Source organism: Drosophila elegans, unplaced genomic scaffold, assembly GCF_018152505.1.
Source record: "Drosophila elegans isolate 14027-0461.03 unplaced genomic scaffold, ASM1815250v1 contig_814, whole genome shotgun sequence".
In the NCBI taxonomy this organism is placed as follows: domain Eukaryota; kingdom Metazoa; phylum Arthropoda; class Insecta; order Diptera; family Drosophilidae; genus Drosophila; species Drosophila elegans.
The window spans coordinates 7,036,503-7,530,671 of NW_024546167.1; the positions used below are offsets into that span (position 1 = coordinate 7,036,503).

The 494,169-nt window shown below is 39.1% G+C and overlaps 54 protein-coding genes, 2 long non-coding RNA genes and 3 other non-coding genes across 100 annotated transcripts; 26 read left to right on the plus strand and 33 right to left on the minus strand.

Moving 5' to 3' along the window:
* Positions 1 to 362: 362 nt before the first annotated feature.
* On the minus strand, positions 363 to 38,904 carry LOC108138176 (slowpoke-binding protein). 15 transcript variants are annotated; one of them, XM_017260269.2, is made up of 14 exons: positions 24,505 to 24,520; positions 22,867 to 22,943; positions 16,511 to 16,962; positions 15,898 to 16,017; positions 15,380 to 15,547; positions 11,533 to 11,740; positions 11,228 to 11,464; positions 10,536 to 10,717; positions 8,689 to 8,899; positions 8,545 to 8,556; positions 8,313 to 8,438; positions 8,107 to 8,249; positions 3,922 to 5,041; positions 363 to 3,311 (listed from the first exon to the last, which is right to left on the minus strand). In XM_017260269.2, exons 2-14 carry the CDS (start codon positions 22,870 to 22,872, stop codon positions 2,031 to 2,033), a joined length of 4,266 nt encoding a protein of 1,421 aa, XP_017115758.1. In that variant the 5' UTR covers positions 22,873 to 22,943; positions 24,505 to 24,520; the 3' UTR covers positions 363 to 2,030. The 15 variants fall into 15 exon arrangements, with proteins under 15 accessions (XP_017115758.1, XP_017115760.1, XP_017115765.1 ...); XM_017260271.2 differs by having other exon boundaries at positions 363 to 3,299; positions 24,505 to 24,519; XM_017260276.2 differs by lacking the exons at positions 15,380 to 15,547; positions 15,898 to 16,017; positions 16,511 to 16,962 and adding exons at positions 38,249 to 38,628; positions 38,827 to 38,886 and having other exon boundaries at positions 24,505 to 24,590.
* Positions 38,905 to 43,025: 4,121 nt separating this feature from the next.
* On the plus strand, positions 43,026 to 54,289 carry LOC108138205 (myosin-VIIa). Its single transcript, XM_017260324.2, has 10 exons — positions 43,026 to 43,227; positions 44,951 to 45,214; positions 45,276 to 46,397; positions 46,458 to 46,973; positions 47,290 to 48,312; positions 50,642 to 50,851; positions 50,907 to 51,205; positions 51,261 to 52,796; positions 52,856 to 52,979; positions 53,039 to 54,289. The coding sequence occupies exons 1-10, from the start codon at positions 43,204 to 43,206 to the stop codon at positions 54,287 to 54,289; spliced, it is 6,369 nt and encodes a 2,122-aa protein (XP_017115813.1). The 5' UTR covers positions 43,026 to 43,203.
* Positions 54,247 to 55,886, minus strand: LOC108138206 (zinc carboxypeptidase). Its single transcript, XM_017260325.2, has 5 exons — positions 55,714 to 55,886; positions 55,517 to 55,653; positions 55,025 to 55,409; positions 54,574 to 54,961; positions 54,247 to 54,514 (listed from the first exon to the last, which is right to left on the minus strand). Exons 1-5 carry the CDS (start codon positions 55,876 to 55,878, stop codon positions 54,321 to 54,323), a joined length of 1,269 nt encoding a protein of 422 aa, XP_017115814.1. The 5' UTR covers positions 55,879 to 55,886; the 3' UTR covers positions 54,247 to 54,320.
* Positions 55,887 to 55,939: 53 nt separating this feature from the next.
* Positions 55,940 to 57,538, minus strand: LOC108138019 (zinc carboxypeptidase). Its single transcript, XM_017259989.1, has 5 exons — positions 57,331 to 57,538; positions 57,148 to 57,275; positions 56,702 to 57,092; positions 56,258 to 56,645; positions 55,940 to 56,201 (listed from the first exon to the last, which is right to left on the minus strand). The coding sequence occupies exons 1-5, from the start codon at positions 57,499 to 57,501 to the stop codon at positions 55,990 to 55,992; spliced, it is 1,290 nt and encodes a 429-aa protein (XP_017115478.1). The 5' UTR covers positions 57,502 to 57,538; the 3' UTR covers positions 55,940 to 55,989.
* Positions 57,539 to 57,612: 74 nt separating this feature from the next.
* On the minus strand, positions 57,613 to 59,540 carry LOC108138031 (zinc carboxypeptidase-like). Its single transcript, XM_017260004.2, has 5 exons — positions 59,223 to 59,540; positions 59,041 to 59,168; positions 58,591 to 58,981; positions 58,149 to 58,536; positions 57,613 to 58,092 (listed from the first exon to the last, which is right to left on the minus strand). Exons 1-5 carry the CDS (start codon positions 59,391 to 59,393, stop codon positions 57,884 to 57,886), a joined length of 1,287 nt encoding a protein of 428 aa, XP_017115493.1. The 5' UTR covers positions 59,394 to 59,540; the 3' UTR covers positions 57,613 to 57,883.
* Positions 59,541 to 60,024: 484 nt separating this feature from the next.
* On the plus strand, positions 60,025 to 60,633 carry LOC108138180. The gene is made up of 3 exons (XM_017260294.2): positions 60,025 to 60,186; positions 60,249 to 60,376; positions 60,443 to 60,633. Exons 1-3 carry the CDS (start codon positions 60,025 to 60,027, stop codon positions 60,486 to 60,488), a joined length of 336 nt encoding a protein of 111 aa, XP_017115783.1. The 3' UTR covers positions 60,489 to 60,633.
* Positions 60,634 to 60,686: 53 nt separating this feature from the next.
* Positions 60,687 to 70,643, minus strand: LOC108138178 (C3 and PZP-like alpha-2-macroglobulin domain-containing protein 8). Of its 8 annotated transcripts, none has more exons than XM_017260286.1 (9): positions 70,567 to 70,643; positions 70,375 to 70,458; positions 68,364 to 69,644; positions 68,042 to 68,303; positions 67,712 to 67,979; positions 63,196 to 63,403; positions 62,854 to 63,032; positions 61,894 to 62,792; positions 60,687 to 61,838 (listed from the first exon to the last, which is right to left on the minus strand). In XM_017260286.1, exons 2-9 carry the CDS (start codon positions 70,434 to 70,436, stop codon positions 60,750 to 60,752), a joined length of 4,248 nt encoding a protein of 1,415 aa, XP_017115775.1. In that variant the 5' UTR covers positions 70,437 to 70,458; positions 70,567 to 70,643; the 3' UTR covers positions 60,687 to 60,749. The 8 variants fall into 8 exon arrangements, with proteins under 8 accessions (XP_017115775.1, XP_017115774.2, XP_017115780.1 ...); XM_017260285.2 differs by lacking the exon at positions 63,196 to 63,403 and adding an exon at positions 64,307 to 64,538; XM_017260291.1 differs by lacking the exon at positions 63,196 to 63,403 and adding an exon at positions 66,032 to 66,191.
* An 858-nt stretch (positions 70,644 to 71,501) lies between these two features.
* On the plus strand, positions 71,502 to 79,443 carry LOC108138281 (CD109 antigen). Its single transcript, XM_017260436.1, has 14 exons — positions 71,502 to 71,911; positions 74,221 to 74,398; positions 74,463 to 74,941; positions 75,005 to 75,335; positions 75,388 to 75,671; positions 75,732 to 75,843; positions 75,903 to 76,725; positions 76,787 to 76,915; positions 76,974 to 77,392; positions 77,452 to 77,799; positions 77,853 to 78,030; positions 78,086 to 78,441; positions 78,504 to 78,960; positions 79,036 to 79,443. Exons 1-14 carry the CDS (start codon positions 71,826 to 71,828, stop codon positions 79,263 to 79,265), a joined length of 4,410 nt encoding a protein of 1,469 aa, XP_017115925.1. The 5' UTR covers positions 71,502 to 71,825; the 3' UTR covers positions 79,266 to 79,443.
* Positions 79,444 to 79,888: 445 nt separating this feature from the next.
* On the plus strand, positions 79,889 to 83,477 carry LOC108138322 (sodium- and chloride-dependent glycine transporter 1). The gene is made up of 9 exons (XM_017260481.2): positions 79,889 to 80,171; positions 80,969 to 81,264; positions 81,322 to 81,377; positions 81,583 to 81,706; positions 81,761 to 82,094; positions 82,153 to 82,304; positions 82,575 to 82,703; positions 82,757 to 82,957; positions 83,013 to 83,477. The coding sequence occupies exons 1-9, from the start codon at positions 79,997 to 79,999 to the stop codon at positions 83,313 to 83,315; spliced, it is 1,770 nt and encodes a 589-aa protein (XP_017115970.1). The 5' UTR covers positions 79,889 to 79,996; the 3' UTR covers positions 83,316 to 83,477.
* Positions 80,442 to 80,640, plus strand: Trnay-gua. The gene is made up of 2 exons: positions 80,442 to 80,478; positions 80,605 to 80,640. It is a non-coding gene; the product is annotated as a tRNA-Tyr (tRNA).
* A 106-nt stretch (positions 83,478 to 83,583) lies between the features above and the next one.
* Positions 83,584 to 86,566, minus strand: LOC108138321 (sodium- and chloride-dependent glycine transporter 1). The gene is made up of 9 exons (XM_017260480.2): positions 86,206 to 86,566; positions 85,805 to 85,936; positions 85,572 to 85,735; positions 85,407 to 85,507; positions 84,833 to 85,302; positions 84,562 to 84,710; positions 84,376 to 84,504; positions 84,052 to 84,258; positions 83,584 to 83,983 (listed from the first exon to the last, which is right to left on the minus strand). Exons 1-9 carry the CDS (start codon positions 86,366 to 86,368, stop codon positions 83,702 to 83,704), a joined length of 1,797 nt encoding a protein of 598 aa, XP_017115969.1. The 5' UTR covers positions 86,369 to 86,566; the 3' UTR covers positions 83,584 to 83,701.
* Positions 86,567 to 87,843: 1,277 nt separating this feature from the next.
* LOC108138329 (sodium- and chloride-dependent glycine transporter 1) lies at positions 87,844 to 93,793 on the minus strand. 4 transcript variants are annotated; one of them, XM_041710444.1, is made up of 11 exons: positions 93,617 to 93,792; positions 91,232 to 91,769; positions 90,161 to 90,292; positions 89,918 to 90,093; positions 89,814 to 89,854; positions 89,632 to 89,752; positions 89,224 to 89,563; positions 89,000 to 89,157; positions 88,812 to 88,940; positions 88,546 to 88,752; positions 87,844 to 88,452 (listed from the first exon to the last, which is right to left on the minus strand). In XM_041710444.1, the coding sequence occupies exons 2-11, from the start codon at positions 91,590 to 91,592 to the stop codon at positions 88,192 to 88,194; spliced, it is 1,926 nt and encodes a 641-aa protein (XP_041566378.1). In that variant the 5' UTR covers positions 91,593 to 91,769; positions 93,617 to 93,792; the 3' UTR covers positions 87,844 to 88,191. The 4 variants fall into 4 exon arrangements, with proteins under 4 accessions (XP_041566378.1, XP_041566377.1, XP_017115981.1 ...); XM_041710443.1 differs by having other exon boundaries at positions 91,232 to 91,862; XM_017260492.2 differs by having other exon boundaries at positions 91,232 to 92,118.
* Positions 93,794 to 96,517: 2,724 nt separating this feature from the next.
* Positions 96,518 to 97,556, minus strand: LOC108138066 (adult cuticle protein 1). Its single transcript, XM_017260042.2, has 2 exons — positions 97,511 to 97,556; positions 96,518 to 97,286 (listed from the first exon to the last, which is right to left on the minus strand). Exons 1-2 carry the CDS (start codon positions 97,514 to 97,516, stop codon positions 96,864 to 96,866), a joined length of 429 nt encoding a protein of 142 aa, XP_017115531.1. The 5' UTR covers positions 97,517 to 97,556; the 3' UTR covers positions 96,518 to 96,863.
* Positions 97,557 to 100,285: 2,729 nt separating this feature from the next.
* LOC108138043 (adult cuticle protein 1) lies at positions 100,286 to 101,485 on the minus strand. The gene is made up of 2 exons (XM_017260016.2): positions 101,407 to 101,485; positions 100,286 to 101,260 (listed from the first exon to the last, which is right to left on the minus strand). Exons 1-2 carry the CDS (start codon positions 101,410 to 101,412, stop codon positions 100,823 to 100,825), a joined length of 444 nt encoding a protein of 147 aa, XP_017115505.1. The 5' UTR covers positions 101,413 to 101,485; the 3' UTR covers positions 100,286 to 100,822.
* A 2,626-nt stretch (positions 101,486 to 104,111) lies between these two features.
* Positions 104,112 to 104,722, plus strand: LOC108138075 (ATP synthase subunit g, mitochondrial). The gene is made up of 2 exons (XM_017260051.2): positions 104,112 to 104,265; positions 104,322 to 104,722. The coding sequence occupies exons 1-2, from the start codon at positions 104,226 to 104,228 to the stop codon at positions 104,603 to 104,605; spliced, it is 324 nt and encodes a 107-aa protein (XP_017115540.1). The 5' UTR covers positions 104,112 to 104,225; the 3' UTR covers positions 104,606 to 104,722.
* A 5,067-nt stretch (positions 104,723 to 109,789) lies between these two features.
* LOC108138053 (adult cuticle protein 1) lies at positions 109,790 to 110,926 on the minus strand. Its single transcript, XM_017260029.2, has 2 exons — positions 110,865 to 110,926; positions 109,790 to 110,451 (listed from the first exon to the last, which is right to left on the minus strand). Exons 1-2 carry the CDS (start codon positions 110,916 to 110,918, stop codon positions 110,044 to 110,046), a joined length of 462 nt encoding a protein of 153 aa, XP_017115518.1. The 5' UTR covers positions 110,919 to 110,926; the 3' UTR covers positions 109,790 to 110,043.
* A 1,136-nt stretch (positions 110,927 to 112,062) lies between these two features.
* On the plus strand, positions 112,063 to 126,436 carry LOC108138337 (intersectin-2). 3 transcript variants are annotated; one of them, XM_017260502.2, is made up of 8 exons: positions 112,063 to 112,278; positions 112,343 to 112,431; positions 121,958 to 122,108; positions 123,540 to 123,674; positions 123,750 to 123,940; positions 124,912 to 125,058; positions 125,120 to 125,510; positions 125,940 to 126,436. In XM_017260502.2, the coding sequence occupies exons 1-8, from the start codon at positions 112,219 to 112,221 to the stop codon at positions 126,090 to 126,092; spliced, it is 1,317 nt and encodes a 438-aa protein (XP_017115991.1). In that variant the 5' UTR covers positions 112,063 to 112,218; the 3' UTR covers positions 126,093 to 126,436. The 3 variants fall into 3 exon arrangements, with proteins under 3 accessions (XP_017115991.1, XP_017115990.1, XP_017115993.1); XM_017260501.1 differs by lacking the exons at positions 112,063 to 112,278; positions 112,343 to 112,431 and adding an exon at positions 114,156 to 114,799; XM_017260504.2 differs by lacking the exons at positions 112,063 to 112,278; positions 112,343 to 112,431 and adding an exon at positions 121,758 to 121,773.
* On the minus strand, positions 117,308 to 117,831 carry LOC108138339. Its single transcript, XM_017260505.1, has 2 exons — positions 117,763 to 117,831; positions 117,308 to 117,705 (listed from the first exon to the last, which is right to left on the minus strand). Exons 1-2 carry the CDS (start codon positions 117,806 to 117,808, stop codon positions 117,407 to 117,409), a joined length of 345 nt encoding a protein of 114 aa, XP_017115994.1. The 5' UTR covers positions 117,809 to 117,831; the 3' UTR covers positions 117,308 to 117,406.
* A 2,089-nt stretch (positions 126,437 to 128,525) lies between the features above and the next one.
* Positions 128,526 to 136,815, plus strand: LOC108138026. 2 transcript variants are annotated; one of them, XM_017259997.2, is made up of 5 exons: positions 128,526 to 128,604; positions 132,771 to 133,105; positions 134,572 to 134,753; positions 135,264 to 135,457; positions 136,048 to 136,815. In XM_017259997.2, the coding sequence occupies exons 2-5, from the start codon at positions 132,850 to 132,852 to the stop codon at positions 136,241 to 136,243; spliced, it is 828 nt and encodes a 275-aa protein (XP_017115486.1). In that variant the 5' UTR covers positions 128,526 to 128,604; positions 132,771 to 132,849; the 3' UTR covers positions 136,244 to 136,815. The 2 variants fall into 2 exon arrangements, with proteins under 2 accessions (XP_017115486.1, XP_017115487.1); XM_017259998.2 differs by having other exon boundaries at positions 136,072 to 136,814.
* A 1,062-nt stretch (positions 136,816 to 137,877) lies between these two features.
* On the minus strand, positions 137,878 to 140,170 carry LOC108138008 (mediator of RNA polymerase II transcription subunit 15). Its single transcript, XM_041710599.1, has one exon. The coding sequence runs from the start codon at positions 140,128 to 140,130 to the stop codon at positions 137,959 to 137,961; it is 2,172 nt and encodes a 723-aa protein (XP_041566533.1). The 5' UTR covers positions 140,131 to 140,170; the 3' UTR covers positions 137,878 to 137,958.
* Positions 140,171 to 142,026: 1,856 nt separating this feature from the next.
* On the plus strand, positions 142,027 to 143,733 carry LOC108138021 (uricase). Its single transcript, XM_017259991.2, has 2 exons — positions 142,027 to 142,624; positions 142,999 to 143,733. The coding sequence occupies exons 1-2, from the start codon at positions 142,054 to 142,056 to the stop codon at positions 143,481 to 143,483; spliced, it is 1,056 nt and encodes a 351-aa protein (XP_017115480.1). The 5' UTR covers positions 142,027 to 142,053; the 3' UTR covers positions 143,484 to 143,733.
* Positions 143,734 to 143,919: 186 nt separating this feature from the next.
* LOC108138251 lies at positions 143,920 to 145,379 on the plus strand. Its single transcript, XM_017260392.2, has 2 exons — positions 143,920 to 144,297; positions 144,656 to 145,379. Exons 1-2 carry the CDS (start codon positions 144,081 to 144,083, stop codon positions 145,294 to 145,296), a joined length of 858 nt encoding a protein of 285 aa, XP_017115881.1. The 5' UTR covers positions 143,920 to 144,080; the 3' UTR covers positions 145,297 to 145,379.
* Positions 145,380 to 145,746: 367 nt separating this feature from the next.
* Positions 145,747 to 149,123, plus strand: LOC108138249 (bromodomain-containing protein 7). Its single transcript, XM_017260389.2, has 4 exons — positions 145,747 to 145,907; positions 146,259 to 146,884; positions 146,946 to 148,611; positions 148,675 to 149,123. The coding sequence occupies exons 1-4, from the start codon at positions 145,850 to 145,852 to the stop codon at positions 148,911 to 148,913; spliced, it is 2,589 nt and encodes an 862-aa protein (XP_017115878.1). The 5' UTR covers positions 145,747 to 145,849; the 3' UTR covers positions 148,914 to 149,123.
* A 76-nt stretch (positions 149,124 to 149,199) lies between these two features.
* Positions 149,200 to 153,773, minus strand: LOC108138250 (ethanolaminephosphotransferase 1). Of its 2 annotated transcripts, XM_017260391.2 has the most exons (9): positions 153,224 to 153,773; positions 151,582 to 151,650; positions 151,338 to 151,524; positions 151,019 to 151,275; positions 150,793 to 150,947; positions 150,540 to 150,720; positions 150,260 to 150,469; positions 150,003 to 150,044; positions 149,200 to 149,431 (listed from the first exon to the last, which is right to left on the minus strand). In XM_017260391.2, the coding sequence occupies exons 1-9, from the start codon at positions 153,278 to 153,280 to the stop codon at positions 149,345 to 149,347; spliced, it is 1,245 nt and encodes a 414-aa protein (XP_017115880.1). In that variant the 5' UTR covers positions 153,281 to 153,773; the 3' UTR covers positions 149,200 to 149,344. The 2 variants fall into 2 exon arrangements, with proteins under 2 accessions (XP_017115880.1, XP_017115879.1); XM_017260390.2 differs by having other exon boundaries at positions 149,342 to 150,044.
* A 1,127-nt stretch (positions 153,774 to 154,900) lies between these two features.
* On the minus strand, positions 154,901 to 160,051 carry LOC108138136 (alpha-aminoadipic semialdehyde synthase, mitochondrial). The gene is made up of 8 exons (XM_017260181.2): positions 159,855 to 160,051; positions 159,364 to 159,507; positions 158,496 to 158,672; positions 158,054 to 158,432; positions 157,412 to 157,986; positions 155,635 to 156,790; positions 155,398 to 155,574; positions 154,901 to 155,334 (listed from the first exon to the last, which is right to left on the minus strand). The coding sequence occupies exons 1-8, from the start codon at positions 160,047 to 160,049 to the stop codon at positions 155,216 to 155,218; spliced, it is 2,922 nt and encodes a 973-aa protein (XP_017115670.1). The 5' UTR covers positions 160,050 to 160,051; the 3' UTR covers positions 154,901 to 155,215.
* Positions 160,052 to 160,772: 721 nt separating this feature from the next.
* LOC108138137 (homocysteine-responsive endoplasmic reticulum-resident ubiquitin-like domain member 2 protein) lies at positions 160,773 to 164,077 on the minus strand. The gene is made up of 4 exons (XM_017260182.2): positions 163,528 to 164,077; positions 162,514 to 162,974; positions 161,800 to 162,123; positions 160,773 to 161,582 (listed from the first exon to the last, which is right to left on the minus strand). The coding sequence occupies exons 1-4, from the start codon at positions 163,759 to 163,761 to the stop codon at positions 161,153 to 161,155; spliced, it is 1,449 nt and encodes a 482-aa protein (XP_017115671.2). The 5' UTR covers positions 163,762 to 164,077; the 3' UTR covers positions 160,773 to 161,152.
* Positions 164,078 to 164,423: 346 nt separating this feature from the next.
* LOC108138138 (double-stranded RNA-binding protein Staufen homolog 1) lies at positions 164,424 to 166,187 on the plus strand. The gene is made up of 3 exons (XM_017260184.2): positions 164,424 to 164,608; positions 164,714 to 165,138; positions 165,216 to 166,187. The coding sequence occupies exons 2-3, from the start codon at positions 164,994 to 164,996 to the stop codon at positions 166,016 to 166,018; spliced, it is 948 nt and encodes a 315-aa protein (XP_017115673.1). The 5' UTR covers positions 164,424 to 164,608; positions 164,714 to 164,993; the 3' UTR covers positions 166,019 to 166,187.
* A 490-nt stretch (positions 166,188 to 166,677) lies between these two features.
* On the minus strand, positions 166,678 to 176,081 carry LOC108138134 (dual specificity protein phosphatase CDC14A). Of its 3 annotated transcripts, XM_017260179.2 has the most exons (8): positions 175,755 to 176,081; positions 175,591 to 175,695; positions 172,256 to 172,378; positions 171,923 to 172,188; positions 171,059 to 171,729; positions 170,263 to 170,991; positions 169,497 to 169,835; positions 166,678 to 168,461 (listed from the first exon to the last, which is right to left on the minus strand). In XM_017260179.2, exons 3-8 carry the CDS (start codon positions 172,311 to 172,313, stop codon positions 167,312 to 167,314), a joined length of 3,213 nt encoding a protein of 1,070 aa, XP_017115668.1. In that variant the 5' UTR covers positions 172,314 to 172,378; positions 175,591 to 175,695; positions 175,755 to 176,081; the 3' UTR covers positions 166,678 to 167,311. The 3 variants fall into 3 exon arrangements, with proteins under 3 accessions (XP_017115668.1, XP_017115667.1, XP_017115669.1); XM_017260178.2 differs by having other exon boundaries at positions 175,591 to 176,081; XM_017260180.2 differs by having other exon boundaries at positions 167,773 to 167,895; positions 175,591 to 176,077.
* Positions 176,082 to 177,272: 1,191 nt separating this feature from the next.
* On the plus strand, positions 177,273 to 187,108 carry LOC108138196 (laminin subunit beta-1). Of its 2 annotated transcripts, none has more exons than XM_017260314.2 (5): positions 177,273 to 177,601; positions 180,313 to 180,393; positions 180,645 to 183,492; positions 183,876 to 186,543; positions 186,836 to 187,108. In XM_017260314.2, the coding sequence occupies exons 3-4, from the start codon at positions 180,781 to 180,783 to the stop codon at positions 186,531 to 186,533; spliced, it is 5,370 nt and encodes a 1,789-aa protein (XP_017115803.1). In that variant the 5' UTR covers positions 177,273 to 177,601; positions 180,313 to 180,393; positions 180,645 to 180,780; the 3' UTR covers positions 186,534 to 186,543; positions 186,836 to 187,108. The 2 variants fall into 2 exon arrangements, with proteins under 2 accessions (XP_017115803.1, XP_017115802.1); XM_017260313.2 differs by lacking the exon at positions 177,273 to 177,601 and adding an exon at positions 180,052 to 180,141.
* On the minus strand, positions 187,087 to 187,878 carry LOC121467847. The gene is made up of 2 exons (XR_005977876.1): positions 187,407 to 187,878; positions 187,087 to 187,253 (listed from the first exon to the last, which is right to left on the minus strand). It is a non-coding gene; the product is annotated as an uncharacterized LOC121467847 (long non-coding RNA).
* Positions 187,879 to 187,986: 108 nt separating this feature from the next.
* Positions 187,987 to 191,931, plus strand: LOC108138154 (protein phosphatase 1L). Its single transcript, XM_017260241.2, has 6 exons — positions 187,987 to 188,474; positions 188,956 to 189,450; positions 190,013 to 190,592; positions 190,649 to 190,912; positions 190,987 to 191,039; positions 191,126 to 191,931. Exons 2-6 carry the CDS (start codon positions 189,074 to 189,076, stop codon positions 191,430 to 191,432), a joined length of 1,581 nt encoding a protein of 526 aa, XP_017115730.1. The 5' UTR covers positions 187,987 to 188,474; positions 188,956 to 189,073; the 3' UTR covers positions 191,433 to 191,931.
* A 459-nt stretch (positions 191,932 to 192,390) lies between these two features.
* Positions 192,391 to 194,310, minus strand: LOC108138155 (guanine nucleotide-binding protein subunit beta-like protein). Its single transcript, XM_017260243.2, has 3 exons — positions 194,117 to 194,310; positions 193,797 to 194,008; positions 192,391 to 193,099 (listed from the first exon to the last, which is right to left on the minus strand). The coding sequence occupies exons 1-3, from the start codon at positions 194,223 to 194,225 to the stop codon at positions 192,464 to 192,466; spliced, it is 957 nt and encodes a 318-aa protein (XP_017115732.1). The 5' UTR covers positions 194,226 to 194,310; the 3' UTR covers positions 192,391 to 192,463.
* A 1,046-nt stretch (positions 194,311 to 195,356) lies between these two features.
* LOC108138156 (serine/threonine-protein phosphatase PP2A) lies at positions 195,357 to 200,375 on the plus strand. The gene is made up of 4 exons (XM_017260244.2): positions 195,357 to 195,723; positions 198,260 to 198,823; positions 199,834 to 200,024; positions 200,095 to 200,375. The coding sequence occupies exons 1-4, from the start codon at positions 195,622 to 195,624 to the stop codon at positions 200,165 to 200,167; spliced, it is 930 nt and encodes a 309-aa protein (XP_017115733.1). The 5' UTR covers positions 195,357 to 195,621; the 3' UTR covers positions 200,168 to 200,375.
* An 8,866-nt stretch (positions 200,376 to 209,241) lies between these two features.
* Positions 209,242 to 210,049, plus strand: LOC108138067. The gene has a single exon (XM_017260043.2). The coding sequence runs from the start codon at positions 209,327 to 209,329 to the stop codon at positions 209,936 to 209,938; it is 612 nt and encodes a 203-aa protein (XP_017115532.1). The 5' UTR covers positions 209,242 to 209,326; the 3' UTR covers positions 209,939 to 210,049.
* Positions 210,050 to 214,145: 4,096 nt separating this feature from the next.
* Positions 214,146 to 226,012, minus strand: LOC108138293 (kinesin-like protein CG14535). The gene is made up of 7 exons (XM_017260449.2): positions 225,774 to 226,012; positions 223,680 to 224,096; positions 221,695 to 222,031; positions 220,380 to 220,628; positions 218,870 to 219,460; positions 217,497 to 218,535; positions 214,146 to 216,931 (listed from the first exon to the last, which is right to left on the minus strand). The coding sequence occupies exons 2-7, from the start codon at positions 224,028 to 224,030 to the stop codon at positions 216,076 to 216,078; spliced, it is 3,423 nt and encodes a 1,140-aa protein (XP_017115938.1). The 5' UTR covers positions 224,031 to 224,096; positions 225,774 to 226,012; the 3' UTR covers positions 214,146 to 216,075.
* A 1,805-nt stretch (positions 226,013 to 227,817) lies between these two features.
* Positions 227,818 to 230,889, minus strand: LOC108138240 (extensin). The gene is made up of 3 exons (XM_017260371.2): positions 230,731 to 230,889; positions 230,431 to 230,651; positions 227,818 to 228,802 (listed from the first exon to the last, which is right to left on the minus strand). The coding sequence occupies exons 1-3, from the start codon at positions 230,746 to 230,748 to the stop codon at positions 228,448 to 228,450; spliced, it is 594 nt and encodes a 197-aa protein (XP_017115860.1). The 5' UTR covers positions 230,749 to 230,889; the 3' UTR covers positions 227,818 to 228,447.
* A 3,649-nt stretch (positions 230,890 to 234,538) lies between these two features.
* On the minus strand, positions 234,539 to 242,289 carry LOC108138242 (topoisomerase I damage affected protein 11). The gene is made up of 3 exons (XM_017260372.2): positions 242,132 to 242,289; positions 241,075 to 241,302; positions 234,539 to 236,129 (listed from the first exon to the last, which is right to left on the minus strand). The coding sequence occupies exons 2-3, from the start codon at positions 241,243 to 241,245 to the stop codon at positions 235,884 to 235,886; spliced, it is 417 nt and encodes a 138-aa protein (XP_017115861.1). The 5' UTR covers positions 241,246 to 241,302; positions 242,132 to 242,289; the 3' UTR covers positions 234,539 to 235,883.
* Positions 242,290 to 244,178: 1,889 nt separating this feature from the next.
* Positions 244,179 to 244,249, plus strand: Trnag-gcc. Its single transcript has one exon. It is a non-coding gene; the product is annotated as a tRNA-Gly (tRNA).
* Positions 244,250 to 244,756: 507 nt separating this feature from the next.
* LOC108138301 (protein spaetzle 3) lies at positions 244,757 to 251,765 on the minus strand. Its single transcript, XM_017260456.2, has 5 exons — positions 250,401 to 251,765; positions 247,706 to 247,839; positions 246,620 to 246,744; positions 245,375 to 245,851; positions 244,757 to 245,223 (listed from the first exon to the last, which is right to left on the minus strand). The coding sequence occupies exons 1-5, from the start codon at positions 251,338 to 251,340 to the stop codon at positions 245,067 to 245,069; spliced, it is 1,833 nt and encodes a 610-aa protein (XP_017115945.1). The 5' UTR covers positions 251,341 to 251,765; the 3' UTR covers positions 244,757 to 245,066.
* Positions 251,766 to 256,239: 4,474 nt separating this feature from the next.
* LOC108138274 (BTB/POZ domain-containing protein 9) lies at positions 256,240 to 264,356 on the minus strand. Of its 3 annotated transcripts, none has more exons than XM_041710260.1 (7): positions 264,268 to 264,356; positions 263,778 to 264,176; positions 260,399 to 260,561; positions 260,173 to 260,335; positions 258,295 to 258,428; positions 257,093 to 257,763; positions 256,240 to 256,602 (listed from the first exon to the last, which is right to left on the minus strand). In XM_041710260.1, exons 2-7 carry the CDS (start codon positions 263,900 to 263,902, stop codon positions 256,311 to 256,313), a joined length of 1,548 nt encoding a protein of 515 aa, XP_041566194.1. In that variant the 5' UTR covers positions 263,903 to 264,176; positions 264,268 to 264,356; the 3' UTR covers positions 256,240 to 256,310. The 3 variants fall into 3 exon arrangements, with proteins under 3 accessions (XP_041566194.1, XP_041566195.1, XP_041566196.1); XM_041710261.1 differs by lacking the exons at positions 263,778 to 264,176; positions 264,268 to 264,356 and adding exons at positions 260,857 to 261,255; positions 261,347 to 261,435; XM_041710262.1 differs by lacking the exons at positions 263,778 to 264,176; positions 264,268 to 264,356 and adding an exon at positions 261,347 to 261,416.
* Positions 258,587 to 259,104, minus strand: LOC108138276 (probable small nuclear ribonucleoprotein E). The gene has a single exon (XM_017260428.2). The coding sequence runs from the start codon at positions 258,991 to 258,993 to the stop codon at positions 258,709 to 258,711; it is 285 nt and encodes a 94-aa protein (XP_017115917.1). The 5' UTR covers positions 258,994 to 259,104; the 3' UTR covers positions 258,587 to 258,708.
* On the plus strand, positions 259,458 to 259,997 carry LOC108138277 (mitochondrial import inner membrane translocase subunit Tim13). Its single transcript, XM_017260429.2, has 2 exons — positions 259,458 to 259,706; positions 259,766 to 259,997. The coding sequence occupies exons 1-2, from the start codon at positions 259,551 to 259,553 to the stop codon at positions 259,862 to 259,864; spliced, it is 255 nt and encodes an 84-aa protein (XP_017115918.1). The 5' UTR covers positions 259,458 to 259,550; the 3' UTR covers positions 259,865 to 259,997.
* LOC121467842 (serine protease inhibitor 42Dd-like) lies at positions 261,268 to 263,104 on the minus strand. The gene is made up of 4 exons (XM_041710263.1): positions 262,990 to 263,104; positions 262,097 to 262,938; positions 261,886 to 262,033; positions 261,268 to 261,828 (listed from the first exon to the last, which is right to left on the minus strand). The coding sequence occupies exons 1-4, from the start codon at positions 263,000 to 263,002 to the stop codon at positions 261,704 to 261,706; spliced, it is 1,128 nt and encodes a 375-aa protein (XP_041566197.1). The 5' UTR covers positions 263,003 to 263,104; the 3' UTR covers positions 261,268 to 261,703.
* LOC121467843 (serine protease inhibitor 42Dd-like) lies at positions 264,189 to 266,015 on the minus strand. Its single transcript, XM_041710264.1, has 4 exons — positions 265,911 to 266,015; positions 265,018 to 265,859; positions 264,807 to 264,954; positions 264,189 to 264,749 (listed from the first exon to the last, which is right to left on the minus strand). The coding sequence occupies exons 1-4, from the start codon at positions 265,921 to 265,923 to the stop codon at positions 264,625 to 264,627; spliced, it is 1,128 nt and encodes a 375-aa protein (XP_041566198.1). The 5' UTR covers positions 265,924 to 266,015; the 3' UTR covers positions 264,189 to 264,624.
* A 1,082-nt stretch (positions 266,016 to 267,097) lies between these two features.
* On the minus strand, positions 267,098 to 268,572 carry LOC108138275 (serine protease inhibitor 42Dd-like). Its single transcript, XM_017260427.2, has 4 exons — positions 268,406 to 268,572; positions 267,513 to 268,354; positions 267,313 to 267,451; positions 267,098 to 267,255 (listed from the first exon to the last, which is right to left on the minus strand). Exons 1-4 carry the CDS (start codon positions 268,416 to 268,418, stop codon positions 267,125 to 267,127), a joined length of 1,125 nt encoding a protein of 374 aa, XP_017115916.2. The 5' UTR covers positions 268,419 to 268,572; the 3' UTR covers positions 267,098 to 267,124.
* A 699-nt stretch (positions 268,573 to 269,271) lies between these two features.
* LOC108138106 (accessory gland protein Acp29AB) lies at positions 269,272 to 270,311 on the plus strand. The gene has a single exon (XM_017260103.2). The coding sequence runs from the start codon at positions 269,324 to 269,326 to the stop codon at positions 270,170 to 270,172; it is 849 nt and encodes a 282-aa protein (XP_017115592.1). The 5' UTR covers positions 269,272 to 269,323; the 3' UTR covers positions 270,173 to 270,311.
* A 726-nt stretch (positions 270,312 to 271,037) lies between these two features.
* LOC108138105 lies at positions 271,038 to 365,305 on the minus strand. The gene is made up of 2 exons (XM_017260102.2): positions 363,450 to 365,305; positions 271,038 to 276,615 (listed from the first exon to the last, which is right to left on the minus strand). Exons 1-2 carry the CDS (start codon positions 364,455 to 364,457, stop codon positions 273,814 to 273,816), a joined length of 3,810 nt encoding a protein of 1,269 aa, XP_017115591.1. The 5' UTR covers positions 364,458 to 365,305; the 3' UTR covers positions 271,038 to 273,813.
* A 1,371-nt stretch (positions 365,306 to 366,676) lies between these two features.
* LOC108138172 (protein FAM151B) lies at positions 366,677 to 369,337 on the plus strand. Of its 3 annotated transcripts, none has more exons than XM_017260264.2 (4): positions 366,677 to 366,768; positions 367,562 to 367,777; positions 367,838 to 368,079; positions 368,694 to 369,337. In XM_017260264.2, exons 1-4 carry the CDS (start codon positions 366,705 to 366,707, stop codon positions 369,258 to 369,260), a joined length of 1,089 nt encoding a protein of 362 aa, XP_017115753.1. In that variant the 5' UTR covers positions 366,677 to 366,704; the 3' UTR covers positions 369,261 to 369,337. The 3 variants fall into 3 exon arrangements, with proteins under 3 accessions (XP_017115753.1, XP_041566116.1, XP_017115754.1); XM_041710182.1 differs by lacking the exon at positions 366,677 to 366,768 and adding an exon at positions 367,180 to 367,457 and having other exon boundaries at positions 367,827 to 368,079; XM_017260265.2 differs by lacking the exon at positions 366,677 to 366,768 and adding an exon at positions 367,200 to 367,457.
* A 336-nt stretch (positions 369,338 to 369,673) lies between these two features.
* Positions 369,674 to 377,830, minus strand: LOC108138170 (protein peste). The gene is made up of 5 exons (XM_017260261.2): positions 377,512 to 377,830; positions 374,912 to 375,154; positions 372,509 to 372,817; positions 371,286 to 372,070; positions 369,674 to 370,917 (listed from the first exon to the last, which is right to left on the minus strand). Exons 2-5 carry the CDS (start codon positions 375,032 to 375,034, stop codon positions 370,467 to 370,469), a joined length of 1,668 nt encoding a protein of 555 aa, XP_017115750.1. The 5' UTR covers positions 375,035 to 375,154; positions 377,512 to 377,830; the 3' UTR covers positions 369,674 to 370,466.
* A 735-nt stretch (positions 377,831 to 378,565) lies between these two features.
* On the minus strand, positions 378,566 to 381,914 carry LOC108138171 (protein peste). Its single transcript, XM_017260263.1, has 5 exons — positions 381,590 to 381,914; positions 380,440 to 381,090; positions 379,999 to 380,296; positions 379,635 to 379,914; positions 378,566 to 379,049 (listed from the first exon to the last, which is right to left on the minus strand). The coding sequence occupies exons 2-5, from the start codon at positions 381,076 to 381,078 to the stop codon at positions 378,710 to 378,712; spliced, it is 1,557 nt and encodes a 518-aa protein (XP_017115752.1). The 5' UTR covers positions 381,079 to 381,090; positions 381,590 to 381,914; the 3' UTR covers positions 378,566 to 378,709.
* A 1,906-nt stretch (positions 381,915 to 383,820) lies between these two features.
* LOC108138173 (ATP-dependent RNA helicase vasa) lies at positions 383,821 to 397,560 on the plus strand. The gene is made up of 10 exons (XM_017260266.2): positions 383,821 to 383,949; positions 387,910 to 387,949; positions 388,013 to 388,046; positions 391,283 to 391,322; positions 391,388 to 391,652; positions 395,440 to 395,678; positions 395,740 to 396,483; positions 396,646 to 396,859; positions 396,929 to 397,197; positions 397,261 to 397,560. Exons 4-10 carry the CDS (start codon positions 391,302 to 391,304, stop codon positions 397,312 to 397,314), a joined length of 1,806 nt encoding a protein of 601 aa, XP_017115755.1. The 5' UTR covers positions 383,821 to 383,949; positions 387,910 to 387,949; positions 388,013 to 388,046; positions 391,283 to 391,301; the 3' UTR covers positions 397,315 to 397,560.
* LOC108138175 (plasminogen activator inhibitor 1 RNA-binding protein) lies at positions 385,218 to 390,915 on the minus strand. 2 transcript variants are annotated; one of them, XM_041710245.1, is made up of 4 exons: positions 390,806 to 390,915; positions 389,642 to 390,394; positions 387,579 to 387,848; positions 385,218 to 387,322 (listed from the first exon to the last, which is right to left on the minus strand). In XM_041710245.1, the coding sequence occupies exons 2-4, from the start codon at positions 390,333 to 390,335 to the stop codon at positions 386,769 to 386,771; spliced, it is 1,518 nt and encodes a 505-aa protein (XP_041566179.1). In that variant the 5' UTR covers positions 390,336 to 390,394; positions 390,806 to 390,915; the 3' UTR covers positions 385,218 to 386,768. The 2 variants fall into 2 exon arrangements, with proteins under 2 accessions (XP_041566179.1, XP_017115757.1); XM_017260268.2 differs by lacking the exon at positions 390,806 to 390,915 and adding an exon at positions 390,611 to 390,741.
* Positions 391,776 to 395,187, plus strand: LOC108138174 (sister chromatid cohesion protein solo). Its single transcript, XM_017260267.2, has 2 exons — positions 391,776 to 392,820; positions 393,150 to 395,187. Exons 1-2 carry the CDS (start codon positions 391,814 to 391,816, stop codon positions 394,786 to 394,788), a joined length of 2,646 nt encoding a protein of 881 aa, XP_017115756.2. The 5' UTR covers positions 391,776 to 391,813; the 3' UTR covers positions 394,789 to 395,187.
* A 531-nt stretch (positions 397,561 to 398,091) lies between the features above and the next one.
* Positions 398,092 to 424,542, plus strand: LOC108138243 (anoctamin-8). Of its 6 annotated transcripts, none has more exons than XM_017260373.2 (18): positions 398,092 to 398,219; positions 398,800 to 399,192; positions 412,303 to 412,555; positions 413,045 to 413,415; positions 413,695 to 413,987; positions 414,053 to 414,208; positions 415,227 to 415,292; positions 417,320 to 417,455; positions 417,515 to 417,645; positions 417,707 to 417,988; positions 418,053 to 418,382; positions 418,907 to 419,251; positions 419,318 to 419,409; positions 420,342 to 420,582; positions 421,235 to 421,333; positions 421,792 to 422,305; positions 422,903 to 423,048; positions 423,111 to 424,542. In XM_017260373.2, exons 2-18 carry the CDS (start codon positions 398,934 to 398,936, stop codon positions 423,333 to 423,335), a joined length of 3,939 nt encoding a protein of 1,312 aa, XP_017115862.1. In that variant the 5' UTR covers positions 398,092 to 398,219; positions 398,800 to 398,933; the 3' UTR covers positions 423,336 to 424,542. The 6 variants fall into 6 exon arrangements, with proteins under 6 accessions (XP_017115862.1, XP_041566369.1, XP_017115866.1 ...); XM_041710435.1 differs by lacking the exon at positions 415,227 to 415,292 and adding an exon at positions 419,802 to 419,939; XM_017260377.2 differs by lacking the exon at positions 421,235 to 421,333 and having other exon boundaries at positions 423,111 to 424,541.
* LOC108138244 lies at positions 418,285 to 418,704 on the minus strand. Its single transcript, XR_001774099.1, has 3 exons — positions 418,653 to 418,704; positions 418,434 to 418,518; positions 418,285 to 418,376 (listed from the first exon to the last, which is right to left on the minus strand). It is a non-coding gene; the product is annotated as an uncharacterized LOC108138244 (long non-coding RNA).
* Positions 424,543 to 440,397: 15,855 nt separating the features above from the next.
* On the plus strand, positions 440,398 to 444,325 carry LOC108138347 (zinc finger protein 362). Its single transcript, XM_017260516.2, has 2 exons — positions 440,398 to 441,630; positions 443,424 to 444,325. The coding sequence occupies exons 1-2, from the start codon at positions 440,608 to 440,610 to the stop codon at positions 444,216 to 444,218; spliced, it is 1,818 nt and encodes a 605-aa protein (XP_017116005.1). The 5' UTR covers positions 440,398 to 440,607; the 3' UTR covers positions 444,219 to 444,325.
* A 565-nt stretch (positions 444,326 to 444,890) lies between these two features.
* Positions 444,891 to 445,673, plus strand: LOC108138348 (V-type proton ATPase 16 kDa proteolipid subunit). Its single transcript, XM_017260517.2, has 2 exons — positions 444,891 to 444,945; positions 445,001 to 445,673. Exon 2 carries the CDS (start codon positions 445,033 to 445,035, stop codon positions 445,606 to 445,608), a length of 576 nt encoding a protein of 191 aa, XP_017116006.1. The 5' UTR covers positions 444,891 to 444,945; positions 445,001 to 445,032; the 3' UTR covers positions 445,609 to 445,673.
* Positions 445,674 to 445,979: 306 nt separating this feature from the next.
* On the plus strand, positions 445,980 to 451,576 carry LOC108138236 (protein shuttle craft). The gene is made up of 5 exons (XM_017260360.2): positions 445,980 to 446,783; positions 447,090 to 448,507; positions 449,076 to 450,149; positions 450,663 to 451,014; positions 451,081 to 451,576. The coding sequence occupies exons 1-5, from the start codon at positions 446,406 to 446,408 to the stop codon at positions 451,180 to 451,182; spliced, it is 3,324 nt and encodes a 1,107-aa protein (XP_017115849.1). The 5' UTR covers positions 445,980 to 446,405; the 3' UTR covers positions 451,183 to 451,576.
* Positions 451,577 to 467,472: 15,896 nt separating this feature from the next.
* Positions 467,473 to 467,556, minus strand: Trnal-uaa. The gene has a single exon. It is a non-coding gene; the product is annotated as a tRNA-Leu (tRNA).
* Positions 467,557 to 494,169: the final 26,613 nt, after the last annotated feature.

Below are 494,169 nucleotides of genomic sequence, written 5' to 3' on the forward strand. Positions count from 1 at the left end.
CATTTTATGAATTTGCAGTTCCTTTTCTATAAACACTGACGTGTTGAAACATTTGCGCTGATTAGAAGTATGTTCAGTGATAAGCATGGGTGTTTCCAAAATATTAGTCATGTTTTAAAAAAAATTCTTATACACTTAATTTGTTATTCAAAGTTCTTTTTATCTTTTATGTAGAAATGTAGCTCGTCAGCATTAAACTAAAAACATGCCATACAGTCATTTCCACTTATGTTAAAAAATTAATAAAATCAAGCATACCATTATATTAATGGTATCTCCTAAAACTATAAGTGCCACAGTTTCCGAAATTATTTTCGATTTTTCTAAAAAGACAACTTTTTAAATAAAACTCTTTAAAAATGTACATTGTTTTCTCGTTTATTTGTTAGTTCTCAAGGGCTTCTCCATTTCTGGGGATACTTGGGGAGTACATACGTGTATACACAAACAATTCCAAGCAAAACGAACTTACACAATATACATTCTAGAGGGTCCCGTAAACAATGTTCTACGTGTTCATCAACTACGAATAATGAAACTAAGGTCGAATCTGTGGCAGATCATCTGAGTTGTTCGAATAGATTGGGTGGGGTTGGGTTCTGGATCGGGATTCGAATATGGATCGTCTTAGTTAAGTGCGTGCGTCTAATATTACCTTCTATATATATGATCTTTAGTGAGTATATTTATTTCGTGTTCGATTGTGTGTGGCTTTTGTGATATTTTCGTTTGCGATATCTTAGTTAATTTGATTGCATTTCTGTATTGTTTTATCGTTTACGGTTTCATACGACAATGTTTAACTCTTATGGGGTAAAATTTATGTTTCCGTTGCGATATTGAAGTGCTGGCTAATGTGGTATTTCTGAACAAAGGAAACAGAATAAACAATTCGTAACTCGTTCGTTATATCTTGTATACTTCCAACTATGCCTTGGATTCTCCATTAAATTTCATTCAATGGGTAAACTGTCTTTGGCTTTGTTTGCTCCTTTATTATATTTGTTGGTTTTGTTTCCCTAAAATATATTTTTTATAATTCATATTTAAAACACGCCCCACATTGGGAGCTTAAAACGATTTTAGGCTACAGTAAAACATTTTCAATGCGCCAAGCTGCGAAGCTTTTAAGTCTTAACTATTCAGTAAACTACCAGTAAAGTGTATATTTCCGTATAATTTGAAAACGGTTTCCCTTTTATTTTGTTAAAAAAAAACCAACTAATCAGCAGGATGGTTTTTTTTTTTGTGTTGTTTTGTGGCTTAGTAGTCTAGAGATTAGCTTCAGTGAAGAATATTCTAGTTAATTTCGAATTGCTGTAAAAGCAACCGGCTAAAGTTCAATATAAAGAGAAAAATATTATTGTTACCAGAAGAAAGCTTTGAGTGTGGATTTAGCAAAGGCGGGAGCAGCCCAATTAAATGTTTCTCAGTGAGTGGGTGTATGTGTTTGTGTCGAACCAAGGTTATAATTGCCTTACCTTAACCAACACTTGCAGTGGGGAAAGGGTCCAAAAGAGTATTTTAGTGAGATTCTGTTGTTTAACTTAGAAAGCATAAATTGAGAAGTCCAAAACGGAATCCAGAATTTTATACGTTTAATTTGATTGTATGTGTTGTAGCACTTATTGATTTGTATCTATTGAAAAACTGAAACTACTTTTATTTTGAATAGTTAAAAGTTACCTATCCTTAAAAAGCATAATTCGGTAAGTCATTACGAAAACTTTAGAATCAATTCGTTTATTTTGTTGTTGTTATTTTTAACAAACATTAATGACTACAGGCATTTCCCTAATTTTGGGCATTAAGCATTTGAATCACTTCCCTTGAAAAAAACTCTTTTGTTACACCTTCCCCACTTAACCATCTCATACCTAGCCTAGTAGTTCTATAACTCTATGGTTCCCCGTTCGATTTCTGTTCTATTTGGTTTCTTTATCACATGCTTTGCATTTCGGCTGCTCAAAACGTGTCTGTGCGTGTATATAGTATATTTAGTGTGATCAGGATCAGGATCAGAGTCCGCCTTAGAGCTTGCCGAGGTCGGGTTGCTCCGGATCGGTTGGACTGATCGGGGACATTTCCACACTGTCCAACAGTGGTGTCTTCTCCTCGCTGCAAGTGCTGCCCGGGGCATCGTCCATGTCCATGACGAAAATCCTCGAGAGATCGGCCCCACTTAGGGTCAATCTCGAGGGGGACTCGTCCATTGAACTGGTGGCACTGCTGCTGTTGCTGTTGCTTCCACTGCTGGTGGTGCTCTTTTGGGTGACTATTGGGCTACTGCCAATAGTGGTGCTCGGGATGGCGATGCTCTGGTCGAGGGACTTGGAGGGCGTGCGATAGCTGGCAGTTGCTGAGTTGGTGGTGGCCACTAAATTCGATTGGCTGGACTGAGCGGACAGCGAGGTGGTCTTAATATTGGTCGTCTTCAGGTGGCCGCCAATGGAGCAGCTGCTGCTCCACCTGCCACCGGCCTGATAGTGCTTCTGGTGGTGCTGGTGCTGGTGCTGTTGCTGTTGCTGAAGCTGGTGCTCCTTCTGATTGTAATGCCGTAACCCTGCGTTACCCTGCGATGATACCGTTGGATTATTGTCATCGTTGAAGCTCATCTCGTCCTCGCTGTGCGTGTTATTAATGGCCGTCTGCTTGAGTCGCACCAAATGTCGCTCCGAGTACGATTTCCGAGCGTCCATAACTCTCAGATAATCGGAGGACTCGCCCAAGTCCTCGCTCTTCGAGCTGCAGTATCTGGCTGAGTTTCGCGAGCCACTGCCATTGCCGCAGAAACTGGTGGTGACACTCAGCATTTGCTGGCTTCCGCTGAGCGATCTCCGGCTGGCCTGGGAACTGCTCCTGCTCTCGTACTGATGGTCCCTTAAAGAGCATGGCGAAATCCTGGGCGAAGGATTATTCTCCATCAGGGAGTCGTTGCTCTTGGCGATTCTGTTCTTGCGATAGAACTTGCTGTCCCGCCAGAGGGTCTGCCTTCCGGTTCGCTGCATCTCAATGCAATTACCCCCCGGCTGACTGGGGGGCGTTTGGCTGGTGGGCGTGGCCGTGGGCGAGTCCTGACCTTGGCCTTTGCTAATGCGAAAGGAGGCGTGCGTAAGCTTCTTGTACTTCTCGCTCTGCATATTGACGCGATTGTCCGAGTGGGTGCGATCTGCCATCGGCAGAAAGGCATTATCGATCCGACGCTCCTCCTCCAAGGAGCGAAAGGCCAGCCGATTCACGTGCTTCAGGTGCTGCTTATCGGAGGTCCTCTTTGGGGACATGTCCTCGAAGGAGCTCACCTGGAAGGGAAACTAATTAAGCTTTCATTCACATCGCAAGAAAAATTGTAAGGATTGTAAATGTTAATGCTTAGAAGAAAATTTAAATGGTGAAATTTAAAAGACAATGTGACATTTCAAATGTGTTACCTCTTAAATTTTCTTTAAGCAATAAAATAAACTATTAAATTAGGTAACAAAATAATATAGGTTTAATAAAATCGAATATGCAAAACAGTGGAAATTGGGTCATCTGGGTAATTTTAACTATTTGGTTGAAGTCAATGTTACTACAATAATTTGATTATTTACAATGAATCTAAAGAGACGAATTTTGTTGTTTGAAATGTATTTTTAAGTACTCACTAATTCGATAATTAAAATGGTCATCTGGCGTTACCTTTTTTTGTTTTTAATTTAGTTAATATTTATTTAATTAGACATGTTTTTGTTCTTCCGTCCGCAGTAAGTCCACAGAAGTCAGTGCTTTAAATTTCGTTGGATATGACCTTTTTAGTTCCCAAGATGAAGATTTGTAAAAGTCTTCCACTTCCACCCCTTACCCCTATTATTAATTCTTAGGATTGTCAGAGTAGATATCTCGAAAACGGCCTATTTGCAAACGATATTAAAATATACTCACCCTGTACTTTTGTGAGAACACCTCTATCATCCCCGACCGCTTGGAGGGCGATGTGGTGTAGATGGAGTTCTGATCGTTGACCAGGATCTTGGGCGGATCGAACTGTTGCTGCTGGGGATGTCCCTGACCCTGTCCCTGCCCGTGACCCTGCGCCTGACCTTGACCCGTATTGCTGGTGGAGGCCAGCGAAGAACTGCTCGAACTACTGGTGGCTGTGACCAAAATCTTCGGTGAGAGCGAAACGGGAAACTGCTGGGGACGTATGTTTCCGAAGGATCCGCAATTCGAGCCAGAGGAAGTGGAACCCGTTCCCGACATGGCATCATCGATGTGCAGGAAATTATTGGGCGAGCTCTCGCGACAGGGCGAGGATATAGCTGAGTCCTGGGAGACCATGCTCCTGGGGATGGTGGCCAGTTCCAGGCAGGTTTCATTGCCGCCCGTGGTGGTGGCTATAATGACGTCCTCCACGCCCTCGTCGATGGGCGACGAAATGGACTGGAAGCTGCTCAAGCGAATGCTGGACGAACCGATGGAAAGGTCGTTGTCGGTCAGAGATCCAAAGGCCGAGTCCTGGGAGGGATTGCTGCGGCCGTACTTGAGGCACTTGAGGGAGTACTCCAGACGCCTGCTCTTCGAGTTCTTGTAGTTGCACATATCGGCAGTGAGTTGATGGTTGAAGGACGCCCCAGCAGCCGATGAGTTGCAGCCTGGAGCATACAGCCTTTGAGCCGCTCCCGACGAGCCGCTGGCCTCCTCTTCGGGCTCGAATTCCTGCTCCTCATCCGCCTCCTGCCCCTCATAGACATCGGCACCGGCTCCCTCGGCCAGCAGGACATCCAGGTTGCTCTGGCTACTGGTACTACACCGAATTGTCGGCGGCTGGGGATCCTGACCCCCCGACGACTCCTGGCCATTATCGTCGGAGTAGAGGGCCGCAGGGTCACAGTAGTGGATGGGCGACTCCGAGGCATACGAGTGGACATACGAGTGGGCGGAGTGCCATTGCTGCAGGCGGAGCAAGTGCTGACGATGGCAGCTCCCACCGACGACAATCTCCTCGAGGAGACCCTCCTCCGAATCGCTTGATATGTCAAATGAGTCCATTGTTCGGCTGATACTGTGTGGGTCGGTAGGTAGGTGGTTAAGGGGTCAAAGGGGAAAAAGGGGAAAAAGATGAAAGAGGTGAAAAAAGGGCAGAGAATAACAATCAGAGTTTTCAGAATTTTCGATTCCGATCCGGCAGAGCTACCGGCGGCACCTGATTCGATTTTCTTTTGTGTTCGGATATGCAGAAAAGCCATGGCATGTCATTGTATGCGATGAATGCACTGATGGGTCTTTGTGAGTATGTCTATGAAAGTGGGCTGCACTAGAAGCGTCGATACGTGCGTATTTTCAATCAAGCTTAAGTCGGCAGCTTTGCTTTCAAGCTCCTCCACAAACTCAATTAGTGACCCCAAAAATGATTGGTATGCTGATATATAACAAAGTTTCTAGGATATGACATGGATATCTCAAAGTGTGGTCAATTCAATTAGAAAGCAAATATATTGTATACAAGTTTGTCTTTAACTAGCTTGCTAAACTAAAGTATTTTCTTACTATGCTAGATTTACAAAGTTATATTTGGCACTAAGAATTTATTGCATTTAAAATATTAGTCCTAGCTTAAATGGCCTTGTAAGGAGGCGAGACGACTTTTGGACTACATAAAACAAAGAGGTTTTATCAATGCCCAGAAAATACATCGAATTATAGAACTAATAACTAATGTCTTGGAAAATAAGATAGAATTGCACATTTTAATCTTAATCTGCGTACTGAGATTATTTTGTTCTCGAAGCGAACCAAATATCTTCCCTTTACTAAAAATACTACAGCATGCAATCAACAGAACAAAAACAGGAAACTTTTTAATTACAAGCTCAATAAATGGGATTTATTGAAAATGGTTAGGCAAATAGCTTACAGCAAGGAAAACATTCAAAATGAATTATGCAAACCGGCAAATATAAAAACAATAGTAAACAGAAAGACATTGGATAATGTGGTTTGCACTTGTTAAATAAATAAATACATGTTCTATGTACTCTGTCGACCCTCCTCCGATGCAGGTTACAATTTGTGGTGCGGAGTGGATTGCTTGCTGGGTGGTGCAACATGGGCTGCGTGGCTTCTCGTGGTGGTTGGAGCATACAAAAATTTTGCCACTTACCACTTTTAGCTACAACAAACATAGTTACATTTTTTTGCAGCACTTAGTTTCATTTTCCGTCTGGTATAAAAATTGTAATTTTCGTACAAAAAAATGATGTTGCTTGCTTTCTCGGTTTATTTATATTGGTTTTATTTAATTTTATTCAGGTATTCTTTTGGGATTTATTTCACACGATATTCGTTTTGTAAAATTTAATTGTGAGATATTTCTTTTGTGAGTTGTTCATTGTTGGTTTTTGGGGTTCGGGTTCAGGTTCGGATTTCTTTGGTTTGGTTTAGTTTGGTTTGGTTCGGTTCGGTTTGGTTTGGTTTTGGATTCGGTTTAGTACATACGAAAGACTTCATAGGGCGCAGGCAGAACACTGATGTTGTTGTAGTTGTTGTTGTTGGTATTTGTTAGTCGAACGGGTTATGTAAATAAACAAATGCAGAAATGCAAGAGTTTGTAAATCAAAAACAAAACACACACATAGGTAATGTAAACAAAAATGAACGTTGATAGACATTCAAGAGCGGATCGGTATGTGTGTAGTAGATGATGGGTTTGGTGTAGCGGCAACTGTAACGGGAACTGCAACGGTAACGGTTTTCTGGGCGCTTTCGCAACACTAAGATAGATAGACACACACACACACAACAAAGTTGAGTAGTAGTAGAGTAGTAGTAGGCGGTAGGAGAGAAAGAGAGAGTAAAACATTGCATACGGAAAAAATACTTTAGTTGAAAAAATCCTCCACTACATATATTGTTAATTGTTATGAAAGTAAAACATGCGTTTGATTATTTAATTATATAATTTTTTTTATTAAAGGCAGCAGAGTAAATTTACACGGGGTCAGAGATGCTTAAATATACATGAGGCAACAAATGAGCACTTTTTTCCTGTATTTATTGTTTTGGGACTTTTTCTCTTGCTAGTTCGCTGGTTGCCCTCGTTTTTACCACTCAATTATACTCCTGTCTTGTATGCATAATTTAAAATTCTGCCTACGGTTTTTTGTTGGTAGATGGGTCAGGCGGCGTCAGTCCAGGACATTATCATAATTACCTTTAGGCACGCACTGGCACACGCACATCGTCAAGCCTATGGCAACATGTTCACAGTGTTAGTTTTTCTCGCCTTTTCTCGTTTCTTTTTGCCTAACATCTCCGCCGATGTGTGTGTGCTTTTCTCTTTATTAGCCCGAAATGCGAGTGCACACCACCTGGATTAGCAGGTTCGTGCGAAGATTTATTTGGCGCCCAGCACGGGCCCTTCCATTTAGTCTACGAGATTTCCACTTCCTTATGTATGTTTTGGTTTAAAAGGTTTCCTCTAAGTATGCACAGGTGGGTTTAACTCTAAGCAATTTTAGTTAATAAAACGAAATTAAAAAATTGATTTAAGGTTCTCCTGTTTGTTATTCGTCAAATAGCCAACTTAAAGTCCGTGTATTTTACGATACTAGTTTTAAGTTAAGTTTTAAGTCTATGAAAATCAAATGAAAAATAATAAACGGTCAAATTTGCTGTTCTATTAATATTATTAAGTTTGTAAGGACGTAGGACTCTAAAAGTCCCTCAAAATATTAATTTAAATTACTTAACAAAAAACTAAGGGCGCTAAATGATTAACATTTTAAAGCATTAGTAATTTGTAGAATTACTAAGCAAAATAAGTAGATTTTTTGTTTAACAAACTAAGATAAACTATATTTTGCCTACAAAATCATCACTAGTTAAAACGCACTGTTTTCTTTTTTAAACCTAGAAAAACATAATCCTACACTGAGTTGTTAAATTTTTGATGAGCATACAAGACTTGTTTTTCCTCTCACACCGAAAAACATGACGATGAGCAGTGTATGAGTCAGTGTGTGTGGTGAGGGATATATGTGAGATATGCCAGTGACTGACAAGGTAAAAATTTGCACAATTTGCATCTAGGTGGAAACAAAAGCAACCTCTGTTGGAGCAAACACTCACCCAGTGCGTCGATCGTGCGGCGTCGAAGGGGGCGTGCAGGGCGAGTTGGCCTCACTCAGGGAATGACCCAGGGAGGCGCATTGGCGCTTCTTCACCGCTTGCAGTAGGTTCAGGGTGGACCTGCTGAGGCTCGGCTTAATTGTCTGCAAATAAACAGTGCTATAGTTGGGAAATACATAATAAAGGCTATTTCTCAATGTACTTACACTGAAACAGGGACCGCGCAGCTCGCGCAAATCGATGCTGCGAAATAGATCGCAAAGGACTAGGTCCTCAACGGAGGGGCAGACACCGCTAGGCGGCTCAAAGATTAGACCCAATATTTCCAGAATCTGTAAAGAAGATGAAACAATCTAAGTAAAATCATTCGTGGCTTCTTATCCGAAGTTTTCTGTCAATTTGTAACACTAGGATGTTAGCAAATAAACTATACATTACTTTTTTTCTTGTCTGAAAAAAATAAAAACAAAATAATAAAGTAAAAATGATAATACCAGATAAAGATAAATAGAATAATATAATTTTGTAGTACTTGCGAGGCTCACTCTGTTCTGGTGCTAAGCCATTTTCTTATTTACTAACCTGGCCAATTTGTGGGTAGTGCTGCAGCTCCATCTCGAGCACCCGAATGGACGGCTTGGGGGTGGTCAGCTCCTGACCCGTGCACATCTCGTACAGCAGGTGACCGAAGCAGACGATGTCCACGTTCTCGATCTCGGTGACCGAGCGGGACCACATGACGGCATTAATGCGCGAACTGAGGCCCAAAAGGCCGTTCTCCAGGCCCGATAACCTGATGTGGACGGAAAAACAAAAAAAAAATAGGAATAAATCTCACAGAAAATGCATAATTAAATGGCGGATCCTTTCTCCACTCCATCCTTTTGCTTTTCGGTCTTAATTATGCAACACATTCGATGGCGGCTCTGCCATATATATTGATGGCCAACACGTGGCTATGGCGGCCACAAAGTGTCTACTTTTATGGATTTATGTGCGAGCGAGAGGGGCTTGGTATCATCTGCCATCTCTGTCGCCACTTGCGATGTGCCTTTATGACAAAGAGCGTATGTCAGACCTGATATGACAATATTATGGTACTACACGGTGTTGTATATTGCGGATTGGCTGGGGCTTTCGGTTCGAGGGTCCTGCCAAGGATTCTCAGTGTTCATTAGAGCGGAATATTGCTGACTAGTTGATAAAGGTATCCCAAATTGGCTGACAATAGCCGTTCTGAACATGCTAGTTGCCGTCACAGTTTACTTTTACTGGTTTTGTCTGTCATATAGCTATCTTTATTGTTTTATGCATGTTGTTATAAGTTCTCAGAATCAGAAAATGATCAAAATCAGGTCAGACTAATATGACGGTTCTAGGAAACGAATTTATAGTGGTATAAATTTCTTACGAAGAGTATTTACCTAATCAAAGGTGTAGTTATGACAGTAACGTTTGTGAAATTAAAGTCCTTCGCATTAAAATAATTAACCACACAGTTATGGGTAACTAAATCGTGAGAATTTTATATACTATTTAAGCTTGCTGATTTGTATTAGTAGATTTAGTTCCTATTTAACTTTAATTAAGGAATTGATTGTTGAATAAATCCTGTCTAATTGCATCATGTTTTTATAGCTGTGACTAAACTTTGGTAGCCGTCTGCATTTTCTACATCTTGCCTTGATAACTATTGCAAGCAGTTTGAGATTCTTGTCTTAATTCTGTTTGAGCAAGTATTTTCCTTTCCCCTCTGTCAATCAGCTTAACAGCTTACTAATTTCTATTTTCCCCTTGTCCTGCTCACTGGTCTATTGCAATCCTGCGATCGATGACTGTACATATATATATATACATATAAGCAATTTATATGAAAATCAGCTTTTTCAATGCCCTCCTGTGCACAGCGATGCCCTGGCGACGATGGCAACTAAATTGGGTCATGCACTTGGCGGAAACTTGAACAGGAAAAAATTCGCACCTTAATCGACTTTCACCTATGGGAACTTCTCGTATGCACACGCCACGCCCCCTTTTGCCCTTTTTCCCGAGTTGAGTTTTTGTGCCGACCATTTATTTTTAAAATGGCAAAAAGCTAAAGCTTTATTTTTGTTACACCTATTCGATGTTTGCCAGTGGGTGGGTGGCGAAGGGAGGTGTTTTACGCGTTGTCGCACAGCAGTTACATGGATCACAGAGAGGGGTGCCGAGGGAGGGGGGGTTTCGAAACAGGGACATGCATTTAAAGTGCCCTGAAATGGCCAACGGTTCTGTGGAATTGCTTTTAATTTGCCATTTAGGCTTCTATTTCGGTGAATTTTGCATGACTGGACCTTCCGGCGGGACAGTTCGATATCAAATGTTTCGGCCATTATTAAATTAGTTCACAGTTGAGTGGATCCCAATGGACGACGGCACGATAAACTCACCTGGCGGCTCCATTCTGCAGGATGACATTGCCGCTGTGCAGGTGACCGTGAAGCGGAAAGCCGCGCTCCTTCAGGAAGAGCAGTGCCTCCAGGATCTGTCGCCCCAGGCGCTGCACCTGGCTGACCGGCAATCCATTTGGCTTACGCGTGTACTTCCTGGCCCACGGCTCGTTCCACTGTGCCTGAAGGGGGAAATAGATTTCAATTACTTTTAGACGACTTAAAAACACTCCGAATTATAAGGCTCGCAGGGCCAATTGTTTGTTTAAATAACGGATATTTTAGTAAACAAATCCTATCTTATTCTAAGTAAATATTTTATATATAACAAATTAAAAGAAGCCTTTTAATAATAAATTTTCGATATAGCAATTGACTGTTCTTCTCAGTAAAATGTTATTTAATTTAAACTTAAACATTTTTTGTTAAGAAGCCAACAATTGCCCCTAAATAATGATTGTAAATAATATTGAAATTACTAATTAAATTAAATATGTTAGTTCACAAATCAATTAACATAACTCTTCATTAAAAATATTTCTTGGTATAGACATTGCTTTTCCTCCTAAATTAAAAAATTCCCATTTTGTAACTATGTGTAAATTGTAAATAAAAATTAAATGAACAATAAATATGAAACAATAAAATCAATTGGAAAGTGTTTAGACTTCTGAATCATTCGTGTTACTCACCTTATATATGAGATCTTTGAGACTGCCCCGCGAGTTAAAGGGCGTCACCAGACAGGCGTAGTTATACGAACTGCTTTGCAAGAATCCCAGATCCAGAACGGGATATATGTACGGATGATGCAGCGAGCCCAGGAGCTCCATGAGTATTTCCCTGGCACTTTCGTTGGGCGGGAGATCCTCGAAGGCCACGCAATCGGGAGGCAGAGGTAGCAAAGTCATCAGACGATCGGTGCGGACCTTAAGTGGAGTAAGGAAAAATACTCTTCGCTGGGAAATACAAATTTATTTAGTGGCATCGCACTTACCGAAGCATCTGTGACCAGAAACCAGTTCTTGCCATGCCTCGAACCGATCTCATCCAGGTGGGCGATTACTTCGTAGCGCCCATTGGCACTCTGAATCCATTCCTGAGTGGCATTCAGGGCCTTTTCCCTCTGGGCCCGCTCCCTGGGACTTCGCTCAACGATCCCATTGCCACTGTCCAAGGCGGAGTACTGATACTTGATATTGGGCCTGAAAAATGTCAAACCCATTTAAGATCTCAAGCTCTACGATTTCCACAGATAAAACATTATTAGAGAGCATACGTTGTTGAAGGTTTGCTAACTAAGGAAACTTGTTTGTATAGTACAACTAAAACTATAACTATTAATGCTATGACTATCTAGAAAATGTCTTGACATTCATCACACCACATTCATTTTGGGCAGGTTTTATTTACAACGTCCAGCAGGATTGTGCATTTAGCATAAATTTCCCACAATTTGCTTAAGCGACTGCACGTGGACAACAGCAAACATATTTATTGTTGGTTCTGCCTTGTTGAATAATTTATTTACAGAGATTTATTTGCTTATTCACCTGACGGTATGCGGGTAGGAATCTAAGGACAATCTGAACTTTACATTCCAGTGGCTTATGACTGATGAGATATTTTAGTGAATTTCAAATGACTTATGAATGGTTATATAAGTATTACATTCACATTAATACACTGAAAAGAATAGCATTACAAATACAATTTCTTGCTAGAACAGCTGTAAAATCCTTGGATCGAATGCATTCTATAGTCAATTCTAAGCAATATTGGCAAAGGAATTAGTAGTCAAAAGTTACGCTTTGACCCCTAATCAAATATAAATTCTGAACTCCTTTTTTTTGCTGGCATAAGTGTTTCTTTGTTTCATTGCTATTTGGATCGCAGTCAAGTTTTTACATGGACTAGGTGTTACAAATAAATTAAGGTTTGGCGGTTTCTATGATATTTTTCTTTATAACCGTTTATTAATGTTTTATATCTCTTTCTACACGGTTTTATATTTTCACAGAATGAAGTATGAACTAACTTTTCAAACTAAATACTGTTCATCCTCATCTCTTCACAAGCAAAGCTCTTATTTAACTGACCAAAAATCAGAACCATAGAGACCCTCAAAAAACCATCGACATCCACAGGTCACACGACAATTGCTGTTGAAATTTTAGCCGAAAAAAAAGGTTGGCACAAAATAATTTGCACAGCACAAAATTTTTTTGTTGACAAGGTCCGAAAGGTGCCGCAGGACGAAGGATTTGCAACTCAATGAGGACGGAAAACAAAAGAATGGGCCAGAGGAAGAGGAAGTAACTGCCTGCACAATGGCGCAGCGGAAACGGAAGCAAGAGTTTATCATTTCGTTTCTTTTCGTTCCGTACGTTTTTTTTTTGAGAAACATTTTATTATTTTGTTTATTTGTTGCAAGTGAAGAGTTGTACAAAGAGAAGAGTGCAGAAAATCAACTGAAAATGGAAACGGTGTCAAACGAAATGAAAGAACGAAGAAAAGCTAAATAAACTGCACTCACTTGGAGGCTTAAACGAGAAAGACATGGTAAGAAGAGACAAAATAACAAAGGCAGAAACAGTAACAAAAAGTTGGCAAAAGAGGGAGAGGACTGGGCTCATAAACAAACACTTACGGGCCACTCAATCAAAACAGAGCGAAGGTTAAGCACATCCTCGGGTTAAGTTTAGCATGTGTTTGAAAATTTAATAAGGCACAAAACGAAAAAGAAGAGAAAGTGGAGAGTAAAGGAGAGCAGAGGGACATAGAAAGAGAGTGAAAGTGTGTTCGTGTGTGGCATAAAATGTTGGCCAAGAGGCTCCTTCCTTCCCTCCCCTTCCCATTCCCTTTCCCTTCCTCTCACCCCATTTAACTTTTATTGCGTCACAAGAACTTACAGAAACGGAATGAAAACACAGCCACACAGAAAGAAACGTACAAAAGTAATTTAAGTTTGGTTTAATGATTTATGGCAAATATTTTTAAGATTTATAATATGTAAAATCTATAACTCTTCAAGGAAATAAGCCTGAACCTAATTATCTTGACTTTACTATAAAGCAATACTTTTATTTTTGTAGTGTACTCTTGTGTGTGTTAGCTAGACCAGAACAACCAAAAGCTAGGAAAACTCTTTGCCCATTGCCTGTCTCTTTAGGCGCATGGCTTGCGCTTTTGGCCAACGGTGCGTATGAGAAATATTTTTCATTTCCCTGCTGTTCAAGACCTTGACTCCGATTGTAGCTGTATTGGGTTTTTGCAACCTACTAACTGTGTTTGCCGGCGTGTGTTTCCCTGTTTGTTTGTTGACTTAAGCACATTTTTGTTGCAAAGCGAAGAGGTGACTTTCCTATGTTTATCCTATTGGTGATATTGCAGCTTAAATATTTGTTAAAGACTCGACGCACTTGTTGTTTGTCAACTCTGGAAAGTGAGCGGAAACGGAAGGAAAATTGGTAAGAAATATCGAGGAGAAGAAGATAGTAGAATTGAACTCTCGAAAAAAAATTTGGTTTTTCGGGACGACCAATTTATTTTCTCATAATATAGACCTTGAATAAAATTCAATCATCTTTTTATTTACGGGTACGTAACCAGTAAATAATTTGCTAATACGACCACAAAAAGAGCAAAGCCAATAACAGTAAATAAGAAACGTTAATTAAAATAAGCACCCTTTTATGCACCAGGTGAATGGCGTTTCCATCCCCTGCTGAAAATAAATAATAACATTGGCGACTGGTGAAAAGAAGCGAACCGAAGAGTTCAAGGGCCAAAGCTATCTGTCAGATGTATAGATATATACGTAGAGTCGAAAGATAGCAAAGCTGTTCAAAAATGTTCGGATACTGCGTGTAATTAACGTGTTCGTGTGTGAAATTTGTATTGCATACTTTGCGGCACTCACACATGCATATTCACCTGCTTCGTTAGGGGCACACACAGATACACACAGATACACACCCACTTTTCATTGACGTACACTTACACACACGAACAGCTGCTCACGCTCGCTTGCACATTCATCACACGGCTCAGCACGTAGACACACACACACACAATACATAGACGAATCAATTTTTCGCCCTTTTCGAGCAAACTTTTTCCGAGTTGATAATTTAATTTGCAATTTTTGTATGTGTGTGTGTGTGCGCCTGGGCATCTAATTTGAGGAATTTTCACCTCGCAAACTTTCACCTGCTATTGGAACAAAAGAAAAACCGGAGGGAGTAAAAGAAAATGCATTCTATCATCGCGTTTAATACTTTGACTTTGGCTCTGCCTTTGGCTTTTCATTTGAAATGAGAAAACTTTTCAAATAAAGTTGGGCGAAATATTTGGCAAGCGGGAAAAGAGTCTGTCTAATGTTAAGGGCAATATATATTTTTTTTAGATTTACAAAAATCATTGCCCACAAAGCTTTCAAGTTAATTATTTTTGTGGCCGCCGCTCTAGCCCTCTTGAAAACATTAGACTCTTCAGATGGTTTTTCTTTGGTATTACTTGTGTTATCTCTATGTATATACTTGTGCATGTGTGGTACATCAAAATAAACTTGAATAAAAAGAATTGCTCGGTGATTTTTTTCTACGTGTGGCAAACATTAAAAGCATTTCAGGTTTTATTTCTAGTCATTTTTGGCATGCAAAGTGCTGTAGAGCTGGAATAAAAGAAATCAAGTAAAATGTAAAAATAAACCGGCAAGCAAAAGAAAAAACTTGGCATTGAAATCTGTACACTAGTGTGAGGCTGATGCTGAATTTCAAGTATAAGTACAAGCGAAATACAAAATAGATTAGTTTAGTATAGAGTAGAGTAGTAAATGCAACCTTGTTGTCAGTACTGAATCTATGGTATCTCTACTTCCGGTTTCCGCTGGCATCGACTTGCTAAAGAAGAGCCTAGCTAGATTGTCTAACCTCGCGCTAACCAGCGGCGATTTCTCCGAGTGCTCGGATAGATCTGAGTTATCTTGCTCCGAGCTCGCCGACCGATTGCTGCAAATAGAAGGGTACACAATGGTGGTTGCGGTGGGAGTTTTTTGGTTCGTGGGTTTTTAGGCAAAAAGAAAGAATAATTAAAAAAAAACAAACAGCGATATGTGTGTGTGTTTTCTTCTCTTCTTGGACTGTCAAAGAAGCTTTACAGAATTGAAGTAAAATAAAAATGTAACGAACTAAATCATAACTCGAGGAACCTGTGCACTGTGCTAGATCTTGCTTAAGTGTGTGAGTGTCCTGTGCTCACACACCCGCACACACATTGCAAAAGTTCTATATACACACACATACGGGCGTATATATATATATATATTTAGATATATATATATATCCGATGGGGTACTCACCTACTATAGATCTGGCGGCGATTGGCAGCTGTCAGGGCCGAGACATCGAACTCGATCGCCGAGTTAGAGCGTTTCAGGCCGTTCGCCTTGTGCAGCTTCTTCATAATGTTCCTCACTTTCCTATCGCATTGGATATCCGTTTTTGGTTATCGGTTGAATTGACAAATTGAGACAAACATTGACAGTCATTGGCAGTTTGCAGTTAAAAGTATAGTCCGCTAAAGAACTCGATAAGCATTTGCTTTGCTTTGCATTATCCAATATATATAGGTTATTTAATGTAATCTTAAGACTAAGTAAAAACGATTTAATCAAGAGATAACAATACTATTATTTAAGAAATTTTAAAAATTTGGAACAAATAATTTAAAAATTATACATTTTCATTCGTTTTAAAAAAAGTGCCTAAATGCAATAATAATATGTCCCTTAAATTATTATTTTCAAATTCAAAACCAAAAGGGTAAGATGTGTTCGGTTCTTAGTAATTTTGTTTGACCATTTAATGAACTATTTTACCACTTTGTTGTATTCCTTGTACAAAGCTTTACAAGTACTTATCGCAACTCCCTAGTTTTGAGTTCCTCAACTTTCGGCACCACGGATAACTCACTTTTCGGGCACTGGTGGTCGGACGAAGGGATCGTGACCTGTGACGGCACTGTTCCGGCTATCGATCCGCTGCTGCTGGGCAGCCTTGTTGAACTTGAACATGGTGAAGGACTTTTTGGCACTGGCCACCTCACACACGCGAACGATGATCTTGCGGCTGCTCTTGAAGACCGTGTTCAGGGTCTTGTAGACCAGGATCGAGACGGATTTGGGGGCGTGGGGATTGTGGCCGGGTTGCTGCGTTAGGGGCGTGGGCAGAGATTGCTGAGGCTTCAGTTGATGCACTGGAGCATGCGGCGCGGTCGACGCCTGTGATTGTGATCGGGTGATGACTTTGCTTTCCCTCGCGAGATTATTCCGATCGCGCTGATCCCGCTGATTCCGGTGGCAGCTGATGATGAGCTCCGGCTCCGGATGCGGCGATGCCGGCTCGTTGACCTCGCTGCAAGTGTCCTGTGGTGTTTTCAAGTGTTTTTGTGGGGGAGTTTCGAACAAAAGTTGAGTGGCCACAGAGAAATGGAAAAAATATGCGGTAGAACGAATTAAAAATTGATTAATCCCAAAACGCGGACTGAGCACAGCAACGCAATGAAAAACGAGAACGGACAGAAGCGCTTCGTGAAAAGTAAAATGGGTAAATCATAAGATATTTAAGTTATTTCTATCACCCCGGCGGTTGCACTTGCTCAACAATCGTTCAAAGAGTGTAAAATAACTTGGGTATAATTATTGCTGTAAAAGACAATCACAAAAGCATTTTGATAACGAACTTTGCCAAGTCCTTTGTTTCTATTTTTTATGTGTTTCTGTGAAACGGAAGGAAAAGAATAACCAAATTAAGGATAAAACATGCTTTAGGGCATAGGCCAATTTATCAATTCAACTAAACTAATTTACAGCCAATTTGTATAAAAGCGTATTCTAATTTAAGGAAATTTGCATAAAAGAATTGCGTGTAACAAAGAAATAATTTAACAAAATTCAGCGTGTCTTGTTCATATTTAAGCAGCCAATTGATGTTTGGAAAATCATAGTTCGTTTGCTTGTGTAAAAGTTGTGGTTTGATTTTTAGCTTTGCTCTGGTGATTTGATTTGCTCTCAATTTGCTGGCTAATTTGCTTCGCTCGATAACTTGACTTGTTGAAAGCAATGAAAGCAAATTTACCTACCGACAGCGATCTCTTAGGCAAACTTCGCTACAGTCCAAAATTGCAAGACACCTAAATCCGGGGTTCGATGATTTCAGAAATTTAGTTTTCAATTCAATTCTTCAGTTTTGCAAGGGTAAATGGTGGAAAAACAATGGGGAAACCATTTGATGAAATGCGATGAGAACGAAATCAACTTGACCGCATTTAATTTCAATTTGCTGGCTTATATCCACATAATTTTATTGATATACCCTGCGTCAATTGGATAATAATTTAATTTTTCGGTTGCGTTTGGTGGTGCTTATTCGAGGTTTTATTGGATTTTACCGGTTTCTGTCGGTCGCAATCGGAAATTACTTAAATGGTTTTAGATTCAATAAATATTAATAATCACCTCAAAATGCGCATTAGAAATTAATTATTAATAAATATTACTCATATATAAAAGTATTATTCTCTCTTCGCCCTAAACTACCACAAATTTCTTGACATTTGTCCCAACGAAGTGGGTAAAATGCTCATTTTCTCAATTATAGCCTCACTGCTTTTTAAATTTCTGCGTTATTTTTGGTCACAGCAGCAATTAAATATTTGCCGTAGACACTATGAATTCGATTTTAATTTCAGATACCACAACCCTTCACTTAGTATTGTTGATGCAGTTGTTTTGTTAATTAAAAAGTACACGCCCCTTCAGCATGCAAAACTTTTGAAGTTATTTTACCGAAAGCAAATGCGTTGCAGTTCAACGAATGTCCTTCACACGCTGAAAAGAAAACCACAGCGGCCATAAAAGCGAGCTCTACTATGCCGGCAAAAGCGGCTGAACAATGGGAAGGACTTTAATAGACGCTTAAATAAATCATACGCCCCGTGTGTCGCGCTTTTTTTACCCTCAAGTGCTGCTTTCATGTGTGTGCGCTGCGTGACATTGAGCTCTGTATGGAACGTTTGAAGCAGCCTTATTTTTTGCACGTGTTTGCCGCACTTTACCGCCGCCCGAGGCCTATTTGTCTAATTGTCTAATTCTAATTTTAAAGTGTGTTTTTCACTCGCTGTTGTTGCATGCATTGTGGGCCGATTTAATCGTATTTGTTTTTGCTTTTTTGCGGGCAACCCCTCCTCGGGCCATTTATCTAATCAGGGACAGCACACAAATGCTCAAAGTTCGTTTCTGCCTTTTACTTTCAAGACACTTTATTGATTTTCCTTTTGGGAGCGGTGTAAGTGGTTCGTTTTATTTTCTTTTGGCTTTCAGGTGTGCACTAGAGAAACCCCACACTTTCGCCCCTTTCCACCTGTCTGGGTGTCAAATTCGTATTCATATTCACAATCACGATGTGTGAGTTGAGTTCTGGATTATCCTTCACTTTGATTATTGCATTATCCTGTCTGTCACTGGCTTGTTCAGGGCAAATTAAATTGTCAATTTCGGTAAATGGCGAAAGGAAACGCGATGGGGGAAATAGAGAGCTCTAATGGAAACAGATATCATTAATCAATATGGGGCTTACTTCAATGTTTTAGACATTGATTCTCAGCACTTTAATTGGAACGCCTTTGGAAATGGCTATGTCGCAAGATATTACTCACGCTAGGAGTTAAAAATAGCAGACAAATGTTTCCATGCCCTTAGGCAATTACTAATTATTTTTTTGGGCATTATGTGGGCTTCAAAACAAAATGATTAAGACGTTAGGGTGAAACTTTGTTGATGCGCAATTTTACGGGTTTCTTTTTTCAGTTGTTGTCCATTTAATATTTAATTTAAGCAATACATTCAAGAATAATTTGGTTGGGACTAGAAAAGTTATTTAAAATTTTTTTATTCTTGTGAATATCTGTATTTTAAAATCCAGTTTTAAGTGTTTTCTTTTTTTTAATTTTAATTGCCATTGTTTGTAGGTTACAACAAATTTTTAACGTAATTACTTATGGGTAGATCTGCCGCGCTTAACTAAAAGTCTTCTTTGAAATCGACAGAAAAATAAGACAAGTGGTAAACTTAATAAGAAGTGTTCGCAATGACATAAGTTTTCTTTTGTACGCGAAAAAGCTTTTATAAATGTCTTGCAATTTTTTCTTTTACTGTTCCATTTCATTTTTTATTCCAAGCTTGATTAATATTTCTTGAAGTCTCCTATCTTTCTGCACAGAACAACGCCATAATTTCGTCATTACATGCCACCCAACCATGTTTAATCTACCACCGCAAATTACTGAGACCGAAATAGAATTGCACATTAAAAATGATGATGATGGAGATGATGAGCGGAGTGGGAGTGGCACCTGCTTTCGACGATTCGAGGGTCACTTTTCCGCCCTAGACCAGCACTTTCCACGACCACTTCGGCTTCATTATGGTTGCACTCATTGTTGATTGGGTCAGACAAATTTAAATAAATTTTTAAATAGTTTCGGGGACGTCACAAAGTTCGCAAAGAGTTGACTGCCGCGTGCCATGTAATGGATTAAAATATTTGGGGGAGCACCAAAATTAACGTTGCAAAGTTCCAACAAGTTTTCAAAGTTTTTCACTCTCTGACGCGCCGAAATATGGGACAACTTGGTTGAATATTTAAGCCATGAAAACGCGGCCAACACGGTGCTCGGGTCGTCCGTTAATGAAGGTGCGATTCAAATATCGTTTCGTTTGGGGCTAAAACTATGAAATTCTTCATTCCAGTCGGACTGAGGTGTGTTTTTTGTATATACCCGAACACATTGGTGTATGTTAGTACTACCACCGATTGTGGGTGAGTGGCTTAGAGTGTTTGCGTGTCCATATCGCTTCATGTTTGTGGTCGTATTTGCGGCAGACTCGGTCGGTCGGTCTAGCATGCCCTCTCACTCGCTCCCCTGCCGACTGACTGTCTGTCTGTCCCGCTTGCGACTGTGCGTTTTCCCCTTCTAACTGGATTATAAAAATTGATTTTTAATTTTTATGACAATTTCCAACTGACTCATGGCGAGCGTCGTCGCTCGTTCGCCTGGCATTCGCAAAGAATGTTCCTCGTCAATTCATTCCATTCCTATTTTCTCTTCCTTGGGCAGCCGAACCACCACCATCGGGTCCGATTTGAACTGGCATGGCAGTTTGTTTTTCTTGACAATGGGCTAACAATGTATGGATAATTTACCGTGGGGCCAGCGATAAGGTTGGAATTACTAGCCCAAGAAGGCCAAGGTCATGCCTAGTAGGGTTTGGGTAGGGAGTATTTTCTGAGTAATTGATATTGTAATGCAATTATAATTTACTTTAGTTAAGAGCTAGGGTAATTTTGGTTAATCTTAGATTTAGCAGTATTACTAATTAAATATGTTTAAGTTACTATGTTTGACCTGAAAGACATTGTTTTTATTTTTGTACTATTGGAAAACTACATATTTAGAGGCAAACAAATACGATTAACCAATTTTTATAATTTATATCTTTTTTGCCTTAGCTTAAATAGCCTTTAGGCACCATTACTTATTAGCTGCGCTTAAATTCACATAGCAAGTTAGTTTAAAAAAAAAATGTAAAAGTCTTTTTGGAATTTTTGTTTATTAATAGTACATAAATTTTTATTCAAAAATTATATTTAAAGTCTAGCTTTTGACTGAGTAAATCTAAACTTGAAAATGTCGTAAAAAAATTAGTTTCAAAAAATAATTCCAATTTTTTATTTAACATATATAATGATCTACAATTACTTCCGAAAACGGTTTATTATCGTTGTTGTAGAGCACATTCTCCACCGTGCCATGTCTGCCATTAAAGTTGTGTGTGGTGTGTGCTTGCGGCAAATAGTCGTGATGTTGCCCACTTCGTGACACATTAATCATGACCCGCTCAACGGCTGTTTACCTTAGCTCTGACCAGCACCATCACCCACACCATCCACACCACCCGCACCACAATTTTACCCACTTCCACTCCATTTTCCATTACTCCCAGGACATTCGGTTGTAGGCAAATACTACAGTTTGTTTGTTTGCGGGTTTGCCTTTGATCGCTCCATATGGAAATTGGAAAACTTTTTACGCGCCGGCCTCGCGCGAAGCCAACATGAAATAGAGGAAAAGCGAAATGAAAATGCCAGCGGTTCGGCGCGGTCAGTAGTCCCCATAGTGCGTTGTTGCTGCGTGTCCTTTGATATAAATTTATACCTTACAGTAGAAAGCTTTTAGGTCAAGAATCGTTATGTATATAAGAGCTAATAAACAATTCTTGCTTGGCTATCAAAATTCAGACATTATACGTTAGTCCTCAAGTAATATTTTATTAGTTGTACGTTAATTCTTTATTTTTTTAATGTTTTTGAACATTAGGTAATTCTGAAACTCTTATATCTGAAATCGATTAAAGCAAGGCCAAAAAAAGTTTATTTACGAGCCCATAAAAATACTTTTCCTAGACAGAAAGTAAAAAACTTGAAACTTTATTGTGTTATATTGAAGATTTAATTTATGGAAGTTATACTGTATGCCAATGGAATATATTTTTTGCTGTCTGTTCGGACGGAGTGGCGCCAACAATCGTAATGGATCCCTGGAAAGGCAGTGGGTCGAGTAGGACTGCTGGTCAGCGCCCTCTAAAAGGCAGAAAGTCAACTGCGTCATTGTTGGGGGGAAAAAGCATGCCCCAGCCCAAATTCACCCATTTTCCGAGGGGCGTGAGATAAAGGGCCCCAGGCTTGGCCAGGCCCATTTCCAGTGACCTTGCATCATTAACTTAATTGCTCAAACAGTCGACGGTCCGTCCAATTGCCGGGCTGAATTATTCAGTTGTTCTGCTCGGCCAACTGGCAATTTTGCGTCTTTTCTAATGTCACCACAAGCTCATAGAGGACGGGCTGTCTCTCTCTATTCGCTGCTGCATTGGAAAAGCCACCCGACAGCCCAGTTTTTCCACAGGGGATGGTGAAAATCCCCACGTGCATTCGTTGTGGTCGTTGGCCCGTTCACGTTGTCTCCGCTTTTTCGAGGGGCGTCACGTGTAGAGGGGCTTAGTCCCCTTCCCAATTTAACATTTTTTTAACGAAAACAAAATGCAGAGATACAGAGAGAAAACCAGGCCTAAAACCCTTTTCAGCCGGACTAATTGGATTGAAGAGTTTTCCAGCTGCGCTTTGCTACTGCAGCAGACATTTTCATATTCATATTTTTAAGAATTCGCATAGGGGTTTTTCGGTACAGCTTAAGGTTGAATATAAATACATACCTGCATCGTCTTATCCAATATGAAATGACAACAATTCCACCCAAAATCAAACCACCTAAGGCACACCAAAAAAGGGTCTGAAAAAAAGAAGTTAAATGGATTAATAAATGTACTTTATAATAATGTCCGAAAAAAGGTTAAGAAATTTCAAACTTAAGTTCTATTTATTTTATTGTGGCGTATTTTCAACTGTACTTTTTATCAATGTACAAAAGACCATATTTAATTTATTGTTATATTATAACTTAAGTCCTAAACAAAACTTTGTTTTATCATAAATCAGTGAACTTGGCGACGCACAACTTTTTTTCTGCCCATTTGCATTACTTCCTTATCAATATTTATTTAATTATGACACATGCATAATTAAAAAGACTTAAAAATTCAATGAAAATCTTTATTTTCACCTTTTGAACCCGAAATTAATAAATTATTTTTTATCAGCTGACCTTTTAATAATCGTTACTCATCGTTGGCAAAAAGGTCTTTTCCTACCCCAAAAAATTCTCAACTTGGCTTTTTCTTAAGTAAAGTTCAGTGAACAACTTGACATCTTTGTAAAAGGTTCATAAGATTTTTCCGCCCACGTTTCAATCCTTTCCAGTCGGACAAGGCCACGCCCGCTTGAACTTTGTAATCAAATTGTATATTTCTGCTTTCACGCTTTATAGAAGCAGCATGAGGAGGTTACAAATCATTGGCGAGGATAATTATTTCAATTTTATGGACAGACGGACAAGTCAGAACCATATTCGATGGCGGATCATCAATTTTGCAGCCAGAAATGTCAATTGCAGTTGGCATTTGGGGTCAGAGACGAGGCCAAAGAATGTCAATCCAGACACGAGTCGATAGATATCAGATTGTGTGTGCAGGAATCTGTCGATTCATTGGGGCATGGGGTCACGAATGATTTATTGACCAAGTGTCTGGATAGATCATGAAAGATGCATCACCAGAAGTCGGGGAAATAAGTGAAAAGGATGCTGTGACGAAGGTTTCCTCTTTCTTATTTGGTCAATTAAGAGTTAAACTTTGCCGCTTTTTATGTAGTCAATGGCAAATATTAGGTAAGGAATTCCAATTGAATGATTTAAGATGGATTAAAATTACATCTTTAGCTTTTTCAATTTAACGATTAAGTGTTTTAATTCAGTGACTGCACATATTAATTCATCAATGCCACAAATAATTTGCTCAATTAAATCAATTTCTCTCGATTTCGTCTTTAACCCTTTCAATCGAGTTTGTGTTAGAGTGAAAATTGAAATGAAAGGCGCCTATTCGCCGACAATTTGCCATCTTCCAAACAATTTTCAAGCAATAAAATTCTATTGCCAGGACACACACTTGAAGGCGGCCTTTGTCTCCGGCTTTTTGGGTTCATCCTGCCACCGATGGAACTTCCTGCCAGGCTGGCATCCTGCCAATTCAAAGACAATGCCACATCAGCCTTTCCTCGCTTTCATTCAGCATTTGTGGCCACTTTGCTCTGCCTAACTATTTTTTGGCAACCACTTTGAATTTTTGGCCTGCCATTTTTATGGCTCTATAATTGCAACCGCAAGGAGTTGGCAAGTTATGAAAATTATAATAAAATACTCGAAAGTTCAAGGTCCACTCCAAACTAATACTTACAATCCAGTAGTGCGTTTCAGTTTGTCTGCTTGTATTCAATAGCATCGCACGTTCCTTTCATCTAAGAGCACGTCACAGTTGGTTTGCTGTAATGGAAAACGAAAGATTTGGTTAGTCCAGGACTCGGGAAAACAAAGTATCAACATTGTAAGTTGAGCTGCAGAGCGGAAATATTGTTTGCATACTCGTATCTGAAAGTTTTCTTTCTTGGAGTTTGTTTCAAAAGCACATTTGGTTAGGCAAACTACCAGTATAAGGTATACTGCCATAGAAAATAAGTTAAACTTGTTTAAAAAATTTGGGTAAAACAGTATTCACCTGTTTATTTTTCAGTAACTTAAGCTATTTAGGGTCTTTATTCTTTAAAAAGTAAGTAGAATCTTAATAATCTTAATTCAATGGCTATCAAGATAAAAACAGAGACAAGCTAAAGTCTTTATATGTACTCTTGTATTCACCTCCTTATTGGCAAGCTATCGACCATTTTCCCGAATTCCTACTACTGTAATTACGCATTTATTGATTTGTTTTTGGCCCGAGTATAATTGCCCAAATAGCAAACACTGCCGCCCATTGAGTAAGCTCAGCTGAGTCAACAGCGATGGCGATTAGCCCTGCTCATCGAATTTTAAGAGCACTCTGTCCAGGCTGGAGTGCAGGGGGGAGGGACAATGGGGGGGCGGATGTCCTGGAAAAGTTTCGCCTTGAGATTCGACCGGCGAAGCTCATTGCGTTTGATTTACGAGGACTTGTTCATTGGAGCGCTCTCAATATTTTAGTGGCTGCCGCCTTCGCAATTATCATCATCAACAGTGCCAATATTGGTAGGCAGGAAAAATATCTTCGGATTAAATGCTTTTGCTTACTTCTGGAATTTCCGCAGGACGAGCTGGAGGTGGGAAATGAGAAACTGACGATTTTTCTGCTTTTCTCTCTGAAATTGTCTGCCATGTTCCGCGTCTCAACTTTGAACTTTTCTGGCTAAACAAATGTTAGCCAAAAGTACACTTTTATATTCACATGGCTATTGTTTGACGTTCATTTATGTAGGAAAAATTAAGGCAAACGAAACTTTTATTATAATTTAGTAGATAAACTTTAAATAGAAATATTTATGCCAATGGAAAATGTTTTCGTTCATTATATATTCATTATATACACCGTATGAGTTTAATTTATGCAGAACATAAATTATACCATAAAAGGAACAATCTTTATTTTAGTGACTAATTTATCCCAAATATATATTAGCATATTATAAGAACTAAATAAAAGTAATTCAGTTGATTTGCCAATCAATTCAGTATAAAATATATTCGTAGATAAACAGCTATTTTAATGTTATTCCGTTTGAATTTAATGGATGAAAGAAAAGCAATCAAAATTTTTGCGAAAAACTTTTTAAGTTATCCTGCGCAAAACTAAAAATTATGCAGAAGAAAAAAATTGTACTTTAATAGTATTAATTTAAACATTTAATGGTTAATAAGAAATATATATTGTATTATTACAATATCCAAGAATTTTTTTCCATGTTTTAAGTTTTCCTAATGTATTGGAATGGTTCATATAAAATAAATAAACCCTTTTCCAAACATCTACACATTTATTTAGAAGACTTCTAAGACAAACGAAATGCAAGCTTACGATTCAATATTGAACGAAGACATAGATCCCAACCTCAGGAACACCCCTTCACTCAATATCTGCAACTCCCCTTTTCCATTTGACCTGATTTACCAATTCTCAATATTTCCTGTACAAAAAAATATGCAAATTTTCCCAACTGACTCTTGAAGTGTAATCAATGCTTTTTTTGCCCTTGCAAGGCTCTGGTGGCCAGGAATTTGCAAAGTGGCACTTGCGTGCATTGCATAAATAGATTTTTCACTCTCCAAAAACCGAAAACGGCAAAATTATGCAGAAATAGAAAAAGAAATGTAGTGTAGATGGGGGAAAGTAAAGGGAAGCATTGATTTTGAGTGTAATGCGTACAAATGTTCGGCTGTTGAAATGGCAATTTATGTTCAGAATTGATAAAAGGAAAAACCTTCAGAACTTGAATTGATGTAGGCTTCTGGGTGATAACACTATTTCAGTGAGTGTTATTTATATCTAGACATTTACAAATGTTAACTAATTCAACGAGGATAACAATGTATAATAAAATTATTCGTGTTGCAGTCAATAATTATTTAAGGTTTCAACATAATTTTTTTAATTATTTCAGAATTATACAAAAATGTATTATGTTTGTTTAGTTTTTGTTATAACGACATTTGTGTGTAAACGACACAAATTAGGCTATTAAAATTCCATTTTGAAACATTTTTTTTAAATTTAAGTGTTCAATAAAATCAAATAAGCAATTACATATTCAACAGCTCCAAATCAGATAATCAGAGTTGATGACAAACGATCAAGGACTGCAGGCCAACACTCCCTCTTTATTCCCCAGACTCTGATGTCGTTTTTATGCCACACATGAATGCCGTCAACGTCCCATCAACAAACACATCGTCAAAGACAGTTACGTTCCTCCCACTGAAATTCAAATGTGTTGGCATATGTTATGAAATTAACGAGTTTACTTTGTGCGGGCGGCATTATAAACAGGCAAACAAAAATGGCCTAATAAAATTGTCAATAATGCGACAGCCACACGCGGTGCGGAAATCAAATGAGGGTTAGAAAAGCGGAGACTGCCGAGATAACTGCTGACATCAAGGACATTACTCATACGCAACGTGTGCAAGCTTCGACTGGAAATCAACTGCAGCTGACCAAAAATCAGTGTCACTTTCAGCGGGTTCATTTATCATCGCTTTGCCCTCGCAGCAGACAAGGATTAAGGACCAGAGGATGAGGTCCAAGGTCTTGGGCCAGCTGTCATGTTGAGCCAGTCAACGTGATTTGTCTCGACGTCAGTCAAATCAAGTTTTTCCTAGGAGTCGTGTCTTTTCGGTGGATACATACTCTGGAAAAAACATATTTTTTGCTTACAACTGCTTATTTGCGTAGTTTTCTCCAACAATTTAAATTTTTTAACAAATTAATATTTCTATCTTATTGATCTTCAAAGCAAACTTTATAAAACTTTTGAAAAAATAATTAAACTATTATTAATCAATTGCTTAATTGATAAAGATGTAACATGTTAGTATGTTATTATTTTTAATTGTAAAATTAAACTCTGTAAAAAAGCTTTAATGACATAATTGTTTTTTCGGAACTTAAACATATTTACTTTTCATTTTCTTTAATTCAAAACTTTGCACATGAACATTTTTGTGAAGAAACTTTAGTGTTGTAGGCTGTTTAATTATGAAGACAACAGACTCTTATAATTTTAAACTTTTCATTAACGTTTCATAAACTTTTTGTACAAACTTGCGGTTTTAATTTGTTCTTCATTCATATAACATATATTGTCTTTGCATAACAGCATTTTTTCTCTGTGCATTAAAAACCGCACCCATTTCTCGAAGGGTGGTGTATGCGAAGTGAAAATATGGTGCCAAGTGAAAACTTTCAAGGCCCCACACGCACACAGATTTTTTGTTGTTGCGTGTAAACTCATAATTTGGCGTCGCGGTAAAAGTTTTGCCTAGAATTTCTTGTCGCTCAATTTGATGCGTGCAAATGGGCGGTAAGCGTGGGGCGTGGCACTCCAGGCTATTATGATTATCGCTTGCGAAAACATTAATTAGAAGGTCATTGGCGAACAGTGAGAGCTGTTCGTAAATAATATTAATTAAGCCATTACGTGCTACTTCCTTTTTGTTTGGCTGAGTGTCAATGGAATGGCTTTAGTTAACTTAATTGGAACAAAATTTAGTACGACGCTGGAGATGGGAATATCAGAAGGGGTAATTAAAGTCACTTATTCTAAAAGGTATACATTAGAAAACATGTTTCCGAGTTTAGGAGGCTAATTGCTTTCTTAGCCATTTGTTTTATTTATGTAATTTGCATTCATGACTGTCTCTTTCATTTTTAATTTTTAAATTACACTGCAAAACTCACAAGTCTTATTATCAATGTAGGATCAGTATTTCCTTATTTTTAGTATTTATAACAAAAATATTAATTTAAAATGTAAACTATAATTGAATGTTTTAGTTTTACAATTTTATTTTGATATATAAAGAATTTTATGAGTTTTCAACAAAAAAAAATATTCTGCCAACTAGACAAAAACTATAAAATAAAACAATTTGATAAGTAAAGAGAACTTTTTGTGGCATTTTATTGAACGTTTAAATGCAGTTCAAATGTGGTGCGAACTATTTCCCTTACATTTAGTTCTCTCGCATTAGCCATTTCTTTCGGCTCATCTCTCCATTTTCCCATTTCCGCAGATCAACCAAACGGCAATGGCAATGGTAATGGCCAAGAAAAGCAACCAAATGGCAGAAAGGAAAAACTAGATAATGTGGCAAGCGAATAAACAAATCTGGCTATGGGCCTCTATATTGTTGGTCAGTTCCGCAGAAATCGGCGTAGAAAATGGACGCCGGCTATTCGCCCCGTAAAGTACGTGCAAAATTATCTATACTTCTATTTGTTTATGGGTGTGCGAGTGTATCTGTGTGAGCGGGAGTGTACGTTGGTAAATTAAATTGGGTAAAAATGCAATTAAAGAAAGTGAAATTCGAGCGAATTGCAATGCAATCAAATGCGAATTCAAATCAATAAAATTGATTGCAGGCCAAAGAGCGACAAAAAAAGAGGGTGGAAAATAAATGAAAAAGGAAGGAAAGAGCGGGCGAGAAAAGCTTTTCCCATCGCGCTACGACTTTGACTTGTGTTTGGGCAGATCGACATGACCACCCTCTATAAATGCGTTTTTAATGTTCCAGCGATAATGACAAAGAATCACCATCTGTGAATGCGGGTTCGCCGGACGACATGGCCATGTTCGACCTTTTCCTTTTTCACCTCTCACTCTGCCAAACCGGATGTAATAAAAGCGAACGAAGACGGACTTGCAACGGAAGTGCAGAAAAACCCAACCCAGACTGTCTGCCTCGTAAATTCGGATGGCTACTGTTATTTACGGTCTGTTTGATTGCACAACAATGTGTTTATGTGGAAGGTGACATTTGTAATTGCCAAGGAAGCAAGGAAGTCGACCCCGATGACAGTCCCGCAAAGCCATAATAGTTACTGTGTAGTTGGACTTTGCAGGTGAAGGGACTCAACATAAATCGCGATTGCAATCGAAAGAAGTGTTTCTGGGGACCTGTGAGTGCTAAAGGTCGCCTTGGTTGGTAATGAAAATAAAATTAAAAAATTTAAACAAAACAATTGATTTTCTAATTTTACCCGGTTTATTTGCGTATCCTCAATTTAAATTTTCGGACCAAAGACTAACTATACTTTTAAATTGGTTTTCTATATCGGTTAACCAGACAAAAGATTTTAAACATATAAATTAAATTTTATAAATCGTATGCTGATTTAATACTTTAAAATGCATCAGCTTAAAATGACCGTCGGAGTCAGTAAAGCTTTATTTTTATTGAACTTTACATAATTTAAATCATTTTTTTTTTTTTGTATATATTTTTCCAAATCAAAAAAATGCCAAATGCCACTTAATTGGCACAATCTCTCAAATTTGATAAGAATAATTTACTTCCATTTTTGATTTTATCCCAGTGCAGCTTTAAATAAATATTATTCATATGCGAAAATCGGAAGCCGCAGGCAATGCTCATGGAATCGAGACTGAACAAACAAAAGTGTTGATCGAATTTATTTTTATGAAAACGTTATCCCTGCAGACGCCCTCTCACAATCCCTCCAACCCAAAAAAAAAGGTGGCACTGAATCCTGGCAGTTGCCTGTTGGCTGCCACGTTCTTGTTGACGTTCTGTTTGTTTTTTTCGCCATCTTATTTTTTTGTGCGCCGAGTAAAATTGAATTCAGCAGAAATCTCTTTGAGTCGCTCACACGTTTTTATTATTTTACGGAACCAACAAAAGTCCCTACATACCACCCTTGAAACTTTTTTCTTCCGCCTTCTGTTATTTTCTGTCAAAATTGAAATGTTCCTTGCGGGAGCGCCGCCATAAAAAGCTAGAAATAAGTTCATAGTGCCAAGAAGGATATCAGCGGTGTTGTGGTTCTGTTTGCTTTGCTGTCGCCTCGCATTTGGGAAAATGTTTTTGCATACGAATGTTGTCCAAGGACATCTTTTGCTGCCCTCAAACCCCAAAACTTTTCAGCCCTGACACACATATTCTCGCAAGAAAAACGGATGTGCCACCAAAACGCTGAAACGGTCTCGGTTTCACTGCCTACCGGTAAAGAGATTAATTAACCGATTCCGGCTGCCAGTTGGCACATTTCCTTCTTCTCTCGCAGTTAATTAACGCATAGTGGGCGCACTTTCCTCGGAAAATCATGGCATAAATTGCTGACGTCATTGACATATGCCCTTAGTTCCAGATGGCGAAGGATTCCAACCAACCCACAGACAATGCCTCAATTAATCCCCATAATGGTCGAAAACCGCAGCGACATTCGTCCAACAATGTCAGTGAGAAGATGTTGGCACTTGTCAGTTGTCTTTTGTTTCCGCGGCAATCAGCCGAACAAATTGCTCTGGAAGCCAGCGAAGAATTATAACTGGCTATGAGATAATTGTTAGCTGGCTGCTGACGGATGACTGATGAGATGGGAATGGGCTCAAATCAACGTTACAGCTGACTAACGAAAACAGATTTAATGACTGAGAAAGAATGTCAAGGCTGCATAAATTTAAGAAATAAAAAATATATTTTTATACTATTTAAACCACCAGAGTTTTATTGCCTAATGACTAAAGACATAAAATATGCAAGTGAAACGTTATATTTTCTAATATAAAAGGCTTACGTACTTATATTATACATTTTATTAACCTTAAAATAGCATAGAAAACTATTCAGATGGTCCTACAGTCATAAGACAATTATACAGCGTATGAGACGTAAAGAGTTAAATGTCAGCAGTTAATTACTACTGGCTACAAATGACATGTGATTAAAATCTATTTGTGTATGTATTATGCATTAATTTGTTGGTGGGTTAAGAGCTCAAAGCTCTGTGTGTGTATCACTTCATAATGACAGCACAAGCACTATATCGTCCTGTTTCGCTTTTTATGGTATTTGTCTCTTATTATATTTATCTGTTGGATATATAGAATTCTCTTTTCAATGAAGAGAATATTTTTACTGCATCGTGATTTTAACATTTGCCTGATTAATTGATTTTTCCTTGTTCAAACTACTTAATTTTTTATCCGGGATGGATTTTATTGATTAAATAGTTTATATTTGATTTAAGGAACATCAATGACAAATTATTGTTAAGAAATCTTTTAGTTATTTGTAACACAAAAATTTTAACTAGCATGTGTATCCACCAAATTGATTACCAAATTTGATTTGTTTTTGACTGTGAAAGTGATTTGCGTGTCTAAAACGGTTCCGATTAATAAGGAGTCAAAGTGGACACACATGCACGCAAAATACACGTCTGTGCATAAATGATTGATGATTCGTCCTGGCTGCGTCCTTTCTATTGGCAAACGATGCGCAAAGGACCGTTTACGTTGGACTCACGCAGCGTTTGCATAATTAAATTACCCTCAATTGCCCCACATTTCTCTTACATTTCCCCCATTACTCTTTGTCTAGCTCGATAGCTGTCACTCATTTTGGCCGCTTTGCTTGTCCGCAGGTAATATCCGGTCCTCTGAATTTTTTTTTTTTTGAAAACCACAGCCATTTTCTGTTTTTTAGTCCTTTTTGGCTATCACTTTTGAATAACAGCAACCGAGTGAGTTTTGAGATTTCGCAATGAGTCGATGAAGACAAGTTGATTATTATCAAGGTGAGTCTGAGAAGTTTAGTCAACTGTGAGAAGTCCTTTGGGAGTGAAGCATTGGCTTTCGATATACTTTCTATTTATCAACTATATAAACTTCTCATTCACAATCGATTAAACAGTTGAGTTGATGCATACAAAATGTATCGTAAATGTCAAGTGGGGATCATCTTGAAGGCTCAATTAAGGCATAGAAGGTACTGGCTCTGAGAAAATATACTAGAAAATATTTTAATCGTTTAGGCGAACTAGGACCACCTGCTAATCCAGTGCAGTTCATGGCTAATTCCGGTCCTCTCTTACTCGGCTAACTTGAGGATTATGCAAATGGGTATCCTTCCTCGTTGACTTGAGTTCTCCCCAAGCTGTGTCCCAGTTTCCATTATCTCTGTTGGATAAGTAATTATGCTAGAAATTACAATAAACTTGCATTCGCACACAAAATCATTTGCATATCCCCACTGGGCGGGTCTTTTGGTCATAACATGCGACCACAATTTGACATTTTCTTATTGAGACAGCTACCCCATAACACTGAGATAAAGTGCGAATTTAATGTTTTCAAATGTTAACATAACAATATGGACCTTAAATATAAAGTTGTGATTAACTATAATTGTTCTACTTTAAACAGAACGGAAATGTAAACACAATTAAACTTCTATAACTCGATTTTCTGGCTTTTATTTAGCATTATTTTTCCCTGTGTACTTGGGTGTGACCTGAATGGGAAGAACTAGTACATGTGCATGCTAAACTGCGGTTTTTGGTCCATATGCTATCGTACCTGAGGATACGGAACACATGTGGAATGCCTCTTAGGCATTCACTTTGTGTGAGTTCTTCTGTCTTCTTTGTCTAACTCTTTCCCCGTTTCTTTATGATCCCATTGAGGAGTGGATTGAATCCCTTCCGAAAGAATGATACATCCTTTGAGAACTGGCCTCGAACTGTTGACCGATTTAATTATGATTGCCGGCCTGCGAATCCCAGTTAAGCCGAAAACAAATGACAAACGTTGGTTGACCGAAGGAGGCCAAGAAAACGGGGCAAGCAGTGGACGCAACGAAAAGAATAGCCAAAAAAGGAAACCGCAACAGCCATTTGAGTCCATTAGCTGTTAAGCCAATGACAGGACAACATGGCCAGGAACAACAAAAGCAGCAATAACTGCGACAGGAACAGCAACCGCACATCGTAATAATGTCGTCAAAGTGCGGCGCACCTGCTAAACTCAGCCATTCCCACAACCGCTACACTAAGGGATAAAATTGGTCTTGAAAATAAGAAATTTTTATGCAGATACTGATTAACTGTTTAAATTTCAAGAAGCGTACATATTAAGTGCTCTTTCGTGAAATATTAAAATATCAAGCTTTACGAAAGGTTGTTGCTTTACAAGTATCCAATTAAAAACCTGCATTTTTTTAAAGATTTTTCTATGAATAAAAAAATGGTTAAACTCATTATATGTAGAGGAACAGCATAATATTATTTCTTGTACACATAAGTTAAGGTCACTAAATAAATATATATCTCCTCCTAATTTTATTAATGGTTTTTCGGTATGGCTTTTTAAATTTTTTGCTGTGCACTGCCCCCTACAGTACGCGGCCTGAAAAGTTGCCACCATGCTGAGGTTTCTTTTTGCCTCTTGCCACACCTCGCCCCTCTGTATTTTTTGCTGCATGGGGTAAAGTGGGACAATGAGGACTCTCACCCCGTGGAAAGCTGGCCTGGTCAGCGGCCCGATGGGGCTAATGAATAAATGAAATTGTCCCCGAGCAAAAGCGAAACGAGCGAACCGGAAATGCGCATTTGGAAATGCGAGCGCCAGGTTTTATTTTCAAATTACAACATACATCACATGTGTGTTCTTGTATTTATGTTCTGCTGGCAATTAGTCGCAATTGGCAGCAAATTTGTGCCATTTACCTGCTACTCGCCTTTTTCTATTTGGGACCTGCCAATGCAAAGCGGAAATATGATTTGTGTTTCAGTTTGGAGCAGCGGAAGCGGAAGTTGTTCGCATGCCGAGACCATCAACACCCACCGCCCCCAGCAAAAAGATTACTCTGCTTGAGTGTGTTTGTAAATGATTGTACGTGGTCAAGGCATACAATTAAATAAATAAACATATTTGTACACACAAATATGTATACATTTAATTGTTTACTTCGCTGTGTGGGTCAACTCGTTTGCTATGCAAATTGATTGTTAATTGAATTCGTAATTGTGCATTTGGTGAAGCATATTTAGTTCACGCTTGAAGTCTCTGCGTTGTACTTATGGACTTTAATTATTTGGATCGTTTAATAAAGTTGACTACTTATCAGAGCTCAACAGCAAGGGAGTAGGATAAAAGTGTTGCCTACTTAAAAGCTTAATTACAAGTTAAACTTTGTAGTTATATTAAACTTCCTTAACTTAAACAAAACTCATTGGAAAACTTTATAATTAGTTGCCGCAATAGGGGGATGCAAATGAGTTACTACCTCCACTTTTTTCCATTCTGCTGACGTTGCATATTGGAATTGATTTCAGGATCACATAAATTAGAATTATATTACCGTGTGCTGTCAATATGTTGACACAAGAGAAATTTGCATTTTGCACGATTTATGACGAACTGGGGTGAAAAAAGGGGGGTGGGGCAACGCCTTGAGGTCATAATAACTCACACGGAGGGTGTGCACAGGGAAAGCTGTCATATCGATAAGAGCCCACATGATGGGTTCCTTTCCCCAATGATGCATTTGATAGAACACCCTTGAGAGTGGATATAAAAATAACCCCATAAAATATATAGCTGCATATTGATAAACATTGAGGATAACAGTTGATACAGCGAACTGTATTTAACCAATTTTCGCTTAGAAGAACAATAGATCTTGAGATCTTATATATACTTAAGAGTATAAGATGTAAGAAGTATTTTTATTTATAATTATATTTTCGAGCTGAATAAAGTGCCTTGCCAAATTTTTCTACACAGTATTTACCGTATGGACTCCCCACCCAAAATTTTCCTTTGCTCCCCCGGCTTTTCCGCTGCTTGTCAAAATCATTTACCATCACAAGGCTGCCTCGACTTTCTGCCCCAAACCCAATTTGGATTTAACCACCCCCGCTTTAGTGAAATTCGATGCGCAGAATAAACGTTATTTAAGTTAATTTTATTGCTGGCATTTGTAAAATGTCAAACCCGCCCTGGAAAATACTTCCCCACTGTTTTTCTTTGTGGGGCTGTCTTTGATTTCAATTTTCTTATCACAGATCATGTGTTATTGTCATTTGTTAAATTGGAACAACAATGGGGCCACTGTCTTTGGGGTAGGCAAAGGTCAAACCCTGACCTTTTCAGCGGACCCATAAATATTATGACTGCCCCAGTCGATAATCTCTTCAAAGTTTCTGGCGCTGGCTGGACTTTTAATGAATGTCAGAAAAGCACATAAACCAAATTTCGAGAGCCACGCCCACCGCCAACGCCCCCTCATCCACACAAACACACATGGGCGAAAGCCCAAAAGCGAATGCGAAGCAAAATGTTGCCAACTTTGACCTTTTTCGAAAAGTGAAATAAACAAACAAATTGAAAGCAACACACAAAACAATCCCTGTCCAGAGGGGCGGGGTGAGTGATGGGGCGTGGCGAACATGGCAGGATGAACTAATTCTCTGGCCCTCCAAAAAAGGGCTCAAAATAAACACTCTGTGTACAATACAGCGCATAAATCAGCGAAGATATATAAGATCTTGTCGATACGCAAACGTTAAAGGAAAATTCAGAGGGGTTAGGTTTGGTTAAGATGGTTTATTGTCTGACTTGAGTAAATCAAGCTCCTGGGAAACAAGATTTCCCCAAAAGAACTGCTCAGATTCCTTACCGAATCGTTGCCTTTTTCCATCAACTGAATCCATGTGCTCAATTTTCTATTTTTGGAACCGCTGCCAAGGAAATCTTTATGCCCATTATTCCCACACTCCACGACCTTTGTTGTCTTTGTCAAACAAAGCCAAATGTGGCCAAAAATATTACGCATACGCAGCCTTTGCTGTTTGAGTAGAGGCGTTTGCATAATTAGCATAAATTTCGGAAATATTGTAGGCGACACTTGGGCGCACTTAAATGTTATCTTTGCCCGCAAAATATCGATCCAGTGCAGCAATCAAAATTAACATGAAAATCAAATCAGCAATTGGGAGAAAGGAGACGATGAAAGCAAAGGTCGGAATCAAATAAAAATGTTTGCACAAACACAATAAATTGGGGGAAACGTTAAGCGATAAATACTCACAAAACAACCGTTTTTTCTTAGGTTCATAAAGGACATCGACATGCAGTGGGAAAAAATATTGTTGTGTTATGTGAAACTTTATAGTGTCAACAATATCGCAATGACTTTCTGACGGACATCGACACGCAAAGGGGAAATCAAAAATATAGTAGAGAAATTGGTTTATAAAAATCGTATTATTTGATAAGCTTTATTTTCTCATTTAATGGCACACTTTGTGTATGGAAAATTTAAGAAAATTTGGTATTTCGTGACCCTCAATAAAACTGTTACTTAAAGGCTCGAGTAAATTCAAGGCGGTTACCGAATTAAATTTCCTGTCAGTGTCACTTTTACTGCTTCTATTTTTGGTTTTCCTACTCTCAAGTGGGAGAAAGTTAAAAAAATAAGGAAAGTGTCTATTTTGGGAAATCCTTCTGCCTTTTCTCTGGTTTTCTCTCGTAAACTGTGGAGGGACGGACATTAGCTGTCTGCTCGCTCAGTATTTCCCAGCCCCTCGTAAACTTCCGAATGGTTTACGGCTATAATCCGGCCGTAAGCTGAGTAATGTACCGCTAAGGCAAAAGGCCTGCTTTTCAACTACCCAGAAAGCCCATTTTCCTCCACTTCTGCTGCTGCAGATGTCCTTGGGCGCAATGCATTCCAATTGAGATGGAGAAAGAATCGCAGCGACATTCAAAGCAACCCGAGCGCGTTCCTCAAGAGTTCTCTTTACCAAAAAATAAGCAGGGGTAGATGGGTAAATGGGTACAGGACTCCAGCATCAGGATTGCGTTTTAACTGTCTCATTAGGAATAATTCGTGCAGTTGGCGCTGCAATTACCGAGTGGGGAAATGGGAAACGGAATTACAATGGATGCTCCATTGAACGTAAGCAATAATCATCTCCTAATGCACTTGCCTTTGGCAGATGGGGCGTATGCGTAATATGCATTCATAATCCCGCATGCAGTTAGATGGTGAACAAAAGGAAAATCTCACTGAATCGCTGGCAAATTGCAATCGCAATTGAAACAAAGTTGAGAAAAGTTTTAAGAGAAAGTTGTTGAACTCCCAGATGGTTAAGACTTCATGCTTTCATCTGAAATTGAACAAGAGAACTAATGGAAACTCTTGGAATAGGTCTCGACAGATGTTCATTACAATTTCTGCGAAGTAGAGGAAACTTTGTGCGCAGAAAATTAATAATTTAGTTGCAATACAGTATAAATTCGAATATTTTTGAATAAACTAAAATACATATCAGTTAATGGTAGAAATACTTCAAATAAAATTTTCAATAAAATACATGTAGTTGATAAGAAGAAAAATAATTTTAAATAACCAGATGCTCCATTTTTTAACAACATTTTCTGACCATCATTCTCCATGTCATCACAGCTTCAACCAAAGCTTGTAAAACAAAAATCAGAGTCAATTTATTTCAGAAAAATTCCCAATTACATTTTGTACACATACAAAATCCATTGTGGTTGCCGAATAATTGCATTTAAAGCCCTTCACTTTCCAAATAGGTCATAAAGGGCCAGCACCATCCCCCACTTTAAGTTCACAGAACTCACCTGTAACCAGGAAAAGGTGAGAAGAGCTTTCAGCTTGACTATTTTATTTCAATGCCCTGCGTGGCTATTCACCGGTAGACAAATATCTGATTTATTGATGGTCTTAGATAGGGATTTCGTTAATTGACATATTGCCGCTGAAACTTGCACTCGCGAATGTATTTCAAAGATGCGGATGTATCTTACAGATGCGGATGAATCTGAAAGATGCGATGCGTTGCGGTCAGATGCGATGCTCTCACGCGACTGATTTTCGGTGTTTTTGGTGCTCGGTGTCTTGTGTCTTCGGTATGTTTGCTATTCGGTTTTTTCGGTGTCCATCGGGTCTCTCTGTTCTCCGCTCGTAGTTGTTTTTGTTCCTCCTGGAGGGCAAACAATTTCTGTTTTTGTGGGACAACCAACCGACAAACAAAAGCACAAGCAAACTGAATCAAAATAAATGCCTTAAATAATTTATGTCATTTCTTATGGCAGCCGAATGCGAACAGAAAATGTAATCAAATTTTGCTTAATTGAACCTCTGAACTATTTTTCCGAATTAGATATTATATTTTGTAAATTTAAAAACTGAGGATTACCGTTCAATACTCCACGCGCGAGAGAATTTCGAGAAAAACACACTGAAAACTGGAGACGTCCACTCCGCTGGCTGACTCGAACTGGATTAAAAAGCTGCCAGCCGCTTGCCGCCTTCATTTCCTCCTCGAAGAGAGTGGAAAATCCAGAGAGGGAGAGTGTATCTATTAAGTTCCATTTGTGGACTTCCATTGACACCCTTTTTCCCCATTTCGGTGGCATCGCCTGTTCCACTGTCACTTGTTCCGCACCAGCTCTGGACAAGTACAGCTGATTACCCCCTTCCAGGTTTCTACTTTCACCAGTAACTTCTAGATAGCCTTTGCACTCCAATCAGCTGTTTCTTAAACACATCACAATTGTCACATTTTTATTTTTTCATTTGCAAGTACTTTAGTTATAAAATATTTATCAAGGAATTCAAAACTTTTCAATTGATTGAAAGATTGTTTTTAGATAATTGTTCTCAGGGAAGTGTGTACGAACATCATTTGTTAAAATTAAATAAATTAAACGCAACAGGGCAGTTAGTACATAGTTCCATATTACTTTAAATAATTTATTACTATATATTATTATTAATATGTCCAACAACTTAAGTTAAGATTAAAAATAGTTTATAAAGAGAATGACATAAGGAGTAGATTTTGCATAATATAATATAAAACTATAAATAATTTGAGGACAAAAGTATTTTATTTAGCTAATTCCAAATTTTAATAACAAAGTAGCAAGCAAAATATTTTTTATAGTTTGTTTTGCTTCCACGAATTTTAAGTTTCCCGCATCACGGTATAACGTTATCTATTCGAATAAATTGTTTAAGATTGAGAGAGGATAGCAGCTTTCTCTTCCAGTCCCAAAGCTTCGGCTGAGCACCGAGGGAAAAGAGTGATGGCAATAGCTTTTCTCCAGCTAAGCGGCTACTGGGAGCTTTTACTCAACTTACTCAATAGCATTGAAAATGCGCTGCCTTTGTTGTTTCCCCCGTTCGCTTCGTTCGCGTTTCATTGATGCCCAAATATAGGTCAACAATGTCTTCGAGAGTGGGTGGTTGTTGGGTGGAAGGGGTTGGCCAAAGGCTGGTGGGTGGTACAACGCCATCACTGAATTATCAGTGGCAGCAAGCGAGGGCAGCGGTGGATGCGATGATGCTATCTGAGAGACACGGCAAACATTGTAAATACTCGCCTGACGATGATTGCTAGCGCTCACCTCGCAACTAGTAACTCAAAACAAATTGCATGACATTGCGCATACGCCGCGTTATCGGCGTGGAATTTATGACGGCACACTCGCCTTCTGTTTATGTCCTTTGGCCAGCCGCCGCCGACTTTAATTGAATTTTTATGTGCCGCCAGCAGTCGGCGAGCGTCAGAGAAAAGTGAAAAGTCTTTGCTGTCATCTTCGGCCTCTTTATTCTATACAGAGAAAAAAGCACAACAACTGAGAAAAAAACGAACTTACATAGTTTAATAGAAATTAGGGCTATCAAAATAAATTCAGGCCTTGTTTTAAAAATTAAACTTATGTCTTCAGCGTATCAGAACATGGACTTGTAAATATTCATGAATAAATATGTCATCAACTGGATTTTTTTCCGTATATCAGTTTGTTTTTTTTTTGGTATACCAAAGCAATAAAAAACAGTTCTACAAGGAAGTCTACATAAAGTCGCAATTACGTAATTGTTCTTAACTTTTCTGTTAATTAACTTCAATTTTTTTTGTTTATATGTTTGTGAGCAAATAATTACTTAATAATTCTTAATTACTTTAAGTTGATTACATTTCTCAGTGTAAAGCCTCCTTAGGCTCTTCTTTGTAGTGTCCGTCGCTAGACTTATGACGTCCGAAATTGGGTCAAAAGCTGAGCCCGCTCAGCTGACTTAGCTGTCCCAGTTCGTCCGCGTGTTGCTCCTGCTAAGCACACTCACAGGATAATCCTAATTGCGCTTTTAACGCGCGACTTTGGCCCATCGCGAGAGCTTTTCATGAGGGTTCGTTGCATTCCGCCAAGGACTCGCTGCGATAAAGAAAAAAAAGCCGAGGGGGATTAATGCTTGCAGCTGGCTGAATTGGCAGCCACATCCTTCTCCGCTCGGGAAAGTCACACCCCAGATGCCACAGAAGAGCCCGCGTCTTCCGATGTGTTTCATTCGGCACGTGCCATTCGACGTCCCCCTGGGCACCTGAAATTTATTACAGCCACTTGGAGCTGCTCCCTCGCTTATCGCCGTACAATTTGCTAAGGCCAAAATAATCTACTGGCAGCGATGACGTTGTGGCCAACAGCAAAATAAAGGTGGCCCTCCCCCAAATCCAATTCAGTATAAACGAGCTGAAGGTGAACTGCAGTCGCTCCGCGGTAATCTGGTAGTAGTACTTTAAGATACATTTATAAGTATTACACGATGTGTTCTTTGTTAAATTTTTATTCTATTTTACACTTCTGCGTACCTTATCTATATTCCTTCAAATCATAATATCATTTAAAGTGCAAATAGAATTGGATTATATTGGATTCATGTTTACCTATTCCACCGTGCATTTGAAAGTTTATTATCATCTGCAAGAAAATAAATATTTAGGTAAACAAATGAATGGTTTTACGAACCTATTGTTTTATTATGCTATTCAATAGAATTTTCTTTCAGTACTTAATGCACACAGGCCACATGTCATATGAGTACCTCTTTTCGAAGTAACAGCCTAGTTAATTCCTTCAAAAATATTCTTAAGTCAATTGATTAAATAAAAAGTTTACTTTTTTTTGCTAGGAACAAGTCGGCAGTTGCACTCAAAATGGATTTGAATTTGTTTACCTGTTACTAATGTTATCTCTGCCACTGGTCGCTAAATAAACAAACCCATTCAATTATGATTATAATTCTTAACAAATTACCGAAGCTGATGACAAGCGCTGTCGTATTGAGCGATATCCAAACGCTGCTGTGAATGACGAATAGTCAACAAATGTTTAATTGTTGAACTTTGTTATCTTTATTGAAATGGAAGTTTATGGAATCGAAAGCAATACGTGGGGTAATTGGGGTAGAAATATAATTTCAAATAATTTTTTTTTGATTTTTTTTTAAACCATTTCATGCGAAATGACACCTGATTGTGATATTTATAACATTTACTTGAACTGCGTAGTAAAGTGTTATATTTATGTCATTGAGCAAATAATCAATTCTTATTGTTAAAAAAATAGATAAAGAACCAGCCTTTCAAGAAAATTAAATAAATATATTTTAAGCATTTTGTTTTCCTTAAAAATATTATAAAGCCAAAAACTGAATAAAATTAAAAATTTAAAACGTTCTACACATTATTTTGAGGTATGCATTTCGTGATTGAAATTTTAGGTATAAAGCAGTTTAAAAAATTAAATAAGGAGAGGGATAAAGGAATAAATGGAAAAAATTGTTAAATCGTGCTAAAGAATATATTGAACGTTTATATGCCCAATATTTATGAGTCATGTACTTTAAATATCTCAGTCAAAGCAATATATTCATCATTTAAATTATACATTAGCTTAAAAACTTTATGCATAAATTCGTCGAAATAAACATTAATTTTATATATTTTTACTGATTTCTATCAAATATGTTCTTTAAATATGCATCAATATATTTTAAACTTACATTTAAAATCACAAGGAATTCAATGAATGAAGTCAAATGAAGCAAATAAGGATTATTAATGAAATAGATCTAGTGGGTAAGGGTTAGTATCACAGAAAGGTACTTCCCCCAAATCTTAATCAATTGTATTCAGCCTTCGACCGTAGTCACAACCCCTCAGAGTCAGGTACTTAAGATTGCATTATATTGGCGTTAGCTTGCGTTATCCAAACCCATACCTCATCCACATGACCAATCACATGACTCATGGGCAGGTCAGTAACGGTTGTACTCCGATGTGCAGCTCATCGCCAGATAAGCAACTTAAATGAGATAGCCATCGATACATTATACGGCTAATCATGACGTATGCAAAATGCCAGGGGTACGCAGTTCTAGATTTATTTTTTTTTTTTTTTTTTTTTTTTTTTTTTGCTGAGAGCACCACCATATGGAGATTGGGGCGATAAGGGCTGCCAAAAAGCATTCAATATTCATTATCAGCCGAGATAACAGTTGGCAATACTCACTTCGCCAGCCAAAACGTTCGAGGGCCCCATTGAGCAGAGCTCAGACGTTTGCGAGACTCCGAACCGAACAGAACTACAGAGAACTTCGATTAAAAACGGCTGTGGCAACAGAACCGAAATCTTTGGGCAAATATTTGCCAATTAAGTACCGTCGACGGCGCGTGTGTCTGTGAAGTGGGGTGAAGTGAAATAATTGGCCAAGCCGAAAAAAACCAGTCATGTCCGAATTTGTGCGGCAACATGTAAGTGGGATACGTATACTATACGTATGTATGTATATGAGGTGACTTCCTGGTTGTCGTGGCAGTTTTTCCCATCCAGTTGCTCTGGTTATCAGAAAATTGCTATGATAACCGAACCGAAACGTTTTATCACATTCCTTTCACACTTTGCTCTGCTTTATATCATGGGCGCATTTCAATTTTAAAATTTCAAACTTCCCCTCTTATCACCGACGCTTGCCTACACGTGTGTTAATTGGAATGTAGTAATACCCGTGATTATGGGCATAAAGTATTTACGAACAGGTAGCCTAACATTAGATTGTGTCCCGTCACGAGCTAAAAAATGTCTCAAGTTTGATTTGCAGGAAAAAGCCAAAAATAATCCTCCATAAATTCCGGATACTTCCTCTAAAAGCAAATGGCTTATCAAATTCTTGGCCAATAATCGATTGGCACTGGAAAAGAGATACGAAAAAGCTCAACAAATGGCTTTGGCATATTGTAAATCCAAAGCTGTCTATAATGGAATGTATTGTCCTCGTTTAAATTCGTCTTATCAGTCTGTTTTTGTTTGTATTTTCGAATTCTCCCAAGAATTAGTATTGCACAGCCATTAGCCCACTAATTGTTCAAATATTTTAGATTAGTGAATATCATGAGTCATAGTTAATGGTGGTGATCTCACAGTCTAACATTTCGATTAGTAAAAATTTCTGATTGCCGTTCAGTATTTATGGCGAAAGGAAAGTTTTAAAATATAAGTGGACAGCATTTTTAGCCAGGTGTTCATGTCATTTTTTATGAATAGATGATAGGTGACATCAGCTGCACAGACAAAAATTGGTCTTTAATCTAATCTAACAAGAGATAAGCAAGGTCGTTGTGGATAGATACCCAAAAATATCATTCTGGAGTCTATTGATTTGAATCGTCTAAAGGTTCGCACTGCATAGTGACCTTTTCCTTTTTTCGGCTATTATAACCTCTTCGGCTGCCGTGTCATGTAGTGTTACTCTGTTACCAGTGCTTCGATTTTTGAATACCGATAAGAACTTTTTTGTATATCGGCTTTCCGGCGATAAGATAACGCCTGGCAACAACTACAATTATTTGCAAAAGCGGCTACCGTTTCATTACCTATACTTAAGCCTCTTATTTCGAAAAAAAAGATATATATATATAAAGTAGACAAAGAAAACTATATGCTTACCATAAAATAATATACTTTTTACTTCGATTTTCGTTTGGGTGTGGCAAAGCTATAAAAGCTTAAAGATATCATTGGATATTTAGGGGTTCCCATAGGTAAATTATTTTACAACGATATGGACTCATTGCTGATTTCTTATCGAGTTTCTAAAATCGATTATTTTATGGGGCTGTAGATGGAGTCAAAAGAAATGGAATAAACTTTGTTTCTTTCAAATTCTCTAGCTTTAAAAATTACTTAAAAAATTAAAGTTCGTTGATCTTTACGAATATGACCAGATAAGACCTTAATATTGGTTCAGTTTATGAACTGCACTACAAAATTTATAAACTTATCGCGTAAAATATTGCCTGCACGCCTGTGATAGCAGCTGTTATCAGTTGTAAATTTTTAGATATGAGCCACTACCAGTTGCTAACGAAATAGTTTTGAAGAGAACATGTTTGGGTTGGCGTAGGTTAGATTCTAGAGATAATCCCATTGACGCCCCGATTCTAATCTCTGTTTTATTTTCGTTTCTATCAAACACAGGGCGAGTATGTGTGGGTGAAGCCGCAGAATACTACCAGTGAATTCGCCGTACCTTTTGGGGCTCGGATAGTGAGAACGGAAAAAACGCAGACCTTGGTTTGCGACGACCGGAACAAACAGTTCTGGGTGCCAGCGGGGGATGTCCTGAAGGCCATGCATATTACATCGCAGGAGGATGTGGAGGACATGATCACATTGGGGGACTTACAGGAGTATACTATTCTAAGGAATCTGCAGAATCGCTATGCCAAGCAGTTAATTTATGTGAGTTATTTCATTTGAACTTGGTTGGTGACATTTCGTAATAAAGCATTTCTAATTTTAGACCTACACCGGTTCTATGCTGGTAGCCATCAATCCCTACCAGATTCTGCCCATCTACACGAATCGCGAGATTCAGCTGTACAGGAAAAAGACCCTAGCTGAACTGCCTCCTCACATTTTTGCCATTAGTGACAATGCCTTTCAAAGACTGCAAAGACTCAAAGAGAATCAGTGTGTGGTGATCAGTGGAGAATCGGGTGCTGGGAAAACTGAGAGCACCAAGTTGATACTGCAATACCTGGCCGCAATTAGCGGCAAACACTCGTGGATCGAGCAGCAAATTATTGAGGCAAACCCCATTATGGAGGCCTTCGGCAATGCCAAAACTGTGCGCAATGACAACTCTTCGCGGTTCGGAAAGTATATCGAGATCAGATTCACACCGGAGGGTGCCATTCAGGGAGCCAGAATACAGCAGTATCTTTTGGAGAAGTCCCGCATTGTTTTCCAGAGCCGTGAGGAACGCAATTATCACATTTTCTATTGCATGCTGGCTGGACTTTCAGCACCAGAAAGAGAGCGTCTGAAGTTGCAGGAGCAATCGCCCAGTCAGTATCATTATTTGGCCCAAGGAGGATGCTTCACATTGCCCGGCAAGGGAGATGCCAAGGACTTTGCCGACATACGGGCGGCCATGAAGGTGCTTTCATTTAAGCCCGAGGAAGTGTGGAGTATACTCAGTCTACTGGCGGCTATTTTGCATCTGGGTAACCTGAGATTCACGGCCACGGAGGTGGCCAACTTGGAAGCTGCCGAGATAGACGACACACCGAATCTGCAGAGGGTTGCCCAATTACTGGGATTACCCGTGCCCCCTCTAAATGCGGCACTCACCCAAAGGACGATCTTTGTGCATGGTGAGCATGTGACCACCAGTTTGTCCAAGGAGGCGGCTCTCGAAGGGCGCGATGCCTTTGTGAAGTCGCTCTACGATGGCATATTTGTGCGCATTGTGCGGAGAATCAATGAGACCATAAACAAGCAAATAGATCAGCCCATGAATAGCATTGGGGTTCTGGATATATTCGGCTTCGAGAACTTTGACAATAACAGCTTTGAGCAACTGTGCATCAACTATGCCAATGAGAATCTACAGCAGTTTTTCGTGGGACATATCTTCAAGGTAGGCAAACAAAATAAATGATTTTTTTTTCGACAATTACTCACCATTTTTATGCCACAGATGGAGCAGGATGAGTACCAAAACGAGCACATCAACTGGCAGCACATTGAGTTCCAGGATAATCAGCAAATTCTGGATCTGATTGGCATGAAACCCATGAACTTGATGTCTCTCATTGATGAGGAGTCCAAGTTTCCCAAGGGCACTGATCAAACTCTCCTCGAAAAGCTACATGTCCAGCATGGCAATCGATCCATTTATGTGAAAGGAAAAACCACACAAACGTCTCTTTTCGGCATTCGTCATTATGCCGGCGTGGTTATGTACAATCCATTGGGCTTCCTGGAAAAGAATCGAGATTCTTTCAGCAGTGATCTGAGGACACTGGTTCAGCGATCTGCTAACAAGTATTTGGTGGATATATTTCCTCATGAGATGCCCATGGATACGGCCAAGAAACAGCCCACTTTGTGTGTGAAGTTTAGGAACTCTTTGGACATGCTGATGCGCACATTGTCGCAGGCTCATCCCTACTTTATACGATGCATTAAGCCAAATGAATTTAAGGAGCCAAAGGTGAGAACAACCAATTAATTAAGAAACAATTCTTTAAATAAGTCCAAATAGAGGAATGTTTAAGCTGAAAAACTTAAGTCGATCCAATTAAAAAAAAAACAGACTATGAGAAATAGTGCTTTGAATTTTAGGCACGTATCCAGCTCGTATTGCATCGCAGCCTAAACAAATCTTTGAATCGCTTAAAATCCAAAGTGTTATAAACATAAAATGATAATATTTAATACAATTCATACTGAAACTAAAACCCTCTTCAAGTATATATTTTTCAACTGTTATTTACATTTATTTACCCTGATTTTCTTTCAACCCTCAGAACTTTGACAAGGAGCTGTGTGTGCGACAGTTGCGCTACTCGGGAATGATGGAGACCGCTCGCATTCGAAGGGCGGGCTACCCGATTCGCCACGCCTACCGGGCCTTCGTGGAGAGATACCGCCTCCTGGTGCCACCTGTAGGCCCCCTGGAAAAATGCGACTGCCGAGCGGTGGCGCGGCAGATCTGTGAAGTTGCTCTACCCGCCGATTCCGATCGTCAGTATGGAAAAACCAAGCTTTTCCTGAGGGACGACGATGATGGCAGTCTAGAACTGCAGCGATCACAGCTGATGCTTAAGAGCATTGTGACCATACAGCGAGGTATCAGAAGGGTTCTATTCCGACGCTATCTGAAGAGGTATCGCGAGGCTGTTATCACTGTGCAGCGATATTGGCGGGGTCGCCTGCAGCGTCGTAAGTACCAGATAATGCGGCAGGGATTCCATCGCCTGGGAGCCTGTATAGCTGCTCAGCAGTTGACCACCAAGTTCACGATGGTCAGATGTCGAACCATCAAACTCCAGGCTTTGAGTCGGGGCTATCTGGTGCGCAAAGACTTCCAGGAAAAGTTAGTGGAAAAACGAAAGCAGCAGCAGATGAAGAAGGAGGAGCTCCTGAAGTTGGCCAAGCTTAAGGAAGCCGAAGAGCTGCTGAGACTACAGCAACTGAAGGAGCAAAAGCTGAAGGAGCAAAAGGATCTGGAAGACAAGCGATTGAAGGAGGAGCAGAGACTTCAGGCCGAGGCTGCTGCCCGTAATGCCTTGGCCATGGCTGCAGTTCAGCAGCCCAGGAGGGAAAAGTCCTTCAAGCAACAGGCGCCGCTGCCTCCAACCCAACAGGCCCGAATGTCCCTGCCACCACCACCCACCACGATAATCGCAGTCGCCCCAATGGCCACACGACCCGCCAGTGCCACCAGTAGGATAAATGCCGTACCCGAGAGTCCTGGTGGTGCGATCGATGTGGAGTCCTCCAAACAGATGGTAGACGATGTGTTCCGCTTCCTCAACGACGAACCCGATGTGAGTGGTCCTCTGGGGCCGAATGTCAAAGAGAAGTCTCTGATGTTCGAGCAGGCACTGCGCCTGCGCAAAGATGTACCCACCAAGCTCCTGTCCCGCCCGGTCAACTATTATGAGGCGGCGCCTCGGAAGATTGTCAACCAGACCCGCCTCTAGTAGCGGATCAGGCTGGGACTTGGGAACAGCCCCGAACAAACTAGACACATGTAGCTTTGGCTGATATTTGGGGATAGCTGGTGCTGGAGAATAAACACACTAGATAATGGTTAGTTCTGATCAGTGGGATTTGTTCCTTTAGGATTAGAAAAATAGCCGAAAAAAGTCTTTAAAAAAGTCTAAGCTGTTCTGTAGCTGAAATATGTTCTACTATACTGTAAATAAATATTTTTTTTATTTTATACTAACTTAATAACATTTTTCATATATTTTATATTTATACTGAGATTATTTATTAAGGGAAGAAGGTTAGATCAAAATTCTTTTAAGAACGTTAAAAGATTACAATAAACTATGCGGTTTTATGGAATCATAGAGAAGAAGTAATTGAAAAGTAATAGAAATTGCTGACAATAATTTTTGGACTTTAAATTCGGTTAATTTTATTTCCAAACAAATGGAACTACCCTACTGATCAGTATTACATCACGAGATTATTTTCCAGTCCAACGACTCATTTTAGCTTTGGCTCCAAATTGGAACAATCCGATTTGATTTTGGGACATCCATTTGGCTCTTTTTATTGTACAAATCTTACACATAAGTGCAGTAAATGTCAGCTTGTATAGACAAACATATTATCTTGGCTTGTGATTGCTTTTTGTTAAATATTCCTTACTTTTACTTGTATCATATTTATTAAACTCTGTAAATAAAACCCTTTAAGGCATCTATAGACATAAATGCGCAAATTGTTCGTGTGTTTAATCGTCTGCGTTGGTTGTGGTTGTATGGTTTTGGGGTCGTGTGGAATTCCCCGATCCAGCTTTTGTGCTTTGTGTCCAAGTCCAGTGAGCGTCCCACATCACATCTGCACTTTGGGATTGCATTCACCATTATACTTCAAACAGACCAAATCTGATTGAGTCATTGGCTTTGTCTTCTAAAAATTTAACCATGGACATGAGTAATCCAAGTGGCTTACAAGGGCGTTTCAGTGTTATCTTGTAGAAAATTAATTTATTTCATTCAATAGATACGGCATACATGCGATTAGTTTTTTTCACTATAACTGTCTTTCTCATTAAAGTATTTTTATTAAAAAGTCTGAATGCTTGCAAGGTTTTTAAATAATTCAAGCGGTAATTAAATTTTACAAAACCACATACTTTGAAAGCTATAAAATTTGTATGTCGAAAAAGTTTTAAAAAGTAAAACAATTTACACAATTGTATTGTTTTACTTTAGAAAATGTTTTGACTTCTGTTTTGCACTTAAATCGTTGCATTTTATTTATGATAACTTATTTATTACTTGGGAGTACAATATATATTACCATTTTTTCAAGTAGAATACTTCTCACTAGCTTTAAAGATTTTACGGTCTTCGTCCTTTCAAGAGCACCACTTGGTTTCTTTATTTTTATATTGAGCAGTTTTATAGGACCATTAAACGAGATTATCAGGAAGCTTATTTATGAGCCAATTTCCTTACCTTTCTTCGCCAAATGTTTCTAAAAATTCTTGGGTCTAAGGTCAAAACGCTAAAGATTCCTCAGAAAAATTAAATATCTATAATACTTTACCTAGTAGAATATTCATAGTCCTAAAACGAATCGTGAATAAACACTTAAATAAAACAAACCACTGCGCACCACCAAAACAATTAAATTTTATTAATCAAAATTTGAAGAATTACCCACTTTCAATGGTCAAACCATTTCCTAGAACGCAGATCCATGCCGTATCGTCTTTAGTCAGCAACTAAATTGCGGCAAAATAAATTCCGGAGGTGAGACCCCCGTTTTTTGTGTCCGAAGCGTGGGCAATACCAATCGTTATCAGGTGGCGGCAGAAGTTTAAAACAAATACCAAATGATAAATGAAATAAAACGGGATCGTAAATAATCGTCGCCGCCTTATCGCGAGGGCATATCTTCGGGTGCAGCATACCCCTACCAGTATATATTTATGAAAGCTTACGAGTAAAGCACCTCTTGATAAGTGGCACTCAGATTACAGTTGTCAAAATAATTAATGCGGCTGAATTATAAACTGAGTGTATGGGTAAACAGTATAAGAGAGTGAAACTAGAAAAGTGAAAATAATTTGTATGAGTGTTTCAACCTATGTTTACCCTGTAATTAAACCCTTGAACTTAATTATTTTTTCAGGCTGCATTGAGGAAACTCAATAATATTGCTTCTGGCGATACTATACGCCTACCGAAGCCAGTGACCAATAATATCGACACCACCGACTTTAGTTATTTGAAATATGCCTCAACCTACTTTTGTGGAGGCGCCACAGCGCAGCACGAACGAAAACCTCTTAAGCAATCTTTATTGAAACATGAGCTTGCTGTAGATGAAATGGCTTCTAAGGTGAGTTTTATATTGTATAAGTTAAATAAACACAAAAACTTGTATTAACTTCTAGGCCATTTGGTTGACCATTCTCCGATTCATGGGTGACTCGCCGGAGATTGTTCGCTCGCCTACTTTTACCCCATACGATAATGAAAACTTGATGAGTAAATTGTCCAGTTTCTTAAACACTTCTGGTTCTTATAAGCCACGTTTGTTTGTGCGTCAAGCCCAAAGGCGACCACAACAACTTGTGGGAAGAGGTCTTAAAGAAGCCGAAGAATTCTATCAACACTGGCTTAACGTTTCCAGTAGTCATTTAGATAAATTGCATTTCATCATAGGGCATGGAATACTCAAGGAGAATTTAAGGTACGTTGCTGTAAAACTTAAAACTTGAATCAAACTTATCAATATTACATTGCAGAGATGAAATCCTGGCCCAGATCTGCAAACAGCTATATCTTAACCCCAGTCGCAGCTCCTATTCCCGCGGATGGTTGCTCCTTTCGCTTTGCTTGAGCTGCTTTGCACCGAGCACCGACTTTGAGCCCCATTTGCGAAGTTTCATGAAGCAGGGAACCGCCCAATTGCAGGCTACTCCCTGCCTCCAGCGATTGGAGAGAACTCTGGTCAATGGGTCCCGCTGTCAGCCACCGTCGCTTTTCGAACTTCAGGCGATCCGGGAACGTCAGCCCCTCAAGTTGGACATTCAGCTGATGGACGGACAGCAGAGGAGGTTGCAGGTGGATGCGGCAAGTACATCCCGAGAGGCTGTACAACAACTTTGCCAGGGCTTGGGTCTAACCGATACCTTTGGCTTTGGCTTGGTAATGTCACTAAACGGCAAGTTAATGCCACTGGGAGCTGGTCAGGAGCATGTTCTGGATGCCATTTCGGAGTGTGAGCAACGTCGGCTGGATGCCCCTTGGAAACTGTACCTCCGCAAGGAGATATTTCCCACTTGGTATGATCCATCGATGGATCCTAAGGCCACTCACCTGATATACAAGCAAATCCTGAACGGATTAAAGTGTGGAGAGTATCGTTGTCGTTCCGAGAAGGACATTGCTATGGTGTGTGCCCTGGCCTGTTTTATTGAGCATGGACCGGGTGAGATCGTTCGATTGAAACCCTCTGAGATTACTGCGTTTGTGCCCAGGGATCTCCTGGCTCCAGGCGATCGAGCCATCGAAAACTGGAGTCGCCTAATAGCCGCTACATACGAAAAGAGCTCATATGTTAAGGAAGAAAGCAATGATTTACAATTAGAGGCTCAGAAGAGAGCCAAAGAGGATATATGTCTTTTTGCACATCTATCTTGGCCCATGAGACACTCCCGTCTGTTCGAAGTGGTACGCAAAGAGGGACCAAAACTCCAGAGCGATGAACTGATGCTGGGCATCAATTCCACTGGCCTTTTCCTTATCGACGAAACCGAACAGGTGCTGGCCTCCTGTAGTTTCGGCGAGCTACTGAAAGTTAATTTAGAAGCCAATGACGAATTACATATTATGACCTTCGAACATTGCAATTTTGTGCTGCAGTGCAGCACAGCTCAAGATGCCAAGGAGGTGATAAACTATATGCTGGACAATCTCCGCCAGCGTTCAAGCTATGGAGTTGCCCTTGACCAGGTCGTGGAGGGAGATCAAGATGATTTCCTAGTCCTATCCATCGGTGACCTCATCGAATTCGAGGCGGGTGTAACAGGTGCCCAACTTTTATCTGGCAATGCCCAAGACACTTACAGAGGCTGTGTTAATGGCCATTGGGGTCTCTTTGCTGCTGGGAATGTTCGCATTTTGGCCACCCTCACCAAACCCAGTGATAAGCTACTAGATATCTTTAGGGAGGGCAGATTCAAGGAACCCCCGAAACCAACTCCTCGGGCAAATCATTCTCGTCGTCGTCAACATTACATCTCTCAGCTGGCTGAGACACAATTTAGGGAGCCATTAGAGTAAGTGGATGTACTTAAGGAGGTTTAAATATTTGTATAATACTCTATTTCTATTTTAGCTCAGATAAGGCTTCCCTCTCGCAGTTTTCTCCTGAACCACTAAAAGCACCTCTGCTTAAGACTGTAGTTAAGGTGCCACCTCTTTTCCAACAAGCTCTGGTTATTCATCATCACATTCTTAAGGTAAGAAACTGCATATTATTATATTATACCATATCTTTCAATAAAATATCCCCATTTAGTACATGGGCGAAATAGCAAGGAGCAATCTGCCGGTAAACACGGACCTCATCTTCCAGCCAGCACTACAGCATCCTCTTCTGTGTGACGAACTCTATTGCCAGTTGATGAAGCAGCTGACCGACAATCCATCCAGCGAAAGCGAGAAGCGGGGCTGGGACCTGCTATACTTGGCTACGGGTTTGGTGGCTCCCAGTATCCTGATTATGAGGGAACTCATCATCCTGTTGCGCATGCGTGCCGATGCTCTAGCAGATGCCTGCCTCAAACGATTGAAGCGATCTTTGGCCCAGGGACAGCGAAAACAAGCACCACATTTGATTGAGGTTGAGGGCATTCAGCAGCGCTGCCTGCACATCTACCACAAGATATATTTCCCCGATGACACAGTTGAAGCTTTCGAGATTGAGTCACACACCCGGGGAGCCGAACTTATTGCGGATATAGTCCAGAGATTGGAACTCAAGTCGGCCGTGGGCTATAGTATTTTTTTGAAGACCGGCGATAGGGTGTATGCCATGCCGGAGGAGGACTTCGTGTTTGATTTCATAACTCAACTTATCTACTGGCTAAAACAGCAGAAGACCCTGCGCTCCATATCCGATGGCCACTACCAGCTGCACTTTATGAGGAAGTTGTGGTTGAACAACCTTCCAGGAGATGACCCAAATGGAGATTTGATCTTTAGCTATCCCCAAGAGCTGCACAAGTACTTGAAGGGCTATTATCCCATCGATTGCGAGCAGGCCTCGCATCTGGCAGGTCTTGTGTACAGTGCGGATCGTGAGGTTAGCTTGCAGCGACTACCGGAAGTGCTGCCACGTTTAATACCAGAAGATCTAATACCTCTTCAAACCGTGGCTGAATGGAGGCAACAAATCCTGCCAAAACTCCATCGCGATCACTTGGCGGAGGATCATGCCAAGTTTTTGTTCCTCCAAGAACTCTGCCATTTCTCTTGCTTCGGCTCCACTTTCTTCGTGGTGAAACAACAGAACGAGGATGCCCTCCCCGAAACACTCTTAGTGGCAATCAACAGCTCTGGATTTCATCTGTTGGATCCACAAACCAAAGAGATCCTTCGCAGCTACGAGTACTCCCAGTTGGGTATCTGGAGTTCGGGCAAGAACCACTTCCACATCCGATTCGGTAACATGATCGGTGCCTCGAAACTGCTGTGCAGCACGACCCAAGGATACAAGATGGACGATTTGCTGGCCTCTTACGTGAGGTATTTTAATGAAAACGAGTAAACGGCTGACTCGACTCAAATAAATTGTGCCCTTACAAGTAACCCAGCTCCTTGGTCTTTTCAATCAAAGCCAGCATTCCAACCATCAGCTCCTCGCAGTTGGGAATGATCTGCACGGGTGGCAGGATAAAGCCATAACGGCCCTTGTCACGGTATTCGATTGTGTAACCAATCTTCTTGTCCAGTTCGTTGAACACCCAGTCCACAGAGGTTCCAGTGGCCACATCTGCACAAAGGAATAATATTTCAGTGACCAAACTCTTTCGCTTAAGTAGCAATACTCACAAAGCACATCAGCAGTAGACCCATATTGGTAGACAGTGCCGTATGGCAGTCCTTCGATGGCATCGGCAAAGGCCTTGCCAATAGTCAGGATATGGTCATAGTTCTCTGGGAACTCCTCTTTCGTGTGTCCGTAGGGAGAGAGCAGATACTGTCCATAGGAGTGGAAGGATATGTACACACTGAACTGGTCCTTGATCTTGGTCAAATACTCGACCAAGGCCTTGGCTTCTGGCTCCGATCCAGGCGTATCTCCGGCAAAGGTCTCGCTGCAGGGATTATTCGATGCTCCATTGTTCTCCAGCCAGTGAGAGTCGAAGTTTCGATTGGCATCAGCTCCGATGCAGGCATTGGTGGCATGTGGTTGACGCGTCTTGCGCCACATACGATCCTTAAATTTAAGAAATTATATGTATTTAAACGAAATATTTACTCAGTCTTAGTTTGTACATACCTTTTTGTGTGAGTGTTCAAAACCATCTACATTGAAAACGGGCACAATGTGCCAGTCGTAGCTCTCGGCCAAGTTCCGCACATCGGCTTCCTTTGAGGTCAAAAGCTGATTGATGAACCACGTGGCACTGGCCGAGGTGATCCACTCTCGAGCATGGATGTTGGACTCGATGAAAATGCCCGGATTGCCAGTCTTGTACGAAATCTTGATGCCCCGAATAGTGCGACCCTCGTATGACTTGCCCACAATGAACTCCTCGGTCACCGTGGGATATGTAGCTAGTACTTCATCCAACCAGGCCTCAATCTCCTCCAGCTCGTAGTACTTCGTCCAGCCAAAGGTGGCACTATCTGCAGTGGCCGTGACTTGCTCCTCGTCGATACGTCTAAATGGGGATCCGATCGTTATCAATATGGCCCCAAATGAGCACGCACTAATGGTTAGCTAATCGAGCGATCTTATCGTCTCGAGTGGCTTTAACCCATTACTTACTCTTGGACATTTTCGATCATTAGCTCACTGCTAATGTTATTGAACATGAGAAGATTCTGGAAGCGGCTAAGCTCCTCCGGACTAACCATGATGTCCAACTGCTTGGTATGCTCGTCAAACTCCTTCCAGATATTGTACTAAGCACCAAAACGTAAATTTACCTTAAATTTTTTGACTTCAGATACTGGAAAACGTACCTTCTTTGTCAGCTCAGCAAGTTTTTCAATCACAGACAACTGGAACTGATTCTGGATGGTAAGCTTATACACCCTGAAATTGTCATAGCGCTCCTTGGGAGCATCCTTAAGGATCCCAGCACTCGTTAGAGCCACCAGCGTGGCAAGCAACCAAAGCAGACGCATTTTGAACAACTACTGAATTCGTGTTGCTTAGCTTAACTTTAAAGAAACTCAACCCCATTGATTATCTGCAGCTAATCTTTATTATTTTATTGCAATTGAATTTCCCAGCACTTACTGTGCGCTCTTGAGCTTAAGATAACCCAACTCTTTACACTTATCTAAAAGGGCCACAATGCCTATCAGTGCCTCCTCTGCGTTCGGAATAATGTGAACCGGGGGAAGGATAAATCCATATCGACCAGTGTCCCTAAACTCAATGGTATAGGTAATCTCCACCTCCTGTTCATTATACGCCCATTCAATGGTGGCTCCAGAAGCGGGATCTTTAAAATTATTTAATTATATATTTTTAGACTTTAGCGATAGTTGATAAACTTACATAGAATATCCGCAGATGTGCCGTATCTGTAGACCGTTCCATAAGGAAGACTCTCAACCGCAGCACTATAGGCTTTAGCAACGGCCATCAAGTCATCGTAGTTGGGTGGAAACTCTTCGTTGGTATGACCATAAGGAGAAAGCAGAAGCTGACTGTACGAGTGGAAGGCCAGCAAAACATTGATTTTGTCCCTGTTGCTGCTCACAAAATCAGCCATAGCCTGAATTTCCGGTTCAGAGAAGGGTTTTGGTCCACCGTAATCCTCAGCGCAGGGATCCGAAGAAGCTCCATCGTTCTCCATCCAATGCGAATCGTAATTGCGATTGGGATCTACGCCAATGCAACTGGAAATATTGGATGGTTGACGGGTCTTGCGCCACATACGGTCCTGCAAAATGAATTTCTTATGCAAGAAACTTAAAGGCATGGATATGAGGATTTTACCTTCTCATGAGTATAAACAAAACCATCAACATTAAGGACGGGCACAATATACCAGTCGTGACTTTCGGCGAGGTTCCTCACCAGTTCATCCGTGGAGGTGAGGAACTCATTAATTAACCAAGTGGCCGTGGCGGAAGTGATCCACTCCCTAGCATGTATATTGGACTCGATAAATACTCCAGGGTTATTCGATTTGTAGGAGATCTTGATGCCTCGAATAGTGCGTCCCTCGTACGATTGACCCAAGACAAAACTCTCTGTAACCGCAGGATAATTGGCTAGTATTTCATCTAGCCATGCATAAATTTCCGCCAGCATATTGTATTTCTTCCATCCAAAGGATCCATCTCTGCTAGCTCTAAGATTGGCATCTTCTTCCGAATCAATAAGCCTGAAGAGGATTGATTAGATTTCACATTGTAAACCAATGTTTGGACTCTACTCACTCCTGTACGTTACTTATGAACAGCTTGGCACTGACGTTGGTCATCTGGATCTCAGAGTTAAATTCGCTTAAAGCTCCTGGGCTTATCATCAAGTGCAACTCATCATTGGCTTCATGCCAAATTCGGAACTAAATGAAAAGCTTAGCACTTTTATTGTGGATGTCCCACATAAATCGAACTTACATTATCCCGATCCTCTACAAATTTTCCCAGGAGACTTCTCTGTTCCTGAGTTTCAAACTGGACCTTATACACCGAGTAGTTGTCGTAGCGCAGCCTTTCGTCCTGGCCCAAACTGGCTCCTTGAGCCAAGGCAACTACAGTCAGAGCTGCGAGAAAACTATTCAGCGCCATGCTTAGCGCTAAGAATGCGGTAAGAGACTACTTAATTTGCACAAATAAAAGCCAGACGATTGCCATATCAACCAGGTCATAATTTGGTTGTAAAGATAGTCGCACAGAAGCTTACTATGGAACGATCGATATAACCGATTGAATCGCCTTATCAATGGTAAAAACCTAAGCGGCGATCACATCGTTTTTTCGTATTTCTTGAATCTAAACACGTGCTGAGTCATTTTGGACTCTGTATAACTTATTTTGATGTGAATGCTTAATTTTGACTAGGAGTTAAAATAAGCTACCTAATACAATATCTTTTTTCATATACCTATCCGAAGAAAGTCACTTCCTTTTATATATCTTTATTGTTTTAATGCATTGAATTACTCAGCATTTACTGTGTGTTTTTGGGCTTAAGATAGCCCAACTCTTCACACTTATCTAAAAGGGCCGTAATGCCGATCAAAGCCTCTTCTGCGTTTGGGATAATTTGGACCGGGGGAAGAATAAATCCATATCGACCAGTGTCCCTAAATTCAATAGTATAAGCTATCTCCACACCTTGTTCATAGGCCCAATCGTTGGTGGCTCCAGTAGCGAAATCTTTAAAAGTATTATCCATTTAAATAATAAAATTTATAGATATTTTATCAACTTACAAAGAATTTCCGCTACTGAGCCGTATCTGTAGACAGTACCATAAGGCAGTCTTTCAACTGCATCACCATAAGCTTTAGCAACGGCCATCAAGTCATCGTAGTTGGGTGGAAACTCTTCGTTGGTATGTCCATAGGGAGAAAGCAGAAGCTGACTGTACGAGTGGAAGGCCAGCAAAACATTGATTTTGTCCTTGATGCTGCCCACAAAATCAGCCATGGCTTGAATTTCCGGCTCTGAAAAGGGATGAGGTCCTCCGTAGAATTCAGAGCAGGGATCCGAAGAAGCTCCTTCGTTTTCCATCCAACGCGAGTCGTAATTGCGATTGGGATCTACGCCAATGCAACTGGAAATATTGGATGGTTGACGGGTCTTGCGCCACATTCGGTTCTAAAATATAATTTCATAAGAACTAAGAGAAAACAGGACAGCAAGTGGCATTACCTTCTCATGAGCATAAACAAAACCGTCAACATTTAGCACAGGCACAATGTACCAGTCGTGACTTTCGGCGAGGTTCCTCACCAGTTCATCCGTGGAGGTGAGGAACTCATTAATTAACCAAGTGGCCGTGGCGGAAGTGATCCACTCGTTAGCATGTATGTTGGACTCAATAAATACGCCTGGGTTGTTGGATTTGTACGAGATCTTGATGCCTCGAATAGTGCGTCCCTCGTACGATTGACCCAAGGCAAAACTCTCTGTAACCGCGGGATAATTAGCTAGTATTTCATCTAGCCATGCATAAATTTCGTCCAGCGTATTGTATTTCTTCCATCCAAAGGATCCATCTCTGCTAGCTCTAAGATTGGCATCTTCCTCGGAATCAATAAGCCTGAAAAAGATGGGTAATATTTTACTTACTTTGTATACCTATATTTTGACTCTTCTCACTCCTGCACGTTGCTTATAAACATCTTGGCACTGATGTTGGTCCTGTGAATCTCAGAGTTGAAGTCGCTTAGAGCACCTGGAGTTATCATCAAATGCAACTCATCATTGGCTTCATACCATATTCTGAACTAAACGAAAACCTTAACACCTTTATATTTAGAAGTTACATAAAATTATCTTACGTTTTCCCGGCCTTCCGCCAGTTTTCTCAGGAGATTTCTTTGTTCTTGAGTTTCAAACCTGACCTTATACACAGAGTAGTTGTCATATCGCACCCTTTCGTCCTGACCCAAACTCGCTCCTTGGGCCAAGGCAACTATTGTCAGAGCAACAAGAAAACTATTTAGTGACATGCTTAGTGCTAAGAATGCGGTATGCAACTACTTAATTTGCAGAACTAAAAGTCTGAAGAGAGCTATATCGATCAGGTCATAATTAGATTGTAAAGATAGTCGAACACATAGTAGCCTTATCTATGAGAAAACTGACCGACGATCACATCGTTCACATATCTGACACGTGTTTAAAATTTCGGAAAGTCTATTTAGACTTTCAATAACTATTGTGCGAAGTTTTTTTGGCGACATGCTTATGTACTACAATTTAATTTTATATATTAATGCAATAATCCATTCAGTGCCTAGTTAGAAATAATTTTACAAGATTAACTTGACCTACTAATTAACATAATTTAAGAATATGAATGGTATAGGCATGCTAATCTGATAATCCTAAATTCCGAATAAGCGTGATTCTACTTCTGCTTAATGAGGTCATATTCCGGGAATAAAAAAATTTCCAATGAATATAAACTATGAATGCTACAGTTAATTCAGTTTAATTGTTTGTTTAATATTTCAATTTCCAGGTATTCTGTTGTCTCATTCTTATTTTAATATTTTCAATTATAAAAGCCCAGATGGCTCAGTCTACTCAAAACTGGGGTATACAATTCCTTTTTATAGTTCATTTAGTTCAGTCGAAATGCGTCCATTGATTGCATTGTTGCTGTTGATAGCAGCTCGGGGTTACACCTTATCAGTTCCAACACCTCGTTCCTATGAAAACTATTCCGTGTATAGGGTTAGTGTTAAAACTAGTTCGCAACAACATATTATCGATCAACTCCTGGAGCAATACGACAATGTAAGTTGTACTATTTTTAAATATTTTTAGGCAGTAGCCAAACAGTAATTTAATTGTTCTAGTATAACTTATGGCACCGATCGGTAAACGAAGTCGATATTATGGTGAGTCCTAGTGCTCGGGACCCATTTCTAGCCATAATGCGAAAGGAAAATATTGATGTCAAATTAATGATTAAAAATGTTCAAACGTAAGTAATTATGATTAAATTTTGCATGCAAAACAAAAAGTCGTAAACGTCATACTATCTTTTTAGACTTATAGACGAGGAGAGAAAAGGGATGACCACATTCAGTGGATGAAAACCTATGTTGATATGGACGAACTTAGGGAAAAGTTTCTCTCTGGTGATGCTGATCAAGATATAAAAATCACTTTAAAAATACTATCAATTAATATAAGAATACAATAATTTATGTAACTTAATAATATTACTTGGAAATTGTTCTTACGGATTGTTTTCAATTCTATATTCAGTTTGAGGCAAAAAACAATCTAACTATTGGTTCAATAAAATTTATTAGTTTTATATTCTGTCATCTGGACATTGTAGAATTTGAGACTTAGGCCTTCTTGCACCCCTCCCCGCAATCGGTGCCCTCGCAAATGTCGCAGAGGGAGGACTGCACCTGGTAGTACTCGGTGGCCTTGCGATCCGTGTCGTAGTAGTCGTAGAGGGACACGGAGGCGGGCTTCTGCTTGGCCACCGCATGAGCCTTGGAGGCCTCCACCGGAAGGCAGCGTACATCGCCGGGGGTCAAGCTGTCGAAGTAGACGATGACCGTGGAGTCCGAGTTCTTGGTCTCCACGCGCTTCACCCGATCCACGGCCTCGATTTTGGCCAAGCTATCGGAGTCTCCCACGAACCCGGAGGGCAGGGCGATCTCCATCACAGCCATGTTGGAGTCCTTGTCCTTGTCGGCGTCTTCCAGGGGCACGTACTCAGCGCAGATGTCCACCACCAGCAGCTGGTTGGGCGAGTCCTTGACCGTGGGAGTGACCTTGAAGCTGGGCTTCTTCTCCTTCTCAGCCAGGTTGTAGCGGTAGGAGAGCTGGACCATTGCGGATCCAGTGCCCTTGGCTGTGAAGTCCACCTTGCGAGTGTCCTTGGGCAGGACGTGGGTCTGTAGAACCAGCGAATTCAGGGGGTTCAACTTGATCGTGTCCTTGGCTCCTCCCGCAGGAGCAAACTCAATGTCCATGGTGCCTGAGCCGGAGCCCGTCTTGTAGGCGAATTTCGTGAGGGCCTGCAGACCAACAACCGTGTCCTGGGTGGAGGAGAATCCGCCGTTGCTGTTGCGCTGCGAGATCAGCCACTTAATGATGGGCAGGGCCTTCTCGGCCGGATCCTTTTCGAGGAGCGCGAGCAGCAAATATGATGTGATCTCCACGTCGTTGCTGCGGGGCTTCCAGTGGAAGATTCGACCCTCGTCACCAGTGGAATCCGAAGCCTTGGACCACCACTTGCGATCGTTTTCATAACGGGCCATGCCCTCCATCTTGACGAGGACCTTCTCCGCCTGCGGATGTTTGGCCAGTTGTAGGGCCACGGCGGCAATGGCCAGTGAGTACTGGTCGTCCGTCTTGTCCACCTCCTCGGCCACATAGCGAACAGCCTTCTCAATCGCACTCTGGTACTTGGGGATGAGTTCCTAAGGGAAAGCAAAAAGTTATCTCGGGACTATTAGAATAGGTCATCTGACTTACATGATTCTCGAAGAAGGCCAGTAGGACAAACGAAGTCAGCCCCAGGGCATTATGGTTGGCATTGTCGAAGAGTTTTCCGACCTCGGGGAACTCACCATTCTCCTTCTGCTTCGATACCAGGAAGTCAAGACCAGCGTTCATAACCTTGGGATCAACATCCGTATATGTTGCAGCCTGATGGAAGGAGCGCATCACGTAGGCTGTCAGCCAGGTGCTGCCCGCAGGATCAGACTTTCCAAAGGCACTGTAGGAACCATCGTCGTGTTTGTAGGTCAGTTCCCTCTGATAGCCGATCTCCAAGAACTTCTTGGCCTTGGACTCGACGGCCGGCAGTTTTCGACCAGTGACCTGGAGGTACTTAAGCACCAGGATGTTGGGCACAAAGTTGACCATGTTTTGCTCTCCGCAACCGTAGGGCATGCGTACAAGATTGTCGAGATTCTGGAGCGTGGGTCCGAGGAGATCGCCCACGACGGAGAACTCAATGAACTCGGACTGGGGCACGACTTCGCTTGGGATCTCGGCCTCCAGCGACTGCGACATCTCCGGCTGATCCTTTAGGTTGATGAAGACAGCCCGGTTTTCAAACTGGGTTACTCCCTCCGGCTCCACCTTCAGTTTCTGGTGAATGGTGTCTCCGGCTAAAGGTGAGTTTGCCGTGATTTTCAAGGTAGTGGATCCTACGTTCTTCGGACGGATCATGAATGAAACACTCTTGCCACTGTTGGCCGGAATCGTGACTCTTTTGACACGACGCACTTCATCGATAGCCTTGTCCACCACCTCATTGGTGGCCTCGGTAAACTCGTACTCCTGGTCAGTGTTGTCCATCACTACGTCTGCATCAAGAGTCTTATCCAGGTAGTTAAAGATCACCACAGGGATAGCAATTACTTCGCCTGAAGTGATTAGAGTGGCGTTAGAGAATATATTTTGCAGTACACATACAAAATCACTCACCTCTCTTCACGGAGTATGGCAGATTGGTGGACACAAAGAATGGCTTGAACACTCGAATCTTGCTGGGGTTTTTGGTCAAAGCAATTCCGGAGGTGGGGTTCAGGGAAAAGCCCGTGACGACCCACGAGGTAATGGTGTCCGGAATTTTCTTGGTCAGGGTAAAACCCTCTTCATCAACACTGCATAAGGACATAAAGTTATTTAACTGCTTGATCGCTACCATTTAGAATACACATAAACACATTCGACGAACATAAGCAACCAGTTAGGTAAGTGTGAGTGGGTTAGTTAACAATCAAACATGCATGGGAAAAGTTAAAAAGCATTAGGGAAACTAGTTACTCTGTTGGGAAATCTTTTAGCTCGTATATCCAAGTCTCTAAAAAAGTTGAGCGCACGCCAATTTTGTTTTCAATTTCTTCCGCATCTGAAGCTGGTTGGGTCGTTAGGTCAATAGGTTGCTCTGTAGTTTTGCGAAGTTTGGTAAAACCCCGCCTTTCCGCACTGACCTTCATGATGGGCACAGTACCCAAGCCTTTTCTTCCCACGCCTTAAATTATTCGGAGTAGCACATGGTTGTAGTGAATTATGAATTTATGTTTTTGACAATTATAACATCTTATAGTTAAACAGAAGGGCACGTAAACGAATTAAAAAATGATATAATCTTTTATAAGATCTGAGTTCATGGAAACATGCAGTTTTAGCCCAAAAATGACGCTATATCATTGCATTCAGTGTTAAAATTTACTCGGGGCTATTCGCGAACATCCAAGATTCGGGAAACTCTTTTACGTATTGGCACATTCACGTGGTAATGGTTGTTCGCTTTGGGAACTAAATTTGTAGGCAACGGATTGTTGATTAGAAGACATTGAACTGTAAGCTACATTGTCGCCTCGTAAATGCGAAAGGATAACCAGACAATAGTCGGTAACTCAACGTAGCGCCTGAGAATTCTAAAATAATAATGTAAATTAACCTCTTCAGTTCAATTTAATTAAAGTAAATTTATCTATCCAAATTTCAAGAAAAAGCTAAACTTCAAAAAACATGTTTTTAAAAACCCATCTTGAAATGTAAGCCTTATAGTGGGGGCGTGCATTGCATACCCCGTGCAACAGGCATTACAGGGCATTACAAATTAAGATTTACTCGGCTATAATTGAGAATATCCAAGACTCAGAAAACTCCTTGCGTATCAAGACTTTTTGAGGTCTAGATTTGGTTTTAGCCACACCCCTTAATCGTCCTCGCCTGCCTGTGGTTGGTGCAAACTCTTGATAAACGTTGCGGGGGAAAACACAAATTGTGTTATATTTCAGCAAAATATTTTATAATACTATTAGAATTAATAAAAGTTTGTAAGCTGCTTTAAACTCAGATTCATGGGTCATGATGGCATGCACAGTGACGTCACAGAACACGGATTAACATTAAAACCAGCGTTTACTTTTCAAAAATCCACGTTTCTGGAAACTCTTTACGTATCGCTGGTGGTGGATCTGGATTTGAAGAAATTCTTCTTGAATACATGATCTCTGAGCTTGGAAAACTAATTCCGCTCCTATATCTAAAATCAGCAACACCTGGCTGGCCCGCACCAACGCGCATGTTCATTACTGGAGAGCCCATACGATATGTCCATGATTCTGGTAAATAATATGTCCATGATCGCTGAAAAGCTTTATATAAAGTGGGCTTGTTAAGTACTATTAAAATCTGATTAAGCGTTTTACCTAAAAATTCATACTATTAAAAACAAGAAAGAAAGCAAACTTCGGCAAGCCGAAGTTCATATACCCTTGCAGCTATTGCAAGAATTAAACATTTTTGAGAACATTAAAATTATGATTTACTTTCGTATATGTTTAAAAATATTGAAGTTATGATGATTTGCAGCTCAATTATTTGATAGTTATTTTATATATTTTTATTATTTCTATGGGAGCTATATGATATAGATGTCCGATTTCGATAAAGTTTAAACCATAATTCTGAAATATTTAACCATTGCTATATGTCGAAGAACTAAACAAAAAATTAAAAAACAGAAAAGTTATAATTTCTTTTTTAATTATTTTTCCGATTGTTCCTATGGGAGTTATATGATATAGTCGTCCGACTTTGATGAAATTTAAACCGTAAATCGGAAATATTTAACCATTACTAAATGTCGAAGAACTAAAAAAAAAAAAATAAAATATCAGAAAAGTTATAAATTTTTTTCATTTAAATTTCCGATTGTTCCTATGGGAGGTATATGCTATAGTCGTCCGATCCGGCTCGTTCCGACTTATATACTACCTGCAATAGAAAGACAACGTTTGGGAAAGTTTCATGCAGATAGCTTTAAAACTGAGAGACTAGTTTGCATATAAACGGACGGACAGACGGACAGACAGACGGACATGGCTAGATCGACTCGCCTAGTGATGCTGATCAAGAATATATATACTTTATAGGGTCGAAGATGTCTCCTTCACTGCGTTGCAAACTTCTGACTGAAATTATAATACCCCCTGCAAGGGTATAAAAATCTTTTAGTTATCTTTTAAAAAAAATTCTGAATGTTGCGGGGGAAAACACAAATTTTATTATATTTCAGCAAAATATTTTATAATACTATTAGAATTAATAAAAGTTTGTAAGCTGCTTTAAACTCTGATTCATGGGTCATGATGGCATGCACAGTGACGTCACAGAACACGGATTAACATTAAAACCAGCGTTTACTTTTCAAAAATCCACGTTTCTGGGAACTCTTTACGTATCGCTGGTGGTGGATTTGGATTTGAAGAAATTCTTCTTGAATACATGATCTCTGAGCTTGGAAAACTAATTCCGCTCCTATATCTAAAAGCAGCAACCCTTGGCTGGCCCCCACCAATGTGCCACATGGGTATTTCCGGAGGGCCCAAACTATATGTCCATGAAATCTTAATATTAACTAGTTTAGCTAAGTACCATTAAAATCTTATAAAGCATTTTACCTAAAATGCTTCTTTCGACTATTAATCAAAAAGTCTTTTCGTTATATATTACCAAAAATCTTTGATTATTGAAATCATACATTTTACAACTGGAGAAATCTTTAAGTAGAAAATAATATGAAGCAAAGTTGTGTTAGTCAAAAACATAAACTGAACTTGATGTATATACTTTTTAATTTTCATACTTTTCAACGTTGTAAAATATCCAGTTTTCCGGAAACTCTTTTCGAATCTGAGGTTGAGAAATGGAAGTGGTTGTTAAGGTTTCACTTGCCGGTACGCGGTTAAATAGTAGAGGACGTGGACCTGGGAAGCCAAGTGGGGGTCTAAAGAATATGCGTCTATCTATTAGGGACACAACATAAGGCTTTAATCTGGGAACGGGTTTTAGTAGATAGATAAAGATGTATATGTTACAGCGTTAATATTTAGGCGACAAAATACCACAGCACATAAGACACATTGGAAAAGCCTAGGAAAAATTGTGCGAATTTTCATACTTTTCAGCATTGTAAAAGATCCAGTTCTCCGGAAATTCTTTTCGAATCTGTGGAGCTTGAGTCGGAGATGAAGCTAATGACGGAGGTCCACCTATTCCTCCGAAAGCTGCTGCTGGCGCCGCAAGCGAAAATGCGATCGGCATCGGGAAAGCTCCATTTAGTACAAATGGATGGAATGAAAATGAATCTGATTGGGGATATACATGAAAATTATTAAGCGGTTAGGTGGGCCAAAAACTTTAGTGGTTCCCTTAACTCAATTAATGACAAAAGTAGTACACTCATGATGTAATACTGGAGCAAAATCTGATCCCTTATTGTGTTTAAATAGGACGAATTTGTGTAATTTTGGTGAAAGACAAAAAACTTTTCCACTTTTACCCTCAGCCAGAGTACTGTTCTATGGATTTAGTCTGGTTAGGTTGTAGGAAACATTAATTAAAAGCCATCATGTTCCAGAAACTCTAAAACCCACCTCCCGTTGCCAGATGTTTGCCATATCCAGACTTCTGCAAAGTTTGTTCGAACTACTTCGATTTTCATAGGTGAACTTGTAGAAATTGCGTCCACTTCGTCGTAGGCAACTTCAGCTCTGATATCAACAATATCATCGTATTCGCTTTCATACATTCTACCTAAAATTCACATTATAATTTTCTAGTTTGTTATAATGAGATGAGTGTTAAAAGTGATATTATCAGCAAAAAATGTATACATAGACACAGTTGAGACCCATAAAGCTTTTCAAAATGTTCGTACTTTTCCTTATTATAATAAATCCAGTTCTCTGGGAACTCTTTTCGAATCGCCTTCACTATATTTAGACTTTGAAAGTACGGGACATCAAAACTACGAAGTTCTAGGTAATCGAAGTCAATATGTTCTGCAGTGAAAAAAAAACCCGCGTATTAGTAGAGTGGTTGCATTGACAGCCTCAGCCATAGATTATATTTGCTTTTTGGCTCAAGAATTTACGATTAAAAAGCAGAGATAGAAGTGCGTTAGGGTGCAGAGAAGGTGGCGTCATTTTCTAGGCACCAACCTCCGGCCAAACGATTGCCATATCCAGACTTCGGCAAAGTTTTTACGTAACTTTACCGGTTCAACGGGGATCCCGGTATCAGGGGGAAAGTTAGCAATAACAGGCATTGGAGGCAAGCCACCAAACGAATCGAACTCAACATTTGCAGGGAAAACATAGCTTTCCGGGTCATCTTCGACATAGTCAGGAAAATCTGATGAAAGTTCATATTTTCTTATTCTTATGTATCTAAAATAACTTTTTCTAAAATCAAAGTTTAGCAGAGTGAATAAAAACCCTGAAAAAAATATACAAAAAGCCTAAAAATTAAACCTAAGTCTTACCAGTGGTGTAGGGATAGTTGGCATTGGTTAGAGTTACCAAGCCGGAGGTTTCTCCAGGATAACGTCCATAGCCACGTTGATAGGGTGTTGTTGTCTGGTACTTGTTGAGGCTATTGAAGATCTCATCCCGGCTCAAATCATTTCCAGACTTGAGCAGCAGCACACTCTGGTCCACACCCAGAAGACCCACAAAGGAGTCGGCATCGGTTTTCACCCGTAACTTAACCTCTTCACTGGGTTCCGCATCCACTGGAGCCGAGATATCAATCTGTTGTGGAAGAGAGATGGAAATTTAATTTCAGTTCAAGGGATTATTAGAGCTGTACATACCGAATTACTAAACTCTTTCTCAAAGTCGATAGTTTTCTCTTCGAAATGCAAGTCATTGTTCAGGACAAAATGAATATAGATAGTTGCCTTGGGCACCATGCTAAACGTGGGTGTAAACTTAACGGTGTAAGTGTTAAGACCCTTTGGCACGTCCACGTATTCACTCAGCAGAATATTACCTCTGGCCACAATCGTGTACACAAAATATGGAATATCATCAATCGATTTTACATCGAAAGAAACTCGCTCTCCCAATTTTGGCCTAAAGGAACAAAAAATCAGCTAAACGTTTCCACTTTTCGTGGTACTGTTTACTACTTACTTTTTTGTGTTCACCTCAATCTTAAGGGGCTCCCTATTGTCAATGGATGGCTCGAACCTGGAAATGGTTCCAAGTGTGCTCTCTGACCCGTCAAAGGTGGCAACAATTCGATAGAATCTGGATTCCACTTCGGGAAGCGTAACATTAAAGTTTGCAATGCCATTCGTGTTCACAGGTGCTTCAAACTCAATTCGTGGTGCAGAAGAACGCTCTGCAAAATAGCGATGAGCATTTTCAAACGATAGCTTGACCTTCTTCGCGGAACTCGTTACTGGAGACCCGTCAACGTTCTTCACAACAACCTGATAGGCGAACGACTTCATGCTATGGAAATGGTCTGGCTTTTCCAAATTTTCTATCACATAGCGCTGCTGATGAACGCGAACTGTAGCGGAGGCATTCTGTTTGTTGCCAGTCAGTTCCTCGGTGACTATTGCGAACAGTTTCATGGGTGGTGCGTAGGAGCCGTGTCGGAATTCTAGTAGATCAAACTCCACATGACCCTTACCATCGACATCGACCGTCTTCTCCTGTTTTCTTGCCTCGGAGTCACCAAAGTAGCTATAATTGGGTTCCATTGACACGGTGGCCTTGCCTTTGACTGGTTTGCCGTACGTGTACTTGGCGCGAATCGTGGCCTTGATCACATTATCTGCTAGGACCACATCCTTGGCTGTGTCCACGATGACCTCAAACTTGGGAAGCACATATTTGTCCACCTCAAAGGTCTTGGTCTCCCTGTTATCACCATCCACGCTGACTGAGATCTTCCAGGTGCCCAGGACAGGTTGCTCGGACAACTGAAGTTCCCCAGTGTAAACGCCTTTGGTCAACTTGACATCTGTAAACTGCTTGATCCGATTCTGGGCTCCGTCGGTAATAACGACAGATATGGGCTTGTCGATCTTGGCGGGTCGAGTGTTCTCATCCAGGAAGATAATACGGAACTGAACGAGATCGGCGGGCTTGTAGGTGGCCTTATCAGTTTGAACAAAGGTCGAGGCCTTCTTATCGGCGTAGTTCAGTTTGGTAGAATTCCGGAAAACCACACCGAAAATTCCCTCAGCAGTGAGATTATAGTCCCCGGTGGCCAATTTTGGCACCTCGAACTCCACACTCTCGGTGGACATGGGCGGCAGTCCGATTTGCTTTGTCTCATTGTAGGAGGGTCCATTCAGACTGACTTTTATCTGACTCGGACCATCTGCCTTGTGGACCGAAACGACGACATTGTACTTGGAGTTGGATCGAATGGTGCCAGGCCCAACCACCGTATACAGGCTGCAATATAAGTATATTTTTTAATCGAGTAATGGTGATTGTGCGACTAGGAATTACCGGATTTTAAATACCTAATTGCAATTTCATGTTTATTTGGATAATTAATTATCTTCTGCTGTTTGATTGATTCTCTTTAATGTTCGGATAATGAAAATAAACCTTTATTGTTCAGTAAGCCGACTGGTAAATACCTTTTAAAAGCACCCCAATAAAAAATGTATTTTTTTTTAATTTTGTTTTCAGGGGAACTTATAGTAAAAATGTATGTTAATACGTAATATGATAATAAGCACTTAAATGGTTGTGTTTTTCACTGTTTATTCCTACAACAAAAAGTTCCCCTTTTATGGCAGACAGTAAACATTAATTTATTAATGGTAGCTCGCCGATTAAATAAATGTGCCTTGCGTGTTAAATATTTTATTTAACTTCCGAAGTGCATTCCCTAACTTTTTTCAGAATTATGCAAAAGAAAACTAAGTAAAGTTATTTGATTTGTAAGCCAACAAGGTTTTCCAACCGGTTTTAAGGGAATCAGCAGCCAAATCAGACGTAGTCTTCAATATTTTCATACGTGGCTACACTCCCATAGCTATTTTTATTCGATGCTATATATGCATACGTTTATTTCGTTTTAATACCTTTCCGATGACCTCGCTTCCTTTGCAAAACTGATAAGTGATCAATTGTTTCTACATACACATACACAAACACTTATTGCACAACTTACCCAGTGGCATTGATTAGCAGGGCGAATTGTAAAAGAAATCCACACAAAAATATCCTCAACATTGTAAAACAGATGATCGGTAAACTGAAAAGCAATGTTTTTGTTATAGATTTCCGCACAAACGTTTACTGTTATTTCACACAATTGTTTTTATCACTCTGGCTGCCAGCAGGCACTCAGTAAAAAACTAACCTCGGGAACGACCGATCGCCAGCTAGTGGCGATTCACAATGAGCTTGTCTTGATTCGAGACCGGCTTTAAGTAGAATCGATGAGAGAGATGTCTCATTGATGTCTCTCTCGCACTCTCTTTATTATTTCGGGGAATTTGCACAACGTAAAACAAAATACAATTAGTAAACGTCACAGATGGTAAATCTGTTTACGAATTCTGTCTCTCTTTGTTGAAAAGCGTAGAATAAAATGCCGGTTTCAGAGAAGATGACATGTTTTGAATTGGAGAAATCAGAGCTTATTCTCTCCGCTCTGCCTAGAACATGAATCAGTTTCATTTTTCAACGATTCGTACTGATAACAGAGGCCACTAGGAAAACCCCGTGCTTACGACTTGTTTGTATGTTAAAATAAAATTTTCTCAGAACTCGACTTGTCGGAACATCTTATCTGTGAATAGACTTGAATTTCTTTTGTAAGTGATTTTATTCAAGCGGAACATCTGTCCCAACCGAGTTCGTTAACCAGTTAATTCATAATAAACAATATAGTTGTGAGCTAATTAAAACGTAAGCTGGAATGTATGTACATATGTACATTATTCATATACATTTTATAGGGAAGGTTGTTTTTGCTCAAATAGTGTTACATACCGTTAAAAAGATTGTTATTTAGATGCATGATTATTTTATAATTACACATTTATACTATCGGTTACATTATGAGCATTACACTTAAATTTCTTCATATCAAAGGCACTTGTATTAGAACTTCAATACCAGTATTTTCTGTTGGTGCGGGTCACAGCTAAAACGCTTTCAGGAAAAGCTTTTAAGCTCCCCTAACTTGAATTTGCTTACATATTTTTTTGGATAGCTTGTTGCGCCAACCTCTTGGGGAATTCAATCATAGCAAGAGCATTTGGCGACTTGAGAAATCAGTTGGCAGCGAGCTTTCAAGCGGACAACAGGTGATCGCGAGCGTTCCGCAGCAGAGGTGAAAATCGCGAAAAACCAAAAGCGAGTAAAGTCGCTCCAAAAACGCGCACTTCGTCTTGGGCAATCTGCGGTGCTTTTTGGTGCTGCTGCAATCGCGAGTGAGACAGAGTGATATATAAACAACGGGAGTGCGAGGGAGAAGGAGCAAAGCGGCTGCCCACGGCAATAAAGTTCGACTTGATTTTTGTTTTAATATGTGATGCCAATACACAATTCCACAATCAAGAAAACGTGTTTACACTTAATTTGCTAACGCGATTCAAAAAGAAAAGTAACAAAATGCGCCTCCAGGGAATGGATATGGGAGCTATTCCAGTGCTGATCTTAGTCACCGTGTGTTTATTCTACCAAATATCGGCCCAGGGGTTAGTATATCGCACACACACCTCATCCACACAGGTGACACATTGAACAAGCTAACGAAAAATGGAAAAATATTAAAATGCTGCGAAATGACATCACTCCCATACACTCCAGATGAAGCCAGGAAAACAAATGACTTAGACGGGGAACTCAAAAGATGAGTGCGAACTTCGGGATAATACGATATGCCGCCACGCAGATCTGTAATTAACAACATGTAATCAGGAAATTAGCCCTGGGTTTTATTACTGTCATAATAAGCTGACAAGACCGAAACAAGTCGGGAGATGAAATAACCCGAAGCCAACGCGATTTTTGGAGGCGAATTTGAAACTACCTACGCGTATTTAACTCGTTAGGGTGATGCAAGGTGGGAAGATGCTAAAAAGGAAATGCATTCCGATGAAAAATAAGCTAAAAATAAAACTTGCATAATTTTTTTAATGTAATTGATGAAGGCATCCTAAATTGGAAGGCTTTATTGTGTTATCAGGACTATTATTTATTTTAATGCTAAAAGCATTGACACAGAAACGCATAATTTTCGTTACTTTCCAATCGGTAACTTTGGTTATATTCTATACTTTTTATTTTAATGCAAGGAAGGGTTAAGAACAACCTTTTTCCTATATATCATGATAGCTAGGTATCTGAGAGAAGTATTAATATTATCTGAAACAGAATCATGGTCTTGCCCGCTCGATTTACCCCGATGTTTGAGGTGACACATAAACATGGATTGCTACTTGTGTACTCATTTCCGATGGTTCACCTTGAAAGCTGACCAGTCGAGGCGATCTTATAATCACTTTGCCAATTTATTCTGCTATACTATGGCTTACCAAGAACTGTGATTGATCGAGTACTGGCAATACCAGTGGAGGCGTCTACTTCTGCTGCTTTCCTCCTCTTTCTTCGTAAATTCATGATCTGTCATTGAGTTGGCTCGAGTTCAATCTGCTTCCATATATGGGGCACTCATTCAAGGCTTGATTTCGCCAGCTCATATGGGTGAATTTCAATCAATTGATTCTGGTTCGGATAGGAGCAGATCAGCTATGAAATTCGCCTGGTTACATTCGTTTAACACCCCATGGCAGAATCAATCAGGTGGAACATCGCAACTGCAACTGGAAACTTGAAGCTTGCATTTTGTGGGCAATTTGAGCAAAAGCGAAATTGTTTTTGCCATTTACCTGCTGGCTGAAAACCGTTTTGCGAGACCGACCACCACCGGGGGAACCTGTTTTTTTAGGCTAACAAACGTGACATAAACACAAAAGAAAACTTTTGGTGGGAACAGGTTAGGACCGCCACACCAATTGAAATTAGAACGGGCGGCAAACTGTGAATTACACCAAAAGCTGGCACAGTTAGGAGTCAGTTCATAAATTTAGCAATTTGGCTACCAGTTAAATGAATAGCCCGAAACTTACTACCAAAAAACAAGTGCTAAATGGAAAAGCTAAATTAAAAAGCGTTGCATAGTTTGAGCAACGTGGTTTTTGAATGCTCTTTTTGCAGAAATATTCAAGTGTTTTAAATATTCTCGAAAACTCCAAGCTCAAACATTTGGGTCTCCTTATCACTATTGTTTCTGTTTTTATACAAACCATGTCACTGTCAATTATATTATAACCCCTTAATTATGAAATAACTTAACATAAACATAATACAAAAAAAACGTATTGAAATGAGACTCGAAGTCTTTGATTTCTTCGGTTAAAAAGCTACCAAATTCTGCACTTCCAGGAAGAGACAAAAGAAAACCACACAAAAATAGTTATAGCTCGAGCCACTCTGCCGCACTTCCCACAACGCCGACCCCGACTCCGAACCTTCAACCACTTTTAACCACCTCAAACCATTTCCGACAAATGCCACACCGCAGCGATTGATGCTGACCCGACCGAAGAGAGTTAAAGTACAATACCCCTTTCGGTTTGGGGTATTGTCTTCCGTTAGACGCGTGAATGAATAGCGAAGAAAAGATTCAGATAGCATAACAGCATAGGTGTAATCCACTTATCTACGAACATTAAATCTGAAGCACTTTTTGTATGCTTTTTGGACGGCAGTCGGCAGTTGTTTTGGAGTAAATGAAAAGTAGCAGTTATCAAAACAAGGGGAAATTTATAAAGCTAGATAAATAAGAATAATAATAACAAAAAACATTATCTGCTCATTTCGTGTGCAGTTGATTTAAAGTAAAAAAAACAACGGTATTATTATTTTTAAAACCAAACAAGCTTAACAACATTTCACAATAAATTTAATTATTTATTTGCTGTCATTCTCATAAATGTTACAGTCTGTACTCCATTATTGCACCGAATACAGTGCGTCCGAATTCACAATTCCACGTGGCCGTAAGCTTGCATAATGCACCGGAATCTGCCACATTCAAAGTGGGAATCCTTGGAAGCTCTTACACGGATTTTAAGACAGTGGAGTTGCGGCCATTTTCCACACAACTTCTGCACTTTGAGGTGGGTATCTATCTTCTGACTACGCTTTAGCAAAGGAGCTCATCTAAATCTTAAAAATTTCTAGATTCCTGCCCTAAAAACCGACAGATATCGTCTCACAGCTGAAGGTTTTGGTGGAGTTCAGTTCACCAACGAGACTCAGCTACATTTCGAACGCAAACAACATACTGTTTTGGTTCAGACAGACAAGAGCATCTATAAGCCAGGCGATCTGGTTCATTATCGTGTGCTTGTTCTTGATGCCAATCTAAAACCTGCTCGAGGTTATGGACGTGTGCATTTGGATATCAAGGATTCGGGTGATAATATTATTCGGAGCTACAAGGACATTCGCCTGACCAACTCCATTTACTCGAACGAAATTCGATTGTCGGATTATCCACGCTTTGGAACCTGGTCCATTGTCGTCGAAGTATCGGAACAAACCTATACACAGACTTTTGAGATCCTTGATCATATTCTGCCCAAATTTGTGGTAGACATTGATACACCCAAGCATTCCATCTATAAGGATGGAAAAATAGCAGCCACTGTTAAGGCGCAGTAAGTACTTTATATCTTCAGTGCAAAATTAAAATTTCAAATTTATAAATATTTTTCAAATAGCTATGCCTTTGGCCAGCCAATTGTGGGCGAGGCCACCCTATCCATTTATCCCACTTTCTTTGGCTCGCTTCAACCTTTTGTGAACGATTTAATCACCCGAAAAGTTGTGCCCATTGATGGCAATGCGTACTTTGAGTTCGACATAGAGAATGAGCTACATCTTAAGCAGGACTACGAAAGGCAGTATCTCTTGGATGCTCTGGTTGAGGAGAAATCCACGGGATCGGTGCAGAACTATTCAACAGTCCTGACGCTCCACTTGAATCACTATCGCGTGGAGACTGTCAAGGTGCCCAGTTACTATATTCCTGGAGTGCCCTTCGAAGCTACAGTAGGTAGTAATGTAAAATGTATTTTATAACAATAACAATCTTATTTTCCAGGCTCGAATTATCCGTAATGATGGCGGCCTACTGAGGGATTTCAATCCTCAAATCACCGCCTATTTGACAAATGTTTATGGCAGCAGTGAAATGTATAATCGCACTTCCTATAATTTGGACGCCAGTGGCGAGATCAAGATGAAGTTCACTGTTCCAATCGGAGATCGGGATGAATTTCATTCCATTATTGTCGATTACCAGGGTGTGATTAGTGAGGTGGGAAAGATCCCGAGAAAACATTTGCACAGCAAGAACTACATTACAGCAAAGGTGTTGAATGACAGGTGGGTACGGATAATAAGGTTACTCATATAAATGCATTTCTAATTTTTGTTAATTTTTAGACCCACTGTAAATCAGGAAATTTCTGTGGTAGTGCGCTCTTTTCAGCCCATCAAATATTTTATGTATCAAGTTGTCGGACGTGGCGATATTATTCTTTCTCGCAATGTTGATGTAAGTATTTATTTTCAATATGAATTTATTTTGATTTGAATATTTTATATCTTTTTAAGGTGACCGAAGGTACTTTCCACACCATCAAATTCCTGGCTCCATTTGCAATGATGCCTCGTGCCAAGCTGCTCGTGTACACCGTAGTAAATGGAGAGTTTGTATATGATGAGCAGGTCATACAGTTTGAGGAAAATCTGCTGAATGCGGTACAAATTGAGGCTCCAATTAGAGCACCTCCAGGTCAGGATATTGATATAGGTATCAGCACAAAGCCCTACTCGTATGTGGGTCTCATGTTAGTGGATCAAAATGCCAATGCCCTAAGGAGTGGTCACGACATAACCCACCGACGGCTCATGGATGCCCTGCGCTCATACGAATTGAGCGATGTCAATACCCCAACGGGGTCACCTGGCAAGGAATCTGGCGTAATAACCATGTCCAATACAGATTACTTTGTTGAGAAAGAAGCTGAGAGCAGTCCGGCATTAGGGCGAGATATTTCCACCGGTCCTGAAGAAGATAAACTGACCACTGTGCGAAAAACAGACATTGGACCTGCCCATAAGATCGAGGTTAATACCTTACCTCCTGGCAAGGGGCGATATGCCTTCTCCTATACACCAAAGCCCTTCTGGCACAATCCAAGGGTTCATGTGATGAGAGATCCGGCGGATACGTGGCTCTTCTTAAACATCTCGGCTGGCAGCGATGGAAGGAACTCGATCCACCGAAGGATTCCCAGTGAGATGACTTCCTGGGTTGTTTCCGCCTTTGCCCTGGATCCGGTTAACGGCTTGGGACTGTCGGCGCCAAATGGCAAAATGGAGACCTACAAGGAGTTCTACATAACCACAGAGCTACCTTATTCTATTAAAAGGGGTAGGGCAATTGTAGTTTGTAATTGAATGTATGGATAATAATTATTATTTTACTTTTACAGATGAACTCATTGCCATTCCATTTGTGGTGCACAACAACAGGGAGAGCGATCTAAATGTGGAGGTCACCTTTTACAACTCAGCTCTGGACTTTGACTTTCCCCAGTTGGATCCCAAGGCCAATCAACCAAGTAAGTCCATGTTCAGGTGACTTTATTTAAATTGACTTAAATCCATTTCTTTTTACAGAGGTGGAACTCTACAAGCGTAGATCCCTGAAGGTCCCTGGAAAATCGGCCCGGTCTATCTCTTTCATCGTAACACCCAAGCGAGTGGGTTCGCTTTTGGTCAAAGCAATGGCTGCCTCTTCTCAAGCCGGTGATACTGTGGAGCAAAATCTACTTGTGGAGCATCCTGGAGCCACGGAACGGATTAACAGAGGTTTCCTATTTGAACTGAACTCAAATGCTCAGAACAGAAGGAATGTCACCATTGCCGTTCCACGAAATGCTATTCCCGAATCCACTCGAATCGAAGTTTCAGCCGTTGGAGATCTGGTTGGCAGCTTAGTGGGTAATCTAGAGAACCTTATACTCCTGCCCACGGGCTGTGGTGAACAGACCATGGTAAACTTTGTGCCAAATCTGATGGTCCTTCGCTATTTGGGGGTAAGTGAGTGTCAATGAGTTTTAGATCATTACTAAATGTTTTGAAACTATTTTTTCAGCGCCTTCGCCAACTCACTCCGGAAGTGGAGTTGCGTGCCACGAACAACCTGGCAGTGGGCTATCAAAGAATTCTGTACTATCGTCATGAGAATGGTGCTTTCAGTGCTTTTGGCTTAGATGCTAAGCGGAGCTCAACCTGGCTAACGGCCTACGTGGCCCGATCTCTACGTCAAGCGGCACCCTTCACCCAAGTGGATAGCAATGTCCTCCAGAGTGCTCTGACTTATCTGGCAAGTGTTCAGTCCGCAAATGGTGGCTTTGAGGAGCGTGGCGATGTCTTCGAGAGATTTGGCGACGATGGCATTAGTTTGACTGCCTTTGTTACGCTGGCTCTAATGGAAAATGTGGTAAGTGAAAGTGCATGCTTAGAACGAAGCGATATTTAGTCCATGTTGTCCAGGATCTCTATCCGGAATATCGGAATAACATCAACAAAGCCCTGGACTTCATCACTAGAGGCTTGGATGGATCTGATAATCTGCATGCTATGGCTTTGGGTACTTATGTGCTTTCTCGAGCTAATCATAACGCCAAGGCCGCTTTTCTTCAGCGCTTGGATTCGATGGCTACCAATAGGGGTGAGTTTAGGCTTTAAAGTTCTATGAAAGTAATAAAAAAATAATCCTCTTCCAGATGGTCGCAAGTGGTGGAACAAGACGGCACCAGCTGGTGAACAGCAATCACCATGGTATAATGCCACCCGAAGTGTCAACATCGAGATCTCCGCTTATGCGGCCTTGGCTCTGTTGGAAAACAACTTGGTGGGCGATGCCCTGCCCGTTTTGAATTGGCTAATGGATCAACGGAACTCCAAAGGTGGCTTCGTGGCATCACAGGATACGGTGGTGGGCCTCCAGGCACTCCTCATGTTTGCCGAACGCTTTTCCAGTCAGGGAAATAACCTCCAAATTGGCTTCCATTATGGAGAAGGAGCCGAAACGATTATTAATGTGAATGCTGAAAATTCGTTGGCTTTGCAAACGGTTGAGGTAAGCTCAGAAATATTATGAACTTAACTAGTAATGAAATATTATATTGATATACTTTTTAGCTACCCAACAACCTTAAAAACCTAAGTGTTTCGGCAACTGGTCGGGGAATGGCCCTGGCCCAAGTTAGCTACCAATATAACACGAATGTGACCAGTGCCTGGCCGCGATTTGTGCTCGATCCCACTGTGAATCGGAACTCGCATGCGGATTACCTCCATCTCTCGGCCTGTGCCAGTTTTGTTTCCGTGGTGGGCGAAACAGAGCAGCGATCCAATATGGCCGTGATGGAGGTTCAGCTGCCCAGTGGTTTTGTTGTGGACATGGACACACTGCCCACCCTCGAGTCGAGTGAGCGCATCAAGAAGGTCGAAACCCAGAACAGGAACACCAAGGTTGTGATCTACTTTGATTACTTGGACAGGAGGGAGGTCTGTCCCACGCTGCATGCCTACAAGACGGTCAAGGTCACCAAACATCGACCTGTGGCGGTGGTCATGTATGATTACTACGATAGTGGTAAGTCGGTCAAATCGTAGTTTAATACTAATCGTTTACTTATGTTTCAATCATCACTCTGCTTCGCATTTAAAGCTCGTCGTGCCAGACAGTTTTATAGGGCGCCCAAGTCCAACATCTGCGACATTTGCGAACACGCCAACTGCGGTGACCTCTGCGAAAAGGCCGAGAAGCGCGAGTCCAAGCGACCTGATGATTACACGGCGATTGCGGGTCATAATTCAAGTCCGGAGGTCAAAGCAATGCCACTTGTATCGATGGTGGTGACGGCTCTGATGATTCTCTTGAAGACCCTTAGCTGTTAGACGATAATGTTATTGCCACAAAACGTGGATCCAACAAGGAAATCGAAGCTTTAACAAAACCCACTCACATAGTCCCTAAGCTAGCCTAATGTATGCCGTGAACAAAACCTGATACAAGTACATCTAACGATGCTAAAGTGTTGCCAATAAACTGTTATAACGTTTACTAAAACCTCAACGAAATTTTTAAAAATCATTTTTTGATTGACAATAATGGTGAGCAAATCTTAAAAGCTCAGTAATTTAGTTTTGTTTGGTAAATAAGCGAACAAATTTTGCAAGCTATTTTTATTTGTATTATTTTGTAAGCTTATTTATTCAGCTGGCGTATCACCCATACGTATTATTGTCTTCAAACAATATGATGAACCCTACTGCTACTGGCTTATTTACTTCAATTAGAGCGCTAGTCACAACACATTGGTATTTGTTAAACAATTTTAAGATGACAGTATTACTTTAACAGATACATTGTTTTTAATATAATACTTTGTTCTTTACAAAAGTGAATTTTAATATAATTTGTATAATGCTATTGTTATAGTATTGTATTTAATTTTTAATTTCGCTGTAAAGTTTTTTCCAAGGTTTTTGGTTTTGCTTTTTGTTTTTTTTGCTTGACAGAAACCATTTTTGGTTGACAGCTTTAAATAAATAGTGTACAAATATAGCTCCACCCACAATTGCTTCTGGTCCAGCATGGTAAATTCGTTGTGCAGACTTAAGTGACAATGGCCAATCAACCGACCCCGACGCAACCACCGCGCAAGGAGAGGCGCATCGAGCGGGACGAGAACCGTGGCCAGTGGACGTCGAAGTGGGAGTTTGTCCTCTCGCTCATGGGCTATGCCATCGGTATTGGCAATGTGTGGCGCTTTCCCTATCTGTGCTACCGCAGTGGCGGCGGTAAGTCTTCACCAACCATCCAACAGCTAAACATATACAGACACAGACACAGCCAGCAACCAACCACCCAACCACCCTCAATCACCCACCGTCGTCCATCAAATCGTTGGGTTAGCTCAAGCTCTTAAAATAGCGCAGCCAAAATGACGTCAGCAAACGAGAGTGCAGCACTGAGTGGTGGCGGTGGTTATTTTTATTTTATAGCTTTCGAGTGAAAGCTGGCAAAGCTCCAGCACTCATGATGGCCATCTGGCCAACCGAACGGCGACGCCTTCGATAGCTCAGTTGGTAGAGCGGTGGACTGTAGAGTTTCCGATGCTTGATGATTCGAGTCAGGCAGGGCTCTGGGCCAAACAATACCAATTCGCCCAGATACCGCCTGCTCCTGTATCATCAGTTACTTGATGCGCAATATGTATTGTAATATGTTGAAATCCATAGGTCGCTGGTTCAAATCCGGCTCGAAGGATGCTACTTTTTGGGTCCTTTATTCTTTTTTTTCCTTTTGTCTTTTGCAAGAAATGTTGTCACGGTGTTTTTACTTATTTGTATTACAGTTTTATTTTACCGTATTATATATTTTTTTCCAAATTTACCGAAAACAATGAATTAGTTTGCTGATGTTTCGGAAAAGAAATCCAATATTATTTAAATACACAACCATTATTAAAAGTACAAAAATCGAACATCAACTTTTTTTGTATTTTGTATTTTTTGTTTATCTTGTACAATTAACTTGTAATTAAATGTTATGTATTATGTATTGTAAACATTTACATTTCCATCATCTTTTTCAGCCGCCTTTCTCATCCCCTACATGCTGATGGTAATTCTAGTCGGTATTCCCCTATTTTATATGGAGATTTTAATCGGACAATTTTCGAGCACTGGATGCACGGGCATGTTCCGCCTGGTACCCCTATTTAAGGGAACTGGAATCGCTCAGGTTGTAGTGAACGCATTCTGCGTCTGCTACTACTCGGTGATTATATCGTACCCCATTCGCATGATCTCCTACTGCTTTTTCAAGAAGGTGCCTTGGGAGGACTGCCATAATCCATGGAACACCGACGATTGTGTAGCCGGAACTAACGTGAGCTATAAAACTAAGAATATTATCCACGTAATACTGTCAATTTCGATTCTTTAGTTGGGAAAGCAAAATAGTACTGAGGGATTTAACACTGCCTCCGACGAGTTCTTTCAGTGAGTGCCAAAAATTAAACATATTGATAAACATACTTTATAAAGAGATTTTTAAAAAATTTTTTCATCCTCTTTTTGACAGTATTTTATTTGAAAATTTTTCAACTCTATCCATTTTCTTTGAATATGAATATAAAAATCCTTGCAAAGATTATTAATTATAACACTATTTCCATGTTTAAAGATCCATATTTATTTCTTTTAGCTTAGAAGTCCTTAGAATCTCATCAAACATCTCCGAGTTGGGCGGCATGGTGTGGCAACAATTACTGAGCCTGCTGGTCACCTGGATTGTTGTCTACCTGTGCTTAATACGTGGAATCAAATCAGTGAGTATTGCAGTCCGGGTTATGCTAGATCGAACTTCAGCCCGTTAAATACAGGTGGGCAAAGTCGTGTACTTTACGGTCCCCTTTCCCTACATCCTGCTCTTCATCCTGCTCGTCAGAGGTGTCACATTACCAGGGGCCTGGTCGGGCATCAAGTTCTACCTGTATCCCGAGTGGCATCGACTGCTGGACCTCAAAGTCTGGGCCGATGCCGCCGTTCAGATGTTCTTCGGCATCGGACCCGGCTGGGGTGGTCTCGTCAATATGGCCAGTTTTAGCAACTTTCGGAACAACGCCAAAAACCAATCGATTCTCATAGTTTCAGTCAACGTGTTCACCAGCATCTTTGCCGGCTTTGTCGTCTTCTCCGTGCTGGGTTTCCTTTCGGGTAAGCCCTTTTGCGATAAATACATAGTGATACGTCATCAGTGGTCGTCAATCCAAAGAAAAGACAAGCATACCCGTGGAAGACGTGGCCACCGGTGGAGCGGGACTGGCATTTGTCACCTATCCGGAGGCCATTGCCATGCTGCCAGTTCCACAGCTCTGGGCGCTAATGTTTTTCGCTATGCTCTTTCTGCTAGGCATCGACAGTGTGGTAAGTTTGGCATTTATTTAATTATTTTTTTGCTTTATTGTTTCCTAGCATGACAAGTTTTGTAATTTAAAAATTACTATAGTTACTACGATTATAAAATGAAATCTTACTGATAGACAAAGTGTAGAGCGTTAACAAAATACAGTAATTATAAGATAGATTTAAGTTATAAGTTTAATATTAAATTTGATCACTGAATATTCTTTTTTTTTTTTTTTTTTTTTGTTTTAAGATCACCAAATATCTATCTAACTCTGTTCCAATCCACAGTTTGTACAACTGGAGTCCATCATGTCGTCTATTCAGGATGAGTGGGCGTGGGTAAGGAAGCACAAATGGAAATTGACCCTTACTTCTTGCTTCGTTTTTTTCGCCCTCTCCTCGATAATGTGCACAAATGTGAGTACCGCATGGACTTTACTTTGTCATACATTTTCTAACTCATATTACAGGGTGGAATGTACATCCTACAATTGTTTGATTGGTACTCTTCGGCTATAGCAGTAATTGTTATCTGTCTGGTGGAGATTATTATGGTAGCTTGGATTTATGGCATTAAAAACTTCATGCTGGATACAGAGTTTATGCTTGGTAAAAGGCCAAGTCTATATTGGAGGATCTCGTGGCAGATTATCACTCCCCTAGTCTTAATCGTAAGTAGTTTCGATTGCTTCGGCATTAACAACTAAATGGTTTTTATGCCCACAGTTTATTCTCATTACAAGCATCGTGTTCATTAGAACAATCACCTACAACGGCGTTTCGTATCCGGATTGGGCCGTTTATATCGGCTGGGCTAGTTTTGCAGCATCAGTAATGTGGATACCGCTGTACATATTCTATATCATGATCCGCAAGCGTGCCACATTGTGCGAAAGTCTGAAGAAGCGTCTCAAGCCCTTGGATTGGACTCCGGCGGATCCGCAAGATCGGGCAGACTACGAAGCCTTCCGGAGGCAGCGACAAATGCCGGCATTTATGTCTGACACAGACATGGAGGGCACCAAATAGATTTCTTTATTTATTAATTATTAACACTTAATTATTAACACAAAAAAACAAAAGGAAAACCTAAACCTAAACCTAAAACAAGAACGGAACCTTACTTCGACAAGCCTATGTTGTTAAGCCCTTTTAAATTTTTTTATATTTAAATAAAAAAGATCAAGGATATATTGCTCACTATGATATCCGCCAGACAAAGTATGCAGCCGTAAAGTATGCCTTGCTTATATGGAGCACATGATTGAATACGTTTCCCAAATAAAATCCAGTACTCTTTTCAATCTAATTACGAGTATGACACTTTTTTTTAAACAAAACGTGGAATACTCATAAAATGTTTTATATAGATATTTTAATTTCGATGTCAAGTAGATTTGTTATTATATCGCTACTTAATTCACCTCCTCCGTAACTTCGAAGAGCTGGTGGGTCATTTCGGTGTTCCCGACAGCTTCCTCGTACTGCTGGCGATGCTCCATCTCAACCGGGTACCAATCGGTGGGTCGACAGGTGCGCTTAAACCGTTCGCAAAAGGTGCCCGTGCTCTGGTAAAGGTAGTAAAATCCGTAGCCAGGTATTGCCAGAATGGGTAGCGCCACCAATAGAATGGACATTACGAGGACAATCACTGAAGAGTAGGAGTGTTCCATTAAGGACAAACCTATTCCCGACAGCTAGTAGAAAGAAAATTAAATTTAAGCTTATACAAATATATAGACAATGTTGTTCATCCAATACTAACCAGACAAATCACTAATATAAATGGAGCTATGAAGCGAAGTATAAAAATCTTCCATGATGCAAAGGGCTGACCCAACATAAACTCAATATCGCGCTGGAATCGTTCTCGGCCGTAAATCCACAAAACCACCAAAAGGAGCAGCAAATGAAGGAGACTGTGTGAGAATATAGCATCAAGTCCCAAGGCAGAAAAGAAAGTAATTCCATGCTAAAGAATTAAGGAGATATAAAACTTTTAAATACCAACTGAGGAATTAAGAATTTTTTAGATATGCCAGAGAAGTATTTTTAATTTTAGAAGATTTTTCCAAGCGGTTATACTTACATTTGTACAAAAGAAGAAGGAACAGACCGCAAGGCCACCAATAAGGCCGAAGGTAACCTCCTGTTTTTTGGCTCTAAGTTGCTCAAATTCATCAAACAAACTTTGCAGGAGAGTAAAGATTTGCGTAGCCTGCAATGGAAAACATGTGTTTAAAAATATAATTGTTTCTAGCAAAATTTCACCCACCATTACGATAAGAGCAGCCATCAATAGCATAAAATAGTAAATAAAAGTCCACAGATTCGGCCAATCCATTGAGGCCAAGGCAGAAGCACTGGACAAAAACAACAGCCAATGGGCCATTACATGAGAGTTAAATGAACCTTCATTGAGTTCTGTAATTAAAAATAATTTAAAACTAAAGAGGGTTTTTGGGTAAGTTTAAAGCCTACTTTTAGCGTACCTTAAGGACGAAAAAACAGTCTTCAAAAAATATTAAAAAATAAAATGTAATTACCATTATAGTATCGATCCAGCATAAAGGAAACCATTCCAAACATGATGTAAATAAAGATCTGTCCGAAGGAAATAATCCAACTATATGACATGATGTTGGTCTTGAACCCATTAAAACTGGACAGGGCAATCACACTGCCCCAGCCAGCTCCAAACGCATGTAGCACCATGACAAACGTTGCGGGAATTCCCATTGCAATATCCTCTGCCCTTGGAGTCATAAATTTCTTTAGCCCCAGAATAGCTCCTGGAAGAAACAGAAAGCGCACAAAGCACACCAAAAGCAGGGCCAGGGTCCCAATAACCATGTAACGTATGAGCTTTCCAAACTTGGCAGTTTCCGAAAATTTATAAAAAATAATGGCAATCAGCGCCCAAACCACAACAAAGAGACCCACAAAATGCCAGGATAGCTCATAGTCCTCAGTCAAATCCGGAAAACTTTCTTCTCGAATACTGTCAAAGTGATTTCTGTAAAAAAATTAATTGTGTAGAAGGTTTAATAAACGAAAGCAAAGCAAACTATAAATTGGATGTATACATTTTTGTAGCGAGTGTGTGCAATTAAAACTTACTGAAAGTAGAGAACCGAAGGCACATGAAGAATTTTTCCGAAATAGTACGTGTCGTTTTCCATGCTAGCTAAATCTTCCGCAGTCGTTGTGATATTGCACACCTTGAAGCAACATAAAAATATTAATATCATTTTTAAATTTAATGTTTTTACACAAAATTCCTACAGTCGATTGCCCAGAGGAATCATTATACCAAGACTTTAGTCCTTCGCAGCTCCAAGGTAGAGTGGGTCGAAAAGAGTTAACCATGAAAAGGAGCGGAACAGCAGCAAAAATACTATAGTAAATGAGCATGGCGATGGTCAGAAAGAAGCTCACATATCCCATGCCTAAAATTCATATTTATATATAATATTAATATATTAATATTCTATCTCTTTAACAACATCGTTTCTTACCTTTGAAAAAGGGAGAGAGGCGAAAGGCTGAGATAAAGCCACTGCTAGAGAACTGGCCCATGAAGGAGTGAATGACCATGATTGGAACCAAATATATCACCATATATACATAGTAGGGCATCATTCCAAAAACTAAAAAAAGAAAATAAAATATTTCAAATTATTTGTATTTTTGCGCTAAGCAAAATTCATCATAGCATATTCAAAATTACTTGTCCAAGAAATCAATAAATGTTATATATATAATCCTATATATTCCGTTATGAGCCAATGTGTTATATGTCAGATCTGTAGGTAAGAAATAGAATAAGCAGTGCAACGCCCCTAAATAGATTAGACTAACCCTGAACTTATCTGCTATACAATATACGTACGTACTGCGTATGAAAACCATTACTTACGGCCCATATCGAAGAAGAACCAATACGAGGCCACAAAAACATCCAATTTCAAAGCTAATCCAAAACAGGCAAACATATAATCCGTGGGTTTTTCCCATTTCCCTCGATTCAGATCGGGAGTAAAGGGCTTGAGGCCACTGCCATATGATGTTTCATATACCATGTTGTGATGCCAATATTTGGCCCCGAAACTGAAGCGAATACAAAATGTAAGAAGGTTTTTTAAATGCGAACAAGATCCGATTTTATACGCGGATAAAGATATTATTATTATATGTTTTTTGTGAACGGCAAACGATCCGCGAGCGCTTTGCTTTAAATTGACGGACTAATTAGTAGAACCGATGCCGGCGAACTGAACCCGATTGCGACAGCAAGCTGCTGTTCAGCTCATTTCACTGGATGAAGATGCACATGCTCTTTCGCTCACGATTCATACCATTCAGATTCATTCTGAAATACATAAACGTGCTATATTGCATCGGCTTACTTAAAAATACATACTTTCCTTTTCAAATCTTTTACGAAAGAATTATAGAATTATGTGTACATCATACGTACTTTCCAACCGAATTGGAGAAAAGGAAAATTTTAAGGCATAAAATAAAAAGAAATTCGAAGGGTATAAAATAATTACCTGAGACCAACAGCTCTCATTTCACTTTTAGGCCAAGCCATAAGCCAAAATTATAAAAATATGTAAAATGACATCATGAATTTCGTTAGGGTATTTCCATCCCCGATCATGACGAGTCTTCTCTGTTATTTTATTTTAAATTTACATTATCAGAGCTCTTATAATTGTGTCTGTCTCACTTGCGTTCGCATATCGTCGTGCATTGCCAAGTTCGTTTCGAAGCGGGAACTGGAAACTGATATTTTTGTGCTCGGAAAATGGGCAGACAAACAGCCGCAATGTCATCAAAGCTGGGGAAAAACTCAATGAGCAATGCAAAAACAAGTAAAAACATTGCTCTTGCTTTTGAATTAAATTATACGCTGATTAAGTGTTACGCATTGAATCACTTATATTCGTTTCGCTTGGACTCAACGAGGCGTTCTTATTGATTTAGCTATAAATTGATAATTGAAAGATGGTCTTACCTAGTGCTATCAGTGTTCAAATGACCAAAAATTTAAATCGGAGGCATAATAAAAACTATTAAACATGTTTAAATTATATAAAGCTAATTTATATGTGCAACATTTGCTCTATGAGATAACCTTGGTGAACCTTTCCACTTTTTTAAAATGGTTTTTTGTTTATAAATAACTAAAAGGAAGCTTCAGAAGCTTTAATAGCTATTTCTATCAAATCAATCATTTATTTCAGTAGAAAATGTATTTTTTTCTTGTTGATCAAGTCCAAAAGTTTACAATTCCATCCCATTATTTTCCGTTTTCTTGCATAGGAACAATCGGATAAATAATTATTATTATAATTTGTAGTTTATCTGGATATGTAGCCGCCTTCTAAAATTTTTAAGAAATACCTTGAGCGGAATGGTATGTAAACATGGAACTGTCAAATTGTATCACTTTTAAAATTCAAGTGATGGTCAAAAATATGAGTTCTTCAAAGCCATTAAATTATTTTACTTGCACCTAAAAAGATTCCCAATTGTCAATCACATTACATAGCTAAAAGGTAAAACTTTATTAATTCGTAACAATATTTTTTGGCCGAAGCTTGTTGAACTTTTTAGTGGGCAACTACTAAATATCACCAGTTTATAGTTCACTATAGCTAGCATTTGGAAAATATCAGTACAATTCCATTTAAAAATCAACCATCACCGTTTGCACTTGATCTGCATATATGTATGTACAATCGTGCGCGAGTGTGTAGTTTTTTTTTCTGGTGTAAGTGTGTAGGTGTGACCGCTTATGGGTGTATAATAAAAGTGAGTTCAGTTCAGTTCATTTGTCATGTGGCGACGATTAAAGTGTTGAGTTTTGATCTAAAGAGTATTTGTTAATTAGGCACTATGTGGTATTGGCATTAGCATCGATCACCAGCATCTCGGAGATGCCCATGATTTCCTCGTAGAATCGCCGGTTATCCGCATCCACCGGATGCCAGTCGTGTGGTGCGAGGCACTGTTGCAATCGCTGGCGCCAATCGCCGTTCGTCCGCGACACCTTAAAGACCATATACGATATGGCCGTCAAGAGAATCAAGCCCTGACTCACATAAATCAGGACATCGTCGACTTTGTCACGCAGAAGTAAAAAGCTGATTTGAAACTGCCAAAACGAAAAACATTAGTCTTATTATTTTAAATATATATATTTTTTTATATAAAATGATAATATGTGTGATCTCAGCCGACTACTTACCAAACACAGACCCAGAAAAATGGGCGTGGCAAAGCGGATAAAGAAAATTTTGAAACTTGAGATCGTTTTGCCCAGCATAAACTGCAAGTCGCACTGAAAACGCACTCGACCATAAACCCAAGTGGTCATCAGAAGAAGCACTCCTGAAATAAAAACGTGGCTGAAAACGGCCAAATTGGGCAGCTGAGTCAGCTGACTAAAGCCCAACTGAAATGGAGAATTCAAAATTAAATAAATATTCCATAAAATGGCAATCTCATACCGACCTGGGTACAAAAATACACAGAGGAGGCTGTAAGGCAGAGGACTAGAGAGCAAATTACTGTTGTTCTTCTTGATCGCAACGTCTCGAACTCATCGAACAAAGCAGTAAGAACGTTCATCATTTGGATGATCTACAGAAATATACAAACAATATAGAACTTTGTTCATATGAACAAGAAACAAAACCCACCAGGGCACATATTTCCGATAAGAAAATCATGCCAAAGAAGAGAAAAGCCCAGAGATTTGGTGTGGTGGTAAACCGTCCAAACAAATAGGAGAAACAAAGGTAAAGGAACTGCATATGATGCTTCTCATCCACATGTAATGGCATCATGCCCACATGATCTATAGAAACAATTAATTAAATAGTTGTATTTAAGGATAAATAACTTAAATCATGTATATACCAACCTTCGAAGTGATCGTGGGCTACATTGCAGCAGAGAAGACCCATCAATCCGATCGTGATATGAGTTAGACACACCCAGGTGCTTAATCTCTCGGCATCGCTGCGGAAGCTGTTGTAACTAGACAGGGTTATAATACTGCCCCATCCGGGTCCCAAGGCCACTCCGGCCATCAGAAGGGCGGTGCGCGATGTGGCCATTACGCTCGTGAAGCTGTCCAACTGGGGCATCCAATAATATTCCAGGGTGTCAAAACTAACTCGTTCGTGAATAACAGAGTACAAAAACACAGCAACAAAAGAGCCGAACATCAGCACACAACAACATCGCAGGGTTTTACCAATCTAAAAAACAAACAAAACGCACTTTTAATAAATTACAAAGACATTGAATTTAATAATGTTCTACTGACAAAAGCGACTGGCTTGAGCAGCATGGCCAGAACCAGCAGCCAAATGGCCAACACGCCTATTAGCATGGACCATGATATGCTCAGTGAACCGGAACCTTCTTCAGTAGAGGCAATCGCCGATCTATAGAATTAAATTAAATAAATTTTAGATCAGTCTAAACGAAATTTGATCAATCACTCACCTAAAGAACTCAACAGTGGAATGTGGATCGACCGTGTAGTCCTATAAATCCAATATATTAATAACTAACCACATAAGTAACCCTAACAAATCCTTAATACTCACATCGACATCGTAGTTATCGTGTAAGGAGCATTCCTTGGTATTCCAAGTGTTGTTGCAACTCATCCAGGGTATAACCTTATGTAGGGCATTCACGGTATAAATAAGTGGCACAACAGATCCAATGCTGTAGTAGGTTAAAGTCCCTAGATTGAGCATCAGAATAGCATAGCCGATGCCTAAAAGTATGCCATGAAGGTTGATTTAATAACAGATTCGCTTGTGAAAATGCTGCAGTTACCTCACCTTTAAATATGGGCGCCGCCCGAAAAGCTGATATATTTCCAGATGATGAAAATTGTCCCAAAAATGCTTGGATCAAAAATATTGGCAGCGAGTAAAAAAACATTCCCATGAGGTAGGCGATTATGAATAAAACTGCGGGTAAATAAAAATATATAATTATATTTAATATTTTAAAAAGTTTCTATAAGCATAATATTAAAAACAAAAATAATATTTCTCCATAGAAATATCCTACATTACTAAGAAAATTATATAATTATTCACAAAGGGATTTTTCTTATTTGTGGAGAGTGATTTAAAGCTCTATTGAACCCTGACTACTCTTAATTATTATAAATCCACTGTATATAGCTACAATGTATATTCTATGGTGATTTATCGTGACGATGTGTCATTATTTAGTTTATCTTAAATATGGTGAGCAATGCAATTATGTAATTGGCTAATAATCGCCAATCACCATCGAATAAATCGATAAAAAAAAACCAGTTTTGGAGATAATTGAGCTCGGCTAATGACCGGTCTACTTACTAAGCTAGGATTCTGGATTAGTTGTTTTGTTTTTTGCGGTGATCCCAACCCCTGCTGTTCACCTTATCGCTTGCGAAATATAAATATTGTTCAAAGTAAACGCAAAATGCCGTCATTAACGCAGCTAAGATAACCTTTGCTTTAGTTAATTGAATTTTATTGATAACTAATGGCAATGGGATCAAAAGTGGGAAAAAAAACCTTAGCCAACTACACAGAAAAAAATATAACAATTATAAAAAAGTCCTACTTTACAAAGGTATATTCTTGAACCATAATTTAAGTTTGTTTATTAGTAAAATAGTTGTTATTTAAATTTTAAAACAATAATATGCCTAAAACCACTTTAAATTGTTCTGTGTTTTTGCACATGAATATTTTAAAGTTGATATTTTGGACATCCCCAGATATTTTAAAATATAGAAGTGTTATTTTTCATAATTTTCTTTCAGTGCGTACTTACTTACGAGTGCACTTATTAAAGACTACAAATCAAAAGTACTTCTACGCAAGTGTTATACAATGTTAAATGGTACTTACACCAACCGCCGTGCAATACACCAAAGGTGGAGAGTTCGGAGAAGATCAGCGAACTGAAGGCATGGGTGCAGCTGGCGAAGTAGAAATCCGCCGATTTGGCCCAACGACCCCGTGATTTGTCGTGCCGATAGGGTCGCTCCAAGGTATCATAGGCACTGCCTGATCTCACCGCCATGCTGTTTACCTGTCGATTCCGGATTCGACGTGCGGCTGACGCCAAACTGCCACCCATTCCACCTCCGGATTCCATTTCCGCACCCTCTCCCGTAAAGTCTCCGGATAAACCTGCACCATGTTCGCTGTTTTCACAGTCGCCCAGGAGCATGCAGTTGTTGAGCTGCTCGCCGCAGATGCCCTTCATGGTGGCTCATCCAGTGGCCACCAGGTGGGAAAGCCCAAACACTTAAAACTCTCAAGTCTCAATTAAAATGGACCAGATGCTTTTTGTTCCAAGTTCATGCCGTTTTGTTCCGCTGTTGTTTTGCTTCGTCTTTTTTGGCACTCTGACCTAGTTTTTGAGCAGTACTTTTCTGGGTCACTTCACGAAGAACAAGTAGTAGAAATCAGAGCTTTAGATTATCTTCTAATAGGCTGTTATTGCCACCGGTGACTTCACCCCGCAATTGTAGACCTTATTCGAAATTAAACCCGATTTTGATTACTCCGGGCGCCAAGCAATCAGCTCCGATGTTCAGCGGCAAATGATGCTAGTCGATGGGGATTGCCGTTCTCAAGCGACGCCAAATCAAGCAGAATTATAGGCAACACCAACAACTCACAAATTTAATTAAATATATAAGTCTTTGTACGTAGTTTTTTTCGTGCAATGCGTATGTGAGTGCCAGTGAGTGTGCAGCGATTATACGCGGCGTACAGTGGGACAGATGCTTACAGTATAACAAAATAAAAATAAAATTACATTTGACTATGGTGCGTAAAAAATCAAAAATGTATATTCTTAAACTCTACAATTTTTATAAAACTTTATATAACACGTAACAACACTTCAAGCAATGGGAATTTTATCATTATAATTAAATTTTAAGTGAAAATGTTTTGATATTGTTATTTTTTTAAAAACAAAACTTATCAAATAAAATAAATAAGTTATAAACATTTTTCTAATGAATAAGAATGAAAGCTTCAAAAAAAAAAAAAAAACAATTCCATTTCTTAGTGAAAATGTTTAAAGTTTAATACTAGATTGCAGTAAATTGGCCAATCAGCCGATGGTTCCGACAATTCTTTAAATCTGCCGTACCTATGCTATTATCAGTATCGCGAAACAAAGAAAAATTCCAACAGAAGGGGAATCAAAACAAATGGAAATTTATTTTTAAAAACAAAGCCATCGAACAGAATTTAATCGAATCGCATCGCATCGCATCGCATCGAAACAAAACAATGTGGATGAAAATAAATCAAAAAGAAAAGAAACAAAACGAATGGCAAAGTGAACGGGGGCAATGGACAGCTGATGGTGCTCTTTCCCACCCCCACTTCCAATCTCTTTGCAAACAATGCCGGTGGCCTACGGAGCGTATACTTGACATTGCTCATTCGTACGAGCAACTGAGCTCCGGAGGCAGCTCTTTCGTTCTCTCTTGCCCAAAAACGTTTCAACAAGTAAAACGATAAAAAGCGGAGGGACTGTGTAATTGGGTGTGCGAAAATCAGCTGTTTTTTGTTTTGCACTGTGTGAATTGTGTAATTCATGCGAAAATCTCTGTTTCTTTTACATTTCCCCGTTTTTCTTGTGCTTTCGCACTTCGGACAGCGATGACGCTGTTGATTTGGTTTGGCTCCATTTATGAGTAAATTAGTGAGTGCACCGAATGGGGCGAACGTGTCCAATTAGTCGAATCGAAATGTTTACAAACAAACACTTCGGTGTTCGCGATAAATTTGCGAAAAAAATGTATATGGCCAAGAAGAAAGCACACACAAATTATGCACAGTGAAAAAAGCATGGCTAAATATTCTTTAACAAAAAATTTCTATATAAATTATCATTGATCTAACAAAAAAAAAGTTTAATGTTAAATTAAATAGGTAAAAACATGAATATTGCTTAGAGACATTTATATTAGCTCGGTCAAAACGACTGATTACAAACTTTGAAAAAAAATGTCTAACAAAAAATTTCCGCTAAGTGTGCATAAATATTTTGTTTGCTTGTGAGCAAAAGACGCAAAAACTTGGCGTCTCAAGTGTTGGCCAAGTCTGTGGGCAGTACCTAGCCCTCCCGTCGTCATTCCTCCCCTTTCTCCACTACTTTTCTTCTTTTCACGAAGACTATGCACATATAGATAATAAGATTGGCGCCATGTAAACTCAATGTGTAATGTTATCATCCGCTGGTAATCTCAACCATCTGCAACTCACATTTGCATGCACCTGCAAACACTGCACTTTTCTATTTTGTTCAGGCGTCAACTAATTTGCAATCACGCACGAAACTCCTGCAAACTTGCACTGCGCGAATGTTAATCCCAAATCGAAATCTCGATCTAAACCCGAATCGGAATCTGCTGCGACTGCGACGCACGTTGTCGGCGCGTCTGCCAGCGAACGACTGAAAACTGAAGAGTAAAAACTCAGCCAGATAGTCGCCGAATGTCAGACGAATGCGAATGTTGTTCCTGTTTTTGCTGGTGCTGCTGCTGCGACTGCTGTTGTTGTTGTGTTACTGCAGATGTTACTGCTGTCTCTTATCGCCTTTGCTGCTTTGTGCATTTTTTACTCTTAGGGAGAAATGCAAAAGAGTCACAAAAAAGAGAGCGATTTAGGCATTAGTTCCATTTCAAATGCTCTACAGGTAAAGTGAGTCGGAAATAACAGTGAAAAAAGCTAAGAGCTTTCAAATTGATTATTTTTATACCCTTGCAGAGGGTATTATAATTTCAGTCAGAAGTTTGCAACGCAGTGAAGGAGACGTTTCCGACCCTATAAAGTATATATATTCTTGATCAGCATCACTAGTAGAGTCGATCTAGCCATGTCCGTCTGTCCGTCCGTCTGTCCGTCTGTCCGTCTGTCCGTCCGTCTGTCCGTCTGTCCGTCTGTCCGTCCGTTTATATGCAAACTAGTCTCTCAGTTTTAAAGCTATCTGCATGAAACTTTTCCAAAAGTTGTCTTTCTATTGCAGGTAGTATATAAGTCGGAACGAGCCGGATCGGACGACTATAGCATATAGCTCCCATAGGAACAATCGGAAAAATAATTGAAAAAAAATTATAACTTTGCTGCTTTTTAATTTTTTGTTTAGTTCTTCGACATATAGCAATGGTTAAATATTTCAGAATTATGATTAAAATTTCATCAAAATCGGACGACTATAGCATATAGCTCCCATAGGAACAATCGGAAAAATAATTGAAAAAAATTATAACTTTGCTGTTTTTTAATTTGTTTTTTAGTTCTTCGACATATAGCAATGGTTAAATATTTCAGAATTATGGTTTAAATTTCATCAAAATCGGACGACTATATCATATAGCTCCTATACAAATAATGAAAATATATAAAAGAACAATCAAATAATTAAGCTGCAAATCTTCATAGCTTCAATGTTTTTAAACATATACGCAAGTAAATCATAATTTTAATGTTTTCAAAAATATTTAATTCTTGCGATAGCTGCAAGGGTATATGAACTTCGGCTTGCCGAAGTTTGCTTTCTTTCTTGTTAACATTAAGTCCATTGAACTATTTTAAAGACCTAAAACGGCATAAACTTGCCTAATTGGAAATAAATAAATAAATTTAAAAAAAATCTACGGATTGTTTTGCTAAAATATAAATATAAATCTTTTAATAATGTAATAATGTAACTTAATTAAAATAAATACGATAATTTTACCAAACAAAATTCTCCGTTAACATTCAATAAAATATTTTTTTTATATTTATATATTGAGACATAAAAAAAACACTAAGACCAAAGAGTTGTATTATTTAGTTTTCTATTATCTATTTTGTATAAAACATAACGTTTTACTTACGTAGCTAAGTTTTAAAAATTAAGGTAATACTTTTCATGAGAAATCGATTAATGAAATTTCAATTATTCCATTAAACTACAAATAAAGTAGTGGTTTTTACTCCTAACTCATTTCATTTTTATAAATTAAATATATGTACGAACATAAAAGCACGCCAAATTGGAATTGACCCCGCGACTTCTGTGTGATTTTCTCTTTGCCGGTCAATTACCGGCTATTGCCAAAACGAAGCCCAGTAGGAAATTTCTTGCCATTTTCGAGTCGGACTCCAAGTAAGGGGAGACTGTCGACACGATTGACGCTTGACTCTTGGCCGCCGGCGTACAATAAATCATTGCACACAGTTCAATACTGCCGAGATTCAATCGCAATCGACACTGCAGAGAAGAAAATTTTCTTTACTAAATATGTTTTGCATCAAACAAATTTTTTACTCAAGTCTACCTTCTGCTAACCAATTTATAAGGTGGGTTTTTTTAAAATTACAAATATTTCGCACAGTGTGTTTTAGAAAAGGTGTGGTGCGAAAAAGTTGAAGGAAGTTCGAGGCGGACTGTTATTGATACACTGACGCATTTTATTCAACGGCCAAATGCGGCAAACCAAATCGAAACAAGAAACATGAAAAACAAGCGCGAGACTGTGTAAACAGAGATGTGGGAAAACTAGAAAGGGGGGTGGTGAAGAGGAAGGAAAATCACGCAACTGTTTGATTCTGCTAAAAGAAATCGAATGATATAGGGGGGAAAAACAAGTGTGAGAGGCAGCGGCTGATTTCATTTGATTTGTGGCTGTATTTTGCGCTGAACGCAGTTGGAGACTTTGCGCATGCGCATGAACTTGACATTTCAGCTTTCGATTCAATTGCGTCGCTCCAATCACACCTTATAATGTCTGGATGAGGGGGAAATCTATGCAAATAGCATGTGACAATTTGTGGCAATGAATCAATCAAATGTATTAAGAGACGTAACAAAGCTGCGATAATAGTTTTAGGAGCCAACGGACTGTGTATACTAATTGACTGTGGTTGCCGGGAATATATTACTCACGGGTTATTTTGAAGCCATCAAGCTGTATAATTTGAACTGGTTTTAGTGGTGCACAATTATGTTGTCAAATGATCTATTACTAGCATAAACAAGTTCAGCTTGATAGATATTAATACATTATTTTTTATAGTTGGTTATGAAATTTCATTTCATTTCCCCCCAAAAGAATCCTTTTATGATTTAGTTACATTTTCTTTATTGGCAACATATTCAAACATTTCCTAACAGAATGCACTTGGCTTCCGTTTTGAAGGAAAGCTTAAAGCGTTTTTTCACAGGAATGCTTGGAAAATGTATGCTAGATAAATAGGTAAGCGTGAGAAAGAGGCAACCACAAAAGTGGCCGTGTGCTTAGGTCGAAAGGGAATTTTGATGGCTCAGTTTTTGGGACAGGTGTGGAAAGTTCCTGTTCAGGTGCTAAGTGCGAGTACCCTGTCTATATATGTCTATATATATATATACAATGTATTTACAAATCAGTGGTGAAGGGGGTTTCCCATCGATGGCAGTTTCCATGGTAGTGGCGGGGGGTCAGATCGGCGAGAGGTTATAGCTATAGTTCCTATAGCTTCCTCCTTACAGAGTTCCGGGTGCGGGAGCGGCGTTAATGGAGGCCACCGACTGGACGTGTCCGGCCAGAGGAGCGGTGTGGATGGCTCCACGGGTCTGGGCAGTGTAGACACCCTCATGGGCCACTGGGGCCACGACGACGGCCGGAGCATGGCCGGCCACCACGGCGGGAGCGGCGGCATGGACGGCCACGGCAGCCGGGGCATGGACCGCTGCCGGAGGCCAGGAAGCCACGTTCACGGCGGCGGGCCAGTGGGCGGCGGGAACGGCCCAGTGGGCGGCGGGAGCGGCCCAGGGAGAGGCCACCACAGCGGGTCCAGAGACGGCGGTGTAGGAGAGTCCATGGCCAGCCACCTGGGACAGCAGGGGGATCACAGACGACTGCACGCCCATGGCGAGGGCCAAGGTGAAGACAACGGCGACGGCGAACTGGGATGAGAATAAAATTTTAAAATTTATTTAATTAGTTAGACTTACTTTAACTTAAAATCCTATTTTATTTAAAATTTTCCTGCAATGGATAATTGTACAACAGTTGGCAAGCTTGAAGATTTACAAAAGCCCGAACACTTTATTTTTTAAGAATTCTAAACTTTAACGTTATTGTTTAAGCTTAGCTTTAAGAATCAGGATAAATCCCTTTGATAACTCACTTTCATGGTGCTGATTGTGGGTTTTGGGTTGCGCTCTGATTGAACTCTTGTTCTGAACTGATCTGTCAACGGTGCTGCTGGCCAGTTTTATACCCCACAGCTGACCACATCAGCTTTGGAAAACCGCTACGTCCGAGGGTTCATGAAAGTGAGAGTTCACACACCATGACACGGTGGACATTGCTGACACTGCTCCGCATGCATATGATCAGAGTTAATGACATGCCTCGGATCTGAACGAATCGGATCGGTAGTGATCGATCTTTCTATCGGCTGTGAGACCAAACGGCTACGTTGTACGACTTCAAAGCAGTCGATGTTGAAGAACTAGTTCTACAGCTACTTACTATTATTGTTATTATTATTTTAATTGTTATTAACTTTTTACAGTTATTAATCACTAATTTAAAATATACTTTTTGTATTAAAATCCCTTAAATTTAAGGCAATAATCGGAAATAATATTATCTAGCAAAAAACTTAAAATAAAAATCATGTTTTAAAAAGTTTAATCAATATTGAAATTTACTTTCCTTTTTAAAATAAAAACTATTAGGGGTAATTTATCTGCAAAACAATTCAGATCAGCAAGCGCAAGTATTAGCATATTTGAGTGCTACCTTTTGTAATAATTTATTTTAAGCTAAGTTCAAATTGCCAAAGACAAATAAATTAAAAATATTAATGGCACATTCGTTACCATATGACATCGATTATTATTAAATCATAATATAGAACAAAGCCCAACAAACCACCCACAATGAACTAAATCATTGGCGAACCACCATATCCACACCACTCACAACCTGCACCGCCCCAGAAATGCATTCTCGGTGAGTGTATTTTCCATCTCCGTGGCCAAGTGGGTCTGGGTCCAACTGTCTGAGTGAGTGGCCCAACCCACTTTTAAGCTGCAGTTCCGGTAAGTTGATTTTCACTCCATCACACCGCCACTTTAATTACTTAATTGTTGTTTGTGCGCGATTAGCATTTCAGTATGATTTATAACACGATTCCAATTATGGAGCGATTGGTATCCTGTATAAGGCCGGCTGATAACTGATTTATGTGTCTTAAGGGTTAATAATATGCCAGGAAACTCCCACTTAAACGATTTATATTTAAATATATTTATATGATGAATTAAAAAGCTTGTAGTTCCATGGTCAGAACAATTCACCAATTATTTATACGATTTTATGCAATAAAAATTTGTATTTAGGCTTTCAAGATTACAGTATGCAATAAACTATTTATATGAAGGCATTTATGATAACAATTACAACTAAAAGTATATAGAACTAAATTTTATTTACATAATATAATATTTTTGTATTCTGTTTTTGGCCATATTTTTTCTTACACTTTTCAACACAGGATAAATTATATCGTTATGAATTTATTAATACACTAAAAGAGTTTAAATTTACAGAATTGGAAATTAAACATAGCAAAAAGCCTTTTTCCTTATATTTCCACCTCCGATTACCTAATGGATTCGACATTGCGCAACATTTACCTGGCTGAAATTGATCGGCAATGTGGGTGTCAATCGCCTGGAACAGCCTACATAAATTTATTGCAAACCCATTAGGTGCAGCAATTAAATCCGAATTTAGTGCAAATGTAGCCCAGCAAAGACAATTCAATTATGCCGAAAAAGCCTTACAAAGGGGGAAAAACTGGTTTCGGTGCCAGTGTGGGTGAGATCGATTGAGTCTAGGCAAAAACTCTTGGCAGACACCAAAAAAAGTTCAAGTTGAATTCTTGCGATGCGATGATAGTCTGTAATTAGCGGCTGCTATAATTTACTTTGTGAGGCAATTATATACAATAGGTGTACCAGAAGCCCAGGTGCTGACTAAATACGAAACTTGGTCTTTGTGCGATCTGTAATTAGCGCTAAGCGTTTGCATAATTAAGCATACGCCCTGTGCGCCCAATACGTGCATATGAGCTGGGTATGTTCCAATTAACTCGATCTAATGACCAATGGCCCCTAACTTGACTACCGTTCAGCAGTGGTTGATATTATTGCCAAGCAAATTAGGACTGCCACTATAATAATATACACTTAAAGACAAAGACACATTTGATCTAGACATTCTTGGTAGATATGGAATCAATTGAACAATTTGTCGGCTTCTCAAGGTCGAGCAGGTGCAACAAAAGACTCAAGGTTATAATTAACTATTATGATTTAGTTGAATTTAATTTGAGTTTAAACGTGATTCAATGCTTTGTCTTAAAAATTTTAAGGGTCTCTGTAATTCTTTTATAGAAAACTAACTGAATTTCATATTGCAAATGCATAATCCCTTTCAAGCTATGTGTGAAAAGAATATTCTCTAAAGCCTATCTGAATTTTGGATTAAAAGAATCTTAAAGTATAGTTTTGAATGCTTTTAATTCGATTAATGTCAATTTACATTGAAAAATTAAAGTTTTCTCAAGTATTAATAAAAAATAAATAAAAAAATAGTTAAAACAATATGAAGCGATAAAAAAAGGTTTAAAAGTGTTTTTAACTTAACAGCATATTAAGATCAATTTTAAATTCGAAAGCAGACTTTATAAGTTAAATAAAATTTAAATAAGGTAGGTAAAATGAATAAAAATTGCAAATCTAAATATTAAGTAATATTCTAAAATATTTATATAATTTATGCTGAGTCTATATTAAATTTAAAATCTCATAAATAATTACTCTTACAAAAGTTTCTAGAGAATTTCCCTCAAAGTTCATCCCCATATTTGAAAAAACACCATAGGTAATTCGTATAAAAAACGCTGATTGAGTTTATTTATAACGCTTTCGTCAATCTTTACATTGTTGCAGATTACTAGAGTAAAATGGGATATTTACAGGTTGACAAGGCATATCTAAGGATGATATGCCAGACAGTAAAAGATATAGAAAGATATAGTGGCAGGGGAAGAGTAGAGGAAGATAGTAGACGGGATAGCAGATGGGAAGCATTTGAAGAGTTCTCAAATAATAAAAATTACATGCTGTCATTTGTTGGTTTGTTGTAGTTGTTGTAATTGCTGTTGGACTTATATATTTGCTGAGTGCGTTGGGAAATGTCCAGAGGATATGGACATGGACCCAAGATCAGGATCGTGTTCGTATCGGGGGGGACTAAGAGCGGTGTGCTTAACAATAAGTGTACAGAGAGTGAGAGATGGGTGTTTATCCGGCTGGAGTCATGGGGGAGTCGCTGAAGCAGTTGGAGATCAGTGATACTGCCATCCATCCGCTCCGTTTGGCATCGGTTGGGTATAGTTTTTTTGTCAGGAGGCACTCGCGACTTACAGAGTTCCCGGGGCGGGGGCCACGTTCACGGAGGTGGCGGAGTTGATGTGTCCGGCCAAAGGAGCGGTGTGGATGGCACCACGGGTCTTGGCCACATAGACGCCCTCATGGCCATGGCCGGCGGCCAGACCAGGTCCCTGGGCCAGGTTGATTCCGGGAACGGCAGCACCATGCCATCCGGCACCGGTCAGACCCCAAGGAGCGGCTCCGGCATGGACGGCAACGGCGGCAGGACCTCCCCAGTGGGCGCCGTTCCAGCCGTTGTTCCAGGCACCGTTCCAGGCACCGTTCCAGGCACCATTCCAGGCACCGTTCCACAGACCAGGTCCGCCATGGGCCACGGGGCTCACATAGGACACACCAGGAGCGATCTGGGCCCACGAGGCATGAGCTCCAGCGAGGGCGCACACAAACATGACTACGGCAACGGCGAACTGGAAAACGTTAGAAGAATTTCGATTACTCACAGGATTCTATGGGTAAGTCCTGTAGAACATTTTGAAAAAATGTTGCAAATATTCAAAAATATATTTTGAAAATTCGAAAACTTTTTCAAAACACTCCCGCTCGATATCCTCACCTTCATGTTGGTTTTTTTGGGGTGGGTTTTGAAGTTGGGTTGTTGAAGGAGAAGTACTAGTGTTGAATACTCAGCGAACGAGTTGATTCTGATTTCGACTACCAAATTGTGGCAACTTTTATACGAAAAGCGCGGTGCGGACTTTGCTTGCTTTTCCAATTCCGAAACCGAAACCTGCCCCCCAAGTCAAGAAAATATATATCAAAATGCACCAGAGAGGCGAATGGCGTGAGAGACTCTGCTCTAGAGACGCCGACGCCCAAGTCTCGGGCAGAATTGGAGTACCCAGTTCGGTAGATGTAGATCCGCTCCGGGTTTTGGCCTTTCACTGCCCAGCTGCTCGAAGATCTCTGCCTTGGGTGTCGCTTCCCGGTCCCGCTCCTGCTCCCCCTCCCCCTCCCCCTTCTCACCCCCACTCACATGACCAGCAACCCCCCAGCCACGAAAAGGGGGCGGCGGGCGTCAATGATTGCGCAAATTACCACAGTCTAACTTCTATAGCTCAATACCGATAAGCACACACCAATTACCAATGGGCATCATAAAATATTAAATTAAAAAAAAAAATGTTAACAAATAATAACCATAATTGAGAACTTGAATAGGCTCATAAAAATTAAAAAAACTGAATGTAATAATATATGGAATGGTTGGCTCATAAATAAGCTTATAAGCTTAATTTCATATATTTGTATCATGCGTTTTGTCAAATTTTTTGAAACATATAAAAATTATTTTTGTGTCATCGCCATAAATACTATAAATACTAGAAAGTTTTATAAAAAAAATTCTTTTTCGGTAATACGGATTTTGTAACTTTCAAACCAACAAACAAAGTTGTAGTAAAAGTTAGTAAAATTTCGTGTTTAAGGAGCTCGACTGTATAAACAAGAATTTACAGCCGAGGGTGAAACACAAACACACATAAGCATAGATATTGAACCGACACAATCGGTTGGTCCAATCAGTGGCTTGAAAATTGCCACAAACACCAAATTATATTGATAAAGCACAAACACATTTAAAAAGTCATAAGCATTGCGGCCCATAGCATTCAATTTGCAATGGCACAGACCAAAGTTTTTGCTGCATTAGCTTTTAGAATTCTTGGTTGCAATTATATTTTTCATTGGTATTAGTGTTTCGTTTGCGGCTTTGGGGCATGGAATTTCTGTAAAGTAAAGTAATGTAAAGTCGCGTGCCTACACTGAAATAACAATTACTTTGCCCCAAGGCGGACTTAGAACTTAGCCTCTGCAATGACTTAATCAATGCAATAAAATTATTGAGGCTTAAAATGCCAAACGGCTAGCCAACCGTTAAAACCCTTTGGTAATCGACTGTGCTTTGATCTCTTCACATTTTTAAGTGCTATTTAAAAAGTGAATTTCCTTAAAAATGGGATTAAAAAAATAACAACATAAATAGTTTGAAAACTTTTCAAAAAATTTATAAAACTTTATTTCGCAGCGAATAAATATGTTATTTATTTCAAAATCTTTCAAAATACGCCATTCTACATTTTATTTATATTTACGTCAGCAAGTTCGTGATTTCCAGTCGCGAATTCCAGAATTCTTGAATTTTTCGCAGTGTTTTAAAATAAACAATTAGCCTCTACAGTTTTGCCTCGTTTTCGCTGCCCGCTGCGCCGCCAAAAATAGGAAGGCAATTCTCGTATTGTGGCGGGGCAACGCCCAAGAATAAATATAATCAAAGGCTGTCAGCATTGGCAAACAATAAAAATGCAAAATAGCAAAACGAATTTTTTTGTTGGACTACATTTCCATGTTTGGGGCACTCAACTTAAAACCCTCAGCCAATTGCAGCAGGCTCAACTTGAAATTGTCATGGGCATGCAGATCAAAAAAAGAACTGGCCACGTTTTTCAAGACGAGGGTCAGAGTGTCAAATGTGGCCAAATGTGAGACTGAAACCATTTAGTGGACAGCTGCAGTGAAAAATATATGCGATCCATTAATCACACCCAATATGATTATGCATAGGGCACCGTAACGGGTCTTAGTGGAATGTCATACTCGTCTAACTGGCGCAATTAGATCGACTGTGCGAAAAAAAACCAGAGCAATTTTCATTTGAAGAACGAGCCCTTCACCTCGGTTCCATTAGAGCTTCATTAACAAACCAGCTTGCCTAAAATATGCATTATGCCAGCCAATTGAACCACCCAATAACTTATGACGAAACACTCGGCGTTTTATTTCAGCTTTGAGATTTTTATTACGATGACCACCAGACAATGCAGGCCAATTTTTTAGGGCGTGTTGCCTTCTTTCCAATTCTATTTTATACCATTGTTTCGCTCTGGCCAGTGGGCGGGGCGCTCTAGTAATAACCATCTTGTCGGTTCGGTAATGATCGGTCAGTTTATCGCCAGCAAATCGCATAATTGGCGCAGGTTTTTTCTTCAACCAGCCCGCAATTATGCAAATTTTCTAAACACATTTGCATGGCACTACATCAAGCATTTATTATTATTTTTTTAAGCCTTCTCTAGTGCAATCATATAGTTTTTTTATTTTTTTATTTTTATTGTGTTTTCAGATATGACTTTCAATTAGTAAAAGTTTAGTTAGTTTTTGTTTTAGCTTAATATGTTATTTATATTTAGACTTTAAATCGTTCAGTGTGTACCAACCTTTTAGTTAGAATATGTTTAATGGTGCAGAGCATCCTATTGCTTAAATGTCAAACAAATTCTCGACAGCTCACAGTTTGATAACTTTTTACGAGAAGGTTCAGACGAAAAATTTGTGAAATCTGAAATTTATTTCTTGTTTTATTTTTAATATTAAAAAATGAGTCAATTGGTTGTCAAGGCAAAGGCCCTTGCCAATAGTAAGTTTTGCACTCCTAGCTTGGCTTAAATAAAAGCAAACTTTTGTATTCCACAGAGGTAGTTGTGGCTGCACGTCCGCAGCTAGAGGAATTCTGGAAATATGCCAAGGTGGAGCTATCGCCCCCAATGCCCGCTGATTTCCAGAAGCTGAAGAAGACCGCGGAGACCGCCAAGAATGCCTCCAAGAAGGATGTGAAGGGGCAGCTGAAGAAGTCCGGAATTGGCCAGGTCACCGTCAGCGAGGCCTGGCTAAATTTTCTGGTCACCGTGGAGGTGATCACCTGGTTCTACATGGGCGAGGTCATCGGTCGCCGTCACTTTGTCGGCTACAAGGTCTAAAAGAAACTGATCCAATATTTTTCTTAATGGTTTTGCGTTGTATGTTAATACCTCGATGCATAAATATGTTTTCTCTGACCAGGTGCACTGAATAAAGGCGCATTATCTGCAATAAAATAATGGTTGTAGCTGGTTATATTATAATCCTATCCTATCCTATCAACCAAATGTCTTTTTTAGGAACCTTTTTTTTGGGATTCTGATTTTTAATAGTCGGCCACTTCTCATACATTTCCTAGGAAGCGAAATAAACATATATTTTTTATGTATTTCAGTTATTCGTAAATATTTGCATACATAAATTTTCTATGACCAGGTGCACAGCATGAAAACTCCCACTCCGTCGTTTACTACTGCCCCGCCCCGAATTCCGGAGAACCATTGGCCCGGCATGAGCAAAGCGCTCAATTGAGATCTGCAATCCGCTGAGCTGGCATTGATCTTGGGCATATAGCTCTGATTCTGATTCCTCCGCTGCGAGGCGAGTGCGCAGGCGTCCGAGCGGCAAAGCGTTATGTTTCTAAGGCGGTACGACAGCGGACACGGGCTGCAGTCCGGCCAAGTGGCATAAATCAGATTGACGCTGTGGCAGTTGCACAACCCAAACAAAACATTGGCAACGTACGTGTGCCCCACCAACCTGCCTGGTCGAAGGTACAGTTAAACACGTTAAATTTAACATTCGCAAGTGGAAAATATATTTAATATCTATAATATTGTTTATTTCAAAATAATTGGTATATATTTAATATAATCATTTCTTATTTATGGCAGGGATGAGTTCTCCATTTACTTTGAAATAAATATGCTCTGACTTTCATAGAACTAAAACATTTCTTGGGTTTTTTTATTTCCAAATTGTTTATTTAATTTCCGTTTCTGTCTAGTTGCAATTAAAATAAAAAATACACAAATATGAGAGCAAAATATCGAAAAAAACTTGTATTTTTTTTCGAAAATGATATCAAAACAATCTTGATTAGTAATTTTTAATGATACCTTAATATATTTCTATTTTGAGAGTTAAAAAAACCATTTACTGTACAAAATGGTAATTATTGCCTATTATAAAGCATTCAAATACTTCAGATCGAACTATGTACCCAATTTAGTAATCTAATGAATTAAAATAATTGATTTTTAATGCCAATTTTGTATGTATTTTAAACTAGCCAAACTATAAATTTTAGACTGTGATTATTTTTATAAACTAACAAACACTAATAAACACTGAAAGTGTTAAAATAATTGGTTTATTTAATGTTCACTTCCATGTTTTTTAAGTTTATTTGTTCGACTGTAAATCGAATTTACCGCTTGTCCCAATTTTAATGGCATTTTAACAACAAAGCCTGCCTGCAAGCACCGGCCTTTGTTGCAATCTCACCGCTGGATTGCATCATGCTAATACCGCTGACTAGGCTATATGGAGGGTCCTTATCACACTCCCCGACTGACAACGCCCACTTTTGACTAGACGAATGCGAAATCCGTATTAAAATCGCATAAACAGAATGAAACTAATTGTGTAGAGGTAAAGAGGAAGGCAGTCGATAGAGGGGAAATCAATGTTAGCCCCGCTTGAATTCAATTTGGCGGCTGCCGATTGTTGCAACTTGTAACTGGCAACTTGGAGTGGCAACGAGGTGGAGACCCAGTGGGGTGAGCCTATTGCCAGGCCAACGAATTTGGTTTTCAGCATTTGGTAACCAGCATTTCCACCCACACCGCCAACACCTCCTGCTTGCTGATCATTATTTAATTTGATTCTGATACTCTACGTGTGAAATAAACACCTGCAGTTCACTTGGCACACCTGTAAATTTGATTGATAATGAAAAAATAGTTGCAAAAATCAATGGTTGTTAGAACAAGAAGAATATGTATTAAATGAGGTTTTACAAAACTTATATATAATCCAGACTTTTGAAAATAATTTGTTTTAATTTAAATACTTTTAAAAATTTTTTTAGCTCCTAACCTTTAAAATCTGAATTTTTTAAATTTAAGTATGATAGTAAGATCATCAACAGGTCGACCAAGGCACATTTTATTAAGTTTTAATTGTTGGTCGAACTAAATTAATTTAACTAGCCCATGCAAGCAATCACACTTGGACTCTGGCAAGGAATTTTCGAGTGGGCGGCCTCCAAAAGGCTGTATTTTTTTTTGGATCTTGGAACTGATGATGCAATTGCAATCGTAACGTAATCGATTGGTCAAGTATTCCCCAGCAACCGTTAGTTGGCGATCAAGATCTGCGGGCAATTAATCCAATTACAATTAGTATGCTAAGCGGTCGCTTAATGGTCATTTGCTGAGGGTAATAATTAACCACTTTTGTGGCCGCGATTGTCACTACACAACTGTCACAACTAACAGAGTGCTTTGCCATACAATTGTTGCTAATTCAACGAGTTCTATATTCGGCTGGTTAGTGTGTTTATGACGTTAGCAAGTGGCTGGCGGAATGTCTGGATTGTGGGCCCCTTTTTTTTCCTTATTTTTCCATCTAGCTGCTGCCACGAAAAATCAAAACAACAAAAATCTAAACGAGTGTGTGCAACAAGTTTGTTTGCCGCTCATGCAACCCGCTAGATACTTGTCGCTCACTCGGCGGCGAATATTTGGCTACAGGTTGCCAGCCGTACTATATTTAGGCCACCAACCAGTTGTGGGTGCGGATAAGAAAGCTGTGCCGTTGGGCCATTACGAAATCCAGTCAGCTATGGAACGATTTTGTTATTTGTTGTCTAGCGCTGAAAATCGACTGGCAGTGTCCACAAGAAAACGCCTCGTTCTGATCTGTTCTGGTGAATGAATCACTCGACCGCAAAACTGACTCGATCCTTCGCTGGAACACTGACCTTATTCAATAACTCATCGCCCACACGAAAGTGGAAGGCTAAGATGATGTAATCGTTGCATGCACTTAACAAAATATATTTGTATATGAACTCAAAACATGTACAAATATATTTTCTTGAAATTTATTAATTTAAAAGTCTTTGAAATGTATGACTTTTTTTTACACATGTTAACTAAACTAAAAAAATCTATGAATACGCAATGTATGTTGTTAGAAAATTGCCTTTCAATAGAAAAATAGATTTGGATAGCATTGTTTCAACAGTAAAAATTAAACTATTTCTAAGAAAACAAAAGTTCTTTAAAAAAATAAAGCATATTTTAAGGGCCTTCGAAAGGTTTTACTATTATATGTCAGCAAAACCAATTTTCATAACAAACAAAAGAAAAAGCAAAAAAAGATAATAAATAAATAAAAACATTTATATAAACTCAACTAAAGTATAAGATTAAAGACCCCCATATTTAAAACAAAATATCTAAATGCATTGTAATTTGTATTTCAGCGATCTCGAAGCCAAAAACCAAACTGCCTTCGCCTTGCCATGAAAAGTGCGAATTGCGTAGACCAGAAATAACTGAAAATCTATTGCAGTGGGCCAAGTTGAACTCGATTCTGCGTGGAAACCAGAAACTGCAAAGTGCGTCGAGGTGCACTGAACCCGTTCGAAGCAGGAAGCCGCAAAGTGCGTAAACTTGAACTTGCTGTGTTTTCAGCTGAAAAGCGGCTGGTGGTTTGGGCCAAGTTGCATACGGTGGCTGCGTCATGCGTTTGTGGATTTGCGTGCACGCAGCCACCGATCGAGTTAAATAACACTGGTAAATAAAGAAAACAAAAAGTGAATGGCTGTGGCTAGATTTATGGCCAATTGCCATGGGGCTTGGCTGCCGACACGACACTAAACAACGCCGGCAAAATGTTTAGCTGCTGCTGCTGTTTGTTTGACTGCCACTTGTCCCCCGCCCCGCCAATTGTGCCGCCCCTCTCGCCTTTTCGCGGCCTCACGTTCCGGCGCCAATTGACACTTTTATTGAAAGCCCCGGCATTTTTACACTTATCATGTTATTCGGTCAAATCCATTTTCAGTCAAAAAAGCTGGGGCATCAAGTCTACAGATATTATCTCTTTATTAAAATTGAAATAATGGATAAATTTGCAAATACCCTTCAAATTCTTTAATCATTGAATAAACAAATATACATTTAATGATTAAAGTATTTAAAACAAATTTTTGGTGTACTAATATTTAAAAAAAGTATAACTTAAAGTTTGGTTACAACCAAATAAACTCTTTGGTTTTCCTAAAAAAAGTAAGTAATAAGACTGTTTTATAGGAATTTTTGAACTAAAACAAATCAAAGTTAAAATTTTCAGTTAAAAAATGTAAGTCTTGATACAAGCCATTAGTAAAGTACTATTATAGCCCAATGTGGCAACAGAAAATTCTACATATCCCATTGACATCGGGAACAAACGCCTAACGGCTTTCAATGGCCCGCAGTGGGCGTTAAGGCGGATCTGAACTGCATTACTTTGCATAGGCATTACTTAACTCCACCGCAGCGATATCAAGTTTTTGCACATTGCTTTGTTTTTTCTATTAATAATTGCAAGTGCGAGTGTGCGGCGATCAAGGCAAACCGCCCCTGCTCCAGATCGAGTATTACTCTCGATTTCAGTGAATAGACCAGTTCGGCGGCAATTCCAAGTTGGCAACAATGTTATCCAGCTGCCGAGCAACAGCGTCTCGTTTCTGGAACGGCTTTGTCAACGCCCCTGCTGTAGCACCGCGTTGAGGCCCCGGAATTGATTAATTACTGGCATCTATAATCGGCCATCGATCGAGATTGTTTTAAGACATTTAGCTGCCTAATATTTACTGGACTTAAAGGCGTGGGAGTTGTGCAAGGAGTGGGGCCTTTAATGACAATCAAAAGGTGAGCCGATCCCCTTGTAATTGCGTAGGAATGGCTTCAAATTGTTCAAGATCTTTTTTGGCTATAATTGCTTACAAGAAATTGCATGGTATAAACTTAATCGAGCTTCAAACGAAATTGATTCCTAGAACACTCAGATCTTTGTAAAATTCAGTTACTTTGCATTCCGTTTCTGGCAGTTGACTTCCGGAATAGATCACTTACCGATTCGTTGCAGATGTTTATACATTTGTCTGGTTTAAAAAGGTCAGATAAATAAATGTAATGTTATGGCATTTTGTTTTAGTAATTTCAGTCCATTAACTTAATACCAAAAACCCGTCGGCTTTTATTTTCGTAAATTTCATAAGTTTTCCCACTTCAAATTCAGTTCTTTGTTTTGATAACATTTTTTATTCAAAAGAAACAAATTTGACAACAGTGGGGTGGATAAATATAGACCAGAGAATAAAGCGGAAAGCGATAGACTGGATAGGATTGACTTAGATTGTTGAAGAAATAAGATCCCGAGAGGATCTCTGGAAAGGAAAAACCATGCGGGAACTTGAAAAAAAACCAAGAATGTTGTACAGATGGAAGTGGAGTAGAGGTCACGATCGAAGTGGGCGTTATCCATGGGGTATTCCAGGTTTTTACCAGGTGCCCGGTGCGGGTTCCAGGTTCACGGAGGCGGCAGACTGCGCATGTCCGGGCAGAGGAGCCACATGAACGGCTCCACGTGTCTTGGCCACATAGCTGGCCTCCGGTGCGGCGACGGCCACCACAGCAGGAGCATGAGCAGCCACCACGGCAGGAGCATGGGCAGCCACCACGGCGGGAACGGGAGCGGCAATCACCGATGGACCGGATTGGATGAGCACGGGTCCGGCCGGAGACAGGGCGACGGGAACGGCAGCGGGAACAGCCGATGCCTGAATGGCGACCGAGCCGGCCACTTGGGGAACACCGACCACCACTCCTCCGTGGACGGAGGTCAGGAGCGGCACCACCGAACTGTTGACACCATAGGCCAAAGCGAACAAGACTACGACAACGGCGAACTAGAAAAGGGAATTGGAATGTTTTACTACAAATTAAAAAGGAAATGCTACACATTTTCAAAAACTTATATTTAAACAGAATTTTACTAAAATACAATTTACAATATATATAAAGTAGTGTTTAATTTGTACTTGGTTACCGAAGAACTTAAAAAATGTTCTACAAAAAATATCAATAACAATCATTTAATGATATATGCAAAACAATATTATTTCCTATTAAATTGAAGTTTACTTTTAAAAGACTTGTGCTGAAAAATACTATTTTCCACTGATATAAAGGTATTCAATTCTTTAATATCATCTTTGTTTTCTTAAGCTATTTAGCATTCTAATTTTAATCAAGAACCGAATTAGGTTTTGCTATATCTAAGCCTTAAGCTCACGCTATCCATTATCCCTTAGATTCTCACCTTCATGTTGGCTTCTGTGATCTCAGTGACGCTTGAAACGAAACTAACTGACATCTGCCCATTGCCCCAGAGCTTTTATAGCTCCGATCCATAATTCCATTTGGCATATAAGGCCAGTTCTCTGATCGGCCGGCCATGTGTATGTTTGCTGCACAAATGCGGAAACTGGCCCAGAGAACAAACCACAAACGTAATACCCCCAGCCCCTTGACCTTCCTGAATCAATGCCGATATCTATATATCTATAGCCCATTGACAACAATTCAAGTGCGCGACAATTAGCCACGCCGGTTGACAAGACGAAAACAAGACTGGTCGCATTTGAATCGGTCAATCCATAACCATGACTTCAATCAATATAATACGAGTACACAGTAAGGTTGTTTCTCGGGTGCCCCTAACAACAATGGATAGGCAAATTACAAGACAACATGTAGAACCACCGTACCACCTTCGCCCCACACACATGCAGCACCACTGGCTGTCCATTAAAATTTCATCAGCAGAACGTAATTATATTCACTTCGGTAAGCTCGCCCTGAAATTAATGTGCCCGCCGCCAGTTCTCGGCAGACTGATCCATTTTGGTCGTCGACTCTCGATATCTCGATTGCATCATTTGCATATCACTAATGCAGCCAACGCAGTCCAGTGATGCGAAATAAAGTGGTGCAGAAAAGTTGTCCAAGAGTAGGAAATCTAAACAAACCATAAACTATTAATAGAACACTGTTGAACTATGTGACACGTTAATTATATTCTAATTCTTATTATTTTATCAAAAAAAAATTATTTCGTTAAATACCTAAATAAAATAATTAGTAATTCTGGTAAGGAAGTGAAGTTAATTAGATTTACTTGTAAGATTAAAGTAAAATTGATTTTCATAAAAACAAAATAAAAACAAGAATTGTTAGGAAATTAATTTAAATCTAAAATTGATTTTCAAAGAGATAAGAGATAAGATATAAGATAGAGTATGATTAGAGTAGCGTTTTGCAAAAACCTATTTGGTATATATATTATAATTCCATTAAGTAACAAATCGAACCACTTTCGCTTTCTAGCCTGGAGGCAAGTATTTAATTTATTACAAATTTAAAAAAGTCATTTGATTTTCAATAGCACTTATTTTAGTAAAAGCAAGCGGTAAATTTCCAAATAGTTTAAAATGGTTTCAACATGATTTCCTTTTATTTAATTGTCATAATTTGTCAAAACCAAATCTTCAGTCAGTTTACACAACAAAGAAATCCTATTTCATACAAGAACAATTTATATTTTCAAGGTCCTTACTTGAGAAGGACAAAACGATTAAAGACGCAGGACCACGTTAGATTCAAGTTGAGTTGAAATGGCACGCCTGGTGTTTACAGAAAAAGATCACAACGCATATGATCCCAAGAAATACAAGGTATGTGCCAATTACTTTTCAAAAAATAAAGAATAAAAAATTTAAATTAATAATTAATCCAAAGGTGGTGCATAAGAACCATTGGAGGCAGGTGAGCCTCTTGCTACAGCCTTCGAATAAGAAATGGTGGGAGGATCCCGATGTCATTGTTGCGTGAGTAGAGAACATTGAATGCCAAACCACCATGGGCGGTGGGTGGTGGGGAATTGGGCGTGCAAGGCTCACGTGTGTCAGAACCTATTGCCATCAAGTGATTTTCGTTATTTTATGGGCACACAGAGAGAAAACGGGAGAGAGAAGCAGGCTTAAATTTTGATCATTTTAAAGGGAACTAAAATCTAGTTCTAGATAAAATGCCTTAAAATAACAAGCATGAAGAAAGTCTTCAAACATTTAAAATATTCATTTAAATAGGATCAATAAAATTTGAAAAATTACAAATTATTCAAATATAGCTATCCATTAATGAGAAATAAGAAAACAATGAAGCTTTTGGCCATGTGTAGTTTTGTTGCCCGATTCTTGGTTCGGTGGGTCTGACACCGATTGGCGCCAATCCAGCCGCTGCCATTCAATTAAGATTCTTTGCCACAGCCACAGCCACAGCCATAATATTTTATTGCATCCATCAAATTGTCAGCCTTACACATAAAGTATTGCCCTGCCACACCCAGATATATTTCCATGGCAATTAAATCCGCGATGGGGAAACATTCGCACTCAATTGCATCACATCGTCTGATAAGATTATATATCACAAAGTCATCCTGCTGCTGCTGCCCAAACTTGTCCCAAAATCTTTATCGGGCTGAATGAGGGGTGCTAATTTCCGGGCCAAGTGCAGTCACGCGATGCTAACGAAGCCTTTGATAGATGGCTCAACTTCTCGAATGCAAATGTACACCCAAGAAAGGATGGGGAGCCAGTGCAGCCATCAGCTGTCGGCGAAACTTTGCCAAGTAATTGGGCAACAGGAGTGATAGAAACGGGAAATTGGCTTGGTAATTTCCACTGGGTCGGTGGAGCGCTCAAGTTTCGCGGGTTGTCTTTTTGGGGCGGACAAGTCAAGAATTGTATGGCCTCAAGGTTAGGATTCTTGCTTGAAATTAGGGAAATTGAAAGTAAGGTATAGGTGTTTGCAAAGCTGCTGTCATTAGATTACTTTAACCACGTATATAATAAGAATAAATAAAAATAAATATAAGAATGAATGCTATTGCTAATTTGAAGTATCTTGAAAAGCTGGTTGAAGCTAGAATTATACAGAAATTAATAATTTAAATTCTAAATAAATACCTAAAGCCTTTCGAATTTAATAACTAAGGGAAAACGAATATCCCTTAAATACCCAGAAAAGTGTGAGAGAAAATCCATTGAGCTTCCCTCCATTAGCGCTGGCATAACTCAACTTTTGTCTGAGCTGCGTATCCACAATGATGCAAGGTGCCAGGCAAGGAGTTCGAAACAAACGCGAACGGAGTAATGAAATTGGTGTTTGGGAATGGTGTATACTATATAGGGTACTATACAATACAGCGATGTGCATTGCCGACACTTTGCGTGTTCAATAAAAAGGAAAGCGGCAAGCGGCAAGCGGAAAACGGTGTCAGTGCGAGGACAACGAAGAAGGAAAGTACTTAAGCGGCGCGTCACTCAATCAGAATGATATTATTTTTAATGGCGCAAAATGGATACAATAAACAGCGAGTACGAACGCGTGGCTGCCACGCAACGGACACGCCGACGGCGCTGTGATGTGATGGTAATCCCACCCAGACACAGAATCGTGTGCCATACAACGTTCGGTCGTCGCAGGATGAGGACGAAGTTTTTTAAACGGAATCGGAAACTTAATTACATTTCAATTTGGGCCTAAGCAAACTGTTCCGCATATGTCACTCACAGCCGTGAAGTCTGATGCCGCCGCCGTGATCGGTGTGGTGGGCGGCGGCGGAACTGTTGCACTATCCGAGTCCCGGGAATGGGCACCTCCGCCGCCGGGCAAGCGATGTGCCACGGTGACTATGCTCCTGGCCCAGAGGATTGCACGCAACGCTGGCTGGTCAGTCGACGCGGAGCCTTCGTACAGTGCGAACAAGATGAACGTCTGGCAAACGTTGGAGTATCTGTCGGGGTTGAGTCTGCGTAAGAAGTACAACTACGAGGGCTTCGCGGACACCCAGAATGTGATCAGGACCCTAACGCCCTCCTGGCGGCGGGATAGCTTTGCCGAGAAGGCCAAGGCCGAGGAACTGGCCGGTGGAGCAGCCTCATCCACGGTCAAGTATCCCGAGGAACGCCCCTCGAGTGTTCCCCTGATCGCTGTCACGGAACCGGGCATAAGTACCAGTTTCCACAGCGCTGACAATCATGTCGCCCTGGGCGATCTGCGATCTGCTACGAGAAGTTCATACGGTCATGGCAGAAGGCATCGCAGCCGGAGCCGGAAACTTAATGCTCCGAACTTAGATCCCGAGTACGCCCTGTCGCCGGAGGACCTGCAGGACTTGGTCAAGTGCAAGTAAGACTAAAATAGGCCTAAAATCTGCACTATTTCATTTTAAAACTTAATTAATTTTAACAAGAGCGTTGGGATATCTAAGTTGTGGTGAATATTACAAAATATAAAAAATATTTGTGATATAAATTAGATTAGATAAGATTAAGATATTAAATTAATTGAAAAATTAAGAACTTTATCTCCGAAAATATTAGAATTATTATTAAATAATTTTTCAATACTTACTTTGCGTGTATTTATTTCAATTCATGTGAATTAATGTCCTTTTTTGTTTCAACAAATATTGGTTGAATTAGTTATATTTTTAAGAACCTAAGCACTTTAATTAATATTATGCCAGCTCTTAATGATTTACAAATAAAATTATAAGCCTATCTAAAGTTTCTTTTAAGTGTAGCTACTCATAAAAGCTTTTCAGAAAGCTTAGCAGTAACTTCAACCAAAGGCGGTGATGATGAAAATATGTATTTCCAAAGCACAAATCACTAATACGAATGCCTTTTATATCTCTCTGCGTTTATTACATTTTTATGTAAATATTTCGCTTTTTAAAAATTTAAATTTTCTCCAGACATATTTATTCACTTGTTTTGGATTTCGCACTATCCAAATTATACACCACAAATTGAGTTTGACTAGCAAAAGAAAATGGCAAGTAGTGGGAGTGGGAATAAGATTATATTGTGTTGCGTTTTCTGGATAAAAAATAGCCACCAATGAGACTTTCTAAGCTGGCAGACAAAACAAACAGCAATTGAAGGTGCATTTCCGTTATTACCAAGAAATCGGAATGGATACGGGAATATAATCTCAACTTGCATTCCAAGTTATTCGTCGGGCTTTAAAGAGCACCTTTTGCGATGCCGGAAGACGTTGCAATTAAAGTTGGCGGAGGCCGCAAAGCTTTGCTAGGAGTGGGCGAACCGGAAATAAAATGACTCGCTGACGAGTTCCGAATGCGGTTGACATCAGTGATGCTTTCAGTAGAAATGCTAAATATTTTTAAAAAATTTCTAATTTATTGAGTAGCTTTTTATTTACATTACAATTTTTCAGTTTCAAAAATTTTTATTCAAGGGTTTTAAAACAAGCAATTTTATAAAGAGCACAAATCTTGTTCTTCTTTGAAAAGAAAAATAATAAAATATTTTCTTAAAATATGTTTATATTTTATACATCATCATACATTTAATAATTAAATTGATTTAATATAAGTAATTGAATGCTCTTTTCTTAATGATCGTTATTGGCAAAACATTTTATAATTGTAATGCTCTCTAGAATACAGGCAGCACTAGCTAACATATAGTGAAAGTGACTTGGCAAGGTCGAAATTTGGAACAGCTTAGCCACCAAAGAATGGAACCACCCAACCACCGGGTGACTCCAACTCGATACAGAGTGTTTGCTCAATTTCCGCGCTCCAAGTCGATTAGAGGAAATTATTGTATGTCTCGTTGGCATGAAATGCGGCCATAAAGCGAAATTGTTATCTGGTTTCACGGTAATGTGAGACCAACTCCTACCTCCCCCAAAATCCTTTTGGAACCCTTCCGTCGAGGAATAGTTCGCCATTCCCTTGCGAAAAACATTCAGTCAACGGTTCCGTGCGACATGGAAAAACGAGATCTAACGGTGAAATAAACACCGACAGTTGTTGGCCATAAACAAGGGCCAAAGGGAAAAGCCCTAAGTGAAATGGTTTTCCAATCCCTTCACGAAACCCAAATGAAGTTGTCACCTCAGAGTGAAAGCGTTGATAACTTTTTTTGCAATTCTTTTGCTCTGAATGCCAATGCCATTATATTATTTATTTGGAACAACATTAATTTTCCGGAACTCGGAAAGTGGTAGGATCACAGCAGAAAGTCACTCCAGCTGCAGGTAGTCTATCCAAATTCAAATTAATCGGACACTGGACCTCATTACAAAATTGATGGTCTGGTGGCTCATTAAATATGTTGTTATGGGTGAGGAATACATAGCTCGTCCTGTTGGCTGTGATTATTCTTTTATACATCCATTGCGGCACTGGATTTCTCTGGTCATCCAGTAAATAGGCAGGCTTTAATCGATTGCGATCGTCTCTCAGTTGCAGCGTTCCAAAAGCCCCAGTTCGAACAATTAGCTGCGAATCCATCGGCCTAAGGCTCATCACCCAATTCTCGATGAGCCGCCAGTTGCCACTATTTATGCTTTCAAATTGTGGCACCGCATTCACATATTTGAAGGTGGACCTCGATTGTTGCTCGAAAAGAAAGTCAGACGATGCGGTCAGATGTCCTCGATTTATCACTAAAGTACGATTGGGAATGTAGGACTGTATTGCCCCATAAATATAATTAAACCTTCGGTATATTTCGCCTGTGAGGAATGATCTTGCTGATCCGGGCGACATAACCGGATATGGAGCGAATTGTATGTCTGCCGGGCGTGGTATAACTGTAAATTACAAACGATTTTATTTAGTTTTTTAATTTGCTTACATATTTGGGTACTCACAAATTGTCTTGGGATAGATAGTGGCCTGAGTGAAGTGAGCCCTTAAACTCTTCGTATCGTAACAAGCGTCGTACAACTTTACAAATTGCCTGTTGATCGTATGGCCTATAGAGTTGTGGCCGGACAATCGCTATAAAGCGACCTATCGCCCTCGTACAATCTAACCTCGCTTTCCGGAGCTTGAGCAGTGCAGCGGAAGGGCAGTGCTGGATGGAATCTGTCGTTCCTTGTGCAAAGTGTTCTATGGCTTTCTCCGCCTCCACAGTGCATGGTTAAAGCAACGCCTCTGGCCACAACAGAAGAAATTTGCGGATAAAGTGCACCGTGATCCAGATACGTAAAGACCCCATTGGAAGAGCGAACATTGTTAAAGTTAAATCGACACTGTCCTTGCACTTGACACACTATGGAAAAAATATACAACTCGTTTAAAATATATGGTTTTTCCCATTTATGCTTACCGGTTAGAGCCGCGACTGCAAATGAGAAGATCTTCTCCATCAGCATTCCGTTAAGTCACTAATCATTTAAAGTCTCTTAATCAAGTACTTAATCAACAACAGCCTTATCACTTCACCGGTGACTGTTGATGAGATGAAAAAGCTTTATTTTGCTGCAATAAAATAAGCTTTTCGACTAAAAATTTAGATTTGCATGCCGAGAACTATGCTTTCAAGCTAGTACCATACAAAAATTATAGTTACAATGTGTGGTATTTATAATTATCCTTTTAAGTCATTAATTATCATTTATTTGTTATTACTATTTAAGTCCCAAAAGACTTCTATAAGCCCCTTAAAAATCTTGTAAAACTGCGCGTTTGAAACTTGTTGACACACACTACGCCGTACACTTTGTCAAAATATTGACATTGGTGTCATGTCATTACGCCTAACATTAAAAGCTTTAACATGCGATGGGGAACTGAAACAGGAATCGGACTCGAAAACCGATTCGGATTCGCGATATCGTGAGACGTTTGGGAGCAAAAGTGAAAGTGGGTTGGTTTATTTTCTCCCACGTGCCACTCGACGCCACACACACGTGTGTGTCAACAACAAAACACGAGGAGCGGCAGCTCAAGGCATCGAGTCCTGTGAAAAGGGCGCCACATTCGCCGGTCGCCTTTGTCGAGTTCGGGTGAAAGTTTCGCAGGTTGTGTTCCCGTTCGAATCGGTGCGAAAATGAGGGATTAAAGTAAACACCTTCTGGGTCACACACCTGCCATGGCTGGAAAATCTTCAAAAGGAAGGAAAGCAAAGAAGTCAGCACCCATGATGAAGATCAGCATCGAGGAGGACTTCCTCATCGATTTTGTGCAGTGCACTCTGGAGCCTGAGGAGAGGTAACAAACGGCAAACAAAATCAAGAAAGCAAGCTTTGAATTGGGAATTTAATTATTTTTTAAAATAAATAAACTCTTCAATTTATCTCTATTAAGAAGAAATTTGTATCACTAGTAAATAAAAACAGTGAAACAGGATTAAAAAAAGCTTGTTTAATTAACTGATTTGAATTTTCTGTCTCAAAAAATTATGAAATTTAAAAACTGTTTTTTCTATGCGTTGATTTACAACAATATTTTGTACTGTTTTTTCTTATAAGAAAACTTAAGATCAAAAGATGATTTTTTTTTAATATTCAAAGCATTATATTCGGCATCGATCGTACACACTTAGTTTTTCTTATATATTAATTGATGAACTTTGAATTACATTTCAATATTCCGCTGCAGCGCTCGCACATCGGCAATATTTATTTCCCCTGCTACGTGTTTCAACTATCAATTAAAATGGCAAAGGTCATAAATGTCAACTCTTCGGCAAATTTATGCACGTCCCTGGCATTAATTAGCGTTGCATACTTGCAGGAGCATATAGTCCTGCCCCTTGCTCTGCTAGCCCCATGTCCTTCGTTCGGGCCTTATAGTTCGTCTGCAAAGGCCGATGTCAGAGAACGCCGGGGATGTAAACTAATATGGTTCCTTGTTTCCCTGCGAAATGCCGCTAATTAAGTCATAAATGTAATCAATGGGACTTTTCCTTACTGACACATTATTCGTACCATTAGCGGAAAATGGGGAAAGGAAAAATGCACGAAAAAGCCAGCTCTATGTTTCTAGGCTTATATCTTAGGCTGTTTTGAATTGTCTCAAACAATATTAAATGATTCAATGAAATTAGTTATCTTTAAATTATATATCAACAAGCATTTATTTCAATAAAAAATATTTATAATTTTTTTAAAATATAAATAAACATGCTTCTTGCTTTAATCACTTATTTGTAAGCTTAACGTTATCCACAAATATTTGTTTTTTGATTTCATTTATTATTATTTATAGGTTTTTGTAATACCCAGAAACTGCTTTCCAATACCAGCACTTACTCCCACAAAAAAATAAATAAATAACCCCTCTTTTAATGCGTTATTGAGCTGAATAGTGCCACAAATGGCTAACGGCAATCGGATATGCGTTAACCCACTCTGAGCCCACGCACTCTCCTGCAAAATGGGTTAATGCCAGCGGGATTCACCAGGTGGGTGGGGACGTAAATCATGACCCACCTGAACACCCAGTGACAGTGGCGGATACGACCGTTGCAAATGTCACCGGAGTTGCACTCGGAAAGTTACGCGGAAGTTGCAATAAAAAGATGTGAACTATCACAGGAACTATCACGAACGAAAGGGTTTGCTTGTTTATGGCGGCGAGCAGGTCATAAATCGGGACAAGCAAATGGGGGTTTTCTACGGCACAGACATGACAGATTGCTTTCTTACCACAACCCCTTGGCCACCAGAGCGTATACGTAATTTATGCATGTGGCATGTGACATGAGCCCGGGTTATTGATACGACGAAAACACCCATTCATGTCCTGAAATTTCATTATCAATGTCAATGCCAACAGGGGGGAATCATACTTTCTTCACCTTTCCTTCCGATTGGAAATTGATTGAATTGAGCTTTGACGACTTTGAACTATTGCGAGTTACGATTTTTGGTGGAGACATCAAAGACAACATTGTATTATCTGTTAAAAATGTGCTACGTGCGATGGATTGAGCGATTTTTGAATGAGTGCTTGACGAGACATAGCATTCTTGGCTCTGATCCAAAAGCCCAAGGAAAATCCACAGTCAGGCAATCCCTATAAACTAGCCCATCTAATTGTCAACTAAACGACAAGCATTAACTAGAGCTGACTAATCCCCCCCATGGCATTCCGAATACACTCGGCACGAGTACGGGTTTATGTTTGTTAGATGAGTACACAAGTCTCATGACCTGCCTGCATTAAGTTGCTTTATGGCATGTAGAAATAAAATACCTATTTACCATATAGAACCGCAAAAAAGAAGAAAGCAGAATGGCAGAAAGACCATGTGAGCCATTGCTAAAAAGCCTAGCGAAATTCTGAAAGTCTGGCGAGCCGAGACAGTCTTCCCTCGCTATCCATACCTCCGGGCAGCTCAGCTCCCCTCGCCATCAGTTCTCTTCAATACGGACCCCACTCTGCCCTGCATGTCTAAAATTACGCTACATGTTTGGGGGTGCTGGAAGGTGAGGTTTATATGGTTGTTGCTAGTCTAGTTGGCTGGTGTGCATATCACACTTTGAGGCAAAGTTGGGAGAACAGTGGATTAGTTGCCAAATTTCAAATAATCTTGCAAAAATCAATGATGGATTAGATTAAGGTAGTTTTTTTTAACAAACAAATCTTAACATAATTAATTTTTAAGCACCAAAAAAATTGTTTTTCACAACTAAGCTATTGTTACATGAATTTTAAACTTTCGGCTAGAAACAATTTTTAATTAAGATGCATTTAACATTATATTACCACGAAATTATCAAAATAAAACTTTTAAAATAAGGCTTTCGGCTACATTCTTAGATTCTTCGTCTACAGTCTTAGACTTTTCGGCATATAAATTAAACTAAAAAGTAAAGGGGTATATTATTTGTTATTGAATTATTACTTGTACTTTCTGTACTTGTACTGTCGGTAGTTTATTTTCAAGTCACACTTATTGAAACTTTACTTTTGGTTTTTTGCATTCTCTAATTTTGGAAAAGCTAAAGTTAAGAAAGGCTACTTCAATTAGTTTTGTATTATATATATTGCCTTTATTTTTGTACCGATATAAAACGTACAAGATTAGGTCTTAAACCTCTTAAATATGAAAAAATTATGAAGTGTTGTTCTGGCCCATTGTAATCGAGGTGGTGGTGTGTGGAACCTGAAGAAGTCGGAGTGCGGACTCCTTGTCCTTGTGTTGTCGGTTTCGGGTGTTTGGCAACCAAAATAAAATACTGGCGGCAGTTGGCAAACGCAGCGAGTGAAAAGCGCTATAGTAACAGGCCGAGAATGCGGCCCGACCTCATTCGTTACCAACAGTTACAAGCGCTAAAACGCCTTCAGCGGACGGGACGACCCATGTGGGATTTTCCCACCCAGGTGTGGGGTGAGTTGGTGGTGGAGGGGAAGGGGGGCGAAGGTTGAGCCCGTAATTAAGCGTACAATTTATTGACTTACATTTGGAAAGGTCATTAACATTGACTTGACTCCCATTTGTACCTTTCATTATTTAAGTACACATTTTTATTCAAAAATCTTCTTGGCATTTTCCGCTCACTTTTCATTTCCAGTTTCAATTTGCCGCGCATTAGCGCCCGCCTGGAGCGTCTGATGGGCACCAATGTGGTCAAGCTGACGGACCGCGCCTACATGAAGGAGCTGCGCGAAAGGATCGACGAGGATTACCGCAAACAGCTGCTGTCCCGCATCCGCGCCCGAGAGGTAAGTCGTCCATTTTTTTTCGGCTGTCCCAAATCCGAGCACCTCAATTAGCCCCCAAAAAACCAGACACAAATGTGACCAATTTGTTTGGCTGGCAATTCAATTTTCATAAAGTTTAGAGAGGAGAAAATATGAGACGAGAGTCCTAAACAAATTTGTCGCCAGGGAGAGTCACGTAGAACAGAGATTACTGAGGGTGAGAACGGGTTGTATTGGTTTTCTTAAGGAAACGTTTAAAATATACGAGTGCCTTTAAGCCTGAGTTAAGTCTTGAAGAAGTGTGTATCATACACTTTTATTCAAATTAAAAAGAACCAAAATATAACGTAAACTAATTTAAAACAAAAAAAAAAAACAAAATTAAATAAAACACTTTTTAAAACACGTTTTTAAAACACATACAACTATTCTTTGCTTTTTGTAAATTTTTAAATGTACATCTCCAATTATTTTCTAGTAGACGCTAAAATCATTCGTGTTTGGTATCTTTTAGTCTTAATACTGTTTCTTTTAGCCCTTCACTTGTTTATTGGCTGCGATTTTGTTTTCATGCTTACCCTTTTCAAGTTTCCCTTTTCACGGGAGCGCAGCGAAAGTGTCCCAAAGTTTTTCAATGACGCCGACACCGCCTACTTATTTTCTGTTTTCGACGGGGGCCAAGCCAAAGCACAAACAATTGAATCCAATGAGCCTCCGACATGAAAATGGCAAATCCAAGCCGTCAAAGTAATAAAAATTAGACCAGAAACAGAGGGATGTTCGGGGCGAGAGATAGCAAAAGTTGCCTTTTATGTCTGTGAGACATGCGAGGGGCCAAAACTATGAAGTACAAAGTGCTTCACTGCGGATACGGATACTTAGAGATCTGTCTGTCCGACATGTCCTTAAATGCAATTGCAGTTGACTGAAGTTTGAAATGAAACAAGGGACTAAAATATCTTGACGCTTCCGATTGCATTTCCATCAAGTGCTGCGCAATGCGGAAAAAAAACAAGCAGGTGAAAGGTGTTAAGAAGTGTTATTTGGGTTGGGAAACTGATGTAGCCATGTAGCAAAAACTTTGACTGAGCACCAAAAAATTCTATAAGCCACAAAGAGGCTTTGCGCCACCCACATTTCGCCAGATTTAACTTTTATAGTATACTATATTAACCGCAGAACGGCCGCTAATAAAGTTCAAACATTTTCTTAGGCATCGGCTATTTCTGTCATCAAACGATATTATTGAATCATAAAACTAACTAATTAATTTAATGTTCTTTAATAATGTTCTTTTAATGTTATTGGAAAAAGTATAAAACGACTAAACACTCGGAACTTGTAAAACTATTTGTATTGTCTTACAATAATTAAAATCTTTTGAAATTTATAAATTGTAGTTATTTAAAAGTTTATAATAAATTTATTTAATAAATTTACCTTTTTTTGCAGTTAAAGGAAGTGGAGCGCGAGCGAATGCTAATTATAGAAGGCAAATCGGATGTGATACCAGACGAACTGGCTGACGATCCCATATTTATGGTCAACAAAGATGCCAATATGGAGATCCAGAAAGAGCGCTCCAAAGTGAGTAAAGTTTGTAAAAACAAACACTATTAAAACTCTTACCCTTTTTCCTTTGTTTTCTTTTCCCTTCGATAGTTAAAGACAGCTCGGGAGAAGAATGCGGAGCGTTTGAAGCTGCAGGGAGTGAAATGGGAACGGGAACGACTCCAACATGCCGCCAAAGAAGCCGAACTGCTGGCCAAGAAACGCGAGCGGCACCGCCAGCAGAAGTTGTTGGTGGAACAGTACAGGACAGAGGACGCCGAAAGGGGCATGGACCTGCTGCGGTAAGTCACTTAAAGTCGGCCGCCATTTAATGTCGGCAAAATTAAAAATGAACAGAAGCAGGAACAGCAACAACAACATCGGCAACAATAACAATACATTATTCCACGTTGACGCTTGCCGCCTTCTGGGAAGCTCTTTATCCCCAACGAGTTGTGAAAAAAAGCAGGCTAAGATGCATGTATTGTAAAAAGATGAACCCACTGGCTTAAACGGCCATCGGTGGGGGTGGAAAAATGGGGGTACTGACAGAGAAATTTCAGCAAACCGTAGGCCAAGTCTGAATGCTCTTGATTTCAGACAAAAATATTAGTTTACAAAATGCAGGGAGGCCTTCAATGAAGCCAACATACGGTTCCATTCAAAATCCTACAAACAGGTTATCTTGTTTGTTAACATGGTTTTTTATTGTGTATTGTATAGTAATTCACAATTCACAGTCCGCGGATTTTTAATTGCTTAACTTAATTTTTTAATATCAGTTTCGAAAGAACTTATTAACTACAAATTTTGTATTGGTACATGGCATATAACCCATTAAGATAAACCAAATTTTTAACTAACAAAAATCATTATACATTTGCTTGATAATAATAATAAATATTGTCTGGCTTATAACTATATTATTTACCATAAAGTTTAATAAATATCGTAATGAATATTGTGGCAATCAATGTAGCTCTTATTGCAACTGATATATGACAAATAGTTAGATTTATTTTGATACCTCTATGACAAAGCAGTCTAGCAAGCAACATTTATTTTTAGTTTTACTGGTGAGATCTTTAAACTTTCTCATTACCAATCCCCTTCCAAGAAAGAGTATCGCAAAATGATGATAGAATGGTTGTGTTCCCAGGGCGTGTTATTAAACGGTGTTCCTTTTTTCCCCATTAATATGCATGAGTTGAATGTTCAGCGAGTTCGCTTCAGAACGGTGGCTAATGAAAGGAAAACTCCCCCACTTTTGCAGCATCGAAAACGAAGACTGGCGGGAGTGCGAAAAGAGCCTGAAGGAGTTCCTCGAAGAGGAGCGTGCCAAAATGAAGGAGCGTTCGCTGCGCATCTCACATCCCTACTCATCGGATCCGCAGGACATACAGAACATAGTGAGAGCCAGGTTGGGATTCTCTAGTTACTCCTTAATGCCAAAAGCTATTAAATATTCTCTGCCTAATTAGACAAAAGTTCCGCGAAACAGAGTTGCGTATTCGCAACCAACTGGAGGACAAGCTAAAGGATGTGAAATTGGCGGTCACCACTCAACAGCTGACCGAACTCATCGAGGATGCCCATCGATCTAGCGTGGAACTAGTGCCAGAGGCTTCGCTGGAGGACGACGAGCTCCAGGGCGAGGCACAGTCCAGGTATCTGGACGATGTGACCGATGTCTCAGAGGAGACGGTGATCAGCGAGGATGCCATCAGCCTGACCCTGGCCAAGCAGCAATATGCCGAGGAACTGGAGGCCGAAATGGAGGACGAGTTCAATCGGGGACTACTCATCTCCAAGCAGCAGTACGATCAGCTGCGCTTCGAGGACGAGAAGATCGTGGCGCTCAGGAATGCCAAGGTGAGCTTTAAAAATCAATTTATTATTTTTGGCAGTATTCAGTAATATAAAACTAGTCACTTTCTTAACCAAAAAGAGTTTACTACAGGCATCTAGCTAAATTGTTTATATTATAAACTTAAAATTTTGTTTTTTAAAGTACAATATTCATTAATTCTTTGCAAGAACATCTTTTAACAAAAAATGTTGGCAAAACAGCATCTGCAAGAAATAGTTTGATAAACAATTGATTAAAACGTTAAAGTTAAACAACCAACCATGTTTTTAAAACAGAGGGTCTATAAATAAAATAAAAAAATAGTAAAACAAATAATAAAAATCAACTTATTGTTCCCATTTTTTTCTGTTTAAGGACTTTAGGGAATGTAAATTTAAGTAAGTTTTTTAATAGTGCATTAATATCTGTGAATTATTTATACACTCATCTAGAACATTCGAGAGCTGTATGAGCTGGCTGAGGAGATCATCAATGGCGAGAAGTTCGAGGAGGCGCCAGAGGAGGCCGAAGAGGAAGCCTTAGCCGAAGAGCAGGAGCTCGAAGTCACCTCCATTCACGAGGACCCGGATGCAGCCAAAGCTTAAAAGTCAAAGGTTGAAGCATTTCCAATGTTCGAAGGGCAAAGGGATGCCGTTTTTCCTGCTGCTACTGCTTTTTTCGCGAGTTTTACAAAGTTTGGCCAAATATTTCGTTTCCCTGGCTGGAAATCAAAATATTTCACCAAATTGTGCAAAAATCAGTCTGGATATGGGGGACCACAGTTTATTGCCGACGCAGTTGTTAATCACCGAAAGGGAACGTCAGCGCTACTGTCACTCAATCTCAGCGCTTAGGTTGATAACTGTCAATGGGGTTTAATTAGAGCTGTAACGAGGTGATAGTGCCCGCATGGCAATAATAATAAAGCGACCGAAAAATCCAAAAACAATCGCATGAGTCAATTGCACATTTCACTGGCCAACCGACAAGTATGCTACAAATATTTGCTTACTGATACGGATGGGCATACCGGAAAGATATGCGGGTGTAATTACGTTCTGGAAATCGATTTCGGAAAGAAAAATCGGGTTTTACTTTAAATGTATTTAAAAGAAAATTCAATTTTCAGAATTTGTTGTATTTAAAAGTGCAAAAATATTAAAACTATAATACTTCTTATAGAATGTTTCATTTAATCTAATATTAGTAAAGAGAGATTTGGTTTTAGGCATAACTAAAAATAATTGATTTTCAAAGATATATGTAAGTTTGGAGAACACAAACCACAAATCTCGGTTTTGCTTTTAATCTAAAATACTTGAAAATAATGATTTTAATTTAATGTGATTATGGTTTCAGTAAGTTCTGCTTACCTGTATTTCTTAAGCAAAACCTATACAATATGTCTTTTAGCGATATATTTATCCAGAACACAACCCAAAAATCTCAACGTAATTAGCTGCGCTAATTTGTTTATCAATTTGTTTGGCACGTCGGCAGCTTCGAGGGACGAGATTGCAAATGCCAAACCAGAAGGGCGTGACGCACTTGGATAAATCAAAGTCCATTGGGTGGGTGGGTTCATGTGAGTCTGATGCAACTTAAGTCGCACAAACCGCTTACGAAGAAGGGAAAAGGAAGAAAGAAATGATCCAGAGGCAGATAAAAATAGCCGTGGCCAAAAATATGACTTTCACTGTGTATCAGTGTGGGCTTCCTGTTCCATCTGCCCCGCCTACTTTTGAGCACTTAAACTTTTCAGCAGGTTATTATTGGTTTTCTTGGGGTAAGTGTCATCCTCGGTTGCCCCAAGCGATTGGTGAGCAAAACCCTATATATGCTTATTTTCGTGGGCCGCCTTTTAGGCCAAAACAACAAACACACATTCGAAACAATAACGAAAACATTGAGGATTGGATTGTGCTCCATTACTCACAGCAATTTCACTCAAAAGTGCCATCTTTTTCAAGGCCTGGGGGCTTCGACGGTTATTGACATCTGGCTGTCTGACCTGACCCCTCGATTCTTGTTCTCCGATTGCACGACTGCGATAGATTTATGGTTGAGTGCGAAGTTAAGGAATGATGTTGCATTTCAGATTGAAGTAGGTGAAAAATGTTTGATTAAAAAATGATAGACATAAACGCCATTTGTAGAATTACTGTTTAATTAAGGAGTTGCAAGATAAGAAATGTTGTTTTATATCAAATTGAAATTAAAAAACGTTAAAATAAACTAAATTTAATTTATGACTTTGCTAATGCGTCAATTATTTATAACTAGTTAAAAAAAAATTTGAGTTTACTTGGAGCTTTTAATTTTTAATTGATTTAAATAGACATGCCTAACTGAGACTAATGATAAAGCTTAGCTTACATATCAAAACCACCATCACCAATCTATAAATAGCATTATTTCCTAATTCCGAATTCCATTGATATGACAATCCAAATTCACACGAAAGTATGACATGGCCAAAAAACAAAGCCCGCCAAACTTCATTCAAAATCCATGGAGGGATTTACACTGCAAGGATTCCCGCGGCGAGAACTTTCTGTGGCGGAAAACACCCACGGCATGACGAGATTCCAAGAATCAAATGACGCGTCCGGTTGGCATATTATTCCGTAAACTGTGCACCGTCAACAAAGACTCCCTTAGCGGATTATTTATCACCTTGCTTTGACTTTTGGTGACGCCATTTCGCGACTTGTTGCCTACTTAGCGGCGCATATCTTTCGCCAGCTAAATAATTGCCAATGACATTTTTCATTCGCCAATATCGCCGAGCGGGCAGGCGCTAAACTTTTTAAATTTGCCGAAAATATTTCATTGATAAAAACCCAGGATGTCTTCAATTTGAAAGGAGGAGTGGCCAGTGAAAGCTTGGCGCAAGCTTTTACGCAATTTTTTTGGCGCCTCGACATCGGCTCTTTGAAATCGGCGGCCTCGTCATCGGTCGACGATGACGAATCGGCATTAACTTCGGTTCCGGCCTTATAAAAGGAGGCGGCTAAGCGAGTCGACCACGCAGTGTTCAACAAGTAGCAGGAGCAACAGTTGACAGTTCCCCGATTCTGGTTCAGTAATTCGAACGGTTTCCAGACATATTTTAAAGTGAGTGTGAACGGTGTGTTTCGAAATTCAAAACCATTATAACCATTCAAAGTCCGCTGAAAAAATTTTGCGGTTTATGTTGAATTTGAGGCTTGAGTGAACTCATAAATAAGGATATAAAAACGTTGCGCGAAATCTTACAAATGCCGTCGCTTTCGTCATCAATTACAGTGTCGTCAATGGTAGAATAAAATATGTACCTAAATAATATTGAACAGTTAGTGGGTAATTTCACAGTGTTTTATTGAGTTCGCAAAGAATATGTTTTAGAAAAATATAATAGACTGAGTGATTTAAAAATATTTGTATATTATTTTGCCCTGCCCGGCATTAAAACTTTTATAAATCAGGCTAAGGTTCAGCTTTTACAACAAAGTAAAAACGGCTTAAACGTTCTCTAAACGAAGGTTGTAAATTGATACTTTTGGAAATTTTTTTTAATCTTAACACGAAGCTTGCTGCTAACCATTTTAGATTCATTCACTTCACTTTTCGAAAAAAAAAATTTATGAAAAGTCAAAACCGAAAAAAATTAATAAAACCGAATAATAAATTAATAACAACATAAAAACCAACTTTTTACAAGGATTCTTTCAGATAAGCACTACCCTGATAACTGTAAATATATTTCCATTTTCTCTAAAACCAAAATCCTATGTCATTTAACAAAAATAAACACTTTAAAAGTAACGAACGCTTTAGAAAAAAAAGTATGTATTTCACGCCGCTGCTTTGTAATTGTTGAGCTAAAAATGACATTTTTTTCTACTCATTCCATTAATAATTTATCAATGTCGATTGCTTGAAGGAATTCCCAAGGAAAACATAAATGTCAAACGTAAATAAACCATCGAAAGTCTTTGGAAAACAAACAGAAAAAATGCATCAATATTTGCGGAAAATGTTGTCAAGCAATTGTTGTTCCCTGACCCCTTTCACTGTCTCAAGCCCTTGAATTCTACGTGCTAAAATTCCTGGAAATAAATAAATCTACTGCAATGAGAATTCAATGCGTTCCAAAGCCGTTTTCGTTTTAGGACAATTCAGCATCCCACTGGATTTAATCCTGAGCAATTCCTCTTATTTACAGATGTGAATTTATGATTTTTCCTAGACCTAGCAACTAAAAAGTTTCTCGAATTTGTTGCCATAGACAAAACATGTAAAACGTACGAATTAAAGATGAAGTCGAAATCGAGTCTTTAAAATCGATGGATTAATTAGAGTTAGAGAAAGCTATTGTTAAAACTGGGTCGAACGACTTGTTGTTTGTGAAAATATTAAATAGATTTGCTCCGAAAACTAGTGAAATTAGATATTAAATTTAAATTTGAGAAATATTGAAGATTAATTTACAAAAAGACAAGACAAATAAACAAAATAAAATAAAATAGGCTTTCTATTTTAACAACTTTATTTGGCGATTAATAAAGTCCTATAATTTATTTATTTGACGTCATAAATTGCCATAAATTCTTATACATTTTTGAACACTCAATTGAAACTTCCCCTTTCCCGTTTTTTTTTTCATTTCCCCATCATTGGCGTCTGGACATCTGGTTTGTTGAAGCCTTAAAAAATAAAGTGTAGATTTTGGTTCTTTTGTGTGTAAATTTCGACAAGTGCCCCAGCTGCCCAATTTAATATGTAAGAAAGTCATGTAATGTGTTCACCAAAATTATTACACAAGTAGAGTGTGTCTAACTGGCAGGGATCCTGGGACAAATGTCGGTTGCACTTGCTTAACTCCATTTTCCCAGCTGTATATTCCTTATCTTTAGCATTAATTAAGCCGTTTTTGCACTACACCTGAAATGTGGTATGTAGGTGGATAAAGTAAGAGACAAGGCCTATATTCCATTGGGTTCGGACCTATTTCAGTTACACTTCAACTCAATTTAGCAATTAGCCGTGCGGTTATTGCGAAAACAAAACGTATACAAAAAAGAAAACAGGCGACAGGTAAAAATGGACTCACATACATAAAGAGCACTGAAACTCACCCCTTACCGCTAAGTTAATTTCATTTTACCTTGGGGACATCGCTTTCCAGGGTGAAACTTTTTTTTTTGGTTGGGTCCACTTTTTGACACAGTGTCAACAAGTTAATTAAAGCATTTTGACAACGATTCGTGTTTGCTTTGTTTACTTCTAATTCGCTCCCTCCTTAACAATTTCATATAAGTTTTGCTTCCCCAAAAAGAATGCCAAAAGTGTTGCCCACTTTTCGAGTGCCAATAAAAGCGAAGTAATTGAAAAAGTTTTCTGCAGGAAATGCCTGGAGCACATTGCAAATTATCTCGCGAATTAACCGAAAACAAAAAATCTCACTGCACTTAAAGATTTGTTATATAAAAATATCTTCAAAGTCGCCAAATTATGGAAATTATCCGCAAATATTTAGACTAAATTATATGCCTCTTTGTTGAGTTGCAAATTTTCAATCAAACTCAATCGAAACGTGCCGAAAAATTGTAAGGAAATTGTCCACGGAAAAGTTCTCTTCCTCCAATCAATTTTAATGAACTGTGTGAAACAAATGCTGAACATTTTTTTGTGTTTCGATTGGGCGTGACAGAGTTGATTTATTTTGTCAGGTTAATTAACCGCAAAAATTTGGGCAATTTAAATTTATTTACATTTTTGATAACAAACATTATGTTGAAGACGTTTTTGTTGCGAAATTCTTTTATATTTAACGAAAGAAAGCGTCAGTAAAAATGCGAAACAGTTAAACAAGTTAAAAGTTCAGGTGTGTTAATAAAAAACACGGTATTCAGCAAACCCAACCAAATTGAGAAGAGTTTTATCATAATTTACAAAAAAAGTGCATTTTTGAATTATCCTTACCTTGCTTTTTAAATACAAAACATACAAAACATAAGTTTTTTATCTGTTTTGCAAATTTCCGGAGGGCATTGCAATCTACAGCAAAGTTGTACTTGGGAAAGTTGTAGCTAAATATATGGATTTTAATGACACCATATCTTTGAGGGTACCATGAAAATTATGGTTGCTATATCCATCCAAACTTTTTTAACGTTCCTTTCACCACCTTCCCCTACCGTTTTACACAAAACAAAAGGATTTAAGGCATAGACTTAGCCTTGAATTTAGAATAATAAATTACCGATTTCTTCAAAATCTTCACACTTTTTTGTCTAAATTTTTTCAAGCAAAAATTATGGCTACTTTGGTTAACAAATGAAGCTGATCCTAGACATCTCAACCGTACAGACCGCAAGTGCCAAAAATTCCAAGCAACTCATTTATATTCCCCGTCAAGCTGATGTTTTTAATCGTAAAAAATACAATAAAGGAGGCGGGCTTTTCGCCAGGATGGGTACTTGTTCGGATATCCAGCCATAGGCTTTGGCTAATGGGCTGAAAATACGCTGTAAAAGAGTTAAATCCACTCGCCCACGTCAGCGACGTCCATACTTAATTAAATGAAACGACAAAGAGTACAAGAGCCTCCCTACAACGAAACCCCACTGCAGTACCTGATAAAAAATAATATTATGAAAACAAGAACACCTAGAAGACAGTGGTGAAATGTTGTACTAAAAATAGCAAGAGCCAATATGTATTGAGCAATATAAAAATTGGAAGTGAAGGCTTAGTGATGCTTAAATATGCAATATGCCTTGACAATGACTTAAATGCTTGCTTGCATGGATGGCAATATGATTTATTGAAAGCTTTGTTTCTTTTATTTTATTTTTACAAAGTAAATATGTGTTATATACATCACCAAATATATATTTTTAAATTTACTATACCATCTAGAATTAAAAATTAACATCTTATGACCTATAGACCCACAGTTCTGCGCGAAAAGAAAGATTAAGCAGCATCGCAAAACAAAAGCCCAAGAATCAGCCGCCAAGTTATCTAAGAGACGCCTTTTGCCGCTTAACACCCACCAACCGTTTGTCCTCGTTTCCTTTGCGGTCTTAATTTTTGTTGGGGTTCCTCGGTTGTTTGCGTGCTTATATGCGCATTGTTTGCTTAAACACAAAGGGCCGCCCACACGCAGTTGGGTTGGATGGGGTGGGTGGTGCAGGAGATAAGTGGGCTGGTGGAGGTAGGGATGCCTAGCAGGTGGTAGTGATGGTAATTACCCTCGTGTACATACGTCTTCACTTTTTTTTTTCGCCTTGCAGGGACATCTACGACATCGACAACGACCCGCGCATTAATCCCGAATACATCCGGAGAGGCTCTGTCAACAGAAACACCACCATGAAGCCCGATATTCTGGCACTCTGCATCCTGGCAACCACGATCCTGGGCAGTGGTACTCGTCACGTCGCCGGCTTCCTGACATCCCAGACCACCGCAAACGGAGGAGCAGCTAAAATGGGTGACCAGCAGGGCGTGGCATCCGGTCCACAGCGACTGCATCTGCCCATCTTCGGGGGCGGAACCGTGCGCCAAGGACCCCCTTCGTCGGATGTCCAGGAGGCACAGGAGCGAGCTGTTTACGATCCCGGCGATGGTGAGTCATAAACATTCCTATTACCGCATTTCTTGCGTGGTCTTCGCCTTGAGTAGACTTCCAAAGCATCAGCTAATCCCCGTTCGAATTAAAAAGATAACAACTGCATCTAAGACTGTTTAAATTAAATTGGTGTATGGTGTTTTATTGAGATTTAAGGAGAAATCGTGAAAAAGTATTTAATAGGCAAATTAAACATATATAGAATACATATTCATTATTTATACATTAATTTTAAATGGCTACAATGTTTTGAGTAGAAAAATTAAAGATTAAATGCACAAAAGGTAGGCATACAGCCATTCTTTGAGCAGTAGTTATCTCGTTTGCTACCAAAATTTGGCGTTGTCGGCTTTTAGGCGGCAGCCCTAAAAAAAAGGGGTGGACCAAGAGTTGGGGTGACACATGGCATGCACTTAGTCGTAACCGCCATCCACCATCCATTAGAGTTATGGTGAACGGTCGCTGAACATTTTCGGTCAGTGCACAATTTTTCAAGTGACTCAAATTGTTGTCCTTGCAAAATATAGAATATGTGTTTGTGCCGAGCACTTAACACGCCCACCGAATCGAGGGGATAGGTTTTCAAATTTGTTGACGAATTTGATTCGACGTTTGCGTTTTGCCCAACGAACCTACCTAACCTAGCCCACAATGAAATGTCATATCGGATTTTCAATAAATGAACTTGTTTTCCAAGTGATTTGATACATGAGTAAATCAACTGGAAATTTAACGAAAATCGATTTATGAGGTTTGTAAAATTTTGGCTTTCACATATTAAAAGGTACATATATTTTAGTTAAGGGAAAATGAGTTTTGAAATAAATATTAATTGAAACCTTTTATGAGACTTAATTCTTCATTTTTATATACTTTTTGGTCACAGAAAACAGGACATATTATGGAGATTAGTTTATATTTGATCGTTTTACTTAGATAAAAAATACTCGTTTAATACTGTGGCTGCTTTAGGTATTTATGTGCGTGGGTTCATAGCAGTCTGTCTGCGAATCTGTGAAAAGGCACCAAGTGGACAGTGATGGGCAGACTGGATGCCAAAAGCGACAAAAGGCAGTCAAGGAGTTGCAGTCACTGTTGATTTGACTGACGGGCATGGTCGAAAAGGCAGGAGGCTTACAAAGGGCGCAAAACGCTAAGGGGTGGGGGCTGAGGAAAATTCTGTGGCCATAAACTCATTGCCGCCAGTCAATTTCCGCCAGTTCATTGAAACGACATCAGAGCTTGGGGGAAAACATGGCATGAGGCATGTTTTCCTAACCAGCCGACAGACAAACGGAAAAACAAACTATTCAAACTTTCAAATATCAAGCACCGGAAGCTAGGGATGGGGATTTCAATGGGAATGAGAATGGGAATGGACATGGCTGTGGTCGGATTAGCGGCAGCTTGAATAAACATTCAAATCGCAAAATAAGGTCTTTGGTTTGCTCATTTCACGGCAGAATTACTACGCGGCCAGGAGCTCGGATTGGCTGTGGTTCCCCCGAATCCGGACTACGCCGATGCCGTGTACAATGAACTCGAGCTGGCCAGCAAGTTCGAGGTGCTCAAGAAAATGGAGGAGGATTTGCGGGCCGAGCAGGAACTGGTGGACAAATCCGCTTTACTCATGAAAATGCTAGAGGTAAGTCAAGAGACAATTCCAGCGGAATTTTAGGGCAAATACCGCAAGCTACACTAAAAACAATAAAGCTGCAATAAAGTAAAACTTATTTTTTTTATATTTGAAATCAAAAAAAATATACTATATAAAAGCAATGAAACTTTATGGAATTTGCAATGCATTTTACGATTGTTTATATATAATTGGCCCATTTTTAAATAATACTTAATCTTAATCTATAAGATAAACTGAAAACTAGTATAAACTGAAAAAATAGCTAAGTTATTGTTTTAGTTTATTTATTTTCCGAATGTTTCCAGGGCGCTATATGATCTTTGTATCATAATATTGACTATTGTAGACCATATTGAAAAGTATGAATATGTTAATAGGAAATTACTTACATTTCCCCAAATTGTCATAAAAAAAACTTTGTTAGTCTTGCATTATTATTCTGTGTTGAAAAGCGATGTATTAAAAGTTTTAATTTGAATCGCATGTTATTTCTCGGTGTGCATTTGTTTCATTCAGGATCCCTCGCTGGAAACATTACCACTGGTCTACGTTGAGGAGGAAGAGCCGGAGGCGGTGATTCCTTCCGCCGGAGCCGATGACTACGTCGACTTGCAGAACGCTGTTCAGGATTTGGTTTTGGGCCAGAGCAAACCGAAGCGGTCGCGCTATTATCGCAGGTATCCGTGGAAGCGCCACAACAAGAATCGCGGGTAGGTTGCTTTTTTATATCTATATACACCCACACCATCACAAGTCGCATCCAAAGCCCCAAAGCACTGTAATGATTTTCAGTGACTGCTAATTAGCCAACCGCAATTATCATTTGTAGTTAGTAAATGTTGTTAGTAGCCTTTACGCAGAATTAAGTCCCATAATCTAAGATCCTTAATCGGAAGTCCTCAAATTGCCTAAATATTTTAAACACTTAAAATTGTGTTTGGTTACTTCATTTGAATGGCCAGCCCTAAAGTGTGCATTTGAGACCCTTTTATGCAAAGAGAAAAGAGAAAAATCCATGTAAATTCCTAATTCAATTTTTTCACATTTTCTTAGATCAAAGCATGAAAAAGAAAATAATCAATAATATTCTAGGAAAATCTGGCAATTTGAGGAGCTTCTGGCCCCAAACCCTTAGTAGTCTTTAAAACTTGAACAACTTACTGTAATGCATTTATCAGAGTCTCTTTAGGCCCGAAAGACAGACACCCAGAATCCCCAACCAACCGCCCACAGAGAGATCGATTATTGATAGCCGAAACGTGAACGATTTTGCTAACTACATAACCATTACCATTATCAGTTCTTACATGAATTCTATCAACAGCAACTATGAACCGGAATTGCGATATGCCTGCACACCTAGTAAGGAGGATATATTTAAGCTGCTGGTCAATCTGCACGAGAATCGCAAGGGCAATCACAGCAAGACGGTTAATTTCTGCAATCGCAAGCGTCCGGCCAAGGCGGTCTTCACCAACATACGATTCCTGGGTTAAGGCAATGGATATATATTTAGAGTATATAGACAGACAGTGAGCACTTAACCCCCTAATCACATCGACAGGACACACACACAGGACACAGACACATATGTATACCAAAGCATCAATTGTACATTGCTGACAAAGTCGAGCGCCAAACTGGAGAACAACAAGCACTAACAATTAGCCTAACTAAACTAAACTAAACCAAACTAAAAACTAATCTAAAAATACTTTGTTATCTGGTAGGGATGTAAGGCAATTAAAACGTGTGTAAACCCGTGTGCCCCAACCCTAATTCTAATTGTAGACAATTAAAAAACTTTTATAACTCTCAATGTGTTGTATATACTAACTAAGTAAACGAAGTTCTAGTAGCTCTCACTTTGTTAATATTTTTTTGCGGTTGTTGCGTGTGCTAATCCAAACAATTGCAAAACGTTGCCATATCACTTAAAAGTCTCGTAACGTCTCTCGGTCCATGAAACTACATAGTATTATAAAATAATGAGTGGAACCACAAAACTTAATGCTATATCAATGTGTATATAAACGAGAATATTTTAATATTCTTAGAAATTCAATATTATTATAAATGTGTATGTATTATCTACTTATTAAAAACATTAATCACTAATGTAAAGTCGAGAAATATATATATTTCGAATAAACTTATAAAATACTATTATTATTGTGCAATTAAATGGATATAAAGCATTTTCAATTGATGTAAGGGGTTGGTAGACTTAATTTAACAGAAGGACTATTAAATTTGTAAAAAGTTTCTTAAAAGTTCTTAAAGTTTTTGAAATTTTTTTGGTCTTTTCTAAATAAACGAATGTGCATTTTTACTTCTTTTAGCTATCAGTTAGCCAAACATAACTTAAATTTAGTTGTTCAATTTTTAGCTAAGAATCATATTAACAATTGCAGACAAGTGGCTAAGGGAAACTTCTAGAACATTTCTTAGACAGATTCCCAATACCTAGACTTTCCATTTCCACTACAAATCCCAGTCTTTGTTAATCCCACATAAGTACTGCGATTGTAAGCGAGCCGACGAGCTAACACCTTCGGAAGTGCGAAAGCGCCACCCTGACATTGAGATTGAATGGATACGAGATTCTCGTTCAACTATTGCTCAGTGTTTGTTGAGACAACAATGTGGCGACGTGGCTATCTATTTGGAAAGCATCAGTATCTGTGGATGACAACGGTATGGGAATTGCGACTAGGAGTGGGTGAAGTTGAGTGTTAGGGAATGGGAACTCGTGCCTCATTCTGGTAATGACCAGCGAGCGTGTAAGCCTCACGCCGATGACTAAGCGGAGTAAAAAGACGCACTCTTTATTATATTTATTTCATACTTTTGCTATGACGTCAACAGAATTTTCAAAATACAGATGCCGAGGCTAAGATCGTAGATTAGAGCAGAGAAGACTTAGAAATCATAGTCATGTAACAGATAATGGTTAAAAAAAAAAAATAATAACATTTATACCTTAAATGCACAAAGTGGTTTGTACTTATGTTTTTGTTATTCGTTTTTAAGGTATTTAGTCTTTTTTTTCGCACTGCCAAATAAATAATAATCACTAGCATATTTTCAAAAATTTACTGTATGTGAAAAAAATTAAAATGCATATTAATTTGTCTAGTTTTTTTTATTGCGTATCCACTTAATAAAACAATACTTCGGCTACATTAAATAATTCGGGTTTATTTCTCTGTTAGCCAAATATGTTGGGAAACCAACTTCTTAAAGGCGAAAAGCACAGGGGCTTGGTCAACCAGAGAGTGTCCACCGAAAGTTTAAGGACCTCCATATAGTCAAAGGAGCAACTGCTCTGCTCGAAGGCTTTTGTGACCACTGGGGATTCGGTTTTGGATTGCGTTTTTGACTGAGACTGTGGCTGGGTTGTGACCCCCAAGTGTGCCTTGTCCTCGTCCTCATCCTCCAAAGCGGAACGAGCAAAGGCCTCATCGCCATCGAAGTAGTAAAATTCCTTGCGGGTCGAGTTTGTTTCCACCACTCTCGAAGGCTGCTGAGCATCGATGCCACGGGCATAGGAAATCCTTCTGGCCGATCGGTAAGGAGTGGCCGTGAAGGGTAAAGGATAACCATTGACATAGCCAGGATATCCAGTCTGCATAGGCCATATTTGAGGGGTTTGTGGGGGTAATCCCAATTGAGGCTGCAAACCCAATTGAGGCTGCAATCCCAACTGAGGTTGCAATCCCACTTGAGGCCACAAGCCCAAACCCCTTTGAGGTTGTAGTTGCTGTTGTGGCTGCTGCTGCAAGCCCAATCCAAATCCTGGGGCAGAATCCTGCCGACAACCATCGGAGTCCTGATCCTGGAACACCTCCAGCAGGAAGCCATTGGAGGTGGTACTGCTCGACTGCCCGATGCGCATGCGCAGCGCCTTGCGACCCTGATCCCAATGCGATTTGTGGACATAACCCGAACGACAGCCGCAATATCGCTGACCATCAAGCTCCAAGAAGTCTCCATTGCAGGCTTGTTGTCCCCCAAAACCGCCACTGAATCCGGCTCCCAATCCTCCCGAAACTCCTCCTCCTCCGAATCCACCGCCAAGCCCTCCTGAATTCTGTCCAAAATCAAAGAATTTGAATTGTATCCTCAAGCGGCAGACATTCGGAGAGCTTTTCTCTATGTAGAAGACACAATCTCTTTGCTGACTGGGCAGCAGATAGTTCAAAACAGTCCTTGGAAATCCCGGACTGGAGAGATAAAAGTGATTCTGATTAAAGCTGCTGGCACAGCAGAGATCCAGTTGACCTCCAAACTGCTGCAACGTCTGGGAATCGTAGTCCTTGAGGGTTACAGCATGCGGTTGAAAGGATGTGGTCTGATATTGGTCGGAAATCAGTGGCAATTCTTGCTGCTGTTGCTGCTGGGGTAGCTGAAGTTGCTGTGGCTGTTGCAATTGCTGTTGTTGCTGTGGGTGTTGCAGCTGTTGCTGCTGCTGCTGCAGGATCTGTTGTTGAAGTTGCTGTTGCTGCAGGATCTGTTGCTGAAGTTGCTGTTGCTGCTGTGGAAGTTGAAATTGCTGTTGCTGTAGTTGTTGCTGCAGATATTGCTGCTGTTGCTGTTGCAGGAAACGCTGTTGTTCCTGTTGCTGTTGCAGAAATTGTTGCTGCTGCTGGGGTGCACAAGGTGGTGATTGCTGAGGAGGCAAGCCAGCTGGCGGAGGATAAAATCCAACAGGATAACCGAGATTCGGTGGCAGACCCCAGTTGAAAGCTCCTCGATTTGGCTGCGTGTAGTTGAACAATGGCTCCTGCTGTCCATGTTGCTGTTGCTGGTGATGATGGTGCTGGGTGAGCAGCTTCTTCGGCGGTGACTTGGCGTTCACCTGCACCGTGTCCCCATCCACATCCTCCTCGTCATCGCCATCGCCATCCAGACCCCTGGCTACCAAATCCTCCCTTTCGCAGGCCAAACGTGTGATGAGCAGCCGGAAGCCACCGTTCGTTGTCCAAGGCGAATCGTCGCTGAGGAAGCGGAGACGCAGGACTCCATCGGGTGTGTGATACTTCTTGATGCCCAGCACTTGGCCGCACAAAATGTCCATATCATCGCCATCATTGTTCAGCCCAATGGCCAAATAATCGCGACTGCAATTCTCCGAGAGTTCCAGCTTAAAGTCCAGGAATTGTATGTGAAACTTTGTGGGGCAACGGTAGGGTGATCGCACCACATAATCCCAGCAGGTGTTCACCGGATAGTTGTCCGGATAATTGGGCGATTCCACGAGACTCTGTCGCTGTCTGTAGACACCATGTAGACCGCACTGCCCCAACTCATCGTGGACAGCTCCCTGCGAGCCCAATGAAAGGACACACAGTACTAAAACAAGGACTCCTATCAGCTCCATGTTTCGATGGTCGTCCGTTAACAACACGCTCAAAATCGCAACTAAATCGTTGCGGTTCACTCAACACCCGTGTTTGCCTGCCAAAAAATAACATTTTACATGGGCGCGTCGCAGGTTTCACTGGAAAACAATTTGCACTTTTGTTTGAGATGGTCGCAACAAAAGCGTTCACTTGTTCATGTCTCTCATTCATAAGCGGCATTTTAGTTCACTGAACCTCGGGCCAAACTTTCTGATGGACAACATGTCTTTGAGGTGCCAAAAGCTTCACAAAACTATCAATCCATTAGCTTGATTTCCAGGCGGAAGGTATTTGGTAATGAATCATAAGAATGGGGTTCCCAGCACATTTATGATATGCCAACATACGATCATATAGTTTATCATTACAGTAGAACATTAAAAAACTAAGCTATCGTAATAAAGTTTTTGTGAACTACTTATGTAGCAGTAAATATTATGGTTTTCTTAGTTTTAGCAATAACAACATAACCAAAGGTGTATGAATGTAAATTTTATTATCTCTTCTTAATATAACTCTCGCTTGGCAAACACTGACACCTCAATTCCTTCCTTCAGTTTAACTTAAACCAATAGCCACAAACGGAACTTACATAACTTGCCAACAAAGAAATACAAAAATGTTTGGTCGTGGGAGCGTGTTGTGCATTTAAGGCACGCCCCCATAAAACCGTGTCAAACAAACAGATCTTGAAAACATATTTAAATATCTCTTCTTCAGAGATCTGCTGCCCGTGTTTGTTTTGGCTTAAACTGTCTTATCACTAAGTCAGTTCGCTGGAGGTCCACGGCTCCCGCTTAGAATAGTTTTAAATGGCTTAAGCCAGAAAGACAGATTTTGTGGGTAATAAACAGAGTGGTCACAAGAGTCCAAAACAACTTTTGCCATATCTTCTTCTTTTGTATAATGGCTTTAACTGGCTTAACACTGAGATAACATCCGTTGATAAAACAGATATAAAGTTTAAAGCACATGCAAAGCTGACAAAAAATATTGTTCTATTGATATTAAATTCATATATAACAATAATAAAAATATAAATATTTTAATTTTATTATTAGCGAAGGAATTCGCTACTGCTTGAACAGTTTCATTTTGTATTTAAATATATTATATTTTAGCAGAATATGAAACTGATGCCTTTTACATACTTATTCAGATGAATCAATCGAAATAAATTTGTATTTATTTATTTTACAATACAATATCATTTATTTTCTTACAATACAGTATCATGTTGGTAATTTAAATACTCAATATCAGAACATCAGAATTATTTTTGTGTATATTTGTATTATTATGGTAAAACCATAATGTGTTTCCCAATATTGTGAAATAATAATTATAATAAAACCATTACCTCTGTAATAATATGACTAGTACTTATCTTGAGAAAAAGCTATCTTATTATTATCGTATTATTATTAAAAACTTATTTCTGGGGCATGCGTTTCACTCGTTTCACTCGTTTATCTTTTAATATCATTTGACAATTTCCTTGTGCAAGAGATGGCGTAATCGTTTTCGTTACTGCTATTACGCTTATATTTAAAAAAAAGAATGTAAAAAAAAAGTTGTTGATAAGAAACATGAGGAGCTGAAAAGATACAAAGTTTTGGAGATAGAAAACATGACAACAGGCGACCAGACCTTGGAACTCTTTGACGCGAAATCTCAATTATTTGCGCAAGAAGCCGCAATTCGGGTAAGATCTCAAATCCCCTAAGTGAGAGTGATGATATATGAGTTCGCGAGTAGTGCACTGGCTTTCCACGAAATCCGCCAGCGAAATCCCTTGGTACACTTGCATACGTGATACTATCATACGTGATACCACTATAAAACGAGGCAATGGAAGTGAAATGGGCATCAGTAGCAAAGTGAGAGTGACTGCAGTCAGAATGTTTGCCACGCCCCTCAGACAGCCCAGTGCCATGAGCCAGAGCCAGAAGAAGTCAGATGGCATGGATGGCCATGACAAGCCCTTTCAGTACGAGATCACTGATCATGGGTATGGCAAGGATGCGGTTAAGATTCTGCATGTCAGTCGCAATGGTCCTGTGCACAGCATTCAGGAATTCGAAGTGGGCACTCACCTGAAGCTGTACAGCAAAAAAGATTATTACCAGGGCAACAATTCGGACATTGTGGCCACGGATTCGCAAAAGAATACCGTGTATCTGTTGGCCAAAAAGCATGGCATTGAGAGTCCCGAGAAGTTTGCCCTGCTCCTGGCCAGGCACTTCATCAACAAGTACTCCCATGTGGAGGAGGCACACGTCCATGTGGAGGCTTATCCCTGGCAACGAGTCTGTCAGGATGAGACCAAAACCATTCTCAATGGCAATTGCGACAAGGGAGACAAGGGAAGCTGCGACTTCAGTTCGATCGACAACCGATCACTGCACAATCACGCTTTTATTTTCACGCCCACCGCCCAGCATTACTGTGATGTGGTCTTGAGGAGGACAGGTTAGTAAAATATCTTATCTCATTATGAAAACGAAAAATAAACTAGAAATAATACAAAGGCTTACTTAGCTAAATTCTAAACAATTTATTTAAATTTCTTTTACTATTTATACATATTACAACAAAATCTTAAAAAGTAAAAATAACCTAGTCCTTAACCCTGCAATAAAAAAATACCTTTATATTTTTGAAAATTTATAAACATTTTTGAGAACAAAAAAATATTTTAAAAACTCAAACTATAAATTTTTGGAAAGTTATTTACCTTTAATAAAACTAAAAAAATATTTAAATATGTAAAATATAAAAACATAATTTTAAGTTTTTAATTTTCTACAAAATACATTCAAATTAACTCTTTGTATTCCCCGCAGATCCCAAACAAACGGTCATCACCGGAATCAAGGGACTACGAGTACTGAAGACAACACAATCCTCATTTGTTAACTTCGTGAACGATGAGTTCAGATCTCTGCCTGATCAATATGATCGGATCTTTAGCACTGTGATCGACTGCTCCTGGGAGTATTCTGATACCGATAGTTTGGACTTCTTGAAAGCCTGGCAGACGGTGAAAAATATTATCATCCGAAACTTTGCCGGAGATCCGCAGGTGGGCGTGTCCTCGCCCTCCGTCCAGCACACCTTGTATCTAAGTGAAAGACAGGTCCTGGATGTCCTGCCGCAAGTGTCGGTCATCTCGATGACCATGCCCAATAAGCACTACTTCAACTTTGACACCAAGCCGTTCCAGCAAATTACTCCTGGCGATAATAACGAAGTTTTCATCCCAGTGGATAAGCCACACGGCACAATCTACGCCCAGTTGGCCCGGAAGAACATGAACAGTCATCTCTAGACTGATCTCTAAATTAGTTTTTCTAACTTTAAATCAATTTAGCCATCTTTCAATTGTTTTAGACAAAATAAAAAATTGTTAAATTATTCGGAACTTTTTAGATAAATATTAAAAAAATAAAACTTTTTAAAAATTGTATTTTTGACTTTACAAGCCACTTTTCCATTACGCCTCCAGATTTATTGATGTATCATAAGCTAAAGTTGTCATTTCCAAACTCTTCTTTGTTAAAAATTAAATTTTAAACTACTATAACTATTTTTTATTTAAGATTTTCAATATTCAAATATTATTTTAAAGTGAATTAAGTCCGGAATCTATTTGGACTTTAAATAATACTATTTAAATGAAAACCACAAAATTTATATTGTAAGAATAAATACGTATAGTTCCGTTTTAAAATGATATTTTTTTAAGATCATGCTTGCCTGAGCCAAAAATGTCCAGTTTATGTCAAAACTAAATTTACAATCGTAAAATGAGGAATCGTTTTTAAAAAAATTATAAGTTCCCTAATCTTTCGACCACTTTGGCCATCAAAATTTGCTAACAAAATTTCAAATCGCCAACTAACTAACTAGCCCCATTAACGTTACCATGACTAATCGGCTGGCCTTGCATCACATCCTGACCACCCAGCTGCGGAAGGGCTGGGAGCAGGAGGACACTGCCAAGTGCAGGCTGTCGCAGTTGAGCAGGAGGGACAGGATCAAGGCCTCGCTGAGATCGAGCCAATTGCCGGGTCGCTACTTGATGCCCGACACTCGCAAGACCTACGATAATATGGTGGCAAGGATTCATACGACCATGAAGTGTAAGCTTTATAAAGTATTGAAGAATTCGCAAACATTTCTGATTTTTTTTATAAAAACTCCAAAAGCAAAAAAGTTTTATTTTTATCTATATTTTTTTGTATATATTAAAGCGTATCTTAATAGTAAACTAAAATAGAATTTTAGCTATAAAAACGTAACTATAGGCAGTTTAAAACCTACTTTAAGCTTTCTATGAGAACGAAAAGATCATCTTTGTTTATAAAATGAAATTCCATTATACTGTTAAGTTCTTAAATATTTGGCAAGCAATGGCTTATATTTAAATACATTAAAAATAAATAAAGACTAGGGTGTTGCATGTTTGGAATATATTTATTTTAAATCGCTTTTCTTCAGCGGTTCGATCACCTCGGAGACCTCGTCCAACGGCGCCGGTGCCCACAGCGGGGGTTCCAGTACAAACGCCAGGAGTAGCACCACCACTGCCATCGAATTTAGTGCACAAGCATATAAAACGCAGCAAATCGGGCAGGATAAAAGGTGGCGGCAATTCCTCAAGGACGAGCTGTGTCCAAGGCGTCGCCAAGAGAACCAAAGCCAAACCATTGGCGGCGATCAAGGCCAGCTTGAACCAGAAATCGCCCAAGTTAAAGGGTTTTGATCAGCACAACCGGATCCGCGAGGTCATTCAACAAAAGTCCGTGCTGGAGACCATGCTGCAGCAGCACAAGAAATTGCAAAATGACCGACGGACCATTGTCCTGGATATCCAGCGGATGCGGGCCGATCTGGACAAGATTCGTACCAAGTTGGACACGTCCCTGCAGTGCTTGAACTCCACTCGCACCCTTTTCAGTGGTACTAACAAGGAGAGTGCCAAAAAGGCCAACGTCCAACCAAAGCCATCGCACAACATGGTGACCCCGACCCGTCGCCGTTCGGGTGGCAAGCGAAAAATCAGGATTTCTGGCATTCCGATGAGCCGACAGAGCGTCCTGGTCAACAAGACCCCCATCCTCAAGCGCCACGTCCTTTAAAAGCCATGGGAAAAAAATGCAGTGATGAATACTTGCTAAATTTGTAACATTTTTCAATTAAAATTTAACGGTGAGAACAATAATCCTTTACCGTTTTAATTATTTCTGAGTTGATAAAGAGTGAATGAACGCGAAAGAGTTCAGGGAGAATTCATGTTTTTTTGTGATATTTATATTTTTTGATTAATTGTTTAGTTTCTCACTCTTTCAAAATCGTCGATTTTGTAACGGCAACGTTAAATCGTCGTTTTCGTAACATTTTTATGTTAGATCATCTATTTCCTAACATTCCTATGTTATGAGTGGGCAGCGCTGCGGCAGAGGGAAAAGCAGAGTAGAGATGGAAAAAAATCGATGTTGCCCTGTTAAACATCGATAAGACCGATGTTTTGAAAACATCGATGACATCTATGTTGCCATCGATGTTTCTCCACCTCTAATTGATGTATTTCCACCTCTAGCGTCTGCCTTTCGTCACCGGATTTTTGTTTTTCGCTTTTTTGCGTACATTTGCCAACGACTTACTTAATTTTAGGACTTTTGTGTGCCCAAGATGGGCTCCTCAAAGAAACACAAGAAAAACAAGTCCGAGCGACGCGAGAAATATGAGGGTAAGTGCTTTTAGTGGTTCGTCGTCGTGAGCCCCGCTGGTACGTGCCTTCTCGCTCTAACGTTTTGCCGCTTGTTGTTGAGCATGTATACACAAAGAAAAATAATGGTGCACAAAAAACTAAAATAAATCAAAAGTAATTTTTGTGGCCATAATTTTTGTTTATAAATAAAGATTTTGTGAGCTATTAACTATTGTTTATAACTTAAATTTTATAAAATTAAAATTAAATGAATAATATTTATGAATATAGAGCAATGAACACCAGAGGCTTTTATTAGTTGGTTGTTTTATTGTAGCACTATCTGTACATACAACGTTTAACAACAAGAATCTTTCCCATTTTATACAGAATACAGTCAGCACCAGGATCCGGCTCAACTGCAGCGAGGACTGAAGCTTATCCTCAAGGTGGGATCGAATGCCACGCCAGAGTACAGTGCCAATTCGCCAATGGTGGACGGAGGACCGCCCACTGCCGCCGAGGCCATGATGTCGCCCGTTCCCGAGGAACTCCAGGAGAACCAGGTTCATCGTGAGCGCCACAAGAAGTCCAAGAAAAAGAAGAAGAAGAAGGATCGAGAGAAGAAGCACAAGCACCACAAGGAGAAGCGCCACAGAAGCAGGGATCGCCATCGGGATGTGGGCTCAGCTGATGAGGATATGGTCCCGAGTGCCGACGATGCCGCCTGCAGTGGTTTTGCTCCACCTTCGGTTGCTCCACCGGCCGTCGATCCGGATTCCAGTCAGGATGGCTTTAGCTTCATGGACGACGATCAGTCGCAGCCGCTGCCCGAGAATATCCTGTTCTTTGCGGGCATCACCACAGATAACTCGCCGTCCAATTGCCCAGTGACCAAGCCCATTGCTCCGCGCAAGTTGGACGATATCCTGATGGGCTCCTCGCCCAACTCCTCGTCCCTGCAATCCTCCTCACTGGGATTGGTGGGCAGCAGTCCAACCAAGCCTTTGCCCGATGTGAGTGACTCCAAAATAATAGTTTTTACCCGAATCAATTACAAGGTATTACTTTTTCCAGCTTTTGATACCTTCTCCATCAACGCCAGGCGGTGCTAGCTCCCAAAATGCTCTTACGCCCAAGACTCTGGAGGCACCAAAGACGCCCAGCAGTTCCAGTGAGTCGGGCAGAGAGCCCCGGAGCTGTGTGCTTAAGCTGAAGCAGCAGAAATCGCCATTGAACAAGCTGCTGGAGCATCTGCTGCGCTTCCTGGAGAAGCGGGATCCCCACCAGTTCTTCGCCTGGCCAGTGACTGATGACATGGCACCCGGTTACTCCTCCATAATTAGCAAGCCCATGGACTTCTCCACAATGCGACAAAAGATCGATGATCATGAGTATGCCGCTTTGACGGAGTTTAGTGATGACTTTAAGCTGATGTGCGAGAATGCCATTAAGTACAACCATGTGGATACGGTCTATAACAAGGCAGCTAAGCGACTGCTCCAGGTGGGAATGAAGCATCTACAGCCGGAGAATTTGATGAGAAGCCTTAAACCACTGTCGGGTTATATGAGGGAGCTTACTGCTAAAGAACTAGGATTCGAATTGAGTTCCAACGAAATGTCACGGGAAACGCATGATTCGGCGGACGAAGGAGCTTCAACGGGAGCAGAGGAGCCACCCACTCCTGCCCAACTGGAGGAAGAGGAGCGCAAGCGGGCTCTCCGCTTGGAGAATGCCCCAAAAACACATTTCGAGCCTTTTGTAGACGATTTAACGGGAGAGGAGATACTAGCGCAAGTGCAAAATGCCGCACAACAGGCAAAGCAGAGGGTTATTGCCAAGAAAAATGCCCACAAGATGGGTTTCCTGCGACAAAACAAGGACGGCAGCACCACCCTGAATCTTCTGACCAAAGAAGAGAACGAGGGTCCTGAAAAGGTAGTGACCATTGGCGATCTGGTGGGCAAACTGCAAACGGGAAGTACGCAGCTACAGGTGCGGCAGGTTGACAAGAGGAATGCCATGAAGCCAGTGAAACCGTTGAGCTATGGTGCCTTTGCCAGTTTTGCGCCCACTTTTGATTCCCGCTTTTCCACTTTGAGTGCCGAAGAAACTCAGTTAGTTCTGCGCACATACGGGGATGCCTCCAGTGCGGAATATGCGGAGAGCATCCTGCAGTTCACTAAGGACTCTAGCTATGGTACCACTATTGCAAATGGGCTGCTGGATATCCTCACCAACGGAGAGCACAGCAAATCCCTGGACGAGCTTTACAACATGCAATTGCATTCGTACGAGCAAAGCGAGATTCAAAAGTGCTTTGAACAGCAGGAGGAAATCGCTTGTCAGCAGGAAACCACCGAGCAAATCGAGCAAGAATACGAGAAATACAAAAACACTCCTGTGGACTTCAAACGATTGCAATCTCTCGGCGATTTGGGCATCGATATGAGCTTCTTGGACGGCATGGAGGCCGAAATGAAGAATTTTGAGCTCAACAGGCGAATGCACGAACACCTCAGTCAAAACTTGACGCTTATTGAGAAGCTGCGGGTGACCCAGCATGATCGTTTGTCACAGCCCTTGCCGAATCATCTGGGACTAGTGCAGCCAGCTGGTCAGGAGGAGGCCCAAACCGCCCATCAATTGACTCAGCAAATCAGCGATCTGGCCAAGAAACTGCCGCCTTCTGCCATTGCCGATCCCTATGCCTTGCGCAAGGCCATGGGCATGTCCTACGGTAAGTCAATATGCAAAGCTTTTGATCATATTTCAATTTAAATATATCTTTTTGTTATACCAGCTGGTCTGCCGCCACCACGACCCGTTTCTCCGCGCGTCCAGCTGCCCGAGCTGCTGCAACAGCCGGTGGCGCTGCCCCAGTTGCCACAGGTGGCCATGGAGATCGACGAGGCGGATGAGCAGCATGGCGGTGGCGATCTGGAAAACGAGCTGCGCGAGTTTCTGGAAAGCGGTTCCGGCCTGCACTCAGCCAATCCGGCGGATGACAACAGCATTGTGGCCCAACTGCTGCTGAACTAGGGGATCGAGCCATCTCCATGACGCGCGCTATGTTTATAATGTAAGATAATGAAATTTCTCTAAATTATTTTCATATATTCACTGGCAGTTGCATTCTAAATAAAATGTAAGCTAATACTAAAGAAGTTTAGATTTTTCTATTAGCGGAAGTTTGTATATTTCAAATCTATAGGAAATATTTTTTATTTTGAAATTTAATCAATTAATTTAGCTTAGGTAGCGTTGCAAAAAATACCTTTTATTTAAATATGTTACCTAAAAATTAGCAATTATTAATTGAGTGGTCTTTCTCTAACAGTAACAAATATATTATCGTTTCAATTTCGAACTTACGCTAAACACACTTCTGATTTGTCTTAACAACTGAACCTAGTTAACGATTTTATAGTTTAAACACAACACAATTACTGAAGAACTGGCCAGTTCTAGTTCTAGACTTCTTCAACGTTTTCCGCGGGCTTGGCGTCTTCAACAACTTCCTGCAGCTCCTGCTCAGCGGCGACAGTCGGTTTCGTGATCTACAGAAAATTACAATACGATGGGCGGTACAGTCAACATAGCCTTTGCATTATCATAGTTATACAACTACATTTAGTAGCTGTCTTCAGGCACATAATACTTATCGGATCATGCAGTTAGCGCTGCTATACATATATATCAACATGCTCGTTAAATTTGCTACGAAGTTCGCTCATGGCATGCACTTAACTTAGTTAAATCCTACAGTTAAGTACGATTAGGTTCTTAGCCTACGATTAGGTTTTTGATTACATAATATCTTCATATGGACTTTACCACATTAGAAACCGCGTGGGGCGAGTATCGGTTTAGTGTTTTGATTTGAGTATGGACCACTTAGAACCTAGAATTTAGGCGAGGGCTAAATGTTTTGGAACCCATTTATATATATGTATATATTAACTATATATCACAAGATGGTTGATTTTGGTTGTCCCCGTTTTTTGATTGATGTGATTTTGGTTAGTGGGCGATTTAGTTTCAATGGCTTTTCAACGTTTTGATGTTATTATCATTTTGTAGAAGTTGTTGAGTTAAATCTGAACCAGGTTGGCTGCTAGATTTTCTTACTTTGAAGCAGCGAATGTGGAAGTGGTCGCACATCTCAGAGACCTAAAAATGGATAATATTTGAAAATGTATAATATTTTTATATAATCATTTTGATAAGTTGTTATAAGTAAAGTTCAATAAGTATTTTGTAGCATCCGCAAATTTTAAAAAATAATAATAATACATTTAAAAAAAGGTAAAATAAAATCTTGGAAACGATTTTTTTTAAGATTATTTATAATTTAGATAGTTGTATTAGGCATTTAACAAACTTACCACACCGTAGCCGTAATGCCAGTGGGCTAATGTTGAGAAGATTGTGAGACCCTGGACAATCCATCGTTCAACATCTGGCGAGAGATCCGTGTCGAAAACCTGCTGGTAATAGGGAAAACAGCAGACACCCACGGTGGCGGCCAATGGCCACATGAGCACATTGAAGGCATCGCAACGCGTGTCCGACATTTGGGCCACAATCAGGCGGCACTTAAAATTACAATTTTTAGAAGAGTTATTAATTTTTTACCAATTAGGAAACAAAATATCCAAGACTTACGGCAATGTTTGAGAATATTGTGCCATAGAGTATCCATAAAATACGTGGTTCCAGATTGATAACATTATTGCGAGAAAAGAACGACCAGATTAGAGTGATCACAAAAAGCCACAAGAACGCAAAGAAGGGACGCAGCATTTCCCAAATAGGTCGCATTTTTCCCGTCTTGTTTTTATAGGAACTACAAATTATTTAAATAAAATAAATTAAGTACCAATTTTGTTTAACAATAGTTGAGTATTGAGTAACTCACAGGTAGATATTTCTAGCTATAATAGGGTGACTGCTGACCATGCCGGAACCAATAAGAACTACTTCAAACATATTGGCCACAGTAAAACCATACATGCTAAAGCGATACATCTCAGGTCCAAAGACAGTTGCCACAAACAGCATGCCACTAACACCCTGATATAGAAAATAGGGAAAAATTAATTTGAAAATTTGTTTTAAAAACAAATTGTATTCGCTTTACTTACCCACATGGTGAAGTCGTAGCCCCAGGGCAAAAACATAACTCCCGTGTTGTATTTCTCCACATGCGTCAAATAGAAATTGAGAAATACGTTCCAGATCACAAAGAACATGCGAATCGGTGGCAAATCATTTGTGCCGAAAAGGGAGAATAGGTAAATGGGTATCAGGGCAGCGGAATAGGAGTCCAATCCATGATCGAATAGCTCCCCCAGAGGTCCACTCGTTCCAGTCCTGCGAGCCTGCTTGCCATCCATGCCATCTAAGTATGATAATTGTTTACAAAACAATGTCTTTTACTTATTCTATGTGACCCAAACTTACCCAAGTTATAGTAAATAAGTATATTTATGGCCGCCACTGTCCAAACCCAGGCGGGCACTGTGTTGCCCGTCTCTGAATTGGCAGCTGTAAAGCCCCAGTCATAATGAGCTATCAATATAAAGTTGACGACAGTCATGAGAAAGCCCACGAAGGTCAGAACATTGGGCGCCAGCCATTTGGGAATAAACTGGAATATTGTGTGTGAATTAAAATGTATACATTCTATAAAGTATAAATAGCTTACCTTTACACAGTAGTTCCAGAAAGGGTGCATCACATAGACACTAAGAAAACTCGTGTCAATGCTGTTGTACTACGGAATAATTAAAAGGATATTGATTAAAACCATTTCTTTGTACCACAGTTAATTAAAATCTGTACTACTACGCGAGGGGGTTATCCACTATATGTTATTTCTTTGTGGCACATTTAATTAAAATCTACAATAGTGGCAGCATATTTTTTCTATCTAAAATGAATAATGAGTGATAGGTAACATTTATTTAGTTTAAGTACTGAAAACCATTTAAATTAGCTATGTAATATTTTTCTCAAATCATTCCAATTTGTTTAAACATTTGACTGTTGGGTTTATATATAAAAATATCCCGTCTTAATTATTAAAACCATATCCAACCGTTTTAGATAACAACCAATTAGCTTAAAGAGGTTTTACATATTAAGAATTGATAAGATATCGATTACTACCTTAGCAAGTTCTTGAAAACTACTCTTACTTTCGTTTCGTTAGATTTTATTGAACTACTTGTTTATTAATGCGATTAATCTCCGCACTTTCCCCTGTTTCTGTGGGCCTTCATTTCATTGTCTCTTCATGTTGTAATCTTTACAAGTACAAATTCCACTTTTGATAGTCAGCAACCCAACCCGCTCCACCAAATCCCCGTACTATCTTTGAAAGCTTCAGCACATGGCTTCGTGACAGTTCAATGCCTCTTTCTAACGTTTGCGAAACATTTGTTTAGTCTGATTATCACTTAATTGATGACCTACACTAGTAAAACAAAGTATTAAAATGTTGATAGTACAAATTTCGATACATAATAAATGGAATTAAACGGCGATGGTCAAATTAAAGGTTGCCCAATATGGCCAGGCAATTCAACCGGAACTAGAGTAAAACGTTGTCTGATAAGACATATAATCTACACACACAGAGAATTAAAATGTAATGCGGGTATAGTAAGCAATCAGGATCAAAATAATCTTCTTCATAATGTATTTTGTAAGGGCATATTTTTTATTATTTTAAGACTAGATTGTCTGGCATTAATTAAAAGTCAATATCTCTGATATTATTTTTTCTCTCGGTGTAATAAGACTTTTTTAGGAACTTCAGGTCAGTAACTAAATCCTAGTTCAAATAAAACGATTTTAAATTGAAATTTTTTTTTCAATTCTAAGTTAAATTTTATTTAAAATATTTTTTTTAAATGTGATTTTAAAAACCAATTTGGTTTTAAAAGTGACTCACTATGGAAAACCCAAAACTTTTTAACCAAAGTTTAACAATTTTAAATACCAAGGTGTTACCAAAATTAAAATAAAAAAAAGTTTAAAATGTAACCATTTAAAATATGTATTTTAATGAAGTTCATATTGGCAAAATAGCCATAACCGAGTGAGGATCCATTAGGAATTGAGGAAACTTGAATTATTTTGAATTCAACGAAAGGTTTCTAAGGTGCAATGAAAAATCGAGAGAAAGTGGGTTAAATCGATATTGGAGAATGTTTCATTGTTTGTGCCTTATTTATAATTTAATACCAATTTACTGAAGTAGGAGAGGGTGTTACTGAAATGGAGCATTGATTTTACCACCCACCTCAAAAGTCCGCCCACCCCCCTTTTTTGGAAGAACTCACCTTGTAACGCTCGAAGCCCCTCAAATGAGCCTCCGACAAGTAGCGCATGCAACCCATTTTGTAATTTGAATTTTGTACTTTTCTAATATGTTTTCACTGTTCCACCAGCTAGTAGTACAGCAACAAAAACAGTGATAACAGAGAGAGAGAGAGAGAGGGGGGGGACAGCAAGTAAAATGGTGAGGAGTTTGCACTTGGATCGGAAGTTAGATTAGCGCGTATCGGCTTGACCTTTGTTTTGGGTCAGATGGTTACTCCGGCATATTGTATAACATTCTGCAGATCTACACACAGACAGATATATGTATATATGATTTTCGGATTCGTTCACACGCGGCCCGCCGCTTAAAAAAAGCGGAATGCGGGTAAATTAAATAATCGTTTTGTCCGCTCTCTTGCACGCAAAGCACGCAAACAACAGTTACTCTTGCACTCGAATAACTGGCAAAGAAGAAGAACCGGACGGAGACGACGGCGCAGACGTATGAATTAGCTAAAGAAGTCGGAATATATATTCCGGACAGACCGGCGTCTGAATGGGAACTGCGGACTTATCAGGCCTGAAGACCCAGCGCTTAATTCGTGACGCCGACTGCGACTTACGTTCCACAAAAACAAATCCCAGTGCGCACAGCACTAGTGTTGACGATTTGGGACTTTTCCGGACGTATCCGGGTTTTCCGGCGAAACAACCTATCCAGTAACAACAATTCGAAAAGTTGTAGTTGTGGTTTTTGGCTCACATTCGTTCCCATTCAAATATGTTTTACCAAAATTGAAGGCCATATCTTAAAACTAATTTTTCTCATAGACTGTTCTTGTAAGCTTTTGATATTTAGTCGCGTTTAAATTTAAGTATTATTTCAAATGTTTGGTTTTGGATCTGCCTTATGGGTTTGATATGTTTTTGCATTATTAAAAACAGCTATTAACAAATGTTTATAAATTATTTTGTACATCAAATGATGGCTTTAAAACTAAACTTTTCTGATTCTTTTAAATTTTTTTTGATTTGTCAACTTTAGGCATTTATTTAGATATTTTCTTAAAACATTTTATTTAGAAAATAGTTTTATTTGTACTAAATTTAGTTGGCATCACTAGCGCACACAATCTTATCTGGCGATAGTGTCTGTGTATTTGCATTGAATGAATGTGAATTGAAATTTGTAAAACGCGAATAGATTGCTCCGACTCGATGGGCAACAAAATAACTGCCCGGCAGAGAGGTTATCAGGCTCAGGCTCCACAATTTCCACAGGCAGAGCGACAATAATTTCAGGGAGATTTGTGGCCTGTTGTTTATTACAATTATAAACGCTAATGACCCGCCGTAAACGAATCCAATCGGATCATCATGTTGTTTTATGCGCGTGTTTAAAAGAACACTAAATTTAGATCGAAGCCGTGTTTTTAATTTTAGTTCAAGTTCGGGAGATAACCCATCACAGATCGGGTTGCCAGGCGCTACGGAGGCCAATCGAACGGAAATCGAATGTTGAAGATTATACGGGCACGGAAAATTCAAACAATAAATCTAATACAGTCCGAAAAAGATTACAATGCTAATAAGTTCAAGTAATTTTTAAATATAGGTTCAACTATACATTGTAGAGCCTAAACAGAATCCACATTTACAAAAATGTATGCTATCAACTATAGTTAACAAATGATCGATTGTGTTTTTTCCATAAATATTTTATTTTTTTTTATCAAAATTTCCGCCAACACTTACAGTTATTTACAAAAAGAACACATATTTCACAATTTCGACAACACAACTTCAACTTGTTTACGCACTTCATGTCGCTCTAGTCATAAAACTTATTTCGGTATTTAGATAACGTAATGACTTTCTTATCGAACAACGAAAAAAAACCCAAGCGATAAATAAGACAAGAAATTTCACACGACGCAATGGGCTGTCAAAGAAAAAAATATATGAATGAAGACTTAGGCCTAGGATGTGTGGTCGGGATCAGTTCAGACTACTTAATTCAACCATCTGGAGGTCTCCGTGGCAGTCAGACCCTCGGAGCGCAGACGTTGCAGCATGGGGCGGTATATGTCGGGGGTGAAGGGCAGCAGGACTCCACGTTCCTGAATCTCACCTGGAAAGGCACAATTCGAAGTTATTTAAACGGTTTAAAAGAGGAAAAGTATGGGAAACCCACCATCTAGGATCATTTTGGCCGCAATGGCCGCCGGCTTGCCCACCGTCATGGCCATGGCGGAATGTCCATGGGGCTGTCCGTAAACCACAAAATTAATGCCACGCTCCTCACGACGACCATCGGGCCAACGGATGCCCACTTCATGGCGCAGCACCACCAGATCACGTTCATCTCGTTCTGCAGAAGGTAAAATAATTATAGAGTTTACCACATTATTAAATAAAATAGAATACCAACCGAAGGCTAATCTCTTGGACAGATAATGGCTGAGTGTGTCCAGCGGAGTATTCAGCTTAACCACAGGGGTGTCGTCCAGCAGACCCAAGCTCTCAATGCCATCCACATCGCCAATGCGCTCGGTTAGCTTCTGTTTGAGGTTCTCGTAAAAGATGCTCGAATCGGACATGCCCATCAGATGGATGACCAACTGGCGCCATGTTACATCCGGTCCGCTGGGATGCAGCAGGGCATGTGGCTCCGCATCGATCAAGCCCAAAAGTTGCATGGGTTTGATGGACTCGGAGAAGCCCTTATAGCGTATAGTTCCACGCAGCAGAGTGTGCACATCCCGGCCCAAACCGTAAAGTGAACCATATTTGGTGGAGTCCCTATTGGGGAAACCCTCCAGGGCGAATCCTGGCAGGAAGTCCAGACTGCGAGGACACGACATGAGCTCACCTCCACCAGAAATCTCCACTATTTGGCCTCGACTCAGATACTTGGCAGCGGACAGGGTGTTAAGAAGTACTCCTCTGGGTGACCACGAGAACTTGTATCTCAGGGAGTTATTGGAATGCTCCGGTGCTGGCAGACCGCCACAGTAGCTCACGAATGACTCAACCACGGCTCCCTTGCCTTGCACCTCGTGGATGCACTCCAGAGCCAAAAGGTGATCGATTCCCGGGTCCAAGCCCACCTCGTTCATGATGGTCACACCCTTGGCCTTGGCCTCCTCGTGCAGGCCGGAGATCTCATCGTTGACATAACTAGCGGTGACCATGTGGGTACCTTCTGACACGCAATAGCGTGCCACCATTCCATGCAGACTGTAGGGCAGCAGGGAAACCACCACATCCGCCTTGCCGCACATCTCCTGCAGATGCCCAGTGCTCTCGTTCACATCCAGATACACGCTGTCCACACCGGCATACTGTTGAGCCAGGCGATCGGCCTCCTCCTTGACCTGCGAACAAACCGTGATGCTGACATCCTTCTCGCGATGCAGCCACTCCACGAGGGGGGCGGACACCATGCCAGCTCCCAGGACCAAGACCTTCTTGTTCGACTCGGACCTGCCCTCCATCTTGTGGCGCGATCGGTGGCTCTGTGATTCTCGCAGCTCCTGAATGTACTGGAAACCCTCGGTCAGCTGACCGTTGCTGGCGATAATGGCCTGTAAATAAACGGAGGGAGTTACTCAACTGATAACAGATGCTGATAACAGGGAAATTTGCACTTGGGTTTTTAAAATTTTAACATTAAAACATTTTTAAAATAATCTAATAAAATTAAATAATTGGGTGGTATTTTAAGGAATTTGAGCTCTTTTAGGTAGAGCAGCTAATATAACTAAACTGTCAACTAATAATATATAAAATACATTTTGTATAACCTCTACATAGAAAATATAATTTCATCTTCCATAATTTAATATTCAAGCAATATCTATCGACACATCAAAAAAATGTCTTATCTAATAATTATTTTAGAAATTGTTAAGAAACTAAAGGTCAGAAAAGAATGTTTGTATTGCACAACAGATGGCGCTTTCGACTTAATGCGCTGTTGAGCGAATAGAATTGCTGGCGACATCTACCGAAAGCATATTTCATTTAAAATTTGTTAACAGAATAAAGGTTATCTATTATAGCATTTTTCCTTCTTTAAAAAAAATTGGTTAATGCGAATTAAGCCAATCCCATGGACTTCATGGTTTTCATATTATCTTTTAAATAGAGAACTAAAATAATATATTTTTAAAATAATTAAAAGAAATTTTTTTAAGATGACTTACCGATTGAATGGGGTACGAGAACTCTTCCTCCGACAGCGGCTTCTTGGCATCGCTTTTGATGATTTCATGGACATGAGGTGCCAAGAGCTCACCAAACAAATCCGTGGACTCCCTTGGCAACTGGGTAGGCATGTTATCAATCGAGCAGACCAAAACTCCTGGTCCCTTGAAGCTCTTCGTGTCCTTGTTCCGATCTGCGTCATACAAACAGAAGGGAGTGTCGATGGTGGTGCACTCGTTCATGAACTCAATGGAACCGCCGGGATCAGCGGAAATATCGCAAATGGCCAACATGCGATGCGGCAAAGCGGGACTACCCTTGCTAGTGGGTAACCAGGGAGTATTCGCCGGACGGAGCAGGTTCTTGGCATCCGGAATGCTGATCAACTTGGGACTGCCCACAGCCCAATAGATGCCGTTCAAAATAACCGATGCATATGGCGCAATCTTTGTGCTGAAGGTAGAGATATATCGTTCCGGAAACTCATCATATTCCTTGGCATCAAATCCACCGCCTTCACGACGCTCCAGATGATCCGATCGGCTTACCTCGCAGCCATAAAGCTTGTTTTGATCTAACACACAATAAAGATGAGATGATAAGACATTCTAAACCCCGTAAACCGATTAAACAATACTCACTTCCATGCTCGGCCACCTTTCGCAGCATCTCGGGAGGGACATATTCGATGGGCAGCTCCGAAAACACCTCCTGAGCTCCTTGTGAAACATTTCCAGAGCCAGTGAATACAAAAGTCAGTGGTCCAATCGACTTGGGCACCATGCCCAGGGAAATCTCGTAGCCACAATCCCGGATCGCTTGCCGTGCCATTGAAGAATTGCGATAATTGTGGGCTGGTCCAATATGCATGAAAGGGGTGTGGTGCCCCAACGCTAAAAGACGCAATCCAATGCCATGCAGTATGTTCACCATGCCAGCCACTCCGGCGTACTTGCCAAATGCCACCTGTCGTGCTCCGCGTTCGTCTATAATGCGTTCGTAGTCGATTAGCCGGATTTTCTGATGAAAATTATCAAAAAATTTAGTTCCAAACTTTATTAATGTCAAAAGAGTAGCTCAAACCTTTTCCAAAATAGCATCCAAAAGCGGCATATTCGATTCCTGCGCCTTGATGGTGTGCGAAAAGAAACAGTATGTCTTGCATGGAATCAGTGCATCAATGGGAACTTGTTTCACTCCAAATATCACAGACGCATCACTGATGTCCTCCTGAATATGCGCTCCAGCACTCATGTAAGCCTGTTTGAGAAAAACAAAACAACGCAATGTTATAAAGTCAAGACAAGTCTTATCTTATCAATTCTATACATAAAATCCGTGGTAATCACTGTTTGGATCAAAACATTTAATCTTTCCTATCTTGCTAAGCTTTTTTCAAAAAATAATTTCAAGTTCAAAGCAATTTATTTGATTATTTTAATATTTTTTACTTTGTAATTCATTAATTAAATTCATAATTACTTTGCCTCCCAACGATTCAAAATAGTTTAATGAACATTACCCATTCAACCTATTTAATCTTGTTTTCTCACGTGCCCACTTTTCAAATCATTATCATCTCTACAAATCAGGTGAATATATAGTTTATATAGATTCCTTGGAATCATTGCTCCCAAAGATAAGCTTCGGTTCCTTTTGCTTTAATCTCTCCTCCTCATTTGTTTTCTACTCGATTTCAAGGCTAATCAATTGCCAAATTTAGAGCTCCATGTAGAGGGGCTTATCATCCGAGAGTTTATATTTATGATGCAGCACTTGGGGGGCGTGTGTATCACCATATACTACATATACAACAACTTGCTGGCCTGGCTACCGATATGATTTCCAGCGGCGATTAGCCACAGACTCAATAAATCCGTTGCCAACTGGCCATGGAAAATTACGTCCTAAGGATGATGGAGGGAAGTGGAAAATTTCAAAGTATTCTCACCTGCATCGGATATGCACGCCGGTTGGAGGGCTGTACAATGACCTTGACATTCTGCTTGACCAATTTCTGGACATGGGTGGGTCCAAAAGGAGCTCGACGCTCCCACACCGACTGATCCTCTCGCCGAATTGCTATCACAGCACTCTGGCAAAGAAAAATTGTACTTATCAATTAAAGGCAGAGTTTGGCGTTATCAATTTAAGTTTAACATTTTTTAAAAAGAGAATATTATAAATATATATTTTATATATATATATTTTATATTTTATGCATGGCCAAGTACCAGAAAGCATAAAGTGCAAGCTAAAATAAATTAAATAAAAGAGATAAAAATCTTTCAAAACGTCTTTACTTATTCAAACTTTAGAATACTGTCAAAAATTATGTTGAATATTATTTGGATTATTTTGGACTTGACCATTTTATGAATGGCATTTCAATGGCTCCTATTGAATCATTGAGGATGCAGTTGGGGAGGTGAATCAACTCACATGACGTTGTCTGGTGAACGGATGCGCGATTGTTGCGCGCTGTTGAATCGCTCGCCACATGTTTCGGCAGCTCTGAGGGATCAGTGACAGCAGATCAAAAGCGAACTTAATTGGTTTCGTCGTGTTTGTTTTCTTTACTGGGATGGTTGTGATCCGATCCGTTGGCTCCGAGCTCTGGCACTCTTCTAAAGGCATCGGAGGAGACGACCCGCGAAACAGCACCTAATCAGCAGTTGGACCCCATCGTAAATCCAGTGATAAGCCGGACTCTCGCTCTCCATGCATCTCATCGCAGCTGAAAAAAGAAACCACAATTGTGCGTTAGCAGAGCAGAAAAGAGATTGTTACTTACCCGTAGAGAAGCCGGAACGCAGTTCGATTTTGGGCTGAAAATTTTCCACTCTGATAAGAGAGAGCTGTCCCGAATTAAGAGAACCACCCTGGAAAAATTCCTTCAGCGCTGTTTACACAATGCAATTCTTACACACTTTTTCGAGGTATGAAAAGATTGCCTCATTAAGGCTTTAAATCAAATACTAACTATTCAGAGCATACAATATGTCAATCAAATTTATTTAAATTAATATTTTTGCATTAAACATTGATTGATATGTTTAACTGTGTTCAAAAAGCAATCAAGATAATGTTACTATGGTTTGAATATTTTATACATTTTTATTGAAAATAAAAGTTTTAAACAATTCTATTTCAAATCATAATTCACAACTTATACATTTTAAATTAAATGTTATAAAAACGAAATCAATGATTTGAAAATCATCCAAAATAACAGTCTAGTGGTATTCTTAAACTTATTTTGTGGTGATTTATTTTCTTGACTTAAAAATAATTTATAAAACGTTTAATGTTGTTTTTCTAGCAAGAATTGCACCTTGTAAACACCACTTTACAATATGATTTTTTGGTGTTAAAGCATATGATTTATTATTAATTGCATCTTGGTTTCATAGGTTCGTCTCTGGCACTGAATTGAGTGCAGATTGTAATCATTTTACTATTCACATCAAAAACTGTTTTCTTTCTTAGTTATCTAAGATTCTACGATCTACTGGAGCAGCGGCCACGAAATCGTAGCTCGTCTCATGCACGAAAAATAAATAAACATAATTATTACAGCTAATAAAACAAAAGTGTGTTTTTGCTACATTTTCAGGTATGCAAAACCCAAAGGAAAACGGAATAACATTTTGATTAGGGGTGGTTAGAAAGAGGAAAGCCGTAAAGCTGGTTAGCGGATGACCCACCGGGCTCCACTGCAGATCCCAAGGATCAATCCTCTACAGCGCCGGCGCCTCGGGCAACAGCGATGTAAAAAAGGTGATGACAAAGGTGCGCACAACGGAAATCACAGAGTTATTGGCATTTGGTGGTTCAACGGCAACGGCTTCAGCGGAAAGATCAGCCGCGTCCGGATTAGCAGCGGATGCTGGTACGGGAGCAGCAGCCGCAGGAGGAGCAGCAGCAGCGGGTGCATCGACTGCATCCTGTCCGGCAGCAGCAGCAGCAGCATCAGCAGGACCTGCTGCTGGCACTGCACCAGGCTCGTTGGCCGCCTGGGGATCGTTATTCTCCCGCTCCACAGCGGCATCCATCATTCGCTGAATTTGCTGCACTGCAGCAAAGGCGGCCGCATCGTCAGCGTTATTATTACGGTTGATGTTGTTATTGTTACGTTCACGGCGACGACGGAGGACACCAATGTGGTACCTAGAAAATGTAAAAAGAGAAGTTAGTGTGTGTGTGGGAAGTAATTTAAAGATGAATTACAAATGATTTAAAAATATATATATATGTAACCTTATTTCAAAACATATAAAACCTTATTTAAATGCCTACAAAAAGTGCTTACAATTGAGAGCTTTGATTAAACAACAAAATCAATTAAAAATGCAATTAACTTCATAGAATAAAATCATTTACTTACAGATAAATCGCTCCTGCGATAAGCACCACCAGCAAGCAACGCATCGGCGAGGAGTTAAAGTACAGAACAGTCACGAAAATTGCCAATCGTGTAAAGCTAAAGAAACTGTCCAACCAGTCGCGCATTTCGGGTTCCTCTTGGATGTTGGGGAAATTTGGTCGGTTAAGTGGTGCCCCATTTATCTGAGGGGCAGGTGGAGCCTGTGCCGGTGGGGCTGCAACTGCTCCTGCCACTGGTTGTGCAACCGCGAAATTTCTTGCAGCAATCAGCGGAACTTGAGGCAGCGGCGGCAAAACAGATCCGTTCGAGCCAGGCAGCGTAGAACTGTAAATAAGACGAGTTTTATAAACTTTATAAACAAAATGTTTTCAAATAGTAAACACCAAATAAAGTTATATAAAGGCAAGTCTGATAAGCAAAAATATTTTGGGATGTGCTAGTACGTGATGTTTTGCACAAAATAAAAGATTACAAATAATGAGTAAATAAACAAATTTTAAAACTACATACGTTTTAATCGGAATTTGGTCTTTTAAAAGACCCTAAATGTTAAATGACTAAAATGAGTGAAGTAATTAGGTATAAAACATATGACTTTAGTTGTTCAAATTCTAAAATTTTTCGGGAAGTCCTAAAGATTAAAAATTTATAATTGTTTTAATTCTGTCGTAGAAGTATCAAATGACATGTGGCATCCTTATAATCCCAACTTACCGAAGTGCGTACTGCTGCATGTACTGAGCGTAGACCTGCTGCATCCAAGCGTTGTACATCAGCGCCTGCTGCTGGAAAATCGCTTGAGGATTGGCATTGGCACTAGCAAAAGCGGCTGCCGCCTGATTTTGTTGCCAGAAAAGCGCCCAGGGATTGGCTGAACCAATGTCACCGGCCATGGGAGATGCAGCACCGGCCTGTTGTGTCGCTTGCTGTTGTGTGGGATGACGTTGTCGCAGCTCATTGGCATTCCCGCTGGCATCCTGCGGCACCGACACTGCATCCTTTGGCGGCACAGGGATTGTTTTGGCTGGTGGCGTTATTACTTGCTTGGTGGCACACACCAAATGAAAGATGTGGTGCTGCTGGTAGACATCTTTATAGCTGCGTATCACCTCCGATATCTTTTGAGAGTCGTCCAATAGTTTTCCGGAGTAAATCAGCTTTTGATCTTGGATTTTCTGTGGGAATAGATCACAATTTAAATCGATATGTACATTAGAAATTGAACTTCATGCTTAAATACATATGTATATTTATTTATTTAAGTAAAACCACCTTTATTTAATTACTGCTTTATTAAAATGCATTTAAGAGCGACTCAAAATTCCTGTTTATTTACTTTGTATAAGGCGGGATATTAATACGTTGGACGTAAACAATAAGACAAATGACCTGAGCTTATTTTTGGTAAAGATATCTTATTGTTATGAGGTTTTGTATCCAAAAAAAAAAACCTTATCAACTCCTAACCGTAACCAATATAATCCCATTTCCAAGCCATCGATTCAGCATAGGCCAAGTGCATGACGCAAGTGCATGACGAGAGCCATTAATTTATAGAGGCAATCTACTGACGTGTACTTGCGACTAAGACGCAAATAGCCCACAGGAATACCTACGTGTGTATGCATGTACATTGTACGTACGTATGCTAAGTGAAGATGATAAACAATAACAAACTTCACGATAAGATAAGGAGCTCTTAAATGTAGATTATTATGGAGAACCCACCGGTTTGCCAGGATAGACCAGGGACAGCTGCTTCTTCAGCCGCTGGACCGTCCAGCTGAGATCGGAGTCCACATTGAGATCCTCGTACTGTTGGTTGGATGACTTAATCAACAGCCGGACACTGGAACCGCTGGCGGAGATTGGCGAGTCTGGGGTTTTTTCACGGGCGGCAGCATCACAGCCAGCGGCTGTGGCGGCGGCCGGGGAGGCGGCGGGTGAGGCGGTCTCCTCCATATCTTGTTGACCCCGGAAATCGGAGAACTTTCTATCGCTAATTAATGGCCACGGGTTTTCGCTGCTGCGCTAGCGGGCACAATTTTTCGCAGCCACTGTGTCTCACTGCCTCACTTCCTGGGATTTTCTTTTATTATTTTTATACCGAACTTGACATTTGATTTGGTTTTATTTTCTCTGTTGTTGTTTGATTTTCCCAGCTGTTTTAGTTTGGTGTTTGGCCAGCCAGCAGAGAAGTATTGATTATGAAACGCAGTAAACGTTCCGCAGTTGATCAAAAACTCGTCTCCGTTTGATTCTGACCTGTGGCCAGTGATGAGCATGGATCACGGGACGGTCGGAAGTAGCAGATATTTTAAAGTCACAGTTTACTAAGGTTACCTAAGCTCCAACTCTAAAAAGCGAGTAACATATAAAAGCTTGATATATTTTTCATATATTATGTTAAAAATATTTAAAGCGTTGCTTAGGCACTCACAGAACCCGAATATAACTATAACTTTGCTTTAATTTCTTCGAAACAACCTCCTAAATAGTGACTCGACCCAGTGACCTTTGCTCATCGCTGGCAGCAACACTTGTTAATTCCATACACTCAGCAACAGGGTTGCCTTGACTATCGGGGATGCCAACTCGTGTCAACGTGACGTGTACGAAATATGTATAACAATTCACACGGTGAAGTTTGAAAGTGATAACAAAATGAACAGTTGCACCGCAAAATCGTTTATGATCTTTTCCAGCCTGCTGGTGATGTGCAATTGTGTTTTAATATGGTTTCTATACGCAATTCAATTAAACGCCTCTCAGCTAATGACTTTTGTTTTCATGTCTAAGACTTTAACGGGTAAGTTGATTCACAATCCGAATTTGATATTTTCTATGTTTTTACAAAAATTTGTTATATTTTTAAATTAATTAACTTTTCTTATTGTTTTCTCTTTTATTTTAGTTTTCAAATTATGTAGGTGTTTTTAAAAGTAAATTTTTTTCAACGTTCTTTCGTTCGTTCTTATTGTTTATTGTCAATAATATTGATTAACTATTTTCTGTCTAAAATTATACGGTTGGCTTTCTATAAGTTTTATTTATTTTTTAAAAATATCTTTGATTTTCTCACATCTCTATTACACACAAACCGTGACTTTTATTCGTGTTATCGTGATTGGGCCGGTTCGTTTTATTTTCGATATTATCGAAATTTTGTGAAATATCTGCCGAAGAGAAAGGATATGGACAATAAGTCAGCCGTTTCCTGTCTACAGGAATTCTGTGCAAAATCCAAGAACGTTCCACCAACATACGATTTCATTGATGGCGAAGACGGAGGATATGTTTGTAAAGTAGTTCTGATGGAGATCGAAGCCTATGGAAATGGTAAAATGAAACCCAACAAGAAGATTTTGAATTTCGTAATGTATATATGTACATTTATGGATTGCTATCATTTAAAGGTCGTTCCAAGCGCGATGCCAAGCATTTGGCTGCTGCCAACATCCTGCGTAAAATCCGGAAGCTTCCCGGCGTGAGTGGCTTGCTGGAGGAGTGCGAAACCAGTGCGGTGGCCGATCTGTGCGAGGAGCTGACCAATCTGAATCGAGACATGCTGAAGGAGCTGCGCGATTACTGCGTGCGCCACGACATGCCACTGCCCACCATTGAGATTGTGCAGCAGAGTGGCACTCCGAATGCCCCGGAGTTCGTTGCCCGCTGCTCCGTGGCCTCCATAGTTCGCTATGGGAAGTCGGATAAGAAAAAGGATGCCCGTCAGCGAGCGGCCATCGAAATGCTGGCCGTGATCTCCAACGAAGCGGAGAACTTGCGTCCGGATAAAATGCAGGTGGTGAGCACTAAGCCGGCGGCAGGTGGTCCCGAAGTGGACGATACTCTCGAGGATCTGGAGGCGGAGCGCCGGAAGAAGTTCAACACGTATAGGGAGCTCACAGACGCCGGAAGCGTCGACAACACGGGTTTGCGCCTCTGCGATCGCCATAACTACTTCAAGAACTTCTATCCAGCACTCAAGCAAGCTGCCTTTGAGGTCATCGGCTCAGATGAGTACGTCAGCTCCAAGGACAAGGCGCTGAGCCTTCTCAGCTCCTTGAAGATCACACCCTCCATTAGTACCTTGGAATCGACATCAATGGAGCCCCTGCTGAGTGTCGAACTGAATTGTGATTTCGACGTCGTGTTTGTGGCTCTGGAGAGCCAGGTCTACGACCAGATAATACAATACTTCGGCACAATGCTGATCTAATCCTTATATAACTTTCAATAAACATATGTATATAACATTTATTTTTAACTAGGTCGGCTTACAAATAAGTAAACTGTCTCGTATTTACACTCTAAACAAGTTCAGATAATGCACATATTTGTTTGTAACTTACAATCTATTTGGGTAATACAATCTCCCAATCAATTTACATATGTGGGTGTAAAACATGAAAGTGATTTGTTCAAGGTCTTCTGGTAAACTTTGTACAACAACAATAAGGCAAAATAGATTAAAGCGTTGCGACTCGCTTGAAGGGGAAGGTTGAAAAAAAAATGGCACTTTAAACTTCGAGATTGGTGATTCCCCGTAATTTAAAACTGGTCAAATTCGTTTGCTTGTATTGTAATTCCATATCAATGCTAATCAAATTTGGGGAGTCTATCTTTTTTGGTGTACTATTTTTACAAATTTCAGTTATATTTAAATAATTTAAATAGTTGACTAAAAAGTATGGTTTCCAAATTGATTGTACATATTTAAAAAAGATTTTATTACAATTTCATAGTGAAATAGAGTACAACTTCAAAAGCTTCAATTCAATTGTCGTTGGTAACTCTACCCACTAAACAAAAAAATGTTTTTAATTGTTTTTTATAACCAAAGTGAAAACTTTCTTGTAAAACTACACTACAATAAGCTAGTTGGAAAATGTTTTTTTAATGTACATCAAGATATATCAAATAAATGTAAACAAAATTCACATTTTAATAGGAATAAAAGCTGTAGTATTAATGGTACTAAAAGTAACTATTTTCTTTTTGTTAAATTATTATTATGTTAAATAAATACAATGTGTGACCACTTTATAAATTCCGCAGAATCATTTTAAATGGTCAAAGAACAAATCAAATTATATGCAAATTAAAGCAAAATTTGTATCTTATAATTTAACAATTTGTTTATTATTGAAACGTAATATATTATTCCAAATTATATATATATATGTCTAGTGTATATGCCACTTTTGTAAAATAGCCTAAATCGACCTTTGAATTACATACACCCTACGTACTTGAAAAATGCCAATTTAATTCAACAATTTTGATAGTATAACAATTTCAAAAATTTTACCTACAAAAATGTAAGAATATAAAAGAGATAATGCTTAAAACTAAATTAAATTTGTTCTAATCAATCATCAAATTTGATTGCATTGAAATAGTTAACAAAAGCATTGCATTTGCCACTCCCGTAAGAAATCGTGGTTGTCTTGATGAGCAACGATCAATTTACTAGTCCAAAAAATATCTACAAAAGCAGGGCTAACTGTGCTCAGTAGCTGATCTTCTTCCGCAGTTTGAGATTGGATTGCTGGTGATCCAGAGGCTGCTGTCGCTCCCGATCCCGATCCCTTTCGCTGGACACTCGACTGACGCCGCGAGCCAGGTGCTGATGCTGATGCCATTGACTGGAGGATGGCGGTGCCGTGGGCGTGGGAATCCCCGAATTCGAGGCGGATGTCGAGGCCGAGGATCCCGATTCCCCGAAAAGGCGACGGGAGAGCTTGAAGCTGCCGCTGTTGCTGCTGCTGCAGCTGTTGTACTTGCAATTGTTGTTCATGTTGCTGCTGGCGGAGGAGTGAGAGTGCGTTGGATGGATGGAACCGCTGGTGGCTGCCGTTGCTGCACTTGCTCCCGATGAGGCCGCCGCTGTGGACGCCGCTGCTGCCGCGGCGGCCGCTGTCTTCCTCAACAGCTTCGTATTGTACTCGTCGCTCTTGTCCTTGTCCAGTCGCGTGGAGCTCAGCGATCGTTTGTTCCGCTTGGCCGATCCGGTCGCCGCTGCCGCCGCTACGAGGCCGTGCTCGATGATCGCCTGCAATTCGGCACTGCCACGCCCACTAAGACGGCTTGTGTCTGCAGGATTGGAGGAGGAAGGAGGTGTGGTAATTGTTGGATTATTGTTGAGGCTGGTTAACTTGGTTTTCGGCAACGGATTGGAGTTGAGATCGAGCGTGGCGGATGCGGAGCGTGTGGCAATGTTAAAGGAGGCAGCAGAAGAAGAGGACGACCCACCGGCAGCAGCACCACCACCACCACCCAAAACACCCATTGTGGGTATGGCCGATACGTCCCGATAGTAACGAGCCGTGGCCACCGTGCACGGTTGGGTTTGGGCCGCTGCCGGAGCCGGTTCCCCGGCATTGGGTCGCTGGTAACGGATCCGGGATCTTCCCCGGAGCGTCATGTGGTGATGGGAGGTGCGCGCGGCACTGCCCCTAGTGGGTGGAATGGTAGCCGAGCTGCCGGCACCACCACCACCACCACCATTGCCAACGGACACCACGGGTATCTTACTCTCGTTAATGGTGGCATATGGCCGAAGAAGCTGCTTTTCCACCGGCAGCATCGGTGGCTCCGGATGCACCTGCACCTGCTGCTGATGCTGCTGTTCCGCCTTTCGCAAGTGCTTCAGTTCCATTCTAAGGATGGAGCAGGGGAACCAGAAGCCCAGGGAGACAGAGAGAAAAAGGACGAGAGAAGAGAAGAAGAGAGATGGTGTACGGGTTACGTGTTCAGTGTGAGTCCCAAAACACAATCTTACTTAAAAAAGGGACTTAGGGGGGCTGGATGGCTTCGAAAACCGAAGACCTATACATCTTTGCAGAGCCAAGATACTTAAAAAATTGTTTTTGAAAATTTCAGATTTTTGAAAAATATATTTAAATAAATTTTATTATAATTTGAAATACGGACAAATATTGTATAACTACTGATCAAACAACGAACTCTGCAAGGATAGTACCAAAACATAGCAAATATACTTTAAAAAACATAAGTACAGCAAATAAAAGCTACATAAACAAGGCCAAGACAAAGACAAAACATTGCAAATAAATCTCGCAAGCTTTTGGTATAATTTTGATAGTTGTATGTTTATTATTATTGTTTTTGCGCAACAAAATGAATAATTTTTTAATTTTGGCATGCACATAAACAGAAATGCAAAACGCTAAGTACAAACAATAATTTTAATTTTTTAAACCTATATTAGCAGCTAAAGTAAAATAAATTATTATTGTTATTTGGTTAGTGGAGTGGTGTAAAATAAACTTATTGGGTTAGTTTGGTGCAAATAACATAAGTATGGGGCACTAAGACAAGTCGAACTTTTAAAATCGAAATCATATTGTTATTTGCAAAAATGGAGAATTTATTAATCTATCTTTGTCTCCAAAACGTAAAATATTTGTTTAATTAAGCTTAAAAAAGTTCGACAGTATACAAATTTACTAAAAATCTATAAATATTTACAGGGAAGTTTGTGTAAAGGAAAAAGAAAGTGTTTTGGAAAGCAACGAAAATATAAATCTAGTACAATAAATTCAAAAAAAAGCAGAGACGCACACGGAACGAAATCAAGTCCAATACAAGTTTTAACAAAACGATAATATTTTCCGAGGAGTTTTCGAGTTCAAGATTATTCTGGGATTCGAGGGGCATTATCCTGTACTTACCTTTTGCTATATATCGCCAGACTTCGGGTGCGACTGCTCCCTGAACTGGCCAAAATATTGTTAGTGGTATTGTTGTTGTTGTTAAAGTTATTCAGTGAATTGCTTAGATTATTGTTGTTGTTGTTGTTATTGCTGCCAGTCCCGATACTGCTGCCATTGTTGTTGTTGTTGAGATTATTGGCCAAAAGTGCTTCTGCCGCTGTGCTTGTTGGCAAACAGGAGGAAGTGGGCTGTCCCGCCCTCATAGTTGCCATCGCTGGATTCCCCACCACTCCGTTGTTATTATTCCGGAAGGGCTGGGATCGAGCTCTCGTATGCCTCACATTCGATTCCTGCTCGCTATAAGTATGGATAAAAAATCAAATGTAAGTAAGAAACAATAAAAACATTTGCCTCAGATGCACTCGATTTGTTTCAGCTTTAAAATATATTTTAGATTGTTTTCAATTATTTTTTCAGATAAATAACACAATATTTATTTGAAAAGTTATTTATAATCAATGGAAGAAGTATTCAATTTAATTAAGAAGGTCGCACTACGTTCAGTTTACACCGTTTGAACAATTCATTTTTATATGTATTACTATACTGTTTATTGCTATTAGACATTACTAAGTTGTCATAGTATTTATTTTAAATTTGTATAAGAAAATAATGGAAGAATTTCCCTTCTTTTGCAAGCTTTTAATTTAATTTAAAATATTTTTTATCAAAGCTGTTTCAAAACAAGTGGCATCTAAGGGTGTTTGTAAATCAGATGACCCACCTGTTGCTATTCACGTTGACTGATCGCGAGTGGTGTCTCCTCAGCGCCTTAATCTGGTTCAACTTGTCGCCTTGCGTCTGCGCCTGCTTCTTCTCGAGCGCCGTTTGCGTCATCCTGACGGTGGAGGCGATGGTGTGACGAGCTGCCTCGAAGACGTTTACACTTGGCTTGCGCAACTTCTTCTCCGTGCAGCTGGCCACCTCGGCGGCGGGATAAACTCCAGTAGCAGTACTCAATCCACTTCGATTGGCATTGGGATTAACCAGACGCCTCAGCGATGTGGCTATAACTGTGGGCTTATTTGCGCCCGATGGCGATTTCCTGCGACGTGTGGATATTGTATAGCCGGAGGACAGCGGCTGCTCCGCTGGTGCACTGATTGTGTCCGTATCGTTGTCATCGCTTCCATTGCAATTGGGATCCTCTGTGGATTGGTACAAGGCTCGCTCGTCCCGCTCCAAACGCTGCTGCTCGGAGATCTCCTCATCCGTTGGATCCACACAAGCAGCATCCAAGTTGTCCTGGTCGTGCAAGTGCATCGTATCTACGCGTTGGGAAATGCCTTTCACGCGGGTCAGTAGCAGATCCACATGCTCCGCCGAATCGGAGGCAACTGAGCCCAGTTTTGTTTTCAGCTCCAGGCTGTTGATCCCATACGTGTGCCGAAGAATAGGGAGTGTAGTGCGTCGGCGCATTCGTTCGCCCTCCGACCACAGCCAGCTTTGTTTGCTAAAAAAAAATATAGATTGGGAAATTCTTAGTTATGAAAATAACACTCTCATGAAAAAAGACTTACTCCTCCATCCACTGCTGTTGATGGCCTATAACCGATCCCGGTCGGCAGAGCCTCAACCAGGCAATCGACTCGAGGGCAGTGAACCCGTAGTGCTTCATTATGTACGCTCCTATCAGGCTGCCCGTGCGTCCCAAGCCCGCTTTGCAATGCACCGCAATTGCTCCCTTGGTCGTTTCGCAGATGGAGAGGAACTTCTTCAATATGGCATCACTTGGCGTACTGCCATCGATGAAAAACAGATCCTTGTGATCGAAGCCAGCGTTCTCAAAGGAGGAAGCATGATAGACTTTGGCATTCAACCGAATCACGGTCGTGACATTGTTTTCCCGAAAATAGCTAAAGTAGCGTTCGGGTGCATGGCACGGGTAACCATTCGGCAATGTCTTGCTCTTCTGATGAGGTCCGCAAAACGCTATAAACTTCTGCGGCACAATCCAGTTGAAATCACCATTCTCCACGCGCTCGAAATGCTCGTATTCCTCGGCATCGAAGTCGTTGAAATTGAAGAATCCCGCCTGCAAACCCTTGTGCACAGCATTCAGGCAATCCAGCAGTGAAATCTTGAAATTGCTGGGTCCGTAGCTGGCGTCACAGAATCGCGTGTATTGGGGAATCTCGCCAGCGACCAGCGGCCGATATGCCTCCTGGGGCGTTTTGTTTAGGTAGATGATCTAAATGAGTAGAAACGATTAGTTAGAGTTTACTTTCGATTAGTTAGCAAGGAGTTAAAAGAGTTAACCATTAAAGAAAAGGAAGTTTCTTTTCTAGATTTGGGCCATAGATGGCAATGATTATAAATAAATGGTTAACAATTTCGAATGCCCATTATTAATCAATGACATTGCCAAGTCGTAGAGCACTTACTGCATACGAACCAATCAGGTAGGCCGCATTTAGTCGCTTGGCCGGATTCATAGAGGTGTAGTGAACTATCTTTTTGTTGGCATGGCACTTGGCGTTCAGCTTAGTGTTCAGTTTCATGCAGTATCTGTACAGCATGCAGATGTTCAAGGGCCCAAAATCGTTGTAGAAATTCTCGTAGATAAACTCCTCATCGATGCTAAAGTAGTGCGTATTTATCGTGTTCTTTGGCTTGATGTTCTTCTTGAAGGCCACAAAATATAAACGGTCTGCAAACAGAATAGAATAATTCGCGTCACTCAATGTCGGACCGTTTAAAGTTCGTTGAGCCCTCACCTTCCTGCATCTCAGATGCACAGACCAACAGATCCGAGTTGTCATCGTCCAACATCATGGCAGACTACCAGGCAACGGAAACACGGGAGCAGGGAGCAAACGACGATGACGACTGTTTGGCGACTGCAAAAACATTAAAACAGATAGATTTATTATAGCTGTGATATTATATCTTCGGGCAGCGGTAAAACTCTCGTCAGGCGTCTTAAATCAATTCTGTCTAGCCCACACATATTGGGCTTAAAGCTTCCGCATGTTATTGCTTATTAACAAATTTAATTTGCACTGTTTGTTATTGGCATACCTATTAGTATTAAATATTTAGGGTATTACCAGATACTTAGATTAAAATGCAAAAAGTTTTAGATAATAATTTGATTTATTAAAATTTGTACTTTTTAAAATGGCAAAATATAACTAAATTTATAATATTCTTTTAATTGAATTATCCAATTATATACTATTAATAGGAATGCGTATGAACTTTATTTTGAATTTAAATTTGTAAACTAATTATGAAATATTTAAGTAATCTACATAAGTTGTGTTTTTCTGAAACTTTACGGATCATTGAGAGGTTGAAAACACAGGGCATTTCAAAGTCCAAGCCCCTATACAATATCATTTTATTTAAATGATTATTTCTCTCCGATTGTTGGCAACAAATGCGCCCACACCGACTTGCACGCAAAACCTGACTTTGCCTTAATTGGATGGCAGTAAATGATGTTTTCCGCAAAGGGTGTTCTACATAAAGCCATTCAACCATCCAACCATCCGTCCGTACCAACAAGTACATATAGCGTCTTTTATAAGTCTACGTATTTATTGAGTGGAAACATGTGTTATGTTCGTCACTGTTACCAACTTTATGAGTGTCTCCACCCTGCTCGCTTTTCCCCATTTTTCCCCCTAAGCACAATTCTCTGCCTTATTTGCTCCACTTTTCCTGCCGTAGCCAAATGTAGGTGATGGCGTTGATATCAATATGCATAAAGCCATCAGTCAGGCACTCATTCTATCAAGTCGTCAGTTGGGCTGGTATCCGCAGTCCAATAAACAATGGAAAAGGAAAAGGAAAACGCTGAGCCCAGAAGGGAACTCGAATGGACAACACTCTAACGGGGAGTTGTGGAAAATTCTAAAGTCACGTCCCTATGCAAATCTATGGATAACAAAAGGATGTACACATGACATAATCTTCATCGAGTTTAGTGCACTGAAATGTTGTATTAGAATGTCTTGTTTAAGACGCAGTATTTGAGTTTTGTAAAACAATTAATATTTAATATTTCATAAAAATTTCTTTCCCATAATTTATTTATAGGAACATATCAGATAAGCTAGCCCGCCCACAACAATTATATTCCTTATTTTATAAGCCTTATCTTAAATACCTGCTAGTCAATGTCTTAAGTAAATCCCTTAATCCCTTACCAAATTTTCCATTCTAGAGGCGTTCCCTCATTTGCCCACATAACGCAAAATGTATTTTATTGGTCTGGGACACTCGGAGGGTTTACGATGTTGACCTATCATCAAAAGTGTTACGCACACACGGTCACACACTACCACACACTATCACACCCATATATGCTTTGGAACACATGTAAATATTCGATTTTATGCAAATTCACAACCGTTTCCATTTACAACTAAGCAGCGGTTGGCGTGCTTTTGCAGAATTTCGGTCTTGAGCTGGGACTACAGTTAGTCCCTTTTATCCCCCCAAATGCCCCCCTGGCTGTGCTTTATGCATTTCCTCTTCCTGGCTTTAAAGTTGAAAAGTCAAGACGACGTCGAGCGCTTTTTATGGCACATTTGCATGTCGACTAAAGAGTTTTGCCCAGGTCAGATCCAAACTTAGATTCCTATCGGGGCGCCAAAGGTGTACGAGGTGTATGTGTAAGGTGTAAGGGTATATCGCATGACATTGGGCGGGCCTGGGCGAACGGAAACGAAAATAGCTGAAGATATCAGGATATAGGGCAAGTCGGGCCATCAAGAAAGGCAAAGGAGAACGGATTAGTATTCTTGGGGTCTCTGGGCGTAATTTCGTTCGTGTAAAATCCTTATCGAAAATGGCTATCTAACAAGGACGGTAACTAGAGTAAACAAATTTTCTTTGGGACCTCATGTCAATGCGATCTACTCATCTAATACGCCTTGTGCTTCTCCAAATTTAATTATTTCTAAACGAAAATTGTAAAGAGTAGATTTAAGTGTAAAAAAAGTAATACTTTTTTTGAAGTCAATTTTAAACAGTAGTTTTATTGGTCACCACTGATCTTGAGTGTTGTGGTGGCGCCCTCTAGTGTCGATCGCCAGGGAAATATAAAAATCTAACTGTGAACTGATTGTGATGTCTTCACCATTCCATTTCTTTCTTCGTCTTACGCTCACCACTCTCCTAATATGAATCGCAGATCATTGCTAAATATAGCGGGATTATTGCCCTTATCTCTCTCTCCCCATTCATGACATTTGGAGTTGACAGTTCCAGCCACTATAGCTCCCACGTGACGACACAAAAACATACATATCAAACACACGCGTATCTACAATCATATTTACAAACAAACAAATACATATTCGGGCTTATCTGCTTCCGAGCTGTACATATATAAAAATAAGTAAACATAAAATACGATAGAAAGCAACCTTCTCATCTTCCAGTTGGAAATAGAAACCTATAGATCTGGGCTAGGCTCTGGTTAGGCATTAAAAAAACAATGGGCAAACAAACAAGTTTTTCAAATGACGTCACCTAGAATGACAGCAAAAGGTGGTTTAAAAATAAAAAAGCAACGTCAATAGTTGTTTCTTTTTTAGCCAAGTCAGTTAGTTGGAAATTGGAAGCGCGGTGTTTAAAGATTTTGCCGCGCTCGCATACCACAACAACACAACGGCAACAGCATTCACCTGCACCCCTCCCCTTTACCGCCCCCACCCACCCACTTGTTCACGCGCATGCGCTGACTCTCTTTAAAAGCTGCTCTTTCTCTCTCTCCCACACTTGTGCTTTGACGGCTTTTGTATGGGCATCCCGCTCTGACGCTCTCTTGGTATTTTGGAGAGTGTGTTTGGGTATAAATAAAAGCATTTTGCTACTAAAAACTCATAGAATAAAAAAAATAACGATATGTACTATGTACTGCGTAATCAAGTTTTTGGGTAAAAATTTCTGGACTATTTTCGTGGCACTACGATAAAAGGCGGAAAGAGGAAAGGGGAGAGAGAGCGGGACAGTCGTTACAGTTACACAGTTTTTGTTGGTACGTGGCTGAAGAAAGTATTCAATGGGGGAACACTTGGGGGATAAAAAAAAGACTCACCTAAGTTATTATTGTTGGATGGATATTGACGAATCGGGAGAAAAGAGAAGCAAAGTAGCAACAGCAGCACCAGCTAGGAACACCCACACCACACTCTGCATAACACTATACAATTTTGATTAAATTTACACTTGTTATGGGATATTATTTGTTTTTTTTTGTACCGTTTTCGAAAATTTTGTCAAGGAATATTCCACATCGAATTTTGTGTTTGTCTGTCTCGTATTTTTAAGTTAACAACATTCTCAGCGCGAGCTTTTACACTTTTCTTTTATTTAAATATCGTAATGAGAAAGTAAAAAATAAACACATCAGCGACCGAGAATAAGCTTTTATACAAGTTAACTTCAAAACATTATAATTGCACTAGTTTTTTGAACCATTGGGTTTTATATTTTTTCCCGGCGATTTATGTATTTTTGGATACTTCGAGTGGAGCTCAGTTGGAACGACTGGAGCTGTTGGAATTTGGGAGCGTTATGAGCGCGATGCTCCCCATTTTTTGAGAGCTGGCAATTACAACTAAATATCGATAGTTGGTTCGAATATACCTTTTGGTATTTTCTGTTATATTTTGCACTTAAGGATTTTTGTCTCTGTAACAGATGGTCATATTATTGTTTGGTGTCCGTTAATTCAATTTCATATTGGTCCATATAACATTTACTCGTGAAAATCTCAAGACGACGAGTTTGACTTTCTTAAAGAGCAATCTAATACTCAAATGCTTAAGGTTTTGGCGAGCCAAAAATTAATCAGTTGGTTACGATCAACTGACCGTTCCCAAGCGCAGTTTTCTATGCGATATTTGGCCGATGATTTCTAAAATCTTGGCGGGAAACAATTTAAAATTAAAACTGAGACATTGTAGGACGGAATGTTGGGGATCAGGAGGTTATCACTCTCCCAGGAAGCAATTTGTATACAGAATTTCTGTAAGACATTCTTTAAAAGTTATGTCACTTTTTTAACGTTTAGCTCTTGACATTTATATATATATACATAGGTAAATATATGTTAAATTATAATTATAATTGTATAAGTGTAGTTCATAAGATCAATTTTAAAAGTCGATGTATGTATTTCTTGATTTATTTCAAAGACACGGTAAACTTTGCCATTATAAAGCCAGTACCATAATACATATTTAAAAGATACACTTCCAATGTTATATCTCTGTTAGTTATACCTCTGTTAAATGCATTTTTATGTTAATAACTATGTAGGTATACAACAATGCATGTTGAACAAGAAAGGAAGTAAGCCGAAGTGTATATACCCTTGCAGCTACTCCAAAAAGGAAATGTTCTGTAAAGCAACAATATATTTGTATGCCTATAGCCTAATTTTCCTCTAAATTATTCGATCGTTCCTATTGCAGCTAAGTGACATCGTTGTCCGATCTTAGTAAACTCAAAACCGTAGTTCTGAAATAATAAACCACTACCATGTATGGAAGTATAGTTCAATCAATTGAAAAACAGCGAAGTTATAATTTTTCCGATTGTTGAGCCATATGAACTAAAACTTCACTACGTTGCAAACTTCTCACTGAAATACTTGTATACCGTGTGCAAGGGTATACACACCAACGCGCTCTCGCTCTCGTCGCGATCACTTGTTGCTGGGACTGAGATTGCGGGGTATAAGGTATAAAGTTTGTTTTCATCCTCCGCTGCGATACAAAACTCATTCTCTCTTGTGGATTTCTCGCGATCGGACGTTTTTCGGAGTCGGCACCGGATCGAGAGTTGGATCCCTTTCCGCCCCAACTCTTGGAATTTTCTTTCCAATTGTCTTGGAAAATATCTTCTCCGTCGCGTGCGTGTGTGTGAGTGTACCGTGTGGAGTGGAGTTTATAAAAAGAAGTCGAAAAGTGTTTGCCGTATCAACAAAAATAAAAACACCCAAGACGTGTGTTTGTTGTTTTGTCTGTATAACAGAAAAGTCATCTTTTGAAACTTCGCCTCTTGGAATAGATGCATAGTCCGTAGCTGAAAAAAAGATTCCGGTAAGTTAAAGAATCTTTAAGAACGGTTTATCAATTATGGAGTTTTTGGATCCACGCGGAGTTTTTACGCAGTTTTCAACAGCTGCAGTCTCCCTCTCTCGCTCGCTCCTCCCTGTCTCTTTCTTGAGGTTTATCTTGTGGCCTGTTTTTGTTGCTGCTTGCGTACTTCTATTTCTCCTCCTTCGCATCCGCTGCCGATATTGTTGTTGTTGTTGTTGTTGTGGCATACTGCCGCTTTTTTTTTATCGATTCCCTGTTTATGTGTGCACAAAACTCGAAATAACTCCCGAATAGTCGAAAAGACTAAAAAAACATAATCGAAAAGACTAAAATTTAATTCAAAATCATATATTTTAAATAGTATGTTTTGAAATAAGCTAATGGTTATGTTTTAAGCCTCCCGTTTTCTAAATTTCGAAACAATTTTTTGTAACGTCCTTAAGCTTGATTTTTAAATGTAGTGTTATTTAGTTTTTTTAGTATAAATCAAAAGGCTTAAAGCTGATACTTAAAATTCTTGCCGAAATTTTTAAAATGTAGAGTATAAAATATTGGATTAACGGTTTTTTTTAACGTAAAGAGCACATCGCAAGATCTCTAATTTCTTATCTGTCTAAATATGACTTCATGTCTCATAAAGCAAAGAAAAACTATAAATGTACATTGTACAATTACATGGCTAGAGCATTTTTGTAGATTAAGCATACATACCCGAACATATAGAAACATGATGCCATAAGGCGACGACTGCATGTGGACTTAAAAAGTGCATTGCCAAGCTGATTTTCCTTACATCAGCGACAATGGGACTGGCTAATTAAAATGTGAGCCGGGCCTGTCGCCTTGAAGCAGATGTGCAGCCGACGAATTAATTTATCTAGATTGGATTGCGGTCTGTGGGTGGAAAGGATTTAGTCGGTGTGGTCTAATTATAGCCGGACTATCGCAGGCTGATCTCATATTTAAACGTTAGACTTCCACAACATGTGTGCTCCAGACTGAGAATTGAAATTCGGGGCTGGGGTTGACGGTGGAATGGTGCATATGTCTACAGTATAAGCATACAGTGGTCACTCGAAAAGTATGTTTTAATTTAAGTTATTTTAGAATTGAGACTGGGTTAGTATAAAAGAGTTTTTCATTAAAAGGTGTATTTAACCGGGTTACAGATTTATGAAAGATTGAAATTGGACCGGAGTTTGTAAAGATATGGTTACACATGACCGGGTTTTTAATTAAAAGAAACTTCCATTTCAAAATTCGTTTTTTCAGTGATCACTGTATGCAATCGTATTTGTATTTGTGTGGTCAAGTAAGAAAAAGTCAGCGCGTCTTGATAAAATTGGAAATATAAACATCATCTCCCGACGAAACTAAGAAAACATGAGCCAGGCAATTGTATAAGCAAATTTTTATGAACTGGCCATAGTCATCCAAAGATATGTACGAATACAGAAAATACATACAGACCACTACACTTAGATACACACCCAACAAAGTCGAGAATCGTGGAGCGCTCCACTGCTGCTCCATTATTTACCCACATATACAAACTTATACAGTAGATGTGCTTTGTATGCCTGGTAAATTTACGTTTTGTTCTTTGCTTATTTGTTTATTTGCCAGTTTCCTCGGCGGCAAAACGAACGAAATCGAAATTAACCAACCCACAAATAGCAAACAAAATAATTTAAACACACTCAAAGTAATTAAGTCCAGTCTGGAGTCGAGTTCCCAACGTAGAGTTCCCAAGAAAAAGTATCTGTGAACGAACTCTTATCGGGACAGTTCAAAATTATGAAATATGTATTTTTAGCCGCTCTATGTTTGGGTCTAGAAGTTGAGTTGAGTTTGGATTGGCCGGCGGCGCTTGGAGGGTTATCTCTCAGCACAGTTTTCGAATTTTGTTTCGTGTGGCCCCTCCGGGATCGTCTGATAAGAACTAAAAAAAAAAGCTTCAGTTTTGATTTTGAGAAATCCTATTAATATATGAATTTGGGGTTAGCTATTACTTAAAGTTTGGTTTAATAAGTATTGCGAATATATTGTTCTTGTTTTTCTTAAATAAAGTGAATAGTTTTTAATGCATACTGTAAAGTTAAAACTTAAAAAATATAAACAAATTTTTATTATAACCATCCAAGAGTGGGGAAAACGAATTTTCTAATTAGGTTAATTAAATTTTATTTATTTTACTTATTTTTAAATATTTTTGAAACTAAAAATATTTAAATTCAAATTTATTTATTTATTTCATTGAGTTTTATTCCATTTCTCAGCGCTCTCAAGAAAAGCAAATTACAATTCCAATTCGTGATGAGTATTTTGTACGAGACTCTCTGAAACTGTAAGTGAACACTGATAAAATAACAATTATACGCACCAGGCAACAACGGATTAAGCTTCACCATTATCGCAATATAGCTTGCGAGTAGTCGGAGTGATAATACGAATAGGATCCATTCAGTTTCAGTTCAAGATTCGGTCTGCGCCTCAGTTTGTGCGTAAGACCCGTTGGGCGCGGATGCCTTGTTTTAATGGTACGAGACGAAAATAAATCTGTTTTTTGTGTTTTTGTTGTGTAGAAAATTAGAGCATCTCGGTTGATAAGCAGTTCAGAGTGAGGGCAAAAACGAGAAGTTTATTTTGTGACTAAAAATCGGAACCGAAAGAATATAACTAATAAAGGAATTCTTTGTTTCTTCTTACAGCTACTGGTTTTGTTAAAAACTAACAGCATGAATGAATAAAAATTTTGGAGAAGGAAAAGGAAGAAGAGAAGCAGTGGAGAAGTAAGTGCGAATGTGCTGTTTTTATTTTAAATTCTAAAAAACTTGGTGAATCTCATTAAGGCTTATGTTGAAAAAAAGTAATGAAGATAATGTACATTTTTCAAAATAATATTTTATTTAAAAAAATCAATCGAATTATTATATATGTGTATGTTATTATTATATTAAAAATTCGATCGTTAATAGTTTTCACCAAATCTTTTTAGAACATTCAAGCAATGAGCTTTAACACTATAAATTAATTTTTATAGATCTTTCTACCGAGGATCACGTGGCTAGCTGTAAGAGATCCCCACAAAAACGAACGAAAAGAAAAGCAACTGATTAAAGTCCCGGCCGGAAGTGCCCCAGTGGAACGCGACCCCAACAACAGAGAGCCAGTTCGAGATGTTGGAGCTGCGGCTTATCGTGGTCATTGTGCTCGGCCTGCTCGGCAGCCAGTTGGGCTCAGTGGATTCCCAGAGACCGCCTCAGCAAGGCAGGCGGCAGGATCGTACCAAATATCCACTAAACAAATATGTCAAGACACATCCTTGCGAGAGATCCTCTTGCTACCCGGCTACGGGTAATCTCCTAATCGGAAGGGAGAACCGCCTAACGGCCAGTTCCACCTGTGGTCTGCATTCGCCGGAGAGATTCTGCATCCTGTCCCATTTGCAGGACAAGAAGTGCTTCCTTTGCGACACGCGGGAGGAGACCAAGCAGGATCCCTATAAGAACCATCGCATCGGACAGGTCATATACAAAACCAAGCCTGGAACCAATCTACCCACCTGGTGGCAGTCGGAGAATGGCAAGGAAAACGCCACCATTCAATTAGATCTGGAGGCGGAGTTCCACTTTACCCATTTGATCATCACATTTACCACTTTCCGACCCGCGGCCATGTACATCGAGAGATCCTTCGATTTCGGAAATACGTGGCATGTTTATAGATATTTCGCCTACGACTGCAAAGAATCCTTCCCGGGAGTGCCCACCGTGTTGGTGAACATCACCGACGTTATGTGCACTTCAAGATATTCCCATGTGGAGCCTTCGAGGAATGGTGAAGTGATCTTTAGGGTGCTGCCACCGAACATCAATGTGACGGATCCCTATGCGGAGCATGTGCAGAATCAACTGAAGATAACAAATCTCCGAATTCAGATGACCAAGCTGCACAAGCTGGGTGATAATCTCCTGGACAGCAGGGTGGAGAACGAGGAGAAGTACTACTATGGCATATCTAATATGGTGGTTCGAGGATCCTGTTCCTGTTACGGCCACGCCTCCCAGTGTCTACCATTGGATCCCGCCTTCTCGCAGGCGGACAATGAAGATGGCATGGTACATGGTCGATGTGAGTGTACGCACAACACGAAGGGAATGAACTGTGAAGAGTGCGAGGATTTCTACAACGATCTTCCGTGGAAACCGGCCTTTGGAAAGAAAACAAATGCCTGCAAGAAATGCGAATGTAACGGACACGCCGTAAGCTGTCACTTCGATGAGGCTGTCTTCACGGCCTCCGGATTTGTTTCCGGCGGAGTGTGCGACAATTGCTTGCACAATACCAAGGGACAACATTGCGAGGAGTGTATGCCGTTCTTCTATCGCGATCCCGAGCAGGAAATCCATTCCGAAAACGTATGCCAGCCGTGTGATTGTGATCCTCAAGGTTCGCTGGATGATGGCATCTGTGACTCTGTAAACGAGCCGGAAAGTGGAGCCGTAGCAGGCGCCTGCCATTGCAAGGCCTTCGTCAAGGGACGTCGTTGTAATGAGTGCAAAGATGGCTACTGGAATCTCCAGCCCGACAATCCCGATGGCTGCGAGCCGTGTACTTGCAATATCCTAGGCACTTTGAACAATTCCGGATGCGTTATGCGCACGGGAGAGTGCAGGTGTAAGCTGTATGTTACGGGCAAGGACTGTAATCAATGTATGCCGGAGACCTATGGACTTTCCGAATCACCAGAGGGTTGCACCTTGTGTAACTGCGATGCTGGAGGATCCTACGATAATTATTGCGATGTTTTGAGTGGTCAATGTCGGTGCAGGCCTCACATGACAGGAAGATCCTGTTCGCAGCCCAAACAGAATTACTTCATTCCCTTGCTACCGGAAGTTCATGAGGCGGAGGTGGTGGATGAATGTATTTCCTATGGTCCCAATGGAAATTGCAGTCTGGTGGCTGAAACTCCGGATGGAAGTTTCACGGGTCCTGGCTTCACCAGGGTTCCAGAGAACACGGAACTGGTCTTCACCGTCGGCGATATTCCACGCTCCATGCCCTACGATGTGGTTATACGTTATCAGAGCACTTCTCGTGGAGATTGGGAGGATGCCTATATCACTCTGGTGAGACCCGATCAAGTGGATCCCAATGGCGAGTGTGGAGAAGTTGCTGCGGCCACTTCCTCGGAGACCAGGATACCATTCTCGCTGCCCGATCGCAATCGCCAGGTGGTGGCATTGAATAATGTTTGCCTGGAGGCCGGCAAGGTTTACAAGTTCCGAATTTATTTCGAGAGGAAGCGACTCGATGCAGACAGTCCCACAGCGACGATCTTGGTGGATTCCCTAACTCTCATTCCACGCATCGATGTAACGCCCATCTTCACGGGTTCCGAACTGGCCGACATTCGCAGGAAGGACTATGAGAGATACAACTGCAATTCATCATTGTACGATATGAATCACAAGCCCGATCCGAGATGCAGGGACTTGGATAATATTGTGAGCATCTTTGTCCACGACGGAGCCAGCATGTGCAATTGCAATCCCACGGGATCGTTGAGCAAGGTGTGCGAGTCCAATGGAGGCTTCTGCCAATGTAAACCCAATGTGGTGGGCCGGCAGTGCGATCAGTGTGCCCCGGGCACCTACGGATTCGGTCCGGAGGGATGCAAAGCCTGCGATTGTGACAGCACCGGATCGAAGGACAACAACTGCGATCTGATCACCGGTCAGTGCCAGTGTGTGCCGAGCACCTATGGCAGGGAGTGTAACCAGTGCCAGCCGGGCTATTGGAACTTCCCCAATTGCCAGGCTTGCCAGTGTAATGGCCATGCGGCGCTGTGTGATCCCATCCACGGAACCTGTCTGGATTGTCAGGTGAGCCAGTCAAGGAGAAAACATTTTACATATTATTATGGTCTCTGGAAATTAGAAACCATAACTAATGTTGTTTTTGAACAGTTGTTCATAAATCTCGTTGTTTCTTTTTGTTATAATTTGGTTTTTGGTTACAATTTGGAACTCATCTGTTTTATGTTACATAGCAGCTTTAGCCCTATCACTCAAATCAATTTCGAAAATCTTTGATAACATCTATTTAAACTCACTAAATGAGTTTAGGGTTTTTAGGTACCAACTCTAAGTAGCAATTCCAAGTTACAAAAAGAATTTGAACTAAAATGGCATGCATTTTCGTGGTATTTCTTATTTTAACTTTAAATGGTTAAGCTAATTCAAACTTATTTTCCATTTACCGCCAGGACTCGACCACGGGCTTCAGCTGCGACAGCTGTCTGGACGGCTACTATGGAAATCCCCTGTTTGGCAGCGAGATTGGATGCCGACCATGCCGCTGTCCGGAGACGTTGGCCAGTGGAATGGCCCATGCGGATGGCTGCTTCTTGGACACGCGAAACAACAACATGCTGTGCCACTGCCAGGAAGGATACTCCGGCTCCCGTTGCGAGATCTGTGCGGATAACTACTTCGGAATACCGGACAACGGTGGCACTTGCTCCAAGTGCGAGTGCAGCAACAATGTCGATCTCTATGACACCGGTAACTGCGATCGCCAGACGGGCGCTTGTCTGAAGTGCCTGTATCAGACGACTGGCGATCACTGTGAACTCTGCAAGGATGGATTCTTCGGGGATGCACTGCAGCAGAACTGCCAGCAGTGTGACTGCGACTTCCTCGGAACGAATAGTACGATAGCTCACTGCGATCGCTACACGGGTCAGTGTCCTTGCTTGCCGAATGTAGAGGGTCAACGATGCGATAAGTGTGCCGAGAATCACTGGAAGATAGCCTCTGGCGAGGGATGCGAGGGCTGCAACTGCGATCCCATTGGAGCCCTGCACGAGCAGTGCAACTCGTATGACGGACAATGCCAATGCAAGCCAGGATTCGGAGGCAGGGCTTGCAATCAGTGTCAGGCTCACTACTGGGGCAATCCCAACGAGAAGTGCCAGCCCTGCGAGTGCGATCAATACGGATCCGCTGACTATCAGTGTGATCGGGAGACTGGTCATTGTGTCTGCCACGAAGGAATCGGTGGCTACAAGTGTAATGAGTGCGCCAGGGGCTATATTGGACAGTTCCCGCATTGCTCACCCTGTGGCGAATGCTTCAACAACTGGGATTTGATCTTGACCGCTTTGGAGGATTCAACGACAGCCACCATTCGACGAGCTAAGGAAATCAAGCAAGTGGGTGCCACAGGAGCCTATACGTCCGAGTTCAGTGAACTGGACAAGAAATTGCAGCACATCAGAAATCTGCTGCAGAACACCTCAGTTAGTCTGGTGGACATTGAGAAACTGGATTCGGAAACCAATGAGCTTAAGCAGCAACTACAGGCATCCCATGGTAGATTGAGCGAAACCGAAAGAAATCTCGATGACATATACAATTCGCTGAGTCTGTCGGGTGTAGAGCTCGAGGGTCTGCAAAACCACTCCAGGTTGGTGCAACAACTGTCCAAGGAACTCAAGGAAAACGGCATTCAGTTGCAGGAATCGAATATCGAAGGAGCTTTGAACCTCACACGACACGCCTACGAAAGGGTTAGCAATTTATCGACCCTCAAGGCGGAGGCCAGTGAACTGGCCTCCAATACGGATCGAAATTGCAAGAGAGTGGAAACGCTGTCCAACAAGATCCAAGCCGAGGCGGAGGGATTGGCTAAGAATGACAAATCCATTGCGGATTATCGCGCGGAGTTGACGTCTCTGACCTCTCAAGTTCCCGAACTGAACAAGCAGGTTTGCGGCAAGGAAGGCGATCCCTGCGACAGCTTGTGCGGAGGAGCTGGTTGTGGCCATTGCGGAGGTTTCCTGTCCTGCGAACATGGCGCCAAAACCCATTCGGAGGAGGCACTCAAAGTGGCCAAGGACGCTGAGGCGGCCATTACCAGCAAGAAGGATCAGGCGGATCAAACCATAAGGGCTCTAACCCAGGCCAAATTGAATGCCTCCGAGGCCTATGAGAAGGCCAAACGGGGTTTCGAACAATCCGAGCGTTATCTGAATCAAACAAACGAAAGCATCAAGTTGGCTGAAAACCTTTTCACTGCCGTCACTAATTTCCAGGAGAACAAGACAGCTTCCCCAGCAGAGAGCAAGCAGTTGGCACAGGATACTCTGGAGTTGGATCTGAAACTGGAACCCAAGGAGATTGAGTCCCTGGGAGCCCAGATCAATGAGGCCGTGTCGTCCCTGAAGAATGTCGAGTCGATTATCTACAGGACCAGACCCGATTTGGACAGGGTCAATAATCTGCAGAGCACTGCCAATGCCACCAAGGAGAAGGCCAACAAGATACTGGACTCTGCGAATTCGGTGGTGGAAAGTCTGGCTGCGGCAGATGAGTCCCAGGAAAAGGCACAGGCTGCAATTCAACAGGCCAACAGCAATATTGAGCTGGCCGGCCAGGATCTGGAGAAGATCGATGAGGAAACGGATTCCGCCGAAGCACCAGCGAATAACACAGCCCAGCAGGTTGAGGAATTGGCCAAGAAAGTGCAGCGCCTGCAGAATAATATCGTTAAGAATGATCGGGATGCCAAGGAGATTACCAAGGAGGCGGGTCGCGTCAAACTGGAGGCCATGCGTGCCCGCGGCGAGGCTAACAATTTGCAGTCGGCCACCAGTGCCACCAATCAGACCCTCACCGACCGAGCAAGTCGCTCCGAGAACGCCAGGGAACGGGCCAAGCAGCTTCTCCAGAGGGCCTCCAAACTGACCGTCGATACCAACGCCAAGCTGAAGGATCTAAACGATCTGCAGACCGTCTACAATAACAAGAACCAGCAGCTGAACGAGCTCAAGGATGCAATTGGTCCCTTGAACAAGGTGCTCAACGAGCACCTGATCCACATCAAAGAGCGGAGTTCGCACTATAGGCAGTGTTACACGTAGATCCCAGAGGGTAGGCATCCTATTTTTGTTTAACCACCTTTTTTTCATTAATAAAACATTTTAACTTAGCCCTAGAAATAAAAAAAAAACTTATCTGCCATTCAAATTTAAATCAAAAGCAAATTAAATTTAAAAAATTAAAAAAAAAAAACTTTAAAATCTATAAACATTTTTTTTGCTTCATAATTGTAACTTTTTAAGCTACGTTTAAATTATAAAAAACGTCTAACCTTTCATTCCATTAAAAAAAAAAAATTAACTTACTATATTTTACTTTTTTTTATTTTTACATTTATTTTCAGATTCCTCTGCGCGGCCATTTTAATTGCCATATTCATGAACAATAAGCAATCTGCTAATTACGAGAATCAAGTAAAATACTACAACAAGAACTAGGATGGCAACAGTTATTATGTAACCACTGTTAAGTTACCGTTACTTTTTGTACTCTAAGCGAAATCCAACACTGCAATGTTAATTTTAAAAATTGAGCGAAAAAAATCGTATCCCTATACCATTTTGTAATGAAATTAATGTAATTAAATAAAACTACTTAGATGTGGAAATGTCTTGTATTTGTTTGTGTTTTTGTTATAGAGAGGAACAAGATGGATGTTTTAATAGAGAGCGACAGGTGAGAGTATTTTGGTAGCACAGTCGAACATTCATAAGTCCAATCTACTAATTTCCAATTATTTTGATCTAAGTTACCGCCAGGAGCTGTAAAAATAAATTATAAATTATAATACAATTCATAGATCGTTTTATTGAAAAAATGATTAAACTTTTTTAATAAATATAAATGTAAGAAAAATTAAAAATAAAATTTCTACTAAAAAATGTTTGATAAAAAAAAATTATTTATGTACTCACACTTCATTTATGGCAACTCTTTTTTATAAGTGCAAAGGATTATTATTTTTGTTGTGTTTATGTTATGGACAGTTTACTGTATGTTTATTTTGATGGGTATTGGTACTTTATGCTGCCACAAACATTGCCATTTTGTTTTATTCCATTCCGTTTTGTTTTAGTTTTTCTGCGCATCGCGTGCTGCTGCTTTTTTTTGTTTTTAAATTTTGGTCAATTTATTTCTAATATTTTTCTGGTATCCAAGAGGTGTACTTATTATAAAACCGGAAGTTGGCTCGAATGGATCGACGTTACAGAAGGTCGTTGCGGAGTTCGGCAGGTATTCAATAATATTCCATATACTAATAATGCAGTCGGTGCAGTTGCAGAGAAGCCCACTTCACAATTAAAGGTCAAGGTAATGCGGAAAGTCTAGAAAATGCTTTTTAAATCATGAAGTTTTTAGTTTTACCCCATCTTTTAGCTTGACCGACAAACATTTTAAAGCTTTTCGTGAATTGAGTATCCCTACTGACTATCGATAGGAGTTATCGTCCCAGCCGCTTATCGATGTTTCGCAGCCGAAACGTATGTCATCAATTTCAGCTGAAATCTCAACAAGTGCAAGTTTCGGGTTCTATTTTAATTAAAAGCGCCCGCGTCTTTGGTTAAATCGGCATTGTTTGTATCGGTATTCAAGTTGCAGTGCGTGGGATTTATTATATTTATTTATTAATTTATTGCGACATCCGTGCAGGCACACGCACACATACGCGAATGACAGATGTGCGACGTGCATACGTATATAGAGCACAACACACACACGCACACGCAGTGCGGATGTTCTGATTTAATTTTATTTTTAACATAAGAATATCCGAATATCCGAAAATATAATGCCCACAAAGAAAGAGCGTCTGTAAAAGCGCAAAAGGGACACGGCAAAAACGAAAAGGGAACGAACTGCGGACGACAATCAAAAAACGGGAACATCGGCCGCAAACGAAAATAATAAATTAAAAACACAAAAAGGAAAAATACAAATAATACGACATCTGACGTTTCAGCGTCAAGTGTTTTTCCCCAACAGTACGTTTTCCCCCAAATGGACAGGGATTTTCATTTTGCAATCTGCAATCTGCAACCTTTCCATCGAATTTAGGCCGAATCGGAACGCACAAATGCACCGATGAACGGAAAAAAAAACCAAATTACAAAATTTATATTAAAATATTATAATAAATTGTTGATTCAAAATTGAAATATTTTGAAATAAACAAAGTTTAAATCCAATTAAAAAAAAAAACAATTTGCAAAAACACATTTGAAAACTCAATTTGTAATCATAAACTATTAATAATTTCACATGTAGTTTATATTTGTACTTATTTTAAAACTATAAATTTAATTTGAAACTATAAAACTTGAACAACGAAAAATGCGAAATTATATTACTTCCGATTCCGCCTAGTTTGATCAAATTTGAAACGGGAAAGTCTTGCATATTAAATGGCCAACCCCTTTGTTGTTTATTTTAATTTCGTTTTTTATTTCATGCATATACACGTAGACACCCACCCACATTCGCGGCTGACAGTCTCGCATGCGTTTTTTAACTTGAAAAACATTGGCAGAGCAAATCAAAAAATCAAACGGCAACAGAGAATAACGAAACGCCGGCATTTCCCATGGACGACGAACTGGAAGATAAGGTGTTCTATCAGACATACGTATCGCACATGAAAATCCTGTCCAAATTTGCGGTGGGCTTCTCGTCCATCAACTCGCCGTTGGCCTACATATGGAAGCTGTGCCGACTGTATGTTCTGCGCCCGGAAGTCATCTTCTGCGGCTTGATCCTCTTCGTCCTTTTGCTTTACTTGCAAGCGGTAGATGTTTGGAGTCGCAGCATCCTGGGACGCATCCAGGCCACCCTGGGTCGCCAGAAGGCCGTCAAGATGATGGAGATGTCGGCCAGTGCTGGCGATCACCAGAGCTGGGAGGAGATGAAGCAGCAGAGCTCCGCTTTTGCTGTCCTCGGACGCAGACCCCGGATGGAGGATAGGTCAGTATAAAACACTGGTCATCCAAAATAAACTAAAAGGAAGAAAACACTTATATCAAATCACTATAACTACTTGTTATTCATATTTATGTACAGTTCCTATAAAACGTTTAAATAGTTGAGTGTAATTAATGCAAGACACCTTTTATAAAAATACCTACTCCCAAACAAATAAATAACTTAAACGTGTATTTCCCTGACCTCAAACAATGTTTTTACCCAGAAAATACGTCAAATGTTTTGAAATTTATGGATTTTTTAAAATGAAAAACATTTCTGTTGTTTGTTTGATTTAAATAGACTACTGACAAACAAACTCTTGGCAAATAAGACAAAACTAATTATAAAATAAGACATTCTTCAAATAGCCAATGCAATACTTTATTGCCAAAATAATCTTTTCCATATGCAAATTTTTTAACGACATTTAAATTACAAATCTGCCAGTTTGTAGCTATTTTTCCTTTTTGAGAAAATCCGTTTTTCATTTCCGCAATTTCTATAGAATTATTGTATAAATTTGATTGACCATCAGACTAATTATTTTAAATAAACTTTCTAGATTCATCATCGAAGAGAACATCAACAACAACACTGGCATCTCCTTCTTTGCTGTCTTCGATGGCCATGGCGGTGAGTTTGCCGCGGATTTTGCCAAGGATGTGCTTGTGAAGAATATCTACAACAAGATCATCGAAATGTCCAAGCTGCTGAAAACAGAGGGAGTGTCCGGTGATTACGATAAGAGTCCTTATTTGGCTCGAAAGCAGAGTCGCAAGGATTCGAACAAGGAGAACACGGAACCCACAGCAGCGGTGGCACGAAAGGATAGTTTAAGAAAGGCCCACAGCACCACGGCGGACTGCAGCGCCATTAAACAAAAGACAACGGAGGCCTCAATTGCCGATATTTATACAGCGCAATTGAATTCGGCGATGAGAGCCAGTGGAAATGTGGGAGCCGCCAAGGATTCGTTTCTTAACAACAATAACAATGCTCAGAATGGTGGAGCAGGCAGTGCACCACCTCCAAATTACGAAGCCAAGTGCTATATCGAAAATGGTCGTATTAACTTTGGAAAACTGATCACGGACGAGATCATGTCGGCCGACTACAAACTTGTGGAACAGGCCAAAAGAGCGGTGGGTGCTGCTTTCTAACTACCTTATTAATTAATTTCACAAATATTAACTTTCAGACAAACATTGCGGGCACCACCGCCCTAATAGCCATTGTCCAAGGGTCCAAGCTGATTGTGGCCAATGTGGGTGATTCCCGCGGTGTCATGTATGATTCCCGTGGAATTGCCATCCCCCTTTCCTTCGATCACAAGCCGCAGCAGGTGCGGGAGCGAAAGAGGATCCACGATGCAGGCGGTTTCATAGCCTTTCGGGGCGTTTGGCGCGTGGCTGGCGTTCTGGCCACGTCACGTGCCCTGGGCGACTATCCCCTGAAAGATAAGGTGCGAAATGGGATGATCCCAATCCGTTGCCAGCCAGACTAATATTGATTTTATTTTTAACCGCACGCTTACAGAATCTGGTGATTGCTACGCCGGACATTTTGACCTTCGAACTGAATGATCACAAGTAAGTTTATTGTTTTTTTTCGATTATTTATTGTATGCTTAACTTTAGAACTTTTAAAGTATATACTATTAAACGAATCTATTTAGGCCCCACTTTCTGATACTGGCCTCCGATGGACTCTGGGACACGTTCAGCAACGAGGAGTCCTGCACATTTGTTCAGGAGCATCTAAAAGAATCGGACTTCGGAGCCAAATCGCTGGCCATGGAGTCCTATAAACGCGGCTCCGTGGACAACATCACCGTTTTGGTGATCGTCTTTAAGAACGATGTCTACAAGATTGGCAGCTCAGCAGCGGGCAAAGTGGGAGATGAGTCGCTAAAAGTGCCAGCCAAATCTCAACCAGTTGCGCCTGCAGTTGTGCAACGCTCGAATTCAATCAAAACCAAATGATATACGAAACACTAGAGTGCCTGCTAAGAAATGCTCTTTAGCTTTCCCCCAAATTTTCCTCCTCCCCAAAGAAAAAACAAACAAAAGTGCCCAGAATTTCTAGTTAGGCGTTTTGCTAAATACTTTTGTCTTTTTGTTACTTATCCCAAAGGCATCGCATTGTTCATTCATCATTTAGTAACCCCATACTTAATCTACTTGGAATTGCGATTCCCATTTTCTTGATTTTGATTAAGGTTGTTTGTTAGCTCATGTTGTTTTGTACGAAACATATTTTGCATCCGCCGCCACATTGCCGCGCCTTTTGTTTTTCCATCTCTCACACGAAAATCATCACAGTCTCATAGACAAAAAACAGCTCATCAAACGTCACTATTTATTTAATTTATTTGTTATACTTGTAAAATAAAAACATTTTCTAATTTATCGAAATGTTTTTACAAATAAAACAAGGCATTCGAAATGCGACAATTTCGTTTTGCTACTTAAATCCTTTAAATCGTTTTTTAATTCAATCAAAATGGGAAGGAAAAAATGTTTTTCAAAAATAACTGCTAAACGGACTGAGTTACAAGTGGCGGTACTATTTCAACTATTGTTTGCTAAGTTTATTATATAACTTTCTAGGTAAATATAACAAATTTAAATTTAGACTGAGGGTTTTAAATAAATAGGTTATTTACACGTTCAAATGATCCGATGCTGATATTAAAGAACTCGTAAAAGCACTCCCCCTTTGCGTAATTTTGAATGAAAATTCAATCAACTCATGGTAAATGTTCTTCTAATATTTTCTTATATTCTTTATTAAGGATTATAGATTAACTAAATTATCCCTATACTTTACAGATCGCTTTTCCAAGACAAAATAAAATCACCAAAACAAGAGATTACAACTTTTACCCCCTGCTAAATTAAAACTAATTCGGCAACTACCAAATAACAACATTGTTTTCAATTGAGGAAGCCTTAAATTTATTTTTGTTTAATGTTAAACAAATAATTTGGCGACCAATACAAAAGTCAGTAGCTTAGTGGGCCGAAACAGAGACCTGCCAGACGCGGATGGTGTTGTCGGAGTAGCCGGCGAACAGGGTCTGGCCGTCGGTGGACCATGCCAGGGACAGGCACTGGGGCTGGTCGGCCTTCGACGTGGGCGAGACGACCTCGGGGCGCAGCTCCTCCACGGTCTTCTTGCATGCCAGATCCCAGATCTTGATCGAGGGGCCGTAGGCAACGCACAGCCAGTAGCGGTTGGGCGAGAAGCACAGGGCGTTGATGATGTCGTTGTGCTCCAAGGTGTACAGGTTCTTGCCGTCATTGAGGTCCCACAGAAGGGCCTTGGAGTCCTTGCCACCGGAGGTGCACAGGGAGCCGTCGGGCGAGACGGTCACGGTGTTCAGGTAGCCGTTGTGGCCATGGTGGTTGTTCTTCAGCTTGCAGTTGGCCAAGTTCCAGACCTTCACGGTGCGATCCCAGCCGCAGGACACGATGATCGGGTTGGAGTGGTTGGGCGAGAAACGCACACAGGACACCCAGTCGGTGTGGCCATCCTCCTGGATGGTGAACTTGCACTCGGCCAGGGTGTTCCACAGCTTGATGGTCTTGTCCCGAGAACCGGACACGATCTGACGGTTATCGGCCGAGAAGGCAACCGACAAGACGTCCTAGAAAGCGAAGGAGATCACGATTAAATAAGGGCAATGGTACAGTTTTCATAATATTACATTTGTTTGGACATTCACTAGCTGACTGGATTAATTATAATTCATTTTCTACAGCTGCAGTCAAAAGAATACAAAATATGTGGAACAATTTAAGCAAAAATCATTCAAATTAGAATATGTTTTAGATATAGCAAAAAGAACATAAAAGGTTTGAACTTTCTAATATATGTCTTTGGTAAATTAATTAATTATCCTCATTTATCTTAAACTTCATATAAATAAAACTATAAAAATTAAAGTTTTCATAGAATTATGTACGTTTCGTAACTACAGCTGCATATTTCACTATAACCAATCCAACCAGTCAGTAAACCAATCGAGATTAAATGTATTACTAAAATAGGGGATCAAATCAGTATCAGTGATTGTTTGCCTACTTACGAGAGAGCTTCAAGCAATTTTAAGCCGAGACTCGAGCGAAGGGAGAAGCGTACGTAAAGATGTCAACCAGTAATTCTGCCTCGCATAGGCGCAATATATATATTCTTTTTTTTTTTTTACCGATTTGTACGCGGCGAAGGCGATGCCTAATATCACTCCTAACCTTACTTTTCCAGCCGTTCGCCGGTACATATCGGTCCATTTCGAAAATCTCAAGTCCCTAAACGAACTGTAGTCAATTGGAAACTTATCCCACCTTGGTGTGTCCCTCGAAGCGACGAGTGGTCTTTCCGGCAGCCAGATCCCACAGGCGCAGGGTCTGATCCCAGGAACCGGACAGGGCGTAGTTGCCATCGGAGGACAGCACCACGTCGCTGATGAAGTGCGAGTGTCCGTAGAGGCGCTTCTGGGGGTAACCGTAGTTGGTGTCCTCGTCGCGGGTCAGCTTCCACACGATCAGGGTCTTGTCTGCGGATCGGGATGATTTCCATTAATAAACCGCTAGTGATGGCAAAAATATCCGCATGTTTCCACGGAGCTCCTCCTCCAAATAAAAAAATAACAGAGAACACTTACCACGGGAGGCCGAAATGATGGTATCGGGGTCCTTGGGGTTGGTGGCGATCTGGGTAACCCATCCATTGTGGCCAATGAGGGTACCGCGCAATTGCAGGGTCTCGGACATCTTGGTAATATATTAATTTGCTACGGAGCGCAGATGAACACGTCCAACGGCGCTGCAAGCTGACAGAAAAAGAGGAAGTTCCGGTTCCAGTGCTCGTTAAAATGCCAACTGTCAAAACGCGACCAGTGTTGGCCAGTTTGAAACTATCGATAGCTTTATATTTTTTTAATATTTTTTTTTATTATTAAATATTAATAATTTTAGTTTTGGCTCTTCCAATACAAAATTCCAAATCGCTCAGATTATGGTTTTCAAATAGAGAATTTGAAAGGTGGGCCTTTAGGTCCACCATGTTTTTTAAAATAGATCACTACACTTTGCTCGTACAATGGGAAGACTGGAAAAGTTAAAATTCTAATTTACACTGCCACCTTCCGTCGTAAATATATTCTATTCAAAACAAATTCAACCTAACCGAAGTGAAAACTTAAAATAAAATAAATTAAATTATTATTTTTAAATTAATGTTTCATATTTTTTTTGTATATAATTTTTTATTTTAAAAATACATTTATAAATAAACATTTATTTATTTAGAAATGTAATATAGTTTAATTAAAATAATTTGCATTACCAAATAAGTATATAAACAAACAAAAGAAAGAAACTCCTGCTCCAGCGCCTTATATTATTTAAATGACACTTTTTAAGTGATGGACTTAAAATATTCTACAACTACTGGGGAAACTGCTTGAGATGGGAACAGCAGAGATTGACGGTGGAATATTTGGACGGGCAAGTTTATATGCACCGTCATTAATGATAGACGGTGGTTATAGAGAATTGGCTATTAAGTAAATAAATGTATCATAAAAGAATTTTCAAACATCTCAGTTTCAGTCTCCCCTCACAATGACATTCGTTCGTTATTACTGTCATAATTAAATCAAAACCAAACAAAAAAACACTGAACAATTTTACATTTTTCTTAATTTTCTTTTCTTGGTTGGGAGTTTATTCCACCAGGCAGGTACAAATTATAGTTTATTTGATCGACGATAAAGTTACGGTAACACAAAAAGTCGGTATTTTTTTTACACATTGCTAATCGATACACTGACGAAGTTTCGCTTTTATTGTTTCGCAGGAATCGTCAAACGATATTTTGGAAACTTCGATGACATAGATGTGGGCATCGATGTTTTCCCACCTCTAACCTCTACTTCGTATACATCGTGTCGTCGTCGCTTTTGTGAACTAAAAATTCGAGGAAAATTGCCCAAATCACTTGATTCGAGTGGGCACAAGCATTTGTGTGGATCTTAACAAGTGAATACGCGGCTGGCGTTCGAACGCAACGAGAGTTGACTATTTTCCTGCACCCCCGAGTTAAAGAAAAGCCGTCAAAATTGAATCGACAAAGATTGACGAGACTTTTTCTTCCACCACAACTGCGATGGAAGATAAAGCAACAACAAAAGATCTTGATCAATGGATTGAGCAGTTGAACGAATGCAATCAATTGACAGAGACACAAGTTCGCACCCTCTGCGACAAGGTAATTTTCCCCAATGCGAATTCTGGGAGCGTTGATGTTATAAAAATAATTTTCGTAATTTTTTGCAAATGGTGCTCCACTGCGTGAGTGCTCTGCCCCTCTCGCTCTTTCCAATGGGAGAGGAGAGGTTGGGAGCATGATTCACTTTGGGCGCTCTCGCTCGCACAGTAGCGGCGGCTTGCGTCGCCATATTGGAATATTGGTAAATTCCAACGGCCAAGCGTCGCATTGTCGAGCGTAAGTGCGAACGGGACGACCATACTGAATGTGCGTGCGTGAATGCGACGGATAGAACAGCGCTTTGGTCTAATGGGCTAAAACCTGGGCAAAAAGAGATATTTCTTTTTGTATTATTATTGTACAATATACGATAGTAAAACTACAGTGAAATGTGCGACATTGTTGTTGTCGTTGTGTCCGCTGGAAAAACACGGCTTTCCCAACCCCCGCGTCCTGTGTTCCGTTGTTTTTTGCTGAGTAAATATTACTTAATGTTTTTTGTGTGTGTCGGTGTGTGCGCGCCCCTAGAATATGTATCTATGTACCGTCATATCTAGAATTAAATGCACTTGCTTTGGTGTTTGTGCTCGTTTTTTATGCCCAGCCGTATTCAATTAAAAACTTTTGATATCAATTGTTTTAAATTTGCCGATTTTACCGTTCATCAGTGCGCGCACACAAACAAACGGAAAGCGTGCGAAAGGGCGAGAGTGAGAGAGAGGGGCAGTCAGATAACGATTCATTGATTTGGGAGTAAGTGGGGTTATGTTTGCGTCACCCAGATATTTGCCTGTGCTCCCATTAGAATCTCGAATCTCCGGTCCTGAAGAACGTTCTCCGCTCTTCGGGCGCGTCTTGTAGACTCGCTTCCTTTTGCTTTAGACAAGAAAGGGTAGAGAGAAAGAGAGAACGCAGAGAGGAGCCACTTGCATCAGTGTTTGTACTTGTTTTTGTATGGGTGTGCTGGCCTCGATATGAGTGTATATTATTTATTTTCTTTTTTTTTCCCCTGATTTCTGGCTAAGCGGAAGCAACAGCCTCCAAGGTAATGTGCATATTGCAAAAAATCTAATTGGCTCACGCATTAATCGCTCATTTGCGCCTCCGGATTCGTGGTTTTAACCCCCGGAACTTGTTGTCATGTCCCGTTTCATCAGCTGATAAATATGAGAGATGCCAAAAGAACACGACGACGGAATGGTTAAATATTTATCTTAAATTTTGTTTGTTCAACTTGACATATTTACAGCTCTGTAGGCAAACCCGTTTGTTTGCAATATTTAACACTAGGGAATATGTCTTCTTTTTATATATTTTTTTAATTACGGCTTAAGTACGTATTTTTGGAATCGCTTCTAAAATAACGATTTTCTTTCTATTGTTTGATATTAATGTTATCAGCTAATAATAATAATATGAAATCCAAGACTAGTTTATAATAGGCAGTAATAATAATATTTAAATTGGAAACTTATATGATTTATTCTATAAGAGTTAAAACTAAATTTTTCCAAATGGGTGCTTCATTTGTTTTGGTTTTCACATGCCATTCAATATCACCTAAAAATCTTTGGCGAATAATTTTAAATTTAGTAAGATAGCGACGCAAAGTTCTTCGACCTATACCGACATTTTGACAACTGACCTTGCCCTCTGACAAGGTTTTATCTTCTGAAAAGTTGCCATTTATTTTTGGAATCACTTTCGGTTTTGTCACTACTTTCTGTTTCTCAGATATTCTGTCATGTCATGCGCCATTCACTGAACTATGAGAATACAGATTTCTACAATTATTTTTTTTACTCCTTTTGACACATTTAAGCGATTAATCCATTTATTTTTTGTTTATGATGGGTCAAGAAATACGATAAGTGCGATAGCGAACTGTTTGTGTTGTTTATTAAAGATAGTTTATGTACAGAGTTTTATCGAATTTAGTGAAAAGCTATTTCGAGCGTTTGAGAAACTTTTGCTTTTGAGTTATCTTGTAATATGTTAAAAGAGAAAACGTTTTGTTCTCCGTATCTCTTTGTGAAGCATTCGCATAGACTTAGGCACTGCACTTAGCCTATATCTATGTTTTATTTCCTCTGCTAGTTACAAGCTATTTTTAGAATCCACTTTCAGTGTTGGCGTTGAGTCATTTAGTATTGTGAATAATGTACAATGTACTAATCGTTTTCTTTATCTCCTCTGACCCTGGTATAGATTTGATCTACAACACAACTGTATAGATTTACTAGATTCCTATTTTGATCAAAATGTTTTATGTCAGATAACGGTTATAGCCTTAATGGAATGTCTACACAAGCTAGTTTCGCAAGTTTTTAGTACACTCGAAAGAAATTAATATGTATAAATTGAATTCAAGATAAGACTTAAGTGACTATGATTTAAGAAAAGATTTACGAACTAAAGTTTAATAACTGTGGGGCCTAAAATATCACTTAAAAAATTTCTTTCCTGAGATATTATTTGCAATACAATATTTAATGAAAAAATAACTGATCTATTAATTGTTTTCTACCCATTTCAGGCCAAGGAGATCCTATCCAAGGAGTCCAATGTGCAGGAGGTGAAATGCCCGGTGACAGTGTGCGGAGATGTCCACGGTCAGTTCCACGACCTGATGGAGCTGTTCCGGATAGGCGGCAAGTCCCCGGACACCAACTACCTGTTCATGGGCGACTACGTGGACCGCGGATACTACTCCGTGGAGACCGTGACCCTGCTGGTGGCTCTGAAGGTCCGCTATCGGGAGCGCATCACTATTCTGCGCGGCAACCACGAGTCGCGTCAGATCACACAGGTGTACGGCTTCTACGACGAGTGCCTGCGCAAGTACGGCAATGCCAACGTTTGGAAGTACTTCACGGATCTGTTTGACTACTTGCCGCTGACGGCTCTCGTCGACGGACAGATCTTCTGTCTGCACGGCGGCCTCAGTCCCTCAATCGACAGTCTGGATCACATCCGGGCCCTGGACCGCTTGCAGGAGGTCCCGCACGAGGGTCCCATGTGCGATCTGCTCTGGTCCGATCCCGATGACAGGGGTGGCTGGGGAATCTCGCCTCGCGGCGCCGGTTACACCTTTGGCCAGGTGAGTACTGCCTTCAGTAAGGCAATTTCACAAGGATTGCTTTTGGTTGACTGAGCTTAATTTGATTTGATAAAAACTGAGTTGAGGCATTTTCAAATTTCATTTTCGAACGTTTTTCTTGAACTTGATTTGCCCAAAATACTAGTATCAATTCGCTTAAAAGCGTATTTTGTTCAAAAAAGTTATCTAATAAATTCTTTAACCGTTTATTACTAAATTCATCAAGAGTTTTCACAATGAATTAAATTTGTTAAAAACTTTAACCTAATCCGAATGAAACGATCATACAGTTTTTTAAGATACTACAAAACGAGTAGTAAATAATACAACACTTAAAGTGTTAGCAGAACGACCTTTTTAAGTACTGATAACAACCCATAAATATAATCTATTATAGCGCTACTGTCATTGATTTTCCTTTGTTTATAATCTATTGTATAATTTGCGAAGCTAGTCTATAAGGAGTTAGAAAAATTGTATAAAAATAGTATCAAAAGATTTCCGATGACTACTGATTGCATAAAAAGAATGTTTAATACAAATTTTGTGATTACAAAAAAATTGATGTGTTAATTTGAAAAACCATATAATTAAATCAATTTCAAGGTTCTAGCATATATTTAATTTGAACCCCTTTTCGTTGTTTCAATCATTATTGCCAATTTTATCAACAGCAATTAGTAATCACAATATTTTACCGATAAAATCAATAATCAAAACGCAATCAGTAAACGGAATTTTCTGCCAAAATGTGTCCACTGATAACATAATCTATACAAATTAATAGCGTCATAAATGTGGTGCATTTCAAACTGTAGGATACTCAATTTATAAAATAAAAATGCAAAATGTATATATGCTTGAACCTTGAAATAGTAGAATGTTGATAAAAAAACGTGTCTTATTTTGTATATTATTACTCATCGAACCAGTCAATGAAAAGAATTTATGGTGAAAGTGCCATTTAAATTCGTTAAGAACTTTGACTAACTTATTTCGCACTTTTTCAGGACATTTCGGAAACCTTTAACAACACAAACGGCCTGACACTCGTGTCGCGTGCCCATCAACTGGTGATGGAGGGCTACAACTGGTGTCACGATCGCAATGTGGTCACAATATTCTCAGCGCCAAACTATTGCTACCGATGTGGCAACCAAGCGGCCCTCATGGAACTGGATGATTCACTTAAATTTTCATTGTGAGTGCAGTTGCATATGACGGCCATTTTTGAGTGACTCATGACTGATTAATCTCTTGTTTCCTTTTAGCCTACAATTTGATCCAGCACCCAGGCGCGGGGAGCCTCATGTTACACGAAGAACACCCGATTATTTCCTTTAAGCTGGATTGCTAGCACCTACGCAGCTTACATTTACACATATTACATCGCATTATAACAACAAGAACCGAAACAATATATAATATAAATCCAAATCCAACCAGCAGCAACAAAATAAACAAAATGGCAAATGCTGTCGAAAAAAAAATACCATAAAAAACCCGAAACTAAAACCTCGATGCATTTGTTTTGTGGAAATCGTTTTAAACAGAAACAAGTGGAAAATATTGTATAAACAAAAAATACCATAACAGTCGAGGACACAAAAAGCATTGAACAGTTATTGTTGTTGCCCACAGTTTGAAAGAAATAAAAGAACAAACAAAAAAAACTGGAAACGTCGCCAGCGGGGGCGACGGATAGAAAAGTTATATCAAAGAGAAAGGGGAGGAGCAGGAGTAAAATACAGAAACGATGATACAATCCAATCCAATCAAACCTACCAACCAACCAACCAACCAACCAACAACCGCAAGCAACAAGAAGAACTACGACTACTTAGCTAAATTTGTTAATTTATAAAAATAACGAACTAAGCGCCGCAGCAGAAAGCCAGAGAGCAAGAATGATGGATGGATGGACACATGGATTATGACGTGATGTGTGTATGGGCGGAAGGGGCTGACAAAGGACTAAACCGGACGAAAGGACGAACGCCAGGACGAGCAGCATGATGAGCAGAAGCAGCAAGCAGCAGAAGCAGCAGCAGCAGACGACCCACGACCGACAAAAAAGCAGGAAGATTACGATGAAGCAGCAGGAGCAGCAGCAAAACAGTAGCAACAGTATGTGGCAGGAGCAGCAGAAAGAGCAGAGAAGAGCGGGGAAGCGCGGGGCGGGCCAGCGCAGCGATTCATACAAAAACAAAAAATTATAAAAAAGAAAATAAGGAAATACAAAAAGTTTAATATTACTGATTAAAATTAAATAAAAAAAGCGAATAAAATTATTAAAAAACAAACAAAAAAAGCAAAGAAAACCTATTAAAAAAAAATTCATTATCAATTAAGTTCATATGTAACTTTAATAATAATAAAAGAAAAACAAACAAACAAAGAATCACAAATGCAGACGAAGAGAAGGATCTAAGAGAGGAGGGAGCCCTTAAGAGAAATTGGATTTGTTTCAAGCAAAGGGAGAAAGTCCTTTAAGAGAGCAAGTCTAAAGCGTTCGAATGGATATTCCTAGCTGGCAATGCCGTTTCCATTTTGCCTGCGGCCCCCTTTGGTAGTATGTATGCAAGCCTGGCCAAGATAACACGAAGCCAGAACGACAAGCGGAAGTCGAGCCTCAAACGGGCCACCTAATTGAGACCACAAAGAATGGAGGCGTGATGGGGGGCGGTGATATATGAATGGTAGGGCATGAGGCAGGGGCATGGGCCAGATGGGAAGGGCCACCCAATGATGCCCAAGTCAAAATCTAAATCAGAGCCGGGCAGCTTTGATTCCCAGCGAAAGCGAAAGCAAAAGCAAAAATCTTGCCAACTTTGTATAATTTTTTGCATATTTTAGTAGCCTACATGAACTGGCTGAAGTTTGAATACAGTGGTCGCTCGAAAATACATGATTATTGACCTTTTCTGATAAGATTCGTTTTTATAGCCCACAGCTAATTGATCTTTACTTGACTTGAAAACTTTTAATTGGTTTCTCAATATATTTAAATTATTTTAAAATTCGAAATTCTTATATTTGATCTTACATAACCCATACTTAAACTTGTAGCTTACTTATTCTTTTTTAGGGGCTTTAAAAATAATAAAGAGTTCCCTCTTGTAGATTTTTTTTAGCCAGATGGATTATGATTTCATCCTGCATTTTATTTTTAAAAGTTGCGTCACAGTATTTGGGATGTTTTAGATCTTTGTTTCCAGAATCGTATTACCGAATTATTTTTAATTAATAAAGAATCCTCTCCGAAAAAACATATAAAAGGGAAAGAATAAATTAATTAAATGTTAAAAGAAAGACTAAGCTAAGACTTGTATTTAAATGTTTTGTACTTACAGCTCGTAAAATATAAAATGTGCATAATTCGCTTATCAGCAGATTGTACTGTATCCATGTGAGCTTTGGTGTGGATGCAAATTCAAATTTGAGAACATGCTGGGGACCCTCAAGTGCCCAAGAACTTGCCGAACAGCCAGCCAAACCCGTACGTACGTACACCTACCGAGACTTGTCATCTATCATGCCCCAACAAACCCGAAACCAGAACAGGAGCTCCACAGGATATGCAGGGGGGAGGTAATTGTCGCCCTGGCTGCTGTGGAGCGGTTTCGGGGGTGGGGGTGGGGCGAACTTTTCCGAAAAGGGGGGCCCTGGAGCAGATTGTATTTGTCGTGCAGGCAGCGACGTCGACTGCGACGGCGGCGTATGCGACATGGAAAATCCATTATCACGAAGTGAATTTTTACTGAAAAATTTACATACCCTCTCTCCAGTGCCTCGCCGCTCCGCACACCCCCCGCAGTCTCATATAAATGTGAAAATAAATCCTGAGTGCGTGTTCAAGGGGGCAAGGGTGGGGGGGGGGCGTGGCGGGTTGGGATGCTCGGCATGAATATAACCCACAGAAATACAACTCTATTTGATGGCCCGTTATTAAGTAAAGGAATGCCACAGAAAAGTTGCCCAGCAAGATGAATCCTAGGTAGATTTTGTATTTAATTAAAGGCATAAATTCAAAACGATGGAGAAGACCCATATTCGGGCTGCCTCCTTTACACACTCGGAAAATATTTTATATTTCAAGTCCAACATTTTAAAAAATAAGTTTTTCTTGGTTTTTTCATAGCTTTAAAGTAGGTATGCACAGTAATTTATTTCAATATTTTCTTACTTAATCTATTGAACAGAAAATGTCTTCAAAATGTTTATTTATTGGTAAGTATTACAAGCCTTATTAAAACTCAGGGAATTATAAAATATAGACAGAGGAATGTTAGGAAAAATGTAACGAGTTTCATTAATAACTATTTAGAAAGACTTTTTACTTGTTTTAGAAATACAACATATTTTTGAGTGTATTCTGACTCTTGCTTACAGATGATGGCCGAAAATGTTCGGATCATAAAACAAAAGTAAGTGAATCGGTATGATGGATACGGTTAAGGTTACGGTCGGGATGCGATAGAGAGGGGTTGGGAAGTGGGGGGATGCAGTCACTCTCGGTAGCCTAAATATTAAAAATTTAAATGAACTGCTCACTTTTTACGATTTTGTCCTTAGTTTACGACTGGTTTTGTCGACGGACAGAAAGAGAGGGCGTGCCTAAACAAACGTTTTTGTATTTTTATCGTTTGTGTGTGGGGTGGTAATTTCGGGGCTAGTGTGTGTGCGGGGGGGATGGGGGTGTATCTTTTACGATGCAAATTTGTTGCCATAAAATTGAAGAGTGTAGCCAAAAGTGAAGCGCTTTGCCTAAATAAACTTTGCAGACTACAATGATGATGATGAGTTGCCATTCCCGCTCCGGTTGATGATGATGATGCCTCTGTGAATTTTTGGGACTGGATACTCCGATTCTACGGCCACGTGCTGGCTCTGTGAAAAGGTTGAAAGGTCAGGCCTGCAACTCACACGTTTCTGGGAAAATTGGAGAGGGTGGCGGTGGGTGGCCCAGAGATCCGAAGGCAAGATTGCCTCCTTTTTCGGGGCAGGGGATGGCGAAAAATCAACGAAAATCGATTGCCGCTAAATACCCAAAAAGTTAGGGGAGCCGAGGAGTTAACGTAACGTTGTTAACTCAACTCAGCCTCAACTTGGCCATATACAAAAAGTTTTCCCAGCTTGTTCTTCTTTTTCATCGCTTTTATTGTTGTTCTTGCTGCCGTTCCCTTTGGCTGATAAATCCCCAACGATTTACGTCTCAGTCTTAGCCAGTTTTTCTGTATATATTTAAATTTGTAGACTTTTTTTGCACTCCACACTTGGAGCGTGTTGAAAGGGTATATAGCAGTTGGCAAAAAAATGTATTTAGACTGGGGTCCCTGGGGGCGAAAATATTTCAGATGCCAAGTTTAACAAGTAGTACTTACTTAATAAAGGTTATTTAGTACTTGCTTATGCCAATTATTCGGGTAATAAAACCATGAGTTGTGGAAAATAGATCTTAGATTACGTTTTATTTAAGTGTATATACTTAATCTATAGATTATGTTAAGTATTTCCATAAGGCAAATACATAAAATTGGATTTTAAAATACAAAATGTCATGTAAAAAACATTTTCATTGCTAATAGAAAATTATCTTTATAAGCCTCAAAATGATTTGGGTATTTAGATTCAATTTTGAATAATGTACGAACTCTTATTTGTATAAATATTAGATTATATAAATATAGGCTTTTTTTTAAATTTTTTTAAAGCACTTTGGTGGATTTTTTATAAGTTTTCTATGGCCTGTTGGCAAGGTATCCAACATATCTTTAATATGAAACGAGCTACTACTTAGGAACTAATCTTACTTAAACTGAAACTTATTGCACTGTCCGATTAGATAAGATAATTAATGTGAGACTTTAGACAACAAGCAGATAACCGAGCTGTTTTTGTGAGGGTCAATGGGCATGGAATATTAAATTAGTAATTAGCTCAGCAACGTCAGCAACAACAACCAGATGTTGTCACAGCCTGCCTTCCTCCCTGTCTGTTTCCCGCCCGGAAAACTTTTTCTTTCCCTCACCGAGATGAGACCTAAGTTTGCTCTTTTGCTTTTACTTTTGTTTCGTTTCCGTTTTCACCTGCAGGAATTACTCAAATTTATCTACGTGTGTTTTGTAGGTTTTGGGGCATTTCGCTAGTCACTCTATGGCATCTCCCTCCTCCTTTTTTTTCGTGGACAGTGAGGACTCTATATAAAGTCTAATACAAAGAAGAATATTTTTTAATTTATTTATTTCCTTTTTTTACAAAATAGATACGCAAAATATAATAGATTTTTACGTTCTTAAACTATGAAATGATCAACAAAAATTCGAAAACATTTATGCTAAATTAAGAAGAAAATTACAAACGCGGTGGCCCCAAAATAATGTTTTGGTTTAAAGAACGCCATTTCATTACTTTTCTGAGAAAAATTGTATTTGATTTTACCTGAATAAAACTTTTTTTATAAAGGTTTCGTTTAGTTAATTATTTTAAGGTTGCACTGTGCTTTGGTTTTTGTTTCTACTTTGTCGCTTATTGTTGATTTTTTTTATGTTTTGGCCTTTTTGCTGCGGGCATTGACTGACTTCCTTCCTGGCTGCCAGGACCGAAGGGGCGGGGGGCGGTTAGGGGGGCAGAAGAAGTCGAAGAAGAAGATGAAATCTCCTCTTTTTGGAGCCTGGTGGCTCGTCTTCTCGGTTGCGTGTTTCGCTTTTGTACGTTTTCTATTGCTGCTTCCTTCCGATATTCCTCCTACTTTTTCCAAGCCCCAAGCCCCAACCCCACCCCCAACCCAAACCCCCCTTCCGTGTTGTATTTGTATTTTTCTTTCTTCCTACATTTTTTTCCTCTGTTTTTCGGTTTCTGCTTTTCTTTTGGACATTTTTTTTCTTTATTTCCCAGTGAATTTGGTTGTCTCGCACGTGAGCCGCATAATGAAATTTGCCACTCCCTATTGTCTCCGTATGTGTGTGTGTGTGGTACGCTTTTCTTCGCTGTGTGTGTGAGTGTGTTGGCCCAGCTGCTTAGCCTAATCTGATGTCGCCTTAAAGAGATGTCATTGCTACCATCCCCAGCTCCCACTTTTCCAACCTCCCCCCAAAACGATGCTCTCGGCTTAATGCAAAGGAATCTCGGCCTGAATTGGCCTTGGTTTTCCGTCTTTGTCCTGTTTGCCGGCTTATTTGCATGTGCTTCGCCGGAAAGGTGACAACACCAAATGTTCAATGTGCCAAAAAACAAGCTACCATCATCGACATTACCCAACAAACAGACACAAAAACTACATTAACTTGTAAGGTCCTTGAGACTTTTGGATACCTGGTAGGGTCGTACTTTTATTACATAATGACAAAAAAACGTATCCAATTGTTAAATAACGAAATCAAAATATGAAAAATTACTGAAATCATTAAACAAAATATAGTATCAAAGACAAACAAAATTCTGCAATTGTTTTTAGTTCTAGAAAATCTCTATAAACAGATACCTTTTCTAAGCTTTACTTTCTTTATAGATTTATAATACAAATTTTAGATACTATGTCTGAAATTTTTAAAATAGTTTTATGGAATATACCAACGTTTTTTACCTTACAATATATCATACCCCGGGATTTTGAAACAAATGGGTACAACAGCACACACTCATAGAGCACAGACAGCTTGAGGTCTTAGCCGGACCAATGTCTGACCCCTCCCCAGTTTCCCACACTTTTTACCACCCCCGCCCAACCAATAGCTTCACACTTTTTGGCTGCGCTGTGCTTTCAAGTGGAAAATTACTTTCGCAGCTTTATGATGCGGAAATTATATGAAAATCATGGCGAATTTGCCTTACAAGGAATGCCAGCAAGTTGAGTCCACAGCTCCTGGGCTCCATGCTCCGTATTCCGTATTCCGAGTTCCGAGTTCCAACCGCCGGAATCCGCATCCCCGTACATCTGCATATGTAGCACGGCTATCTGTGAGCCCGATCAAGGCGCCAGCCACGCCCACTGGCCCAGCGCCCGTCGCATAATGAAACGAGCTTTTGCCTTTGCTTTCGACTTTGGCGACGCCGTTGACAACTTGTGCTGCTCCTCATCCGCGGCTCATCTCGCCGCATCCTCCTGGACACTGTGAAATATTATAGTTATAGTTTTATATAAGTATAAAAGTCGGTGCCATAAACAGGTTTTAAGAAACACTCAATTAACTATAGATGTGGACATTTTTAGTTCGATTTTCAAAGACAAATCTAGAAATCCTTTTAAATATATATTGAATATTAAAAAGTCTTCTGTATTTTGAGTTTTTCTGAACCTATACATTTTTTTTTAAGTTTTGAGATCCCGTGATCTATAAGATTACATAATTTTAAACCATAAGATCTATGCACCTTTTTGTTTTAATGAGAGGTGTCAAAACATATTTGTGTTGAAAATATCTTCCAGGATTTTTAGTAGGCAACATAAGTTTTTTGTTGTTTTGTTTTTTAATTCATATACAAGTTTTGAATAGTCACTTACTTACTTACATTCATAGTGGCCAAAATCCTTAGCTAGCTTGGGTTTTTCCCAGTGCACTTCTCCACAATCCACCGAGCAGCTGCTGACTGGCTCCATTTCCATTTGAATTAGCATAAAACGAGGCGGCTTACGTCTGTCTATTGGGGCAGGGGCTGTGGGCTAAGGGCTGAGGGCTGGGGGCGTGGCAAGGGGGTAAATCGGAATCAAAGCCACGATGGTATGGAGTATGGGGGGCACTGTAGCAGAGATATCATCTGTTGCTGCTGCCGTGGAGCTGTAGCTTCTGTTCTGCAGCTTCGTTATCTTTTTAACTTGCTGGCTGTCGTTTATTTAACTGATAATGATTTGATGGCAGTTGGCTAAGCTTCCAACAAAGCCCGTGCCCCAAACCCCAAAAAACTCTCTCCACTTTCATTTCCATTTCCCATTTCCATTCCCATTTCCACGCCCATTCCTCGACATTTACTGAGGTCAATTACACGCTTTCGATTAAATTTACCATGGATGCTCGATGTATTTGTATTTGTATTTGTATTTGTAGTTGCTGTTGTTGTTGTTGTTGTTGTTGAGTTTGGTGTTGACAGGGAACAGCTGGAAGATCCTGGTATTTCGCACTCTACCACAGACTCGTAGAAATATCCTTGGTATGTAAGTGAGTGTGTGTGTGTTGGTGGCACAAATAAAGTTGAATTATTATTTTTCTTTATGCTTCCAGGAGGCGGGGGCTGTGGTTGGGGGGCGTGGTGCGTGCCCGGAATGCTCAAGTGTTGCCAAGTTGCATATTCGCTTCGTTATCCCATCGGGCTAACATACACACAGCCATTCGCTTTAAAGAGGGGATTACTGAAATACCATATTGGATATTTAACACGTTAAGTTCCTCAGCACATTCTTGAATATCTTTAGCGCTTAAAAAACTCATACCTTTGTGTCCCTAAATATTCTGGATAACAATGAATAAATGGTTTTTGAAAGATTCCACAGCTTTGAAGGCTTAAATGGATATAATTGGATATTGAAAGAATTTAACTTTAGCGCTATGCAATTATTACCAAAACAACAAAGTTTTTAGTTGGATTTTTCTTTCACTTTAAAACTTTTGATGTTAAACAAAAACACCTCTTCACAAGGCAATAAAACTTTAAATAATGCCATACATTAAAATCCTTGATGTATTTTCTTTTAAACATTTATTTTTAAAGAATCGGTATTGAAGCCTAATTATTGATCCACCTGCACCTAAATAGTATTTTCGGTTGAAGTACGCGGTTTTATGCGTAAAATTCAAAAAGATTTCCCTGCTTTTCCTCATGCTTTTAAATTTGCTTAAACTTCGTTGAGCTTTATTGCTCTACCATGTGTGCTTGCCGGATAATAATCATGCGTGTGTTTAGTTAACATTAAAGTATGCGTAAAAGTTGATTACCATGAAAAGTAAGCGAATTTTGCTTAAATGTTGTACCGCCTTCCCTGGAATACATATATATTTACATATGTGAAGTTCACCTAATTGAAGGACCTTGTGTAAATAAACGCAGGTGAGTTTTTCTTGTACCCGCATTTAATCCGTTTAATTATTTCAAACATTAAATCACTCCACTTCGTTTTTTATGAGGAATTGCATTTAGTTGGTTTACTTTAATAATAGAAGCTCCCCAAAATGTATGTAATTAAATTTCTTTAAGCAATAACAAAATTCTTTGAGCCTTAACATGAGTCTAACGATTATACAGTATTTAGTTGATTGCGGTTTAAGTTTAAAATTATTCAAAATAATATTTAAATAAGTTTAGCAATTATGCAATATTTACATAAATTGCGCACCAAGTTTTGATGCGTCTTCCCAAAACACTTAAGAACTAAGCCATTCAAAGCGTTGCAACCACTAATTTTTGTTAGTTCGCAAGCCTTTCGTTAACACTCATTTCCATAGCATCAAAATCATAAATAGCCATCAAAATTCAATAGTTAACCCTTGGCCAGGAGTATCCGTTTGAGCGATGAGCGAACCGCTTTCGGGCCCCTGGCTGCGTTTTGTGTACAACGGTCTGCTGCTGACTACGGCAGTGCTTTCCGGCCGTAAAATGCAGCCGGAGGAGCACCCTTTCGCCCTGGCCGCTTGCGTGGTGGTCGGATTCACGGCAGTTTTCGGATTGCTCAGGGTGATCTTCGCCAGCGGGCAGCCAGAGGAGTGCCGAAAGCTGAGAGACATAACGCAGGGTGTCCTGGAACTTGTGCCGTTGCCCCTGGCCAACATGGATCTCTATATGCAGACCACCGGGCTGAGTCCCATTGCCTTGGGACATGCCTTCTTCGTACTTCCACTAGTTTGCGATTTGGGCTGCAGTCTGGCGAAAAATCGGAGAAATTGTGCCTTCAGCGATAGCTTGAAAAATCTTACCGTTCTGGGCAATATTGTTTCGCTCGGATTCCTGGCCTATGTTGAGCGCAACTTCCTCTATCTGCGTATGATGCTGGTCATGATTGTGGTCAAGTACGGAGTTGTTCTGGTGGACAGCATCAAGGAGGATGCCGGCGAGGATTTGCAGGTGTGCGGCACAGCCCTATTCTTACACCTGCTCGGCAAGGCCGTGGATTCCTCCACCTCCTGATCCTTGGTTTAACCCCTAACCGCTAAACGCTTCAAAGGTTTCCTTGTCCCGCTTAATTTTCCATGAATCGAGTTTTGACCCGTATTAAATTTCATTTCTGCCACTTTTCAATTGCTGTGCTCATGTTTGCTCATGTTTGCTCATGTTTTTGTAATTGCTCAAGCACCTTGAGCTTTCTACACTAAGAAATGAGAACTTTTTATAATAGTTTTACAATTGGGATAAAATTTCCATCATTTTTGGGGCACAATCGAGAAGTGTAACAGCTAAAGCTCTTGACTTTAAATGTTGTAGAAGTATTATGTTTTTTACTCTCAGAAAAGTTTTTGTAGTATTGTAGTGTTGTTCATCACACACGTCTTATGTAATAAGCTTGGTAAATCGCTCTCGTTATTATTTTTTTAAGTCATTAGACCTTTAAAAATGTATTTTAAAAAAAAAGGTTTTTCAATACTTATATTAAATACTTCGTTGTCCATTGCAAAAAAATAAACCCCAAAATGTAATAAATACAAAACAGAAACATTAGAATTGTAAGTTCTTCGAGTGCACAAGGGGAGTTGACTTCTATGGCTTCCCTGGTGTGTCACCCACACATTATAATGATATATCGGCGATTACCAATGCGAAATAAGTGCCTCCAGTCAGTCGCTCAAAGCAGTTGCTGATTCATCGCTCGAAATCGTTCAAATGCTTTTGCCATTGGTTTCTGTCTTTCAGCGGGGGGCTTATCAATTGATTTGAGTTGGATAACAAGGCAATCGTACTCTTTTGACACGGTATCTGTCGATAAGTACTTGTGGCGGGTACTTTAACTCGTACTTTTCTTGGGTTGAAAAGGTTGAGTGGAGCTGAATGGGGAGTTTTCGTGGATGAGCAAGTATCTACAATGATTGAAAGAAATGAAGGAAATTTAATAAGGATGCGTTTTATTCAATGGGTTGTTCGTTTAGCCGTCCTTCTTAAGACTTACCTTTTATATATATAATTATTTTATTTTTAAAGACACAAAAGAGTTATGTAAATTGTTTAAAAAACAAAAGTAAATTTTAATTTATATACCCTTGCAGAGGGTATAATAATTTCAGCCAGAAGTTTGCAACGAAAGTTGCTTCCTTTCTTGTTTTATATTTATTAAAACCAGCTTACAGTCTACTTTTTTTTAACATATTGAAAACCAATTTGTATCACTTAAAATCACAACGAAGCATGACCAATTTTATTGACAAATCAAAATCTATTGAAATTAAACTCAAAGCATTCTGTCGTCGACAGATTAAAACTATAAAATACATTTTTCGATTATTATAAACTAAGAGTGGGAAGCCGGTGATGACATTTATCAATAATAATCTGCGCTTGTTTCCTATTTTTTCAACAGTGCGATGGTTTCGATGTTGTCACTTTTATTATTTGTTGCTCGCTTGTCACCAATATATTTTATATATTTTCACGCTGCTGTCAAATGACAAACTCTAATTGCAAGTGGGACAGATTTTAATGAGTGTGTGCACAAACAAGTAGTACTGCACAGTGTCTGGCAAAAATATAATACAAATAATATAAAAAATTAAAATGGGAAAGGAAATTGTTAATGCTGTGTAGATGTACAAAAAAAATTGTATTTAATATTTATTTCAATTTAAAATACATGAAGCTGCAAATGATCCTAATAAAAAGTGAGCCCACATTAAATAACAACCTAAACTTATTTGTTGATAAGGTCAAACTCTAAATCAATTTAAGATAAAACTTTAATTAATAATCTGAAATTCGTTTTATATGCATACTAATCTACTAACTATGATTCCCTTCCACTTTCCTCCCACAAAAAAAAGCACCACGCGATTTCAGGGCAGCGTTTTGCTTTATTCAACTTGACAAGTGAAGTGAGTGTGAAAATTTTTTAGGTCACAACAACAGCAATAACAAAAACAGGACCAGAACTCCATCAGACAACTCCAACTACGATTCCTGGACTCTGGAAACTCTTGCTACCTGGCAAAATAAATAAACCGAGAGGTACAAAAAAAAAAACCGGAAAAAAAGAGGAAAAACACACAGGAAAAATACAAGAAATGGTTCGAATCCTTTTCCATCCTGTTCGGAATTGGGTTGAAGAAACGGAACGAAGCGGGCGGGGGCGGTGGACTGTGGGAAATTGCAGTCAACATTTATTTCCGCAGTATGATGGAAAAATTCGAAAATAATTTGCGAGCCATAATTAAAAGGCGACAGCAGAAAAACTCGGGGAAAATATGGGCAAAAGTTGGAGCAAAAAGCAGTAAAAAGGTGATGGAATAGTGAGTTAGATGGGTGGGTGGGGTAAATGATATAAGGGAGCTGCCAGAGTTGGAGCAAAATGAAAGTCAGTCCCTCAATGTGCGCAATTCGCTGGGGTCATAAACAATTCCAGCATAGACGAGTTTTCGATTTTCGCCTCAATTGGCAACATATGGTGAACAGACTCCCTGAGAGCAAGCCAAAGGATCCCGCAGCTTCCCATTCCTATGATTTCCCTAGCACATTTTTTCCGCACTCAGAGAAAAATAAACCAAAAATATATTTAAAAAAACATATAGAGTTTGAATATCAATCACATTCAGTCAAAAATGTAGAAAAAAGTAAGAATTAATTAAATGATAGTAGCTTATGCTTGGAAAATGTGGAAAAATTATATTTGTGACCGTAAATTATATATTTAAACTACTAAAAAAAACATTATTTAATTTTAATATAATTAAAAACATTGCTTGACGATCTTCTTAACTTTTGGTATCCTATTTGATTGTTAAGATTTTCATATTAATACTTTTTTATTTTTATAACGAATCCACTATTTTTTTTTCATCTTCTGTTCAATAAATCAAAAGAAGATTTGCATTGTGAAATTGCATAACTTTTTTATAGTGTGTATTGTGGGCGGGGCATCATTTGCATTTGTGACTGCGAATTGCGAATGCGAAAATTTAAAGTTTTCCCGATAAGAGGGTTGTAAAAGCACAAAAAGCAGAGAGTTGCTGCTGCAAAAAATGGCGACGTTTGCGAGGAAAGCGACATGAAAAGGGCGGCAGACAAAAGACGAAGTCGCAGGCAGCAAACAAGAAAAATCGCTGCCGGCTTCTTGGCCGGGGAAAATTCAACGGTGGGCGGGGTTGATGGGAAAAGTGAAGGATGTAAATGGGGGGAGGGGGCCGAACTTTACTTATACGAGTTTTTCGCATTGTAGAACGCGCGGCATTTGCCAGAAGGTGCCAACACATTTTATTGTTGTACCCTAAAAGATGAAGGTACTTTGAAAGTTTTGAAGCATAAATTTAAAAGATCACATTCTATTCGACCAAAGAATTTTGTATGTAATCGGAAGTAATAAACAATGATTGTAACACTTTTTAACTTTTAACGTAACAAAGGTTTAAGCAAATACCTAAAAGATTTAAACCTATAAAACCTTTTTCCTTTTAAATCCATTTATATTTCTTATTTATCCTTCAAGTATTTAATTTATTAATTTTAAATGGTTACCTAAATACAAAAATAATTAAAAATACAAAAATAGAGTAGCTTTTTAATAATTTAATACTAACAGTAACTAGATACAATACAAAAGGATATTATTTTTGTTCTTTGTTATTTTGACTTTAGAGTAGATATTTAAAAAAAAAATTGCTTTTAAAATTTCTTCCTATGCAATCGAGGGGAGGAAATTCTAGACCTCTTTAGTTAAATTTATTTGTATTTATCCCTGCCAAGGGTACTTCAATCGACTACAAAAGATTCTAGTATTTATTGAGGAGAGTGCAAACACATTTTCTTGACTTTTCCACATACTTACCCCACAGAATGTTTCGCTTATTCAACCTTTCGCCCTTTAAGCAGGGTATACAAACTTCACTTCTGCAATGTCCTGTTCTCCTTTTCGTGTTTTATTGTTCGACAATTCACCGCTCCGCACGTTTCCATCATCTGTTTTTCGGGCCAAAAACGGGGGGTGCCACGTTTAGATCTACGACACACATCAGATGGGTGTATCGCACATGTCTCTATCTATAAAACGTCAACTTTATTTGCCCAACAACTGAGGCAAATAACGTTCCAGTCACAAGCCCGAAATAGTACAGACCATATAGCATGCTCCACAGAGCATCCCTCCTTGCGCGTTCGCATGTCCCACCCAGTTAGCAATAAAACCAGCTGTCAATTTGTTTATATTATAAAAAATAATTAGTCTGTATTCAGCGCCGAAGTCGACGACTCCATCATAGATGTATGTTTGAATGTATCGTATATGTACGTAGGTTGGAATTTGCACGTTGCACATTGCAATTTGGGTTGAAAGAAGATTTGTGTATGGGGTTTGAGGGGTTTTTTGGGTTTTTTTGTGATTATGTTTAAAATTTAAAGCATACGAGAGCGGGTTTTGTGGGTGATTAACTACGCTTGATAAGTGGAATAATAATTGTACGAAATATGTATGGATAATACAATATAATTAGTGTGTTGTGTATGGCTTAGACATTTCGATTTGTTTATATGCTGATGACGCTGACTAAAAAGGCAATGAAGGAATGTCGATATTTGTAATTATAGTTTGATGATCGAATCGAAACGAACAAAAGCGGCACAAAATTTTAGCTATCCTCGGACGACACACAAATTGTTGCATACCTCCGGGCGTCTTTCATTTTGCTTGCATTCATTAAATGTTGTATAATATATTTATTATGTTATTTATATATATATATATAGAATATGCATTAGGTTTTCCTTAAAATCATCCATCGATTCGCTTTCCTTATAGTATATGTATCTCTGATAAATATATAATTTATTTATTTTTTGTTGAATTTTCTTATGCTTCCGTTTGGTTTCATTTCATTTTGTTCGTTTTTCGTTTTGTAACATAGTTTATTTAGGCAAAAATGGCAACAAAATTGTATGTTTAACATTTGTCTACTGTGCAAAAACCGTTTCGCTTTATAGTCAGTGGTTCTTGTCGCTCTTGTCCATGATTAGTAGTAGATGTATAACTTTAGCTAACTAACAATTAATTTAAACACTTGGTAACTTATAATTGGCAATAAATCGTTTGAATAAGCAAACATTCAACATTTAGCATACTTGATCTTAAATCGACTGCCCGAACAGATAACCCAAACTAAACAATAAATAGCTATATGATATATGTATATTGAGTGTGTATATATATATATGTTTGCGTGTATATATAGTGTATGTATATAGATGTATCTCTGCATTGTAAAGTCATAGTGATTGTAGCCTGATTATGTTAATAATATATTTATGTTCAATATTTATAGATACAATAGGGATTGTCGGGACCTTCATATGTTTTACAAGAATTTTGTGTATGTTGTTCTCGTAATTATTCTTCATTTTAAATGACAGTCCCGATTATCCTTCATTATTCTAGCTGGCAACTTAAGATATTTAAAGCCCCGTTTGAACTTATGCGTGTATATAGTGAGTGAGTGATTCGAGTGAGTGATTGAATTGATTGATTTATAGCGTATACAGTGGGTCAAGTAAGTGTAAGACAGTGGAAATTCTTGACATTATAAAATCTAAATAATAAATTTGAATATTTTTTGATTTTTAAAAGATATGGTATTGATTTAGCTCAGAAACTGCGTTGATGTGGGGCAGTCGAATTTTTTTAGGCAATACCGTATAAAGATGGGCCCAAAGATATGTGTTTTTATTTTTAAATTTATTTATAAGAATTTCAAACTGTCTTGAACCTGCAAAACCCACTGATTTTATAATGAGTTCTTTAGGTAATTGCGTTAATTATTATATTACTTTAAAATTGCATAATTTCTTTTCCTCTGCTTGGGTTTTCTTTCATTGGTTTGTGTTTTTAATGTTTGGTTTTTTGTTGTTGTGGCAGACGTCGCCTAGTAAAATTTAATCAGTCGCTATCAAAGATCATCTATCCTCCTACCTCATCCTAGTCGTGTTTTTCTAAAACTGTATGATATTTTTTCCTTTTTTATTTTACGTTAGCTTGTTTCTTTTTTTTTTTTTTGTTTTGGCCATTTTGAATGCTGGACTAGCTCTGCGTTTTTGGTGGGTGTTGGTGGACTTGGATGCGGTTGTCTTGTTGTTTGGCTGTTTTAAAAATCGCTGATCTCACCCTCAGTCTCTGGATAAGTGCAGGAAAAGGGAGTCAGCAGCCAGTTGCAGAGGCCCTTGTTGTTGTTGTTTCCAGCCTGATCCTGTCGGTGTCGTTTTTTGTGGCACTGCCTCTGGTAGTTACCAATGCCCGCCGAGGTGGTGACGGCTCCCGATCCCGAAACGGTGATGCGATGCCGCTGACCCTTGGACATGCCGGATGCGAAGCTACTCTCGTCGGAATCGCGAACTGTGGCCACACTGTGATAGCCACTCTCCGCCCTCCGCGATATGCCCGAATGCTTGGAGGTCCTGGGTGTGGAGTTGGAATCGTGACCACTGTCATAGGCCTCGGAACTGGTGTTCAGGGGCAGCAGTGGAAGTCGCGATTGGGCAGCCAGCGGCAGTATGTTCGTGATCTCGTTCAGCTTGTGCTGTGCATCCTCCAGAGAATTTCGCTTGCCCACCGCCGCCGCCATAGCTTTCTCGTCCAATTCGCAGATATCATCGTGCTGGGGCGTAAAGCGTTTCTCACCCTTTTGAAGATTCGGATCGGATGCTCCGTCTGGCTGGCGAAGTAGAGCATAGTCGTCCATTCCAGCTATCTGCATTATGCCATTCAAACTGGGCAGTGATCCCTGACTCGGACTGTGAGACGGTTGCTTTGGCGGACTGGGTGTCAATCTGTAGGCTGGTTCACTGCAAACGCTGCTCTGGCCCACATTAAAGTGATAGACGGGCTCACTAAAAACGCTTCCAATATCCGTTCGGAAAAGGGCGGCGGCGGGCGTGACTTCGGCCATCGCCAGTTGGGAGGTGAAAATCTCATGCAGGCGAGCCAGCTGATCAAATTGGTGTCTATTAAACAATAAATTAAAAAAAAAAAGGAAGAGAGAGGATTAGATATGAAATATAATCTGCATAATGTAAGCTCTTAGGTATAACACCATATAAGCTAAATTAAAATAGGCAGAATACTATTGTGTACTATTTATTTAGATTTTACCATGCTTAATATGTGATTTTAAAAATGAACTAAGCTTTGTCTTAAATTTGTCTTTCCCCTAAAATAGTTCTCTTAATTTTAAATGTTTTTTTCTAAAGGTCTTCTAAAACTTCATTAAAACTTAGTTTCGAAATACATGCAGTAATGGTTTACCATATTAAAAAAATACCACTATTCTACAAAATTTAATAAAATAAATGTGGTTAAACTACTAAACTAAAAAACTGAAAGTTTAGTTTTAATAACTGTGTCTTAAAATAATAAAAAATATATCACATATACCTTTTAGTTTAATTTCCAAACCAAAATGTCTAATACTGTAGTCTAAGGCTCTATTTTTAAACCGAATAAGTTTTATTGTGATACTTTCGTGGTATTAATTTAATACTTATTAATTAAATAATAGGTTCAATTCACCTTGCTCTTTCGCCGCACTCGCTGAATGATTCACAGGCCATGTTGAAGCTGGACACAAAGGATACGTTGTCGCAATGACTCAGAGCTGACAGAGGATGTGCATCGTGGTCCCGATCCCTGGCCATGGTCCTGGCAATCTCCTCCTCCGTGACCTGCAGTCCACAGTCAATACTCCGCTGCGATGGATGGTGCGAAGATGAGGCTCTACTGGCCACCAGTTCGGCCTCGTAAAGTTGTTCCCTGGACACATGTCTCGACAGCATCCTGTGCAGGTTGTCCTGCGATATATCCCTGGAGCCCAGTGGATCATCTAGTAATGGAAGAGCGGGTGGAACCTCCGAGGGGCCACTATCCTCGTCTTCATCGCCATCTGGAGGAGCAGGATCCAAGAGTGGTAAACTCTCGAAGCCTGGCTGATTGAGATCCAAAGAGGGTTCCGTATTGAATGCCGGTCTGTCTGGCAAGTCCAGGGATTTCTGCTTCAACTGCGAGAGTTTCCAATGCAAGGCAGTGGGCGAATTGTTGGCGGAGACTGTACTTTGGAAGACTTGCGTTGTCTGATTCTCCACCCACTGCCGAATCATGGTCTTTTTGTGGGCATCCATGAATCCGTAACCCTGCGTCTGACTTCCGCCGGCGGCTGGAAGATTTCCGGCTGTCAGGGATCGACACGACTGCGATTTCGGACCATCCACCCACGTTTCGCACTGTTTGACATGATTGACCTCCCTCATTAGATGACGAGCTTCTGCCACCTTGGCCCTGGAAACCCGAGGTCCATCGATCCACTGTTCCTCGGTTATTTTTCTCATTCCCGCCTCCAATTGTTCGAGCGCTGCTCCCGGGTGAGCCCTTCGCATCGGCGATCCCTTGGGTGAGGGAACCATCGAACCCTTGGACACCATGTGCCGGGGTATCGGAATTGGCGATCCCATGGCCTGCAGCGGCGGTTGTTCATGCGGAACGAGTGGCGAGGAGCAAGCTCCCGCTCCTGCCTGTCGCTTCAGACTACCCGTGTTGCTTACCGGTTGTTTTTTGGCTTTAAGTTCATTAAAAAAAACAATTTTTAATTATTAATATTATGTTATACTTTAAAAAACGACATAACAAGACATTTATAATAGCCGCAAAATCAATTAAATTGTATCATTTAATTATTGTAATGACTACAGTTCCAGTTTAAAACTATTTGTTTATCAGTTTGAGTAGTTTAAAGGCTCGTTGCTTAATATTTTAAAACCGATATCTAACAAGTTATTTTAAACAACAACAACTTGTGAAACCCTTAATAGTAACATTTTAAAAAAGGTTCCCAAAAATTTAAGGAGTGACTTGTTTAGTCTACAAATCCGAAATTCACATCTCCAACTCACCTTTTTCCGCTGCTATGGCCTTCTTCATCATCATGGGACTGTTGCAGGCGGACTTCGAGGGGGGCTTCTCCAGCCCACTCCCCTTGAGGGCTTTACTCATCACCCCGCGATTATCCCCCGCACTCAGCGATGGCAGATATACGGGCGGATGTTCCCCATCCGTGGCATCGTCGTTGGGTCCCATATAGATGACTGTGTCGGCGGAGATTTCCGAACTCGACGGATCCGCCCCCGATCCCGCTGAGGAGCCATTGCCGCCGAGTCCCTGGGCCAGGCCCACCGCCAGTGGCATGGGTACCCGATGTTTCCTGCGACGCAGGCGATGAATCCGGGATGCAATTTGAATGGTGGAGAGGGCATCCTGGTAGCTCTGCTCCGGCCGCACATGAGCCACGATGGCCACATGGCAGGTGATGGGGGCCAAACAGTCCTTGAGCAGCGGGGTCAGCGGGTGGTCCTTGTGTGGGGGATGCCTTTGGCCCGAGAGTATCGCCAGCAGTATGTTCCCGATCCCCGACAGCGGCAGTCCCCCGCTGCGATTCGCACATCCGCCCAGGTCGATGATATGTAAACGGCTCCGACCGCCAGCAACTGCAGAGAGAAAAAATATTTGTAATATCGTAAGGAATGACATCAAAATTACATTTGTGAATCTATATATACACTGATTTGTTTAAACATTAAGAGAATTTATTTTTAAATTTGAATTCTTAAAATATTGAATTCAACTTTTTTTTTTCAAAACTTTTATGTAAAGCTCTAGTTTGTTTCTTAAAAAAGGGTACAAGAAAAAACAAATTTATATTTTGTTCTATTTTCTTCTGTGTTTGAATAAAAGGAAAGTGGGTGGGAGTGGGTTCAAATGGGGGTGAGTGGCCGCCTGTTGGTGGGTGGCGATGGGTGTTGGAGTGGAGGAAATGCGACACTTTAATGGCGCTGCCGTCTAGTGGTAGTGAAGCATTTAGCGGGCCACTTGAGTGGCAGCAGCAACAAAAGTGGCAGCAACAATAGCAATAACAAGAAAACAGGATACGTTTTGAAAACCGAATATTGAAATACACTCGTTGAACAAAACAAATATCATTTTGCACTTGCAGCTTGACAAACGATTTGGAGACATGTTTTAAATATTTTTAATGTCTTATTCAGAAACCCCTCTATACAAAATTATATTCTTTTATGGTTTTATAAAAATATGCACTTAAGTAATAAATTAAAAGTACACAGTAAAGTACAAGTAACACAGATCTTGTATAGCTTTTAAAGTATTTTTTATTAACTTAACTTTGGTTAACTTATAAACCAAAAAAAGCATGTGTTATTATAAATAATGCTATAAAATGATATTCATTTTGGCAGATGACGATTTGAGTTATGAAATACTACCGAACAGTCTGAGAGTTTTTCCGCCCATATCCTTGCACGTATTAACTGATTCGGAATTTAATTCTCTGCTCATCACAACACCCGCTTGGCAGGGCATGAAAACAACAATGTGTCGGACACTTACCACCGCCCTTGCGGGACAGGCTGTACTGGTAGACGTGCAGCGTAAAGATGAGGGCGGACTCCAAGGGGGCGGCGGCACATCCAGAACTCCCAGCAGAACTGCCAGATCCCGTGGAACCGGAACTTTTTAAGCGTCCGGCGAGCGCAGAGTCGAGAAACAGGGCCGCACGCTCGGCGGTGGGTGCACGTAGTTCCGTTGGACCGCCAAGGAAGTCGTCACGCAAATAAATCCCCGGGGAGTCGTCAGATTCTGTGTAGCCGTGTAGTCGAAATGGGAGTAGTCGGAGTTCGGAGTTCCAGTGTTAAGACCGAAAAAAGAAGCGGGGAGTGAATGAAAAGGGCATTAGGTTTTATGTGGGAATAAACGCCGTATTCTATGGTGGAGGGAAGTGTGGGGTTGTTGATGATAAGAGGATGGGGTGTCGGAACTTGCCAGCTTGCCCAGGTTAAGTTTATTCAAATTGGGCCAGTTATACGACCCCGACCCGCCCCAGTCATCATCATCATTGTTTGGCCCAGGGGCAACATTATGCCACGCCCCCAGCACCCGCCCACAACGGAGCCATTTATCCTGCCGGCGATTCTAGCCGCTGGCAGCTAACAGGTGGACCAGCGTTAACTACCCAATATTAAAGATAAAAAGCTAAATTGAACCAAAAACAGAAAAGCCCACCTAAAAAGAATTAGGTTTTCTCTTATTCTCGGGCAACTCGAATTCTTCTTAGTTTTTAAGATGATTAGATAATTTTTGTTTGTTTGCTTACAGATTCTCTTCGTTTAATAAAATTAAGGCATCTCTTCCCTGGTGGAGCATTGAAATTTCTGACTGAATCAGACTGAATCATACTGAATCTCGTGTATCAAGAACGTGCTTAAAAAAACGATTTAATAATTTTAGTTCCAACAGTCTACAGAAGATTTAGTATTTTTTATCAATTTTTTATTCTATTTCAATTTGATAAATAAATTTTTGTTTAAACAAGGTGAAGTAAAAGCGTTAGTATCGCTTAAATTAATAAGTATTTCAAAGGATTAAATATCTACTCTCAATATGTAATCTCAGCATATAGCTACAAATCTGAAAGCACTTGGCGGAGCCAAGATAGCATTTAATTTAGCAGATTCCGGTGAAAACACTAGTTTATATAGAATTAAAAAGCTTAAAAAGTTAGGAAATGCTAAAAGTTTTAACTGGCAAAATGAAAATTGTTTCCAGCTTATAATAAATAGTTGCAAATTAAATAGTTGACCTGGAAAAACTATGGTTATGGCCCCGTTATCCTGGCTGAAAGCCCTTCCGTCTGCCAAATGCTTACCGGCTGCATGTGAGATGAGCAAATCCTGCGAGAGAGCATCCGGCTTGGTGGCACTGACGCCCACGGCACTGACCCGAACCGAGAATCGGGCGCCGCTCTTCTGCCGCCGCTCCTGGATGCCCTTGTACAGCCAGGAGATAGCGCAGGGGGCCGCTCCCAGGGAACACGCCCCCCCGTTGCCAGTGCCACTCCCGTTCCCGTTCCCACCTCCGCCTACATCGCCCAACACCGTTTGGGGCTGTCCGGTGGCGGGATATCCCATGGCCAGCAGGCAGCCATCGGAGCCTTCGAGCACGGCGGGTATCACTTCGCTCAGCGCCGATGCACACACATCCGACTGAAATATACGATACACAAAGAGAAATTTGCTTATTAAAATAGAACATTACGTATAAGAAACTCTTTTATCTCAGATAAGTGCTTGTATATTTTTTAAGGGTTTTATATTGTGCAAATTATTAAAATTTGTCATAGCCTTTACATTTTATAAATCTCTATCAAATTTTGGTTCAAGAGACCCTTAAGCTTATAGATTTTAAATAAAAATAGTTTCAAGCTAAATAAAATCACAGAATTAAATATTAAAATAATTATTGCATAAGTTGTACAATCAAAAATGCCTTGTAACGTCTTAAGGAAACTTAAACGAATACTCTCGATTAATATTTAATGTAACCACTGAGCTAGTTATTTATTGCAACAACATAATGTACAGATATATATGTTGTTCGACTTCTTTTACCAATGTATATTTCTCAGTGATAAAGGGGAGGAGAAGGTGTGGAGTCGAGGTCAGTGGGTGGTGGCTAACAAGGCATACTAATGGGCTCCCTTTAATGGCTGGAATTGGGTTCGATTGCGGGGTTAATTCGATTGCTGATTAGATCCGATGGGGGAGGACAATACGCGTATGTGTTAATTCTATTGGGGGTATTTCTTTTCCTCGGTCTGAGGGATTGCCTTATGAGTGATTGCACTTCAAGGGTCATAAATCTTGGAAAAGAACTTTGCTTGCTATGAATTATGAAGATTGATTGTGGTATTTTGTGGTGACTTGTTATTCTCTCGAATTACTAACACCTCTTTTGTTATCCTACAACAAGTTAAATAGCATAACTTTGGGACAAAAGTGCGACATTTGTCGTCGTCCGAAAGTAATCCATAGAACACAAATGAGTTTGCCATTGTTATTTTCTTCTTCACCACAAGATTCTCACGTTCAATTAAACTTTTAAAATTGCAACTCAATATTTGCGTTTGGGGAAATTATCCGATTGCTAGGGTAAATAGTACCGAGAGATGTCTGGGTACTTTCGCTGATTTTAAGTGGAAAGTAAACTTGAAAAGTTGTAACTTTCTGTTTGCTTGAAGTTTTGTAATTCCCTGAAAATATAAATCTGGGCAGAATACTACACTGACTTAAGTTCCTGCTGAGAGTGTAGTTCGTTAATTAGGAATTAAGAACAGTCATTCAAGTTGTTTATTTATCACTGTAATATAAGTCTAGTGTAGTAATATGATTCTTTATGTTAATAGAAACCAGTCAAACATTTGTTATACTTGGTAAAAAGTTACACACTCTAAAATAATGATTTCAGTGATGATTGGCATAATTCTCAACTACTTCTTAAGTCAGAATCTTATAGACACTCATTGTGAGTGATTTTAAATATATACATGAATAGCGCTACAAATATAAGCTTGCAGCGCTAGGATAATGATTAAAATATAATTAAATCAACAAGTTCTTTACTATTTATATCCAAACATCATTATAATGTTAAAAGGTGAAACAAATCAGAATAACCTGAGGGTATGTTTGATTTGCCTTGGAGTTTACTATTTACCAAACATCTTTATACATCTTTATACATCTTTAGTAAAATATACTCGTAAGGTTCTCGCAATACTCCTAAAGTTCTGGTTTATAAGGGCATATACAAATCAAAGGTGTTGAAAATAGAATTTAATTTTCCGGAACTCACCTGTTTATCCTCGGCGGTGAAGAGGTTATCGAATGCAAACATTTTGGGTGCGGCCACCATGGGCGCTCGTTCCTGGGCAGCCTGCGGTGGCGGACACACATTTCTCGGATCGGTGAGCGTGACCTGTCGCTTCTTCTTGTCCAGGGCCATAAAGTCCGGCTCGGCTGTTCCCGTTCCGTCGGCGTTCCTGTCCCGCTCCGCCACCCGCAGCATGACCTTCACCTTGCCCACGCCGTAGCATTCCCGGCTGCTCAATCGGCGGATGAGGGTCGGCGGCATGGGCGGCGGTGCCCGCTGCAGTGCACCACAGAAGCCACCGTTCCGGGATATATTCGACGTGCTGGTGGCCATGGTTCCTTTCGTATTGGTTGCCACACAGAGTTGATGGAAGTTTATTGCTGGAAGCACTTGCGTTTCCTTTTTGGGGAAACGAATAAAATTGGGAGTTAATAAGAGAGGGGGCCCAAATCCTGGCTTTTGTTTTATGTCAGGGATCTTAAAATGCAATCGTCACTCCCCATAAAGTTTGTTGTTTGTTTTGGGGGGTTTTATGGTTCTTTAAATAGTTGCCGGGCCTGTCATAAATTGCGATTTCGGTTCGGGCCGATGGGCATAAGTTATTTGGTGCTGCCGCCGAGAAGGGTCCTTCGGTAATGGCCATAACACTTTCGCTTTATGGTTATGGGCCATCTGTTTATTGGGCATATGCTTCACTGTACTATCATCACTATCACGCTCGCACTGTCGCACTGTCACTAAGCTCGTGTTTTATTCACTTGTAGCATCTTGTGCATAAAATCAAATTTATGTAAAACTTGCCTAGGATTTTATGGTGGGAAATTATGCGCTTCACTGTCTTTCAAGTATTCTTTTGGGACAGTCGTATTTCACAACAGTTTAGTTCTATTCGAAAAGTTTATGTACACCGTTTTAAGTTCCTTCAGGGTATTAAAAGTTTTAAGCTACAACTTTGAACCATTTTACGTTCTTTTTGGGGTTATAAAAAAGGAAATTGCAGCTTAGAGCTTTTGTATTGTTTTATCTATTAAATAAATTTATTTATGGAAATCTCAGGTGAACAATAATTATGATGACCATTTTCTTGCTAAGCTTTATAGCTTTTTATTAAAAATGTTTTATTTTCAGAACATATTTTTTTTGGGATTTGTTTGTTTAAATGTTTATTTGTTTATTTTTCCAAGTGCTACAACATAAGACCTAATAATAATTGCACTAGTCATTGTAAATGTAAATTATGCATTATTTCTTTTCTCCAAGGAATTTATTTAATATCTTCAAAGTGTTCTTTGGGGGATGGGTTTTTTCTTAGTCGTGTCACTCAAACTTTATTTAGAAAATGTTAGATGTGATTTCCCCTCCGGAGTGTCATGCCTATGGGACTTGTCTCTTATCAAGCTTGTTATGTTTTATATCACTGAAATTATCAACTTTACTTGTTATGCCCAACTTTATTCTCGAGATGTTCATGTAAATTCCGTTGGACTTTTTCATTTTACTTGTCAGTCGCGGGCCGTGACATTTCTTCAATGCCTTCATTATTATTTCAATTTGACTGGGAAAACGTGACATTTTTGCAACGTCTTTCATTAATATTGTCCCCCGGTTTGCCAGTCCTATTTCACCATCGCCATACCCATCCCCGTGTCGCTGCCCATTCCATGTTGGCCTCTTCTATATTGCCATTCCCTTTGAATGACAGGCAACAACTTCGGGTCGGTTCAACTTCATTTTTCAGACTACGCGCACCTGCCAACTAAAAGGGAACTTCTTGGTCGCTTTTCCATTTTTTTATATAGGTATTTCCTTCAGTTTTTTGCCATCCTGGGTTCGCTTTTTATTGAGGATTGCCGTCGTCCACCTTTTGAGTTTTAGCTTTGGCTTTGGCTTTTCACACAAATCGATTGGCAATGCCTTCTAATTGTACACAACGCACAATAGGGGAGTCTAGCTGAAGTCAGGGGTTAAGGGTTCTGTGGGGGGTTAAGGGATTTCCCTTTTGGCACAACACACACAAAAACTCACGCAAACACACGACAACACACACACACACACGAAACAGGAACAAACACAAACCCTTTTTTTATGACTGGCAATTTCTTGCTGTTGATTTCATCTTTGGCTCAACTCCTTCGACTTTCCGAATTGCCTTGATTTCCTCGCACATGATTTATACTTTATCCAACACACTGGGATTTTCCCCGACTTTTCCCCGATTCACTGCGATTTTTGTTGTTTCTAAGAGCTTGTCACTTCAGCGAATAATAAATAAAAAACCCGCGAGGCGAGAAAGCCAAACGCGTGCCGGCTGCGTTGGCATTACAATGGCAACTGAAGTCGGGTTTCAGTTTTCGGTTTTCGGCTTCGGTTTGGGCTTGAATTTCCCTAGAGTTTTCCTCCTCTCTTTGGCGCAGGCGTACCAGAAAAAAAGAGCACTCGACCAATGGAAATTTGACGGAAATTTCACTCTTTCACTCTCTTCCGGAAAATCTCTTCCGTTTGGCAAACGAGAGCTTTGAGGCTCAGGTAAACAAAATCAGCGAGGCTAAAACAAAAGGAACAACGCAAATGATGTTTATATTGTAGAATGATGTTTATGTTCACTGGCGTCCGAACATCAAAAACAGAATAATACCTCGTCATTACAATAAATTGTAGATAGCTTGGTGATTTCAAATATATACATAAATAAATCATACTAGCATGAAGTCGACATTTAACAATGTAATTAAAAATTTGTATTTTAAAACAAAGAAAATTATAAATATTTTTATGTGTCACTTTGTTTTGTTTGTTTAACATTTAAACACTCAATAATGAACAAAAAAGGCACCTTCATCTAAAATTATCTTAACCTGGATTAATATTTATTGTGCTGAAGTCAGACCGTAGTGTTTGATTTAATTTCTATGATATTTGGAAATCATGTAAAATGTAACATTTATTTTTAAGTAATTTATATATTGGCAGCAGATAAACATTACTAAAATTAAAATGGAAATTAATTTTGCAGCGTCATTGCAGAAGTCTCCTTATTTAAATTGATAACTTTAGCTTTGATGGTCTCTGTGATCCAAAGGCACAAATACAATATACCTTTTTTCTGCGTGAGTACCTGGAATAAAAGGAATAAGAAAGCACACACACGACACGGTGATAGTTGAGCTGCTGGAGCGTCACTTAAGTGCCGCTTGGAGTTGCTGTTGATGGGGGGGGGAATATGGGTTGGGGATGTTCGAGGGCTCTGTGAAAGGGGCGGAGAGGGGAAAGGGGAGAGGGTGGAGAGCCAAATGCAAACGATGTGTTTTTAAGTTCGCTTACATTTGGCAGGCTCGTGAAGGAGCTGTTGAGTGTGTGTTCGTATTTAAAAGCCCGTGTGCATGGGAATGGGCCGGGTTGGTCCGGATTTACCTTTACCTTTATTCTCCTTTTTTTTTGTTGTACCAAGTGGACAACGGCAACGGCTCAATTAAAGTGGCACGGACTGATTGGTATTAAGGTAGCTGCAGGAAAAACGACGGTAATCCAATCCGCTTTTAAAGTGTTTCGCTACTAATTATCATAAAACTTGAGGGAAATTCCGTGAAAAGCTGTTTTCCGCATCGGGCAAATCAAATTTTATGCAATCCCAGCGCCAAGAAATAAAACAAACAAACAAAACACAGCTAAAGTCGAGTGAAAGGAGATATACAGTTTGTGAAGCACTTCACTATAGTTTTGAATTTGCTTGGAAGCGCCATCTAGCGGGCCAGCTTCGTGTGGCAACACCAAAAGCGTTACAGTTTGAAACTGGAATCAAAATGATAATAGGAAAATACGAAGATTTATTTTATTCTCTCTTATTCGGTGGAGAGAAATTTTCTATATCATAGTTCTCAAGATTCAATGTTGTGAGTAAATAAAAGCGGTAAAAATCAAGACAGAAGAGCAACTGCAGGATTAAGAGGACAAGATTGGTAGCCAAAAAACGGCCTTGTTGAGAAACCCTTCAAAAATGAATAGGAAAAAAGTATGTACACGATTATATATTAAGTTAATATTAAAATAATATCAAAGAATAAAAGGGTCGAATTAATGTAAAAGAAGGAAATGAAAAATGTAAAATAAAAGACAATTCACATACACATAATTCGTTAAATTTTTATTTAGCCATTGATGTTTTGCTTTTTAACATACATACTTGAGTATCACTATTTATCTTCATTTTTTTTTTGTTGCCTTTTCGATTGTTTCGCACTCTCTAATTACAATTATGGAAATAGAGTGCAAAATACTGCAATATGGTAGTGTTATAAGTTGCCTAGTTGAAAATGCATTTGCGATGAAAATCATGTATCATGTATATATCGTTTATCGGTATCAGGATCGATATTGCTATCGATAACTAAGGCTAGTTCGCAGTGAGTGTATCGAGTGTGTTTTGTGTGAGTGTATAACGCATCGTTCGCTTAAAGACCTAAACTTAAGACTAAACAAACAATTTGAAACAAACAGCCTAGATGGAAAACATACTTCTCATACAATAGGTAGAAACAACTTCAGAGGTAAGAATTACTCATCGATAGGGTAGTAATTTTCATATGAGCTGTGGGGGGGAGTTTGAGGGGTATTCGTTGCTTGGTAAACTTTGTCACGCGTTAAAGTCGTTGAAACAGAACAAAAAATAATACACATAAGATATGCAGTTTGCCATGAGTAGGGTTGAGATTCGCAAATCGGAATTCGGATTGGCTTGGACACGTTGGATCGTTTAGTGGGAAGGTGCTCCATACGAGCTGCTGGGGGCAGACGGTGCCGGCGGAGCAGCTGGTGCTCCGTACTCGGGCGCTGGAGGCGACACACTGTTGGGATAGGGTCCGGTCTCCTCCTTCTGGGTCTTGTAGCGGATGAAGTACACCTCCGGCTTGCTGGGCTGAGTGGGCGCTGGTGTGGGGATAATGATCTCCGGCTGCTCCTCTGGCTTCTTGACTAGCACGTACACCAGTGTCTTCTCCTCGTTCTGCGGGAACTGCGGGATTATCGGTGCAGTTGGGGCAGGTGGAGATGGCGCCTTGATGAACACAATCTTGTAGTGCTTCTGGGGAGGCGGCACATACAGTGGTTTTCTAAAGAGATCATACAAAAATATCCGTTTAAATAAAGGCTACTAAAAATTTATAAAAATAATTTTAAATGGTTTAATAATCAAATTAATAATTCGAAAGATTTCATAATCAATTCTTAATATAAGGGGCCTAAAACAATTATATTTCATAATTTTTACCTTAAGCTAAATTAGGTCTTAAACTGAAGAAACACACTCCTTTGGTAATTTTTTGTAAATAAAAAAAACTTTTAGCTTGAACTTTAAAGTGAAAATCATGTTTTATCTCAAGTGCAAGGTGCATCTTTTGCATACGTATAAGGTCAGGCTTTAATTGTTTTCCCCACTTCCTAAAACTTGGTGTCTCTGCACGAAGCTGGAGAAAGGAGTTTCACTTGGAGGAGTATGCAAATGCCATGCCCAAAAATGGTGACCTCCCGAATATGGTGAACCAAGTGCAGCTGCTTGTCTGTTTTGCTTATCAGATGAAGATGATGACCGTGGTTATGATGACAACTACTGTCACAACAATCGCCCCGAGACGAGGGTTTACATAAGGCTCCCTATGGTAATCGCGTTCCTGTCCCTCTGTGTCTGATAATTAGCTTGGAAATGCCACTGAGATATATACAAGTACTTCGGAGAGCTTAGGTAACATTTTAGTCACGGTTTGGCGGTCTGCAAAGCCATATCATTCGCCTCTTGAGGTAATTAACATTGCTTCCAACTCCAATTGAAAACAGAAGACGACAGAAAACATTGAGCCAGAGAAAGGAGAGAAAAGTGTGATGGCTTTCGTTTTCTCTCAGGTATTAAATAAGTTTTCCTCCTTAAAAACGACCCTCCAAATACCCTGGAAATGAGGCTACAGCTGCGGAAAAGGGCCCCGAGCTGGATTATATGATGATTGGCGTCGGGTCTTGCAACATTTGTCTAGTTATTATCTTTGGGAGTTGGCGGCACTAGTTGGTTCACGACGATGAATTGTGAGAGAATCTGCATAAGTGGATTGGATTATATACTCATAACACAACAATGTGATTTCTTTCATTTTTTGCCAAACTTAAGTGGAACAAGACAAATAAAGCGAGATCATTTGTAACCGCTCACCAACACGCGAGATGAAAAAAAAAATGGGTAAGGGGTGTGAATAATTTGAATTCAGTTTGAAGAGGACTGGGCTAGGCCAAAGTTATCTAATATATTTAAAGCTTTTCGGCAAAAAAATGTTAAATTTAGCATTAAGCAATTTCATAGTATTTATAAAAAAAGAACTCTTTCCTAAAACATTTATACTCACATTTGCTGCTAAACATTTCAACAAAAAAATTATATTTTCTTACTTTTTGAAAAGGATATTAGTTTTGCAACGTATTTTTTTGTATAGTCAAATAATTTGATAATCGATACTATCAAATATCAGAAGAATCAATACTTTTGCTACACAGATATTAATGATTATTTAGAAATTTAAGAATTCATTTAAAGGATAAATACTGATGCAATGGATTAGACCTAAAATTTCCTATTATCAAAGAGATTTTAAACTTAAGAACTGTAAAGGGTTTTAACCCTATCTCAAGATATAACTTGTTTAACTCTTGATTTGTGATTGCTCCTGATGAAAAGACACCAGATCCTTGGACTCACCTGGGTGCCTGGTACTCTGGCTCTGGTGGTGGGACATGGACGTAGACGTGCTTGTGCACCACCGGCGGCTGCTGGGGGGGTCCGTACTGGGGCGCAGGGGCGCCGTAACCGCCACTCGGTCCACTCGGCTGGTAGCCGCTGGAGGGGGGAGCACTGTACGAGTCACGAGGCGGCTCGGGACGAGCGGCCACCAGGGCAGCCAAGGCTAAGACGACCACTAACTGCGGACGAGATCGGAGGAGAACACCATTTGGTTTAGACACGAAAACTTGGGAGTTCGGCCGGCCACAAGATCCATACCACACAACTGGACTGCATTTTCGGGCGGTTATTTTCGGCTATATCCGTTTCGGGTTTTGTCACTTCTCCAGGCGGTTCGGTGCTACTGGTTGCTGGTTAGTGGTGACTGGTAATGTGGTGCTGCTTCGACGCGGAACCTCTTACTGCATGCCACAACGAATGTTGCAGTTTCTTTTATAGCGGCGCAGCGCGTGAAATAAAAATTAAGTAAAATTCAACGACGACGACCAAGACCGCTGCCGCAGTCGATGGCAACGCTGGAAACGCTGGCTGAGCAGTTGGCAAAGAGCGGCGTCGGCATATAGCCATGAAGAAATTGAAATGTTTAAGCCAAGTCCACAACAAGACCACAGGCAGGCAAGTCATCTGGTGGGGAAACAGAGGCTGAACAGCTCCTAGCTGCGACTGCGAAGACGACTGCGACGCCGACTGCAACTGCAACTTCTGCTGACCATTTCTTGGCTTTTTTGGGTTTTCCTTCATCGATTAACTACTTCTTTCTCGTGTTTTTATTTTTTTTTTTTTGATGTGTGGTCGTGTATTTTTTTTGTTGGCCAACTAGGATTATTTTCAAGGGGAAATTAAGGAACTTGAAAGGTAAATTGTTTTAGTAATTAAGCTGGAGGCAGGGACATGAAATTTCAGCAAGTCCATTAATTATGTTTATATGGTAGTTATTTCTGAAAACCCCCCAAAAACTGATTGAAACAGAAGTTTTATTTTAGGGGTTTAATAATTTACTTGAAATTAAAGATTGTACTGAGTATTTAAAATAATTAACTGCTTAGTGTAAGAATTATCACATTATTACAACTACAACACGTTTCTTGATCTGCCGAGCCATAATTATAAAATTAAATAAATATAAAATTAATTTATTAAAAAGAAAAAAAATAAATTTCAATTATATAAAAGCAAAAAACAATAACAAAAAAAAATTGTTCTAAATTTACCATAACCGAAAGAATTTAATACAGCTTTTGAGGTTTTAAAAATGGGTTCCCCTAATGTTGTTAAACATTATGATAACGTATTTTATATTATGTCATTTGTAGTTTGTTAAGAATTAGAACATAGTCATTAGGAAATTACAGTACAGTACTTAATTGCATAACCCTTAGAGTATTTCTCTTTCGCAGTGGTTACCAAAAAATTCAATGCCTTTCCTGCTTATCTCGCCTTTGTTTTTCTGGTTGCATTATTATATATATGTGGTTTATGTGTATAAATTGTTATTTTGGTCATTTGGAGGATTCAATCGCGGTGGACTCGTAACCAACTCTGGACTCTGAATCGGATCGTGTGGCACGATTCACTTTCAATTTCAATGGGATGTGGATTCACTCTCATTTAGCTGGCGATTCGGGGAATGGGTTTGGATGGGGGATTTGGGGATGGGGATGGGGATAGCTTTGTGCTCTGGACTGGGACTGAATCTGGTGTTGGTTTTATTTCATTTCTTCATGCTCTTTCGGCCTTTTGTAAGCCAGCTTCTTTGGGTTTTTTCGGCTGCGTTGTCTTGTCTTGTCTTGGGCTTGTTGTTATTATTATTATTGTTGTTACTGTTATTGTTGTTACTGGGTTTGTTGCCTTTGTAATTGCTGTCCGCGTTTTGGCCACGAAGCTTCATAATGAGCTTCACGCTCTTGTTGGGTCGCCCCATCTCCATAAGCATTTTATTTAATTTTTCTCCTCGTTTTTTTTGTTGCCTGTTGTTGTTGTTTTTGCAATATTTTGAATTTCTTCAATTTGTTTTTTTTTTTGCCTCTGCAAAGTTTTACTGTTGTTTTTGGGTTGTTTTTCTTATTTAATAATTTACGCCCCGGCCATGACAATTTGCGTTAGACAAGAGTGATAGAAAAAAATATGATTGGCAAAATGTTTTGCAACTTTTCCATGGTTCATAACCCCCGAAAGCTACAGCTTGCTTTTTCCCTGATTTATGCACATAATCTATAAATGGCAATCAGCATTTTTGGATCGATTGCGACCGATCCTTGGTCGCATTTAGTGGCCACTCCTGCTCAATCGCTGCCGGAATTTGATGAAATGGCATAATCAGTGGCCACTGGCGCCAAACGGGGGACGACACCAAATAGCAACATACCCGGCGGCAGCAGCAGCAGCAACAACAAAAATATTGCAACTGCAACCTGCAACAGTTGGGAGACTCAACTGGAGAGTCAGAGACTGTCACTTTTCCACGATGGCATCATTTATAATGCCGTTAGCCAAATGGCAGCTTGTGTTGATTTTGTTGTTCATCTTCGGCGGCTGCACTTGCTCCTCTCTCCACAGATTGCATTTCCTTAATTTTCCACGCTCATCTTTCACATTCAAAACCATCGTCATCATCATCATTCGTTGGTCGCGGTAAATTATGCTGAATTCACGAAGGTGGAACAGGTGCAGGTTCATCTGTGGTTATTTCGCGTCCTAGGGCAGTTTTCCGTGATTTTCCGATGCAATTATTTACCAGATACTTTTCTCGGGCAACCCTTGACCTGTTATTTCCATTTGGAAAATAAATTTTAAATTCCAATAGAATTTGTCTGGGAATAATTAAGAAACTAAAAATTAAATTATCCACGCAACATAATTTCTTTTATGGAAAGCTTTGATACGTAAACTATTCCATTTGGTTACTATGGTTATTGCATAAAGTGGTTTGTATCATAAATAATATATTTTAATGATGAAGAAAATGTAAAAGTTGTTTTTAAAGAGGAATACATAAGCAGACAAGAATAATTGAGTTGTAAAAGTAATTGCATACAGTAGTTTAAATCATAAAAAATATATTTTCACGATCCAATATTAAGAAAACTAACTGATTTTTAAAGTAACCCATATTAAAGTGCAAATATCTAAAGATTGGATACTAAAATATAACATTAAATATGTATACATAATTTTTAAATCGTCTCATTTAGCAAATTGTTATGACTTTAACGCTCAGAGAATTTTCTACTGAAAATAATCTACCTCATAATTCAGGCAACTGAAATCTCGCAATCACATTATGCATTCTGTGAAGACCACCCGTCTGGGGTATACATTCTGCTAGACATTGTGCGAATTATGCATGGCACATTGCCAGATCTTAATGAATTCGCCATGCCACAGCGATTCTGAGCCATATAATCAGCGTCGCATTCACCCATTCATCTTTCTGCTTTCTCCGTGGCCTCAACCGAGTAACACAGTTCCCCCCAAAGTCTACCATTTAAAACCCAGCCACCATCTACACCTCGGATACACATGCACAGATACTAATTATTATATTGTATCTCTTGTGACTTTATGTAACAGGCAAAAACAAAGGCAGACGGAACCATTTAAATGATATTATATTTACATAAAAACAAAAAAAAAAAACAAAAACAAGCGAAGAAAACAATTATGATTTCGTTTACAAAACGAGAAACGCCACTTGGCGGGTAAAAAGTACTTAACGGGGTTCGAACTGACATTGGAAATGGGTTCGGAATGGCTTGGATTGGTTTGGATTGGATTGGAATGGGTTTTTGGGAAGATGTGATGTGTCTTTCTGGTGGGTGCCACTTTTCGGCGTTTAATTTGTCAAGAGTTGCACTTGAAGCACGAGAAAGTAAATTGAGATAGATGGGAATCTTTAGGCTGGCGGCGCCCTCAAGCAGATGGATGTGAAAAGTACGAGTATTTGAGCCAAAAGATGAAGATGAATCTGAGACCGTTGTAAAGTTGCGTTACACTCTGCATACGTTACATAACAGGCTTGACAGTATCGCCGTCCAGAGATCTAGTTAAAAACGTTAAGAGAGGGATATTGCATTGAAAATGATTTCTTTTATTGTTGCTTCTGCGGCGAATCATAAGTAATAACGATAACGTAAGTTAACAACAATTAAATGTACATTTATATATATATATACGAATTTAATAGTGTGTATAGGTATAAGTAAAGGTATATCTCCCTCGACATGTTGTTGGCCATAAAGTCTCAACCGAAATCGCATTAAACTTGGGCCCATCTTCCAGCGGAGGCCATCGCAGCTAGTGGAGGTTAGTTGGGAGTAGTATAATTTATAAATACACAATACATTAACTATATATCTTCATATGCCCCGGTCAGCCTTGGGGGCCCATTAAAACTCCAGTTATTATTGTTCGTGGGGCGGGAGTGGAGTGCTTTTTGGGGGTAAAATATTTACAATTTTATGGTACTTTTAATTTTTATCTCTGGTTTGGCCGCGCAAAAAAAAGTTGAAAATCCGCACTTAGTCTACACCATTAAAAGGGTATTTTTTCAGAGTTCGCTTTGTTTCAGAGGGACGGGGTTGATCTACAACACATAGGTACATACATATAGGTACATTTTTCGCTTCGGGCTTACCCAAAGGATTTTAAAAATTATTGTTCTATCATAGGAACTGCCTTTGTCCTTTCAAGTTTTCCATTTTCAGTTTGTTCTGAATTTCTTTTCAGTTTTTCTTTTCGTATTTAGAATGATTCCAGTTTGGGGTTAAGTGGAAACCATGTTGAAATTTTAAATGTGGGTATCATTTTACATTTTTTTTCCATACCGTAAGCTATGAATAATGTTCCAAATACACAATTTTGTTTATGAACACAAAAAAATTAAATATTTTAAAGTTTTAACTTCAAACTAATAGTCGTGAATAGTTGGTTCACCAAAAATACATTTAATAATTGGCCTACATAAAACTCAGAGTGAACTTCAAAAGTGAATTTAGTCAAATATATGTGAATGTAATTTAGGAATATACATATCTAATCTAGATGGCTTAACAAGATCTAAAGGTAATACAATGGCTTTAAATGGGTTTTTAACAAATTAAATAAGTTTTGAGAATGTTTAGCATTTGAAGGGAATGAAAGTGATTTTACAGAGTGTCCTTTTAAGCATTTCAAAATGGCACAAGCCAGTTCAAAGTGATTTCCACAAGAGGTCTTTGCCCCATCTATTTTCACGCACTTTGCTTTCGCTTCAATTGGATTTTAATCCTGTGAACATTTCCGACACTACTATCCCTTTTTTCGGACCCAAAAAACATTTTCAATCGCAACATGATTTCCCCCCCTGCCCCTAGTTTCCGTTTCCCTTGTCAAAGTTGCTGCTGTTGTCGTCAGGTGTTCTCGGTTCAGATGGCTTAGTATCGTCCATAGTTGGGTCCAAATCGTTGGGCTCCATCTCCGCCCAACTCATCCAGGGCACCCATGGCACTCAGCTTCTGCAGCCAGGCGGCATTTGAGTTGCCGTTGGACACGCGTGGATTGTTGCTGTTACTGTTGCTGCTGGTGGCCTCATTGTGCAGACGCAGCAGTGGGTGTTGCTGCTGTTGCTGTTGCTGCTGCTGCTGCTGCTGCTGTGGGTCCTCATTGCTCAACTCCAAAATCTGCAAACGCAAGACGGGCAGAGAAAGATTTAAACTCCGAGCTGTTGTTATGGTTGTTATAATTATCGTATAGTTGCTGTTGTTAACACGACTCGGCCCCCCGCCGACTTGTGATGATGGGTTGTGAGCTATTTCAAAAATCTGTTGAAATCTTATTTATCCAACGTGGGAAGTTCGTCACAGAGTTTTACTTATCTTCTTTTTTTCGTTAATTTTAATTTTGGCGCATCATTAAATCGAATGAACTTTATCTGTAACGACGAGGCTGCCTGCTTCTGTTGTTTGCATGGCTTAACCCATTGCGAACGAAGGGTTGAGATTTTTGTAAAATTAAAATGTCTTGGTTCATGATAAAATGTATATTTCAACGAAATTTTTAAACTTAAATTAAAGTCTAAGGCATTTATTTAAATTTAAATAACAAAGAAATTGAGGAAAAGTATTTTATGTTATGTACACACAGAGAAAAATCTTTGTAAATCCAATTTTATTCACTTTGGCTTAAATATTTTCGGTACTGATTTAGCCCCGAGGAATGTTTTGTTTTTATTTTTAAGGATGGAATAATTTAGTTTTAAATAAAACAAAAATTGAAATCTACTGTCGCCTATTGGATAAACCAACTAAATATGCTAAAAATAACATTGCCATGTTTCTATTTTTTTTAAATTCGTTTATATTTTGAATAAGAATTTTACATTCATATTTAATTTTACTATTGAGTTTTTTTAAATAATAAACTTTTACAAAACATATGGGATAATTCAAAGAATTAATGTCAAAAGAATTTGAACACTAAAATGGCTTTAAATTCTTCGTTCCCAACAAAAAAACTGATAAATCCCATTTGAGACAGCATTGGAATCTGAAAAATTTGAAAAATCCATAGAGCCGGATTATGTGCCGCCCAAAATGGGTTAACCTGTCTTGAGCCGTCTTAACTTGGCTGCCAAGTTTTGGCTCCTCATCGCTGTTGCTGTGAGCTCTGATGAGTTGAAAATGTGTTAATGGGGGGTATTGTCGTGTAATTATCAGCCGCCAACCTCTTTTCTGGCTACCATGGTAATCCGCCCCCCCCTCGGGAGCTGATCTTTTGTCTTCTGTTTTGGCGAACGGTGTTGATGATGTGTGAACAAACACAAACAACAGCAAATGAGGCGAAAAACCTAAAACAATTTCGCGCCAAGTAATTATTTTATTGCTAATTTTGAAAAAAAAAAAAAACCAAAAGCCAAAAAGTGTTTTCTATCTTCGGACAGTTTGCAATATTTCCCTCCTTTCGCTTTCCTTGACTTAAATGCCATTAATGACCGAAATGTCTTCAGGGAAGTGATGATGACTCTGGAATGGTTATCGCATTGCATCTGGTTGACTTGGGGGGATGGATTTTCCGGGGTTGAGGGGTGGTGCCAGCTGGGTTTCATCTCCCTTCGTTTCATTAAGGCCTCTTTGGACAGTTTAATTTGAGAGTTGTCGTTAAGTGAAAAGTTATGTGATTTTGTTTGGCTCCCCTCTTCCTTTCCCAGCTATCTCTGTCTATTTTCGAGTATCGATCTCTTTTCCTCTTTTGACCAGGATTTGTTTTGTTTTGGGCGATTGGGAAAGGGAGTTGGCAGATACTTTATAAATAAACAGCTGCGTTTGGGTTGAGTTTTATACGAGGAAGAATCTCTGGGTGTTGAAGATGGGTTGTTTTGGGTTCGGCAATTTCTGCTTAGTGGAATGAGCCACTTGATGAGTGGTGGGATTTGTTATCGAAGACATTTGTGGCAAGTGGATAAAGAATGTTGAAAATAATTGGCATCAATTGGACATAATGTTGTGAACGCTGAACTTCTGGCATGTTAAACATACTTTTTAAAGAATAACTTATATCCGGGCAAAATATGCGTAAAACTCAAATAATAAGTGTAAAAATGTAAAAAATAAAACAAAAAAAAATTTTACCTTCAAGTAACGTATAAACGGCAAACAATTATTTGTGTTGTTTAATTTGAAAGACAGTAATAAATTTAAACAATAAAAAACAAATCGATGGATTTGCCCGTAAGGAAATTTAGTTAAACAAAATCTTACAACTTTTTCCTGATAGCTGAAATTTAATTTAAATTCCACAAGTAGTTCAAATTCCCAATAAGTGTAAGAAGCTTAACAAATTTAATTCATTTAAGTAACTTTGTCATACCCATTTGAATTTGATTCTGACCGCATTAAATTGTCTGCCAAATGGATTACGTTTAAGGCCCTCTCATCTCTTTATTAAATTAACATTGAATCAAAAGCTCAAGTTCATCCTTAAATTAGTTTGAAACCCCTAAAACAATTATAAAGTTTGCCCACGTAGCATTTTGCAACCCCTCAGGCGACACAATTATAATCCAATATATCTCTAATAAGTCAAGAGCATTATGAAATTGTCATTTTCCACATTCTATAACACAAATTGCTTCTGGGAATTCCTTCCAACTCCATTGTCATCTCGGGCTAAAAGGAAAAGGAGGTTCGAGGGGATGTCTCGTGTCATCCTGTTGACATCCATCCTACAGAAGGCAGGCAATAAGCTAAAGGCCAAGTTATGTTGTCTCATGTCTCTAATGCTTCTGTTGCTCTCAGTTTTTCAGCTTCTCAGGTTCAATGCATTATTGTGTGTCAAGTGTTTTCATTTCGCATTTTGCTTATTTTTCCCCCGTCGCTCGCTTGTCTTCAGAGTGACGTAGTCAAGTCAACCTTCATCAGCGGCAGTGCGACCACGTCACCGTCATTATTTGCTATTTGACATTTGATTTCCCTTTTCTTTTACTCGGCTCTATCTTTTTGCTGTGCTTTATTTTTTGTGCTCGCTTTTTTGTCCAAACATGGTCTGCTCTTGGTTTTTGGTCTTTGGTCTTTGTCTGCGCCGCACGTCAGCGACTTATCGATTTCCAGGGACCATGACTCAGAAAAGAGTCTGCAAAGGGGTGAGAGCTACATTCAGGAAAAAAGTTTGACCTAGAATTCTAGACCGGAAATTTGCGATTTATATTTTCCTAATTTTATAATTTTGCCCTTAATGAGTTTGTCCTGTCTATTACGACGTGAGTGATGAATATTCGGATTGTAAATCAAAAACGTAGTATTACTAAATATCACAATATTTTTTTGTCGAAATGTTTGAAGTTTTAATATCTTTGAGAAGCTTAATTATTGCAAATTACAAAAAAAGGAATTGACTACAGATTTTTGCTATTCTTAACTAAAAAAAGTATAATAAATGTTCTTTCTTAAAATTATTATTATCTTAAATTTTGACAAAAAAAAATTATGTTTTAATCATTTGTATAAAAGATTTAAAAATTAAAGTGAATGTAAATAGTTTGTTCATCACGTTTATTCCCCTAACATTTTCTCATTTAATTTGCTTCCTTTGAGATATTCATAAAGTCTTTAACCATATTTAATATGATTTGTTCCAGTGCAGAAATTGTTTGCTACAGATACTCAATTCGATGGTAGACAAACAGTTGCAGTTGAGCATTTTGTAGGCTGAAGTTTTCGCAGACGTGCAGCTGCGGTGGATTTGTGCACATCCACAGGCAGTTAAGTGGGGCTTCCTCGCCGGATCCCCTCGTGACCCCCGATCCCCTTATTCCTACCCTCCTAGTTGAGCCGCATTTTTGTGTCTTGATTGCGAAAAAGAACAGGAAACTGTGCCGAAAAAAAAACACATTAAATAACAACAACTGCAGCGGTGGCGGCGAATCAAAAATTGTGCAAAAGATGAGGAGCTCGGCATGCAAGTGTTGGCCAAGTTGGCGATTGTAGCCGAGCAGGCTCCTCCATTAAAGGGGGAGGAGAAGGGGGTCAAAAAGAAGAAACGCTTGCGAAATATGTAAAAATATTTCTGAAATGGTTTGCAGACGCACAAGAAACCGCAGCGCCAGGAGATTGAAATAAGAAAGGGATGGGAAGAGGGGAGCTGTTGGCGGTTAGCAGGAATCTTCGGTGGAATCATTGGGGCTGAGGCCGTGGCCGAGGGACCTGTGTAACCTTATACCCGAGACGATGACATAACCTCCATGCCATTCAATTCCACTCTACTCCGCTCCATAAGTGACCAAAAACAAAACACCAAAATACAAAAACCAAAAAAACAAGAAAGCCAAAAGGTAGAAACGCACGAAAACAAAAACAAGTCGAAAATAAAACCTCAATAATTGGCGACATAATTGCAACTTAATACCACGCTTTGGCTCTCTTTTCATTTAGTTAATTATATTGACAGCGCACCAAAAATGCCAATGCACAAAACTCGACTAAAGATACTCATCGCACACTCACTCACATACACTGAAGAAATGCTCAATAATGGATCATTTTTACTTGGTGGAGATTCATTAAGGCGCTGATGATAAAATGTGAAATGATAACAGCATTATTCAACACTCCATTAATTATGGTAATAACCGTTTAAAAGTAATTATTTACACAATTCTTAATGAAGACATCTGGGCAATTAAATAGAGATAAGTTTTACAGAAAAAATATAAAACTTAAAATCTTACTGAGTAAAAAAATTCATAATAAACATTTTTAAAACACTGGGCTTGCATTTAAATTTTTATTAAAATAATAATACAAAAATATAAATGTGAAAAAAGTATTTTAAGATGGAGTAAACCAAATTTGGAAATGGTTTATCCAGTAAATGTTTAACATTCAAGCTTTTTTGTGTAAATTGCAAATGATTTAAATATAAAAATAAAGAAATTCCTAATGTTTTATTATAGATAATGCATCGAAAATGTATCTTTAATGTTAAATAACACTCTAGTAATTCCAAATGCCCCTTTTGAATTTCTTAAGTTTTGATTATGATTAAACAATTAAAATATTTTTAAATTGAATATTTAAATCAATCCTCTTTTATAGCTTAGCCCACCTTTTCGCCCAGTGTTGACTGGCTCACCTGCAACATCAGTTCACGCAACTTGTCCAAATCGTCGCCATGCGACCTTGTCGGCAGGTAACGGCCATCGACCAAATGCGGTGGGACGACCAGGAGCAGCACCGTCATCCAAACCAAGAGCCACCTGTGTCCAATTCCACTTCCTATCCCCTGACTCCCTGGCACACTCATTGTGGTCCTGGTGGGGGGCGTTCTGGGGTCTGCAGTTGAATGGGCGTGGCACCGGGACTGTAAAGAGAGAGGCAAGTGTGTGAGCCTCCCGCAAAAGACGAAGACAATTGCAGGATGTGTAATTGGCATGCCAATGGTGATGGCTTTTGAGGTGGGGTCGCACTGGGAATAAAGGCAAACCAGAAATGCATCTCACAGACTCACAGATTGCAGGGAATTGAGTAACAGATAAATTATTTCTGTGGATTGGAGGAGATTTATCCATTGGGATTTCTATAAATGTGCTCATAAATCATGAAAGGATGCTTGTGCTTATCTCTCGGGAATCTATTATTAAGTTTCATATGTCTGGTCTTGAGCATCCAGATCAATGTAACCTGTAATACCAACTCTTAATTAATATTATTTCCTAATGTTTTTTTTTTTAATAATCAACGATTTTATTTAATTTCCACCAGAACATGTTTATTTTATATCTTATCATTGCTTAAATCGTTCAATGTTTTTTACCGGAATTTATATTTAATACATTTAATCAAGATTACAAATTTGTTTTAAATAGTAAAAAGTAAAATACAAAAACGATAAAGAATCTTTTTTCCTTGAATATTATAAATCGTTATTCCCCTTCCTAAAATTTCGCTTAACAAAAAAAAATGTTCTTTCATATCTCCCCTTAAAGGGCGCTTTCGAAAAATTCAATTTATATTTAATTCGCGATTTCTTGGCTGCGCAATAATAAAACTGCAACAGAGCCACTTTGGTTTTTGTTTACCCAATCGAAAGGGGATTACACAATGCTCGAAATTTATTATTATGACACTGACACTGAAACCAGAAGCGATGGCAACTGGTACATCTGCACCTGCAGCCCGCTGTGACTCACAGTTTCTGTTCGTTGTTCGACGGAGTTTCGGAGTTGTCCTGCGTTGAGTGGGAGGATTCCGTATTAACAACGTCACGTAGCGAATGTGTTTTGTTCGGGAAAGTTGAGGAGACCTCGAGCGATGTTGTGAACTAGGATAACAATGTAAGTTTAAGCCAAGCTGCGTGCCGACATTTGTATTTATAGCCAAAATTGCGGCACTGGCCGAGATTTGGAGATGACGCCAGGACGCCGCCGTCGCTTTCCGCTCCGGCCCGGATAGGATATGCCGCCCTCTGAATGCGCTACGCCCCTATGGGGAATTCGAATTAGCCTTTGGTTTGTCCTGTCTCCGAAGCCGAGCTCTTATTTCCCATTTCACATTTAGTGCGCGCGCAGCGTCGTGAAAAGCAAACGAAAGTATCAACAACAACATCCATATCATTGTCACCACACACTCGTTTACATGTAGCTGTGGATGAGGCTGTGCCTGTGGCTGTGTGCCATAGTGTTTATGTGGCCTCGCATTTCTATTGTCCTGTTCTCGGGCGTCATCATCATAATACGTATACGCCCAGTACGCCCAGCACTCGCAGCATCCCAAATCAGCCAGCTTCATCTGGCGAAATGGTTTCGCTCGGGTAACTTTCATGGTTAACTCGCTGCGGGTTTTTAGTGGGTTGTTCTTGTCATTGCGGTAATGGGTTCTTAGGCAGCAATGGGGCATGTTGAGAGTAACAGCTGTCACAAGGAATTTTAGTATTTAACTTCTAACTTAACTTAATTAAATGAGATTTTTCTATTTAGAAATTTTAAAACATCACTATCACAGAACAATTTTTGAATAAAATTAGCTAATTCTATTAGGCATACATATATTCTTTGCATATAGGAATAATTCAATTTTAAATAACGCTTTTAGTTAATTGGTTGCTTCTTTTGGGAAATTTTAAAAAAATTCTTAAAAATAATACAATAAACTTATAAAATATTCCATTTGTAAACAAAATGTAGAATAAAAAATATAATTGTTGTCTACACCTTTTTCGAATGTTTTTAATGAATTCGCATAGATGCCTGAAAAATTATGGAACGTTTACAAAAAATTAAAAATTTAAAATAAATTGTATTGTACTTGTAGCACAAAAATCTTGCAAAAGTTATTATTGACTTGGCATCTATTGAGTTAGAGAATATTGATTTTTTGTCTTTGCTGTGCCACCTTAAATTTAAAAAAATAATATTTTTAGATTTTAAGAACAGACTTGTTAATCGTATATGAAAATACCAATTATGTTTTAAATTAATTGTTCATTGCTTAGAATGTTATAATGCTTTTGTTAGGCTAGACTGCAGACAACAGGGTATCTCCAGAACGAGAACTTGAAGTTGTTGTTAGTGCTGTTGCCGCTACGACTGCCGTCGTCATGGCTGCAATTGTTGACATTGCGGGCGTCAATAAATGCCCCAGTCACCGGGGCTACGACTTTGGTTAACGTTAACTGGAGCCCAGCACTCAATTGTTATGGTCCTCCTTTCCGCTGCTGCTGGGATATGTGGCTGGATATCTGTGGTGTCGATGAAATGGACCCATTTGTATACCACGCACGACCGATAGACCGAAATTTTTGATATAGCGCAGTTTTGTGTAGCCATTGCTGTGATTGAATACGTGACGGGCATGGGAAGTGGGCCAGTTTCGGTGGGCAAGGGTTTTTATGACCCCGACTGGACGAGGAATACTAGTAGCAATGTGCCCATTCATACACACACTCCGCACCCCTTCAGCTGCTGGTTAATTTATGACCCTTCGCATATAAACGCTTTATGAAGCAGCTCAAAAATTGTATATGCTCATTGTGTTCTGGTTATATTATAAAAACCAAACCACAAGGAAAAAAAATCAATTACTCAAAATATAAAATAAATAGGATATGAAATATCTCATTCAATTTGTTTGCAGCGTTTCTTTGCGTTACCCTAGGTTGAAAGTTTTCGAAAAGCTCTTCAATGAGCTTTTTCGAATATGAAGTTGATACTTGCGACTTTGGTGTGACTGCACAATGAGGCATCGGTGGTTCAGTGGTAGAATGCTCGCCTGCCACGCGGGCGGCCCGGGTTCGATTCCCGGCCGATGCAAATATAATTTTTTTGTTTTTTTTTTTAACTGATTTTATACAAGTTAGGCTATTTACCTTTGTTTGTTTACTGTCTCAGTTAACTATAGAATTCCAATTTTAACAACTTCATTGTTGAATTCGATCAAAAAGTCAATAATTGCTTTGGGGTTTCCCCTTAGGTCATATGGCAATCTAATAAATCATGGGATTTGACTGACTTATCAACTTGTACCTGTTTTATTATTGAGAGAATTGGTATTTTTACCTAATATAATATTTTAAATTTGGTTTTAAAGCAGAATATTCCAAAAAATTTCAAAGTCCAAGCAAAAACACTATTGTACATCGTCAAATTGGTTTACCATATAAGATAAGTAATCGCATGTTATTTGTATGATTTTCATGAGGTGCTCATGTCATATAATGTTGATATTCTAAATTAGTACCCTAATGCTAATTGAACTGCGTGTGTACAGTGTTCTGAAACATAAACATATACAGTGTTCTGAAACATAAATTTCGTAAATTATATTTGCGAAGACTTTATTCACTTGAATCGTTTTACAATTACGTTTACAATTACATTTACCGTACAACAAAAAATGGAGGTTGAGAAATATCGCATGTTGATGGAGGAAGAAAGACGGAAAAGTTGAGAGATATACATATGGCTCGTATAAAACCTTAACAATATGTAGAATCGACCTTAACTAGAGCTACCGATTAGGTACTACTTAACAACAACTAAAATACATTCAGTGGCATTCTACCTACAATTACTTGTCTCAATTACATTTATCAATTGTATATTTATTAATTGCTCAGAGTCAGGTGATCTAGGGATTACATCTACAGACACAGCACGAAGGAAACAGGAACCAATCCATAAAAATGCCCTTGCAATCGTTGTCGGGATCGTAGGCGAGCAAACGATGCCATTTGTACTTCTGCTCGCATCCACATTCACCCTCGCAACGGGGAGTTTGGGTATTGCTGGAATTAATTAAAAATTTAATTAGAAAATTTAATAATTTAATTTTTATTTTATTATTATTAAGTTTTGGGACTTCTATATAAATCATATATAAATCTATTGACTTTAAATCAGGTCCAATTTATTTTCTTATTATATCATGGTACCAACCTGCACACCTCCTGATGAATGGCCTGTTCAAAATGTTGTGTATTGACAATGGCCCTGATTTTCCCCGCCGAATTCGATGCCCAATAGGGTGTGACAATTTCAATCTTCGACTCGCAGGCATCAAGTCTTCCAGTGCCCGAATTACCATTTCCATTGCCCGGTGGTCTATTGGCATTCGAGTTACCGTTGCCACTCCCTCCGGCCGCTCCGCCTCTATTCCGATTCCCTCCAGCAGCTTGGCGTTTTTTCCGGAGTTGACCGAAATAACTATCACCAGCTTCGACGGTTTCCCCAGCATTTGCAGCAAATGCTCCGGGCGGAATAAATATATCCGGTTCGTCGATGAAGCGACGCTTGCGCACCTTGGCTTGTTGTCGTCCTCCTCCTCCGCCGGGACCCTCCATATTCATCTCAAAGTCTCCATACATCCGTCGCATCAATGCCTTGTTGTCGTCTATGAATCGTTCGATTTTATCACTAAAATGTATCAAAAAGTTGTATTAGACAAATAATTGTAAAGATTATAAAAAAAAGATATAAAAATAACGAAAGTTTAAAATATATAATATAGAATACAATAAATTAATTAAAATAAAATGCAATAACTTCGGATTTGATGGATCGATGTTAATAAATCAACGGCTCCACATGCATGCCATAAAAAGGCTTTTTACAATCATGATATAAATAAACAAATATGTAGTATATCCCAAAATGAGTTCTTCCGCCAAAATGCTTTGCCAAAGCAAGTGATTCATCAGACAGATTGATCTTGAAAATCAATAATCATTTGGAAAATTAATAAAGCAAAAATTAATTAGAGTGAGACCGTAAAGGTGAGAAGATAAGGTCAGTGATAAATATAAATATGTATGAGTTGAGTTTTCGGAAAAATGGTTTAACTAATTTAAAATATATCTATTTAGCTGAAAGTGTTAGGGCTTGATGTTAATGAACTTTAGAATAGATACAACACTAAAAGTCACACTTTTTCGACTCATGTTGAAATTCAAAGTAATTTTACGTGCCTATGCTAATGAGAACCGTTAACTATGCCACTTTAGAACGGTCAGCCGGATTAAATGTGATTCAGATCAGATTTTTGGCGAAGAAGTCAGGCAAAAGAAAACCACAGAAATGCAAACATCATTGAGTTAATCAAGGGAATGTGGTTATAATTAAAGTTTTATTGGGGCTTCAAGGGAAATGCCTTTCCTCCAAGTATGGAGAACAATAGTTACTTACATGGGATAGCTGTTGCCGGCCGTCGGACAGAACAGCTGATGGTATCGCTTGATGCATGGCACTCCCTTGATGACATCGCCCCGCACATCCAATCCCAAAGCCACCGACAAAGCCGTCCACCAGATCTAAATTGGTCAGAGATATATAGTATGTTCGAGCAATAAGTATTTAGCATTGAAGTAGGCAATTGAGTTTCGTCGGGGTACTGAGATTCAGATTGATCCGGCGACCATAACAAATTATGGCCGGGGTGTGAAAATGACTCAAGTAAGTCATAAACATAAAAGTTCGTTTTATATTCAAAAATAAGGGGACTGTTGGTTGTTGTTCGTCAGGCGGGGAGTGATGTATAGAGTTGGATTTTGGGATTAAGCTTCCTCGAGTCGACATGCGCCGATTTTCAAAATCAATCTCTCTCTTCTTTCGTCGTCATCAACATCATCACACCTCTTAATGAAACGAACTCGCACGACCTTCGTGCGCAAAAAAAAAAAAAAAAAAAAAAAAAAAAAAAGGAAAATAAAACCGAAATGAAACACAAAATCGTCAAAGTTATTTCCGCAAATGAACAAACTCGATCGATATCGAGAGTACACTGCAGGAAAACGGGAAAACTAGAACCAAGAATAAATTGAATTGAGTTCTTCAGACTTTAATGACATATTTAGATAAATCATTTACGATTTTTTTTGTTTTCGTAACACCTTGTTAAAATAAATTGAAATTAAATAAACGTTGGCCAAATATGCTGATTTATATTTTAAAAATTAGGCACACATACCACAGAATGTGTGTTATAATCGTTTTAATATAATCCTAAATAAATTCAAAATTCCTAAGTAAATTCGAATTAAGTAAGCAAAATTAGAAAATAGAATTTTCTAATCTTGTTTGAAAATAATTGTTTTAAAATATATTTAAATTTTTTGGTATTCTTTATGCTTTTCTTTTTCTTTAAATAAATTTCTAATTAATTTGGTGAGCCCTAATTTGGATGTTTTCTTCAGTGTGACAATTAAAGTGCGCGCGTGCTCAGAACCTCGTACCGCCCACATATCTCTTTTCGATCCGCCAGACCACACTTACCGGAATCTGTAGGAACGATCCGTTGTTGAGCTTCGGATAGGAGAAGAGCGGCACCACCGGCACCGTGCCGTTCTTCAAGTAGATCGGTCCCTGGATGGGCGTCACCGTGGGCATCTGATTGTTATTCGCTTTATCTGTGAACGGAATGTAAATGTAGTCGAAAATGAAGTGGAAATTGAAATTGAAATTGGAGTGCTTTTAAATGGCTGCTGTTTCTGCGGTGATTCATGGCAAGGACGGCCGAATTGTCGTATCCGATCCGTGGCCGTTGTCACTGCATTAATCAGCCCGGTTAAACCCAAAAAGAGCTGCCATTGCTACTGCAAGTGCATTCGGTGTCTGCATACAAATCACAATGCAGTTGACACTTGCATGTATAAATTTCATGTCTGCCTGGCATTTGTAATGCCCAGATCCGGATCTGGGCGCAGACAGAAACTTTCCCTTTTATAGTCATGCTGCAGGATGCAAAACGAGTTGGAGAATGCGAAAAAAAGGGAGCACACGGAGCAAAAATATATTTCCTATCAATTTTGTTTCGATTTATAGCTAAAACTATGAAAACAGGGAAAGGTATTGCTATAAATGTAACTAATTATTAGAAATATTTAAAAGTCTATGTTATCTGTAAAACTTTTCTCTTTGAAGAAACTTGAAACAGAAGTCTGAAAATATAATATTTTTTAAGCATGTTTTCGAAATAGTTCTTTAAATGAGCTAAGCTTAAATTATGATACTTATAATAATAAAAATAATCGGTATAGTTTGTTAGATGTGAAGAATAATAGTGTTTTAAGCGAGAAAGCTTATAACGTTTTTCTTAGATTTTTTCCTACTACTTCTATAAAATTTACAATATAATACAAAAATCTAATTCTGAATGGCTAGAAAGTTAAATTCTAATTTTCTTTATCCAATCGATTTAGCGGGCTAGGCTGTTCAAATAAGTATATTATGCTTCTGTATAGGAATGTATCCGTATATTTTAATATTGATCCCAATGATTGTTGCTTATCTTTTTCTCACTGTGCATCGAAATCATGTCACTTTCAGCTAATGAGAAATTCCTTGCCATGTTGTGAAATAGATTCTTTGTTTCTGTGCACTGATCTTTGGTTGAGATCTCTTCTTTTATGATGCTTTTTTTTGCCTGCACAAAGGTGAAAACCCAGTGTTGAGTACTTGAGTGCCGAGACAAAAAGCAACCCAAACTAGTATCTGAGTTTGGGTCTTGCGTGCGCACGTCTTCATATGAGAGCTGGTTCATGAGCCCGGCCCCTTGCCCCTCAATTGGGGGGAGATTGAAACGCGACTTCTTGCATAATAGCCCCGTAACCGAGTTGAGTACTTGAGGTCTGAAGTCTGAAGTCTGGCAGGTTGCTGGCTGGCTAATGCCTCGACAACTCGCAGATTGAGATGGAGTGGCAGAAACAACGAGGCGCCACAAGCTAGGCCGAAAGTGAAACATCCAAAATAAAAAAGTGAAGCGCCGCTGACAGTTTTCCATGAGGACAACAAGGGCAGCAGATACAGATACAGATACAGATACAGATACAGGTACACTTACAGATACGGCGATACTCGAGCCGTTAGATACAGATACTTAGATACAGATACAGATACACCCCGGCACAACATAAATCGTGATGCGTGCCAGCATGTTAGTTGCTATAAAAGTCAAACACTGGCCATTACTGTCTTGAAAGTGACCTTGCCAATCGGTTTGTAGACCTTTGACCTTGTCGCCGCCGCCGCTTGTTGCTTGTGCGCTTGTTTACCCCACAAGTTTGTTATTTTGTTATAGTTGCTCTGCGATCATCTTGTGCAGAAGTTGCTCTCAATTGGAAAGATACACAAAAACAAGTAGCAGGCGAAACCGCAAAAATTAACATGACTTTCAGCGCCCATCTTTCGGATCGTGTGCAGACGTGGGACTCCTCTCCGCTTATCATCTCAAAATCTACATGCTCCAAATTCACACTACACTTATTTCGGCCACAAAAGCAAACAAATTGAAACACCAACATTTGTTTTTATTTGTTAATTGTTCAGATTGCCATCGCATTGAATCAGGAAACACTCGAAATGGAATTTACTCGGAGGAGTGATACAAGCAAATCTCGGGAATATCTTTCTGGTAAATGAGGAAGTGACTCGGGCTCTTCAACTGAAGTTCTATAAAGCTCATTCTTGCTTAAATGTTTGTTGTGTAATTTATTAAGCAATTAAATACATTTAATTAGGTGTTATATTAATCACTTTTTGACGAGGGGTAGTTTAAATAAGATACACTTTAATTACAATGCCATTCCATTTAGCATTTATGCTAATTACATGATATGTTATGCAAATTTTAGTTCATTTCTAGCCTTTGTATTTGTAAAGTTACGAGGAGATTTTTAAAAATTAAATTTTGTTGGGTATTTTTATAAAAGCCATTTGAACTCTTCTCCAAATGATTTTATTCATTCATTTAATATTATATTATTATTTATATTTTTTGATATTATGTCATAAATGTTATTAGAATTAATAGTATTTAAGTCTTTTGCCATTGAATCAAATGTAACAATAGTTCTAGATCTATTGTAATATGTTAAACTTGGCCTTTGGAAAAGATTATAGATCCCCCAAGACACTTTGTTTTGCTACCATAATTAAATTCCGCATTCTGGTTTGTCATGGGAACACTCACCCTTCTCTTGTCCCTCGTAGTACTGTCCCTCATCCTCTCCGTCCTCCTCCTCGTCCTCCTCGCCCTCCTCCACGTCGTAGTCGAGGACGGCGTGCACCTGCGTCCTGGATCCCTGTCCAGCCTGAACCCTTGTAAAGCCCGGTGCTCGTTCCGGGTAGTTGTCCGGCGGAGCCACTCCGTAGGTCTGGGCAGGTTGAGCCTCCGGTTTGGCCTGCCTGGACCTTTGCGGCGGTGCTGCAGGTGGTGGTGGCTGTTGCTGCTGCGATGGCGGTGGTTGTTGCGGCTGTGGTTGCTGCTGCTGCTGCGGCGGCTGCTGCGATGGAACCTGCTGCTGTTGCCTGCTGCCAAAGCTGGTAATACTAAAGCTGCCGCTGTTCTTAGTAAAAGTGGCACTGGCACTGCCATGGGCATTGAAATATTGCTTCTGTTGCTGCTGCTGCTGCGGTTGGGCTTGCTGCCCGGGGTATCGAGTGTAAGAGCCCTCCGCCGGACCGCGCACACCACTCGCATGAGTCTGTGTCAGCTGAATGGAACTTTGGCCCGTGGTGCTGCTTGACCTCGAACTGGAGCTCTGAAAGGACACGCTGTTCTCATGATGATCCTGCTGCTGCTGCTGTTGCTGCTGCTGCTGGATGTGGTAAACCGAATTCCGTACTGCACTCGGCGCGGTTGGCGGCAAATAGGCATTACCCTGTTTGCGACGCCCAGCGGTATTTTGATATTGATAGCCTCCCGATTGCGGGGGCCCATAGGGATTGTTTTTAAAGTATTCCGGATCGGCAGCCGCCTCCGCCGGAGACTGTTGCTGATGGTCCGCCGGAGAGTAGAGGAGGTTGTTGGTGTTGCTGGCCAACTGGTGAATAGGATGCAGGGGGGCCAAGGTGACTCCCCACGGCTGGCCGAGGGCGCCGAATGGCAGCGAGAAATTCGTCAGAGCCATCAGAGCAGGTGCGAAATATGCTGGCGCTCTCAATGCACAAACGAAAGACTTAGGCCACGAACTTGATCCGGCCGCGCATGCGACATCATCTAGAACAGATCAGTGCACGGAAATTGATGGCGCGCGCTCTCGCAAATTGATTTATGCAAAAATAACAAATCAGTCAGATCAGATCAGCTCTCCCACTTCCCACCCCTGGCAACAATGGCTAGCACACACAGGCAAGCACAGAATAACAACACACACACAAACACACTTCGATTGGCGGGCTATGTCGTATGTATATATATATATATTGAGGTATGTGCAAACGATGTTGTTGTTATTAAATAACTTAAGCGCGATTTTTAGCTACGGTCCCCGGTCCGCGTGTGTGCTAAAAAACCATTCACGGCAAGCTGACAATCGAGACTGAGCCGTTCTCGCCGTGCGCGCCTTAAAAACAAAACTTAATGGGTGGAAAATGTTTCAACTCTCGAAATCTCAAAATCTTCAACTTGAAACATTGCGCTCAGCTCCCTCAATCTCTGAATCTGGCTAAGAGCGGGCGCTCAACGAACTGAGCTGCGTTTTTATTTTTCGTTTTTCGGTTTTTTTGCTGAATGGTAAATCGAAAAATAAAACAAAACCGGAAAATAATCAATACGCAGTCAATCGAACTGCGAATGCCCTTAGTAATTTGTACTTAAATAAAGTTTCCGACAGTTTTAAAAACGTTTTTTTTTAGAAGATTGCGACTAGATGGACTGAAGTTTTTATTTTATTTAATGCTTTCATAAGAAAATGGTAATGTTTTAGTCTTATATTTTAAGTTAGTTAGTTAATGCAACATTTCCGCCGATTATTTAATGCCTTTTGAGAAAAACGACTTCAGGAAAGTAAATCTAAAAGTTTAAAAAATAAACTAAGCCTGTTCTACAAGAATTACGAAATTTTTAAACAACAATCATTAGAATGTGTTCGTTTATTAGGTGATGAATAGATTAACCTCATAAAATAAACACATTTTTTTATGATACCTATTAGAGATTTTATATAGTGAACTTAAATTGTTGACAGTTGCCGCACATATTAAATTCAGGTCTTTTACTATTTTTGCATTAATGCTTTGATTAAGGACAGCGGTTTTTAATCTTATGGCATAGTTAAAAGCTGGTTTGATACATTTCAAAAACCTTTTTAACTAGTTAATATGATAAAATTCTATTAAAGTTGGTTTATTAAAATAAAAGGTTTAATAGTAAACACTTTCATGAAATTGTGAAATAAATCCAGAATGTGAAATAGTAATTTGAATATACCTCTCCTATACCTTAACCGAGGGAATCTTCTTCGGCAAGTGCCGAAGGCATCCCTCAAAGTGGGATTAGGTTAATGTTAATGAGAACCTCAGCTTGTGCTGGAATTTGTGACCTAGGTCAATGCCTGGATTGGATGCGTCGAACGGCCGTTCGACTCATCAGCGGCTGATATACATTTTTAGTGGCGTTTTGCCGAGAAACGCATATTAATCACAGTAACTAAACCGATATCGACGTCTGCGCTGTTTTATTTCACATCGAAGGCAATGAAAAGCAAAAGTATATTTAAAGTGGGCTTTCAAAACAGGTTGTGAAGAGCATCGAGCGTCGAGTCGTTACACACATGACTGCTGGCCTAAGAGAGTGGATAATGGGAGACCCTCTCTCTTAGCCAGGCTTAAACCGTGTCTAGGCCCTGTAACAGGCGGGGTCAGCGGGGCTATATGGCGGTAGTCTGAAGTATGTCGAGTGCATCGGGCGATGAGCAAATGGATGATGGCGATGATGTTATGAATGAATGACTCGGTGTTTATCAACTAATCGATGGAGGCGTAGACCTGTCTACGTCATAATTTTCTCGGTTCAATGCGTCCACTTTGCATATTAGCACCTCTCGAACTGGAGCTCCCCACCTATCGCTAGCCGGAAACGGATGCAACTAATGGGTGGAGCAGCCTCTGCGTGCTATGATCTTATCTTTGGCATGATTTTTTCTGGGAAAAACGCCCTTTAATGGTGTCTCCTGTTTGATGGATGAATCAGTTCCGAGTGGGGAATTTTTTCTGATTGGGGATATGCATTAATTGATTGGCCTGTGGGTGATTCTTTTGCCCAGATCCCCTTTTCAGGGTCACCAGCAGTGTCTTGAGCCACTTTTCCTTTTTTCGCATTCTTACATGCAAATAAGTCACTTAAAGTGTAACACTTGGGTTTGGCCAGCTGTCTGCACAAGCACCGAGAGAAAATATTGACATTAAATAGAAAAATTTAAAACCAAAATAATAAGGAAATTGTATCAGCCAACTGTAAGAGAGTGTAGCGCAAGCAAAATGGAATGGAATTCAATAATGAAAGTATCTATTTTTAAATTATATTATTTAATTATAATTTAATACCATTAGTTGATCATTAATGAATTGATATTTAAATATAATGTTCATAGTTTTAGCAAAATTTCTAGACGACAATTAGTGTAAAAATAAGGTAAGTTTTTAGTTTTATTGTAAATAGTTGTACTGAAACAATATTACAAAAGTATTATATAGTAGTTCATCAAAATGTAATCACATTTTTTTTAAATATTTATAAATATTTTTAACATTGTTTTTTTAAATACATTTAAATTCCTTTTTAAATTAAAAAAAAAAACTTTAAAATATTCAGCGAATTTGATAAAGTTAAATAAGGAAGAATTAGATTTGAGCTCAAGGAGTATTTTTATTTTTCTCATTGTAATGTTGAGTGCTGGCCAACTCATAACCATAACCATGGCCATGGCTATTAGCCTTTGTTCTGTGGGGGCTGCTGCTGACCAAGCCCAAACAAATATCGCATATTTTCATAAAACTCAGGGATGGAAATCGATCCGAAAATACTTTATTAAGTACTTTTTTCAAATGGGTAGTTTTGGACAGAAAAACCATTCATTTATTGTGATTACTTTAGATGGAACTAATTTAATTTATAAACTAAAATTGTTATTTTTTGTCTATACCTTTATCAAAATAAAATATTAAATTAATATTGCTTAGCTATTTTAATAACTGACTTTTTAAGATTACTTGCAATGAACCCCTGGATTCCTTCCGTTCCCGCAAAAGAGCGATAAAAACTGTTTATAGTTTGACCCATTTGAGGAAGCAAATGATTCATACACAGGCACTTCCTGCCCGTCCCTAGTCTCTCTGCTCACATGCTGCAAGCCCAGATGCAATTTGAACCGAACCGATTTAATAAGGCCAGAACAAGTTTGCACATAGTTCAGATTAAACGAAAAAAAAACAGCTTCAAGCGTTAGTTATAGTTTTTTGCCTTTCCCTTTTCATGCGACAGACATTGAAACTTCTTGGTCGGATTTAGCCTGCCAGCACATGGAGCATAACGAATTCATGGCTCCGAAATCCAAGCCAAAAAATCCACTCGACAATCAAATAATTTGACGCAAAATCGAACTGAAATGACATTCCTTCTAGCGCCTGGACCTGGATATTAAATCGCCCCGGGTCTTTTGTCGTCTGTCAAAGAGAAGTGAAACAGCGCCGGCAACAATTTTAAGACCTTATCGAAAGGTGGCTCTCGAGCTGTGGCCTTAAGTCGTTAACAAATTTTAACTGACAATCCGTTGTGCAGCCACAATCAAATAAAACGCCAAACGCCACAAAATCAAGTGTTTGTTGCTGGCTGCCATTGTCGAGGGTTCTCTCTAGGTATTTTTTTCGGGGTTTCGGTTTTGGATCTCCAATCCCCAGGTCGAAACGAATGACAAAAATGTGGGGGCCCAGGCCATCGATGTTGATCGATTCGATCAGCATAAAAAAGCTTTAATTAGAACCAATTTAGAGCGTGGACCAATTTATCAGAAGCATTTTTAAAAGTAGTTGAAAACCAGTCGCGAGCAACTTCAGCATTCAGCATTTCCGACGAGGGGTTGTTAGGGAGGTGTTGCCGCAGATTTCATTATAGCTCAACATTGTTATGGCTTAAGCCCGACTGTGAAGTGAATTGGAACAGCAACAGAAATTGCCATTTACGCATTTGTTTTTCTTTGTCAATTGTTCCACTATTCGAGAGGTGTGGACCAGGTTCAAGTGCACATTCATAACTATTATATAGACAGATTTATATCTGTAACAATGTGGAGCAGTCACTGCGAGAGCAAAGCCATGAGTTAATGAACGTTCTGAAGGGAAACATAGTGCTTTGACTACTTAAATAGTAAAAAAAAAATGTAAAATCACACAGTTTTCGTTAAGCAAAATTAAAAAAGTGTTTTTTTTAGGGAAAATTTGTAATAGTTATCAGAAACGAAAAATAAGATAGGGATGTATACATATTATGTCATAATAACATTTGTATTTCATGTATTACAGATATTTAGATTTACTCAATTAAAAATACTTTTATATTTTAAATATACAATTTTTTAATACTTTTTAAAAATAACCTGTTTAAAAAAAAACAGTGATCCAAAGCATTTAAATAACTCAGATCATCCATTCTTTTTTAAACTTATTTTTCGTTTAATGTCATAAAATCTAGATTTCATGAAAAATAGCTAAAGTGACCGCCAGGTACCTGGCACCATGTTCAAGTATTTATTCTGCGAAAACTATCAACTCCTCGAGCTACCCTCTAGTTTTTTTTTGTATTTTTTGGTAACACTTTAAGCTTTACATACAAGTGGGAAACCAGTTAATTAATTTGGTTCGATTCTTGGCGTCTGGATGGAAGTCAAGACAGCCGCCAAAATAGTTTTCTTTATATAACAATTCATTAATTACCTTTCGATTTCTGGTTTTTACCTTGGGCGGAGTCATGAACCCGACACCTAATGCCATTAGCCCAGCCGTTGCGGATCTGGGATTACAATATTCGAGTGTTTTGGATCGTTCGAGGAAATAGTTTTATTGCCAGCATAGCTGATGCAACTACAAGTTTTCTCTCCGGTTTCTAATACCTATCGTACTTGGCCTTTGTGGGCACTCCAGGAGCTTGTCCATTGGCCGAAAGGTTCTGGCTGTGATTGCTGCTGTTACTTGCTCCACTACCGGCACTCCCACTTGGCGAGGCTATGGTGTATACCTCGTAGTCAGTGATGGTGAAGTTGTAGTCCCCGAAGAGAGTCAGGTGTGCAGCATTGGCTCCATCGTAGGAATGCGGAAGATTTGAATAGGAATCCATGTTTGTATTGCAGTTGCTGGAGATAAGCAAATCCGCTCCAGCTCCAAAAATGGGACCACAACTATAAAATACATTTAGAGTTGTAATTTAGTCACATGTTTAAGGTTAAATACAGAACTAACTAACCCTTTATATGGCAAATGCTCGTTTGATGCAAAACATTACACATCCCTTACCCATAAGTGCAAAAAATTAAAAAAGAGAAGTACGTCACAAGTTTAGTTATTTAATTTTACGTATCTTTTCAATTCAAAATACCGCATAAAAATCTGTATTCATGTTTAAAATTTAAAAAAAAACAACATTTACATTAATGCCTAAGAAATAACTATTGAATAATATCTTGCTTAATTCAGCATCCAATTTAGAAATGTAAAATTTATTTTCATTTTAAAAAGACTAAGCTAAAAAAAACCACTAAATTTATATTTATTTTTCTTTGGTATGCTTTTAAAATGTCTTTTATAAAGAATGCTTTTATCAAAGCTTTATATAAAAAGAAAACATACATTTTATTAGACCGTTTCGTCAAGCAATAATATTTTACTTACTCAGGATGGTAGCAGATGGCATATGGTTTCTTTACTATATCGAACTTGACTGGCTGTTCCCCATTGGCAGGGTTCAGGGCAAAAAGAAAGGCCCGCTCGGATTGGACGTAACCACCCTTCCGACTCGTTTTGGTCCAGGCCACATCCGTAAAGCCACCACTGATCTCTCCATGCGATCCCAGGCCAATAACCATGCAGGGAGCCACGCCATCACAATAACGATGAAAGGACCCCGAATCGAAGCCATGTGTGGACGCTCGGAAAACCAATCTCCAGGATTGTTTGGGCATGCCAAACCAATTATTAAGTACTGTTTGTAGTGGTAGTTTGTCATTTTTCAAGATTTGGGAACCAGGAAACATATTGACCGCTACAGTTAAACGGGGCTGAATTCTTTTATCGTTATCCATCATTTTGTTAGCATGCAGAGCGGCATAACGATAGCGTTCGAGAGATAGCTCCATAGGTACAGCTCCAGTGGGCTCCACTTCCTCCGCAAAAACTTGGCTATCGATGAGGAGCAGTCGTACGTGACCCATTACACCGCTTAAATGTTGGCAGACCCGCGCTCTCTCCTCCTCAGTCCAATGGGCAGTGGGTTGAGTGACTCCTGCCTGGTATTTGGCCCACGACAAAACGCAACGCCACACTTCCTCCTCCTCCAAGCAAAACTAATGGAAAAACAGAGTGTTTTGTTACTTGAAGAATAATTTAAATCTATTAAACATAGTAATTTCTTGGAATTTCATCAAAAATGTATGGAGTGTTCGGGTTTTTTAGGACATACATTTTAAAGTAAATATTTGATTAATATCTAAATAAATCATATATATTTCTGATAAAGTTCCAGGAATCTACTATATTTGAAAACGTCATTTAAACATTCGTATGAAAAGAAATCAAATCTATCAAAAATAATAATTTTTTGGGGGTTTTAGTTAAAAAATGGATGTTGTATGATTTAACATATCTATTTTAAGGTATTCATATTACATGAATGTTATTTATGGACTGACGGAGCTTAAACTCTAGAGAGCGTTAAATTATTTAACAAGGGAACTATAGCTGTTATTCGAATATGAGAAGTATTTTAGTGAAAATGGGCACAACAAAGTGTTGTATATTAATTAATTCCAAATACTTTGAGTTTCATTTCTGACGGGAAGTTATTCTGGCTTGAATTTACGTTGTAATGCTCTTACATAGTCGGATGAAATAATCTTGATGATTGCATCCTTGGTCAGAGTAAGGAACGCATTAGTCTTGACGCACTCGTTGGCATTTTCGCCTATAAAGATGATGCAGCGTTCCATAAACGAGGCAGCGCATTTGGCACCTGTAAAAAGGGAGAGTTTAGTGTTATTAGCCAAGAATTTACTTTGTGGAAATAAAAGACCTTTACCTTTCGAAGACTTCTTATTTTAAATAAATATTCCCTGAAATCGTCCTGTATGCATTCTAATCTTTTACCTAACCCATTGAAAAGTCTTACGCTTTAAGAAAGTCTACCTTTTTATTTGAACATTCGTCTTCAAATTTCGGCTTTACATTTATTTAACTTATATTTAGGACGTGCAGCTGTCGCAGGTGGAATTGGTAGGATAGGGGCTGTGTCCCTAGTCCTTTGTGGGACTGACGTTCTGTATGAGCGTGATGTTGTCGCCCTTCAGCATGATCCTTCCCAGATTCCTGCGCTGGCGGGTCTTCACGTAGACCTCCTCTGCATCGTCTAGCACCAGATTCATGTACTCGTCGAATCCCACGATGTGCCCCTCGATGCGCAGCGATATGTTCTCGTACAGCCAGACCTGCACGCGGGAACGGTTCTGCAGGTACCGGAAGATCAGGTTGATGGGTTGCACCATCACCTTCTGCACCTTGGGATTGCCCTTGAACGACATTTTTTCTGGTTTTCGGCGGCTTTAATTCAGTTTAACAAATTTTCGTTTCTTTTTGCCGGCGTCTTCTTTTTGTTCAGGCACAGTAGCGGTGGAGAAACATCGATACAACATCGATTCAAAACATCGGTCTTATCGATGCTTGGCAGGGATTATCGATATTTACCCGTCTTCTCTGCTGGTTCAACTTTTCGAGATTATCGATGTTTATCCGACTCTCACGATATTTTCTGGCCACTTTTAACTTCTCACTCCAGTTGTTGCACACTTAGCCTGGTTTCACTCCATTTCTGCACACACTCTGCTAAAATTCTTAACATCTTCCGAAATTTAACATCCTCCATATAAAAAAAAGTTTAATCACACACAAACGGCCACACTAAAAGTAACAGAGGTAATGCAGAAGTATACCTAAATATATTAAAATATACCAGAGACGTATCGATATACGTTTATAAATAAACTATCGCCACCCCACTGTTAAGTTTTTGTGGTTGGTGGCTAAAGTATTGCCAAATTTCCTAGCTGAATTAAACTAAAGTTTGTATCAAACAAAACAAATGGCCATGGCGAATGTGGATAAGGGAGAACTTATGGACCAGGTGAAGCAACAGATTGCCGTTGCGAATGCCCAGGAATTGCTCAACCAAATGACGCAGAAGTGCTTTAAAAAGTGTGTCAATAAGCCGGGAACCTCGCTCGATTCGTCGGAACAGGTAAGATATGGCTTATCACTTGTCCTAGCATCCAGTATAATCAAAACTATTCTGTGTAGAAATGCATTTCCATGTGCATGGACCGGTTTATGGACTCGTGGAACCTCATCTCGCGGACGTACGGTCAAAGATTACAACGTGAACAATCCAATTTCTAGAGACAAACATTGGCTTCTGCATTTTGGTGCAGATCGGGACTAACTACATCTGCCAGCTATTGATTAGTTGTAATATATACAGTTTAATAATGCAATAAAAACATGCATTACGTGTGTTACGTGATTCTGATAACACAACGTGCATTTGATATTACTATCGATTGGTGAAGTGGTGTGCTTGCGCCTGTTAACTTAATATACTAAACCTGTTTTCGGATTGTTCATGTTGTTACATTTGACCTAAGAAGTTATGTCAAATGTAGAGTGCACATTGGCGCGGAATTTAAAATTTTAATTTTATTCATTACCTGCTTTTTCGTGTATATCCATAACGGCCGTTAAAAACGTGCAGGCATTATCCACCGATAAAGTGGATATAACGTGATCCTCACAGGCGGTACGTAGCTCAACCACGCCCATATCCTGGGCCATCATCATCATTTGAAATACTTGCGAGTCCTGAAGAACCAACTGAAAATGATTGTTTTTTTTTTATACAAAAAAATAAGTGAGAGCTCTAGTTATCTTTTTTACCTTTGCTGTGTAGACATACAAGATAAACTGCCTAAACAGTTCCGGATTCACGTGTGGCAATCGTATGGTAGTCGGAGTGGAAGCTCCTGGGGCCGCTGGGGAAACTGTGCATCCGGGAATTCTACACACTTCTCCTCTCTTGGCGGTCTTGAAACTCTTGCAACTGAAATCGAATTGAGTGAATGGACAGACAGCACAAATTAATTGAGTGACCAACTGGAATGCGCGAGATTCCAGCACGCAACATTGTAAGTTCCCTAAAAGGAAATCGAATGGAGCCAATCATCTCTTTCACAAAGAAATAAAAAATTAACTGGGGGACTCGAACTAAATTTCAATTGAAAGGAATACTCATTAAAAATCTTCAGTAACTAATTATGATCAAGACAAGGATTAAATACATATTTCAAAATTAGTCTTATTAAAATAAATGTAATAACATATAACTAAAAACTTGCCGGGCCATCAGCATCAATCTGTGGGCATAAATGCGTTCATCTCTGCCACAAATAAATACCACATCCGCACTATCCTGATCCTCGGAAAGGCGCTGAAGATCATCGATTAATTGTGGCAGACTCATGATTATCTTGTTATTATAGCTCAACTTATTTTTGAAAATGTATAATCAATCATTCATGCAAAAATGCACGTGTTGCCATGTTCCTCTTCAAACACTTGTTATTGTCTTTTATTTTGGTAAGGGGCTTGTTTATGTTTTCACTTCCACGTCCCGCTTAAAACTCTCTTAATTTCTCTCTTGAAGACTTTAAATTTGTTGGAAGCGAAGAAACCGGTTCTTGACTGAAAATTCTTGGCCAACACCAAGCCTCAATCGATTTGGCAAACAAAAAGATCTGGGAAAACAATTACAACCAGATTAAATGGAATTTATTTTCACAAATTGCTTAGTAGTTGTAGACTGTTCAATTTAAAAATTTTAATTACAAATTTGTATCAAAAGACGAAAGATTTTTGATGCACAGAATATGCATTTATTTCACCGCTTTTCGTTCCTCTCGCGATCGCGATTTGGTGCAGACTGAAGAGGAGACTTGAGCCAGGTCGCTCTTCTGGCTCTTGCTTCATTTTTATCCCAAACAGGTAAATGATGATGCTCTTTTATCAGAGGAGTTAGCTAGGGATGTCAAGTATGTACCTACATAAGGAATTATGAATGAATGGAATTGTATTTAGTTGTGTATGATGAAAATGGTCTCCTTTTTTGCCAGTTTTTAACTGTTATATGAAATGCTAAGCTCAAGAACTTAAAGCGGTTTAGGAATTTTATACTTTTCACATATTTCACATCCCTGGCTTTACAAAGTGTCCCTGAAAGTAAATGGTGTTTTCATCTCGAATGACGTAGGCAAACGGATGATCGGCAATAAACTCCATGTCAGGCAACGGAACTGCAGATACCGGTACAACTGCGGATTTTGATATATGTTGTTAAATATTCAAATTACTAATCAAACCTATATTACTTTGAACCATTGTTACTGCCGCTGCCTCCGCACCATCTTCATTGACCTCTATGAAGGCCTTTTGAAAAGCTTTACCGATCTTAACCGCTGGTTTTGATACCAGGCCGCTTAATTTTGCTGAGTTGCTGAATGCCTCTCGTATGCCCATCTATAAGATTTAATTATATAATTGATTAAATATAAATATATAACACATATAGGACACACCCACCTTTTCAAGAAATTTGATTAGGTCTGCAGAAAATTCGATTTTGAACTTGGGCAGCTTCAATCTCACTCTCAATTCTTTTAAGGGCCCGGAAAAGCCGGCGATTTTGCTCTCCAATTCCTGCAGACCATCGACTTTGTTGGGTAAAAATATAAGCATAGATAGGCTTGAATTCCGGTAAGGAAGCTCAATCACTTTGGCATCTAAAGATTTCAAATTTGCCGCCCTAAATGAGTCAGTTTGTGACATCATCTCGACAGGAAGGCGATTTGTTTTTGTAACTTGGAAATCGGCTTTCCGTGTAAATTTTGGGTCGAAGTTGTACTTCCACTGGCCCTTAAAGTAAATAGCATTCAGGAGTACAACTACGAGATCCGAGTTTATATCAGTGGATGAGATTATATTTTTTATCCTGCCACTCGTCTGATCGTTGACCCACTTGTTGATAATGGAAGCTGCATTGCCTGGATTTGCCATGCTTATAGCCTCCGCTTCGGCCTTAAAGGAGTCCCTGACCACCTGATTGTACTCCGGAACCAGCTGGAACTTATTGTTGACGTACAAGCGGTTAGCCAAATCAAGGATGGCCACCTTTTCACGCCCTTCGAGACCTGTCAAAAGCTCCTTGTATTTTTTGGACACTTCCTTCTTATCGGCGGGCAGTTTCAGGACTTTCCTCAGTTCTGCGGCTGTATTTCCCTCAGCTGCCATGTAGACCATGCTCATGGCGATTTCGACGGAAAGGGGGGAGCATATAAGATTCTTGTCTCCATTTTCTTTGCCCAAAAGTTTGTACAAGTCATCCGTAAAGCGGCCGGCCACTGACACTGCCAAGAAAAGCAGACCTGAAGCAAAGCTATTGACTTGTTCTGGATTAAATATAATTTTCCACTTACCCAAACACTTCATTTTTAAATTTGCTGCAAGCTAATAAGAGTTTGCAGAGCGGTCAGTATATATACGTTATATCCTAACAGAAAAAGCTACGCCAATTCGCCATGGAGCTTAACAAGGTATCACTTTTTGATGCATTCCTTTATACGGGAAACTCTTCAGAAAGGTCAACCGCAGCCAGAACATTCAGTCATTAAAAGTTTGATATATTTTTAAGATATATTAAATTTAACTAAATTAAAAATTTTCAAATTTACTCATAAAACGTTTTAAAATAAGTCAATGCGAAGTCTAAAGAGTGCTAAAGGTCTGTTTTGAACATTTCTATTGCACTTTTGTTTTGATTAATTTTATTAAAGAGGTATTCTCATTTCTAAACCTCGGTTTATTTTCAAAGAGTATACAAATATACATAAAAGAACCGATGCGGTTGCTAAATACGGTGATCTTATTATAAGCTGATCCGTTTCTATCACTTTTGCGTAAGAAAGAACACGTGTTAACGGTATATTCAAGATATTTGTCCAATGAGCGCTTATTCTTGGGTCCAAACAAATATTTATACACCAAACTAAAAAAAAAACGTTGGGTGAATATAACCAGAGTTTTTATTTTGAAGCAGTTTTAAAGTGTGTCCCGTTCAACATAGGATGTCAAAAAATAATAGTTCATTTTTGGAATACTCATTAAAAATCTTCAGTAACCAAATATGATCAACACAAGGATTAAATACATATTTCAAAATTAGTCTAATTAAAATAAATTTAATAACATATAACTAAAAACTTACCGGGCCATCAGCATCAATCTGTGGGCATAAATGCGTTCATCTCTGCCACAAATAAATACCACATCCGCACTATCCTGATCTTCGGAAAGGCGCTGAAGATCATCGATTAATTGTGGCAGACTCATGATTATCTTGTTATTATAGCTCAACTTATTTTTGAAAATGTATAATCAATCATTCATGCAAAAATGCACGTGTTGCCATGTTCCTCTTCAAACACTTGTTATTGTCTTTTATTTTGGTAAGGGGCTTGTTTATGTTTTCACTTCCACGTCCCGCTTAAAACTCTCTTAATTTCTCTCTTGAAGACTTTAAATTTGTTGGAAGCGAAGAAACCGGTTCTTGACTGAAAATTCTTGGCCAACACCAAGCCTCAATCGATTTGGCAAACAAAAAGATCTGGGAAAACAATTACAACCAGATTAAATGGAATTTATTTTCACAAATTGCTTAGTAGTTGTAGACTGTTCAATTTAAAAATTTTAATTACAAATTTGTATCAAAAGACGAAAGATTTTTGATGCACAGAATATGCATTTATTTCACCGCTTTTCGTTCCTCTCGCGATCGCGATTTGGTGCAGACTGAAGAGGAGACTTGAGCCAGGTCGCTCTTCTGGCTCTTGCTTCATTTTTATCCCAAACAGGTAAATGATGATGCTCTTTTATCAGAGGAGTTAGCTAGGGATGTCAAGTATGTACCTACATAAGGAATTATGAATGAATGGAATTGTATTTAGTTGTGTATGATGAAAATGGTCTCCTTTTTTGCCAGTTTTTAACTGTTATATGAAATGCTAAGCTCAAGAACTTAAAGCGGTTTAGGAATTTTATACTTTTCACATATTTCACATCCCTGGCTTTACAAAGTGTCCCTGAAAGTAAATGGTGTTTTCATCTCGAATGACGTAGGCAAACGGATGATCGGCAATAAATTCCATGTCAGGCAACGGAACTGCAGAAAGCCGTACAACTGCGGATTTTGATATATGTTGTTAAATATTCAAATTACTAATCAAACCTATATTACCTTGAACCATTGTTACTGCCGCTGCCTCGGCACCATCTTCATTGACCTCTATGAAGGCCTTTTGAAATACTTTACCGATCTTAACCGTTGGTTTTGATACCAGGCCGCTTAATTTTGCTGAGTTGCTGAATGCCTCTCGTATGCCCATCTATAAGATTTAATTATATAATTGATTAAATATAAATATGTAACACATATAGGACACACCCACCTTTTCAAGAAATTTGATTAGGTCTGCAGAAAATTCGATTTTGAACTTGGGCAGCTTCAATCTCACTCTCAATTCTTTTAAGGGCCCGGAAAAGCCGGCGATTTTGCTCTCCAATTCCTGCAGACCATCGACTTTGTTGGGTAAAAATATAAGCATAGATAGGCTTGAATTCCGGTAAGGAAGCTCAATCACTTTGGCATCTAAAGATTTCAAATTTGCCGCCCTAAATGAGTCAGTTTGTGACATCATCTCGACAGGAAGGCGATTTGTTTTTGTAACTTGGAAATCGGCTTTCCGTGTAAATTTTGGGTCGAAGTTGTACTTCCACTGGCCCTTAAAGTAAATAGCATTCAGGAGTACAACTACGAGATCCGAGTTTATATCAGTGGATGAGATTATATTTTTTATCCTGCCACTCGTCTGATCGTTGACCCACTTGTTGATAATGGAAGCTGCATTGCCTGGATTTGCCATGCTTATAGCCTCCGCTTCGGCCTTAAAGGAGTCCCTGACCACCTGATTGTACTCCGGAACCAGCTGGAACTTATTGTTGACGTACAAGCGGTTAGCCAAATCAAGGATGGCCACCTTTTCACGCCCTTCGAGACCTGTCAAAAGCTCCTTGTATTTTTTGGACACTTCCTTCTTATCGGCGGGCAGTTTCAGGACTTTCCTCAGTTCTGCGGCTGTATTTCCCTCAGCTGCCATGTAGACCATGCTCATGGCGATTTCGACGGAAAGGGGGGAGCATATAAGATTCTTGTCTCCATTTTCTTTGCCCAAAAGTTTGTACAAGTCATCCGTAAAGCGGCCGGCCACTGACACTGCCAAGAAAAGCAGACCTGAAGCAAAGCTATTGACTTGTTCTGGATTAAATATAATTTTCCACTTACCCAAACACTTCATTTTTAAATTTGCTGCAAGCTAATAAGAGTTTGCAGAGCGGTCAGTATATATACGTTATATCCTAACAGAAAAAGCTACGCCAATTCGCCATGGAGCTTAACAAGGTATCACTTTTTGATGCATTCCTTTATACGGGAAACTCTTCAGAAAGGTCAACCGCAGCCAGAACATTCAGTCATTAAAAGTTTGATATATTTTTAAGATATATTAAATTTAACTAAATTAAAAATTTTTAAATTTACTCATAAAAGAGTGCGAAAGGTCTGTTTTGAATATTTCTATTGCACTTTTGTTTTAATTATTCTCATTTCTAAACCTCGGTTTATTTTCAAAGAGTATACAAATATACATAAAAGAACCGATGCGGTTGCTAAATACGGTGATCTTATTATAAGCTGATCCGTTTCTATCACTTTTGCGTAAGAAAGAACACGTGTTAACGGTATATTCAAGCTATTTGTCCAATAAGCGCTAATTCTTGGGTCCAAACGAATATTTGTACACCAAACTAAAAAAAAACGTTGGGTAAATATAACCAGAGTTTTTATTTTGAAGCAGTTTTAAAGTTTGTCGCGTTCAACAAAGGATGTCAAAAAATAATAGTTCATTTTTGGAATACTCATCAAAAATCTTCAGTAACCAAATATGATCAACACAAGGATTAAATACATATTTCAAAATTAGTCTAATTAAAATAAATTTAATAACATATGACTAAAAACTTACCGGGCCATCAGCATCAATCTGTGGGCATAAATGCGTTCATCTCTGCCACAAATAAATATCACATCCGCACTATCCTGATCCTCGGAAAGGCGCTGAAGATCATCGATTAATTGAGGCAGACTCATGATTATCATGTTATTATAGCTCAACTTATTTTTGAAAATGTATAATCAATCATTCATACAAAGAGGAGACTTTGGCCAGGTCGCTCTTTTGGCTCTTGCTTCATTTTTATCCCAAACAGGTAAATGAAATTAGTTTTTGCACTCTCTCGAGATGCTCTTTTATCATAGGAGTTAGCTAGGGATTACAAATATGTACCAACATAAGGAATTATGAATGAATGAAATTGTATATAGTTGTGTAAACTCTATGAAACCACACTCAATTTCACATCAAGTTCAAATAGACACACAATTTAAATAAAAATTCAAGAACTTAAAGCGGCTTAGGAATTTTATACTTTTTATATATTTCATTTCCCTGGCTTTACAAAGTGTCCCTGAAAGTAAATGGTGTTTTCATCTCGAATGACGTAGGCAAATGGATGATCGGCAATAAATTCCATGTCAGGCGATGGACCTTTCCTTATAATAATCTTTAAAGCTGCGGATTTTAATATATATTGTTAAATATTCAAAATACTCATCAAACCTATATTACCTGTTACAGCCGCTGCCTCGGCCCCCTCTTCATTGACCTCTATGAAGGCCTTTTGAAAAACTTTACCGATCTTAACCGCTGGTTTTGATACCAGGCCGCTTAATTTTGCTGAGTTGCTGAATGCCTCTCGTATGCCCATCTATAAGATTTAATTATATAATTGATTATATATAACTATATAACTTTAAGGACACACCCACCTTTTCAAGAAATTTGATTAGGTCTGCAGAAAATTCGATTTTGAACTTGGGCAGCTTCAATCTCACTCTCAATTCTTGTAAGGGCCCGGAAAAGCCGGCGATTTTGCTCTCCAATTCCTGCAGACCATCGACTTTGTTGGGTAAAAATATAAGCATTGATAGGCTTGAATTCCGGTAAGGAAGCTCAATCACTTTGGCATCTAAAGATTTTAAATCTGCCGCCCTAAATGCGCCAGTTTGTGACATCATCTCGACAGGAAGGCGATTTTTTTGTGTAACTTGGAAATCGGCTTTCTGTGTAATTTTTGGGTCGAACTTGTACTTCCACTGGCCCTTAAAGTAAATAGCATTCAGGAGTACAACTACGAGATCCGAGGTTATATCAGTGGATGAGATTATATTTTTTATCCTGCCACTCGTCTGATCGTTGACCCACTTGTTGATAATGGAAGCTGCATTGCCTGGATTTGCCATGCTTATAGCCTCCGCTTCGGCCTTAAAGGAGTCCCTGACCACCTGATTGTACTCCGGAACCAGCTGGAACTTATTGTTGACGTACAAGCGGTTAGCCAAATCAAGGATGGCCACCTTTTCACGCCCTTCGAGACCTGTCAAAAGCTCCTTGTATTTTTTGGACACTTCCTTCTTATCGGCGGGCAGTTTCAGGACTTTCCTCAGTTCTGCGGCTGTATTTCCCTCAGCTGCCATGTAGACCATGCTCATGGCGATTTCGACGGAAAGGGGGGAGCATATAAGATTCTTGTCTCCATTTTCTTTGCCCAAAAGTTTGTACAAGTCATCCGTAAAGCGGCCGGCCACTGACACTGCCAAGAAAAGCAGACCTGAAGCAAAGCTATTGACTTGTTCTGGATTAAATATAATTTTCCACTTACCCAAACACTTCATTTTTAAATTTGCTGCAAGCTAATAAGAGTTTGCAGAGCGGTCAGTATATATACGTTATATCCTAACAGAAAAAGCTACGCCAATTCGCCATGGAGCTTAACAAGGTATCACTTTTTGATGCATTCCTTTATACGGGAAACTCTTCAGAAAGGTCAACCGCAGCCAGAACATTCAGTCATTAAAAGTTTGATATATTTTTAAGATATATTAAATTTAACTAAATTAAAAATTTTCAAATTTACTCATAGGTCTGTTTTGAACATTTCTATTGCACTTTTGTTTTGATTAATTTTATTAAAGAGGTATTCTCTTTTCTAAACCTCGGTTTATTTTCAAAGAGTATACAAATATACATAAAAGAACCGATGCGGTTGCTAAATACGGTGATCTTATTATAAGCTGATCCGTTTCTATCACTTTTGCGTAAGAAAGAACACGTGTTAACGGTATATTCAAGCTATTTGTCCAATGAGCGCTAATTCTTGGGTCCAAACAAAAATTTATACACCAAACTAAAAAAAAACGTTGGGTGAATATAACCAGAGTTTTTATTTTGAAGCATTTTTAGATATTTTTAAATTTTGTCCGTTCAATAATATTTAATATTTCTATAAAATAGTTCTTAAAACAATAAAAAAAAGTTACCGTGAATAAGACTTATTTATATACAAATTATCGCTTTAGAATGTTTCTTTTCAGTTCCCATTGTGCAATTCGCGACCCTGAAAATGCTTTTCAGTCGCCTGTAGCGATTTTATCACTCATATATAAATCCCACATATAGTCATATATTTGTATAAATATATAGTCGTTCTTATCAATATAAATTTATGACTCGTTTAAAGGCTCAATCGTGCAGTCAGTGCAATTTAAGCTTTCGTCTCCAGTGGTTTAACTCTGTCAACATGTCCAAGTCGACAAATGTTTTTTTCTATGTGCTTGTGGTCATGGTCCTGAACGTATCACTGGCAATATCGAAGGAAAGTGGCCGTAACATATGCCTATTGCAGGACCCTCCGAATCAATGCGGGGAGTTTTGCCTCACCGCCCTGATGCCCTTGATTGATCACATTGCCAAGCACCAGGACCAGTGGAAAACCTGCGATAATGTCAAACTAAACGAGACGCAGGCTAAATTGGAAAGAATCGAGGGCCAACAGACAGCAATAAAGATTCAGATTGAAAACCAGGAAACATCACTGAAGGAATCTTGGAAGAAGATCATTTCGGAGGGCTTTCAAGTTTCACGGGAGAAGATGGAGGTTCAACTACAAGCTAGACAAATGAAGATGGAGGGTAAATTATCGGCCATCCAGGAAACTCTGACCAGCATAAAGATGTCTCTGGAAACATTGAAACTGAATACGAGAAAGACCATACCTTCCAAGTTCGAACAAATCGGATCCCGATATTTTTACATCGAAGATAATCAAAAACAGAACTGGACCAGTGCTATAACCACCTGCAACCAGATGGGTGGCCAGTTGGCCACTATCCAAAATGAGAGGGAATTTAACGCAATCAGTGGAAAACTTCTTCCAAATATAAGCTATATGCTGGGCATTAACGATCTGGCTAAAAAGGGCGTGTTCATTTCTGAGTCCTCCGGAAAGAACGCTCCCTTCTTGAAGTGGAAACCTGGTGAGCCCAATTACGCACACCCAGATCAGCGTTGCGTAACCATGCATAATGGTGGGATGTGGGTGGACGGTTGTACCGCATTTCACAATTTTATTTGCCAGGCGGATGAATAAATTTATTAAGTCAAAAATATCAGAAAATTTAAAATCTTATTTGTTGTCCAAAGAAAAAAATATATTTAAATTAACCGCTTTTGAATTTATTGTTTCTAAAGATATAAAATAAACATCATATTATATATTCGAGTCATAATTGTATACTTTTAGGAAATAGACCACATCATGTAGAATACGGGCGACATCTAGCGTTAACTTACCAAATCATTACTTCTACATGATATCTACGTGGGTATAAAGTCTGAAATGGCCAATTCGAAAAACAGTGGAAGTGGCCAATCAAGCTGTCGATAATTTAATTTAAACACTTTAAAAATTTAAGCAAAATAAAAACTAAATTGGTAGTTGAAAACTTATTTGTTTACATGGCTTAAATTTTTAGATAGTTATTTCAAATTTAAAAGATTTTTAGAACTCTTCTAATAAAACTAAATTTTTGGCATGAAATAGTCTATACAAATTTTTTAATATATTTCCAACACAGATTTATTTTTTTGTAGGAAGCAGCTTCGGGATCACAGCTTGGTAATACAAAATAAAATATTTTTTCTTCAACCCCTTCCGATTTTAAAAAGTTTTAAGGAGATTCTGAAAAAAAAAACAATAGAGTGCATGACACAAATAAAGTAAGTTTTATAAAATAAAATTTGTACGTTTTCCTGAAGTTGAATTGTACTCTGTTTACTAATAAAAACTTCCCGTAGCTTTCCCCTGGCAAATTAAAATCACGTTGATCTATTTTGCATAATATTTATCGCTTTTATATTTGTTGTTTTTGTTTTCATTACATGTGTAATAATTTATTTTTGTTTTTCCTTTGTATTTATTTGTTTCTGCACTACTTAAATATGAAACGTTGAAGTCAAATTTGTTTTTTTATTAACTGTTTAATTTGATTAAACTTTTTTTGCATGTGGTGCATTTCATTTGATGTTTTCGTTCATACTCCTCCCCGAATTCTCACTATATTTTCTATTGTTTATTTGCTCCACAATTTGTACATTTTATTTCTGCATTCTGAATCGTCAGACATATAATTATGTATATGTTGTATTTTGACAAGACGCGGATTTGTTGCTGCATGCTTAATTAATTAATATATAACTTATGCCATTATTTTGTGATTTCTTGTTCTTCTGGTTGCTTAGCCTTTGCACGTTAAAGTTTTAACAATATCAAGTCGATTTATTAAGCGGGCAAAGATGCTTATGTTTTGCTGGGCATCGTTCTATCTCGTATTTAAATTTAAATATATAATATGTCATATATAAACACTCGGGTTATGTAAAATTTGTCAATATATTTTAATCGTTTAATTATAAAAATGATTGTTTGTTTTGTTGTTTATCTCTTTGGGTTGTTAGCAAAAATTATACAAAAAATGTTTGGGTTTTTCTCGTCTCTGTATGCTCAACTATTTTCATCGTTTTGTAAAATTTGGCCATAAATACACGAAATTTGCTGAAAACCGTTTTGACGTTTTTGATTAACCATGTTTCGTCCCTATTTACTCGGTATCGTTCTGTTTTGCTGTGTTCTATAATTTATGTAATGTAATTCGTTTATTATCGTACTGTTTCTGGTCTGGCAAATGAAACACAAAATTGGAGAGAATTAATTTACAATAATTTGTATATTTTTGTTTTTTTTTTTTTTGCATAGCAATCGTAATTTGTTTTTTGTGTTTTTTGATGCATATGTTTTATGTAACTTCTTTAAATATGCATAACAATGGATTTTTTCATGTTTCATATCTCAATTTCAATGGTTCATAAAAGTTTTATTTACGATTTAAATGTTTCGTGGTATCGATTGTTTAAATTTATACAATTTTACAAAATTTTAGCTTATGATCTAGACAAATTTTGGATTGAATTTGTTTAAATGTTTGCATTTGTTTTATTTTTGTTTTAATTTAGCTTAGAACTTGTATTCTTAAATACAGAACGAAATGTTTTCTTTTAAAAAGTACAAACACACACAGGCATAAATAATTTATGAAATATGTTTTTATAACAAAAGTTTATAGATTTTTGAAATCTCTGCGCTCTTTTCGCTTGGCTCTTGGCTTGGGTTTGTTTTTAGTTGGTTATCATCCAGAAGTTATCTAGCATATACATATGTTTCTCACAAAGTGTTGGCAACTTAAATCCGTTGTACTCTAATCTTGTCGAGGGGAAAATAATATTTACAAAAAACTGATGACCATTCGATGCCATTCACAATAGACAAAGAACTGAGCCATAGAAAAGCCTTACTAACTAGTTAGCAAATGTGTTACGATCTACGAAACTAAATGCCTACAGAGCAAAGCTTACAAGGTGAAGAAGAACAGAAGACTATAATTGTACAGATAAGAGAATTGCTCGAATTAGATCTAGCAGCTACAATAAATATTAATCTTTATTTATGTTATGTATATATGCTTATGCTTTTCGTGAAGGCTTAGCATTAATTCATACTCTCGCACATGCTGCTCATTATCTATCATATATCGTAGAATATTACTCATATTTGTATTGTATAATTTAACGCGGCAACATCTTAATCATAAATATTTGTTTTTGTTTTTTTAATAATTATTATGTTAGAATTGTTTAGCATTAATTTTGCTGTTGTTATCTGTGGTGGGTTCATTTTGTGTGCCCTCTCTCTTTGCTCTATCAAATTGTCTGTTCAACTTAAAGTTAGGGTCCAACTTAATGTAATTACATTGGTTTGCAGGGTATATTCTCCTGCTTCATAAGAACCAGCTGCCTGTCTGACCAAAGAAAAAACTTTTCTAAATTTCGCTTTAAAAGCCTCGATTTGAATATTATTTTGGGTTTAAATGTCTTGCAGAGCTTACAAGTTATTAAAAAATAATAACTTATTTAGGTTTAGCTGTAAGTGTAATACTTACGCACAAATTGGTCGTTGAACAATATACAAAAATAAAATTTTTTTTAAAGCTTTGGTTTCATTTATAATTTCTGCAAGCAACGCTGAAAGATTTTCGAATTGGGTAAGCCTAAATAAGTTTGCTTTTGTCCTTTTTGTTCATATAAGTGAGATCAATTCAAGCTATGTAAAAGCGATTTGAAAAACATTTAAAAATTTTAATTGGTTTTTTGTTTTAGGGGAAATGTTATGTGTTGAAAATTAAGGAATTCCTTGTTTCTATTTCGGCATAGATTTCACAAATTTCTGTTCATTTAAAAAAAGGCTTTTACAAATTTTGACTCACAAAATATCTAAAGGTAATTAAAATCCAAATCGTAGTCCCCTGATATAAAACGAGTAACAATTAAAAAGCCAGTTTTTCAATGCAGATATTTTGAAAACCATTACCTAAAAATGTCGAGCCATACTTTATTCCCCCTATTTGCAAAAGATTTGCTTTCTTTATAATTAACACTGCTCCTAAGTGGACAATATGTGCGTTACTACTTTGTGCTTGAATTTGGGCTGCACTCTGTTCTCCAAATAAAATGGGGATCTTAACTAAGATTTAATTGTTTTTTCGTGTGTGTGTGTGTGTGTGTGTGTGTGTGTGTGTGTGTGTGTGTGTGTGTGTGTGTGTGTGTGTGTGTGTGTGTGTGTGTGTGTGTGTGTGAAAGAGCTTTTCTCTGAGAGGTTTCTGGGGTATTTATTTATCTCTAGGCTATTTCCTTTTTGATTTGTAACTCGCAGTTCGTTGTCGATGCTGATGCTGTGGCTGATGTGGTTGTTGTGGGTGGTGGTGCTGGTGGCGTTTGCTTCTTGCTGGCCTTGGTGGCCATTGGGGGATGTGGATGTGGTGGGGCCGGTGGTGCGGGGGCTGATCCACTGACCATTGTCTGGGGAGCCACACGCTGGCGTTGCTGCTGCTGTCGCTGCTGCAATGGCATCTCATCGTCATCGGAGTCCTCTTCATCTGGATCCTCTTCTTCCGCCTCCGCTTCCTCCTCCTCCTGACTCTCCTCTTCAAGCCTTTGGTTGTTCTCCTCACTGGCAACATTACTGCTGATTTTTTCCAGTGCATGGCAGGCGGACATTTGGGCCTTCTTCATCGATGACTCATCGCTGCTATTGCTGCTATCGAACAATTGGCCGGCAGTTGCCGCGGAGTCCGGTGAAAGGGGCGTTGTTGCCGTGGGGGGCGTGGCCAGTGCACTACTGTGGGGAGCTTGTATCTGAACCACTTCATCCTCATCCTCATCCCCATCCTCCCCATCGTCGTCGTCGTCTTCATCGTCATCTTCCTCCATTTCCTCGTCGCTGGAGATTTGACTGGGCTGGGGACTTTTAAGACTATCATTTGGAGGGGATTTCTCGCCATTTTCTTGGTCTTTCTGCAAATCCTCTGGCTCTGAATTGTTTGAGGGACTTTCCTCCTGAATTTTCTCCTCTTCCTGCAGCTTCATTCTTTTGTTTTCCGGCTCATCTCGCTTCTCGAACTCATCGCCCTCACTGCCACAACAGTTGAGGGGCGTGGCACTTCGTCGCAGGCCATTTGTCGGGGGCTTTATCAGTGGCGATAGCTCCTGCTGATTATTGTTATTAGCTCTGTCCTCCATTTCCTCCTCCTCCAGGTCCTCCTCTAGCTCCTCCTCCATCTCCTCCTCTGGCTCCCCGCGACTCCCCTCAGCCAGTCGAGTTTGTTGCTTGAATGGCATCTTGCGCAGATCCACTTTGCAGTCCTGCTCCTCGAATTGTCGGCGATACCGTTGCAGTTGCTCCGTAAGATCGGCTATGTGGGCATCTTGCTTGTGGAGCAGCTCACTCAATTGGATGTTGTTGTATCGATACTGTTGATTCTCCTGCAGCAACCGCTGCAGCATTTGCAGCACCCGCTCCCGATCCCTGGGTCGAGTTTCCCTCAGAGACTCCACTGCCTGTTCCCAGGGCGGTAGCATGGCACTCGAATCGGGCTCACCATTCAGACTGTCCGTGTCATCGGTGTCCGTGGACAACTCAAACTCACTGCCCAGATGGGGCTTGCCATTCGGCAGGCCTGCTCCGGCTGAACTGCTATGCTGCGACTTCTGATGGTGGTGCGAACTGACCACATTCGACGAATGTGTGCTCAGGTTCAGCCCGGCACTGGAGGACTGGGTGGGTGAGGTGGCCTGACTGGGCTTGTAGTACCCATGGCTGTAGTGATGCATGTGCGTTGGATGGTGGTGCTGGTGCTGGTGGCTATGGTGGCTATGGTGATGGTGATGTGGGGCCATGCCGATGCCCACTGGCAACTGATGGGTCATCATCAGGTTCTTGTTGATCCGAATCCGACTCGGTTCATTGTTTGTGGCTGCCAGCGACGAACTGCTGCCATTGCCATTGGGCAGGGAACTGGAGCTGGGCAAAAGTTTGGCATGCTGATTAACGGTGGCTATGATGTGCTGCGACGGTGGTGCTTGATGGTGGGCTCCAGCCGATTGCTGCACCACCTGGTGGTGCGGTGAGGTGGAGGAGGTAATCTCATTGCTGCCACCCGCTGAAAACTCCTCGGGACTGCGCATGTTCCGAAGGTTAGTGGTTGTCGCCGGTGCACCGGCTGTTCCATTGGGTGGTGCTGTGGCGCAGACTGGTGGTGGTGGTGGTGCTGCTGCTGCTGCGGCGGCGGCGGCGGCGGTTAGTGGCAGGTGGGCGAGTAGTGGTGAATTGCTGCCACTCGAGGAGGTGTGTGGTGGTTCGACGACCTCCAGCGGTGCTGCCACATCCTCGGCCGGCGATGTTGTGGGTGTGTGCGTGGGTGTGAGCGTGGGTGTCTGCGATCGTTCCTGCTTGATGTGCACCACCTGCTGGTCCGCTCGCTCCTTCTCCCGCAACTTGTGCCGCTCCATCACCTCGCGCTCCTTGTCCCGCTCCTTGCAAAGTATGCTCTTGCGCGGTGCCAAGGCCACATTAGGTTGGTAGGTCCTCTCCGCATACCTCTTGTCCGTACTCCGCACCACTCGCTCCGGATTCTGGAGCTCTGGGGGTTCCTGGCAGGCGTAGGGTAGAGCAGACAGCGTGGCATTGTAGGCATGCAGGAAAGCCTTGGTGGTGGTGGGTCCCCAAGGGCGGAAGGCCGACGACGAGTTCAGCGCGGGTGGTGGGTGGTGGTGCGGTCCATGTGGGTGAGGGGCGGAGGCCACCAGAACGGCTCGATGCTGGTGGGACAAGGGCAGAGGCAGGGGTAGAGGGTGCAGGTGCTCTCGCTCCCTTTCCCTTTCTCGCTCCCTCTGCTGCTGCTGCTGCACACAGTGCGCATACATAATCTGATACTGATACTCCAGCGCGGGCGTGGCCGCCGTCGACGACCCCTTTAGCTGCTGCTGCTGCTGCTGCTTCTTGCCACTGGGAATGTCCATTTGGGACTGCTTCATCGGCGGAGGCGGGGGCGGGGCCAGGGCGCCCACCAGTCCATGCGGATGTCCCGCCAATCCAAGAACATGCCCCGCTCCAAGAAGACCATCGTCCATGAGCATTTCCGCCTGCAAAAAGATGAAAGAAAAATTGTATAGTTGTTAGAAATTTGACCGATCATACAAGATATACACAACAAGAAAAATATAATTTTCAACCGACCATATGTTGTCTTTTATATGCTAATTACAGCTACAGAAAATGCTTTCTCTGGTGCACCGAGTGCATGCTTTATGAGAGTCAATAAAATATAATATGATCTTTATGACAATCAATAAATAATAATAAGTTTATTGTTTACTTAAGTTTATTTATTTATTATATAATGGGTTCATTTCAAAAGAGAAACTTATACAAAAATTTTACAGTCACTTAACCAGATTTAATAAGTACCAAACGAATGATATTCATCTACATGTCCAACTTTTGAAAGTATTTTCTATACCAAAGATAGAGAATTTGCCTATTAATTTTGATAATTGTTTTTCGCTGTGGAGGCTCGAAGGTTGTTAGAAAATTGATCGAGCATAAAAATAGCAATGGAAGCCAAGCAAAACCAGTAGCCATCATCAATTTGAATGGCAGTCGGTGGCGAGCGAGTGGGCTAATTATAAACAAACAACCCAACTACGCAAGGAACGATCCTCGAAAGCCAGACACCAGGCCCCAAACGCACCCCGCGGCTATGGCGCCAATTGTCATTGAGACCAAACCAGAATTCGCCGGTGGGGAAAGAGATTGGCACTAAAATGAATAGACAGTGGCTTCCTCCTGGTCCTGTAACTGCAGACCGCTTTGAAGTGGTTGCCAGCAGTTGTCTCATTCCACATACTACCACTCATTATACCCTGTTCTAGTTTTCTGTTCTGGGTTTCTGTATTTTAGGGCCAATTTTGTCAGCATCGAAATATCCTTTGTATATTTTTGAGTCTTAACTGTTTCAACAAGTCGAAGAATTTCAAGCTACTTTATGTTATTTAAACCACTCTAAATAATACATTTTTTTATCCTTATCGTGATCATAAATACACATCTATTTTAATTATATGAAAAGTGGTTTGGAAAAAGTAACAAATGAGAACACAGACATAAGAGGTCTTTTGGGGAATTTTCTAGAGGTTTAATTTGAATAAGGATCGAAAAGAACATCCCTAATATATATATTTGTAAATTATTATTATGACAAACTATTTCAAGAACTTTAAGCAACATAAAATTATTTAAGCCGCTTATTTTACCCAATAATCAAGCTTAGTGATTTCAATTAATAATGTTTTTATTATATAAAAGTGGTTTGGAAACAGTAACAACTGAAAAAACCTTAAATAAGAGGTGTTTAAATGTCGAAAGCGCACTTTTCGTTCATATTTGCATTATCAGCATGGTTAAGGAAAGAAGTGAATCGAGTGGGGGAAAACGAAGAGGAGCAATCGCAGCCGGTTTGGCGGTTTGCGTGTTTGTGTAGCTGTTAAAATGATTGGCACTGCGTCCAATTATGGACAACGCAACCTCAGCTGCAGTCGCAGCAGCCATAAAGTGATTTTTGAATGGAGGCGGCGCCATTATCCATTACCCATTGCCATTGCCATAGCCATCGCCAGCGCCTTCGCCATCGTCATCGTCAGTTTTCATGGCCAACTATCCACGTCCCATCCTCGATTGCAACGCAGAGGAGGTGTCACAGCGGCAGTTAAACAAATGGCCCAAGCAAACGATGGCCATGATCGAAACGAGTCTGTAGGAAGTCTCCTCCTCTTGGAGATTTGCCGCTGAGTTGGTAAATGGTAAACCGAAAGGTGGGCTAATGATGATGGAGATCTGAAGATTCAAGAGATCCGGAGATCAGTGAGCGTGTCAACAACGGCTCATTAGCATAATCATGGCATTGGGTTTCAGCATTTTAGGGGAGATCTAGAGGCTACCATTAAATGTTTGATGTTAACAACCAGTTTTGGTTTTCTCCTTCCCTTTAAGGTAGCCTCAAAGTATGCAGCATTCATTTTCAATCAAGCTAACTTTTTTGTTGACCAAAATTCCGGCCTTAATCTGCGATTGGGTTAACAAGTTGGCCCCGAAAAAAGGCTACCAAGAAATAGATACAAAAATTGAAAAAAATAGCACACCAAGGAGAGAGATTAAGCCGGCAGACATGTCCCCAAAACTGGCGACGATGGCAAACTACACAAAAAAAAATATATATATACATAAAATAAAATAAGACACATATTGAAAAAACTAAAAAGATATAGACGCAGCGATAAGAAAACTGGAAGCTAGACACAGACTCGCACTCGCAGCGGAGGCCCACAAATGAACCATTAAACAGCAAAATCATAAAAATCAAGAGCCATAAAGAAGTCGTCGCGAAGGAGCGCCATCTTCAGCCGCAGCCTCAGCCTTAGCCCCATCCGACTAGCAATAGCAATAGCACCACCAACTGGTGGAGCAGCACCACCGAAACCAAAAACGCAGCAGGAGATGCTCGGTGCTCGGTGCTAGATGCTCGGCGACCGACAGTCGCTTTAACTGTAAGCAGATGGCAGCCAGCGATAGATGACGAGGCCAAGGAGCTCAAGACAGCACTGTGCGAAAAAAAGGAAACATAAAATCCTTTACTTTATTTTATTTTTCTAAAATTATTTTTCTTTTAAATGTTTCATTTGTTTTCCTGATCTTTTAAAACACCTCTAGTAGAACTAAAAGGTTATGAAAACTTGAAAATGTTATAGGGCTTAAAAAAAAACAATGAGTTTTACGTTACGACCTTTTGTTATATTTAGTTAATTTAACTTGCACCTCTAAATACAGTTTTGGTGACAAGTTATCCGATATAAAAAAATTAAGCTAAAATTAAAGAAGACATTTAATTCAAACTTTTTTATAAAGGAAGTGATATAGTAATACCGTGTTTTCATTATTTAGCATACCACTTAAAATTTTTAATGATTCTTAATCTTAAACCCAGAGTAAATAGGCTAAAATTGAAAAAAAGAGTAGCTGGTGTCAATCACCAGTAAATTAATTATTTTGTGTTGAAATTTAGGATGCGATTTCATGGTTATTTCTGCTTTAAAACTTATTTTTTTTTTTTAAGTGCCTTAAAGCAGAGTGGCTGAGGAGCAGCCGGCAGCTCAGTGACTCGAGTCTCCATGCTGGCGCACGCGTCGTCGCTGACGGTGCAATGACAAATTGCACTATTGGCAGAGGCGGAGCAGGAGGGGTGGCCGGGGTGCAACTTTTGGCGGAGTCATCTTGGTTACGAGTGCGGGTGCGAGACGGCACCGTTTGGTTGCTTTCCAGCTGACAGGGAAGAGGTAACCGGCATCAGGGGAGCCGACGAAATATCGACGTCGCTAGTGCTTAAGTCCAAGGTCTTTTGCCATAACTCAGCACCAAAGATGATGTGCAGCGGAGCCAGGGGAAGATCGAAGGAGATCAGTATAAATTAAAGAGTTTAAATACACTGACGTTGGATCAGTATATCTAAAAAACCCTTCCCTAGATCTAAAAGGTAGTAAAATACTGTAATTCATCTTTAATAACCCTTTAAAATTTTATAAGTTTAGTATTTGATGCATTTATAATTAAAAAATAAAATCTAAAATCTTCAAGTTTTTTTTTACTGTTAAGATTGGACAATTATTTTTATTACAACAAAGGTTTTTAAATAAAACGTTTACTTATAAGCAAAAAACACCTTAGATTTAAAATATTTACTTTTAAATAGTCATAATAGTCTTCATAAATTTAAATTTTTAAACACCAATACATCAGACTTCAAAATAGGTTGTTGTCTGTTGTAGCAGTATAATAAGTATAAAGGTTTACTTAAAATTAATAAAAAGTTAATAATAAACTTGTCAGTTAGTTGAATCATTGCAGGCAAGGGATCTCCTTTGGTGAGTGTATCTAAAAAATAATTGCACCCAAGTGAGTACTGCTGCTGTTGCTCAGGGGTGTGGCAAAGGGGGGCTTTCAAGGGGGTAGCCGTGGGCAGCGGCAGTAGAGCCATGGCAGCGACATGACTCCGCTTGACGATAAGATCATGGCAAATATTGACGACGACCGCGACGGACATGGACATAAGACTTGGGACATGGAGATGGAGATGGCGATGGCGATGGAGATGGAGTTGGTTTCTGGATGTGAATGTGGATGGGGATGGGGAGATGCCGACGATGGAGACGATGGAGACGGCAAACGGCAATGGCAAACGGCGTTGACAATGAAGTCCGACCGAGTCATGTATGGGTGCAACGCCGACAACAACAACAACAACAGCAACATGCACACAGCGGCAACAACTTGCGCCCCATTGATTTAGACTGGCAATTATGCAGCCAAAGATCGGCGTCGTCCTGCTGCTGCTTACTTGCATGTTCCTCAATTGATGGGGATGGGTTTGTTGGGGTTTGAGGTTCGGGGTTTCGGGATTGGGATTCGGATTCGGAATGGTACGCTAAGGGGAAGCCACTGAATGCAGTGGCGTCCATGTGGAAATGGAGCAGAAACCCATATGCATTGAACATTGCACCGACATCGTCGTCGTTTGGCTGCTGTCAGCTTCATCTGCATTTCTTGGCGTCATCTTGTTGTCTCTGCTGTTGTTGCAGTGCACTGGAAAAATTTCCATAAGACAAGATAAAACATTTATGTCAGTTCCTAATACAAATTTGTATCAACCGTTAGGACCAATACTAAAGAAGAATTTCCTTTTTGGATTTATAAACAGTTGAAATCAAAAAACCTTTTTCTCGAAAATACTTTTACAATATTAACCATTTTTCAAGTATTGACTCTAATCACCCATTGAAACTCATTGTCTATATGTTAAGTACAGCTAAAAGCTTTTCTTTGAACATATTTCAAGTATTACAATTTTTCCTGTGTACCCCTGGTTTTTTTTTTTTGCTGTTTTTGTTTGTGTCTGGCCGTAAACTTGTTTACCCCGCCAAATTCGTATCGACTTTACACTCGCTACTATCCCATTTCTCTTCCCTCTTTTTCAACGGCGACATTTTACAATTTTCCATTCGTGTTGTTGTCAGTCCTTAGGAAAGAAAGAGAGCGAACTCAGCGCCAAAAACAGCAACAAAATAAAAATCAAGCAACCAACATAAAAAGTAAGCTACAGAAACAAAGTCAACTATTGTCAAGAGTCTCTAAGCATGACCATGACATACACATTCAGCTAAAAAACTTCGAAAAAAAGTTTAATGTTACTTAACTTTCTTAATATTGATTTCACTTAAACTTTTTTTTTTTAATTTGTATTAAGTTCAATCTTTTGGTTTCTACTCAGATAAACAATTAAAAAAGTAGTGGTTATGTATATAAGGATACTTAATTGATCATCTCTAAAGAAAATTCGTAAAATTTTTTAATACAAATTCTAAGCCGTAAATCACCACATTAAAAAAGATAGATTTTCCACAAAAGTCTAACTCAACACATTTTCGCCTTTATATTACATTGCTCCTAGACTTTTCCACTATTACCCACATGTTATAGTTTCATGCCGGTCCATTAAAATATTGGCTAATTTAATTAAAGAGCATAATAATCATAAGCATTTCGAGCGAAACGCGCAGAACTTAAAAACTGTAAAAGCGCAAAACAAATGAAGAAAGTACGAGAAAAAAAATTAAAATGAGTATAACAATAAATTGCAACGGCTATTAAAAATGAAAAATACATTACGTTTAGAGAAATATTTAAATCAACTTTTAATGAAGTTGAAAACAAATTCCACATCAGGTTCAGGCTGGCTGGCTGTGGTTTCTGTAATAAGCAAGGGGAATTCCAATAGGAACTAAACGAAACCGAATCTGCGCGTAAGATAAATAAAAAGCTAATGTCTTGTCTACTAAATCATGTCCGGGTCGCAATTCTTAAAGGGAGATTCTCCGCACTTCTGTTTTTTTTTATTTCTCAAGTGTGTTTCCCTGCTCTGAACTCTGCAATTTCTCTGTCCAATTAGCGTGCGACGTTTTGAGTGATGGCACAAAGTCAGACAATGCGCAGGCGCAACTGCATCAAAGGCACACTAAAAGAAAATAGTTTTAGGTCTTAAGTTCCCTGGATAAGTTAATTATTTCTATTAACATAAATTCCTTGTAAAGTCAAAGAAAAGTTTGTTGCTTGGAAAGCATTTTAAAGATTATGATTAGATAATTTCATAATTTAAAACATTTAAACTTCGCTGGCTAGTTTAAAATGGAATGTTTTATAAATTATGATTTTTAATAAAATTTCATAATATTTTCCTGTGCAATAGTCACAAATAATTTTATGCAGCGCGGTAAAAAGAGCAACAAATTGCAACATTGCATTGCATTTTTATGACAGCCGCCGAGCCATATTTTTAAAATTTACGAGACCCAGCTCCTGATTCAGCTCTTGGCCAGTTCTAATCAAGCCTTCCATTGTATTGTGCTGCTGCTGATGATCCACCAAAACCGAGGAGATCCCTCCCCTCGAAACAGACTCAAATTTATTGTCATTAATCATGGGGACTCTAAAGCATCGGGATTTCGGCTTCGACTTTGACTTTGACTTTGGACTTGGTCTTGGTCTTGGACTTCAACTTGGACTTGGACATGGTCAATTTGCTCCACGCTGCCGTTGCAACTGCTGCATAGCCATTATCATCTGTCCCGGGTCTCGAGTCGAGTGGGGTTTCTTATTGATCAGCAACATGTTGCCGCAACATGGCAATTAAGGCTGGGTTTGAGCTGTAGAAAAAAAAAAATAAAAACAACTTAGTTGGCAGCCGCCTTGGCCATCATGGGGCTGAAATTTATTTGTTGCCCGCCAAGGCTTTATTGTCTGTGCCACGGAAATGGATAGCAACGGTCACTGAAACGGGGTAGCTATCATCTGAGAGGCACTTTAACTGCAGGAAATGTGAGAACTTTACGAAAACCTTGAGGAAAAAAAAGGTTTGTTAATATACAAAAGCGACCCTGAAGAATAATTATTTAGGTAGGATTACTTGATGCTTTAATGTCAGAATTTAATTGGCTTTCTAAGCCAGTTTGAAATTTTAATTTTAATTATTCATTGGGGATTTGATTTATTGGTTTTTAGATTAACAGAAGAGTATTTCCTTTTGCACTCTGTAAAAATAAACCTCAGGTAAAATAAACTGCCTTTAGGTTATTTGTTAACTATAACTATATCAAATAACATTTCTTTTAATTAAAATTCGGTCTCTAAAATAATTATTTAAATATTTATTTACCTTATTAACAGCCATTAATTGGCCTGCTCAAGCTAGTTTCGAAATGGTTTCATAAGAGTATAGATAACTATCTATAGTGTATTTAAATGTATTATTAAAGATTTTTTTTTAAGATTATCAGTATCATAAAGTTTCTTTATTAAGAACTTGTAGCTTACTTTAAGAGTATTCCCTTTTCCACTCTGCCCTCACCCAAAAATTGAAACTTTTCTCCGTTTCGTATAGGCAAGATAAATGTTGGCTTTGCCAGGTTGCGCCAATGGCTGCAACAGCAACTGCCACAGCAGCAACTGCAGCAGCAGCAGCAGCATCAGCAGATAGAGCTTTCCGCTTCATTATGGGTCATTTGTTTGCTGCATAATTGGCCAGAGCAATTGGCCCACAAAATTTATGATTTGTTTTGGTCTTTTTCACTGGACACTGTGAGAAAACGGTAAATGATAGGCCCACCTTCACTTCTCCACTCTTCCTGTTGTTCTTGGGCTAATGAAAATCTTTTGGGGCATGGCACCAAAATCAACATGAACATGTACCGGCCACGCCCCAAATGCCCATCAACTGTCTCTTGTCGTGGGCGTCACTTTTTAACCAGCTCATCCCCTTGTGCGGTTCGCCCCCTTGTGCCCCCATTTCTCTCTCTGTACATGGTCCATGTCATTTAAATTAAAAAGTTTAACCACAGCAAATTAGAGAAAACTTCTCGGCAACTTTTGCCTGCCTCGGAGGCGAAAAACTTCCCAGCCACGCCCCCAAAGACAGGTCGAAACGTCAGTCAAACTGTGCATAGAATATTGTGGTTTAGTGGAAGTCTTGAAGAGAATTTGGATTACACAGAAAATATAAGATTTTCGTATCTCCGCGAAAGATTTAATATTTGATTAAACCAATGTATCCACTTGACAACAATATATTTCATAATTAAGTGCCCCTAATGTGAAATTTCATTTAATTCTTAATTAAAAGTTCAATTGTTTGCAAATTTATGAATTTAGTAGTTACCTATTCAGTTTTAATAGCTTTTGAAATAGTTATTTTTGCATGCCTTTTTTTATGTGCAGCTTTTTAAAAATATTTCTCTATGGATATCCTAGCTTTATTTTCGATGTTAGAGAAGGAAAAATCCAATAGTATGCCTGACTTTTGACTACGTCAAGCTCCAGTTGCTTAGCACTCGAATAAAGAATGACTGACAGACAGAGAGAAAGGGCTTTATGGCATAGGGGATTCGGGATTGAGGTACATTGGGAGAACCTAGCTGTGTTTGTCAAACTGTCAGTGAAGGAGGAACCGGTAGAAAAGATTTTCGCGACTCTTAAAGGTGTTTGGCATTTAGTGCTCATTGTTGACCATTTGACCTCCTCCTGCCGCCAATCTTTTACAGTTGAAATTGTTGAAAACTTTGCACAAAAATGCCATAAAGAAAGAGAGAGGTTTGATACCCGGCGATTTATGAAAATGTTCGACGGGCAATCCTTGTTTAGTGTTTTCCAACGGCTCCGTTTCGATTCAATTCGCAGTGCTTCGATTTATTTATTGCCAGCATTTCCATCTGACCAAAGATGGTCACCAGGGAGAAGCAGACGATGGCCAATAAAACTTTATGACCGCCAGCTGATCTCCAGTTCTATGAGCCGGCAATCTCAGCCTTTCCAGGCCAAATCATGCGGGGTTTTTGCGGCTTTAATTAGGTCCAGGTCCAGAGGATCGGAGCCAAGCGGAAATCTCTACTGTAAATTCTACTGCTCCGTTAAATCTGCGGGCCAATGGAATTGCCTTGGGAGCTCTTTTTTCGGGGCGTATGCTTTGCGTTGGCTCGCTGGTTGTCATTTTTCGTTTGTCACCGCAACTGGAATTCCATTTTATGGCAGTTCTCGAGCAGCGAACAGGAAATGTCATTGAACTGAAGTTTGTGGCAAAATGAAACCCTCAAGCCAGGCAAAAAAAGCAAAAACTTCAGCTTCAGCAGCAGAAAATCAGGCGAGGGGTGGCCGGTGGATTATGGGAGGTTCCTGCGTAAAAGGCAAATGCCAAAAACATTAAAGAATGCTTAAAAGTACTAGAAAAGAACCACAAAAGCGTCCCCCTATTAACATCCTTAAAGTGTTTGGGCTACGATATCGAAAAAGAAAATTTTAGATATCAATTAGTTGGGGATGAAACACTTATATAGGAACCCAATTTATAAATTCTTCTAAAATTAAAGATGAATATACAATTATAGTTTTAATAACGATTTATAGAAAATAAGATATTTATTACCAATAACAGACAATAAAGTTGAATAAAAAACCATTAAATACGGAAATATGTATCGATTTGTAAATTAATTTAAAATAAACAAAGGTCCAAAGTATCTTTTTGCTTAAGTCATAAAATCGTCTTTTTTTTTTTTTTTTGAAATCATTTAATAGCACATTGAGCACGTTTTAGAGCATATAAAATTCGTTATTAATTTGAGCGTACAAAGCGTTTCTTTTGTGGCTGACAAGTGAAGCGAAAGTCAAGTTTAATTCATTATTAATATATATGTATAACAATGAAAAAAGGGGTTAAAAAGAACACACACTTGCAGGAACAATGGGGATAGCGTTGGCCCAACGCCAAAAAGTATGCAATGCAATTAATGCGATGCCCCCAAGCGGGAGACATCACAGTATATGAGTCACAACAAAAGGGAAAATGGACGGAGAGCTCCTTGGAATTTGCCGCCTTCTCGTTCTTTTCATTGTATACCCTAAGTGCAGAGTGGAGTGATTTTCTGGGAAATGGCAAGCTCTCTAGGGTATTCAAGTCTCTGCCCCTTTTTTATTTTGTCCTGCTACCCACTCCGCATTACCCTTGAAACACACGGCTCATACAATATTCGCTCTTCACACAAAAATAAATATCCTGCATGCCAGTACATTCAAAGTTTTCACCCCCCTCTCTTGGACTTTTGTTGTCTAATTAAATTTCAGTTGGGGGCCGGCAAGCCAGTGCAACTTGCGCACAGCATTTAAACAGCAACTCAAGCGAATTCACGAGGGTTAGGACCACCCCAAAACCCCCCTGAACAACAATCCGTAGAGCACTTGAAAGGGGGCTGGAAAAAATAGAATCAGAACCATATAACCCCTACAGTCCCGGGCCTCCTTTATTTGCATTGCTGCAATCCGAGCTGCTGCTGCGTTTTTTTTCCACTGCTGGCTCTGCTGATTTTCTGCCGCATTTTGTTGTATCCTTGCGGGAATTTCAAATGAAAGTAGCAGTGGAGTGGAAGTGGACGTGGAAGAAGAAGAACATGCCGAGTGGAGGGAGCAAAATGTCGAGAGCACCAGAGTCGTGTAGAAAAATGAGGAAAAAAAGTAATAAAGTCATTTAGATTTGCAAAGCTTGGGGTAGATATGGCAGCAAGTCCTGCAGGGATATGCGCTTGCGGTCCACCCTAGAAAAACATACACACACACACACACACAGTTTGATAGGTATTGGGCAGCAGCAGAACCTGACTTGTGGAGAAGGACGAAGCAAGTGCACATTTTCGTTTTTTTGCGCTCTCATTTTATTTTGTAAGTTTGGGATGTTAATGAACTCAGTCATCGGAGGACTGTAAAAAATATTTCGCATTTTCCACTCCTTTTTTTCCCCTTTCCACTTGAACGTTTGGCTTGGTCGAGAGGTTTATGCAATTTCGCTTCGCATTTCTGGCACTTCATTTGGTTGCATGCCTCCAGTGCTTCAACTATGGCCACAGCCTCCACCTTTTTACATCAGACATGAATGGGCCTCTCCGGGTGGTAGCCAGACCAGTATCCAACTAACCCTCCATCCATCCATCCATCCATCCTGGGCTGTACCTCATTAGCACGCCTGGATGAAGTAGATCGACCTGAAAAAAAAAACTATGCATATATATATATATATATGCAACTGCCACAAACTCTGTCTCCACTTGCAAATCTGCTGGTCTGTTTTTTAATTTGATGCCAGAGTTGTTCGGATAGTTTTTAATTATTTATTCACAAAAGATTTGCCAACAACTTTCTGATCTTTTCGATGAATTACCAGAATGTGGGGGTCAGCTAGGCTCTGATTTAATTATTGTTTAACTAGAATAGTTTTAAGGGAGTTGGGGTAAATTAACAGGTTAAACACAAAATTAATTACTTTTTATTCGATTGAGGTACCTACGTTTTATTAAGAACTAAAATAACCATGTAAATGATATTTTCTATAAAATAATAATCAAATTGTATTTAGTTTCGATTCACTATTATTTCCTTTCTTTTGTTGAGTGAATATAAGCAATTTATGTTAACTGTAAGCTTGATTTATTTAAAACCTATTATATTCTTCTTAGATACAACTACATATCCAGTTCAGAATTCATAATGAAATAAATCGACTTCTTTTTGAAGCTTCAAGGAGTACATAACCGCAATCTGTAGATATTTGTAACGCTTTTAGATAGACCTACCTCAATTGCCATTGCTATTTTCCAACCACATCTTTATAAGGCAAGTGTTTGTTTGGGGCGTTTTTCCGCTGAATGTAGATGCACATAGATTGTTGCTGCTAGTGTTGACTTTCTTGCACTTGCTGTTTTTGATATTGTTGCGGGTAGATGGGTAGATCTCCTCGCATACACAAATTAGTTATAATTATAGAGCAAACTGCGAGAAGAGGAGCCCGAATGAATGAACGAAATTAATTTCTCAATTGCATTTTGCCACGCATTTTATTGTTGGCCCCAACGACGCCGCACTGCGGCTGCAAGTTTTCCGTTTTCGGAGGCGGCAACCGCGACGAAGGGGGCGGCGGAAAATGCACCTAGGGGGCAGGTGGATTTCCGAGGGGGGATTGTGAAGTTTAGGGAGTCATCGTCGGCCGTGGCGTCGGCGGCGGCTTATTTGGTGTCTGTAATTTGAAACGCTTCTCTGACTCGGAAAAACTGCAGCCACTTTTGTTGCTGCCGTTTGTTGGATTTAATTTCAGCTTTTGCCGGCCAAAAGCGCCGCTAAATGTCTGCAGAATATTTCAAATCCACACGCAGTTTTTCCCTGCAGTTGCATTTGCAGCTTTAAGTTGCAGTTGGTTTCTGCTGCGTTTCCGCTCGCATTGAGAATTTCGCCTCTGGCAATTTTGCTAGACACAGGAGGAGTCAGGGGATCGCGACGGACGACCATTATAAATGATGGTTATTTTATAATTGTAGACTGTTCAGCTCAGTTTGGATTCGTTCGGTTCGGTAAGGTTCTTCGGCCACTGCATCCGTTGTTGCAGTCGAAAAACGCATTTCGTAGCCATTTTTAATAGTCAAACAAAGAGAGATGGAGATGGCAACAAGATAGACAATGGTGGTTAAAAAAGTAGTACATAAATTTCCCCATGGCTCTACAATCTTTTATATGTACACCTATATTAAATTAAACTAGGGCCTAGTATACTAAGACAATTGCATTTTGTTAGAATCTTTTTAAATTTCGACATATATTACAATTTTTTGAAGAAAACTGATCGATTCATAAACACTAATTTACTATTATATATTACTTACTATAAATGATTCGACTTGTATACTATAAAATTTTTTAAATACAATTTTTGATTCAATCAGTAATTTACAATAAACGCAAATGTATTTTTTGCAATAATATATGCCCTCAATACATAAAAAAAAAATCGCTAGAAAACCTAACAAAGCTTTACAGATTTTTTAGCATAATTTATAAATGGCATAAGCGTTTATCCTACTGGAACCGCAATTGTTAAATCAAAGAGGGTTAAAAAGCGAGAGATTCAGAGAGTTTGGAGGCAGATGGGCCGCCAGCGACGTCAACATCATCAGCGGGCAGTAAATCCATCAAAGAGTTAATTGCCACATTGCCGCCAACTGGCGATTGTTGTTGCAGTTGCTGCTGCAGTAGCCAAATGGCCAAAAGGCAAAAGAAACTCGGAGCTCTCCTGCGTCCGCAAACGGTAGTTAGAGAGGCTTCCAATTTTCAGACCTTGGGCCCCGGGGGCAGACAACTGAAAAATGAGCCCGAAAAAAGCTGCCAGGTTTAGCGAATCGTTAAGTGTTCTGTGTTCTGATGCAGGGGTCTGAAATAAAGATGAAGATCGGGCTCTAAATGGAGATTGAGTTGAGTAGATGAAGATGAAGATTTAACTGGGCACGTGACCGGGCAAACATGTCAATGGAATACGATACTATGTTTGGTAAGTTCTAAGCATCTTTGAATGGAGTTTGAACCATTAATGAAAAGGAGCAGATGCGATCGGAACAATGGGGAAACTTAAGTTGCCCTTCCAATGTGGTAAATAGGGAAATTGTTGATAAAAAATTAAGGAACTGCCCGAAAATAATTGTAACATAGTTCTTTAAAAGTCCAAAAGACTTCGGAATCTGAATTATAAAAACCAATTTAAATATTTGTAAATATTTTTTAATATTATCACAACTTTGTTGCCAGTTTTCTTTTTCCAGCCATTAATTTTTTTATATCTCCTTAAGGCTGTTTGTCAAAAATATGTTTTGTTCTTCGGGCAATCAATTATTCATAATAGAAGCACAAATCACTGAAAGTTATATTTTCTTTTCATAGGTTCTTCTTTATCTTTATCGCCGCCGCAGATCTCTCCCACTACTCTAGGAAAATTTCTTCTCGCCTTCACACACTGCGTATGAGTTATGCATTTCCCTCCTACTTTTTTCGTCCGCTACTGCATTTCATGTGTCAAATGGCGCATGGCATAGAAAATATAATTCGCATTCGTATTTGGATTGCATTTGGCATTCGTATTCGTTTTCGCATTTTTCATTTGCATTCAATGGCAATTTCAGCATTTTTCGCCTCTGGACTTTGGCCCCATAAAACTGGGGAAAATGAGGGAGGGGGCCATATGCAAAGTGGGTAAATTGGTGTGGCACCTTTGTGGCCGGTTTAGAGGCGAAGACTGTATGGTCATAATTACAATAAAATTATTATAGCCAAGTGGCGCCAACGGCAGCCGCCTGACACGGCTAAATAAGTTTAAACTATTTGTAATTTCTTTCATTGTTGCTTTCTGCACATTGTGGGTTTAGAGTGAGGACTTGTCGGCACTTTGTTTACGTAATTGAAACCGCTCTTGTTTTTCTCTTATTTCAGCTTTTCCCCATCCCGATTTTCGGTGAAACTACAAAGGATCTGAACCCTTTTTTTGCCGCCTAGAAGCGAAGGGGCACAGGTAATTCAAGCCCCGGCTTTCGTGGGGTCATTGACAGCAGCTAAACTAAAGAGTCAACGCTTTGATGTGACTTCTTTTGCTTTTTAAATATCCCCTTTGCAACCCCCCGTCCCTTTGGTCAGTTTATAATTTAAATACTTGTAGCATACAAAACTAAATTATTGTGGCTGGTTTGCTCCATTGTTGCCGTGGCTGTTGTCACATTTGTCGGCTCCTTTTGAAGTATCAAATGATATTTGATATGCCTCGGACACTCGTTCTCTTTAGTCCAACGTACTGCTCAAGTCAAGCCATGTGTGATTAAACTACAGGTAAACAATTGAGCCAAAAGAAGGAAAAACAACCCGAGGAGCGGCAGTGATGTCGGCGAACTATTCCATAAACTTAATCAAAAATAAAAAAATAAAGAATAATAAGCATTTATATTAGCTCGAACTGCCCTTTTCCAAAATTTATGCCATTTTAAATTTTTATTTAAAGGTTCAATAATATTTTGTAAGCTTTATAGAATTAAAATTTATATTTATTATATTATAAATCTTTCCACTTTAAGAAATTTTTGTTTTTTTGTAATTCTATTGGAAAACCATTTTGATTATGCTTCCTATGTTACTGTCATACATTTTAAATTGGTCCAACCATATTATTTCCTTGTAGGGATAACTTAAATTCTATTTATTATACTAAATATTAAAATACAAAATTAGCTCAAGTAGTGACTTAACTTTGTCTCTAATATTAAAAAAAAACAGTTTATTTTGGCTTAAGATAATAAAAAAAGGACATATCCCACCAACTTCGCATCCCCGTTTCAAAGAGTTCAATAACTTGGCCAAGAAACCGCAACCGCAGACAAAAGACCAAAAACGAAGATCTCTCGGCCTCAACAACCTCAACCCAAAACGAAGCCAAAAACCCAAAAACGAAAAAAAGGAACTGCAAGAGAAAAAAAATATATGGGGGAGACAGAGACAGAAACTAGGTGTGTCTGGAGGGGAATCGCCATAACTGGAATGTGCCGGATGACTATATGGTCGGATGGTTAGATGTTGGGATGCCTGGATCGGAGGGGGGCGTGGCTGGTAGAAAAGGGCGCAGCCGGCGACAGACAAACGAAGCTTCACAGTCTCCGTTTCAACTCTTGGTCTGCGTTTCCTTTTCCTCGATTTGCTGAGTCAGACCTTGAAATGCCGCAGATGTCTGAAAGGTAGGCCTACCCCGCCCCACCGCGCCTTTTGCAAGGCAAACCAGATTGGGTTCGCTTTTTCTCCTCGTTTCATTTGGTCGTCATCCATCCGAAATCAGGTTTGAACTGGCAAGGTCCTCTCCAGTAAATCCTCCCCCTTGTCCAACCCCTCCCTCGCGCTGTTCAACCAAAACCAAAACGCGCACGAATGTAAAAATCTGGTATAAAAAAAATATATCCCGCAAAAAACACACTTAAACTGAAAAAGAGGAGACAGCGAAACAAGTTCTGTGCGTTGCTGATCTGTTTCTGTTTTCTGGCCGGGGCTCTTGGTCATGGCTTCCAGCTTAAGTTGGCTTAGCCGGACTGTAACCCCCCTCGCCCCTCCCTTTTGAGACGACCCTGCCACAGCCACTGCCATCCTTCCTGCCGCAGCAATTGCGTGCCAAGAACTTGTCTTTGGCCATGTCGAAATAATAAATGCATTTGGAATTAGAGACTCTTATGCCAATTACAAACAAAATGGTTTCAGGCCGCATTATCCTCAAACATTATGACAGACCAAGAAACAACAACACCCCGATGCGAAAGGCCAGAAATCTTCTGGGAAGAAACTGCAGCTAAAACTGTCAGTGGATTAGAGCAACTCAAGATGCTAAGCTCGACAGTTGCAAGTTTTAAGCTATTCCTGGATCTCATGACTCTGAGAACTTTTTCTTGGTTTACAGCAGACAATTTTCGAATTCGAAAGAAGTTTTTATACTTTCCTTATATTTTATTATAAATATATATATTTTAAAATGCAGCAAACTTTTTTATTAAGTTTATTTTTATACCTTAATTTACTGCAATAATTAACTGCTTCCAAAAATATATACATTTATTAATTTCTGTAAAATATAATTAAAAAGTTCGATAGAAAATAAGTTTATTTAAGGAGTGTTTAAGCTTTTAAACTATAAATGATTTTAATACTAAGTAATTACTTGAAATCCTCAAAGCCATTCGAAACTTTTTTAAGTTTAAAACAATTATTAATCGCTTAACAAGCTTCCCGTATATTCTTATCCGAATTTTGCAATTTTAATGCTTTTAAATGCATTTTAAATTTCTCGCAGGACCTTTTCCCCTCGTTCATACCCCATCCTTGCCAACCCCTAACATCTTCGCTGGCTTCTCCCCAATTAAGTTGAGTGCAGAATGCAGCTTGGGGGGTCGGAGGCAAGGAGCTAGAGTGGGGGTAACTGGGGTAAGCTACAAATCTCTCCGGGTGTATTTTTCAAATGTCCCAACAGTGCGTGAAAACGAAAAATTATGAAAAAATAAATATATGTATGTTATATGTACTTCTATATAAGTAAACCGATGCACATACAGACACGTGCATAAGCATCGCTGAAAAGTGGCAAGAGGCAGAGAGTTCAACGTTCTTTGCGCAACATTGTGTTTTGTGCTTTCCGCTTATTTTGCGCCCCCATCTCCCGCACTGCCGCTCTCCATCCTCCGTACCGCCTCCTGCTCCGTCCCTTTCCCGCGCATCGAGCCCTCTCTTTCGCGCCCTCCCATGCGTTGGCACACGCGCTGCACCTTTAAGTGCCCCACGGCGGCAGGGGCGGCGGAAGGGGGTCAGGAAGAGCCCAATGCCACAGCAAATGGTACAGGAAAAAAGGCAGAACATCCCGAAGAGAACTAAACTGTATTTAGAAAGCAGTGATCTTTCAGGTAAACCAAATCACATATATATTTATTTCAAGAATTTTTTAAGACCAATGATAACTGGTTTTAAAAATTAATAATAAAGTCTATATATTAAAAAATAGTTCTGAACCAGGAATAATAATAATAACATAAATAATAATGAAGATTTTATTTTATATTAGCTCAGTTTGTTTTTAAAAATTAAACGAGACTTAAAGTATTTAATTTAAAAATTGGTCAATTTTGTACGAATACGGTTGTATAAATGTTATTAAAAATATTAAAATGGCTGGATAGATAACAAGCACAAAATATTACGGGCTAGGTTTAAACAAGTGTTTATATTTTGTAATTAAATGATTAAATGAAGAAAAAATAGTACTTGCTTGTTAATTGATTTTAATAAATATGTAACCTGTAAGAAAGATTGGGTGAAATCCAGCGAGTGACCACTGTAGCCCAATGCCGTTCCCCATAACCCCTTCTTCGACCAACAGCTATCATAAAAGACAATTTTTGCCTTTCTGCTTATTTATGTTGCATTGCAGTCCCGTCCTCCTTCTATCTCTCATCCATGTTGTTGTTTTCCTCCGCCGTGCCAGCTGCTCTTAACCCTCGCTAGTCCCTCTCCACACCACCTTAACCCGCTATTGCGCTCTGTCTGCGTTGGCGTCTCGTCGCTGCCCTTTAGCTTTAACTTTGACGCTGCCGCCTTCTGTTATCGTTTCACATTACCCGTTCGTCCGCTTTATGGTTAATCTAGAATCTAGCACCTGATCTTTACGTTTAACAGCGGGAAAATGGCGGGATAATCGTGGGGAAAAGGTGGGGTCGGGAACACATAATTACGAGGAGGGCTGCACTGCAAAGTGCGGTTAACTGTCATCAGGTGGGCAAAAAAGGTTCGGCAGTCGACAGAAGGCGTTAATTAGGGATAGTTGAAGTCGGCCAGGAAACTTTCTTTTCAGACGGAGGTTCATTCAGCAAACTGTTCAAAATGAATGGGAGAAAGGTCTTTTGAAGATTCGGAAAGATGATTGGGTAAGATGCCTGCAGTTTGCAAAATCGTTTTTCCGGTGAATGTAAATGATTCGTTAGAAAAAAGATTGATTATTTAAAAATATAATAAAAAACTGTATTTTTGCACTTAAATTATTATTTATTAGACTACGTTTTATTTTGTGTTGCTGCTAACCCATTTGAATTCAGCCAAATTTAATCAATGGCAGAAATTCAAACAAATTGCAAACGACCACTTCCCCAAGCTTGTCTAGAACATGTTTATTCCAATTATTCAGCTTGCACATTGACATATTTTGCCATTTTTTCAGTCTTGTATAATTATTTAAATGCACGTTTTCAAACCACTTATATCTGTTATTGATATAATTATAAACGCCCCGATTTGCATTTTCCACTGTACTAGGCGACAAATTCTCACATTAAGCCACTCCAATAAAGTGTCCGTAAATAGTTTTATGGCTCAGCTGCCATTCGATTTGTGTTTGCTGCCCGCTGTTAACCCTCTAAAGCCACTGGCCAGATCCACTCTCTAAGCGGAAAGACAGCCGTGGCTAATACGCTTTTAATGATATGCCAAAATGTCACATTAAATTGCGCCAGTCTATTAATAAATAATAAATTCATTTGCTGCCAATGAAGACACCACCAAATACAGAAAACTCCAAAAGATCACATAAAAAAAGAAGCATATTTATTTTTGGGCAGACAAGTCTTTTTTGTGTCTATTTCGATTGCTGTCTGGCCATGTGGGAGACTGATTAGCATAGATTGCCTGACTTTTCCTCTTTTCGATTGGAAATAAAAACGAGAGACACAAATCACGAATGTCTTGAAGGTGGGTGGTGTTCGGGTGGGTTGGATTTCTGACATAATTTTGATTTTTACGATAGTCGCAAGACAGATTTTATCTTCCAGGCATATTTCCAAGTTTTCTGTTATTTTACTCTTTTAGAGGGTAGATTAATTTTCGTGTGATTTTTGTAAAGCGTCTCAAAATTAAAGGCCATCTGCCTTGAATCAGCTTGCAAAACTACTTTATTTGATACCTACAACACGCAATTGTAATATATTAAATAAAATATTACCATATAAATGGTATTTAGGGCATATTAACTTCGTTGCTTAGCTTTTGGATTGTATTTATTTTCTATATTTGTGGGCCTGACCCACACGATGGAGTTGACGTTTCCTCTATGTTGTTTTATAATTTATGGGATGTGAGATTTGGTTGGGTAGGCGGTTTGCTAGTGCGGTGCTGTTTTAAAAAGGCCCTCATGCGGCTTCCCCCGAAATGGGTCAAACTTCTGGCCCTGCGCACCCATCAAAACGACCTATATATTTCCAGCGAATGAGGGATGGTTCATTATGATGATTTCCTAATGATCCTGCGGTTCTGCGAACCGAGCGAAATTGAATAGCATTCAAAACAAGTTCAAGCCATGCTGTAATTCAATCAATGGCCTATGAATGAGTGTTTTTCTCACTCTATCTTCTCGTTCCTGGAAGTCCCCACAAATCGGTGCGTGGCCGTTATGTATAAAATACTATAATGCTGTGCCAGCATCAAAACAAACATCTGAACCCAATGCTGAGAGCAGCCCAGTTCGCGAGTTGAGATCCCAGAGATCCGCAGACGGTTTGTGAAGACAAAAGACAAGACAAACAATTCCGGGAATGGCACAGCGCCACAACTTAAAACCCAGGCCAGACATAAACCTCGGATGCCACGCCCCCTCCCGACCGCCAATGCTTTTTTTCCCCCTTTTTTTCTGTCTGTCAGCGGAATGCTGAGCCAGCGAAAACAACAAATTCCGAAGTGGAGACAGCCAAATGAATTTAATTCTTTTCGGTTCTGTTCGATAGGTAGGGGAATAATTAAGTAATGGGGCAAGACACTGGTGACAATGTAAGGTGGAGACTTTAATTAACAACCATTTGGGTAAAACATTTTACAAATTGTTTTTAGTGTGTTAGCTAAGGTCAGACCTTGTTTAACCTAACAGTTCCTTGAAAGATTTATAGTTTTAATTAGTAAAACTTGTTTTGCGTAATTCAAAAAATCTTCTTTTCATTTACTTGTTCAGGAGACAATATTTAAAAATGGCGTCAGGATTATCAAAGACCTTTTTGTTCCCACAATCCTTACCATTAGGCTCTCTCCACAAAAAGTATTCCTACTCTAAGTTTTGAAAATTGTAAGAATGTCTCAAAACACAAATAAATACACATACTTGGTCTTTGGATTCCTAAGTTCATCTGTCTGCTTGGTAAAGAGATCTAAAGGGCTCCGATCTAAGCTTATTTGCAAATTAAACGCGCGCCATTTGAAAAAGCCGCTGCCGACAGAAAATGAGGGTTTGTGAAAAGCGGTACGCTAAAAGCGACGGCGTTGACAGAGTCGCACAAAGCTGACAGCGGCGCAGATTGACCAACCATCTCCCGCTTTCCACCAGCTTTTCCCCTTACCATTTTCCCGGCTAATTTACCCACATGCCTGCATTTGCGTCTGATGTTGTCGCTGCCCATTCATCACGTCGCAATATCGCAGAAGAAGAGGCATGGACATCGTGTGTGGTCCCCGATCCGTTCCCACTTCAGTTTCTTATTTGATACCCTAACTGAGGGTATTTTCTGGAATATGGAAAGGCTGGGAAATAGGCTTTACTGAATTTATTCAGTTGATTTCTTCAGTCATGTTCATGAATGAGTATTACCAAGATATATAAAAGAGATGTAACATCTGGAATATGAAGAACCTTTACACAATTTATTCAGTTGACATTTTGTAATTTTTGCATAACCAAGATATGGCTAAAAACATGGCTGTTTTAATATCTACGAAATATCTTTTAATGTCTAAGTAATATAGTATTTTTAAGGGCATACCCACAACTTTGATATCCAAAGCTAGACTCTTCATCCGCCTCAATTCTTCATTGTCGCTCGCCATTTGCCAGACGCGTAAAAACGCGAACGTCGTCACATGCTGGGAACTTCAGAAAAGAGAATAAACGAAAAACCAACGCAGAGGGAAGAATCGCTTGAAAAAAGTGTGAATTAGAAAAGGCACTCAAAGCTTAAATGGCGAGCTGATAACGACCGAACAAAAACCGAGAAAAATGCCCTGAGGAAGTGGATGAAGATCGGACCACACACAGGCCATATGGCCATATGTCGGATGACGACGACGACGACGAATCAATCTCTTGGCCGTTTGTCATTGTCATCACTGTAGAATGGGAAGTTGTAGCGGAAGATTCTGCGGCGGCAACATTGTTGCCAGCAACAAAACTTCAATATAGCTGCTAATGAAGGCAATGTTTTCTTTCGGATGAAATGTTGCCAGTGGCCTGGGCAACAATGTTGCTGCTGCCCTGACTCAATTTGTACGCTTCATCAATAAAAATAACTTGCAAAGCGCCGCAGAATAAATGGGGGGAAAAAGAGAAAAAGGGGGTCCGAAGTGGTGGAGTCGGGAAGAAAGGAGAACGGCAGACAGTGTGTCTCGATTGGAAGCTGGCGGCATATTTGTGTGGGCTGGAATCGGAATCGGAATCGCTATAGAATAGCTATGGAATGGAATGGGTTGGACGAATGGACAGATGGATGAATGGTTGGATACCCGTACGTATACGTATGCCGACTATGCTGCGTATGCGCGAGGTCAAGATGAAGTCACGCTTGCGGCATGCATAAAGAGCTGCTACAGTGAAAACGATCACTGAACAAACATGGAAAATCACCGAGATTCAAAATCGATCGATAAAGCCCGAAGGCGTAACAAATACAGGGAGAAATACAATTCCGATTACAGCCAAGCTTGTATACTCGTTAATATTAATTTTTACCAAATCGTACGACAAGGATAATAAATATAGAATATAATTAAAAGGAATCAAAACAGTCCCACATTCGATTGTGCTTAATAATAGAATATATATATTCAAGTCCTGCTCTAGCTAAATAAAACTTTTTATGTGCATAAATTTAAATAATAATTTAAAAAATCGTGCTTTCAGAAGTATTTAAGTTTTCTGTGAATGTAAAGACAAAAATGGTAGTGCATTTTGACATAAATATTTGAATATACATAGTTTTTTTAATTAAATATATTAAATATATATATAAATATTACCGAAGATTTTTTCTTTTCAATATCTTGTACAATATCATCCGATAGCCTTTAATCCCCACTGTTTTTCTTGTCTATCACACACATTTGACCCTTTAGAGGCATATGCCGCAATTAACCCCCCATCGCCAGGCAGACAGCAACAACTTTTGTCAACACCCACAGAAAAGAATCGGCTTTGAAACGGAATAAAGCCCGCAACTTCAATGCTGCTCCAATTACACGAGCGGCGAACAGGGCGTGGCACATGCCACATGAAAGGGGACAGGGGCCAGAGGGGTCGGCAGTGTCCAGAGTCGAGAGTCGGCTCCGTGTCTTTGATGCTGATTGAAGTTGTCAGTCAGTCGGTGGTGCCGCCTTGAAGCGCGAGCGACACGTAATATAAACAAAAGGCAAAAAAAGGAACCCCCAACTCACAAAAAAAAAAAAAAAAAATGAGCCGAAAAAGTTGTGCCAAAAAAAAGGAATACGAGAGAGCCTATGCAGGGGATTGAAGGGGGCGGTGGTGGGGTCCTGGGGGATTGTGGGCGAGGTAAACAGGCCAAAAACACAAAGGCATGCGAAATGGGCATGTCAGTCAGTCAGTCACTCAGACTACAGACAGACCACACTGTCCAAAATCTATTCTTGTTTGGGCTAATTAATTTAGTAATTTAGAGAGAAACTATTCCACCTTTTAATGATACACACTTTAAAAATATTATATAAACATTATTAAAGGGGGTTTATAAATCATGTTTTTCTATAAAAGTAGTTATGTATAGTATTAAATATAAGTAGTTTTTTTAACGATAATAACATTAAAAGTAACAAATTTATATTTTTGAATGTTCAATTGATTAATTCATTATAATACTAAACAATAAATCTTTAAACCAGTAAAGTACACTTTATTTTTATGAACTACTTTTTAGTTTTTAGACATTTTTATTTTTAAACTTTATATTAAATGTTTGGGCTTCTATATATCGTAATCCTAAAGAATTGATTTGGGTTTTTGGTGTTGGTGGTTTGAGTTTTTGGATATCTATGCTTTCCATACCCACAATATTGGTCAGTGCATGTCAGCCTCGACCAGTCCGTCACTCACTCAACGTTCGTACGTTCGTTCGTTCGCCTGCTTGAAGCGGCCAGTGTCCATTGAGCGGGCCCACGCCCACCGCTCTGCAAACGCCCCCGCCCGTTTTTCACCCCCTTATCACTCCTGACCACCCCCAACCTACGCCTTTATATTTTGGCATGCACAAAGCGCAAAAGGCAAACAAAAGAGCTCCGGAATGGAGTGTTCACTGTACTTCGGTAATTCAATATGAGCAACGCTCTCTACCTTGCTGTGGCCAAAACAAAAGGGCAAAAATGCCTTTGAGCCCCTTCCACATTGGTCAGCAGAGGTTAATGAATGCATTTAAAAATCTGTTTTTGCTCAAAAGAGTTCGAAGAGAGCACAAGCTTAATATACAATTTTATTTTAACTGAATTAAAAGTGGCAGAGTTCAATAACTTGGATAAAGAGCGGTAGCATTGATAATGGTAAACGAATTTTGGGAGCCGACTAAATTCAAACATTCATTGAAATTCAGGAAGTAAATTAAAAATATTCTGTTAAAATGGGTTCTAATTCGAATTTGTTTTGAAGGAAATATATCCCGTTCCATGAAAATTAACCAAGTAAAATGTATTTAAACTACGAATCTTTTATGGAAATGATAATTATAATTCTGGAGTTTCATAATTATGTCAAATGGAAATATGAAAAAGCCTTTATATATTAATTTAACGAGGATGGTACACAAACAAAAATTTTAAATAAACACACCTTACGATTTAAGATATACTATGCACATTCTTATATTATATAATATCTCAGCATATATTTATCAACAAATAGTTGTGTTCAACTCAAATATATTTGCTAATTCCCTGACTTCTCAATCAGGGCCATTACCGAATCGATTGGCATTCAGCGTCAAGATCACACATCGCACTCAAGAGGCAAGCGAGTCACATAAATAATTCAAAGCCAGCGATTAAACGCTAAGCCGCCAACAGCTAGATGCAGATGCAGATGGAGATACAACTGCGGCGACAGCCAACGATACATTTACGATGGCGGGTGGCAATGAATTTCGTGCTGTGGGGAAAACCTTTCGTGATGCATTTGGCTTAAACGCGAGGAGGAAATTGGTTAAACTGAGACATTAACAACCAGAGGCAGCTACTTCCAGTTGTTGTATCTGTATCTTGTGGATGATGTGCTGCACTTGCGAGTTTCAGTTACCGCTGCCATATTTGGCTGAACAACATTTGGCGCGGAGCAATTAAAATTACAAAAGCATTTAGAACTCGGCTCCGTTTGTCGGCATCGGTGTATCTGAAGAACGCTGCTTTGTTGCCTGACTGGCTGCACACGATTATTTTCCATTTAATTAATTTATAGCAAAGGCAACATGGAATATAATTGCCCCCGGCACGATGCCGCAAGTCGTTTGACGAGACGTGGTCGTGGGGAATCAGTTTCAGACTCAGTTTCGATTTCGATTTCGATTTCAATTCCAGTGGCCCAGACATAGACAGACTTTCAGATGACGCGTGGGTCACACCCACTCCCAACGAAAATTACAGAACTCGGGTGATAATTAGGCCGGGCCTTTGATGCCAATTTGCGGTGACCTTCGTTGCCAAAGCGCCAGAATCTGCTTACCTGCAAAGATATATGAAAAAGATATGGATGCATTAGTCACAAGAAATGGCAATGATATTTGCATACTTAAACTAGAAATCTAAAATTCTTCATCTGACTTGTCAATCAGTTGTAATTAGTTGTTCTGAACACAAGCAATAACAGTAATTGGTGGGTGAGGTATGTTAATGTTTCAAATACTCTAAGCAAACAATCATGCTAAAAAGGGAAAATGAAATTTTAACAAATCGTCCTTTCCCAAAATCTTATGATCCCTTGATTATTATTATTTAAAATTCAGAAAAATATATGAATACTAGTTGCAATACTTTCCTAGATATTTATTTATAAGGAAACAAAAGCTTTCAATTAATAAAGATTTTAATATTTTCAACGCTTTACGGAAATAACAGAAAAATTACTAATTTTTTATACATTTACATAAGCCAATAACTTTGACTATTATTTGCTAAGCCAAAACGCATTACTGCCCTACAACACACTTCACCAAGATAAGCCATAGTAATTTTCTAGTGCATAACTCAACATTGAGTCAAAGCTGGACCTCCTCTCACTCCACCTACACGAAAAAAAAGAGAAAATCAACTACACGCCTCGAAAACAATCAGAACCAATTAACCGAAATTGAACAATCGGGCAATGAGCAATGAGCGATCGAATAAAGATTGGGGGCTGGAGTTGGGAGATCCGGGCTAATTGCCAATCGACAGAATGTTAACCCAGACAGTTTGACGACGCAGCAGGCGAGGGGCAAGTGGCGAGTAGCGAAGGAGGGCTGCTCATTTTGCATGCAACTCTGACTAATTTATGTGCGGAGTCGAGTTCGAGTTCGGACTTCAGGCCTGACCTCGCCGCACTGCAACTTCAACTTCGATTCAAATTCAAATACTTCAACGTGGTTAGCTACACACTAAAAAAGCAAACCTAACTTTGTATTGTCTTACAACAGAAATCGTATCTTACAAATAGAAATACGCATAGGTATACAAAAATGGTAGCAGGATATTCGAATATTATTAATTTATAGTATAGCAAAAATTTTTTTAGTTAAATAAAAAGCAATACATCATTATTATTAAAAAATGTTGCTATGTGTAACATCTGAAGTCAATGCCAGTCGGTTGCGCTTGGGCGCTTTTCTTGACTTTTGGTTTTCCTTTTTATTTCCCCCTGAGTTTCCTGCGTGGGTGTCGTTTCTTGGGTTTGGCTTCACTGGTCGTGCTCTCTAACTGTTTTTGCGCTGCTCGTGCCAAACCAAACAAAAAAAAAAAAAACACAAAAAAAGCCACAAAAAAAAAACGAGAACTCGTAGACAATTATAATTTGACGTTTTGATTTGGCACTGCACATGTGGCCAGAGGTTTTTGCATTGTTTTTCCTTCGGTTCGATTGTTTGTTGTTGTCTCTTTGGTGGCTGCAAATCCATGTCATTGACAGCTCGACCATTTGAAAAGCGTTTCGCTTTAAAATATATGCGAGTGTTTTACTCTGTCGATTTTTCGTGGCCAACACACGCTGACTGCAGAATTATGTTTCAAGGTCCTGGCAGAGAAACCAATACTATTTGCAATGCGAAGGAGCGGCATATTTGATATTGATTGTTTTCAATCTTTTGAGCTATTTTTAAAAATATTATTCTTAGATTTTTAAGTAACTTTTTAAGATATCTACAAATTATGTTAGAAGATTTGGTATTAAGCATAATTCAACGTTTTTGGGGAAATCTTTAAATAGTGATAGTTATATTATTTTAGAAGAAAGGTATTGAACAAAGTGAAAAGGTATTTGTTTAATTTTTTATTTAACTAAAAATTGGATCAACAAACATGTCAAAAACTCCTAGTTTCTTTGAAAATCCAACAGAAATCACTATTAAATCTCGACAATTTAGTTTTCTTTAGTTTTCTTTAGTTTCTTTGAAAATCCAACAGAAATCACTATTAAATCTCGACAATTTAGTTTGAAATCTCTTGGCTTTCACTTTTTATGTGTGTGCTTTTTTTTTTTTGTAATTTAATAATAGACAGACAAAATCTCTTGGCAATTATGCATTTTGTATTTTTCGCTGTCCCTTTCGAAATGGCAGAGAGGGAGCCATAGCCATCATTATTGGCCTAAGTCCAACCCGGTAATAAACTCTCCGTCGAAATCGGGCTGTCGTTGCGTTGACAGTTGCAAATGTTGCACTCCCAATCCCTCCCACTTTTCCCCCTTTTTGCACCCGCCCCTAGAACATCTGCACCTATTATATATGTATTTTGTTCTGTTTTTGTATAAACTTCCGCATTTTGGGGGCGCGCTCATTCAAGAAGTCACCGCCTCCTTCAGTTCCTTCTTTATCCTCCAACTTTATCCCCGGCTCACCTCCTTTTTAAGGCCCCCATTTCCATATGTTTGCTTGGCTGGCCACAGATTTTTGCAAACGATAGAACCCCGAGCCAATATTTACATGTACAGAGACACTCGCAGAAAGAGATGGCCAGAGATTGGGGGAAAGAGATCGAGGAACAACGGGCAGACAATTTTCTAATGTTTGTGCTACAATTCCTCAAGCAAAAAGTGGCGGGGAAATTCTGACACAAGTCGTGTTACTTGCGGCTGCTCCAAACTCATTCCGAGAAATGAAAAATTATACCAAAGAGTTAATTTTTTCGCCCCGCTTCTTTCAAATTTTTTTTTTTCGATTTCCCGCCAGGGAAATAAGCTGGCAGCAATAAGAGGCAAAAAAAAAGAAGGAAACATAAAGACAGAGACTTGAAGATGACGCGTACAAATGTGCGATTTAAATGAGGAGCAGGAGCCAACCTCAGATTTAGATTCAGCCTACAGCTGCCATGTGTCATGGAAGAAAGAGAAAGAAAAAGGCACTGTAACAAATTCTACGATATTATTTGGGCAGAACAAATTTTTATAAGACTAGCAGGAAGCCTAAGTAAATTTAAAAAGAAATTAGTGTTCTTTAGGGAATAGTGGGTTTTATATATACTTATATTTGTTATTTTCAAACTATTTAAATTTATAAGACGTAAAGTTTTGTTTGTTGGAGTCAAAAAGTTAAAATTTTATGAGAATATTTGAAATACTATTTCCGATCTTTCCTTTTATCTTCAAGTGTTGAGAATCGTGGAGAAATCAAGACGGTAGCTTTAGCCTTTGGTGCTGCACTTGCCTTCGAGTGTTGCAATTAGCTGAAAACTGCAATCAGTTTTGCTTGAGAAGCCTGCGGGGCAAAAGTTTTTCTATGCCACACATCTCCATCAACTTGCAACTTTTCCTGCGCGCTTTTCCTTTTTTGATTCTTTTTTTTCACCGTTCAGGTGCGTGACGTACATTTCAATTGGACAACGTCATTAGAAGGCGGCCTGCTGCTGCCACGCCCACCTGCCATAACCTTGCCGAAGAAAATGACAAATCTCTCGAACAGAATGCTCGACATCAAAGAGGCCGCAACTTGTCTTGGGCAGAAAATATGCCAAACTCAAGCCGCAGCTCAATCACCGCAGAGAAACGCGAATGGTGCTGGTGGTGCACCGCCACCACAGAATCACTTGACCACATTCAAATCGAACTTTAAGCTTATTAATAATTATGACAATGCCTTCGACAGCTCGCTTTTCTCAGGAATGTCACCGCTGTAGCAGCCACCACGAGAAAAATAGCAACAGCCACAATGGCGACGACTGCCCACGATCAAATCACTTGGCAATGCTTTTTCACTGAGAAAAAAAACGTAGTGCCAAAAGAAATGAGGCTTAAAGTATAAAAGTTAAAGATTAATCCACTTATAGCCTTATTATATTTAGCCTTATCAATAAAAAATTGAGGTCTCATAAAAATAATATTTTTTTTGTTCCTAATCACTGGTTTATGAAAAACATGTACAATTTAAATATGGAAAGCATTTGAAATATTTGATGATCATTAAAAACAATTTATATCTCTACAAAAATATATATTTAAAATGTTTTTAAGCGAATTTATTACAAGTTTACTTAAACACCTTTAACATAATAGGGTTTTCAGACATTTATTATAAACTTCCGCATTGCTCTGATACTTAATAATTACTTGATACCATTATATACACTTTATTAAAAGTATCGAGCCATATTGTAGAAATTTGTGAAAGCTCATAGCTCGATCCGCAAAATAAATTGTCAAAATATTGATGGCCATATCTAAAGCTTTACAGTAGCAGATTAACCTGAACACAATCTTTTTTTCAGCCATTCCCTGGCGATTATTTCATCACTTTCTTTTCTGATTTGACGATTATAATAATCTCAGTTCCGCTTTAATTTTGCAGAGTGCATTTCGTGTCTGCAATCTGAATCGCAGTCTGGGTTTGCGTTTGAGCTTGAGTTTAAGCAGTGGCGATTGTCACACGAACAGAGACAGAGACTTCGACTTTACTTCGAGTAAAGTACAATAAGTTTGCCGATGTCGTTGATGTTGCTATTGCAGTTGCTTTTGCTGTTGCAGTTGCTGTTTGTCTGTTGACCGCTTTTGATCGTGACCACCATTGTGGTTGCCGCCTCGTAAACACGAAAAAAACACAAGACAAGGTCCGCAACGTGGCCAAGTTTATGCGACTGGGCATTTATAAAGTTTTCAACGCTTATTTACGATCTGATCGCCTTCGCCCCCGCTTTCAGTTCACTTCACTCACCCACTTATCGATCGCAGATCTTGGGATCTCTCTGGATCTCCTTCACTAATGCCAAGCGGTACAGAAATATAGAAAAAAAAGAGGCGCTCAACCAAAACGCTCGGCTTAGCTCGGCTCAAAAGCGCAGTAAAGGCAAGTTTACTTGTTTCTTCACCTCCGGTTCAGCCAAGCGCTTCTTGACCTGCTGCAACATTTTCCCCTCATATATGAGCAGCTGTCAAAATGTCCAGGCCCGACCCAGGAAAACCCATCAGTGGATGTGGATGCACTTCCTCTTCGCCACGGCACACAGTTAGAAATAATGTTAAGTGCGAGGGGATTGCGTAGGGTGCATCGCATCAAGATCAAAGAAATTATAAGAAAATTAGCATTTCCATTTTACAGAGCGCAACTGTGCGAAAAAGTGGGAAGAACAAAAGGTTGGGGAAAGCTAGTTTAAATGATGGGTAAGAAAGGTTTTAAGAGGCTTATCCAGATGGAGTTGCAGATAGGAAACAGAAGTTAAAGTAACATAAAACATATTTGAACAGGAGTAAAATCATAAATGGAATTATGGGGTTTAGACGGTTAACTTCTCATTAAAATTAAAAAAGTTAAGACCATACAAAAAATGTAACTCAAAACCAAAGATAATTTAATTACGAAGTTAGTTGCTTATAGAATTGATTGCTACTTCAACTTATGAAGAACTGTTTAACAATCCCTAACGAAATACGTAACAAGTAACAATGGACGCTTAAGTAGATATCAAGCGGCGATTGCTTTCTTCTGTGGAAACCCCATCAAGACTTACCCCCACCCACCCACTGATTAGTGCCTTCGATTCCGATGCATTGTTCCAATTGTTGGCTCTTGACAGCTGCCGCTGCACAAAAGACAAAAGACCGCTGTCAAGTGGAGTGCCGAACCATAGTTGGCTAAGACTAACTGAGCAACCGAACTCTGAATTGTTAATTAAAATAGAGCTCAAATCGTTCGGCGAGGGAGTTGGGAGTGGCCACCAAAGAACAACTTAATTAATGTTATTTATCGATGCGAAATATCTGCCATCGACTAGAACCTGAACTTAAATCGAACGAACCCCATTGCGCGGCAAATCAACGGGCTGTGCGGAAATGCTAATTAAAGTAAATAATAAAGCCGAAGGAATTGCAGTTGCAATTGCCGTGTCCGTTTAATGGGGTTCACAGGGAGGGGGGAGGGTAAGTGGGGGCTCGGAGCCCCAAATCCCCCTCCCCCCAGGGAGGCGACAGCGGTGGCGGCGTCTGTGATTAGCCGCCCAGAGAACAGTAATTTTCCTGGCGACGACGACTACGACGACGACAACGATGACGGTGGACCAGCTTGGACCTGAAGCTCTTGGTGGACCATTCACCTGCTCATCATTAGGTTGGGCGTGTCCTTGAGCCAGCGGCCTTTTTGCCTCTTTTCTCGGGATCGCTTATGCGATGCCCTGCTATAATGAACTGCCATTGTCGTGTTGAACTCTAAAAGAAGCTAGGCAAAGAGCTATTTACACTGCGGAATATTTTTGAATGCAATCAAACTTTTGTTCTTAATATAACATATTCTCTAATAAAACTTAGCATTTTATTTCAGATAGTCATTTATCCCAAACATTTTGCACTGCAGATTTAATATACTTTCTGGAACATTTTCACCATCTAAGCACTTCAATTTTAAGTTTCTTACAACATATCCAAAAGTTTCTTAAAAGGACAAGGCTTAAATTCTTTATATATAAACTCTTAAAGATTTAATGTTGCATATTTTGGTTTTAATAGTTTTCGTAAAAAGATCTTAGTGCTGAAAAGAATTTTATATTATTGAGCTTTTTAAATTAAACCCCAATCTTTACTTATAATTTTGTAATAAATTCCTTTTTCTTTCAGTGCCAATTCTAGCCATTAGAGCTAAAGGCGTGGACTAGAATGGGCTGGATCGGGTCTGATATAGTGGAATATTGTGGATGGGGTGGAGGGGTAGTTCAAATTTGAATGCCGCCTTGGCGCCCAGAAAAGCTGGCGGCGGCGCGTGGCGCTCTCTTCGCTTGGAGACCGAAGGGGGAAGACTGGCGCCAATCTCTAAGTAGACGGACAATTTTGCTGGCCTTAACGGAGCTTGGCCCGTTCCTCCCCCTTTCTTCAACGATTCTTCAGGCTGCAGTTGCTTGGCGGAAATCGCCTGTCAATTTGGTCTGTACAGGAATTGTCGTGGCTCTTAAGATCAGGTTGCTAACTTCTGCTTCTTCGCGGCTTGAGATGGTGGCAGGAAACGCGAATTGGGTTTCTTGATCTGCTGATCCGATTGGAAATGCCAAACTGACACTTTTTGTTGGGCCTTGCAGCGTGTGAAAATCCACCGACAACTTCCTCTTTCATTAATTAAAATCGATAGAAAAACCGATACGAAAAATATTTAACATCTTTCAAGTGCCTTTGGGTTTTGTTTAATTAAATAAGCAAATTTTGTGGGTACAAAAAAAAATAAGATATCACAAGAATTTTCAGTCTTGAGTTGGTAATGTTTTTATGGTGTTGACATAAAATAAAAAAATTATGCATATTATTCTGTGACTTTGTAATATGTAGGTTTTAATATATTTTAAACTGAAAATATAGATGTAATATTTCATTGGTATCCAATTACTTTAATAATTTTAAATATATTTAATGACTTACTTTATTAATTTGCTTTCTAGCTAAAGTCTTGCTCCCACTTTTTGTTACCTCTGGAGAGTAGATCTTCCCTGCATTTTGCTTTTTCCTAACCACCATTTTATCATTACTGGCCAGAGATGATTATCGGGTCAAGTCAGTAATTAGTTTTCATGGCAAATATAACGAAGTCTAAGCAGTCTGAACCAGATCGCGGTGTTCTGCCACAAATTAGCCCTTGCAGGCAGGAAAAAATGGAAAAGACCAAGGAAAAAGCGTTCGCTAATCCGCACCTTGCCGAACAAGGAAGTGGAAAACACACTCGGCTCGATCGAGTGTGGATGGCTCGCTTTTCTCTCCTTGCGCCCATTTAATACTCGTACTTGGCAATTTAATATGAAATTGTTGGCCAACTCAACTCTCGGGCCGAAACTCTTTTTCTTTCGGGTGCTGATAGCCTTGTCTAAGTGCTGCCATCAGCAGAGGTTCTGCCTCCTGTAGCTGCTTCTGCTGCTTTTCCTTTTGGCCGTCGATGATGCTGTTGACGATGTTCTGGCCACTGCAAGTGCAACTGTTAGTGCAACTGCAACTGCAACTACCGACCAGCAACGAGCAACTTGCAACTTGCAACTAGCAACGTGCAGCTCGCAAGTGGCGAATGGCGACTGCCGGACTCCTGCTGCCTACTTTAGCTGGCTAGATAATTTCAATCATTAATTTTGATTATGAACAAGCGTGGCCGGGACTCCGGTTTGAGGTCCAAGAAGGGGTGGCTTCTCGAAGGGAAAGGAAAACAGGTGGAGGAGGACCAGTAGAAGAGCATGGGGTGGCCACTTCTGCTTCTGCCACGCACGAGCTCTGAAAACACTGATGGTATAGTGGAACGGAATCTATTTAGAGCAACTTAGGCCAGGTAATCGAAAACCAAAAAGCCAGTCCTGAAAAACTTCGATTATAAATGTGAACTTGTGTTTGCAAATTTAAAATTTCACTTTGCTTAGAATTAAGAAAATAAATTTTATTTTGATTTAATAAATTGAATTTCTAAATGCCAAAATCTTTTAATTTTATTAATAAAATAATATACTTAAAGATTTCACCAATAAAAGCTATAAAGCTTATATTTAGAATTATAACGAAATTGTTTTAAGCCCTTAAGTAAACCAATTTGAATATTTTTTTGTTTTTACACTTAAACACTCTAATAAATGAGCTAAATATTTTAATATTTTATTCTGTTATAATATTTGTATATTACTATATCATCCCATTACTAAACTATTGATGCTAGAATCTTCATTATATTTAAACTTCTTTATTTTCACAAAAATATATAGTTTGTTTATGTATCCTTCATTTTTTATGTGCTTCCAATTATTTGTATCCCACTGTAGGTTACTGGCCCGTTGCCATCGAAATGAGTTCATAAAAACCAAGAGGCGGAGGCTGCAGATGATGAGCAGAAGGCAAGGGGCAGGAAGACGGGGGCAGAGGGGGCTATTGCTTTTTCTGTGGCGGGAGGCAGATTGGGTGGCTGATGCTCCTTCTTATTCCTTGGCTGCTTTTCCCGCTGCTGGTGGCTCGTTTGCAAGTGAACGACACATCGTTGCTACCAGAAACTGAGGCATGGGGCATGGGGCATGTGGCATGTGGCAGGGTAGCAACATCAACAGCAAGCAAGGGGCACTCACACACCGGGGCAGTATTAGTATTTGGCAGATGCTGATAACTTGGCCGGTTCTCTGCTGATTTTTTTTTCCAACTCGTTGTACTGTTTTTCTATTTTTTCCTGTTTTTTTTTTATACCCTTGCAGAGGGTATTATAATTTCAGTCAGAAGTTTGCAACGCAGTGAAGGAGACATCTCCGACCCTATAAAGTATATATATTCTTGATCAGCATCACTAGGCGAGTCGATCTAGCCATGTCCGTCTGTCCGTCTGTCCGTCCGTCTGTCCGTCCGTCTGTCCGTCTGTCCGTCTGTCCGTCTGTCCGTCTGTCCGTCCGTTTATATGCAAACTAGTCTCTCAGTTTTAAAGCTATCTGCATGAAACTTTCCCAAAAGTTGTCTTTCTATTGCAGGTAGTATATAAGTCGGAACGAGCCGGATCGGACGACTATAGCATATAGCTCCCATAGGAACAATCGGAAAAATAAATGAAAAAAATTATAACTTTGCTGTTTTTTAATTTTTTGTTTAGTTCTTCGACATATAGCAATAGTTATATATTTCAGAATTATGGTTTAAATTTCATCAAAATCGGACGACTATAGCATATAGCCCCCATAGGAACAATCGGAAAAATAAATGAAAAAAAATTATAACTTTTCTGTTTTTTAATTTTTTGTTTAATTCTTCGACATCTAGTAATGGTTAAATATTTTCGATTTACGGTTTAAATTTCATCAAAGTCGGACGACTATATCATATAGCTCCCTTAGGAACAATCGGAGAAATAAATGAAAAAAAATTATAACTTTTCTGTTTTTTAATTTTTTGTTTAGTTCTTCGACATTTAGTAATGGTTAAATATTTCCAATTTACGGTTTAAGTTTCATCAAAGTCGGACGACTATATCATATAGCTCCCATAGGAACAATAAAAATATATAAAATAACTATCAAATAATTGAGCTGCAAATCATCATAGCTTCAATGTTTTTAAACTTATACGCAAGTAAATTATAATTTTAATGTTTTCAAAAATGTTTAATTCTTGCAATAGCTGCAAGGGTATATGAACTTCGGCTTGCCGAAGTTTGCTTTCTTTCTTGTTTTTTTTTCTATTTGCAACCAGCCACGAAGTGAACAGGTGCTTTGGTGCCTGCCTGGGACTGTTGCCTCAGTCTGGGGCCTGCAATCGATACATTTATTGCTTTTACCCCCTGTATACCTCCCCTTGATCCAAAACCGGGGGGCTTACGAGCAACAACAACACGCTCTGGCATCATGCCTGCCACTTGTGTCTGGTGAGTAGAGTCGATAAGGTGTGGGCTACACCATATAAAATAGTTGTGACTCATTATTCATTAGTTATTAGATATATTAATTTGAGTTTTTCTTTTTAAGTAAATTAATATTTCACATTGAAGTCCTCTGTCGTTTTCTAGTTGCTTCAAACTTTCACTTAGTTACCTTATTTTTTAACTGACTTCGTTAAACTACTATTTTTCCGGTGTAGGGTAGCTCTCTAGCTCTCTCTTTCTAGAACTCAAAGGTCGATGTCGCTGCTTGTGTTTTTCCTATTTTTTTACTTTAGCTTTTTACTTTTTTTAGCGCCAGCCTTATCAAGCTTATGGAATGATTGTTTTTGTTTACAACCCCACGCAATTTGCTTAGGTGGTGATAAGGTCCACTCTGCCCTGTTCGCCCGATCCCTCTCCATCGTTGTTCGAGTGGAATATATAACAGAGAACTCAAAACCTATTGATTTTGTTCACTTCTTTGGGAGCTTCTCTCACCATGGTGAAATCTACTGGACACCAACAACCGCACATTGTTATCTTTGATTGACCGTTTTAAGTAGCGGTTCTGTAGCCCACTCCCCCCAATTTTTCCTGCCAATAGCTCCTCTTTCTTTCGGTGGCCTCTTCCCTCTTCTGCCATCGGCCATTTGAAGATTTTTGTCTGCTTTATTATAGAAATTTGTTGTAATTCACTGAGAGGCCACTTAAGATAAATCGCCAGAGATTGGGGGATGGGAATGGGGAGAGTGGACTTAGGGGAAGGCGTGACCAGTGGCCAAAGCTACTGAAGTAGCCGCTGACATGGCAGAGCACAAGATCAGAGAACTCCTGATGGCCGGCGAGATTGGAATCGGATGGAGGAAAAATAAAACATAGATATAATAGGGTACCATAAGAATATCTATAGATTAACTTATGATCCGGCAATTTCTAAGACTTTATGACTATAATTTCAGGTATTTAAGCCAAATATGCTTATTCTATATTTATTTTCAGGTCTAGATTTTAAAACCCCGTCCATCCTTCAAACACCCCTACAAATATATGAAAAGAGAAAAGGACAAAGTGCCCGGTACAAAATTGATGACAGGGAAAGAGTTTTATTGCGAATTCCCGCGAGATGAGCGAGATTGAAATGAAGAAATGCTTTCGTACTTCTTGTTGATGAAGAAAGGCGCTTGGGGATATCATCCTTCAACCCATTTTCCAGCTTTTCACCCCAGAGATACAAATTAAAATTTGCCAAAAGATTAAGAGAAAAAGAAAGAGCGAGATGCGGAGCAAGGAAAAGGAAAAGGATTCCCAGCGAAGGACAAACAGTCCCTGGAGCCAAAAGCGACAACAAAGCTGTGGGTAGAATGAGAAAAAGGATAGACAAAAAGAGTGTGACACAACGGAATGATGATTACCCAAAGGTAATATGAGGAATGGGACTCAAAGAAGGAGAAAATGCCAGAGAAAAAGTAACCAGAGGCGGACAAATGAAAACTCAAGCCAAGCTGATGAATATAGAACGGAAGTGGGCGGTGAAGGAAGCGCGGAAAACTGTTTTTCCACAAATGGAATGGAAATGAAAGCACGAATAGCAGCATAAGATGAAGAAGTAGCGGGAAAACGAAGAGCATGCAAATGTAAAGTCAAGTTTCCAGGGCAAAACAGTACAGAAACAAGTTTAAAAGAACAATAACAAGAATTTCTCGCTTTGTGGAGTGATTTGCGAATTCGAAAATTGAATTGCAAATTTAATCAATACAAATTTGTACTTAAATTTAAATGTACTAGATTTTATAATGTCGATGAGCCAACTAAAACTCTGATTCTTGATAGATTGGGCATACATAATAATACTCAATTATAAAATTGTCCTGCCATTGAACAAACTTCTTTGAAAATAATTTTCGTATTGTAATGGTTTGGACGCAATTCGTTTAGAAAAAGTCGAATACAATTTGAAAGGGTAAAATCAACCGTCAAAAGCAATAAGTAGAGCAAGCAGCAGAGCTGAATGGAAACGAAACTGAAAGACAGACTGAATAGGACGTTGGAGGAGGAATCACCAGAAGAATCAGTTGTAGGAAAAGAATCAGCAGCAGTTGTAAAAGGCAGACGTTGTGGCAGACGTGGATATATTGCCAGAGCCACAAGAGTCGGTTAAGGGGCAAATCGGGGGTGTAAGACTTAGCAAAGAGAAACCCCAAAAGCCTGACTGACAAGAGAATGGTGGAAAATTGGGGGATGGGATTCCCAGCAACAGATTTCTGCTTCTTCCCTTTGCAATGACTTGAATGGAGCTCAACAGCAGCCAAAACAAAACGAAAACAACCGAAGGAAGCTGGGAAAAATAGATGATGAAGAGGCTACCAAACAGAAAAATAGAAAAGACCGAAACCGCATGCTGGAAAAAGTTTTCCTTGCTTTTTTTTTTGTCTGCCCTGGCTTTGGGGTAAACTTTCCGCAGAAGAAATGGAAAACTTTAACTGAGCAAATGTTGAAATGTGGCTGCGATTCGTCCCACAGAATTTTCCCCTAGCATTTTTTCTATTCTTTAGCTGCTTTTATTGTTGCGACATTTGCAATGAAAAGCAATTAGAGGAGCCAAATTGTCAAGGGTCTTGCCAAATTTAAATATTTGTCTTCCTAAGTTTTTTTTTTAATTGTAGGGTGAAATCATTTGGGAACAAATCCAAAGATTCGTCGGTTGGGGAAAACTTGAACCTTTTTCTAAAGAATGGTAAGCGTTCGATGTAAAAAGTTTTATGTAGCCGAAACAATGCTATTGACATAAATGAAAGTAACTTTAAATGAAACCTTACGTTGGCAATATTGATGTTAAAAGATACTTGTAGACCTTTATTTTAGAAGGTTAACTATTTCTTAATTTATATATTTTACTACTACTACTACTAATTTTATAAAAATCTTTAAAAAAAACTTAAAATGAAATAATTTGTTTATTGGCAATAAAATTCTACAATAAATAAATTTCAAATACACTTTTTCAGCTGTATAGATGAAATTCTACATGCTTCTGAATCTAAAACATAGATCAGTTTATCTCCTCCCATCAGCTCACTCATTAATCTGTATCCCTTTAGTTCGTCTGCCGTTTCCACTCATTTATTTTTTTAATGGCTGTGCATCGTGGGCTCAGAGGGGAAAATGTGGGGAAAGCGTGGTAAAATGGCGAGCTGGAGAAAATAGCCAGCGAGCCGTGCCAACTCAGCAGCCAGCGAGCATAGTCTATTTGGTGAAATTACTCTCATTGCACGGCTTTTACGAGTGGGTATATGTATTCGTGTGTGGTGCATATGTGTTAGTGAGTGGGTTTGAGGGTGGAAAGGGTTGAGGGATGCTGAGAAGAGGGAGAGTGCAGTAACTCAAGAGTCCTTGAGCGTCTGATTTTGTGTATAGACGTGGACGGTATTTGTTTTGCCGAGTGGCGAAAATGCGAGGGAGAATTTGAAGGGTGAAGGGAAACGCGAGGGGAGGTGTAAAACCGCACGTGGACACTGAAAAATTATACAATAATTTTTCAATATTTGGATTTTTTAATAACAACAACTTTACTTTACTGATTAAGGTACTTTATTAAATATTTCCTCAATTTAAATAAATTGTTTAGTAATATTACTAAATTGTTTTTAAAATCGATTTTAGGACCTGTTTTTTTTTTTTGTGTATATCCCCATCTGTATCTGTATATATCCTTGTGCGCTGGAAAAATAAATTAAGCCCAAAAAACAGCAAGAAACAGGAGATGCAGTGGCAAAATGAGTGCACAGCCTGGTCTATCTCCCTCACACATTCTAGCTATCTCTCTTTCTCCCCTGTTTTTAAGGGATAAACAAAAGCGCAAAAAAAATGTACAGGGGGGACAATATGAAGGTTCTTCACCAGAGAATAGTGAAAATGAAGTGAAGGTTTCGCAGAGCAAAAGAGGACAGACACAGAGGGACTTTTGAAGGATTTGCACTGCAGTCGGGTCTAGTTTGGTGTTAGCTCTAATGAGTGCTGGCTTGGGATTGTTCTCCTTGGCTTATGAGCCCGGCTCCTGATGATTAATGCAGTCACATGTCGGACTCAGTGTCGCGTCCGTGTCATTGTCATAACGAAACAAACAAGAGGAGTAGCTGGCTTTGGCTGGCCCACTTGGAATGCCACTCAAAATCAGATTCCAAGTTAAGACTAGAGTTCTGAGGGTTGGGGAAAAGGTCCATCCATCGTCCCAGATTTCCTGGGTTTCAGCGTAGCGGGAGAAAATGAAATGAAATGTGAAAAACGTGCCGCAGAATGGCAAGGTTTTCACGTTTTCATCCCCCCTCACATACTAATTTGCAGGCTTGCACAACTGACTTAGCGGCAAAAGTTTCCGTCGCCTAACAACTCAAGTAATGGCTGGATTCTGTAGTCAAGTACTTGACATGGTGGAGGATTGGGGAAACTATATCAACCTTTCAAATTCAGCCAGAGCCGGCTTAACTTTGAATGCTTGTGAAAGGGAATACTTGATATTATTACGCATACGCCGCGTGGCACATTGAGTAAATATTAAAGGCAAGCACGAAACCTGGCCGCCCCCAAAATAAATGTCCTTGGGGCACACGTCACCTGGCTGCTTCACCACAACTTTGTTATATATACAACACACATTAAAGGCGGACCTTAAAGCCTTAAACTTGTGCAAACAATTAGAAACATGCGTGTGACAGAGAGAACTATAAAATATATATATTTATAGATATCCATAGGAAGTTAATCAATACATTCCAAAGAAAACATGAAAGAAGAAAAGAGAGGCCTGTACAAAAAGGACAACCACGTGCCGGCATTTAAAGGACATTCTTAGAGAAAGGGAAAAGGTGCGAAGGAGGATACCGAAAAGTAAGCAGCCCAAATCTTCTCTACACCATTCCCCCTTGACTTTTAGGAAAAGGGCAAACAAATTAAATTTACTGCCGGCAAAACAATTTTGCCACGTGTAAAGACTTTCGGCGGCGAACGAGAAAGCTATATGCTTTTAGAAAGAGAGGGGACATGGTGTACGGAAACAAGTCGCGTCGTTTACCAGACACGTAGCCGAGTTATGTAACACGTGCCAGCAGCTGTAGCTGTATCTGCAACTGTGTGTTTGGAACAGGAACAGAAACATGGAAAGCTCATTGAATATGCAAATTATACCAAAAATTCACAGGAACGAGAAGAGCAGAGAAATCTGCCTGAGGCAGCGAGAAAGAGAGTGAGGCAATGGTTGATGCTGAGAAACAGAGCTAGACAGACAGATGTCAGACAAGACAGCGACAGCGACAGAAAAGCGACATTCCTGATTAGTAGTGGGCTTTTGTGGGCTAAGGGGTGGGCTAAAGGGATATTAGGTGGAGACAAGCCACAGACGACAAGCTACAGACATGACTGACGCACAAACATAAGGATACGAGAAATCAGAAGCCAAAGGAATAATGTTAATTTTCAGCCTAATCGAGACGAAAACCGCAAATACAGCAAACTCAATTGCCATTATTTCTCAGTAAACCAAGTGTGTGGCTATGCACATGAAGAAAACACTTTAAATTGTTCACTACAACATTGTTCTTAATACCAATTAGATAAAAACAACTGCCACATTTTTATTTTAATTTTCTTTATTTTAGATATTGTTTGAAAATTAAGAAGTTTAGAAAAATCTAAATACTGCAGCTTGTTACTTGAAGGCCTAATATTACATTTTTTAAGTGCGAGCGTTCCACACTTTCCGCCGCTTTCGTGCAAAAGTTGAGCCAAACTTTTGACACATTTTCCTTGTTCTTCGGTAGTTGTCAGGCGCTGTATTAGTTTGCTTTGGCTGAGTTTCCCGGGGGGAGTTTTTCGCTTCGAAAGTGACTGGGTGGTGGGTGAAATACTAGTGGGTAGGGAAAACGTGACAAAGTCCCAGAAACTGCGGAAACCACAAAACAGCCGCCTAAAAGGGGAAACTTGTTTCAGGAGTGTGTGTGTGTAACTTTGTGGGGAGCTAACGCCCATAAGTATGGTTTAATTTATGATAGACCATGGAAGTTTGCACAGAAAAATGAAATTTTCACTTCACTCAGGGAAAAGTGTACTCAAGAGATTTTATTTGATTTAAAGTATTTCATTTTCAATCGATGCATTTGTAGTTGCTTCTTTAAGATGCATCAAATAATATTTAATTTTTCAAAATATCAAAAGAAAATTTCCTGCAACACCCACATCCCAGTGGAAATCACCCATACATGTGCACAAAGAAATCAGCCCGCATAGCAACGTCGGAAAAAATATGAAAGAGCACATGGCAAATAAATTCCCAAGCTTAGACAACGACGGAAGCAAAGAACAGAACGGCAACAGAAAAAAAATTGGAGCCCCAAGAAAAAATAAATACCAAACGACGTAAAACCAAGAAAAACTAAGAGGAGGCAGACAAAAGCAAAAAAGTAACGTTGGAGTGGGGAAAAAATAAAAACCAGCACGAGCCAAACAACAGCTGGGACACGGACAAGGAAACGGGGAGTGAGAAGCAAAAAGGAGAAATGAAAAAAGGAAAAACCTTAGCGCACAATGCGGGCCACATTGAGGACGACTGGCACAGCGCACCACCCCCAAAACCCCCGGGGGAAATGGTAAAAGCCCAACGAACCAAAAATCCACACAGGGCAAACCCAAATGCGGCTGCTGTCTGCCACTTTTGCACAAAGAAAATAAAGGTTCTCTTTAGATTTATGTTGGATTTAATTTAAAAAAAATCATATGTTAATAAAGATTGTGTAATAGTTCAGAGGATAAGCCGGACGTATTGAAAAATTTCATATCGAAACCTATTTATAAAGAATTTTAAACTATTGTGTTTTCAATATATATTTTTTAGTACTTAGTATTTTATTTGTTTTTTAAAAATCTATTTTTACATTCAATATTTAGGTTTTCTCACTGTGTAACTGCTGTTGCTGTGCTGGACAGTAACGAAATGAATGAAAAGCTGCCTTGGCTATATACAATTTCATATACCAGCCACATACACGCACACAAACAGAGAGAAAAACCTATGTAAGCCAGAAAAGTACGCGCCAAAAAATGGCAAAAATGAAGCCAGCAGCGAACGCGAAAGAGACGGGACAAAAATGTGAGCAAAAGAGAGCGCTGGAATTGCGCAAAAATAAAAATAAAAAATTGTTTCATGTCTAACCAAACTGTGGAGGAACGGAGTCTGGGTCTGAGTTGGGTTTAGTTTGGTTTCGGTTTTCAGTTTGGTTTGGTTTTAGGTGGTGGTGAATGGGACTTTTTCCCCCGGCTAGCGGGCACAAAACGCCATGATGATGTTCGCGATGACGTTGTTGCGTCTGCCTGAATTTACTCAGTATATATATATATATGTATATACCTACATACATGCGCATATATATATATATTTGTCTGTGTGCTAACGATGAGAGCCAGACCCGGCAGACCAGACCATAAACCACCCGAAAAACACCAAGCCACCCAGCCACCCGATTTCAGCCGACTTCGTTCGTCGTTCTGTCGTTTTCGCCATCGACCTAAAAATCAGTTAGCCCACTGTCTGTGTGTGGTTGTATGTATGCATTTATGTCTGTATGCGTGTATGTGTGTACATCGCAATGGTATTGGTGTGAGCTGTGTGTAAGTATGTGTTTTGGGTGTGTCTGTGTGAACAACTGCAAAAAGGAGTGTCTGAAAGTAACGACTACAGCAGCAGCAGAAGCAGCTGCGCCAAACAAAACAAAAAAAATGTGTAGCATACATTTTGGGGCAGGCAGAGCGGTTGAAAGGAATATTTCGTTGGCATTCTTTGGCTTGTATATAAAGGTACATAGAACCACACACCCGCTCTTTACCTAGCGATATTTAAGGCAACTTTAAAATGCAGCAGACAGACTCTGCAAAAATCATCTGAAAAAGGAGCACTAAGTAAGCGTTTCTGCTATTTGCGGCTATTTGCTTGAAATGAAATTTAAATGAATTGCAAAATATACAATAACAACGTTAAAAATACAATTTGCAATGCATATTTAATCGTCCGTAAATTTCTAAATATTGTTAAGTATAATAGACTTTGAATTTTTCATTTTATGTATTGCATAAACTAGCATAAGAAAACTTTTGGGAATCTAAACAAAACATGGCCTTTAATTTTAAGCTGTAAATATATTACTCTTTATAATAATAATATATATTTTATGGAATCTAAGGAATTCATTTAAATTACTACTACATTTTAGAAAATCTCTTAAGTAAACATGTTACATATGTTAATTGTTACTTATTATTTTCTAAAATATATAAAAAATTTTTCTTTTTAAAAACTCTGTTTTCTATGTGGTAGTGACTTCTACTTAACATTCCCATTAGGAAAATAGGTTAAATATTTCAAGACCCAGCGGAATATGCAGACAGCTGAAAAAGTGGAGCAGCCCAGGCTGACGGCAACAAAAGGCAGCTTAAAAAGGGGTGGCATGGGTGGAGTTTCAAGGGGCTAAAGATGGGAGATGCATGTCAAGAGCTCATGACACTGACTGACCGCAAAACCATGCCACAGCACCCCGCTGTCCACAGCAGACATGTCAGACATCCAGGCGGCCAATTCATTACGACTCCTCACCTCAGTAGGTTTCCCCTGGCAACCCCTTCCCACCGCTTTCAGACCCCCTTCACGAGCCCCTGATCGATGGCTCTCTGTGGTCACGCGACCGTCGCTTCATAGCTGGTCGACCTACATTCAATTTGCGAGCGACCGCAAAACGCGTCCGACAGTTGACGATTATGACCGGGCCGATGAGTATGATGATGACGATGATGATGAATGTGCTGCAGGACTCACAGTGAGATATTCCCAATGCACTGGCAGACATCATGCCAAATCAGATGATAGACAGCGCAGCGGCGGAAATATGATTTGTGGATGGGGGTTTGAGATGGATGGCAATGCACTGGATCTGTTGGGTGGGATTTAAATTGAGCTGCTTAGTTTCTAGTTTGGCTGCAGTGTTAGTAGGTCATGCGAAATGATTTTTGACAAATCATTTCAGCTATGTAAAAGTATAAAATTGGTATTCATATGAAAAACCACAAAACAACAATGCTAGATTTTTAAAGCACGTATTTGATAGTTCATTTAGAGCTAAGGCTTCATGTTACAGTATAAACATATCATTAGCTTAAGATACCAATTTATAATAAGAAATAAATTAATATATTATACTATAGCATTACATTATAAACTTCCCTAAAAACTAACCTTTTAAATCGTAAGCACGCGCCATGTTGACGTTAAGTATACGCAAAGTAGACCTCAAGTTAATTACTTAAAATCTTTTATCTAATAGTTTATTTATACACATGTGCAAAGTTTTTCGCTTAGCCACAGAAAAACTGGACCATTTGAAGCCCCAAACAAGGCTTATTATTTGCCAGGATGCTTAAGTATCCTTATTCCTAGCTTCTGCGGTTCCTTTTGTTGATGTATGCATAATGCATTTGCCACAATATTGTAAAGCGAAAATCAAACTGAAACTGAGCTCTCGACCCTTAGTACAATTCAAAGCATATATAGTGCAGTTTGCTGGTTGCAATTTTGGTTTTGTTGCACAGTCCCTTCTCTTTGAATGTGACCTGATTCCTGGTTTTAGCCCATTCCTGCCTGCTCCTCTTGGTCCACATCCCTCCTTTTCTTTTGCCAGCAAGAGTTGAAGGTCGTTTTGTTTGAAACGAGAAATGAGAAGCCCGCAACCAACCAGCAACTGAAACTAACAGAGTCCTTTTCTCCACATCCCGCCCCCCTGGTGTTCTTCATTTCTCACACATTCTCTGTTGGTCGCCGCCAGCACTTTGTGCACCACTTTGGCTAACCACACACACATTCACCTACATTCGCACACATTCGCCTACATTTCATACAAATGAAGAGCCCAAGCAGCAGACTCTTGACGAGTCTCTAGCATAATGGAGCAATGCGAAATGGGGGAATACTAATACAGTCGGCACTCACTTAAGAATAACGTAACATAAGCTGAAAAAAACCAATACGAACAACTATCAAAAAACAATTCACAGAAACATCTAAACTTCACCGGGTAAATTTAAAATATGAATGCAATCCATTAAATAAAATAAATAATTTGGAATCTTATTAATTGTTTCCCATGTATTAAAAAAAGGGTTACTATAGGTTTATATTTCTTTAGTATTGCCCCTGATTGGTTTTTCATATTTTTTCTGGAAAATTCAATTTAATGGAATTCACTGTATCCCAGTACCAACTAAAGGTGTGTGTGTGAGTGTGTTTAAGTTCGTGCTGGTGTATTTGAGAGTGTCCCTCGACTATTTACAATGGAATTGCATTTTCTTTTGTTAGTCAACCACTTGCGAGCTGGTAAAAACCGTACGACAATCTGTAGTCCCCACTCCCGGTTCTTCCCCTTTCACTCTGGTCCTTTTTCTGGCATTTCCATATCACTTTTAATCTTTATTATCGATGACACAACGATTGCTGCTGGCAGCCATTTTCCATTTGCCCTGACTGTTTATTTTTTTCCAGCGTTTCTTTTTTCCTATTTTAAAATGGCGAATGTCTCCTACTTTATACTCTTCCCTATTTTTCCCCCTAGCTGCGCTGGATTCCTTTTCCCATCTCCTACTTCGGCAACATTTTAGCAACTTTATGTTGTTGTCCAGCTTTTACCCATTTCCCTCCCCTTTGATTTTCCACAATCCCCTGCTGTTTGCATGTTTGCTCGCTGGACGCGTAATTCAAGCGGAAAGCGCCGCCATAAAAGCCAAGTGAGAAAAGGAAGAAAATAAAAACAAAATGGACCGAGGAGTGCGACACAACAAGAAGAAGAAGAGGCAAGCACAAGCAGAACCTATTTTCCCAATGTGTCCTTCGTCCTATTGTGTAACCAACAATGTCTGCCACACCACAGCCCACCCCACCCTTTTCCTCGCACCCCCTAGCTTTTCCTTTTCCCAGCCTTTCCCATTCCATTTATTACCAACTGCGTCGCGTCTGAAATTTTCATTTATTTTTTATGCTCACTCGCTCGCTCTCGCTCTATTTCGCTGGCTATCTCGCTCTTTTGGCCGACATAATTTGCTAACTGAAATGGAAAACATTTTCGACAGGCGCGCGCGGGGGCAAGGGTAGGGGGAGGGGGAGGAGGTAGGGGAAAAAGGACGCGGCAGACACGCGCACCAATACAGCGAAAGTCAAACGAGCGCACACAGACAGGCAGGAAAAGCGGAGACAGTGGGGAAAAGGGACGGAAAATGAGGCGGCAGACGATGGAGAAGCTAACACAAAAAAAAAAAAAAAAAAAAAAAGGAAAACAAAAAGGAAAGCAGAGCAGAAGAGGCGCAGACAGGAAAAAGGATGTCGCCGGGACAAGGGGTCGGAGGGCTAAAAGCAGGGGGATGAAAATGGAGCATGGCAGGCGAAGCCCATTGTCCTATTGTCCTGTTTTGCGTGCTTATCGATGGAAACTGCTTGACGATGACTAGGGAAAAAGGGACTGGGACTGGGACGATGCCACATTTATGAACTCTGTCCCTTTTTACCCAATGAAACTAAATTTCCATCGTCCTCGTTACTCCTGCCGCTCTACTTATGACCATCCCACTTGCCCGTCTGTCCTTCACAACATGTCATAAAAAGCGTGTGGCAGCAACAACACAATTTTATTATAATGACTCAAGTTAGATCAAAAGTCTAGGGACTGGGTCTGGAAAATTTATGCTTCACTTTCCACACTTTGATATAGTTAAGTATTTGTATAAATATTTACCTATTTCAATTTTTACTTGTTCAAAATTACATTAATTTTATATCATTAAGAACATTTTAAATATATGAATGATTTATATGAATAAAATTACCAAGCAGCTATTTTTATATTGTAGGTACTTCTATAGTCATTGTTTATGTATCTGTGTGTGTCGACAGTTAGGTAGAAGCCTTTCCAAGCTTGTCAAATGAAACCTTTTATTCCCTTTGACCCATAATTTACCAAAAGATATAAGCCAAAATTTGTAAATTTATTTTCCTTGACTTATTTTTCTCAAAAACACTTCGCTTCAAAATTAACATAGACTTGCAAAATGCGATGCAAATTGAGGGAGCTCTGAAGAAAAACAGTCGTTAAATCGGCTAATGAAATCCGATTTGAATGAAAGTGTTAAGTGGAAAAACGCTTTTCCAATCGTGCTTTGAAATCTAGTGAATGCTGATTGGATAGTAGTTGATTAAAATAAACAGATATCTTTAATTGTAAAGTTAGCAACTAAGTTTTGACAGTTTTTAACAAAAACTAGTAAATATAGAAACTTTTTTCAATACTTGACAACTATTTCCATGTTCATAGGAAGTGTTCCCAAATGGGTTTCCATATAAAGTCCGCATCTGAGCTTGTACTTTCTTTTATTTCCTTTTTCCTACCCCATAAGTCTATCTTTGTTTCCTCCATTTTTTACTACTTCCAATCACTGAAGCACCCAACCATTGATCATTGATCAGAATGGAAAGCCATAACTTGGACAGGCAACTTCCATGGCCATGGGCCACACACAATGGATGGCAGCCATGTCCCAGGGGCAAAAAGAGGGGTACATATATGAGGAGGGGCTAGAACCAATGGCAACAGCAACAGTTACATCGACCCAAAGGAAGTCGAGGTCTTTTGGTTATAGTCTTCAGTAGTTTTCAGTCGTCGGCACAAGGTTTTCACTCGGCGTCGTAGTCGTCGCCAGGTGATGAATGGTAATGAAAATGTTTCTCTGTCAGTTGCAGTTGCAGTTGCTGTTGTTGCTACTTCTGTTTGAATTTTTGTTGGTAGTAGAACTGCGCCGCTTTGTCTGCCAGTCGAAGCAAAGTCGAGAGCTACAACTGCCTCAATAAAAACTAATGCACAGGCAGCGTCAGTTGTTGATGTGCCTGCTGTTGCTTGTAGCCGATAATCATCTGATGTTGCTGGTGCTGGTGCTGCTGCTGCTGCTGCCGTTGCAGTTGCGGCCATGGTTGCAGTTTTGTTGTGGTGGCTTGCTTGGCCCACTTGTTGCCACCGCCATCTACTACCAACCAGCAACCACCGTCGTCATCAAGTGTGGTAGCAGAAAAACATAAAATTTTATGCATTCGTATTTCTTGTGAAGCGCGGCAGTCAGCAATACGCCCCAAAACACCACCCTCTCCCCTTCACTCAGCACTGTCACACAGAAAAATATAAAAAATATAATATTGAAAGTTTTTTTTAAATATAAAAAAAAAAAATATTGAAGTTTCAGCTTGGCTCTGGTGTTTTAGAACACATTTTTGAACGAAATTCGATTTTAAAACAATAAATTATAAAAATTAGGACTACAGAGTAAACTATTTAAACAGTATAAAGCATTTAATTTCAATTTAATTGAATAACAAACTAACAAATATTTAGATATACCATAAATTCTTCCAGTGCATCAAACAATTGTCGGGTTTCTCTAACGTTTTGTTGCTGTTGCTGTTGCTGCTTGCTCGTTGTTGTTCGCTGGCTCGTTTTGATTAATCTGACATTGTAATGCAAAAAACCATTTGGCAACGGCCGGAGAGTAGGAGAAACAAGTTATTACCGCAAAAGAAAAAACACAGAGACTCGGCTGCACTAGCCTCGTGTTCAACCCAGTTAAAAGGCCAAACTTGACCTGGCCATGGAACGGATTTAGATGTATCCCAACATGCAGCACCAGCACCACCAGCACCAGCAGCAGCAGCTGCCTAAAAAAGAATAATGGTCTAAAAAATAATAAAGAGGGGCAGAGATTCGGAGTATAATTTCTCTTCTTTTCGAGACGCCCACGTTTCTGGCACGAGGCAAATAAAATTGCGGAAATGATTCCAACAAATTGATAGGCAGCTTTCGAAGTGGCCAATTTTCAAGGCATAGAAGGGTAATAAGAAGGTTGCAACTTTATTGGGTAATTGCAGAAGGCGTCGGCCAAACGAGCCAGTAACGCTTCTGGAAAGGAAGCGGAAAATTGTCTAACAAAAAAAAACAGGTCTAAAATTGCTGTAGAAACACTTTTGGAAATGCGTGCGAAATTGGCAGAAAAAGCAATAAAAAATTCGTAAAAAAGACATCAAAAATTCATAATAAAATAAAGGCAATGAAAAACGTATTTTCGTATCTGATAGAATACATAAATTCAAGGTTCAATTCATAAGTTCAAATCTATTTCGAATAGTTTTCTGTAGAACCTTATCAAAATGCATTAATGAATGTTCCATTGAAGTACATTGATTACCTAGAAATGGCTGACAGCGAAAGATTATACACAGATTACCGATGCATATAAATGAAGAAATTGTTTTAATTCTAATCAGTCGTGGGTATATTTTGAAAGTGTTAGCAACGAACATCCTTTCATTATGATAAGAAATACAAAATGTATTATTATTTTGATGTTGCCAATGGCTATATGGCAGTTACTAACGGCAGATGGGAATCCTTTACCAACTGAAAATATCGAAAGTTTTCCAGGAGGTTGTAAGAAAAATCCTTTTTCTAGCTGTGTAATCCTGAACTATAATCTGTTGAAATCACAACAACTTACAGTCAATGGAACACACTTTCTATGCAGACAAATGCCAGACAATTGTTTAAATGCTTTGAGTTTAAAATAAAAATTTTAAAACTTTTGCAAAAATGAAACGTTTTAATTAAGTTCTTAAGGGTCTGGCTACACAAAATGTTTAAAATAAAATAAATATTTTACAACAAATTGAATAGTTTTCAAAAGTAAACCAAAAACAAAATGTTGTTAAAAAAAATGATAAAAAATCCTAGTGTTCTATTTGATTAATTTCCAGATACAGCCTCTTAAAGTCCTGAAAATATTCGCTTTAAGCTTCTGCTTTAATGGGTTTTCCGAATACCCAGACCAGCCACGCCCAAGTCAAAGAAAGAAAGAGATGGATAAACGGATAGAGAGGGGCGATGGGGGCGTAAGGGCAGGACGACATAAACTTGGAATGTTGAATGTGCCTCAAAGTTTTGCTGACATGACTGTCACTAATGCCAAACACGCGCCACAGTTTCAGACACAGACACACTCGTACACACACACACATACAGACACACTCACAGGCAGACGCACAACAAACACGCACACTCATACCATGGCACTCTTGAGCACACACACCAATACAGAGGAAAGTGTATACGTATAAACTGGCAGACATAACGAGCCATACATTTGGCACACAAAATCGCACACACACACACAAGCACACACAGAAAACTGTGTCGCATTCACAGACTGTGAAGAAGAAGAAGAATCGGCAGGAGAGAGAGAGAGACAGAGAGAGAGAGAGCAAGGGAACGGAAGTGGGGTTGAAAAGGAAGTGGGTGTTGGGCGGGGCGGAAACGGAAGCTCTGGGCGAGGCAGCTGGCGTCTAGTAACGCTGGCAGACAGCACAAAAATACATATAATGTGGAGAAAGGCGGGGAAGAAAGGCGGGGCAGAAAGAGCGGTTAAGAAGTAATGAAAGAGAGGTGCAATGTGTGTGACAGAGAAAGATAAGGCGCCGCCTATGTAACGCTCACACACACACACACAACGAAAAGCCGGGGAAAAGTGTTTTTTGTCGGGTCGTCCCAAAAAGCAATTTCCCCATTTATGGCCAACGTTTGTTGTTGCTGTCGTCTCGGCAGACGCTGCCCAGCCACCCAATTAAGCCATAAGACCCAGGAAACCAACCACCACCCACCACCCTGTACCACCCCCTTGGAAAAGCTGTTGCCACCACAACCTACAGCAACAAAATTTGTCTGAGGGCGTCATTCGACTTGGTCCTTCCATTTCCCACTCTCAAGCCAACATTTTTGCTCGCTGAGAGCCAAAAGTTTTTCTACTTCTGTGTGTGAGTGGGGCAAATGTTTTTTTTTTTTATTTTCCGTTTTATTTGTTAGTTTCTTGTGCTGCTTCTTATATCCCTTGCAAACTTTCTCTGCCCGCCTCTCGATTCCCCCGCATTTCCCAGCGGGTGGGCCACTTTGACGCCCTTTTGTCTTACGACATCGACTGGTGAGGCAGCGTCAACTGGGAGCAAGTTGTCTCCATCTTTAGTCCCTTTCCCTACTCGAAATTTTGTTCGATGGCTCTACTTCTGCTGGCACTTTTTCTTCTCGGTTATATTTTCCTTTTTTCTTCATATATTTAAATGTCTCGAGGGTAGTTTATGACATCTCATTTTTCTTTTTGCTGCTGCTCTTTGCGCTAGTTCCCTTTTTCTGTGTTTTATTGATTTCAAAGTTGAGTGGAATTTCATTTTGTGCAGGATCAAGTGACCCAATTTTACGTTTTTTTTTTACATTTACAGTCTTTAGTTGATTTAATACCTTAACCATTATTACTCAATAAAACATCTTTAATAATTTTCAAAAAATTGTTCATTAAAATTTTTTTAAAAATAAAAAGGAATTTACGAATTATACCGAAAACATATTTATTAGTTAATATACAATATTTTCTTTCTTTATCTACCAGCTTCTTTGAATAATTCCAGTTTAACTTAGGTTAATTATTATGTATTTCACTTTGGCAATATACATAAAATTGTTAATCATTTAAAAACTTCCAGTCTCCCAATCGCAGACTCAGTCACTTGCGTACACGTGTTGCTATTCAACTTTATTTTATAGTTTTTTGCCCCCCATTTTCATGTCTCAAATAAGGTGCGTAAACAGGTGTCAAAAATGAATAGCAAAAACGTGTAAGTCAATAGCATCAACAGCAACAGCCTCTGTGGCAATACAGATCTAACCAGTTATTGGTCATGTTTGGCTCGTGAACAAAGCCGAAAACTGAAGAAATAAAAAGTCAAAGAAAAAAAATCAAATAAAACAAATGTAAATCATTTGAGACGCCAATTGACGTTGAGAAATTTTAACTACGCAAAAAAGCTGCTCTAATTGTTTGTAATCCCTTAAAAAACAGGTTTGAAATTGTGGGTGTTACGGCTTGTGTGGACCCTATTAAATAGAATTAAAAAGCTTGGCATAGGGACTACTACATTTAGCTTTTACTTACTTAGTAATTGTAAGCTAAATAAACGTCAAAAATGTCTTAAAGAAATTTATTTTAAAAATAAACAGACCTTTTTTAAAAAATGGCTTTTAAAATTAAAATTATTTGGCTTAAGTTTTCAAAATTTCTTAAAAGAGCATTTAAACTTCAACTTGCTAATATTTTGGTGGTTCAAATTCGTCATGCCAATAAAATTGTTGATTGTGATATTGTTTGTAAGAAACCGCAATCTACTTACATGTGACAGTTAAGCGGCTCTGTGCGAACCACCAAAACCGCCAACAAACACCACAGCATCGAAGGTAAATTGAACTCACCTGCAAATAGAGCAAAAGAGAGGAAAGAAATCAAAAAACAAGAAATATGTACGTGTATCAATGAAATAGTTTTTGGCATTATTTTTGCTACCCTAACTTTAATTTCGTTTTCTTATTTTGCGCACATTTTTGCATTAAGCATGCCAAAATTAATTTGTTATTGTTGCCTCGAGTGAAACAGAAGCAACAATTTTAATTGCTGCAATGCCTGCAATTAATTTGTCAATAAAACACATTTCGGCTTTTAGCGAAAGAGACGCCTTTTGCCCCCCCCCTTACTTTTCCCAATTTTCTTTTCTCCTGCTGAGGATTTGCACTTTGCTGCGTTCTATTTCTTGATCTTTTTGCCTTTTTGCAAAAGATTTATGTTGCACTGCATGCCACAGCCAGCAGCCAAAACACCCAGCCCTCTTTTCCTTACCCCCTTTTTGCAAGCAAAATCATTGTTTGCCAGACTCGTGGCAATTATTTTCAATTTCATTGCAATTTTTCCCTTTATTTTGGCTGGCGCTTTTCCCCTGTTTTCTTTTCGGCTCTTTGGCGGTGGCGTTGATTTTGCTTAAAGTGTTTTCGGCAAAATGCTTATAAACAGGCCAATACTATTTAGCCCTATATATTTTTTTCATCCCGTACTCTTCCTCTATTTTCCTCTGAGCGCACTATGCAAAAATTAAAAATAAATGCAAAATGAAATTTGTGTGCTGCTGCCAAATCAAAAGTAGGAATAGGGTCTTAATTATAAATGAACGAACTTTAGTTGTTCTTAATAGAATAAATATCAAGATTATGCCTTACATATTTTTGTGACTCATTTGTGCGTCTCATTTGAACTTTATGCAACGGTTAAATTAAAGATGGTGCTATTGCGAAACGAAAAATGGGTTTATAGATAGATAGAGGTTAAAGCATCGCATAAATTATTCAAAATGGTTGCAATAATATGCAAATAGCACCCATCACAGGCTTTAGGCCATGGCACCCAATAAATTAACACAATAAATTCTTAGGAAAAACAGAAAAAATAAAAACGTCATAATAACAAGAATGTTGAATAGGAAACACCCTTAGAATGAAAAAAGCAAAAAAGTAATGCAGGAAAATTATTAAAGCAGTTTTTTGGCATAAAAAATAAAACTAATTATTTCCCAGAATTATTTATTTTATTATTATTTTTTCATTAATATATCTATGATATACTTATTTGCCAAATGAAAAAGAAATTCTAAATGCATTATTAGTGCAGAATCAAGATTTAAGGTTCTGTTCGAAGTGCCACAGTAACATATTGTTTGAATAAGATCAGCAATACCCTTTCAGACTATGCTACTTCAAACAAAATATAAAAAAAACATTAGTCGCAAAGCGGGGTTTTAACAGTGCCGTTAGTTTTGTGTGTTTTGTTTGACGCCGAAGCAGAGACAGCAAATGGAGAGCCAGAGCGAGACAGACAGACATGCGTTGTTGTCCTTTTGCGTGCGAAAAAACCGAGCAAACGGACGGACGGACGGCGTCAAAATGGCGTCGCCAATATGTCGCCGGGCGTTGGAATATGGGCGACCAGCGATGTCTCCGCCTGTCTATATATTCCCCCATATTTCCTAGCCCGATTTTCCTAGCTTTTCCCTCCTGCTCCCTTTGTTGTTGTTGGAGTGAGCGTTAATTGCCCCCTTTGAGCTGACTGACAGCGAACGATAAACGAGCAAACAGTTGCAGAAGTCGCAAGATCTTGAGGGAGAATACCACACCACCTCCCTTCGCCATCCCTCTAATGCTGTTTTATATTTATACGACCATCATCATTATCATTTGTCGCCCCTTCTTCGCGACTCTGACTCCTTCGGGTTGCCATTTTTAATTTAGCAAATGTTGTAAATTTACGCTAATTTATTGCGTGTCGCCTGAGGCCGCCAACAGAAATGGGGGGGAAAAAAAGTGCAAAAAGGAGATCAGACTTTACTGGTGGCATTAGTCACTCTTGGTTGGTGGCCACAGCTAATTGCCGCACAACAACGAGGAAATAAAATCTCCAAACCAGGACATCTTAATCGCCATAAAAATACAGTTTTGATTTACTATCAGCCAGCGAACAAATTCATATAAAAAGAAAGGTGCCAACACAATTTTACATAAACAAACCAACACAAACAAGGAAGGAAAGCGACTCGGGTTGCACCTGAAGGAGTTCTAACAATAAATCACACGGACACGGCAGTTAGGGGAAAAATGAAAGGATAAACCGCAAAAGAAAGTCCGGGATAAAACGAAGCATACGAAAATTGTACACAGCAAGAAATATCTAAATATATTTGCAAAAAAATTGTATACATATATGTTTAAAAATAGTGTAATAATAAAAATTTTCAAACGCATGGCCAAGCAAACAAAATAGTATAAAAATTAAGTTTATTTAACAATGAACATTTTGACGTTCTTTTAGAATATAATAATATATATACATTTTTGTAGGTCTGTCTGAATCAATTGGGCAACTTAAAAAATAAAGAATTATAATTATTTTAGAGCTCAGAAAATGTTTATGTTAAATGTGCAAGCATCTACTTTTTTATCTTGTTAAGAGGTAGTTAAATTAAATTTAAATTATTAAATCTGTAAATTTACTGTGAGGCCAGCTGCATTTGTATCTTAAAATTATTGTTTTCTATAGTACTAAATACAAAATTGTATTTTAAATTTTGTCACAGTGCACCTGAGACAGGTGTAAGTTTGTCGCTTTGCTCTGCTTCCCGCTGCCTAATGCAAAACTGCGCTAATTATGGACAACATTTGCTCCCACAGACCAGCGGCTCGGGGAGCGGGACAGTTGGGGTTTGGTGTCAGGGGGTTGCGGTTGTGGTCTGGCGATATGAAAAGGTGGTGGTGGGGCTGGAGTGGGAATTGCGGGTTTTGGAGAAGGGAACCCACTCTGGCTACATCAAAGACAAGTCTGCTCCTCGAAATGGCTTTTAATTACAGCCTCGTCGAGCAAGAGGTCGCCCATGTCCGGGGTAGACATTGTCGTCGTCGTCGTCTTCGCCTCGTGGTCGTTGGTCTTTGGATGGAGGTGAAGGTGGAGATGGCGATGGGACGGCGATGGAGTCGGAGTTGCTGTCGCTTGTTTGCATAATTTATTGTAATGAGACCGCGGGATGTTGCGGAGGTTTCTCTGGGGGATTTGTGGGGCGAGTTCAGAGAAGAAGACTTCAAGGAAAGGCAGTGTACTAAATTTCAAAGTTTTTCCGTAATTGACCATTGTTTAACAGTTAAAAATAATAACCCAAACGTCGATATTCAAACAAAAATTGTTGTATATTAATTTTAACAACGTTTAGATACAGAGAAAGTTTAATGTGTGGCCATCTCAAAATACTGTACGTTTTAAACCATTTAGAAAATTTTAAAGTTCAAATTGAAATTAAAAACGATTATTTTGTTCCAAAAATTATCCAAACAAATATCCTTTCTTTGGTTGCTATGATCATTTAAATTTTGTTTTAAGTTGTAAACTATTTTATAGAATGACAAATTTACCCAGGACTTTATGTATTTCAAATTCCTATTTTAGTTTTCTTGACATTCCTTTAAGAATCTTGCAACAAAATCCAATTACCCAGGGTGATTTGTTTAAATGATTGCACAGTCCACAGCCATTATTTTCTTGATCATCATAATTTTTCTCGTCATAATCATCATCAGCATGGCTATGTCCCTTGTTTGCCGTTTTTCACAAATCATGGCTCAAGGTTCGGTCCACATTCACTGGCACAGCGCAAATTGTGAAAAACCCCGAAAACAACAACAAACAAGCGTCTAATGAAAAATTTGTGAAAAATTGCAGCAAAGGCAAACGAAATTGAAACAACAAAAACGTTTTTTTTCTTCAATTAATGTGGCAGAAATTGCAGAAACGGCAAAGAAAATCTAGGCAAAGGAAAATTTCTAGCTTTGGCCGGCGATCATCGTAAGTTTATTTGTTTAAGGGGCAGTGCAAAGTGCAGCAAATGAAATATTAATTAGTGGCCAAATCAAATGAAAATTGCAATAGAAGCACTAAATATAAAATCAAGCAGTTGGGAAAATCCTAAGGTTAATTTCTCAAAATCAATCATCTGTCACATATAGCTACAGATAAAAGATAATACATTTAAATCTATACATATATATTTATATTTATATGGAATAATGTTTACATTTAATTTATTTCATTTATATATTTGAGTAAAGTAAAATTAATTGTACGAAATTTACTTGCTTTGATAAAATTTCCTCCCTATTTTACTTGAATTGCAGAAAATTAAACACTGCAAAGTTCGCCTTGGAACGGCACTGTATTTGTGTCAGCCGCAGCAACTGAAGCCCGCAGCAATTAAGGACATCAGCATCAGGGATGCGCCTGCCTCAGGACCCAAAAAAGATAAACGCAACTACTAAAAGGGACGGGGGTTAATGGGTAAAACTGCCCACCCACAATTCGTGTTCCGGCCACAGACACACAAACACTTTCTAACAATGGGGTGGTGTGTGTGTGTGTGTGTAGCTCAGGATGGCGTCTCCGCAAACTGGGTCAAAATTATAAACACGTTATCATGCAAATGGCACAGGGGGGTTGGCCGGAAAATGGAAAGGCAGAGCGGCAGTGCGGAAGAGCGGCAGAGAGTATACGTTGACATGGCAGACAGACAAAGGAGTCAGAGCAAGACAGCAGGAGAGGAATGCAAATTATCCTGGCTAGCGAACATGAAAAATGCACAAGGACCAGGTTGGAATCTATGGACAACAGAGGGGAGAATTTCTTGCCCGACGAAACGGAGTGGATTCTCGGTGGGAATGTTTGGCTGCAACTAGGTAAATCTCGGTTAGACTGCAATTGATGACCAATGCCACTGCTCTGCACAGATTTGAACACCCAGCATGGGCCATTAAAGTTCACATCATTTTTAGCCAAGGGTTTCTTTTATTTAGACAATTTTGAGCAAAAGTTACTAAACATGAAAATAAATTTCCCACATTTTATTTTACTTTATATTATTGGTTAATTCTTTATTCTTTAGTGAAGAAATACTCTCCCACTAACTTTCAACTTTTAACTGCCCTGTAAAAAACATGTGTTAATGATTTTGATTAAGGTACCTGGGCGTAAATTTTTAAGCTGGAGGGCGGCATAAAATGCGCTTCGCTGCACGATGGCAATTTTAACTACAATTGTTTATTGATGTAATTTGACCGCTCATGGTCGTTGTAATTGCATAGAGATCCATATCTGAATCTTTATTCGTTCATTAATATATGCAATCTTATTATATATCCCCATACGAAATCAGTATCTTTCTGCCGAACATCGCTTTCATTGCGTGTAAATGATGTTTATGTCTGGACTTCTGCTTTTTAAACTCGAATGATATTTTACCCCAGCACATAGCTTGCCGGCATTGCTAATAAAGGGAAATTTACAAATTGCGTGAGTAGGAGCTAACTTTTTCCTAGCCCCTCCCATCGACAATTTTCTGCTGAAGTGATTAAAAATCAGACTTTTTAATTAAATGATTAAAATCGGCCTGAGAGAGAGATGCAGAGAGAGGTTTATGGTGGCCAGCCAAAGCCGCAGACGAAACAAACCACAAGATGATGACCATCATTCATTCATTTGGCCATCACTCATTCAGTCATTCATTTATTCCAGGTTCTTGGAAATTTCTCACACAATTTTCGCGCGCATTTTCCGCGGCTTGGCTTTTGCCTCCCCTGTAGTCCCGGAAATGGTAAACCGCTGTGAAAAATCGTTAGATGGAAAACAGCAGCCTTCCCGCTCACTCAATTGATGCCGCATTCGTCACACAATTGCCTTGCTGCATATGGGGAAAACTAATAAGTCGGTGGAGGGGGCACTATTGAAATTCACTTAAAATTATATTTTTAGCGTATGCAAAAGGTTCTTAAAATCGAAAATTAAATTTCAAAATAAAACTGTAGTACATAAATATCATTTCAAGGGTAAATTACGAAATAAACTGTATTTTTCTAAACTCAAACATTCTTAATTTCAGTTGTAAGCAGTAACTATTACATTTTAGTGCAAAATAATTATGTTAGCAATTGTAAGCCCATTTTTCTCTGTGTTTAGTCAGTCTACCCTGATCTTAAAAGGCCATATTCCTAGACCATTTGAATTCAGAGTTGAGTCCAAAGTTGAGCGGACCTGACATGTGCTCCATAGTCTAGTTGATCCGTCAGCAGGACTTGGAGTATGGATCGATGGCCGGGTAGTCCAACTGTCTTGGATTGGCATTTGTGCTGTGGCAAATCAGAGTTTGGCCCGCAACTTGCTGGCTTGGCTTGCTTAATTGCCAGCTCACGTTTCGACTCGCCTGCTTCGATTTTCCATTCTGTCGCATGACATTTGCACCCCCCTTTCGCTGCGATCTCTGCCCCTTTCCAAATAGAAGACAAATCGCTCGGTGCGGCAACAAATGCAACAATGGGTAATGGGCAATGGCATTGGGAGCCGGATAATCAGCGATATAGCAATATAGCAACAGCAGACGAAGACGACGACTACGACGACTACGGTGACTTTGGCGACGGGCAAACTCCACGCGAGCAATGCAAATGCCAATGCGCACACATGCAGCAGAAAACAAAATAAAAGAGATTGGATGGAGGTGGAGAAGAAGTCCTCAGAGGTGGAAGCGTGAGCCGTGAAATGGTTTTAAAAAAAAGATAGGTAAGTAATTTTTAATTAATTTAATATATTAGTAGAAGTGCACGACTTAATTTATGAAACATTTATCTAATTAAAGGTCTTTTATACAGGAACTCGAAAGCCCAAATCAACCTTAACATTCAGAAAATAAAAAGTAAATAATATGGTTCTTAACTACTTTTGAGGGATATTTGTACTTTATATTAAATGCTCTTTGAATGAATGTAATACTATTCAGTATTCTATTAATATTCACGATTCCATCCCCAAGCTCCTCTTGGACTGGCATGTTCAAGCAGCACGTGTTGTTGGCCTTGGCCGTTGGCTGTTTCTTCGACTTGGGCAAAACCCATACATCGAAATATTGCCGAGAAGACAGTCACATAGACACAGGGGCATCTAAGCGACGATTATCAAAACGCCTCGAGGCTACGTGGGTGGGCCCCAAAAGTCATTTGGATGCCACCAAAACGTGTTTAGCTTTTAATTGCAAATTAACTAATAGAATGGGGGGGGTGGGGCACGGAAATTGTTGCATCGCTGCAGCGCTGAGCAACATTGAAAACAAAGTTCAAACAAAACGGCGAAAAAAAAAACACAATGTGCACCTCTTTTTCCACTTTTCCCCTCATTTCCCTCCGCTGGCGGCTGACTGACAGACAGACAGACAGACAGACAGACGAGTCATGCCACACATCAATTCCACATGAGTTGCGAGCTGCTCCTCAGCCCCTCCCTTTTCATTGCACAGTGAGAAAAATTGTGGAAAACTTGAAATCAAACTTCCTGGACTTTATAGCATTATATTTGTTTAAATAGTGAAAATATTAGTTATAAATTTTGAACATAAACATTTATTTGGAAAGTATTGTTGTAAACAAATATTTTTTAGATGTAAAATATTAAAAATTATTTTTAAATTTTAAATTTACCTTATTGGCATTAAAGAAGTAAAATAGTTTGTTTTTTAATACTAATGCAAGCTTTTATTTTTAAACGGCAACAAAATGAGCTGATATCAGCGATAATCTGCTTTAAAAAGTACCCTTTTTGAGTACACAAAAATCTTTTTGTTGTAGGTAGTTTTCCGCAGTGCACTGCCTGCATTCCTCCAGCCAAATTCACAGCAACGAGCATGTCCAAGTCCACGTTCACGTCCCGTTTTGGCTGCGGTTGCAGTTGGGCCACAATTTTTATGATCGCAGTTTGCATTTTCACATTGTTGCAGTTTGCTTCTTGTTGCTATTGCTGTTGCTGCTGTTTGTGTTGCTGTTTGTGCGGCGGCTTGTGTTGCTGTTGCCGCTGTTGCATTTGCCGTTTGCTGCTTTAAATGTAGCGTGCAAAACTTCAGTTTTAATTTCAAACGCATGCATTGGACCGCTGCTGTTGCCGATGTTGCTGCTGTTGATGTTGCTGTTGATGTTGCTGTTGCGAGTTGCTGGTTCGTCGGCTGTTTGGCCATGCATTTTGTCAAGCGCACAACAAATTGGAGCAGCGGCCCAGCAGTGAAAAAAGCGGAGGGGGGCGGCGGCCTGGATTGTGGGCGTGGTCACCATGGCTGCAGGCTACAAAACACTGCAGGTGTTGACGGCTCTCGTTGATGGCATCGGAATTTCTGCCTTGCAGGCAAAATTTATATCTCTCTTTCGTTTTTATTTCATTTTTTTTAGCTACCTTTTGCTCTATCTCCAGCGCCCACGAAACAATTTCCACAATTTTGCATACAGCTCTTGAAAATGTCATAAATTTTCTGTGACACTCACGGCGTATACGCAATAAAAACTGCAACAAGTCCCGGTCCGCAAAAAAAAACATAAATAAATAAATAAAACAATTTTAAATTCAACAAACCAAAACGAAGTCTCGTAAAAAATAAAGGAAATAGCTCCGATGTATTGAATGGAAATCAGTCTAAGTAACTGCATCGGAAATCGGAATCATCAATAATTCAGAAGCGATTCAGCAGAGTCACCACAATCAGTCAAAGTGAAACCGAAAAAAAACAGAGGATTCAAAAAAAAGGTTGTCTTAAGACTGAAAATATTTATAGATTCAAAGAATATATTTTTGCTTGGCACATGTTTGGATTAAAAGTTTAAACATTACAAATTTTGGTTTGTTAATTGCAAAATACAATTCTTGAAAATTAAAGTAAATCATGGAGTTTGCCAAAACATAAATCTTCTTAGTACAATTAATATAATAATTATATATTTATTTATTTGATTTTAACTGCAACCTCAGTAACACATTACTATATAAAAATCGTTCCACATATTATTCTAGCTTTCTATTTATCAGCTCAATCAATAAAAAAATTCGAAGTCATAGACTTTTATCTCAAATATTTGTTTAACAACCATTAAGCATACACATATCATTGAACTTTTATGGGCGTCCCCCAAAGCCTTCTTAAAGTTCCTTTTTTGCGTTTCCACCTTTTCCATATACACTTGCGGCTTAACGTTCCTATTCTTATCTTCCACTTTGGTTTGCAGAACACACAGGTTGCAGTCGCTCCCCTCTTTCAGTCTCATTAGAAATCCATTTAACGTCTAGTCATGGTGATCACTGTCTCCGGCCATTGGAATAGGATAGCAGGCCCTATAAGGCCGATAAGCACACACTGATTACCCCCAACTAACCTAACGACAATGTTATTATAGACTTTTTCCGCGTGTCTCTCATACGCACTTACACACACTTCTTCTGCCGTACGTAATTATGCCAATAATTATGGTAAGGTGATGACTCTAATGACTCTCTATGATCTGCCTTTGCCTTTATCTATTGTTCAAATGGCTGGGAAATGTTTGTTTGATTGCTTTGTCTGTTTGTTGCTTTGGCTTAACACATGTTTGCACAGCAGCAACACCATCGTCATCATCAGCAGCAGCAACAGCAACAGCAGCAGCAACAGCAACAGCAGCAGCAACAGCAACAGCAGCAGCAGCAGCAGCAGCAGTTGCACCTGCAACCGCTGACTTTGTGCCTTAATGCAGGGATTTGTTTGCTTGGCTGACACCTTTGAGCCTTTGGTCTTCACTTTTCCCGGCCAAAAGGGACAAAGTAAGTGGTTTTTCTTTATTTTTTCCCTTTGAGTATTACTCAATTCGTATTTCGAACTCCCTAGCTGCTCTGAAGTTGACTCAGAACCGGAGCAAACATCGTTGGGGGAAAAGTTCGTTGTCAAACATTTACATTTCGCTTGAATTTGTGCAATTGCAGGCGAACTGAGGGGAAAACTGTATGGCCAGTGGCAATTTGCAGACGGCAAATTAATGCAAGCGCATTTATTTTTGTCACAAATGCAAACAACAGCAGCAACGTCTGGCACTGCCAAAAGCGAAAGCAGCGCCAAGAAATAAATAACGCAAATAAATAAGAAAAGCGCCCCAGGGAATTTTTGCACAGATAGAGAAAGAGCGATTCGCAAAGAGAGAAACGGAAAGATTGCCGAGGGATAGAAAGACTCTATAAAGTGTTGCCCTCAAAAAAAAAAAAAAAAAGAAAAACAACTTGCTGCAACATTAAACAATGAAAAATGTTGGAAAATTCTTGCGCCACGCCCACCAGCAGCTGTGCTACAACTAATGATAATGCAGACGCCTTTTAACACCCTAATGACAACGAAATGTTGATGATGCAGCGATGTTGTTGCTGCTGCTGCTACTGTTGCTATTGGTGCTGCATCTGCAACTACATTGCCAATTAATTTCCCCCTCTAAAGCTTTACTGCTGACTAAATGGTGGGGCTTGAAGCGGCGTGACAAAAGTGGGCGAGGGAAACTTTGAACAAATAAATAAAACAAGGGGGAAAATATTTGACAAGGCGCTTCAATAAGAGAACCTCGTTTCCTAACCCAAAAAAATGAACAGAAGCCCCACAACACTCAAAAAAAATCGTAGAATGGAAACCATAACAATTGCACAATTAATAAAAAATAAAACAACTAAAATTGCTTTTTTAAACACTAAATAAGAAACTCATTTAAAAGATATACTAATAGTTCTGCTGATAATATTAATTTATCTTTTCCAATTAGTATTTCTTTGTTTTGCTATGATAGTTGTATAACATAAGTTGCATAACAATATAACATTTAAAGCACTTTATTGTCTTCTATGAAACTCTCATTGAAATGTAATTTTTTTGAACAGTAAAGTAAAGCTTTATTCCCTTTTCCATATTTTTTCTGCTGCGCTTTGCAAATTGCAATGCGTTTCCCTTCATTTTACATACGTTTCATATTCATGTCGAGGAGCAGTTCGCGTTCAACAGCGAGTTCGTTGGCACGCCCCCGCCTGGAAGTCACCCCTCCTTTCCCATTTCCCTCCATTTCCCCCCACATTTTCCACCGCAGCCGCAGACATTGCGACGCGTCTCGTGTTTACAGTTAGACCAGTTGGAAAAAATGATTGTGCGTAGTCAAAAAAAAAAAAAAAAATTTATAAAAAAAAAATTAAATCAACTTAAAAGTTTCAATCAGTAAAACAAAAAAACATTTCAAGGGGGATGTTTTAGGGAGGAGAGGGAAAAGAAAACTGGCTGTGGAGGCCAATGCAATTTTCAAATTAGACAAGCCAACAACAACCGACACAATCACAATGGGAATTTGCAATGGCAAAACAAGTTGCTGACATCAATTAGCATATATAGCATAAAGTCAAAACAAAGTCTAGACAAACAGCAGCGATGGCAACGAGAGCAACAACAACTATTCCGGCAACGACGCCAGCAACACCAATAGCGCCACCTACCGGGCTTGACCTGCTGACCGACGTCTTCGTTGCTGTTGTTTTTGTTACTGTCGTTGTTGCTGATTGATTGCCGCACTTCGTTAAGACCTCCCCAGAGGTTCGTACAGTGGTTCAAAGTTTTTGAAATAGATCAGGATAATAATAATCAAAGCGAACAAATACTACATATAAAAAATTAAAAGCCTATCTTAATAGCCTTTTCAAATTTCTAAAATTTTAAATACAATAATATAACTAAATATTTTCTGTCTAAAAAAATACCTCTATGTTATTTAAGATATTTTTTTATTTTCTTTAAGACCTATACCTAAACGCTTTAGCAAAAGATTTTAAAGATTTCCTAACATTAGTTTCCAATTTTGTAAAATGTTGGTCTATGAAGCAAATATCATCACTATTAATATTTGAATATAATATTGCAAAGCAATATTAAATTCGTAAATCATTTAAGCTTACTTTTTCATCCTATTGAATCCAATGTAATGAAATATTTGGCCTGCAACCGAAACGCTGCGTGTGACAATCCGTCTGTCTATTCAGTTCTCTTCGTCTGCCTTTAGTTTAGGTTTGCAAACCCCTCAAACCGCTACCCTCCACTGAAACCAATAATCTCCCATCCACATCTCCCCCCCAAAACACCCCCTGTCCAACCAAAGTGATTGGATCGCTTGTTGACAGATCACATCTGCCCACGAGCTGATCACGCCGGATGCCGCATGTCTGGCAAGGCTTCTACGGCTTTTGTTTTTGCTTTTAGCCTGGCTTTTTGCTTGACTTTTTGGCCAGGGGGAAGAACGTGTCTTTCATTAGCGCCTTCGTTAGCGCCTGGGACGAACTTTAGTCCAATGGTGTTAATATCGGAAAAGTACCCAACGAAAGACGGGCGGCAACTATGCTCCGACCTTGGGTTTTTCGGTTTGGCCAGTTATCGGTCAACGAGTCGTATGAGAGATATTTATTATGGACTTTTTTTTCGGTCACATCTAATCAGCTCAAGGCAATTGCAGAGAAAGTGGGTGAGCATTGAAAGAGTGCGTTTCAAGACTGTGTATAAACTTTAAACTGTGTTGGGCAATTCAAAAAAATATTATATGCACTTGTAAAAACTTTGTCTTTGAAATTAATTAAATCCCTCTGACCAAATTATAATATTTTAGACAAAATATATTCTTGAGAAGTTTAAAATAAATTTTTAATAAATCCACTTTACCAAACTTTATATACGAAAAACAGTTTGTCAAATAGCCAATTGTTTTATCTTCTATATTCTTATTTTGGCACTCTAATTTTTGTCACTAATCTTACATTCTTAGGACGCACTGTACTGCACGTCTCGTTGCTAGTTTGTTTCTCTTTCATCGCTAATCTTCATTGTGCCCATCGCAGACTGTTCCAAGTTTTTATTTTGTATTTTTTGTGCGCTTTCCTCCTTTTTTGTGTGTTGTTTATTTTAAAAGCTCTACATCATATTCGAAAATAAATTAGCAAAGCAAACAAGCCAAAAGTCAGTGCGCATTTTATTTATTCAGCCATTCTCGTTGTCTCAGACTCTTGCCATCCGTATTTCTCTCCGCATTTCCTCTCTTGAATTGATAAAAGCCAACATCACATCCACAATCTGTTGTTTATTTTTGCACTTTGATTCGAGAAACCCGCAAAGGTGAAGGCGAGCAGAGTTTGGGGTAAAAATCCAAAATTTTTGATCAGACATTTCGGCAGGCAGGCAGGCAGACAAGTTGGCCAATTCAACAGATGCTTTCAATGTTTATAGGATGTCCGAAAATCGCATTGTTGAGTCTGCCGCTCCTCATGCGGGCATTACGAAAGTTTAGCAAACATTTTCCAATGTCTGGCACGCGGTTCTCCCATCAAATCATCAACGAAAACAGAAGAAAAAACAAAAACAATTTATGGCCAGTACGTGATTTGTATTCAACGGACTCGAAAATTGATTGATAATCTAGTGTCTATCATGAAGAAAAGTAATGATCAATTGCTTATATCGGATTGTGTGGGTTTTCGGACAACGTATTATAAACAAGTTTTTAAAGCAAAAACTTCGACTTGTTTTACGTTTTAGTTTAATCGTGAATCGTTAATCGATTTTACGCAAATAATGAAAGAAGATAGATAAGATAGTTGGAATCTCTTCAATGCAGTTTTAACGATTTATTAAAAAAAGTATATAGCAAATTTATAGTTGAAAGTTGGCAACATCATTTTTCATTAACGCCTCTCTCTACAAGCTTATTAAAAAGATAATAGGATCTTAAATTTAATAGCTTGAAATTGGTACAAAAAGCAACATAAACTTGAAAGCTGAAAGTGTGTATAGTTTACTCGCCATATAAATCTCAGTTCGCAGTCTCGCATTCCAACCATTTGATCTGCTCAAAATCAATCGAAAATTGATTACATAGAGCATATCCAGATTGAACAGAGTGAATTTTCTTGAATACTATGGGGCTGCTTAGTTGTCAGAACTTGATTGATGAAGAACTGAACTTGAAACTGTTGTTAGTTGTTGCTGCAGAAAATCAATGAGACAACGAGTCAAGTCGAATCGCATCGCATCGCATTGGATCGCATTGGATTGAATTGAACTGAATCGAAAGAAATCGCGAATGAAACTGTAGATTAGATGGATGTGATTGTGATTGTGTGACTTGAAGGCCATTTCAAATGGTTTAAGGGGCTGACTAGCTGACTAGCTAGCTGACTGACTGAACGAATGAATGACTCGGACTTTGTCTATCGGTCTTGGCAGCTGCTGCCAGTCGACTTGGAATTGTAACGCTAATTTCGTCTCAGTATCTTTGTATCTCTATTCTGTATCGCTGTGTCTTGGCTTTGATTTGTTAATTGCATTTGTTCTAGCCCGTGATTGACACTTTCGATTGTAATTCGCAAATTTCAAATGCAAAATATTTTAATTAACTCCAAGTGCTTGGCACAGAATGCATTTTGCGGAAACCCAAATCAATGTCAGGCGATGTAAACTTTGGATATAGTTTGGATACAATTGTGGATTCAATTTGGCGAGGTGTGTCACTATTGGCCCATTCCAGCATTTTCAACATGCGACAGGCATAACAAATATAAGAAGGAAATAGAAAAAGCAACACTGCGAAAAACAAATGCTTAGTATAATAATCATATTCCAAGGTAGCTAGGTAAACGAATATTTAAACTAATAAATCGAGAAGGGATTTCCTTTAATTATAATTATTATTATATTTGGTTATTTTAAATATTTAGTATTAATTAGTGTTATATTTACATATTTTTCAAAAACATATTTACAATATTTAATTGTAATTATAATTTTAAGATTTTAAAATGTAAAAAGAAATCCTTTTTTTGCTTTCAAGGTGTGCTTTTCTTTAAAGAAGTAATGTTCGATAATAACACTTTTAGTCGTTTAGTGTGACCTCTATTCGCTCAGTGCACCGATTCGCAATTCGCTGACTGACTCCAAACTCCGCGTCACCTTCTTCTGTTGATGTGTGCAAAACTTCAACGCTTCGCCGCGGCCAATGACCAGACAATGACCCAGCAGCGAACGCCATTAGCATTATCATCGTTCAGGCTTCGAGTCGGACTCGAGTCTCAGACCCAGACCTATGCCGAAACCCCTGCTCGTACCAATACCCATACCCATACCAATACCCATACCCACACCATTATCCATATCTATATATTCAAGCCGAGCACAGACGACGACTTCGACGACAAACGACGACAGCGGCAGACGGCGACAAGCGGCAATAAAAATTATTAACATTTAAGCGCAGCTTTGGAGACCGAGCCACAAGATAGATGGGGGATACGAAGTGGGTTCGGTGAATCTGTACTGTACTGGGACCCAGACCGTCAAACACCCGCTTGACCAAACATCATATGCCTCCAACACTGCACAGTGGATTTAAACTAGGAAAGTTTTACATTTTTAATTTAAAAATTTCTTTAACACATTTTTTTACAAAAAATTAACTTTGGATAAATTTATTATGATAATCCGACTAATTAATTATTTTAGATAACAAATAAATTGAACTCAGACAGGAGATCTGAGATTTAGTTTTTTCAAATTTCTGTTAATTAAAAAAATTCCATAAGGCCAAAACAAATATATTTATTTTTTATTTAACAAGGAATAAACGAACTTTAAAAAAACTTAAAAAAATAAAACTCATTCCGCCCACTGTGGTGGCAGCAAACGAATCATCATCATTCGCGGCGTCGTCATCATCAACACTTTGGGGGCACTTTGAGACACATGGGCATAGCCGGCGGTCAAACTACGCACACGTTTCATCTACCACCAAACACACAAATACACACGTACACACACAGGTGAGTGTTTCTTTGAGGAGAGACAAACATTTGGGTTACTAAAACACTGAAAAGCGACCAAAACGAAATAGCCAAAAAGCGGAACTTGTAATTTCATTTCGTGTATTTCACGTTTAGCGAGGTGTTGCTGCCGCACTTGTTGCTGTTGCGCGAGCTGAGATAGTTAATGAGCTGGCGGCAGCTCTTTTTCCGAGCTTGTCTCACGGCCCAATTGCAAACTAATTGCGAACGCGCCTCGAACCGACATGGAAAACGCTCTTAAAGCTTGACATCCGAGAGATGCACTTGAGTGCAAATAATGGCACACGACAGAGAGAGATACAAAAGAAGGCGGATGAACAACTACACAAGGAAAATTAATGCTATATTAAATATTGGCACGGTTGCCTTATAAACATTCTACCCATAAAGGGTATTAAAACAAACAAAAATACCTTTGCTATGTCCAAGATAATTTATAATTTATATCAGATAGATTCTGAATCATTGTTTTTGAAAATTAAATATAAAAATCAAGATTTACTTAAGCTTGAACAGGATAAATAATGTACTGATTTAAAGAAGGAACAATGGTTTTATTTTTAGACAACGAAAATCTAAAAACAAATTTTGTTTGCAATTATGTATATTTTAAAATTCTTTATTTTCTGATCTCATTTATTTCTGTGTACTAACTGGCACCATGATGCCACATTGAATTAAAATATTCAAATGCATCCAGCCAAGAGAGAGAGTGGGAAATGTAAGGCCTAATCCAAGGCATTTATCTTGTCCCCGGCTATGTCAACATAACAATTTCTGCTTATCTAATTGCAACATTTTGCCAGGGGCCCGGCAAGCAGGTGTTTGAAGCAGGTGAAGTCTCCTTTTAGTTCTTGTGTTCTATCCTCCACTACGGACTATCCCCTGGTCGCCTTAATTTGACTAGACTTACGCATTTAGAACCGGAAATGTACCAGCCGAGTGTCATTTTGTGCAAATCACACACAAAAGACGACAGCCAAAGGCCCCCAATAGAACGACATCCCCTCACTCCTCGATTCTCCGGAGAAGGGGCATATAAATCCACACACGAAGTGGCATAGATGAATGACTCCTGTTGCTCTGCCATATGTACGTACCTGCAACGAGAATAAAGAAGAAGAAGAGGCGAGAATTAAAAAGGTGATTTAGTGTAATGTTCTGCATATAGGTTGTACATGTGTGTGTGTGTGTGTGTGTATGGGTGTGACTGTGAGTGACTGTGTGTAGAGTAACAAGTGAATAACAATTAACATTATAATGTCTGCCGTAGCTAACTCAAATTATGGTGCCGGACTTTTATTACGGAGTGGAGTGTTTTGCACTGGCGAACTTTGTTTATGAGCTCAACGGAATGGGACTCTAACGGATCGGCAGTGATCATTTCAATGTGAGATCTTAATAAAGTAAAAAAAGTGCAAAAAGCTAAAAACAAATTATTACGAGCCGTTTCAAATAAAAAAGAAAGTTATATGTAGGTAGCAAACGATTTATTGTTATTATTTTTGAGACTAGACATTTAACACCAATTTTATACGCATTTTAAAAATTAGTTATGAGCATGTTCTTATTCACTTAGTTCCCATACTATTTTCCTGAATAAGCATCTCTAGTATTGCCTCAATAGGAATTCTAATTCCCACCAATTGATCTTTGACCTTTGGTTCACACTCCACTAAGCACAACTCCACCCATTTTGGCATCCTATGCAGTACACGCGCCCGAAAGTAGACACGCATAATTAGTATTTAATGCATTCGTTGTCGAGAACCATCATAATGCGCCCCATTTGAGTTGTAGAACCCCCGATCCCTTGAAAACCCCCACATTCCCTGTTGAAAATCCAAAAAGCGGTCCAGCCCTGCTAAGAAATTATGACTTTTGGCGTTGACCTCAACAAGCGATCGGCATTTGTCAATGAGCCCGGCAATAAAATATGGATTAAAGTATTTTCCTATAACGCACACATAATTCATGCCCCTCTGAAAGCTAAATTAGCACTTGATGTAGCCGACTCGGAAAGAAAAGAGAGAAAAAAAGTCTTATCATAGAAAAAACAAATGAGTGTCGAAATAGCTTTCGTAGATATGGCGCTACAATTTTGTTATCACACTTGAATAAAAATTGTAAATTCTCAGCTAGCGGCAGAAGACGAAGTCCAGACAAAACATTTTAAAAGTACTAAAAAGCAAAATACAAATAAAACAAATAGAGAGCAGTCAAAACAAAACCAATATCAAAGCAAAACTAAGGCGATAAGCGGCAAACTCAATGAATAGGAAGTAGCACAAATAGTAAAGAAATTATTGCCAAGAAAATAAAACAAATAGCCCAGCGAAAACTAAAAAGAGACCCCAGACCTGGGGCAAATAATTAAAGCTGTTCACATATATATGCATACAGTTAAATATACATTTGAATCAAGAACCAACAACAAAGTAACTAAGGCAAAATGTGTGCAAAGTGAGAGAGAGACGAATAGCGAGTGCTAATCAAATAAAGCTAAAGCAATGACAGTATAAAAATGTATAATATAATGTATGAAAATTATTGGCGCTTGGCCAATTGTCAACAGCAATAAAAGCAACAAATACAACGAGTAGTCGTTAAGAATTGAATGGTAAACGAAGCATAACGAAAAAACAAAAAACAAATAAAGCATAAAAAATAACAATTACGTTTTCAAGTTGATAAGAAATTTATGAAAATAATAAGAAATTTTTATTATTGAAAAATTAGCAATTGATCAACGTTAAAAAATGTTATATTGAATCCATATAAACATAATATTTATTAGAAAATCATAAATCTTAATTAAAATGGTATATATGTAAAAATCCCTTCTTTCAGTGTATTTAAAACTAATCAGCGAGTTTGGATGAGCAGACAGATGGACAAAGTTCTGGAAAGAGACGCGCATTTGTGAAAAACGGCGCAACAATGTTTTAATTAAAATTGTCTTAATTTATAATTTATGTCGGCGACATTAATTCGCAGGCGTCGTCTCCGAAGTCTCGACACTGTGTCGACTAACTCACAGTTGGCCCAAGTATCTCACAGATACAGATCCAGGCAAATACCAAGATACATTTTAACGTTTATCTGCGCAGCAAATGATTTTTGTAATTGTATTGATTTTTTCAAAATGAAACACATGAGTAAAGAGTTTCAGAAAAAAAAATAATGATTATTGAAATAGAAAACCTATAAATTTAGAATTTATGATTTCGGAATTTTATGAGGTGTTATATATGGTTGTGTTCTAGATTTTTTTTCAATATTTTTGTATCGACCATAAGATCAGAAATACAATTTTTTCATTTTTACCATAAGCAAACAACATGGTGCCCTCAACAACTGTAAGCACTATTTTATCAGATAACTAAATATTTAACAAATTTTACAATTTTTTTAAGGAAGAAATAAAATAACTTCAAGTTAATTTGTTTGATTTTTTTCTGCGCTCCGTTGACTTGGACGTGGCATCAAATAACCTTAAGCATAAAAAAGGGATTTCCAGAGTGCGTTGTACTGATGACGACAAAAAGCTCAGGGGCGGTGCTAAGGGCAAGGCAAGGGGTGAGGGGCGGAAAAGAGGACCCAAACGCATTGTCATTGAAAGGAACTTGAGAACAACAATGCCCTGGATGGAAGGCGAAGGAGCAGCAACAAAAGGCCAGGGGCAGCGACCGCATGGCTTGGAAAACGAGTTCAACAACGAACATGGAAAAGGAGCGAAAAGGTGAGGAGGAAAGAAGGCGAACAGAACAGAACAGAACAGAACAACGACAATGGTGACGATGTCCTGCATTGGTAATGTCTTTAACCTTTCAAGGATATTTCAGGCAGTGCTCTGGGTCGCCCTACCCCTTCCCTTTTCTCTATACTTTTTGCTATACTTTGATATCGAACCAGATTGGCTTAAATAACCCAAACGGGAAACCCCTATTTTCCAAAGGGACAGGAAGAGCAGTTGCTATTTACAGATCTTATGACGATAGCAGCCACCAGCCAGAGGGAAAATCTAATAAATTAAAAGAGATATGCAGGGGGAGCGACAGTAAAAGTTGATGAACTCTGAAGGCAGAGGGAAAAAAACATATTGAGGAAGGGTAGAAATAAGCTTAGAGGCTACGCATTTTCTTGTTGCAAAACTGAAAAAAAACAGTAGATCCTAAGAAAGTGCTACTAATATATATATAAATCAAGTTTTAATTTTTAAAAGTGTGTGCAAAATCTTTTTCATTAGTATTTTCAATTTGTAAATATTTAGTACCTTGAGCTTTAAATTTAGAAAAGGAATTATTCCGGAATATGAATTTCATTTAAAACTGCAAAAATCTAACTTATAAGAGAAATACGTATTTTCTGAGCTGTATTCTCTATATATTTTATGCTATTCATAATACTAATAAAAGGTAAGGTAAGTTAAAGGAAACCCTTTTAAATAAACTACGTAAAAGAATCTATGCAGTAAGAAGTTCGACTGTAACTTTTATCCCCCTTACAGAGCTTTGGTCTATTAGAAAATGATATAATGGCAGCTTAAGTACACAAACGCGCACTAAGAACTTTTCTATAACAACCCCTCTGAAATATATTCAAATATGTACCATATAGGGGACCATAGGACCCAAGGTGTTGCTTTGTCTTTCGGCCCTTACGCACTTTGTTTGTCGAGCAACGCAATTTACTTTTGTCTTTTGCCTTGGGGTTGGCTTCTGTGGTTAAGTGTGTTTAGGGATGTTTTACGCTTTTGTCTGAGGTGGAAATCTTTTCAATTCATCTGTAAACTATGCAACCGACCCATCAGCATCATTACAATATTAGCTTTTGATCTTTTAGATCTTTACAGAGGCGATTAAGAACGGGATAACATCGCGTATACGCTATGTGGCACGTATAAGGAGGGGGAACTAATGTGCTGAACATTAAAATATATATCACGAGCAAATATACGAAATATTTTCACCGCATAAATTTGATTTATTTTTGCTTGTGTATTTTTAAATGACCACAAAGACGGCAACGTCGGCTAATTGCCGCTGACAAGACAAGCGAGACACCAAAAGCGAAACAAATATATATCCACATGGAAATTTGAATAGCTTTGACATAAGAATGGTCAAGACTTATTTTCCAAAGTAAATGAAAATTAAAAGAAGGATTTTTGTTGTGGGTTTTTTAAGTTGTTTATGTTTTTTTCAAATTAATAAAAATTCAAAATAATAAAATTAAACCTAACTGTAACATGTTTGTGAATTTCAATAATTGATGCCTGATCTAAGTTCATGTTGTGTGATAATACCAATGTTCTTTAGAAACACCCTATCCTCAAGACATTTCCTAGGCCGGCAGCAAGAAAGAAAATGGCCATAAATTAGAAAATATTCAAGTTGTTTGCACTTTGCGGCCGAATATTTTTTATACATTTCGGAAAAAGCAACAACAAATATTCCGAAATTTCCCTGCTGTGTTGGCAGTCAAATTTGTTTGTCGCTTGTCGTCTTCGTCGGCCACGCCCACCGCATTTCCCCAATCTGAATGAAGAATTCTTTCAACCGAAATTCTAGAGAATTTTGTATGAGTTGTGAACGGATTTCAATTCAATTTCATGTGTAAGATGGGAAATCTGTTTTTTTGGTGGCAAGGTGACTGACTCATCTGTCCTCAACCGTCCCAGCGAGAACTCTTATGAATGACAACAATGCGAGGCGTAATTAACTTGAAAATGCGAATGGCGAGAGAGCGAAAAACAAAACCGATGGAAAATTGCTTGGCCATGGTCTGGTCTGGTCTGGTCTGGTCCGTTTTCCTCGCTCGCTCACCCTCTCTCTCTCCTTGGCCAACATTTTCCCCATCTAAAGCAGAACCGACTGTTGCCTCTTTGTTAGTGGGTCGAATGCGTTAAGTTTCGAGTCAACGTCAACCTTAGAGCGCATGGCAAGAACCACTTAAAATATTTAACCAAAATTCGCCAGCTCTCCCTTCTCGGCTGCGTCTCTTTCTTCTGTTGTTGGCCGGACAAATGTTTGGCTACGAATTGCATAACTTGCGCTGTACACTTTGAGAAACTATCACTTAAATTTACACTTAATTGCTTCCATATTGTCTAGCCATAAAATTATATTTCAATTTTGGTTTTGTAGTACACAATTATAATTCATTTAAGGACAGTATTAGAAATTGGTTTCTGAGGTTACTTTACATTACAAAAAAGTATTAATATTACAACAAAAATTATATTTAAAATTAGCAATGAAAAAAAAGCTTATGTTTTAATTTTTTTTGTGTGCAGACACAAATGGCTCGACGGCAGACGGCGAAGACATTGCCAGACAACAACAACAGCAGCAACAGCAACTGCGACGACAGCAACGCACATCAAACAGCTGCAGCGTTTTTCAAAGCGGAGGGGGTGGGCGGGGCATTGGGGGCCAAAGGGGGTGGGGCTGCGAAGGCGGCAACTGAAACGAGCCAGCGACTCAGACAATTTCCATGCTGCCTTTTTAAGGTCATGGCTCTGCTGCAGCGCCAATTGGCATAATTGAGGCGCAAAGTAGGCGATTGTCGGGGCGTGGCCAGCGGCAATTGGGCACTAAAACAGGCAATGCCAACAAGTTGCAACTTGCAACTGCCGAAGTTTAACCATCGGCGGGCAACACAACAAAAAAAATTCAACTTGTTGCTGGGGCAACGTTAACTACTTTCAACTGATGAGCAGCAGATGTTGGGCAATGGGGGAACATAATCTTCAGTGGTGAATATCTGCAAAAACAGCGACTATCAGTGGCAGCAATCAAATTTAAGCATCAGCAACTTAACGCACCGCAGCAACATTAAGCGCATCAGCTACATTATGTGAAAAAAAAAACATTCTGCATATCACAAAATTTTGTTAAACGGGTACACAAAATGTTTTCCAAACAAGTTGACTTTATTTATTTATTTTCCCATTTTTAAAGTTAAGCACCACCAATAAACTTTAACGTCAGAAGCAAACCTATAATGTAAGTATTTTTTTTTTTCTAATATTAATTTATTTAAACTAAACCTTAGTTGGTATTGCATTATGTTTAAAATTTCAATTATGTTGATTTTAAATACGCTGTTTGTAAATCACAAAACCATTTATTAGATATTTGTATTCAATTCAAAAAGTATAAGCCAACAAGCTTAAAGACCTGATGTTATAGGGAAGCAGCAACAGTAGCAACATCCGCTGCATTCGGCACCTCAAGTTCACACCTGCAATTGGTGTGCCTTCTGCTGATGCTAGTGGGGTCAAAAGTCTGTTCAGAACAGACGGAAAAGCACCCGAGAAAACCTGAACGATTGATGCTGTCTTGAGTCTACTCATAATTATTAATTTATACATGTGCCGGCAAAGGGTCAGGCAACTGCAACAGCAATTAGACGTGCGATGCCCCAGACACATGCCGGCAACATCAACAACAACAAAAACAACAGCAACAATTCAAGCACGGCGGCAACAGCAACACGAGCTAGCAGCAACAGCAATAGCAACAGCAACAGCAACAACAATGGCAACTCGTCAATTGCCTGTCACGTGTAAAAAGTCAATACATTGCACAATGCGGCGTCAAGTGCGCATGGAAGAAGAAGAATCAGACAGTAGAGGGGGGGGCTGGGTGGAAAAAGGGGTGGTGGGAGGCAGGAGGAAGTTGGAGGGTTAGGGAGAAGGGGTGAGGGGTGAGGGCTCAATAAAGAGGTCGCTTGCTTGGCTTGCGCTGTCTCGACATTTCCGTAAATAACAGTGAGAGTGCACTTAAAAAAAAGTTACCGTGGAAAATATAAAAAACACCGCCCTCAATAAAGTAATAAAAAAATGTTTTCTTTTAGAAAACCTATTTTTAAATAAAAAATTTTGGTTTTTAAACCCATCTTTTAATAGCCATATTTAAAGACTTTTAGTTATTTTATTTATTACTTTTGAAATGATTTTAATCAATCATGGGTAGTATGGAACAAAAAGTCTTAGCGTAAGTAGTAAAAGTTTTATGAAATGCATAGCATGAATAAATTTTCAGTAATTTAATATTTTTATATACTTACCATTAGCGTGCAATTATCAAGTTTTGTGATATAATTACATAAAAATATTTAAATAATTAAATTTATGGCAATAATAAAACAATATTCTTAACACTTTTTTCGAGTGCCCTGAATAGCTAATAAAAAAAGCAATAGAAAGACTGGGAGAAAAGTGCGACGAGAGTGCAGCAAACGTTTCATTAATTACAGCTACAAAAACACAACCCCTGTGCAACAAAATTGTCGACTCTTGTGCACGTTACGGTATAATTACGTGAACCAGCCGTGAATCTGGGTTCAACCCGAAATCCGCAGACCCCGAAACCCTTCTCATACCATGCTGCACCCGTACCTCCCCCTTTTTCGCCTGCATTTTTCAGCCCACTTTGGGTGTCGTCTTCGTCGCCCCGTCAGCTCCTAATATTTCATTAAGCGGCGAACAGACTGTCTCGACATCGCAAGTCGCCGCCAGTCGCGTGCCCGTTCCAAAAGACCTCCCTAGGTTTACAACCGAAAGAGATAGGGATATCATATAAGAAACAGAAGGAAATAGAGATATAGAAAGAGACAGCGACAGCGACAGCGACAGAGACAGTGATAGGGGCAACCGGCAAAGACTACGTCATTCCCATCATCATCATCATCATCAACTTGGGGTTTGGGTTTGCCGGAAAGGTGAAAAGCGGTTGGGTTTTGAGGGTTCGGTCTCATAGCCATTTTGAGGATACGTGCACAATTTGCGTGCGCCAATTAAAAAAAGAAAAATATGCAAGGCAACAACAATGGGGATGTCGAGATTTCAAGTGGGAGGCGCAACAATGTATAGTTCGCTGACTGCAACAACAAAATGATGGTAAAAGAGGCGAGAGGAGGACACCTAAAAGAGGGTCTAACAACTCACAGACAGATGACTAATTCAACCGCAATTAACTAAGATACAATGCCCTGAAAATGTAAAGTTAAATTAAAGATCTTTACGACACTTAAACACATTTTCAATTCAAAAGATTAAGAAGTTCCCAAAGAATACAGCTCAATAAACCTCTTTTAAAAAAGCCTTGATTAGAGGTTCAAGAAAAATTTGTAGCGTTTTTAAGTTCTGATATGGTGAAATTTAAAGATACAAAAAAGATGTAAAAATCTAGCAATAGCTGCCGAATAGAAATAGAATAGAAATTTAATTAAAAAATACCATAATACTTCAAAAAAAAAATGAAGTAGATTAAGCTCCGAAAAAAATTGTCTAACATACTGATCATAATATTATTGTGATGGAGGTGTTTAACGATTTTTTACAAAAATAAATAGTTATTAAGGCTTTCTTTTCTGACTCATTTCAAAGTTTTTTTAATATCAATAACTTAAGGCCATAAAGTGTATTGACAACATCATTGCAGTTATTATTGTAGTTACTCCTGCTGCTGTTGTTTCTGCTGTGGTTTGTTGCATTTTGTGGGGAATTGAATCGGGGGCAAGTGAGGGGTTCGTCAAACAAGGGGTTGGGTTGGGGAAAGGCAATAGCAACAACATTGCGGCAGTCACTATGCAAATGCCTCTGTCGGTGTACTTGTATTTGCATTGGTGTGACGACAATATCATTTACAACAGACCGAGTTACCAGGTTGAAATTCAGGGGTGGGTGGTTGCTGCCTGGTAGGTAAGGAAAATTGCGCCTGGGGGTCTGTTGTTGTTGTTGTTGTTTTTTGCCACCATGTCGCGCAAAATTTACAATTGACGTTGACTTTGTTGAAACACTGAAAACAATTTTGTACCTTAGGTTCGAGCGAAACAAAAACGTTCTGTAAACGAACTTTCTTATAAATTATATGAGTACATTTATAAATTGTATATAGCACAAGATTCACTCTTAAGAATGAGTTTTAAGTTTAATGTTTTGTAAAAAGAATACAAATTTTTAAAACATATTTTAAACTAAAAAAGTAAAACTAAAATAAAAAAAAAATAGAAGCTATGATTTTGCAGTGTATTTTAGATATTGCTGCTGTTGCTGCCTGGCGTTGCTTCTATTATTGTTGCTGCTGCTCAATGTTCACTCATGCGCACTGACAGGCGGCTGCAGCAGTGACAGCAGCAACAACAATAACAGCAGCAACAACACCAGCAGAAACAACAACACGAGACCCCGCAGCAACACCTACAACAACAATGACATTTAAACGTCTAGAATTTCTCTAAGCGCTCAACACGAGTAGCCGTTGAAATTCAAAACAGCCAAAACAACAACAAAAAAACACACTCAACAATTGTTATAGAATTTTTTCGTTGATTCTGTCGTCATCACACATCGCGTGTGAAAGTTTCGAGGCGGCGGAAAAGCGGGGATAAAGATTAAGATATAAGCCAGCTGAAAACGAGACATAAGAGGGCGGGAAAAATGGGAGGTTGGGAAATCAAGAAGCTAGATCATGCATCATCATTATCAAACTGCCCTATAAAACGAATGTCAAGTTTTAAATTACAGCAGCTGTCAATCAAAAAATTACAATTGTGGTGATTAAGTTTCCAAGTGGGCTGGTATGAGCCAATTGGAGGCCAAAAGATATCAAATTAATTATTTGGCCAATATTTCACTGATTTCCATCTCAATTCTCGCTATTGCTATGCAAAATTGGCAAGCAATTGTACTTTTGGAAAGGGAAAGCGTGGGAATTAAATTTTCTGGGCAGTACAATGTTTTTTATTCTTTTACAATAATTGGGTTATTTAATTTTCATTTAAAACTTTTAAATTAAGTTACGATTTTAAAATTATTTTAAGGGCAGTTGCTTTAGGGACCTTAGCAACGCCCTTTTTTAAGATGTTAAAACTAAAAACACTTTATATTTTAAAACGCTGTATCCATTGAATACTTTTTCACTATTAGCGTAGACATTTATTTTTCATCTTGCATATACATCTGAAGAAAGTTGCCAAGCTATCGCCCATTTTGCATTGTATTGGTAAACAAAATTATTTATTTATTTTTTCTGCTATACACTGGTTCTATAGTGTCATTATAATGCAAACCATAGTTTACTAATTTCCTTTTTTGTTGTTTCTTTTTCAAAACTTGCGAAATACTCGCAAAAATTGTCAATTGCGAGTCGAAAAGCTACTATTATAAAAATATGAATTGTTATTAGTCTTTTCTTGGGATGCTCAATTAGCGATGATTGTTAAGAAAAGAGGCGAATAAAATAGGTATAGCGGGAGCGAGAGGCAGGGAGACCGTTAAGCAAATAGGAAGGAAGCAAACAAGTTCAAGACCCAGAACCAAAACCAGACTAGAAACCCCTGCCACTTTAATTTTTTTTTTGCAAGCCTAACCAGTGAAGCAAGTCGTCATTGCCAGTCACCTGTGCCAGGTGTAAACTATGTATATAGCCATAGACTTCCCCTTTTCACCTCCTTTTTTCTACACTGAAGAAAAGATTTATTTGATTTTTATGCCTGTTAATAATATTTTATATAAATAAGCGTCAGTCTCTTTGATTAGTTTTCTTGTCTAATTAATACAAATATTCAAAAAAAAAAATTATGTGGAATAAAATAGAAATTTTATATTATCAAAACATATGGTCTTATTTTTTTCGGTGTATTTCCCCCCTTTTTACCCCACTTTTCACAGTCTTCTTGCGACGGAAATGCCGGACAAGAGACTGAGGAAAGATGGGAAATGGCACTAGGAAATCGCTGGTAAACAATGCGCAAAACACAAAATAAAAATTTCTGGCCCAAAGCTCCGAGATTTTAGATAAGGTAAAGACCGAGACAGAGACAAAGACAGGGCTAGACAGGGCTAGAAAAAGACAGCGGGTTACCGATTTAATCGCCATGCAAATTTTGTCACGTCTGCCAGAGAATAAGACGCTTAGACGTGGGTTAATGCTGACCCCCGGTTTAGATAACTGGATAATGGAGCAGAGAAAACTGCACCAGGGAGTCGGGAAAAGAGAGAGCGGGGTGAGCCACTGGTAGTGATAACAAAAATAGCAACTGATATACGTATAGTCGGGATCGGGGCAGAAAAAAACCTCTGCTGATAAGAAAACCCAGCCAAGGCGGCCTCGTTTTTTCGAAATTATCAGTTCAGATGGCCGATTCAGTTGCAAATGAAATACATATTATTGAATATTATAGAAATGAATATATAAACATATACGTTTGCTTAGGAATTCGCTAAGCCCATTCGACAATAGCAATTAACAATGGGAACGAGATCAGAGCGAGGTCAATGGCTGGTTGTAATAATGCGTAAAAAACATGGGAATGGAAACTAAGTGCCGAGGAATACCCTTTAATGTGGTTTTTACAATTAACTTAATTATATTTTTATTTATTCTTGAAATGCTTTTTAAATTTTTTATGGTATAAAATATATTCTTTAAGCTGTGTGTATTTTATTTTTAAACGTTTTCACAAGCCTGCAGGTAGAATTATCAGTTTTCATATTACTTAACGTTTGCTGTACATTAAAACTAATGCAATTCCATTTGTAAGAGTATTTCGAAAAAGGCAGCTCAATATCTTACACATATTTAAAGTAAAGCACCACAAAAACATTTACATAACAATTTTCACCTTTTCATCTCACATTTATCTACAATCTCTCACCCATTTTTTGTTTAGTTCCGTGCAAAAATAAATTGTTTAAACACGTTTAGGCTATTTAAATATTTTCACTAATTATTGATCTTTGCTCTCAAGCAAATACAAATGCAAAACATCGCTCAAATCAATTGATTGACTGCGAAAAACAACAACAATAATAACCAAATCGAAAGATCAAATTAAATATGTGAGCTTTAATTAAAAAAAACATGAGAATGATTTTTAAACATTTGTTAAATGGTAGAGATACCGAAAAGGAGGGAGAGAGAGACGGGAGAGGTGATCTCGAGACGGGTCTAGAAATCAGGTTGTTGGGTGGAATGGGCTAAAGGAGGGTGAAGGGGGGGCAAAGGGGTTCTTAGCCCACCAACGGAACTGCAATAACAAGCAACGACGACGTCAGCCTATTTAGATGTAAGATCAGCGATAGACAACGCATAAAAAAAGAAGACACACACCTGTCCCAGGCACCGACAACAACAACAACAACAACAACGACAACAACAGCATCAACTACAAGGAAAACAACGAAGGCAACACATTTTGGAACAACAACAAGGAGAACGAGAACGGCGCCGATAAATGTATGCAAAAAAGCAAAACGATGTACACAGAGCGTAGAATACACCTTCCCCACTAACGAAGCAACACCGCCCCCTCTAAACATCCTATCCCCACTTGCGTCTTGTTCTACTCTTTATAAATCGCAACTAGAAGGCCGCACCTTCTGCAACATGGTATAACAAAATCTACAGTGGTCTTTAAAAAATGTGACAATTCTAAAATCCAAAAATTCCACACTCAAAAAAGCAAATTTCTTGATTTAAGTTCCTAAATTTAGTATGAAAGGCTAAAATTTACGGTAATTATTCTTAAAATGAATGCAACTTTTAATCAAATTAAGGAATTTTGTTATCTGAGTCCAGCCAGATAAATTATCTATCAAAATTTATAATTTCTTTTTAAAAACACTTAGTTAAAAGCTAACAAAACCAATAAAACTCTTTCATTTCTTAAAAAAAATTAAGTACATTTTCAGATTTATCATTTAAAAATATTTTTAAAAAACCAATTTTTAAATGTTTTCTTTCCCGGCATCCACTGTGTTTTTTTTTTCTTGTCGTGTGTCTTAGTTTTTGCTAATAATAATATAGCAAAAACGAAACACACACATATAACGAATGAAAAACAGCAAGGAGAGCTGAAGAGATCAGCAGAGCGAAAGAACAAGCGAACATCACATGACAAGTTGGGTGGGTTGGGAAAAGTTTGGTCTGGAGACCTGCCCACAGTCCAATCTATTGCCAGCACAGGGGCGCGGGCAAAAGGGGGGTAATGGGGCAGGGCTGTCCGGCTGGGAGGCCTGAAAGAGATCGCTCTTTGCTTATCGCGCTTATCAAATCGCCAACTGACAGCTGGAAGTAAGAAAAAAGAGGAGAGAAAAGGGGATGGAAAACTGAGATACACAGGAGTGGAAGATGCGAAATCCCTGCGGGGTAATATATTGCACAAGCACGGAGATTAGACAGATCCATCAGGCTAGGTCGCCGCATTTTGTGGGGCTTATTTAAGATGCAATTAGTTTAGATCATCTGATGGTGCAAGGATTTACATGCTATGGGAAAAGCTCAGACTAAACAGGAAATATCACTAGGAAAGATAACTATTAGGCTAAAATATTATAAATACCTACAAATTATACAAAATGTTACCAAACTTAGCGACAGATTTATTATTAATATTGGTTATTTCCCAAGTTAATTGTAGTTTTTTAAATTCTCATATTTAACACATTTTATATACGAATTTTCATTTTGCTTGGCAAAATATCTCAGCGTGCTCGTGATTTATTATATAAACTATAATCTTCTTCATCTAACAAAAGCGCACCCATTGCTATTCATTCCAGATTTTTTCATTTTTCTCGACACATTCCCCATGATTTATCAATTAGCAGATGGCATAAGAGACAGATCTGTTTGGAATATTAATTTCAAGTCCGCGTCAAATTAAGTGAATTTCATTTGTATTTCATGTTGGCCCCACATGGCGTATACGCATTCATTAAACTTTAATACGCCTCGTAAAACTGAGGCGGCAACGTAAGCGTATAAATCTTAACCGTTCCTTATCAGCACTGAACTCAACTTAATCTAAGCTAGATGGGAAAATAATCGAAAACCATGACTGAATTTTGGATTTTGCCAAAACGTGGCCAACAGAGGAAAAAGCTTATCACTAGTAAGACCAAAAAAAATTGATAAGCTAACAAAAAAGTAACTAGGAGCTTTTTCTTACATTTTTTTTATTTTCTTGCGGTTTCGAAACGTGCTGTACAACGGATTCCGTTTGAATTCGTATATGTACAACCAGAAAAACACGATGAATGACAACGACCAACACAAATAAGCTTAATAAAAGAGATTAGCATAAATTTGGAAATTTTATGAGCGATAACCGAGCAACCAGAAACCGAAAAAATCAAAGCAGAAAAATAACAAAACAGTTACGGATTCAAAAAAAAAAAAAAACATAAACCTGTTGGCGCCGCCATAACAAACAAATAAGCTTGATTTCAAAACATGAAATTCCAAAAAATTGCGAATCAAAATTTAAATTCTTGGACTCAATAACAAAGTCCAAATTGGGACTTTGACGAGAGATTATATAAGGGAGGAAGGGGGAAGGGAAAGCAGTGAAAGTCTAAAGATTGCAGTTGGATTAATCAAACCCAAAAAAAAGTAAGACAATAGGTTCAAAATGTTTTTAATATTTTCTAGCAATCATCTATTTTATTGATATAAAGTGCATTTCTAAGCTCCCTTCAATTTATTGTCTTTTTCGATTAATAAAAAGGGTTTGGCATGACTCACTTGCCTAAAGGTAATAAAAGAATTGAGGTAAATGTTGTCTTGGTTATTTGTGCATAATTTAAGAACTACATTTATTTGAATGGATTTACATACCAATTTATAAGAATTACCTTGTCTTACTTCCCTATTTGGTGTATTAAATATAAGTTAATTTTTGTACTCCCCCAAACGTTTCGTTGTTATTTTATAATTCGGTTCTCTTCACCTTAAATGTTCTTTTTATGTTCATTTTTTTCTCTCCTTTCATTTCATCTTGTTTTTGCGCAACAAATATGCCGCAAGCCGTTTGTTTTGTTATTTCTGCGACTTTGACTTCGGTTTCCACTTCCACTCCCATTCCCGCTCCAGGGATTCCATGGGCACCGCTCAGATGCGATCCAATACGAGCGATCCGATTGGATCCGACTCTGCCAGACGGAAAACACATCCACATCCCATAACGAGACGAGGGCCCAGACCAAAACCAAAACCAAAACCAAAACCAAAACGAAAACCCCAACCAAAGTACAGAGACTTCACAGCAGACAATGTTGCCAACCGGTTTGCGATTTATTTTTGTTGCTACCCCCTTGCTCAGATCCCCCTCCCCCTGCCCCGCCCCCTGTTATCAGCCCATCCCGCTCGCACCCGCGCCCTGTCTCGCTCGCACTGGCTCATTATTATTATTTGCTGAATATTTAACATTGAAGCTGGTCGAAGCGGATTTTCATGGCACACACACACACAGTTAAGCAAAGAATAAAAATAAGTACAAAAAAATAAGAACGAAAAGGTGCCGCAGACTTAAATACTCTTGAAAAAGGACTGGAAAATATTTTTTCAAATAAAAATTAAATAATACAAATGATCTAAACGTTACTATAAAAGAAGTTTTAAAATTTGTTGGTTCGATCAGACACAGCCAATACATTTTTATATTAAAATCAAAAATCTAAAGCCCAAGTTCGTATGCAATTTTCAGACTTTACTAGAGGACGATTACAATATACAACTCTTAAGTACTTAGAATAACATACAAAAATAATTAATAACGAAGTTTTTAATAAATTTGCAACCTAAGATACTTAAGAGTTCTCTAGATATTATAGTTAGTATCTCGGGAGTTTCATTCTCATTCCAAAATACCCTTCACAGGGTGTATCCCTCACAGCGACTTCAAAATCGAAAGCCTTTTGTCCGCAGGCTCCAAACAAGGCGCAGTCGGGGCAGAAAATAAATTGAGCGAAAAGCTAAAAATAAGCTCCATTCCATTGCTGCGCTGCCTCGGCGGCAAACATGCCGAAATGCGGCAGACGCCGTGGCAACCGCAAAATGCAGCGGCAGCTACAACAATTTAAACAACAAACCTATCCAACAAAAATGACAAAAATTGTGCAGCGTAAAAATTTATTATTTATTGTTTTTTTTTTTGTTTTTGCGTGAAAATATTTTGCAAGCGCTGTTTAAGCATAAAATTAAGTAGTTTAAATAAATAATGACAAAAAAAGTGGCCTAGCCGAAAAAAAAAATGTTTTACACCCCACCACGACCAACAAACCAGCGCCATAAACTGCAGCTTCATTGAAATTATAATTATTATGAATTCATTATAAATGGCTCGCGGTGAAATTCGTTTTCATATTTTTGCATTATTCTCTGCATAGCGTTTTCGTACTTTATTTGTATATCTTTTTTTACAGCAAACAAAAAGTGTCGTTAAAGAAGATCGAAATTGAGTGTGAATGGAAGTGTCGACGGCGTCTTCGTCCAAATATGGAGCCGCGGTAGTCGCCACCGAAATTTTTCGTTATTTCGCTCGTATTTGTTGCTGTGGGCGTGGGGCGTTCATATGCATAATTAAAATTAAGATCAGGGCTGGGGAAACGTGTGTGCACAAAAAAAAATGGGGAAAGAGCAGTAATTGAGCGAACGAAAGGCGGGCAGATTATCAAGTTAATAATCCACTTTGTTCTGAGAAATTGTTGACCTGCCCAACAAGGTAAGCATTATATTTACAATAATAGCACTTGTCGATTGAGCTAATTTTTTAACGACTGGTATAGAAAGGGAAAAGGAAATTCCTATTTATAATTAAGAGATGAAAAAGTAATGCAGATTTATCTGATTTAAATGAGAAATCTGTAGGTGTTGCAAAACACTTTCAAAAATGCAAAAAAAAAAAAAATATATATATATATTTAAAGTATATTGGGTTTTTTTATAAGAAGAAAATATATTTAAGCACCTATCGCTGAAGCAATCATCAAGATAGTTCATACCAATCAGAAGTTCATACATCTTCAAAAAAGTGACCGAAAATTACTTTCTGAACTTCCGTAAATCTTCGAAATGTATTTTTTTCTTGTTGTTGTGAACCCAAAAATCGGAGGTCCGATTTTCAGTCATAAGAAAATAAGGAAACTAAATCAGGGAACAATATTTATAAAAGAAATTGCAGATATTTTTGAAATGCCCAAATTCTAATTCAATTACAAATAAAATTGCTTAATAGAGATTGCTAAATGGTTCTTGGATTTAGTCATAAAATCATTATTTATAAAAAAAACCTTATTCATTTCAATAAAAATATAAATAGCTGGATATCAAAATTTTAAAAAAGTATTTTTTTGATATAATCAAAAATAAATATTCAACGAAACTCACCTTTCTCTTTTTGTGATCCAATTCCCATTGCGCCTTGTGCATCTCCTTGAGCTCCACCTCCTTCAGCTGATCGAGGATGATCTGGTACTTCTCCCGGTTCTCCACGTCCAGCGCCACATGCAGATAGTCGTGCCAGTTGCGCGAATCGAAGCCCCAGTGACATGTTTGATTCTCGAACTCCCGATGCACATGACCCACGAATTTCTGCGGCGAGAACCAGCCGTCGCACTCCAGGCACTTGATGCAGGTCGGTTTCTGGTACGAGTACATGTCGGGCGTGCAGATGCCCTCGCATTTGCCAAAGCACTTGTGATACACGTGGAAACTGAGTGCTCCCTTGGCCAGGCTCTCGATCGGGACATAGCTATTGCGATCCGATCGATGGAGTAGCGCGGCACAGAGTCGCTCCGCATCGGTGCGGGTGATTAAGCCACTGGCCTTAACATCCGATGGCAGGATTTTGGCGGCCTTAAACTCCACCAGTTGATCGGGCGTGCACTGTGAACAGTATATGCTCAGTTCGTCGAAGATCCGATTGATCTGTTCCAGGGAGAAATCATTGAGAACATTGTTGAGAAACTGGGGCAGGCAAAGTCTCATTTCGCCGCCCACGGAAAAGCATCCAATGGTTTTTCCCTCCAACTTCGTCTCGTACAGTTCACCACATCCCGAGTCGGCTACCGAGAGGATCGGTTGCGACAGTTCCCTGGGGGGCGTGGCAGGTGGATATATCTGTGGGGGCGTTCCCCTCGAGGAGCATTCATGATGCAGCTCCTGGGGTTCTGGTGAACTGAGTATTTCCTTTTTGATCAGAGCCACAGCTGGCGACGAGGCTTGGCACTTGCCATTGGACAGGCCCTGGCCAGGACTCTCACTTCGTCCATTGGTGGAAATATCCAGGACACCGGCGGATTTTAGGGTGTGTCCTGGCCCCTGAAGCGATTTCGTGGCACTCGTCTGGTATTTCTTCAAGACGGTGCTAATCATGGGCGTCACGTATTCGGTCATTTTTGGGCAATATTTAAGATAACCAAGTTGGGGTCTCTCTCACTAGTAATCCATTTTTACCAGTTGCCGATTGTGATTCTCTTGATGAATCTATAGATAGTCGTTTCGTGATTGTGGGAGTGGCTACGATTTTTTGTAGACTACAAGATCAAAGAAGATGTTTTGAAAACCCTTTACTTTTACTTTTCCACTAAATATTGTTAAAGGGGCTACGATTGGGATCCATGTTATTATGTTCTACTATCCTTTGTTTGTTATTTTTATTCTCAAAGCTGTCTGATATCTGCACTTTCACTACGCTTAACAATTTGGCACATTTGTTGATTGGTTTTTGTTTGATTTGTCAGCTAGTTGCAGTCGCATTTAGCATTTTGCCGACGGCATTTCAGCACAAACAAACACACTCACAGGATTCTTCTTTCTTTCTTTATTTTGTCGCGTGTTTAGAATTTTTCGAAATTATTTCAGTTGTATTTATAGAAATATATATCGGCCGGCTTTTATCGGCTGGGTGAAAACTTGTGCGCACTTTTTCCCTGGCTTGTGCCCTGCACTTATTAAATTTTGGCCATAAATTAATTTCTCTTCGGCGCAATTTCTTAAGTTGAATTTTTGTATTTCATTTCGTATATCTCAATTTCTCAACTTTTTTATCTTTGCGCTGCACAGAAACACACACACCGATGCACGGACACATGCACGGATACACGGATGCGGAGACACACGCACACACGCGTAACGAAGGCCGGCAGACGGGCGAGGAAAACAGATAGAGAGATGCAAGAGAGAGAGAGAGGGAGAGAGAACAAAAACAAACGCCGCCTGACAAATTCTTTTTATTGTGCTGCTGTTGTTGTTGTGGATGTTGTTGTTGCACTATTTATAAATCTTTTTTGCGCTTGCAAATTATTTTTGCACTCGTTATTGAATATTTATTTGGATTCCGCACTTGCAGTGCCCCTCTCTACGTAATATATATATTTCTTATTTTTTTTTTTTCGCAAGCGTCGCACGTGCGAGCTTTTTCCTCGATATTTTTATTCGCCACTCACACACAAGCACACGCTTACGCGCACGGCACGTCCGAACCGTTCGACAGCGAAAAAATGATAGAGATACTTTCGAAAGTCTCGACACTCAACACTGCCGGCCAACTTTCGACCTCGAAACTTGTGAGTACTTCGAGATTCGAATGGCGTGCTTAAATTCTCTTCGCCCATAAATACTCCCCGACAATGCTCTTAGCAGGAAACACTCTTAATTCGATCTTTTCGCCGCTGTTAAGCGTTTTGAGAAGGAAAAGTACGTTTATCATATCTACCCGTTAAATTTCGACAATCATCAAGTACCAAAGCAATTAAGTGGGTAAAATTAAGTAAATTAATGGAAATTCATATGCAGGTTTTAATAAAAAAAAATCATAACAATCTTTAAATATATAAGAATATAATAAATCACTCAACTCGTTGTAAGTACAAAATACTTCATCTACGACTTTAATGTTTTTGTTATAATAAGCTCATTAACTAAAAAAACAAAACGGCATTGAAAAAAATTTAAATTGCGCGCCAAAGAGTGGCTAAAACTTAAGAGAGAATTCGAACTTCCGCAGACAGGGTCGTTACTCTTCGAAAGTTCGAAGTGTAGTTAACTGCTCTTGTGCGAACCATATGTTCTGTTAAGCCTAACAGAAGTCAGCTGTTTTTATCGATAACACCCGCGTAACTGGATTATTTTCAAATGAATTCATTCTAAAAGCATGTTTAATGTATTTTTATTTGTATTTGTCGTTTTTAATTACTGCTTAAAGCTACTTTACTTGATTTCACTGTAGATAATGTGTTTATCAATACCTGTACATGAATTATGAATGTAGTAATTAATTTAATTTAATTTAATTTAATTAATAAATTTAATTTTAAATAAAATTAGAATTAATTAATTAAAATGCATGCCAATAATGTCTTGGTGTGAAGGATGTGCGACAAATTATTCATTAAACTTGTAACCGTTCAATATAATACTACTTGCAAATTCCATTCTCAGAAAAAGTATCCCCCCTGTCAGGTAAAAATGATCCCACTTAAACGATTAGATTTTATAACAAGCGGAATATCAAGACTTGATTACAATGCTTAATCAAAGTTTAATCAAATCAGTAAATTCCATCGATAAGCTTAAGTATAGAACCCAGTATTTTAAGTTTAAGTTCGATCAATTTAGTTTCTATCCAACCGCAGCGCCAAGATGTTGTTCAAACACTGCACCGGGGGCCTAACGATTTTCGCTCTACTGATGTCACTACTAATTGGTAATGAAATCAGCAATTTAAATTCCCCACGTTGCGCGCCAAAGTTCATCTGTCTCTCGTTACTCTACCTTTTTTAATAAAAGGTATATTATAACTATAAGCAGATGTTTCCAAAACAGTGAAAAAAAATAAATATAATGTGATCGACATTAATATATCGTAACATTTAATTTTTTTAAATATTTTAAAATATAGGTAGATGGAAAAGCGGAGAAAATTCAGATATTTAAGTTTAAGTTTGATAAACAGAAATCCATGGAGCTTTAAAATCATTTCAAAATGTGTTTAAAAGAATGCACTTAAAAAATAAACATCGTATTTTGTAATTAATCTAAAGGAGTTTTACGTTTTTGATATATTGTTGCATACTTGCACACCATTTAACTATTTTGATATTTGATTTTTGATTTAAACTTTTATTATCTGTCTAAATTACATTGAAGGGTATAAATGCATCGACTTTTCCAACTAAACATGACTTCTCGTTATTCTCAATTCTGTTTTTCTCTCTGCGTTTGCGCCTTGGAACCGCAGACAGATTGCAGCAAAAGCAAAGTATTGTTGTGCAGTTTCATTGCAGCATTCGGTGAAAGTGGAGAAAGAGCAGAACTGAGCGCATTCCATATAAAATAAGCATAACAATTACAATTCATTTCCCTCCATTCACGCACACTCGTGCGTGCATAATGGTAAGGAAGCTTATCTATCAACCATATGTGGTATTATGCCCTCTGTGCGTCCCATTGTTCAATTATGGAATATTAATGCCATCGTTCTATTCGCCCACTCGCAGTGCTCGTGGCCAAAATCAATGGGGCTTCTCTGAACGCCAGCAATTATCAGTACCACTCGGTGGTGGAGCAACGAACATCCTCCGATTCCCGGATCATAGAAATAATTCTTCAAGACTCGGATATGGTAAAGGTATGGGGCACAAATTTGACCGCCATAACCTGGGCCCATGCGGTCAACAGTCAATCATTACTGGACGAGGTGCTCACCGAAACAGGTAAGTTTTGGGCAGACAGAAAAAGATCCGTTTTTGTAAGTTTAACAAGTGTTTTACAAGGTAACATCGACTTCATCGAAGCCGACATTGTTCTGGGCAAACTAAATGGCGAGGGTGCGGATATGCCAGTGATGGCCCATCCGCCGGCCATCATTTCCGATCTCACACTGGCGGAGTTCCTCAACCAAATCATGGCATTCAATCGGAATCACGAGGGTCAGCAAAAGGGCGTCAAGCTCGACTTTAAGTCGATCGAGGTTTTCGAAGGCTCCCTACACATCCTGGACGAGAATGTTCCTAACGTGAGTTGGGGGCTCAAATATACCCATTGTTATTTATAAGACACTTACATATTATTTTATTTTCATTCCATTATCTTTTCAATGTAGCCTATATTTAAAAATGTATTAATTTTTTAATACATTTATAAATCATATTATTAAATTTTTTTTGCCTTTGTGACATTTGTTCATTCTAAGCAGGGACAATAAGATTTATGAGTTGAACTACAAATTGAAGCACAAAAAAGCCTTTCAGATGAAAATTACTTAATCATAAATTAAAAAAAAAAAACAACAATATTGAACAAAAATTTAAATGCCTTATAGATTACGAATATTTCAAGATTTTTTTAATCTGTTTAAAAATTTCAACATTAACGCTGTGTTTTTATTAGAAGTTGAGGTTTATTTCAGAAGATAAGGCTATGAATAACGCCATCAATAGTAATTACAATTTTATTAAAAATCACACAGTAATTGTACGATAGCAATTTGTAAACACTTTTCATTACGTTTATATAAATCCGAGCACATATAAACATATTTTGCTAGTATTACTTCCATTAGTAATTAATGTTTAACGATTTAACTTGCAATGGTATGGTATTTCGAAAATAATTTACCTTGTTTTCCAGATGTTAGGTTACCCTGTTTGGATAAACGCCGACATCCTGAGTGGTCCCGTGGATCAGAATAAGACAGTGCCCGTGGATGCGAACCGCTTCTTCGCCGGCTGCATGCGCTACAAGCAGGCCGCACTCTCGATTGGCTGGACAACCAATTGGGGCGCCGACTTCCGGGATGGGGAGTACACACAGGATCAATGCGATGCCATGCTGGAGTCACTGACTGCCAACAATGTCCTGGCCACCGGCCAGGCTATCACCTTTCCCGTCCGCGCTGGCATCGCCGCCAACAGCGAGGAGCAACTGCATCGACTGGTTGCCACGGTCAACGAAACGAATGAGAGCACCCTGACCATCTGGTCATCCGACGGCGACTATGTGGATGTGGACAAGCTGCGCAAGTTGATCTTTGGATTTGGGGTGGAACGAGTCTACCTCGACGTTCCGGAGGAGCTGGCCTCGCGATTGGATCTGGGTAATTCGGACAGCGGAGCCAGCACCTTCAGGTCCCTGTTTGGATTCAGTTTCGTCAGTCTCTGCTTTTGGGCTTTATCCAGTTGGCTTCAGCGGATATAATGGTGTTTAATAGGTGTTTAACATAGTTACAGTTGTCAAGCGGATTTAACAATAAATAGTTTTTTATAAACATTTCATATTATTCTCATTTTTCATTTTATTCTCCTTTTTTTAAATTAAATTTTTTGGAGATAGCCTTGGGTGCCGTCTATTCTTAGATAAAAAAAAGGTAACTTAATTCAAATATCATTCAATTTAGGGTTTATTTTTTTTTTATAAGAAACAAGTTTACATTATATTCTTTTTGTTGGTTCTGACAGAAATGAATCAATATAAATCGGTTGATATTAACAGTTATTTATATACTTCCAATTTATTTTTTTTTTAAATATATTTTAACACCCTTTGTTGAAACAATATTTATAACAAGATATGTTTGAAAATTTTTTGAGCTATATAAATATTACAATAAGAATGCAATTGAATTTATAAAAAGTCCCTTCTTGATCACTTGGTTTTATGTGTTTTTAAATTTATCTTAAGGAATTTTTGGAAATATTTCCGGGGGTTCACAGCTGTGCTCTATTATCTAAGTATTTAGATCTTACATTGATTGACATACGTAAATAGGATATGCGAAATCTTTGCAGTGTTAGCATTATTTGTACAAGACTTAAAACAAAGATTGCCTAACTAAGTGAGCAATTGTGAAAAATCATCGCTCTCACTGTTCTTTTCAATATGTTTTCTTTATCACTTCATCTCAATTTGAATAAAAACTAAAATATCGCTTTACAAATTACAAAAAAATAAGCATTATCGTATAAATATAAATACTTTGGGCATGCGCAGTAGTTTTAACTTCAACAGTTTAGCGAAATGAATGTGGCGCCTAACGACTCGCTCTATTTACAGATAAGTTCAGCCTACTAAAATAGTTAATGACTTTTTCTTGGGTTTCCTCTGCTTTTCTTTTTGGCACTAAAATAAATAATCTTATTAATCTCTCTCGCTATCTGCATTGCGTGCAGACATGTTGAGGGAACTCCTAATGCGGATGGGATGGGCGTGCGTGGAAATGTGGCATGTAATGTGATCAGGATCAATGGATCCCAGCTGAGCGAATGGGTCCAGCCTCTGTGGGCCTGGCTAAGGCAGAATGGCTTCATCACTTTGTGCTATCCTAAGCTACGGCGATATAAATGAGTCTAAGGCAGACAATCGTTGCAGGCACCGTCAGAAAGGCTTGATGCCAACGCCAACGTATTATCTAACTACAACATCCGGTGAGTCCTCGCTGATCAGTCGTTCTCTGGCCGATCGCTCTGTTGTACCGCTTTCGTCTTTTACTCCAGAACTGCGATTGTATTCCAACAGTCGCACTCCAACGCGATCGTTGCCCGACGAACTGGCATTGTGGCGGAATAGTTGGGCCACCGGAGCCGTGGCTGCCGCCGAATTTACACCAAAAACGGTGAGGGGACGCAGAACGTTGGCCTTGGCCTTGGGATCGCTGTGGCAGAAGTGCGTCACCTGGCGCGTGGGATACCAGCAGGTGCAGATGAGACCGCCGGCCAGCAGAATGCCAGTCACGATCTGTCCCAGCAGGACAATCAGCGGAACTAGGGCAACATCGGCGGCGATTTCCTCGGTGACGCGAACACGTTCCTCGGCCCACATCATGGGAATCATCACTCGCGGAATATTCTCGTAGATTCTGCAACAATAGAAAATTATTAGTTTCTGTTCAGCGCATTTCCTCAAAAAGATAATCAGATTTCCCCTACTATTTGTTGATTTTAATATTAAAAATAATTATTATTCTATATAAATCAAAAACATAAGTTGGGGTAAACTTTAATCGTTCTATTAGATAAAAGCGTATATTGCAATGAATTGAGTCCAATAATTCTAGCAACTTTATCAAAAACAAATATAAAATTAAATTAAATAAAAATAAAATTTCAAGCTTTTTAAGACTTTTATATATTTATATGAATATTCGATATCATTTATATGCAATTCAATCTATTAAAACTTCTGTGCAAAATCAAATTAACCCAAATAAACAATTCAATTACTTACGTTATACCCGGAATGGGCTCCATGTAGTAGTTGGCCTGGAAGCCGCCGCCCACATCCATGGGCACGCCCGCATTGGGCTCCAGAGTCATGAAGAACTCGTGCTTTTCGCGTTCCGGCTGCAGACCATCGATGGCCTCCAGAAAGCTCGGATCCGCCAGATAGAAGTGCGGATAGGACATGTAGACGGAGGCGTTAAAGGCGCAGGGTCCGATGTTGATCACCCCAACTGGCATACACTTGCCGTAGACGCAATAGCACTTCGTATCCGGGTACATGGTGCCATTGTCCACCGCATGCTTGGTGCCACTGAATTTATAAGCGGTCACTCCGTGAACGGTGACCGTTTCGGTGTAGTCCAGCGGTATGGCACGGCACATCTTGGGCATGTACATGTAAACGCTGCCATTGGTACTCAGATTGGGCGGAAAGAATTCACCCATGGAACCGCGCACCTGCCCGCAGGTGCCTTCAAAGGCTCCAGTGTGCGTCATATTGTTCCACGTATGGATTTGACCCATTTTGGCAATGTCATCGGCTCCCGTGAACATGTTTATATCGCCATCGAAGTTGGCACTGCCATTTCGTGGATACTGGAAGCCAACGCGTGCGTAGGGCACATCCTGAGGGCTCAGCAGCTTGCCGACCTTGATGAACGGATGCTCGTAGCCTTTGAAGAGCATTTCTTCAACGGTTTTACTGACAGTCAACTTTTGGCCATACACATTATTGGCAAGGTTAACGGTCGCTCTGCCCAACCAGCTATCAGCAGCACGTCTAGCAGCAGCCTGTGGAAAACAAATGCTTTAATATATATATTCCTTTTGAGATTTTGGTCTATCTTCTCTAACCATGTGTTTGGAAAATAGTAACAAAATGTCTTTAATAAGATGATTTAACAGAAATAAAACTATATAATTATATACCATTTCTATAAATCGCCCTCTAACATATACATTTAAGTACATAAACTCGCAACATTATATATTCCTAATGGATTTTAGTCTATCTTTTCTAACAATGTGTTTGTAATATAGTTACATAATGTCTTTAATAAAATGATTTTAAAAAAAAATAGAACAATATATCACTATAATCCCAATGTAGCTTCTATAAATCGCCTTCTAACATATAAATTTAACTATCTAAACTGTTCGATACTTTTTAAAATGAATCCAATCTAAAGTTTAAGAAGTTCGACTTGTTTTTTTATTTTGAAAACTTACATGAGCCACGCTATTGACTTGCGTGACAATGTCCGATAGACTTCCATTGCTGCCGGCAGCATCAAAATAGAACCAGGACTTTTTATTGAAGGACACGGAATAATTGTGATTGTGCCAGTTGATGTCCACCTTGTCGGGGTGCTCTCGAAACCGATACGGACCGAGTTGCTCAAAGCGGGGCTTTTTACTTGATCCCACATAGAAATCCTCCGGATTCGTCCAGTTGAAGAGGTAGACATCAAAGTCTAGCGGCAGCGGGGACACCTTCCAACCTTCGAATGATCGTGATGTGGGGCTCAAGGCCATTTCCTATAAAAACAAAACATTTAATTGAGAACAAGCTTGACACAATTGATAATTATTGACGAACAATATTCAATGGTAAACGATTTACATAATTTATCTCTCATAACTGAGGATAACTTGTTGCTTAATTGCCACAGCAATTAAATATTGAATTTGTCGGCAAAAAAAATGCGCATCGAATATTTGAATGATCTGAGCAATATACGAATGATCTGAGCAATTGCTACTTGCTGTAGGTTTCATAATTGAAATCAAAGAGCGCACTTGTGCATATTGAAAATGCCTTTCAACAATTGATTTACTGTTCTATTCAGAAATGGGAAAAAAGATAACCAAACAACTTAAAAATAATGCAGAAAAGCTCCTCAGTAAGTCCTTTTTAAATTCTGTACACATAAACGAAAACAAATTTTCTTTGTGCTCAATGTATAGTGTTATCTTGTTTTGTTCATAATCACTCATTTTAAGTTATCGACGTAGTTCCAAAAACATTTTTAGTGTGAATTATGGATCAATTGATAAAAACAATTTTTTAGGAATTCACATTTATTTGCTTGCAATAACCTTGAACGCAAAACGTTGGTGTTAAGTTAAATAAGTATGGTTATATATATATATATATATTTTTGCGGAAATATAACCTATATATATATATATATATATATATAGGTTATATTTCCGCAAAAATGCGATTACATGAATTTGATGGATGAGTGCTATCAGCCATCAATCATTGTAAGCCAGAATGATCGTCTGGATCGTAATTATTGGGCCACCATTTTGTATTGCCCAGAACCAGAAACAATTGAAACTGCGACGGGGCTACAGGAAATGACTTAACTGATAAAATGAAATGCGAATTGGACTCTTTGCGGTACAAGCCCTTTAAAATCCCAATGGATTACGCCTATCGGCCTGGATTCACAGCGCAGTAGAACACAGGTGTTCGATCAGGGTCATCACACCTGGCAAAATTGTGGTTACATGTCCGGTAAAGATGGTTAAGGCCGTTTATGAATGTTTTTGCCATAAATGTATGGAATTGAAGAGCGTTGTCTAATCGAACGCATGGCTATCGCTAAATGAGTTATTTATTCAGGTTTTGTCCAAGATAAGATAGTAAAACCCCATTGCAATTTCGTGGCCGCAACTCGAACTTCAATAGCAGCGAGAATTTTCAAAGGCATTTCCGACCACAAAAAAAGGGAACATTTGGATTTGGAATATTGACCTCGCATTGGAACCCGTGATTCACATTGACAGGTGTGCGCTTGCTCGATAAAGACAATTAATCACTTACTATTATTAGTCGACTTCCAGAAAAGAGATCTAAACTTCAGTGAGTCAAAAGACACCTGGCCATCCCAAAATTATCGAATTGATTAACTTTGATTGATCATTGTTTCTGAGAAAATAATGTTTTTCATGTATACTTCATTTTTATAGATCATTGATACTAAAACGGTTACTGATTAGTAAAAAGCCTACATAAACGTAATGTGCCAACTTATCCGATCAAAATACAGTTGACATTTCAACATAAGTTCAAGATCAGTGATCAAAGTGTTCAAAAGCCTACTAAATATACATATATTTTAACAAGGTTCCTCGCTCTTAGTTCACTGCACTAAAGTTAAAGCAAAATATTTTTCAATAAGAGCTTTAACTCCCGTGACTAAGCACTCTACATATAGAAAAAAAATGAACGATAGCATTAACATGCTAATTAAAAGCACACAGTCCTAATGGGATCTTAAAAGTATATTATATTACGCTCTCTTCAAGGGTTCGGTTCGAATTTAGATTTTTTCATATCTTATCTGATATTGGATGGGGGTGATTTTTATTATTCGAACACCTGCAAACGATCAATTTTCGGTGTCTTTTCGCTCAATTGTTTTCAATCAGTGAAAGAAATGGCTTTCTGTCGATCCAAATGGCATGTAAATGAGCCGCTCTCAGTTGTTGACCTTTGAACATTTTGCCAATTTGCCGGATTGCGAAAGTTAACCCAAAGGTCTGAGAATCGATTGCCATCAAGCCCGATAAGATAGGATCGAAGCAAATGCAAATAATGTTGGGTGGGCATGTACTAACCTTGCCGCGCATGCGTGTAAACATGTCTATCCAGTTGCGAAAGAGGTAAATCCCACTGACAAAGCAGAAGATCCCAAGAACGACGATCCCCAGATGGGCACAATGACGCACCCGTGATGTCATCTTGATGTTGGGTGGTATAGTGGTGATGGGATCGATGTTCTATATAAAAAATGGGCGTCTTTCTCGACCGATTTCTTGCGTCGCACTGAGTGGAACCCTCTACGTTCCCGTTATTAGCGTCTATATAGAAAAAAGAGAAAAAGAGAGTGAATGTGAATGTGCATGTGAATATGAGACATGCGGGCTTATCGCCGGCTGAGAGACCACTGTACAGTCTTATCACACTTTCGAGGCCCAGGCGGGCTCGCCACCCGATTTTCCGGGGACAGGGGAATTCCGGACAGAAAATACCGGAGAGTGAAAGAGAGCCGTATGGAGCGCGGTCGATGATCACGCGCCGTCGCATAAACAGCAATCACAAAGTTGAGCTGCGACGTAATTATAAACATTTTCTGTCTAATTGTAATAAAGTTAAACCGCAAACGATATATTTTCATATGTACATACTAAAATGAATACCTAAAAGTGTCATTTGCTTACCTATGTAGGTGTCACCAAAGTAAAGTAAAACTTTTATAACTTGAAACTGCCTAACAAATTTTAATTTTTTAAAATAACTTTATTTATTGTCAATAAAAATTGTTATAGTTCTAAAGAAAAATAAGTGATTAGAAATTAATGTATGTCAGCCTTTGTGAGGAACATTCTCTAATTAGAAACTTTTTTAAATTACGATTTTTAAGACATGAAAAATTCTTTTAACAATTAACAATTTACAAATTTATTAGATACTCAATTTTAGGGAGTGTTAAATTCAATAACCAGATGAATGACTGTACAGTGTACACAGATAAATTAACAGAATAATTGCTTGAATGTACATGTTTACGAATGTGTGTGAGGTGTTGTAGTTTTTTTTTTGGGGGTTGCTTAAAACCGGTCCAAAAAGGGCTGGCTTAAATAAATAAATTATTCTCTTCGATTCAGGAATTACGTCAGGTGCTGCCAGAGAGCATGAAGTTTGAGTTATCAGTGAGACTAAAGCTTTTTATTATATATAGAACACTGATTAGCCACGCTTAGTCACTAAGTTTGCCCGTCTGCCATAATACTCTTTGGAATGTTAGGTCTTTCATGACCTCTTTACCATAAAGTGAGTGTTGCTATACCAGGCCGTATTAGGTCAGTACTAGAACATGATATTATATGAACTCATAAAACTAGTACTTTTGATGTTAAGATTTAATCTGTTATATGTATATTTTAATTACCAAAAAAGTCACTACAGTAGATTAAACAAAAATTACTGATTAGGCATTTTTATGGTATTTTGTCAGACAGAATTTCCAGACACCACTGTTATGGACACCAAAAAAAAGTACACAAAAAACTGTACTACTACATCGAATAGAGGTTTTTTCCGTATGCTGATTCCGAACTTTGTTACTATTGATTTAAAGTTTTTTTTTGTTTCAGTTAGCTGACTCCGAATTTTAATACTATTGATGTTTTCAGGTTGGAAAGTCTGTGATTCACTGCGGCACATTCCTCGAGTATTGTTTGTTTTGATTCACGGACTGTGGAGCTGACTGGATCAAAAACACGTTCACCTCTCCATATTCCACATTTCAGTTACCATACCCTGACACAACCATAAAAACGTAGTGCGCAAGGGCGGGATGTGGGGGCGTTATAGTGAATATTGTTTACACTTCTTGGGGCTGGTTGGCAACCGCTGGCTGAGGGGGTTTTTTAGCCTTAGTTACGGACATTATTGGCGATAATTCAACGATTTTTAAATAAATACACACTGTAGCACAACACGTACTGCGTCCGATGATATATTTTGTTAACAATGCACACGTAGCGAGGTTAAGAGAAAAACCCGTTTAGCGTTGTTGTTTTTCAGTTTTTTTTTTCTTTATCTACAGTAATGCCACGCCCACCCCCTTCCGCCCGCTCGTGCGCTCTGATTATTTTGCGGTTTACTAAACCTACACCAGAGATTATGAACTTCACATACTGTCCAATCATTTGTTCAAACATCAATAATCATCACGCGAATTTCGCACAATTGCAATATTCCATTTTCTACACTAATGAACACAGAGCATTTGAACACTCGGTTTATCCTTGAACCTTGGCCGTCACTTCCGCAACCTGTTGACAATGTTATTTCTATGTGTTATTCATCGTTCTGCCTTATTTGCTCTTTTAGCCTAAAAATAACTCGCAACACAGTGCAATGTGCCAAAAACAAAAAATATACATAATTCGCTGCGCGGGAGTAATTTGCATAGATGTTTTTTTTGCCGTTTCATCGATATGCGTCACAGTTTTTGGAATGCAAATATAACTCCTTATCGCAAAAAAGGTAAGAACTATTATGTGGCTCTTTTTGTGTTGCTTAAAAATTATCTAAAGGGGAATTTCGGCTCGTTTAACTCTCCCGCGTTTGCGCTCGCTCTCTGTCTCTCTCTCTCTCTCTCTCTCATTTTCTCCACTCTCTTTCCTTGTTTTTTCATAAAATTTCTTACATTTTCTTTCTGTTAACGATGTTTATTAAGTGACTTGATTTCTAAAACTTTTTGCACTTGCACTTCGCGACACGTTTCTATTATTGTTCGAATACTTTTCAATTGCTATCAATTTTAATTGCAACGGCGGTGTAAATATTGTCTAAATAAATGTATTCAAACGTTTCTGTGCACGCGTCTATTTCTTGCGATTTGCTTTCTCGCTCCCACTCGCTGAGTTCTCAGTGGGGCGGCGACGCGCCGTTAAATGCCGATCTTGAACTAACGCGCACGAACGAGAGCGAACATGTCGGTGTCGCGCTGCGCCTGCGACTAAATAAGTATGTTCCGAAGAGTCGCCGCCAAGCAGCAATTATTTATTCTTCATTAAGGCCTATACGCGGTCGGCTGCGGTGACTGTCAAATACCCTTTGCGAAATATGTTTTTAAAAAACAGTGTTACCAGCTGCTGTTACTTAAATAATATTGCAATATATTTTTTGAAATGCCTAAACATTATACGCCAATTGATTTCAACTTTACACGAAAAATTGTCTTTTATTAATGTATGTATGTATTTACAGAAAACGAAATCGAGACATTCTGTTTGCTCCACTTATCTTAATACTGAAACAGCAAAAAGACAAAAACAAAATTGGACATAAAATTGCTAATTAATCACACGATTAACGAATGGATAATAATTGTAGGGTATTATCTGATTTCTTTCTCACCCGTTCTCTTTCAGTCTCTTTTACTCTCTTTCACTCTCTTCCCCTTTGGTCAGACAAACTGGTTTGTCTCTTTTGCGGTGTAAACATTTTCTTGAATCGGTTCCGAATCGGTTCATCATTCAATGTACCTAAGTGCATCGGTCGAGGCGTTTTCATTTCAATGCTAATATTGTTTGTGTTATAATTGCTACACAATTGTTTATTAGTAATGAGTGTGTAATTTATTTTTCTTGGGGACTTTTTGTATATATGTATGTATGTATGTACATAACTGCATGATTCAGTTTGATAAGAAACAACGTACAATCCCCAAACAACAACAGTAATAAAACGAAAACGAGTAATCTATAAATTCGATAATTTTCAGGCACCGAATATATGTATGTATGTATGAACACCATTTACCATTTATTGGCCTAAACTGTAGACTAGGCAGGAAAAAACCCTGCAAACTTAATCCTACAAACTTATTCAATTTACCACCTTCAGTGGGGATTTCCTGACGCCCCTTTGGCCCCCGTATATTGCAATCCTATTAGCAGTGGCGACTCCTCCACACCATTGTTTTTCATCGAATCTGTCATCTTGTTGGCCTCCAGGCTACTGATCTCGATCTTCTGCATAAAGCGCTTCTGCCATATCATCTGGTGTGGATACCAGAAGATCATCACCACGCCCACAGCCACGCCCAGGATTCCACCGATCTTGCCCAGTAATTCCATGATCGGTATTAGCTTCACGTAGCCCAGAAGATCATCTGTTATCCGCACATTATAATCCGCCCAAATTAGCGGGAAGAACGTCGTTCGTGCCTTGCGGTAGATTCTGAAAATATTAATATTAAGGATTACAATATATGTACATAAATATTATAAAATTATATATTTATAAATTTATTGGATATATCTTACTGCAAACAAAAAATCATGCAAGCGTATTTTATATATTCTATTTGGGTATTTTCTTGGCCTTTAAAAGTTAAATAGACAATGGTCTACATTCAAATAGAAATAAGAGGATTTATACATACATATGTACTTTACTTTAAGTCAATTTAAGCTAAACATTTTTTGCTATTTTGCAGTTAATAACCTATCTTTAATTTACCATGAAGAGCTTCGAAACATGCTATATATGTACATATCTATATTGTTTATTTTTTTATATTAAAGAATATAAAATTAGCATTTAGATAAAGTCTTCCATATTATCAAATGAGTAACTTCGTAGGAATTATTATATTAATGATTCAGATAATATAGATATAATAACTTGTCGAATACAGCTTTCAGAAACTTATAAATAAGAAACTTTTTGCTGTACTTTATTTATACTACGCTAATTAAGTATGATAATGAAAATGATATGATAACGGTAGTATTTTGACTGTAACTTTAAAAGCCTCCTTACGATTGAGTTCTGGGTTCGACTAATAAATTGGCCATAATTCGAGCCTTGATCTCCAACAGCATTCCGGTTTTGGGCTCCAGCATGATGACCATCTCGTGGCGATCCTTCTCGGGCTTCATGCCCTCCACCTGCTCCGCATAGTAGGGATCCGCCTTATAAAAGTGCGGATACGAAGCAAAGACGGGTGTTCCATACCAACAGGAGGATATGTTCAGAAGACCGGATCTCACCTCCTGGCAGTTCTCTTGGCAATAGCAACTATTATCTGGGTTGTCAGTACCTGGAATGCATAATGTGTCATGGATTATAGTGAAGAGATTATTTATGTATATTTCAATATAATTTATTTTTATTTAGGACTCACCATTAGCTACATTGCGTTCACTTCCCCTGTAAACGTATGCCTCAACTCCCTCGAAGACAGTCGTCCCGGAGTAATCAATCTGCAGCTCACGGCACAGATCTGGCAGAAAAAAGGATATGGGTCTGCCCTTCACCAGCGGTATTGGATGGAACTCTCCGGTACTGCCCTTCAATTTGCACCTGGGACTGGCTTCTGTGACATTGTTGTACCGCCACCGAGCGATTTGACCCAGCTTCTTAAAATCATCTCGTCCCGTGTAGACATTGTGGTGGCCATAGATCTCCATACTGCCATTGCGCTGAAAATATATATTTTTTAAGTTTAATTAGAACACTAACTTTGAATAGTAATTGCATTTGAAAAATGTAATCATTCAACAACTTTATCAAACTAAGTTTATAGAGTTTATAAGGTTTATAACTTATATATAACTTGACTTACTGGATAAGCATAACCGATCTTCTCGTAGGGGAAATTCATCTCCGGCACCAGATTGGGCGGCACAAGTTTGTTCATTTTGATGAGTGGCGTGTCGAATCCGTCGAACATCCAATCGCTAGCTGGTCGCACCATCGTGCGCTCCTTGCCGTAAATACTGAGGGCCATCATCATGAGGGATCGCAGCATGGGACTCCAGGAGAGCATCTTCTGGTACAAACCGACGATGAGCAGATTGGGCGCCACAATGGGATCCGAGGGATGTCCGGCACTATGTATCGGATCGAATTCGAAACGACTGCGACGCATATAGGACACCGTTGAGTTCGCATCGTGCCACTCCACATTCAGCTTCTGCATTCGCTCCGTAAAGCGATAGGGTCCGTGTTCCGTAAATTTCGGCTTCACCGTGGGATCGTTGAAGTTCTCCGAATTGGTCCAATTGAACATATACAAATCCACGGTTATGTCCATCGAGGGCGACTCCCACAGATTGCTAATCAGTGTTCCCGGCCTGAGAACTATGAACCATTCGATCATCCAGCGTTCGATTTGTTCCATATAGACCAACGAGATCAGGCTGCAGGTGGCCAAGAGCAAACCCAACGCACTTGTACGCAAAATGCGATTTTTTCCGATCATGGTAGCGTGGACCTGAAATTGGTGAATAAATTAAAGTCTTAGTTAACATATTAATTGTTTAACAAGCTCAACTTGTTTTTATGAAACAGCAACAAAAAATAATTGCATATAAATTCATTAAAACAGTTAGAAAAGTTAGGCAGTTAAGTTTAAACTATGTGACGTTAAAGCCAACTATTCTTCCGGGCTGAAGAATTTACATAATGTTTATAGATCAATGTAGGAAGAGAATTGTAAGCAAGTATAAATGCCAACGTAATAATTATATTATTTAATTGCTTTTAAAAGTCATTTTTTGAAAGGGTTGCGATAGTTATTATTTGGTGATAACCATTATCTCATTTCACTGCGTATTTGTGTTAAAAAAAAGGATTGTTCAATGAAACTTATTTTAACCAATTGCTTGTTTTTGCTATCAATTAAAATTGTAAAAAACTTCTAAAACAACCGTTTTAGCATCTTCTAATAAAATTTAATTTTATTCGCCTAAATTGTTAGTTGGGAAACTCACTGATTTGGGGTCTTTGCTCGACGTTGGTTCTGCAATATATAGAAATTGACTCCCACTTCCTTTTGATGCCTGGTCTGATCTGATTCGAGTCCAAGTCCACGCAGTAGGGTGGAGGTTATCTGTTCCTTCTGATAATGCAACTCAATTTGCAAATGTTCTCTTCGGCATCGCCTTTACAGAATCTGTGGAACTATTTTTACTTTATTCCAGACTAGTTCAGTGGATTGGATTGAATGGATTGAATGTTCGAGTAGTATCTGTGATTCTTAGTCTTGGGGTTCCGATCGAACCACTTCGAATGCCGACTTGATAACGACTGAACTGGCTGTAGGAAAATGGTTTTCAGAACGGCGAGAAAAATAAACATAAATGTCAGAATAAAATGATACAGAACTTAACAAAACGTTAATTAAGGCACTGAAAAAAAAGGCAATCTAAGTTTATAGAGTTCATTATAAGTTTAAGTAGAACGCGACTAAAATAAAATAAGCCATAAGAAGTAGACAACATTTAAGACGACTTTATGAACACTAGGAATTACACTCAGTGCGTAAGGTCCGAATCAAAATCGGCGTCATGATGATTTGTGCTTAGCCGTCGCACATGTGCCTAAAAAAAAGCCAACAGATGATCTTTTTATCTTCCTTTTAAAGATCAACCGTCAACTTTTGTAACTAGGTACTATTTTTCGCTTAGTTTCTACTGTAATTAAACTAAACGGCACAAATGTTTTTTTTTTTTATTAACGGGTCAAACCTAATTGAGATTAGATGAGATTTTGACCTACTGATGTGGGTGTACACGGTATAAATTTAAAGATAATTAAGCAAAAAAAAAACGATTACACATAAATATTAATTAAATATGTGGTTTTTTTCAACAAACAAGTATTTTCTTATGTTATTAATTTTCTCTCAGTGCACTTTAAGACAACAGTTTATAGTTTGTTAATTGTGAGTTTAAATGCAACGCTTCGGTTCAATGGCTCCACATTCTGGGGTTATAATTTAATGATACTGTGAGTGACCGTAGTACTTCAGTATTCCGAAACGAGAGAATTACAAAAACAATTATTTATTATATTCAACCTGCGATTCATATTTTGAAGTACTCGTTCTTCGATTTCGGGTTTATTTACCTTATTTTCTGAATGGTCTCGGTTGGGACTGATAAGCCAAGATAATGTCCGGACCCCAATTCGTAATCACTTGCTCCCAATTGGCGATGGCTCAGGACGATAAGAGGAGCCCCAACTAACGTTCAAAACTTGAAAAGGGTGAACTTGTTTGACTTAATCTATTTGAAATGTGACATCACAAAGAAAAACCCTAGTGATGTCTGATCGATTATATGGTCGTTCATAAGTTTCCTCTCATTATTAAATATAATATATAATATATTCATTCTGCCCTTACACGTGAATTATTGTTTGATCAGAGATTACAAACAATAAGTTATACTTAAATCGACCAATGAGCTTTTAATGAATCTTAAAAATATTTATTGTATTTTGGGCATCGTTTCCAATCAGCATTGTTTTGACAATTAACAACTAAACAAATGTAAGGTTGACAATTAATTTATTTGAAATAAATATTATTTTGTGTATTTATTTGTGTTTAATTTCCAACACCGTTTTAACAGTTTCGACAAAATTCGCCTCGAAAATGTGAATTGCTGTATCATCCTGACTGTTCATTAAAACCGTTATCTTTGTAATTTATTTAAATTGCGCGCCGAAATAGTGCTGGAAAACTACACAGCTTTTGGATAGATATGGAAAAACGTCGATGATTCTTGCCACACATCGATTTCATCGATTCTTTTTTAAAACATCGATGGCGTCGACGTAATTGTGTTGTATTTTGTATTATTTTTGTGTACAGCATGAGTTTTTAACATATCAAATACATTATATTATATATATTTTCAATTCTTTATATCATCAGATATAATTGCAACTTAGAAAAAAACTTTAAGAGCGAAATTAAATTAAATTTTAACCAAATATCTATAATTTTTATATTTTACTTATTTCGGCAAAAAGCTTAGCAAACATTTCTTACAGAAATTAAGGTTTTGAGTAAAAGCTAACAGAGCTCGTAAGAACTGGAGTAAAAACGTTAAGGGATGGAAAAACGTTGACGTTCTAGCCTTACATCGATATCACAATCGATATTACACTTTCATCGATGTTGCCCCACCTTTACTTCCTTTTTCTTCGTTCGCTTTCTTCTTTTTCAATTGAAATTGCGCCTTCGTAAAGTTCGCTTGGTGCGAGAGTTTTTAAATAAATAATTTAAGCAAGTTTAAAGTAAAACTTTTATTTAAAAGGCATTCAGTTGCTTTGAGCAAACGAGGTGAGTGACAAGTCAGTTTTATGCAGCATAAGCTATTCGCGTTCTATAATTCCTTGAGATTTGAAAAAAGTTTATTACAATTAATAAATTAAAGTTATAAAATTGTATAAATATGCAATTAAAAATGTGTTAAAGCATAAAACATTTTCAATTGCCTTTTCTTATTTAATTCGCTTGGCGTGCAGTTCTAATGTGAGTTAGTGGATTTTCTCATTAACGTCAAAGCTACTAAAAATGGACATGCAACATTTTTAATTTTATTAATTGCATTTAGAATTCAAAACTAAATACTCAAATTTTCCATGTTTATTATTCACCGCTTTAAAACGTTTTCGAGCTTCTCTTCACTTTATTCGCTAGGCGTCCATTTTCGTTCTCCTTTTTGTCTGTCACCGTTATGTTTTAGGGTTGCCGAGTGGCTAACATTTGTTGTACATGACAATTTCTACTTTAAAAAGTGCTTCGAGAGAGGCTAGACAGACTGGATATTGGCATGTTGGGCTCAAATTCTTTTTGCTCTCCTTCTCTTTTGGAAGGAATAGTCGCGCTGCAATATAAAGTTAATATTTGTGTTATTTTCGATTCTTGCGTTGGGTTTTTGTTGTCCCTTCTGTTAGGTGCCGTTTAACTTAATTTACGCTTTGCTCTTTTTCGCAGAAATGTCTCGCTTTCTGCTACGCATATTGTTCGTCCTTTCGTTGTCTCTGTTCCGTCTCTCGTTGCTCTTGGTCTTCGTGCACTTTCGCGTGTTCTCTTGTTCTAGTTGCATCGTTTGTTTATTTCACGCGTGTAATAATACGCTTTTATCTTCTCTTAATTTTTCCGTTAAAGGAATTTAATTTTCGTATTGTTTTATCGTTTTACTGAAGATAACTTTAAAACGAATTCAGCAGTTTTTATTGAGAACCGCTTTAAATTATCTCTTTGGTCTTATTTTTTTTATTAGCATCACAATATTATTTTCTGTTTCTGTAATTAAATCCCTTTTAATTTAAGTGTGTGAGAGTATTTCAAGCGTCGAATTACTCCTCCTGCTCTTTCCTTTTTTTTTTATTTCTTGTTCTTTGGCTCGTTATTTTCAATCAGATTAGGGGTTTTTATTCATAAAACAAGTTTACTTAGAACGTAGCCAAGCATGCTGTAACCTTAAATTTCCATAGCAATTTAAAATTTATTGCATTTATTGCAGTGAGTGATGAGTGTCAAATTTCGTCACACTTTAAAATTTGACTTTCCCTTACTTTGTCCCAAAATTAAAGTCGTTAATGTCAAGTGTTTTTTTGTTTATTTTTATCAAATAAATTTTCTTTTATGTTTAAACGAGTTGCTCAACATTTGGTTGCTGTTGAATGGTTTGTTTCTTTGGGTCAAAATACAATACAATATTTCAAAAAATTTCGTATATTGTTCATCTACGATTTTTTTTCTTACTTTGCTTCCTCTTATTCCTTTGTTTTTTTGTGTACTTGTTTTGCTGTCATAAAATTGATTTTACCTTGTATGTACGAATATATATCTCATATAATTTATACAATTTCTAATTAATAGAAGAAAACGATTTTACAGGGATCTTCATATTTGCGTTTTTAGGAGTGGTTTTCTTCTCATCTGACTTGAAATAGGTTTCTATGAAAGCGTTTCTCCAACTGTAAATCTACTTATTAAAGGTTTATAATTTGCTCCAATAGTTAATCAATATATTTTGTTTTTATTTCTTTAATAATGCTTAAATTAATATTGTTTTGTTTTTGTATTTCTGTGTGTGTGTGTTCAGTTAGGTTTTTATAATTAAAAGTAGTATATATGATGCATAGTTTGCTTTATAATTATTAAATTTAAATGTTTAATTATAGAGTTTGCATCCAAGAAACACAAATACAAAGTTTTTAACACTTACTATTCATTCGGTTTTTGGGTTTCTTTTTCCAACTACTGATTTTAATATTTTTTCGATTTTGTTTTTCTTTATTTTAAATAAAAGTTAACATAGTAAAAAATAATAAAACGTACATTTCACTACGAAAAATTGATTCGTAATAGAACAAAAAAATATATGAGTAATGAAAATGCTTTTACTGTTTTCTCGATGAAAACAAACTATTGTAATGTATTTAGTGTATTTTGCTTCTTTTTATCGAAGAATTTGTCAGGCCGTGATGTTGTTTATTAATTTTAAATTTGTAGTTTCTTTTTTTCGCCTTGTTCACTGGTAAGCGAATTTGATTTGGTATTAGTAGGTAGGATGATTTTTGATTAAGTGAGTGGTAATAACAGAAAAAAAAAACAACTTTACATCTGATTTTTGTTGATGTAACAAAACAATTTCTATGTCCGCCCATGCCGTTCTATAGAAAAATCTCGAAACAAATCTCTTATCGTCGATAGTGAACAGACATTAGAATTTAAATCCATAATGAGGATGACTGACTGACTGACTGACTTAGCCTGACTCTGACTAGTTTACACGAGGTCACTTTGCTTGATCGCGATTTTATTCGGGTAAAATCTGATTAGTTGGCCACGCGTAAACTAAAATTGCTTTTCTCATGTGTTCTCTTCATATATTTAAATATATATGTGTATAATTTATTATCCATTTTTAGCTTAGCTTGTTGGTTGGTATTTTTTGTTGCTTTTGGCTTATATGGCGGCTACAATTGTTTCTTTTTTCCCCCTTTTTTGTTTGTTTTTTGAAAAGTTTTTTGTCTGTGATATAAGTAATTTATAATATTTCATTTTGGTAACTTGCTTTCCATCCTCTTCAGTAGTCACCAAAACTGCAATTTGAGGAACAATCTGCTCCTGCTCAAACGCTCGATTTAAGCCAGTGTAGGGAACTGACGCTCGTCGTTGACCTTGGGAGCAGTGTTCTGTTGTCGCTCGAAACGCTTGTTTTGACCTGGACCGCTGTTATTCTGATTGTTGTTGTGGTTGTTGTTCTGGTTGTTGCCCGGACCACCACGACGCTCGATGGGCGGCCTCTGATTCTGAGTGGACGGAGCACCGCCCTCGTTATTGGAGTGCTGCTGGTGCCCAGATTGACCATCGCGAGGTCCACGGTTTCCACCCTCACGGTCACGGTTGTTTCCGCCACCCTCACGGTTGCCGCCCTCACGATTGCCACCCTCGCTGCGTGGTCCGCCGCCGAATCCGCCGGGTCGTGGACCTCCACGGCCACCGCGTCCTCCAAATCCACCTGGTCCGCCACGACGACCGTCGTTAAAGTTGAACTGAATATCCAGGACACGCTGCTGCCTGCCCACGCGCTGTGGATACAAGGCAGGATCGTACTCAAGCTCCTCTTCGCTGTCGTTCTCCTTCTTTTTGTTGCTGGTTAAGACGACCATTTTCTTCCATTGTGTGGTGTCCTCGCCTGTGGAAAAAAATGATTGTAGGTAATTCGATGGTTTTCTAGGTAACGAAATAAGCAAGTGATCTAGTTTTTATTTCTCATAGGACCTCTTTAAACCCGTTTATGGCGTGCCAAAAAAAGTACCATATAATTTTTTAATTTTACAAAAAGAATTCGTTTAGATTTCGTTGCTTTTTGGAGTTCGATTTTTAAAATCATCTTAAATCGCGAACCATAAAAAAGGGAAGGAAGGTGGTCTTTAGGGTTGTGGTCATACCTTCTCCAGCCTTGCGGATGTTGAAGGTTGGCTTGATGCGTTGTCCCTGCTGGGCCTTCCATTCGTCCAAGGTCAGTTCTTTGGCCTCCTCCTCGGCGGCCGCCTGCTGTTCGCTCTGTGGTTCGGTGCCCGATTCGTCAGCCTTGGCTCCACCTTCTGCATTGGCCACATTGGTCTCGCTTTCGTTCTTGTTCACATCGTCAATGGTTTCCTTGACCGATCCCCAGTTGTGGGATCCAGCTCCATCGCGCTTGTCAACTGATTTCACACCTGTGGATAATGCAATAATAATACGGATTAATAAATATTTTAATTATCTTTTTAATTGCAGATACTTGGGTAAATTTAACTTATCTGCAAATCGTGAATAAGTAAGTTTGCATTTCTTTTATTATTTCGCACATACCTAAATCTACTTATTTTTTTCCTTACAGAGCTGAAGTCAATTTGTATTCCTTGAATTAATTGGTAAGTTAAAGTTGGGCACAATATATTTATACCAAAAATCTATTACTTTCAACTCAATCCAAAGGTATACTTTATTCTAGCATTACCTCTTATCAATATTGTCTTAATTAGGTCAATTGTAGCTAGGAATCACCATTTCTATTGAAATCTAACCACGTTAAGCTATTTCACTGCCATCGCGTGAGACAGATAAGCCGACAGCAACCGTTCGCTGAAATCAGATTCAGCAGGGAACTATTTTTCATCCCCTATTTCCCTGTTTATGCTACGCAAAGACCTCCTACAAACAGTTGTGTTAAATGGGAAATGCCGACAAGAAGATAGCCAAACTATTTATAACACATTTTCTCTTTCGATTTGTGCTGTGTAGAGCTTCGTCTTGTCTGTTGCTGTTGCTGCTGCTGTGATTATAATTTTGGATATTCCAAAAATGAAACAGTCTCAATAGAAGGCATCAGTGAAGAGCGGAAAATGCGAAGTGTGATGGTAGCAGCTTGTTCAAGATTTTCTGTCCATTAGTATTGATTTGACTTATCCACCACGTGCGCGAGAGATTCGCTGCGCCGTTTGTCCATTGCCAATTTGTTTATGGGGGCTTGTTGTTTTGCCACAATTATTTAAACTTTTCAATATTTAATATATTTTCTTGGCATTAAGAATTGCCCAATGTTTTTTAAATAGTTTGGGAATTCATACAGGCGGCATCATTTTTGTAAGCGTTTATTTATGAGTCGTTTAATTATAGATCGTTAAATACTTGCACTCAATATCTTGCTTGTACGTAGCAAGCAAATTTTATAGCGTTGATTTGGTATTGGGAAATTGTGTTATTGGTGTAATATTAAATTCTTCGTATTGCTAAAAGTTTTCAGTGAGTTCAGAAAAAAAAGTATGAGTCTTGTTTAATATCGATATGGTAAAATAAGTTTCTGAACAATATTTATGAAACCCACTAGAAATTTCCCATGAATCCAAATTCTAAATCATGATCTATTGGTAGCGTGTAAACTATGGATGGAATGTGGATTCCCTGCCTTTTTTCCGCCTCCAGAGTTCGCTTTTCTGGTTGTCATGGAGCGTTGTTTTTGTTTTATTTGTTATATTTTTTTTTGGTGGGCGGACGGGCTCATTTTGTGGTTATGTCTGCCATGCCTCATGATGGGGTTTAGATTTAGGTTCCGATCACCACCCGTATAGACAGAAAAATATATTAATTGCTTTTAACTTTATCGTTTATAAAAAGTTTAACGACTTCTTCAACATTAGAATATTTAAATATCAAAATAATATTTAAGATGGAAAGCATTGGGGATTCGATACTTTATACAGTCTATTATGCTATCTTTTCGAACTAAAACCCCTTTTATATGCAATAGAGATAAGCATGTCCCAGAAATCTCTTCAAACGTTTGTTTAGAATTTGATTAAAAGTGATTTTTTGGGAAACTCCCCAAACCCATCCAAGTTCCGCGCTAATTTGCATTATACTTATGGCCGAGATTGGAGGTACTTTCTTGGCTAAATTAATTTTGGAATTACTAAAGTAAGACTGTTTCTTATTCTTAATTGTTGTTGGTTTTTTGTGCCTCACTCACCGGTTCTATCGGATCCAGACTGGCGATCGAATTCTCGCTTCCTGTTCTGGCCATCGTAGTTGCGATTCTGGCGCTGAGGGCGATCTCCTCCGGCTCCTTGGCCACCACCTCCTGGTCCGCGATAGGGACGCGACTGCTGGCCATCGGGTGCTCCACCATTTTCGCGAACATTACGGCGATTGTTGCGCTGCTCACGGGTCTCGGCATTGCCATTCTGTTGACGGAAGTTGACGCTGCGCTGCTGTCCCTGTCCTTGACCCTGACCACCCTGTCCCTGTCCTTGACCGCTGCCAAATTCACGTGTCCGATTGGGGCCACCTCCTGTCCGTGGAGGACCGCCACCGCCCTGTTTGTTATTGCTATTATTGAACTGTGGTTTGTCGCCAGATGGTGTAAACTTTTTGCCATCGGGTTTGTTTAAAGCATTGTTCGGTTTGTTCTCCTTTTCGGCCTGATTTGGTTTCTTGGCATTGGGTCCTCCATTCGATCCTGCGGTCTTATTATTGTTGTTGTTCACCTTGGCGGTCGTTTTGGTGGCCGCTGTAGCCCCAGCTGATGGCTGCTTCTTCTTGCCAGCTGCTGCGGTTGCTGCTGCTGCTGCGGCGGATGTCGGCGCCCCAAGATTATCTAATGGATCGCTGACATCGTCGTCCATGAACAAGAGTTCATAACGATTTTTACCGGCGCTGTCCATGATTTTTGTGTGGATAGGTTGTGTTGGTTGCTGCTAGCTGGCTAGTTTGTTGCTCTTTCCTGCAAAAGAATTTTTATACACACAGTTTAGAAATTGATTTTCCTTTTTCGCTCGCGCACCACTTCTCACACCCTTTGAGATTCGTGGGGTTTTCTATCACAAACTATGGGTAAATATCCCAAATTTTCGGTTAGATTCTGGCTCCAGTTGGAAAGCCCTTGGATTAACTTGATTTTTCGCTATTTAATAATGAATTTCTGGGTTATTTTTCTTACTTTTCTGCTGGCTGTTTGGTGGCTGCTGCTCTCTAACCTTAATTTTCAGCGTTTCTTCTTCTTCTTCGCCTCGCTGCTAGTATTACCTACACACACACTATCGCACGCGATTGCACACGCACATGGGCCAACTAACGCACACAGCGAAAGGCGCCCACATGTGTTCTTGGTATACATAGAAAAACAGAAACTCACGTTTTTCGAAGCCGTTTCGCTGTGAATGCCCGAAATCCCTGTGACTGGCAGCTGTGTTTGGCGGGCTCTCGATTTAACAGGGAGTATTCAAAATGAAAAATTCATGACATTGGCTGAAAAACCCTAAAAAAAAAAAATAATAATTATAATAATAAATAAATGCAAAATGAGCAGTTTCAAGGTTTAGGCGGTGGAAAACATCGCTCTTGTTTATAACAACATAAACTGAGTTTATTAAACATTTTGGCAGTGTTTGTTTTGGCGCCAATTTCAATTTGAAAAGGTTGAAAAGTAGACGACGATTTTCTTTCTCTAATGTTATTAATTGGGATAAATTTATGTATTATATAAAGTGTTGTAAATTGCTTAGAAAACGTAAGAATGCAAGGGAAGTAACATATTTGTGTAACCTAATGTGTAATAGAAATTGTAGTTAATTATTTACTAATTTAACAGTTTTTTCTATACTGGTTTCAGCCAATAAGAATCTATCAATATGTCCGACTGGGAAGATGAGGTTTGTATAAGTTAAATATAAATATAAATCATTAAAGATTGCTGATGGGAGCCTTTTTTTTTTAGCCTTCTGCTCCTACTAAAAGTGCCGGTGGTGGCGGTGGAGATTGGGACGATATCCCAGCTGCTAAGCCACAGAAGGTGGTCTCCGAATGGAGCGATGATGAGGACAAGGGCAAAAGCTCTGACGGAGGAGGTGGCAGAGGAAGGGGTGGAGGCTATCGCAGGGGTGGAGATCGTGATGGAGATGACGATGGAGGTGGCTACCGCGGAGGACGTCGCGATGGAGGCGGTGGCGGTTTCCGAGGTCGTCGCGATGACAATGAGGACGGTAAGTGCGTTTTTCTTATCAACTGGCAAATATTATGGTTTTGTGAAAATAGATTTTAAATGTACTTCAAAGTAGTCTTAACTTAACATTGTGTTTGTGATTTGTTGTCTTGTTTGTTTGTTTTTCGTTTTGTCCAATTTGTGGGTTGGCCGAAACTAGCTATGGATCTGCCACCGATCCCATCCAGCTGCGATAAGGATGTGGTAGAGGCATTTATTGATCAACTCGATCTCAGCAAGTACACCACTTTAGCCAAGGTGCGTGAGTTGCGTGAATATTTGTTAAAAGCATTTAAGGATCTGGTAAACCTCGAGTGGAATGCCTGCGAGCGTCTTGATCAAGAAAGTCGTGAACAAAAAGTACAGCAGATACGTGAGACTGCTGCCATGATGGATCGCTTTATAGACGACATAAACCGATTGCTAGTCGAGCCTCAAGTTGGACCGGGAGCAAATATGATTGATCAGTTTCACAGCTTGGGCGTGAATTGGGAAGCAAATATATCGCAATTGGAGATGAATTTACCACCTCAGATTGTGGTGCCGCAACTTCCGCACAACAGGTCGAGGCAAGTCGTGGGAGAAGTGCAGGTTACAGCATCCCTAGCGCAACAGCTTGTGGATCACTATCAAAAGTTTCGTCGACTAAACGATGATCCAGAAGCTATTCGAGAAGCTGCCGAAGAGCGTGAAGGAAATGGTCAAGAGGTGACTCTTCTTTCCACCTACGGTTCGACCAGATTTCGTCACTGGCTAACCGAAGACTTTGTGCTTCGCCACGAAATGTGTTCAGTAAACTTTCGCAGTCCGCGTGAGCTAGCCACAAATCTGAACTGGCCAATTTCACCGTTTCCGGTTTGGCTGACCAATCCAGAGCCTCGGCGTTCAATCCGGACTTGTGAGCGTAGGACAATTACCAGTGCAACTGCTGCAACTGAGCCATCAAATCGACACGAAACAGACAGCTCTAGAAGCCTGCAGGCCAGCAGTCTGGTAAATGTGGCAAGACATCAGCGTTCCCAGAATCAGGGAACGCCAGATGCTGTTTATTTCAGTCGCTTTGCCGGGACGCCCGATGATGAGATCCCCTGGTCGGCGCCTGGAGGACCCGGAAGAACATCGGGGGCAGGTGATTCGAGCACCCCTCTCGGACAGAACAGCGGTTTGGGGTATTTAAAACAAATAATTATAATAACAATCCTTTTCTATCTATCTTACCATCTGTGGGTGCTCTCTAAAGTTCCTGTTCCCAAAAAGCGAGCTGTAGACCTCAAACATTAAAAGCTTACGAAAAGAATACAAAATTTAGGCAGTCACCAAAAAATTCTAAAGACACTTAAACATAATTTTGTTAGCGTTTGATTTTGACAGTCATTTAAAATAAGATGTAGCATGCTTCTCTATGAACCTTACCCAGCATATCCCTTATATCCTTCTTCGAATTATTTTCAAATATGTCATGCCGAGCATTAACTCTAAAGCTATGTCCGTTCCACAGCTTGTCATTTAGACCCAATCTGACCTATGACGATGGGATTAATCGATTGTCTTTACCTGGAGGAGAATCATTTGGGCCAGCGTTTCCACAGCTACCGGAAGAGCAACCAGACAGCAGCAACACCTTATTACTGCCGGCGGCAAATACGGATGAAACAGCTGTAGTTGGCGCTCCTGGATCATCAATGCTGCGCCCACGGTTCAGGCCAAAATTGTCGGCCATCGAAGAGATTGAGTTCCATCAACGCCTCACCGCTGAGTCGCGTGAGATGGAAATGAGCTTTTCTCCGCAATCGAAAGAGGCGGCACCGGCAATGGAAGTGTCCAAATCATTAACACCTCTTGCGATTACACCTCCTTTAAGCCCACAACGTGAGTGGTCTTTGATTTTTCGGCCGCGGGCGCAGATAATTAACTATGACGATGGGCCAGCTCCTCCGAGGCAAGCACCGCGAGTCCGACGTCCTCCACGCCCACGAGCACGCGTTCCTCGTGCTGCTCCAGCACCAGCTCCGCTGGTACCAACTCCTCCATCAACGCCGGAACAACGAATCCGAATCCTCCAGGGTGAGGATGCACAGCGAAGCCCACGTCATGTTGCAAACACTTTTATAACTGAATTTCTACAAAGTATTTCGCAGCGGACAGTTGGACAGTATCCAGAGTTATTGCCTCCCGTTGTATTTGGCGGCAATTCTGGACAACAGCAGATTCAGCAGCCAGCGACAACATCGGCTGTTTCTGTTGAAATTACTCAGGAGGTGTCTCTGAGTTTTTCGGTTTGTGGTGCTGGTATGCAATCTACAGCTTACTTGCCGGCTCCTGTGATGCCTTCACTGGACACCGATGCCAGTGCTGACGACCAGATAGTTCCCTTTGATCCAGCTGCTTCGTTACCGCCCATAAGCTCTACTCCAATCAATCAGGATCCAAATGCCGCTTTCCTAGGACGTAAACTTCCGCTTGAAATGAGACCCGATACGACGGACACCTACAATATGTTTGCCAATATGTCACAACCAATTATGCCACTGGAAATTGAGCAAGCCGCTCCGCTGTCTGTTTCGAACTCTTTGGCTACTTTGAGTGATCGGGCTATTGTGACCGATGTGCAGATACTGAGGCTGCCGAATCAGTCATACAATCTTTCAAGCACAGATGTGACCAAAAATGTAGTAGATTCTGCAGCGACGTTCACCACAGATGGCTTGCAAACGGCAAGGGAACGCAGAACAGCAATGCAAAATCAACTATATCGAGAGTCGATGAACGACTTGCGTTACATTGTGCAACACACTGATATGTTTCGTTTAATGGTCGATAGGCAACAGGAACTCAGTGTGCAGGGCAAGTCGCTGTTGCATTCGAGGGGCAACAGCCTCGGGTCCTCAAGTTATTATTCTATGCCCGCTGTCAAAGTCTACAACCCCAAGATAATTCTGAATACAGACAAGGAAAAGTTGCACCTTATTGCTGCCCTTTTTGAAGCCCTTGTCAAGCAGCCACAGGTGGATACAAAGAAACTATCCTTTATCCGGAATAAACAGGATATGGCGATGGCCTTCCATATTTTACTTCAACTAAAGACGGCCGATTTCATAAATCTTAGCACAGATGGAAGATTTGCCAGTCTTCGTTAGATGAAAAAAAAAACAATAATGGAAGATTACTCTCCCTTTGTTAGAATAAGAGAAATTATAAACGTGATTTACTTTAATTTGTAACATTTATAAAACATTGTTTAAACTTTGCGTTTTAAATTATATATTTTATATTATTTAAATACAATCCACATTATTATTGGAATTGTTTTCAATTCAGTCTAACAGATTCTGTTGAAAGTTTTTACGTAATATAAAATAATCAATTTAAAACTTAAAGGCAAGTTTCACATTTGGAAAGATTAAGAATTTTGAATCTATTATGTTATGTTTTACAATACTTCTATCATGTATATTTCGGTGAAATACGCTGAAAACTTTCAGTTTATTGAATTATGAAATTTGTAACTGGTTTGAATTTTAAATTTATAATTTTAATCAAAATGTATTTAAGCAATCATGTAACTTTAATCAAATACACAAGTGTTATTAAATGTCGTTTATAAAAAAAAAAACTAAAAAACCTTAGAATTGTATGTAATTGTTGGTACATTTTTTTGCCTAACAATTGTTTCTTGTGTTTGTCACTGTAAAAGTTAATTATAAATTATGAAAATTTGTACTTAAACTAACTAGTTTTAGATTACTATTTTTATAAATGATTATTTATTTGATACACGTTTTATTTAGGCGATGAGCGTCGTGGAGGCCGCGGAGGCTTCAACCGTGAGCGAGGAGAACGCGAAGGAGGCGAAAGGCGTCGCCGTAATGATGACGATGTAAACAATAACAACGAGTTTGGCGAGGAGGGCGAGAAGAAACGCGAGTTTTATATTCCGCCCGAACCGTCCACTGACGTCACTGAGATCTTTAGCACTGGCATCACTTCAGGAATTAATTTTTCTAAATACGACAACATTCCTGTTAAGGTAACACCATGTGCCACTTAAATTCATAAATTGTATATTATAAAGGTTATTACTATTTTAGGTAAGCGGCGAAAACGTGCCCAAAGCTATCAAGAACTTCGATGAGGCTCAATTGCACGCCGCCATCCAGACAAACGTGGTCAAATCGGGCTACAAGGTTCCGACTCCGATCCAGAAAGTCTCCATCCCGGTGATCGCCGATGGCCGTGATTTGATGGCTTGTGCGCAGACTGGCTCCGGAAAAACGGCTGCTTTTCTGTTGCCGATTATCAGCAAGTTGCTGGATGAGCCCCAAGAATTTGAGATTGGAAAGCCACAGGCGGTGATTGTATCTCCGACCAGGGAGTTGGCTATACAGATCTTCACCGAAGCGAGGAAGTTTGGCTACGGTTCGTATCTGAAGATCAGCATTGTGTACGGCGGCACCTCGTTCAAGCATCAGAACGAGTGCATCACCAAAGGTTGCCATGTTCTTATCGCCACACCGGGGCGGCTGATGGACTTTGTGGAGCGCACCTTTATCACCTTCGATCACACACGCTTCGTTGTATTGGACGAGGCCGATCGGATGCTGGACATGGGCTTCTCAGACACCATGCGCAAATTCATGCACCACCAGACAATGAATCCGGACCACCAAACTTTGATGTTTTCGGCCACATTCCCGGAGGAGATTCAGCGCCTGGCGGGCGAGTTCTTGAATAACTATGTTTTCGTTACCATTGGCGTGGTTGGAGGAGCCTGTTCCGATGTCCAGCAGACTATTCATGAAGTTAACAAGTTTAACAAGCGAAACAAGCTTATGGTAAGTGTTTTTATTATTGAAATTAAGATAACAATTCAATTTCTGATCTACAGCTGGCCAAATTTCCTATTGCCAAAGATGATTTAATAACTACAAATTGTATTTAGCTTATTAAGGTATAATTCTATTTTATAAATTACTTATCTATTTTTTCTTTCAAAGGAAATCTTGCGTGAGCAAGCAGATGGTACTATTGTATTTGTGGAGACTAAGCGAGGCGCCGACTTCTTGGCTTCATTCTTGTCGGAAACCGAATTCCCGACTACCTCAATCCATGGCGATCGTCTCCAGAGTCAACGCGAGCAGGCCTTGCGTGATTTCAGGAACGGAACCATGAAGGTGATCATAGCCACTTCAGTGGCGGCCCGTGGACTCGGTAATAATGTTAAAGCGCAAAAGCAACAGAATTTATGTATTTACACTTTACTCCTCCTGTCTTATTTAGATATTAAGAATGTCAAGCATGTGGTCAACTTTGACATGCCCAACAACATTGATGACTATGTGCATCGCATTGGACGCACAGGTCGCGTGGGCAACAATGGTCGGGCCACCTCGTTCTTTGATCCCGATCAGGATCGTGCTCTTGCATCGGACTTGATCAAAATTTTGGAGGGGTCAGGGCAGACGGTCCCAAGCTTCCTCAGTCAAATGGGCGGCGGCGGTGGCGGTGGTTACTCCAACGGGTTTGGTGGTGTTGATGTGCGAGGCAGAGTGAGTTCCCTTTTTATATCCTTTTTTCCTTGCGGATACTAATAACTATTTTAATGTGCACAGGGGAATGCCGTTTCTGATGCAACCAATGCCGAGGACGAACAAGACTGGGACTAACTTTAAAAATCGGGACTTAAATGTTTAAATGTTTGAACCTAACGAATTAATTTTGACTGAGTCTTCGCCTCGTTAAAGTTTGAATTTCGGTAGGCGATATATAAGTACTATATATAAAAAAGCCTTACTATTTCTCAAATGCAAGATAAGAAAATTTGCTTGAAGATTTAACAATTATTTCTTTTTCAATGCGCTTATGATATTAAGTTTAAATATATATAATAAAACAGTTTCAATTGAAAAAAACTATTTTGCTTAATTATGTAAATCACGCTTTCCAGATTTGTTTTGCAAGTGTTTTCGTTCGAAATAGATTTTACTTTTTCATTTTAATTATAAATTAATTAATTGAAAACTGGTCCAAAATCAAATCGAATTTAAAAAGCATTATTAAGTGCCTGTATATTTTTTTGTTAAATCAGAATTTAAAAAAATTAAAAAAAAAATATTTAAAAACACGATTTGAGGTATTCTATTACCAGAGGATGAAATCATGTTTGTTTTTATGTACTCATCCTGACTGTTTCATTGTTTGTTGTTTGCCAAGTTGTCTGCCTGGCTCTTACACTCTCTCGCTCTCGATTAAAGCCGGCTTTTTGAACGCTTGCCTCGCCCTGCCTGCCTGTTCGAGTCCTCCGCCCAAAAAGGAAACCCACCAACAAATGTTGCCCTTTTGCGTTTGCTGTCTTTGCAGTACACAAAATCAATAACTGAGAAACTCACCACGCTGGTGGTGCTCTTTGTGTTGGATTTTTCACTCCCGCAGCCAAGTGAAAGACATTTCAGTCTCTGACGGCATTTGCCAGCGCGCAAAACACTTTCTTTTCGACGCGTTCCGCATGACACATTTCCAAGTAGAAGGAAAAAATAAATATTCAAATACTGTTATTAAATAAAAATAATCGGTACAAGAAATAGTGGAAAGTTTTTAAAAGGCCAAGCGCCGCGTTTCGTGTCAAACGCATAATTTATATTTCCCAACGGGGCTAGTGTGTTGACAAAAACAACGTTCTTGGTGGCTCGACGATTGTTTAACCTAATTGCAAGAAGCGATTATGAAATAAGAAAGCCGTTTGAATTTCTTTTTTATGTTTTTCACAGCCGTTAAATGGTTAATTTCTGTTCGTGCTACTTGTCCGGGAAAGCTCGTTTGTAGTTTTTGTAGTTCTCCGAAACGCATTTAGGATCGGCGTTTTTGGGGTTGTGCGTAATGTCTGAACCCACCCTTTTCTAGTCGGTCATGCACCAACTGCGACCAACCCACTTTTACTAGCCAACATTTACGGCAGCAGCTGAGACAACAATAACGTCTGTTAGCCGGCAAGAGTCTTGGCTTTTCATTTTCCCTGACCGATGGCATGCTACGCTTTTCCCCACACGTTTTTCTCTTAATCACGCAACTAATTTGAGCATTTTCCTTCGATTTCGTATCAAAACATTGCCTACTTTTTTGGGTCATCTAATGAATTCATCTGAATTTTATAGTCGGATTATTATGTGAACGTATGTTAATGTGTAAGCAAACAAACATTGAAAGCGTCAAACCGAAATCAATTAAAATATCAAACAGCAAAAACAAATAAAATTTAAAATAAATCTAAGACGAATTTTGGCACAGCATGAGCCAAAGTTTTAGAAGTTTAATGCACGGCAGTGACGGCGGAGAAGGCGATGGAGTTTCCCACTCGGAACGTCAGTCGTCGGAGGATGTGCCAGAGTTCACAGCGACAACAACGGTGACTACAACAGCCGGCGACGTTGGCGGCGGACCAAGGGATGGCGGCGAAGACGATTTCACCGATGACAACAATTTTGAATCAAATTTGCGACGTCGCAAAGGAAAAATAATATCCTGTGCCAAGGAGACCATCGAGAATGGTGAGCGCCAAAAACCCTGAACCACAAAAACTCCCATCCCCGCCCCACCTTCGGTTCAATAACAGTCTTATCTATTTGAAATAGGATTCGCAGATGAATATTTGTCTGCTGTTTGGGTTCAGTTACCCACGGTACGGGCATGTGAGAAAATACTTTCAACCTGTGCATTTTTCATAGGTAGAAAAAAAAAGGAAATTGCAGTTTGAGAATAGTAGAGTAAAAAGACTGAGGAATGACGAAACTTTTACTGCTTTCCCAGTTTTGTTATATCTGGCACGGTGGCGTATATCTAAAGTCTCCTATTAAAGTATTTTTTATTAAAAAGTTTACGTGTTTTCCAGAAAGAAGAGGTACTTATCAAAAAATATCAAATAATACAGAATTTATTAAATAATAGTTATAATTTCCCATTAGACTTTGAAATAGATTTCTGTTTGACTTTGATTTTCAAAATAATTGAATTCCAATCCAAAATTGATTGAATTATTTGACTTCTAATCAATTTTATCTATCAAAAAACTTTTTAAAACATTTAAAAAATTAATTAAACTAACTAGGTTGTTAAATAATTAACAAATAATGTAAATACCTCTACATTTGGGTATAAAAAAGATTGAAAAAGTTTTTCTTTAATATCGTAGATTTAATCGATTTAAAATTAAAAATTTCCACGCGACTGCTGATGTGCCTCGTGGCTGTTAAATAAGTTTTAAAATGGGCTGCGTCTATCCAATTACGCTGAAATTACTTTCAGATTGGCATACTTCCTGTCAGCAATAGACAAATAAAAGAAACTCTGTCATGCATTTCACCCTGGAGGGAACAGAAGGCTCATTGTCATTGTCCCACTTGAGTCCTTTGTGCAGCGAAGCTATTGAAAAGCGTCGCCGTCTGAAGGCAGGCGCTATTTGAATTATTTATGCGCCACATGACAAAGAAAATGCGCTTCAAGATTTTTTTATTCAGCCGTCTGAGCTGCGGGGTATTCCCCATTGGATTACCCTTTAATTGATTGGGCGCCTTGCCGGCTAGTTTAGCATGTCTTTGTACCCCTATCCTATATTGATTGCCATTTTCTTGGGTGTAGCACTACATAAGGAGCTGAGTTTAAGTGTTTGCCTGGCTTGGCCGACATATGAAGAGTCCTGCCGCTTTACTTGGCTTATGTTTACTTGAGGCGACTTCCGTAGGGGTGGTTAATTAAATTCATTAGCTTTTATGGGTCAAGGTTGGCGTGCGTGCAAGTAATATACATATGTGGTGTCTATATGGGATAAAAAGACATTTGTTATTACAAACAGAATGGGACTTTATGGTGCTACAATAATTATTGGTTGATATACAAAAGTTTGCTTTTTCTGACTTGTGACTTATGGAAAGCCTTTATGACAGAGGGTTTAATGTTTCAATTCGGTTTTATTGTGTGGGAAAACCACGATATATATACCTTTTTTGGTATTTATTTGGCTGCAATAACAACAAAATATCAAACACCTTTTATGGAGTTTATTTGAATTGTTTTTATGCAAGTTTTGTGTAGTAATTAAACGTACATTTTTCTCTAATCCTTTGTTATCACAAATCTTCAAAATATTTCTAGCAATTTGCTGGCCTTAGCAGAACAACTTCCGTTTGAATTTCGTACGGAATTTCATGGTGTCCCACTTCGTTAGCTGTGAAAATTGCAAAAAAAATTTAGCAGCATGTTGTGGCGTTTTTCGCGTAAGCTTATGGAGACTATCCCTACTCACACCAGTTCATGACCTCGATTGGCTGCTCATCAGCCACCCATTTGGGTCGAGGGTGCAGTGTGTTCAGGAAGTGCGCGGATTTACGTGTTGCCAAAATGTCAGACATGACTTTTAAACTTTACTACTCGCAATCTGGGACGACCTAGTGACGTGGCCAACTAACTCACGCTACTCGCGCTACTCCCACAACGACCGACCACCACCTCGTCCCCAATGTTCTATTAGCAGTCAACCCATTTTCACTTGAACTGCATTGCGTGCGTTAGGAATTAGAAGAAAATTTGACGAACAACGATGATGGAAGCGAAGCGCTCATCGATTTTCGGTCGAGTTCGCTGTGCATAACGTTTGCTAATGGAATTGAATCATACTCCACTCATATCTATCGTTGGCTTTTGAGCCCATTGTCTAACTGTCTGTGTTTGTCTTCCCCATTTTTGTTTGCCTTTGCTGAGGATTGTGTTTTGTTGTCATTTTTATTTGCGTTGGCTTCAGGGCATTGCCTGTGAATTTTTTGTTGTTGTTCTGGCTGCCATCGTCATTGACAAGCTCCCCTGAAATGTGGGGGGATTGTAGGTGGTATTGTATAGATGCACCATGATTCTGACAGTTAACCTCTTTTATGGTATTGTTGTGAGGGGGCTCAAGTGGAAAATGTATTTGTTGTACCCGCCATCGTTTTCAAATTATTAAATGATTTTTTATTATTTATTGTAGCCGCCTCTATATAAATAAACAAAGTGCTGGAATATGTAAATACTATGCTTTTTGATTAATTTTTAAAATATTGCTTTAAGTATTACAGAAATTTATTTCGCCAATAAATAGTTTTGTTATGAACCAACGGTTTATTTACGGCATTTCAAATAAGTTTGTACAAATTTTTATGTTCGATATGATTAACAAACATTTTTAAAAAGTAGCTTTTTTGTCCCGAAAACTTCAAAAAAAAAATCTTACTAGCTGACTTTGTTTTTTTCCTATAAAAAAAGAGGTTGAGCATGCATAAACAGCACTCTATGATCTTTTACATATATCCTGAAGCCTTAACCAAACAAAAGCCAACCGATTTTTTTTTCTGAGATTTTCCCTTCAACTTTGTTTTTATATTAATGTTTTTCTCTAAGGAAGCTTATGGCCCAGCAACGAGCACACACATATAAACTTGGATAAAAAAGCTTTATTTGTGCCAGACTTGCAGTTTTCTTTTAGGTCTTTTCAAAAGAAATGCTAAGGCTGAATAGAGGCATTTTTTGTGCTCCTTTTTAGCTGCACTTGAATTTTGTTGAATATTTAAAAAAGATGTCGTCACCCGACAATATCAAACAAATCAAACATCCACTAAGAACTGTACCCATGCTAAACTATTATTTCGCCATTTACTTTGTCGCAGAACTTTTACAAAAACAGGAAAACTGATTTCTACAATCAAAAATTTAATGACGTTTTCATACTTTATGGCGCACAATTGCGCATTGCAGAATTTCCTTTTCTTCCGTTTCCTCTGAAAAATTAATGGATGTTTTTAAGGTAAGGGAAAAATTCGAAAGAGTGAAAGAATGTTTGGGTATTTAGGACATAAACAGCTCCCTATTTTTGACAAAACTGAACTCTTGTAGTATGTGATAATCGCATCTAAAGGTTTACTGGCAATGTGTAATATTTATTTTTTTAACCAAACGAGTTCGTGTAATATAAGTCTATAAGCTGAACAATCTGAATAACCTTGCGAAAGATCTGACAAACTGCTTATCTTCCATTGTGTAGCACTTTCTAAAACCCAGTTCCTTGAGCAAAGCCACAATTCAGCAGCAAATCTTGATATGTAAATGCGTGGCAAGTTGTGTGCAGTTGTAGCCACTGAGTTACATATATTTACCATATCAACCTGATTCTCCTTGCCTGCCGGCTGTCTGTATTTTACTCTGCCCGGGCAAGTTACAGGCAACCGGATGTCTCTGCTTATATTTTCCAACCGTTGCATAGCTACAATATGGTTGGGAAAATCCTGCCTAAAACGCTGGCTGACTGACAGCTGATGTGGGATATGCGCAGGCAGAGCAGGCAAAGGAGCTGAGGATGCATTCACCGGCAATCCAGCCACAATTCGGATTTGTGTGTGCGATGGTGTTTTAAATTGTTAAAGTCATCGTGGGCAAACATCATCGCTCCTTCTGTGCTGTTGGCATTGAGAGCAGCTTAATTTCCGTGGAAATCCCACATCGACAGCATGGTTGGGTTTTTTTTTGCGATACGGGTAACATTTTCATTTGCGTAGTGTGTGCCACTTTGGCTTATAGCTTCGATTGGCTGCTAATCTGATTGGTTTCCGTCAACGCTTTCAAACGTTAACCTCCGACATACTGGAATTCATCCAATTAATATCAATTTCATTCGGAAAAAATAAAGTAGTTAAGGAAATATTTCTAAGCTCTTTATAGTTCTTGAAAATAGTACTGTATTATAGTTTATAGAATCCAGTGTTTCTTTTTTAAGGAAAGTTTAATAAACAGAAAAAGAACCTTAACTTTCCCTTTGTCTTACCTTAATGTTTATTTATTTTAAGAATAAGTCTCAGGATTGCATTTAATACTAACAACTGTTTGTATTTTGCATTCCAATTATTCAATCTAACATTGTTATTTTTAAAACTCTCATCCTTGGAACGAAAGAAAAGGGTTCATTGCCTATTGGTATTTGTAATCTTTGTAAATCTATTCGTGTTAAATGTGTGCAACATTCCTCGACTCTTAAACTAGTTTTCATGCCCAGACACTGTCCGAATTCGATTTCAGGCAATGTAAGAGAAGGGGAATCTGCCAAAGGCCTCAGCAATCTGACAATCTCACCTGCATTCCCGTTGCGCATAGCATTGTTCTCTTGATGATGCTCATGTCCGGATGGTCTGGGCGAAAGCGTAACCCGCTTTGCAGGAAACAATAGACAGTGCACAAAACCCAATTCCAAGGAAGAGGAAGTCGCTCCTGCACCGGCTCCATCCGGTGACATACAGACTTTACCATCACCTCTTCGACCGACGTGCTTTCGACCAAGCCAAGTTGACTTGAATCGCCCACGGCATTGCTATTCCTTTGCTACTCAGCCGAAAATATTGCCCCGAAAAATGAAAATGAATACAAAGACTATCCCAATGTACTCGTTGTCTGTATTTATATTGCATGTGCTTGGCTTTCGCTACGGGTCTTGGCTGTAGTCCAACATACATGTATACACAGCTATCGAGGTATACACTGCACTGCGTTTTAAATTTAAATCAAAATTAAAGGGATGCATCTTCAAATCCTATAATGATATTTATATCAGAAGAATGGGACCTATTGTTATTGAGTAATATATAGCAAGCATATCAAAGCATTTTTTTATGTGGGAGTATGTGGGTAATAATAATTGTTAACACTTAAGTTCTTTATAATAGCCTATTTATAAAATTCTTTTATTTCTTACTTTCAATCATCCTTTAAGGCAGAACCATTTCAAATTATGCGCAGTGTAGCTATACATATTTACAAAGTCGTGCCGCAAGTGCACTTTGAAATTTTGCCGAAAACGACAAAAATAGAAATTGAAAAAATCAATGAGGCCAAGTTGCAGTTGAATGTGTTTACTGTCTACAGAAGGACTTTATTAGATGCAGTTCTAAACTGTGAGAAGCCTTCAATATTGGCATAAGCCAAAATGGAAGTTTGTGTCTATATTCTGGTATTTTGACCTAGAACGTGGTTTAATATTTTTTTAATGGATTTAACATACAGTTCAACACACTGTGCATCAATCAAAAACTCCTTTTAAATAGGAATCGTATGTCTTCACCCAAATAAGTATGCTTTAAGTTTAATAAAATTTCCTCGCTCGCTTAATTAAGCATATTTTAAAAACTGTTTAGTTTTGAAATTGCCATAAGTATTATTTGACATTTACGTGACCTTTATTGCTACTGATTATATTTTTAAAATATTTACCTGGAATATGTTTGCAACCATATATCAATAATCTTTCCATTTCAATAAATTTGTTTAAATACTTATATTTTTTGCTTTTTCCATCAGGAACAGCTCGATTGGAATGTCATTACATATTTATTGCAATAAAATATGTTTTTCTATACTGCGTTTTTTTTAAACGCGTGGCTGGATATCGTGCCTTGTTGATGTGCGTATTTTAGTTATTTAATTTACATCAGCAAAAAAATCAATTTCCGTTTACTGTTGGTACGCAGCGTGGCAGGCGAAGAAGCGGAAAATTGCTGTCAGAGTCAAGCGACTCTCAATGTTTATTTAATAAAATGACGGATAGCAGAAGACAGTTATGTAGCTTCCTCAAATAGGAAATATGAGACAACTTCTTTCAAGAACAAGGCTAGTTTACTTATTTATTATTATTTCTGATATATAAATATTTAATTTAATTAACATTTCAAGTACTTTGCTTAGAAAATCGACCTTTTTATTTGAATACAGTTAATTTTGATTTCATGATTTAAAGGTTTCAAATGCATTTTCATAAAATACAAGCCTAAAGCAATTCCCATGCTCATTTATCTTTTAGTAGAAAACATTTAATACAACTTACTTCCATTTATTTATATATTACAATTATATTATTACGTGTAGACTTTAGTTTATTTTCATTTTAGTTTGATTTTTCTTTTTATATTTTTATGTTAGTCAAGAAACCTTCTATCTCATATTTACGAAGTTCCACTCTAGAATGGGATTTCAGCCTTATCCTCTGGTCACACGATGCTACTTAAGTGGTGCGTCGTTGCGTGTTCTCGTTGTCCAAGTAGCAGTAAATCAATTAAATGGATATATATAAATATATGTAAATATATACATATATTAAATATATGATCATATCATACAGTTTCAATGGCTTACCTTAAGTGCTTCGGTTGAGGCCATGATTTTGCCGTAGTTATCCTGTCCGTTTATTCCGATAAGCCTCTCTTGTTGGCTTAAATGGTTTGCATACAAAAGAGGGTGTTGCTGGTTTGTTAAACGTGTGTGGCTCTAATGAGGCAAAATGTGCTTTCCGGTATGTGACAGTTTCGTTTCGGGGCTCTGTGCAGTGATGAAACTAGCCAGCTTTTGTGCTCAGTCCATGATTTTTTGGTCGTTAAAAGGGGTAATCAATCATGTTTACCCATTGCACTGCCACTTTTTGTTCTTTTTTTCACATAAAAGAGGCTTAAACAACATGCCAGACACGAAAATTTATGCCCGTTGAGTTCCAAACCAATTCATCAAAAATCTCCGATTTGTGGGTTATTAGTCACTTTAAAGTACGAATTGATATTGATACGATTTTATAGGGATTTAAATGACATTCATAGGCATTTAAGAGATTGGTTCGAGAGTTTCTTCGACTAAATTTATACATTTTGTGTATTTAAGACTTAAAGGTCATTTGTCAGTTCAGACAAATGAAAACTTCTCATTCAGAAAAAATGTCTTAGTTGAATTTTTTGCAATAACAATTTAAAAACATTTTAATTTAAGTATTACAACGTGTAATTCTTTGCATTGCTAAATTTCAAGGCCACCTATCATTAAAACAAACCATTTCTGTCATATTCTTGGTAACTGAACATCTTGCGGCAGACACGTTGAGCAGATGTAAATTTAGAACCACCACAAGACAAAATGTTCAGACATGACAAGAACTGACGTTCTTAACGCACATAACGTATACGCCGTGGGGAGGAACAATTTCCTAGAATGCCTATAAAATGGAATTTGCTTTTTTGATTAAATGACCAATTTCAAATGTTTGCCACGGCCACAATGCATTTTAAAGCAATTAAAATTATTAAAGTCGTACTGAGCTTTTGTTATAGCATTTCTTAGAAAACCCATTGGAATGTGCTATATAGTATTATCCTGACAGCTTGTCCGTTTTAATATGGAGGAGTGTTTCGTGTTTAAACATGGCAGCGTTGCCAACTAAACAATGTTCGACACTAATAGGGGGGAGGGAGGTGGAGATGGTGATGGAGAGTTTTCCTGCCTCCATCAAGTTTGTCCTTGGCTTTTCCTTTTCGACTGGCGGACTGCCTGCTTGTCTGTTGTTGTTATCTCGCACCTTGCTTTTAAGTCCTTGTCTGGCCTTGCCCTGACCTAAGTGGATTTTCATTATAAACATAAGCAAGATTTATTATTTAATTTGCGTACATAATTAATTATTATGTCCGTAGGCATTAACTTTTCGACAACAGTTCTTGCCTTCGCAGAAAACTGATAATAATAAAGAAAGACTAAAGATCTAAATGTCTTATGTTTATACATAGTAACCTAGATTTAAACTAGGGATTAGTGTAATACATAATGGATAGATTAGGTGATCTGTTTGACAGACCAAAAACAAAATGTGTCGCAACTTATAAATATTCTCCAACCACAATTTGAACTAAAAGTTTCGTAAAAGTTTTTAAACATACAGTAGTTGTAGAAAAACTTCTACGAGAACCTTTTCCAATTTATAATTTCATTTAATTTCCAATGGGAAACCGTTGGGACACGTTTAAATTTGGCAATCGTTGACATTGAATAATTTAATCCTTTTCAAGCGAGACCTTTGCAGTTGTCGCTTGAGACTTGGGCTGATGGGAAAGTGAGTTGTAAACTTTTCAAGTTGTCGCCGTTAGCCCTCATTAACTTTTTCCTTAGCTAAGCGAGCAGAACGCAAGACTTTTTATCTGGCATCCTTGAGACATTTTAGTTAAACTCAAGTGATATCAGAGCTTAACACTTATCTTCTATCTATTTGATAAGATTTATATAAAAATATTTACTCTGTTGATGGGAGGACCCTCGACAAGGATTAAAGGTTGCTTTTCTTGTCCCTTGATAAAGGATATTTAGTTTTTTTTTCAACATTTTGGTTTTCAATTGGTCGCTTTCAATTATATATATATGTATGCAGATCCAATCAATATAGTCAGAGCTCGCTCAAGTGACCGTTTTGCTCAAGAGTCCCTAACATTCATACCCTTTCGCCTTTTTCCCCCCAGTCTGGGGGTCATTTTGACAGTTTGAGTGGTTTTGGTTGTCAGTTATAGCATTTGAGAGACCGGAAAAGCTTGTCTGTGAAAAATACTTTTGCATTTATTATTAGCGTTGGGTTGACTGTTGTCGAAAAAGAAGCTAGAGATGTTGGATAAGTTTTAAAAGCATTTTTATAATGTTAAAATTTTTGAAATCATAGTAAAGCTTTGACACACTTTGGTTATAAAATTGGATTAGTTTGATTAAAACTCAATTACAGACTTGGCTCTATAACGTCCTTGAGCTGCTTTCACATGTGCATGCCGATGAGAAATTTCCACTGCTGCTTCGCCTTTACTGCTATATATATTCCGTTGCTTGTGTCCCATACACAAATGCAATTAATTTATGCTGACCGAGCTTCGCTCCTTGAATGTTCACCGTTCTGTCAACCACTTCGGCAGCAAAAGTAACAGATAAGCTGCCTGGATAAGAGGAGGTTTCGAGGAACGATGTGGGTTCGATTAAGAGTTTGGGTACATTAATCACAGCAAGGATTCAGTGCATCAATAAAAATGAAACCCCACATATACGCTATTGTGAAGAAGGAAAAATGGCGACAGGAAAGTGCACCTTTTAAATCTCGAACCGGAAAAAGCATTTTCCGTGCGTAAAACTTTCACTATTGGGAAAAAAGATTTAATTTTGAAGTCGCCTATTAAATATTTTATATCAAAGGATTTTCGAAAGTGTGTACGCGTATGTCAGGCACATAAACTCCAATTAAGCGAAAGTCATTAAGAGCAATTTGAGGCGAGTGCAACATACTATTAAGCTGCACAATAGACTGAATATACGGGGTCATTAAGCATCTGTCTGTAGTCTCATCATCAGAACAATTAGAGTGGGTAAATGCAGAGAACATACCGATGAGGCAACAAATCGTCTTGTGTTTTCTCTGTGATAATGAATCCATGAGTTATGAATAACTTAATAGTGTTTAAACTTGAACAAGGAATAAACTTAAAAGCACTTTAACAGATTAAAGATAGTAAACACCTAGAAGACACCTGCATTTTATCATTTTTTATGTAGAAGACATCCTCTGTATACCATCTAAGCCGAACTAACTTGTCTTTTTCTAACACCTCACACGTGGCTGGCTGCCTGGGCATCATAGTGTCAACTGGTAAAGTGTTTACTCCCACAAATGGCTACCTGACTAGACTAACTGATTAGATGATGGCGGTATGTCGGTAGGATGTCCTTCTCAAGTGATGATGCAGTTGATTTGATGGGGTGGTGGAGCAGGAGGTCATCATCAAGATTACATCATCTAATTTCAATTAGACGCATTTCAAGCTTCAGTCAATTAAGTCGAGTATTTTGCAGGGAGTGCTAATGGTTAGCTAACGACCTTTTCTAGCTCATCTCGATGTTGCTTTCGTCACCGTCAAGGTTAATTAAAACATAAACTATTTTAACTGAATGCTCTCGTTGGGAATTGGATAGCTGCTGCAGCCATCAGACACGAATTTGCTGATTAAGTTCATCCCGCTTATGCAACAAATTATGCGTTGCTGTGGCTCGGTCCTGGGGGCGTCGCTCCGCCCCCAAAAAACCGATTTCATTAATTATTCAACGCACAGTTCGCCCCTCTGGGGGCCCACTACTGGTGATTTAACAGCCGAAAGCATTAGCTGGCACTTTCTTGTCTGGTTTGGTTTGGTTTCGTTTGGTTTGTTGAGGCTTGGTCTGCTCTTCCAAGGAGTCTTTTTCGTCCTTGTCCTCGGTGTCAACTTAAGCATGTGCCGACTGTATAATGAATTGTGGGTTTCATGCTGGATGGAAGAGATTTCTGCTGGTCTGTTCTTGATGTCATGTATTACTCACCAAAATTGGTTTAGATTGGATTGGATTAGGTTGTGTTGCTTGATTGCACTTGTCCCCTCCCTATTTTTGTTTATGAAAATGAATTGGGATCATTTGTTTATATTTACTTACGGAATACATCTGAAAAGTCTATGAATGAATTTTGTGGATGAATTGATATAAGTTATAAGACTTATTTTTATATTTAATTTACAAAAAGGGGGGAAACCGTTTGTTAAAATGTAGTAAGTACAATAGCTTATGGTATTTTGTTGTTATATAATTTGATTAAGCTCATATGCTGAATATTTTATTTGGGTTTCCTACAGCCAATACCTCTCTTTATTAAGCCTTATTACGTAAAGCAAACAGGTTAAAGTAATCAAACAAATTTTTGTCGCCTTCAAGGACGCACGAATTTTTATAGGTCCTAAGCCCCATTAACATATGACCAACCTAGACCGACAATAAAGTGTTTTGAGCCCCTAACTACGTTTTTTCCCCCACAATGCCTTGAATTTGATTTCTTAATCCCCCAGGAGAGGCGCACTATGCACAACGCGTTCTTCGTCCGCAGAGGTCGTTCTGTTTGTGATCCATTCTTTTGTGACAATTTTATGAGCAACGCGTGAGGGTTCCATGGCTAAACACATTGCTGTGTGTGTTTAGCATAACAAAATGGCAATCGTACACCGGTTACATTGATTGCGTACGAGCTTTAAATCCTGCGGGGTGGTTGGTCGGTATTCCGATTTCCGGCAAGAGATATGTGATGGAATTTACCACAGACAAATTCACAGTTCATTTGCCATGTAACAGCATCGCTTCGATTTTCCGTTGTATTTGTTTTATTTTTGGAATTAATTAAAAAATTTCACATTTCGTGATTTACTCAGCTGCCGAAATGTGCACTGCACACATTTCAGTTCGTGAAACATTTGCGGTTTACTCTTGTCGTTTGTAATTAGTTTTATAAATATATCGGCATAAAGACATTGCAATTGTATTTACAATTTGTTTGCTCTAAGCTTTGCTTTTAGCTTGCAGCCTTAACAAACTCGCTTTTGTTTGCAAGTCGCGGCATATCGCAGAATAAGCTGTTTAAATTAATATCTAATTATGCTAATGAGTGGGTAGAGAGGCTTAGTAAGATGTTCCGATGTGTAATTAATGATGAGGAATTTCTCTTGTGCAAAAGCAAGCTAAATAACTCATTACAAAATGCGGTCTATTTTAGTTGACGAGAGCTTCTTGGGAATTAAGGAATTTTGAGCTTTTAGGTGAAGGTTCATAGAATTCAATTAGTATTTATGGTAATCAAAGGATTTGTGAAAATTTAATTTGCAATTCAATTTCAATTTCAAAGGCCAATAGAAATAAAAATAAATCAAGTGAAAAATATAAAAGCGTATTACTAAATATTTCTAGGAACTCAGCCAAGAGAAAGCAATTTAATCTGAAATGGAAACACAAAGTTCGTTATGTCCTGACCTTGAACAGTCATTTTTCACATCCTTATCGCTGTGAAGGCAAAAACAGTCGGGCTTTCTTAATGAGCTCGATGAACTTAAAAGCCACCAACCATTATTATTATTCTTATCAAAGGAAAACATTGGCAACGAACCAACCCCCAACACTTGAGGTCATTGCAAGTGGCATTTGTCATTAGCGAAATTTAAAGTGAAAGCTGTTGATAGTCACAAGGACATTAGTGGTGGCAGGAAGTCCTTGCCCGCTATCAATTTTAGCGCAGCTCTGACTATTCATTTTTGCTCGCTGCAATTTTCTCTTCTCATTGAGAAATTACTTTTGTGCGAGTTGCAAGGAAGTTAATAATTAATTACGACCCAGCGAACCTTTAACCAAGTTGCTTTTAAACAAGAAACTTTGGCAACAATCATCGCCTTGCAACAAAAACATTGTTTTTGAACAGCTGCTCGTAAAATTATATAATTGCTATTTTAAATTTTTTAACTTAACTTTGCCCTTCATTATAACTTTTTTTGGTTTCTGATTTTTCTCGTTGTGTTTAAATGGTCATTAGTTTGGTCAAAGGCGGACTTTCACTTGACATTATGTTATTCCTCAGAGAAAGAGAACCTCTAGTTTCTTGGCTGCATTTCCCCTTTCCCACTTTTCCTTTACATTGGACGATGTAGCAACCTTTTCCTAATTAAAAGTTCTGACTTATGTTTGTTGTTGATGTTTTAACCATGCCAGGTTAGCTTATTTGTGGTTTGCTTTCTTGTTGTGGGGCGATCTGGTCTGTATCTACTTGACTAAATGATTTTCAAAACTTTTACATAAATTAGATTCAACATATTTTTCGTTTGATATTTATCATTATTTTTCTCGTGCCTTAAAGCCCGGTTTATTAATTTAGTTAAGCTAAAGCTTTAAAAGGGAGAAGAACTTCAAGATGCCTTCTAGAAGTAATCTTAATTATATCTTAATATTTATCTCTGTTTTATATTTTTTTTTAGCTTCCCGCCAATTACGCCGTAAAGTGCCCTACGCCGGTCATTTGATGACGCCGCGTCGCCTCTGGCTCAATAAAATTCCCACCCAATGTGACGTGGTTATTGAATTTCCCGAGGATGCCCCGGACGAGGCGCTCCGTTGGCTCCTGGCCCGCATCCGTGCCCAGCCGCCAGCTGGTCTGGGGCTCCTGGTCCAGGTCAAGGCGCACGAGAGCACGCGGCGGAATGCTTTCTATGTCAGTGCTCCGGTTAATGTGTAAGTGGCATCCTCTGACTTCTGACTGGTGCTAACTTTAATTAAAAAGTTTATTCAAAGGTTTCATATTCCTTCTTTTTATATTAAACCTTGGTAGTTGTTTAAATTAAAACCATTTTTTACGATATACTGTGTGCAAAAAAAAATGCTTTTTATTTGTATGTAGCATTCGTTGTTTGAAAGAAAATAAAAATAGTATGTCATAAAGATATTAATATTAAGATAAATTGAAAACTGTAATATCAGTAACACTCCGTCGCAGAGCTTGGAGTTCTTGCTTCTCTCTACTGCTATAGTTATGCTATAGTTATTTATATAACATTATATATAATATTCCTTTAGATAAAATATATCTGTTTATTTTCATACTTGTCATACATAACTAGAAGATCAAAATTGACATTTCATCTCTTTGGACAAGTGCTTAGAAATATATCAGTTTTGGAGAAGTTCTTATTGGTCTAACGAAACAAACCACATACTTTCTAGCCTTTTTAGAGCTGCCGAAGAAGCCCGCCTGCCCAAACGTCTGCGTCCGGATTTGGGTGGTGCTCTGAGGGAGTTTACCACCCGCGAAAGTCATTGTTTCCAGCAGTTGCGTGGTGATGTTGGTAGCACGGCTCTATTCACCTCCCAGGAGCGCCAGTGGCTCGTCCTTCAGGTCCTGCAGGGTCTGCGCGCCGGCTGCAGTGACATCGATGCCCTCCACGGACGGGCTGCCGTCGCCGAGGGTCAGAGCATCGTGGCCGCCTGGCAGGACTCCGGCCTGATCACCCAGGTCTTCCCGCTCCACGAGCCAAGTTCGCTGACTCAGCTCCAGACGCACTGGGTCAAGCAGATATTCGCCCCACAACCGCTGGGTAAGTTAGGTCGCTTCACGGATAAAATATCATAAAATTATGATATATATATATTATTTGGGTACTTCTGAATGCAAGTATCGTCTATTAAAAGATTCTTAAAAGTCAAAGATTTGAGATTTTGAAAAGTTTTTGGTTCAAGATTAGTATTCTGTAGATAAAATCCTTTCACAATCATTAACGTTTAATCTTAAGGCAAAAAGAAATTTCTGATTTCATCGACCCTTGTTAGTTGTGATAATTATTAAGTGCACATTTAATAATATTCCTTTTTTTCAGATGACATTGCTGCCTATTTTGGCGTAAAGGTTGCGTTGTACTTCGCGTGGCTGGGTCATTACACCTGCGCTCTGGGCGTACCGGCTGTGTTTGGCACCATTCTGTACTGTGTGCTGTGGGGCAAGGGTCAGACGGCTCAGGACATGGGCCACGTGCTCTTCTCCCTGTTCAATGTGGCCTGGGCTTCACTGTATCTGGAAGCCTGGAAGCGGTATTCCGTGGAGTTGGCCTTTCGCTGGGGCACTTTGTCAACGCCGCCCGAATTGCTGGAACCACCGAGGCCCTTGTACAAGGTGAGGGCAACAGAAGTTATTGACAATTTGTTTGATTAATCGTCTATCTCGGATCATTGCTCAAGGGCCCTCTGGAGGAGAACAATGTGACGGGTCGTTTGGAGCCCAAGGAGGCACCTGCCTGGCAGCGTCGGGCGTTTCGCTATCTGGTCAGCTTTCCCATTATCGGATGCTGCCTGTGTGTGGTCTTTGCTGTGATGTTCCTCATGCTGCGCTTTCAGGTGAGTGCGGTAAACTTTATCAATATTTATCCACGTCCTGAGGTGTGTGTGTAAAATATCGTTATCCCGAATATGCCCTTGCAAATTTAAAGCACTATGGAAGAAAACTTAATTTTGGTTTGCCCAAGCTTATGCTCTTATGTTAATTTATCAAATTTTAGAAAATGTATATATTTTTCGGAAGCGTAAATGTCTTTTTAAAATAAGATGCTTTTTTTAACGTTTACCGAGTCAAGTGCTTATAAAAAAAGTTCCCCAATAATATGGCTGTAAATTTATCAATGTATTTTGTAGAAAAATATTAGAATTTTTTGAAAATGAAGTATTCATCCTTGTTATTTTTATAAAATTGTACATATGTATACTTATATCTCAAATTAAAAATATTCTTTAATCATAAGCTTATTCTTCTTTCATTACGGTTTATTTTTTCTTAGTGTAAACAAAATCATTGTCATATAATCATACATTTATGGGCAATCGAAGTACATTTCAGGTGCTTCCCAAATCCATAAAGCTTTATTATTATTTGCAAGGGTATGCAAGGCACTTCCCGATCAAGGCATTCGTGCTGCGACCGAAGCTGTTCCACAGTGCGTATAATTAATATTGTTTTCACGTTAAGCAAATATACCAATTTGTTTGCGCGCGTGTGTGGGTATTCGTGTGAATGTCTGCTTATCAATTTGGTGGGTTTTTCTTACTTTTTTCACGCTTTACGAGAATTAACCAAAGTACACACGCACACGCGCATATTTGAACTGCCTTTGCACACACACACACACATTGATAATTGTCCGGTTTCCGGTTGACATTGTTGCTGCTTTCACTTCCGCTACTGCAATGACCTACTTTAAGCAATTTTTTTCTGTTTGTTTTGCTTTATTCTAAAGTTAAAGAGATAAGGACATAGTAAACTAAGTTTTTCACTCATCACACATCATTGAATTATTTTTACATTTTTCTTTTCGTTTTCCTTTGGTTTTTATGTTGTTTTTCTATTTTGTATACTTCACAGGATTGGCTGGATCACCATAACATACCAGATAAAGGAATTGCTCAATGCATGTATAATTTGCACAAGGTTCTTATTCATTTTTAACTTGCATTTAAATTATTTAGTATGAGTATTGTGTGATTGAGTAACCCACGAATTTGTGTTGTAGTCGCCAAATCACAATCATTGAAGATGGGGGGTATTTGTAAGCTAGTTATGAGCTCATTTTGCTTGTTTGTAAAGGTAATATTGCCGCTTGTTTTTTGAACTAAATAAACTTTATAAATGGACCAATTTCTTGTTTCTTCAAAGAATATTGCAAAACAGGACTTGTAGTCTATGATATGTATTTAATCAAAACAGTTTCGATTCCACACAAAGGAATTGTTAATGGTTTTTGCTGTTGTCGGTATTGTTAATCAAGCTTTTTTTCATTAAAAGTTTTCCACACATATGCACTTTTTTCAAATTCCTTTTTTTTGCAATGCCTTTGGGCCATCGGTGTGCATACGCAATATTTTTTTTTTTCTTACCAACCCAAGCTGACGTTAATTAAAATGCTCAGCTGGCGAAAAATAAACCGCCTTTGGGAAACTAAAGATAGACACAGAAGGGAGAACGAGTACAGCAAAAAATGTGAGAGTTGGTCATCCCAACAACGACGACGTTGATAAAGTACTAGAGAACTTTGGTTGACATAACGAAATTTTACGCATAATTGAAAGTCTAGGACTAAAGCAAAGAACGAAGGACAAACAAAAAGAATAATAGAAAACTTGTGTTACTTTCTAAAACTCTGATTTTAAATCCTTTGGGAAATAAGTTTTCATTTCTTTCTGCTAAGAATATGTTTTTAAGAGATAATTGCGAAATTTACTGCGAGATAAATAGAGACGTTTATGGGCTTTAATGTCTGTTTTGAAAACTAGTTTATTCTCCAGATATATTTTTTGGTCTCTTATTTTTTTAAAGCTTTTAAAGGAGAATACGAAAAACGTATTTGGTTTGATTTTTCATCCATAATGTATGCAATACATTTTTATTTAGTAGTAGTTAGCCTTTGCCAGCAGATACATATCTCTATCATCTGCTCATGTCATTAGAAAAGTTAAAAAGCTGCCATCGCAGTGGACTGAGCCTTACAACTCACTAATCGGAGAATGGACAATTTAGTAGTTGTTTTTTGGCCGTTGGCAACCATTCGCTGTTTGCAGGTAGTTCCATCTGGCTTACTGCGCACCCGAAAGCCAAGTTACAATGGCATTTTTGGTTCGGTTCACTTTGGTGCCCAACCGAGCAGCTAAATGTTGTCGTAATGAAGCGTACCAGGTGACATGGGGCATACTCTGTGTGCCTCCGTGCGGTTATGGTGGTATTTGTCAAAAGCAGACTATTGTGCTTTTAGGACTTGGTTAACTGGAAAACATGGACCAAAACAAAAATAAAATCTAATGTATTCAATAAGCTGAGAGACTAGACTGTCAAACCCTAAATTTACACAGTATCATTTCGAAAAAATTGTCAGTAGTATAGAATTAAAATTCATCAAACATATTACGCTAATCAATTAAAAGCTTCAATTGAAAAAGTTAAAAATTAAATTCGTCCAACTATAAAATTAATTAAACGGCGCAAAGTGCGGTTAATTAAGTTTGATACAAAAAAATTGTCTGAATTGAGACAAATGGAGCAGGCTTTTTTGTTCTGCCATTTAACAATAGCCGCTTTTATGGAGAACGCGTTTTACATTTAAATGACTCGTTATATTTTGAAAAACAAGGACTGCATTGGGCCAAACACACTGCTTGTCGCCAAAAAGTGCTGTTAATCCTCGGAAATGACTTGTAATGTAATCAAATTGAGTTAACACTCAATATGCGTTTCATTAGCTGGCAAAAGAGAAGTGTGCGCAAGGGGTCAGTGGAAGAATGAATAATAATGACAGGTTAATTAAGGAAAAACATGGCCATGGTGGCGGAAATTGATGGTTACTCGACAAAGAGTGGGCAATAATGATTAATGCTGATGTTTAACACAGGTTGCGTGTGTCAGCTAATAAACTACTATTAACTATAAATTTTATAAAACTATATTTTTGTATTCAATTTCCACAGGACTGGTGGGACTCGAAGTTGCCCGAGGAAAGTGTTTTATGCTGTCTCAGTGTCATACCAAAAGTCCTGCTGGCAGGAGCCATTACTTTAATGGACGAGGCCTACTTTAAGTTGGCCGTTTGGCTTAATGACAGGGGTAACTTTAAATTTAAATGGATGTGCCATAATCTCTTAAATTCTTAATTTCCCTCACAGAAAACTATCGCCTGCAGTCGAAATATGAGAATCATTTAATAGCCAAGGTGGCTCTTTTCCAGTTCGTCAACTCTTTTCTATCGCTCTTCTATATTGCTTTCTATTTGAGGGATGAGGAGAAGCTCAAAGAGGTGCGTTTTTTTGATAAGTACACCATATTTTTTAATATTTGTTTTTTTTATTTATCACTAGCAACTGGCTGGTCTGCTCATCTCGCGCCAAATTATTGGAAATCTTCGCGAATCGGCAATTCCGTACTTTGTTGAACAATGGAAATTGGCCAAATTGAGCTTCAACATGTGGGGTGCTTTAAGTCCTACCCAAAATGTGACTCGCAGTCTGGCCGAGGAACTGGCCACTGCCGAAGCGGAACTGAAAGCCGAGAGTACTGCCACGCCCACCAGGACCCATCAGCCGGAGGCGTCCAGTAAGAGGAATATTGGTCAGGCCGAAATTGAGAGCTCGTTGTACAAGGTGATTGACATCTTTCAAGTATTGAATTTCTTCTTGACATCTCTCGTTTTGCCATTCCCCACAGTACGATGGCACTTTCTCGGACCATTTGGAGATGCTCGTTCAAATGGGCTATGTGGTGCTCTTTTCGGCCGCCTTTCCACTGGCCGGAGTTTGTGCTCTGATCAATAACCTGATGGAGATTCGCTCAGATGCCTTCAAGCTGGCCCATGTACATCAGCGGCCATTTGGGCAGCGTGTGGCCAACATCGGCACCTGGCAAAACGCCTTGAGCATTCTATCACTCGCCGCAGTCATCGTTAATTGTGCCCTGATTGGCCTTTCTGGACAAGTGTCGAGGCTGTGGCCAGGATTGACCACCGCGCAGACCATCATTCTGATTGTCACCCTTGAGGTTAGTTTATTTAAAAACTGAACGATTGACAAATTGACTCTTAAATCATACTTAATCATACATCACCACTTTTCCTTGATTTCTTGTTTTTTGTTGACAGTTTAGAAAACATGTGACGATTTAGTTTCATAATGCTCTGTTAAAAGATAAACCAATTATTTGTATAGTCAAGAAGTGCGAAGATTAAGATTAGTGTTATTAAATAGTACTAAAATGTATAAATGCATAATACAAAATTATTTAGATTTTTTTTCCTGCCAGATACGATACCCAGAGAAATTTTCACGAGCAATTAATGTTACTTTTGTACGATACAAATTTTACAATACAATATTTTAACTACATTAAAATGGCCTTCTTTGCTAGCAAACTTCAATGGTAGTTATGTACTTATTGTAATATAGTTGATATTTATTTTTATTTAATTAAGATTTAAATTTTAAAACGTTAATTTTAAAAGTACATATATTTCCCAGTATATTATAAAAAATATTTATATTTTTTTTATATCTTTGGCTACGCAGCACATAATGTTGGGTCTGCGGCAGGCATTAACTTGGCTCCTGCCGGAGTTGCCCTCATGGTTGGCGGCGGAAATCGCACGGGCCGAGCATTGCCGCCGGGAAATGCAGTGCAAGGGGACCTCGCCACGACCCACACCCCCGACTCCACAGTCCACGACGTCCACGCAGCCGGAACAGGAGGCTAGCAACGGGGCAAACACCACCCGAGATCAGTCCATGGAGAGCCAGGTGGCCGAGGATATGCTGCTCTACGGACAGGAGTTCGCTGGCTATGGGCGTAACATCGAGGCGGATGTTAATATTTATGAGAATCGTGATTCATCACCCGACTCGCCGCCCTCGCAGGTCAGTAAATTAACTAACTATAAGTCTTGAACTCAAAATAGTGTTACATTTTGCTTGACTTTTCAGACCAGCACCATTCTGATTAGACCGCTGCACGAGTCAACGCCACCGCATGGTGGTGCCTCCCTGTCCAGTCTGCATCAGGACGGTAATGGCGGGTGAGTTCCTCATGCATTAAAATAATAACAATCGAGTGTGGGTCCGCACAACTTAAGTATTTTCTACACGCCAAGGTGCCGGAGAAATCCCTAATCGTTCCATGAACTTAATGAACATGCACTGGAAAGTTCACGAGGTCATGATAAACATATTTTTCACTTACAAAATCTTTCTATTTATTTATTTATTCGCCAATGGATATATCCTTATCTGGCTATCACCTAACTTAACTTAAAACTAAGTATTAATTAAGTATTAATTAAAAAATATTCCCTAAGTAATTGCCTACTACTATTTACTTTTATACACTTGTTTTTTTTATTATTAAATTTCCCTTAAATCGTTTTCGCTCCCTTTAAATTAAGCTAAATTGCATTTGTTTTTTTGATAGAGCTTATCAGAGTTGTGTTAGGAAATCGAAAATAATTATACCGGAAATTCCGCCATATCTGGGAAACTCAGTGCGAAATTTAACAACTTTGGCTGGTGGCAATCCGAGAATGTCACACCAACAGAAGCTACAAAGCGGGTAAATTTTGGATGGATAGTTTGGTTAGATAGATCAATGTGCGTTTCGAAACATGTTTTAGATGCTTTCGATGCTGTAATTTTAGTGATCTAATACTGGTTTTGGTTTGCTCATATAAACTATATTACTTAATAGTTTAAAAGGTGATGTTTTCCAAGGAAGCAACTAAAATCGGTATTAGGTCTGCTTTACTTTCTGCTGCGTTTCTACCCTTTCCGAGCCTCTAAAATTTGTGCAATCAAAACTTCTCCAAATTGGCCAACCTGCTCTGTCCTAGCTACCTACTTTATAAATGATAAAACAATTACTACCTGTTGTTTATACTACTTTTTCTTACACTTTTCTTTAAATTTTGTACTTTATTCTCTCTCTCTCTCTCTTTGTTGCTTTTTGGCACTTCAGGGCTTCTGCCAGCACACTAGCTCTGAACTCGGCCTTAAATGCAACTCGCATGCATATACAAGAAATACCACCGTTCCGAAAGAAATCGACCGATTCAGCGGAAAGCGCCAGTAGCAGTCCCCAGCGTACGACTATGCGACAATTATCAGCCCAGCGGGATCCGCAGCAGACGATCCCCGAGATACCACCGTACAAGACGCGTAAAATATCCGCGGAGAGTGCCATGCATCTGAATATGAGCGTAAGATCTGGGGGAAGACTCTATGTATATTTTATAAGCCGGAATACATATCTCCCTTTCAAAAGAATTTCCCTAGTCAAATGGCGTACTGTGTCATTGATTGTAGCTGCTCAATGTACTTTGTGTGTCTGTAGACTCTTGCATTAACTATCAAAAAGCCACGATACTGGTTGCCTTACTTCAAACCTGTAGTTTCTCACCGCTCTACTTGACTTCCCCAGCAATTAAATTTTATTGAATCACATTAAAGATTTAGAAATACAGATTTAGATAACTTTAAGTTAAAGAATTTGAGCTTCTATCTTTTGTATAGTTGACCGATCTAAAATAGTTCGACTATAATGCCTATTTAATGTTTTTCTCAAAAAAGAAAAAACCCAAAATTATGTACAAATGTTTGAGACTATAAATTATATCAGGATTTTTTATTTTCAAGCTACATTTTTTCATCTTAAGGTTAAAGTTACTTAATGTTTTTTAATGAAACTAAAATCAGTGGGTAAATCTCAAAAATAACTTATTAAAAATAACAGAGAAAACAAATAGCACTGCCCAATCTCCCCCACTGCCAAGAAAACCAAAAAAAAAAAAAAAAACAAATTAAATACTACTCACCTAACCTAAAACCCCGCTCGAATTTTGCCGTTTAAAGGACAAGCTACACATAAAACTTCATGCACCAGAATGGATGTCACGTTTAAAAGTCAACGACAATGCAAATCTGCATAGAAGCATAGATTGTATTTCAAAGGTAGTGGAGAGATACATACTCTTACTATAATATAAACATATATCTATCCAAACGGGATTCATATACATACAAATAATGTGTTTGTTACTCAATGTGTGTTGTTGGTGTTTACTTTGAAATTACAGGATCAGTAGAAATGTATCAATAGTTGTAATCATACCGTTAAAACCTTGTTAAAAATTGCTTTCATTGGAACTGAAGTTGCGGGAAGGGAGAAGAATGAAATACCAAATTTATATTTGGCATGTCAGATGCGCTTTCATATACACAAAACCACGCTGGCTTCTCTATATCACACTCACAAAATCCACTCACTAACAAATGGCATGGATTGATAGCATTCAACACAAATCCCAGTCTTTCCTCCCCATAAGCTTTCGATGTCGATAGATTTGAAAATTTAAATGTATTCCAAAGCAAGCAGCTAAATATCTTGATTTATTTTGCTAAATCTCAAGGAACTTGGCAACACGGCAGACACAGCGGATGTTCTGAAGCCAGCTCCTTCATGGTGCAATGTGGCCATTAGGTCGGCGGCACCACCTGGCCACATTTTGGCCACCCCACCAGCTTCCCAGCCTCAGCAGCATATAGTCGCCTCTTCATCCTCATCCTCCGGCGGCGGCGGCAGCGTCTTCAGTCCCAGTGGCGCTGGGCCAACTGGAGGTGCAGTCGGGATCAGTAATTCCCAGTCAAGACCCAGTGTTGGCGCACTATCCAACTCCTCGTCCAATTCGTCCCACAAACAGCAGCTGAAGCAGCAGGCCAAGGAAGAAAAGGAGCGGGCCAAGGAGGAAAAGCAGTTGGCCAAGGAGGAAAAGCAGTTGGCCAAGGAGGAAAAGGAGCGGGATAAGGAAAGGGAGAAGGAACGACAAAGGGAAAAGGAGAGAGAGAAAGAAAAAGAGAAGGAAAAGGATGCACAGGGAGCTGCAGCATCCACATCTACAGCAACTACCGATGATGAGGCTAAAGGTAAGTTCAATTTAAAGTTTCATAACTCAAAAAAATAATATAATTTATAAAGAGACTTTGCTGTCCAGAAATACCCATTTATTTATTTCAACTATATCCAATGCTGACCTTAAGTTTTGCAAGCAAATAAACTTAAATTTATATATTAATTTACAGATCAACTTCAACCTTTAAAAATTTAAGGTTTTTTTATACTAGTATAATCGAACAAATTTTGTGGTTTTTAACATGAGCGCATATTAATTTAATTAATATAACAAATTTTAAGGATTTCAAAACACACGTTTTCAATTTCATATAAATCAAAAAAAAAAATATAAAAGAACTAATGTGACCAAAAAATGTTAATATCATTTTAAAAATATATGCACTAAAATCGATTGATTTATAGAAAAAATATTGTTATAGCTGCAAGGGTGTACAAATTTTCGCTAGCTGAATTCTGCTACCATTTTTGTTTAAATATATTTAAAAAAAATTTGTCTGCCTTACAAAAAAATATTGTTGCTAAATTTTTGATTAACATAGGTTCATATAACGTCTAGATTCTACATTTTCTAAAGTTTAGAATGTTTCCTTATTTAATTTGCTTTTTAGCCGCTGAACTGGCCGCCAAGAAATCGCGTCTAAAGCAGAAGCTGGTGAAGAGTGCGAGGTCTGTGGCCATATTCTCGCTAAAACTCAAGGAGCGCAGACAACGTGAGGCGGAAAAGGCAGCCACCATAGCCGTTGAGCATGCCAAGGTAAGGGTTGAATCGATGACAAGCCCAACTGAAAATACAAAGATTAATCTCTGTACTTTTAGGCTCTGGCCAAGCTGCCGATGCCCCAGCCAGTGGGCGGCGAATTGTCTCTTATACCCATCGAACAACTAATACAAATTGAGGACATCATTCCCGCGATGAAGGCTGCAGCATCCACATCGGGAACGACAGCAACGACATCGTCCAGTCAAGCCGGACCATCGACGTATCAGCAGCATTACCATCCACATCCACCTTCACATGCACATCCACATACGGATAATTAGGCTTTTTAAATAATAAGAATGATTAGCCACTCGTTCGCACACTTTGTAAATAGTTTTCTATGCACCCGCCCCCATCTAGCCGAGATTTTATCGAAGTTACTGATGATATATGAGCAAATTTGCTGAATGTGTGTCTTGTCCAGAGTTGGAAGCAACTAATTAACTACCGTTTAGCGAAATTAAGTTACTCAACTAAAACGAACATGTTTTCGCGGAAATCATTTCATATACAAATTTATCAAGTTTTGTATGTATGGTGTTTAATTGAATATGTATTTAAGCCGGGTAATGTTTTTGGCAAAAACAGAATTCTGGATATAGAGCAATAATGCATCCATAGAAATCGTAGTCAGCGAAAAAAACAATAATTTTTAGATGAACAATTGTGAAACGAATTTTTGTTTAGCGTTTTAGCTGTTAATGTGTTTTTAGTAGACATTGTTGCTTAGCGTTTAGCCGTAAAACAAAAAAAAAAACAATTTGTTACTTGAAAAATGTTGAAAAAGTTACATTTGCATTTATGTTGCCAGTGACCGAATAGTTATTAATTACGAATATTAATTAACAGACACAATCAAACACTCTCACACGAAAATCAAAATCAGACAACACAACGACACGCATAACTGTGAGATAATATCGTCCATTGTTCCTTCCATATACAAGGATAACGCCTTCGCACTCGCTTTTAGCTATGGTACAACAGATCGGATATAAAACTATTACTAATTGCAGCTTGCTATCAACGGAGAAAAATATTCATTACTTGCTGCAAATATTTTCCTCGTTTTACTAAGTATTGTACTTGCTTGATCAAAACAAAACGAATATAAAAACACACTTTATCGACAGTCTAGTCAGAAGATCTACACTTTAACATAGATGCACTCAAACACAACGGATATTTGTAAATATATTGTACGAATTAAGTGTAATTTAAATAAGGTATACAAACTATACTAATGTAATGATTATATGTGCTCTTGTGTTGAAAAAAAAATTCAAAAATGTTTAAATCACTGATTTTGTTGGGTTATAAACTTGGCTTAAACATAAGACAAAAAGTATACGAAGAATACTTTTGGGGTGAACCTTATTTAATTTAAACCCATTTCTTGATAAGCCAGTAACAGTATATGATATCGATATACATATAATTTTATGGCTTATATTCAAATTTCTGACTGTTTATAGCATTGTTATTTGTATTTTATTTATACTTTCTATAATATTATTGATAATGGTTTTGTATTTACTCTATGTTTTGACAATCAAAAATTAATTTGTAGAGTCTTAAGTTTAAAAATTCGAAATCTTAAAATGCGTTTCCACAATTAAATGTACAATTTTTATTGCCGATTCCCGGTTTGATAACTATTTTCTTATCGCTATAGCCCATTAAAATTCGTTTGCTTTAACAATAATAGTATCATTCCTTTTAATTGGCATATAACTGGGTAGAACTGTGAAATATGTAAATCTTGTACACGTCCCAGATGGAACACTCGCCTTAATTAAAAGGGTCAAGGATAATGGATTGTTTAGGGTCAGCTGTGAAACTTTTCCAGAACCGATTGCACTGTCACTTGCAACCTGTCTGGATGTGGTTTAATCATTACGTTTAAATCAGATAGAACAACTGCCCTCACCACAGCCAGCACTCGATGGGTACAAGTGTTTCAGAAGAGTACGATTTGTTTTTTTTTTTTTTTTGTTTTTTTGCAACAACATTTTTCATTTTGTTTTATAGCCAAGCTTAACGAATAGTGGACACGGGTCAAGTCAAGCCTCGACACACATGGGTCTCTCGCAATTCCACGTACAAATCTCCAACCTCAGAGACCCCATACCCCATACCCCATACCTCGTTCATCGTTCATCGTCATCGTCATCGCCATCAACACATGTCATTGTTGCAGGTGAGCCGGGCTGCCTGTAACTGATTTCAGTTGGCTGATAAAATTTCTGAGCCGCACAGTCGTTGGCCATTTGCCTGTTTGACAAACGCACTCCTCACGTACGGCTAATTAACGCGCGTTTTAAGGCCTCGCTCCCGTAATCCCCAGTCACCAGACCCCAGTCCCTTCTGCCCTCAACCCACTGAGTATCAACGCTCCCTATCTGGCTGACTCCCTCCTTTGTCCCACGAGGGCACGAGTCGCATTACGAATGCATTATGGTACGAGGCTGCCGAGCTGGCCAGATTAAGTGGCATATGTTTCATACGATCACGTACTCGTAGAGTCAAATATTTATGGTGCTCAAAGTTTTTAAAATCTTTGATTTGCTATACAAAACTTCTGTCGGTATTGTACAATATGATCTCGTAATTGACAAAAAAAGTTTAGGTTTTTAGGAATTTAAATTTATTAAAAGATTTATACTCAGTAGATTCAGCTATCTTATTCACATATTTGTTTCCATTGTATTTTGCTAGGAGTTGTTTTAGTTTTGCACGTAATAGACTTTAAAAACACGTAAAATCAAGTAAAATATTGAAGTTTTATTGCAAGTAATCCATGATGGCTTATTGCATAAAAGCAACTCAAAGTGCTGAATAATACTTAAATCAAAATTGGAACTGAAATGGATTTTTACAATTTAATTAATTATCTTAAACCATGGAAAACCATCAACAACAATATGAAATCAAAATGTAATTAAATTTTTATAGCCCTTAAAGGAACTTAAAGTTTTCATATTTTTTAGCCAAAAAAAATTTAGTTTCTAAAAAATGTTAAATACTTAAAAAAAAATGCTCTTAGGTCAATTAAAAGTTGTATAATAATGGAAAAACACAATTGTATTACATTTTTTTAACTTTTTTAAAAGACCTTCATGTTTTCATATTTACTGGTGACTAAAATAATCGTTTTTATTTTTAAAAAATATTTTATTATAAAGCTTTATTTTAATATATTTTTAAACATTTTTGCTAATAAATATAGGCCTTTTCAACTACATGGCTTAGACATAACAACAGCCGACCCGAAATTGCTTAAAAAAATTTAAAAAAACGAGCAGCCATAAAATACATATCTTGAGATAAGCTTCGAAATTAAAAATAAACAAATGAAAAAATTCCTCAACATGGGGGTTACCAATCAAAATGTCCGACTCGGACATGAACACCCAAACGAAAAGTAACACTTAAAATAATGGCACACAAAGACGGTGTGTGAGGAAAGAGGTAGTTATGTAGGAAACCATAACGAGCCAAAGTTGCTATATGTACTAGTGCTTTGTGGAGATGGTGAAGGTTGGCCAAGATGGTCATGATGATGATGATGATGATGATGATGAAGGTAGCCACCAAACAGAAAACAGACAACGCTTTATGAGCGATATTACCGTAAGATAATGGACAACAACAGGCAGAGTTAAAGACTTTTTGGGGCGTTGTTTTAGGAGAAATCTCGCCGGATTCGGATTTGGATTCGTCGGAGTCTGTGCACCTGACCCGAAAATGTTTCACATTGCGCGAGTTACAGTTAAACGCCATTTTTTCCATTGAATTTTGGCTTTTACTCTTTTGCTAAAGATCTCTGGTTACGGCGAGAGTTGGGCCGTCCGGATCCCAACCAGTAGCCAGCAATTTGTTTGTCCGAAATGGTTGGTTGGGCCATTAATATGACAAAATAAAACAAAAAAAAATAAAAAAAAGTAGAGAAAAAGTCAGAGGATGCCCTCGAAAAGTAAAAATGAAACGACAGAAACGGCCACGCCTCGAGGGCGCAACGGTAAATGGCCCCCAAGACTCGGTGTTTTTTTGTTTTTTTTTTTTTCGGTAGATTCGCCTTTTCGACATTTTTGTGTAGTTTAGTCAGAGTTGCGAGAGTTTGACTGACCCATGGTTTATTCACCTGTACTCATAGCCAGCCACTGTGATTAAATTAAAATTTAAATTGCTATAACATTCGGTTGTTATTGTTGTTGTTGCCGGCATGTTGCTCTGTAGATTGTTCGTTGTTGTTTATCTTAATGAAACTTTTTAAATCACTTTTAAGAGGGGTTTGTCGGTGGCTATTAAAGCATACGCTATATGTGTATAAAGCTCACACTCTCTCGGATCTCTTTGATTTAAATGCATTTAATTTTGAGGCATGTGAAAATTAATTACATTTAATTAGCCTGGGCCCCCATCCCGTTCCGTTCGTTCTTGCCATACAACTTGCCGTTCGTTGTACGCTTTTAATGCTTTGATAATTTCAATTTTCGTTTATCCCTTACAGAAAACAGAAAACACAAAACACCCGACAAACGAGCCAACTAATAAAACTTTTAATTCAGGCAGGCTCATCCAGTAGCTCCAACTTTATGGCCCCTTCTCAAAAATACAATACAAAAGAGAGTAGAACGATCTTGAGTTTGCAGTGGGGAAGGTCACACGATTCTTTAATTGAATTTCAAACGAAATGTACTTAGACATCGACTGGCCTGATCGGTTTCTTTTTTTATTCATAGGTAACCAAATTAAACGGAAACACTGTTCTATTTTCTGTTTCTGTTTAACAAGTATTCAAATCTCATTTCAACGCAAACCAATCTGCGAATCTGGGTTTTAGTTTGTACTTAACTCAATTAAGGTTAACCTTTAGGGTGGTGGTGGACCTTCTTATCGAAACCAAGGAAATCTGCTTTCCGAAGAATCCTACAAATAGCCAGTAAAGCTTAAGTGATTCATTTGGATATTTAAATCAAGAAATTTCTATTACGTTTAAATGTAGCTATCAGATTGAAGCACAAACATTTTTTTATATCGAAAAGGTTTAAGTATACTGAAATTTGTACCTAAACTGTGTAGTATATCTCCCCAGAACAGTTAATGGCAAAAAGGTGGCATATCCGAAAGAATATGAATCAAGCAATTTTATTGATTATATGTCTCACTTGTTTAAAATATAATAAATTTTTACTAATGCTTGTAATATGATTGTTTTTGTTTTAAATTAAATATACATTTTTTTTAAAGACGTTGTATTGGGATTGAATCAAAATAAATAAAATAAGCTTTGCTTGCTTTAAAGTTTGCTGTACAATTTATAATATAAAGTATGATTTACTATGTATAGAATATTTAATATACAAGTGCGTGCTTCTTCTTTACCACTTGAAGATTATTATTTTTGTTGATTTAAAACAGAAAAAAAAGAATAAAAAGTAGGTAAAGTTATTTCCATTAGCAAAAAAGATTGAAATCCCAAGTGTAAAATTATATGGCATAAAAAACTATAAAGTCGTTTCGTTTATTATAATGTTCCGTAAGAACTTACTTCGCATACATTTACTTCTCCGACACCTGCCATTCGCCATAAAGAAGACGATTCTATTCTATTCTGAGTGTGCCATGTGACACATAGAAATCTCGCCCCTCGGGTTAATGTCTATCATCTGACTTTTGCCAAATGACAATTACTCGTTGTACTCGAACACTAAAAATGGAACTTGTTTGAGTGCAGAAACCAACAAAAACGAAGACAAAGAATGCTTTAGTGTGTAATTAAAGTAAATTTAATTAAAGAGCAAACGGTGAGTGCAAGTGGATGTCCACTAGATCTCGAAGATCTCTCATCTAGTGACAATTTATGGCACAGTTTGGCATTCGTATAACCAAAACGTGGCTAAACTGGGTACGCGGGGGGATCTTAGAGATCGCCAAGAGTGCCAAGATCTCTTCATTGCTGCGGCACGCTGAAAACTGTCAACAATTTTGATGAAAATAATTGGCCCAGCAGCTGTGGGCGACGACGACGATGGCCCCAATTACGGGTTACTGGGGGGGCGATAAAATGCGTACGTGTTCATAAATATTGTCAATTAGCGAAGGGGCCCAGCGATCGCGATCGATGGGCAGAAGATCGAATGGAGCAGAACCGAAAGGAGCCAGGGCTAATTGCAAAACTGCATCTCCTACTGCATCTCCGACTGCATCGCCGACTGCAACTGGAAACAAGTTACGCAACAATCATCAATGGGGATTGAGTTACATTTACGATCGCTCAGCCTGAGATGCCTTCTGCGCGGCGGCTGGGTTGATTGATCAAACGGTGACAATATGGCACTTACGGGTGCAATCAAAACGTGGATGGATCTCGATCCCGATACCGATGGGATGCGCCCGCAATACTCGATCTGAATCATCCAGGCTCAAGTTTAAGCTCCCAGCTCCCAGCTATCCGATCATTATTTTATAAAGCGTGCTGACTGCATAGCAAAGCGTTGCCATTTCCCGAATGCCGCTTGATTAGCTCCAGCCGGCCATATAGTCGTAAAGGCTCCCAATCGGTGTTTTTTTTCTTTCTTTTTTTCCTGGATTGATGAGCACCTCTGACTGCCAGCAATTCACATTTCGCAGCATTCCTCCCCCTGGACATTTTCGGTTGCGGCAGTTAATCCTTGAGTTAATTAAATTAATTAAACGTTACAATTGCTGCTTGGGGGATTTGAATGGCGATAGAGAACTCGGAGAACCAGTCAGGTAAATTATTGGCATGGTAGTGCATAAAATTGGCTGGAGTGGTCGGTTATTGACCGAATATTCCAGAGAGAGAAAGTTGGCTGATTAATGGGAATCCCTTAAGCAAGTGGGTCAGTATACTGATAAAAAAATGTAATAGTAAAACTATCTGACTATTGAATTTAAAGTTCGATTTATAATATTTAAGTTAAATATCAAATCATACTATTAAATTTAAAGCTAATTAAATGTCATGATAAAATATTTCAATTAATGAGGAAAATATTATATTGAAAATAGTTCCGATTTAATTAAAATGCATTTTATTTAATTTATATGTGGTTTAAACATAAATTACATTTTTTTATATTAATATCAATTTCATAAAATAGTCAATTACAAAATTTAAATATTTTTATATTTAAAAACAAACTAAAAATATTTAAATAGAGTAAAAAAATCTACTTTTATTTTTACCTTTAATTTATTGTTCTAGAATAATAATTAATTATAAGGTAATTATTTTATATATCTGGTCGAAATAAAACGATTAAATTTTAATTTTTAAAACAAATGCAATAATTTAGCTATTATGCTGGGATGTCTTTGAAAATAAAGTAACTTTATACAAAGGATTTTATATAGTATTATTAAAAACAGCTTAGGGATATTTTTTGTTAGCCTTCAATCCAACCCATGCGTCTTTAAAATGTTTTTGTTATGATATTCTATGGGCACACTCTTCAAAATAAATTAAAAAGAAAAAGAAGATGCCTTACATTAAGATTTTTGAAAGTGTGGGTCGTAAATGCACTTCACAACTGAGGACAACTTTAGTTCCGGCTACTCAAGCGGCAGAAACGTATTAAATAACTAAGTCAAATAACAGAACCATAAAAGAGACCTCAAGACAATAACGCTTGGCCGATGCGAAGATGGGTGTTAATCAATTATACGTCACTGGAAACTCGAAACTCAATAAATGCGACAATGGTCCAGCTTTGTACCCAAACAGACCGTGGCTGTGTTTGGTGCGGAGAAACGGTAGCTTTTCGATCAAATGAAATATTGCTACACAATATTCGAATATTTGCTTTGTTTTTGCCTCCGTTTCGAGACTTTATTGGGACGCTAATGAAAACGTCGGATGCATTGTTCGCTGAAGAGAGGGCCGTAAAACATGAATAAATAAATTTGAGACTCGTGACATTTGTAAAATATTTTTTAGCGCCACAATAAACCCAATTTCACAGCTACTAGTGCGATCGTAGCTGTGTGCCACCATCGGAAACGAAAAGACGATCTGGTCTATACGATAATTGCCAGCTAATTTCGCCAAAGGCTCGAGACGATCGAAGAATGGACCAGGATTTTATGGTGGCTTTTTGTCGGTTCCGCATTTTTTGAGCCAGGCGCCCGCTGATTGATGGTGCAAATGTAACCGTCACTGGCTACATATGAGCTGCAATCGCAATTGCAACTGCAACTGAGTGACTGACTGACAGACAGACAGATCTCGACTCCGACTCCTCCGGATGTGAAGCCGTGAGGATGTTGACGTTTAACTGTGTCGCTAATTGGGCGGTTTTATCTGTCTTTTGTTTTTCATTTAGTCCCCTCGTGCCAGACCGCAAATCCCAACCTTTTGACAAATGACAATCAGACAATCAGCCGTGAGACATGACCATGTCCGCCAGGCAGAAGTTGACTTCCTCTAGCGGTTCAATAGGAATGTAGGTCGCATTAAACAGCACTAATTAATGTCGATACGTTTTGAACTTATAGCATTAGCTATTTGATCTCATTAAAATTGTTTTGTAAATGTATTTTACTCGAAAAATAACGGTTTAGCAACGGCTAAGGGATTTGCATTAAGTGGGGATATTTTTACTGATCAAGTTTAGGTACGATTGACATTAAATAGGGATATATTTCTAGGTTAAGGTGAGGTAAAATAATATTTTTAAAATGGAAATCATAATCATAATTTTGTAATCCCATAAGCTTTTCAAATATTTGATATATTAAAATTAAAAAACGACTATTTCTTTACATAATTAAGATGTTTTTACTTCATCGGCTCAACAATTGTCAGCGAACCATTATTTAAACATTAAACGGCCATAATTATACCCTTGCAGAGGGTATTATAATTTCAGTCAGAAGTTTGCAACGCAGTGAAGGAGACGTTTCCGACCCTATAAAGTATATATATTCTTGATCAGCATCACTAGTAGAGTCGATCTAGCCATGTCCGTCTGTCCGTCCGTCTGTCCGTCCGTCTGTCCGTCTGTCCGTCCGTTGATATGCAAACTAGTCTCTCAGTTTTAAAGCTATCTGCATGAAACTTTCCCAAAAGTTGTCTTTCTATTGCAGGTAGTATATAAGTCGGAACGAGCCGGATCGGACGACTATAGCATATAGCTCCCATAGGAACAATCGGAAAAATAATTGAAAAAAAATTATAACTTTGCTGTTTTTTAATTTTTTGTTTAGTTCTTCGACATATAGCAATGGTTAAATATTTCAGAATTATGGTTTAAATTTCATCAAAATCGGACGACTATAGCATATAGCTCACATAGGAACAATCGGAAAAATAACTGAAAAAAAATTGTAACTTTGCTGTTTTTTAATTTTTTGTTTAGTTCTTCGACATATAGCAATGGGTAAATATTTCAGAATTATGGTTAAAATTTCATCAAAATTGGACGACTATAGCATATAGCTCCCATACAAATAATAAAAATATATAAAAGAACAATCAAATAATTAAGATGCAAATCGTCATAGCTTCAATGTTTTTAAACATATACGCAAGTAAATCATAATTTAAATGTTTTCAAAAATATTTAATTCTTGCGATAGCTGCAAGGGTATATGAACTTAGGCTTGCCGATGTTTGCTTTCTTTCTTGTTTTATTCTCAAATGTTTGACATAATTTAAAAATCTCACTGAAAGTCAAAATTGTATTACTTTTAACTGGCTCACAAGGCAAGGTTTATTTGTATTTTGGTCCTTTAAACTAAAACCACCGTTCAGCTCAGTTAAAAAAGTTATAATGCCTTTCAACTAACTTGAGGAATCCCTTCCATTCACTTCTGAACTACTTACTTAACTTATTCATACAAACTTTTACAAAGAATTTCCGACAGCATATTTAAGTAAGCGATTTCCAGAAATAAACAAAAGCAAAAACCTTTTCCTTTCATTTAGCTGTGGTCTCCTTTGAGCTACACTCTCGTATGATTGACATGAAAATGCTTAAAGTTTACCTTAAAACAATGATTGAAATGTTGACTAGATGCTTGCCGCCCGACTTCAGAGTCACTTTTGCTCAGAGTCGTTGTCTTCGTCTGAGGTCTATAACCCAGAGTTATCCAGCACCTGCTGTCCTCAGGCTCATGGTTCATTACACAAAATCTCGGCTTCTGGGTAAAACATTTTTTTAATAAATATTATAAAATGGGAGCTGTCGGTGGCGGTAGGAGACACAAAAAAAAAAAAAAAAAATAGTTTACAAGAAAAACAATTAAACAAAAAAAGACAAACGCTGACAAAGAAACGCAGTTAAAGACCCTCAAAAATGTCAACTGTTTTTTTTGCCGCTCTTGGAAGCTGCTGCTGTCGTCTGTGATTCCAAGTCGGATTCAAAGGCAGACATCCATGGGCTACACAGACTTCGCAGACCGAGAGTTGGAGTGGGACATGCGTTCACCTCCTTGCCAGGCGGTCCAGGCCTGTCATAAAACAATTAAGTTTAATTTTGTCACCGTGCCCGGGCTCCAAGCAGCACCCATATATCCCAGTCTCTCAGCAATTAACGCATGTTTCATAGTTGTTATTGTCGTTGTGGATCTGGTAATTGTGCACCTGTTGCCGTCTTTTGTTTCTGAGATGCGATGTAGGGTCCCCAACAAAACAGCCCATTTGCTAAGATTTGCACAAGAAATCCTTTACTATATAAACCTTCACTTTATATTGTTTCCTTAAAATATTATTAAACTAATACTGCATGCATAACTTAAGCTCTAAAATACCACTCTTTGTTAAGAATTTGAAAAAAAAAATATCACAAGCTTAATTTTTACACAATTATAGTATATTTAGTTATTAAATTATACTTAAGAAAATAATACATAAGCATTTGGGGATTGTTCATTTATCTCTATATGTTTCCTTAATTATCTAAGCTGCTTAAATTAAATATAGATTACAATAAATAAAATTACTATCGTTTTTTTAAGAAAAACAACTTTTCAGAATTAAATTCCTTATTAAATATCTGCAGCACTTCTAACAATCACATATTTTAAAATATATATTAAGAATATGATTTATAAAATGATTGAAATACAAGTATTTAATTGCAATAATTACAAATTATCTTTGTTTTTAATGCTTGGTAAGCTGCACTTTACTTGTTTAATTCATATTTATTTTAAAAATTTCGTAAATTTTAAAGATGCTTTGGTCTCTCATATTTAGTTAACATTTCAAGTTAATTTTGGTTTGTGCTGGCATTTAACATACTAGAGACTTAGATCTTCCTTTCTCCAGGGGAAAGACTTCCTAACCATATCTCGGACCCACAACGGTCACCTATTAACTCATTTTGTGGTTTTTATGATCCTTTTTTAGTTGGGTGTTTTTATCATTTGTTGATAATAATTATGGTCATTTGTGATAATTGTGGGCTATTGTGTCATGTCTTGCAGGAGCCGTAGTTTTATTTCTCTTTTTTTTTTGTGTGTTCGTTTTTCTGACGCGCACTTTAGTAATAATTGTCATTAAGATAATTAGTTGACTGGTATGTGGCTTGGCCCCTGGCCGTTGGAAGAGTTTTCAGTTTATTAAATGAAAAGCTATGACGAAACACGGAGTCAGCAAACGATCCACAGATTTACGATGCCAGATTAGACGGCGTTTAGCCTGAGAAAAGTGAAAATCCTTTTCGGAAAAGGTCGTAAAAGTTGGCCCACCAACCAAACGCATACAGATCGTAAAAATGGAAGGAGGAAACGATTTGGTGAATGAAAATGCCTTTTTAATTGTGTGAAAATAAAGGGAATTATGAGCCAGATCGTGACGCTGAAATCACTCATTCCCGTCGACTCCATAAGATTTGTTCCGAGAATCGCCAAAATGGAGACAACAAAGCAAAAGGCATGGCCCGAATGACAACTTCCTGATGGATGGCAATTTGAGGGCCATAAATCGCGATTGAAATGCTCGTTCATCTTATCGCGATTGAACGGGCACCACCCAAATAGTTTCCACAAAGAACTCTCATAATTAAACTATGCAAATTTCGCACTCTCCGTTCGTCGGCGCTATCAAAGCCGAGCAATAAACCACCAAGCCAAGTCAAGTCTAGTTCGCTTTTGGCCAGTGGATCACTGCTTTTGGGCGTTTTCCTTTCGACACGTATAGAGACTTGTTAGCCTGTCACATCGTTAAAGATTTGATTGATTTTGCTCAGGAAGCCGAAAACACCTGGGCGGTCGCCGCCAGATCTAAATGAGAAAATAATGTAGCACATTTAAATGTGTGGCGGGACCACTAAAGTTTACTGCCAAAAAATAGTTACTTTGTTGTTAAGAGCTTGCACTAACAAAAAAAAAATGTAACTGATTAAATGGATTTTATTTAAAAAGTATGTTGTTATCAAACATTTTTTATGCTGCCACTTTAGGCTAGGTTCAGACTGAAAACGGAGTTGTGAGAAAGTATATATCTGTATTTTTAAAAAAGTGGAATTACATTTTTTATTTTTACGTTGATTTAAAATTTTTCAAAATTAAAATTTTATGAAAATAAAAATACGGTTATCCAAATAAGAGTATATACATTTGTTTGATAGCTGCATTTAACTACTTTTCACAGTAAAATAAATTAAAGAAAATCTTATTACATATGTATATCATTTAAAATATAATTTTTACACATTTTTTTTTTTAATTTTAAAGGCAATATCTCTTAGATATCAATGAAATATCCCTTTAAATATAAGGGAACCATAAATGAGAAATATTTTATATGTATATTCCTATTTATTCATTCTCAAATTATTATTTTATACATATTAAAGCCATAACCATGACTGTTAAGATTTTCTCCAACAAATGTTTCTTTCTGTGTCATTGTAGTTTAATCTATGCTCAAATTTGTAGTTAATCGTTCAATTTCGGACACACACATCCAACAACAACAACGGCAACGCCAAACAACCAGTTTGCGTTGGCGACAACTTTGCATTCCCCTTGACAAAGTAACATTTTTCCCCAGTTAGGTGTGTTTGTTGTTTTTTTGTTTAAAGATTTATACCTATTCTACACACAATTTCTCAATAAGCAGATCGGTTGGCGCTCTCGCTCGCACACTTAGTCGCCGTCCCGCTCACCCATTGGATTCCAATGAAATGTGTTTTCGAATAAAAATGGTCCATGCGATGCGATCGAATTTAAATTGAAAAATTTGATTTTAATTCTTGCATTTGAAATGTGTTTTCATTAACATAATTAACGTCCGATTAAATGTTTAGCATCGCCCTCCCTCTTACTTTCGGCACCTATCCCTCTCTCGCGCAGTCTACTTGTTTGTTTTCGTTTGAATTGTTGTAAAAATAAATTAAATTACATTTTAACAGCAAGGAAAGTTCCCTTAAGAGACGTTGACAGCTATTCGTCAGTCCATTAAATTTGGGTTTTTTTAGTCTTCTGTTTTTTGTGGGTTCGTATTTTTTCTGTTTTTTAGGATGCATTAAAAGTCAAACGATCTCGGGCGTGTTTGTTTCTTCACTTTCGTGTGTTTTTCGATCTGGGGGGTCCAATAAGGGGGGGAATCTAAAGACGTTTACCGCGGTCGAGGGGTCGCCCCCCCTTGATTTATGTTTGTGGCTCATTTATATTGAAATTTGATATATTCGAGCGCACGCGGTTCATTTTGCAAAAGCCGCCTCGTCTCCACTTCGTATTTTATATTCGAATTAATTGAAATGATTGTGATCTACAATACCGCCGAGCCATACGCCTCGCATGCATGCATATATAGCCACTTTGGATCTATATATATATATATACTTAGGCGTGCATATATAATTCGTGAATATCGCTTTGTCCGCGCTCTACTCTCCTTTGTCTTTGTCTCGTTTTCGGCGAACTTTTGTTCCATCCATATAAATTATATGTCGGGCAGACGTAGACAATAGTATAACACCTCCTAAATGCTGTTGTTAGGGCCCTGATTTAGTTTTATTGCCGCTGCCCGACAAATACTACATAAATGTTGTAGGGCGTTTAGATTATTGTGATGCCGAAGGTGTGGGTGTTACTTTAGAATTTGCTTAGAGAGTTCAGGCATTTCTATGACAGTTTGCACTTTGCTTTGAGTATTGGAAATTGAGAAGTTTTTTGGTTTCTTTATTGTTCAGGGGAAACTAGCTAGTTCTTTTATAGTCGGGTTAACTTTTCAGTAAGTTATAAAATTTAAAAAAACGTTTTGTTACCGAAAATTAAAAATCGTTGTGTTCGTTAAAGTTTCGCTTTATGTATTGTGCCAAATATTAAAATTTAAGGATAGATATTTAATCTTTAAAACGTTTTAGTAAATTTAATGTCTAACAATAATATCAAACACATACCCAAAATTTGTCTTTTTCTTTTTTATTGTTAACATATATTTTAATTTTATAAAAAGTAATGGAAAAAATACATCTGTTAGTACAGGTTTTGCTTCCATTTTTGAATGTTTAAAATTAATTTTGTGTTTTAATTCTTTTTTAATTTTTCCTTCGACTTTACCTGGCACAATCTAACTTTAAAAATTTGAATCGCACTTTATTTTCACCTTGAGAAATCAGCAACCCCAGAAAGGTCGTTCCATCTTAATGCCAAAATGTTGGGCCGACCAACGCTGAAATCAACACATTTGTCAAGCTACACATAAAAAGGCGCAGATTGGGAAGGTCCAAAGAGCCAAGAGAACAAAAGTTCAACCAACCAAAGGCAATTAAATGGAATCCGAAGGGAGATGAAGATGAGGCTCGTCCAAGTTGGCTGGCCAAGTTGATCACCCGCTGACAGAAAATCACTTGGCAACGCGGCTGATCATTAACCGATAACACATGACATTAAAGAGGTCCCCACAAAGAAGTTTTAAACGCACACAAAATAAGATAAATGCCGACCACCCCAATGAGGAGGAGATCCACAATCCCCGACAATAACGAGCGGAAAATTAATAGTGTGAACAAAGAAGAGGAGTCGAATGGGCATTGAAGGGGTTTCGGGGGCGGTCTGAGATCTGGCCATCTGAGATAGGTATCAGCTTACATTGGAGCTGGACCCAGAACGACGACGACGACGGTAGTAAGGAGTTGGAAATTTGTCAAAATGTCAACGGGTGAAACAGTTTTGAAACGGCCACGGAGATGAGATGCCCTGGGATTTAATGGGATGTGGGATGGGAATGGGGATCCTCGCATGGGGCAACCACGTAGCTTTTGTAAAACAAACCATTAGCAGCTAATAAACATTAGTCATGCGACAAAACAAAGTCTCTGCGAGTCTGGAGGAGCTCGATGATTTAGTGAGTGTAATTAAAACTTAAGTTTCCTTCGCTTCGCATATGTAAATAATCGGGCAGAATTCCACGAAAGGCCAGTCGAGCCGAAAAACGAAATACGAAAAAAGAGTTTTTCAACTCTTGAGGTTGAACAAGTTTTTGGTGTTTGCTGTTTGCTGTATGCTGTTCTCTCGGACCCCGAAGATATATAATTATAACGAATCGCCTGTTTAATCGAAATTTATGCAGATCGTGGGTAAGCGAAGCGAGCAGCGCGTGTTGACAGTCAAACCATTATCAATCACTGGCCGAAGGATCGGTGGTAGTTGGTTAGCTAGCCACTGGTTTTATGGGTGGGGATTTCGGAACGAGTACCCTCCTACCACCGATAAGATCGTTTTGTAAGTGATCGTGGACAAATCGTGGACAAGATTGTGCCAGCGCGGCCATTAGAAACTCTATTCGGTAATTGGCAATTAGGAGCGGTAACTCTCATCCTTGTGAGTATCACTTTGGCTCCATTTCAGCGGATCCCATTCCATGTAGCTGTAAATGTATACCACTTCATTTGTTTCCGCAGCTCCCTGGAATTCTGGCTGTGTGTCACCATCTCACCCCATCGCATTGTGAATCCTCAGAGTCCTCGGCTTGGATCCCTTGTTATTTATGAGAGTTTCAGCCAATCACAAATCACCTGGCTTGGAGCATTTTGTTTTGCACATTTTTATGGTCGCTACTGATGCTATGCAAGTCGAAGAACTCTTGCCAAGGGGAAGTTTAATGGTTTGAGTTTGTTGACCAAAATAAGCAATTATATTAATATTAATGGCTTACAATTTTATTCCAAATTGAAGGAAATTATTAAATCTATAACATTTTAGTGCCGGGAAAGGTATAAGTATTTTTTTTTAGAGAGGTCCTTCTTTTAGTTGAATAAAATGCCAAATATGTGGGATGTTTTTTTTCATACCGCCCAAAAGTTTATTATTATATAAGAATTTGATAAAATTAAATTTAATCATTATAAAAAATTTATTTTATATAAATATTTGAGTGTAAGATTGGTTTTTGAAAATATAAATAATATATATATTTAATTGGGCTAACCAATAGGAAAATTGTCAATTTTTTCATACTTAAAAATAAAAATTAAATTGTAAGACACATTGTACATTGTATTTATTAATTCAAAGTGAAAATGTTTGGATTTACAATTGTTTTTGTTTCTGGGTTTAAACATTGTAGTTAATATAATGATTTTATAATGTATTTAATGTTTCATTCAAATTTTAGGTATTATAAATATTCTGGTATTTAATTTACTTTAGGAGTTTAAAACTAATTACGAATAATTGAAAGGATAGCTTGGCTGCTTGCACATCCTTTATCAGGCTAACTTAACACCACTTTATATTCGCAAGACAAATATCAAACTTCCTGTACTCCCGTCTGGGTTTTTACTAGGGATTATGTCATCTAGCTTATGGCCACCAGCTCCTTCCCACACTCACAGTCACACACACACTCACACACACTTGATCTTGGTATCGTGACGAGCCGAGTCACCTCGAAAGATGATCGCTGCGCATGCGCATAACCGTAAGATTCACACATGCCTGGGAATCGGACGAGGATGCGGATGGGAATGTGCATGTGGATGTGGATGTGGATGCGGCTGTGGTTGTGGATGAGGAACAAGAGAAATACATTTTCAAAAATTTAACGATGCGCACATTTTATTACCGCAATTAATTACAAAAACAACGCGGCCAAAACGAAATCTTAGTCACTTTATCAGGGGTCTAAAAAAAAAAAAAACAAGAGAAACAGAGAGGAGAGAAGCGAAGAGCGATCCAAGCGATCCAAGCGATCTGAGGGCAGCGATAAGCTTTATGATAGATGTGACTAGTAGAACGCTACTACCAAATGGTTCTGGGCCAGGTTCTGCAGATTGCAGCTCCTCTCGTAATTGGAGGCGCGACAGTTTGTCTCCAGCAGTCAAACTTAGTTAACACAGCGAGAGAAGAGAGGAGATAGAGAGAAACCTGTTTCTCGACCAATTAAATTCGAGAGCCGAGAGTTGAGAGCTGAGAGGGTTTAAGCCAGTGTTTAGGCCCGGCCAAAAAGATGATGACGGCTGCTGTGGGCCGTGAGCCCAAGACATTTCGTGTTTCGACGCGTAACGCGACAGTTCCCTCGTTTCCACATCTCCAAATCGCTATTTCAGTGCGTTCATTGACCAACGGTCTATGAGTGATAGTGATTCTCCGTCGTGGAGAAGAATGGGTTTCAAGCACGCCATGCTGCAGCGCAGTTACGAGCTGTCGCCCTCGCCGGCGCGCATTTCGCCCACCAACGGAGTCCCGGCCTTGGGCGCCCAGCCACCCCCTCAAGTCACGGACTTTAGCATAAGCAAGATCCTGGGATCCAAGGAGCGCAAACCTGCTCAGGATGTGGGTACAAACATACTGGATCTGTCCAAGAGTAGCAGCAGCAGCAGCAGCAGCAGCTTGAGGAGCACTCAGTCTGGAGGTGGAGCAGGACTCACCATGCCATCATCTCCTTATGGCGGAGCAGCAGCAGCAGCAGCAGGCTACTCCTCCATGCTGCCGCCGGATCTGGTGGCCATGGCCAATGCCACCAAGTTCTATGCCCAGTTCTTTCCGCATCTCCTGCCCGCCTATGCGGCTGCTGCAGCAGCAGCGGGATTGAGCACACCACCCACGTCGCCCTACCAACAACAGCATGCCCAGAATTTGCCCAACCAACAGAAACGCTTCTTTGCACCCTATGTGATCAATGGATCGCAGGCGCCAATGCAACGGCCAAAGAGCATCGCCTGCACGCGACCGGATTGCCTGGAGTGCCTGGATTACTACCAAAGATTGCAGGTCACAGGTGGCTACAAGCAGGCCACGCCCCTCAACTCACCCGTCGCCTCCTCCGTGAGCAGTTCCAGTGGCTCAGTGGCCCGACCCGTCAGGGATCTGATCATGAGTGCCGCTGGAGGAGCCACTGGAGGAGGAGGTGCCGCCGCCGGCACCAACATCTCGCTGACCACCGTCACCAATCTCAGCCTGAGTTCGCACCAGTCGAGTGCCGTCGGAATCGGAATGCTGCCCACGATGCCGGCAGGTCTGGTCGCCACAACCGTCGGCAGCAACAGTGGATTAATCGCAAATATTGCTGGCTTCAATCCAACGGCCAACGAGGAGATCAGCTACAAGTGCAGGATATGCGAGAAGGTCTTCGGATGCTCCGAAACTCTGCAGGTGAGATTTTAAGACAAAAAACAATAATTTCAGTTCAATTTGCTAAAACAATTATAAATTAAACAGTTTAACAACTAAATTTGTTATTTTTTTTTATAATTATAAGTTAACATACCTACAACCAAAGGTTCTTTTTAACATATGAAATGGTAAAACACTTTGAATTGATTCTTAATTTCGAAATTATAAAAGCTGTAAAATGTTTAGGATTCAGTAAATAATTTGTAGTTTACTAAAAACAGCTTTTTATTAAAATTCTTTTCTAAACAGCATTTATTTTATGCAAAAATATATAAAAGTCGATTTTTGGAGTTTTAAAAATAATAATAAATGTATGTTTTCAAAATTGTTATTAAACAATTGCTATAATTTAATAGTTTACTCTTGCAAAAAGGACATGTTTTAAAAAATGTAATAATAATTTAGCTAAATCCTTTTTTTTGCAATCAACTACAATAAAAGTTTTTTTTTTGAAAAATTTAAACATTTTAGAATTGCTTTAAATAAATTTCGGGAATTATTTTAAAAGCCTTGGAACAAAGCAGAATTAAATTTAAAGTAAATGTAACCGCAGCAGCCGAAAACAAAAACATTTAAGCAATACAAATTGCTTTTGTCAGCAAATTGAGTAGTTAGCCATTACAAACGGTTCTGGAATATTTATCGTTATCTGAAACATGTTTATAAAAACATTTAACGTATTACTTCTGATCTAAATTTCTCACACCAGCTTAATATTTATTGTTGTGATCATTTATTAACATTTTTGGATAACAAATTCCTTTGAGAACATGCAAACCTAAATGAATTGCAAGAACAGCATTAACCTTTCATATGGCCATACATCAAATGAAATATCGTTCACCCAGTCCTCGAAATCAAGAGGCATTCGCGATCCTCCCAAAACGGGTTTCTTGGTCAACCAAGTTGGCCAGGGAAACAGGGCGGGGCTTGTGAGAGATCCAATGGGAAGGCGGAGCCTCGGAGGGAAAGGTTCCGAATCCAATTTGATTGGAGTGGGGAAGAGAGCGGCGGAGAATTATGCAAATCTCGCGGCCCGTTCAAAATGGAGTCGGCCCGAAAACAGAAGCGGGCCAAGAGAGAGAACTGGTTTTACGCATGGGTGCAGGGCGCAGCTACCAGGTATATTTCTATATATTAGAAAGAGAAGGCGACAGGCACTCACAAAATGGCCCCGGAGAAAAACAACAACAAATTCAATTGCCAACTCGTACATTTTTAAACTTATTTTGATAAATTATTATGAATTTGAATGCATTAATTTTCTGACATAAGGCTTCAGTTATACTCGAATGTTTAAAATTTAAGTTTTTAACTTAGCTCTTCACAAACATCTAATATTTTCAAAAAACATAATACTAAAACAAAACACAAAATCTCTAGTTTAAAAAAAAAAGTGAAAACGTTTTCAGCCACTCAAAACATATTCTTTAAAGTCTTATAATTAATTGTTTTTTTTTATGTTTTTTTTTTTAGTTAAAAATACAAATAATTTACAATAGTAAATTTTTTTTGCAGATTTTTATGCCGCCGTTTGAGAATTTCTGACTCAATAACAAACGTTTGTTAGTCTTTTTTAAGTTGTCTGTAGTAAAATATTTAAGTTGCACATACATATTAAGCTTATTAAAAATTTAAAATTCAAATATATTTGTCTGTCAATTTGTAGTTTTAAAAATAATAAGTTTTTAAATATAGCTTACTATTTTTATTAATATTTAAAAACCACATTGTTGACCTGAACTAAATGTTTTGTTTTATCTCCTTTTCAGAACCATGAAAAGACGCACAAATCGCCGCGCTACGAGTGTGCGGATTGTGGAAAGGGCTTCTCCCAGCTGCGGAACTACAAGTACCACTTGTCCGTTCACCGGGGAACCAAGGAATTTGCGGCCGAGTGTCCTGAATGCGGAAAAACGTTCAACGACAAGGGCTACCTAAGTAGCCACCTGAAGATCCACCGGAACCGAAAGGAGTACGAGTGTCCGTACTGTCCGAAGTCTTTCAACCAGCGAGTGGCCTTCAATATGCATGTTCGCATTCACACCGGCGTAAAGCCGCACAAATGCAATGAGTGCGGAAAGAGGTTTTCGAGGAAGATGCTCCTCAAGCAGCACATGAGGACGCACAGCGGGGAGAAACCGTATCAGTGCTCCGTGTGTGGCAAGTCCTTTGCCGATCGCAGCAACATGACCCTGCACCATCGTCTGCACTCGGGCATCAAGCCCTTCAGTTGCCCCCTATGCCCCAAGGCATTCACCAAGAAGCACCACCTGAAGACGCACCTCAATTACCACACCGGCTGCAAGCCGTATGTCTGTCCGCATCCCAATTGCAACCAGGCGTTCACCCAGTCGAGCAATATGCGGACCCACGCCAAAAAGTGCCAGTATCGTCCATTGGACGGGGTCGCCTCCTCCGCCGCCCTTCCATCGGCGGCCAAGGTACCCATGCCCATGCCTATGGCTCCCACATTCGCGATGCCACCACCACCTGGACCGCTGCCAACTGGACCACCACCACCGCCCACTCAGCAAACACTGTTCAGCAATCTCAGGACATACTGAACCCATGGATCGCCAAACCCGAGCAGTGTCAACCAAAATTGTAGCACTTACCAAGCATAGTTCTTCCATTGTTATCACTCATTTTTTAAATTTTATAAGAAATAGAAGAAGCTTATAATAAATATTCTCTAAAATTTAGTATACCATAAAAATTTGGTAGCATAGAAATTTAAATTTAAAAATTTAAAATACTTAAACTCTTTAAATTTATTAATTATTTTACAAAAGTCAACTGAGTAAGAATTGTCCATATATCAAAACCAAAATAAAATTGCCAATAATTGAATTTTTATAAGCTACACTCTTTTTTACATGTATGTTTAAATATTATAATTTTTTTTAAATAATATGAAACAAATCTTTAAATACTATTTTGAAAATAGTTAAATCTTGTAAAATAATAAATATAGGAATAAATTAATATTGTCAATAAAAAAATCTAATAATTTATTTTATTAAATGTTTTACTTATTGTTGCCTATTTTAACAAAAGTCTTTGAAAACAAATCAAAGTCTCTAAGGTTAGAAAGCTTTAAAGTTCTGCTTAAATATGCTATATATAGATATTCAAAAGGTAAATAAATTGCATCAAAACGGTCCAACAAGCCCACTTTTTTATTAAGGACTATATACTTTTTTCTCCGAATATTGCCAATCTAGTTGACTTTCAATTTATGACAAACTACTGGCTTAATAATTCATTAAACAAATCTTAGCAATACAAAGCGTAAGTAGTTGTCTTATTACAAATGTCGTGTAATAATAACCATATCTCGTTTAAGTTTGTGCTTAGAAAAAACATAAAGCCTTGAAAATGGATGAATTTAATTTGGTGAGAAATGGAACTGGGAATCTAAACGTCATCGGGATCATCGAAAGCTTAAGACTAAAGGAATCCATAGTTTCGCCTAAGATGCTGGATCGTAGTCCACCGTACTCACCATTCTTTGGAGTGATGGGCGTAGTTTTTTCCAGTGTGCTAACTTCGGTGGGAGCAGCCTATGGAACTGCTGTTTCGGGAACTGGCATCGCCGCCACAGCCGTAATGCGTCCGGAGTTGGTCATGAAGTCGATAATCCCCGTGATAATGGCGGGAATCATTGCCATTTATGGCCTGGTGGTGTCGGTTCTGCTCTCTGGTGAACTGAGACCGTCCCCCAAGTATACACTCCCCACTGGATATGTGCACATGGCCGCCGGACTCTCGGTGGGATTCGCCGGACTGGCTGCCGGATACGCCGTGGGCGAAGTGGGCGACGTGGGTGTGCGCCATATCGCCCAGCAGCCACGCCTCTTTATCGGCATGATTCTGATCCTCATTTTCGCCGAGGTCCTGGGACTCTACGGCCTGATCATCGGTATATACCTGTACACGGTGAACATCAAGTAACAAATCCGTAATATCGCAGAGACAAAAGCTTATGCTGAAACAAAATAAAGGGATTTTGAACAAAATTCTCACTCACAAGATATTTTATTCCGTTCTTAAGTCCATAGCCGCAAATACTTTATATTCTGGAAGCTTAAAATAAACATTATTGTTATCAAAATAAATTATTTAATTTGGGTAATAAAATTTTATGAGGTTTTAATTGTTCTTAAAATAGTTTAGAATTTATGAACACTACCTTTTTTTAATGGCTTGAGTCTTGGCTAACAAATGATTGGATAATTTAGAACAACTGTGCGACGGTCTCACTAAAAGTTAGCAAGTACACACACCCATCTTGCCATGTATATCGATTAATCGAACCTTTGCTTAGTGATTTAACCATCTCTAATTTTGTTAGCAATTAATAAATTTAAGCGAGCGGAAAATACGCAGGAAGCGCCAAAAAACCAGCAAAAAAGTGACCGCGGACCCCGGCGGCGTGGCGTCCAGTAGGCCGGCATTGGCCATTCACCAAATCCGATCGATCAGTACACTCGATTCGGGTAATTTCGCCATTTGGCATAATTTCATCACTGCACACGTGTCTGGAGCTGAGTGAGTGGCAATTGGACTCCTCCGTGGATTGCGGACAAATCCGGAGTTGCGCTGGCAAATGCCCAGCAACCAGCGTCGGCCAGGAAGAGACTATTCCGCCGGAGAAGAGGAGGCACCAACAGCAGCAGCAACAGCAGCAGCAACAGCAGCAGCAGCAGGTGGAGAAGGAGGAGGAGCTGCTGACCAGCACCGGACTTCCTATGGCTGAGTACTGGCAGCAGGTGTTCAACGGCGGAGGAGGCGGATCAGGATCGGGATCGGGATCAGCCGGACCTGGCAGTGAGTCACCCGCCATGGCAGCCTGCAATGGTGGTCACGAGGGTGGAGCAAACACAACCGCCACCAGCGGCAACAACAACTATGTGAACTTCAATCAGTTCATCATGCAGCACAATCTGGGCGGAGGGTCGACCTCCTCCAATGCCGCAGCCACCATGCAACATCCGCTGGGCATCAGTGGCATTAGCTCCAACAACAGCAACAATAGCAACAACACAAACTACTCACTCGGCGGCGGCGGAGGAGCCTTTGGCCTCAACCCACCAGCGGCATCAGCGAATTCCAACAGCTTTTCAAATGTGAGTCATTCGGCTTATGATAACTTCAAAGATGTTTGTATTAAATCCTTATAGAAGATTGTTTGATTTATTTATTTATTGAATATTCCTACCAATCAAAGATATGAATATGAAACTATCACAATACTTTCATACCAAACTACCATACTATACAACTGGCATTCATGTTTTTGGAATAACTAAACATTTATATCGATTTTTGGATTATTGTTTACAAGTTTAATTTACATCCTTTATAGTTATTAATATTCCTTTTTAGGCCTTGATCATTGACATACATAAATAAAATCCCTATTCACTCCACAGTTTTACTCGCAGCCCATCTTCGCATCGTATCAAAATGGCGATGGCATCGCTAGCGCCGCATTCACCAACAGTTATGGATCGGGCAACCCGAGCAGCAGCACTTTTTCGAATCTTTACACGCCGTTTGGCAACAATCCGTTCGACTTCAGTGCTTCCAAGCTGCAGGCCTCGGCGCCCGAATTTGTGCCCAGTCTGGCCAAGCTGAGTCTGGACGAGACTCCGGCGGCAGCCACGACGAACGGGAACAGCACTGCCAGCGTGGAGACTGCCATGAATGAGACCAGACCACGGGCTCTGGCCCAAGCCGATGGAACTGCGGAAAGGGGGGCCAACAGCCACCGTGCGAATCACAATTACGAGAGGGATCGGGACAGGGATTCGCGTCCTGGAAGCACGCGTCAGCAGCGGCGCTCCGACTACCGCGACGATCGGGAGGATCGACGGGAACGAGAGGATCGCTACGAGAGAAACGATCGCCGGAGGCCGCAGAAACAGCAACGCTACGACAATCATCGTAGCAACAAACGCAGGGATGACTGGAATCGCAACAGGGATCGCATCAATGGCTATCCCAGGGCCGTCGACGATCTGGACACGAGCAACGAGAGTGCCCACCCGTCGCCCGAAAAGCAGTCGCAGCAGCAGCAGCAGCAGATTTCCCCCAGACGGGCTCCACAGCCACCGCTGCCGCTGCCGCCACCGCCGCCGGCGGATAACGAGAAGCTGTCGCAGCGGGAGAAACTGATACGCGACATCGAACAGCGGCGACTGGAGTGTCTGGTGTGCGTGGAGGCGATCAAGGCGCATCAGCCGACGTGGTCGTGTCAGAACTGTTACCACTTGCTGCACCTCAAGTGCACCATCACCTGGGCGAGCAGCTCCAAGTCTGAGGTGGGCTGGCGTTGCCCAGCCTGCCAGAATGTGCTGCAGGAGCTGCCGCGCGAATACCTCTGCTTCTGCGGCAAGCTAAAGAACCCGCCCGTGTCGCGTACGGAGTTGGCCCACAGTTGCGGCGAGGTCTGCTGCCGCATCGAGGGCTGCAGCCATGCCTGCACCCTGCTCTGTCATCCCGGCCCCTGTCCGCCGTGCCAGGCGAATGTGGTGCGCAGCTGCGGCTGCGGACGCAGCTCCAAGACCATGCAGTGCGCCATGAAGGAGGAGCTGCTGTGCGGCGAGATCTGCGACAAGGCGCTCAACTGCGGCGAGCATCGTTGCCGGGCGGAGTGCCACGCGGGCAAGTGTGCCGCCTGTCCCGAGCAGGTGGAGCAGCACTGCCACTGCGGCAAGCAGGAGCGCCAGGTGCCGTGCACGCGCGAGAACCAGGACAAGCGCAGCTACTCGTGCAAGGAGAGCTGCGGCAAGCCGCTGCCCTGTGGCAACCACAAGTGCAAGGACTCCTGCCACGCCGGCAGTTGTAGGTAAGATAAGTTGTTTACTTACTTAACTTAACAACCATTTAATCACATACTATTGTTTTTAATCAAAAATATGATTAATTGTATTCCTAAATTAGAAGAATGGTAGTTTGGGAACTTTTCTTTGAGTTATTTGACACTGTTACCAAATACATTCAGTTCATTATTAATAACATTTAAACTACTTATATAAATTCTTCCAAAAATTCAAACATAATCAATTTTAATTGTATTTCTTATCTGATTTCATGATAAATTCTATTTTCCGTAAGTGATCACTGATCATACACAATTTTTAAAAAATTGCGCTCTTAATTTGAGAAATTTGCCTTTGAGACACTATATATAGGCGTAGAAATGTCAGGAAAAAACAAACAAACCAAATTTGAATACCATTTCCTAAAATATGCGCATTAAACATGGCTCCCTTAAGACATTAATCATTCGCTTTTATACAAGTCAATTGTATGCTAAACTTATACAAAAGCTTTTGCGGTCAGGTCTCTCCTACTTTTTACTACTATACTATAAAATATAACCCATGAATCTGATAAATATCTCACCTTTTCAGACCCTGCAAGCTGAGTCCCGAGCAGATAACCAGCTGTCCTTGCGGCAAGATGCCCGTGCCGGCTGCCCAGCGTTCCAGCTGCCTGGATCCCATACCCACTTGCGAGGGCGTCTGTTCGCGGACGCTGCGCTGCGGCAAACCGGCGCATCCGCACCAGTGCGGCAGCAAGTGCCATTTGGGCCAGTGTCCGCCGTGCCCCAAACAGACGGCGGTGAAGTGCCGCTGCGGCCACATGGACCAGATGATCAAGTGCCGGCAGCTGTCCAGCCGGGCGGACGATGCGCGCTGCAAGCGACGCTGCACCAAGAAGCGCAGCTGTGGCAAGCACAAGTGCAATGCCGAGTGCTGCATCGACATCGATCATGCCTGTCCGCTGCCCTGCAACCGAACCTTGAGTTGCGGCAAGCACAAGTGCGATCAGCCCTGCCACCGCGGCAATTGTCCGCCCTGCTATCGCAGCAGCTTCGAGGAGCTATACTGCGAATGCGGTGCCGAGGTCATCTATCCGCCAGTGCCGTGCGGCACCAAGAAGCCACTGTGCAAGCGTCCCTGCTCGCGTTCCCATCCCTGCGAGCATCCGCCGCAGCACAACTGCCATTCGGCGGCCACGTGTCCGCCCTGCATGATGTTCACCACGAAATTCTGCCACGGCAACCATGAGCAGCGCAAGACCATTCCCTGCTCGCAGCCCAACTTCAGCTGTGGCCTGGCCTGTGGCAAGCCATTGCCCTGTGGCCGCCACAAGTGCATCAAGCCCTGCCACGAGGGCGCCTGTCAGTCGACCGGCGAGATCTGTCGCCAGAGCTGCACCAAGCCGCGTTCGCTCTGTGGCCACAAGTGTGCCGCCGCCTGTCACGAGGCCGCCTGTCCGGAGACGCCCTGCAAGGAGCTGGTGGAGGTGCAGTGCGAGTGCGGCCACCGGAAGCAGAGCCGCAGCTGCCAGGAGCTGGCCAGGGAGCACAGTCGCATAGCCACCGCCCAGCTGGCCTCGTCCATGGCGGAGATGTCCCGCGGCAACTACATGGAGCTCAGCGAAATCTTGGCCCCCGCCAAGGCCAGCAAGTCCAATAGAACGTGAGTAGTCGTGATTCCTAAAGAAGAAGGAAACAAAGCTTTATATATTTTAGATATATGTATAGAAGCAAACAAAACTTTATATATTTTAGTCAGGGCAATCAATATTAGAATTCTTTAAAAAACAGTATTTAAAATTTAATTAAGAATTGATATTTGGTAATCTAGTCTAGGAATTGAACTCGGAACCTTATTGACTACCTAATGTTTGATATAGTCAGTTGGTTTACCACTTAGCCTATCTTTGTTGAAAATTCTTTTTGATTTAAAGTGTTTTTATTTTATATTAAGAAAGATTTTTTTAAAACATGAAATCTAATATATTTGAAAAAATAACGATTCTATAAGAGTAAAAATTTTTTTTATTTGAAGTTAAATTTTATAAATTTTAGAAATAAGGTATGTTTTTGTCCATAACCAAAGACGATTTTAGGCTGTTAAATTAGAGTAAATGGATTTCTAAACATAAAAATAATATATGTAATAAACAAAAATCGTTAAATTTCCTTTCAGTCTGGATTGCAACGACGAATGCCGATTGCTGGAGCGGAATCGCCGCCTGGCCGTGGCCCTGTCCTCAGGAAATCCCGATACGAAGCAAAAATCGCTGACCAAGTACTCGGAGTTTGTGCGTGGCTTTGCGAAGCGTAATCCAGCGCTGACCAAGAGCGTGTACGAAACGCTCAGTGATCTGGTGAAGCTGGCCAAGGAGAGCAAGCAGCGGTCGAGGAGCCACTCCTTTCCCACGATGAACCGCGAGAAGAGGCAGCTAGTGCACGAGTTGTGCGAGATATTTGGCATAGAGTCGGTCTCCTATGACAAGGAGCCCAATCGCAATGTGGTGGCCACTGCCCATAAGGAAAGGGTAAGTTAAAGCAACTGAAAATTAATTAACAAACTGTGTACTTACTTGGTCCTCATTTATTTGCAGTGCTGGCTACCCGCCACGAGCATCATGGAGGTGCTGGCACGAGAATCCGGTCAACGGCGTGTCCCGGTGCCCAGCAACAATGCATGGGGCTTGAAGAAGTAAAGCTAATCCAAGTGGTGGATATACGTATACAGAGATATTCTTTTTGTTTAATCGTTGGCGCTGCTAAGGAGCCTGGATGAAAAATATTGATGGATCCTGAATGTGGGAAAGCCGAAGCGAGGCGCTGCGAGGACAATACACACAAGGATAATGGCCGTTATTACGTATATTTTGTAAATTATAACGAATGTTAGTTGAACCTTAGAATGCTAAATGTTGAATACTGAATGGAGTGAAGTGGATGCACAGGCACAAATATGAAGAATGCTGTTAATCAATCTGTTGTACGATGAATTTATCCAAAATGAAACCTTCTGACCACGTTGCATCTAACTAAATACAAAAAGAAATAGATCAGAGGGGCAAATAAATGAGAAAATATAGCAGAGGGCAATTATTGTGTTTGCTTATTTGGTTGGCCCTATAATAATATTAAAAATTTTAAAGGTAGTTGATTGGGAAACAAACCTATATTAAAAACAAATCTAATATTTAAATTAAAAATATCAGAAACTTAAATACAGTTTGTGCAGCAGGAAACTTTAGTAAGCTTATCAATTATATTGTTTTATAGCTTTTAGCTTTTATGAAACTGAATTCAGTGCTGCAAACTGATGTAATAAAACGCTCAATTTTTTTTTAAAAGGGCTTACTTAAAAAGAGAAATATTTTAAAACTTGCAAAATTTAAATTGTTTTTATAACGTAACAGAAAAGCAAACTGCTTATAAAAGCTTTATTAAAAGCATGCCCGAAAATGTGGGTCGAGCTTCACCATTAGATAATTAACGTTGGATATAACCCAAAAAGTGGGTGCTCAAGGGATATTCCACCTGCTGGTCCTCGTAGTCGAGGAAACTAGAAAACCCCTCCACCTCCGATCCACGAAACTCGTTGCCATCTCGTTGCGGGCCATGGGCACACGCTTCTAATTTGTTGCCATTGCCGTTGCCGTTGCCATTTTCACGAAAAACAATAAGCGGCGCCTAGGGAATAATGCCAAAATAAAGATGAAATGTTACGACAAGTCGAGGGGGGATTTCCCCTCCCATCCCCCCCAGATCCCCTGATGAGGCGCAATGCGTGAGTTGCTCCACTCACCGGAACGGAACGCAACGCAACGGCAAGTCGTATATGAATATAGACCTGACATAATGAGCAGCCTATAAGCGAAATGGCTGCCAACATCAACGCCACCCACTAAGCCGCCTCTCAAGATGTGTGCGTAATTTGAATTTAGTCTGCCGGGGAGTTTATTAACAAATACAAAGAAATCCGGGCAGTGCGGGGGGCTGAAATGAACGAAAAAGTAAGAAGATGGGTCGGGGCAAAATAATTCCAGGGAGATTAAATTGTGGTTGGCATCTTTTGGGCCCTGGACTGGGGGATTTTGGCCATCTCCCACGAGATTCCGCGGGGAAAGAGTTCATTTTGGAGTCAATTGTATCCACTGCATGTGCGTGTGAGAGGAGAGGGTTGGCTGGTTTGATCTACATATATTAAATGTGTGTAATTTTAATTATGTTCTATGGCAAGTCACAAAAAAAAATGATAATAAATGAACGCGGAATGGCAAAAGGGTATGCATGTGCTCTCTAAAAACACTTGAGCTCATCCACATTCCAACAATTACGAAATTAATACAGTTATTTATTTTAAATTTTAAACCAACAGCAAATTTTTAATTGTCTATAATTACTTTTTGCGGTTAGACGAGTGTGGATTTAAATGATATTCGTAAGCTGACTTTGATGGTGTGTTGAAATATGGGCTTAATTATAAGTGTGTTATCATTAGCTGTCAATATTTCACGGCTATAAAATACAAATTATATTATGGCTGGAACTACCTTCGAAAGTGTGTTAAATTAACCTTCTTTAAATTATTTTGAAAATTGCGACGGCAAGTTTCGCTACTGTAGTTTGTTTATTTTAATATTTTGTTCATTTTAATTCATTTGTTCATTTAAAATTGAAAAATCTTTGAGCTTATTCGGCTTTAGGGACAATATATGGTTTACGTACAAATTTTATTTGTAGCTGGATAATGCAAATTTAATTTATGAACCAAACAAATACATTGCTAACTTAAAGCAGAAAAATTTTAAAAATTTGATATTACTAGTTTTTGATCGTTTAATAATTTGTTCCTATAAATACTAAACAATGCAGACTTGCAATCCTACTTAAAATCTGTAGAAAACTTCTTCCCTAATTGGTGTGCCCACTTAATTTGCTTAATTTCATACCAATATTACCTGAACATAAAAGCCATGTTCATATTCACTATTGTTTTTCTAGAAACGTATATTCCCCATTCTGGCACTCCAATATGAACTTTGGCATTTTCGTTAGCCGACAAAAAAAAAGAAGGAATAGTAACTTGACAAACATTTGATGCTCATTTGTGACATTTGTCCTACGGCGAACTTTCATTCACCCCAGCAGATAATATATGCAGTGGCAGGTAATATGAAAGCTGTCCTTAAAATATTCATTAAGTCTGAGTGCAGTGGCTGAATTTATGCCTGCGTGTGGCCCTGTGAGGATACTCACCTATCTTCAGGTCCTGCGTCCTGCGTCCTGCGTCCTGCGTCCTGCGTCCTGCGAACACGTGACCCGGTCGAAAAGAGGCGACCACAGAGCTGAACTAAAAGAGGGCCAGTAATGCAATGGGGATGCGAGGGTAGCCGGCAAGTCGCTTTCAATTTGCGCATTTTGGCATTTTTAAAAATGCATTAAAGGAGCAGCAGCCTCAGCCCATCAAGGAGCACAAATAACGTGCCCAAAAAGATCTGCAGACAGACACAGCCCAAATGCGAAAGGAAAAAGTTGCGATGAAAGCGCGAAAATTACTTCCTAAATAGCCGCCTGACTGCCTGCCAAGACTTCTCAGCGAAAGGGTGTCTTTTAGGGAGGGTGCGGGGTTCGAGGACAAACGGCCTCCTACACCGAGAAAAATTGGGACTAAAATTTAATTTTTATGTTATGCATTACCTAAAAACACAATTATTGTTATTATTTTTTTTTATTGAAATACCAAAACAATTGTTTTGGGCCACTGGTTCCTTAAACTTTCAATTTTAAAAATTATTGGGCCGCTTAGCCAGTTCTTTATATTTTATATGAATTTAATAGTTTAAGTATAGCAAAAAAATGTACTGAAATTTGATAATTTTTGGAAATATTGTCCTAATACTTGTACCATAACTATAGAAAGTAAGTATAATGTTTGGGCCATTAATGGTTTTCCAAAAAATTTATGTCATTTTTCCCCTTATTTGGTAGTTTATTTTTTCTGGGTGTAGCCTAGACGACGGCCATGTCCTGGGCTCAATAAAGGAGACACAGGCACACCAGCACACCTTTAGTTAGGGCATGCAAAGGGCCAGGAGACGGGAAGAGGTCGCCGAAGTCGAATTCAAATTGCAAATTCGCCGCAGATTTTTTATGCACTTTTCCCTAGCCAAAATTAAGCCAAGCGAACGCTGCGCTCCGGAACGATTTGCAGACGGGGACCAAGTAAGACCAGGAACAGGACCTGGACTACAGCTACAGACAAGGGCAGGACGAGCAGGACTAAGAGGACGACATTGCTGACGTTTTGACAGCAAAATAAAAAAGAGAAATAGACTGCAACAGGAATAGTAATGGAAGACGCGGGGCTGGGAAAAGAAGGCCCAACTGAATGCAAATATTATCGTGTCTGTATGCGAAGACGGAGCAGCAGGGAAATATCGGGGTAATCGCGGAGACAAACTGCACTGAGAAAAATTTTACAAAATAAAACATGTCTGCAGTATGCAAATTATATTTAATTGGCTACACTTTAAATAAATTGTGTAATAGATTTTTAAACGGAATTACACTTAGAAGACATCTAAAAACCAGACTGGCTTAAAAAAATAGTTAAGTAAAAGTTTCAAAATTATACTTCTCATTCATTCATCATTTTGATTTTTGTTTGTTTTCTGATAGTACCTGTTTTCACATTTTAAATTAAAATACAAATAGACCATAGCCATTAAAATTATTATTATAAAATATAGTCTCTAAATCCGTACTACGGTCAAATATATTAGATTTCCCAATAAGGTTCAAATATTAAAAAATTTTTGACTCAACTTTTTTTTTTAATTATTCTTAAGTATCTGAAAAAAATTTTTTTTCTTTACCTTCTAATACATTAAAAGACATTTTTGTTTTATATATTGTTTTAAGATATATATTGTTTTAGGTATACGATTTTTGTACAAATGGAATAAAATAATGCATTTGTTATTAAAGTTTTTTTAGACATGAATATATAAATAATCTTCGGTCAAAATTATAATATTACAAGGTATTATTTTCCTGTGCAAGTTGAAGGGAAAAGGATAAAACCCAAGAACGAGTGCGCCGACGAGTCTCGCCTTTCTATAAGACCTTTTCTATAGCGAAAAGGTGACAAACTGGTCGAGCCACTTGTGAGTGAATGGGGGAGTGTTGGAAGTCGTTACTGCGAAGGTTATGCGGTGGTTCCAACGCCCAACCCACCCACTGCCTATCTGTCGCCGAAAACCCCACTTTGGACTCCCTTCCGCCATCCAACTAAATGCATTTCGGTTTTTATTCATATTTTATTCAAATGTGGCAACCGAAATGGCACAAACACTGCGCAGTTATTTATGTAATTCGTTCTTTTTTCCTGCAGCCATCCTTGTTGCACTAGAACTGCACTAGAGATGCATTAAGAGAACTTGGAAATGTACCAAATAGGAAGTACGTAGATTTTCAAGCTGGATAAGATCATTTAGTGGGTCACCAAAACTGATTACTTTCATCATTTGGGGGGTCACTATACTTTACAAAATGACAGTAAAGTATTTGTTATTTATTTATCAAAATAAAATGGAAAAGCTTTTTGGTTTAATATGAGTGAATGTAACTAAACTACACCCAGAGAAAAACCCCAAAGTAAAATTAAACAATAAAATATTGTTTTTCGAAATAAAAACTTACTTAAAGTAAACTAAAAACATAATAATGTCATGATTAACATATTTATTTGGTTTATTTCAATGTTCTAAAATGTAAATCTACATTTTTTCATGCTTAAAAATAAAAATGAAAGTGTAACACACCTTGATTTAAACACAACACCCCTCGGAGCTAAATCAGAACTAAATCAAAGTGAATATATTTGGATTTACCATGATTTTTCTCTGGGTGTAGGGTGACATATCTAAATAAGCTTATTTTAAATCTTGGTAATAGTGCTTATCGGATTACATTCAAGGCAACTGCTCCCGACCAAATGAACAACTCAACTCATAGCTACGAAGTGTCCTCGAACTGCGAGTGGCTTGTTTGCCTTTCTAAAATTTCCCTTAGTTATTTATGCATTTATTTCTTGATCACTTTGGCCAGAGGGCAAGGAGGTAGAAATTTTATAATTCTCATTGTTCAAGGCTGTGTGGGCGGTCTGATGGGTTGCTTATAAATAAAGCCACGAGACATCAGCTTGCCATGAATTGCATTTTCGCATCGCCTACGCTCATCTGTTTCTCCGCCCGCTATATACATTTATTTTTTTTATTTTTTTTTTTACCAATTTTCCGTAGCTGCCTTTGCCTGACGAAGCCCTTGCCTTTTTGCTATAAACTTGTCATCATTTTAATATTGGCAGCTTATAAAGCCACGCTAGTTGGTTGGTTGTGGGGCTGTATTCGAACCGTATGAAACGAAAGCAGAGCGGGATGTCGACGTCGACCCAAAGCCAATGTCAAGCCAAGTCAAGACAAGCCAACTCAGCAGCGGATTATCTGCGACAGCAGCATGGAAAGCGAGTGGGTGGAAGGTCACAGGAAGTGGGTGGCGGTGGTGCTACCACAGAGCACGAGAACACAGGTCTAGCAAGCCAGCTAGTTTGTGTGTTGCAGAAATTTACTGTAAAATACAATTTCCCGCTTTTATAGCTCATTTCCAACAACATTTGCTTAGCCGCCGTCACCGGCGTCTATGGGAAAACAATTTTTATTGCATTTCACTGGCAATAAGGAAAATGAACAGCGAGCGGATGGGTGGTCGGTCGGTTGGTCGGTCGGTCGCTTGGATGAATAGTGGGTGTCCGTGGGAGATGAATGGCGAATGTCGAACGGTGTGGAGGAGTAAGTAAATATTACTTCTTTTCTCTTCACTTTCTCCCATTCCCGTCTGCCATCTGCCATCTGCAATGCGCCGCCGCTTACTCTTTTTTTAAACACTTGGCATTAAGTGCAACAGCTGGGACGGGAAACGGTGGCCAGTCAGCCAGCGTTTCCTGCGTTAGTTGTGCGCTCCAAGATTCAATTATAATGCAATAAAGCGCGAATCAGAGCTACAATAAAAATAACAAAAATGAGCTTCTCCAGCGGGATGCACACCCTCCAACACACGAATGGATAAACGCGAAACCAGTGCATACACCCTTCATATGCATGGCAATATTAAAAGGTGTTCCAGTTTAAAAAGCAAAAAAAAATGTATTTCTCGATTACATTTAGACTTCCCTATCAAAAAAGAGTACTTTAAAAAAGTTCACATTTTTTTAGTTTGAACATCCTTTGCTGTTGGAATTAAGTGAATTATTATATATTTGTATATTTGATAAACAACCATGGGGGATCAGACCATGAAAAGTTTACAAGAAACTTTTTTTTTTTACAAGAAATTTTTTTCTGGAGTATCAAAATTCGTTTTGCATTAATTCTTGTCCTGAATAACTTATTAACTTAATCTTGAAATAACCAAGTTTTTAATATCCATTAATAAAATCATTAAAATTCTTTAGATATGAAAACTTTATGTAAAACTTAATTAAAATCAGATCGTCAATTTTGGACAATGAAATCTTAAAAAATCATTTGATTAGGAAACTTTGTATATCTGTAATTTAAACTTAATTAAAATCCCATTGGCAAATTTTCAAAGCAGTCACAAGATAGAAATAAAAGGAAAATTAACAATAGTATAAGAAAATTGATAGAAGGAAGACTTAAAGCCATTTCTAGCTTGGGGTGGAAATTCCAGGGAATCGCTTTTCCGGAACGTGCTCGGAATATGCAACAAAAAGAAAAGCGGACAGGGAGATAACCCACTACTACTAGTACTGAAATCGAGGGGGAGTTTAAGGGGGGGAAGGGGGAGGGGTGGCCAGCTAAGTGCTTAAGTGTTCTAATGTTGTTCCCGTTCTCTTTCATTTGGTCGAAACCCCTTCTCCAGCAGTTTCCCTCCACTTGAGTTGCAATTTGCAAGGCTCCAAGTCTTCCATACAATTTCCCCCTCCAAAAGAATCCCAGCCTCATTTTAATGTAATTATTGTTGCTGTCTGGCGCTTATTATGAAAATTATCAACTTGATGCTATACCACCGAAAATAAAAACCTTAAATAGGCAAACCAAAACAGAATTAATGTAAAATTCCACTAAAAACAATCAAGTGATGAAAGAATTTGAATCTTTTGAAAATGTATATGCAATGAAATTGACTTGGGGCACTTTAATTATCCAACTAAAGCGAAGGCAAAGCCAACAAAATGCTAAACAGCAACGGCAACAATAATGCCAACAGAATTCAATTAAAAGTGGAATCCCCGGAAATTCCTTGTAGTCGCCCAAAATGTCGAAAAGCCATATTGTCAAAAAACAAAAAAAAAAAAATTTAATGGAAAAACAAAAAAGAAAAAAAAAGGAAAGCCAAATTGTTCAACTCACGAAGGTGGCCAGCGAAACATGTGGCCAATAAATTTGCCAAGACCGGGCCTAAAAAAAGAATCAACATCGAGGAAAGCGGGAAAAAAGAGGAGACAAATCTGCTCCCCCGTAATCCCAACTTAAGTATGTAAATTGCCGCACGTTCATTTTTTGATTTTCCAGCATGAAATCAGTATAATCTGTTTTGCAGACCCTCTCAATCCCGCTTTCCCTTGAACACTGACCAGTTGGGAAAAAGTCATCGTTGGCGATGAGAGCAAAATCAACTAGCCCAGTCTCATACACAATAAAAAAGGAGGATTTTTAATATGTTAACAAATAAATATAAGCAGAAGCAAGATTTTAAGAATATTACTCTAAAAGTGTTTATATACCTATTTTCTATACTGCTAGTCAAACAAATTATTTGCCTAACTTAAATTTTGTTTTCCCCAGTTTTAGTTCGTTAGTTAGTTAGGAAGACATATACAACATTTCAAGATTGGTAATTGTTTATTTTAAAAACCAAATAGACAAAAATATTGGGTTCAGGAAAGTTTCATAGTTTACGCGAATATAGCTAGAAAGCTATATAATATTAACTGTTCTGTGATGTTTAAGATAGTTTTTCTGAGATCTAAAAACCCGGATGATCTTGCAGTTAATTTAATCAAGTTAACAAGTTTTTTTGTGTGCAGTCCCAGTGCCCAAATGTCCTTTGGTCTCGCTGTTCTGCCCAGGAGCGCTGATTAACGCACTCGAGCGCAATCTGCCTCACTTCACTTTTATGTAAACACAAAACAGAAATATAAAGGCATGAAGCAAAAATAAAATAGAGCTCATGGCCCTGCGACTGTCTGCGTTTCTTTTGGGCCTATCTAGATGGCAGCGTGAAAACGCTGCCGGTGGAAAAACGGAAAACTCTCCACGTCTCTGTTTGACTGTCTGCCTTTTCACATTAAAGGTAATTTTCATATTTCTGCAAATGGCAGCCAGACTCAATCTCTCTCCGACTGTCTGTTTGTTCTGGCTCGTTCTTCTTCTGCTCGGCACACAGGCAATTCAATCATTTAAATTCAAAAATACACATAAATATATATAATTTATATGCATGTACATAGGTAGCAAAAAGTGGGTTGGGGCCGTAAGGTAGCTGGAAAATATTGCCAGCATAAGCCAACGACCGCCATTTGAGTGCGGAAGGTGAAATATGTAGAACGAGTATGAAATGCTTATCGAAGAGGTGATGAAATGCCTGATACTCTTGTTATTTTACCAGGACCCCTTCAAATCCACCCACTACTACTGTTTGCTGGGGTAGCAGCTCTGCTCACATGGAAAAGATGGGGAAATTGTTGGCATTTGAAGTGAACTTAAGGATTTAATTGGCCATGTAAGTGTGGATAAGTCCTTACTTCCCTTTTTTTAATTATGTATAGTGATTTAAGAGCTCTATTGATATAAAGCACAGCATATTATAAGCATTGGTTTTATAGTTGTTTCGAGAGTTGCTCTTTTCCAGATTTAGGCTTGTTGACTTTGTTTGTAAAACAATAAGTATTTATAAATAATAAGTATTAGAAAACTTGTAGCATTTTGGTTAGCACAAATTTTGAATTTATTTTAATTTAAACAATGGAATTTTTAAAGTGAATTAAACTTTATACTAACATTTCTCTTAATAAGGGAATGTTTATTATTAGCGCTAAATCATTTTAGGAACCATGTTGGTAGTTCAATTTTTTTACTCTTTCGTTAAAATTTCTCTTTTTTTTACTTAATTTATATTTATATAAAATTGTTGAAAGTATGTATTAGGATTTACCCATTCGTTTTCTTAAATTATTTTTACTTTAATGCTACCCATTTCGCTAAAGAGAGCATCTGAGTAATAAAAATCCTAAAGAAACTAACAAAATCTTTAGAAAAAAAGGACGAGCAAAAAAATGGAAATGTTTTTTAAGCTGAAGCATCTAAAGTGGCGCAGCGCAGCAAAAAATATTTATTACTTTCTCCCGACTGCATATAGTAGCAGTATGTGTGTGTGTGTGTGTGTGTGGTCGTGCAGCTGTGTGTGCGCGCCTAGTGGGAGATTGTTTGCCCTCAAGGTGAAAATATGCTAAGTAACAAATAAAAGCAGGATCTCTATCAGAGCCGCCCCTTCAACCATTACCATCCTGGTCTTTCTTTTTTTTTCCCCCTTAACCTCCTCTCTATTGGGGCTGCAAATGTTGCAAACGAGTCGACGTCGAGTCTTTGGCTTTTTACATATTTTTGAGGTTTGCAAAAGCCGGCAAACGATGGCCAGGCGAGGCGAGAAAGATGAACGGCCAAAGGAAAAGCCGAAAGCAGAGCTTGTAAACAAATTAAGAGATTGCTTTTGGGCAGGCGACCGTCAAAAGCGTTGAGCTTGAAGGCCGAACAAATGGCCAGAACAGAGCAGAACAGAACAGAACAGGGCAGAGTAGATCTGAATGGCACGGAGCAGAAAAGCCGAAAGCTTCTGGTTGGAGTGGAGGCGTTGCAAGTTTACTAAAGATTCGAAAGGGGCGTTTCTAATCAAATCAGTTTGGCTACATCCAATAAATTTTCCAGCTGAGAGTTAAAAAAATAACAAAATGAAAACACTTTGCGGTTGATGGAACGACTTTTTGTGTTTCGAAATATTTGTTTACAACTTTTGCTTATTTATCTTGACAGAAAAATAGATTGAATAGACTCAACTCGAATTCGCCCGGAGCAATAGAATATTTAGTTTCTCGTCGTTATTTTATCCTTCGCCCCTCAATCTCTTTGGTATAATCTTTGCCTCAAGTTTGCTACATTTCCTATCATTGTTTTTGGTTATTTCATTTAGTTAAGACGGTGGCATTTTAATTTAAAAAACAATATCTTTCGGTTACAATAGATACTACCAATAAAATAGTTTGTTTTGTATTGATAGTTTTCACTGGATCATTGTTATTTAAATATCAATTTTTTTGGTTGAGTTTCTTTAGGTCATAAGTTTTTGATTATCTTAAGTATTTAGCTTTTTTATATCGAAATGTGTTTATTGACATCAAATAAAATAGTTTTTGTGGTTTATACAAATAATATTAAAAACAATGAACATTGTTAGTGTTGCTACTTTTTATCAATATTAATTGTTTTTGTAATTAAAGGTATTTAATTTTTCGACCTACAATTATATGATCCAAATAAATAAAACATTTATAAGCCAGATATATCGAAATTAACAATTTTAGATAAAATTCTAGACTTTATATAACTCTGCAAAAAGCAATGTTAATTTTCTTTATTTATGCTTAATCCTAGAAAATTATTAGCAGCGAAACTAACTATTTTGTATACAAACAATATTCATAACACGGCTGGGGAAAATTCTAATTAAATGTGACTCTTGACTCCAAGTTTTCAAGTTGGTCTGCAGTTCAAAAGTTGTGAAAGCGGCGCCGTTCGCTGAATAGTTTTCTAATTAACTGTGAACTATGCGTTGCGAACTGAGCAACCAAAAAGTGAGATAGAGAATATATAGTGTAGTCCAGGTGGGTAGAAAGCGAAGCCGGCGGTGAGATAAACCGTGAAATCTCATGAATTAACTCCAACTTTTGACTCAGCGCGCAGCGAAAGAAACAAATAGAGAAGTGAAAACTATTTGAGAACAAAAGACAATTGCAGTGTGCTCCCAAAAGGGGAAAGAAAAAGGCAATGGGATTGGGCTTGGGATTGCGAATGGGAATGGGAATGGGTGGTGAAACGGTTTAGACGGGTCGGAAAGCGAAACGTCGCCAGCAAACAACTTCGAGTGCGGGGCTTTCCCTCCATTGTTACCGCCATTGTACCGGAAATGCCGCACAAATGAGAAGTGGAAGGAAGTTGACAAGCTAGCGGAAAAGGAGGGCGGCTGGGGGGGTTGGGGGGCTTGGGGGCTTGGTCCTGCCAAGTGTGAAGGCAGTTGACTGCAGGGCAACTGCAGCAGCAGCAACAGCAGCAGCAACAACAGCAACAGTAATGTGCAACAGCAACTTGCAACACCATGAGCAACGGCAATTTGCACTCAGAAAAAAACATATGCAAAATCAACAAGAGAACAATTTTACTATTTACAAAAACTCCTTAGGGAGTGCAAAGTTGGATGAAAAGTTGATCATTTTGTGTTATAATTAATGTAGTTTGAACTACAATTAAATGTGTACATTTAAAGGGTATTAAATTGAACTAATTATAACATATAAATAATTTCCATATAACTTGATACAACAAATGATAACAAAAATGCATTAAGTAAATAAAAATAATAAGTTTTGCAAAAAAAAAGTTTGTTGTCCACCAAATAAATATAATAAATAAAAAAAGATATACTATTTTCCTGTACATTTTTTATAGGTAAACTACTATTTATAAGGCAATATCCTATTTTTGTTTAATGTTTAAACAGCTTTATAATTAAATTTTTATTATACAATTTTTTTTTCAGTGTATGCAACGTGAGAGGCGTCAACAAGGAGTCCTGTACACATGACAGGTCGGAGGAGCGACTGCGGATGCGGGCTGTCTGGGGTTAAAGGCGCTGAAGCTGGAGCCGGACCAGGATCTGGAACTAGTGGCGTCACTGGGGTCACTCCTCTAATTAGCTGCAGTAATGGTGTGTCAACAGGGAAGGAGTGTGGGCTGCAGCAACCCCAACTTGGGTCCCTAAGACAACAGTGCTGTATAAACTAAGCAGTGCTGCAACCAGAGCCCAAGGAAGCGAAAATGGAATGGGCAAAGAGGACCTGGTCACGTGGGACAACTCGGCTGAGATGAACCAAACTAAACGCCGCGCTGAGAGTGCAGCCAAGGCTCTTAACCCATTTTAGCCCAGACAGTGAATGGTCGGTCGGGTACAGCTGCAATGTAGCATTTCAAAGGATTGCCGTTGGTCCCTCCTCGAATTTCTTCCAATCATTGACAATGGCTGCCATAGTATTTCGTTAACTTGAAATATAAGAACTTTTCTTGGCTAAATGCAATGTGTTAACAAACCGAAGTAGTTATTCAACTATTGCTTATATAAATTAATGCAGTTGTTGAAATAAAGTGCTTCTCTCTCTTCCAATAAAATAGTGATATGTAACAACACAAGATTATAAGAATGAAATCTCTATTAAATTTATATCCATAGTGGCCTAAAAGATTTGTTTCTGTCAAACGAACGTTAAATACAACAGTTAATAGGATAAACAATAGATAGCCTATACCAAGATAACCAATTCAAGCTGTTAAGGTAAGATTTATGTATTTTTTTTTTTATTATCATCGCCTAAAAGGTGTAAGGCGTAACTGAAGTAAGTAATTTTAACAATTGTTTTTAATTTGGACTTATGGACTTGATGACCGGTAGAAAATTATGAAAATTATTAGAACTGTAATATAGAAAGTATATAAAGAGCCACCTTTGAACTAAATCATTAAGCAAAATCATTCGATCTAAATTAGATGAAGCGTTACCGTTCTTATTTATTATATTTTTATTGTATTATATGTAGTCAAATAAAATAAATAATTAAAACAATTTATTGGTTTTAATTAAATTTAAAAACTGTAAAATTGAAAGTTTGTTTGTCTGTTTCAACACACTCTAGTCTCTATCTGTGCTCTAAAACTATGTGGTTGAATCTTATATATAAAAACCTTACAAACAATCAGACAACCAATAACATTAAATCTTCAATTAAATAGTTTTCGTTTTGTTTTCACAACGCTTCAAGTCTGTCTCAAGCCAATCTCTAACCGGCATAAGGAATTTCAGAAATCATCCAAGCAAAATCTGGGCCAAGCATTCAACGTCTTCCCACCGGCAAAACGACCAAATCTTGGCCCAATTCTAATTTGGCTGACTTTTAAAATTTTTTCCTTTGCCTGACACAAATAATTGGCGCATAATGAGCATAACTTAAAGGAAATTACGACTACGGAGCGTGTGCTTCGAACCCTGAGTGGGTGGTGGTGGGGGCAAAAGGGGGCGTGCCCTTGGGGTTGGGTTGGGTGTTTTGCCCACTGGACTTGTGCATATTTCAAAGCAAACTTTAGGAAATATGTCCCGGCGCCGGTTTCTGCATCTCTTGCGGTTTATTTTTTTTGTTTTCATTGCTTCTACTCCCTTTTTAAGCACCGCCAACGTTTTTCTTTAATTATTCAAAAGATAATTACACTAAAAAAATTGTTTGTCGCTAACTGGCTGCCAGCAGCCCAATCCCAAGTAACAGGGCCAAATCTATAGACTCCCGGCTCCATCTTTGCGTTTTTTGTTTTTGTGCTTCTTGTCTGGAAAAGGGAAGAAACTGGCTGCTAAAAATGTTATTTTTATTTTACCTCTCATAATTGCCAGCCAAGTAAACTGAGCATACGAACGAGCAACCGGATGCCAGCGGAAAGTTTAAGGAAACACAGCCCAGATACGGAACACAAGCGGTTTGGCACATAAGAAGATGGCCCAGATACAGATACAGACACAGGCACAGATACAGATACACATATGCCATGTCGGAGGAGGTGAAAGTATAAAGTCGGAGTAAAATGGAGAGAAAAGATGCAAATCGGCTGCTTGGAGGACTGCCAGAAGCCTCGCCCACTTTTTAAAAGCGTCTCGAACGTTTTGTTTTATTTTCAGTCATCCTCCCATTCTTTTTCGGTTTAATTAATTAAATATATTTTAAGTGATGCAATAAAACGAGGCGAGCTGGTAGATATTCAGAACGCGTGAAACCAGAATCCAACTTTATCAGGTGCCTCTATCTTTATTAATTGTTTTAAATAAATTGTTGTGACTGGCACTGTAGATTTATTCAATGTGTTCGATGTGTTTATTTATTACATATAAAATGCGAAAACATGGTTTAGAGAAGTCATGCAGAACCGGAATGTTTTTGAGTTGTACAATTTGCTTGGTACAATTTAATTGGAAAACACAAATTAACTGAAATATTTACCTCTGTGCAAGCATGAATGTATTTAATCAATATTTAAATCTTCCCTCGATGTTGCCACGGTGTGCACATATAGTTTTATGGCTGTCTGCCTGCATAAAAGGCATCCGTATATTGACCATTTCGATTTGGCCCACTCAATGTGCATTTAAGCATCTGGCCAACCGAGCTGGCGACCACAGCCAGTTGGGCTTTAACCGTCGATCCTGAACTCTTTCTCGTTCGATAATTATCGAGACATATTTAATAATAACAAATAATAGTAAAAGACCCACAGAGACAGTGCGCGACCACCGTATATGGGGGCATTATGCCGACATATATTCATCTCTCTTAGTACTTTTTATAAATAAATGTGTAGCGCGCATAATTGCCAGAAATTAACGTGACCGTACAATCAATATTTATCGTCTCTATATATGCATGCATTCATATATAAATATATGCGAACTTTATGCGTTTATGACCCATTCGAGTTGTGTGTAGTTCGCTTGGCTGTAATTTTGCCCTGCGCTTCGTTGGCATTTTAATTTAAATTCAAGTTGGTAACTGCAAAAGTGCTCAATATTTTTTTTTTACCCCGTCCGTTTGTTGATTTTGTCCATCAACATACAAAAATGGCACGCAAATTATGAACCGCAAATGTGCGTGCCAGTGAAACGAGGAAATAGGGCGGTAGGGCGGTTTCTTTTTTTGGGGGCGGTAAGGCCACCTAGTGCCCGAATGGGCGTGGCGATTGAAAGGGCGAAACTGCACATTTGCATGTCGAACAGCTGACGAGACTGGCCGAGTTCACTGCCGCACAACGGCCACACATCTATTTTTAATGGACATATTTTCATATGCAGGGCAATTTTTTTGCGCATCCCACTTATTTTTGTCATTTTTATTTTTATTTTCTTGTTTTTTTTTTTTGGTTTTTGTCGTGTGGGAAACAACAGCGAAAAAAGAAGATGAAATTTATTTACGCAAACATTGCGGAGCTTATCTATGGCCATGGTTGGTTTAATGGCAGGGAAATGGTCGCGGCTTGATGATTTTTTTATTGATGTCCATGTCGAGGTCGCGTTTCGTTGATCTTTGTCAAGTTTGCCGGAGAGTGTTTTTGGGAATGTCAAATAAGATCTGAAACTGTGTATTGTCATAAAAAAGGTATAACTGTATCTATAAATAATGGGCAATGTATTTTAATAAGCTTATATGTAATATTTAAAATATACTGACTGCAGCAATTGCAACTTGCAATTGTATTTTATATGACCCTTTTTAATTAATTGCCAATCAATTAATTAATCAATGAAAGCTTTAAGTAACAATATAAAAAGGATACTCTTTGGTTACAACTATTTTTACACATTATAAGCATTACAAAAATTAATTTCGTCTTTTTAAATGAATCCAAATGGACTTTAAAACTTTTACACACTACTCTATTCTATGTACTAAAGTTACAAGAAAAAAATGTCTTTTTTACTATGTACTTTTTTTAAAGCATAAAGCTAAACTTTTAATAACTTTTAATAATAATCTAACAAAAATCTGCCTATAAAATAAGCAAGTTATTTCTTCACTTTAAAAAAACAAATAAAAAATATATTTAAATTTCTTTTGCCAGGTGTGGGGTTCGAACCCACGCTCTCTCACGAGAACCAGAGCTTAAATCTGGCGCCTTAGACCGCTCGGCCAACCTGGCTGTGCAAAAGTGCTCACTCAAAGTAACATTAGAACGAAATATAAATGAAAAAGGAGTCCCACAGGAGAGTATGTTATATATTACGTTTTATGGTCCTTGATTCAATAATAATATATAAAGTTTTTTTTTAATATTTTTAAAATTCATTTGCTAAATACACTGCCAACATAGCGAAAATTTTCGAAATGGGATATCTATTCGTCCACTGAGCAGCATAAATCCGAACTCGACAGCAGACAAAATCCAGAAATGGAAGTTGAATCAAATTACTGCCGCACCTAGATGAAACTTTGCCTGGCTTACTTTCCAACACTAATTGCTTTATACTTCAATGAACTTTATATCGTACAAATGTGTACCTCCCACAGCTCCCGATTCCCTGCAAGTGCTGCAGTTTTATCTAAGGGCTGCGTCAACTTTTTGACCAGGAACTTCAACAACTTGGCAGTAACTCATCAACAGCAGCTGGAGAGGCAACCGCAGGAGCAGCAGGAGCTGCACCACCGAAACCAACCACACATGTCTGTTGTTGCCAGTTGGTGGCAAGTGGCAAGTGGCAGACGCAACTGGTGGCCTTTGCGTGCCTATTTGCACTTGCCAAGTGCCAAGTGGGCAAGTTTACATTAAATACAATAAATACCTGCCACAATTTATGCAACGCCAATGGGCTGGCACGTTGCGCTGCGATAATGCGGCCGGCAAAGGTGATATACATATTTTATGGCCTCCGGAAGCAATTCAAACTGTATACAAGATTTAGTTCAATCTATCTTAGATCGGAGTAGTTAGGTATTCTGGTAGTAGTTTAACAGATCCCGTTTAAAGATTCGAAGATATTACTTGCTCGACTTAACACCATATTAATTTATAAAATAATGTTTGCTTTGGTCTATTTTAATCAAAATATTTTTTATATTTTAAATTCAACTAGTTCTTAACAAAGTTACATTTCCTTTTTAAATTTAATATCTTTAGTAATTTATGTTTCAGGTTAGGCTTAAAAAATGACTCGCATCCTTAAAATACATACCTAATGGCTCAATTGGTGATCTTTACTGATTATGAAATACAATAAACTAACAAATGACATTTTTAATGGCCAGTTTATTTTTTAAGTACAATATGATTTTAACCTATTATCCCCATTTCCGATTTAATCTTTTAAAAGTATATACAGTAGTAATAAGAATTTAAAACAAACTTTACAAAACAAATTTTTTTTGGGAGTACAGTCCTAGCTATATTTGTTTTTTAGTCAATTAAAAAACTGTATTTACTAAATAATAATAATAATAATAAAAATAATAATAGTTTTTAATCAAATCATATTTAAGTTAAAAATATATTAAATGGTCATGGATCAGGAAACAGATTCATTCCTTTGATGAAATCAGCTTTTGGCAGAAAAAAGCAAAGCCCGAAATTGAAAATAAATTTCATATACATGCATAAATACAGCGCATGCAATATTCATAGAGTCCTTAACAACTTTACGCTTTGGCAAAGGATTCAACTCACATATCATAAACATGTTTCACACGTTCCCTCGGCCAAATTCCCGCCCAAACGCCTGCCTGTTAACCATTTACGTTGCCATTTGGGGAGGCCACAAGCCCACTTTCCCCTCTTTCCCCATCTTCCGTCATCGTTGACTGTTTATCGATGATGTGCAAATTAAATTTTCCAGTGCAGAGGCGGCTTTTGAAATTGCAGGGCGTGGCTGTCTGTCCAGACGGACGGGATATTGATGGATACGATGCGCACGTGTCATAGACCGCAATCGAAAATATTTTTACACTTCAAAATTATGGGGACTGGCAGTGGACAAACAAACAAATAAATAAATAGAGCTAACGGAAAATTGTGGCAGCCACAGAAGGTTGTGGCCAGGGGTCGGTGGTCGGTGGTCAGGGGTCAGGGGAAATGAGGCACCATGAGTTGGTAAATTTACTGAAAGTTGTCTAAATTTATAAAGCTGAAAAATGGTGAACTGGTCATGGTGTACCTTTATGAAAGCCAAGAATAGTAAAAGCCAAAGCCAAACGAAGCAAACAACTTAACCAAATATAAAACTAAAATGCAACTAATTTGTGAGGGAACATGTGGGGCGGTTTATGCCAGAAAGAGCTGTGTAAGTGTTTGTTAAATGTTGCTAAAGTTTTTGTTGTCGAGCTCTTGTAGTTCCTTCTGCTGCTCACTTTGACATACACTGACCATAAAGGAGTTACTTATAGCAACATGGCTTTTAAATAATAACTGGGGGAACTAAATGTATCTCTATCAAAAACCAGCATTTTTCTTTCATTACTCTACGGTAAATGCTACGGTAAAATCTTTTTTGGCATAAGAACGATCTGTTGAAATGGGTATGCATAACAAATACCTTATCCATTTTAATAGTTTCATTCGCATCTAATATTTCTTTGAATTCATATAATTGCATTTATTATTTTGCTGCAATTAGTTTCCGGTAAATCAGAAAGAATTAAATTAGTTCCTGATAAGCAAGAAAATTAAAATGCTTTTGTTTTCGTAATTGAATGATTCATTTCGAAATTGAGTCGGAGCCGTTTGCCTTCTTTTTAAAGAAGTTTTTTCGCTTTGAAATTTTTTAGTAATTATAATAATATAGTTGAAAAAGTTGTTAACTTGCAAAACCTGTTGAATGAATTTTATGCTTAAAATTAACTTGACTTAGCGCTGGCCACAATGAATATAAAGTATAGTGTTACTTAATATAATAATAATATAATAGTGTTACTTATAGTGTTACTTAAAGATTTTGTATTACTTTCTTATTTTGTTTCATTGACTTACTACTCAATTGTTGCATTAGCTGCAAGGGTATATAAACTTCCTGTTGATATCGCTGGCAGAGTCGTGAGAAGTGGATACCCAGCATACCCCGATCGCCTGCCATTATGTTGTTGACTTGGTTCTCTTCAGTTTTTCCATGCGTAACTTTTGTTTGCCTAAGCCACGCTTAAGCATTTCCCAGTGCGTGTGGCAAGGCAGAATTAGCATCGGTTGCTGGGTTGCAGGGCTACTCAGCTACTGGGTTACAGTGTGTGTGCGTGTGTTTGTCGACTGGTTTGTTGGTGCGTTTGTTTGTGGCTGGCTTAATCCTTTCATTTTCATAACTCGTCATAGAATGTAAACAAGATTAAGTTAGTTTTCTGTGCTGCTCAAGTGGCTTTGGTCGCCCCAAGTGCGAGGGTTTGTGTGTGTATGTGGGAAGGACATAAGGATATGCAATATGCCGGGAAGGGGCAGGGCGGAGCGGGGCAACTGCGGCTGTCGTTCTGCCCACAACAACAAGTCCACCAAGTGACTGTTGCAATTGCTTTCGTCCTTGTTGTTTCTGTTGTTGCTGTTGTTGCCATTCTCTACTAAGCTCGGTAAAAGTTTTCGTATTAAAAAGTTGGACGTAAGGATTTCACAAAAGCTTCCGCCGCATTATATTGAGAGCTGATTTTGAGGATGCCCTTTCCCACTGCTCAACCGCTGGCCAAAAACCCCGTCTCAACCATCGCCATCGCCATCGCCATGGCCAACGCCTTCGTCTTAGCCTTGGCTTTCCCGTTTGATTGCCCAAAGTGACATTGCACTTGTAGTTGTTGCCCGCATAGTTGGCAGCACTAATAGTAATTAAAGTTATAGCAAACATAAATTTATATGCAGATTGGAGTTTTGGAGGCGGTATGCCAAACCCAGCCATCAATAAGCAAATGAAGTTGCCAAGCGAACAAGGAAAAGGCTTTGCTCTTGGCCCATCTAATTAGTTCATGGTAGTTTAGTAGGTCAAATTAATAACACTGCATGCACTTGGATGTTTAATTTGTTTACAAAAATAATTAACTTATTTAAATATGCTCTTTGCTCCTAAGTAGCATATACATATATCCACTGACTATGGTTTTAGTAACTTTTCCTTAAATCTAATTATTAATAATTCAGAATAATGTGTTGCTCTTAATATGACAAACAGAACAAATATTCCATAATAACAAACTATAATTATTTCTTTGCTTTCCCAAAAATCTAATTATAAATTATAAGGAATATTGTGTTGTTCTCAATATGTCAAATACTATAAACAGCCCATGCTAGCGAATCAAATTATTTGACAATAAGATCAATTACAATAATTCAAATGGATATGCCTGGTATACTCAACTGGTTATTTCATCAAACTCTACCCATATCCGTAAGCTGAACTCATTCGGTTAACACCTCTGCCCAACTCACTCGAAGTCAAAATTGTAATTAAACTTATTAGAATTTCATTTTAAGCACTTGCGAGAGCCCAATTTGTTGGAGTAAATCAATAAATTAAACATTCGGTAGGCTGAGAAATCTTTGTAACAGCTCTTGCATAATTGCGTAGGCGTAATGTTTGTTTAGTTCAATTTGCAAAATATGTACACTTGCATGTTTAAATAGGGATATTTAATGCAAATCTTTGGCATAAGTGAACAGAGCCAACTGTGCAAAACCTAGCACACAGACCGCATCAAATAATCAAGTTTTGTTTTGCCGCTCGATTGCGATTTACCGCAGGGACCAGCTCGGCAAACCTCATACCTTATCCCCATACTCCTTCTCGTTCAGAGTCCCCAATACCAATACCAATTGCAATCGCAATCACAATCCCATCGTGAGGAGCGTTCTCAAGCTCATCATCTGCGTAAGTCGGGGCTGCCACGCCCACTTACAGCAATTTGTGCACATCGGCATACATATGTGAATTTCCTGTAATAGATCTTGCGGCAAACATAAACTGCATGTTAAATGCTTTCGCCTCGAGGACGACTAAGCCTTTACTGAAGAGGAGTGCGGCGATGGTGGCGGTGGTAACTTCCTCCTGATGAGCTCAATGGTTTAATGCATTTGAATATATGCAAAAGGGGTGGGTGGCTGGGTGGTGCGTGGGCGGAGTGCGTGGGCGGAGTGCGTGCGTCATGCTCAAATGATAAATTGCTTTAGCTGGGGAGCCCAAGAGCCAAAGGATGAGGTGTGGAGATGTGGAGATGCGGGAACGGCAGTTGTGATAGCCGGGGATAACACACAATGCACAGTTGATGCCACACAATTTACACATATTAAGTAATGCTCCCGGTAACTAGTCTATCAGTGCGTATATCAACTGGAGAGATGCCCCTAAAGTGGGCGGCGTGTGTGTTCCCATTGATGGTGCACATGGACAAATTGCAACAAGATAGCCGAAGTATCTTTGGCAAGGCAAAAGATGTCTTGGCCATCTTCAGCGTCCCAAAATCACTGGTCACTGGCGTGCGGCAAATTTGTAAGCACAGCCGTTAGCTGGAAGGCATTTCAAGTGTTTTTGATTAAACATTGTAGCACACATATACGATTATGATTTCTTGTCCAATGGCTAAGAGAATAGTTGTATTGGGTTCAGCATATTGGGTAATTAGTTGCACTTGAGCTGCAGAATTTCGCAGTTTGTTAAATGCCACCTAGTAAAGCTACTTAATTGGAAGGGAACCCTCGCCTAAAATGTATTAAAATTAACTTAATTACCTTTATATGGTTGCGCTAATAAACAGACAAATAATAATTTATTTCCTATTATCGATTAATGAAGATGTATTAGATAAATGCTTTTAAATAAACCGAAATAAGAAAAAACAGTTTTATGTTTAAAATCTTTACTTCAACTACGTTTTTTACTTTAGCTCTTTAAATTTAAGATGTAACCCTAACTATAAAAAAAATTCTTTAAAATAAATAAAGATAACAAAATGAATTTTTGTTTTTAAATCCTTATATGTAGTACTTTTTTTACATAGCTTTTCTATAGCTTAAAATCGAATCTTCCACAATAGCTTATTCAGTTGATTAAATCTTTAAAAGAAAAATCAATTAAATAGCTGACAAAATAAATTGAATGTCATTTTATCAAGCCATGTATTTTTCTTCTTGGCCACCTTTAATTTCTGTTTTCATTTCACATGTGCATCGAGTGCACCTTATGCACTTTTATTTGCTACCCATAAATTGTGGCATTCTTTGTGGGGCAGCCGGAAATGTATTTTTGATTTAAAATGCGTAAAGCACTGGCCACGTTGCGTATACGCAATGTCTGTGAGTCGAGCAAGTGCCCGGAGTGTGTGCGTCCCACTTTGTCTCATCCTTTTCTATATATATTCAACAATATCCCACAAGTGGGAGTTGAACCGAATGGGGTTTCTTCTGCATACATACTCCTCCTCGTTCCTGGGGCGATTCATGTCAAGTGGAAAATTAAGATTGATTACGGGAGATAAGCCGTTGAATTTACAACGAATTTAATTGATTGCATGTTCCACCCGCCTGCATTCTCCGAAGTGTATGTTTGGTGTGTGTTTGGTGTGTGTTTGGTGTGTGTTTGGTGTGTATGTGTAAGACACGTCAGCCTTCAAGTGCAAGCTGTCAATTGCTTAGAAGCTATGTATGTATCGCTCTTCCCATCGAGCAATGCAATTTAATTGCATGGCCAGTCAAAATCGAAAACGGGGCTGGTTTCTTCTTTTGCCAAAAGGTCTTTCACCCTTTCAACCAGCCAGTTGACACAGCGGCAATAGTTATTTGGCAAAAAACTACACTTTACAACTCACAACTCACAAAAGAGAAGCTGCGGTAATAAGCCGAAGATGATGATGGTGTGCCAGCCAAGCATCGTTGCCATTTTCCAAACTTGAAGCTGCCAACTTTGGCTGCGGCGGAAAAAGCAACAGCAGTACTAGCCAAAGAAGTAGCATCGGCAATGCGCAGCTACAAAATTTGTGGTTCCAACTGCGGTTTTGTACTTTGAAAGCAGCACAAGTTACTCCAAAATGTTGTTAATTTCGTAAAGGCTATCAAACTACTGTAGTCCTGATTAAGGAAAAAGAAAATACTTCTTAAAATACTTCTTAAAATTAATATTAACAGTGTGTCCCTTTTTTTTGTATCATTTTTGGTAATTTTAAAGTTTGTTGTTGATTAGTATAGCTTTTGGTTTTAATTTTTGCAAAAATCTCTGAAAAAATGCTGGCGACGATGAATGCTTCTAATTCTTTCCAAAAATAATGATCACATAGCCACAAGAGCCATAAGGCTGATTGGGCAAGAATTCGAATAGCATACTCAATGGGGCCCTTTGTATTCCACTCCTAATTATCTCATCTGCACCCTAATAGGGTATCCATTAGGTTCGATCTATTGCAATCCCACTTCTATGGCACTGTGTTCGCCAAATTCCCCCCTTTTTCACCCCACAGCTGGATGTCGTTGCTTTTGTGTGGTTTGCTGCTTGTTATGCCATTTTATACTTGGCGTGTTGGAGCAAATGTTTATGTTTGTTTACTTATGCATGCGTGCGAGTGTCAACCTCGCCCTCATACACTTGCGATATCTGCACTTGTATCTATGCGACGAGCGAGTGTTTGTGGCTCATTTCAATAACAAAACCAGCTCAACTCACTTGTTACCACAACTGACGCACCAAACTGAAAATATTATGCAGAAGACAAAACAGGGCGGAAACTGAGAATTGCGACCACAATTGTTCGCTCCAGGGCCCCGAATTCCCAAGATACTTGCCGCATTCCCACCCAGTTCACTCAAGTGCACAATGACAGCTAATCAGGGCTGTGATAGGCCTCCCATCGCACATTGACAGCTTAATGCAAATATTGTGCGAGCATCTCGAATCAATTGGTATTAAAATTCACACACAGTAGAGAGCTTAAGGTTTGGCAATTATGTTTGACCAGGCCGAAAAGTGCGGAAGAGAGGCAAAAGGGGGCAAAAGGGGACAAACGTTTGCCAGACTTTCAGTCTTATCTCGGCCAAGCAAAAGTTTGCCCCTGGAAAGCACTTTGTACCTGCATTTGTCACACAATTTATGATGTCCGCTGTGTGCGCTCTCCACGGGGCGGCACCAAGGAGAAAGGACACCCAGCTCAAGTTGTAAGGCAGGACGATGCTAAATGGTACTGGGGCGACAAACGATGCCGCTGCAAATTTCGTCCGTTTGCTGTTCACTGGACTTTGTCTAATAAAATCTAAAGTGTTTAATCCTTTGCAGTCGGCTGGCGTTGTTAGATTTTCAGAATGGCCGCATTCTGAATTTAGCTGCTATTTTTGCAGCCCCCTTTTTACAGTCAAACTTTAGCTTCTTGGGCTGTTCATTCCAGTCGCCATTGCACATGCATTCGAATGTCCTTTGGAGCCTGCCCATTTGGGCATTCCAACTATGATACTTGTGACTACGCAATATGATGGTCCAGGTAAGAAATGATTTTAATTTATTATTTCATAAAATTTAATTATTCTATAGCTTGAATTAAAACTGTTTATGAACCTTCTGTTTAAACATTGTGATTAAAAGAAAGTCTACGAAAACAGTATTTTTAAACTGACTCTTAAACATTTTTCGTTTGAAGCATAATTTGATATTTTGATCAGAAAAGAAACTTTGTAGACAGTAATAAAGCTAGCAAAATTTCTCCTAAAACAATAATAGTCCATATACAAATTTTGTTGGTTTAAAATTTTCTAGGAAAGTTTTTTGTTTTGGCAACCAGTATCGTAGCGTGAAGGAAAAATTCCTATACAAATTTTGCAAGCTATAATTTTTATCTGAAATTTTTCGATTGAAATTTCGTAAGGTTTTTGATTAAAGCGTGAATCTGGTATATTCCTTAACAATGTTGTTACATTTTTGCATCGCATAAGTCATAGTTGAAACTAAAAAAGAGTTACGTTTAAGGCTTAACCTTAATTAAAAATATTTATATTTCCAAATCACAGTTTTCTCAACAGTTTGCTGTTATATATTTCTTAATTTGAGCAAGTTTTTAGATTTCAGGCGGCATACCACTAATATATCTCCTTAATTACATATTCATCGCAGTGCAAGTGGTGTCTTTATAAGCTTATCATTAAAGAGAACCCTCGAGTTTCGTTGTCAGTTTATAGTTCTTGACGCAAGTGGCTTCAGATCGAAAATCTCTTTGGCTCAAGTACTCTTCAGCCAGTCTGCTGATAACCCGGCAATTGCTTCGCCTACGCCCATCTCGGCATCTCGCTGTAATTCAAGTTCAGTCAGCGCCAGGACCTCAAGAGCATTCGGTCGTCTTTCTTCACTGGCCTCTGCGCCATTTCTCCATTTCTCCATTTCGCCATTTCTCCATATCTGACTCCTTTGTGCCATCGTCTAAAAATTCATTTTGCCAATGCACAAAGCATTGCAAGCAGAGAAGAGCTATAGCTGGCAGTTTCAGTTGGGTGGGGGAGTCAGGAGTTTGAAAACGGCAGGATTCCTAACCCACTCGATCAAATTACTTATTGTAGCTGCGCCGCAGGATGCAAAAGTGCCATTAATACAAATAAAGTGACACGAATACAGGGAGCCGAGAATAGTGAGTCCACGCGAATAGCCTTTGGCCAGGTGCTTTTTTTCTTTTTTCCACTACTGCCGCCCACGAATCCCATAACTTTGGGGCCCAGCAATGCTGCAGATTTGGCCAAGTGGAAGACTAATCTCTGAATCCTAGCTGGCGGGGCTGGAGGTAAGAGGTGTGAGTGATGGTTGCCTGGGAAAAACTTTGAACAATGGGGCTGGGAAAAGCTTTTTCATAGTTTCTCCCAGAAGCTACAGCTCCCTGGCTGGTGGGCTTGTCAACTGTGAGCCAGAACAACGAAAGGCATTTTGCTAGCCAGCGGGTGTCCTTGTAGCGCCCTCGTTTTCATACCTCAGTTTCAGCAGCGAGGCGTGAAAACAGCAGGCCAGAAAAAGAAGCAGTTCAAGTTGAATTAGTTGAGAGTCTTTCTCGCTTTCTCCCTTTTCTCAGCGTGTTGATAGATTTTTCTGGCTTTTCCGAACGATTTGCATTTTTAGCGTTTAAAGGACACCCTTGGACAGACAAATAGCCGTAGCACATAGCCAAGGTCAATCAGGGGCGTGTGAACTTTGGGCTGAGCTCAGCCAAACTGTTCATCTGTCCTTGGGCCTGCGATTTCGAGATGAGTTTACTTGGCTCTCCATAAAGTGTCTGAAGAGGGTAGATTAGCTTAATGTCTGACTGGATGGGGGCTAATATGCTGAGGCCAGCCAAGTTGAAGTTGGAGCAGATTCAAGGGATACAATTTCTTTAAAAGGGTTTTAAAAATGTAGTAGATAAGCAAGCCAGTAAAATACCCAATTGACTCATATATTAAGCAAACTAATTTTTGTGAAAAGTGGAAACTTGTTAAACTGAAATTTATAAAATTTATCAAAAAGCTGTTTCACACTTTGTTTAAGTTTTGTTTAACACACTTATTTATATTTAAATATGCTAAATGCATTGTAAAGAAAGGAGTTGTAAAAGTTTGTTAATGTTGTAATAAAAGCTGTCAAGTATTGCAGAGCTATCACAATTTCACAGAGGCTTAAGCTAATAGGAATTAAAAGGAATTTTATCCACTTTCTTATCCAAATGGAATTTTTAAGCAATTAAATTCACTTTCTTACACATAAAACATTTCAAAGGGAATGTTACATAATTATTTTCTGCTCCTTTCCTTTCTCACATTATGTTAGTGATTTCGCAAGAAGTGTGCTTATATGTAGGCTACATATCACATTCTTTTTCTCATTTCCCCTACTTCAACTGTTACTAAGCTGATTGCCGTCGAAATCATAATCGCAACAGCAATCGTAATTCGCCATCCCATCGCCATATCCTGATTGCCCCATCTGCACATGTCACCCCACAGGCTCAGCAGAGACTCCTCTGCCCTTTGCCCCCTGACCCCTGACCTCAGGTCCCAATCCGCAGTTCAGTCCCACCGTGACCCCCGCAACGATGTCCCCAATCCAATAAATTTACAATATGCTGGCATTTAAGTTTGTTTTGTACTCTAACCACGAGCTGGAGAAGCGGTAGCTACTGCTTTTGGATGGTTTTTGCTTTAAATTTTGAAGGGAAATGACCTGGAAACTAATGGGGAGTTGTGAAAGGAGATAAATTAAATAATTATATACCATCGAAAACGTTTGTCTTTCTACATTAATATTTTGTATATATTAAATGATCCGTTTTATTTAATTTGTGAAAGTGTTTCAAAGCTATAATAATATCATGAAAGAATTCGATAAAAAAGAAAAATATGATATAATTTATGTATGTGTCTTTTGACAAAAAGTGATGTCCATGATAAAAATGTCGGGGCCTCACATTCCATAAAAATGTAACGTTTTTTAATTATTTTTTATGAAGCAACAAGCTGCTTATATATAGTAAACATATTTACTGTAAATTTCAGCCTGCTTAATGAATAATAAGATATTTAATAAGCCTTAAAAAACTTTGCGTCTATAATTTTCTCCTTAAACTCTTTTATCCTAAAAATTATGATTTTGAATCTTTTTTTGTTGAAACATGATGCATACAACCTATGGAAAATGCATGGGCAACATTATAACAACATGACAAATTAAGTGAGCATTTTTTCCACTTACTAACGAATATGGAGAGCTGTAAATTAATCCCCTGATCCATTTATTATGCCGGACTTCTGGTAAGGGTATCGGGCGTTCGTTGGGGTCATTAATGTTTCTCGATTTTCATGTTGTTGCTTTCGCTCCACTGCTGCTGTCGATATTTTACAGCCCGTGGCGCAGAAATTTATGTTTGCGCCTTTGCGCCAAGTCAATGAATTGCAACAAATTTCGCTTGACTCCCCTTAACTACCATCGCAATACCCCCGCCCCCTTCCCCTCACAGGGTCGCCCCTGATCCACCTTGCGGCTTGTTAGGCGGCATTTATTTATTTATTTATCGCGCGTTGCCTTGACAGTGTAATAAAGACACAAATGTGGGGTTTGTCGGTGGGGTCAGGTGTCGCCAGTTTGTTCTCCTTGTGGTTAAAATTTTTAACTCCATGGGCGAAGGAGGGCTCGAAAAGCGCTGCCTCATTCGGATTTATGTTGTGTTACGGATTTTTGTGGCCTATAAATCGTAATTACTTTAACGCGGCTAAATGAGTTTTGGCCAGAAGGCATTAGGCTTTGGTCTTGCCATTATTGTAGCTACTTCTTCGCTGTTTCTCTCTTTTTGTTGTAATGGCCGTAATTAAAATTGGTTGCCTTCATAATGTGATCGGCTTGGTTGCGCCGCAATAAGAGTCCGCAGTTGTATTTTAATAAAATCCCATATATCAAGAAGAAAAACCGTCGAACGTCTTGCAATTTATAGCCACAACAGCAGCTGTTAGTTAGCAAATGGCTAGTAGTGGGTGGTGATGGGGTTTGGTTGGAGAACGGAACCGGTTTAAGCCAGGTGAGTGAGTTGGAAAAACTTTTGCTCCACTGCTCTTTGCCAAACTGCCATCCACTCCCCTTTGATCCAGTTGCTACTAAACAAATTCACACGACACGAAACATTGCACACGGCCAGGGGGTCAAAAGGGGGGAGGGGGTGTCTCCGATTTAGGGGGTGGCTTTGAGCAGGGGTAACACTTCAAACCACTCAACTCGTCATAGACTAAATACTTGTGAACCCATTCGGCGGTGGGGATGAGTGCGGAGAGTGCTCGGTCAGGAGGTGGCGCCCATGGCAAATAACATTTTGCAAAATCGGCCGCAATTGCCAAACTAGCCAAATTAGAGAATATGCAAATGCAAGCAACATTCACACGATGTGACTGGATGATGGTAGTTTGCCAGACCGACGGCGAAGAGGACAGAATTCGAGATGGAAGGGCCAGTGATGACCAGTGTGACTTTAACTGTGATAGAGTCACTGTTTGAATGGATTAAGCAGTAGTTTAAATGCATTTTCAAATGGTATCATCAGCAATATTGCAATTTTAAACTTAAAAACAGACCCAATTACCATTGAACGTTATAACCTAATGATTTTCATTTAATTTCACTTTTAATAAATATTTATTTTGATTTTTTTGTTCTAAAACAGAGAAACACGTTTGTGTTGTTTGAACTGGTTTTAAAACTTTAACACGAAAATAAAATTGATTTTAGCGGTAGACATTTGCTTGCAAATATTTTTTTTTCAAGACAAAAATGCAACGATAAACTAAAATAAACTGAAATATCTGGTAAAATGCATTTTTTATGGTAGCTGGTCGCTTTTTTTTTATTTAGTTAGATAGAATTCTACAATAACGGGTTATTATATACATTTTTATTATCCTGCAGTTCTCATTTCTAAGCAATTTAAAATCTCAAAAAACTAACAACTTCACAGAGGCCAGATTCAACTCAACCCTATCTGGCAGGTTAAATATTGTTGCTATCGTAATCATAGTCACAGTCGTCGGAGTGCCCATCATTGTCGCCATAATCATCATCACCAGCCATCGTAATCGACAGACGGCATCTCATCGACCTTTCCCCTCGGACGACAAACTGGACAAATAGTTGGCAGCTCAGAGGAGTGGCATTGCCACAGGCGCCAGGCATATGGAAACAGTCAGGGGAATGGAAGGATTGGGGGCTGGAGAAGAAGAAGGAGCAGGAGAAGGAGACCCCAGAACCGTCATCAAAATCCGCACCGAGCCAAAGGCTTATAACTGGCTGCTGTGGTCCGTTTGTCGTCTTCATCGAGTGAACTTGCCCTGACCAACGTCAGTTTGGCCTGACTCCTTTCTGCTGTTGACGTGTCGGCCAACCGAGTCTAACTAAAACAGCAAACATATTGACTAATCATTAAATGGCAGCGACATCGTCACCAAATTGTGCAATTAAAACCCAATCGAATTGGGTGATTTTAACCGAAATTGCAGCCAAACCACACCAGCCAATTATTGCAATTCTCAAAAGAATTTTGTAACTTTCAGGGTAAGCAACAACAACAATAATTGCTTTTTAATAATTTCTCATTTTATTTCATACGGAAATCAATTGAAAACAAACATGGAGCAACTAATGGCTAATGTTTTAACTTTCTCAGCAAAAACAAAATAAAACGTGGCTTAGTTTAAGGAATTCTTTTGAAACAGTTGCTGAGCAGAAAAATATCAACTTCCATACGGAGTAAGGAAAAACATCTGCAATATGTGGCCCGCTTGAATTTCTTTATTTACTTTAAAAGAAATAACAGAATAGACACTGGCTTCCAAAAGTGAATGCAAATATTTTGATTTGCAAAATTACAGCATACCGTTATGCTAATTTGATTAGCCAGTATTCAAGTCTGTCTAAATGGTGTTGGGCACTGTTACTAAAAAATCCCTTTAATTGTTAGTTCCCACATTTTTTAGCGGCTTTAGTGTGGTAGTCGGATTTCCTCTTATTTTTTTTTTGTTGCCTTAGCCAGCTTGCGGCGTTAGGGCTTAAACAAAAGACTCGGGGACAGTTGTAGGGCTGCATACGGTAGGAATGGGTAAATCGCTTTACCACCCCCCCACATAAATCCCTGGCCCATGGCCCTGGCCTTTGGGGTTCCGCTGCGCGAATGGGTGCGGAATGGTGAAGAGGAGTTCTCTGGCGAACACAACCACCAGCAGACAGGCGATTGCATTTGGGTATTGGGGATTAACGTTGCTGAAAATGTTAAAACGAAATCCGTTCGTATGCTGACGCTATGCTCGTTGAGACCCTTGTTCAAACTGTCGCTGCTTACAGCACCAACACCAAAAACAGACGGGTGCGGAGATGAGATGGAAAGCCGTGAAGCACAGAGTGTAAAAAAATGACAAAAAGGCATTTGTAGCCATAAAAACACTGCAATTTGTATTTGAAATTGCCGCAAAATCCCAACAGCAGCAGCGGCGGGAAATCGCAGGAAAAGTCCTGGCCCAGTACCCAGCCCAATCCCAGTCCCAATCCCAATCCCAATCCCAATCCCAATCCCAATCCCAATCCCAATCCCAATCCCAGTCGACACATCAGTTCACTTGAGTTCTAGCCAGTTGAATATGTATGAAATCGGCTGCCTTCTTTCAGGTCTGCTCGTTTCTGGCCTGCGGAGCAACTGCAGCATCAGCATCCAAAATAGCAATAGCAACAGCAACAATGACAGCGCCATCAAATCCACTGGGTGTTGTTTTTCGATGAGACGTAACTCCGTTTTGGGGAATGGGAGCACGCGTTTTGGAGCTGCAATTCCTGCGTTCTGCGTGCGTGAGCGGATTTGGAGGTGACGTCTTAACCCTCAGAGGTCATCACCTCATCACCATAAATGGCCTAACACCAGGTCTATAAAGGATAATATTTTATTTTTTTTTGGTTCTAGTCAAATCACATTTTAAATGTATATTCTATACTTGATAATCACCGAGAAGGCTTAATGAAATTTAAAAAATAGAAAAGAATCTGCCGTCAGCAATTTTACACAAGATCTAAAAGAAAAAATAAATACAAATATATTTTTTGATAATAAAGCATTAAACAAAAACGGAAAAAAAGTTGTCGAAAAAGTGTAATGGTTTTATACAAGAAATTTCAGAATTGAACAAACAAAACTGAAGGATTCTTATTTAAAAATTATGAGTGATGCTAAACCAGTAGCTACAAATTATGGTTGGCAAATTAAAATGTAAAGATTTTAAAAGAAATTTCCAAAAAATGATAAGTCTTTCAGCAGCTTATGAAACCCCCATAGCCGCTCAAGGGTTAATCGCGCAATATCTGATTGTTGCTATCAACATTTGAGTTGGATTTGACGCTCCAGTCGTCCAGCTGCTGCTGTTTTTCGGGTTGCCCCCTGCGAGTGTGCCTGCTGTTCGAGAATAAAAACCGCAAACAATAAGCTGATCCATTGCAGCAGGCCAGAGGATTCGATGGGAAAGATGGAAAAGACAGGAAAGGGGCGGCGACGGAAGCATGACACGCATGTTGAGCATTAGAAAGCGCAGGGAGAAAGCATGGGGAAAGCAGAGGGAGGACGGGCAGACCGCAATCAATATTTTATCAAAGCGAAAGACGCAGTGAAAGCTCAAAATGCACAGACGCCGCTCTTCACAAATTTCAACATGCCACTATTTTTGTACTCCCATTAATCGTGGACTAAAAGGGTATATTTTGATAAAGGTAAATAAGAATGCAGGGTTATCAAACACCTTTTTAGGTCCTAAAATCATCATCAAAATGATATCACTGTCACAAAAGAAGGACATTTACTAAGCTTATAGATTTATGATCACTATAGCTATTACACCTTTTTTGTTGGCATGGTTTTCTAAATATTAATAAACTCCTCCCAACAAGGACATATACTAGTGGGTAACTCAAAGTCGGATAACTAGACTTGAGTATTTTTCTATGTTTCCCCTATCTAAGAGCTGATAGCGGGGTGTTGTGTGGGAAGAGGGTAGGTGCTATTTACTATTCATGCTAAGCCGTGGCGTCTGCAAAAGAAAAACTGCAAACAATGAAAAGCGAAGCGGAGGAAAAGCCGAAGCCAAAGAACCAAAGCCACGAACAGGCAGCATGAATAATACAGAAATCAAAGCGCGTCCCTGAAAAACCTAGCCCAAAGTCATAAAGGGATGCAGGAGGGGGTGAAAGTGACGGGGAATCCCGGACAGAAATGTAGAGAACTTGAGGTCCGAGGATGGAAGCCAAGACAGACAGCAACGTTGGGCAAACTCTCATTAAGCTGCTTGAGCAGATTCGTTAATAAATGATGGTGAAACGCAGTCTGGCAATGTCATCAATCATATTGCAATCAATTAATTTGCCCTCGGCAGGATACAGCACTGGGGGGAACCCCCAAAATACGAATTTCCCTTGCACGTCCAAGTCAATTGCATTGATTCGTTTCTAATTCGGGTTCGTGTTCTCGGCCAAACTATGCAAGCATTCAGAACCAACCAGCTAACAGCTACCAGCTCAGCAAAATGTCCCCAATAGAAACCAGAAAAAGTAAAGAGGAAAACTGAAAATAGGAAAACAGGGGAAAACAGGAAAAACTGGGCAGCCTGGCGAGTCCTGAAGTCCGGAGTCCGAACACTCTCGCCTGTCATTTGCAGCACATAACAAAGCGTCAATAAACAACTTTGACAAAAAAGGAGAGATCCGGAGTTCGAGAGACAGATACTGCTGGGAAAGTGTGCCTTCTCCGAGGTTGTATGCCATATATTGCCCGATTCAGTAGCATATACCACGTTGCCCTGGTTACCTTCGTAATGGGGGCGAAGTTGATTAAGTCTTTGGTCCGAAGGTGTTGCAGTCCCTCCAAGTCAATGCCTATTCAGTACTGGAACTTGTCCAGAGGCAATGGACATTTGCCTACAGACCGATTCAGATTTGCTCCTCTGACACACCGAATAATGATGGAAGGGAGCTAAACAAATTGAATAGGTTGGGGCTTTTGCCAAATTCTGATTTGGTCTAGACCTGGAAAAACTTTTAATTGGCAATGTAGCAGCAACCCGAGGACACTTCATAAGCCTCCTTGCTGCAACTAGGTAATAGATAATTCAGTCCCTGAGAAGTGAAAATGAACAGAACTTTTAATTTTAAAATTCAACTCTGCTAATTGTATGTACTTTAGTAAGGGCAAAACTATTGTACTAGAAAAGTCAGCTTAATACTATACATGGCTGCTGCTCTAATCCTCTACATTTTGTCGTAGTCACATTCAAAATTAGGCAAAACATATTTATTTAGCCTGAGGGCTAATTATGGGCTTATTAATTTCCGTGGAATATTATAAAATATGAAATACCAAAAATAAACCTTTCGCATTTATAACACAACCGCCATTTATTTTGCAATCTCGAAATAAACCAATAAAATTAGCAGAGCGAACGAAACTTTTGAGCTAGATTAGGAGAAGAAGGCTAAACTTTTCCCCCCCGATTGCTAAACTTTCCCATTCAGCAAATCAGATTTGAAAACTGTGACTGCTTGATAATCCGGTCGAGCCCTCGCACTCGGCATTCAACTCGATCCTGACCACAACTATTGCATTACCCAGCTCATCTCCTGGCATTTTTTGGTTGCAACCACTGACCAATTCGGCGGCTTGTTGACCCATCCGCTTTTGTTTAGTGCCTCAGTCCCCCCAAAAAATGCACTGCCTCTCCACTCGGAACCGCAAAAGTTTTTAAGCCCAGTTTTGGCTGTGAAAATTATAACTGCCCGGCTGACTGCTGAACTGCTAAAATGCTGAACTGCTGCCACAACGTCCTCATCGCCGGCTAAGCCCTCGCACACATGGTGCACTTGGAGCCCAAAAATTCTGTGAGAGAGACCTGCTCGTAACCAGCAAAAAAAAAAGTAGGCTAATGCCACTTTCGAGTAGTTCGGCCGCAGAGTCTAGCTTGTGAAGTGTGTTGGCTGCAAGTGCACTTGTTACCAATTAAGCTAATCCGTCAGATAATTAGTAACATAACACACACATACTCGCACTCACACACACACACACACAGGCCGGGAAGAAGGACCCTTCTCGTAGTCCTGCATTTGCTCTTCCTTTCGGTCGCTGCAGCCTCGGCACATGCAATTTATAGCCGCACGTGGTTGTTGCATGTATCACGTGACACTTGATTTCCGGCGCAGTTGGTTTCCACATCCCCCCCTCCCCGTTTTCCATTGCCCTGCCCTACCATGCCCCACCGTCCACGCCCCTTTTCCGGCCTTCTCTGCCTGCTGCTGTTTGCATTGCTTTTCTTTGCGACTTTTCTAATTTGGACGTTGGCACAACATGCAATGCCATCGTCAACGTCGTCGCGAAAATTTGTGGCTGCCACCTTATTAAAAGCGCCCAGCAGCTGAGGCTCAGTCTCCGCCAGACAGCACACAGGGCCGTCCACACTGAGAGAAAATCTAAGGGAGTTATACCCTTTTTGTCCCAGAATCGAAGTTTAAAACATATCATAATAAATAACCATAGGAGTTACAAAAAAGATTAATTAAAATAAATATTTAATTTATTATAAAGTGTCTTTAAATGGAATAAAAAATATTAGTATCTTTATAGTATTTAAATCAACTAAAAAAATTGTTCCTCAACGTTTAGTTTTTGGGTTTTTTTGGACAAAGTCAAACAATTTTAGCAATTTTTTTATTATTTGACATAAACGTATTTTAATTATACTTATACTTAATTACTAAAAAAAAAAATATTTCACAAATTTATAACAAACTTATAACTTAATATCTTTGGATGGGAGTAATAATTTATTCTCATTGCATGTCTGTCCCCCTATAAGCTTTTATAGCACCTTTTAAATTGGTTTGTCTAACCATTTGTTTGATGATTGATAATTTGCGGCCAAATACAGGGTTACAAATGGTTTTAAGCGATTGTTAGTGGAATTCTGAATGTATTTTGAAGCCTTTTTTCAACGTGTGTGAGATTTTTGGCCCCCTTGTTACCCAGTGCAACCAATATTACCCAAACCGTCAGCCTCTGCATATTCCAGGGCCACTTTTCGTCTTCGTCAACCTCTCTGTTGCTGCAGTTGCAAATTGGCTGGCAAATGTCGTTGGCTGCTTTTAGGCTGGCTTATTAAAATTTCAACGTGTTCATTTGCCTGCAAGTCAACGGCTGTGGGGAAGGTGCAGGTCCTTGGGATTACTCTTGGAACAACTAGTTAATGTTTGATTTGCCTGGCTGCCACACATGGTAGGATTTCGGTAGCGAACCCCCCACCCAGCGCTATTACTGTCAAGCTCACAGTGCTCCTTTCGCCTCGAATTCGCTATTTGTTAGCTTGAGTAGTTTTTCGCCACATGAAAAAAACCGTCGAATTATAGTGGAAGGATTCCCTCTTGCCAGAAAAATGAAAACTCTTGACAATTTGTGTGAGCTAAGAAATATTTGAAAAAAGTTTTTAATATGTCTCCCTCGATTTAATTATATTTGATCCCTGCAGTCTAAGAAAATAAAATATAAAGAATAGAAGTCGAAATTCATGTTAGATATTTTCTTAACGAATAAAAAAAATAAAGCTTCTGTTTAAAAAGGTAAAGATTTTTTAACAATTTAAAGCAAATTTTTAGCAATTATGGCTTTTCTTTATAAATCCGCAGAATTGAGAATCTGCTGATCATACGAGGAATAGACCAATCGAGAGGTAAAGAAAATGGTGTGCATGCTAAACTTTACGAAAATAAGTTGACTCAGGAGAAAGGGCGGTGAAAGTGACATACAACAACTTATTTAAGCCAAAAAAAATCTGAATCAATTTGAATTCGATCAACAGTAAAATGAAATTATGCTTACAAAGGGCAAACAAAAAGTATTAATCCCCTTCTAAAGTTGAGACTTGAAACGCGCTTTTCCTCCTTCATTTGTAGCATGGAGTTGACAATACTTTGGTTTGGCTGACTCCTCCGTAATTACCTTAACTGCTTTAACTCTGCCTTATCCCACCACTTCTGCCCACTCAGAGAGCATTGCTCTAATTTGTTTCTAAGTGGACCCCCCTGCTCGGCCCCATCTTCACATAATGGCTAATTAAATCGCTTGAATTACAAGCCAACAATATTAAAATATTACAATATAAACTTTTCTTCGCCGAACAGATTTCGGCCGGCAAGAACAACAATGCAAATAAGACTGCTTGGGGGAATGAGACGACGACTCGACTCGACTGGCGTTTCACAAATTTCACAATCGAGGACGGGGCCCGAAATATATTTCCAGCAGAAACTTTTCACATTAAATAAAATACAAAATGCCCATTAACAGTTCGAGTGGATAAACTCGGTTTTGCATTCCCTCACACACACACACACACACACACAACCGGAAGAGGCCCAAACAAAAATTGAATTTTCGGTTGGAGGCTCAAACTCAAAAACTCGCGCATGGAAAAGGGGGCGGGGTTGGGAAATTGCGAAATTGGGAAATGATCGAGGGGGTGGCAAAAGCGTCGAAGGCGAATGCCACAAGAGCATTGTTGGTATTGCTGGTTATTGTTGCTGCCGTTGTTGTTAGCTGGTTGGCATACAATAAAATACGAACGAACGACAACAAAGAAGTACAAATTAAATCCCAATTGGAGTTGACCGCAAAATGGAAAAGACCACAAAATTATAACCACAACGATGTGGGCGAAGGAGCAGGGCGTCCTGGGAACGTTGCCAACGAGGGTATGGGCCATTGTTTTGGGTGGTGGGGAGGACTTACCACCCACCACCCCCCGCTGGCAAATCGAAGCTGTAGATAAGCAGCCTGTGGGGGCAGCCGTATCAGGAGAAGCTTTCAACTTGTTTTGTTTGAGGGCGTTGTGGCCTGATGAGGCTGTGTGGGTGGGCATAACACATAGTTACCGCGCATCGTTTCATTTGGCCAATTGATCTGGCAATCGACGTGGCTGGCATTTAGTTTTGGTCCTTTTATTTCTCTTCTTCCTGCCAGCCCGAAATTGATATTTATATATTTAACCCCAGAGCCAGCAATAAGCCGGGGCCACCAACCACTAACCACCAGCAACCAGCCAGCAGCTCATAGGCCATGGTAGGGCATACTGATAGCCACACAGGGCGTATGCTTAATGTGGCTAAATGACGCTCTGGATTTCAATTGATTGGGTGGCAGAGGCGAATAGATACCGATACCGGTTGTTCTCTTTTGTAGGCGGCGATGCCTAAACGGAGTTGTTGTCTATTTTTAGATTACAGGCAGCAAGTCAACTGAGAACTTTGCCGAAGGATGTGATTATACCCACGCTGTTGTGGCGGATATTGCCTTAAGAGTGGCTGTGCCTTGTGGGAGGGCTTCCAAAGAAAATCTTTTGATACGAAAACCTATAGAGGGACTTAGAAATGAAACAACCAACTGCATTATGAATATTACAAATGTTTTGAACAAAGGGATTTTGACTTGATTTGGACTAAATTAATATTTGATTTAAGGAGGGATGCCACCCAAATGTATATTATTCTGGCTAAGCAAAAACGAATTGGAAATATATTTTTTTTTGCAAAATAAATTTGACAACACGATGACCGAGTGTTGTTTTAGTTTAGACCATAAAAACTTAAAATAATTGTAGGCTTTAAGTATATTCAAAATATAAGAGAATAAAATAATATATTTATATTTTGTTAATTGAAAGGTTTCTAAATTTGATGGGGCTTTCAAACCATTTACTTTTCTTTTAAGAGCATATTTCTTGGCTCTTAATAATTTATCAGAATTTTATAATTTTCTAATTTTTAATTTTGGAAGGAATTCTCTTCATTATGCCATCAAATTAACGACAAATATTTTTTAAAATAATAATTCACGTACACACTTTCACACTTAACCTGAATTTATGACCTTTCCAGCAGGCCCTTAAATGATATATAGGTATCTAAAAAAAGCCATCAATCAAGACCCGGATGCATCTATGCTAATAATCTCCTCTGAAAATAGGCTTATCAAGAGCATATTTAATGCTGAGTCGGCAATTAGTACCAAAACGAGTACGAAACCCCCCAAACCATTCGCACAATCTCAAACCGTCGGTTGCGTGTTCCACATTTATAATTAGCCAACAATAACAATGGCAGGCAGAGCAATTGCAATACAGACAAGTGCGACGCCTCGTATGGCAGCGTCAAACTTTGGCCTATAAATCGCAGCGCCAAAATTTAAATTAAAACCAAATAAATTAAACGCCTTTCATTGAAGATTAATGGCCTTAAGGCGCACCCGCTTTGTTCCCAGTCGGAAGTGGTCATGGCAGTAGGGGGCAGTAGGGGTTCGGGGTTTAGTTTTGGGGGACCCAAAAAGGGGGTCTTTAGACCGCTTGCAGCCTCTCGCTCTGTGCACGCTTGACTGCGAATTTCACGGTTGATGGATTTTCAGTTTCAGGTCCCTGAGCCACCGAATTGGGTCTTTAATACTCGCAATGCTGCAGTCCGGAACAAATGCTTTAAGATTGAAGCTGCCGCCGACAATTACCACACGTACTCAATTCAATTTTATCCGTTAGTGAATTCCAACGGGTTTCCTTTGATCACGTCCTGGTAATCGAGGCACTACACGAACTTTCAGCAAAAGACATTTATGGAGATGCGGTTAAAGACGCATTATGCTGTCTTCAAATTGTATTGAACATTAGCCACAACGGAATCGGAAGTTGTCTTCGAAATGATCTAAGGTTCAATGAAAACAGAATGTTGAATAAGAACACAGAACTAGTATATTGCATTTATCTTAAATGGTTATAAAATTAATAAATTAATTAAATTTAAATCATTTAAATATTGTTTGAACAGTACATAATTAGTTTTATTTTCGTTTCTACGAAATTTATTGTTTTGGTTTTTGTATATTTTTATACAATTGCTTGTATAAAAATATACAATTGCTTGTTTAAAAATATATATGTAAGTAAATAAAACACAACAGGCATCAAAGTCTTAATTAGTACCCTACAAATCCTGCTAAGTATTTTTAAATAAATAACAAAAGCCAGTTTTCAACATAAGTATGGAACAAAAGTTGTTGGTTTTTATGTGAAATCCTAAGCGGCAGTAATTAGGAAACTCTAACATTAATTTATTCATATGACTGTTCAAACAATTATTAATAAACGTTTCTACAAAAACTAATTTTAGTATTCAGTTCAACGCAGATTGGTGCAATTAAAGAGTTTTAAACAGATTTCAAGCCATGCTAGTTTATAAAATTGTACTTATTTACCGGCCTGGGGGGACACATGCCGACACAAATGCGCTAACAAATTTTTGCAGATTTTCAACAAGAATTCCCTTGGCAATTTTGGTTTATCTGAATTGCGAACAAATCGTCCACCGACAAGTGCAATGCAATTGTGAAATCCCAGTAAACGAGAAAAAAGTATTGTGTGGTTCGTTTAAAAATGTAACATTTAAAACGAATTGAATTTAAATATACATGTTAAAGTTATGTTTGATTTCGAACGTTTGCCCCACGGATTTGTGTCGATTTTTGCCTTGCCAAAGAGTTTCGAAAAATTCGCAAGATCCACACAAACTTTGCCCCCCAACTAATCTCCTAGGTAAACATACTTTCTGTGGTATCAATATTCCGAGAACAATGTACTTCTTAAAAATAGATTGCCAACCCATTAAGTTTTGCATCAGAGCTGCTAGCATAATCCACCCATCCGCTTAAAAGAAGGGGTTTTTGGGTTGGAGGTTGGGAATTTCGCTCAACTTTTCCACAGAGTTATGTGTGCGAAAAAGTACCGAAAATCTTTAGCGACTTTTGCCTCCGTGGAGCAGCTGCCGTTGCTGTTGCTTTTGCTGTTTTCGGCAGCAAGCAAATTGTCAAGTTGCGGTTGCGCCTTTGAATTATGCAGAGAGCTGGGGAAAAGGAGGCTTCCTCCTTCCATCGCCGGCATCTTTTAACACAACACAGCAGAGAGAGTTTGGGTGCTTTTTTGGGTGAGTGTATGTGTGTGTGTGCAGGCAGGCGAGTTGCTAAATTTATATGCAGCTTAGTTGCAACCCAAAAATTCTACAAATTTTAATAATAATGAGCTGCTGCAGTGTGTGTGTGTGTAGACATGTGCTGCTAAAATAATAAAGCACCGAAACACACACACATACACACACACTGACACCCTGACATTGTTCAAACTGAAAATTGGATTGCAGCAGCTGGTGAAGAGGCGGAAAAAACCACCCAAACACCCACCATCCCGCTCAGGTTCACCTCATAATAATATTATGTTGCAGCTGCCAAGGCGCAGAGTGAGATCAGTGCGGCAACTGTTTGCACAGCCTGAAGGAGGACGAAAAGGACGAGAAGGACGAGGAGGACGACCACACTGCGAATGTGGCGACGTGTGGTCGCAAATGATATTAACAATTCATTAATTAACCTCATTTCGTTAGGTTATGATGAGGCGGCAGAAGCCAGGCCACAGCGAAAACACAGGGATTGTCTGGACCTGGACCCTACCACATCCACATCCACATCCACATCCACATCGACATCCAGAGCATCCGGAGCGCAGAGAAAGTACGAAGCTTCTCATATGTCCGGTGCAGGGACCCCTTGTCATTGTTCCGGCATCAAATTCTGGACCGGCACAGCTTAGTCAGTCAGTCCATGTGCATATTAAGATAGTTAGTAAAGTTGATCCACTCCATTCGCCCTTTCCTTCGTCGGTTGACTTCATTTTTATCTGGTCATAAAACTCATATGCCGTCTGCGTACAAGTTGACATGGTTTTCTAGCCATCACATTTTTAAGGCGGTTATAATTTAGGTAAATATTCTTTAAAAAAATGGGAATTTTAAGACTCCGTATATCAGTCAAATTTTAATACAAATTGCTATTAATTCCAGAAGTTTTATTTATTTATCTGTAATAAAAAAATGGTATTTTACCAGCTAATGCTATATGCTAAAAATTTAATATCACTACATAAATTTGTTGTTTTGATTGAACAAAAGTTGTATGCAAAGGGTATGCAATGCTAAATCTTTAACCCGAAAAAAAACAGTCACAAATAATAAGCTCTTTCCCGAGAATATTTTATTAAAAGACTCATACATCAAATGAAACCGAAATCAATGGTCTTGAAATAGAAACGAATTGAGATGAAACCATTTCAGATTTCGGCCGAAACGTCGCTTTGTTATTCCAACTGCCGCTCGCCCACTAAAATTATTCACTGCCAGTTTTGCAGTGCCCTCCGTGGGTCTGGCCCGCATCCATTCTCATCATCTTTCCGCCTAGCTGCTACTCTGACATTTTAAATAATTAATGTATAATGCATACCAGATGGCAGGGGCCTGGACGGGGCGGGGGGGTGGAAGGACGGTGGCGAGCTGCCACCGAATATGCTGCCACTGTTTAACGAAAATAAAACAGAGATGGAAAAGTGGAGCTCAACTTTTAGCACTGGATCCGTGGACCAAGGGCCCTCGACAGCGACCCGTTTGCCCTAATAAATAAGAGATATTTTAATGTTTTTACGTAATTATATGGCAAAGCAATGAAATATTAAATAACCGAGCGTTAACTAGTTTTGCGGCCCACCGACACTGCCGAACTATGTAGCGGTTGAAAATAAACGAAGGGGCTGACTACTTCAATTGCACGAATGCTGAAAAGGGGTCGAGGGTCAAGAGGTGACAAATCAATCAGCAAATCACTTGGCGTAATAAACTGAAGGCAGGTCAGCAAATCAAGCCAGACAGACGGCAATTTCCGCTTTGCAATTGGCATTGCCATGGCGGATTGCCGAATGGAGGGGTAAATCGGGGGGTCAAGGGTGAGTGACAGCATTGGGTGGTGGGCAGAAGGGGGCGTGGCATAATAAAATGTCAGATGTACGATAAAGCGAGAAGCAGGCTGCTTAAAAGCACCCAGAGCACAGACACCAGGACACCACCATCACTTCCAAACTCACTCACACTTTGTGGGAGCTTTAGAACTTCCAATTGAATGCACAGCGGGAAAAGGGTGGCTCGAAAGGATGATGTACGGAATAGTCCTGGGGGTGAGCAGGGGGGGACTTCACTGGCGAGCATTCCGAGAGCTCTCGTGAGCTTGATATTATCACTTCCTGGACATTATTTGGTTCCATAGGCCAAAAAAGACTTAAGCTCTGCCAAAGCATCTCAAAGATGCAATTTGTATGTGTCTGTATCTATAGAAGGATAACAAAGTGGTTCGCTACAAAAGTTATTCCATAAAATAAAAACAAATAAATATTGGTAATTATTGCCTA

Bases quoted from the DNA above. Each gene is read 5' to 3' on its own strand.
- LOC108138176 (XM_017260269.2), bottom strand. The intron at 15,548-15,897 runs GTGAGTACCCCA...TTCTATTTGCAG, and splicing joins CGCCGCCAGATCTATAGTAG to CAATCGGTCGGCGAGCTCGG. The intron at 10,718-11,227 runs GTGAGTAACACG...TTCCCCCTTCAG, and splicing joins TCAAAGATCTCATATATAAG to GCACAGTGGAACGAGCCGTG.
- LOC108138205 (XM_017260324.2), top strand. From the start codon at position 43,204: ATGTCCGAATTTGTGCGGCAACAT. The intron at 50,852-50,906 runs GTGAGTTTTATA...ATTAACTTCTAG, and splicing joins TAGATGAAATGGCTTCTAAG to GCCATTTGGTTGACCATTCT. The intron at 52,980-53,038 runs GTAAGAAACTGC...ATCCCCATTTAG, and splicing joins TTCATCATCACATTCTTAAG to TACATGGGCGAAATAGCAAG.
- LOC108138206 (XM_017260325.2), bottom strand. From the start codon at position 55,878: ATGCGTCTGCTTTGGTTGCTTGCCACGCTGGTGGCTCTAACGAGTGCT. The intron at 55,410-55,516 runs GTAAGTAATGGG...ATCCCCATTTAG, and splicing joins ATGATCGAAAATGTCCAAGA to ACGTATCGACGAGGAGCAAG. The intron at 54,962-55,024 runs GTATGTACAAAC...CTTAAATTTAAG, and splicing joins TTGAACACTCACACAAAAAG to GATCGTATGTGGCGCAAGAC.
- LOC108138019 (XM_017259989.1), bottom strand. From the start codon at position 57,501: ATGGCGCTGAATAGTTTTCTCGCAGCTCTGACTGTAGTTGCCTTGGCT. The intron at 57,276-57,330 runs GTAAGTTCGATT...CTTTTCATTTAG, and splicing joins TTGTAGAGGATCGGGATAAT to TTCCGAATTTGGCATGAAGC. The intron at 56,646-56,701 runs GTAAAATCCTCA...TTCATTTTGCAG, and splicing joins TTGTTTATACTCATGAGAAG to GACCGTATGTGGCGCAAGAC.
- LOC108138031 (XM_017260004.2), bottom strand. From the start codon at position 59,393: ATGTCACTAAATAGTTTTCTTGTTGCTCTGACAATAGTTGCCTTGGCC. The intron at 59,169-59,222 runs GTAAGATAATTT...GTTTTCGTTTAG, and splicing joins TGGCGGAAGGCCGGGAAAAC to TTCAGAATATGGTATGAAGC. The intron at 58,982-59,040 runs GTGAGAAGAGTC...CATCTTTTTCAG, and splicing joins TTTATAAGCAACGTGCAGGA to GCTTATTGATTCCGAGGAAG.
- LOC108138180 (XM_017260294.2), top strand. From the start codon at position 60,025: ATGCGTCCATTGATTGCATTGTTGCTGTTGATAGCAGCTCGGGGTTAC. The intron at 60,187-60,248 runs GTAAGTTGTACT...TAATTGTTCTAG, and splicing joins TCCTGGAGCAATACGACAAT to TATAACTTATGGCACCGATC. The intron at 60,377-60,442 runs GTAAGTAATTAT...CTATCTTTTTAG, and splicing joins ATGATTAAAAATGTTCAAAC to ACTTATAGACGAGGAGAGAA.
- LOC108138178 (XM_017260285.2), bottom strand. From the start codon at position 70,436: ATGTTGAGGATATTTTTGTGTGGATTTCTTTTACAATTCGCCCTGCTA. The intron at 68,304-68,363 runs GTAAGTAGTAAA...TTGTTCCTTTAG, and splicing joins ATTGAGGTGAACACAAAAAA to GCCAAAATTGGGAGAGCGAG. The intron at 67,980-68,041 runs GTATGTACAGCT...CTTCCACAACAG, and splicing joins AGAAAGAGTTTAGTAATTCG to ATTGATATCTCGGCTCCAGT.
- LOC108138281 (XM_017260436.1), top strand. From the start codon at position 71,826: ATGCGCCTCCAGGGAATGGATATGGGAGCTATTCCAGTGCTGATCTTA. The intron at 74,942-75,004 runs GTAAGTACTTTA...TTTTTCAAATAG, and splicing joins GCAGCCACTGTTAAGGCGCA to CTATGCCTTTGGCCAGCCAA. The intron at 78,961-79,035 runs GTAAGTCGGTCA...TCGCATTTAAAG, and splicing joins GTATGATTACTACGATAGTG to CTCGTCGTGCCAGACAGTTT.
- LOC108138322 (XM_017260481.2), top strand. From the start codon at position 79,997: ATGGCCAATCAACCGACCCCGACGCAACCACCGCGCAAGGAGAGGCGC. The intron at 81,265-81,321 runs GTGAGCTATAAA...TCGATTCTTTAG, and splicing joins ATTGTGTAGCCGGAACTAAC to TTGGGAAAGCAAAATAGTAC. The intron at 82,095-82,152 runs GTAAGCCCTTTT...GTCAATCCAAAG, and splicing joins CGTGCTGGGTTTCCTTTCGG to AAAAGACAAGCATACCCGTG.
- LOC108138321 (XM_017260480.2), bottom strand. From the start codon at position 86,368: ATGGTATATGAAACATCATATGGCAGTGGCCTCAAGCCCTTTACTCCC. The intron at 84,711-84,832 runs GTAATTACATTT...TTTTAATTACAG, and splicing joins GCTGGATCGATACTATAATG to AACTCAATGAAGGTTCATTT. The intron at 83,984-84,051 runs GTTAGTATTGGA...TCTTTCTACTAG, and splicing joins TTATATTAGTGATTTGTCTG to CTGTCGGGAATAGGTTTGTC.
- LOC108138329 (XM_041710444.1), bottom strand. From the start codon at position 91,592: ATGAAGGGCATCTGCGGCGAGCAGCTCAACAACTGCATGCTCCTGGGC. The intron at 90,094-90,160 runs GTGAGGTAACTG...GCATACTTTTAG, and splicing joins GGCGGCGCCCATATTTAAAG to GCATCGGCTATGCTATTCTG. The intron at 89,158-89,223 runs GTTGGTATATAC...TTGTTTCTATAG, and splicing joins AGCCCACGATCACTTCGAAG to ATCATGTGGGCATGATGCCA.
- LOC108138075 (XM_017260051.2), top strand. From the start codon at position 104,226: ATGAGTCAATTGGTTGTCAAGGCAAAGGCCCTTGCCAATA. The intron at 104,266-104,321 runs GTAAGTTTTGCA...TGTATTCCACAG, and splicing joins GGCAAAGGCCCTTGCCAATA to AGGTAGTTGTGGCTGCACGT.
- LOC108138053 (XM_017260029.2), bottom strand. From the start codon at position 110,918: ATGTCAGTTAGTTTCGTTTCAAGCGTCACTGAGATCACAGAAGCCAAC. The intron at 110,452-110,864 runs GTGAGAATCTAA...TCCCTTTTCTAG, and splicing joins TCACAGAAGCCAACATGAAG to TTCGCCGTTGTCGTAGTCTT.
- LOC108138337 (XM_017260501.1), top strand. From the start codon at position 114,171: ATGTCACTCACAGCCGTGAAGTCTGATGCCGCCGCCGTGATCGGTGTG. The intron at 114,800-121,957 runs GTAAGACTAAAA...TTTCATTTCCAG, and splicing joins CAGGACTTGGTCAAGTGCAA to TTTCAATTTGCCGCGCATTA. The intron at 123,941-124,911 runs GTAAGTCACTTA...CCACTTTTGCAG, and splicing joins AGGGGCATGGACCTGCTGCG to CATCGAAAACGAAGACTGGC.
- LOC108138339 (XM_017260505.1), bottom strand. From the start codon at position 117,808: ATGCTGATGGAGAAGATCTTCTCATTTGCAGTCGCGGCTCTAACCG. The intron at 117,706-117,762 runs GTAAGCATAAAT...TTTTTTCCATAG, and splicing joins TGCAGTCGCGGCTCTAACCG to TGTGTCAAGTGCAAGGACAG.
- LOC108138026 (XM_017259997.2), top strand. From the start codon at position 132,850: ATGAAGCCCGATATTCTGGCACTCTGCATCCTGGCAACCACGATCCTG. The intron at 133,106-134,571 runs GTGAGTCATAAA...ATTTCACGGCAG, and splicing joins TGTTTACGATCCCGGCGATG to AATTACTACGCGGCCAGGAG. The intron at 134,754-135,263 runs GTAAGTCAAGAG...TGTTTCATTCAG, and splicing joins TACTCATGAAAATGCTAGAG to GATCCCTCGCTGGAAACATT.
- LOC108138008 (XM_041710599.1), bottom strand. From the start codon at position 140,130: ATGGAGCTGATAGGAGTCCTTGTTTTAGTACTGTGTGTCCTTTCATTG.
- LOC108138021 (XM_017259991.2), top strand. From the start codon at position 142,054: ATGTTTGCCACGCCCCTCAGACAGCCCAGTGCCATGAGCCAGAGCCAG. The intron at 142,625-142,998 runs GTTAGTAAAATA...TATTCCCCGCAG, and splicing joins TGTGGTCTTGAGGAGGACAG to ATCCCAAACAAACGGTCATC.
- LOC108138251 (XM_017260392.2), top strand. From the start codon at position 144,081: ATGACTAATCGGCTGGCCTTGCATCACATCCTGACCACCCAGCTGCGG. The intron at 144,298-144,655 runs GTAAGCTTTATA...GCTTTTCTTCAG, and splicing joins GATTCATACGACCATGAAGT to CGGTTCGATCACCTCGGAGA.
- LOC108138249 (XM_017260389.2), top strand. From the start codon at position 145,850: ATGGGCTCCTCAAAGAAACACAAGAAAAACAAGTCCGAGCGACGCGAG. The intron at 146,885-146,945 runs GTGAGTGACTCC...TACTTTTTCCAG, and splicing joins CAACCAAGCCTTTGCCCGAT to CTTTTGATACCTTCTCCATC. The intron at 148,612-148,674 runs GTAAGTCAATAT...TTGTTATACCAG, and splicing joins GGCCATGGGCATGTCCTACG to CTGGTCTGCCGCCACCACGA.
- LOC108138250 (XM_017260390.2), bottom strand. From the start codon at position 153,280: ATGGGTTGCATGCGCTACTTGTCGGAGGCTCATTTGAGGGGCTTCGAG. The intron at 151,651-153,223 runs GTGAGTTCTTCC...ATTATTCCGTAG, and splicing joins GGGGCTTCGAGCGTTACAAG to TACAACAGCATTGACACGAG. The intron at 150,721-150,792 runs GTGAGTTACTCA...AATAATTTGTAG, and splicing joins ATAGCTAGAAATATCTACCT to TTCCTATAAAAACAAGACGG.
- LOC108138136 (XM_017260181.2), bottom strand. From the start codon at position 160,049: ATGCCTTTAGAAGAGTGCCAGAGCTCGGAGCCAACGGATCGGATCACA. The intron at 159,508-159,854 runs GTGAGTTGATTC...TTTCTTTGCCAG, and splicing joins CGTTCACCAGACAACGTCAT to AGTGCTGTGATAGCAATTCG. The intron at 157,987-158,053 runs GTGAGTATTGTT...ATTGTGTGTTAG, and splicing joins AAAGGTGGCCGAGCATGGAA to ATCAAAACAAGCTTTATGGC.
- LOC108138137 (XM_017260182.2), bottom strand. From the start codon at position 163,761: ATGGAGGAGACCGCCTCACCCGCCGCCTCCCCGGCCGCCGCCACAGCC. The intron at 162,124-162,513 runs GTAAGTTGGGAT...TCTTATTTACAG, and splicing joins ATGCAGCAGTACGCACTTCG to TTCTACGCTGCCTGGCTCGA. The intron at 161,583-161,799 runs GTAAGTAAATGA...TACATTTTCTAG, and splicing joins ATCGCAGGAGCGATTTATCT to GTACCACATTGGTGTCCTCC.
- LOC108138138 (XM_017260184.2), top strand. From the start codon at position 164,994: ATGGACAATAAGTCAGCCGTTTCCTGTCTACAGGAATTCTGTGCAAAA. The intron at 165,139-165,215 runs GTAAAATGAAAC...TATCATTTAAAG, and splicing joins GATCGAAGCCTATGGAAATG to GTCGTTCCAAGCGCGATGCC.
- LOC108138134 (XM_017260179.2), bottom strand. From the start codon at position 172,313: ATGATGTTGGACGATGACAACTCGGATCTGTTGGTCTGTGCATCTGAG. The intron at 172,189-172,255 runs GTGAGGGCTCAA...TTCTGTTTGCAG, and splicing joins TGCATCTGAGATGCAGGAAG to ACCGTTTATATTTTGTGGCC. The intron at 170,992-171,058 runs GTAAGTCTTTTT...ATTTTTTTTTAG, and splicing joins CAACAGCAGTGGATGGAGGA to CAAACAAAGCTGGCTGTGGT.
- LOC108138196 (XM_017260314.2), top strand. From the start codon at position 180,781: ATGTTGGAGCTGCGGCTTATCGTGGTCATTGTGCTCGGCCTGCTCGGC. The intron at 183,493-183,875 runs GTGAGCCAGTCA...ATTTACCGCCAG, and splicing joins GAACCTGTCTGGATTGTCAG to GACTCGACCACGGGCTTCAG.
- LOC108138154 (XM_017260241.2), top strand. From the start codon at position 189,074: ATGGACGACGAACTGGAAGATAAGGTGTTCTATCAGACATACGTATCG. The intron at 189,451-190,012 runs GTCAGTATAAAA...TAAACTTTCTAG, and splicing joins AGACCCCGGATGGAGGATAG to ATTCATCATCGAAGAGAACA. The intron at 190,913-190,986 runs GTGCGAAATGGG...GCACGCTTACAG, and splicing joins ACTATCCCCTGAAAGATAAG to AATCTGGTGATTGCTACGCC.
- LOC108138155 (XM_017260243.2), bottom strand. From the start codon at position 194,225: ATGTCCGAGACCCTGCAATTGCGCGGTACCCTCATTGGCCACAATGGA. The intron at 194,009-194,116 runs GTAAGTGTTCTC...CCCGATCCGCAG, and splicing joins CATCATTTCGGCCTCCCGTG to ACAAGACCCTGATCGTGTGG. The intron at 193,100-193,796 runs GTGGGATAAGTT...TTCGCTTTCTAG, and splicing joins GCTTCGAGGGACACACCAAG to GACGTCTTGTCGGTTGCCTT.
- LOC108138156 (XM_017260244.2), top strand. From the start codon at position 195,622: ATGGAAGATAAAGCAACAACAAAAGATCTTGATCAATGGATTGAGCAG. The intron at 195,724-198,259 runs GTAATTTTCCCC...TACCCATTTCAG, and splicing joins TTCGCACCCTCTGCGACAAG to GCCAAGGAGATCCTATCCAA. The intron at 200,025-200,094 runs GTGAGTGCAGTT...GTTTCCTTTTAG, and splicing joins GATTCACTTAAATTTTCATT to CCTACAATTTGATCCAGCAC.
- LOC108138067 (XM_017260043.2), top strand. From the start codon at position 209,327: ATGAGCGAACCGCTTTCGGGCCCCTGGCTGCGTTTTGTGTACAACGGT.
- LOC108138293 (XM_017260449.2), bottom strand. From the start codon at position 224,030: ATGGCCACCAGCACGTCGAATATATCCCGGAACGGTGGCTTCTGTGGT. The intron at 222,032-223,679 runs GTGAGTTCCGGA...CGTATATTTCAG, and splicing joins TCACCGCCGAGGATAAACAG to TCGGATGTGTGTGCATCGGC. The intron at 218,536-218,869 runs GTGAGTTGGAGA...ATGAACTTAAAG, and splicing joins GGCCATAGCAGCGGAAAAAG to CCAAAAAACAACCGGTAAGC.
- LOC108138240 (XM_017260371.2), bottom strand. The intron at 228,803-230,430 runs GTGAGTCCAAGG...TGATCTCTTTAG, and splicing joins CCAGAGTACCAGGCACCCAG to AAAACCACTGTATGTGCCGC.
- LOC108138242 (XM_017260372.2), bottom strand. From the start codon at position 241,245: ATGAGTGTGCCAGGGAGTCAGGGGATAGGAAGTGGAATTGGACACAGG. The intron at 236,130-241,074 runs GTGAGCCAGTCA...TTGCGTTTGCAG, and splicing joins TGCGTGAACTGATGTTGCAG to ATTTTGGAGTTGAGCAATGA.
- LOC108138301 (XM_017260456.2), bottom strand. From the start codon at position 251,340: ATGGCTCTGACGAATTTCTCGCTGCCATTCGGCGCCCTCGGCCAGCCG. The intron at 246,745-247,705 runs GTAAGTGTGGTC...TGACCAATTTAG, and splicing joins GATCGTTCCTACAGATTCCG to ATCTGGTGGACGGCTTTGTC. The intron at 245,224-245,374 runs GTTGGTACCATG...AATTAATTCCAG, and splicing joins ATTCATCAGGAGGTGTGCAG to CAATACCCAAACTCCCCGTT.
- LOC108138276 (XM_017260428.2), bottom strand. From the start codon at position 258,993: ATGTCGTTCAAGGGCAATCCCAAGGTGCAGAAGGTGATGGTGCAACCC.
- LOC108138277 (XM_017260429.2), top strand. From the start codon at position 259,551: ATGGCCATGGCGAATGTGGATAAGGGAGAACTTATGGACCAGGTGAAG. The intron at 259,707-259,765 runs GTAAGATATGGC...TATTCTGTGTAG, and splicing joins CGCTCGATTCGTCGGAACAG to AAATGCATTTCCATGTGCAT.
- LOC121467842 (XM_041710263.1), bottom strand. The intron at 262,034-262,096 runs GTGGGTGTGTCC...TAAATCTTATAG, and splicing joins TAATCAAATTTCTTGAAAAG to ATGGGCATACGAGAGGCATT. The intron at 261,829-261,885 runs GTAATATAGGTT...CAAAATCCGCAG, and splicing joins GGCAGTAACAATGGTTCAAA to TTGTACCGGTATCTGCAGTT.
- LOC108138274 (XM_041710260.1), bottom strand. From the start codon at position 263,902: ATGAGTCTGCCACAATTAATCGATGATCTTCAGCGCCTTTCCGAAGAT. The intron at 260,562-263,777 runs GTAAGTTTTTAG...ATTCGATTTCAG, and splicing joins AGATTGATGCTGATGGCCCG to TTGCAAGAGTTTCAAGACCG. The intron at 256,603-257,092 runs GTAAGTAAAATA...TGTATTTTATAG, and splicing joins GCCATCTGCTACCATCCTGA to TTGTGGTCCCATTTTTGGAG.
- LOC121467843 (XM_041710264.1), bottom strand. The intron at 264,955-265,017 runs GTGGGTGTGTCC...TAAATCTTATAG, and splicing joins TAATCAAATTTCTTGAAAAG to ATGGGCATACGAGAGGCATT. The intron at 264,750-264,806 runs GTAATATAGGTT...CAAAATCCGCAG, and splicing joins GGCAGTAACAATGGTTCAAG to TTGTACGGCTTTCTGCAGTT.
- LOC108138275 (XM_017260427.2), bottom strand. The intron at 267,452-267,512 runs GTGGGTGTGTCC...TAAATCTTATAG, and splicing joins TAATCAAATTTCTTGAAAAG to ATGGGCATACGAGAGGCATT. The intron at 267,256-267,312 runs GTAATATAGGTT...TAAAATCCGCAG, and splicing joins CGAGGCAGCGGCTGTAACAG to CTTTAAAGATTATTATAAGG.
- LOC108138106 (XM_017260103.2), top strand. From the start codon at position 269,324: ATGTCCAAGTCGACAAATGTTTTTTTCTATGTGCTTGTGGTCATGGTC.
- LOC108138105 (XM_017260102.2), bottom strand. From the start codon at position 364,457: ATGACCGAATACGTGACGCCCATGATTAGCACCGTCTTGAAGAAATAC. The intron at 276,616-363,449 runs GTGAGTTTCGTT...ATCTTTTTGCAG, and splicing joins TGGATCACAAAAAGAGAAAG to GCGGAAATGCTCATGGACGA.
- LOC108138172 (XM_017260264.2), top strand. From the start codon at position 366,705: ATGTTGTTCAAACACTGCACCGGGGGCCTAACGATTTTCGCTCTACTG. The intron at 366,769-367,561 runs GTAATGAAATCA...GCCCACTCGCAG, and splicing joins ACTGATGTCACTACTAATTG to TGCTCGTGGCCAAAATCAAT. The intron at 367,778-367,837 runs GTAAGTTTTGGG...GTGTTTTACAAG, and splicing joins CGAGGTGCTCACCGAAACAG to GTAACATCGACTTCATCGAA.
- LOC108138170 (XM_017260261.2), bottom strand. From the start codon at position 375,034: ATGACATCACGGGTGCGTCATTGTGCCCATCTGGGGATCGTCGTTCTT. The intron at 372,071-372,508 runs GTAAGTTTTCAA...TGTTTTCCACAG, and splicing joins AAGTCAATAGCGTGGCTCAT to GCTGCTGCTAGACGTGCTGC. The intron at 370,918-371,285 runs GTAAGTAATTGA...CTATTGTTGCAG, and splicing joins GAGCCCATTCCGGGTATAAC to AATCTACGAGAATATTCCGC.
- LOC108138171 (XM_017260263.1), bottom strand. From the start codon at position 381,078: ATGATCGGAAAAAATCGCATTTTGCGTACAAGTGCGTTGGGTTTGCTC. The intron at 380,297-380,439 runs GTAAGTCAAGTT...ATATATTTTCAG, and splicing joins AGATCGGTTATGCTTATCCA to CGCAATGGCAGTATGGAGAT. The intron at 379,050-379,634 runs GTAAGGAGGCTT...TAATATTTTCAG, and splicing joins GTCGAACCCAGAACTCAATC to AATCTACCGCAAGGCACGAA.
- LOC108138175 (XM_041710245.1), bottom strand. From the start codon at position 390,335: ATGGACAGCGCCGGTAAAAATCGTTATGAACTCTTGTTCATGGACGAC. The intron at 387,849-389,641 runs GTGAGTGAGGCA...CATTATCCACAG, and splicing joins GTCTGGATCCGATAGAACCG to GTGTGAAATCAGTTGACAAG. The intron at 387,323-387,578 runs GTATGACCACAA...TTTTTTCCACAG, and splicing joins CATCCGCAAGGCTGGAGAAG to GCGAGGACACCACACAATGG.
- LOC108138173 (XM_017260266.2), top strand. From the start codon at position 391,302: ATGTCCGACTGGGAAGATGAG. The intron at 391,323-391,387 runs GTTTGTATAAGT...TTTTTTTTTTAG, and splicing joins TGTCCGACTGGGAAGATGAG to CCTTCTGCTCCTACTAAAAG. The intron at 395,679-395,739 runs GTAACACCATGT...TTACTATTTTAG, and splicing joins ACGACAACATTCCTGTTAAG to GTAAGCGGCGAAAACGTGCC.
- LOC108138174 (XM_017260267.2), top strand. From the start codon at position 391,814: ATGGATCTGCCACCGATCCCATCCAGCTGCGATAAGGATGTGGTAGAG. The intron at 392,821-393,149 runs GTATTTAAAACA...TCCGTTCCACAG, and splicing joins GGACAGAACAGCGGTTTGGG to CTTGTCATTTAGACCCAATC.
- LOC108138243 (XM_041710435.1), top strand. From the start codon at position 398,934: ATGAGCCAAAGTTTTAGAAGTTTAATGCACGGCAGTGACGGCGGAGAA. The intron at 417,989-418,052 runs GTGATTGACATC...CATTCCCCACAG, and splicing joins TTGAGAGCTCGTTGTACAAG to TACGATGGCACTTTCTCGGA. The intron at 419,940-420,341 runs GTAAATTTTGGA...TTGGCACTTCAG, and splicing joins CAACAGAAGCTACAAAGCGG to GGCTTCTGCCAGCACACTAG.
- LOC108138347 (XM_017260516.2), top strand. From the start codon at position 440,608: ATGAGTGATAGTGATTCTCCGTCGTGGAGAAGAATGGGTTTCAAGCAC. The intron at 441,631-443,423 runs GTGAGATTTTAA...TCTCCTTTTCAG, and splicing joins GATGCTCCGAAACTCTGCAG to AACCATGAAAAGACGCACAA.
- LOC108138348 (XM_017260517.2), top strand. From the start codon at position 445,033: ATGGATGAATTTAATTTGGTGAGAAATGGAACTGGGAATCTAAACGTC.
- LOC108138236 (XM_017260360.2), top strand. From the start codon at position 446,406: ATGGCTGAGTACTGGCAGCAGGTGTTCAACGGCGGAGGAGGCGGATCA. The intron at 446,784-447,089 runs GTGAGTCATTCG...TTCACTCCACAG, and splicing joins ATTCCAACAGCTTTTCAAAT to TTTTACTCGCAGCCCATCTT. The intron at 451,015-451,080 runs GTAAGTTAAAGC...ATTTATTTGCAG, and splicing joins CCACTGCCCATAAGGAAAGG to TGCTGGCTACCCGCCACGAG.